Genomic DNA, 576,716 nt, shown 5'->3' with positions numbered 1-576,716 from the left:
ACTAGAATGACCTGCTCTTGAACTGTTTCTATAATTTATTTGGTGCAAACAGGCTTTCCTTCAACATCAGACATGCATGTCTTATGGCTACCCGTTTGTTTATTGTGAAAACATATTTATTATAGCCAATGCAAGCAAACCCCTCCTTTCCACTGGTGTTTGTATTCCCCTGGAGCCTCCTCAGACTGTGTACCACAGCCCTGATGATGAAGTATACGCGAGCTTGTTCCAAACCATGTCCCATGTTTTCTTTGGAATTATCTTCAAAATCTCTTGCTAAAGAGCAACTCCTAGTGTTTTATGACCTTTTACCATCATGGTGCTTATCCTTTGGACGTGAAATGATTTTTCTTCTCTTGATGAAAATGTCAAGTGTGCCTGAGGATCCAGTCAGAAAGTATGCATTGGGCTAAATAGGAAGAGCAGCTGACTGGATACAATTGAACGGACATGTTTTAGAAAGTGACAGTGCTGTAGTAGAGATTGGTTGCTAGAATCTATGTAAAGTTCTACAATGTAATATCTGTTTCATCATCATCATTGTCATTCATATTATTATCCTATGTGATTTTGCCAATACTTAGCTTCTGGACTGATCCTGAAAATAAAGAAGGTGTTGGGTGATACTAGGGATGACTGTTTCTATAGACATTAATTTATTCCTGAAATAAATATCTTCTTGAGCAGCTACTATATGCCAGGCAGTAAACAATCTAGAAAATAATATTTCCTTTGCCAAATCCAATTATTCTTTTTCTATTTGCAGCTAACAAATCCTCAATTTTTATTAATAAAGCAAATTATTTTAGATTTATTCCCAAGTTTTTGGATGCCAACCATCTTTTAGGATGCCAAAAGAGTACAAAGGTCTAATGAGCATTTTAGCCTGCATTTATAAGCATGGTAAGAAAAAAATGAGAAATGGTTCATCTATTCTTCTGGCCAAAGAGAATCTTGGATAGAATTGAAATGATTCTACAGAAGAATGAACACTTATTTAATATACATAGTAGGTGCATTGCCAGTACTTACAACACCTTTGTGCAAATTAGAAAAAAAGTCCCACTTTCTCATGACACTTTACTTCAAAAGGGAAACTATAATAATAAAAGCGTATTATTATTATACTAATTATATGCTAATTAGACCAGATGTCCTTCCGGATGACCTTCTGGACAAAGCCAGGGCTGCGAGGGAAGCCCGGGTCCCGGTGCCTGCTGGCAGCCAGGGGAAGGAAGGCCTACTCTTGTGCAAATTTTGTGCACCGGGCCTCTAGTATCATTATAATTTGAATTTGTAGCTTTTATGTCACCCTCTTAGATGTGCTCTCTTGTGCAGTAAGCAATTATACGCAGTTGCTCTCTATATAGCAGCTACTTCAGGTAGTTTGGAAGGACAGTAACAAAATGGAACAACACATCAATATTAATGTGTATTTCCCTAACAAGAAACATCTGCTAGTAATATTCTGTCACCAAATTCCAATAACTCTCTCCTTCTATATAGTTCTCTCCCAAGGTTATATTTACTTGGGAACCTGTGTTTATCTCCAACATTTAAATTTAAACTATTTTACTATCCTTTCTAAATCATCATGCTTTCCTCTTTACTTTTCCATAGATTTTCTTCTCAGTTGAAAGCTCTGTTCCTCTAATTAATTTAATTTAATTTTGCTACTACTGGGTTATATAATACCCATCCATATATCTGCCCCACTTCTTTTTTAAGATATTGTCCTCAAAATTAAATGGATGAGAAAATCCATGAATAACCTGATCATGTGATACTAAATAATTGAACTGTATATTTGAAAACTGTGTCATAAAAATTCTAAAATTCCATAATTGAAATGAAAATAATTATTTTCCTGCCTTTATCCTAAGTGTACTTTCAATAATTTTTGTTATGTTCTTATATGGCAGAAAAAGAAAAGTGAATGCATAATAAATCAAAATCTTTTTTTTTTTTTAGTTCAATATGTAGTTACCAGAAAACTCCAATGTCTACAACTTTAGGTTGCTTTCATACTCAGGCACCTACCTCATGGATTTTGGTAAGGTAAAACTGAATGGGTCTCTCAGAATTTAGTTGATTTCAAAGTGTCTGCTTCTAAAAATATGAGCTTATCTCATATTTATCACAACCTAAGACCTATCTGGAATGCCCTAATTTATATAGTACTCCCACTAAATACATGAATATTTTAATGTCTGGAAACATTTGTATAATGCCCATGGTATCCATCAGTTGGCATAGTCATTTGATGAAACCTGAGGAAAAAAAATTGACAATAATTCTCATTTTATCCAGAGACGTTTGGATTTGAAAAGTCTGGTTTGTTTATCAACTATCAATTTGTTAGTTCTGTGATATGATGAGAAAGAAACTTTACCAACCACCATCCTTCATTTCTACCTCATCTCTATCCCCTATTTATTTCTACTTTAATACTCTAGTCTGTGGCATGGCCATTCCAACACATATAACAAGAAATTACTACCTATCAATGGCCAATATGCATTAAATATATCTGTCCTAAATTATTTGGACAAAATAAACATATGTATGTATACAGCAAGGATTAGAAGAGTTTCTTCTTTCTTTTTAAATTTTCTCTGTGCTGTGCTCCAACCCCCCTCCCCCCAAAAGGCTTTCATAGAAGAAACTTAAGAGTTGCAAGGAGTTAGAATAAGGGCCCTAACAGCAGAGATTCATGACATACCAGTCACATTTTAACCAGAAGAGTTCTGCTTTTATGTGTCTAATAACTTCAACTTACATATAAGATTTCAGTTGAGGAAGAATCCAAAAACTGCAACAAATGTAAAACCCATTTGCTTTGTTGATTTGTTGATGTCATTTGTTACACAGTTAGAATGGAGAAATCACTGTATATCTTCTCCATTCTAACCTTTGCTTCCATCTAAATCCGCATCTCCTCAAGGGCAGGCATTGTGTCATAATCAACTCTTTGGCTGGCGTAATGCTTCTTAAATAGACAGGTCACAATAAATCCCTTAAAACAATTTTATTAATATGCACTGAAAATAAGCTAGCTACCACATTTTTAGATGTTTTAAATTTAAACAAGTTTTAAGGTTTTAAGTACAGTTGACATACAATATTATATTAATTTCAGGTATACAACATAGTGATTAGACATTTCTATAACCTATGAAATTATCACCCCCATAAGTCTAGTACTCATCTGATACCATACATACTTATTGCAATAATATTGATTAGATTTCCTATGCTATAACTATATATCCTTGTGACTGTTTTTATAACTGGCAATTTGTACCTCTTAATCCCTTCTCCTTTTCCACCCATCATCCCAACCCCCTGACCATCTGGCAACCATCAGTTTGTTTTCCATATCTATGAGGTTGTTTCTGCTTTGTTCATTCATTTATTATATGTTTTCACATGTAAGTGATTTTACTTATGTAAAACGATATGGTATTTGTCTTTTTCTGTCTGACTTTGTGCACTTAACATAACACCCTTTAGGTTCATCCATGTTGTTGAAAATGGCAAGATTTCATTCTTTTTATAGCTGAGTAATTTTTCATTGTGTATATATAGGGTGTCCCAAAAAATGAATACACGCTTTAACAGCTGATAACTCAATTTTGAAAATGAAATGTATTTTAATAAACACTGCCTTTATAATTATTTGTCTATTAATGGGTACTTAGGTTGCTTCCATATCTTGACTATTGTAAATGACACTACAATGAACATTAGGATGTGTATGATGTCTTTTCAAATTAATGTTTGAGATTTATTTGGATAAATACCAGAAGTGGAATTGCTGGATCATATGGTAGTTTTATTTTTAATTTTTGGAGGAAACTCCATACTGTTTTCCACAATGGCTGCACCAGTTTGCATTCTCACCAACAGTGCACTAGGATTCCCTTTTCTCCACATCCTCACCAACCCTTGTTGTTTGTTGATATATTGATGGTAGGTGTGAAGTGATTTAATATACAGGGTTGGGCAAAAATAGGTTTACAGTTGTTTGTATGGAAAATAATACAATAATCTATACTAATAAAAAGGTAATATGCTAATTAGACTGGATAAACCAGATGTCTCCCAGACAAAGCCATGGTGGCGGGGGCCGAGGCTGAGGTGGTTAGGGGCGATCAGGCAGGCAGGCAGAGGTGGTTAGGGGTGATCAGGCATGCAGGGAAGCAGTTAGGGGCATCAGGCAGGCAAGCAGAGTGGTTAGGGGTGATCAGGCAGGCAGACAGAGAGTTAGGGGCAATCAGGCAGGCAGGCAGGCAGAGTGGTTAGGAGCCAGTGGTCCCGGATTGCAAGAGAGATGTCCGACTGCCCGTTTAGGCCTGATCCCAAGGATCAGGCCTAAACCATCAGTCAAACATGCCCTGAGGAGTCCCAGATTGGAGAGGGTACAGGCTGGGCTGAGGGACACCCCTCCCATGCACAAATTTTGTGCACTGGGCCTCTAGTTAAATAATAATACAAGAATAAATTCTGTGCTTCCCGTACACACAACTATAAACCTACTTTTGCCCCACCTTGTAATTTATAGGGGTACTGGTTATATATAGACTGATTATGATTGATCAGGGAAAAACAGGCAATCATAATTATAAGGTGAAATTTTGAAAGAAGATCAATTGTTTTAAAAAGGTTTAATGAATGCCTGATTTGCCTCTATTACATTGTCTTAATGGCATTTCACCTTCTGACTGCTTTTTTTCTTCTTCTTTTTACTTCTTTTTGGATGAGCCTAAAAGCAATAAGGTTTTGAAGGACATTCATTATTACTTAATTACACCTTGATTTCCTTTTACCTTGGTCCAGGTGTTCTTATTTATATATCATCTAAGGGATGAAGGAAATAACTGTGCTTTTCATGTTTTGTAGGACATAGTCAGAAAAAAAATAGTTCTTACACAGCAAATGCCCAGACCTGTTACAAAAAGATAAAGTGGTGGTATTCCATTGTGTAAATGTACCACAGCTTTTTTATTCACTCTTCTGCTGATGAGCACTTGGGCTGTTTCCAAATCTTAGCTATTGTAAATTGTGCTACTGTGAACATAGGGGTGCATATATTCTTTCTGATTGGTGTTTCCAATTTCTTAGGATATATTCTTAGAAGTGGGATCACTGGGTCAGGTGGGAGTTCCATATTTAATTTGAGGAAATTCCATACTGTTTTCCACAGTGGCTGCACCAGTCTGCATTCCCACCAGCAGTGTACAAGAGTTCCCTTTTCTCCACATCCCTGCCAGCACTTTTCCTTTGTTGATTTGTTGATGATAGTCATTTGGACACATACAATAGGGTGGTAAAGGCCTGGGTTGGGGGGGCGGGGCAGGCTAGAATAGGTCAATGGGGGAGGGGGGGAAAGGGGACATATGTAATACTTGCAACAATAAAGATTTTTTTAAATAATAATTAAAAAAAGATAAAGTGGTAGATGGACTACTAGTCTCCAATTTCTATCTGCTTAAAACCATGTAACTTACTTTTACTGATGACAAGTGACAGAGAGTCTCATGGGTCCCTTCCATGTGGAAGCTTTAAGGGACACAGTGTGCATTCCCTCCTCTCCTCTTCGTGGCAGTTGTCACCAGTGCTGTGTGTCCCCCAGTGAGGCTGAGATGAGGAGCAGGCACCCAGCTGACTACCACTGGCGTGTAGTGTGAGCAGGAAACACAGACAGCAACAACAAAAACAACTGGTGTTTTAAGCACAGGAGTGAGAGTGAAGAAGTGGTTTTAGGATATATTTTTTATTTTTGTATGTGCAATCTGAGTCGAAATATGTTATCAGACTCTTTTGTGGTCTTCCTGTGATCTGGGCCAAGTCACTATGTACAAAAACAAACCACACTGGTACCTCCACCCCCCAAAAAAAAAATCAGGGGGGAGATAGAACTGGTGCAGCTGTGGCAACAAGTTTATTGTTAGAGAACAAGGGTATCTAATTTGTTAGTGTCTAGGAAATTTGAGTATGAAAAGAAAGAAGCTGTGAATAGGATAGAGAGACTTTCATTTAGTTGGAAGCCATACATTTGTTGATTATTTTGTCTTCAAAGATTTGGATGTAAACTTAAATCTCTCACTTTTACTAATTTAACTTGAATTATTGAGTTTCAGAGTCTAGATTTTATGCTTCATGGGGCCAACTCGCTTTAATAGTCAATTATCAGGGGACCTGGCCTTCAGGTCTTTCCAGCCCCCAGATTACGGGTGGGCCTGTGATGGAGAATACGTTCTTGGGAAGCATTCATCGCAGCCCCATGGCCTCTCCTGGAAAACTTGCCAGGAGCCCAAGGCAACATTTAGACTGTTGACATTAATTCTGTCCCTCTCCCTCTCTAAGGTGGTATACAGTAACTTCTAAGATCAAATTGTTAGACAAGGAAAAGCATTTTTAGATTTTCGATAAGTTTATCTTTCATTTTATGCCAAAGATATAAATTTACATCCAGCATTTGCTACAATCACTTGGCCTTTCACAGCAACCCAAGCAAGCAGCCAGCAGAAATAGGAAGTTTAATAAAACCTTATACTTCCATGAAATATAACCTAAAGTGTGTTGTGGACTTGGGCCTTCCCCTACCAAACTGATAAACTAACATTTTATTTTTAAAAGTCGCCCATTAATCTAAATATATTGCATTCTTTAAGTAACTAAAGAAAAAGACACTTATAACAGTTGCAGTCTTTGGTATGAAAATGTATATGAATATACTTTTTTAAATTGCCATGACATTTCTAAATAATACCTTTTTATATCAGTTTACCAATTTTAAAGAAAGCATAGTTTTTGTATGATGATCTTGATGTTAATGTGTATATTTTGGAATGAACAATTGCAATTCATCTGTACATTATTTTCATCATGTTTTATTTTTATCAGACAAAAAAAATATTCTCACAATACCACTATGATCTTTTTACTGAATATACAATTATAATTTTTGTTAACTGTAATACTATACTAGAAATGATAATGTAGAAAAATAATATGATCATGAAATATATGCCAGAGGTTGTAGGCAACTGTTATTTTTTAATGTTTTGTTGGTATTATGCCCTAATTTCTAAAATTTAATTGAACAGCATAAAAATAAGTTGACCCAGCTGGCATGGCTCAGTGGTTGAGTGCCAACCTATGAACCAGGATATCACGATTCAATTCCTGGTCAGGGCACATGCTCAGTTGTGGGCTCGATCCCCAGTATGGGGCATGCAGAAGGCAGCTGACAAATGACTCTCTCTCATCATTGATGTTTCTATCTCCCTCTCTGAAATCAATAAAAATATAGTTTAAAAATAAGTTGTAGATAGTCATAAAGAAATGCATGTAACTAAAGAGTTATAAACAAAAGCAGTGAAGAAATTCCAAGGGAGTGTTAAAAGTTATTGGTCATAGAGACTCTTCCAAGTTTAATTATAAGATTTATAGTTCTATAATGAGTGAAGATATTTTTATCCTCTCCTCTTAGCAATTATATAAATACACAAGAAGAACGAGAGACAAACAAACTAAAACTCATGTTCTGTGACACTAAGAGGCACATTTATGTCTGACCCTGACAGAGAGGAAGGCTGCCAAATCTTTGGAAGTAAAATAGGGGCATTAGAAGATGCTGAGGAAGGGCTCCAGAGGCTGCACATCTAATTGAAGGCTAGCAAATCCCACCTGTTCTTTGTCTGGGACAAGATCCTATCTAATAAAAAGGTAATATGCAAATTGACCATCACTCCAACACACAAGATGGCCATCCCCATGTAGTCAAAGATGGCGGCCCCCATGTAGACACAAGATGGCTGCCACAAGATGGCCAGCAGGGGAGGGCAGTTGGGGGGACCAGGCCTGCAGGGGAGGGCAGTTAGGGGCAATCGGGCCAGCAGGGTAGCAGTTAGGCGTCGATCAAGCTGGCAAGGGAGTGGTTAGGGGGTGATCAGGCTGGCAGGTAGAAGAAGTTAGGGGCAATCAGGCAGACAGGCAGGTGAGCGGTTGGGAGCCAGCAGTCCTGGATTGTGAGAGGGATGTCGGACTGCCCGTGTAGGTCCGATCCCACCTAGATCAGACCTACACGGGTAGTCAGGCATCCCTCGAGGGGTCCCAGATTGAAGATGGTGCAGGCTGGGCTGAGGGACACAAACACCCCCATGCACAATTTTTGTGCACTGGGCCTCTAGTAGTTAGATAAATTTTCCAATTGCAACAGCTTCATTAGATAGGGTTCAGTGAAAAGAAGGAGGAGGTGTAACTGAATGAGCAAATAAAAATGCAGAGATAAGCCATATTGTCAGAAGCAATCTGTTGGTGAGGCAGGGTAGAGGAGAAAGAATGCATTGTGAGAAGCCCTGAAATATCAATCTCTATTAGGTGGGAAGAAGTGACTCAGTAACACCCACAAAGGCATATCATAAAGTCAGAATATGGTCCTAGCCCCTCTCTAACATATCACCCTGGAGATAGCTAGTTCAGGAATAAATTACCTCATTCAAATAGGAATGTCTTTGTTTTTCTTAAAGAATTGTCAGAACTATCCTAATATATTATGACAAAAAAGGGGAAAAATAGCAGGTAATAAACCTTCACTAGGTAAATATTTCTATAGAGTTGTTTAAAATATGAACAAGCCCTGGCCAGTGTTGTTAAGTGGTTAGCAGTTGGCCCATGTACTAAAGGGTCCCAGTCAAGAGCACATACCTGAGTTGCAGGTTCAATCCCCAGCCTCAGCCCAGGCACCAATGATGTGTCTCTCTCACATCAATGTTTCTCTTTCTCCCTTTTCTCCCTCTCTTTTTCTCTCCCCTTCTTCCCTCCCTTCCATTCTCTCTAAAAAACAATAGAAAAAATACCCTTGGGTGAGGATTAACAAAAAAGAAAAAAAATCTATGAACAAGTTTTGCCATTAATTTTAAAATGTTAAGAAGTTATTGTTTCTGTTAAGTAGGAATTCTAAGTGTAGACATGAGAATGTAGGAAAAATAGAGTGAGGCAATAGATTCCAATGAAACTTGGATTGGAAATCTCAAAAGAAATGGAAGAGAAAACAAAACCATCACAAAAATAAAGGGCATAATGGAAGCAGCACAAAGAACAGACTGTACTAAGAACACAGGAAAGGATGTGCAAAATTATAAAGGGAGAATACCAGAATGAAAAGTTAAAAGCAGATTAGGAGGATTAGAGAGAAAATGGTAGACCTGAAAAACTAATATGAAAGGTCAAATAGATAGAATACCAAAACTAGATATAATGTTGTCCCGAAAAATATAATATAAACTGTGAAGAAAAATATTTATTTAAATTAAAGAGAAGTTTGTAGCAATAGAAGTAGCCTCAGTTATGTAGATTGAAGGGCACATATAGCATGACCTGGGAAAGACTGATGTAGAACAATGAACATAGAAATGCATTTGAGTAGTTACTGGACATTACAAATAAAGAAAATATTACTTGGGTTCCTAGTAAAAAAAATTTTAAAAAGATAATAAATAAGGTGAGCCACAGAGAAGTTTATAGAAAGTTTAAACTTTCAGGTTAAACCAACCTGAAAAAAGTATAAAGTAAGAATTTTATATCTATCTAAAGTTGTTCAAGAATGGGGAAAATAATTCTCTAGAGGAAAACCTTTAGTCAACCAAGAACTGAATTAAGAAAAAAAAAAGTACTGAGATAGTTTATTGAGTTCATTTAATTGTTAAATACAAACTTAAAAAACTAAAAGTATGTTTTTTAAGATATAAATATTTTAAAAACTGACAATGTATCAAACAGGCAATTAACAGAAAACAAAAGACAGAAAAATATGCTCAGTCTCATGCATAAGAGAAGAAATGGAAAATTTATATAGAACCACAAAAGACCCCAAATAGGAAAAACAATCTTGAGAAAGAAGAACAAAGCTGTAGTGATCATATTCCCTGATTTCAAACTGTGTTACAAAGCTACTAAAACACTATGGTACTAGCATAAAAAACAGACACAAAAACCAACGGGATAGAATTGAGAGCCCAGAAATAAATCCAGGCATATAAGATCAACTAATATTTGACAAAGAAGCCAAGAATACTCAAGGGTGAAAGGATATATCTTCAAGTAATGGTGTTGGAAAAAAGTGGATATTCACATGCAGAAGAATAAATTGAACCCCTATCTTATACCAGTCATAAAAATTCACTTGAATTGGATTAAAGACTTAAATGTAATACCTGAAACCATAAAACCCATATAATAAATTATACAGGCAATGCTTCTTGACACTCTTCTTGGCAACATTTTTTTGGATATGACACAAAAAGCAAAGCAACAAAAGCAAAAATTAGTAAACAGGTTACATCAAACTACAAAGCTTCTGAAGAGCAAAAGAAACAACAAAATGAAAAGACAGTATCCCATGGTATGAGAGAAAATATTTGCAAGTTATATATTTTATAAGGGGTTTGTATCTAAAATATATAAAGAATTCATACAACTTAATGAAAAAACAATCTGAATAAAAAATGGACAGAAGAACTGAATAGACATTTTTCCAAAGAAGACAAAAAAATAGCTAATAGGTACATGAAAAGGTGTTAAACATCACTAATCATCAGTGAAATTCAAATCAAAACCACAATGAGATATCACCTCACACCTGTTAGAATGGCTGTCATCAAAAAGACAAGAGATAACAAGTGTTGGTGAGGACGTAAAGAGAAGAGAACCCTTGTGCACAGTTGTGTGAATATAAATTGGTATAGCCACTATATAAAACAGTATGGAGGCTCCTCAAAATCAAAACTAAAAATATACCTAACATATGATTCAGCAATTCCACTTCTTAGTATATGTCTTAAGGAAATGAAGATATTGAAAAGATATCTCTACTCCCATGTACATTGCAGCATTATTCACAATAGCCAACACATGAAACAGGCTGTCATTGGATGGAAGAATGGATAAAAAAGATGTGAGATTATATATATATATATATATATACATCTCCTATATAATAAAGAGGTAATATTCAAATTGACCCTCATACCCTCACACAAGATGGCTGCCCCCATGTGGTCAAAGATGGCCACCACAATATGGCTGGCAGGGGAGGGTAGTTGTGGGTGATCAGGCCAGCAGGGGAGGGCAGTTAGGGATTACGAGGCCAGCAGGGGAAGGCAGTTGGGGGCAATCGGGCTGGCAGGGGAGCAGTTAGGTATTGATCAGGCTGGCAGAGGAGTGGTTAGGGGATGATCAGGCTGGCATGCAGGTGAGCGGTTGGGAGCCAGCAATCCTGGATTGTGAGAAGGATGTCCGACTGCCAGTTTAGGCCCAATCCCATTAGGCCTAAACTGGCAGTCGGACATCCCCCAAGATTGGAGAGGGTGCAGGATTGGAGAGGGTGCAAGTTTGGAGAGGGTCCCAGAATGGAGAGGTTGCAGGCTGGGCTGAGGGACACCCCCTCCCCCAGTGCACGAATTTTTTGCACTGGGCCTCTAGTATATATATAATAGAATATCATTCAGCCATAAAAAAATAAGAAAATCCTACTATTTTTGACACTCTGGGTGAACCTTGAGGATTTTATGTTAACTAAAATAAGTCAGAGAGAGACAAATGCTGTATGGTATCACTTATATGTGCAATCTAAAATATGCTGAATTCATAGAAACAGAGTTTATTAGTGGTTGCCGGGGCTGGAGTATGGAAGAAATGGGGAGATGTGGATCAAAAGGTACAAGCTTCAGTTACAAGATGAATAAGTTCTGGGGATCTAATGTAGAGCATGGTGACTATAGGTAACAATATTGTATTGTATACTTGGAAGTTGCTAAGAGAGTAAATAGTACATGCTCTCACCACACATACACATAAAAGATAACTATGTGATGTGATGGGTGTAAACTAACCTCATTGTGGTAATCATTTAACAACATGTATATCAAATGATCACAATGTACAGCTTAAACTTCCACATGTCATTTATCAATTATATCTCAATAAAGCTGGAAAAAGTAAATAAATTTGTTAAAAATGCAAAAAAAAAAAAGAGAAAAGAAATGAAAATTAAAACAGGTGTAAAGCTTTTTTTACTTAGCAGATTTACAAAGATCAAAGTGGTTTAAGTATACAATTGGTGATATTGTGGGGGAAATTAAAACTATCATACACTATTTGGGGGAATATAACTTGTCCAGCCTCTGTGGAAAACAATTATGCAATAGTTATTCGTAAATTGGTAAGTACATATAATATTTGGCCTGGCAATTCCCTTATTAGAAATTTATTTTGCCATGTTTCCAAATTACTTACCTACTTTTTCAGTATTATTAGTAACTAGAGGCCCAGTACACGAAATTCATGCATGGGAGTGGGGAGCCCCTCAGCCAGGCCTGCACCCTCTCACAATCTGGGACACCTCGGGGGATGTCCGACTGCTGGTTTAGGCCCGATCCCACAGGGCCTAAACCGGCAGTCGGATATCCCTCTTGCAATCTGGGACCGCTGGTTCCTAACTGCTTGTCTGCCTGCCTGCCTGCCTGATTGCCCCTAATCACTCTGCCTGCCTCCCTTATCACCTCTAACCTCTCTGCCTGCCTGCCTCATCGCCCCTAACCACTCTGCCTGACTGCCTGATCACCCAAACCTCTCGCCTGCCTGCCTGATCACCCCTAACTGCTCGCTTGCCTGCCTTATTGCCACTAACCGCCCTTGCCTCGGCGGCTTCGTCCAGAATGATGTCTGGAAGGTTGTTCAGCTGTTCGGTCTAGTTAGCATATTATGCTTTTATTATTATAGAGAGCAGGATATTGGAATATCCTAAATGTCCACCTTTATGAGACTAACTAAATAAACATTGAAACATATACAATGAAATAGTATGAAGTTATTAAATACTAGAGGCCCAGTGCATGATTGAATCATGCATTTGTAGGGTCCTCTACACGCTTTCGCTTTTGATCGCGGGGGAGCTGGGTGCCTGTCCGCTGGTGCACCAGGCCTTTCAGAAGCCTCCGGCTCGGCGGAGGCTTCTGAAAGGCCTGGTGCCAGAGCAGACAGGCACCCAGCTCCCCCGCTTTTGATGGTCCCCAGCGTGACATGAGCTTGAGCTCGCTGCCCCAGAGGCCCCTTCTGTTCTGCAACACAGCCATGGCGCAGACGCTGAACTCGCGTCGCCAGCTCAGCGTCCCGCTGGCCCAATCGGCTACCCTGGCCACCCCGAGTCCCACCTCCTGCGCTTCCTGCTGGCCCAATTGTGGGCGTAGCAGAGTGATGGTAATTTACATATTACTGTTTTATTAGGTAGGATAACGAGGCAGCTATGTGTGTAATGATATGATCCCATCTCAAAGAATAGTGTTAAACAAGATATAGAACAGATTAAGAAGTGTGTGGCAATGATGCATAAATAACAAAATGAGAAAAATAAAAAAGACCTATAGAGTATCAAACATAGGATAAACATCTCTGTGAAAAAGAAATTCAATAGAATGAGAGGCATGAAGACATGGGCTTACTTGGAAGCACATTCCAGGAGATAGCATACATAGCAATTGAGAATGTGGGTGTTGGTATAAGATTGCCTGGGTTCAAATTTTAGTGTTTCTGCATGTTAGCTGCATGACCTGGAGCAAGTTTCATAATTTCTTAATAATGTAAATTAAAGACAAGGTAAAAAATATGCTATACAAATATTAAGCAAACGCTCCTGTATTAAAACTGATATAAGACAAGCTAAAATTTAAAGAAATAAAATTAATAGGAATGAAGATATATATCACATAAGATCAAAGTAATGATCCATGAAGAATGTATATCATGAACTTCTATGTATATAACAGTATAAATTTAAATTATATTCCAAAGACAAAAACAAAAAGAGATATAGAAGAGTCAAATAACGAAATTTATATAGCTCTGTATCCTTCCAAATAAAAATATACACTTCTTTTTTTTAAAATATATTTTATTGATTTTTTACAGAGAGAAGGGAAGGGAGAGGGAGAGAGAATTAGAAACATCGATGAGAGAGAAACATCAGTCAGCTGCCTCCTGCACACCCCCTAACTGGGGATATGCCTGCAACCAAGGTACATGCCCTTGACCGGAATCGAACCTGGGACCCTTCAGTCGGCAGGCCAACGCTCTATCCACTGAGCCAAACCAGTTAGGGCAAAATATACACTTCTTTCAAGTACATATGGAATATAATTTTTTTAAAATGACCATGTGTTAGACCACTAAGGACATTTTAATAAATTACAAGAAATAAATATTATATAGAACATATTTTTCTGACCACAATGCCATTAAATAAGAAATCAACATTTTAAAAGTAGTATTAAAGGACCCACATATGTTTGGATTTTAAAATACATTTCATGTGTTAGAAAAATATTTTAATATACATAACAATAAAAGTAATTCTATATACAACATTTGAGGCATACAGCAAAATGGGTACATGGTGGCAAAAGTAGAGCCTTTCATATATTTATAATAAAGATTTAAAGCAAAGTATTAACTCAGGAGGCTAAAAAGTAAGAAAGAAAACATAGAAATATATATAATCTAAGGAAATAATAAAGGCACAAATTAATAAGTAGAAAATAAATAAATAATAAAAGGGTCAATAGGCCTAAAAGTTGGAGCTTTGTTAAAATAATTAAAAAAATAAAGAGCACATGCAATTAGTAACAAAAAGAAGTCAAATACAGTCACAGTACAGATATTAAAAATAATAGGAACGTACAAAATAAATTCAAAATTTTAATGAAATGGTAATTTTCTACAAAATTATAAATTACCAAAATTGACTGGAGAAAAATTTAAAAACATGAATAAATCAATAACTATTAAAGAAATAAGTTTCCTTCCCCAAAGACACTAAGCCAGGTGCATTTTAACAAATTTTCTAAAACCAGTATCTGCTCTTTTACATAAACTGTTTATGACAAAAGTAAATGGAGAAAAGTTGGCTGCTCCAATTTGTAGGGCTAATACGCTATTGATACCCAAATGAGGCAAGGCCATTATAAAAACAGAAAACTACAAAACAATTCCTATATGGACATAAAAATAAAAATCCTTAATAAAATGTTATAAATTGAATCCATCAGGTATTAAATGTAATAAAAACACACACACATCATGTTCAAGTAGTACTTATTCCAGGAGTGCAAAGCTGTTTTAGAATCAGAAAAAAATCTATTAACTATATTGGTACATAATCAAATCATCAATATAGGGGAAAGTAATAATAGTGACACATTTATCTATTAACAAATTATTAATTAACTAGTAGCCCTGCGCATGAATTTGTGTGCCATTAGCTTGCTGCCACCCTCCTGTAGCTCTTTGTCCGCTGCCTCACCTTCCTGTAACTCCCCCCACCCCCAACATAGCTTGCTGCCCTGCCCCCTCCTGTAGCTCTCTGCCACCTGGTTGTAGTTCGCTGCCCCACACTCCTGCAGATCCGTGATCTGGTTGTTAGGCCTCACAGTGTAACAGATAATTAGCATATTCCTCTCTTATTATATAGGGCTAGAGGCCTGGTGCACGAAATTCATGTACGGGGGGATCCCTCAGCCCGACCTGCACCCTATCCAAAATGGGAGCCCTCAGGGGATGTCCTACTGACAGCTTAGGCCTGCTCCCCATGGTTCTCGGCTCTCTGCGAGGCCTGCCTGCTCCACACCATGCCGAGGGCCAAGCAGGCCCTCCTGGGTGCTGCCTGCAGTCCGCGCTTGCCTGTTCCCGGGTCACCACGGTGACAGCAAGCAGGCCCTGCTGGGTGCTGCCTGCGGGCTGTGCTTGCCTGTTCCCGGGTCACTGCAGCTACGCCCAAGCAGGCCCTGCTGTTGGCTGCACCACCCACCCTGGAGTCGCTGGTCCAGCCCTGCCTCCCACTCTGGTCCTTGAAGCAGCCTCAGCAGCTGCTGACCAGGCCCTCCCCCAGCGCAGGCACATGGAGGCCCCTGCAGCCCCGCCCCTGACACTGCGTGTGCAACCTCCTCTTATCTGGCCGACCTGTTGTGGCATCCCAGTTAATTAGCATATTTCTCTATTATTTAGATAAATGATAGATAGATAGATAGATAGATAGATAGATAGATAGATAGATAGTAGTATTCATTTATCACCTGCTTTATGTTAGGCATTGCCCCAGGCAAAGGAGATATAATAAGAAAGTAAACAAAAAAATTCCCTGCCTCATATATTTTACATCCAAAAGGATAAGTCAGAAAAAATCAGATAGCTAAACTTTATACTGTGATGTAATAACTGCTACTAAGAAAAACAAAGCATGCCTGGCCAGTGTTGCTCAGTGGTAAGTGTCAATTTATGAAACAGGAGATCAAGGTTTGATTCCTGGTTGGGCACATGCCCAGGTTGCTGGTTCACTCCCCAGTAGGGAGCATGCAGGAAGCAGCTGATCAATGATTCTTTCATCATTGATGTTTCTATCTCTCCCTCTCCCTTCCTTTTTGAAATCAATGAAAATATATTTTTTTAAAAGAAAAGAAAAACAAAGCAGGATAATTTGATAGCATTTAATGAAGAGTGCTACTTTGAGCAGATACCTGGATGAAGTGAAAAAATGAGACAAATACCTTTCAGTGAGCAAGCACATCAGGCTGTGAGAACTGTGAGTGCAAAGGCTCCAAGGTAGGAGTTTTCTTGGACTAAGGATCAAGGATGAACATTTAGGAGTAAGTGGGGCAGGTGTAAGGAGTGATAAGGGGGATGGAGGGACTGAACCAAAGATAGGAGATAATATTGAAGAGATTGCTAGAACACAGATCATGTGCAGTGTTGTATGCCAAAATAAAGACTTCAGATTTAATTCTACATGTGATGGAAAACCTTGGAGGGTGTCCAGAAGAGGAGTGAATAAGATCTGATCTGTGTTTCAAGTTACCTCTCAGGCTGCTGTATAGAGAATAGTCTGTATTAGGGCAAGTATAACTGATATAAAAACTAGTCAAAGGGGAAGACCAGTTAAGAAGAATGGCAGTACCCCAGACATAATGACTTGTGCCTTGTAGCAGGGCAGTGGCAATGGTGAGAGTGATTAAATTGATTACTGGACAAAATCTGGTTGCAAATATATTGCTCAGGCTTTCCCAGAGAAAGAGAGCCAATACAATATACTAGAGGCCCAGTGCACAAAATTTGTGCATGGGGGGGTGCTATCCCTCAGCCTGGCCTGCTCCCTCTCTCAATCTGGGACCTCTCAGGTAGGGTCCCTAGACCTGGCCTGTGATCAGGGCCTATCAGGGCTTTCCTTCCCACAGCTGCCGGCAACTGGCCCCACCCCACCGGTGCCACTGCTTGCTATCTGTGCAGTGCTGCCACCCCTCCCCGCCACCAGTTGTCTCCCTCTGCGGGTGACAGGCATGGGGTGTGATCGCTTGGCTGACCTGGGCCTACCTACCTCTGCGGGGCGATCGCTGGCTGGCCCCACACACCCGCCACAGTGTCACTGGCTGGTGGCCTTGGCCTCCCTCTGTGAGGCGATTGATTGTGGGGCTCCCTGATTGCTTGCTCCCCCGGCAGAGGGAGGCCCTGCCCACCTGCTGCAGTGCCACCAGCCTGGTAGCCTTGGCCTCCGTCTTTGAGGTGATCGATAACGCATCTCCATGATTGATCGCCCAGCAGAGGGAGGCCCCGCCTAACCAGCCAGGGCTCCACAGTCACAGAGCCCCCCCATTGATTGCTCCTCAGAGGGTGACCTGTGCCTCCCTCTGTGGGCGATCATGGGGCAATGGTAGGGCCCACTGATCAATCGCATCACACCCACCTTGGCTGGCCTGGTGCCAGTGCGTGTCATAGTGTGGTCATTTGGAAGGTTGTCCAGATGGTGGTTCTGCTGTTCCGCCGATTTGCATATTATGCTTTTATTATTATAGATACTAGAGGCCCAGTGCATGGATTCGTGCACATTGAAAGGAAATTAATTAGAAGGTGGCCAGCAGGGCAGGACTGGGCAAGATGGGCCAGACACACCCTGGAGCCAACCTCCCGTGGTCCCGCCCCAGCCAGCCGCACCTGGAGCGGCACTGCAGCTCTAAGGGCATCGGCAGAGTGAGCAGGGTCTCTCCGGCAGGTGGTGTCCCTTGGCCGGGCCTGTGGGGATTAGGCCAAAATCAGCAGTCCAGCATCCTCCAAGGAGTCCCGGAGTGCAACAGGGCACTCTGCAAAGTTACTGTCGCTTGGCAGCTCTGGTGTTGAGCGTCTGCCCCCTGTGGTCAGTGTGCATCATACTTACCAGCCAGTCAGATGGTTGTTTAGCCTTTTATATATATGTATATAGACTAGGGGCCCAGTGCACGAAATTTGTGCACTGGGGGTGGGGGGTCCCTCAGCCCAATCTGCCCCCTCTCACATACTGGGAGCCCTCAGGGGATGTCCTACTGACAGCTTAGGCCCGCTCCCCCCGGGGAGCGGGCCTAAGCTGCAGTCTGGCCTCCCTTTGTGGGAGGCAACCGGGCTGATCAGGGGAAGGCACCAGCCTCATCACCGCGCTGCTGCAGCCACTGCCAGTCACCATAGCCACCAAGGTGTTTTCATCAACACGGACTCCAGTCCCTTCACCAAGAAAAAATGACAACTTTCTTTAGGCATTTTCAAGATGTGTCTTTCATAGGATATACATTTTTTTCTTTCTTTTCTTTTTTTTATCCTCACCTGAGGATATGTTTCCATTGACTTTTAGAGAATGTAGAAGAGAAAGGGAAAGACAGAGAGAAACATCAAAGTGAGAGGAACACTTTGATTGGTTGCATCCTGCATGAGCCCTGATCTGGGCCCCGGCCAGGGAGAAGCCTGCAACCTAGGTACATGCCCTTGATCAGAATCGAACCCAGACCCTGCTGTGGGCAGGCCGAGGTTCTAACCACTGAGTCAAACTGGCTAGGGCAGGATATGACATTTCTTAGCCCTCCAGCAGTGGACCTTCATTTTTTTTCTCCAGAAGTGTGGTGGAAAAACCCTAGATCACTTTTTTGGATTCTTATTACCCAAGTTACTAAGAATATTACCAGTGGCATACAGGAAGCTTAGCCAATGTGCAGTCAGAAAAGGAGTTTCCTCTATAGTTCACACCAATTGCGGGCTGGGCCCTGCCCAGGCCTAAATCTTCTGGCCAAAGCTTTAGGCCTGGGCAGGGGCCCTCCAGCTCCCTCTGATCGCTGGCTCCACCCCTGCCCAGGCCTTGGGCAGGGCACCCTCAGCTCCCTGCGATTGATCGCAGGCTCTGCTCCTGCCAAGGCCGAAAGCCTCCCACAGAGCCTTTCAGCCTTGGGCAGGAGCGGACCCCCAGCTCCCTGCGATCACAGGCTCCGCTCCTGGGCAGGAGTGGACCCCCAGCTCCCTGCACTCGATTGCCGGCTCCGCTCCTGCCCCGTCGTTCTGATTGCAGTCTTGGCCTTGCCCAGGAGTCCCCTGGCTCAGGCCCTTCCCATGCTGGTCTGGGCCCACGTGGCCTTACCTCACAGTGACCTGGGTGCCAGGATGTTCCTGGGGCACAGGCGCTGGGTGCCTATGTATGCAAATTAACTGCCATCTTTTTTGGGTTAATTTGCATACTCACTCTGATTGGCTATGGGCATAGAGAAGGTACAGTTAATTTACATGTTTGTCTATTATTAGGTAAGATATGTTTTATTATAAGGAATTGGCTGGCACAGTTATTCAGGCTGACAAGTTCTAGGATCTACAGTCAGCAAGCTAAGGACCAGGATAGCTACTGGTGTAGTTCTAGTCCAAGTCCAAAAGCCAAAGAACCATGAGGGCTTAGTTATAGCTTGAAGGCTGGTGGGCCAGAGACACAGAAAGGACTGATGTTTCAGTTTGGGACTGAGGCAGGAAAAAACAGTAACACATCTTGAAGGCAGTCAAGCAGGAAAATTCCCCTTTGCTCACTGGAGAGTTAGCCTTTTGTTCTATTCTGGCCTTTAATTGATTGGGCAGGACCACCCCCATTAGAGAGGGTATTCTGCTTTACTCCTCTGCCTATTCAAATGTTAATCTCTCCCAGAAACACCATCACAGACAAACCTTGAATAATGTTTGACCAGAATGTCTAAGCACCACCATGGCCCAAGCTGACACATAAAATTAACCATCATAGCAAACAAGGAGTAGTCCTTAGTGTAGAATAGCTATGAAAAGCCTACAGATATCACACTTAAATTTGACATTTTTAAAGTGTTCCCAGCAGCAAGATAATGATGACCTTATAACTGCTGTAATCAGCAGTGTGTTGAAGGTCTCATCCATACAATACAAGAAGAAAAGGGTTAAGTGGTATAAACTTTGAAAAAGAAACAATAAAACTGTCCTTATTTGTAAACAATGTGATTTTAAACAAAGAAAATCCAAGGGCTTTTCAAGATATTGAAACTAATAAGAAACTTCCAGAGGTTTACCAGACTCAAATCAGCATACAAAAATTATTATCATTTCAACAAAACAACAATAACCAGCTAGAAAAACAAAATGTGCAAAATATTTAGTAATAAACCTAGTGCATGATGGTTAAGATCTCCAACAGGAAAATAAAATATGTTTGAAGAGCAAATAATATTTGAATACAGACATATACTACCACATTCGAGAGATATAAAGATGTCAATTTCCCTCTAAAATATGCTATAAACTTAATGAAATTTTAATCAAAATTCAAAAGAGACTTTATGAAACTTGAAAAGGGAATCTTAAAGTTAATATGGAAACACAAAGAATCAAGAATAGCCAAGATAAATTTGAAGAAGAATAAGTTGGGGGAGGGGGAAGTTTGCCTGACCAAGTGTATCAAGAATTTATAGAGCCGTAGAAAATGAGACAGTGTGGTATTGGCATAGGAAGAGTCAAATAAACCAAAGGAACATAATAGAGAGCCCAGAAACAGATACTTGCATATGTGGAAACTTGAAATATGACCAAGGTGGCACTGCAAATCAATGAAAAGAGGCAGAATTATTCAATAAATGGTACTGGGACAATTGGTTAACCATATGGAAAAAATAAAGTAAAACTGGATCCCATTCTCACACCATATACAAAAATAAATTCCAGATGGATTAAAGAGCTAAATGTTAAAAGCAGCTTTTGTTTTTTAAAAAAAGCATGGAATATCTTCATAATATTTAGATGTGAAAAAATTTCTTAGACAAGACACAAAAAAATAGAGCAAAGAATTGGTAGATTTGATGACACCACAATAAATTTTTTAAGAAATCCTATGTTCAGCAAGGACACAAAAGCAATGTGAAAAATAAACCATAGCTTGTGAAAAGATATTCATAATTCATAAAATGAGCAAGAAATTTATTTTTTTCTAAGTAACTAAATAGAAGAATGAATGTCCATTAACAGATAATTTAAAGAAAAAGTAATCTAAGCAATTAGCAAACAAATGCAAAGATGCTATCCACTAATAATTAGGATAATTTTTTAAATGACAGTAAGATATCATCTCATATCAGTAAAATTTAAATTATGACATTTCCAAAAATTGTCATGACTGCAAAGTAACAGTAATTCTCATATACTGCTATTAAGCATATGAGTTGGTACTACTACTTTGGAGAGCAATTTTGAAGTATCTGGTAAAGTTTATTGTTCATACTCTTTCAATTTAGTAATTCCACTGCTAGGTATATAACTGAGAAAATGTTACATGTGTGGAAGGAAATGGTTGCAAAAATATTTATTGCAGCATAGTGTCTGATAAAAATTTTTAAAAAGAGAAATATCATTCAATAGGAAAGTAGATTAATAAATTGTGATATAGTCATATAATGGAATACTATAGAGCATTTTAAAAGAATATACTTGAGATACATGTATTAAGATGAACTGTCAAAAGCATAGATTGATTGGGGAAAAAAGTTGCAGATTGAATGTATAATAGTAGGCACTTTAGGCAAAGCAGTAAACACTATCACTTTACATAGTATTATCTACATTGTTGAATACATAAATATTGAGTGAAGATGTAAATTATGCCTGGGACTTATAAAAGCTAAGTTTGAGACAGTGGTGAGAAGGCAAGGTAATAATGAATTGAGAAGGGATACTCAAATGACCTCAACTGTCTCTGTTAAGTTTCACAAAATTGAAACAAATGCTGGCATTTTTTTATGTATTCATAAAGCTGTGTGGTGAACGGGATGCAAGGGTAGCCATCTTTTATTATTCTCTGTGGAGAGCGATCCTACTTCAGAGAGACCCAATCACCTTAGAATCAATGTGAAAGGCATCCACGCAGCTGTGAGGGCCACAGCCCGTGGGGTAACATGAAGCAGTATGTCATCTATATCTTTGAAAGGTTTCAAAAGATTTTTAAACATGTATTGAGAAAAAAAAGCAAAGTACCTAATAGAAGGCATAGTATCCAGTTATTTGTTTTATATATTTATATATTTACAAGCATAACATAACTCTGGAAGAACATTTCTTACAAGAAACTGCTAACAGTGTGCTCACTGTATTTGGGGCAAAAGTAAATGAGATAATTGTATACTTACTGTATATTCTTTTGTAGCCTTTGACGGTATTATTTATTTAAAAAGTAAAATAATAATTTAAAAATAAGTGTAAAAATCATTTTTACTATTTACTTTTATTTTCTACTCTTCCATAAATCCTTTACCTGAAAGTTATCCCACGTTAGAAAAGAAAGTGAATTCTATTTTTTCTTCAGAATTTATTAAATATTGCCAATTTAATAACTAGAGGAAGTATTTGTGTTGTATATTAGTATTTGAACAGTTACATAGTACCTCTGTAACTTGAAATCAGGTTTAATGGCTCCAAAGCTAGAGTTCTTAGGTATTTTCTATATACATACATACACACACACACACACACATACACATATATATATATACACATACATACATACATACATATGTACATACATACATACATACACATACCCAATACTACCCTGGGAAGACTTTTTAAGAGATTAAGAATTGAATTCTCAATGAAATACCACAAAACAATACCTATCTTCTAGCCTTTCTCATGGCATTTTGAAAGCGAGGATAATTTGTCTTTTTATCCTCAGCATCTGAATAAATGTTTGGTGAATAAATGAATAAAGTAACACTTCTTAAAGTATTCTTTTGTTAATATATATTTTTATTGATTTCAGAGAGGAAGGAAAAGGGAGAGAGAGATAGAAACATCAATGATAAGAGAGAATCATTGATCGGCTGCCTCCTGCACACCCCGCACCGAGGATTAAGCCCACAACCCGGGCATGTGCCCTGACCGGGAATTGAACCATGACCTCCTGGTTCATGGGTCAACGCTCAACCACTGAGCCATGCCGGCCGAGCTCAAAGTATTCTTTATATATAGAATAAAATTGTCCCCAGTGTAGCATATGTTTCATATGACTGCAAGATTTCTTTTGAAAAAACTGAGCAATCTTTATGGAAGATGACTTGTTAGAAAATCAAATTCTGCAGTTCTCAAATTAAATATATTTCAATTAAAATGATTTAAACTAAACGCACCAAAGCCATAAAACAATTTCCTATAATGGCTATTTCCCTCTCAGTTGGGAATAAACTTGGAAGGTGAGGCTGATACTTAAACGAAGGCCTGTGCAGAAATCTTAGAGTCTGAAAATAAATGAGCTGAACAGATTTCCCATTCCCTCAACTTCTTAAGACAAGCTATAGCTTTCATAAAGTACACATGCCATGCTGGAATTCCCTGAGTTGGTTCTTTTTGCTCTTGTTTACTGTGTGGCATCAACTTCAGAAGCTTTATTAAAACAGTTGTGTCAGAGGCCTTGATGAGTTAATGCCCAACTGGGTTTTAAAGTCTTAATTCTTCATTCAAATAGTAATTAAACTCTAAAGCTTAACTCAGTTAAGACTTTTTTTTCTTCCATTGAACAGGTAGCATGCTTGTCAAGGCAGGGGGTTCCTTAGCTCGCTAAACCCTGATTAAAGTATTTTTTACAAACATAATACACCATCACCTGACATTATGTCGTCGTTGTTTTTTAATATTTCATGGCAAAAAATGTAAGCAAGCTGATAACAGCTAAAAAAAATTCCCCACTAATCTTACTCTACCAATGAAGTTTTCTGAAGATTTATTTCTTTGAAAAAATAATTCAGACTTACCATGGAAATGTTGGAAAATACAGAAAAGTAGAAAGTGAAAAATAAATAAGAGATGCATAGGCCCTTACTTAAAGGTAACTCTTATTTAAAGTTGATGCATTTCTTTCATTTCTACTTAGTCTTTTCTGCATGCACAGTTTTTTGGGTGGGGTTTCACATCATTATAGCACACTACAGTGAGGGTCAGTTTTTGGTTTTTGTTTTGTTTTTAAGAAAGTGATGTAAACTAAACAAACAAACAAAAAAAACACTTTCAGGCCAGTAGGACTGACCTATTTGTTGTTGTTTTTTTAAGTAGGATCAAATAAATCAAACTTGTTTTGCATTTTCTTTGGCCTGATTCTTAATTGGTTTCTTTAGTTCATTCTGATGTAGGACTTAAAAACTTTGTGTTGTAGCAGAACAAACAGAGACTTGGGAGTCTTATCACTAATCTGGATTTGAATCCTAGTTTCACCTCCTCATAACTGTATGTCTTAGGCATGTTCAATTTAACAAATATGTACATGGTCCTTTTAAAAAAATATGAAAGACACTATTATTCAATGGAAGCACTGTATTTAACTTCCGGGGACTTCCACTCCTTACTTGGTGAGATGAGAAATACATAAAAAGTGTGCACCATCAAATACAAATTCACTGGATTTTATTTTAGTCACGTAGAAAAAATCCTCATAGATTTTAAACCTATTAGCTTCAAATTGTACAAAAGAGCCTGTTGATTATAGAAATAAAACTAGTTAATCCAAAGAGTTAATCCACTATGAAGAAAGTATTTTAAGTAAAACAAAAGGATTTCTGAAAGCCTTTACACTAATTCCTGTTTGCTTAGATCTGTACAATCAGAACGTTGAGATAAAAAAAAAAAAAAAAAAAGAGGAAGGAGAGGAGGAGGGGGTGGGGAAGAAAAAAGGGATGGGAAGCAGAAAGGAAGAATGGGAAGAAAAATGAATTTGACTCGGACAGGAAGACTGAGAAGTATCTGTAATTGAATTGTGTCTGTAAATAACGGAAGGATATAAGTCCTAAGAGCAGAGGAATTCTGCTATACATATCAGACGAGAAGGAAATATTAGAGGGGATTGCATGGCTGGTGTAGTAAAGGATCAACTGGTTTCACAGCTGGGTGTGGTGGTCAGAGTGACTGTATTCCAATATACATCCCTTTTAGAAACAAAAGCCGACCTCTAATTGCCACTCCTGACGCATAATCTGGATTGTTTGGGTTAATTACCTTCTGGGAATAGTCTGACCGAAGTGACCCTGTATCATTCAGAACAGTCCTAACCCTGGCCACACTGTCACACCGCCACTATATCCTGCCTCTAATGATTTCCCTCAGAGCACCTCGGAAAGCAAAAGGAGTTAAGAGCAGGTGAGGAGGTGAGCCCTGGTACAGCTTCTTCCCACTGAGAACCCACTGGCTGTAACAAAACAAACAACCGCATTATTGGGTTTGCCTTTCTGATCTTTTCAATGAACACCAACAGAAAAGGAATACACCTTTGATAACAAAATAAATTTATAAACGTTATGTTTATGTTTTGTTGTATTTATATTTAAGTTGCATTAACTTGCCATTTTATTTTCTTGGTTGTTTTTAAAAAGCATTTAAGTGTTAAAATGCACATAGTGTATAAAAGCGAATGAAGAGGCGAGAGGATGAACTTGGGTTTGGAGGCAGACAGGGCTGCGGTAGATTTCTGTGAATCAGTGGCCAGACAGCCAGCTACACACACTTCAGCAGCTTCTGCCCTGATCACTCCTCATTAAGGGAATGCCGCTTTACTGTCAAGTGGAGATCCTTTTGATGAGTTTTTCAACATAATTATTGAAACCTGTATGTGGTATTCCTTTCCTAATTCTCTGGTTTATAAATTTTGGTTTACGTTTTCAAGAAAATTCTTAGATTATTGTATTGCCTACTAAATCAAAAGCATGGACACTCTGATGACACATTTGAATATGTTTTCTATCCTCTTTCCTTTCCTTTGCCCTTCTCGGGTGGATCTGACATGGTCTCATGTAAAGAATGGAATGAAATGATTACTTTTCCATTTCTTAACACCTATAGTCAGTACCGTTTTTAACCAATTTTAAATTCAGGTTTTTCCTGAAATATGAAAAGCTCTATCCTTTCTGAGAGAATGTCAATCTGAGATATCTCTCCCATATGTTATAAATTATTTCTTCTTATGAAATTTGGGAAAGAGCTTTAAAAAGGTATTGACAATAAGAAATGTATAGGTACAAAATAAATATACTAAATTTTAAAGCATACTTAAGATAAAATTAGACGAGTAAGAAATTAATATTGAAACAGACAAGCAATTTCTACATAAGGCCAAAACATTTTTTAAAATATTTTAAAAAATTGAAGTATGAATTGAAGCAAAAAATGGAATAAACATATAGGAATTGAATATATTTAGGGAATAATAATTTTTAAAAGAAATATCTTCAAGAAGAAGCACATAGCTTTTGTGATGCCCTATTTCTAAGTATTTTCTTTAATAATGATATTTTCATTATCAAGGCATGTTTAAAATGAATTATTGCACACATGTATTACTTGAAGCAGTCTATTGTGAATACCATATATCAATCATTTTATACCTTTGAAGTTTATACTTTGACATCCTCAAAGCAATGAAGAAAAATCAAATTCAAGCCCCCGGGTATAAATAGTAACAGGGAAAGGTCAGGTTGTTTTGTTCTGTTTTTCCATGTTAATGATAGTGAGAGTGGGTTTAATTCTTTATTGAACAAAGTGGACCTTTATTTGATCATTTCTCTCCTTAGAAAATTGGATGAACACAGCCAACTTACAGCAGATGAGAGAATTTCTTACTGTAAGGAACAAACCTAATGCTTAATCAAATTTCTCTTAGCTTGAGAAGTGCCCCAGAAATTCAGATAGGATAGAATGCCAACTGGCTTGGGCACAAAGCTTCCAGCTTTGTTTGGAACATCGACATGCAATGAAAATATGACATTTCTTTAAATATCCTCCTTGTTCTTTTCCATGTATTGCAAACATTTGATTATGGGTCCACCCCCCACCCCGCTGCCGCCCATGTTCTTCCCAATTTACTAATCACATCACAAATATTATAGTTCTGAATTCCTTGGCTTGTTGGAACTGGCAGAAATTGTTTATTCTTTTTCCAAAAATATTTTATGTCTAACATTTCTTCATATTCTGATGCATACTGATAACAAAAGGGTTTCTAGTACTTTTTGTGTTTCAGATTAGAAAAGAAAAAAAGATATCACACATCATGTACAGTCCAAAATAAACAAGGCTGAGCTGCTTTTAGGCATCTGGTTTGCTGTAGCTTTCAAAATGCTGAGACTTTTAAAGGAGATTCTTTTAAAAGGACTTTAACAACGAAGTACATAAAGGAATAAAAATCTCTATTATGAGAAAAATCTTACTATTTTTTGAGCGTTTACTCTTTTTTAGTCACTTATGCTCAGTATATTTTCTCTGTTCTTATTTAAAAACTTGTGAATAGAAAGTCCTTATTTCAAATAATTACAATAATGTTTCTTCTTAATTAATTAAAGTGGCCCTCTAGATTAGAAAGTGGTGATGATAGAGTTTATTGACCTAACAGTTAAGCTTTCAACTGAAAATTAATATACCTTTGGTCTTAAGTATTATGTGGCTCAGAGAAGTAGCATAGGCATTGTTTTCCTTTTTTCTCTTTAATTTCCAAACTGTTGCTATGTTAATTATGAAACACTTATAAAATCATTTCTTCCCTTCATGTAAGAAAAAAGGTACAACATCCAGCTGCAAGATGTAGAGATTTTTCATTTTTAGCAGAAATAATTTTGCAACAAAAGCTGAAATAATCTAGATTTAATTGTATAGATGAAATATAAGATTTATAACTGTGTCAAACGATCACTCAAATGTTTTGTTTTTTTAAAACTAATCACTAAATAACATAGGACTATCCTGGTAATTATGTGTTTTTCAGATTTTAGTTGCTGATTACTCTGTTGTTGTTTTTTTAGGGTTTACATAGCTATAATATTGTGATAAGGCATTCAATTAAGAAGAAGAAAATTGAAAAGTTTTTATGTTCTATGCATCTTATAAATTAATTATCATCATTAATTAATCCTAATGTAAAGCTATAATAAAGGTGTTCTTTGGTTATATAATTTCTATATGTAGAAAAATTTTACTTTACTAGTTTATAGATACCTTGATAATTTTTATGCAAAAATTATATTTGTATACACTATAACACATAGGTGCATCCATGTACATAGTACATGCTCAATAAATAATTGTTCTTTGACCGAATGTACAGCAATTATCATTTCATATAAAGTAATCTCATGCAAATATTTCTGTTCAGTTACCAGGAAAATAAATTTTATTAATGGCCTTATTTAGTCATAAACACTTCCTTTGGCAGCATTCAGTGTAGATTTTTCTCCAACTTCAACATTTGTTTGCTAGTTAATTCACTCACATTTATTTATGACAACAGACCAATATACAGGTAATCTAAGGACTAATATCTCTTATTTTGTTTCACCAGCTCTAGAAAAAAATTAACACAGGCATTCTCCAAATGTGATGAAGACAAAAATTACACATCTATACATCTTTCTCCTTAATACCTGATTTCTCTCAGAAGTAGGTGATTTCAACTGTAGAAGAGCTCTGAGTGCCTGTAGCACATCTTTTTTTTATATAACACCCTTCACTCTAAAAGCCTCTGGAAGTCTAGATTCTAAAATGCACACACACCTGGAATTGAAATGTTATGGGTATGAAGGAGAATCCCTGGAAAACGCCATCAGTTTCCTTCTGCAGGAGTGAAACACTGAGCAATCACAGTGGCCAATGGTTGGAGTAGCTGCCTGTTCTTGCTTTGACCATGAGGAGAGTGATAATAAGACTCTCATTTTAAATAAGTGTGGAAGTTTTCCCATCAATTTCCACTTTGTTTTTCACCTCTAGGGACCTACCATATTTTTCTGTGTATCAGATGCTATTTTTTTCTAAAATTGTTAGACTGAAAATCAAGGGGCGTCTTACACACGGAAGTCAGCCGAGGAGGGAGCCAAGCGGATGTGTAGCTGCCCATACCTTGTCAAACAGGTTTTATCCAATTACAAGCCTTATTGTTACTGATGTCAGCTGATGCCATAATTGGAGGTGGAGGTGGAGAATGGGCAGATGCAACATGGCCCGGAGTGTTCTGAGACCATAAAGATGTCAAAAAATAAAAAGATAAATACCAGTAAGCGATTGTCTTACTCTGCAAAATTCAAACTGAATGTAATCAGCTATGCAAAAGAGCTGCAGAGAGACAATTTGGACCTCCTCCCACTGAGTGTATGATCAGACAGTGGAGAAAACAGGAAGAACAACTCCTTAAGACGCCAAAAAAGAAGAAGGCCTTAAGAGGAAAACCAGCAAAATGCTTAAAATATTGATTTCTTAATTTGGGGTTGGAAAAGTGGGGGGCATCTAATACAGGGAAAAATATGGTATTTCCATGGAGCTTTCTGGTCACCTCCTCTCTTCTGGTATTAGGCTCATGGGATTGGCTTGTGCAACTTTCCCTTACAAAGGCACACGGGTGCAGAGGCCTGTCATCTCAGATTCAACCATCCTTACCTTCTAAATAGCTACATGATTACAAACAGACCTTAAATAATTACACTCCCAACAGCTTGCTGAGCTGGCAAAGACAGAGTGAGGCATTCAGATGTTCCCATGTCCTTTCCTCCCCACTCCCTGACTCACTGCTACCTTGGGTTATGTCATTAGCTATTTTTGGTATCACATTGTTCAAATGAAACTGCTACCTGAGGTATTTGCTGACCACCTACCCCGCTGAAGTATTGTGAGGCTCAGCTATTAAGCTATTGCAAATCACTCTAAAATCATAAAGTGCTCCGTCAGTGTTTGCTCAGTGAGGAAGGGAAGCATGTACATTGACTCACCAGCTTTGTTTCCTTCTTTCAGCCTCTCAGGGTCATTTCCTGGAAAAATAAAAGTGTTCCCCAGGGTGACCAGGTCTGAGCCTGCTTCTGGAAGGCAACTAAGGGGACTGAATTTAAAGCCAGAAAACCATGGGCCATCTTACTTTCTTAATTTGGGAAAATTGATTTTTAAAAATTAACAGAATTATTTTTTTAAGAGCAGTTTCCAATTCACAGAAAAATTGATCAGAAAATACAGAGACTGCCCCCTCCACACACATACAATTTGTCCTCTTATTTACATTTTGTATTAGTGGGGTCCATTTGTGACAATTGATGAACCGATATTGATATTATTATTATTATTATTAATGACTACAGTCCATTGTTTATTTTAGGTTCACTGTTTATGTTGTACATTCTATGTGTTTGAAAATCTATTTTTCAATGAGCTGAAGTAGGACTCTTTACACCATTCACCTATGCTGTATATAATTGGATATGTTGCAGAAGAGGGGCAAAGACTGGAATAGGAATGCATTTCATCCTGATTATACATAAACAATAACAAAGAAAAACACTGACAGAACTTTATAATAAAAGAGTATTTTTCTGGGGAGCCTGGTATAATGCAAAATTCACTTAACACAAATGAGATAGGAGAAGTGCTTAAAACTGTCGCCTACAAGGGGTGGATAAAAACCTCGAATTAAACTGGGGGGTGGAAATTGGAAAGGTATCAATGTCAGAAAAATAATTTAAAACAAAGAATATAGTAGGGGAATTCTGAGAGTAATTAGTATCATTCAAAATTAAGAGCTTGGAAATGTTTGAACTATGACTTCATGAAGCCAGGGAAATCTTTGAAAAGAGAAATGTTCAACCAGCATGCCAACTTTCTCATGTGGTTACCCTTTCTCTTGTATAGAATCAGCCTAAATCTGTCCAGGGAAATCCCTTCACATATTTCCTTCCATGAAGTATCAGCTTGTGATTTATCATAACTACATGAAATACGGAGCATTATGAATAAAAAGGTGTTTTTGTAAGAGTTCTCATTCCTTACTTAAGCCCAAGTAAGAAGCTTGCTTGCTATTAAATAAAAGCCTACCTTGAAGGCTATAATAATGAGATCACAAAATAGAGAATATATAAAATACCAGGCTTCACTGAATCTTAAGAAGTCATGGACGGTAAGAAGCACATTATCCTATGTCACTAAAGAATTGAAAACTTTCCCAATTATAATTTTAATAAGAATCTTTTTTAAAAATATTTTTATTTTTTTAATTTCTTTATTGATTAAGGTATTACATATGTGTCCTTATAAAAATATTTTTTTTATTTCAGAGAGGAACAGGGAGAGAGAGAGAGATAGAAACATCAATGATGAGAGAGAAACGTTGATTGGCTGCCTCCTGCACTCTCCCTACTGGGGATAAAGCCCGCAACCCGGGCATGGGCCCTTGACCAGAATTGAACCTGGGACCTTTCAGTCCACAGGCCGACACTCTATCCACTAAGCCAAACTGGCTAGGGCTTAATAATAATTTTAATTTCAGACATTAAAATTTGAAAAAAAATGTGACTTAGAATTGATGAAATACATTGTATGGAGTAATCTAACAGAGGAAGTACTCAGTTCTTTCAGCCTTCATTTAGAAATGTATTAAATTGTAGGTGACCTATTATTAAAGATATATTAAAACTAGATGCCCGATGCATGAAGATTCATGCAGGAATGGGCCTTCCTTTCCCTAGCTGCCAGTACCGCCTTTGCTCTGGCCTGAGTCGCCTTTCCGCTCTGGCCTGGAGCCACGTTTTCGCCTTCCCACACTGCCCAGAACAGCTGGGGTGGTGCAGAACACCTGTGTCGTTGCCATGGCCCTGGCAGCTCGGCGCCTGTGTATGCAAATTAACCCACCATCTTTGTTGGGTTAATTTGCATACACACTCCTGATTGGCTGGTGGGCGTCACAAAGGTATGGTCAATTAGCATGTTAATCTTTTATTAGGTAGATAGTCTTACATTTAATCCTCCTTTTGAGAGTTTTTTTAAAACCATTATGTTTTTGTTCTACACTTGATCTTAGCCAAGAGGCTGAGAAGCAGTATGTTTTTGTTCCATTAAGTAGAAGTTATTTGCCAAAAACACTACTGAGTTTGCTCAATTTTAATTTTTTAATTTTGAGATACTACTCTTATCAGAAAAAAAATTTGTATTTTGAATTAGTATTAGTTTGACATAATTTTCAAATTACTTGAACTCACTAAGCCTCAGTTTCCTGAACTGTAAAAAGAGTATCATAATAGTGCTTATTTAAATGATTATTATGAGGCACAAAAGAGCCCTGTTCCTGGCACCACATAAGCATTGAATAAATATCAGCTATTGCTATAATTATTTGGTATACAGAAATCAGACTGATCTGAGTTTACCTTCCTTCTCTACCACTTTCTAGCCATACTAATGTGAGCAAATTGATGATTCTCTATACCTCAATTTCTTCATCACAAATGAGGATAACCACACTGGTCTTTCAGGTTATTTGAGGGTTCAGTGAACTAACTAAAGTGTAATAAATCACCTTCCCTACATTTTGCCAGCCATATTCGGCTGATTAATTCAAAATGCAATACCGGCCAGCATGGCTCAGTAGTTGAGTGTCCACCTATGAACCAAGAGGTCACTGTTCGATTCCCAGTCAGGGCACATACCTGGGTTGTGGACTCAAGGCCCAGTGGTGGGTGTTCAGGAGGCAGCCAATCAACGATTCTCTCTCATCATTGGTGTTTCTATCTTTTCCTCTTCTTTCCTCTCTGAAATCAATAAAAATATATTTCTAAAAAATGTGATATCAGTACATGACATGTATATTAAGCACTATGTGTTCAAACATTCAATGTTCATTGACTCATTCAATCCTCACACTACTCCTAGGAGATCGCTATAATTATTATTCCCATTTTTCAAATAAGGAAACTAAGGCACAGAGTAGCTAAGTAATGGTCACACTGCTTTGACAGCTGAGCACGGAGTCCAGATAGCACGGCCCACAGCTTGTATGCTGCTCAAGCTACTTCTTCACTTGCCTTGAGTTTACCACTAGGAATAATACAAGACATTCTTAGAGAATGAACATGGCCTTCTGCTAGGACAAAAGATTGGGGAAATAACAAGAGTCCAAGCTATGACTGGTTACCACAGTTGTGATTTTCAGTGAAAGGCAAAGGCAGGACATAGGACCTGCTATTAAACAGGAGAATGGCTCACAGCTACAGTATTTGGCATGCAGCTCAAGTTGAGTCATTGAGAACTTTCTGCACGGCCACATAAGCTGGGGAATAACATGGAAGGTATTTAACAATCTGTATGAACACGTAAACCCAGCGTAATAATGAGCTATCTGTCTCTTAAATTAACAAAAAGAGAAATAGTTCTAAGCAAAGTTGAACATTTATGAAGACAACCATGTTTAAGGATGAAAGGAATGTAAATACTTGTACTTGGAAATATTTAATAGACAAGTCAAATAGCGTTCAAGAGAAAGCAAGCACATTGACTAAAATTGTATAGGGAAATGAAAAGATTTAATGACGCAGGGCTCAGAAAAATGACAAGAGAGCTGGTAAGAAGGGAGGCAATATGAAAACTATTTGAAGCATCACTGATGAACTCTGGTCTCCCATTGTACTTGTAAGTAGTAGCGTGGAGTTTTAAGATTTCAGTTTTCTTTGTTTCACATGTGTTTATGTGGGTTCCTAAGCGAGACTGTAAACTCTGGTCACTGCTGTGGTGCACTGGAAAACACCAGGTTCAGGGTCAGGAGAGACCTGGCCTGCCTCTCCAGCCAGATGCCCACAGACAAACCATTTGCTCCAGGTGAAGGTTTCCTCATCTGTGAAATGAACAGAAGAATACCTACTAGAAATAAGAACGTGTGTGGAAGAACTTTATAAATTGTGTACTGCTACACAATGTAAGGTATTTGGAGGCAGGAGACAAAGAATCACCAACAGGGGATCAGAAGGAAAAAACTCGAGGTCCGAAGACCCGAGATCAAGACTTTGCCACTTCATAGCCTCACGACTTTAACACAGAATACTTCAGCAATGCCACTTAATCCCTCTCACTTCCATTCCCTTATCTACAGAACAAGTTAATTGTCCTGAACGGTTTCAATGGATTTCTGTGCAAAACACATCAACCCTGCAAGGTAGGTAGCATCACCCCCTATATCATAAATAAGAAAACTATGATGAAATGTTGGCTTTTTTTCCCCTGTCACTGTTTTAATGATTCACATAAAGTCTAAATATTTGTTGATTGATGAATTTAGTACATAGAGAATCTCTTATCTATCCATGACGTGCATGTTGTAAAAATGCCATCATGGGATGGTTGGACCAGATGATCCCTCGGTGTTCCTTTTAGTTATACGGTTCTGGGAAGTCAAGTAGAAACAGAACAATGAACACAACCGGCAGAAATGAAATTGCTGCTTTTACTGGAGACAGTGCTATTTGTCTGAAAATTGTAAAATGTAGATGGGAAGGAGGAAATAACAGGTCTGTGATTCATGCTACTGAAAGCTAAGAAAAGGTGGGTTTTCTCTGTGGCTATAAAACAAACAAAGAAGTCTATAAACCCAGTGTTTAAATGTTAATTTGCTACAACACATCATATGTTTATAGCAAGAAATTGATGGAAGCATCAGATTTAAAAAACAATCAAATCCTTTCCCATCGCTTTGTGCTTATAAAGAAGATACCCAACAGTCTCCAGCATTGCGTATTTACATTTCTGCAGGGAGTACCCTGACCTTTTCTGCTGCAGCGACCATGAAACAATGCTTCTGTGATGGGTAATATGAAATGTTTCAGAACAAAGGAAAACCTTGTGGTTTTTGAGATAAAGTAAAGGCTACCCTATCTTGAGTTTCTGGGACTTGCTGCCATGTACTTGGTTTGTCTATTACCCTGAGTGCTTTGTAACCGGCCTTCAGACTTGTCAACTCTCCACATTTTTCAGCACAAATTTGAAAATAAAAAATGGTTCACCCCATCTTTTATATGTTACAGATTTTAGAGGTATTTTGACAAACAATTTAATTTATAAGGAATCGATTATTCATCTGAAATAGTATCCAAGCACAGGGCATGCTTCTCCCCAACCTTCTTTCTCCAAATAGACTTATATCCACTTTGAGTTTACTGTGTACTGCAGCATAAATCAGAGAGGGGAAAAAAAGAACTCACAAAAATCCATCACAGTCCATTTTACAAACTGTAATAACTGGGCTGTTCTGTAAAATGTCTGGTCAGGGAAAAGGCTGAAACTCCTGACTAAAATGAGTTTCTTCTGAGAATTAGAATTCCTTGTGTTCTTCCAAGTCCTAGATGACATAGATAATGGAAAATTAATTTTAATGCTAATGATATGCTTAAATTGGCAAAGAGCAGTAGTCATTATGGACTGGTTTTTGTTCATGTCTTAAGTTTGCCATTCTAAACCTTTGAGCAGGTTTTAAAACACTTAATACATCACTCCCCAGACTCCAGTGCTTACCTTCCTCCAAAACCCATCTTTCATTATTTCACTTTCCTTCCACATAGAGAAGTTAAATAATAAGTAAAAGGATTTTGGAGCAAGACTGTGCCTGGATTAAATCCCAAGGTTTTTGCTCAATTGTGTGACTGTGTACAAGTTATTTAACCCCTCTGAAAAATGGGAATAATATTTCATAAGACTATCACTTTACAAATTAGTGAGATTTAAATGAGATAGTTCATAGGAAGTACTCTGAACAGTGTTGGGATGAATTTAAGGCTTCTAATGAATGTTAGTTGTTATTTTTCTATCTCATAAATGAAAGTATGTGAATATTTAAATTTTTTCATCAATGCTATAAGTACTACTTTTGAATTTTCTCATTTCTGAGTTATAATACAATTTGACCTATTATAACTATGAGAAATGGAAAGCTCCACCCAAAGGAAATAGATTATGTGTGCAAACTAAAAATTTTTTAATAAAATACAAATATGAATAACCTTAGTAAACTATTGGATTTTTTTTGTTCCAAACTCTTTTGTAACCCTATAAAGCATGCCTTCAAAACTCTTTAATTTTTTTAAATTTAAATTTAAAAAAAATTTCAGTTACAGTTTACATTCAATATTCTTCTGTATTCTTCTGTGTCAGGCATACAGCATAGTGGTCAGACAATCTTGTACTTTACAGGGAGGTCCCCCAATATTTTAAGTACTTACCTGGCCCCATACATAGTTACTATAATATTATTGGCTATATTCCCTATGTTGTAATTTTCATCTCTGTGGCTATTCTGTAACTAAAAATCTGTACTTAATCCCTTCACCTTTTTCACCCAACCCACAAACCCCTCACTTCTGGGAACCATCAGTCTGTTCTCTGTATCATGAGTCTATTTCTATTTTGTTTGTTTGCTTATTTTGTCCTTTAGATTCCACATATAAGTGAACCTTTTTAGATATGTGAGTTTGAAAATGATTTTGGCAGTGATGGTAGGAAGAACTCTTTAGAGTAAAGTAGAAATTTAGAATTGCAAAGGACCTTAGATATGAAAGTATATCATAGACTCTGGACTCAGACTGCCTGGGTGAGAACCCTGACTCTGTCACTTATGTGCTTTGAGACCCTGAGAAAGACACTCAATCTCTTTGTCCCATAGTTTTCCAAATAAAAAAAAAAATGAAGAGAGTATTAGTACCAAACTCATAGTGCTACTATAAAGATGAATTAATATAGCTGAGAGGAGAACAGCGCCTGATATCTTCAATGAGTTCTCATTAAATGTTAGCTATGATGATTATTTTGCTAGTGAGGAAATCAGGGTCAAGAGAGGAAGTGAGCTTCTCTTGTGAGGTCTTTTAGTTACTGGTGAGGGGAAGGGTTTTTACTTCTGATTCTCAGTCTTCTGCTCTTCCCACTCTGACACCAATTTGCTCTTCATTTTGGCCTTGCCTCTAGATATCCTTCACTTCTCCCACTGCAGACAAGAATTTTGCCTCGTTCATGTACAGCTTAGTCAGTGAAGATGAAAATTCTAGGCATCGATCTTTATGGCTGATGTTGTAGAAAGTTTTAAGTTTACCACTGAAGGGGTTAAGTTCTACACTAGATGGAGCTTGAAATCCCTGCTCAGTTACTATCTGTGGCCTTTTCCTTGCTTAATCATCAAATCCTAAAAAAAAAAGGAACTGCTGCAAAGCAAGAGATGAATATGAAGTAAAACTGTCAAGAAGAAATAAAAACTGTAGCTACAAAGAATTCATGAGGTGCTTGAGTGGACTCTTTAAGACCTCTCCCCCAAACCTGCTTAGTGTGGGTAAACTCTAAGAGCATTTTTGGTGCAGATGAGCTGGAGAGAGAAGGGTCCTGTTTGCATAATTTCCCCTGGGGAATCTTCCCTGCAGGATGTAAGCAGCAAAGAGAAAGAAAGGCAGGCTTGTGTGGGGTATATATTAAACCTCATCTTCTGTTTATCTCTTTGCACATCCCAACTTCACCACCCACTGTGGTCGCTACCTGCTTAATCTGCTGTGTCACAATTCCAGGTGTACTCATCAGCATGCCAAAAACACATAGGAAGGTAGATATGTTTGCATATGCAGATGTATGAAACAAAGCTGAAAATGGATAATGACATCAGTGTATGCTTATAAACAACTTTTCGGTTAGACCTTGGGAACAAGGAACATGATAGTTTTTCTACAAACTAGTGGCTTTCTTATTTGAAGTAAATTTTTGGTTTTGTTTTGAGAAAATTTTCTGAATCTAGTTTGAATGTTAGAAATTAGTGTCTGCTTAATAGGAAGTTGCTTGAGCTTAGATTTCTTTAGGCCTAGCTTCTCTAACCTTTTCACCAAAGTAGACCTAACCCCAGCCAAAAGTGAATACCAAGGATTAGGGACAAAACCTGTAGAGGTCAGCCAGAAGCAGAATTTTTTTCAAGTTCTTCAAATGTACAGCATAGGGTTTAATTAACAGGTTCTTGAAGCCAAATGGTCTGATTTTAAATTTCTGTGCTTCCACTTGCTAGCTGAATGATCTTGAACAGAAAGCCTACCTTCTCCTGCCTCAATTACTTTATTTGTTTAGTGGGGTAATAATAGCATCCTCTTTATGGAGATGCGATTATAAGGATGGAGTGAAGTGAAATATTCACAAGAGGGTCTAGCATACAGTAAGTACTCAATAAATGCTAGCTTTTATTTTGAAGATAATCACTTGCATTCCATGCTGTGATAGACCCTGGTTTCTTTAAAATAAAAGTAATGGATCTCTACCCAAACCACCAACCCCAGCAAAAATCATCAAGTAATTTATCTATTTACATAAGAGAATGTATTGAGGGCATATTGAAGACCTATACTATGCTAGGGATTGTGAGAGATACAAAGGTAAATAAATCACACACAGTTAGCTCTTAAAGAACTTAGGGTCTTCTAGAGAAAATACATCAAGTAGAGAATGGTTACAATAATAAAAATACATTTTTATTGACCAAGTACTATGTACCAAGCCTTATGTAAATTGGCTCTACTCCAAACAACCTTGCAAGGTAGATATCCATTTCACCATGTAACAGCTGTGGAAACAGAGGCTCAGGGAAGTCAGGTAACATTTCCAAGTCACATGGTTTGCAAGTACTGTAATGGAGCAAGGATTTGAACCCACATCTGAGTTCACAGAACATGACTTTTCCACTACACTTCCATAATTCCAGTTTGTTCAATTTGTGGTCTGGGTTTGGAAGTTGGAAGCCCCAGATAATGGCTGGTAACCAAGGAGGAGCTGAAATATGAAAATTTGTGTAGGGATGTTTAGAAAATGAGAGGAAAAAAAGATCTCAAAGAAAACCCAAACCATTGGCTCCATATTGGAGAATCAGCCTAGGCAAGGACAATGGAGAGATGTAGGTTTCATCTCTGGCGCCAGCTGTGCTTGTTGGTTGCTGCTGGGAACACTAGGTAGAGAAGCATCGCTGACCACCTGGACCCAATGGGAGGAGAGCCTTGTCCAATCAGCAACATCTTCTGTGGGCACAGGAGCATGTTATCTGCAAGCCCCAGACTGGGGTAAACAATGAGCCAAAAAAGCAATTAAAGCAGAAACAGATGAGGATAATTAGAAGGGAAAGCTCTGAAGGGTAGAAGGAGGCAGTGAAACTAAAACAGAGGATTGAGCTATTTCCGTTCATCCCTTGATGTCTGGAAAAACAGTCTTTTAGGTCCAGACTATGGGACCGCACCCTGAATAAGACTGAAACTGTTCTCAGCACTGTCCCCCCAGTTTGGATTCAATGGTATCTCCAGGACTCTGCTACCACATTGCTCTGAACAGAACAAAGGCCTATCAGACATCTCCATTTGGTTGTTCTGTGGATTTCCAACTCTAGTTCATCGGAATTGAACTCCTCATCTTCCTCCAAAAAGCCGGTCCTTTTCTCAGTCTTCACCATTATAGTTTAACAGTACCAAATTCATCTAGTCATCTAAATCAGAAGCAAGGCCAATTTTTTTTTTAATGACAAAATACTTCCCTCAAGTGTTCTGTTTTTGAGTATGTACTACAGTAGCCCCTCTCTCCTCTATTCAAATTGTCAATTCTTTAAATGGAGATATATCAGTGCCATTCTGGAGGAAGGAGGTGTTATTGGCCCATAGAGTTCCCAGGAAATCCTTGTTTAAAGCCTTGTTGGCATGTTAAGCCAAAGTCATGGGATCACCAGGGTAAATTTCCTATAATCTTATAACAATGGAGGAGGAAACACTGGAAAAGTACATCTTTTATGAGAGAAAAGAGGGTCTGCACAATGAGGACATCCAAAACCCATGGAAATGCACTAAAATAATTAGAATGGAATGGAAAGGTACTAAAAATATTAACATTTCCCACTTTGTTATTCTGCTTGGAGAAGTTGGTCATAAGGACATGAGCTTAGAGCTGTTCAACACTGGCTGGAAAGGGAAGACTGAAAAGGCAAACTAGATAGTTCCCTTTCTCCTCTCATTCTTCTATCTCTACTACTCCTTTGACCTCTTAGATGTATATTTCATTAGATATGGCAGAGAGGTGATAATTGCATAATTTGACTTTTCACTAAAGCCCTTATAAATTTGAACTTTTACTGATGCAGCCCCAGAGTCTCAGTGTGATATTTACATTAGGAAAGCACTGACATCACATATCATTTAGGGTTCTTGCCAAACTTGATTCAGAGGAGACCAAACCTTGGGTGCCACAGTCAGGCTGAGGCTGTCTGTGGGAGGCTTCTTGGGTGTCCATCAGGAATAGATTAAAAGTGCCAGTGTGGCTCAGTGGTTGAGGGTCAACCCATGGACCAGGAGGTCACAGTTGGATTCCTGGTCAGGGCACATGCCCTGGTTGTGGGCTCCATCCCCAGTAAGGAGCATGCAGGAGGCAGCCAATCAATGATTCTCTCTCATCATTGATGTTTCTGTCCCTCTCTCCCTCTCCCTTGGTCTCTCTGAAATAAATAAAAACACATTTTTTTTTAAAGTGCTGCAAATTTCTAAATTGCATTTGCACTGAGGTTACTGGAGTTTTTAAAGGTCAGACTAAGAGACTCCTGTGACTTAAGTGAATAAATAACTTGCTCTTTTGAATTATGCTGCTTTCTTGATTTTTTTTTTTAACTTGCCATATAACCTTGTGCAAGTTAAATAAGCTGCTCAAGCTTTAGTTTCCTCATCTGTACAGTAGGTGTAATAACACTGCCTAATTCACTGGACTATTTTGAGGATTAAATTGAACAATCCTGACACATAGTGAGTGCTCAAATAAATTTAGTTATTTAATAACAATAATTCTGCCAATGGACTACTCATTTTGAGACAAAGGAATGAAACCTTGGAAACCTTTACTTCAACTATTGCAAGCAGAGGTAGGGAAATAATATCTGCAAAGTGTTTTAACTTCATCTTAACTTACTTAGCTACACCTTCTTCTATTGCTTTTAAATCAAAGTACTGTAATAATATAATCTAAAAAGTCAAAGAGTACTGCAGAAATGATGATGGAAAATAGTAGCTATCTACACTATTCCCTCTTCCCCAAAATCTTCACCCCTAGAAATAATCCTTTAACTCTTTAATCTATTTCTTCTGGCATTTCTAACTAATATGCTTATTATTATATCCTTACTTTTTTTCCTTATATTTCAATATTTAAATGCATCCATTAACTTCCAAATATGGGAGATAAAAATATTGCTCTTTTATTTTACACACACACACACACACACACACACACACACACACACACACACACATTCCACATTTGCCTCTTCTCCTAGGATAGTTACATTATATTCAGTGTCTATATTTTTCCATTTTGTTCACTACTGAGCCATATGCTGGGCTATGATTACATTTTCTTTATTGCATGATGTTTTATTTATTTATTTTTTTATTAGAGGTAACACGTGCCATGTTTGGTTTTGCTTTGTTTTCTAGGTAACTATTATTAATGTACAATCCACTTTTTAATCGAATCTATCTATAAAACTCTGTGAATACAATCTCAAGCACATTATGTATTTTATCATTCCTCCCCCTCCCCCCTTTGAGTAATGTCCCTGTCATTCTCTCCTACTCTGCTCCTATCTAGACAGGTTCTCTTTAGGTGAACTACAGAGCTGCTCTCTTGGGGATTTCCTTTGCCATTACCCTGGGGGCATAATCACAAGGAACAACAGCAGCCTGTAATTATTGGAATCGAGAGTCTGGGGCTTTCTCTCTTCTATTGGAGCTCCTTTCCCTAGATCTCACATCTTCCTCCTTCCTGGTTTATTTCCCTGTTTTAGTGGCACATATATTCTAGTCGCTGCCTAAGAAAGATTTAGCAAGGTATATTGTTTGAGTTCTGAAATGGGAAAAGCTTGCCCAGAATGAATACTCCATTTCCCAGCCTCTGGAGTAACTATAGGGGGTTACTATAACTCAATCCTGTAGAATGGATTAGGAGCAAAAAGACCAAGTGGTATCTTCTGTGGAGCTCCCAGGAGAGAGAGAGCTGTAGTGCACTCTTTTCATCCCTGGAACATGGATGCCACTTTGGATGAGAGCATGAGCCGAATCTGGGGATGACGGTGCAAGGTGTTTTGAGGGGTCTGGGTTCCTGAGGGCATCATGGAGCCGAGGTCTCCATGTCAGTCCTGAACTGCATACACCTGTACTTTTTTTTTTTTTTGAAGGTAAAACGTAGTCCATTTTATTTTCCTTAAACCATAAAATAGAGTCTTTGTTTGTACAAGCATCACTAGTTACAGTCTTGCCAAGAGGTCGTGGCTGGGGAGGGAGCTGTTAGTCGGTGGCCAGAACTCCTGAGGGGTCTCTAAAATGCTAACACCCAGGTTAAAAGACTTGGGGCCAGGGTGGTATTGGTGCTGGCCAGGCCCCCACCCCAAGTCCGGGGAAGGGACATGGTCCTCTAGGATAAGGTGACCAGATTTTAACATTGGTAAAGCGGGACACCATTGACCGGGGGGGGGGGGGGGGGGAATCTTTTTAAATATATTTTATTGATTTTTTTACAGAGAGGAAGAGAGAGGGATAGAGAGTTAGAAACATCAATGAGAGAGAAACATCGATCAGCTGCCTCTTGCACACCCCCTACTGGGGATGTGCCCGCAACCAAGGTACATGCCCTTGACCGGAATCGAACCTGGGACCCTTGAGTCCGAAGGCCGACGCTCTATCCACTGAGCCAAACCGGTTTCGGCCCGAGGGAGTGGGGGGGAGTTCTTGATTAAAAATTTGGTCTATATTGTAATCGCTTTTGGTTTTTTTAATAAAAGGAAATTCACTTCTTAGATCATCATTGAATTTGCATCCTCTTTTCTTACTCATGTTAAAAACCTAAAAAAATAATTTAAAATTATAAGCAGCAAGAGAAAAACAGTTAGTTACCTACAAGGGAGCTCCCATACGATTATCAGCTAATTTCTCAACAGAAACCATGCAGGCCAGACGGGAGTGGCAAGAAATATTCAAAGTGATGAATAGCAGGAACCTACAACCAAGACTACTCTACCCAGCAAAGTTATCATTCAGAATTGAAGGGCAGATAAAGAGCTTCACAGATAAGAAAAAGCTAAAGAGTTCATCACCACCAAACCAGCATTATATGAAATGCTGAAAGGTATTCTTTAAAAAGAGGAAAAAGAAGAAGAAAGATAAAAATTATGAACAACAAATACATATCTATCAACAAGTGAATCTAAAAGTCAAGTGAATTAAAAATCTGAGGAACAGAATAAACTGGTGAACTTAATAGAATCAGGCATAGAATGGGAGTGGATTGATAATCCTTAGGGGGAAAGGGGTGTATATGTGGGGAGTATGGGAAGAGACTGGACAAAAATCATACACCTATGGATAAGGACAGCAGGGGGGGGGGGGGGGTGGTAAGGGAAGAGGGAGAGTAGGAACTGGGTGGTGGGGAGATATGTGGGGAAAAAGGAGAAACAATTGTAATCTGAACAATAAAGATTCATTAAAAAAAATAATAATAAAAAAATAATAAATAAAATATTCAGCCATAAAAAATAAAATAAAATAAAATAAAATTATATTATAAATTATTATATACATATTGCTTAAACACACAGTAAGTAGGTACATAATTACATGAACATATTTTATTGTTAGTTTATAAATTAAATTAATTTGATTGTTATAAAGTAACTATATTTTAAAAATTATTTTAATCCTATATTTCTTTCTAAATAATAACAATACTAACTTGTATTATTTTTCCTCTGAATTTGCCGTAACGTAAGTCGTGTCACTTTCAAGGCCGGCGCTAGACTTTTTGCCGCCACTATAAAATATAAATAATACGAGTACTGTCTGCTAAATTCAAGAAAATTTATGTATTTATGAAATAAATAAATAAATTACTTACCTAAATTATCTGAATAGCTGATTTGTAATGACATCACTTGTTTAACTAGCTTACTAGCACGCTGTACGATGTGTATCATCTGAGAGACAGTTACAAAATGTTTTCGTCGTTGCCAATCCCAAAAAATGCCATTGTTCATTAAGTCCAAACAATGGTGGTCGAATTCTAACAACTGATCAACAATGCGAACTTTGATAAGCAGTTCTCGATAATTAGTTCTCAACAATTGTTTGTTATTATTAAAGTTTAACATTATAAAATTAACAAAAATAATATAAAACTCATATCCTGGCTAAATAGCCACATGGCCGCGGAAAACCGTATATTCCCTTCCCGTTCTCCCGCCGTTCCCTAGCTTGTCGTGCATTCTTTCCAAAAATCAGGACTTTTTTAAAACGCCACAGGACGCGGGACAAATTGTTAAAAATCGGGACTGTCCCACCAAAAGCGGGACATCTGGTCACCTTACTCTAGGAGGGCACTGGGCTCAGGCCTCGGTGCCCCAGCTGCAGAGGGCGGCGGCTGCTGCACAGGGCTTGCCCAGAAGCACCAGGGCCACCTCTCCGTCCTCCTCCTGCAGGCCAGGGCTGGGACACGGCTCCAGGCATCACAGTTCCTCAGCAAAATTTGGAGTCAGACGTCCTGGGGAGCTGCTGGTCAGGGAGCCGAGGCTTTCCAGGGGGGTGGGTGATGGGGTGGGCGCGGGCAAGGGGGTCTCAGCCAGCTGCTCCAGGGGCCCTCGCTTGCTCCAGCCGTCCTGGGACTTGCTGAGAACCACCTGGGTACACCTGTACTTTTAGGGAAGAGAGAAGTAACTTTTATTCTAAGGAATACCCTGATCCTTACTATTATACCTTTTATATATGAAAATTTCTTTACCTTCACACTGGAGTGCTAATTTGATTGAGTTTAAAATTCTAAGTTGGAAACCATTTAGCCCTCAGAATTTTGAAGTCTTTCCTAGCTGCCTTTTAGCATCTAGTATTGTTGTTGAGAAATCTGTTCCAATTTTGATTAATAATGTTTACAACCTTCTTATTTTTATAGATAAATTCATTTATTTTAAAATTTTTAATTTACAGTTTACATCAATACTATTTTGTACTATTTTCCAACCTTCTTATTTTTAATGTCTCTCTCTGGAAGCTTTTATGATCATTCTGATATTCCATGCTGGCCTGCTTTGATGTGGATTATTTTTTTTATTTTGGAGGAAATTTGAGGGGGGCTTCTTCAAAACAGAACTTCACATATCTCTCAGTACTAGGAAACTTTCTTAGTTTATTTCTTGAATAATTTCTTCTTCCTTCTGTATCTATTTCAACTCTCCAAGGACTAAGCTTCTACTCTTTTGCGGAGCTTGAAGAGAGCTAATCACCTGGTTATATGAAGTTAGGGAGGAAACGAGGGATCTGATTTCTCTTGTAGGCATTTCAACTGATCCTCACCAGCTTATTTTTTAATTCTACCATCCACCCCCTTCTTCTGAGGTTTCTGGTGCCTCCCGTTTCTGAGATGTTTTTGGTTCTGCAGTATGCCTCGGTTGGTTTCTGCTGACATCCTACTTGCACATCCTTAGGTTTCAGCTTTCTCTTCTCTATGAAGTCAGTTACTTTTCCTATACATATTTTCCATCTTTTGAAAAAAAATATTACTGACATTTCTTGATTCATTGATTGACAGTTAATTGACAGCATCTTTCCCCTCTCTCTTAAAACTTATGTTCCAGGGGAAGAGACAGATAAACGAAAGTATGAAATATGTCTAATGGCAACAAATGCTATGAAGAAAAATAGATTGGGTGAGAGATAATAGTGGCGGTACTGCTACTTTACACGGCCTGTCCAGAGAAAATCTCTCCCATAAGGTAGCATTTGAACGGAAGTCAGAAGAACGTTAGGGAAGGGGGTATGCAGATTTTCTAGGGGAAGTGTGCTCCAAGCACAGAGGCATTCAAATGCAAAGAACCTGAAATAGGAGCACTAGCTTGGTTTGCAAAAGGCACAGCTAAGAGGCCTGTGTGACAGGAAAGGAGAGCTGGTATCAGAAAATACTGGTGGTGACAATTTTTGTGCAGAATTCCATCGCCTTGGCAAGCACCTTAGACTTTACTCTAAGTGAGGTAGCAAGACTCTGCTAGGTTTTGAATAGGTAGTGATATGATCAGGCTTATCCTTTAGATCCAATGCTGTCTCCTCTCCTGTTTTCTTGGTCCTGGTGAGCTTTTAACCCTTTTATAGGTAGTGATATGATCCTTTAGATCCAATGCTGTCTCCTCTCCTGTTTTCTTGGTCCTGGTGAGCTTTTAACCCTTTTATTGTGATTTTTGTGAGGTTTGGTTATGGTGTGTAAGAGTCCAATCTACATGTTTGACCAGAAGCTTTAGCCTTCTTGTTTTAATAATTTTTTAAACAGTCAAAATTGTTTCAGAAATGGAATGACATGCCTTGAAAGCCAGACGCATGGATAATTACAACCACTCTTAACCAAATGGAATTTTGCTTTATGTGACTCCCTGTGGATCTTCACAGCTAAAATGAACTAACGAGACAGAGTACATTCTTGGAATATCCCACAGTCCAGTGGTTCCCATCATCTGGGCAGGGACCCACCCATGAGTGGGCATTTGGAAATGTATCCATTCAGCCCAAAGGGGGCACTGAAAAAGTGTGGGGACTGTATAGTTTTCATTCTAACTGAGGGTACACCCACGCTCTGCCACAAAGAATTTCATTATCTCAAGATGCAATAGCACACCTGTTACAAACAGCTTTAATCCTTCCCTCAAGAGGGGATCCAGGGTGCCCAAGCTCCTCCATCACTTGAGGAGGTGAGTGAGTCTGGGTGCCTGATTTTGGCTCTCAGCTTCTCTTTCCTTATGTGCATTGATTTACTCGTGGAGGGAGCGACAACCCTTGAGGTCTATTAGATTGTTAAATTACATCTATTTTGAGTTTCAAGTCTTCACCCTCTCTAAGTCAGACTATGATCTTATGGAAAAACAAGTAACTCTTGCATTCACCACAGTTGTAGAGGCAGAGTAGTTTCTACATAAATATTTGTGGATAAACCTGAGTTCTACTACTGATTTTGCCATGGAGGCAGTACTGTGGAGCATGTATATTTAAGTTTGCCAAGTTATATTTCTGTAAATGAATTTTTCTAATGACAAATTAATATGGCACATATTACTTTAAGTCACATGTAGTAATGGCACTTATGTTCTTCCCCGTGACTCTGTAAGGAATAATTGCCGTGTGCGTACAAAGCTCCATGAGTGTGAAATATTATGTAAGAAGGTGAGGTAGGTCATTATTACATAATGCAGTTCTTCCTATCATGGCTTGGCTGTAATGTGGAGCCTCGGAGACGAGCCACAGAGTGCAGGCTGTGTCATCAACACACATCAACCCTGAATAATGAATACTCACCACGTATAATCATAGACACAGCTGAGCCCACAGGAAATGCCTGTCCTGCAATCAATCTCCTCCTCACTGTGGTCTGGCAGGACAGGTGATACCTGTCTTCATGGATTTTTGTGTGGGAAATTCATTTCTACTTCTGAGTCAAAATCACAAACCTTTATTGACCGTTTGGAAACATGTTGATGGTCTAAGCTTTTCTTCGTTTTTAGAACAGCAACAGACCATGCACAGCCAATGCTATTGGTTTATATGGCAGCATTTTTTTGTGTGTGTGGAAAAGGTGATTTTCTTTCACAGTACTTTCAGAATTTGTATCTTGTTAATCACCAAACAATCTTGTGAAGAGGATAGTAAAAATGACTAGGCTCCTATGACAAATGGCGGTTGCAAAGCCCAGAGTGTTAAATAACTTGCTTTTCAATATCATGAGAAAGTGAATAAGTGAATGGTTAACAAACCCATGTTGAAACATCAGTGAAAACATCACATCATTTGTAAGATTATAGTGCCATTTCTTTGCTATACTATAAATATTTTGATTGTCTTGTCAGTCTAGCTATTCCAAAAATTATTCTCAAGGGCCTTCAATGTGTCAGGCACTATGGAAAACCAGGCTATGAGATTTTAAATTACTCTTGAAATAATCAGACAATCCCTACAGTGGTATAGAGTAAATAAAAACAGAATAAAGTTATACTTCCATATTTTAAAAAAGTATATATATGATGTGTATAATTAATATACCTTGCTCACAACTGAAACAAAAAGAAGAGAAAAAAAGTGTGAGAAGAAATTATGTTTTAAAAAACTATATTTTATAGCATTAAACAAATAAAAATAGTAAATGCAAAATGTTTATTTTAGTTAGTATTCATGCAATAACCACTTGGACTTTGTTGAATATTCAGAAATGAAGGCCATAATATTGCACAATAATGTTTGCTTAAAAAGGAAACAAGAATACCTAAATAAGTTCCAGATGGTTTAAAGATTTAAATGCATATAAGAAACTATAATATTAACAGAGGTAAATTATTTAATAAATTTGTGTTATTTTAATTCAATTATAATTTGTTTGATTTTGAATTACAATTACAATTTTGAGGGAAGCCAACAATCAGAAGGAAAGCAAAAATAGATAAATGGATAAGCTTTATAAATCTTTATAATAAAGAAAACCTATAAAAACTAATGGCAAAGTGCATATAAGTTTTATGTTGGCATAATATATGGCAGTAATTCATCTACCTATGATCTGAGAAGCATTTACAAACAGATAATAAAGTTATGTACACCCCCATTAGAAAGGTGAGCAAAAACCCTAAATAGGCAATTCATCAAAGGAAAAAAAATGCTCAATAAATGTATCAATAGATATTCTCCCTCATTAGTAATTGAAGAAATGTAAAATGCAGACTTTTTTTACATATTAGATTTATGAAGATGAAAAGAATTGAGACTATCCCATGTTGCTGACATTGTGAGAAAATGGACATGTGCATCAGTGGAAACAAATTGATACAGTCTTTTTTTCAATTAGCAATCTGACAACAGATTCCAAATATTAGATGCCTTCTCTTTACCCATTCTATTATTAAGAACTAGAGGCCCGGTGCACAAAATTCGTGCATGGGGGCGGGGGTGTGTGTGTGTCCTTCAGCCCAGCCTACACCCTCTCCAATCTGGAACATCCCTCTCACAATCCAGGACTGCTGGCTCCCAACCACTCGCCTGCCTGCCTTCCTGATTTCCCCTAACCCAGTAATGGGCAACCTTTTGAGCTTGGTGTGTCAAAGTTCGCCAAAAAACTGAGCATAACTCGGGTAGTGTCTCACTTTGAGGAAAAAACTAACTCCAAGACTATAGTCGCAAATGTTTCATCCTCAGGAGCACCAAATGTTTCATCCTCGGCATGTGGCCGCGTGTCATCAGAAATGACTACGCGTGTCAGTGCTGACACGCGTGTCATAGGTTCGTCATCACTGCCCTAACCACTTCTGCCTGCCAGCCTGATCACCCCCTAACCACTCCAATGCCAGCCTGATTGATGTCTAACTGCTCCCCTGCCAGCCTGTTTGCCCCCAACTTCCTTCCTCTGCTGGCCTGGTCACCCCTAACTGCCCTCCCCTGCAGGCTTGATTGCCTCCAACTGCCCTCCCTTGCAGGCCTGGTGCCTCCCAACTGCCCTCCCCTGCTGGCCATCTTGTGGTGGCTATATTCTGTCCACATGGGGGCAGGATCTTTGACCACATGGGGGCATCCATATTGTGTGTTGGAGTGATGGTCAATCTGCATATTACTCTCTTATTAGATAGGATAGAGGCCTGGTGCACAGGTGAGGGCCAGCTGGTTTGCCCTGAAGGGTGTCCCGGATCAGGGTGGGGGTTCCCTTGGGGCGTGGGGGCGACCTGAGCGAGGGGCCTGTGGTGGTTTGCAGGCCAGCCACGCCCCCTGGTGACCCCAGCAGAGGCCCTGGTATCTGGGATTTATGTATCTTCTACAATTGAAACTTTGTAGCCTGGAGTGGAGCCAAGCCTCCTGCTCGCTCCGTGGCTGGCAGCCGTTTCTGTTGGGGTTTGTGTATATCTTCTATAATTGAAACTTTGTAGCCTTAAGTGGAGGCCTGGGCCAGCCAGGGCTGCAGAAGCTTTGCTTCCTCCATTGCTGGGGGCAACCCTTGCCTCCTGCTCTTTCCAGCTCAGTGGCTGCTGCCATTTCTGTTTGGATTTGTTTACCTTCTATAATTGAAACTTTGTAGCCTTGAGTGGAGGCTTAGGCCTGCAATGGCATGCGGAAAGCTTGGCTTCCTTTGTTACCGGGGAAAACCAAGCCTCCCTCCTGCTCTCTGTGGCTGTAGTCATCTTGGTTGGGTTTACTTGCATACTTGCTCTGATTGGCTGGTGGATGTGGCTGATGGGCGTGACTTGTGGGTGTAGCGGAGTGATGGTTAATTTGCATATTACTCTTTTATTAGGTAGGATTCTGTTTAAAAATAAAGAAGTGCACTAAGAGATAAATACATTAATATTCAAAGCAGCATTGTTTACAATGTTTTCAAAAGAGAAAAGTCATGCAAAAGGGGACTACTTTAACAAATAAAGTTGATACACTCAGTGTAAAGTAGCCATTAGAATGATTTTCTATATCTATATTCATTTTTTCCAAAATACAATCTTTTCTGTTGCACAAAATTCTCTGTATTCTCAAATAATAAAGTTTAAAAAAGTGAAAATGCCCTCAACATTCCAATATTCAAAAGCTCCAGAGATAACTTCTCTAATAGACAGACGTATGTCCTCTCAAAAGGTGTTATGTACATATAAATATATTCTTAACATAAATGACAACATATTTAACTCTCTGTTCTGTAATTTTTTCACTTAAAATAAGAGGTACTCATGTTTACTTGGCTGAATAGTTGATACATGGTCTTTAGCACAGAGAAGTGTTTACAACATAAAGTAAACGAGAAAAAGAAAAAAGCAGATTACAAAATGGCCTTACAGCAGGGATTCTCAAATGGAGGGCTTGGGAAGTGGATATATACTTCACTTTTCTCTCTGCTCCCTCAGAAATTTGATTTCTCTTTGCAGGAGTCAAGTTTGAGTAAAGTAGGGAACCATGTGTACTTTGAGAAAGTTCCCTGGTGGTTTGAATCACCAACCACACCCCTCTCTTCCTCCCAGACTTTTCCCAGGTTGAGAATCATGGCTGTATCTTATTTTCCTTTTAGGAAGATAATATGTATGAATATAAGCACAGAAAACATTTCCAGAAGCATGTGGACTAGGGTTATCTTCTATGGAAGATATTCAGGTGATTTTTATTTTCTTTTTATGTGTTTTGAGTTTTTTATTTGTTGGATTTTTTAATGAATAAGAAACATTTTTCTTTTAAAACACAAAATAAACAAGGAACTTAAAGTCCTTGGAAAAATGCTGGAGAAATCAAGTGATGCAACTACAATCAAAACAAGTTAAAGAGGTTCAAAACAATGGATATCTTTTGTACTAAACCATAATTACATGTTTTCACCCAAGAAGCTAGATAAAGTCAAGTGCATATCATAAATGATCTAGAGGAGCTAAAAAAGTTTAACAGCTGGAAAATGATGGTTAAGTGTCAAAAATTTTGTTTCTAAAATCTTGATGTATACTGATAATCCTCTTAAAATGGGAACATTCCCATAAAAACTTTTAAATAGGAATTTAGAAGAAAAAATATTTCAAATGATGGAAAGAAACCTTGGAATTTATTACCCCCAGAAAAGAAGGGAGACTATATATAAAAATGGGTTGAAGAAAGAACTCCTGTATAAAATAAAATTAACACTAGATTTTTAAAAGAAAATGGAGAATTTGAGAGTCTAATTCTAAACACTTGAGTTTGACATTAGGAAATTCAACTACACATTACCCCACAAAACATTCCTTATTACTCCTACCAGAAGCTCCTATCTGGGTTGTATGAATCTGGGTCTGAGAAAAAGGCATTTTTCCCATTATAAATTCCAAATTAATGGAAAACAAATTAATGATAGCTTACCACTTATTATTTGTATTCACAATTGGTAATTTATAGATTTAAGTGAAAATAGTAATGAAATCAATTTTTATAGCTTTGCTAAGAATATTTAGAAATAGCACAAGGTAATACTACTCTACTTTTTGTTTTCTATGCACTTGTTTGTTCAAGTTTGACTTGTGGTTTAGCAGAATTTGGCTATATTTGTGCCTGGTGCCAAAGTTGGGAAAGTTACCCCTCCCCCCAAATAAAAAGAGATCAATGATTAGGGAATATGTGAACAATTTCTACAGGTAGAAAGTGGAAAGATATGGAATTAAAAGTGAGGTATGGTAAGGGATGAGGAGGGAATAGTATATAAACTCTTTAAGAGGGAAAGATTTTGGCCAGGCCTGTGACTCAGGGAAGTTCTTTTATTTCTGTTTTCTGTTCTGAGAAATATTCTTCCAGCTTATCACTGTTTTTACAACCTGACATCACATATTGTCCAAAGAAAGACATTTATAAATTTAAATGGAAATCTCTTTTGCAAACTGATCTTAATCTGCACTTTTGTTACTCTTCATCCTATTCTCATCCAAGATTTAGTAGAAATCTTCTTCCTGAAAAGCTATATCGGTCATTACAAGTACCCAGGCATTGGATTAAGTTTATAATTCTTTGTTCCAATAGTTCCCAGAATTATGACAAGTCATTCTTTTGTTAACATGCTTCTTTCCTTGTTCCCTTTTCGCATGAAAACACACATGCCTTTTCTATTTAGAAGTTCACCCGATCTAAGCTGTGTTCCCCCACAATCTCCACCCCTGTTGAAGTCATAAGTTTCTGAATATGACCTCGTAGTCTAGACACACGGTTGATGTGTTTATTGTCACGTACAGGATCTTATAAAATCAGAGGCGTGCATGTAGATGCAAGCCTGTGAGAGAATTTTGCAAGGTAGATGGTGACGCACACGTCCATGCTTAGTTCACTGGGCAGAACTGACCCCACAGGCTGTGAGATGGATTCTGTTTTCCAAATATTTTTAGTGGAAGAATTAACAGTGAGAAAGCCAGACCTAATTGCTCTTATATCATCAGTTAGTAATAGCAGGCAAAAGTTTGTCCTCTAATTTAGTTCAGATACTGGTGTGAAGAAACCACTTCTTTTGTTAATAAAGGAGCTTGGTTTTCACACTTTTGCTTTATTATGCAATTCTCTGTTTCATTGAAATTTAGCTTTTAAGAGATTTAAGAAAATTGATGCATATTGTTATATATAGTCCTATGGTACAGAACACTTTCAACCAGCCCCTTTTTTTCTCTCCCTTTCCCCCCCCCCACATCATTTTCTGTATTTATTGATTTGTCATCCATTCAATCAAGATTCATTGAGCACATATTATGTGCCAAGCATAGTTTAAAATACTGAAATAAAGATGAATAAGACATCTCTCAGGGGCCTTGAGGGTTTATGGAAGGCCCCTCATGCTATAAACTACCAAATGAGAAGAAATATGCTAATGGAGACATAAACCTCTGTGCTTATGGGTGAAAATGGTTATGGGAAGATGTACATGGGGATGATGTTTATGAAATTTTAAAATACTGAGCAGGAATTTTCTAGGTGCACAAGAAGGGAAGAATGTGTGAGGTGCACATTCCAGGCAAGTGCATCAGCCTGTCTCAGACCGTGGAGGTGTGAAATAGATTGGCATATTTGGGAAACTGCATGGAGACCATGAACGCAGAACCATAGAAAGTGAGTAAAGGAAAGTAGAGAGACAAAATTAATAGGGGAGGAAGGAGACAGGTCATGGAGACTTTTTATGTTCATCAAGGAAAGGAGCTGATTTTTTAAAATTAGATGATGAAAATTCATTAAAAGGTGTTAAGCTGAACCCGGCTGGTGTGGCTCAGTGGTTGAGCATTGATCTGTGAACAAGGAGGTCAGGGTTTGATTCCAGGCAGCGCACATGCCCAGGTTGTGGGCTCGATCCCCAGTAAGGGGCATGCAAGAGGCAGCCAATCAATGATTTTCTCTAATAATTGATGTTTCTATCACTCTCTTCCTCTCCTTCCTCTCTGAAATCAACAAAAATATATATTTTTTAAAAAGGTGTTAAGCTGAGAAGTGCCCTTGCTAGTTTTGTGTGTTAGATATCAGAGGCAACAATGTAGAATACAGAAGGAAGAGGAAGGAAAGGTGGGACAGCCTGCATACAGGGAGATGTGGTCAGAGGCTACTGCAACAGAAATATCAAGAAATGATGAGAGCCTGAAGTAAGACAGAAGCAATGGTCATGGAGTGGATTCCAGAGATATCCACAGACTCCACCAAACTTAATGACTGATTGGACAAATGAGGAACAAAGAAGAAGTGATTCTGAAGTTTCTAACTTGGATACTAGATCTAATGAAATTAAGTGGAGCAGAATTGGAAAGAGGATAAAAGAACTTTTAATTTGGGATATGTTAAGTTTAAGGCGTTTGGGATTTATCTAGTGGAGTCTAGAAAAACAAATCTAAAGTTCAAGAAAAGGGTCTGTACTAAAGACAAAAAGTCAAGAGTCATAAATACATGGTATCTGATATTACGGGAGTGGGTACATCTCTCTGTAAGAAACAAACAAAAAAATTGTAGGATAACATAAAGGAGAGGTGCTCTGATTTGGGAGGCTACTACAAACATCTGCTTTGGGGGACAATTCTTTCATGTTGGATTTTTATCTATAGTTATGTTTCCAGGAGCACAACCTGATGTGTAATAGAGCAACCTCTATGTTACTAGCCCTTTGTCCTACAAGATTCTACTTCATTTACACAGAAGAGTATGTGAAGCCACCAGCTAGAAATTCCAAGAATACAGAAATGGAAAAGCAGTAAAATTAAGTCGTTTAAACTCAGTGTCTTAAGGGTGTTATACCTACGATAGTATTTTGAATAATTTTCTCTTTCTCAAGTCCATTTGATAGATAAAACATCAATTTAAAAACCGACCCAGTAAGCATTTATTCTGTACAACATTGAAAGAGTTATGGGTTATTTTATGACAATTAGGTATTAACATACTCGAGTGTCTCTCCTCAGGTTCCTTACATATATACAAAGAAATGACATGCATAATGCACTTTGAATCCATATGCTTCTTATATTTGGGAAACATAAAACCTCTTTCAGATATTACCTTAGTAATCTTCACAGTTTCTTAGTTGTGTGTGTGTGTGTGTGTGTTTTCTGAACTCTATATCATCACCTCAAGTGGAAAGTAAGATATGGATCACTATGGCAAATTCTGCCTTCTATCCTGGGAAATATAACTTCTCAGACAGTTTTGGCTCACTGTGTGGTTTTGGGAGTCCCACTAAAATGAACTACTCTGTTAACTGCTTTTCCACTCGCAGACTCTTTTATACAGAGGACAAAACTTAAATGTATTATCTTCACAGAATTGGAGGGCAGAGAGGAATCTTGAAGATTAGGACCATTTGTTGCTAACAACTAAAAGCAGAATGACTGGAACCGGTAGCAGGAAGTGCATCTTGAACTCAGGCAGAATAGATTCTATCACTTCTCTCTTGTTCCAGCTTCATCCTGGTGTATTTTCCCAACGCTGCTTCCTCTGTGTCCTGAGCAATAAGGTAGAACATGGCCCGGGTTTATATGCTACAACATTAAATATTCCCAACAATGTTAAATACTGAATCTCTTTCTCTCCACCACAGAGAGATATTGATTGATGCCCATTAATAGTCCAATTAGTTGTAGTCCAGAAATGAGGATCACATTGTATAAGCATGGCTTCCCAAAATATATCTTCGTAGTTTGGGGTGCAGGGGAGGGATAGTTATTGAGATCATTGTGGGCTCAGCCGATATTCCTAAATGTGTCTATGTAAAAAGCTACTCATATGTTGTCCACACCCCATGCACCAAGCATAACATTTTATACATAGGGAAACGTTCCCCAAAATATTAAATTATTTGGCCAACTATAAAGTGAGAATTCTCAATCCAATGCACTATTGTTATGTGATTGAACTTTCTTGACAGTAGACAGATTAACATCAAGCTATACCAAAACATCTGTTTGCTTCTTTTAATATCACTCTGAATCCCATAAATCCCCTTCCCTGTTTTAAAATATATTTTTAAAATATATTTTTATTGATTTCAGAGAGAAAGAGAGAGGTAGAAAGAGATAGAAGCATCAGGGATGAGAGAGAATCATTGGTTGGCTGCTTCTTGCATGACCCCACTGGGAATTGAGCCTGCAACCAGGCATATGTCCTGACTGGGAATTGAACCATGATCCCCCTGGTTCATAGGTCAACTCTCAACCAACTGAGCCACACTGGCTGGGCTGTACTTTCCTATTTGTTTGTGTCTAAGAAATTAGAGAAAGTGCTAGATGTAAGTTAAAGAGACAATTTTGCAGACCTTATCGTGGCAATATATTGACTTAATAAATTTTGATGCTAAATAAGCATGTTTTTATATGTACAAAGAGAGAGGGAAAGAAGAATCAAAACACATGACATTTGTTTCCCCCAAATAAGCGTCCTATATAATTGAGAAAAAAAAAATGTTTCCAAAAAAGGGGGATAATAGATAGCAAAAGAAAATATATAACAATGGAAGGCGAACTACATAGAAATTACTGAAGAAATATAAAATGAGGACAAAGAAGGGAAACTTTCAGGGATATTTTTCTGAAGGCAAATTTTTAACAGATCTTACCAAAGTTAATGGTGTATAAATTTTAGAGATTGCAAATTGATGGCTCCCAGGCCAAATCAGTTCTACTTATGTTTTGTTGGGCGAGCATGGTCACTACTTTGAAAAACAATTTACATTTGAGTGCCTTCATATGGGACCTGCTCTTTCCAGTTTACCCATACTCTGTACTACTCCTTTGCATTTAATTCCATCATTTACTCTACTGCGAGTATGTTGCCTGCCTTACTACTGAAGATATTTGAGTTTGTAGTGCCTGGATATAGATTGTCATGATGAAAGAGTGGACAATCATCCATTCTTGGGAGACCAATATGTACAAAGGCGAATAGATGTGAGCTGTGAATGTGTGTATGAAATGGGGATGTAATAGAAACTGGCCTGTATAAAGCTAAAGACTATTGGTGAAATTATAAAAATGAATAGTTTCCATAGGACCCATAAGTACTGGTCAAAGAATTTAGATTTTTTTTTTTATAAAGTAGTTGTCTGTCACTCTAAGTTCCTGTGTTTGGGAGAGATTTGAGAAAAGGTACTTGCCTACTGTACAGTCATATGCCACATGACGATGTTTCAGTCAATGATGGACCACATAGACGATGCTGGTGTAGCATATAGCCTAGTTGTGTCGTAGGCTATACTGTCTGGTTTGTGTAAGTGCACTCTGATCTTCACACAAGAGCAGAACTGCCTAATGATGCATTTCTCAGAACTACCATCGTCGTTAAGTGGCTCATGACTGTCTACTGCAGGCGTCCTCAAACTACGGCCCGCAGGCCACATGCGGGTGTTTTTGCCGTTTTGTTGTTTTACTTCAAAATAAGATATGTGCAGTGTGCGTAGGAATTTGTTCATAGTTTTTTTTTTTTTTAAACTATAGTCCGGCCCTCCAATGGTCTGAGGGACAGTGAACTGGCCCCCTGTTTAAAAAGTTTGAGGACCCCTGGTCTACTGGTTAAACTTTGGATAAAGAGAAAGATATGAGCTCAAAGTGAGATTTTTCAGTAATCTAGGGAAAAGGTAAGAGTTTGGATAAAAGTGATAGTTCTGACTATGGAAAGGCATTGAAAGAGATCTGGCAGGTAAGAGAAAATGGGATAAGGCAAGAACAATAAAGGAAAAAGAAGTTATGAGATTGCTGTTTTGCTCTTCAGAGAGTAAAAAAAAAAAAAAAAGGAGAGAAATGGCAGAATCCAACATTGTTACAAAGGTGATGAAATAAATAAAGGCTGGTTTTCATATTAGCACACAGCAGCTCTCAATCCTGTTCGTGGGTTTATTTCCTGCCAGCACAGTCACTCAGGGCTCTAGCCACTTCACCACGCTGCTTGTCAAGAAAAGAACAGGCAGCCGCATGGGGTCTTCTGTATTTTATTCATTACAGCTTCTTTTATTTGTTGTTTTAATGTATTTAATTTACTAAATTATTACAGATGTTTCATATTACAGTGCTAATAAGAAAAATATGAAAAGATGCCCAACTTCTTTTAAGTATGGTAGAAGTGGAAACATTTTTCCTTCTGCCTGTTCAAGTTTCAGTTGATCTTTTTTGAAAAGGCGGACTTAAAATGGATGGTCCCCACTAATTTTAAGTAGAGGGAAAGGGGAACAAATTTTAAGTGACATCTTGAAGAAATCATTATGTATTCTGCTGTGAGAAGATTGGAGACATTGCGAATGTGGGAGCCTCACGAAGATTATTACAGAGTGCATTCCTCTTCTTTTCTAGTGTCTTTATTACTATTTGAGAACATTTAATGTAAAGGAGATGCTTACAGCATGCCAGTGTTACTTAGTATTAGCATTTGTTGGAGTGTGTGAAAAATCTTAGGCCAGCTTTTGTGGATGGCTTTTGTCGGAAGTACACTTCATGTTGAACAAAGGGAAAATAGCTTCTCAAGAGCTGTATTTATGTGTGATTCATATACGTGGATTAGAACACTTAGGAAAAAACTCAACAAAGAAAAGAAACTTTCCCTCCAGGCTTCATGATTTATATGAATTAAATTTGTCATTGTTAAGATAGATACAGAAAGCTCACTTCAGATTGTCCAAACCCTGCACTGCATTAAAGCTTATGATATAGCCACAGGTAACTATGTTCGATTTTCTTTGAACTCATGCTCTAATTGGAGCCCTGTCACTGCACAAAGCAGTTGAAATTTAATTAAGGGGCAGGAAATTCCCAAGTCTAATTTTGTCCCTGAGCTACTTGCTCTGTGGGTTGTCTCTCAGGAGTTCACCAGCTGTTGAGTGAAGGTTTGGCGCAGATGCTAAAGCCTACCCTGGTGAGGCACTTCACAATCACAACAAAGCATAATGGCTTCTTTCTAAGTAGACTAACCATCCATCTACATAGACACATTGTGTTACACAGTTAGACTTCTTGTTTTGATGCTCTGTTTAAGGGCACCTTCCATTGAGGGCCCAATTTAATCATGATAAAAGTAAGTACTTCAACAAAGAACTCAATTTTTCTTTCTTCTGTTCCAGTTGTAAATTTCCTAGTTGTTTTTGGTACTGAGCACTTCCAAAATAATCAACTCATCTTAACCTAGTGGGGAAAACTGAAATGCAATTAAGTGAGAAAATATATGTTTAAAAAAAATCTGTGCAAAGAATTAGGAAAATATAAGATATTATCAAAATACTGTTTCAACAAAAACAAACTTCCCAAAGACACATTTATAAATTTCTGTGAGATTCATGCCAACAGGGTGTAGAATTCTACTTTTCCCATGAGCTCCTTGGAGTAGACCCAAGATGCTATCTTAGACAAGAGCCTGTCTTCCCACTATGGTGGATTTCTTCAACCACTCTCTCATGCATGAAGAGGATCCTTAACTACCTGATTGGTTTACATTAAATAGAACTTACCTGTGTGTGTGTGTTTTTTTTCCAATCCAATATACTAAACTACAGAGCAAATGCACCGTGTAAATACCATACCTACTGTGCAATGCCTCAGGTAACAATAAAAATGTTTGTTCATCGTTTTATAATGTCAGAAATTAATTGCTGATGAGTAACTCCTACTTTTTCATATGACCTAATATGTATATGACTACTTGCACGTTGAACTGGACTAAATTTTTGGAATGGCTAAAATCTTGAAGCTTCAATTTGAAATGATAGAGTCATACAGTGGGCAAAGCCTGGGTTTCAGACTGAGCAATGTCAGGACCCCCCTCCAGGTAGAAAGCAAAGATCCAGAGGTGCTGTACTTGTTTCTTGCCTTCATGTATAGGTGCGTATGGTCATCAAATGGTGCAGAGGATAAATGTGTCTAACATCTATACTAATAATCTATACTAATAAAAGGGTAATATGCTGATTAGACTGGGTTGACCGGACATCTTCCGGACATCTGACTTCCTTCCAGACAAAGCCATGGTGACGGGAGCTGAGGCAGAGGCTGTTAGGGGTGATCAGGACGGCAGGGGAGCAAGCAGTTAGGGGCAATCAGGCTGGCAGGGGAGGGCAGTTGGGGGGTGATCAGGCTGGCAGGCAGAGGTGGTTAGGGGCAGTCAGGCAGGCAGGCAGAGGTGGTTAGGGGTGATCAGGCAGGCAGGCAGGCGAGCTGTTAGGAGCCAGCGGTCCCAGATTGTGAGAGAGATGTCCAACTGCCGGTTGAGGCCCGATCCCTGTGGGACATCCCCTGAGGGGTCCCAGATTGAAGAAGGTGCAAGTTGAGAGACACCTCCTCCCATGTACAAATTTCGTGCACCAGGCCCCTAGTATAATAATAAGTCAGACCACTGAAAGGCATTTTGGGTGCCAGTGTGGACCTCCTTTAACTGCTCCGTTCTTTGGGAAATATAAAGATGGGGGGAGCTGGAATAGGAATTATTTTGACCAGATTGCCTGTGGAGGATAGGACCTCAAAGCGTGCTGACATGGCTGACTTGCAAGACCCATGGATGTTAGCTTTCTTTCAGTGGAAATTATTTTTGCATGTGGAGTAGATATAATGAGTAAACATCCCCAAATCACCAATTCTGACCTTGCCAACACTAGTACAAAACTGGAAAGTGAATCAACATTGGGATAATTCAAAGGACCTTTCACTCTTCTTCCAAATATGTTGCTTTGAGTAAATGCAGCTTAAGAATCTTCCTGACATATTGTTACCATGTTTCTGTGTGCTGTAAATGCAGTGGATGGGTTAGAGACAAAGTTCTAACCACAACCATCTATTTCCTTTGTTTTATATATTTAGGTCAGACTCTAAACATGGTTTTAACATATTTTCTTTGTGGTTTAATTTCCTTTGTGATTATTTCTTTTATTTAATGGGAGTGTAAAAATGTCCCAAGGCCTAAAAACCAATTGCAGCTCATTTTCAACATCGGCATTAAGAGGTACTCTGTTAGTTTGCCTTTGGGTCACAATTAAACTTTCAGGATCATTTCAGGTTAAAAATGCAATAGTGAGGCATTTACATTTTTCTTAACAAAACATGGGGGACTATATTAAGGTGGCATTCTTTCATAGCCCCTTGGGTCCCAATCTTATAACAAAGAAGGAATGAGAAAATGTGGGCTCCGCAGTGACTCAGTGTGTCTCTGGTCTGGCCTTCCCAGAGATGCCCATGAGGCGCCTGCATGAGGCACTGCCCGGAAGCTCATAATGACTCCCTGGAGATGTGGAGGGATTCCCGGACAAATAAGAAGGAAAGGCAAACCCAGTCAATCAGGGCAGTACCCCAGGACCACCATGAACTTCACAGTAGTGCAAAGAGTGATGTGTATCCACCATCTAAGTGTTAAAGCTGCAAAGAGGTTTTTCATTTTAAATTTACTATGCAGACTATTAATGTGTGTTTGTTTGTGGCACTTCATTCAGTTTATACCCTGATAGCACACACATATTTAGTGGGATAGGTAATCATCTTTTCTCAGGAAAGGTGTTGAAATGCTTACTTCCCAAAGAAGACAGGAGATTTTTTTTGGTTTTGTTTTTAACATTCATGTACCTGTTCATTTAGTGAGTAGCAGAAATACATTTTCTTATGTTCTGTCCTTTATGAACATAATGTATTCATCAAATTCTAAAATGTATCCCTAATAGAATTTCCTTTGACTTTACTCAGGACTTAATATACTTAACACCTGGATAAATTCAGACTTCTTTTGAACTAAATGAAATCACTGAGAATCTAAGAGTTACCAGACAGCTGTTAATAGTTTTAACAACTTCTTGCAGTTGCCCCGAGGGAGGGAAATGTGGTCCATTATATAAAATACAGTGAATTACAATGGAAACAATAGTTTAATAAAGGAGAGCCCTGTTTATTTTAATAGGACTCACATGTCAGTTAGCTAAAATATTAAGACATTACTTTCCTTGAACTGAAAACAAAAATCCCCTAAGAAATGGACCCATTAAAAATAAATTAGTAGTGGTTTTTCTTCCTATTCATATTCTCATTGTGGGTGAAGAATATATTTTGCAATAACATAGAAAAGAGTTTTTCTAAAAATATTATCTAATCACAAAGTACAATTTTTCTAAAATATACTGAAAGTCAATATTATATTAAATTAACAGCAGCAAAAATAAACATGGGCAATTTTAAATAGTCACTATTTTTCTAGGAAGACAGGATATTTAAGAAAAGAAAGACAAAATTATTGTTATTTTAGATATTATTCTAACAATATTAAACAAAATCAGACACTTAGCTGACTTTTAATTTTAATATTAATAAAATTTTTATATAAGTGCTTATTTTCTTCACCCAGGAAAGGTATAATCATTGTACCTCTTACTTATAAAGATGTATTTTATTATATAAACACATATTTGCATACAAACATGATTATGCAAATTCAAGTCACAATGTTTAAGACTAACCATGCTAATTTTTATAAAAAGATTTCCCTAATAAATTCTTATTAGCTTTTTTTCTTTCATGAAACGTGTGTTTCTACTACTTCCAAAGATCTAGCAATCGTTCATGCAAAAGAAAAAAAAAAAGTATGTTTTCCATATACGTGTAAGTTGTTCCACAAACATCTGGTAACGAAACTTTGAAAGCTGCTAGATTTCAAGCCAGCCCAGGTGTTCACTACAACATCTCTAGAACTTAGCAATTGCCTGCAGTAATTTGTTGCAACTCGTATTGGCATTTTTACGGTATGATGAGGCAAAAGGTGATGACATCATGTGCTAATGTTACGAAGGTGCTGTGAATTCAGTGTGAAAATTCCATCAATGAGTGATTGTTCCTGAAACTGACTACATTGGTGGCCATCACATTTTGCCAACTGAAACATCTGGGCACAAGTTAGTAGTGGCACACCTTGTAAATAACTTAATTGAAATTAATTGCCAGAAGTTTGCAGCACCCTAGGTAGTTTATAAGTACCACTTTTTATTCTATGGCAATGTTTTGGTCTTAAGAATCTTGTATTCTCAGATTCTGTTGTAGCAGCTTATGAGGAAAGGGAAACATGTAGAAAATATATGATGAAAGTGAAAAGTGTAGAAAATATATGAAAAGTGTAGAAAATATCAGACACAAGGAAATAAAAAAATCATTATATATAAGGCACAAAAACTTTGCTGTCTCTTATACTAGTACCTACATTCATGGATAAAGTATTTTTCTCACAGAAATAATTTTAAAACTAATATATAAAGTCTTTTAAAAAAAGAAGACAGCTGAATAATTAGATATAGGTCTCTATTTTTCCAGAAAAAAATATCTAGTGTTTTGTTGTAAATATCAAATGTGTATTGTGTTGATAAAAACATTTGAAATTATTGTATTCTAAAAGAACACATATTTGAAGAGACCAACAGAGAACAAGGAGATTGATTAGAAACTATGGGATATATTATTTTTGAACAGATTCTAAAGCATTTAGAATAATTTTGTAAATTATTCTTACCTTCATGCCTCATAAATTTTGGGAAAGCATAACCAAAAAATTGCTATAAGAATACTATAATCAACAAAATGAATGTTTTTCAATGTCACTTCCTTGCTTCCTCCTTTCCTAAATCCCCTTTTCTTTGAATTTTTGCTTTTCAATAAAATTTTTGCAAATGTAAAGATGTCTAAAGCTATAAAATGTTAATATTTTATAAATCACATGAAAACTTAATTAATAAACTAAAGTTTATATCTGCTCTGAAAGTACCACAAGTAACTTTTAATACTGCAATCTAAAATAGCAGAATGCTCTGGATATTTCTGAAACTCATATAATCTCTATTTTGAGAAATAGCTATTATTTTGTTCTTTATCTGATTTTGAAAATCCATATAACTAACATTTTCTAGAGTTTAATGCTGGGAATAATTTTTTATAATCAGTACTAGTAGCCCTGCGCACGAATCCATGTGCCAGTAGCTCTCTGCGGGACCCAGCTGCTGCGCGCCCACTGCCCAGAGGCTCTCTGTGCCCCACAGGCCCATCCGCGGCCGGGCGCGGAACGCTTGCCTCATCACCGCGCTGACGAAGCAAGCATTCCACCAGGCCGCTCACGCTGCCCGCTCTCAGTGGCCACCCCCCCAGAACTGGGGGACTCCAGCGGGGCTGAGAGGACTGGGTGCCGCCATCTTGTGGCTATGGGCGCTGCAATCTTTGTGACAGAGTGACAGTTAATTTGCATATTACCCTTTTATTACATAAGATGATTCTTTTTATTGTATAAAGAAAAAATACATATATATGTATATAGATATATACAGGTTTTTTTTTGCTTGGCTACCAAGATTAAAGCTATATATATATTTATTTATATATTTATTTATATAAATATATTTATATATATTTATATATATATATTAAAGCCATATATATATTTATTTATATATTTATATATATATATTTAAATCAATAGTTATGAGCCCAGGCTTTCTGGTACAACCAAATTAGTTCTTTTTCTGCCCTTTCCCCCCTTTATTTTCAGCAAATACTTATATCTGTTTTCTATGTAAATTAAAGTAGATAGGTTTTAAAAATAAGTACTCTGGGCCTTAACCAGGTAGCTCAGTTGGTTAGAGCATCATCCCAATATGCCAAGGTTGTGGATTCAATCCCTAGTCAGGGCACACACAAGAAGCAACCCATAAATAAGTGAAACAACAAATTAATGTTTCTCTCTCTCTCTCTCTGTCTCTCTCTCCCCACCCCTCTCTAAAAAAAGCAATAAATATTTTTAAAAATATAAAAATAAAAACTCTAGACTACCTAGGACTACCAGTTGGTATATCTCCATATAAAATATTTACAACTCAAAAAGTCTATTCTTCCTCAAGCTGTAGGATATTTTATATTTGAACTCTTTCCTCCTTACAGCTCAACATAGCAAAAATAGCACTTTATAACAATGTTTTGCTTTGTTTTTGATAACAGAGACCCTTATGTTCACAAATGAGCTTTTGATATAACAATACAACCTAGCTGTTACAAAAAAGGATTTGGAGTCTTTTCCTGAATAAGGAAAAAAAATGTATCTCTATACCCATTCATAAAAGTAATCTTAGTGCTTTTTTATAATGGACACATTGTTCCAGAAAAGTGAGTTCAATGAGCTACCCAAGTGTAAAAAGGGATTCTATTTAATCTTTGCTTTTGTTAAAAATAAGCATGGAGAGTATGGACAAAGAAGCAGCTTTAACTTACGGTTTTAGTCTTCAACATTTGAATCCCTGTATGTTTCCTTGAGGTTAATATTTTAATAGTATCAGATCAAATTAAATAGAGAATATGTGGAAGGAATGGCAGGCAATTAACAGAGCCAGATGAAATCAATGACAGTTGCTTTTTAATCAAATTTCCACTCAGCTGTTTTTCACTACAAATAAATGTATGTTATAATAAAATAAATATTTGGAGTTGTAGAGAGAGCTACATGATTTTAGGGTATATCTTTATGATTTAAGGAATAGAACAAGTCCTAATTTTTAAGAATCTTGCTATTAATAGCAACAGCTACATTTATTAAAGCTATAAAAGAGCCTGAGTTGAAAAATGAGTCAGGGATTTTGCTAATGAGTTGCAGAACTGACAGACTACAAGAACTGGAGAAGGTTGTTAAGAGGCAGTGTTGAGCAGTGCTAGAAATGACGAACAGGCAGTGATACAAATACTGAAGGAATGGGCATGCTAAAAGATATCTCTCAACTAGAAATAAGTGACTAGTTCCACTTCTTTGATTAATCATTTTTCTTGCCATATTCCTCTATTGGGTATCCCCATCCCCTCCACCCCCACCCCCGACATATATTGTAGTGAGAGAATTACTTCAATCCAGAGCAGTTGCAATGGCTTTGAGAAGGTTATAAAAGTTAGGGGAGTAAGATGTTCAGTAGCATGCCGACTATTTATGAAGATCTATTCTCTCATTCAATTTAGCAGCACCTGTAATGCTTCAGGCCCTCCACCGGGCTTGAAGGATATGGAGGCCAATAAGGCAGCTGCTGCCTTACCCTGTAATTTATTCTTATAATTAACTATCCTGAAAAAGAAATTAAATTAGATTAGTTACAATTTATTTAAAAGGCAGAAGTTCAGGGACAACAAAGCTGATCTATGGTGCTAGATGTTAAGATAATGGTCAAGCTTGGAGGAGATGGGGATGGGTGGAGAAAAGAGGGGAACACAAAACAGGTGTTTGGCCTTCAGTTAGTTTGTTTCTTGGTCTGTGTGTTGGTTACATGAGTAGACTAACTTTGTGAATATTCACTGACTTGCACACTTATGATTTGTGCATTTTCCTGAATTTATACTTTAGTAAACATTTATATAAAATTGAAGAGAAAAAAAGACAGGGAACTATTTAGTACATATACAAAAGATACGTCTTCCTTTCCTTTTCGACAACCATTCCTCAGCTTTTTATTATATATATATATATATATATATATACTAGAGGCCCGGTGCACGAAATTCGTGCACGGAGGGGGGTTGTCCCTCAGCCCAGCCTGTACCCTCTCCAATCTGGGACCCCTCAAGGGATGTCTGACTGTCCGTTTAGGCCCGATCCCTGGATTGGGCCTAAACGGGCAGTCGGACATCCCTCTCACAATCCAGGACTGATGGCTCCCAACTGCTCACCTGCCTGCCTTCCTGATTGCCCCTAACCGCTTCTGCCTGCCAGCCTGATCACCCCCTAACCACTCTGCTGCCAACCTGTTTGCCCCCAACTTCCCTCCTCTGCCGGCCTGGTCACCCCTAACTGCCCTCCCTTGCAGGCTTGGTCCTTCTCAACTGCCCTCCCTTGCAGGCCGGGTACCTCCCAACTGCCCTCTCCTGCTGGCCATCTTGTGGTGGCCATCTTGTGGTGGCCATCTTGTGTCCACATGGGGGCAGGATCTTTGACCACATGGGGGCAGCTATATTGTGTGTTGCAGTGATGATCAATCTGCATAGTACTCTTTTATTAGATAGAATAGAGGCCTGGTACAGGGGTGGGGGCCAGCTGGTTTGCCCTGAAGGGTGTGCCTGATCAGGGTGGGGTTCCCTTGGGGTGTGGGGTGGCCTGAGCGAGGGGCCTGTGGTGGTTTGCAGGCCGGCCACACCCCCTGGCAACACAAGCAGAGGCCCTGGTATCTGGAATTTATTTTCCTTCTACAATTGAAACTTTGTAGCCTGGAGCAGAGCCAAGCCTGGGGCTCCCTCCGAGGCCCACAGCCATTTGTGTTGGGGTTATAATTGAAACTTTGTTGCCTTAAGCGGGTGGGCCCGGCCAGGGTGTGTGGAAAGCTTTGCTTCCCCTGTTGCCGGCGGCAACCCTGGCCTGCTCTCTCAAGCTCCATTCTGCCGCCATTTGTTTGAATTTGTTTACCTTCTATAATTGAAACTTTGTAGCTTGAGTGGAGGCTTAGGCCTGCAACGGCTGGCAGAAAGCTTGGCTTCCTCTGTTACCTAGGAAACCTTGCTCTCTGTGGCTGTAACCATCTTGGTTTGGGTTAATTTGCATACTCGCTCCGATTGGATGGTGGGCGTGGCTTGTGGGTGTGTCGGAGGTATGGTCAATTTGCATATTTGTCTATTATTAGATAGGATATATATATATATATATATATATATATATATATACACATATATATATATAATTGATTTTTAGAGATACATGAAGGGAGAGGGAGACAGAAAAAGAAACATGGATGTGAGAGCAACCCGGGCATGTGCCCTGATGGGGAATCAAACCTGCAACCCCCAGGTGCACAGGAGGACACCCAGTCAACAGAGCCACACTGGCTAGGGCCCTCAGCTTTTTGTTATTACTCTTTTAACTACAACATTCTAGTAAACTCCATGTGACAATCCAAGGATCCAGCTCTCTGCAAGACTGCTAATGCCAGAATCATCACTTCTCATGGCCATTCTTTAATCTTAACCTCCTCCAATGGCTCTTCTCTTTGACTCTGACCATTATTTTTTCTTTTAAATTTTTCTCTAAATTAGGATAATTCAAAAAAATTTTTTCTCCTAATTTGGCTTTTTTGACACCACACTCTCCTGATTCTAATTTTAATTATTAAATTATTCCTTCTCAGCCTCCTTCACAAGATTTTCTTCTAATCATTCCTTAAATATTGATGTACTTCTGTTTTCTATTCTCAATCTTTCTTCCTTGCTATAACTTCTTCCTGAGGGACCTGATTCAGAGGTTTTTAAAAAAACTATAGTCTATTGATAATGCTCAAATCCTCATATCTCCACCTCCAAAACTTGAGGCATTTCCACCTGTGTTTTATATAAATATCCAAACTCAGTAAGTTCCAAACTGAAATTATTGTCTAAACTCCAGAAGCCTGATATTCTTCTTTTATTTTCTATTTCAGTTAGCAATCCATCCTTAACCCAGTCATCCAAGGTAGGTATTTCTGACTAATTAACTGTTCCAGCCTTTCTTTCAACACCCACATGAATAAACCACCATGTTTGTTATTAAAACCAATTAAATATTTCTCAAATTGACCCTCTCTTCTCAATTCCACTGAAATGAGTATAGTTTAGATTCTTATTCTACCCATTCCTATAATATATTTATATCCTCATAAGTGGGTTCCCTGCTTAAGATGTGAACATTCTTCTTTATTTTTCTTGTTGAGGGTATTACAGGTGTCTCCCATTTTCCCCCTTTGTTCCCTTCAACCTGGCTCCTGCCCCACCCAGGCCTTCACAGCACTGTTGTCTGTGTTCATGGGCTATGTACATGTTCTTTGGTATATCCCTCTTACCTGTTTTCACAGTGCTACTGGAGTCATGACACTGCGATCACTGCTTTGTACATAGCACCATTCAAAAGGCACTTCCTTCTGTCCTGACAACATGAGCACAGCTGTCTCACTCCTCTGTTATATAAGCCAGTCAGAGAAAGATAAATATCACATGATCTCACTCACTTATGGAATATAATGAACAACATAAACTGATGAACAAAAACAGATCCAGAGACAGAGAAGCATCGATCAGACCGTCAAACCTCAGAGGGGAAGGTAGGGGAGGGTGGAGGTAAGGGGGAGAGATCAACCAAAGGACTTGTATGCATGCATATAAGCCTAACCAATGGATACAGACAACAGGGGGATGAGGGCATGAGTGGGGGAGTCGGGGGCAGTAGGGCAATAAGGACACATATGCAATACATTAATCAATAAAAAAGAATTTTAAAAAAGGAAAAAAAATCTTCTTTTTGAGATGCAAAAATGGTTATTCCCAGCATCAACACTGGAACCTATAGAAGGGTACTATTCACCTGTCATAATAGTCAAGGGATTTTTAACAAGTGGAACCATATTGAAGAAAGTAACATCTCATATATGTCCTAGTTAAATCCAAGAGAACAAGATTTGTATAAAGCAGCAGAGGAAAGATCAGAGAACAAGTCTATAAATTAGGACAAAGGAAGGTAATCTAAAAAGAAGAACAACATTTCGAAGTAGTTGAATTAAAAAAGTGAAGATTTAATAATTTAAAAATGTAATGGGATTTTTTAAATTCTTAATAAGAAAAGAAGTAAAATTGCAGAAAATAAAATTAGTATTTAGATAAAGAGGATAGAGAGGCAAAGGCATAGGAGAGGAGATGATAAACCTATAAGCTTGCTATAAATAAACATGAGTATGAAGACCATGTTTGTATATAAATCTTTGCATGTTACCTACATATTTCTTAGAACAAATTTCTAGTTGTGGAAATAATGGCTCCTAAGATATGCGTTTAGAAAGTTTTCAGAATGTGTTACCAATTATCCTATAAAATTATTATATAGATTTATTCTTTTACCAACAGTGACTAAAAATATTGGCTTATATCCAATCTCATAATTACTATAAATATTTTAACCTTTGTGTTGCTATATTGTTTTAAATTCTATTAATAATTACCTTTATTCTTAAAAAATAGTTTATATGCCCTGGCTGGTGTAGCTCAGTTGGTTGGAACATCATCCCATACACAAAAAGGTGACGGGTTCAATTCCTGATCAGGGCACATATCCAGGTTGTGAAACCCAAATGTGGTGGTCGGGTTTGAGTTTATTGTCTCCCAAAATCAATTAATGAATTTGCAGACAAAAACAGTTATCAGAAGCAAAGTTTATTGAGAAATAGATGGACTCCCTGCTGCAGGGGGCAGCAGGAAGGGGGACCAAAGTGGGTTACCAGTGAAGCTTCTTTGTTTCAAGTTCCAAAGTTTCATGCCCCTGTAAGCCAATCCTGGAAAAGGTACAACTGGGGTTCCAGAAAAGCCAAAAACAGGCCAGTGTCCAGAGTTTCTGGGTGAAGTTCAGTATCCAGGATAATTAAAATCCATTAGTCCATGTGTGTAGTCCCACATGGTCATAAACCATGTGGGCGCAGGGGAGCAGGTCCCCTTCTATAGAGTAGCCAGGAACCCAGTAGGCCAGAGAGAGAAGAGGGTGTGCTTCTTTGTTTAGGGGTAGGTATATATGTTGCTAGCTTCTGACTGAATCCAAGAATACTATACCCAGCAAGGCTATCATTCAAAATTGAAGGTGGAATCAGGAGCTTCACAGACAAAAAAGGGCTAAAAGAGTTTATTACCACCAAGCCAGCAATGCAAGAAATGCTAAAGAGACTGCTATAAAAAGATGAAACAGAAAGGCAAGAAGAAACACAAACATTAAGCATAAAAATGATGACAAACAAGTACTTATCAATAATAACATTAAATGTAAATTGTTGTAGTAAAATATAAAAATGTTTAAAAATGCTTAAAAATGTTAGAAAAGTTAACAAATGTTTGAGTTAACTTCCCTTAAAACTTAAAGTGTGATATTAAAGATACATTCCCCACTGCCCTGAAGCATGTGTACCCCAGAAATAAGGATTTGAACTGATGCAGTGACTTGTGTCAAAATAAACACTTGTGTGAGTGATGTACTCTCCTTAGCCCCCTCGTCATGTTTAAGATTAACATATGTGCATTGATGAAAATCATTGGTAGCCACCTGAGCTGCTATGGGTACGAACAAGCTTTAAATATGGACCCCTGCCAGCCAATGATGCTCATCTTGTCGAGACATTACAAAGGCCCATCCTTTTGTCAGTCTGACAAGTGATGTCGCTCCACGCTCCTTTTCCTGCCAGATGACAGAAGAGTCCTCAATTAAGACGTGACTGAGTTCTTGGGAGAAGAACGCCAGCCCCCCCTGCACTGGGAGCAACCCAGCCCTGGTGCAGGATCACAGAGGATAATACCATGGGGATCCCTAACTAAGTTTATACCTGCAGCCGCTCAGGAATTTGTGTAATAAAAAGCTGTGTGATTCGCAACTGCATATGTTTCATGTGGTGTAATTCCTCCAGCAGTTAATTGAATTAATTTGCGTACGCTTAAAATTTAAATTAAAGCCTTTGGTCTTTTTGGTCCTAAGCCTGCCCTCGGTCCTGCTGATGCAGAGCAGTCTCTCCATCAGCAACTACTTGAATGTCCCAATTCCTGCACGGTTAAAGTTTATCTCAAGGGACAGATGAATGCCCCAGATCCTTTCCCGGGATCTACTTGGGACATAAATGGATTAAATGCTCCAATCAAAAGACATAGGGTAGCTGAATAGATAAGAAAACATGACCCATATATTTGCTGTCTGCAAGAGACCCACCTCAGAACAAAGGATTCACACAGACTGATAGTGAAGGGATGGAAAAAAATTTTTCAGGCAAATGGAAATGAGAAAAAAGCTGGGGTTGCAATACTTATATCTGACAAAATAGACCATAGACCTCAAAGTAAAGGCCATAACAAAAGATAAGGAAGGCCACTTCATAATACTAAAGGGAGCAATTCAACAAGGAGATATAATTCTGGTAAACGTACTAGTATTTGCATCCAATATAGGAGCACCCAAATACAGTAAAAAACAACAACAACAACAACAACAACAAAAAACACAACCAACAACTTCTGGAAGATATCTAGGGAGAAATTGATAGCAATACAATCATAGTAGGGGACTTTAATAGCCCACTGACACCACTGGATAAATCCTCTAAACAAAAAATCAGCAAAGAAACAGCAATCCTAAATGACTCACTAGATCAGATGGAATTAGTTGACATCTTCAGAACATTTCACCCCAAAGCTGCAGAATATACATTCTTCTCAAGTGCACACAGGACATTTTCAAAGATAGAGAACATATTAGGACACAGGCAAAGTCTCTTCAAATTCAAGAGGATAGAAATTATAATAATATCTTCTCTGATCACAATGGCATAAAACTAGAAATCAACTATAATAAAAAAAATGAAAAGAATCAAACACTTGGAGGCTAAATAGCATGCTATTAAATAATGATTTGGTTACCAAAGAGATCAAAGAAGAAATAAAAATCATCCTGCAAAAAAATGACAATGAAAACACAACAATTCAAAATCTATGGGACACAATGAAAGCAGTCCTGAGAGGGAAGTTCATAGCTCTACAGGCCTACATTTTAAAAAAAAGAAAAAAATGGTAATAAATTATTGAACTTTGCAACTTAAAGAATTAGAAAGAGAGCAACAAGAAAATCCCACAGTATCCAGAAAGAAGAAGATAATAAAGATCAGAGCAGAGATAAATGACATAGAGACAAAAAAAAAAAACAACACAAAACACACACACACACATAAACAAACCACAATACAAAAGATCAATGACACCAAGAGCTGGTTCTTTGAAAAGATAAACAAAATTGATGAACCTCTAGCCAGGTTCACCAAGAAACAAAGAGAGAGGACCCAAATAAACAAAATCAGAAATGAAAGAAGTGAAGTAACAACTGATCCCACATATATACAAAGGATTGTAAAAAAAATACTACGAACAACTCCAACAAACTGGATAACCTCGATGAAATGGACACATTCCTAGAAAAATACAACCTTCCAAAACTCAATCAGGAAGAATCAAAAAACCTGAATAGGCCAATATCTACTGATGAAATTGAAACAGTAATAAAAAAGCTTCCAGCAAACAAAAGTCCTGGACCAGATGGCTTCACAGGGGAGTTTTACCAAACATTCAAAGAAGAACTAAAAACAATCATTCTCAGACTATTCCAAAAAATTTAAGAGGAAGACACACTTCCAAGCTCTTTCTATGAAGCCAGAATTACCCTAATCCCAAAACCAGATAAAGACAACACAATGAAAGAGAATTACAGGCCAATATCCCTGATGAACATAGATGCTAAAATTCTTAACAAAATTCTAGCAAACTGGATCCAGCATTACATTAGAAAGATCATACACCATGACCAAGTGGGATTTATTCCAGGGATGCAAGGCTGGTACAATATCCACAAATCAATAAATGTGACACATCGCATAAAGAAATTGAGAGACAAAAATCACATAATCATATCAATTGATGCAGAAAGGGCATTTGACAAAGTCCAACACCCTTTTCTGATGAAAACGCTCAGCAAAGTGGGAACAGTGGGATCATACCTCAACATAATAAAAGCCTCATATGACAAACCTACAGCCAACATCATACTCCATGGGCAAAAACTAAAACCATTTCCCTAAGAACAGGAACAAGATAGGGATGCCTGCTTTCACCACTTCTGTTCAACATAGTATTAGAAGTGCTAGCCACAGTGATCAGATAAGAAAAAGAAATAAATGGCATCCAAATTGGAAAAGAAGAAGTAAAATTGTCATTATTTGCAGATGACATGATACTATACATAGAAAACCCTAAAGACTCCATCAAAAAATTATTAGACTTAATAAATGAATTTGGCAATGTAGCAGGATACAAAATTAACACCAAGAAATCTATGGCATTTTTATACACTAATAGTGAATTTACAGAAAGAGAAATTAAAAAAAACAACCCCATTTACCAATACCAAAAAATAAGATACCTAGGAATAAACTTAACTAAGAAAGTAAAAGACCTGTTCTCAGAAAACTACAGGACATTTAAAAAAGAGATAAAGAAAGACATAAACAGATGGAAGAACATACCATGTTCATGGATTGGTAGAATCAACATCATTAAAATGTCCATACTACTCAAAGCAATCTATGGATTCAATGCACTCCCCATTAAAATACCAACGGCATATTTTGCAGACCTAGAACAAACTCTCCAAAAATTCACCTGGAATAAAAAAAGACCTCGAATAGCCACAGCAATCCTGAGAAAGAAGAACAAAGCAGGAGGGATCTCAATACCAGACATCAAACTGTATTATAAAGCCACTGTTATCAAAACTGCCTGGTACTGGCACAAGAACAGACATATAGACCAATGGAATAGAGTAGAGAACCCAGAAATTGACCCAAGCCACTATGTTCAATTAATATATGACAAAGGAGGAAAGAGCATATAATAGAGTCAAGATAGTCTCTTCAATAAATGGTGCTGGGAAAATTGGACAGATACATGTAAAAAAATGAAACTAGACCACCAATTTACACCATGCACAAAAATAAACTCAAAATGGATAAAGGACTTAAGCATAAGACAGGAAACCATAAAAATATTAGAGGAATCCACAGGCAGCAAAATCTCAGACATATGCCAAAGCAATATCTTCATCGATACAGCTCCTAGGACAATGGAAACTAAAGAGAAAATAAATGAATGGGACTACATCAAAATAAAAAACTTCTGCACAGCAAAAGAAACCATCCACAAAACAACAAGAAATCCCCCTGAATGGGAGAACATATTTGCCAATGTTATCTCCGATAAAGGTTTAATCTCCAACATTTACAGGGAACTCATACAATTTAACAAAAGGAAGATATACAACTCAATCAAAAAATGGGCAATGGACCTAAATAGATACTTTTCAAAAGAGGACATAAGGAAGGCCAAGAGACATATGAAAACATGCTCAAAGTCACTAATCATCCGAGAGATGCAAATCAAAATGACCATCTCACACCTGTCAGAATGGCTATCGTCAACAAATCAACAAATGACAAGTGCTGGTGAGGATGCGGAGAAAAAGGAACCCTCGTGCACTGCTGGTCAGAATGCAGACTGGTGCAGCCACTGTGGAGAACAGTATGGAGTTTCCTCAAAAAACTAAAAATGGAACTCCCATTTGACCCTGCGATCCCACTTCTAGGAATATACCCCAAGAAACTAGAAATACCAATCAGAAAGGATATATGCAACCCTATGTTCATAGCAGCACAATTTACAATAGCTAAGATTTGGAAACAGCCTAAGTGCCTATCAACAGATGAGTAGATTAAAAAACTATGGCACATCTACACAATGGAATACTATGCTGCTGTAAAAAGGGAGGAACTCCTACCATTTGCAATAGCATGGATGGAGCTGGAGAGCATTATGCTAAGCGAAATAAGTCAGTCAGAGAAAGATAAATATCACATGATCTTACTCATTTGTGGATTATAATGAACAACATAAACTGATGAACAAAAACAGATCCAGAGACAGAGAAGCATCGATCAGATGCTCCAACTTCAGAGGGAAGGTAGGGGAGGGTGGGAGTAAGGGGGTGAGATCAACCAAAGGACTTGTATGCATTCATATAAGCCTATCCAATGGACACAGACACCAGGGGGGTGAGGGCATGAACGGGAGTGGAATGGGGGGGTGTAAATGGAGGGATAAAGACACATATGTAATACCTTAATTAATAAAGAAAAAAAAATTTTAAAAATCATGAGCAAGATTATTTAAGTTAATTCTGAAAAAAGAATAATGTGTACATAATTCATCTACCAAATGTTAAAGCAAATTATAAATGTACAATATAAAAATATGATAGGGTGTCATATTGCCATAAATGTAAATAAATGAGAATAAAATGTAAAAATGCATAAACAAAACCTAATGCACATAGGAATTTAATAAGAGCAAAACTGTATTTAAAGTTTTTTTTTTTCTATCTTCACCACACTAGTCATTTCCACTGGCTGTGCTTCAATTTTTTTTTAAAATAGACAAACAACTTTATACCTCACTCCCTCATTGATTGCTTAGAATTTAACATCATAATAACCTAGAATAAAATGTCCCCAATACCTTCTATCTAATAAATGGGCTTTATAGAAATGACCCTTATTTTCAGCTTTAAAGATATAAAGTATTGGAGATTAGAAGTTTTAATATTATTAAGATGTCAATACTACTAAAAGTGAAATATAGATCTGATTCAATCAAAATTGTATCAAAATCCAAGCAAATTTTTTGTTGAATTAGAATAATTCCTCCTAAAATTTATATGGAATCTCAAAGGACTCTGAGCAGCCAAAGCAATCCTGAAAAGGGAGAACAAAGTTGTATGTCTCACACTTCCTGATTTAAAAACTTACTTACAGCAATTAAAACATTGTGCTCCTGGCATAAAGACAGATATACTGTATAGACCAGAGGAATACACTAAAGGGCCCAGAAATAAACCCTTGCACATATGGTCAAATGATTTTTGACAAGGATACCAAGACCATTCACTGGAAAAAAACACTCTTCAACAAATGGTGTTGTGATAACTGGAAAGACACACACAAAAAAGAGTTAAGTTGGGCCCTTATCTTATACTAGAGGCCCGGTGCACAAAATTCATGCAAGGGGCTCAGCCCAGCCATGGCGGCTGCCTCGGCCCTCACAGCCCGGCTTCGTCCAGAAGGACATCTGGAAAGTCGTTTGGCTGTCCGGTCTAATTAGCACATTACGCTTTTATTATTATAGATCATATGAAAAAAATGAAGTCAAAATGTATCAAAAACCTAAATGTTAAGACTTAAACTTATAAAATCTTTAGAAGAAAACATAGAAGAAAGACTTTATGACATTGGATGTAGCAGTGATTTTGAAAGCAAAGGCAATAAAAGAAAAAATACATAAATGGAAGTTCATAAAAACTATGCACTGATGGACATGATCAACAGAGTGAAAAGGTAATTAATAGATGGGAGATGTATTTGCAAATCATGCATCTCATATGGAGTTAACTTAAAAACAAAGGAAGGAAATTCTGACATGTGCCAAATCAGAGATAAATCTTGAAGACGTTATGCTAAGTAAATAAGCCAGTCACAAAAACACAGATTCCTTGATTCCACTTAATATGAGTTGCTTGTAATAGTCCAATTCATAAAGATAGCAAGTAGAATGGTGGTTCTAGGTGCTGGGCTGGGTGGAAATAGAGACTTATTGTTCAACAGGTACGGAACTTCAGTTTTGCAAGTTGAAAAAGATTTCTGAACATGAATGATAGTGGTAGTTACACAACAATGTGAATGCATTAATGTCACTGAACTATACACTTAAAAATGATTATGATGGTAAATGTAAATTTTATGTGTATTGTACCACAATTAATTAGTTGTATACATACACAAATAAAGCTATATTGGAATGATACCTATGAAAAGGAAGACCAGAGATTTGATTTTTAATTCTCTATGCTTTCTGATCCTTGGGTAGTAACAATAGTTTCATTTCATGGGAACCTCCCGTTTCTCCCTTTAGCAGAATACCAGCCAATATTGTGACCTTTCCCACTGCCAGAAATCTTGGCACTAGCTGACTCTTTCATTCCTTCCTTGTTTTCTAAGAAGTTGGTGCTCTCAGAGGGCTTCTTAAATAAGACACCATCTTTCCTCTTAGGTGGCTTACTTTCCAGTAAGGGTATATAAACAAGAGAAGGAGCAATCACAATACAATGTGGTGGTGTCGATTTCTGGAAAATGCACTTGAAGGCCTGATGGTGTTAAATTCCAGAGGGCTTCTATTGCACCGTAGCATATCTAAATGACTAAGAAAGTGCTGTTAAAAGCAGTATAAAACCTGGATGTTTTAAGTTGACAAGATACATACTATGAAATATCATATTCTAAATAATTCTATAGATATGTGGTCAGAGTAGAGAGGACATAATTAACATGTAGAAGACTCTTTTGTGGTTTATACAGAAAAAAAATTTACAATTCAAGCTATTGGGTCCACAAGTATGGACAAGAGCTATCTGATTCACAGGTATTTGAAGGGTCGAGAGTGAAAGATAGTGTTATAGAATTCAATTTACTATAGATAATTTACTACTATATATTTTTTAGTGGCCAAGAAACAAATCCATGCCACTTATGAGGTCATTATTTAATTTGAGCTGAAAAATTAACAGATGAACTCAAGGCAACTCCAAAACTTCCCATATGATTGATTGAAAAATTTGCTATAAAAGCAGATGTTTCAACTGGAAAAGTTTCTTTCACAGCTTGGTCTCTGGGTTTTATAACTGTCAACCAATTTGAGGAAAAATATTATAATGTGTTTGAGCAAATGAGACTCCATTACAGACTTTTTTTCAGTTAATTCCTAAAAGGTGTTTAAAAATATTAAAGAAAGTTATATTTATTTTTTCACCAAGATTATTATGGATTCCTTTAAATGTTCTATCATATTTTTCTATTAAAAAGAAAAAAATGCATAGAACATAGTTGCATCAATGAAAAGTTACAAATCTTTCCTTTCTACTAATCAGAAATTCACCATTTGTAAAAATAAGATATTCTTAAATTTTTAACATCAATAAACTTTAACACCTTGCAGTTCCATTTAACATGATGATGTAATTCAAGTCTTAATTTTGAGTACATAATAAACTCCTCTTAGATTTTCACATTTAAAGATTTTGAAACATTTTAATAAACAAAAATTTGTTATTTTAGTAGACTTTTGGGGGCATCAAGACTAATGAGTCCCCTAAATTCATCTGAGTTAATTTGGAAAAAAAGAGGTGTATAAAACTTCATAAAGATTTTCACTAGGATTTTCTATTTGTTTTTTGGTAAACATAGACATTTTTCCCCCCTCAAACCTGCTTCTCCTGGGTCTTATATTTCAATGAATGAAATTGTCATCCTGCCAGTTCAGCTAGAAACCTCAAACTATGTTTTGATTTCTTTCTCTCTTTACTCCACCCACATTTACTTAGTTTTTACTCATACTAATTCTACTTTTACAGAACTTCTTGCTTGCCTTTTTATTTTCTATCTGAAAATCAACAGAATTATTGAAATAACCTTTTAACTCAACTCCCTATCTTTGGATTCTTACTTATACAGTCCATTCCACACAATGCCAGATTAATTGTCTGCCAGTACACAATGCTACTGCTGATCTTTAGCTCCTATAACTTCCTGCTGTCAGTTCAGTTTTTGGAGCTCATAATAATCTGAAGGACCTATTCATAATATTGCTCTCTAGAATTATTTTCCACTACTACCTTTTACATACCATAAGCTCCTAGATCCTTTAACTTTTCATATCCATGATGTTTCCTTTATCTAGGATTTACTTATATCAACCTCAATATGTCTACATGAATTTGCCTCACCTGTAAGACTCAGCTCAGATTCTGAACCCTTCCCAAAAGCCTTCATCCTTTTCTATCTTATCATTCTCACAGTACAATACTTACATGTATCACCCACTTTGTATAATTGTCATCATGTATTTAATTTTTTATTTACACTTTAATCCCTTGATAGATTTCAAGCTCCTTTTGAACAGGATTTATAGGTGCTTCATCTTGTTATATCCCACACTTCAAATGTCCAATATTCACTGAATTGTTTAATCTGGTTGTAATGTTGAAAACCTTGAGAATTCAGGTGTGAGATAATGTGAAGGAAGGCAATTTACCCACCTTTGGATAATGTTATGCATTTGTAAGTCTAAAGAGGAGAATTGAGTTCAATAATCCCAAAATTACTGTCAAAGTTGAAAGTATAACAGAATTTACTGAAAACTCTTTACATTATATCTTATGTGGTAATTGATTAATTTCTCAATATTAAGAATTCCATGTAGGGGGCACCTTGCTGTTGTCTGCCTCTGGTGATTTGACCTTGGCTTTTCCATAGGAAACATCCAATACAGGAAACAGTAGAGACCATTACTGCACACTGCCCTCTGGTGAGCCACAAAGGTAATCTGGAGGGGGAAAATTCAGGGCTGAGAGTATAACTCACTCTTGATGCCCAGGGTGCCAGCGTGCCAGCTGGTGCCAAAGAATGATGTCACATTTTGAGATGTGATCACTTCTCTCAATTGTGCTCTCCTAAGTGTTCCAATTCTTTCCATGCAGGTCATCAAACGGCCATCAGCTGGTAAAACTTTCCTCTTCATTTAGCCAAAAATGGATACAGAATAGTTGTAATGAGTCTTACTAACCCAATCTTAAAAAATATATTACTATTACTTCCACCACGACATTTCCCTGCACCTTCAAATATCCCTCAAGCACTGCATGAAAACAATGGTAAAAAATACTCTCTTCAGTTTGCAAGAAAAATAGACTCTTAGTAATTGACATGCTAAATGCTCCTACATCCACATTAACAAGTCCTATTTCATGTATAAAAATATAGAGCTTTCTCATTCTTAAAGAGAATGCCAAAAACAAAATAACCAACCTAATAGCATTAGATGTACTGTTTGACTTAGAAGAACCACAAGTGTATCTAGATTTTGATAATATTAAAAGTGCCATATTTCTGGGTGATGTTATTCATGTATCCATTGGCACCTGACCAAATACCATCCATTACTAAGTCAATAATTTAAAGCTTCAGAATAGACAGAACTGCTCAGAACTCATATTCTAGGAGGTATACAAATAACCCACTGTCTAATGAGGCATTTATTGGCTTCTGTAATCAATTCTATTTAACATTTGGGAAACTACATTTTGTAGGAGTGATACCCAGCATGAGTGATCTTCAAATAAATAGAAATATTATTTATGAAGAAAAAAATGACTTGTAAAAACATGGAATAAGTGGCTTCTAGTTGTTTAATGGAGTGCTAATGTAATCAAAATTTTGACTGAGCTTCAGAAGGGTCTAATCTTCTAAAATAGAAATGTAATTTTCCTTATTTCTTTATTATGTATTAAAACTTTAAATTATACTAGAAATAAAATCCTTTTCTCTCAATCTTTTATTTTTCTGAGGCTGTTTACATGAAAACTCAGTAAACTCTCTTTCACTTATTATTAATTTACTAGAGGCCCAGTGCACAAAATTCGTGCACGGGGGGGTGGGGGGTGTGTCCCTCAGCCCAGCCTGCACCCTCTCCAATCTGGGACCCCTAGAGGGCAGCCTGACATCCCTCTCACAATCCAGGACTGCTGGCTCCCAACCGCTCGCCTGCCTGCCTGCCTGATTGCCCCTAACCACTTCTGCCTGCCAGCCTTATCATCCCCCTAACCACTCCCCTGCCAGCCTGATCGATGCCTAACTGCTCTCCTGCTGGCCCGATTGCCCCTAACTGCCCTCCCCTGCTGGCCTGGTCACCCCTAACTGCCCTCCCCTGCCAGCCTGGTTGCCCCTAATTGTCCTCCCCTGCCAGCCTGGACCCCCATAATTGCCCTCCCCTGCTGGCCCAGTCATCCCTAACTGCCCTCCCTGCAGGCCTGGTCCCTCCCAACTTCCCTCCCCTGGTGGCCATCTTGTGGTGGCCATCTTGTGTCCACATGGAGGTGGCTATCTTTGACCACATGTGGGCAGCCGTCTTGTGTGTTGGAATGATGGTCAATTTGCATATTACCTCTTTATTATATAGGATTTCACTTTCAAATAAGAAAGGCTTATGTGGGAGGTTTAACCTTTTGCACTCGGATGTCAAGTGTGACTCGACACGGTTAGCATCCGTAGCAGGAATTGAGAAAAAATCAAGTGAGTGCAAAGGGTTAACATTGGTTTCTGTTGGGTTGTTTAAATTTGGGTAAGTGGATCCTGAATTCAGAGAGAAGTTTATATAAAATAACATGTAAAGACCTTTAACCTCCAAAATTCTGTTTCCAATAATATTTTAATTTGCAATTTCCTCATGACATCTGATGTTGAACATCTTTTCATTAGCTTACTTATTAACCATTTGTACATTTTCATTGGTAAGGTGTGGGTTAGGATTTTGGCCCACTTTTCCTGTTGTTTATTTTATTATTGTTGAGTTTTAAGAGTTTTTGTGTATTTTGGCTGAAAGTCATTTATCAGAAGAGTTTTTTTGCAAATATTTTCTCCCAGACTCTGGTGTGCCTTCTCATTTTCTTGACATTGTCTTTCACAGGACAGGAGTTTTTAATTTTCATGAAGTCCAGATTCTCAATCATTTTTCATGAATTGTGTGTTTGCTATTTTATCTGAAAAGTCAAAACCTGAGGTCACTTATATTATCTTCTAGAAGTTTAGAGTTTTGCATTTTATATTTAGGTCTGTGATCTATTTTGAGTTTTTTTGTGTGTGTGTGTGTGTGTGTGTGTGTGTGTGTGTGTGAAATTGATTCAATTTTTGCATGTGGATATCCAATTGTTCCAGCATAATTTGTTGAAAAGACTATCTTTGCTCCATTGTATTGCCTTTCGTCCTGTCAAAGATCAGTTGACTATATTGATGTGAGTCTTTTTCTGGGCTCTCTATTCTGTTACATTGACCTATTTGTCTCTTTTTTCGCCAACACTATACTGTCTTTATTATAGCTTTATAGTAAATCTTGACATTAGGTAGTATATTAGTCCTCTGACTTTGTTCTTCTCTTTTAATACAAAGTTGGTTATTCTGGGTCCTTTGCCTCCCCACAAAATAACTACCTGTGACTTGATTGGAATTGCCTTGAGTCTATAGATCAAATTGGGAAGAACTGACATCTTGACAATATTGAATCTTTCTACCCATAAGCATGTAATATCTCTTCATGTACTTAGTTCTTATTTGATATCTTTTATCAGTTTCATAGTTTTCTTCATATAGATCTTATGCATATTTTATTAGATTTATACCTAAATATTTCATATTTGGGGGTGTTAATGTAAATGGTAATGTACTTTTTAATCTCAGATTCCAGTTTTCATTGCTGGTATATAGGAAAGCAATTAGCTTTTTATATATTGATCTTATATCTTATAACCTTGCTGTAATCACTATTGATTCCAGGAATTTTTTGATTGATTCATCCAGATTTTCATAGACGATCATTTCATTTGCAAAGAAAGACAGTTTTAGTTCTTCTTTCCCAATCTGTATACCTTTATTTCCTTTTCTTGTCTTATTACATTAGTTAAAACTTCCAGTATCATATTATAAAGCAGTGGTGAGAGGGGACATCTTTACCTTATTTCTGATTTTAGCAGGAAAGTTTTGAGTCTCTCACCATTTAGTATAATGTTATTTGGGAAAGTGTTGAAGCATAGATTTTAAGGAAGTAAAACTGAAGATAGGTAAATGACTTAAGAATTCATCCAGAAAATTGAATTACCTGTATTGGCCATAAATATTAGTAGAAAGGAGAAGATATAGCTGAAATTATTTAGAAAGTCAAGTGATCAGAATTTGGTAAACATGGAAATAAAAGAAAAAGAAGTGTAAGGAGGTTCGGAGTATTCTAGTTGGGTGATTAGGTAGCACTATCAAGGAGACAGAATATAGACAAAAGAGCAAGCTTGCGATAGAAATAATGTGTGTCCTTTGAGATATGTTGATATGTTGAGTCAGAAGAAAATGTCTAGCAGGCAATAAATATATGAATGTAAGGATGGGGAAAGAACTGAGTATATAGATTCTAATGTTACTATCTAGTCTGTCATTAATTTAAAATTGTATAAAATGCAATATGAGGAATAAAAGAGTAATTTTAGAAATCTTTTGGGGGTCTAGTTTTTATATAGGGATAGGGCAAAAAGAAACAAGTTTTGCCTAGCCGGCGTGGCTCAGTGGTTGAGCATCGACCTATGAACCAGGAGGTCATGATTCAGTTCCCGGTAAGGATACATGCCCTGGTTGTGGGCTCAATCCCCAGTAAGCAGCCTGAAGGAGGCAGTAAATCAATGATTCTCTCTCCTCATTGATGTTTCTATCTTTCCCTCTCCCTTCCTCTCTGAAATCAATAAAAATATATTTTTTAAAAAAAGAAACACATTTTCTCATTTAGGAAATACTTAATGTTTCTTATATTAATGACATTGTTTTAGATGTGAATACAAAAATGAAACAATCTATGTCTTCAAATAGGTTACAATATATTGAGCAAAAGGAACAAGTAAATTATTACAATACTAGAGGCCCAGTGCATGAAAATTCATGCACTGGAGAGGGGGTTCCCTCAGCCAGGCCTGCCCCCTCTCACAGTCCGGGAGCCCTCAGGGGCAGGAGGCGACCCAGTGATCAAGGGAAGGCGATGCCCCCATCACACCTCTGCTGCTGCCACTGCCGGGAGTGCAAGCCTCGGCTGGCCCTGGTTACCTGAGCCTTGGGCAGCCCTGGGCGGCCAGGCAGCTGCCATCCGAGGCTTGCCTGCGCCTCGGGCTGGCCCTGGGTGGCTGGGAGGGCAGAAGGAACTGGGGGACTCTGGAGGCAGGTGCGGCAAGGCCAAGCCTGCCTGGAGGTGGGTCCAGCCTTGCTGCACGCCTGCTGCCCTGGCTGGGCTGAGGGGACTGGGCGTCACCATCTTGTGGCTGTGGGCACTGCCATCTTTGAGGGTGTGGCAGTCAATTAGCACATTCCCTCCTTATTCACTGTGGGCGCTGCCATCTTTGCAACAGTGTGAGGGTCAATTAGCATATTCCCTCCTTTTTGGCTGTGGGCGCTGCCATCTTTGCAACAGCATGCGGGTCAATTAGCATATTTCCTCTTTATTTGATAGGATAGCTTAAAAATGGGTATAATAATGACATAAATAATTTGTAATCAGGCTTCAGAGAATGGGCAACTATATATCTTGGAAATTTCAGAGTTTTCCCAGGAGAAAGAATATGCCTGGAAGAGGAGAGAGCGTGTTCAAATCCACAAAGATGAGAATGCTTCAGCCACTGAAGAAAATTGCCAGTGGTTTAGTGTGCTAGATGTAGAGATGTATCATCAGATTCTCCTTCAAGGAGGACTTCCTACCCAGCTGCAGGAAGTACAGTCATCATTCTACAGCTGTCTGCTCTTTTAGGATCTGCACTGGCACAAAAAGCTGTCTATCCAAAGGTCATATCCTTCACAGGGTAATCCGCTTCTGGTGACTGAGAGAAGTGGTAATACAAAGGTCTGATCATTTTGACCTGATGTAGGATTCTGGATGACATATTTGTTCCAGAGCTTTCTGCTGGGTCAGATGAAACTTTCTTCTGTCTATATCACTGCTCAACGTGTCCCTCTGCTCAATCCTGCTTCCTGTTCCCTTCCTATCAAAGGTTTGATCCCTATAGGCATCTTGCATGCTAAATTCTGTCTCAGCTTCTGCTTCCTGGCATAGGTGATAAGGTAGGATTCTGGCCTGAGTCATTCATTGCCTTTTGGCAATAAAATCTTTATCACTGGTGATACCTGGGGCACAGACCTCCCCTAGCCACAGGTAGTGGTTTAATTGTTAAAATGTTCACTGTTGGTAAATTGGCCAAATAGATCAGACATTTAAGATGTATGGAGCATATGATAGCGATAAAGTTAATGAGATTAGATGGCTATTGCTAAGCAGTATTGATGCTGTACAGAAGGATAATGAAAAATTCAGAGTGAACAACGAGCAATTAAAAGCCAACTAGTAAGTCAAGGGGGCATCTTTTCTTACAAAAAAATAGCTTTCATTTCCTGCCAGGGGAGACTGAAGTAAGCTGAGGACCATGACCAAGATTTTATAGTTAGAGTGGCTGAATTTCAAAGATGATAAAGTGCCAACCAAGACAGATAGACTATGTTAAGCAAAGCTGAAATGCTAGGACTACCATGGCAGAATGATGGAGAAGGGAGAAACTCAAGACATGCTGGAATGGATATGCAAATATGGCTGGCAGATGGTGAGATGAACATGTTCCATGGGAAGACCCAGAGGACAAACAATTTACTAAAGGCATAAGGAATGTGCTGGTTAGAGAAACACCAGTATCACCAAACAATAGATTCGTGGTGCTCTGTAGGCCAGAGATGACAGTAGAAGACTTGACTCATTGATAGTAAAGGAGAAGATAGAGGCAAAGTAGTGGCACTTAACTGCCAGAAGCCAGGGGTTTTCAATTATTTCAATGACCAATAAGGTGAGAATGGCAATGAAGACTAAAGAAGTCATGGAAGAAGTTAATAGAATGTGGCAAAATAGATGGGCGGTGAAAACGGGATCATTCAGCATGTCCCAGCAGAAGAAATCAAGGATGGATAACTGGGAGGCTGAGTGCCCACAACAATAAATGTGGTACAGTCCTTTGCCCCCCCCCCCCAAAAAATATCAGGTTTGTGGCTCATTGCCAGAAACAGATTTATACCCTATAGGTTTGATACACTGTCTTCTTTATATGCTTATGACTTGCTTTCAAACTTAGAAAACAGTTACAAAAATTGTCTAGTCTTTATTTATAATTTAAATTGTAAGCCAGTTACTCCTGCATTGACAATATAACAAATATCCAGGCAGAGTTAGTCTCCAATAAGGATAACTTTCTTTCCTCCCTTCTTCCCTCCCTCTTTCCTTCTCCAGCCCTGTGATTGGTGCCATTTCTTGTGATCAGGGTAACACCATAAATCAAGGGTTAGGTTATTTTGATTGGATTAATTTTGGGGTGAGGGTGAATTAATGCCACCCAGACTTTTCAGGTGTGTCTTGTACAATGTGGGAAGAGTGAAATAACCATGGGAAAGGCAAGTGTACACTACAATCATTTTTAAAGCATTTAAATATATAGCTGTATTGTTTTGCTTGTTGAGTAAAACACAAAACAAAACTAACTTCAATAAAAGGCTAATATGCAAATTGACCAAACAGCAGAACAACCAGTGCTATGATGTGCACTGACCACCAGGGGGCAGACACTCAAAACAGGAGCTTCCCCCTGGTGGTCAGTGTGCTCCCATGGGGGGAGTACCCCTCAACCAGAAGCCGGGCTCACAGCTGGTGAGCACAGCGGCAGTGGCGGGAGCCTCTCCCATCTCTGCAGCAGCACTAAGGATGTCCGACTGATGGCTTAGGCCTGCTCCCCACGGGGACATCCCCTAAGGGCTCCTGGACTGTGAGCGGGTGCAGGCCAGGCTAAGGGACCCCCCCCCCCGAGTGCACAAATTTCATGCACCTGGCCTCTAGTTTATAATAAAGACTCTGACTCCATTTTCTACTTTAATTAATTTTAATTTTTTTTTCATTCAACATTATATTAGTTGCAGGTGTACAGCATAGTGACCAAACAATTACATAATTTACAGAGTGATCCCCTGATAATTACAGTACTTACCTGGCACCATACATAGTTATTACAATATTATTTACTATACTCCCTATACTGTGCTTTATATCCCATGACTATTTTGTAGCTACCAATTTGTACTTCTTAATCCCTTCACCTTTTCACTCAGCTCCCCAACACCCCTCCCATCTGGCAACCCTGTTTGTTCTCTGTATCTATGAGTCTGTTTCTGTTTTGTTTGTTACTTTGTTCTTTAGATTCTACATAAGTGAAATCATATGGTACTTGTCTTTCTCTCACTGACTTTTTCAACTTAGCATAATATCCTGTAGGTCCACCCATGCAGTCGCAAATGGCAAGATTCCATTTGTTTTTTGTTTGTGTTTTTTTAATGGATGAGTAATATTCCATTGTATACACGTACATCTTTAATCATCTCTTGATGGACACTTGGGTTGCTTCTATATCTTGGTTATTGTAAATAATGCTGCAATGAACGTAGTGATGTTTCAAATTAGTGTTTTGGATTTGTTCGAATATATACCCAGAGGTGGCGTTGCTGGATCGTTAAGACAGTTCTATATTTAATTTTTTGAGGTAACTCCACACGGCTTCATAGTGCCTGCACCAATTTGCAATCCCACCACCAGTGCACAAGGGTCCGTTTTCTCCACATCCTCACCAACACTTATTGTTTCTTGATTTATTGATGACAGGCATTCTGAAAGGTGTGAAGTGATATCTCATTGTGATTTTAATTTGCCTTTACTTGATGATTAGTGATATTGAGCACCTTTTGATTTGTCTATTGGCCATCTGTATGTCTGACTCCATTTTTGATGTTCGGTTATTGACAACTTTCAACCCCTAACCCTCTCTCATTCTCTCTTGTTCCACATCTGGGCCAGATGACAAGAAAGCCTGGGTGATCCTTTCTTTGGTGCTGTGGGAAATTCAACCACACAAGCCCTGCTACTGTGTAGGAATTTTACTACTAACTCCATGGCCCAAAGGCCAGTGTCTCCCACCCCTCTCCCCCACATCTCAAGCCATTTGGACCTGTTAGTGAAGTCTGCCCTGCTCTTCCTAGAAAGCTTCATTATGTGAGTAACAAATCTTATACCCTCTTGGTACATGTGTGGCATCAGGAACCTTGATCTGAATCACCGTTTGGGTGGGTATCCATCTTATTTCTGTGGGTGACAGCAACAACAAATAAACTACACAATAAGTTTAATTAACATCCATCACCAAACATGGTTAACAGTTTCTTTTCTTGTATTAAGAACTCTTTCCCCCCCAGTTTCAGTGAGAAGTATTTGACATACATTACTCTATCAGTTTAAGGCATACAGCATAATGGTTTATTTATATTGTAAAATGATTATCACAATAGATCAGCTATTATCCATCTTCTTATATAGATACAATAAAGAAAAAAATTTATCTTTATGATAAGAACTGTTAGGATTTATTCTCTTACCAACTTTCATATATATCATATAGCAGTGTTAGCTATAGTCATCATATTATACATTACATCCTTGTACTTAGTCATCCTAAAACTGAAAGTTTGTACCTTTTGATTACCTTTCTCTAATTTCCCCTCCCCTCAATCTCTGTCTCTAGTCTCTGGTAACCACAAGTCAGATTTCTTTTTCTCTATTTTTTTTTTTTTAGATTTCACATATAAGTAAGATCATCAATATTTGTCTTTCTCTGTCTGACTTATTTCCCTTAGTATAATGCCTGCAATACTTATTTCACTTAGTATAATGCCATCTATGTACATGTAAATGGTATGATTTCCTCTTTTATAATGGCTGAATAATATCCATTGTATGTATATGCATCACTACTTCCTTATCTATTCATCCATCAATAGATACTTAGCCAACATTTATCTCCTGTCTTTTTGATAATGGTCATTCTAACAGGTTTGAGGTACTATCTCATTTTGGTTTTAATTTGCATTTCCCTAGTGACTATCAATGTTGAGCATCTTTTCATGTACCTGTTGGCCTTTTATATATCTCCTTTGAAGAAATGTCTATTCAGGTCCTTTGTCCATTTTTAAGTTGGGTTATTTGTTTTTTTCTATTGAGTTGTGTGAGTTCTTAATATATTTTGGATATTAACCCCTTATCAAATACATGGTTTGCAAATATTTTTCCCCATTTTGTTGATTGCCTTTTTACTTTATTGATGGTTTCTTTTGCTGTGTAAAAGCTTTTTAGTTTGATGTAGGCTTATTTTTTATTTTGTTGCTTGTGCTGTTAGTGTTGTATCCAAAAAATCATTACTAAAACCCATGTCAAGGAACTTTTATTCTTATGTTTCCTAGGAGTTCCATAGTTTCAGGTCTTACATGGAAGTTTTTAATCCATTTTGAGTTCATTTTTTTGTGAGTGGTGTAAGATATAGGTCCAGTTTATTTTACGTGTGAATATTCAATTATCCCAGCACCATGTATTGAAGAAACTGTCTTTTCCCCATTGGGTATTCTTGGCTCCATTGTTAAATATTAATTGACCATATATACTTGGTTTTATTTCAGGGCTCTCTAATTTGTTCCATTAGTCATTTGTTTTTATGTCAGTACCATACTGTTTTAATGACTAAAACTTTATATAATAGCTTGAAATCAGGAAGAGTGATACTTCCTGCTTTGTTCTTCTTTATCAGTATTTCTTTGGCTCTTCAAGGTATTATGTGGTTCCATGTAAATTTTGAGTCTTTTCTAGTTCTGTAAAAAATGCCATTGGAATCTTGTAGGGATTGCATTGAATCTATAGATGGCTTTTGGTAGTATTGACACTTTAACAATATTATTTCTTCCAAACCATAAACACAGGATACCTTTCCATTTATTTGTGTGTTCTTTGTTTATCTTTTCAAAGAACCAACTCTTAGTTTGGTTAATCTTTTCTATTGTTTTTATGTTCTCTATTTTATTTATTTCTGTTGTAATCTTCATTATTTCCTTTCTTCTGCCAACTTTGGACTCAGTTTGTTCTAACTTTTGAGATCTACTCTCTTAGAAATTTTCAAATATCCAATATAGTATTATTAACTTTAGTCACCATGCTGTACTTGACATCCCCACTTTTTAATCCCCAGTTATTTTATAACTGAAAGTTTATATCTTTTGAGTGTTTCATTATTCTTATCAGCAAGTGAGCCATCTGCCTTCTAAATCCCCTACCTCTCTGAGTAGTACCAAAAACCTGGGATACAATGTCAGTTCTTTCTGATAGCATTGCTGCCTGCATGCCTTTCAAACCCTTTTTGCCAACTTCATAGCTACCACCTCAACTCAGGCTTTCATAAGTTCTCATTTTGTTATTTTATTAGTTTTATAACGGGTTTCTCCATGTGTCCAGTCTTGGCTACCTCTCCCCTAACCAATAATTCATTTTCCACACTGCTGCTGAAGTAATTCTTTTCCAACCTTAAGTAATCCATTAGTTTTCCATTACTTTCAGGATAGAGTTCAAACTTCTAAGCAGTTTATAAAACTCTCTATCATATACACTTCCTATTTCTCCCACCACATTCCCACACACCATCACCTTGCTTCCAACATACTTACTTATACACTATACTTACCTTTACATCTATAGGCAAGGAAGTACATACAAACATACATGCTCCTTTTTCTGGAGCATACTTTTGTCCCTTTTTAGCGTGGCGAATTCCTACTGATTCTTCAAGACTCATCTTGAGCTTTACATTTTATGAGAAGTATTTCCTGTTTAACATGATTGAGTTAAGTATTTTTACTCCATATTTTAAGAATAATCTTTCAAAACTTGATCCTCTTGAGGGTAGGAAATATGTTTTTCATCTTAGAAGGTTACAACCTACTAGCACAATAGGCCTGCAGATACAAACACAAAAAAGGTAAATAATAAGACAAGATGGCTATGGACACACCCTGAAAAGTAATACAGCCATAAATTCTATTTTATTGATTTTTTTTTTTTTTTTACAGAGAGGAAGGGAGAGGGATAGAGATTTAGAAACATCAGTGAGAAAGAAACATCGATCAGCTGCCTCCTGCACACCCCCCACTGAGGACGTGCCCGCAACCAAGGTACATGCCCTTGACCAGAATCGAACCTGGGACCCTTCAGTTTGCAGGCCGACGCTCCATCCACTGAGCCAAACCGGCTAGGGCAATACAGCCATAAATTATAGAGGAAATAAGAAGAGCCACTGTGAAGAAATCAGGACCCATATTCATCTTTGGTGAGAATGTAAAATTGCATAGTCACTTTGGAAATAGTCTGGCAGTTCCTCAAAAGGTTATACATAGAGATACCATATGACTCAGCAATTCCACTCTTAAGTATATATCCGAGAGAAATGAAAACGTATGTTGACACAAAAGTTGTATATTAATGTCTGTGGAAGCATTATTCATAAAAACCCAAAGCACAAACAACTAAAATGCCTATCAATTGATGAATGTATAAATTAACTTTGAAAACATGATGCAAAGTGAAAGAAGCTAGTTATAAAAGAATACATCTATATACATAAAAGGCTAAGTGACCAACTGTCCGTCCGTTCAACTGACTGACTGGCCGGTACATATGACATGCACTGGCAATTTAAAAATAAACGTTGGGGGGGGGGGGGGGGGGTTGGGAAGGGGTTTGATGACAAATATGTGATACCTTAATCAATAAAGTAATTAAAATAAATAAATTTAAAAATAAACATTGACTCGTGCATGCGCAATACATATAAAGCTCTTGCTGGTGCCAATCGCACACATGTGTTTTGATCTGTCACTGTCCATCGTGAAATTGGTTGTTTTTGTCGCATTTGTTGGGAAAGTTCTTCTCGGAGAGGATTTTCGACAATGTCTCAGTGTTGTGCCGCATGCTATGCGTCTGGCCATAGTACAAACGAGTTTAAAGTACCGTACTGTAGTGTTTGGGGATGTTTCAGACAGTTGTCTCTTAAAACAAATATGAGATTAGAGGATTCTGCTTATAGCGAATGGTTAGTAAAACTTGGAGATGGCAAACTTGATAGCAGTTTTCATTTAGGAATGGATATTATTGAAATCCCCTGTGAAATGATTTGTAACAGATATATTATTGAAGCTACCTTTGGAAATAGTATATCTATAGATAATATTAAAATATATCTAAATGTGTGATTCTTTGTCCTAAAAATGAGCACGTTCATAAATTAAATGAAGAAATTTTGGATATACTCAATGGAGATTTTCACACCTATTTGAGTGATGATTCCATCGATTCAATGGATGATGTCGAAAAGGAAAATTTTCCCATTGAATTTCTTAATAGTATTACTCCTTCAGGAATGCCGTGTCATAAATTAAAATTGAAAGTAGGTGCAATCATCATGCTACTGAGAAATCTTAAATCTTTGCTCATAGCAAATGCTTGGTAAATATTATCTTCTATTATTATAATAACTCTGTTTAATAGTAAATGGGGTCTTTGTAATGGTACTAGATTTATTATCAAATGATTGCGATCTAACATAGTCGAAGCTGAAGTATTAACAGGATCTGCGGAAGGAGAGGTTGTTCTGATTCTAAGAATTGATTTGTCCCCACCTGACACTGGCCTCCCATTTAAATTAATTCGACGACAGTTTCCCGTGATGCCAGCATTTGCGATGACTATTAATAAATCACAAGGACAAACTCTAGACAGAGTAGGAATATTCCTACCTGAACCCATTTTTGGATATGGTCAGTTATATGTTGCTTTCTCTCGAGTTCCAAGAGCGTGTGACATTAAAGTTGTAAATACTTCATCACAAGGGAAATTAGTCAGGCACTCTGAAAGTGTTTTCACTCTTAATGTGGTATACAGGAAGATATTAGAATAAGTTTAATCAATTTATCAGTCATTGTTTTTATTAATGTTTTTATATCATGTCTTTGTTGTTATATCATGTTGTTATTGTTTATTTATTAATCAATTTATATATTATTTTCATATACATTTTACTAATTTTCTTTAATCTCTAACACTTCTATTATAGAGAAAGGGCGGATAACAATATTAAAATATTTCTTCTAATTAATTTCCTTTCAATCCGTGCACCGGGTCACTAGTATTGTATAATTCCCTTCACATGAAATATCCAGAATAGGCAACCCTACCTTGATATAAAGTGGATTATTGGTTGCCTAGGAATGAAGTAGATAGAGGATGGGAGGAATGGGGGTGACTGACAAAGTATATAAGGTTTCTTTTTGGGGTGATAAAAATATTCTAAAATTGTGATAGTTGCATGACTGTTTGACTATATTAAAACAATTGAATTGTACATTCAATAAAAAAGGCACAGATTATTGTAGGGAGGGGAGGAAGACTTCATAGAGTTGGCAGGATTTGAATGCACTGATAAACAAGTGATGGGAAAAGCAGAGGCAGTGTGTTATAGTGAATAAACAAATCTGTCGGGCAGACTTGGCTTTGAATCCTGCTTGCCATTTGGTCACATTACTCTTCCTTATGTTTGTATCCTCATCTAAAAAAGTGAATATATTTATATACTTATTTTTGAGGATTATGGTGGTGACAAATTAGATAATGGATTTATGTGCTAATGCCAGGCTCATAGCAAAGGCTCGGTAAATATTATCTTCTATTATTATAATAAATCTGTTTAATAATACTCAATATTGGGTTAGGTGGGACAAAACGAGCATGTAGATATATTAGTGGAAACACCCAGAAACTTATCTGAAGTTTCCAGCAGAAAGATACAGGAGACACATAATAATACAAAGGTAATTGTACTCAGCTTAAAAAGCATTTATTGTATACCTTTCTTCTAACCACTAGACACTGTGCTAGACTGCTGGATATACAGACAAGTGAGAAGTAGGTTGCTGGGTATAGAAATGAGAAGTGGTCTTTGACTTGGTGGTCTAGTAGACAGGTAAACATATATGTGTAAGAAAGCATAATATTTCCTGTAATAGAAATCTGTTTGCTATGTACACAAAATAGGTGGGAAGGAAAAAGAGTATAGAAGAGGTGACATTTGTGTTCAACACTGAAACTGCTCACTAGCCACTTGAGCCTGCATTTACTGGAGGATTATAGGATTTCTTTTTGACACTTGTCAGTATATAGCAGAGATTATTACTGGTTTGAGCCAGATTTGTTCTTTGTAAAGATGAGAAAATACTGTTCCCCAAATTGTTAAAGAATGCCTGGTATACAATTAATGTGAATATTCCAGAGACTTATATTCAAAGTTCCCAGGTTACTTGTCTTTCTTTCTCAATAGACTTTAAACTCCAGAAAGCAGAGATCTTGAGTGGATACTCTTCACTCTGGGATTGCCACAATCTGGCTCAGTGCTGGCATATAGTATGTACTCAATAAAAAATGGTTCAAGGAATGTTCTCCAGATCCCTCCCATGTCAAAATGGAAGAATCTTTCACAAGTGGCCTGCTAGTTGACTGTTTCTAACAGCTACTGACAATCTGAAATAGACCACAAATCTATATAACCGTGCTTTCTTTTAAATAAAAGTCTTATCAGTTATGTCATTCTCTTTCTCCTGGAGAAACTATTTGCCTGGAGGTTTAGAAAAAAGAGTGTAGCTTAGCAGCTGAAAATAAACAGTCTCTTAGCCCTAACCAGTTTGGCTCAGTGGATAGAGCGTCGGCCTGTGGACTCAAGGGTCCTGGGTTCGATTCTGGTCAGGGGCATGTATCTTGGTTGCGGGCACATACCCAGTAGGGAGTGTGCAGGAGGCAGCTGATCGATGTTTCTCTCTCATCGATGTTTCTAACTCTCTATCCCTCTCCCTTCCTCTCTGTAAAAAAAAATCAATAAAATACATTAAAAAAAAAAAGAAAATAAACATTCTCTGAAACAGAGATGGCATGTATAAATTGCTGTGTTCTGGAGTTGAGGACAAGAAGTAATTATAGAGCAGATTGCTTTGAAGTCACATAGTAGTGGCCTGAAGAGGCTCTTGGCTTAGGTGCATCCCCTAGGTTGAGAGTTCAGATATTCAAAGATGAGATGGCGCAGCTGTCTAGTCAATTGTTTCTTGAGCACTTCACTACGTGTCACCCACTTAGCTCAGCTGCAGTTTTTATTGAGCTCTGCTTGCTGGTGGTGAAAAGATTAGGCCTAACTCTTCTCAAGAACAATCCCATATGGGCGTGTCATTTTGGGGATGATTTTATTTGCATGGATTAGGCATAGAAACAGGGCCTTCCCCTTAGGCAGTGGCTACCAGGAAGCAGCTCCTGAATCATCCCCTTTTAGACTGCAACCCCCTGCGGACCACCGAAGCCAAGAGTGCCTGGGCTGAGAGCACGGTACCCTCTGCTCAGCCTCAGCCTCAGCCTGGGGCCACGTGACTCTCATGCCTGCGTTGAGTGACGCGCGCAGCGTTGGGCGGGCCTTGGAGGAAATCAACTTCCGGGGGCAGAGGTGTTCCAAGCCGGGTGGTGTGTGGGCTACCCCAACGTGTGTGGCTGGGGCCGAGGTCGCACCTACGGGTCCGGGGTCGTACCTACCCCGGGTGTGCACGTGGGAGTCTGTGTGCTGGGGGGGTGGCTCACCTAACGGCGTGGCTGAGCGGCGCGGCGGCGGCGGCGAGCGGGCGCGGGAGCAGGTAAATGGACACTCGCCTTCTGGGCCTGGGTCTGGGAGCCCGGGCCGCGCGAGGCGGCGGTGCGCCCCGAGGCGGCCTGGACCGTGGGCAGGGAACGCCCCACCCGGCCGGGAGCTCGCCGGGCTTCCGCCGCCGCCTGCCCCCGGCCTCGCCCCCCGAGGTTGAGGCGACCGGGGGGCGTGGCCCGTTGGGGCTGGAAGCCGGCCTCGCTCCCCTCCCTTCGCTGGGAGCGCCCACCTGCGCTTGCCGTCGCCGGCAGGTCCTGGCCCCTGCACGCTCCCGAGTCCAATGTTTTTCGACAGCCTACGCACAAGTGCACGTGGTTATTGTGTCACGGAAACGCCCATCGAACGGGGCTTTATCCTTGTCTCGTTTCCCCCGACCGCGCCCGGTGGGTGTTTCTCCCCTTCTGCTTTGCCAAGTTCACGGGGCCAAAGGTCTGCTCTGTCCTTCAGCCACGTGTTGCAACAAAAGTGGCCCTTCGGGGTCAAGGCCGGAGGCGGTACGTTTCCCAGTGGCCAGGCATCCTTCCTTCCCATGCGTGCGCCCCCTTTCCCCACAATAAAGATGTTTCTTCCGTCTGCCCCTGTTTTGCACTGCGGAGGGAAACTTGGGGAACGAAATCTATTTTTGGGCTTCGCTTGGAAGGAGTGGCAACTCTATTAAAAGCTCACCGAGTGTTTTTTTTTTTTTTTTTGGTGGGATGATGTTGTTGCCGCTGCTCCTCTCCCTTGCTCCCTGCTGAGCGTTGGGGCAGAGCCTGATTTCCTGGAGGGTAGAGTGCTGGCTACAGCTGTAGGTGACTCAGCGGCCCCTTAAGAATCCCGACTCTTGGACTTCCCTCCCTGTCTGAACTGGGCAGATGTCTGTGCCACCTCCCTCTTTAAATATCAGGGAGGGAGGTGGATGATGGCTTTTGGGAATAGTTTGCATGTTCCGTGATGGAGTGATTGGGGTGGGCTGGCATTTTTATCTTGTCACTGGGATGGGCTAACATTTCACCCAACAATTTAAGGCCAAATAACTCAGAATATGTAGTTCGCTGGGGTGACTGGGACTGACAATCAATGATCTCTGTTCTGTGCCATAGGAGAGCTCTACACTTCTAAACATACCATTTGCCCTCTGCTACAATGCCTGTTGCATCGAGGAGTTAGGGTTAGGGCTTTACTGTACCTGTTAGGTAAATGGGAGATTGCGGGGGTGGGGGAGGGGGGAGGCTGTGAAGGCAGGGAGAGTGTACCTGTGTGGCTAGCCAGTAAATTGTGTGGTAGAAAATTACCTCGATATACAAAGTTGGGTATCCTCCAGGCAGGCTAGGAGGTAGTTCTGTGGGCAGGGATATCTTATTATGAACTGGTTATTTAGCAATGGTATAAGCCAAATGGAATAAACAAACATAAAGAAAACAAAAGTGATGAAAGTTACAACTTTTCTCTTAACATTTATTAAATAGAAAAATGTATCTCATTGGAGTGATCAGCTCAAAACCTGAGAGTTTTTTGTTTTCTTTAATCATTTTAATATACTTAATGACAGGCAAAAAGAAAGTGCTGAGAGTCATCAACAGAGGGGACAGCATCTTTGTTTGGGGGGGAGGCAGTAAAAAAAGAAAGCTGGTTACAAATGTATTTAGTTGGTTGAAGCTTAAATGGACAAATAGGAATTTGCCTAAAAGACATTTTTTCTTGTACCTCTAACTGTAGATGTAAAATTTGTAAAGTATATAGGATTGTTATGAATAAAAAAAAGCTATTTGAAGGTTTATTGTCTTTCTCTTGATAGCAGAGGTTGGGGTGGGAGTGCATTGGGGTGGACAAGAGCTTTTCTATTTGGAAGGAGAGTGTTTAGGTAAGTTGTTTCCAAAATATAGCTCAAAATATAGCTCATAATCACAATGCTCAACCTGTTCCTTGTGACTTTTGGCTTCTTGAAAGCTCATCAAGTTTTGTCATTTTGCTGTCCCAATAATGAGAACTTTGTATCAATATCTGTTTTCCCCATTCAAATTAACATTAAATCTTTATGGGTAACTCTGATAATATTTTTTAATTGATTCTTTGAAATGTGGGTTTTCTGTTAGTGTATGAAATTTTCTTCAGATTTTTAAAGATTGCCTCCTTGTTTCATTTGATGTTCTTGGAATTTATCTCAAGGGCAATTTATTGTGATAGATTTTGGAGAAAAAAGTGATAGTCAATATCATTGACTTTTTTGGCATCATGTTAAGGTAGAATCCTAAAATTTCACAGAGTTCCTTAGATTTTACATAGTTTATTTTACAGGTTTAGAGTCTGGAATAATTAAATGACTTTTTTCCCATTAAGCAACATTTTCTTGTTAAGCAAATTAATGTATCAATATGAGACAATATCAGTTATTACTAAAATGTTTACCCAGGTTTATGTTCTTTTATATTTGTAATTTTAAGTTAGTGTAGACCGTTCTTGACCTGTACCTTATTCCTTTCCTGTCATATCTCTAATAAATGTACAAAGAGCCTTGTTAGCTATATGCCATAGAATCTTACTTAAAGAATTATGGCTACACTTACTGTCAACTAGCAGAGGATACAACAGTTTTTTGTTTTTTTTAACTTTTGAAATGAGAAGAATTTTTTAAATTACAGGTTTAGTTGATGAAGATCAGTGATAGTGTTAGCTATTTTAAAATGTAACATGTTATAATCCTAGTAAGACTGTTTTCCTTAGACAGGTATGCCCACTTTAGTATTTACATAGTACAGTCCAACACATAATAGTTAAGTAGACTGACTATATGAATGAAATAACTACTCTCTTATAAAGGGTGAAATCACTTTTTTTCTGCTATTCAGAGAAGATTGACTTTTTCCCCCCTTTGCCAGCCTTACAAACATAGACCATGTGCATCTCTTACCAAAAGTAGGCCTAGATAATGGAGAGGCCAACCAAATTGCTTCTTATGTTGTGTCCAATCTTGTGGTAAAAGAAGATCTACATGATCATTTCAAGATGCTTTGGTTTTATGAGAATTCAGAACTTTTGCAATTGAACTAAAGATAGGGCTGCAGTATTATGCAAGACCCATTAATCTATGAATGTGCTTTGGTGATAGAAAGGGGCTTACCTGAATATTACTAAAAAATTACATGCTTAGACATCAGTAAAAGATTGTGATTACAGATGAGATTAAATTTCATCATTTAAATTAAATTATGAATTTAATAAAGATAACTTATAAAGAGTTTATACCTTTTAGTTATAGTTTGCCTAAATTGGGTATGAAAAATGGAAAATAAGCCTGCAAAAGCTGAATGGCATTAAATGGGCCACCCTGAATCGGAAGACAAGTTGAAGTGAATACTTGTGTTCTGCTGAATGGGAAAACTGTTTAATGACTGTGTTTCATGAGGCATTAGATATTTTAAGTTTCTTCTTTTGTCTGTTATGAGAAGAGACATTTTATTTCTCTTTAGGACCAGCTTTGCTTAAAGTGAATGATTTTTTAAGTGTCACTTGCTTATTTAGTATATGTAATTTGTTTCAGTTACCATGTTAAGAATAGTTGTATAAAAAACCGGTTTGGCTCAGTGGATAGTCGGCCTACGGACTGAAAGGTCCCAGGTTCGATTCCGGTCAAGGGCGTGTACCTTGGTTGCGAGCATATCCCCAGTAGGGGGTGTGCAGGAGGCAGCTGCTGGATGTTTCTCTCTCATCGATGCTTCTAACTCTCTATCCCTCTCCCTTCCTCTCTGTAAGAATAGTTGTATAGTACCTTTGGTTGCAAGAACCTTTTTTTTTTAGGAGACTTTATTTTCATTGGCATACTGAGTTGATTTTCTGTATATCCAAAGTTGTATTGATCTTGCTTCTTTCACTATCAATAGGAGAAAAAAAATAATGCCACAAGATTATTATTCTCAGTGTCACAGTAATGAACATAAAAGGTGACTCCCATATGATTGATGAGAAGTGTTGTGACCACTCAGAGTCTGCTCAGATTGCAAAATGTTGTTTTATTGTATAATCCCAGTATATATAAGTAGAAAATCTTTTGAACAAAGTGAAATAACATAAGTGAAAATTTTGGATGGTTATTTTTTTTTCTCACATAGAAAGGCCAAGGATATTATCATAGTTACTTTCATCTGAGCAAAATAATTTAAGCACATTGTTCACAGTGGTGAATTGTGAATCATAAGACTGGATCTGATTCTTTAATTAGCATATACTTTGTTTCTCACTTAAAGAAACGTACCAGAGTACATTTGTTGAAGTTGTGTGTATGTACATACTCCGGGAAGTACACATTGGGAAGTAAACTTTGGGAAGGTTTTGGCAAATATTTCTTCAAATATTTTTGAAATAGGCTTTTTATCCTCTTCCCTCTCGCTTCTTCTGGGACTCCCATAATGCATATGGGAGGAACATGATTGGAAAATTTGTGACAAGGAAATCTGAGTAAGAGGTATATACAGGGAGACCTCTCTGAATGGGCAAAAAAGTGAAGATATTGGTGTTCCATGTGAATGCTCACCAAATTAAGAGGTCTTAATTCCAAAGGGAGTAATGCTTCCACAGGCTAACTGCATCATAGTAGTATTTTAATAATCAAGTAGAGAGGATGACTGGGTATCAGACAGACTCTTTCCCCAGCCATCCCTGTCAATGCCCAGTAGGCTCATGAACAAAGTGGCCATGCTGTCAGGGATGGGGGTTATAGAGGCGCTCAGCAACATGGACTTCAGCTCATCAGGACCTGCCTGGCTGTGCCCACTGCTGAGTGCCTAATCTGCCAGCAGCAGTGACTAACACCAAATCCCTGAGTGGCACCATTTCCTCAGGTGATCAGCCAGCTACCTGGAGGCAGGTTGATTACATTGGACTGCTACCATCATGGAAGAGTTGCAGCTATTTGTTCTTACTGAAATAGACACATATTTTGCATATGAATTTGCCTTCTTCACATGCAGTGCTTCTGCCAAAACTACCATCTGTGGGCTCAAAGTATGCCGTATCCACTGCCATGATATTCCACACAGCATTGCTTCTGATCAAGGAACTCACTTCACAGCAAAAGAAATGAGCAGTGGGGTCATACTATGGAATGTACTAATCTTATCATGTTTCCTACTATCCTGAAGCATGGTGGGATGGCCTTTTGAAGATTAAGTAACAGTGCCAGTGAGGTGGCAGTACCTTGCAGGACTGAGGCAAGGTTGTATATGCTCTTAATTAGTATTCAATATATGGTGCTGTTTCCCTTATAGGCAGGATTCACAGGTCCAGGAATTAAGGGGTAGAAATGGAAACAGCACCATTCACTATTACCCCTAGTGACACACTAGCAAAACTTTTGGTTCCTGTTTCCATGACCTTATGCTCTGCTGGGCTAGAGGTCTTAATTCCAAAGGGAGTAATGCTTCCATTGGAGACACAACAATGATTCCATTTGTTGGAAGTTAAGACAGCTGTCCAGCAATTTTGGACTTCTCATGCCTCTGAATCAACATGCAAAGAAGGGAATTACTATGTTGGCTGTGGTAATTGATCCTGACTACCAAGGGGATATTGGACTGCTCTTCCACAATGGCAATAAGGAATAGTTTGTCTGGAATATAGGAGATCCCATAGTGCATCTCTTAGTAATACCATGCCCTTTGATTAAGGTCAGTGGACACCTGCAACACTATTCAAGGAGATTACTGATAACCTAGATCCTTCAGGAATGAAATTTGGGTTACCTTACCAGGTAAAGAATCATGACCATCTGAAGTGCTTGCTGAAGACTAAAGGAATACAAAATGGGTAGTGGGAGAAGGTAGCTATAAATACCAGCTATAACCGTGTTACCAGTTATAGAAATAAGGACTCTATTGTCATGAGTATTTCCTCATTTTGTTATAAATATATTTTTGTGTTTGTGTGTGTACAAACACACAAATATATGTGCATATATAATGTGTATATATGGCTATATACATATGTAAAATAATATTTTTTCTCTCTCTTATGCCCTTACCATGTAAAAAAATACTATAATTTTAAATATTAGTAATTTTACATCATAGTGTTACAGAATTTACCAGGCGACTGAAAAATACCCAGGAGTACCAGAGGCACAGGAAAAACCCATTTATTTCCAGACGTTTCACATGTACTGGTACAGTGACTTGGGAGTCTGTTTCTCTCCAAATCTGAGCAAACCGATATGTAGGAAACTTTCCCTTTATACCCCTTTGGTTTCTTTGTCCCCCAAATATGGATCAGACTTCCAGACCTTTCATGGGCTTTGCAAAATGCCCCATGTGCTGGGATGGGGGCAGTGAGACCACATCTCAAGGCCTTGCCTGGTGCCAGCACTGATAACTCTGTCTGGGGGTTGTGTATTGTTCATGGTTTATGGCCTCTCTAAAATGGGAGTAGTACTCTAGGTAAACAGGTCTTGCAGGACCCAATAATTAAAGGGACAGTGACTAGACTATAGGCTAACAAGAATGTGCATTAGGTTAATAGCACAGATTCAGATTTTGCTAGCCCCCCAAAAATGTCTCATTTTCCCCATCAATAGTATGTAAATTCTGGGATATCAAAGAGAAGAATAAACATTCAAGGACTTTACCTCCTCTTCTGGGGAAGGGGTTAGTAAGTTTGCAGTTGTACACAGGATAGTTGTATCATGTTAAGCAGAATCATGATCTCCTAATTGTCCTCATTTGGAGATTAAGTATGGTTTAAGAAGATGAGTATGGGTGCCCAGTTGATGAGGATTGAACTTGTGATGATTAACTTTATGTGTCAACTTGACTGGGCCATGAGGTGCCCATATATTTGATCCAACTGTATTCTGAGTGTGTCTGTGAGGTTGTTTCCTGATCAGATTAAAGTTTAAATTAGTGAACTGAGTAAAACATTGCTCTCTCTAATGTGGTACTCATCCAATCAATTGAAGACCTGAATAGAACAAAAAAGCTGAGTAAGAGGGAACTTCTGCCTAATGGCCTGAGCCAGGGCGTTGCTCTTCTATAATTGGACTGGGACTTACACCATCAGCTTTCCTGGTTCTCAGGCTCTCAGATGCAGCCTGACACTACAGCATCTATTCTTAGTTGCTAGCTTGCTCACTGCAGGTTTTAGGACTTCTCAGCCTTAAAATAGTATATGGTCATCTTAAATTGGTTTAATTCCTGACAGTATCCTAAAGGCAACTTGATAAATTACTATAGAGAAGGGATATACAAAATAAAATGCTTAAGATGCCGAGTCCTAGGATAAGTGGAATTTATAGTAAAAACTCTTAGAAATCAAGGCTAAGGCCACAGAATTAGATTAGTCATTGACACACTCAAACAGCAATCTATATTACCAAGTATATTGACATATAACAACAGTTTATAATGATTAATGATAAATATAAGCTTTTGGCTTAAATCTATTTGATAAGACTTAGGTACTGTATAGCTGTTGTTCTTTGACCTTTTATTTTTGCCACAATCTCATTTTAGATTATGGAAAATAGTCATTATGTCCCCATTATCCCTGTTGAAAGCTCAGATGCTAATGAATATGAAAAATGAAATCCTATCTGCATAGATACCTCTTAAATAAGGTACTGCTTAAATAAAAAAGAGTGGAGAAACCCGTGATAGTATAACTCAGTACTTAGTTTGTTTTAATTTTTTTAAAAGTGAACTGAAAGAGTAATCATGAAGACTATAGGATTTCCCCTTTTATAAAAAGTTTGTAGGGAAAAAGAATGATTGGATATTTTCAGCATTTAAAGCTGGTTAATTACCGCACATTCTTTCCATTGTGATTGTGTAGCAATGCTGAGGTCTGGAATCACGGGAATCATTTCTGAGCTTTTTTTTCCCTTCTCAACTCTCAGTAGACTTTTTACTCTGTGTCTCTGATGTTGTATTATATAGCAATTCTTTCTTGGTTCTCAGGCCTAGAAAATATAGAGTAATTTTCTAAGCAGAGCAAAACCTCCTTCCTCTTATAATTCAGTTACTTTAACATGGTTTCAGTAATTGAAGGAAAATATATGTTGTGTCTCAAAAATAGCACAGAACTAAGTCATTCTAATCAAGAAAGGTGTGCCATTTTTTTTTTTTTGAAGTTTATGTGTAATGAATTGTAGCTAATTTTCAACTTTTTAGGAGAAGGCAACCATAACAATTGAACAAAACACTACTAATTGGTTATAAATGTGGAGAAGATGGGGCATGTGTTTGTGTGTGTATGAACTATAGCATTCTTTTATGTAGTTAAATATTCTTACCCATTCTTAAAAAATAAGAAAATGGGCATTTGGAGATGCTATTATAATTACTGCTTATGTATGAAACTGAAACAAATTTATTAATGACTTCTGGGGTGTATGCATATGTTAAGAGAGAAAGTCTTTGTGAGGGATGTAAATAGAATGCTACTTGAATTTTAAAAGATTCTTTGTTTTGGCCTTTCAGAATATCATAAAGCTAACATAAGCATCGGAATCTGTTGTAATGATAGTGAAGGAACCAACACTTAGGAGAATTGCACTTTTGTTCATATCACTACCATTGCTTCAGGTTATCCAAGTGCATATACCTTTCTCTCATGATACGAAAATTATGGCCCGGATTAAGTTCTTAATATATTACCAAGGAACATGCAAAAATGATCTAGATGGTAGTATTGTGATAGTGACAACAGAGATTTTAGCACAGAATAGGACACATAATTGAATATCTCTATATATAAAAGCCTAAGCGACTGTTAGGACTGGTCGACTGGTGGCTATGATGCGCACTGACCATCAGGGGGCCGACGCTCAATGCAGGAGCTGCCCCCTGGTGGTCAGTGTGCTCCTACAGCCAACTTCCCACGGCCAGCCAACCTCCTGGGGTCCCTTCCCCCAGCCTGCCTGCAGGCCCCAATCAGGACAGGGTGAGACAGCCTGGATTGGCCCCGATTGCCGGCCAGGCTAAGGGACCCAACCTGTGCACGATTTCGTGCACTGGGCCTCTAGTATGTATATATAAACATACCCATTTGGCCGAAACCAGTTTGGCTCAGTGGATAGAGCATCGGCCTGCGGACTGAAAGGTCCCAGGTTCGATTCCGGTCAAGGGCATGTACCTCAGTTGCGGGCACATCCCCGGTAGGGGGTGTGCAGGAGGCAGCTGGTCGATGTTTCTCTATCATTGATGTTTCTAGCTCTCTATCCCTCTCCCTTCCTCTCTGTAAAAAAATCAATAAAATATATTTAAAAAACATACTCATTTGTCCATATATATATGTTTCAAATTAAATTGCCTAGGAATATTGAAGTCCTCAATTCATTGTATACTTTTAATATCTTAGTGCAGTAGTAGTTTGTGCATCAACCAAGTTTGTGCATTTTTGAATTGTATGTAGCTCTCAAAAACTTTTTAAGAATATTTCTAAATAACAATTTTGAACTGACTTACATAATCATATTTATAGTTATAGGTATGAATCTTGTAACTTTTTTCTTTATATTTGTGAAGTTGAAGACAATAAATCAATACAAAATAAGTATTTATTAATGAACTATTGTTCTGTGCAAAAAAAGAATGGTGCACTAGCCGATTTTGCTCAGTGGATAGAACGCTGGCCTGCAGACTGAAGGATCCTGGGTTGGGTTCCAATCAAGGGCACATGCCTGGGTTGTGGGCTCAATCCCCAGTAGGGGGTGTGCAGGAGGCAGCAGATCAATGATTCTCTCTCATCATTGATGTTTCTGTCTCTTTTGCCCTCTCCCTTCCTCTCTTAAATCAATTTAAAAAAAAAAAAAGAAAGAAAGAAAGAAAGAAAGTGGCAAACTTTTCAGAATGGCTGGAAGAGACAGAATATAAGGTGGAAATGTAAGTTTGAGCCTGATTATTAAGGCACTCTAGGATCTCTAGGGATAGATTACCAATAGCATAGTGAGAAGTTAGGCATGGGCATGCTGAAGTCAATCCTGGACAGGCTGGGTTAATGGCCTTTTTGATCAAAACAATATGTAATTATTCTGTTGTGTAACAATCTGAAAAAATAAGGCTGTTGGGAAGGAGACAAAGGCATGACAGAAACTTTACAAGTAAGACAAATATTTACTATGCAGAAAGATGATTATAATTTGGATGTGCTGCTAACTTCCACCGGTTTAGACAGCCTAAACCTACGGTAGAGAGCTTTAAAGCCTGGTACAGTTATGGCCCCTATTTCACTTGTCATCTAAGGCTATCTTTTTGTTTTCCTATTACTTCTGTCCCCTTCTATTCCATGGTCCTTGGTTTTCTAATTTGGTGAATTTATGCTCTGTTCTCACTTCTTTCTGTTATGTTTGATCTTTTGGACACCCTGTTTTATGATTAGCTGCATTATACATCTTGAGGCACTTTACATACTGCATATCTTTTCCCTCTAATTCTCAACCTCTCTCCCTTTTGATTTTGGTAGCAACTGTCATTCTGTCTAAGAGATAATCTTTCCTCTGGCCTTACTTTCAAACAATGCCCGTCATCTGGACTGTTTGCCTTAATGTGCTTTCTATTCCCATCATTTTATAAATAAAAGTGTATATTTTTGCTAATTATTTAATCAATTAATTGTTTAAGTAAGGAGACTTAGCACTAGTGACAAGTGTTGAGGTTGTGATACAAATCTCAAACAGGCAGTTCCTTTCCATTACTTATTTCTTATAGTTCTTTTACGTGTAGGGTTAGATTGTTTATTTGGGATTTTAATTTTTTTATTTTAAAATATAGATATTTTTAAATTTGTCTTTATTGTTGAAAGAATTACAGATACCCCCTCCCCCTTTTTCCCCATTGACCCCCTTTCAGGACTGCTTTCACTGTGTCCCATAGATTTTGGGTTGTTGTGTGTTCATTTTCATTTGTTTCCAGGTAATTTTTGATTTCTTTCTTGATCTCATTGGTAACCCATTCATTGTTTAATAACATGCTTAGCTTCCATGTGTTTGAATGTTTTTGAATTTTTTATTGTTGTTGATTTCTAGTTTCATGCCATTGTGGCTCAAGAAGATGCTTGATGTGATTTCAGTCTTCTTGAATTTTTAAGACTTATTTTATGTCCCAACATGTGGTCTATCTTTGAGAATATTCCATGTGAATTTGAGAATGTATATTCTGCTATTTTGAGATGAAATATTCTGTAAATAATCAATTAAATCTATCTGATATAGTGTGTCATTTAAAGTTGTTGTTTCCTTCTTGATTTCTTGTCTGGAAGATCTATCCAGTGATGACAGTGGGGTGTTTAAGTGCTCTACTATGACTGTATTGCTGTCAATCTCTTCCTTAAAGTCCACCAAGAGTCTTTTTTTTTTTTAATATGCTTAGGTGCTCCTATATTGGGTACATTCTCTTTTTGATTATTCCTTTCAGTATTATATAGTGACCTTCTTTGTCTCTTACTGTGGCCTTTGTTTTAAAGTCTATTTTGTCAGATATAAGTATTATTACCCTGACTTTTTGTTGTTGTTTCCATTTGCATGGAATATTTTTCTTCCATCCCTTCACTTTCAGCCTGTGTGAATCTTTTGTTCTGAGGTTGGTCTCTTGTAGACAGCATATATGTGGGTCATGTATTCTTATCCATTCAGGTACCCTATGTCTTTTGATTGGATAATTTAATCCATTTACATTTAAAGTTATCATTGATAGGCACTTATTTATTCCCATTTTTCTTTGTACCTATGTTCTTCTCTCTTTTTTCTTATTCTTAAAACAGTCTTTTTAGCATTTCTTTGTTGTTGTTTTTTTGTTGTTAATCCTTACCCAAGGATATTTTCCCATTGATTTTTAGAGAGGGGAGGGAGAGAAAAAGAGAGAGAAAGAGAGAGAGAGAAGCATTGATGTGATAGAGAAACATCAGTAGGTTGCCTCCTGCATGTACTCTGATCATGGCTGGGGATTGAGCCTGCAACGAAGTACGTGCCCTTGACTGTAGTGTAATCGAACACAGGACCTTTCAGTCTGTGGGCTGAAGCTCTATCCACTGAGCCAATCTGGCTAGGGATTAGCATTTCTTATAATGCTGGTTTGGTGGTAATTAACTCTTTAGCCTTTGTGTTTTTTGTTTTGTTTTGTTTTTGCTTTTTTTGTCTCAAAAGCTCTTTCTTTCACCTCCAATTTTAAATAATAGCTTTGTTAGGTAGAGTAGATTTGGTTTCAGGTTCTTGCTTTTTATTACTAGGCTTCCACTCAAGGCTACAAAGTTTCAATTATAGAAGATACATAAATCCCAACAGAAATGCTGCTGCCATGGAGCAAGCAGAAGGCTTGGCTCCACTACAGGCTACAAAGTTTCAATTGTAGAAGATAAATAAACCACAGATACCAGGGCCTCTGCTTGGGTAACCAGGGGGCGTGGCTGGCCTGCAAACCACCACAGGCCCCTCACCCAGGGCACCCCACACTCCAAGGGAACCCCCACCCTGATCCGGGACACCCTTCAGGGCAAACCAGCTTGCCCCCACCTGTGCACCAGGCCTCTATCCTATCTAATAAAAGAGTAATATGCAGATTGACCATCACTCCAACACACAAGATGGCTGCTCCCATGTGGTCAAAGATCCTGCCCCCATGTGGACACAAGATGGCCACCACAAGATGGCCAGCAGGGGAGGGCAGTTGGGAGGGACCAGGCCTGCAAGGGAGGGCAGTTGGGGGTGATCAAACCTGTAGGGGAGGGCAGTTAGGGGTGACCAAGCCAGCAGAGGAGGGAAGTTGGGGGCGACCAGTCCTGCAGGGAAGGGCAGTTGGGAGGGACCCAAGCCTGCAGGGGAGAGCAGTTGGGGGGGACCCAGGCCTGCAGGGGAGGGCAGTTAAGGGTGACCAGGCCTGCAGAGGAGGGAAGTTGGGGCAAACAGGCTGGCAGGGGAGCAGTTAGGCATCAATCAGGCTGGCAGGGGAGTGGCTAGGGGGTGATCAGGCTTGCAGGCAGAAGTGGTTAGGGGCAATCAGGAAGGCAGGCAGGTGAGCAGTTGGAGCCAGCAGTCCTAAACGGGCAGTCGGACATCCCTTGAGGGGTCCCAGATTGGAGAGGGTGCAGCCTGGGCTGAGGGACACCCCTCCCATCCCATGCTCGAATTTCATGCACCGGGCCTCTAGTTATATAATAATTAATTGTTCTAGGGTTTGCTACATATATTTTGAATTTATTAGCCTACTTTTAAATAATATTATCCTATTTCATATGTAGTGTAAGAACTTTACAGCATTGTATTTTCATTTCCTTTCTTATCATTTGTGGTACTGTTATGATTTAGTTTACTTCTACATTTTCTATAAAGTTCACAATGTTTGTTAATACTTTTGCTTTATGTAGTCAGTTATCTTTAAAGTTTTTATATTTATTTATATATTTACCACTTCTGGCACTCCTGATTCCTTTTATGCAGATCCAAATATCTTTATGGTTTTATTTCTCTTCTCCCTGATGAACTTACTTTAATATTTCTTTTAGTGTAGGTCAGCTGGCAAAGAATACTCTCAGTGTTTGTTTGTCTGGAAAAATATCTTTATTTCTTATTCAGGTTTAAAGGTATTTTCTCTGGGCAAAGAATTGTATGCTGCCATATTTTCTTGACCTTTCAGTTCTTTGAAGATACCTCCCCATTGTTTTCTGGCTTACATGGTTTTTGACAAGAAGTCTGTTTTTATTCTTATTTTATTTCTTTTGCAAGATGTGTCCTTTTTTCTGACTTACTTAAACTCTTTTTATCAGTTTCCAACAATAGCATATGATATACATTGGTAACTTCCTTATGTTTATATTACTTGGCTGTTTTTTAGATTTTTGGATCTCTGGGCTTACATTTTTCATGAAATTTAGACAATTTTCAATTATATTTCTTCAAACATTTTTCCACACTCCTCCTTTTTTCCCTGGGCCTCCAATTACATCCATTTATTTTGAATAATTGCTATTTCAATTTTTTAACCTCACGTTTTTTTTTGTTTGTTTGTTTTTTTCTGCAGTGTTTAATCTACTGTTAACCTTATCCTGTGTATTAGTTTTATGTTTTTAAAGATGTTTTCTGGAAGTTCCATTTGAATCTTTTTCATATCTTATATATCTCTCATTATTATGGTTATTTTTTCTACCTTCTTAAACATATGAAACCTTTATGATAGCTGTTTTCATATCCTTGTTTGTGAATTCCATCATCTCTTTCATTTCTATGTTTCTGTTTAATAATAGTCTCCTGATTATAGGTCACATTGTCCTGATTTTTCTGTATGCCTTTTACAATTTGATTGGATTAATATATTTTTTATTTTTGCTTGTTGGTTTCTGAATTTTGTTGTGTTATTTCAAATAGGGTTGCATTTGGTTTTGTTTCTCAGTTATGTTACTTGGAATCAGTTGGGTAATTTTGAGGAATATTTTTAAGATTTGTTAATGTGGGTTCAAAATATTCTTTTGTCATAGGTCTAATTTAGCTCCAATTACTAAGGAGATACCCTCCCAAGGATTCAGCTAAATGCTCTATGTAGTACAAGGGTTATCCATTCTGAATGATAGGTACACAAACTATTACCAAACTGTGTATGAGCGCCAGATATTATTTCTCTACTCACATTGTCTTTCTTTTCCTGGCCTTGTGTAGCTTTCTCTCATGTCTGTACATGTTAGTTCTCAGCCCAGACCTGAGCAAATCTTTCTATCTCTGGAATTCTTACTCAGTATAGTCTCTTTCTCAAATTCTGGTGCTGCAAGCACTAGCTGCCTCTCACACTTTTAACTCTCTCCCCTCAAATCAGGGGGAGGCAAGTTTTGCTTGGGTTCTTCCACCATGTGCTGTGGCCTGTGAACTGACTCCAGGTTGTAAACTGGGCAGTTTTAATGCTTATCTTGTTTGTTTCCTTCCTCTCAGGAATTATAATTCTGTGCTGCTTGTTGTCCAGTATCTGAAAACTGTTGTTTCATATATTTTGTTCAGGTTTTTATTTATTTTAGTTGGGAGGTTAAATCTGGTCTCTGTATCTCCATTTTGATTGGAAGTAGAATGCTATCTGAATACTGTAGTTTAAAGTTTCCTCCATCCTTTACCACACTTTTACTTTGAAGTAACCACAGTGCAGATTATGGATGCTGTAGGAGTGTGGTAGGGAAGATATCTGTGATTAAACTACTGGTGATATTTAGGAAATGAGCACTTTATTTTTTATTTATTCTTTTTATATTTTATTCTACTTTATACTTCATAAAGTATACTTTATAAGTTTCTTCTCTTGTCATTAAATCTTTACATAAAATTTACACACTTGGAATATGCACTGTATTTTATGGTAGTTTCCTATTTCTTATACACATCACTTCCTGCTCTTAGTAAACCTTGAGAAACTAGACATTTCTCATTTCTGTATCTGTAATAGATCATTGCATTCAGCAGCTATTAAAAAAACACAGTTATTTTACCAAAATATGAAGAATTTTGGTGTACAGATTTTATGCTGTTTAGTTAATTAGAGATCCTCATTGTAATTATACTGTTTCCTGTTCATTTTCTGAAATGAATTAATATGATCTTTCTTCAGATCTTATTCTTTCTGACTAGGTGACAATCCCAAGGCATTCCATCCTTGATATTATTATCCTTTTCGTTGTATTGAAACTATATAACAGTGATTTTCAACTGATGTACCACAAGAAATTATAAAACTTGTGATACCTGATTAGTTAGGGGCACTGACCTCTTTTCCCTTAGATTGTCAAAAAATGACAACAGCCAACACAACAATAGCTATCTGATGTTAATGAATCAAAATTGTACCTATATTTTTGTTGTCAGATTGGCAAAAAATATAATGTATTTTTTGGTGTGCCACAGAATTTTAGTAATTAGTTTATGAGATGAAAAAGGTTGAAAATTGCTGGTTTACAAGATAGCTACAGTTGTATTTGGATGGCTCCAATGCTTTGTTCTTTTTAGGATTCATGCATATGGTAACAACACCAGTAACATCATCTCTAAAGGACAAGGAGTGTAGATATACTTACACAATTAAAATTCTTTCTCTTGGAAGCCCATCTATTTTTCCATTTTTTTCTCTATTTCTTCTGGAAATTATATGTGTTCTTCAAGGTAATGCAAGCTTTGACAGGTTGAGCTTTGCCAGCCTATCCAAAGGAAAAGTCAGCACCTTACATAGAGCCATAGTGGTGGGGAGAGGAGGAATTAACAATTTTTATGGTATTGTGTCAGGAAATTGAAAGCATGGTGAAGAGTATGTGTGCAGATATATCAAAACATGTAGCTCTTGCAGGCTGCTGAATTTTTATTATATTCTTTTTATGTGTTTTAGAGATAATATAATATAGGCCATAGCAAAAAATATATATCTTTTTCCACTCATTTAAATTAATGGGTAGGTGTTTTGTGTTTTTACTTTTATTTTTTGTGATGCTGATGGTCAAGATAAATTTTCTGTTAATATATGTAGTACCTATGTAGTTTTTGCATTTCCCCTAGGCAATGCTGTGTGCTAGACTGTATTTGACTCTGGTTTCATTTGGTTTCCTTTTTTGTAGCCTCTTTACCTTTTTAATGTACCTAGCCCAGCTTCTAGTGTTCCAGTGCAACTATATGCCATCCATCTCCTCCCTTTTCCTTTTGTCTGTCTCTTGAGTAGTATTCCTTCCTCTACATTTATTACTTCCTCTTTTGAAATTTACCTTGTGAAATAATACCATTTCAGTAGGGTAACCTACCTAATAATAGACAAATATGCAAATTGACCATATCTTCGCTATGCCCATGATTGGCCAGGAGGCGCGGGGGGGCGGGACTCGGGGTGGCCGGGGTAGCTGATTGGGCCGGCGGGACGCTGAGCTGTGTCGCCAGCAGCGGCACGAGCTCAGCATCTGCGCCATGGCTGTGCTGCGGCACAGAAGGGGCCTCTGGGGCAGCTGACGTCCCGCGGCGCAGACCATCAAAAGCGGGGGAGCTGAGTGCCTGTCTGCTCAGGCAGCAGGCCTTTCAGAAGCCTCCGCAGCGTGGCGGAGGCTTCTGAAAGGCCTGGTGCACCAGCGATAGAAAGGAAAGCGTGGGAGCTGGGTGCCTGTCCACTCAGGCACCAGGCCTTTCAGAAGCCTCTGCGGCGCCGGAGGCTTCTGAAAGGCCTGGTGCACCAGTGGACAGGCACCCAGCTCCCCGCGATCAAAAGCAAAAGCGTGGGAGCTGGGTGCCTGTCCGCTCAGGCACCAGGCCTTTCAGAAGCCTCTGTCGCCTGGTGCACCAGCGGACAGGCACCCAGCTCCCCATGATCGAAAGCGAAAGCATGTAGGGGACCCTACACGTGCATGATTCAATCATGCACTGGGCCTCTAGTTATTATATAATTTGATAGAGTATCTTTATATATTAACTAGAGGCCTGGTCTGGGGGAAAGCGGGTTCCCTCAGCCTGGCCTGCACCCTCTCCAATCCAGGACCTCTCGGGGGATGTCTGATTGCCCGTTTAGGGGCGATCAGGCTGGTAGGGGAGGGCAGTTAGGGGCGATCGGGCCTAAACGGGCAGTCAGACATCCCTCTCGCAATCCGGGATCACTGGCTCCTAACCACTTGCCTGCCTGCCTCCCTGATCACCCCTAAACACCTCTGCCTGCTGGCCTTATCGCCCCCTAACTGCTCTCCTGCTGGCCTGATTGCCCCCAACTGCCCTCCTCTGCTGGCCTGATTGCCCCCTAACTGCCCTCCCCTGCTGGCCTGATCACCCCTAACCGCCTCTGCCTTGGCCCCCGCCACTGTGGCTTTGTCTGGAAGGACATCTGGAAGATGTCCAGTCTAATTAGCATATTACCCTTTTATTAGTATAGATGATGTTGCTACTGATAGTGGGGAGTTTTTTATTTTAAATTGATAATTCCAGGAGGTTTTAACTTATATATCATCCTATCTAATAATAGATAAATATGCAAATTGACCATACCTCTGACACGCCCACAAGCCACGCCCACAAGCCACACCCACAAGCCAATCAGAGCGAGTATGCAAATTAACCCAAACCAAGATGGCTACAGCCACAGAGAGCAAGGTTTCCTAGGTAACAGAGGAAGCCAAGCTTTCCGCCTGCCCTTGCCAGGCCTACGCCTCCACTCAAGCTACAAAGTTTCAATTATAGAAGGTAAACAAATTCAAACAAATGGCGGCAAAATGGAGCTTGAGAGAGCAGGCCAGGGTTGCCGCCGGCAACAGGGGAAGCAAAGCTTTCAGCACACCCTGGCTGGGCCCACTCGCTTAAGGCAACAAAGTTTCAATTATAACCCCAACACAAATGGCTGCCGGCCTCGGAGGGAGCCCCAGGCTTGGCTCTGCTCCAGGCTACAAAGTTTCAACTGTAGAAGGAAAATAAATTCCAGATATCAGGGCCTCCGCTTGGTTTGCCAGGGGGCGTGGCCGGCCTGCAAACCACCACAGGCCCCTCACTCAGGCCGCCCCATGCCCCAAGGGAACCACACCCTGATCAGGGACACCCTTCAGGGCAAACCAGCTGGCCCCCACCTGTGCACCAGTCCTCTATCCTATCTAATAAGAGAGTAATATGCAGATTGATCATCACTGCAACACACAATATAGCTGTCTCCATGTGGTCAAAGATCCTGCCCCCATGTGGACACAAGATGGCCACCACAAGATGGCCAGCAGGAGAGGGCAGTTGGGAGGCACCCGGCCTGCAAGGTAGGGCAGTTGAGAGGGACCAGGCCTGCAAGGGAGGGAAGTTGGAGGTGATCAACCCTGCAGGAGAGGGCAGTTAGGGGTGACCAGGCTGACAGAGGAGGGAAGTTGGGGGCAAACAGGCTGGCAGCAGAGTGGTTAGGGCGTGATGAGGCTGGCAGGCAGAAGCAGTTAGGGGCAATCAGGGAGGCAGGCAGGCAAGCAGTTAGGAGCCAGCAGTCCTGGATTGTGAGAGGGAATGTCCGACTGCCTGTTTAGGGATCCGACTGCCCACCGGGATCGGGCCTAAACGGGCAGTCGGACATCCCTCGAGGGGTCCCATATTGGAGAGGGTACAGGCTGGGCTGAGGGACAACCCCCCTCCGTGCACGAATTTCGTGCACCGGGCCTCTAGTTAATACTATAATGTTAAGTACTTTTAGTGAAATTTCTTTTATTTTGAGAGTTTTTAAGCTTTATTTAGAGTCTTACTGCGAGGAAAAGAAATTTCTTAAAACACATTAGTCTCAAAACTATAAGGCTCTCCTTGGGAAAATTATTTCTCTTGAAACTCAGGCAGTGGATGTATGTTTGCACTGTTTTCTTGGTAATTCCAAATCAGGTATTGTCATGAATGTTCTGCTTGTCCCAGAAATAGAGCCTAAGCTGAGTCTTTCACTTGGGGAGCGCTTAAATGCTCCACAGATCAGTGACCAGAATCGTTTCATTTTGTGCCCATGTGGTTTCTGCGGGTGGTTTGTTGTTTTAAAAACTGTTTCAAAGAAGTGCATTTTTTTTTTCCTGGCAATCATGTGTATCCTGTGTAAGTATTTTTCATTATTAATAATTTTGAGAAGAACCAACTCCAGATCATAATGCTGTTGGCTAAAGTGATGGGGGGTTTTTATCCAGAGTCTTCCCATATGATTTGTGTCTGGTTTGCCAAAACCCATTAATTTGAGATTCCCAAAAGGGCACTATAATGATGTCCTCTTCTGTTTCTTACTGTCACCAACCTGTTTTTGGAAATGATTGCTATCAATATTGTGTAAATCAACAGTCTTTAAGAGAAGTTCATGAGACATTTAGATTTCATTTCTTCTAGGTCTATGTACTGGTTTTACTTTTGGGGGATATTTCCCCTGCTTCTATTTTATACTCTATGTAGAAATTTCCATCTTCTTCCTCATTTAGGCTTAGTGGTTAGAAATCTTGTCTTTAATTGCATTTCAAAGTGGTTAGTTTCTGTCATTTTCCGTTCCCTTGTCCAACAGTAAGGGTTTGCTTCTGTAGGTACACTGCAACCTTTTAATAATGAATTTGGGTTTAAAAAGAAATTGAATTAAATTGTTGAGTTATTTTAGAAGTTATAACATTATGCTATTTACATTTCTGGCTACAGTGAAGTTTTTTGTGAAAGTTAAGTTTTGTAGGAAAAATGTCATGTCATCAGCTTGTAGTCTTAGAAGTTATCTTTAGGATTTGGCTAGCCCAGAATTACAACCCTAAAGTCTGCTTAAATCTTCTAATTAATGAATTAATATTATTTATAATTAGGAATTAATCAGAAAGAAGACTTGAAGATTAGCTTTCTAAACTTTCTAATTTAATAGAAGAGTAAACTGAAACCTAGATAGGTTTAGGTGTCCAGCTGCAATTTAGGGGGAGAGTTAGTACCAGAGCTCAGTGACCTGACTCCAAATCCAGTGGTCCTTTCCACCATGTTGGCATCTCTTACCATCTCATCACCAACAAAATGACAGTTTAGAGCAGCAATTGTCAACCTTTTTCATCTCATGACACACAAAAACTAATTACCCAAATTCTGTGGCACACCAAAAAATTTTATATTTTTTGCCAATCTGACACAAACAATAAGTATAATTTACATCGGATGGCTATTGGGTTGACTGTTGTCAGTCTAAGGGAAAAGAGTTTGGTATTGCATGTTTTAAAAATTCTTATGGCACACCAGTGTACCTCTTTTGGCTCACCATTGAAAGTCCATATAATAGGGTTCTGGTTTTAAAATACCAAATACATTTAATTTATATGATATAAATTTGAGGGATAACCTTACAGATTCATACCACAGTTTCTCTCTTGACCTGTAAATCAGCACTGATCATCTCTGAGGTTGTACTTCGTTTTTTGAGGAAGGAAATTGTTTGACCCTTATTTTGTTCAAGCCTCTTCTTCATTGTATTAAAATGATTTTTAAATCTTCTCCAAAGCTAGGAAAATATTCAAATAAGGAACTCCTGTGTTGGCTACTGTTGATTACCTATTAGCATTACTCTACTATCTACCTTTCTAACAGAACCTGTTTTGTTCAGGTATATAATCCTTCATGTGACTCAGAGAAAAGTGTCCTCATTCCTAGATTCAGGATTGATCCTGGTAAGTCTAAGTGAAACATGGCAGTTTCCTTCTTTTCTAGTGACAGGTTCAAAGATGGGCAGATCATAGTCTCAAACTATTTTGATCATGCTTCCAGCCTGTGGAAGAAGCTACACATAGAAGGTCAGATCCAAGGAATTACAGAGAATTTCTGAAAGTGATTTGTAGTGCTTTTAGAGCCTGCTCTGCCATTGACTTCTTGTTATATCAGATTGTGATTATACATTTCCTTATTGTTTAAACCAGTTTGTTTTGGGGATTATCTGTTACTTCCAGTTGAAAGTATGCTATCTGATGTATCTAATACCTTACACTGTGAAAGAATATTCAGTAGGAATTAGGTTTTAGCAACTAAATTGATTTGAATTCAAGGAAGAGGAAAAAATGTCAATAAAGACGTGAAAGGAAAGTAGAAGAATCTTTATGAGATTTGTGATGGAGAGAATCATAAAATTATGGCTCATAAGGCATCATAAACCCCTGTAATTGACCTTCCATCCTTGCAGCTCCACTGAACTTTTCATTTATTTTTCCACTGACTTCCTAAATCTAGAGGTTTCTATTTATGCCTTATCTTTTTGACATCTATTATATTACACCTATTTTCATCCATGTACACTTTTTTCTTATGATTTCTAGGGCGTCATTCTATCTTTCTACATTTATGATAACTTCTTTTAAATTTTGTTTACTGATGATATTTTCTTCTATCTATCCCTTGAATAGTAATGGCTTTCTTTATTTTACTTCTTGGCCTAATTAAAAAAAAAAACACTTTATTGTTTAGAATAGTTTTAGATTAATAAAAAAATTGTCACAATAGTACCCCAAACTCAGTTTTTCTATTATTATTATCTTACATTAGTATGGGATATTTGTTAAAATTAATAAACTAATGTCTATATATAATTATTAAATAAAGTCCCTACTTTATTCTGATTTCCATAGTTTTTATCTACTTTTTAAAATTTTATTTTATTTTAGACTCTCATACAGGATACCATGTTACATTTAGTGGTCATATGTCCTTAATATATCTTTTGGCTGTGACAGTTTTTTAAACTTCATGCATTTTTGATGACTTTGGTAATTTATTTTGAGGAGTACTGGTTAGGTGTTTTATCTGTTGTCTCTTAATTGGGGTTGGTCTGATGTTTTTCCTCTTTAGAATGGAGTTATGTGTTTGTTTTTTTTTGGGTGGGGGGAAGACCTCAGAGGTGAAGTGCCATTTTCATCACATCATATCAAGGGGACATACTATCAACATGAGTTACTGTTGACATTGACTTTGATCCTTTGGCTGAGGTGGATTTTGTAGGGCTCTTCTGCTTTGAGGTTATTTTTCTCCCCCCACCTCCTTTCCATATTATACTTTTTGGAAGGAAGGCACTGTATGCAACCCACACTTAAGAGGGGGTAGTTTCACTTCCTTGAGGGTAGAGTATCTATATATTCTTTGGAATTTTTCTGCATGGAAAATTTATTCTCTCCCCACTCTATTTTATTTAATTCATTTATTTAATTGTTTATACCCAGTAGGAACTCATGCATATTTATTTTTTATTTTGCTTGGCCTATTTTTTTTAAATTGCTGTAGGTATATGGATGATTTCTAAATACCTTTATCCTAGCCTTTTAGTCTTCCCACCTATCTTTTAGAAAGAGCTCTTTCTGGTCAACTTCCTATTGGACCTTTCCCGTTTGGTCTTTATTTTAGTAAACCCTCAAACTAAACGTGTTTATATTGCCTAAGCTTAAACTAATAATTTTATATTTCATCTCCTTCATTTTATGCCTCATTTCTTCTCCCAAAACTGGCTTTTCCATCTGCTTGCTTAAGCTAGAAATTAGTGAAATCCTTCAGTTATCCTTGCCCTTAGTCACCCTCCCTCAGTAGCTTTCATTTAGATGATATTTGTCTGTAGCATTTTTCTAAAACTAGCCTGTTCTACATCCACACCATTATCCACATTGCCTGATAGCCATTTTTATAAAATGCAGGTCACTTATTTGACATGCTCCTTATCTCACATTTCTTCTCAGAATCCTTCAATGAGTTCAGTTTCTGGACACTAATTTAACTGTGATTTTGGGCAAATTACTTGGTTTCTCTCTAGCCTAAATTTCTTTACTTAAAAAGTATGGATGTAATGATAGAGAACATTTGAGGATTAAAAGTGGTAGTGTGTCTTAAGAGTTTAGGTGTGTGTGGTATAAAGCAGTGTGCTCAAAAGATAGTTATTTATATTATTCTCTGGATTCTTTCAATGTCCTTAGCATGGCCCTTCATAATTTGGCTCCTAGCCACTTATCCAGCAGCTTCATTTATGGTTATTCTGCCACAATAGGCACCTTATCATTCAACAGTTATCCCTTATTTTTTATAGTTTAGGTTTGCCATATACTATTTGCTTTCTGTACCTGTCCCTTCTCACTTGTTCCTTTGTTAAGATTGCACTTATCTTTCTTGTCAAACAGGAAAACTGGCTTTTACTTATCCCTTAATATTCAACTTAAATATTTCCACCCATGCAGAGTTAATTTAGCTCAGTTTGGGTTAATTGCCCACTTTTATGGCTAAAAGAAGGGTATTGGGCTGGAAAAATTGTAGAGATACCACTTAGTATAGGCCTATGGATCAAGAACTTTCCATTTTGTTAGCTAAGAGTTTTGTCTTAGCATATTTGGAGATGCCTATAGTTTCTTATCTTTATTGACTTTTTAATCAAGCCTACACTTTTGTAGTTTTTTAAATTTCTCTTCATTATTCTCTGAAATGAATCTTTAACAACATACTATTATTATTCCTTTAACATTGTATGGTAGTGGTGCGGGCGAAAGGAGGAGACAGAAGTCTCAGTGCATCATATGAATATATCCATTCCATTCCCTGAATAGCCATTGATGTGTAAAGGCTATATGTAATTTGGGGATTCTCTGAACTTTATTTTCTAAAGCAGGGAAGTTGGCCAGTGTATGTTAGAAAGCATTTCTTAAGTTGAAAACAAAAGGGGTTTCCAAATGTCTCTGAATAACTGAGAAAGCTTTTTTGTTAACCCATATTGTTTCATCTTCCAGATATTCCAAGTAAGCACTTTTGAGTGATGTTTTTGCTTGTTGGTTTTTGGTAGTATTAAAAACTTTGTTCTCATATATAATTGGGGTTTCATGTTTGAATTCTGTATAGCAGTGTGTGGATATAATATTGACTCATACTGGTATTCACTGTTATGGGCATAACTGGTACTAGATTTTGATGTTTCTGAAATGATGCAGTTGTAGCTTATCCTATATAATAAAACCCTAATATACAAATCAACTGCATGGCAGAATGACTGGTCGCTATGACGCACACTGGCCACCAGGGGCAGATGCTCAACACAGGAGCTGCCCCTGGTGGTCAGTGTGCTTCCACGGGGGAGCACCACTCAGCCAGAAGCTGGGTTCACGGCTGGCGAGTGCAGCGATGGTGGTGGGAGCCTCTCCTGCCTCAGTAGCAGCGCTAAGGACTTCTCAGGGAATGTCTGCCTGTTGGTTTAGGTGGACATCCCCTGAGGGGTCCCGGACTGTGAGAGGGCGCAGGCTGGGCTGAGGGACTCTCCCCTTCCCCCAGTGCACGAATGTCGTGCACTGGGCCTCTAGTCAGTAATATGTTATGATGTATGACATTCTTAATTCTTGAGGTCAAATGGAATAGGTGCCTATAAAGAAGCATGAGGCTAATTTCCATAAAGAATTGAATATGAGGTATACTGGTAATAAACTGTGCAATAATTATAGTATTTGATATCATGTTTTTTTTAAGAAACCATGTCATTATTTATTCAATGATAGTATTTGAGCTAGGTTAGGTTTTGATTCCTAACCTAGAAAGAACTTCTACATTAGAGTTCCAAGGTGAGTCTTGTATATTTGAGTACATAATTTAGATATTTAAATGTTGTATATTATGAATACTAGAGGCTTTAAAAAATTCCCAAGAAATAGCTCTATGGAGAACTACTTTGCTTTACTATTATTACAGAATTTTAACAACGTTTTTCTGTGTTGTAATTTGGGTTTTGTACATGTGGGTTGTGAGAAATAAACTGGAAATCCTGTCTCTGTGGGTTGGATTTTGGTGTGGCTTCAAACGGCAAATAAAATACTTTAGCTTGTATGTGCCAGGTAAAATTTTAAATGGACTTTCCATAGGGTACAAACTTCTGAAGCCAAATAATGTAAAGTGTTTTTATAGTTGCAGACAGACTCCTGTTGACTTACATTTGGTTTTGTTAACTTAGTGGGAAATCAGTAGCTGATTAAGCAAACAGCTAAAGGAATATCTTTGTACATCCTTAGTACAGCTTGTTCCTGTTCACACTGTGACAAGTTGTTTGGGGAATAGCTCCTCAATGACATGCCAAGACCTGATATCCTACCAGTCTTGTTGATTTTTTTCCTTTATTTTTTTTTTAAATAGCAGGTGTTTCAAGACATATCTTGATTTGTTTCAAGAACTTTCCCCAGAATATTTGAATAATTTAGATTTTTTAAATTGTGCTTAAATAAAGATGTGTTTGTTTTCTTCCTTCTAATTTATTTGAAAAATTTAGGAAAAGAACAATGTAGTGCGATTAGGGTGGTCAAATTTAGAAAGGTCTAGGTGAATTTATTGTCTTTAAGCTTGCATTATTCTTATTTATATGACTGGTTGGAGATGTCACATGTAATTTGAGGTTTACATTTGGTTTTATGTTAAGCGAATCTGATCCAGACTCAGCTATCTTCAATGATTTTCTTCAGTGATTTTCCCAGCTGTAAATTCAGAACTTGGCATTGAAAACCATGTGGTTTTGTGTAAGTAGAATTCAGATTGTGATGTTTTCTGTCACTTCATAATTCTAATTTTAGAGTTTCAGATTTTAAAGCAGAATAATTCACTCCAGAAAAGTCTGAATTTGTTATTTTCTATACATTGCCAGGAACATTGATGGTCAATGGTTTGAATCATAGTGAATACCTTTTATTAGAAATATGGTGGAGCCTTTTATTTACTCATGAATAGAATTATAAACATGAATTTTCTATCTTTTATTTATGAAACTACAGGCAACCCTTTGTATTCTCATTATTAAATTTCTTGGAAACATATAAATATTTATGGAATTTTCCTGTACTGGTAATAAAAAGGGAAGAGTGGGGAATAGCCTTGAGCATGAGCCACTTATCGTTCTTTTGCCTTACTTAAAAAATTTCACCTTTCAAAATATTGGTCTTAATTGCATGGGGTTTCAATTTGAATATGGCAGGTCCTGCTAAGTCTTTTCTTGTAGCTAGCTATATTACCTATTGGTGTAATGCCATCTATCTTCCTATATAATAAAAGGCTAAAATGCAAATTGACCAAATGGCAGAACAACTGGTTGCTATGACACACACTGACCACCAGGGGGCAGATGCTCAATGAAGGAGCTGCCCCCTGGTGGTCAGTGCGCTCCCACAGGGGGAGCACCACTCAGCCAGAAGTCAGGCTCACGACTGGTGAGTACAGCGGAGGTGGTGGGAACCTCTCCTGCTTCTGTGGCAGTGCTAACCATTAGTCGGACATTCCCTGAGGGCTCCCAGACTATGAGAGGGTGCAGGCCCGGCTGAGGGACCCCCCGAGTGCACGAATTTCATGCACTGGGCCTCTAGCCTATAATAATAAAAGTGTAATATGCTAATTAGACCAGACAGCTGAACGACCTTCCCTATGAAGCTGGGGCTGCTAGGGCCAAGCCCCTTGTATGAATTTTATGCATTGGGCCTCAGTTAGATTATAAACGCCTGTAGGTTAGAGATACATTCATCTTTGTATTTTGTTATACTTAGTTCCTCACATAATAACATGTACAGAATAAGTATAATGGGTTTGTTGAATGCAATTGACTTGAATTCGAGGGGGAGGAATTAGGTAAATGGAAAATAGGGCTAACCAGAGGAAAACTATGTCTTGTAGTCTTTCTAGATACCTGTTGTTTTCCTTTAAGTGATCAAGAATAGTGATATTTTATTCACTTTTAAAACCCTTTTGACTGACTAGTGAGAAATTGTAGCATGTCCTTGTTCTGATGCCAGCTAGCAACGTACCTTTCAATAAGCTGTGCTATGTAGTAATTTTGATGGTTAAAAAATGCCATTATTTTGTTTTAGGGAATAATGCTCATGAATTAATTTGTAGACTAATTTATTTACCTCCCCCCATTAAAAGTTAATGTGAATTTTGAAAATTGTGAAATGTACAGGTTGGAGATGTATAATTTGTTGAGTTCTGACAAATATATAACTATGTAACTATACTCCAGTCAAAATATAAAACATTTCCATTTCCCCAGAAAGTTCTTTAGTTTCTCTTGCAGTCTCTCTCTATACCACTCTACCCTGTCCCCTGATCCACTCTTCTGACTTCTATTATAGATTAATTAGTTTTACCTGTTCTTGAGCTTCATATAATTGAAATTATATAATAAATGTGTACTCTTTGTGACTGGCTTACTTTACTCAATGTAATTATTGTTGATTTTTTTTATTATTATTATAAAGTCTATTCAGTCTTTTTTAGAAATTACATAAAATTTACCATCTTTACCATTTTAAAGTGTACAATTCATCCACAGAACTCTTTCAAAACTGAAACTTCATTGTTATTTCTTAATTTATAAAACATTTTTAAAAAGAGCTTATAATACAAGCTCTTTTATCCAACTCAGTTTGGCCTAATAATTGTTAAATTTATTTAAAAAATTTGGCTGGAGGGGTTAGTCATAAAAATGATATGGTCATACCTTAAAACATAATGTTTATAGGCCCGTGTTTAAATACTGGTCCCATATCTTTTCTATGAGCATAGGTCCCCTGATTGGTTTCATCATGGACTTTCTTTTATCATACCTTTAACCATTGTGTTCAATTTCTAGTTTTAATTTCCTTTTAAGTATAGTGAGATAGTTGAACACAGCCCCAGTGCTTTTTGCACTAAATTTTTATAGTCTTGCCTCTTGATAGTATTTTTTCAAAAGCAGTTAAGTGTTATCAAGTTGTTATGAAGTGTTCAACATATACATGGAAACAACGACTTCTAGTTCTTAATAGATTTTAAATAATATTTAATCAAGTTATATAATTATTTACAGATAAAACTGAGATAAAAATGTTTAGAACAAAAATGACTGATTCTTGTTAATGTACAATTCAACTGATGGAAGCACAAGTGCAGTGTCATGTCTGAGTAATCTTTTTTTAAAAAAATATATTTTTATTAATTTTTTTTACAGAGAGGAAAGGAGAGGGATAGAGAGTTAAAAACATCGATGAGAGAGAAACATCGATCAGGAGAGGGATAGAGAGTTAAAAACATCGAGGAGAGAGAAACATCGATGAGAGAGAAACATCGATCTGACATAAACCCGAGGACTGCCTGTACTTGTTCTGGAGGAAGCTACCCTCCATAGAAGAAATTTGACTATCATGGGACCACCATGCTGTAAAGTAACTCAAAATAGCCTGTGAAGAAACCACATGATGAGAAAAACACCTAATGAGCCTCCTGCACACCCCCTATTGGGGATGTACCTGCAACCAAGGTACATGCCCTTGACCAGAATCGAACCTGGGACCCTTCAGTCCGCAGGCCGATGCTCTATCCACTGAGCCAAACCAGTTAGGGCATGTCTGAGTAATCTTGACTCTTCCCTCCACACTGTGAGAATCAAAAGTAATGGGAAACATTGGTTTATCTCATGACTAACTCATGGGAGACAATTAAAAGAACTTCTGCTCTAGATAGTAAATTGATAATTTAAAAGATTATAAAAGTTTTATTACCTTACAGTTACAAATTGGCAGTCTGCTTTTTCCCCCTATTGTCATGGTTTATTCATGCCATAAAATAAAGTTAAGTTTTTTGTTTATCTGTTTTGCAGCAAACAATCCCAAAACCTAATAGTTTAACTCGCTATTTTATTTTGCTCACAATTTTGTAGGTCAGAAATTTAGGAATGTTTTTACTGGTCCTATTGTAATCAGGTGCTGGCTAAGGGCTGGAGTCATCAGAAGGCCTCTTTGCTCATATATCTAGCAGCAAGGCTATGATTTCTTAAAGAGTGGGAGACTCATTAGGTGTTTTTCTCATCATGTGGTTTCTTCACAGGCTATTTTGAGTTACTTTACAGCATGGTGGTCCCATGATAGTCAAATTTCTTCTATGGAGGGTAGCTTCCTCCAGAACAAGTACAGGCAGTCCTCGGGTTTATGTCAGATTCGATATATGTTGTTTCGTGGTTATGTCGCCATCTCCCATTAATTTATATATAAAAAAAATGTTCCATCATTTTGACGTATGACCATATGTGCTTTATGTTTTTTATTACTTATTTACCACAAGTAAAGGTCAGAAATTGTTATCTTTTAACATTTTGTACTGTTTCACTTCGTTACTGCTGTGTATGTGCTCCATGTGAGTGACAAAGGTGCTTAGGTAGGTGGGTTCCGACTTACAGTGAAAATCGTGTTACGTGGCGCCGTAGGATCGGATCTCCGATGTAACCCAAGGACCTACTGTATTCTAAAAGCCAGGAAGTGGAAGCTGTCAGTTTCCTAAGTTCCAGGCTCAGAAAATGTTACAGTATCATTTCTATCCCCTCTCCTGGTCAAAGCAATAACAGAGCCCATTCACATTCAAGGCAAGGAGAGATATACTCTGCTTCTCTATAGGAGGCATGCCTGATAATTTGTGGCCATTTTAAATCTGCCACAGATTTAAATGCTGTATATAATTGATGATACTTTTATTTTAAAAAGTTTGAGAAAATTTCTGGTGGATGTCAACATGGAAGTCTGTGAAAGAGCACATGAGTCTGTATTTAATTGATTTGAATTATAAGTGAATATGAAACATCTGGAGAGAGTAAAACTGATGAAGGATAGAATGTTGGGGCTATTGTAAAGTTATTATTTATCAATCCAGCTCCTGTTTCATCATTAGATTTGAGTTATAGTGCCTCATAGCATGAAAAAAAAAATGAGGAAAACAGAGCTCAGTAATGTATATAGATGAATTTGAGTTTTAATATTTTGGCAACCTGCAAATCCTATTTGATATGGTAACAGACATTTTAGACAACAGTGTGAGCTGGTTTTAGGTGGATTAGATCTGAGTTTCATGTTTTAGAAGGCAGCATTTTAAAATAAGTGTAACATTTATAAGTAACATTTTTCTTCTTTGTTGGTAAATTTTACCTTTATTTTTAAACTAGAGGCCCGGTGCACGAAATTCGTGCACAGGGGGGTGTGTGTGTGTTTGTGTGTGTGTGTGTGTGTGTGTGTGTGTGTGTGTGTGTCCCTCAGCCCAGCCTACACCCTCTCCAATCTGAGACATCCCTCTCACAATCCAGGACTGCTGGCTCCCAACTGCTCGCCTGCCTGCCTTCCTGATTGCCCCTAACCGCTTCTACCTGGCAGCCTGATCACCCCCTAACCACTCCAATGCCAGCCTGATTGATGACTAACTGCTCCCCTGCCAGCCTGTTGCCCCCAACTTCCCTCCTCTGCCGGCCTGGTCACCCCTAACTGCCCTCCCCTGCAGGCCTGGTCCCTCTCAACTGCCTTCCCTTGCAGGCCTGGTGCCTCCCAACTGCCCTCCCCTGCTGGCCATCTTGTGGTGGCCATCTTGTGTCCACATGGGGGCAGGATCTTTGACCACATGGGGGCATCCATATTGTGTGTTGAAGTGATGGTCAATCTGCATATTGCTCTTTTATTAGATAGGATAGAGGCCTGGTGCACGGGTGGGGGCCAGCTAGTTTGCCCTGAAGGGTGTCCCGGATCAGGGTGGGGGCTCCCTTGGGGCGTGGGGCGGCCTGAGCGAGGGGCCTGTGGTGGTTTGCAGGCTAGCCATGCCCCTTGGCGACCCAAGCGGAGGCCCTGGTATCTGGAATTTATTTACCTTCTACTATTGAAACTTTGTAGCCTGGAGTGGAGCCAAGCCTCCTGCTCGCTCTGTGGCCAGCAGCCGTTTCTGTTGGGGTTTGTGTATATCTTCTATAATTGAAACTTTGTAGCCTTAAGCAGAGGCCTGGGTTGGCCAGGGTGTGTGGAAAACAGGGGGCAACCCTAGCCTCCTGCTCTTTCCAGCTCCGTGGCTGCTGCCATTTCTGTTTGGATTTGTTTAACTTCTATAATTGAAACTTTGTAGCCTTGAGTGGAGGCTTAGGCCGGGAAGGGAAGGCGGAAAGCTTGGCTTCATCTGTTGCCTGGGAAACCCAAGTCTCCCTCCTGCTCTCTGTGTCTGTAGCCATCTTGGTTGGGTTTTATTTGCATACTCTCTCTGATTGGCTGGTGGGCATGGCTGGTGGGCATGGCTGGTGGGTGTGGCTTGTGCATGTAGCAGAGTGATGGTTAATTTGCATATTACTCTTTTATTAGGTAGGATGTAGCATCTTTTATCAATTATAATGGTAAAGGACAGTCAGATATTCTAAGTAACATTTTTTTTCAGTGACACACTTACTATGAGCTTTTTTGATGACCATTGAAGAAACAGTGAAGAATTTCTAAAATGGTCATTAGAAAAAATGTATTTCCCTAGGTTTTGCTATACTTTACTGTTGGAAGTAATATCACTATTATTATCATTAGCCATCATTTGAGTGTGCATTCTGTTTTATTAGATGCTGAGGATGTAGAGCTATATGTCCTTACTTAATCTATATCAAATGAATGTAATTGAATCATTTTTTAAATAAAGCAAGAATGAACATGTTCTTTCTCTTTAAAAAATCTTTATTGTAAGTATTACATATAACCCCCCTTTTTTCTCCATTGACCCCTTCTAGCCTATCCCCCCCACTCCTCCCCAGGCCTTCTCCACACTATTGTCTGTGTCTATGGGTTATGCATACAAGTTCTTTGATTGATTTGACAGTCTGTTCCATGCTTCTATGTCTCTGGTTCTATTTTATTTTGTTCATTAGATTCCACATATGAATGAGATCATGTGATACTTGTCTTTCTCTGACTGGCTTATTTTGCTTAGCATAATACTCTGCAGGTCCCTCCTTGCTGCCTCAAAGGGTAGGAGATTCTTCATTTTTGCTGCTGCATAGTATTCTATGTTGTAAATATATCACAGCTTTTTTATCCACTCATATACTGATGAGCAATTGGGCTGTTTCCAGAACTTAGCTATCTTCTTATATAATAAAGAGGTAATATGCAAATTGACCCTCACACCCTCACACAAGATGGCTGCCTCCATGTGGTCAAAGATAGCCGCCACAAGATGGCTGGCATGGGAGGGTAGTTGTGGGTGATCAGGCCAGCAGGGGAGGGCAGTTGGGGGTGACCAGACCTGCAGGGGAGGGCAGTTAGGGGCGACCAGGCCGACAGGGGAGGGCAGTTGGGGGTGACCGGGCCTGCAGGGGAGGGCAGTTGGGGAGGGCCAGGACTGCAGGGGAGGGCAGTTAGGGGCTACCAGGCCAGCAGGGGAGGGCAGTTAGGGGTGACCAGGCCAGCAGGGGAGGGCAGTTGGGGGATACTGGGCTGGCAGGGGAGCAGTTAGGTCTCGATCAGGCTGGCAGGGGAGTGGTTAGGGGTTGATCAGGCTGGCAGGCAGGCGAGCGGTTGGGAGCCAGCAGTTCCGGTTTGTGAGAGGGATGTCTGACTGTGGGATTGGGCCTAAACTGGCAGTCTGACATCCCCCGCGGGGTCCTAGATTGGAGAGGATGCAGGCTGGGCTGAGGGACAACCCCCCAGAGCACAAATTTCATGCACCCGGCCTCCTGTTGTAAATAATTCTGCTATGAACATAGGAGTATAAATATTCTTTCTGATTGGTGTTTTGGGATTCTTAGGATATATTCCCAGAAGTGGGATCACTGGATCAAAAGGCAGTTCTATTTTTACTCCATACTGTTTTCCATAGTGGCTGTACCAGTCTGCATTCCCATCAACAGTATAGGAGGGTTCCCTTTTCTCCACATCCTTGCCAGCACTTGTTGTTTGTTGATTTATTCTGGCAGGTGTGAGGTGATAACTCATTGTTGTTTTAATTTGTATTTCTCTGATGATTAGTAATGTTGAACATATTTTCATATGTCTCTTGGCCATCTCTATGTCCTCTTTAGAGATGTGTCTATTCAAGTCCTTAGCCTATATTTTAATTGGATTGTTTGTATTTTTTTTTCCTTGTCATCTTTATTTTTATTTATTTTTTATAAATATTGTTCAGATTATTACAGTTGTTTCTCCTTTCCCCCCCCATAGCTCCCCTCCACCCGGTTCCCACCCCTCCCTCTGCCCTTACCTCCTCCCCCCATGTCCTCATCCATAGGTTTATGCTTTTTGTCCAGTCTCTTCCAGTACCCCCCACACAGACACCCCTTTCCCCCTGAAAATTATCAATCCACTCCCATTCTATGCCCCTGATCCTATCTAATAATAGAGTAATACGCAAATTAACCATCACTCCGCGACAAAAATGGCAGCGCCCATAGACACAAGATGGCGGTGCCATCTTCTCAGTCCCACCGGAGACCCCCAGTCCCAGGGAGGGCTGCCGATGAGAGCCGGCAGCGGGGCCCAGGCTGTAGGCCTGGGAGGTGGCCGCGCCCCCCGGCACGATCTGCTACTAGCCTCGGCCCTCGGCCTGTGCAGTCTTGGCCATCCACCTGGGAGGCTCCCGCGTCCCCCCAACCCCCCTCCCACGATCAGCTTCCAGCCCCGGCCAGTGGGTCTGTGAGGCGGCCACGCCCACTGGCGCTATCCGCTCCCAGCAGTGACCCAGGTCGTTGGCCTGTCGGCTGGGAGGCGCCTGCACCCCTCTCAGCACGTTCTGCTCCCAGCCATGGCCAGGGCTGTAGGCCTGTCAGCTGGGAGGCGCCTGCGCCCCTCTCTGCACGTTCTGCTTTTAGCTGCGTCCATGGCTGTGTCCATGGCTGCGTCCATGGCTGTCCCGCGCCCCTCTCAGCGCGATCCGCTCACGTGATCCGCTCCCAGCTGTGGCCCTGGCCTTAGGCTGGGAGATGCCTGTGCCCCTCTGAGCGTGATCCTCCCAGGCGCGATCCACTCCCAGCTGTGGCCAGGGCTATAGGCCTGTCAGCTGGGAGGCGCCTGTGCCCCTCATGGCGTGTTTTGCTTCCAGCCTTGGTCAGGACTGTGGGCCTGGGAGGCAGCCGCGCCCCTCTCTGCATGCTCCCAATTTCAGCTGCCTCCAGGGCCTAGGCCTTAGGCTGGGAGATGCCTGCGCCCCTCTCAGCGCGATCCGTTCCGCGATTTGCTCCCAGCTGTGGCCCTGGCCTTAGGCTGGGAGATGCCTGCACCCCTCTCAGCATGTTCTGCTTCCAGCTGTGGCCAGGGCTGTGGGCGCGCCTCCCCCGTGGGATCCACTCCCAGCCATGACCCGGGCCGTAGGCCTGTTGGCTGGGAGGCGTCTGTGCCCCTCTAGGCACATTCCGCTTTCAGCCGGCGCCAGCTTCTTCCCAACCTGCAAAACTCCAGCTTGATTCCCCTATAAAGGGAAGAGAATTTTACAGGACGTTCCCAGGAAATGGTAACAACAGGTTGCATGTGTGGACTGTGCTGGAGCTGTGTCCACGGCACACTGTGGGAACACTGAGGAAGGAGCAAGCAGATCTGGCTGCAAGGATGGGGAGAGGGTCACAGAGACTTGGCCAACCCTCAAAGGGCCCAGTAGAACTTTCATAGGTAGAGAGGATTGAGATTATTAAGAGGAGAAAGGCACCTTGGAAGGAGTATTTATAGCAGAAGGGAAAAAATGGGCCAAAAGTTTTTGGGAAAATGGATAAGTACAGTGTTAGTAGACCTCTATGTGAAAAAGCCTTCCATCTTGACACCTACATTACTTAACAGACTTGGCTCCAATTGACTTTGCCCTTTCAAAATAATTTTTGGAGGGAAAAATGGACAGTTGATTACATGTCTATTGTTTATAAAAGAAAAGGAAACTTTTAGAAAATATGAAAAAATGTGAAATCACCTATAAACCTTCTACTTATTCAAATATATGCCCAACAACCACATGATATTACCTTTCCAAGGTCTCATGAAATTCCTGTTTAAGGAGTTTATTTTATGACACCTTTAGTTTAGGTTTACATTTTTACTGGTTTATCAAGACCACAGCAGGTACACTGTACAAAATGTTAAATAAAAAACCCTATCTAATAAAGAGGGAATATGCAGGGGAGGGCATTTGGGGGTGACCGGGCTGTCAGAGGAGGGCAGTTGGGGATGATCGGGCCGGCAGGGGAACAGTTAGGCGTCAATCAGGCTGGCAGGGGAGTGGTTAGGGGCAATCAGGCAGTCAGGCAAGCAGTTGGGAGCCAGCAGTCCCGAATTATGAAAGGGATGTCCGACTGCCTGTTTAGGCCCGATCCCACAGGGATCGGGCCTAAACAGGCAGTCGGACATCTCCCAAGGGGCCCCAGATTGGAAAGGGTGCAGGTTGGGCTGAGGGACACACTTCCCCCCAGTGCACGAATTTCGTGCACTGGGCCTCTAGTTCTATTATATTCACCAATTTATTCTGTTCCTCATATTTTTAATTCACTTGAGTTTTAGATTCACTTGTTGATAGATATGTATTTGTTGTTCATAATTTTTATCTTTACTTTTTATTCTTTTTCCTCTTTTTAGAGAATACCTTTCAGCATTTCATATAATACTGGTTTTGGTGTTGATGAACTCCTTTAGCTTTTTCTTATCTTTGAAGCTATTTATCTGCCCTTCAATTCTGAATGATAACTTTGCTGTGTAGAGTAATCTTGGTTGTAGGTTCTTGCTATTCATCACTTTGAATATTTCTTGCCACTCCCGTCTGGCCTGCATAGTTTCTGTTGAGAAATCAGCTGATAATCGTATGGGTGCTCCCTTGTAGGTAACTAACTGTTTTTCTCTTGCTGCTTGTAAGATTCTCTCTTTGTCTTTTGCCCTTGGCATTTTAATTATGATGTGTCTTGGTGTGGTCCTCTTTGGATTCCTTTTTTTTGGGGTTCTGTGCACTTTCTGGACTTGTAAGTCTATTTCTTTCACCAGGTGGGGGAAGTTTTCAGTCATTATTCCTTCAAATAGGTTTTCAGTATCTTGCTCTCTCTCTTCTTCTGGCACCCCCATAATTCGGATGTTGGTATGCTTGAAGTTGTCCCAGAGGCTTCTTACACCATCTTCAACTTTCTGGATTCTCTTCTCTTCTTGCTTCTCCAGAGGAGTGTCCTTTGCCTCTTTGTATTCCAAATCTTTGACTTGATTCTTGCATTCCTCTAGTCTGCTGTTGGGTCTCTGTATAATATTTTTTATTTCAGTCAGTGTATGTTTAATTTCTAGTTGGTCCTTTTTCATATCCTCGAGGGTCTTGCTCATATCCTTGAGGGTCTCGTTAAATTTATCGGCCTTTTCTAGGAAATTCTTGAAAAACCTTATAACTGTGGTTTTGAACTCTATGTCCAGGTGTTTGTTCTCCTCCATTTCTTTTGTTTGTGATCTGTTTCCTTGTCTCCTCATTTTCGCTGCTTCCCTGAGTTGGTAGGGTAGCTTTGTGTGTTAGTTGTCCTATATGGTTCAATGGGTCAGTCTCCCAGTTACCTGAAGTGGACACTCTTGGTGCACCCCTTTGTGGACTGTGTGTACAGCCTTGTTGTAGTTAAGTCTTGATTGTTGTTGGTGTCACTGGGAGGAATTGACCTCCAGGCCAATTGGCTGTGAGGACCCGCTGTGTCTATAAGGGAAGAATTGCTGTGCTGGAGACATGTTTATGGGGCAGGACTTGTTCCAGTAGGGCTTTGGTGCTCACTGAGTCTGCCTCTGGAATGTGTCCCTTATGAGAGTAGTTGAAATCTGATGTCGTCTCACACAGACCACTAGATACACTAGTTCCTGGATCTCCAATGGGGTGCAGGTCAGCTACTGTCTGAAGCCACCCAGCAGGAGCTACAGCAAGAACTACAGTTTTTTCCTCTTTGCTTGGGATTTGGCGGTTTTGGAGCAGTCTGACTGGAGCTGCAGTTTATTTGGTTTAGCTGCCACAGGGAAGGCCATTTATATGCAAAAGCCACTGTGTGGAGCCTGGGCGGGTTTGTAGAATGTGCGGGGCAGGGTTTCAGGGTGGGGCGGGGTCTCAGGGCCTCACTAGGCTAGGGCGTGGCAAACAGCGATGGCTGCCAGCCAGCCTTCTCTGCCCTTCCGCATTTCCAAGTCCCCACGTCCCGTGCTCCAGCACAGTAAACACTGTTTGCTGTGCGCACCTCTGCAAAAAAGTCATCCTCACTTTCTGACCCGATGGCCGACAGTCCAGCTTCTCCCCGTAGATGTCTGGGTCCCCGGCGTGTCCCCAGAAACTGGAGTTCAGAGTGATCGGGAGCTTGTCTCCCTTTGGGTTGAAAAAAAGCCGCGCCCCCAGTCCTGTGCCTCCGTACCTCAGCTTTTCAGCGTTTGTGCTCCTTTCTCTTTCCTTCTAATTGTAAAACTTCCACTTAGCCAGCTTTCCCGTGGTTCTGAGTGATAGACATTTTGTCTTTTAGTTGTAGTTTTGAAATTGTTGTGCAAGGCGGCAGTTTAGTTGTTTACCTTTGCCGCCATCTTGGTTTCTCCAGATTGTTTGTATTTCTTTTGTTGAGTTGTATGAGTTCTTTATATATTTTGGGAATTAACCCCTTATCAGATGTATCATTGGTGAATATGTTCTTCCATACAGTGGATATCTTTTTTATTTTGATGATGGTTTCTTTTGCTGTGCAGAAACTTTTTAGTTTGATGTAGTTCCATTTGTCTATTTTTTCCTTTCTTTCTCTTGCCCTAGGAGTTGTATCGGTGAAAATATTGCTATGTGATATGTCTGTGATTTACTGCCCATGTTTTCTTCTATGAATTTTTTTGGTTTTGCTACTTACGTTTAAGTCTTTTATCCATTTTGAGTTTTTCTTGTGTATGGTGTAATTTGGTAGTCTTGTTTCATCTTTTTGCATATACCAGTCCCAATTTTCCCAACACCATTTATTGAAGGGACTATCTTTATTCCATTGTATGCTCTTGTCTCCTTGTCCAATATTAATTGACCACAAATATGTGGGTAGATTCTTGAGGTATCTGTTCTGTTCCATTGATCTATATTCCTGTTCTTATGCCCGTACCAGGTTGTTTTGTTTACAGTGGCTTTGCAGTATAGTTTGATATTTGGTATTGTGATCCCTCCAACTTTGGTCTTCTTTCTCAAGATTACTGTGCTATTTGGGGTCTTTTTTGGTTCTACATCCATTTTTGGAATGTTTGTTCTAGGTCTGTGAAATAATGCCAGTGGTATTTTAAAATGGATTGCATTGAATGAGTAGTATGGATATTTTAATGATGTTACTTCTTTAAATCCATGAACATAATATATGCTTCCATTTATTTGTATCTTTCTTTATTTCTTTTTTAGTGTCTATAGTTTCCTGAGTATCAGTCTTTTACTTCCTTGTTATGTCTATTCCAAGGTATCTTATTTTTTTTTGTGTGTGTGTGCAATGGTAAATGGGATTGTTTTTTTAGTTTCTCTGAGAGTTCATTATTGGTGTATTAAGATGCCATCAATTTCTAGATGTTATTTTTATATCCCACTACTTTGCCAAATTCATTTATTAAATCTAACTATTTTTTGTGTGGAATCATTAGGCTTTTCTATGTACAATATCATGTCATCTGTGAGTAATGACAATTTTACTTCCTCCTTTCCAAATTGGATGCCTTTTATTTTTTCTTCTTGTCTGACCGCTATGGCTAGGACTTCTAGTACTATGTTGAATTAGAGTAGTGAAAGTGGATATTCCTGTCTTGTTCCTGATCTTAAGGGAAATGCTTTTAGTTTTTGCGCATTGAGTATGATGTTGGCTATAGGTTGTCATATATGGCCTTTATTATGTTGAGCTATATTACCTCTTTTCACTTTCCTGAAAGTTTTTATCAAAAATGTGTGCTGGATTTTGTCTAATGCTTTCTCTGCATCTATTTTACTTGGTGTTCTTTTTCTATTCTAGAATAGTATCCATGATACTACATTACATTTAGTGATCATGTCTCCTTAGTCTCTTCTTGGCTGTGATGATTTCTAAAACTTTGCTTGTTTTTTATGACCTTGATACTTTTGAGCAATATAGGTCAGGTATTTTGTAGATCATCCTTCAGTTGGGATTTGTCTGATATTTTCTCATGATTAGACTGGAATTATGTTTTTTTGGGCGGAAGACTACAGAAGTAAATTGCCATTTTCATCACATCACATTAAGTGTACTTAGCGCCTTTCTCCCATAACACATCTCCGTGAGGTTTTTTCATATGTTTGTAATCATGAGATTGTTTTGTTACATTCTGCATTCTATTATGGGGTCCCTCAACTTTCTAAATAATTTTAAAAATATTTGTATGCAGTAAAGTTCATTGTGTGTTATAAAGTTTTGTGGGTTTTGACAAATGCATAGTGTCATATATTGATCACTTCTGTAAAAAAAAAAAAAAAATCCCCTATGCTTCACCTACTCAACCCTCCCCATTTTAAACCCCCATAACCACTGATCTGTTTACCATCTCTCTGGTTTTGCCTTTTTTATTGTTGTGTAATTGTAAGCACACAGTATGTTGCCTTTTTAGATTGGCTTCATTCACTTAGTACTGTGCATTTAAGATTCATACTTGTCTTTTTTGTGGCTTGCAAGCTCATTCCTTTTTATCGTTGAAAAGTATTCCATTACATGGGTTTACCAGAGTTTGTTTATTCTTTTCCATATTGAAGACATTCTTGGTTACTTCCAGTTTTATTTTTAGGATTATGAATAAGGCTTCCTCAAATATTCTTCTGCAGGTTTTTGTTTGGATATCTAATTGTTATTTTTTAATGTCTTAAAGTTCATTTAGTTTTTTTTATTTGTAAATAATATATTAAATTTGTATTTAGTAGGCTTCATCCTATACTAAGAAGCCATTTTCTTAAATATATTGGTTTTAGTTCAAATAGTTTAGAATAGAACTAGTCACATACTCTAAATAGACTGGATTTAATAATATTTAGTTATTTCCTTTAAATATTAACTAATAAACAACTTTGGTATTATATATATTAGTAAATAAAATTTGTGGGCAAAACTGATATATAATAACATGATGGTGCAACTCCACTAACCTTAACGAAAATACTCAGTTGTACTCTAGGAATTCAACAGGGTTAATGAATTATTAGGTATACCAGTTAATACGGATTTTTTTCAATAGATGGAGTTACACATATGTTGATATATATGCGATTTGATATGTATGCTATTTTGTTGTATTGACAGCATGCTTCAAAACTTCATATGTCAAATTTGCTTAAGGTATTAACATCATAGATACTTCTATGCTTAAAAATGTCGAATTTTGTGCCAAAAAAAGAGCATTTGCAGGAAGTTTTAATTCATTACTTTATTTTGAAGAAAAAGTTATTATATACTTCAGGAAGCTTATGGTGAACATGCTCCATTGCAAGATATTGTGAATTCTTGTTAAATGCTTTAAAAGTGATTATTTTAATGTAAAAGACAGAACGTCCAGTTCAACTGAAAAAGTTTGAAGACCAACAATTACAAGCGTTATTGAATGAAGATGCATGTCAAACTCAAAAACAACTTGCAGAAAGATTAAACGGTGCTCAGCAAACAATTTCTGATCGTTTACAAGCAATGGGAAAGATTTTAAAGGAAGGAAAATGGGTGCCACATCAACTGAATGAAAGACAAATGGAAAACCGAAAAGTCATCAGTAAAATGTTGCTTCAATGGCACGGAAGAGAGTCTTTTTTGCATTAAATTGTGACTGGCGATGAACAGTGGATTTATTTTGAGAATCCCAAATGTACAAAATCATGGGTTGATCCAGGTGAACCATCAGTATCGACTGCAAGACCAAATTGCTTCGGAAAGAAGACAATGCTCTGCGTTTGGTAGGATCAGGAAGGTGTGGTGTATTATGAGCTTCTAAAACCAGGTGAAACGGTTAATACGGATAGCTACCAACAATAAATAATCAATTTGAACCACGCTTTGATCGTGAAATGACCAGAATGTTCCAGAAGACAGGGCAAAGTAATTTTGCTTCATGATAACGCACCATCACACACTTCAAAACCAGTTAAAGACACGTTAAAAGATCTTGCCTGGGAATTATTAACCCACCCGCTGTATTAACCAGACCTTGCTCTTTCAGATTACCACTTATTCCAATGGATGGCACATGCACTTTCTGAGCAGCACTTCAAAACGTACAAAGAAGTGGAAAATTGGGTCTCTGAATGGTTTGTCTCAAAACAATAAAAGTTCTATTGGGACGGTATCCACAAATTACCTGAAAGATGGGGAAATGTGTAGCTAGCTATGGACATTACTTTGAATAAAGCACTTTTGATGTTTCTCTTGAAATTATTGTGTTTTCTTTGATTACAAAATCCACCGTTATTAACCGGTACACCTAGTATAGGAAACAAAAGCAATTTCTTACTAGAGCCCAAGCAGAATCAACTTTATTATTACTTGTTTAATTATAAAATATTTATATTCTGCATGTTGAGAATAAAAGTGGAAGCAAGACATAACACTTAGGAAGAAAATAGACTGAATACTATTATCAATTGACTACAAATAAAAAGATACTTAATTTGTTTAATAAGATTCATTCAGTAAGTAATGAGTCTCCGGGCTTGGTGCTGGGAATATGATCATGGCCAAGAGATGGATATTTGATAAATAGTATTGCAAAACTTTGAATTGAAATAAATCAGGGGAACAAAGTAGAGGATCTTAAAATAGATCTCTATACATATAAGAATGTTACATAGGAAAATTCAATTCAGGAGAATGAGGGTGGATTATTTAATAAATAGTTCTGGCATATCTGGCTATTCATTTTGATGGAAATAAAATTGGATCTCTATCTTATACAACATTACACAAATAAATTCCACATGGAAAGACTTATAATAAAAATTCTGTACTAAATATAGGAGGATACATGTGCATTCTTGGGGGTGAGGGAGACCTTCACCACCATTGCAAATTGCAAAGTATGAAGAAAGAAAAATATATTTGACTATATGAAACTTAACTTTTGAATGAAAAAAATATGCCATACAAACAGTGGGATTGGTAAAAAATATTTCCAATGCAGACGAAGGACAAAGTTGATATCTGTTATATGAAATAACTATTTAGGTATTGATAAAAAAGGAAGCAAACAGCAATATAGGAAAATGAGCTAAGGATGTACAAAAACAAGTCCAAATGGCCTGTAACAAGATGTTCAAACTCAGTAATAGAGGAATGTAAATTAAAATAACAAAGTAATATACAGCGTAATGTAACTATATCTATCAAACTGCCTCCTTCAGCTCTTGCCCTTCATGAAAATGAAAACAAAACAAAACAAAACAAAAAACAGAAAAAGAGAAAAGGACTAACAATAATTTTTTGCTGGCAGGGACCTAAGGGAAAAGGTTATTTTAATAATTTTCTGGTAGAAATGTGGATTAATGGAACCTTTTTGGAAGATGACCTAACTATATCTATATCTATATATCTACATATCTATATATCTATATATCTATATCTATATCTGTACATATATATATACATATATATGTACATATATATGTGTGTATGTATGTATATATGTATATGTGTGTATGTGTGTGTGTGTGTATATATATATATATATATATATATTAGTGGCCCAGTGTACGAAATTTGTGCACTCGGTGGGGGGGGTCCCCCAGCCTGGCCTGTTCTCTGTCACGGTGAGGGAGCCCTGTGACCCATTGCCTCAAAGAGGTAGGCCCCGCCCACCCATCCAGGGCTCCTCAATGGATTGCCCCATATAGGTAGGCTGGAGCTTGAGGTCCCATCTCTGCGCCGAGTCGTGGGACCCCCAGGCCTCACCACGCAGAGCTGAGGGACCCCCAGGCCTTGCTGTGTGGAGGTCTCTGGACCCCAGGCAGAGGTGCGCAGAGGCCTCCACTGAGCCCTAGGCCTCCTGGTGATGGATTATGATGGTGTGACACAAATCCCTGACGCTGCAAGTCCCTGCGCACCCATGCCTGCTGAGCATGCAGCCTGCTGATCAGTCATTATGTGTGAGGGCATCCCAACTATTTGCATATTACCCTTTTATTAGTATATATATCCTATCTAATAAAAGAGTAATATGCAAATTGACCATCACTCCAACGTACAAGATGGCCACCCCTATGTGGTCAAAGATGGCTGCCCCCATGTGGACACAGGATGGCCACCACAAGATGGCCAGAAGGGGATGGCAGTTGCGAGGGACCAGGCCTGCAAGGGAGGGCAGTTGGGGGCAACCAGGCCTGCCGGGAAGGGCAGTTGGGGGGGACCAGGCCTGCAGGGGAGGGCAGTTGGGATGGACCAGGCGTGCAGGGGAGGGCAGTTTGGGGTGAACAGGCCTGCAGTGGAGGGCAGTTAGGGGTGACGGGGCTGGCAGGGGAGGGCAGTTGGGGGTGACCAGGCCTGCAGGGAGGGCAGTTAGGGGTGACGGGGCTGGCAGGGGAGGGCAGTTGGGGGTGACCAGGCCTGCAGGGGAGGGCAGTTAGGGACGAGCAGGCCTGCAGTGGAGGGCAGTTGGGGGGACCAGGCCTGCTGGGAAGGGCAGTTGGGGGGGACCAGGTGTGTAGGGGAGGGCAGTTGGGGGCAACCAGGCCTGCAGGGGAGGGCAGTTAGGGGTGACCAGGCCAGCAGAGGAGGGCAGTTGGGGCATTCGGGCGGGCAGGGGAATAGTTAGGCATCGATCAGGCTGGCAGGGGATTAGTTAGGGGGTGATCAGGCTGGCAGGCAGAAGTGGTTAGGGGCAAGCAGGCAGGCAGGCAGGTGAGTGGTTGGGAGCCAGCAGTCCTGGATTGTGAGAGCCAGTGGGATTGGGCCTAAATGGGCAGTTGGACATCCCTTGAGGGGTCCCAGATTGGAGAGGGTGCAGGCTGGGCTCAGGGATACCCCCTCCCCCCATGAATGAATTTCGTGCACTGGGCCTCTAGTGTGTGTGTATATATTTTGGTTATCCTAACAATCCAAAATATTTGTAATCTAGCCTATAGAAACATACCTCCATGGCTGGCAAAAAACTGGAAGCAAAATACGTGTTTATCAATAGACAAATGAATGTTTTTATTATGTATCTACAGGATAGAATCTTAGTAGTAATTAAAAAGAATGATTCAGATACATATAAGTACTCCAGGAGGAATTTCCACTTAGTATAATTATGTGAGAAAAAATAAAATAATGACAAATGTGTGAGACATACTATACTTAAAAATAAAAACATGCTGTGACAATACCATTTATTGGTATATAGCCTAAGCGACCGGACAACCGGCTGGAAGCTATTATGTGCACTGACCATCAGGGGGTAGACGCTCAATGCAGGAGCTGCCCCTTGGTGGTTGGTGCGCTCCCACAGCAGGAGCACCACTCAGCTGACATAGGGGTGCCAGATGCCGGGCTGATGGCTGGCTAGTGCAGCTGCAGTGGTGCATGCCCAAGCACGGTGATGGCAGGCACAGTGGGGCTGGGATGAGTGGGAGTGGCATGGTGCCCAGCCCGGGCTGGGCTCCTCCCTGGCTGCCTGCCGCTTCGTGCACAACTTTGTGCTGTGCAGGATTGACGCGGACAGTGGGCTAGAGCCCGACAAGCTGGTGGATAAGGTCAGGCTGTGGTGTCGCGAAGGTCCACTGATCCCTGCAGGCCAGGCCGAGGGATTCGTGCACCAGGCCTCTAATTATATATAAAGACATGAATATGAGAATACATATTTGCATATGTGTAATTACATGAGGAAAGAATTGCAAGGTAGCTACATAATAGTTCATTAAGTTGGACCATCTGGGTGGACAGATGGGTGAATCTGTCATGTGGTAGGAGGAAGGATGGGGTATGTGAGGTCGGAAACCATGTCCCCAAAGGAAAAGGGAAGACTGCATTATAAACAACAGTTTTATGATGGTATGATCATATTTATGCTTTAAAGTTAAAATTATACATTGATTGTATGTATATATATATATATATATATATATATATATATATATAATGTTTTTTTAAAATTTCATGTAGTGGTGTTAATTGGTGTAGCTCCTTTAGAAAGTGATTCAACACACTTCATCAAGCAGTTCAAACTGAACTAATCATTCTGTATAAAGAAGTCATTGTGCTATTAGCTATGTTATAGGGAATATATTGGCTAAGCTTTAATGTTTAAAAATAGGAAAATGGTAAAATTTGTTGTGTTGATGGAATATTAGACAATATTATGGTGATTGCACAGCAATATGAGTATTGTTAATATCACTGAATTGTACACTTAAAAAAGATGATAATTTTTATGTTATTTTTATTTTGCTACAAAAATAATGACAATACTGTTGGCAACTCTATGCCAAATATCTTTTTTAAAACTTAGAAGAAATAGGCACATTCTTAAAAAAATATTACTTACAAAAACTGGGGAAGAAATTAGAAGTCTGAATCATCCTATAATTATAAGTAATTGAATCTTCCCACAAAGAAACCAATAAGCTGAGATGATTTGCTAAGCAAGTTTCTACCAAAATTTTAAGAAACAAATTATTTCAATCTGATGCATTCTCTTTTAATTAGTAGAAAGAAAAGGATATTTTCCCAGCTAGTTGTGAAAGCCTGTATAACTCTGATATCTAAGCCAGATAATGACATTTAAAAAAATGAAAATTACAGTTGTATTTCACTCATGAATGTAGATGTAGAATTCTCAAACAAAATACTAGCAAATTGAAACCAACATTGTAAAATAAGACAAACACTATTACCAAGTTGGGTTTATTTCAGATATGCAAGGATGGTTTATTGACCTATTATATGACCTATAAATATAAATGATGACATTAATAGATTAAAAAAGAAATAATATAATTTCTGTAGTCACAGAAAAGCATTTGATAATGTAAATTCATGATAAGAATGCTTAGTAAATTAGGAAAAGAGAGAAATTTTTTAGTCTGTTGGGATTATTAACTCCTCTCCCCCTGATCAATAGTCAATCATCAGCAGACATCTTTGTAAATGGGGAAATATTAAAAGCATCCCCCTTAAAAAAAACAGGAATAATTTAGGCGTGGTTGTTATCATTCATTGTAATTATTATTTCTACATAATAAATCATCTCAAATTTAATGGCATAAAGCAATTATTTTATTATGCTTGTGGATTCTGAGGATCAGGAACTTGAACAGTGCAGAATAGGATGGTTTTTACTGCTCCACCCTTTCTAATGCCACTGTGGGATGACTTGAACACTGGAGGTAACTTGATAGTTCTGGACTGAAATCATCTGAAAGTATCTTTATTCATGTATCTGGTGATTTGATTGCAGCTGTTGCCTGTGAACTCAGGCAATCAGAAAACTTACATGTGGCTTCTCTATTTGTTCTTTTCAAGTCCACTGGTTTGGCAAATCTCACATCATGGCACCTAGGTTTCAAGCGCAAGTTATACAAGAGCACAGGCAGAAGTGCATTGCATTTTATGACTTAGCATTGAATTGGAGAACATATCCAGTGCTTTAAGACAAGAAAAAGGAATTAGAGGTATAAGAACTGGAAAGAGAGAAATACAACTGTTGTCTAGAGGCAATGTGATTATATATAAAATAAAAAGATTGTAGATGAATTATTAAATGTAAGAGTTTAGCAAAGATGAATGCATGTAAGATTAGTATACAGAAGTGGATTACATTGCTGTACAACAGCAACAGACAACTAGACTTATTTAGGGAAAATTGTAAAACTTTATTAATAAGCAATGAAAAAGACTGAAATATAGTATATTTTAATCATATGATATACCATGTTTATGTACAGGATTTCTCAGCATAAAAATTTCTACTGAAATATCTATATCTATATCCAGAAACAGGTCCACACATTTATAGAATTTTCATATATGGTAAAGCTGGCATATCAGATTCATGAGGAAAGGAGTTAGCATTTAGTAAATGAAATTAGTAAAATTGTCGCTATTGGCAAAAAGATTGGATATCTGCTTCCACCATATACAAAAATTAAACTGTAGATGGGTTAAGTACTTAAATGTTAAAACAAAAATATTAATTTTTTTTTTGTAAAAAAATACAGGTGTTTATCTTTTAAATGCAGGGTTAGGGAAATATTTTAAAATAAGATTAAAATCTGATAAATTATTGTCAAAGAAGTAGATTGATAAAATTAACGTATTAAGGATTTGTGTTCAGCCTAGCCGGAGTGGCTCAGTTGATGTAGTGCCATCACATGTACCAAAAGGATGCTGATTCCCAGTCAGGGCACATTCCTGTGTTGTGGGTTTATTCCTCAGTCAGAGAGTGTATGGAGGCCATCCAATCAATGTTTCTCATGTTGATGTTTCTCTGTCTCTCTCTACTCGCCCACTCCCTTCTCCTCTCTAAGCAGGTCCTTGGGTGAGGATTAAAAAAAAAAAGATTTTTTGATCATAAAATGCTACCTAAACCAATAAAAAATGGTATAAATCAGAGAATGTTTATAATATACATGGCTGACAATAACTAATATCAAGAATATTTTTAAAAAGCTATAGGAATCAAAAAGTACAGATGAAAGAATAGGCAAATAATGAAAGATATAAATAGGTGTTTCATAAAAAATGAACTATATATGATTAATAATCTATAGAAGAGATTTCAATTTCATTAATGATGGGAAAAATCAAGTTAAGTACACAGTGAGATACCACTTAAAACCAGTGTTGGCAGGGTGTGGATTCACAGCACTTTTATGTGTTACTTCTGCATGTACAGTTTGTGTGAAACCATTTTGAAAAATAGTTTTTTATTATCCTGTGAAGCTAAACATAGACAAACCTTACAACCCAGTGATTTACTTGTAGGCATATATCCAAGAGAAATTTTGTGTATATGCAAAAGTAGATGTGTTGGAGAATGTTCATAGCAGCTTTGTTCTCAATAACAAAGTATTATAAATTACCCAAATGTCTATTGACACAAAAATGACTGAATAAACTGTTATATTATAGAAGTCAAAAGAATGAATGGTAGCTAAAATAATATTAACAATGTAATTTTATTTGAAACTTTAAGTCCCTCAAATTTATGTGTCATGGATATCCTTTAAAAGTAGTAAAATAAAAATAATATGCTTTTTGATAGTAGATGTAAATGATAATGACACTTCATTAATTTGAAAGCAAGGGAATGATGAAAAATAAGTTCAGGATTGTGAATCTAAGGAAATTCAGGGACAGGTTATGTGTAATTTACTGTTAGAATCTTTAGTTTTAGGTTGGGTGATGGGTTTCTGTATGCTAATTTTATTTAAAAAATAAACAATAAAAAACACACCGAGATGCCTTGAAGCTGGGGTGTGATTGGTAGGGCTGCTATGTAGGTAAAGGGCGTCAGGAGTATTATAGATGAAGTCAGAGAGGTACTAGGGACCACCAATTGTATCTAACAGAAGAGTAAACACATTTTCAAGAAGGGTTTAAAGTTGTCTACAATTAAAGCATTTGAACACTGAGACATTGAGTTTATAATTTCATTTTTGTCTACCCCGAAGAGTTTTGTGGTTATTTTGTCAGAATAGCCATGTTCTAGGTAAATGAGATTATTGAATACATCTGTCTAGATAAATGAGACTTCACTATAAATAGAAAAGAATATGCTCAGCTGGTGTGGTTTAGTGATTGAGTGTTGACCTATGAACCAGGAGGTCATGGTTCAATTCCCGGTCAGGGCACATGCCCGGTTTGTGGGTTCTAACCCCAGTGAGGGGTGTGCAGGAGGCAGCCAATCAATGATTTCCTCTTATCATTGGTGTTTCTCTCTCTCCCTCTCCCTTCCTCTATGAAATCAATCCTATATAATAAAAGGCTAATGTGCAAATTGTCCCCTTGACTGGGAGTTCAACCAGGAGTTCAGCCAGGGGGTGGGGCCGGCTAGCCAACTGCCCCTGATTGCTTCCCCTACCCTGATTGAGGGTGGGGCCAGCTGGCCAACTGCCCATGGCCCCTCCCCCTGGCCAGCCCCACCCCTGATTGGCCCCCTTCCATCCCGATAGGGGGCGGGCCAGCCGGCCAACCACCTGTGGCCCCTCCCCCCTGGCCGGCCAGCCGCACCCCACCCATGCACGAATTCGTGCACTGGGCCTCTAGTAATATATATTTAAAAAGAAAGAATACAGACAAGAACATATAAAACTATGAAATATAAGAAACTCTTATTTAGAGAGAACATCAAATTTGTGATCATCCACACTTAATAATGTTGTCAACACTAATTTTACTGTGTTGTTATATAACAGTTTTCTTTATTGTTGTATAGAATGACTTAATATTGTGATAATAATTATAGGCTTTTTACAGAACAAATTTTTACTTTTAACCCTTTGCACTCGGATGTCAAGTGTGACTCGACACGGTTAGCAGTAGAATAAAGGAATTGAAAAAAGCAAGCGAGTGCAAAGGGTTAATCATTAGTGCCAATACAATTCACAACTTTGTCGTCATGCTTATTTTGCTTACATGTGAAGCTCCAAAGCTCATGTCCCATAGAGGCACGGATTTGTCATTCTTGTTTTAAAAGATTTGGAGTTTACATTGACATAGTGATAGTTTTAGAGTTTAAAATTTCATTGCTTTATACATAGTACTTAGTATGATGAATGGATTGGAGAGCAGAATGACTAGAAATGTTTCCAGTAATTTTCTAGAAATAGTGATAGAAATGTGAATCACAATACAGGATTAAATGACATACCTGGCTATGGTTTAAAATGAAGATTAAAAGGTGACATTTAGTTTCTGTATTCTGGATGGATTAAAGAATGCTAATACTATTGTCTCAAAATAACATTTTTAGAATGGAAGGTATTTAGAAACTTTGTTGTGAAGAAGAAAGGCATTTGATTTTAGTTGTAGAATAATATATTGAAAGGATTTTATCATGTAACTAGGGGCCCAGTGCACAAATTTGTGCACCTTCAAAGTAGATGTGGGCCGCGAGGCTGCAGGTGGGCACAGGGGCAGGTCTCGGCCCATCCTCTGCGCCCCTGCCCGGCCCCTTCCGCCATGGCCCCCTCAGTCCCCTGTCTGCTGGACTCCTGCTGGCGCCCTCCCATGTGCTGATGGTGCCAACTCCACTCGTACCTGCTGACAGCGTGGCTCAATTGGGGCTGGTGTCAGCAGCGGGTGTGAGCAGTCGCTGCTGCACCAATTGGCCCTCAGGAGCAGGCGGAGGTGGAGAAGCCCTGAGTGGTGATCAGGGCAGGCAGCCGCCGCTTGCACCCGCTGCCATTGCCGAGTGATTGGGACCGGTGCCGGACGCTGGTAGCGGGTGCCAGTGGCGGATCCAACACCAGCTGTGGGTGCGAGCGGGGCTGGTGCTGGCAGTGGGTGCAAGAGGTGGCTCCAGTGCCAGTAGCGGATGTGAGTGGGGCCGTCACCAGCAGCAGGTGCGAGAGGCAGCTGCTGGCCCCGATCGCCCCTCAGGAGCAGGGGGCGGTGGAGAAGCCCTGAGGGGCGATCGAGGCCAGCAGCCACCTGCTGAGAGCACCGAGCTATCGGGGCTGGCACCAGGTGCCGGCAGCGGTGTGAGTGGCAGCTCCAGTGCCAGCAGCGGATGTGAGTGGGGCTGGCGCCAATAGCAGGTGCAAGCACCCAGCGAAACTGTGGCACGCAGAAGCAAAGAATTTTTAGTAACCACCAGAGGCTCACCCCGATGACAGTGACCGGCACCCTGCCTTGGGTCTGGTGCCCCAGCTCCACCATCCCACTGCAGCTGATGCCATCATGTTCCGCACTCTGCCACCTGCTGTTAATGCCCGCCATGTTCCACACGCGCCCCCTGGTGGTCAGCACACGTTAAGTTATTCGGTTGTTTCACTTTTTCGGTCTATTTGCATATTAGGGTTATATATGTGTGTGTGTATATATATATATATATATATATATATATATATATATATATATATCTTAGAAGTCATCTAATCAATCGGTTCATCTTATATATGAGGACACTGTGGTCAAGGGAGATGTGGTGCTTTTGCCATAGTCACATGTTTTAGATGCAAATTCTTATATGACTGCAAGATATGGGTGTGCTAAAAATGAGGATGGTAGCAACAGTTATGTAGCAGAGGTCCATAAATTCATGTTTAGAATTTTGACTTAATCCTTAAGATGATGAAGAACCAATGAAAGGTTTTAACTAGATGAGTATTTAGAAGGATTACTTGGGTAGCATAGTGGAGAGTGGAGTAGAAAGGAACAAACTGGAAACAAAACTATTTTGGAGGCTGATGCTATAAATAAACCAGGTGAAACATAATGGAGCTTAAATAGGGTGAAGGTATTGGGCATTGAGTGGAATAGATGGTATCTAGAGGAATTTAAGACATAGGATTTAGTGAAGGAATATATGGAGTGAGAGGGAATAGGAGGAGAATATGATGTCTTTGCCAAACTGTGTTGTAGATGGTAGCACCAATGGCTGAGCGAAGGAATCCTGGAGGAAGAGTAAATTTGAGGTTCATGGGAGATACCTTGAGTTCATTTTTGGTTGTATTGAATTTGAGGTGCCTATTAGTTTTAAATAGAAAGTACGTATTCAGTTCCCTCTTGGGTATATGGATCTGGAGCTCAGGAGATGGATCTGAGATTCCTTAGTGTATATTTGTACTAGTAAATCAATCCAAAGGAGTGAATGAGGTAGTCCAGTGAATGTATTTGAAGTGAGATAAAAAGAAGGGCTAGGTAGACGTGCTTAGGGATGTCAAGATTTAAAGAGTAGGTAGAAGAACCTGCAAGGGCGATTGGGAAGAAGCAGTCAAAAAAGTAAGCAGAAAGAGGAATGGTTGTCTTGCAAACCACAGGGTGGATGTTTGGGGAAGGAAAGACTGGTCAAATGCTGTTAGTGTTCAAATAAGACAAGGAATTGAAATTGTCTTTTTGCATTTAGTGAAAAAGAGGTAATTGGTTGCAGGCATGGGCTGTAAGAATAGAACATTCATGATGTTGAGTTGTGAAAAGGAGAGGGTTGTGGTTGGAGAAGAATGTGTAGTGGAGGACAGTTTTGCTTTTGTTTTTGTTTTTCATTTTTAAAGATGTAGGACCTGGAGTGTGTTTCATTGTTAATAGGTAGGAACCAAATAAGTGGGGGAAGTTGAATATTTATGAAGAGGTACAAATCAGAGAGCCAAGTCTCTGAGTACAGGTGGAGGAATTAGCCTTAACTAGGTGAAGGGATCCCTGTTTCTTTGTAAGTGGAATAGCTGGGTACAGATGCTGGTAACTATAGTTTTGGTAGAAAGACGTAAGGGAATTCTTTTAAAATGCCTTCTATTTTCTCAGTTTAGCAAGACTCTTGGTAATACACATTGATTACTGAAAACAATAGAAAGATTGGAAGTCTGGGGATAGTTGAGAATCTCTGAAATAGTTTTTGTAGGATGAGAGAAAGAGATTTTAGAGAAAAAGTAGATGTGTGGTATGCGGCACTGTGAATCCGGTTGAAAATGGGAAACATGAATTTTATAGTGAATTCTCTGATAGTTCTCAGCAGAAGACAGGTAATTGGGTAGTGTTGGTGGATCTTGTGGGGAGCTATTATCAGTTGTCAATTGAGATACAGAATCAAGAGTCATAGAAAGCAGGAAAGTGGCTCTATTGTTAAAAGTTTATTGTAAATGTGGTTTGGATTGAGGCTGAAAAGAAGTCTCCCACAAGTTCTCTTCTGAATTAAATTTACTCATTCGGTCACAGGCTAAAACACATGTCTCCATTCTAAGAAGATGAAGTTTTTCTAGTGAGCTTCTCTTATGGGAGCTGGACTAGCAGTATAATATATTGTTTGTGGGCACAAAGTTCCCAGTGAGGAACCCAAAGAGATTGTATTGTGCATGCATGCTGACTTCTATATATTAATCTCACCCAAAAGACAACCTATGGATGTCTTGCTATTATTATTATTATTATTATTATTATTATTATTATTTTGCTTTTGGAGGGAAGTAAAAAGAGAAACAGACTCCAGTATTTCTTCAATCTTATGTTCTTCTATGTAGAGAAGGCCTGCATTCTCTTTTGAAATGTGAGAAAAGGTGATGTATCAACCCCTTATTATTCATCGAGGGTTGAGATTTTTGCCATATAGGTGGAGTACAATTCTTAGGTGAGACTGATAAACATAAAAAACATTATTTTGTTGGGAATATATGACTGGCCCCAGTGAGGTGGTTAATTCTGGAAAATTTGGGTGTACCATTAAGATTATGAGAGTGAATGTATTCTTTGAAGGAGAGGAGGGTAATGAGATAAGATCAGAGGTACATCAGCTGAGGCAAATATTTCTGTTAAGGTTGTGAAGGTAGTAGAAGAATTAACCAGAGGTTGGAAAGTAGATAAGGGTTTTGGAGACTTTAAGTGCTTTGCTTTTTTTTTTTTTTTTTTTTTTGACTCATTACCTGCTGGGACATGTAAGTTTTCTGAATGAAGACTGGTAAAGACAAAAACTTAATTGATAGCACAGATTAAAATGATATAAAGGAAAATATTTAGTTATTAGAATTATTGATTGGGATGTTTTCCTATCAATTTTTTTTGTTTTATTAAATTTATTGGGATGATATTGGTTAATAAGATTATGTAGGTTTCAAGTGTAAATTTCTATGATACATGATCTGTATATTGCATTGTGCGCCCACCACCCAAAGTCAGATCACCTTCCTTCATCATATATTTTGACCCCCTTTATCTTCCCACCCTCTTTCTCTCTGGTAACTACCACACTGTTGTTGATGTCTATGAGTTATTGTTTGTTTTTCTTGTTTGTTCATTTGTTCTTCCAGTTTTGGATCCCACATGTGAGTGAAATCATATGATTCTTAACTTTTTCTGTCTGAGTTATTTTGCTTACTATGATATTCTCAAATTCTAGTCATGTTTTTGCAAATGGCAGTTTTTCATCTTTTCTTTGCCATTGGAAGTAGTATTTACAGTATAGCAATAGCTCTTTAATTCAGCTTCTTATAGGAAGTTTCAAATTTATTATTAACCGCATTAATAATTGGATACTTAACAGAGTAGAGTGTAGTGCTGTAAATTTTTTTAAAGTTGTAGACCTTCAAGCTCATATCGTAGTATGATCTACAATCTTCTACTGCTCAAGCTCCATTGTATTAGTAACTCATTTGCTTTCATTCAGTCATTTATTCCAAAAGTATTGATTCAAAAATATTCTTTGTGCCCCTACCACATGCTAGGAACTGCTCAGTTTAAGGTGCTAGAGAGTAGGAAAAAAGATTAAGAAATGGTCCCTACTCTACCTCAAAAGAGCTTATAGAAATTTAGGTAAACAATTGCCTTGAACAGATAAGCCTGAAATTCTGATCTTAAATGATTACTCTTCCAAACAGTTAACCCATTGGGGACTGATCACGAGAATTCTCGCTTCATATTACACAGTGTTTTACAAAGTATCATACTTTAAAAAGATATTAGCTTGTAAGAACATAACTTCAAAATGCAATGGGTATTTAATTTTAAAGCATGCCTTTAAAATTTATGTAAAATGTTTTTGTACTCGTTCAGTAGAAACTTATCTGGCCACTGGGTAAAGCTAGCAATAAAAGTACTGGTCCGCAATGTGTTAAGTCTTAATGGCTGTTCATTTTTAACTTTGACTAAGGTTGTGTGTGTTTTAGTGTATATGTGTGTCTGTCTGTCTTTCTGCATTCCTTTGTTCTGTATCTTCTTAACAATTTTTTTTCTCAGGACCATCAGAAAAAAAAAAATCACTTGTCTATTGATCCTAGGAAACATGGCATGAAACATGATCAAATGGAAAAATATCATGATTATGAGGATGCTGGTTGGCTGGTAGTTTTCTAGATGGGGTAGACAATGAGTTCAGTGCTAAGTGGACAATGCTAACGAGTAGGGCACTTTGGATGACTGAAAAATCTGGATGTCTCTGGAAATTCTGTTTTTTGAAGTCAGTTACCTAAGTGTCTTTTTCTGTTAGGCATTTTCTTTGTTTTGTTTTGAGGAACTTACATTTTGTATAAATACTTGTCATATGGGAAAAAGTTAGAAAGAATACTAACATGAAAAGTTTTAACTGGTTAAATGCTGATTTAAAGCATTTAACCCTTCTTTTCTAGTTAGTTTTATATTAACAAACAGAATTTTCCTTGAGGTTTTTTTCAATGTATTTTGTTGGAAATAATAGATAGTTGGCTCATTATGCTGTAATTTTTTTTATACTATCATCTAAAAGATCAGTTATGTATGCCCATAGTCTGAAGCTGTAAAGGGCTAGATGTGATACAGAGCCATCTCCTATGCCCTCCCCTCTTTTCAGCCTCTCTATTTCTTGCTTTCTAGAGGCAAGATGTTTAGAACATATGACTGATTCTGTTAGTGTTTACCATTGAATCTCTAAATAACATGATTATTATGCTACTTATTTTTTTATTTAAATTCTTTATTGTTTAAAGTATTACATAAGCCTCCTTTTTCCCCCATTGACCTCTCCCCGGCCACCCCCACCCCCCCAGCATGTCCTCCCCCCCCCCCCCCCCCCCGCCATCTGTGTCCATTGGTTTTGCTCATAGGCATGCATACAAATCCTTTGGTTGATCTTTTACCCCCTCAACCCCCGCCTTCCCTCATAGGTTGGACAGTCTGTTTGATGCTTCTATGACTCTGGTTCTAGTTTGGTTCCTCAGTTTATGTTGTTTATTATATTCCACAAATGAATGAGATCATGTGATATTTATCTTTCTCTGACTGGCTTAGTTCACTTAGCATAATGCTCTCCAGTTCCATCCATGCTGTTGCAAATGGTAAGAATTTCTTCTTTTTTATAGCAGTGTAGTATTCCATTGTGTAGATGTACCAAAGTTTTATTTATTTTTTTAAATTAAAAAAATTTTTTTCTTTATTGATTAAGGTATTACATATGTGTCCTTATCCCCCCATTGCCCCCACCCCCCCACTCATGCCTTCACCCCCCTGGTGTCTGTGTCCATTTGTTAGGCTTATATGCATGCATACAAGTATTTGGTTGATCTCTCCCCTTTACCCCCACCCCCCCTACCTTCCCTCTGAGGTTTGATGCTTCTCTGTTTCTGATCGATGCTTCTCTGTCTCTGGATCTGTTTTTGTTCATCAGTTTATGTTGTTCATTATATTCCACAGATGAGTGAGATTACGCTACTTATTGATGTTTGTGTTTCATACCCTTCGGCTTGCTAATGTGGAAGATCAGACCATAGCTGTCTTTCACCATCCCCTGTACCCCATACTACATACTTTATTGTTTTCTTACCTTCCCCAAATGGTTATAATTTTGGTACAATTAGTTATTTATTGTTTACATTATTATGGCTATTTAAATACTACTCACAGCTGAGAAATATAGTATATAAATGTTTACTTTTTCTGTCTATCATAGTATTTTCTCTCTGTTTTTATTTGGTTAATTTTGTAATCACTAATTCAAGCCTAAATTGTTTAAAATTACTCTCATGATGGTAAAACACATGCGAAAGTCTATTAATTTCATTTGCTTGAATATATCTCCCAGGAGCTTCCTGATATGTTCCAATGCAGCCTGGTTGCTCACTATTCTTGTTACATATAGGTATTATCTTGGGAGCTCACTTCACCATTATTTTAGAAGAATCCCCCCCACTCCCCGCTTTTTCTCCCACTTCAATTGGATCTCTTGTTTCCTAATCCCATGTCTTCTTGGCTTATTCCTTTGGGTTACTCCATAGCTTTTTAAGAAAGTGTGTTTAGGAAATAATTTTTTGAGACTTTGCAGATATGATTATGCTTTTATTTTTCTGTCAGTTATTTGTGGGTTTGGCTGATTATCTAATTCTGTGCTGTAAATAATTTCCCCTCACAATTTTAAAAGCATTTCTCCATTGCTTTTCACCTTCCAGTGATGTTGTTGTGAAATCTAATGCCATATATATTTTATCCTTTAAATGAAACTTGTTTTATCTCCCTGGTAGTTTGTAGGATGTTTCTTTTGTTCCTAGTGTGCCTTAATGTGTTTTTTTTTCTTCTTCTGTTTTCTTGGACATTTGTGGAACTATTACATCTGAAAATCATATCCTTTGGTGTTAGAAAATTTTCTTTGAATTATTTTGTTGATGATTTCTTCCCATTTGTTTTCTCTGTTCTGTCTTTCTAGAATTCCTAATAATTAGATATTGCATATTCTGGACTGGATCTTGTACACTCTGATTTTCTATTTTTTTCTTTTATACTTCTTCTTAAATGAAGTTTCCTCAGCTTTATTTTTTACCCTGCAGTTTTTCATTTCTGCAGTTATCATTTTTCTTTGTTGGTACTTTTAATGATCTGACTCCTTTATCAAAGTCGCAAATATATCCACTCAAGCATTTATTAAGCACTCCCCAAAGCCCGAAACTTAGATAGGCATCACAACATCCTTTTTATGTAGATATTTTGATTTCCTTTTTTAAAAATTATTATTATGATGATGAAAAACATATAACATACAATTTTCCATCTTTTTTCCCCATTATAGTTCACATTCAGTATTATTCTGTATTAGTTTCAGGTGCACAACATAGTGGTTAGTTTATAGAATAGTCCCCCTAATATTTCCAAAGTACCCCCCTGGCCTGTACATAGCTATTACAACATTATTTTTTTCCTCCATTGACCTCTCTCCGGCCACTCCCATCCCCCAGCACATGCCCTCACCCCCCTATGTCTGTGACTGTGTCCATTGGTAATGCTTATTTATATGCATGCATACAAGTCCTTTGGTTGATCTCTTACTGCCTTTCCCCCCTCCTCCCCCCCGCCCTGCTGCCTTCCCTCTGAGGTTTGACAGTCAGTTCGATGCTTCTCTGTCTCTGGATCTATTTTTGTTCATCGGTTTATGTTGTTCACTATATTCCACAAATGAGTGAGATCATGTGGTATTTATCTTTCTCCGATTGGCTTATTTCGCTTAGCCTAATGCTTTCCAGGTCTATCCATGCTATTGTAAATGGTAAGAGTTCCTTCTTTTTTACAGCAGCATAGTATTCCATTGTGTAGATGTACCACAGTTTTTTAATCCATTTGTGTGCTGATGGGTAATTAGGCTGTTTCCAAATCTTAGCTATTGTAAATTGTGCTGCTATGAAATAGGGGTGCGTTTTTATTTTTAAGGCCTTAGTCTTGTTGTACACTCCTCCTCTACTCACTCTCCCCCTCGCACACACAAAATATTTGGGCTTCCTATTGTTATTTCATGGGTGTACTATCTTCTGTTAACTCTCTGCAGATATTAGTTATAGTTTTTATTTATTTACTAGAGGCCCAGTGCACGAAATTCGTGCATGGGGGGGGGGGAGGGTAGGTGTGTGTGTGTTTGTCCCTCAGCCCAGCCTGCACCCTCTCCAATATGGGACCCCTCAAGGGATGGCCGACTGCCCGTTTAGACCCGATCCCAGTAGGATCGGGTCTAAACGGGCAGTCGAACATCCCTCTCACAATCCAGGACTGCTGACTCCCAACTGCTTGCCTGCCTGCCTTCCTCATTGCCCCTAACCACTTCAGCCTGCAAGCCTGATCACCCCCTAACCACTCCCCTGACAGCCTGATTGATGCCTAACTGCTCCCCTGGCAGCCTGATGGCCCCTAACTGCCCTCCCCTGCAGGCTTGGTCACCTCCAACTGCCCTCCCCTGCAGGCCTGGTCACCTCCAACTGCCCTCCCCTGCAGGCCTGGTCACCTCCAACTGCCCTCCCCTGCAGGCCTGGTCCCCCCCAACTGCCCTCCCCTACAGGCCTGATCCCCCTCCCTGCCAACTGCTCTTCCCTGCAAGCCTGGGTCCCCCCCAACTGCCCTTCCCTGCAGGCCCGGTTGCCCCCAACTTCCCTCCTCTGCCAGCCTGGTCACCCCAACTGCCCTCCCTTGCAGGCTTGATTGCCCCCAACTGCCCTCCCCTGCTGGCCATCCTGTGGTGGCCATCTTGTGTCCACATGGGGGCAGGATCTTTGACCACATATGGGCAGCCATCTTGTGTGTTGGAGTGATGGTCAATTTGCATATCACTCTTAGATAGGATAGAGGCCTGGTGCACGGGTGGGGGCCAGCTGGTTTGCCCTGAAGGGTGTCCCAGATCAGGGTCGTGGTTCCCTTGGGGCGTGGGGCCTATGGTGGTTTACAGGCCGGCCACGCCCCCCGGCGATCCAAGTGGAGGGATCTGGGATCTGGGATTTATTTATTTTCTGTAATTGAAACTTTGAAGCCTTGAGTGGAGCCAAGCCTCCTGCCTGCTCCATGGCCGCACCCATTTTTGTTGCGATTTATTTATCTTCTATAATTGAAACTTGTAGCCTTGAGTGGAGGCCTGGGCCCGCCAGGGTGTGTGGAAAGCTTGGCTTCCTCCATTGCCGGGGAAACCCAAGTCTGCTCGCTCTGTGGCCGCAGCCAACTTGGTTGGGTTAATTTGCATACTCACTCCTGATTGGCTGGTGGGCGTGGCTTGTGGGTGTAGCAGAGTGATTGTTAATTTACATATTACTCTTTTATTAGATAGATTTTTATTTTTTTAAATATATTTTTTATTGATTTTTTACAGAGAGGAAGGGAGAGAGATAGAGAGTTAGAAACATCAATGAGAGAGAAACATCCATCAGCTGCCTCCTGCACACCTCCTAATGGGATGTGCCCACAACCAAGGTACATGCCCTTGACTGGAATCGAACCTGGGACCTTTCAGTCTGCAGGCCGATGCTCTGTCCACTGAGCCAAACCAGTTAGGGCTATAGTTTTTATTTTTAAAATATTTTCTCTCCTATATAATCTTTGTTTCTTCCTTCATTTTCTTTTTCTTTTGGCTAGGTCTTTATTTTTCATATTAGAGATCTTATTTATAGCTTTAACTGTCCTTGGCAGTTTGCTCATATATAGAGTGGAACACTAATCTTAAAGTAGCAAACACACAACACACACACACACACACACACACACACGCACGCACACACATGCACACATATACACACACACATGTATAATGCTTAGAATTTGTCAGATACTGTTCTAAGTCCTTTATTTTTTTTCCCAATTTAGAATACTCTTATTATTAAAAACAAAACAAAACTCCATTTCGAATGTCATACACTAGTAAAACTACTATAAAGAGTACTTTCAATAGGTTGGAGGTAGGGGTATGGCTCCATTCTGTGGGGTCTCAGTCACTCATATCTGGGAGTTTTGCTTACCTAATTGTTTCTGGAATAAGCAACATCAAAACAGACATGAGTCAGGAATGTGATGTTTCCAGGCGCTTTTGGCATTACTAAGCTGCCTCTCCCTGACTTCCACCACCTACCATCAGGCCAGTTCTTTTCCTAGGACTGACTCAGGGGCAGTCAATCATATGTACAGAGAAAGTCTTTAGTCTTCAAGGTGACTCTAGAAGAGGCTACAGAGCCTATCTGCCCAGGTGTACTGCCTCCATTTGGGGGATGAGAAAACATGATGCTCTGTACAGTTCTGACCCAGACCAGGTTCCAAAAATAATCCTTTTAGCCTCAGAGAAGCAGTCTAAAGCTAAGGTAATCAGTTTAAGTCAGGTTTAAATCCCTTATGAGTATTCTGATGGCTTTTTGTTGATGCTGATAACCACAGTTCTTCCTCCTGAACTACCATACTACAGTGCCCTGTAACTTAAAAAAAGGGTTAGGGGGAGGTCTGAAAATGAATTAATTTGTTTCTGTTTTTAAAGTTAGTTCCACATAATGCTACCAATAGGCCCATGGTAGAATTCCTCTTGCCATCCCACAGGCCACTCCAAAGCAAGTTGCTTTATAGAACTTTTACAACTGTGCAAGAAGTTTGGAGTTAACTGGCAACAAGCCTGAAAATTTGGTTATTTATATACCAGTAGGTACAAAGCTGGTTCATCAATTCCCTGTTCTGATCCTCAGCCCAGTGCATTTCAACCAAGGCATCATCTGCCTCCTTCTTAATGTTTATCAAACACTTGAAAAGGTAATGTCCAGCCACTCCTTGGAGGGTTCCCTTTTTCAGACACTGGGGTTGATGAGCTGCTCAGATGCCTCTTGGTCCTGGGCTCCATTGCTAGAGACTTTACAACTTTCCAAAACCTCCACGTCTCCCTTTTCCTCACTCTTTTTACCTTCTACTAGAGGCCCAGTGCACGAAATTTGTGCACTGTGGGTGGGGGCGGGGTTCCCCTCAGCCTAGCCTGCACCTTCTAGTGTTCCGGGATCCCTAAGGGGATGTCCGTGAGGGATTGGGCCTAAGCCAGCAGTCGGACATCCCTCTCACGGTCTGGGACCGCTCGCTCCTTACTGCTCGCTGCTCCTTACTGCTCTGCTCGCTGCTCCTTAGCGCTGCCACGGAGGCAGGAGAGGCTCCTGCCACTGCCGCTGCGCTTGCCAGCGGTGAGCCCGGCTTCTGGCTGAGTGGTGCTCCTGCTGTGGGAGCGCACTGACTACCAGGGGGCAGTTCCTGCATTGAGTGTCTGCCCCCTGGTGGACAGTGCGCATCATAGTGACTGGTCATTCTGGTCGTTCCACCATAACAGTCACTTAGGCTTTTATTATATAGACTAGTGGCCCGGTGCACAAAATTCGTGCATGAGGGTGTGTGTCCCTCAGCCCGGCCTGCACCCTCTCTAGTACTGCCGGTTCACAGGGATTGGGCCTAAACCAGCAGTCGGGCATTCCTTTCGCAATCTGGGACTGCTGGCTCCTAACTGCTCACCTGCCCGCCAGCCTGATCACCCCCATTGGCCCCCCCTGCTGGCCTGCTCGCCCTCACCTTCCCTCCCCACTGGCCTACTTGCCCCCAACTGCCCCCCTGCTGGCCTGCTCACCCCAAACTGCCCCCCCCAGCTGTCCTGATCACCCCCAACTGACCCCCACTGACGGCCTGCTCGCCCCCAACTGGCCCCCCTGCTGGTCTGCTCACCCTAACTGTCCCCCCCTCGCTGGCCTGATCACCCCTAATGCCGCCCCCCCACCAGTCTGATCACCCACAACTGCCCTCCCCTCTTGGCCTCTAACCGCCTCTACCTCAGCCCCTTCACCATGGCTTTGTACAGAAGAACATCCGGAAGGTCTCCTGGAAGGTCTCCCAGTCTAATTAGCATATTACCCTTTTATCTGTATAGATAGAGGCCTGGTGCACAGGTGGGGGCTGGCTGGTTTGCCCTGAAGGGTGTCCCGGATCAGGGTGGGGGTTCTCTTGGGGCATGGGGCAGCCTGGGCGAGGGGCCTGTGGTGGTTTGCAGGCCGGCCATGCCCCCATGGGGTGAGGGTCCCCACTGGGGGGGGGGCGTGGCCAGCCTGGGTGAGGGGGTGAGGGCCGTTTTCAGGCTGGACACACCCCCTTCAGTGTGGGGGTCCCTGCTGGGGTGCCTGGCCAGCCTGGGTGAGGGGCTGATGGCTATTTGTAGGCTGGCCACGCTCCCCAGCGGGGACCCTCACTCCATGGGGGTGTGGCCAGCCTGGGTAAGGGACTGAGGGCTATTTTCAGGCTGGCCACGCCCCTCCCCCCCCCCAGTGACCCAGTCCCCCAGCCCCTCCTTGAGTGGAGGCCAGGGCAGGTGGGAAGCTTGGCTTCCTCTGTTGCCAGGGGCAACCCAAACCACCTGCTTGCTCCAGCTCCATGGATGCCGCCATCTTTGTTGGGTTAATTTGCATATCACTCCTGATTGGCTGGTGGGCGTAGCAGAGGGATGGTCAATTTGCATGTTTCTCTTTTATTAGTGTAGATAGGTTCTGGGTTTCCTTCCTGGGAAAGTGAATCCTGGATTGGGCCATGGCTCTCAACAGTGGCTGACTCACCTTCCCATAGAGCAGGCCCACACAGGACACTCTGCCGGGGGCCCTGGGCCAAATCTTGGCTATTGACAGACACTTCGTGGGTGAATTTTTTTTTTCTCTTCCAAGGCTTGGATGATGTCCTCAGGAACTCCAGGAACTTCTCTCAATTGTCTCACTTGTTCTCTTTTCTTTCTCCTTAAATGAAACCAGGAGTTTTCTATGGCTGTTAGGAAAAGGCTAACTTTCACTTTTCCATACAGAACTTGTTTATGCTGGACCTTTAGATCAGTGAGAGTTTTTTTAATTCATCTCATCACAACTACTTCTTCCATTGTCTCAGAGCCCAAAGGTGATGGTTTGAGCGATAATTCTTTCATCACAGACTCCAACACTACAAATATGATGGGTTTCTTTGGCTTCTCTAATTTTCTTCGCTTACTTGGTGGTGATGTTACTGTTACATCATCATAAAAACTCCAAGCTAAGGCCCATCTCATTGTCCGACCTTGACAGAATTCAGTGTGGGTGACTTTAGGAACCCCTTGAATTCGAAGTTCTTCCTTCAGAGGAGCAAGGCTGCATTTCTTTCCCAGCATATAGCTATACTGCCACAATCTTTTTGTTAAGTTGTAAACTGTCATGGGTGATCCTTTTAACAAACTCTAATTCACTTCCTTCTGCCATGATCTCTGTGATACCTTCTGTATTTACCAAACTAGGTGGAGGTCTTCAAGGATTTTGAGAGTTTACTCCCTGGGCTTTCATCTGATTGGCAAAAGGAGGATCGCACATGCAAAAGTCATAGATTATCTCAGATTCTTCTTTAAGAGCATCCATCAGAAGTGTCTTCTGTGGTATTTTTACAGCTTTTATAAGATCAGATAAGTAATTCTGTCCCACATTTTTCTTTGCATAGTTGAAGCACATATCATCTACTTCTGTTGCAAGAAAATACCTGTCTCAGTGTCTTCCAATCCAGAGACCCTCAGCTTTACTCAATCCAGGGAATACACCTTTAATCTTTTGCAGAGATGAGGAGCTGTAAGTTGCTAGTTGCGCAGATTCTGAGAGGGAATCTTGGATTTGTCTGCGACTGTTATTTTGAGTCTCACCATTACTCAGCTTTCAGTGCTCCCATTCTGGAGCTTTTTGTGAATTCTGTAGATGTGATTCTCATTTTCTCACTGGTAGTTTAAGATACAACTTCCTCGTGGTTACTTTCAAATTTTGCAGTTTTCTCATTTCACACTCTCTTTGACCCTGCGTTATGAGGAAGCAAACAATCAAAAACAATTCTTTGCTATCTTTAAGAAAAGATTTTTGGCAAGAGACTTAAAATAAATTGCATGTTCTTAATGTGCCATTTAAAATTTGCCATTAGGTCTATTGAAATAGATCTCAAATGTTCCCACCTGAAGCATTTAATAATTATCCAATTAGATGTATCACCTTAGGAAAATTTATCCTTCCACCTTGGACATATTTTCTTCTTTCTTATGGCTCTTTTATATCTCACATTATTTGTGTTTGCATGCTCTTCTTACACTCTGCCCTTCCCCCCACACTTGACCATAACTCCTTGAAGACCTTGAGTGTTCTTCAGATTTGCCCAATAAAAATTTGTTACATTAAGTGTTGTATATATCTTGTTCTTGCAAAATATTAGCAATATATTAAATACTGAGAATAGTAAAAGAAGGAATTAATATAACAGTGCAGCAAAAGAGATTAAGTTCAGATATAAGGAAGTATGAGAATTATTAAACTTGGATATTATGAAATCTTTCAATATAGATACCTAATCATAACAAAGTATAATTTCTCTTATTTCCTGGACAGAGAAGAAAGAACTACATGATCTATCAATTTTTAATCAGGCTCATGATTCTATAATTTAGAAGACAGATATATTTGGTATTGCTACATTATATTTGTAGTGTAATGAGATATAATGTTAAGTGCTTAGAAATATTCCAAAAATTTATAAATGCACTTTAGATAAAATAATGTTTTAATATATTAGAGAGGCTAAATTCATAAAGAAGTCCATATTTGTAATTTTCCTTTTAAAAACTAAGTTTGTGTGTGTGTACTTTGTAAAATGGATTTTTACAAATCAATGCTATAATTTTCTTTCCTCCTGATCTTTCAAATGTTCTGCAGGAAACTATTTCAGGGTTTGAAACTAAATTATTCAGAGAAAGGTTATTGCTTTCAAATAATGTTTATTTTTCTAGTACTGTATTTTTAAGAAACTCATGACCCATTTGTCTTTTAAAGTGTATTAATATTTCTCTGAGAACAAAGTAGAGGAAGAGTAGCATCTGCATTTTAATATATAGAAGTTGCTGAGGTATGGAAACATCAGTGGTCACTAATATGTTCTTTTGTAGAGCTAAAATAGTACTGAGGAAACTGATGGTATTTGGTTCATTACCACAGGCAAACAAAGCTGAAATGATTGTTAGGCACGGGTATTTGTTTTTGTTTTTAAATTTTCTGGCATCTTACAAATAATTTATTGGGATATGACTTATGAAAACACATAGAAGCATTACTCTAAAAATTCCATTCTTTTGAAACCATATTATTTGGGTCCAGTGTTCATTGATGCTAAAAATATTTTTTAATTGTCTCCGGAGACTTGTGGGATACATGTGGAAAAGACAACTTGGTGTTTATAGTTTGACTTGGTTAATTCTCTGTATCCATATCACTCCACTTTCATAATTTCTTCATGAAAAAATGTAATCACATACAGATTTCTATTCGCTTGCAACACAAAATTAATGTGAATTCCATTTCAAACTAACCACCATCAAAAGTTTTGAAAGTCTGGTTTATATTTTTAAGTGCAGTATGTGGATGACTTGCTTAGTTTTGATTTTTGGAAAAGTACATCTTTAAAAATATTTTCATCAGGTTGTTAAAATGTGGGTAATGGTGACAATATTGGTATCATATTTTGGTTAATTTAATGTTCTTACTTTATATATAATGTATTTTTGTCTACATATATTTCTTTTAGTGCCATTGCCTTGTGATTTTCTCTGAAAATAATTTTCTTTTGCTTATTAAAACAAAACAGTTCTTGAGATTTTTTTACTGTTTATTTTTTGACTATTTTATTTTTGAAGGCATTAATATTAATTTCAGTGAGAAGGCAAAGCATAGATACAGATAACCATGTTTATATAGACAACTGCCTTATTACTCAGAGCAAAATATCTTAGGAAATGCCTTTAGAATTATTACTTAGTTTTAGCTATATTTTTAAATAATTGGAGAATATTTTTTTGTTTTGTTTTTTGTAGTAAGTCCATCTTGTATTATTGACTCAAGGAAACTGGAATGTTCCAAAAATGTATACACACTCTGAATAATTATTAATTCCAACGTGTTAAATCTGTAAAGAAAGAAACATCAATTGAGCTATCAGCTGTTAAATGTGTATTCATATATGTGGACATGTTTACTTTTGAAATCTAGAAAAGGAAACAAGTTATTGTTGGCCAGAGTATCACTTGCAGCTACTGATTTACAATTTTATTGTGAATTTTTTTTCATTTTAATGTATACCACCTGTTACTTGTTTTATCTTTCTAGAACTTTTAGTTCTTTCATGGTTTGTTAGATAAAAGCTTCTTTTTTTTTCTTCTTTTTTTAAAGTCCAAGTACTCACGGTTTTCTCCTTTTGTTTTTATTTATATACACTTAAGATAAAATAAAATGTGTTATCCTACTGATTGTCTCTCTTACATACCTAAAGGATAAAGAAGAGTGGAATTCTGAATATTCCCTTGTTTTTTTCTCTTCCCTGGTCTCCCATGAATACATGACTTGATTTATCTTGATCAGCCTAGTAACTTGCTCCACATTTTTCCAAAAGTGCGAAGCAGTTTCAGCTAAAAATACACATATCAAAATGCTCCAGAAGTTGTGGCCACAGCTCAAAAATGCTGATCAATTTTGAAAATCTAAATCAACCTCGGCCATGAAACCAAGGGAAGAACCTTTGTGGTGGGGGACAGATTTCCAAAAATTCACCACAGTCCTGTTCTTAGCTGGAGTTTGTGCTGATGTTGCCAGACAACTGAGGAATAGATGCAAAAAGCAGGAAGCATTATTGAATTGAGCCCTAGTGCCAATTTGGGAAAAGCAAATTAAAATGTAAAAGAATATTTTTCCACTCCTGGCATCTCAATGTAAAATGGCAAAAATACATGGTTGCTGAAAAAAGTCACAGAAATTACTAATTTTGCCAGAAAGACTAATTTTGCAAAAAAAGTCTAGTCTTTTTAAGTTAAAAATGCATGCACACATAGTTAAAGAAGTTTTTTTTTAAACCCAAATAAAATAGTCTTAATTTACAAATCAAACTATATACCTTTAAGTCAGAGAGTGTTTTGACATAATTGACTATGTGTGTGGGCTTGTTTCAGTGTTTTCTGTTATTTTCAGGTGCGCTTGAAGAATGGATGATGATGATTTTGGTGGTTTTGAGGTATGTGCTATTATTTACCTTAATTTTGCTTATGTAATTGTTTTACTTTTGTGAGATTATAATGGAATATTTATTGTTTTGAAAATGTATTATTTATCATTGGCATTCATGATCCTTTTCTTGATCATTTTGAATGTAATTTTAGAATAAAAAATGAAATCAAGGCAAATAAAAACATAGCCCCTCTGAAAGTTAAACTGATTTATTATTGAACATTTTGTTATGCCATAGGAATGGTTTAAATCAAGGTAATTAAGTGCTACTAGTAGAAACACCAGAGAAGAGGTTTTAAAAATTGTCAGCAGATGATTTTGTTGGGGTACATGTCAATTAGGAAATACTTGTGAGATGAGAGATGAATCTTGAAGATCTGTCACATATTTGCATGTTTACACCTCTAATGAGTTAATTTGGACTATTATCTACATAGCCTTTTGGTGGCTTATACAACTAATTAGTATGTTTATGTTAGAGTATTCTCTCAGGTTTGACTTAGTATTTTGTTAAGTAGAAATTATTAGCTGAAGAAGCACTGTCTTTTCCTTAATCCTTTTCAGTGAGTGTTCATTTATTGAAATATTTTGTAACCCAGTTATTTTTATGGAGCCAGTATAGTCTTGCAGGAAAATCTCTGGATTAAGAGTCAGGATGCCTGAGCTCAAGTCCTGGAACTACCTTCAAGTGAGCTTTGTGATTTTTTTTAAAGTAAGATTTTTACCTAGTTTGGAATTTGGTAAAATTAGATTGTTAAAAATAGAAAATGTAATTAATGACATTAATAGGAAATATAAGATATTAAGTCTATATTCAATGTTCTGAATATCATGTAAGAATGGTATGAATTTTTTTTTATGATGAGGGTCATTTTCTCTTCTGTCAATATGAAAATATTTAGAATATGAACATACCTATTTTCTTCATTTCTTCTAAAAGTATTTTTTGTTTAGCACATTTGTATGTTATCTATAATATTTTGGGTGTTGTTGGGTGATTGAGTCTTACTTATGTTACTGAAATGAAACATTTAAAAATTTGTTAAAATTTATTCTATTTTGAGGAAAATATATGTTTCAGATATAATATTAGTTTATTGTTTAGAAGTTGTCAGTTATTTGAAAGTTAAAATTTAGTATAGTCTCCTTTAGACCATGCTTGATTTATTATATTAGAAAAAAATAGATTCGGTGGTGTTCCTTGTAGTAAAATTTACACTTCAATGTTATAGTCAGTGGATCTATTACTTTCAATATTACATAGGTACAATTTTAGCCAACCATTCCAATTTAATTGTGGTTATTAGGGTACTTTCTTACCACATCCTATTGTAGAAATATGGAAGGTCTCTGTCCTTGGTCATATAAAACATGGTCATTTTTCATAGTTTGTAGAGAATAGTAATTCCACATCATGTGTCTCCTGTGGTAGGTTTTCCTAGTTGACTTCTCTTTGGCTGAGAACTCAATGAAGAATCTGAACTGACATTATGGTTCTTTTTTCAATAATAATTTTACTGTGACCTGGACACTTAAGACAGAAAACGCTATACTCTTACACACATCTCAACATTTTAGTAATTGTCCCATAATTTTAAAACTGTTTAATAGGAGGGCTTGTTAATTTAAAATGCCAGCTTTAGGACTCTCTAAATGTTGAATAAGCAAGTCCAGCTGGTAGATTATTAAAAAATATAGATGAATTCTAATTCTTTAGATTGATTTCTAATTAGGTCTTGTGCTAATTAATGAAAAAGATTTGGTCTCTAGACTTTTAAAGAAAAATTATCTGTTTTTGTATGTACATGGATAAATGTGGTAAATTAGTTTAAAGTACATAGATATGACGTTCACACGTGGAAATGTAAATAAGGATATATAAAATAAAAAATTTATTGCCAGGAGATATATTTGAGTAAGTAAGGAAAATTTTTACTTAAAGATAATGTAACATGAATACTGGGGGTAGCGAGTATTGGGGGCTGGTAGTAATGAAGACTGAAAAGCAATTGAGTGTTCAGAGGGAATTTGAAAATGAGTGGTACATTACAGAGACTATGCTTGTAGAACCGGGAAGCTTGATTGCTTAAATAGCACTTCTATTTTCCAGGTATTCTAAAGTAATTTTGCCTTTGTTTTCTAGGCTGCTGAGGTTTTTGATGGTGGAAGCGGTGAAACCCAAACTACATCTCCTGCTATTCCTTGGGCTGCTTTTCCTACAGGTATTAGTATACAGTAACTCAGAGTTTTTTCTTCTTATTTAATACTAGAGGCCCGGTGCACGGCATTCGTGCACTGGGGAAAGTCCCTCAGCCTGGCCTGCGCTCTCTCGCAGTCTGGGACCCCTCGTGGGATGTCTGACTGCCTACTTAGGCCCGCTCCCTGCAGTTGGACATCCCTCGAGGGGTCCTTAGCGCTGCTGCAGAGGCAGGAAAGGCTCCCGCTGTTGCTGCTGAGCTCACCAGCCCTGAGCCTGGCTTCTGGCTGAATGGCGCTCCCCCTGTGGGAGCACACTGACCACCAGGGGCCAGCTTCTGCGTTGAGCATCTGCCCCCTGGTGGTCAATGTGCGTCATTGTGACTGGTCTTTCCACCATTCAGTTGATTTGCATATTAGGGTTTTATTGTATAGGATTTTTGCCTTTTCTTTGGAAACTTCTTTCTACCTTTGCACTTGGCCTTCAGTGATCTGAAATTGGAATGACCCAGATTTAATCTAGGATTTTTCATAGCAAATTATGAATTGCTGCAATGGTGGCCTGAGACATGATTTAAAAAATAATAACATGAGCATTAAATGAAATTAAATTACTATTTACATTTCCTAATTTGTCCTAGTTTTAGGAAGGTAAGGTGCAAATAATTTTCTTAAGTTTTCTAGTTCATTAATTAAAGACTCCTTTTTATTGTGGTGAAATACATGTAATGTAAAATTTATCATATTAACTATTTTAAGTGTACAGTTCACTATTGTTAACATACTCACATTGTTGTTCAACCAATCTGTAGAAATGTTTTATCTTGGAAAACTGAAAGTATAGTCATGAAACAATAACTACTTATATTCTCTTTCTCTCAGTCCCTAGCAGCTACCATTCTACTTTCTATCTCTGTGAATATGACTGTCCTACATATACATATCTTATATAAATAGAATCATACAGTATTTGTCTTTTTGTGGCTGATTTATGTCACTTAGCGTAATGTCCTCAAGGTTCATTTGTATTGTAGCATGTGTCAGAATTACCCCTCTTTTTAAGCTTGAATAATATTACAGTATATGTATAGTAAACATTTTTTTATCCATTCATTTTGTTGATGGACTTTTGCTTCCTTTGACTATTTAAATATTGCTGTTATGAACATGGGTGGACTACTTTGTGTTTTTAAAATATCGTTTTAGCCTGGCCAGTATGGCTTAGTGATTGAGCATTGACTATGAACCAGAAGGTCACTGTTTGATTCCCGGTCAGGGCACAACAGGCCAGGTTGTAGGCTTGATCCCCAGTCGGGGGCATGCAGGAAACAGTCAGTTGATGATTCTTTCTCATCATTGATGTTTCTATCTATCCTTCCCTCTCCCTTCCTCTCTCTTAAATCAATAATAAAAGTTTAAAAAAACATAAAATATCATTTTATTGGATCCATGATGGTGGTAGAGTAAGTGGAAATTATACTCACCTCCTTCCAGCATCAAATTCAGATTACTACTAAATTATAGAACAATTAACCTGAATAACCAACTGAAGACTAGCTGAACAAAAGTCTTATAACTAAGGGCATACAGAAGAAGCCACATCGAGACTGATAGGAAGGGCGGAGACACGAAAAGGGCTTGCCCTGCATCCATGTGCAGTGGTTGAGAATCTGGAGGGATGTCTCAGCTGCAGAGCACCCCCTCAGTAGTGAGGAGTCTCCACTTCATGCCAGGCTCCCCAACCCAGATCACCAGAGCCAGGAAGATGATCCCACATAGCATCTGGCTGTGAAAATCAATGGGGATTCTGTTCACCAAGGAGAGACAGGAGTGTGCTAGGAACCTAGGCAGCTTCTTAAAGGGCCAGCACACAAATCGCCTTTGTGGGTACTTATCTGGGACTCTGGTGAAGGTACAGTCTCAGAGGAGACTAGAGTCTTACAAGGAGAGATTGGTTGTGTGGCTTTGGGGAGAGAGCTGAAGAAATAGCCACCATTGTCCTTGTGCTGAGTCTCTCTCCCACACCACCTACAGATGCCATTATTCCTGGGTCAGCACTCCCCTGCATATGGTATTGGCCTGGGTAGATCCACTAGCCCCAACCTCCCAACTCCCTGTGTCCCTGCCTTGGCAAGCTTGTGTCCTGTGTAGAAATCAACTAGCTGCGAGCAGGATGGGCTTGCTGTAGTCATTTTTGGAAGGATCTCAAGGAGGTCCAGGCAGATTCAGGGGGTTATAGAAATGCACAGGAAGAAATCAAGTTGTGTGGCTCTGGGACAAGCACCATTTTTTTTCTATCCTGCATGCCCCAACTAGTGCCACTGTTTCTGTGCAGAGCCCTGCCTGCATACAGCCAAATCTCAATCTGTTTTATCTTGATGAACTTTATTGGCCTCACCCTGATGACTCCCCAAAACCGCGCTCCACCATGAAGGTCTGCAGGCCCAAGTTGGGTGGTGGCTGGCCTTGGTGTACTCTGAGGCTTTTGCTGAGTGCGCACAGACTCAGTACTTTCACTGAGTTTGAATCTGTATCAACCTGGTGAACAATACTTGCCCCTAGCTTGTGACCTGGAACGTGCCTCATGCCAATTGTGTACTGATATGGGATTGTTAATGGCTGAGTCAAACAGGCAGCTGTCAGATGGAGCCAGATCTTGGGGTACCTTGGGCCTTTTGCTAACCTGCCCCAGGCTCATTAATGGTGTACACTGGACTTGGTATACATCTTGTCCCCTCCCACACTCACCCAGGCCCAAAACAGGCAGCCAACAACCATGGATTGCTTTGTGGCTCCTAACAGGTATACCCCAGGGCCAGTCATAGGCAGTATCTGACATTGACCTGCACTGGAGTCTCTCCCAAGAGATCTGAGAATCAACATACCAAGTGGCTGGCTTGAGACCTCATCAGAGCATGACTTGATTAGCTGCACAAGTGGCACACCCAAAGGGAGATCTCAGCAGACATCAGAACCTGCTAGGGAGAATTTCATGTTTGGGGGTAACCTCCCTGCACAGCAGCTTGTACACTGTAGTTGTTTAAGGTCAGTCCTCATAGTCAGCCAACATAAGGGTCAACCCCATCACAAATGGGCCAACAATAATCAAGACTAAACTACAACAGGTGGGCTCATGTAACCTCCACAAGGGACATTTTCTTGTAATTGATTTCTAGTTTGATACCATTACGCTTACATGATCAGGGAGACTGCTCCACTGAGCCCTACAGGATATACTACATAAGGCCACCTGACCAAGACTAGGAGTCATGCCGAAACCGGTTTGGCTCAGTGGATAGAGCGTCGGTCTGCGGACTGGAAGGTCCCAGGTTCGATTCCGGTCAAGGGCATGTACATTGGTTGCAGGCACATCTCCTGGTGGGGGATGTGCAGCAGGCAGCTGGTCGATGTCTCTCTCTCATCGATGTTTCTGGCTCTCTATCCCTCTCCCTTCCTCTCTGTGAAAAATCAATAAAATATATTAAAAAAAAAAAAGACTAGGAGTCATAACAGGTCTACTTAATATACAGAAGAAACACATAGAGGTGGCCAAAATGGGGAGACAAAGAAATATGTCCCAAATGAAAAAAATAGGAGAAATCCACAGAAAAAGAACTAAACTAAATGGAGGCAATCAATCTACCAGAGACAGAGTTCAAAATAATAGTTTTAAGAATGCTCAAGGAACTTAGAACTTCAACAACATAAAAAGGACATAGAAACCATAAAAAAGAACTATTCAGAAATGAAGAATATAATATTTGAAGTGAAGCATACACTAGAAGGAATTAACAGATTAGATGAAGCACAGGCTTGAATCAGCAAATTGAAATACAAGGTAGCAAAAAGCACCTAATCAGAGCAGCAAAAATAAAAAAAGAATTTAAAATAATGAGGATTGTTTAAGAGACCTCTGGGACAATATCAAGCATAATAGGAGTACCAGAGGAAGAGAGAGAGCAAGGTATCGAGACCCTATTTGAAGAAATAATGACTGAAAACTTCCCTAACCTGGTGAAGGAAAAAAACACACATGTCCAGGAAGTGCAGAGTCCCAAACAAGACGAACCCAAAGAGGCCCACACCAAGACACATCATAACTAAAATGGCAGTGGTTAAAGACAAAGTGAGGATCTTAAAAGGAACAAGAGAAAAATAGTTAACTCTAAGGGAGTTCCAGTAAGACTTTCAGCTAATTTTTTAAAAGACACATTTCAGGCCAAAAGAGATTAGCATGAAATATTCAAAGTGATGAAAACAAGGACCTACAAACAAGATTACTCTACCCAGCAAGGCTATCATTTAAAATTGAAGGAGAAATAAAGAGCTTTCCAGACCAAAATAAGTAAGTAAATAAATAAGTAAATGCTAATGGCATTTATCACCACCAAATCAGTATTACAGGAAATGTTAAAGGGACTTTTTTAAGAAGAAAAAAAATGGGGAACATAAATATGTAAAACAAAATGACCATACATACATACCACTAATCATACACAAAAATTCTGATGTAGCAATACTGTCAGACAAAATAGACTATAATACAAAGGCTATATAATAAGAGACAATGAAGGACATTACATAATGATAATGTGATCATTCCAAACAAAAGGATATAACACTTGTAAGCATTTCTGCACCCATAGTAGGAGCACCTAAATATATAAAGCAAATATTAATGGACATAATGGGAGAGATCGACAGTAATATAATCATAGTAAGGTACTTTATCACCACATTGGCATCAGTGGATAGATCTTCCAGACAAAATCAACAAGGAAACAGTGGCCTCAAATCACACCGTAGACCAGATGGATTTAATTGATATTTTCAGAGCATTTCACCCCAAAGTAGCAGAATATACATTCTTTTCAAGTGCAAATGGAGCATTTTCCAGGATACACTACAGGTTATGCCACAAAATAAGTCTCAATAAATTTGAGGATTGAAATCATATCCAGCAACTTTTTTGACCATAAAGGTATGAAACTAGAAATTAATTATAAGAAAAAAAGTGAGAAACACACAAACACATGGACATTTAATAACATGCTACTCAATAGTGATGGGTTAACATGAGATCAATGAAGAAATTAAAAGATACCTTGAAACAGTTGAAAATGAAAACACAACCCTAAATTAGTGGTATACAGCGAAAGCAGTCTTAAGAGGAAAATTTGTAACAATGTAGGCCTACCTCAAGAAATAAGGAAAATATCAAGTAAATAATCTTACCTTACACCTAAAAGAACTAGAAGAAGAACAAGCAAAGCCTAGAGAGAATAGAAGGAAGAAAATAATAAGAATCAGAGCAGAAATAAATGAAATAGAGTCTAAAAAACAATACAAATGGTCAATGAAACCAAGAGCTGGTTCTTTGAAAAGATAAACATAATTGATTAACCTTTAGCCAGATTCATCAAGAAAAAAGAGAGGGCCCAAATAAATAAAATTAGAAATGAAAGAGAAGTAACAACTGACACCACAGAAATACAAAAACTTAAAATACTGCTAACAACTATATGCAACAAATAGGATAATCTGGAAGAAATAGATACAATTTTTTAGACATGCAATCTTCCAAGACTGAATTAAGAATAAACAAAAATCTGAACAAACCAATTATAAATAATGAAATTGAAGTAGTAATCAAAAATTCCCAACAAAGAAAAGTCATGGATTGGATGATTTTATAGGTAACTTTTGCCAAACATTCAAAGAAGATATAACACCTATCCTTCTCAAACTATTCTAGAAAATTCAAGAGAAGGGAAGATTCCCAGGTTCATTTTAGGAGGCCAGCATTATCCTAATTTCAAAACTAGAAAAGGACACTACAAAGAAATAAAATTATAAGCCAACTTCCTGATCACCATAGATAAAAAAATTCTCAAAATATTAGGAAACCAAATTCAACAACACATGAAAAAGATTATACATTGTGATCAAATGAGATTTATTTCTGGGATAAAAGGTTGGTACTATGTCCTCAAGTCAATTAATGTGATGCACCACATAAAAAATGAAGGATAAAAACCATATGATCAACCCTGGCCAGTTTTGCTTAGTGGTTAATAAAGCATTGGCCCACTGACTGAAGGGTCATGGATTCCATTGTGGTCAAGGGTACTCAGGCTCGGTTCCTCACCCTGGTCAGGGCACATGTGGGAGGCAACTAGTCAATGTGTCTCTCTCAACTGATGTTTCTCTCTCTGTCTCTCCCCCTCCCTTCCACTCTTTCTAAATATCAATGGAAAAAATATCCTAGGCTGAGGATTAACAACAACAAAATTATATGATCACATCAATAGAAGCAGAAAAAGCATTTGATAATCCAGCACTCGTTTATGACGAAAACTCTCAGTAAAGTGAGAATAAAGTAATGACACTTCAAAATAATAAAGGCCATCTATGACAAATGCACAGCTGACATGTTATCAGTATGTCTCCCATTTCTACATGCCTTAGAGGGCAAAGACTATGTTTTGAATCTTTTTGAATCCTAAGTACCTAGCTTTGTGCCTTGTTCATAAACAATGCACAGGTTTTTTTTTTTTTTTATTGTTAATAAAACAAATTTTACTTTAAAGTAATTTTTTAATTTAATTCTTTGGGGGCAAGTAGTCTTTCAATTACAAGTTAGAGAAAGGCAAACCTAAATGTTACGTAAGAAATATAATTTTGGAAAGCTTAGAGAATTACTCAAAGATGGCTAAGAAGCTATTTTTTTCTAGGTCTCAGTTATCTTTCATGGTCATTCCCAATTTAGACAACTGAACTGGAAATAATTATATTTTCCTGGTTGTTGTTTTTTCTTTTTCTTTTGTGTATGTGTGTGTTTAGTATCTTCCCTGGTCCTACTGTGTGCCACCTAGGAATAGTATAGGACAGTAGAGGTTAGACTAAAGTTTCATTCAAAGTATTGGGGTCTAAAAGCAATAATATTAGTATCTATATCTTTTGCCTCTTCTTTTTTTCTGTTTATTTTTCTAAACATTTTTTTAAAGGAAAATTATTCCAGATTTTGCATAGTGTTTATATCAGTAAGTTTTTAAGTTGATTCCTCATGGGACTATCTATCTATCTATCTATCTATCTATCTATATCTATCTATCTATCTATCATCTATCTATCTATCTATCTATCATCTATCTATCTATCTATCTATCTATCTATCATCTATCTATCTATCTATCTATCTATCTAAAATAGAGGAATATGCAAATTATCCAGGACACCGTCACATCACGGCCGTTCACAGGGCGGTTCACAGGGCCGCGGGGCCGCAGGGTGGGATTCTGGGTCTGGCGCGATTTCGTCTTGCCCAGGCAGATGCCCCCGTGGCCCCTCAGCTGAATCCCGACGCCGACCTGGGGTTTACTAAACTTTACTGGAGCTGTTCCCCGCCCCCAGCCCCTGCCCCAGGACCACGCTGCCTGCAGCAGGGTTCCCTTGGCAGCCTCCTGACAGGTGGTCGGCTGGGGAGAGCAGAGTGGGGTGGGGGCTGCAGGGAGCCACAGAGGGGTGGGGCGGCTGGAGCCATGTTCCTGGGGGTCTGAGGAGAGTGCCTGACAGGAGCCTGGACTGCAAAGAAGGAAGAGGAAGCGGCCACGGGGAGCTCTTCAAATCTCTGCACACCCAGGGGGAAGGGGAGGCTGACCAGACACGATGACCCGTCAGCGCCCCTGAGACACCCACCTCTCGCGGGAGCGGCGTGGCTCGCTCCCGCCTTCCATGGAAGCGGTGCGGCTCCCTTCCACCTCCTACAGAAGCGGTGTGGCTCCCTCCCACCAGCTCCTGCGGAAGCAGCGTGGCTCCTGCTGGCTCTCTCAGGCATGCTGCGGCTCTCGCCGAAGCGGTGGGTGGCCTACTGTGCGCAATATTGCGCACTGGGCCTCTAGTACTTTTTATAAAAAAGAATTTTTTTTGCTAAGAAATTTCTTGTTTTTTTACATCATCCTATCTAATAAGAGAGTAATATGCAAATTGACCATCACTCCAACACACAAGATGGCTGCCCCCATGTGGTCAAAGATGGCTGCCCCCATGTGGACACAAGATGGCTGCCACAAGATGGCCAGCAGGGGAGGGCAGTTGGGGGGACCAGGCCTGCAGGGGAGGGCAGTTAGGGGGTCAACCAGACTGTCAGGGGAGCAGTTAGGCATAAATCAGGCTGTCAGGGGAGTGGTTAGGGGGTGACCAGGCTGGCAGGCAGAAGCAGTTAGGGGCAATCAGGAAGGCAGGCAGGCGAGCAGTTGGGAGCCAGCAGTCCTGGATTGTTAGAGGGATGTCCGACTGCCTGTTTAGGCCCAATTCCTATAGGATCGGGCCTAAACGGGCAGTCGGACATCTGGCTGAGGGACAACCCCTCCCCCCCCTGCACGAATGTCTAGTTTTAAAATAATTTGCTATCTTTTCTTATAAATTTTCAAAAGACTGTTAAAGCTATCCTTTTTAGGAAACTAACGTCAAAATGAATGTCTATCTTCTAATATAACACATGTGTATGTATATATAAATGCAAAGATATACACGATGTAGACATACATAGGTAGATAGCTGTTAGGATTTCTTGCCTTTTTTCCACTTTGGCCTTCCAATGCAAGTTCTCTTTCCTACCATACCCTCTGGAAGGAAGGAGTTTATCTTTACTAGACCTTTCAGATTCTAGGAGCATTACACAATTAGTCTTAGTTTAGTTTCACTATGCTTTTGATTCTTTTCTGGTTGCAGCAGACCCAATGTTTCTGAATCCATGAGATTTATTTAAATTAATTTTAGAGTGTTTATTCATTTATTCACAAATTCATTCATTATCCTGTTTTTAAAGTATACTGTGTATCAGACACTAAGTGCCATGTGATGTGGACCTCATTCCATTTTCAGTGATGCCATATGAAAATTGTCATTATAAATTACAGGATGTTTCACAAAATTTATTGTTAATGTTGGCAAGCACTTTTATCAATAACTTTAGCTTCAAATCTTTCATGAAAAAATGAGGCCAGAAAGTTTTGTCCTGTTACCATCGTGTACAATGTGGGTGGTGCTGTTTTAGAGGCAAATGACTGTTCACTTTTTACTTTTAACTGGATAAATATAAATTGTCTAGAAAGCGAGGTGGGAGGCAAAACCTTGAATACTGTCCTTTCCAATATGTTTCTAAGTTACTTGTAGCACTACACAGACCACATTAGAATGCATTGACCATCAAAGGGAAAAAGAAGTGGTCCAGATAGATACTTTAATCCAAATTAGCTTATTCAAAACGGCTTATACACAAGGCAAACTAAACTGTCTGTCACAAGCCGACCCTTTAGAAGGAATAATGGGAATTGGACCAGCAGATGTTGAATCAAATAACTTAGATGTGGTTCACTTTGCATCTGGAGCTATTTGCATACAAAGCCAACAGGAAAGTTCAAACATTTTTCTCAAGACATTGGCAGAGAGAAACCTGGAAAACAGATGCCTTTTTGATTTCATGGTTCAGTTTTTCCATCCTCCATTCTCCTGGCCAGGAAAACCTAGGACAACAAATCGGTCATTTTATTAATATCCCATTACTCTCCTTGCTAACCCTGTTTTTCCAGTCGAATCTATGTTACACATCTACAAGAGTTCAGAACCTGAGTCCACATTTTTTTGTTTGAGAAAAACTTGTGATTTTTCTCAGATTAATCTGAAAAATAACTGAATAAAAATAAAATAACTGAATTTTACTTTAATCTATATTTGAGGTAAAAATTTAAGGTGACATTACATATTTACATAAATGTATTATAATAGGCAGCATATACTATGCCATTTAAAATTTTTCCATCACATCTATTTTGTGTCTATATGAGACATTTTGCCAGGACATAAAGTGGATTTCCACTGTAGTGAAATAATTTTGTAATATTTTTACACCGATTATTTGAATGGCAGATTGTGGCAGATAGCTTCTTTTTGTTATCTTTTCTTTTCTTTTTTTTTTTTTTTTTTTTTTTTGTTTTGTTTTAACTCCCAGGTTACAACTCACCTTTGTTTTATCTGGAGCCAGTTTTTTAATGTTAAGGTGATGGCTTCTATAAAGCTGTGAGTTATTAGTGTATATGTAAGTATTGGTTTTTATGTTGATTCTTAGTAATATATGTTAGTTCCTATCTTCATTAATGAGTGTCTGTAATATGAGTAGCTATCACTGGGTGAATCATAGTACCTGATTTTAACTGCATGGTCCAACTGTCACAATAGTAACCTAATATATTACATTTGCTCTAAAAGCATAATTATAAACATAGAACACAAATATTAATGTGAAGAACTATAATACTGAAGAAAAACTTGGTTCTTTTAAATATTTTAATTATCAGTTACGGTTTAAACTGATTTTTTTGCAGTATTTCATGATACAGTCTTTTTTAAAATTCTTTATTGTTTAAAGTATTACATATAGTATTACATATGTCTCCTTTTATCCCCATTGACTCCTCCCCAGCCATCCTAACCCCCCCAACACATGCCCTCACGCCCATAGTGTCGAGTCAATTGGTTATGTTTATATGCATGCATATAAGTCCTTTGGTTGATCTCTTACCCGCCCCTTCCCCAACTTTCCCCTGCCTTCCCTCTGAAGTTTGACAGTCTCTTTGATGCTTCTATGTCTCTGGCTCTATTTTTGTTCATCAGTTTATGTTGTTCATTAAATTCCACAAATGAGTGAGATCACGTGATATTTATCTTTCTCCGGCTGGCTTATTTCACTTACCACAATGCTCTCCATGTCCATCCATGCTGTTGCAAATAGTAAGAGTTCTTTCTTTTTTACAGCAGCGTAGTATTCCACTGCGTAGATGTACCACAGTTTTTTAATCCACTCATCTGTTGATGGGCACTTAGGCTGTTGAAACTAGACCACCAACTTACACTAAACACAAAAATAAACTCAAAATGGATAAAGGACTTAAACTTAAGATGGAAAAACATAAAAATCTTAGAAGAATCCATAGGCAGCAAAATATCAGACATATGCTGTAGCAATATCTTTACCTATACAGCTCCTAGGACAATGGAAACTAAGGAGAAAATAAACAAATGGGACTACATCAAAACAAAAGGCTCTGCACAGCAAAAGAAACCATCAACAGAACAACAAGAAAGTCCACTGCATGGGAGAACATATTTGCCAATGTTATATCCAATAAGGTCCTAATCTCCTAAATTTACAGGGAACTCATACATCTTAACAAAAGGAAGATAAACAATCCAATCAAAAAATGGGCAAAGGACTTTAAATAGACACTTTTCGAAATAGGACATACAGAAGGTTGAAAGACATATGAAAACATGCTCAAAGTCACTAATCATCCAAGCGATGCAAATCGAAAGACAATAAGATACCATCTTACACCTGTCAGAATGGCTGTCATCAACAAATTGACAAAAGACAAGTGCTGGCGAGGATGTGGAGAGTAAAGAGTCCTCGTGAAATGCTGGTGGGAATGCAGACTGGTGCAGCAACTATGGAAAACAGTATGGAGTTTCCTCAAAAAATTAAAAATGGAACTCCCATTTGACCCAGTAATCCCATTTCTATGAATATATCCCAAGAAATCAGAAACACCAATCTTAAGGGACATATGCACCCCTATGTTCATAGCAGCACAATTTATAATAGCTAAGATGTGGTACAGTCTTCTCTCTGTTCTGGTTCTGAACTTTTAAAAAAGACAGTGGTTTGACTTTTAGGATATTTTAGAAAACATTTAAAAGATAATTTGAAAATAGAGCTTTAGGGCTTTTTTCATATTGCTAAAAAATTGGACTCTTGGCAGCAAATTATTTTTCTATAAGGTAACGATAGTGCTCTTTATCATAATCCTGAGTTAACCACACACACACAGATCTTAGGTTCTGTTTGGCTCAGTAATAGTAGGAATCATTGCCCATTGTTCTTATACCAGTATGTAAATTTCTATCCTTCTGAATTGTGTTTCTTTGGCCTCAGAAAATGAACTTTTTCTTGTTTTTGATAGACAGGCAGACACATAAACACATGTAGTACAAATGACATGAAAGAAAAGGGAAATATAAGTGGTATAGAGTGGAAATTTTTTCCTCTAGTCCTTTTCTCTGATGTAACTTGTTTTACATTTTCCTTTTTAAGCCTCCTGATATCTTCCAGGCACATAAATATGTGAATGCTTCCTCCTCTTCTTTTTACACAGATGTCAACATACTGTATGTATACATTAATACTTCTTCCTCCCCTCTCCCCACACAATAACGTTTCTACTGAACACTTAGAGATCTTCCAAATTCATTTTAGTGGTTACATAGTACTCTTTTGCATGAATATACCATTATTCATGAAACCAGTTATTTTTCTCCCATTTTTTGCTATTACAGCCCTGAGTGAATATTCGTGTACATATTTTCAGCAAAGCTATTTTAATTTTGATGAGAATTTGTTCTGTGACTTAATGGAAAGATTATTTAAAATTAACAAATAGTTCACTTACTTATTTTATTATTGCAAGTATAGGGCAAACATCTTCTCTAACTCTAAATAATGTCAAACTTCATATTTATATGATTACACATAAGGCAATGTTGGCTACATTGAAGATGATGGTAATTTTATAAGTACATTGAAAATAAAGCATTCTTTAGCTGACCATGGGCAAATTAGTGGTAGCATGAAAGGTTGAAATGCTCTTTAGTTGTCATATTGTAATTTTAATCTATAAAATAATGTTTATTGCAATGTTGTATGTAATAATTCCAAACTAGAAGTAACCCAAATGTTCATCAAAAGTAGAAAGTTTAATATTCTGGGGTATCCTATCTAATAAAGAGGGAATATGCTAATTGACCCTCATGCTGTTGCAAAGATGGTGGCACCCACAGCCAATAAGGAGGGGATATGTTAATTGACTACCCCGCCCTCAAAGATGGTGGCCCCCACAGCCAATAAGGTGGGAAAATGCTAATTGATTGCCCTGCCCTCAAAGATGGTGATGCCCACAGCCAATAAGGAGAGAATATGCTAATTGACTGCCATGCCATCAAAGATGGCGGTGCACATAGCCACAAGATGGCAGCACCCAGTCCCTTGAGCCCCGCTGGAGCGGCAGGCACACGGCAAGGCCGTGTATTTTGTATAGTATTTTGTTTTCTTCATGCCGCTCCATGCATCTGCCTCCAGAGTCCCCCAGTCCCCTCAGCCCCCCAGCTGCCAGGGCTGGCCCGAGGTGCAGGCAAGCCTCAGATGGCGGCTTCCCAGCTACCCAGGGCTGCTCGAGGCTCAGGTAACCAGGGCTGGCCGAGGCTTGCGCTACTGGTAGTGGCAGCAGCAGAGGTGTGATGGGGCATCGCCTTCCCCTGATTGCAGGGTCACCTCCCGCCCCTGAGGGCTCCTGAACTATGAGGGGCAGGCCGGGCTGAGGAACCTCCCCTCCAGTGCATGAATTTTGATGCACTGGGCCACTGGTATTTATATAATAGAACACTGTACACTTGGAAAATGAACAAACTAACTACACATAACCTGAAAGAATCTCATGAACAAATACACTATCCTCACATTATCTTTAAGAGGTTAGTATGAAGTATCAATTGACAAGCTTGTTCTATAATTCAGTCCTAGTGTTGGAATCTGTGAAGTCTAGTGGGTTAGCCTCTGTTTGGAGTCGTAGAATTCTTTTTTTATTTTAAATTCCCATGGCCCAAACCCCCACCCTTTTGGCAACAAAAAGCTATATTTGTGGGTCTATTTCTGTTTTGTTTATTCATTTACTAGAGGCCCAGTGCACGAGATTCATGCACTCAGGGGGGTCCCTCAGCCTGGTCTGCGCCCTCTCACAGTCATGGAGCCCTCGGGGCATGTCTGACTGACAGCTTAGGCCCGCTCCCAGCTAAGCCATCAGTTGGACATCCTTAGTGCTGCCTCAGAGGTGGGAGAGGCTCCTGCCACCGCCTCTGCGCTCTCCAGCTGTGAGCCCAGCTCTGGCTGAGTGGTGCTCTCCCTGTGGGAGCGCACTGACCACCAGGGGGCAGCTCCTGTGTCACAAATGGCAAGGTTTTAGCCTGGCCAGTATAGCTCAGTGGTTGAGTGTCAATCTGTGAACCAGGAGGTCACTATTTGATTCTTGGTCAGGGCACATGCCCAGGTGGCGGGCTCGATACCTCATAGAGGTGTGCAGGAGGCAGCCAATCAGTGGTTCTCTCTCATCATTGATGTTTCTATCTCTCCCTCTTCCTCTCTGAAATAAATAAAAATGTATTAAAAAAACAAATGACAGGATTTTATTCTTTTTTATTGCTAAGTAATATTCTATATCTGTCTATATACACATATATGTGTATATCTATATATACACACACACTACATCATCTTTATCCATTTATTTATTGATGGACATCTAGGTTGCTTTCATATCTTGGCTATTACTGGCAATGCTGCAGTGAACATAGGGTGCATAAAAGTTTTCTAAATAGTATTTTGTTTTCTTCAGTAAGTACCCAGAAGTGGAATTATTTGATTTATAGTAGCTCTATTTTTAATTTTCTGAGAAATCTCCATACTTTTTTCCATAGTGGCACTAACTTAAAATTTCACCAACAGTGCAGGAGGGTTCCTTTTCTTCACATCCTTGCCAACACTTGTTGTTTGATGGTTTATTGATGATAACCATTCTGACAGGTGTGAGGTGATAACTCATTGTGGTGGACCTTCTCAGATGGATTGTTTTAGATACTGTACCTTTAAAATGGCCAAGTAATTTCAGGATAAACAACACAGAGACTACCCAAAGCACATAGAAATTAGAACAGGAAGATGTTTGGTGATAAATTTTAGAACTGTGAATAAATAGTGAAGTTTTTACTAAATCTTAATCGTATTGAAAGTTTGTCTGACATAAAGGTTTTGATCTTTTTGTATCTGTCAAGTCTGAGGTCAGGATAAAGGAGTGGGTTAAAGGTAATTCAGTTATTTTGGATAGAAATTTTATTCAATTTGGCAGACGTCACAGAGTTGACAAAACACTGTAAGCAAAGATTACATATAGTTTTGTTATTAAGAAACCCTTTAGCCAACTAAACCAACTGTCCTTTTTCTTCTTCAATCATTCCCTTACCATTTATGAGCACAAAGCAAGTAAAACATGAAAATTTTGCAAATAGAATTGTTCATTTATCTAGTGAATAAACATTTATTGAACTTAACAGTAGGAACAATCTTATTTGATATCCTTGGTCATATGATCTAAACACAGTACTTTCATTTGTTTGTTTGTTAGACCTCACCTGAGGATATTTTTCCATTGGTTTTTAGAGAGAATGTAACAGAGGAAGAGAGAAACATTGATGTGAGAGAGACACATCAATTGGTTGCCTCCTGCACACACCCCGACCAGGTCCGGGGATAGAGCCTGCAACCACAGTACATACCCTTGAACGGAATCGAACCTGAGACTCTTCAGTCTGCAGGCTGATGCTCCATCCACTGAGCCAAAACGGCTAAGGCGCAAGTACTTTGTTTTGATGGAATGTTTGATGAAATTTATGAATTTATTTCTACTGAATTTTTTAAGATAAATTAGGTTCTCATTGGTTATGATCCTGTCTGAAGTTAAGGGGTAAGACTGTGTTTTCTACCTTCTCTTGTTTTGTTTTGTTTTCTCCTAGAAAATAAGCACTTATTGTATATTAAGTACAAGTAGAACAATAGAAAGCAAACAAAATAGACAGTACTATGAATTTGGTAATTTAATGTTTGTTAAGGGGATCATAAGGGGCCAGATGGTAACTTGAAGTTCAACAGAAAATTGAACTTCAATAGAAATTGAAAAACTCAAGTTTATTATTCACAAGTCCTGGAGGAAGTACATGTTATGCCTCTAGGACAGTGATTTTCCAACCTTTTTCATCTCATGGCATATTTAAACTATCCCCTTACTAAAATTCTGTGCACACCAAAATATGTTATACTTTTTGTCAATCTGACACACACAAAAAAGATAGAATTTTGATTCATTCACAATGGATGTCTATGTTGTGTTGGTTGTTTTTTTATATGACAATCTAAGGGAAAAGAGATCAGTGCCCCTGATTAAATAGTCAGATATTACGTTTCAAAATTCTGTGGCACACCGGTTGAAAATAGCTGCTCTCAGAGCCACTCAGGGAGGTCAAGGCAGAGTGCAGACAGGACCTGGGTACATGCATTTATTAGGATCCCTAGGGTTCCTGGGCTAAGGCTGGATTGATCACTTCAAACCAAAAGAGCAGGGTTTGGTAAGCTCCACAGGGTTCTCATGTAAGGGGCACAGGGAGGAAGGCCCTGGGAGGCAGACTGTTGATCACCAGGGCCTTTGGAGAGGTCATATCTGCACAATAGCCAGAGAACAAATTATTCAAGTTCAAATGTCCCACAGTCCCTGTGTGTATTTTTCAAGAGGAGCATTATAATGATTTTCCTCAAGCTAATAAGTTAAGAATGATAGTTAAAATTTCTAGGAAACACCAAACGAAGAGAAACAGAGTATATGATTTTAAAACTGATAGAGCATATGAAAAGAAAACAAGAAATTCAATTTAAAAAAGGTAAAAAACAAAAAAGGAAAACATAAAATGGCAGTATAAATAGAAAGGCAAAATTACGATGGTGGAAAAAAGAACCATATATGTATGTCAATAATTACATTAAAATATAAATGGACTAAGTATTCCAATTTAAAGACAGACTAGTCACAAAATCTAGCTTTATGCTACTTACATATGTATAGAAAGGAGTTGCAAACATTTTAATTGAAAAATACATTTTCAGAGATAGTAGGAACCTTTTAAATATGATACTTTAAGATAAACATGTATTATAACAAGTAACAGATAACTAAAACAATGAAAAATAACTTTATTCAGAATATTTACAGTGAATAAAACAAAGCCTTATATACTAGTATTAGGTTGGAAATTTTTTTCTACCTTTGATTTCTATTATCCTTTCAGTACAAAACAATTTTTAAAATTGCAAATTAAATCTAATTATTGTGATTTAAGGATCACTGTAGTATAATCATGCTATTTACCATAGAAGCTGCAACATGTAAAAGAATGGAAGTTGTAGATAATTTTACTAATCTTACCATAAGATTATTTTGAGTTGCTTCTAACTCTACAACTTGATTACAGAATATCATCTTTATTTTATTGCCACTTTTGCTTTATATTTTAAATTTAAAATGTATATATGGCACATTTTTGTTTCATGAAAATTAGTGTTTGTTTACTGGTAAAGTTATGTCTCTCTAGGGTACAATAAACTCTTTTTGTTGTAGATAGGGTGGGGACACTTTAGAGCCATATTTTGAGTAGAAGTCAAGTAATTGATTCAATTGTTTCTTTCTAGGATTACTATTGTAAGTAGATTTAAGTCTCTCGCAGCTTTAGATTTTTATAATCTACAGATCTCCCAATATTGCCACATTGATGTCTATTAGACATTGGAAACATGATGAAGTAGAATGTCATTCTTGTTACCGGGCAACATTGATTATGTATAAAATATGACCCTGATAAATAAATTTTGTCCTGTCTAGGTGCTCTGAAAATGAGGTGTGTATACCTGTTTGGAAGTCAGAGTTTTGGACTTTCCTAGATCTGTTAATTCTTATAACTGAACGTGTTTGTTTTGAGACCTGGTAGCTTTGCCTATAAGATTGTTTCAGAAGATATTGACTCTTGTGGAGCATATGGCTAGCTTCTAAGCCAAGATGGGCCTCATCCTTACCTGTGAAGACTATCTACTTGCACATGATTTGTGACTTGGATTGAGATCAGAAACTAGCCCCTTTATTGTTGCGAGGACTTTCTTTTGAAAGAAAATTTTGACATTGCTTGTATGCTGTGTTTCTATCCTATGTCTTCTAAGTGAATCTGATGCTCCTTATGGTCTTGGGTAGTTTGCAAGAGTTCAAATGTCTAGTTGGAAATGAAAGACCTTCTTGTAGGCTTTGTGAACTCCAGATCTGATCTCCTCCTTTTCTGCTCCTGCCCTTTTCCACCGGCAGCCTTCCCCATCTTAGTTGTTGGTGTCTTCATTCTTCCATTCACTTAATACCATTGGAGTCATCCTTGATTCTCCTTTTTCCTCTTACATGCTGCCAGGAAATCTTATTACCTGTCCTTTCAAAATATATGCAGTATTTTGTCACTTTTTAAACTGGCCACTTTTATCATCCTGGTTTGAGTTACATCATTTCTTGACTAGATTACTAAAAAAGGATACTAAAGGAATTAAATGTAAGATGGGAAAACATAAAAATCTTAGAAGAATCCATAGGCAGCAAAATATCAGACATATGCTGTAGCAATATCTTTACCTATACAGCTCCTAGGACAATGGAAACTAAGGAGAAAATAAACAAATGGGACTACATCAAAATAAAAAGCTCTGCACAGCAAAAGAAACCATCAACAGAACAACAAGAAAGTCCACTGCATGGGAGAACATATTTGCCAATGTTATCTCCAATAAGGGTCTAATCTCCTAAGTTTACAAGGAACTCATACATCTTAACAAAAGGAAGATAAATAATCCAATAAAAAAATGGGCAAAGGACTTAAATTGACACTTTTCGAAAGAGGACATACAGAAAGAAGGTCACGAGACATATTAAAACATGTTCAAAGTCACTAATCATTCAAGAGATGCAAATCAAAACAACAATAAGATACTATCTCACACCTGTCAGAATGGCTATCTTCAACAAATTGACAAACGATAAGTGCTGGCGAGGATGTGGAGAAAAAGGACCCTTGTGCACTGCTGGTGGGAATGCAGACTGGTGCAGCCACCATGGAAAACAGTATGGAGTTTCCTCAAAAAATTAAAAATGGAACTCCCATTTGACCCAGTAATCCTACTTCTAGGTATATATCCCAAGAAATCAGAAACACCAATCTTAAGGGACATATGCACCCCTATGTTCATAGCAGCACAATTTACAACAGCTAAGATTTGGAAACAGTCTAAGTGCCCATCAGCAGATAAGTGGATTAAAAATGGTGGTACACAATGGAATACTACACTGCTGCTGCTGCTGCTGCAAAAAAGAAATCTTACCATTCTCAGCAGCATGGATGGACAAAGATAAAGTCAGAGAAAGATAAATATCTCACTCATTTGTAGAATATAATGAACAACAAACTGATGAACAAAAATAGTTCCAGAGACAGAGAAGCATCGAACAGAACGTCACACTTTAGAGGGAAGGCAGAGGGGGAGTGGGGGGGGGGTGGAGTAAGAGATCAACCAAAGGACTTGAAAGCATGCATATAAGCATAACCAATGGACACAGACACTAGGGGAGTGAGGGCATGTGCTGGGGGTGGGGGTTGCCGGGGAGTGGTCAATGGGGGGAAAAGGAGACATATGTAATACTATATGTAACACTTTAAACAATAAATAATTTAAAAAAAAACATACTAAACATATTTCACATATTCTACTCTTCCCCACAGCAATCTATTCTTAACACAGCTACTACAGTGATGCCTTTAATACACAGGTCATCACTGTTCATAATTCTAAATCGGCTAACAGAAGTTTCTCAAACCTTTTGTGTGGCAAAAAACTCATTTTTGAGACAAACATTTTACTCAAATTTTAGGGTAGTATTTTCGCGGCACATATTTGTTGTAGTATTAATAAACTTTGTATTCTTGATAAAAATATTAGTGTACTCAGATAGCTTTTGAGGATGTATGTCTGATATAAATTAGATTTTCTGGACTTTCTAACACTTCCTGCTATTACCTTTTGTGATTATTATACCTTTTTGTACTTAATGTCTATCTATAGTCATAGTAATTGTCAGGCTGTCCTCTTTCATCTCTATAAACATGGCCAGGCTTTACTTAGTTTTTATGAATTTGTGCTGGGATTAAAGTAGCACAGTTTTATTCATGGTCAGCAACGAGGATTAAAGAAGTAGGTTATTTACTCCAAAACAGTGTGTTCTTTTTTTCTTTAGCCTGGTCTTTGCACTACTCCTTGTGAAATAGCATATATTAACTATCCCCTCCTACAAATAGCCTCTAAAGAAGAAAAATTTTTAATCTTTGTTTTCATGAATTTGAAAAGTTTTATGGAATATTCTCCCAAATGGCATTATATTATGGAGAGTGGGTGGAAAGAACTGCTATTAGGAAATCAGGAAAGGTCCATTTAGTCTTAATCTGTAACTGTTTAGCAGGAAAATAAAGGCAACAAACTGGATTTTTTTAGACATCATTAACTGTAAAATGTAAACTTTTTCTATCTGCTACTTTGGTTACAGACACTAGGATGTTGTAACCAGGTGAGAAGTTTGGTACATTTTCTCCAAAGAGGCCTTAGGGATGGATGGGCAGTTATTTTCTTGTTAAATTTGCCTCTGTTCAAGGTAGGGAACTGCCCTTGCAGACTCAATAATCTAATTTTGTCAATATATTGAGAACAGGTTCATCTCAGAGACAAACTCAAGTTTATGAATTTTAAACATAAATATAAAAACAATACTAACTTACAATGAGAAATTTCTCTGCCAGAGAATGGAATACTCAGAGACCTTTCTCTCCCCATAGGCAGAACAAATGGTAAACCTCCTTATGATCAAAAGGTGTGTGGTGAACATGGAATTAGAATAAGGAGAGTTAAGTAAATTGACTTTAATGACATTATTTTGAGAACTCATGTTCCTTTCACATTATAGAGATCGTTTTGCCAAGAGGATTGTAATATTTAAAATGTTGGCTTAAGTGTCATTTTCCTTGGATAATACATAGACAGACTCTGTCAATATTTGTCTAAACTTTTTTTTTAAGTTTCTGGTGGCCAATTAACCAATCATTTTTCTGATTATTTGTATTATTTCATTAAATATGTTAACAAGAAAAATTAATATTTTATATTTCAGGCTTTCTATCTTTGGAATAATTTTCTCTTATTTAGGAGACTTCATATCTGTATATTTTGATCACTTATGTGATGATTTTTTTCTGATAACTTTTGTTTTTAAAGCAGTTTCAAGTCATATTCCTAAAAAATTTTTTAGGAAAATAGTGTTATTTTGTTTGTTTTCTAAATGAGCAAATCAAGGCCCAGTGACTGTACTGGAAGACTGAATTCTAAGAGTAGATCTGGGATGTGTTTCTAGTTATTAACGTTCAGTTTTCTCTTACTCTTCTATGCCTTCTTGTGAGGAATGGCTTGAGTTACCTTAAAGGGTACAGTGAGAAGAGTTAATACAGAGTGTATATATACTTAGTATATATGCTTTGAATTATTATAAAATCTGTGTTTATTAACATACAGTTCATTTTTAAAATTTAAAAGAATCTATAGAAATTAATAATTTTTTTGGTCAATGCCTATTTTCTAACTGATGACCATTTTGGTCCAAGCACCACTAATAACTCAAAGCAATGGAATGGCAAACATCAAGAATACTTTCATTCAGTATTTATGTGCCCTTAATTCATCAACTGTTGCTGGTTTTGTACCATACACTATCTTTTATGTATCCCCATAAAAAAAGTCTAGTGGATAGATTTTCTTTGTTCAAAGCTTAGTATGGTTTCACCCATTATCTCAAATCAGTTAAACCTGAAGGGAGTGAAAATTGAGTTATCAGCTATTAAAGTGTGTATACATTTCTTTGGGGTACCCTGTGTCCCTTGAAAAAATGTAGACACACTTTGAATAATTATAAAGGCAATGTTTGTACTTCAACTGCATTTTCAAACTTACAGTAGCATTTTAGGATGAATTTCCTTTGTTCAAAGCTTAGTCTGGCTGAAAAGAAAGAAACATCAGTTGAGCTATCAGCTGTTAAAGTGTGTATACATGATTTTGGGACACCCTGTATCCGTTTAAGTTATTGATGCACCTCTGATCACAGAGTTGTTTTTCATTTCTAAATTATACCTTTATAGACAATAAAATAAGTATTAATCAAGGCAATATAAGCCAATTGTATGTGGGTTTTTGTTGTTGTTGTCAATTATAGATGCTGGATCAGCAGTTAACTGTCACTCTTTTTTGATGAGTTAAATACTGAATATTTTAAAACTCACATTGTTTTCCTTAAATGAACAGTTTATAAAGCTTCACACCCATTCACGAGTTCATTTTTAAAAAGTTTAGGGTTTTACAGCATCGGTATTATTTATTAAATTTTGTATTATTTTTGCTTGTTTTAGTCTTTTATGCTTTAAAAATATATAACTTTAGCATTTCACTGTACTCTTTTGTGACAGACATTCCTTAGACAAAGGATATCCCCATTTTATTTTTACTCTGAGAACTGCAAGTTGTGTACACAATTTTCAATTTATTTTACCCACATGGTTCATTAATTTTAATAAATATAATGGTAATAGAACTTTATTTAAACTACACACTTCTTCTGGATTTGGCTATATAAAATTTCTTGGAGGTAATTCTAAGAGTTTAGTTGTCTAACAGCTGCTGCTGGGTAGTAGGTGACTAATAGCTCTTTTAAATTGGCAAAGAGGATCTAATGATGTCCAGCAGAGTTTAGAGTTTTATAACATGTAGTTTGCTCAAATTTTGCTTTTGACTCCCCATTTTTGTTTGTTGGTAGATGGACTTAGATATCTAATTTTAAGAATATGATGGTATGCTAAGTTTTTTTAAGAGTAGTATTTTTATCATATTGATAAAAAGATGACCTCCTAGTGTTAAAAACTCTTATGATTATAGTTTATAAAAGCCACATAGATTACCCTGGCTGTTGTAGCTAAGTGGTTAGAGCATTGGTCTGTGCCCCGGAGGGTCTTGGCTTCGATTCCCAGTAAAGGGCATGTACCTGGGTTGCAGGTTCCATCCCTGGAAAAAATATCCTCAGGTGAGGATTAACAACACAAAACAGCCACATAGATGAATATATATATATATATATATATGTGTACATATATATATATATATAGTTATGTAGATGCTGGTTAACTTTGATAGGAATACTTAAATATAGCATTGTATTTTGATAGTATCCTATATAATAAAAGCGTAATATGTAAATCGACCGAACAGTGGAACGACTGGTCGGCGGGGGGGGGGGAGGAGGGCGGGGGGGAGGTGGCGAGCAGGCGGTGCCAGGCCAGCCAAGGCACATGCCAGCGGGCACATAGGGAGGGGACGGTGATAGGGGGCGGGGGCGACCAGCGGCGGTGGAGGGGCGATTGGCCGCTGGCTACCGTCACCATCCCCTGATTGGCCCACTGACTGCCTCCCACAGAGGGAGGCCAGACTGAGGCTTAGGCCCGCTTCCCGGAGGAGGGAGCAGGACTAAGCCCTCAGTCAGACATCCCCTGAGGTGCCCAGATTGCAAGAGGACACTGGCCAGGCTGAGGGACCGACCCCCCCCCCCACCAAGTGCACAAATTTTCGTGCACCGGGGCTCTAGTATTAAGTAAACGAGGCATGCGGCCTGCTGGGTGTAAGTTTGACATGCTTGGTAGATGCTTCAGACATAAATGTGGGCAAAATACCCTGATGACTCTTAACTTGAACAGTACCATTTGTATACAATGATACTTGTGTAAACTCTGAAAATTATTATGGGGCTATTTATTTCATTTTGATAGGGTGAGTCAGCTTCTGGCAAATGGGATTTATGTTGTAATCTAATACCTGTTAGTATGTTGCTGTAAAACATTTTTTTTGATGTTTCTATTTTATGATTTAGATAACAGAAAAAGAAGATATTTTAAGTTCAAGAAACATAGTAATTAAGTCAAAAGTTTTAATATACTTTATAAAAACCTTATAGCAAGAGTGGTATGGAAAGATAGAAAGAAAATAGTAAGAATAGTAGAATAAGAGAAGAAAACTGCAATTGAAGAAAGAATAGTACACATAGAAGAGAAAATAGGAAATAATCTCTATAGCTTAAAGAGAATGAAAACTGTGGCAAGTTTTATATTGAAGGTTTAAAGAATGAGAGGAAAGAAGTAATTATGACTTGCATTTTGCTAATATTCACACATTATAATTAGATTTCCTTTGCCATTTGATTCACTGGAAGGGCAGAAGTAGACTTTCAACTAATTTTGTTTTACTTAATTAGTTTTGCTTTCAATTGGCAGTAGAATATAGTTATTTATTTGAGGACCGCTGGTTTTACTTTATTCTTTTAATTGGTATTATTAAATTATTGTATGTATGCTAGTTAGCCATGCTTTTATTTCTTTTTAAGCTTTAACCCTTTGCACTTGCTTGCTTTTTTCTCGATTCCTTTATTCTAATGCTAACCGTGTCGAGTCACACTCGACATCCGAGTGCAAAAGGTTAATAACCAGTAACTTTAGTGGTTGGTATCATTTATATATGGATTTCATTGAGAAATTTAGTTTTATTAAATTATTTTAAATTTTCATCTTCCTTTTCTTTATGCTTTTACTAGTAGCCTGTTTGCACGAAGATTCGTGCAATAGACCTTCATTCACCTGGCTGCCTGCACCAGTTTTCTGCCGGCACCGGGGACCCAGGCCTTGGCTGTGGCCACCGCCTTCTGCCTTCTTTCAGGGTTGGGGCTTGGCCCCGGGCGGTGGCCTTGGGCTCGGCCGCACCCAATATCCCTGCTAAGGATCGCAGGAGCCGACCCCCAGTGGTTTCCTGCGATCCGTGCAGGCTCCCCGCTGGTGCCCAAGGCCGGGAAAGCCTCCGCCCGAGGCTTTCCCGGCGTTGGGCTCGGCTGCACCCCAACGTCCCTGCTACGGATCGTAGGAGCCGACCCCCTGGTCATTGCCTGTGATCGGTGCAGGCTCCCTGCTGGTGCCCAAGGCCGGGAAAGCCTTGGACTCCGCCACATCCCAATGTCCCTGCAATGGTTTCCTGGTGGGTGTGGTTGGTGGGCGTGGCTTGGCATAGCGAAGGTGCGGTCAATTTGCATATTTGTCTATTATAAAGTAAGATAATTAAGTGGTCTATATTTTGTTTCCTTTATTTACATTTTATTTATTTATTTATTTATTTAAAAATATATTTTATTGATTTTTTACAGAGAGGAAGGGAGAAGGATAGAGAGTTAGAAACATTGATGAGAGAGAAACATCAATCAGCTGCCTCCTGCACACCCCCTACTGGGGATGTGCCCGAAACCAAGGTACATTGCTCTTGACTGGAATTGAACCTGGGACCCTTCAGTCGGCAGGCCGATGCTCTATCCACTGAGCCAAACCAGTTAGGGCTGATTTACATTTTTCATTGTTTATTTATATACTAGGAAACACACACATATAGCCAAACAAACACAAAACTCTTATCTGATTTTTTGTATTTTTAAATTTTTATTTTTTTTAAATTTATCATTATTGTTGAAAGTATTACAGATTCCCACCTCCCTTTGTCTTCCCCCTATGACCCTCTTCTCCTCACTCCCACCTCTCCCCTGCCTTCAGAAGAGTTCAACCAAAGAACTTATATGCATATATGCATGACCCATGAACACAGATAATAATGCGGTTAACTTGTGTTTCTTTTTTTTATAATGACATTTTTTGCATATATTTTTAGTGATTTCAGAGAGAAAGTGAGAGGGAGAGAGAGATAGAAACATCAATGATGAGAATCATTGATTGGCTGCCTCTTGCATACCCCCTACTGGGCATTGAGCCTGCAACCCAGGATGTGCCCTGACTGAGAATGGAACCATGACCTCCTGCTTCATGGATTGATACTCAACCACTGAGCCACACCAGCCAGGCTGTTAACTTGTATTTTTAATCATTGTGGAGTAGAGACTGTGAACTTTGGAGTCAAATGGATATGGATTTTGATCATGACTTGGCAATCTTCTAGCTGTGAGATTATGAACTGGTATAACTTTTGCCTGGTTCCCTTATTGTATGAATAGAAAAAAAAATACATCTTTCCCATATATTCACTTTATATCTCTATGAGAATTAAATTTTACCTTTTATTTGAGGAGCAGGAATTGTATTTTTATGTTATATTTTAAATACTTATTTTTTAAAATAATTTCTATTAAGTGTTTAAATACATCCTCAAGAGAAGATTGGCTTATTAAATGCTTATTGCCTGCAACCCACTGGTATTTTATTTTAATCATTTGATATTTGGGGTGTTCATAATATCAACCCTACTAAAAATAGCACATCTTTTCATAATATCTAACTACTAAATACTTTGTTTGCAATACCAGTATGATATTATTAGGGTGAATTTTCTAATGTAAGGAATTGTGTTGTATCATTCATTGCATTCTTGAATATGTTGTTAACTCTGCAATTGTATTTATTTATTTTTTTAATAGAAATGAGTGTTTTTAAAAATATATTTTATTGATTTTTTTTTATAGAGAGGAAGGGAGAAGTATAGAGAGTTAGAAACATTGTTTAGAGAGAAACATCAATCAGCTGCCTCCTGCACACCCCCTACTGGGGATGTGCCCCAACCAAGGTATATGCCCTTGACCAGAATCAAACCTGGGGCTCTTCAGTCCGAAGGCCGAAGCTCTATCCACTGAGCCAAACGGTTTAGGGCTGCAATTGTATTTTTAATGAATGAACAGATAAAGGAGTCCTGAAAGAGTACAAGCATCTTTTCCCTTAAGTGTCTCATCATGTTGTATTGAGTTAAAAAAATCCTTCTTCTTTTAAATTTTAGATATGCTATTTGGATCTTCCAAAATTCTTTCATATTCTTTGTTTTCCATAAATGTGTAATTTCAGTCAATAAGTTATTTTTAAAAACGAATGAGCATTGAATAGTAAAGGTGGGTTCATATATTGACCTGAAAATACCAGTAAATCAAGGTATCAGAGGATTTGAATAGATGGCATATTCTGAAAGATAATCACCAGCCTCTATTGAACCTACAAGAGGGAAGAATTCTGAAAAGTAGGGGCATGGATTGGGTAAGAAAGTTTTTGAATGAAAATTAAAGACCAAAAATATTTTCTAAGTAAAAGGTTGTAAAAACTATTATCATTTTATTGGTGTTATCCTTTTGAATTATTTAACCATTAACAGAGATAAACAGATTTCTTTGTGTATAGTTAAATGCATGCGTGTTTACACCTGTTTCTAGTTTAGACTTTATAAGTGTTATTCTTATGGAAACAAAACAGAGTTGACCACAAGCAGAATTACTGGAAAAAAAATGCATACTATTTGGAAACTTAGTGTCCTTTGCTTGTCTGGTGTTCTGACGTAGTGGGCTGTTTGTGTTTTAGAAGAGGTCCATCAATGAAAAATGATATAACCAATGAACTTGAATTACCATTACAATGTTAAAGAGGAAAAACTGCCATTAATTGCACTTTGGATTAGCATTATAGTTGTAAAGCAGTGTATATTGACCTTGTATCCTCTAAGTGTTAGGAAATCAAGAAATTTTCATTTGAAATGAAGCACACTATCTCTGTACTCTTGCTTAAGACTTAAAATCCAGCAAACAAGATTTCCAAAGATATAAATTTTGTAAATTTCTACTTCTTAAAAAATTTTGACTGAGTTTGTTACTGTTGGGTACATTTGATCTTCTTAGTTTAAAGATTTTGAGCATGAAAACTGACAGCAGTCAACTTTTAATAGATCAAAGAATACTATAGAAGTCTGAAACTTTAAAAATTGTATCTTCTTGGCTAGATGAGAAGATAATTATATTTTACATATTGGAATTTGTACTTTTCTGTTATTAAGCTTAAATTTTCCCATATATTACCAAAACATATATAAAACATGTATACATTTGCCTGACCGGAGTAGCTCAGTTGGTTGAGCTTTGTCCTGTTCACTGAAGGTATGCTGGCTCCTTTCCCGGTCAGAGCACATACCTGCATTGTAGGTTCAATTCCTGGGTCAGACTGTCAATGTTTGTCTCTCACATAGATGTTTCTCTGTCTCTCTCTCCAAGCATGTCCTCAAATGAGGATTACAAAAACACACAAACATGTATGCAATAAAAATTATTAATATTTTGGGTCTACATTTGTGGACAGTATTTACTGATGTTGATTTTTTGAGGGTGAGTTTTTGTTATTGGATAGTCACCTAAAATTCAGTGAAGAGGTGTATATTCCAGCATAATGAAAAACTTAGATAATAACTGGAAAAAAAAATCTTGTTTCCATGTAGACAGTGATACGCTTTTATTTTCTCTTTTATTTCATAGCACTACTCATTTGTTTTTTCATTTTATTTTTAAAATAGGATGTGGATTATGATATATTTAGTAAACATTTATATTATCAAGTCAAACAAATTTCTGAAAATCCCACTAATTTTTCATAAGTTGAAAGCACATGTAAATTATAGTCATTTTAGGTTCAGCATTCCTTATGTCTGAAATAAGAATTGATGTGATTACCAGGATGTCAGAAAGGCTTGCAAGTCCAAATCTTGTTTGCCGGTCTTGTGTTGATTACTCACATCTTTTCACAAAAACATAATTTCTTTGAGTAAACTTATTGGTCCCTATTAGTTTTTAGTTTTGTTTTTTTTCTAATTTATTAATCCAGAGCAAGTTTTGATCTGTGAGAAAACATGGCCCAACATGGCACTAAAACCAGTAAGGGCATTAAAACAAGAAGTCTTCAGCATTATCTTTTTAAGCATGTGTAATTATTGTTTCTTTGTTATATTTCAAAATTACACTCGTGAATCTACCATTTAACTTAAGAAATATAACATTATCAATTCTAGTACTCATCTTCTGTCATGTCCCTCTGCTTTACCCCAGAAGAACCACTGTCCTAAATATTTATTATTTCCTTGCTTTTGTACAAATCATTTTTTGTATATGTACATATATCTCTAAAGAATTTTGGTTTGTTTATGTGCCTTATAAAATGGGTTAGTATTGTGTGAACTCTCCTGCAATTTACTTTTTACACAAATGTATGTTTATTTTTTAAAAAATATACTTTTATTGATTTCAGAGAGGAAGGGAGAGGAGAGAGAGAGAGAAACATCAATGGTGAGAGCGAATCCTTCATGCCGCCTACTGGGGATCAAGACTGCAACTTGGGCATGTGCTCTGACTGGGAATTGAACCACAACCTCCTGGTTCATATGTTGATGCTCAACCACTGAGCCATGCTGGCTGGGCTCAAATGTATGTTTCTAAGACTCATCCATGTTTTTGCATATTTATTGCAGGAACCTGTAGTTCCTGGCTAAAAAATATTCTAATGTAAGACTGTGCCACTGCTCATTTAACTATTGGATTGTGGGCATTTTGGCTATTGTCACTTACTTGCTATTTGAAGAGTACTTCTAGGAGTATTCTTATACATGTTTTTAGTAATATCGAGTGTTACCTTAGCACTTTGCATGGGAAAGACTTTTGTTGATATCAGGTTTTTCCCCTTATGAGTAAATTTCTGCAACTCTTGTATCTTGTGTGTTATATATTTTCCCTTTTAACTTTTTCCTCTGATTTTTTTATTTTGATTTACAGAAAAGCTGCAAGAAATGAACAGCTAATTTCATATACTCTTTATTCATTTTCTTCACGTGTTAACATTTTAGATTTGCTTTGTCTTTATTCTTCTTTTCCCTCTTATTTTTTTCTTCCTCTTTCTGTTTCAATATTTATTTAACATTCTTTTTTTTTTTTTTCTTATACTGAGTCCAGGTAGTCAAAATATTGTGTCCGAAAGTAACTTAGGTTAGTTCCACACATCCTATCCTCCTGCTCCCACACTTGTAATTGTGAGTAAGTTATTCATTTGAAATATGGTTTAATTCATTTGTTGCTCTTTGTATTTAATTTTAGGATTTAACTCCCCTATTTCCCTGCTGGTTTATTTTATTTTTATTTTATTTAGTATGTGAAACATTGACATGGTTCTAAAACTCAGAACCATGTTTAAAACAACTACTCAGGGAAGAGGTATTTCTCAATATTCATTTCTTCTGTCTGTCCACTTTACTCCACCTATCTGTCTCATTAGTTTTAACCTTTCTGTGTTGCCTTTATGAAAAATGAGTAGATGTATGCATCTGCATCTTTTTACAGATGTAAGGCCTATTTGTATATTTCCTTTTTAGTGAATTATCTGTTTACATTTTTGTGCCCATTATTCTATAGGCTGTTCTTTTGCAATCTCCCCCCGCCCCCAGGCCCCAAGTTTTAACTGTTCTTTATATTATTTAGGAATATTAGCCATTACTTGTGATACGAATTGCACATATCTTTTTTTTTTTAAATTTGTCAGTTTTTTCTTGATTCTATTTAAGAATTTTTGGCAGAAAACATTGTTATTTATCCTATGGTCCAATGTATAAATCTTTTCTTATATTTGGAATCAAGTCATAGTTAAAAAGCTCCTCTTTTTGTTCTTTGTTTTCACACCCTAGGTAAAGAGTAACTTACTCAAATGTCCCCTGTTCTCTTAAAAATTTTTTTGATCTTTGATCAATTTGGAGTTTATTTTTTTATCTCTTTTTTTTCAAATGACTATTCAGTTGCCCTGGCACTTTTCATAAACAAGCCCATCTTTATCTAAGTTATTTGAAATGCCACTCTATCATATACTAAAGTTTCACACTGACATGGGTCTATTTCTGGACTTTCTGGTCTGTTTCTTTCTGCACCAAACTGTTTAAATTATGAAGGGTGCATCTTATGTTTTTATGTGATTTAATGCAGTATTATATTAATAAGGTTGGTAGTATGTTTTAGTATAGTTTTTAAATTAGTATATATTAATAGAGGGTCTAGTCTCCTCATATATATTTTTTTTGTTTTTCCTGTCTTTTTTGTATTTTTACTTCTTCCATGTTATGTGTAATGTCCATTTGTCTAGTTCCATTTTAAAAAAAGCTTATTGATACTTTTATTGGATTTATATTAGGTCTATACATTAACTAAGGGAAGTTTTTTGTCATCATTTCTTCAAATAGGTTTTCAATATCTTGCTCTTTCTCTTTTCCTTTTGGTACCCCCCACAATGCAAATGTTTGTATGCTTGAAGTTGTCCCAGAGGCTCTTTACACTATCTTCATATTTTTGGATTCATTTTTCCTTTTGCTCTTCTGATTGGTTGTTTTTTTATTCCTCGTATTCCAAATCATTGATTTGATTCTTGAAATCCTCGAATCTACTGTTGAATCCCTATAAATTATTTTTATTTCAGTTAGTATATTAATAATTTCTGACTGGTCCTTTTTCATGTTTTTGAAATTCTCACTAAGATCCTTAAAAGTCTCATTAATACCCTTGAAGCTCTCATTAAGATCCTTGAGAGAGAGGAATAGACTTACAAGTCCAGGAAGCACAGATTCCCAAACAAGAAGAACCCAAAGAGGCCCACACCAAGACACATTATAATTAAAATTCCAAAAGTTAAAGACAAAGAGAGAATCTTAAAAGCAGCAAGAGAAAAGCAGTTAGTAACAAAAAGAAGCAGCAGCAGCAGCATCAGAAGAATCATAAAAAGAAGGAGGAGGAGGAGAAAAAATATGAACAATAAAATGGCAATAAATACATATCTATCAAGAATTGAAACTAAAAATCAAACTAAATGAACAAGGAATCTAATGAACAAAGAAAATTGATGAATGAAATAGAACCAGAGGCATGGACATATGGAACAGACTGATGATTCTCAGAGGGAAGAGGGGAGGGTGGGGCAGGAAGAGATTAACCAAAGAATTTATATGCATACTAGAGGCCCGGTGCATGAAATTCATGCACAGGGGTTGTCCCTCAGCCCATCCTGCACCCTCTCCAATCTGGGACCACTCGAGGAATGTCCGACTGCCCGTTTAGGTCCGATCCAGGTAGGATCGGGCCTAAACGGGCAGTCGGAAATCCCTCTCACAATCCAGGACTGCTGGCTCCCAACTGCTAGCCTGCCTGCCTTCCTGATGGCCCCTAACTGCTTCTGCCTGCCAGCCTGATCACCCCCTAACCACTTCCCTGACAGCCTGATTGAGGCCTAACTGCTCCCCTGCCAGCCTGTTTGCCCCTAACTGCTCTCCCCTGCAGGCCTGGTCGCCCCCAACTTCCCTCCTCTGCCAGCCTGGTCACCCCTAACTGCCCTCCCCTGCAGGCTTGATTGCCCCCAACTGCCCTCCCCTGCTGGCCATCTTGTGGCGGCCATCGTGTCTCCACATGGGGGCAGGATCTTTGACCACATAGGGACAGCCATCTTGTGTGTTGGAGTGATGGTCAGTTTGCATATTATTCTTTTATTAGATAGGATTAGATAAGATAGAGGCCTGGTGCATGGGTGGGGGGCAGCTGGTTTGCCCTGAAGGGTGTCCTGGATCAGGGTGGGGGTTCCCTTGGGGCGTGGGGAGGCCTGGGCGAGGGGCCTGTGGTGGTTTGCAGGCTGGCCACACCCCCCTGGTGACCCAAGCGGAGGCCCTGGGATCTGGGATTTATTTATCTTCTATAATTGAAACTTTGTAGCCTTGAGTGGAGGCCTGGGGCGGCCAGGATGTGCGGAAAGCTTGGCTTCCTCCATTTCTGGGGAAGCCAAAGCCTCTTGCTCTCTCTGTGGCCACAGCCATCTTGGTTGGGTTAATTTGCATATTTGCTCTTGATTGGCTGGTGGGCATGGCTTGTGGGTGTAGTGGAGATACGGTCAATTTGAATATCACTCTTTTATTAGATAGGATATGCATTACCTATGAACACAGACAATAGGGTGGTGAAGGCTTGGGGTGGGTTGGGAACTGGGTGGAGGAGGTTAATTAATGGGGGTGTGTACATATATAATACTCTCAACAATAACGATTTTAAAAATAAAAAATAAAGTAAAATAACTAAGGGAGGATTGGCATCTTTATGATACTTAGTTCCCTAACTAATTACAAGGGATATCTTTACCTTTGTTCAGGTATGCCTTTGAGTCTTTTAGAAGTGTTTTAAAGTTTTCCTCATGCTTCTTGCTAAATTTATTCCTCAGTATTGTATCATTTTTTGTGGCTAGGGAAAGTAGTATTTTCTTTAACATTAAATCCCCTAAATAATTATTATTTTTACATATGAATGCTGTTCATTTCTGTTCATTGTTTATATCTTTCTACCTTACTGATTGTGTTTACTCTTTGACTTTAGTAGGAACCTGAGATAGTTTTTCTCCTTTTCCTATTTTTATACATTTAATTTCTCTTGCCTAATTGCATTGGCTTATGCCTTTAGTGCAATATTAAATGGTATGGAGATAGTAGACATCCATCCTTGTCTTGTTTTTGACCATAGAGGAATTAGTCTAATTTGATCTTTTTTTTTTTTTTTCCTCATTAATTAACATGCTGACTTTAGGACTGTGGTCTAAATTTGTTATGTCAAGAAAGTATCCATCAATTCCTATTTTCTTGAGCATTCATTTTTACTAAAAGTATTTTCAGTATTGGAGATAAAACATCATTTTCTCTTTAAGTCTATCAGTATGAGGTATTGTATTAATGAATTCCCTAATAATGAACTATCCTTGTAGTACTGGAACAAATCTGACTTGTTCATTGCATAACATGTTCTCAGTATGTTGTAGGACTCTCTTTACTAACATTTTATTTAGAACTTTTGCCTCGTTATTTTTTTGTGATGCTCTAAGAATCTCTAATTATTCTGTTTTTGTACTGTCTTTACCAGGCTTAGCTATTAATGTTACATTACTTTTATGTAAGCTAAGGAAGTTTTTCTTTATTTTTAATGCTTTAGACCAGTTTTAGAGTATTAATTTTTTTTAGCTCTAATCGGATCAACTTTTATAAACTATACTTCTGTGGCCATGTATTGCACATTTTTAAAAATAGAATTTAAAATTTATTTACTGAGAATTCTGTAGAGGAGTTTTATGATTTAAAGACTTCTGTTGTAATTATGTTCCATTTGTCATTTAATTTGTATATTTGTACTTTTGTTCTTTTATTGTTAATCAGTTATCTACTATTTTGTTTATCTTTTTAGACATTGAGAATTTTTTATTAATTAGATCTACTTTTTAAGTTTACTTAGATCTGTATTATCTTATTATTTATATTGTGCTTTCTTTTCCTTTTTGTTTTTATTTAGTTTATGAGTTGGGAATTTAATTCATTTTTTAAAATTGATGTGTTCAAGGCTATAAATTTTTTCTAAACATAACTGTAAATGCGTCCCATAGATTGATATGTAATGTTTTAATGTCATTATTTCCTTTGTCAAAATTGTAATATTTGGATGGGGGAATTAAACTTTTATTGTGGTTGGGTGGGTAATGGAGTAGGTGAAAAGAGTCCTAAAAAGGCTTTTTTTGAATGTTGACAAATGGTAAAAAAATAATTTAATGACAGTTTCCTTCTATTGAATGTTTACCATGTACCAATCTGGTATAGCCAAACAGCTTATTTTTATTATCTAATTTAAGCTGTATAATGTCATTTTGAGGTACATATTTCCCCATTTTCAGAATACTGAATCAGTGGTTTATATCGGTTTGTATTTGCCCAAGGCTGCGTAACAAGTAAGTTGTTATTGTTGAAATTAAATTCCATTTCTGACTCTATAGCTGTGGCTTTTACTTAAGCAGTAATATTGTGAGGTCACAGAGGTATTTAACAGTATGGCATAATGAGTAACTGTTAGTAGCACAGTGAGACTAGAATAAAGTCAGCCCTTAGTAGTATCATTTCTGGCTTGGACAAATAGTTCGTTGAGATACTATTAGTAAAATGGGAAGCATGAAACAAAGCAGTTTTATGTAAGATGATGGGTAAGTTGATGTACCTACTAGGTAGCTAAATGGAACAGTCTGGTAGATAGGTGAATATATGGATCTGGACCTCTGCAGAGTGGAGCTTATAGGGGAAAATTTAAATAATGGGTTTTGAAAGTGGTAAGAATAATGTGAATATTGAGATCAGAACATGAAGAAAACAGTGAATCTTAAGGTTGAGAGTAAACAAGAAAAATTAGTCAAAATGTTAGGAGGAAGTTTAGGATAATGTGGTTCATAGGTGCCAAGGGAAATTTCCAGGTAAAGGAGGGTCATTAGTATTAGTGCTCTGGAGAACTAAAGAAAGATAAGAGTGTTCTTTTGATTTAATAGTAACTGAAAGGAAAATTAATATCTTACTTGTTGAGTTCTGTGGAGTGATGAGGGTTAGGTGAGAAGACAGTTGAGACAGGAATCATTTAGAGGTAAAACATTTGGGTATGAAGGTAAAGTGTGATAGGTGGCAGTAGCTAGTGGAAGGTGTGAGGTTGAGTTGAGGATGCCTTTCTTGCCCTCTTCCTACTTTCCCCTCTCACTCTCTCCCTTTCCCTTCCCTGTATTTATCTCTCTTCTTTACGTCTTTCCTCTCTCCCTCCTTTTCTTTATTCTACCACTTTCCCTACTTGTTTTCCTCATATGATGTTATGGATTGAGAATTTATCTTTTATCAGCATGAAATCTTGTCTTAGGTATAAATATAAATATAAAAACATAGAGATCTTAAAATATTCAGGTATTAGATCAGAATGATATTTTTAAGAGTTTCTTGAATCCAGGATCATAGTCACTTTTATGCCCAGAATTAAACATACTTGTCTAACAAATTTTAATCTTTGAAATAATAATGGAAATAATATAAGCACAATAATAAAACCTATACATATTTAGTCAATTTATACCTCACTAGAGGCCTGATGCATGAAATTCATGCAAGAGGCTTGGTCCTCGCTGCCTTGGCTGCCTTGCGGCCCCGCGGCCCCACCCACTGGTCGTTCAGGAAGGTCGTTCAGTAGTCCAGTCTAATTAGCATATTAGCTTTTTATTATATAGGATTGGCAAATCTATGCCAATTGTACAGATAAGGAAACTGAGAGAAGTTAAGTATACTTGCTTATTGCTCTATACCTGGCATGGCAATTAGGTTCCAGAGTCTATGGTCTTAATACCAGGGTTGTATTCACTCTTACTATGCTATAATACTTATTTCATACTTTTAAAATTAGTTATATTTTTGTTATAAATTATAATTTAAAATTAGAAGTTAGAGTATTTTGACATTGTAGAGAAATCTTAGCATATGGAATAGATAAGATTAGGAAAAAAGTCATTTCTGCAACAGATATATCAAGTAAAAATATGAGTTGAAATTCTAGTTTTCTGTATTTCAGTTAAGATAGTGAAATGCCTATGGGAGAAGCTAGAATGCCTCTTATGTATGGCACATACTATTTTATAAACACAACTAGAGGCCCAGTGCACGAAATTCATGCACGGGGGAGTGGGGTGTCCCTCAGCCCAGCATGCACCCTCTCCAATCTGGGACCCCTCGAGGGATGTCCGACTGCCCATTTAGGCCCGATCCCTACTAAATGGGCAGTCGGACATCCCTCTCACAATCCAGGACTGCTGGCTCCTAACTGCTCTCCTGCCTGCCTTCCTGATTGCCCCTAACCACTTCTGCCTGCCAGCCTGATCACCCCCTAACCACTCTCCTGCCAGCCTGATTGTCCCTAACTGCCCTCCTCTGCCAGCCTGGTCACCCCTAACTGCCCTCTTCTGCTGGACATCTTGTGGCAGCCATTTTGTGTCCATATGGGGGCAGCCATCTTGTGTATTGGAGTGATGGTCAATTTGCATATTACTCTTTTATTAGATAGGATATTGCTATAAAGTAAAAGTATATACGAGATAACTAAATGAACCCTGTAGGATACCAATCAGAAATTGATAAATTCTTAAGTTTTTTAATACCTATTGACCTTATAAATATTTTTCTTCAGGCAAAAATGCAATTTCCATTGTGAGCTGCTTTCCAGAATTTATGGTAGAACTTCGCTGACGTTGCCACTGATGCCAATGTGGAATAAAGGTCTTTATAATTAGGAAGTCAGAACATATTAATAGATTACTGCTAAAAATAACTTACTCTTCTTAAACTTTGAAATACATAGTATAAATGTGTTTGAATTTTTAGAAAGAATTCTAAACACTACTATAAATGTGTCCCATAGATTGACATGTAATGTTTTAATATCATTATTTCCTTTGTCAAAATTGTAATATTACTTTGAAAATAAACTAATATATATATATATATATATATATATATATATATATATATCCTGTTTATTTTGCCTTCATCAATATTTATGTTTTATTTCATGCTTGGCAATTGGCTTTCCTTTTGTGACCTTTGTATTTGAAATCTAATCACAATCTAATAATGTTTTGTTGGGAAACTAATTACAGAATTGTATTTCAACATTTTTTTTCTTTAAAAACAAGTTGGCAAACTGACTGACTTTAATATGAAAAATCTATTGTTGTTGAAAAAGAAGTTAACACTGAGACAGTTGTATTAATTATTTTAAAGTAATTATTCTTACCCTTTGCTGACTTCATTGTAATAATTGATTTGACTTGGATACTGGGTCATCAGGCCATTGAGTTCATGGATGCCTGACTTGTCTTGCTCACTGCTGTCATTTAGTGTCTGTGCCTGGCACTAGTAAGTATGCTAGTGCTTTTTCTGAACTAACTTGATAGTTAGGTAATATGTTTAAATACTTTCTCTGAGTGAGAAATGCACTTCTAATGGTAATATGTTATATGTAAACACTAAGACATTATTAAATTGTCTTGCTTACCTGAGTCTCATATGGAAATATCATGTTAAATTTAGAAACACTAGTTTTAGATTCCAGGTAATGGCCCTTTAGGAATAGTTATAGAATTCTCATTTTCAGTCATTTTGCTTTTACTTCTCTTTCCTTTTTCCCTTTCCCTCTCTCTACTCTCTTTTCTTCCCTTCAGCCTGTTCATTATTTTCTCTTTAATCATCTTTTTGTTTGTTTTCCTTCAGTATCTGGAGTCCATCTTTCTCCAGCTTCTCCTGCGATTGTACTGGACCATGACCACTCTTCTCCCACCATTGGCTGCCTCTCTTCTGAGCCCATCATTTCATCACCAGAGATTACACATGCAGACACCACCATAGTCAGTCAAACTGTTCCTAAAGCGCAGGTAAAGACAAGCCTATCTTTATAGGAAATCTGCATGCTTTAAAAAAAAAAAAAATTGTATACTGATTGAATTAGCTTTTGAAGATTTTCTGATTCCTTTTCTTAACTTTCTGAAAAATATTTCTGTAGACACTCTAACTTGGAGGCTAATATCTAGAATTCTGAATAATATGTTTGTTTTGGGGAACAATTGCAAGGTATTTAAGTAACCTTAGTTACCACAATATGGTGTGAGTGTTCATTTATTAAAATTGACTTAATTTACATTTCAAATCTTGAACTTCAAAAGGGAAAATAATTAAAAAAAAATCATTTCTGTTTTCAGGGATGCTTATTGTATGTTTTCAGGTATTAGAGTATTCTTTTCAATTTTATAGTAAAATTTTAAGAGATTGCAGTCTTAGAGTTTATTCATTCAAATATATATTGATCCAGGCATTGTGCTAGATGCTGGATTTAATCCAAATTTTCTAGGTGCTATACACAATCTCAAGTTACCTGGTATCTATTTACTAGAAAGTGATGATTAATTAGAGGTTATTAATTAACTAGAGGCCCGGTGCACAGATTTGTGCGCCAGTGGGGTCCCTCAGTGTGGCCTATGGGGATCGAGCCAAAACTGGCAGTCCAATGCCGCCTGCCACTCCTGCCTACGGCTCCTGTTCATGCCAGCCCCGCTGCGTCTGCCATGGGCTCACACCCAGGCAGTCCCGATGAGAGGCTCGTGCCACCGCAGTGGCGCTCGCCTGGCGCTCGCCAGCCATGAGCCCAGCGTTTGGTGCCCCTCTGTGAGCTGAACCATGCTCCCGTGGTGGGAGTGCACTGATCACCAGGGGGAAGGTCCTGCATTGAGTGTCTGCCCCCTGGTGGTCAGTACATGTCATAGCAACCTGTCATTTGGTTATTCAGTCTTTCGGTCTGTCGGTTGCTTAGGCTTTTATATAAATAGATTTAAAATTCTGATTTACAATTTAAAATATAAGCAAATTCTGGTGTGTGTAAATTTAAGAACTGATATTAGATATGCCTCTTCTTAATTATACACTTTCAGACATATGAAAAAGTTTTAAGGTTTTAGTGCTTTGCTTGCAAAATAATAAATGCTTTAAACTCTAAAGTTTAGAGGAAATTTTGTGTCTTACTGCAAAGATCAGGTTGTTGTAATAGTTTGAGGTCTTCTGTTGATTTACTTAAAGGGTGAAATAATTTCGGAACCCTTGCTACAACTTAATTTCCAAATGTGGTTTCTGGTGCCCTTTGGATGTTTTCATTATTGGTACAGTGTAAACTTTTCCCTCTTGTATATTTTTTTTTAATGTGGTTTAGATTCAGCAATCAACACACACTGATCTGGATATCTCACTTTTTCCATTGGGTTTAACTGATGAGAAAAGTAATGGAACAATTGCTCTTGTGGATGATTCTGAGGATCCTGTAGCCAATGTATCAAACATACAGCTTCAGCAAAAAATTTCAAGTTTGGAGATTAAACTCAAAGTTTCTGAGGAAGAAAAACAGAGAATTAAAAAGGTATATTTACATTTCCCTAAAAATGTTTAAATTGTACATTCTGAAAATTTTATAAAATCCCTATGTTTGACTAAAAACTCATCAGGGGAAGAAGACACTGTCCTTTCTTGGTTGTAGGTTTAAACCAGTAATTTGAGTTTATCACTTAGAAGTCTTTGATAAGAAATCTCTGGTCTTAAATGTGTATTTTTAAAGATATGAACATCTTTTACTAGATTTTTGTTTTCTCTAAATAGTGCTTTTTCTGGTTTATTTTTATTTATCTTGAAAGCAGGTAGTATTGTATTTCTTACATAGTTTAGCAGGTTTGTAACATTGTCTTATTCCTATAACGTCAGACATCATGGGATATTTGACAAGAGTACTTACATATACAGCTATTTTAGTAAATTATTTATTTATGTTCTCATTTCTATTTCCTTAAAATATCTATAAAAGGGCCTTAGCAAATTTATGAAAGTATATGTAGATATAGATTGTGTTGATTATAATTGGCTTAGGTGCTTTTATTCATTTATTAGCATGAATAATTTTAGTGTTATAGCAATGTTTGATATTGGTCTGGAAATGAGAGTGAAGCATACAATCTATAATATTGTTAAACTTTAAATCATACTTCCTGTGGGTTTTTTCCCTTACCAAACATTTTCTGCTATGTTCATTGAAATAATGAAATATATTTCATGCCATTACATAATTTGTGCTTGGATTTTTCTCCTTTAGGATGTGGAATCATTGATAGAAAAGCATAGTGTCTTGGAAAAAGATTTTCTTAAAGAAAAAGAGCAAGAGGCCATTTCTTTTCAAGATAGATACAAAGAACTTCAGGTAAACCGCCTGTGCTTACGATTTATTGTGTAAGCCTTTTGATGAAGCATGTAATGTAATTTCAAATAGTGCTCAATAAACACTTTATGAATGAGCAATCAATATGTAAAATATTGACCAACATGGATGAAATTAATGATAAATGTAATTTTGAAAAGTATGAACCTGTGAGGGTTAGTTGTTTGAGACTCAATTTGGTGAAAAATACTCTGTTTCTGATGGATAAAATTTGGAATTTGGATATTCTGATTTTTCTTATTTTTGATTATATTTTAAAAGAGCTTAGAATCCTATAACCCCCGAACTGAGATATTTAATCCTTTTTTTGTATTGCAATCAATGTCTCCTGATTGCCTCCTCAAGTTTCCTTAATAAACTTTTTTTTTTTCCCTGTTCTTCCCCATCTCAGTAAATGGCAGTGCTATCTTTCCATTCCTTAAGGCTGAAAACCGCATTTATCCTTTTTTTTTTTTTACTTATTCATATTTGTTCCTTCAGGGAAACCTGTTGGCTCTACCTTCAAAATATCCAGGTTTCCATGATTTATCATTATGGTCACTGCTACCAACCTATTCTAGGCCTTCCTTATTTCTAGCCAGTCTTTATTTATGCTCTGTCATTGCCTAACTATGGGCCATTCTCTACTTTGCAGCCACTGTGATCTGTTCAATACTTACAGTTGATTTTGTTATTTTTCTCCTCTGAAATCTTTAGTGGCTTCTCATCTCACTCAAAGTAAGTCAAGTGAGTCCTTAAAATGGTTTGCAAGGCCCTATACTCTCTTTTATCCTTTCTCCCTGCCTTCCCTGCCTCTCCTCATTTTGCTTTAACCTTATATCCCTATATCTCTTAATTTTCTGCATGTTTTCTTTTTTATACCATTCAAGTCTCCATGAGACCTTCCAGACAATGCTGACATCCCCTACCGACAATCCCATATGATGCTTTTTTCCTCCATAGCACTTTTCCATCTGACCAGCTTGTTTATTTGCCTAGATAATTCTAATAGTCACCTCAGTGGTCTTCTTGCTTCTGCTCTTGCTCTTCTCCTTAATGAGTCTTTATTTCAGCAGATAGAGTAGTGTTTTTTAAAATTTAAGTCAAATCATTTCCCAGTCTTAATTCTCATTCTCTTTCCAGTGTAAATCTTTTGGCTTCTCCAACTTTTCCAGTTTACCCCCAGCTATTTACTTAAAGCAGGCTTGGTAATAAGGTCCAGGTGAATGTGTGAGCCTGTCTGGGAGGGCATTCCTTGGCTGTTGGAGTGGTGAGTGGAGGGAAATGGTTTATGATTTAGTCACAGTCTCCCTGCCTGGAATGCCTTCCCTCCAGATATCTGCATGGCTCTGTTAAAAATTATGTACAACATGAAAATAAGGAAAAGGCTGCAGTATGTTCTTTCAATGTCTAGGGGGACATTGTTTAATAGACCTACCCAAGGATTATTTAGGAGAATGTACTTTATTTGACTCTGGTTTATTGATATTACATGCTAATTATGTTTTTTTCCCCAGAGGCAATGCCTGTTTGTTAAAAAAGATAACTCTATAGGACAATCACCAGTTTTGTCTCTAACCTAGCACTCTTTCCTGTTTAACAACCCATTATTTAAATTATATAAATATATAAATAAATATTTATATCTATATATATCTTCAAATGCACTTTGAACCAGTCTTAACTTTTGATTTATTGAGTCTTAATAAGTGAGTAGAATAAATCTGGGATGTATGTTCAGTTTATATTTATATGAGTCACATTTTGAGTCTTTGAAAATTGTATTTTAATAAGTCTCAGTGAAACTTCAGTTACCTGCTCTTGTGGAGACTTCCTTTGACCATGCTATATAAAATGAGAACTGTGTACATGTTCAGCATGCCCTAGCCCCTTTTCTTTGCTTTTTTGCCTCTCCTCATAGCACTTATCTCCACCTGTTATTGTATTTTGAAGTGTTTATTTTTTTGTTTTCCCCCCACCAGAGTGTAAACTGCATGAGAATAGGAGCATTCCTTTCTAGTACCTAGAGCAATACCTACCTAGCATGTAATGTGGGTGTAATGCGGGCTCAGTGTTCTTGAATGAGTGTGCACTAATATTGTGCACCCTGTTCTCCAAGTGCTCATCTCATTGTATGTGGTCACATTTACCAGCCCCATACTTGGAATTAAGGTGCTTATTAGAAGCCACAGTACTGAATACTGACAGAACTTAGTGTTTCTTCTGGCTATGTTGAATAACTTATTCTGGGTCCTGTAGTGTGACCTATACCTTTGAAAATTTAGTTTTTCAGTCTGTTAATGGGAACAGTAACATACCTGAGAAATCATCTGGGGCCATACAGCACTTGAGTTTTTCACAGTAAAGACTTATATAAATGCCAAGGGGCATTATCGTTGTCTTACTACTTTTACTATTGATAGTGATAGTTTAAGAGTTACAACTTGAGTCTTCAAAACTAACATTCAATTTAAAAAGCTCTTTCTTATCCAAAGAAACCTTTTTCAGATACTTTTACTTTAGCACCAAGAAAGGCCTCTCTCCCTTTTTATACCATGTGATTAGAAGAGTAAATTAACTTATGGAATATTTTATCACCTTGGCTAACTAAGTGATAGAAAATGTACTAGAAGGTCTCATAGCTCAATTAAACTTAAAGGCAGGCATGCTGTTTAGCTGGCACAGGTAACTTCTGGTTTTTGAAAAGTACGCATTATGCCACTTTGCTTTTATGAAAGATCTACATTAGTACCTGTTTTCCAAAGAAGATTTTATTTTTTATTTTTAAGAAGGCAAAAAGTGAAACCAGTGTTCAGTGTTTGTTTTGGTATGATGAGTGGTTTTTAACTAAATCCTACACATTTTGGGTATTTTGTGTGACACCTTCTGTCTTGTTTAAATGACACCATGCAGCTTGGGGAAAGGTGGAGGCCACTTTGTTCATGTCAGGTGTGGGGGTGAAATTGCAATTTTTACACCCTGGGCAGAAGGGATGCCCTTACTCCAGAGAGAAAGTGTAATGTCAGGCCCCTGTAGACTTTGGCTGATACCACCCTGGCCTGGAGGAGGAGACGTTCCTGGTAGCAGTTCCCAGGTGCTTGTGCTAGCACCATGGAGCCAGGAGGCCTTGCTACTTCTGAGTGGTTGTAAGAGTGCTGGTTCCCCACTCAGCTTCTTCTGACACTGGAAAAGAGGGGGAGATGGAGCCTCCTTACCCTTGGGTGGGGTGCAAGTCCTCAGAACTCCAACCGTCATGTTTTCTTTGTTACCCCTCAGGGGCAGCCAGGGCAGCACTTCATAGCTGGGTGAGAGGGAGGTCTGGGCTCAGCACTCTGGCCTTTGCTCTCAGAGCTGGAAGTGAGCTGATATTTTTTACCTTTGGGCCTGGCTGTCACAGAGTGCTTCTTATCTAAAAGTTTTCTGTTCTCCCCCTTTCATGGTCCTTTGGGTGGAGAGGGATGGCATTTCTTGGGTTTGTGCTCACTGGCATTTCATGGTTACTGGCCCTCCCATTTTCCGAGGCTAAAAGAAAACTCATAGAACTTACCACTATGTCATTCCTTGGGTCCTCAGGTCCCTAGGTGGTCTGCCTTTCTACCACCTTCTAGAATCTTCTTACATTTGTTTTACTTATACTGTCCAGGCCTTTTAGCTGTACTTCTTTTTTTTTTTTTTAAATATATATTTTATTGATTTTTTACAGAGAGGAAGAGAGAGGGATAGAGAGTTAGAAACATCGATCAGCTGCTTCTTGCACACCCCCTACTGGGGATGTTCCCGCAACCAAGGTACATGCCCTTGACCGAAATCGAACTTGGGACCCTTGAGTCCGCAGGCCGACGCTCTATCCACTGAGCCAAACCGGTTTCGGCTTAGCTGTACTTCTTAATAAACATCGGGAGGAGTACATCTACTTCACCTTAGTCTGGAAATGGAATAGCAAGGAATATTTAAAAATTTAAATAAACTTTTTGGTGTGTGTCCACAGCAGAAAATTAATTTCAGTCTCTAGATAGAATTTTAAAGCAAGTATTTTGAGTAATTTTTTTAAAGGAGCACAGTTTGAGAAATTAATTCATGGAGTCATTGTAGCTATAGAAGAGAGTAAATAAAATATAGATAAATTAAATTGGGAGATAATCTATAAATCTCAATCTCTTTTGTGTTTACCTAGTTTGTGCACACATGATATGTGTGTTAGTCTTTCTGGAAATATATTTTCAATACAAATATTTAAATTGATTCAACAAGAATTTAGAAAATCTTGGGCTTTACTATTTGACCTCCTTTCTATAATCCCATTTTTTTTTTGTGGATATAGCCTTCCCCCTCACCCTCCCAAATTGGTACAAGTTCTATCTAATAATTTCTTAGGAAAAGATGTGATTAAATATGTGAGTGTCAAAGGAGGCCACTGTATGTTAAGTTTATATATAGGATCAAATATTAGCAAAAGTGAGCTTTTAAATAGTGAATATATATTAAATTTCTTGCTTGAATTAGTGATTTGCCCATCATTCCTCAGGTACTTGAAAGTAAATATATTTATCATTTATTTTTCTGTAGAGTATGGCAGTCAATATTTTGTTATTGTTGTTGATTAAGGTACTACATATGTGTCCTTATCCCCCCGTTGCCCACCCCCCACTCCCTCACTCATGCCCTCACCCCCCTGGTGTCTGTGTTAATTGGTTAGGCCTATATGCATGCATACAAGTCCTTTGGTTGATCTCTCCCCCTTATCCCCGCCCTCCCCTACCTTCCCTCTGAGGTATAACAGTCTGATCGATGCTTCTCTGTCTCTGGATCTGTTTTTGTTCATCAGCTTATGTTGTTCATTATAGTCCACAAATGAATGAGATCATGTGATATTTATCTTTCTCTGACTGGCTTATTTCGCTTAGCATAATGCTCTCCAGTTCTATCCATGCCGTTGCAAATGGTAAGAATTCCTTATTTTGAAGCGCAGCATAGTATTCCATTGTGTAGATGTACATATTTTTATATTAAGGCATATGTAACATACAAGTCTTCTAAATATTTGTGGAACTTAATAAAATAGAAAAAGGTTTTTGCTATTTATGATGACAACGATAATACATTGGTGCCTGCCTCTCTGTGGTATCCTAAATAAAGCAAAACATTTAGGAATATAAAAAGATAGTACTGACAAGACTAAATTAACTGAGAAGCCTTTCTCCTTAAACTGTTTGTATACTTATATATTTATAAGAATATACTTAATATGTGAGTGTGGACAATAAAGGAAAACAAAAAATTTATACCTATTCACCATCACCACAAGAATTTTTATGTGATATCAAAATATAGGGCTTGAATTTTTAATTTTATAAATTCATCTACTTTTACTTAGGCTTGTTTTGGGTATGCCTTTGTCAAGATTTTAGTCTGATCAGAGAAAGAGTAATTAATAAATGGAATGTTTGTAAAGCCTTTAAACAAACTTTTTCTTAAAACAACATGAACTATTACAGGGGTTTCTGACAGTGTTGTTTTATGATATGGTCTAATTAGCAGGATAGGAGGAGGTTTGTGAATGTGCCCATAGCAGAAGGAAATAACGAATACTGTGAACTCTGCAGTACAATGGGGTGTGCACAGGTCTCCTTTCCTGTTCTGTCCAGGGTGTGTGGGCTAACTGGAGGAAGAAAAGTGAGTCATGTGTATTTGTTAGAGGTAGCTATTTAAAGGGCTTTTCATAAAACCTGAATAGAGAACTCATCTTATTATAACTTGGATACCAAACTCTTTTGTCTTCTTTCTCACCTGTGATGAGCTCTGGAGAAACTTGGCAGCTTATTAAAATGCACATCTCATAATGTTACCACATTTTTAAAAATTCAGTTAACATCACAGCTCATTATTAAATGATCATCTCTGATAGTTGTCAGTAAGGGTACCTATAGCTAGCTTTTGGAATTTTCTGTATGAATATTTTTAAAGACTGGGCAATTCTTCCCAATGCCATCTCCTATTGAAATGTCTCCTGGTTATAGTAGTTTGATTTTCTGTTTGAGAATTTTATTTTTTAAAAGTTATGTGAAAATATGGTGTTTCAGAGGACCTTAAATTGACTTCATAAATGGAGTTGCACTGCTTCAGATGACTGCCCATGTTCTGTTGTTGGTTTCACTGGTCACATTACTTAAATATGAGGAGATACTGTTTTCAATATGTTTGTGTACTATTTCAAAGTGAATACTGGTCAAGTGTTGCACATTGGGCCTTTAGCCAGAGGCTACTGCTTAGTAGGAATTAACCAGTTCTACATGCATAACTCAAAATTCATTTGCAGTCTTATTTAGAAGTAGATAATGCTGAAGGAAATATAAATTAAGCATAGCTTGAAGGCATCATTATTTGTTTATTCAGCTACCTTTAAGAATGATTAACATTCTGAAGAAGAGAAAACAATTAAAGGAAAAGAAGGATCTTATGTTTTGGTTGGTCTCATATGCCTTTCATTTAATAATATATTTTAGGTTTGATTAGATATTGTGACATGGATAAATTTCAGTTGTTAGGATACCCATCTTCTTCACAACCTCTGTTAAAGGAGAGTTATTATGGGGGGAGCTTGGTGAGAAACAAGTCTTTTTTTTTTTTCTTATTCCAAAATGAATTTTCATTATCAAATTCAGTTTAAATACTAATATTTGGGAGACCTCTTTGTCAAACTGTATTAGAACAATAAACATTGAAGTAACAGTTTTATATACTCTAACATTTATTAAAAATAAACTAGTAGAATTCTTTATGTTTTTTTAAAAAACATTTTGAGGATATTTTACTTAATATGTCAGTTGTACATTTGTTAAATAAGACTAGGTCAAGGTAATACATTTTTAAATTTTGTAGTAGTTTTATATAGTAATTTTCACTGATTTCTTCATTTTATCTGTTTTGCTTCAATGATCTGATGCCCTTTAAATTTTAAAGCAGTAGTCCTCAATCTGGCTCACATTAGAATCTCCAGGGGAAGCTTTAGAAGAGTGTTTTAAAATGCTCAAGTACTTCTCACACCAGTTAAGTAATGTGTTCAAGTACTTTAAACTACAAAGCATGAAAAAGGTGTGTAATGAAAGCCCACTCCTTATCTTATGCAGCAATCCACCTACTCCCTGTTAGTTTATTTTTATCCTTCTACAGTCTTTTATAATGCATACAAAAACCAACTATAACTTCCTCCCCTCCCTCCCTCCTTCTCTTCCTCCCTCCTCTCTCCTCTTTTCTATACAGATGGTAGTGTATTACATAAATACACTTCTATTATTTATTTTCTTTAAATTTCCCCACCTCTCCCCTTCTTTATTTAAGACTATTTCTTGGAGGCCTTTTCATGGTGTTTCATTAAGAGATTCCTTATTCTTTTTATTTTTCTTAATATTGGAGTATGTTATTCCATTTTCTTCTATTAAGAACTATTGCTGTCAATGAGTAGTTTTAATCTAATTCTTCTTCCAGTTACTTGTTCTTTAAAATAAAATTTTTTTATTAGAATATGTTCTGGTATTGGTCATTCAGTGTTGATTTTCCTAGACTTACAATGTGTTCTTTAATATATAGTATGAATTCCATTTTTTAATTACAAGAAGTATTTGTTAAATCCTAATTTTAATACTTGTTTTATTTCCTTACTATGATTTTTTTTTTCTTTTTGGTGTCTCTTATTCAATGTGTGTTAATCTTTGTATTCTATATTTGCCTTTAATTATGATTTATATTTTTCTTTAATCTACTTTATCACTACTATCCTAATATCTTTTAGCAGACTTTGCAACATAAATGTAGAGTTTGAAATTTCTTTTTTTTTTTAATGTATATTGACTGTGAGTTGTTGGTTCTATTTTTTTACATGCTCTCTATGTTTTTGATGAGGGAATTTTGAGAGATCAGAAGACTATCATGCCACCTCTGCCATAGTCCCAGTATCCTCTCACTGTTATTTATTACTAGAGGCCCGGTGCACGAATTGGTGCATGGGGAGAGGGGAACCACGGGAAATTGGCCGGTTGAGGGGGAGGAACCTTGGGAGGTTGGCCAGTTGAGGGGGGGAAGGGACTGCGGGGATTGGTCAGTTGGTGGGGGAAGGAACTGTGGGAGGTTGGCCATGGGAGTGCACTGACCATCCGGCCACCCGGGGAGAGGGACCGTGGGAGGTTGGTTGGCTGCAGGAGGTTGGCTGTGGGAGCACATTGACCACCAGGGGGCAGCTCCTGCATTGAGCGTCTGCCCACTGGTGGTCAGTGCGCATCATAGTGACCAGTCGTATGGTTGTTCGGTTGTTTGGTTGTAACTGTCGCTAGGCATATATATATAGATTAAAGGGAATAATCTGAGATAGTAAGGGGTAAGTATGTGCTTTCCCTCAGGATATTACCTCTTTCTGAATTAGTAGTACATTATAAGGAGTTGGAGGTCTTAATCTTGTTTAATAAAACTTGAGGGCAAAGAACATGTTTTATTCATTTTGTATTCTATTATTTAGTATTTATAAGTGCCTATGATAATTGTTGAAATGAAGAAGAAAATGTCTGGAAAATAAAAGGACTACTTGGGAAAAATACTGCTTTATTTTTTGTTTTCATCTTCAATTTTGTAGAGTCAGTTATATTACATTTAGCTGAGAGTCATTGAATTTCACATGCTTTATCCCATTTTCTTAAGTGAAGGTGAAGAAGAATTTTTAAACTAATTTGAGGGGGGAAAGTATTTATAAGCATATCTATAGGGCTGCTTCTCATTTAATTCTTTATCTTATAACATATAACTTTTATTTGTACCTTTTTACCTATATCTGCAGATATGTATCACACCAAGATTGATATTCCTAATAAGGACCTAAGTCGTTTCCCTTACCATTCCAAAAATTTATGTTGAGAATAAACACTTTAGTTTTATACTATTTCTCCTTATTCACCATCATTATTCCCTTATTTAATGGAAAGTAACATTTTCTTAACTTAGCGGTTAGAAACTTAAAAAAAAAGGATTATTTTTAGAAAATAAAAATTATATATTTTACAAAATGAAAACAGCTTAACCTATTGTTTATAAAAATATCAGTTTGTTGGATACAGTTTAAACAATGACAAAATTAGAAACATTTTAAGAAAGCACTCTTCCAATTTTAACATTCAAATAGGCAGTTTTTAAAAGAAGCAAGACATTTCTTTAGTATTTTTCTAACCAACAGGGAAAATGCATACTTCATTTTTATTGTTTAAACAGAGAAATTAAAAAAAAATACTTATTTTTATTGATTTCAGAGAGGCTGGGAGAGGGAGAGAGAGATAGAAACAAGGATGAGAGAGACTCATTGATCAGCTGCATCCTGCATCTCCCATACTGGGGATCAAGCCTGAAACCTGTTCATGTGTCAGGACAGGTAATTGAATCATGACCTCCTGGTTCATAGGTCTTTGCTCAACCATACCTGCCGGGCGAAATTGCATACTTTAAAAATTGGATGTTTTGTTATTAAATGACATTAGTAATGAGAAATTTGATCTTTTACTCACAAAAAATGCAAGTATTGGGGACATTTTTGAGAACTGTAAAAAATATAGGTATAGCCCTAGCCGGTTTGGCTCAGTGGATAGAGCATTGGCCTGCGGACTGAAGGATCCTGGGTTCGATTCCAGTCAAGGGCAGGTCCCTCGGTTGCAGGTTCTTCCCCGGCTCAGGCCCTGGTGGGGGCTCATTCAGAAGGCAACCAGTTGATGTGTTTATCTCACATGGATATTTCTGTCTTTCCCTCTCTCTTCCACTCTCCCCAAAAATCAATGGGAAAATATCCTCGGGTGCAGATTTAAAATATGTGTTTGTGTTTGTGTGTGTGTGTGTGTGTGTGTGTGTGTGTGTGTGTAATTGGATTTTGTACTGGTTTATTTTGAAGACATTATGTGATTTTTAAAATTATTGTTCTAGTATGTCAGAAAATCAAGTTGTTCTTTCACTTGTCAAAACTGCCATTGAACTATTTTGAAGTCATTAGAATCTTCAATTCTATAGGCTAATGGGCCATTATGAGGATGTTTTTCCTCTCTCATGCAATAATTACAATTTAAAGTATTTGCTAGTACCTCCTCAAATCTAAGATAATGGATTTTTTTTTAAGACACATCATCAATTTAATAATAATAGATTTTGAGGGGACAGAAAAGGCAACATTAAATGTATATTTCGAGACATCATCATTTCAGAAACCATAGTGTGATAAAATATGCTTCTTACATTTGACTTAACGTTTTTAGAAGTTGTAAGTAGTTTAGTTAGATATGTAAAATGTTTAAAAACAAACCAAGTGGGCCCTGGCCAGATAACTCATTTGGAAAGAGCATTGTCCCCATACACCAAGGTTGCTGATTTGATCCCAGTCAGGGCACATGCTAGAATCAACCAGTGAATGCATAAATAAGTGGAACAGCAACAAATCTCTTTCTCTCTCTCTCTCTCTCTCTCTCCTCCCCTTAATTCTCTCTTCATCTCTCCCTCTCTGAAAAAACCAATAAAAAAATAAAATAAAAAGCAAGTGAACAATTTTGATAAGTTTAAACAGAGCTTAAAATATTTAAGTAAATAGAAAATAAAGTGTTTTTAATTTAAAAAGTAGTCCTTCAATTTAAATGAATTTATCAATTTAAATTAAATTAGTCCTTCAATTTAAATTAAAGAAAGGTTAATTATAGAAGAAATATATATTAATACCAAAAAATGGACTAAGAGTCTACCTTAAATTTATTTTAGTACATAATATGATTCTGCATAAAATCTCTCCAACAAGTGTATATTATTTTTTTTTACCTTTTAAGTAAATCTTTATTGTTTAGATTATTACAGTTGTTCCTCTGTTTTCCCCCCATAGCTCCCCTCCACCCGATTCCCACCCCACCCCCTGCCCTTACCTCCCCCCCACTGTCCTTGTCCATAGGTGTACGATTTTTGTCCAGTCTCTTCCCGCACCCCCCACATCCCCTTCCCCCTGATAATTGTCTGTCCACTCCCTTTCTATGCCCCTGATTCTATTATATTCACCAGTTTATTCTGTTCATCAGATTTTTTATTCAATTGATTTTTAGATTCACTTATTGATATGTATTTGTTGTCACTTTGTTGTTCATAATTTTTATCTTTACCTTTTTCTTCTTCTTTCTCTTCTTAAAGAATACCTTTCAGCATTTCATATAATACTGGTTTGGCGGTGATGAACTCCTTTAGCTTTTTCTTATCTGTGAAGCTCTTTATCTGCCTTTCAATTCTGAATGATAGCTTTGCTGGGGAGAGTAATCTTGGTTGTAGGTTCTTGCTATTCATCACTTTGAATATTTCTTGCCACTCCGTTCTGGCCTGCATAGTTTCTGTTGAGAAATCAGCTGACAGTCGTATGGGTACTCCCTTGTAGGTAACTGTTTTTCTCTTGATGCTTTTAGTATTCTCTCTTTGTCTTTTGCCCTTGGCATTTTAATTATGATGTGTCTTGGTGTGGTCCTCTTTGGATTCCTTTTGTTTGGGGTTCTCAGTGCTTCCTGGACTTGTATTTCTTTCACCAGGTAGGGGAAGTTTTCTGTCATTATTTCTTCAAATAGGTTTTCAATATCTTGCTTTCTCTCTTCTTCTGGCACCCCTGTAATTCGGATGTTGGTACGCTTGAAGTTGTCCCAGAGGCTCCTTGCACTATCTTCGTATTTTTGGATTCTTTTTCTTTTTGCTTTTCTGGTTGGATGTTTTTTGCTTCTTCATATTTCAAATATTTGACTTGATTCTTAGGATCCTCTAGTCTGCTGTTGGATCTCTGTATATTATTCTTTATTTCAGTCAGTGTATGCTTAATTTCTAAGTGGTCCTTTTTCATATCCGTGAGGGTCTCATATATTTCTTGGAGGTTTCTAGAAGATCCTTGAGTAACCTTATAACTGTGGTTTTGAACTCTATATCCAGTCGTTTGCTTTCCTCCATTTCTTTCATTGGTGACCTGTTTCTTTGTCTCTGCATTTTGGCTGCTTCCCTGTGTTGATAGAGTGGCTTTGTGTGCTAGGTGTCCTATAGGGCCTAGTGGCTCAGCCTCCCTAGTTACCTGAGGTGGACCCTCTTGGTGCACCCCTTCATGGGCTGGGTGCACAGTCTTGTTGTAGTTAAGCCTTGATTGCTGTTGGTATCACTGGGAGGAATTGACCTCCAGGCCAGCTGGCTTTGAGGACCAGTTGTGTCTACAATGGGAGAACTTCTGTGCTGGAGACACCCTTATGGGGCAGGACTTGCTTTAGTGGGGCTTTGGTGCTCACTGAGTCTGCCCCCTGAGTGTGTCTCTTATGGATGTTAAGAGTTGTAATCTGGATGGTCTCACTCTGACCACTGGGTACACTGGCTCTTGGATCTCCAATGAGGTGCAAACTCAGCCACTGCCTGAGGCCACCCAGAAGGAGCTACAGAGAGATCTCCAGATTCTTCCTCTTTGTTTGGGGTTTGGAGGTGCCTAGATGAGGCCCAGCTGTGAAGCAATGCAAGCTGCTGTGGAGCCTTGGGCCTTCTTTTAGAAGCTCTGGGACTCTGTGACCCAGCTGCAGTTTGTTAGGTTTTTAGACTGCAAAAGGCCAGGCCATTCATATGCAAAAGCCTCTGCACACAGCTTGAGTGGGGTTGTAAATTGGGTGGGGTGGGGTCTCAGGGAATCACCAGGGCGGAGCAAACAGCAATGGCTGCCTGTTAGCCTTGCCCCAAAGAGGCCCCCAGGTCTCTGTGTCCCATGGCACCATGCAGGAACAATGATTGCTGCAAGTACCTCTGAGAGAAAGCTGCCCTCACGTTCCAGCCTAATGCCAGACAGTCCAGTTTCTCTCCGTATGAGTCTGGATCCACTTAGTCTCTCCCGTAACTAGAGTTGAGAGCAGTCGGGAGCTTGTATCTCCCTCCCGATTGAAAAAGACAACAGCGTACCCAGTTGCCAGCCCCTTTCGTGCACACCTCCGTACCACCACACTTCCACACCTCCACACCTCCTACTGGACTCAATGCACTTTTCTCTTTCCTTCTAGTTGTAGAATTTCCACTTAGCCAGCCTTCCCGTGGTTCTGGATGATATTCATTTTGTCTGATAGTTGTAGTTTTGATGTGGTTGTGCGTGGCATCAAATTCAGATGTTTACCTATCCCGCCATCTTGGTTGTTACTCCTTCAAGCGTGTATTATTTCTTTATATTCACTTCGTCTTAACATTTTTACTTATTTTTAATTGCAAGTGATCCGAGGCTAATTTCATAGCCATAATTTCTTTAAAAATGAGATAGTGCATGATCACTATTTATGCTAATGCAAAGGTTTATGTGAACACATTTCAGAAATGCTAAGATTATGATACTTATTCTATGGCATTGAGTTTGATCTTGCACTTTTCTTATAAATTTAAGTAACCTTAAAATTGTCTTTTCAGAAGCATATAATTTGGCCAAATATAATTTTAATGTTTATTTACAGCTATTCTGGGTGCTATTAGAATGTTTGTAAGTACATTTATCACTTTAGGGGTTGATATTTTATCTTTTTTTCTAAATTGTTAATTACCCAAGGAGAATTCTTAGAATGCACACATATTATTTTGCACCCAGTAAACGTTTTGAGAAGTGCTTATTGATAGATTTTTGTGCGTGCATAATGGTAGTGCCAAAAAAATAGGAAAACATGAACTTATAATGTGGCTAAGCCTTACTCTCTTCCAGTGGTGAGGAAACCTATTATTTTTTAATACTCTAGTTTACAATCTCAAGGGATGTATTTACTGTATTTCCCTACTTATCTGAGGTCAAACTCTGACCTCAACCATTCTAGAACAAAGCCACAGACCTCAGCAGTAAAAGAATGACTGATTTGAAGCAAATTCTTCTAAAATTCATGTACTTTATTTGGTAGGTAAGTAATGGAACCTTTGTCTTAAGCAGACAGTTGAGTATAAAGTAAAGGAGAAAGTCTGTATTTGCACTCACAGTAGCCAGAAATGAATGTTGAAGGAGAAGACACACCCAAGGCCTCAAAATATGAGAAAGTTCAGGGAAGGGTTAGGTGGCTCCCAGGGTCATAGGTTTTCTGTATACTTGATGGATTTTTCTATTGGACTTTCCTGAGGTAGAAACATTTAATGTGGAAAGACGTGACTTAAGGAATACTTGCTATGTATAAATATATACTAGTTGCTTAAAAGAGCTCAGTTCTCCCTTCCTCTTTTTTTTTTTTGTTTAGTTAATCCTCACCTGAGGATGTTTTTTCCAATGTTTTCAGAAAGAGTGGAAGGGAGGGAGGTAGGGAAGAGAAAGAATATTTAGATATTTAATAGGCTAATCTTCCAATTAAATTTTAAAAACATTAAACACTTTAAATTTAGATAGAAAACCCTATTGGGATCTCGATAGAAATCTTGCTAAATTATTAGATTTATATATAGAAAATTGACATTATTCCCCATATTTAATCTTTCTATTTTGTAGGTGTTTTTCTTCATTTATTCCACACTCTTCAAATATTCTTCAATTGAGTTTTATAGTTTTCCTCTTATAGCTCGTGAAGATTTATTGCTACCTTGTTCCTAAAAATTGTAAGAGTTTTTGTTTGTTTCAGATCTGTATGCATTCCTTATTCAGAATCAAATTTCCTGTAATCATTCCCCATCTTTCAGTCTGGAGGGTGGAAAGCTCTTTAGCACCTAAACTTGCTATCAATTTTGTGCCTAAATTTAGGGCAACAAACTAAAATACATGTACTCTCCCAGAAACTATATCATACAATGGAGATAGAAACATATAATTTCATGGGGGAATGAATGAGACTAAATGTAAACAATTGCCATACAGTCTGATGAAGTTTAGAATGGAGATAGTGTACAAAGTATGGAAGATCACAGAGAAGGAAAAGTCATTAGAATTTATACTCAGAATGTGAACAGGTTTTTCTCAAGGTAGTTAACTGTGGCAAAGAGTCTTATAGAGGGATCAATATGTGCAAAGTCCTGCTGTTATGAAATAGCATGACCTGTTTGGAAAGTTGCTAGTACTAGAGTTTCAGTAGTGAGGGTATCTGGTTTGGTACATTAGCATAGGATGTGAGATGGAGCCATTTTAGTAGCTGAATCTGACTGAAAGCATTGAGGGAAGCTGTCAAAAAGTGTTTTGTAATGAAGTAACACTGAGCATACTTGCATCATGCAGTTGATAAGTAGGAGTCTGATGGAGATGAGGGAGTTGGATCCAGATGCATTAATTAGTACCAGAAAAACATGATGGGGGTTTTAATGAAGTGGAAAAATATAAATAAAGATGGGAAGGAAGGAGAGATATTGAAAGATATGTAGGCAGAAATGTAGAAATATAAATGTTGAGAGTGAGGAAGAGTAAGGAATCTAAGATGGCTTGCCTTTCAACTTTGAGAAATTCTTTAGGCTTTAATTCATAAACTTTGTATCATATATCTTTTTTTAAAGGAATGCTTCCTAAAATATTTTTTATTTATCCTATAGCAAAATAACAATGGCAACAGGATATGAAATTGTTGGGATAAAGGACTGTCAGAGGTGGATACATAATCTCTACTTGTATTTAATCATTAATTAAATCAGAACTGCTATCTTACAACTGAAGCAACTAAGTGCAATTGGTCCTTTTTTCTAAGCAACTCAGGATACTGTGAACATTCATTCTTCTGGTACATTATAACAAATAGTACAGCTCTCTGTGTGCTTTAAAGTTTTTGAATGCTTCATTATCATGCTTCCAGATGACATTCATTCACTCGTATATAACATGACTATGTATTATGGACTTAATATATTACTATATCCTGTGCTAAACACAACAGAATACCAAAGAAAGACAAACATTATCTCAAACCTCATGGTCTTTACAGTTTGATAAAAAGTTAAGACACTAAACTAAACAAGTAATAAAAATAACAGTGTTGGCTGCCAGTCATTGTTCTTAAATACTTTCAGAACATGAACTCATTTAATCTTCACAATAATCCAAAGAGGAAGTATCATAATTACTACTCCTATTTTACAAGTAAGGAAAATGAGACTTTGTAAGACATTTTGAAAGGTTGGCCTTAAACCTAAGGAAAATAGATAGCTGCTGGAGAATTTTAACACTGAGGATAAAATTATCAGATCTGAATAATTATTCTGAGTCAGCATGGATATTGAATTGGAGCAAAGCATAATGGCATGGGATAATCCAAGTGAAAGATGACTGCTCTCTAGGCTAGGATAAGGGCATCGTTGAGGGAAAAAGCACTAAGGATTTAAAAGATTTAGAAGGTGACTTTTGAGCAGAGACTTGAAGATGGGGAGGAGGAGAAGATTTTAGGCCTAGAGAATAGCCAATGAAAATGCTTCGAAGTAGAAACCTACAAGAAGACTAGTGTGGTTCTAGCAGAATGAATGAGGGGGAAATTAAGAGGAGATGAAGTCACCTAAAATAGAGGTGGGGCAGGGAATTGAGAGGGCTTAATAACTTTGACTTTTAGGTAGGAAAATTGCTTTATTTGAAAGTATGCTCAATTTTAGTTTAAAAAATGTATAGATATAATGAAATTGTGATTAAAGAGTATGTCACAGTAAAAAGTACTGAAAGAAATAATGAACTTCATGTTCTACAAGAGAGAAGATCTATTGTCATTTCATAGTATGTATATTTTTCTTTGCAAATGAAACCTGGTCAGCAGCAGTAACATTCTTGTACTTTATGGGTGACTCAAACATGTCTCACCATACTCTTCCTTTAAGCTCTTTTTATATAAACTATTTTTGTGGGAGTCTATATTTTCTCTCCAGTAGCTCTCTCATTTTTCTCTGTGCCATTACAAACATGATGCTTGCATCTGCTTAGAAGTAAAACTCAAAAGTCCATTTTTATTCCTCTACAATTGTGAGGCATGGCTGTGACTCAAACAAGGATGCGTTCTTTAAGCAAGATTAGATTTGATGTACTATTTCAGATAATTCTTATTTAATACATCTTTTGTAGACCTTTAGCAGATTTAATGTTTTAATGATTTTTAATGCCATTTTCTGCGACAATTTTAAATTTCCATGTATTTATAGAAAATTTCACAGCTGGTTCCTTTTAAAGAAATGAGAACTGATAAATGAAATAGATGTTATTGTATGTAGCATTCAAAGGATGCCCTTGGTATCATATATCTTTGATAATATAGAGAAAGTCTGCTAATTTGAACCCTGTAATTGTACTTTTACATTTTTATGCCTTTCAAAGGCGTCACTAATTTAATTGATGTTTCTATTGCTATGAACCTTTCCAAGAATCTTAAAGATGCTTCCATCTACCTTGCATTATTATCTAGAGAAAGACTGCGTTACAATTCAAATTCTCTATTTCAGCTATTTGTAGCTTTGGTTTCTGTGAGCAAAATCTTTTTACTGTAGTTTTTACATTTAATTATTTGCAGCTCATTTATTTTTATAAAAGTTTTATGTGTCTCTCTTGATTTTAAACATAGAAAACTATAAGTTGAAAACTATTAATTTGAAAAAAATCAGGATTAGAGGATATATAGATTATAATTGAATAAATTGACTATTAAGCCAAGAGAAAAACCAGGAATATCTATACATAGTTATTTCTAAACATTTATTAAAATTGAGCTATAGGTTTTAGTCTTAGATTACTAATTGTACTAAACAGAAAGAGCAATATCATAATTTGTAAAGAGAAGCTTACTACTTCCTTAGTGGAAGTTGTGTAGAAGTTGAGTAGAAGTTGTAGTAATGAGGCCTTAGAATTTGGATGAAGAGCTTGTGCTTAGGAGCAGTAGAGTTATAGTAAGCAAGAGATGTAATGAGAGGATAATACAGTTTCCTCTACCCATATGATGTTCTATTCATTTAATGGGACAGGCATCACATATTCCAATAACTGATAAGAATTCTTATTGTTTTTTGTGTGAAGGTGTTAAATATGAAGTACACAAATGTTAAATTGGTGGGTGTGTGTGTGTTTTTTTTTACTCACTTTTTTGTTTATATATGAAATTCCATAAGAAGTATGTTCTTTATCTCCCTCTTAGGCCATTCAGCTATAGGATATTTTATTGAAAATAGATGCTTAAAATAGGCAATTCTCTTTTACTTCATGTCTTGATGGTAGAGGCAAATGATAAGCTTCAGACAATGGAAAAGAAATGATAAATAATGGTGTTTGGGGAAAATTGTATCCATTTACTTTCCACTAACCTCATAAAATTGGTCTTTTTAAAAACAAAAATGCATTTTTCATACCTGGACTCTACATATGTTTTTGAATGGAAAATAAAGAGTTCTTCCTGAAATAATATTGAAGAAGGCAAGTTAAATTGTGAATCAGTTCCCTGTTATGCAAATAATGATTCAGTTTAGTGTTCGACTTCAAGGGCCAATAATTTTTATGAAAGTATTACTAAAGCAAGGTGTTTGGGTTGGATTTTATGGTCTCTGTCCTTTGGTTGACTTTCTTTTTATTCATTTTAGAGTACTTGTTTATAGTATCATGGCATTTATTTCATTCCAACTAAATTCTTCCCTTTGCATCCCTGGCACAAATATGGACATGCATAATTTAAAACCCAAAGATACAGTCCATAAGCTAAACTGTTTTTTCATGTTCTGTAAACCTCATTGCACATACCTAAATTTATTACATTTATTTTATATCAATTAATTCACATATATTTGGTGCACTTTTTTGTTGTTGACATTATTACAGATGGTCCCCATTTTCTCCCCTTTGCCCCCTTCCACGCCCCCACTTCCCTCCCACGCCTTTACTCCATTATTGTCTGTGTCCATGAGCTATGTATATATGCATATATTTTCTTTGGTTAATCTCTTCCAACCCGACCCTCCTCCCTTCTGAGATTTGTCTGTCTGCTCCATGCTTCCATGTCTGTGGTCCTACTTTGTTCATCAGTTTATTTTGTTCATTAGATTCCACATATAAGTGAGATGGCTCACTTTTTAATTGCATAGTAGCTGAATCAGTAGTTAGTGGTCAAATAACAGTTATAGAAAGTATATATAGATAATATAAACTACCAGGCATTATTAAGAACATTAGCCTAATATTGAGTTACTTACTGAGAAAGTTTAATTGATTGCCTTGATGGGCACACAGTATCTGTTGCAGCTGGATTGGTGAATAAGACAGCCACGATTATTGCTTTTGTGAAGCTTATTACATTCTGATGGGTTATAAGTCTTTAGCTACTACCACTTCCTATGCTTTAAAATTTTATCTTTTAAAACAAAAACAAAATCTTAGTCATGGGAGTCTTGAAAAGAGAATATTAGTCATCACTACTAAGGATACTAAAATTGATTTTAATCCATTCTTTTTTATTTTTTTTATTTCAGCCCAAAAAGCTCATGTTTCCAGATTACAATTTTTTTTGTGTGTGTTTTGAACTAAGTATCCAGCTCAAAGGCATCTGTCAAAGCTGTGATCTGATGGTTTTTAAATTTATTTAAAAAGATCAGGAAGTACTCTGAATCAAAGACAGTCATTCGTAGATTTCTCCTTCTATTTATTTCACCTTGGTCCTATAAAAACGGATGAACTACGGGCAAATACTACTTTCTAAATCCAAAGGCATGCTTAAATACTATCTGAACTCTATGCTTGTGGTTTTTGAGTTGTCAGTAATCTCCAGGATGAATATTGTGGACTGGTTATTTGCAGCCAACACAGTGTCCTCCTAACAGAGGTTCATGTGAGGAAAAAAAAGTCAGACTGGGTTATGATTACATTACAAAAGAGAAGCAGAAGCATGGTATTCTATGAAAATAGTGATGGTCTTGTAGTTTTTGTCGTAAGACTTTTTGGAAAATCGTTTTTAAAACACTGTGGAAATGCAACAGATCTTGAAATATATTTTCCCCTTGTTTTGAAGCCTGGCACTTTATGAGGGTGATAGTCATAACAAATTAGTCTATTTTTGGAAAGATTACTTTGTGTGCCACAGTTCTTTACCCTTAGCTAGGAGACATTTCGCTGTTTTTGTGCAATTATATTTGTCCTGATACACTTATTTAGTAAGTATAAGAGAGGTAAAAATAGAATAGAATCAAATGTTGATTCGATCAAATCAGAAGTTAAAATTTTTCATTGGTGTAGTACCTTTAAAGATCATTATTATAAACTCTGCTCTTTGAAATGTGTCTCTTTGGGAACAGATTTCTTGAGAAGAAATTAATTCTTACCAACTGAGTTCTTGTTTTGTTTTAGGGATGAGTTATGAAGGATATAAAAATGTGTAAGAGATGGTTCCTATTATTAAAATTTAAAATTGGAGATAAAATATGTGATATTTTTTATAAGATAGAGGTAGAGTTTAATAATTCTTTTAGGTGGGGGCCACACTTTAAGCTCCAATCCTTCCTTAAAGTAATTGTTTATTTCTTTCATAATGAGAAAACACTTAATGTAATTGAATGTTTCATTACATTTTGTAAAATTGTATATAAATTTATATCCTTTATTTAGAAAAGATTCATTGTGGTTAGTTTATGCTTATTAGGAAATCACACATACAATATGTATAATTAAAGTGTTCAGATATTGTAAACAAAATATTGAAGAAGTATAGTCAAATCAGGTGAAACTTATTCCTCCAGGAATGACAAAAATAGTCAGTAAATAAAAATTAAAAATTGTAAGATGATGATACATTACCTTGAGTTAAGATATATTTAACATCTCTTGAGCATTTGAAAAATGATGTTTCTAGTTTTTACAGTTTATATTTTAAGAAAGACATTAAAAACATGGGGGGGGATCAGAAGAGAACCTCCTTAACCATTAAAGGGAAATAACACCTAAAAGTATGGTGTATTTTATCTTGAATTTTTCAGAATATTTCTTTTTAATAATGATTTAAAAATGCTACTTTTGTATTTCTGTATATTACCTTTCTTAGGACTAAATAATGAGGAAAATATCCTTGTTCAGTTTATGTGTTTCAATTTTTTATTCAAAAAATGTGTTCTATAAAATGTGTTCTGTTATCTTGTGGAAGTTAATAAAGATTTGGCTGTATTAATGTTTGAGAATATTAGTGAGAATTCTCAGGAACTCCCCACCCCACCTCCCCTGCCCTGTGGGGTTTAGTTGTGAATAGTGGTGAGAGCAGTGCCATTATATGCTTCTTTGTGTTGCTCCAGAGTTGCTGTTTTGCTAAATTTTTAAACCAAACTATACTATTTGAAAACAAATTTCATTAGTTATTAGTAGAGGAAGATAATATGGTATAATTTATTTGCCATGTTAACTTGTTACTAATTTTATTTATTTATATATATGTGTGTGTCAGTTTGGTATTATGAATAACATTACCTCAAAACCAGTAGATTGAAACAGTAAACATTTATTACTGTTCATGAGCATGTGGGTCAGCTGGTCTGCTAATCTAGGCCAGATTCAGCTAATTTCAGTTCGGCTTTCTCACATATCTGCAGTCAGTTGATTGGGTAGGCTGGGGGCAGGCATATCTAGATTGGCCTCATTTACATGTATGTTCGTTGGCTGGCTGTTGGCTAGGGTGACAGGGTAAATAGGCCACATGTCTCTCATTATCTAGTAGGATAGTTCAGATGTGTTCTGTGGTGGCTGGGAAGGGTTCCAAGAACATCAAAAGGGCAAGCTCTAGTGTGCAAGCAGTTTTTGAGCTTCTGCCTGCATCATGTTTGCTCACAACCCATTGACCCAAGTAAAACTCATGACCATGTCCAGAGCCAGCATTAAAAGTCACTACCAAAAGAGCATGGATTCTGGGAGATATGAACAATTGAGACTGTGACTGCAACAGCACTTAACTTAAATTTTTATATTTTCAGACTTATTTTTCCTTTGTTGTTTCTTTAATGTTGGAAAAAGGACTTCCCTTTGGTGGCCCCTTTTAAGCTGAGTTTTTCAGTGCTCAAATTTCTTTATATATTCTCTCTCTCTCTCTCTCTCTCTCTCTCTCTCTCTCTCTCCGTCCTATAAAATAAAGCCTAATATGCTAAGTGTCCGGTTGTCCATTCAACCAATCAAAATAGTATGCTAATGATATGCTAAGGCCGATCCATCACTTGCTATGATGTGCACTGACCATCAGGGGACAGACAGTTGACTGGTTGACGAGTCGCTATGACGTGCACGACCACCAGGGCACAGATGCTCCAACCGATAGTTTAGCTTGCTGCTGCTTGCACACTAGAGCTTGCCCTTTTGATGTCCGGCCAATCTGGACTGAGCGAGACAAGCTGGACCCATCCTGGAACCCTCCCGTGGCCCCTCCCCAGCTGGCCAACCTCCCACGTCCCTCCCTGGCCCTGATCATGCACTGTTGTGGTCCTTTGGCCTGGCCTGCGCCCTCTCGCAATCCGGGCTGAGGGCTCCCCCGCCTCCCCGAGTGCACGAATTTCGTGTGCTGGGCCTCTAGTGTATATGTATTTGTTCTAGAATTTTTATTCAAATACAGTTGATTCCCATTGTTTAAGGTAATTGTCTATATACATAAAAGGCTAATATGGAAAGTGTCCCCTCGGGAGTTATAACCGGGAGAACTGGAGTTTGATTGCTCACTACGACGTCCGCTGACCACCAGGGGGCAGCGTGAAACGAAGGAAGGCCCCGGCTGGAAGCTGGAAGGTCCCAATTGGCCCTGATCGCTGGCCAGGTCTAGGGGCCCTAGCCATGCACGAATTTCATGCACTGGGCCTCTAGTGTTCTCTAAAATTAACGCAAATGCTGAATTAGGGAGTACTGAACCATGGCTCTTAAGAGAAATACGGGTTAGGTTCTTGAGAGCCTCTGGTCACATTTTCATCAACTAATCAATATATAACCTTGTTTTATGTGTGTTTCTGTAACAATTACCTTATTTAATACTAGAGGCCTGGTACACAAAATGCATGCAGTGGGGGTTGAGAGTCCCTCAGCCTGGACTGTGCCCTCTTGCAGTCCGGGACCCCTTGGGGGAAGCTGGCAGTCAGACATCCCTTTTGCAGTCCGGAGTTCTTGCTCCTTCTTGTGGGAGAGGGTCCCGCAACCACCACTGTACTCTCCAGCTGTGAGCCCAACTTCTGGCTGAGTGATGCTCCCCCTGTGAGAGCACACTGACAACCAGGGGACAGCTCCTGTGTTGAGCTTCTGCCCACTGGTGGTCAGTGTACATCATAGTGATTGGTAATTCTGGTCATTCCACTGTAATGGTCACTCAGGCTTTTATTATATAGACTAGAGGACTGGTGCAAGAAATTCGTGCATGGGTTGGGTCACCTCAGTCCAGCCTGCACCCTCTCCAATCCGGGACCCCTCAGGGGATGTCCGACTGCCAGGATCAGGCCTAAACTGGCAGTCCGACATCCCTCTCACAATCCTGAACTGCTGGCTCCTAATCACTCACCTGCCTGCCTGCCTGGTCGCCCCTAACTGCCCCCCCCTGCTGGCTTGGTCGTCCCACACAGCCTGTTGTTCAGTTGTTTGGTCATCCCTCACTAACCTCCCTGCTGGCCTGGTCATAGGAAGCCATCTTGTGAGGGTGTGAGGGTTAATTTTCATATTACCTCTTTATTATATAGGAGGATATGTTATTGATTTATTATGATTGACTTCATGGCTATCAGTATTGTAACTCATGCTTGAATGAATCTTATCTAGCATAAGTATTTTCTCCATAATCATCGCACAACCTTCTAGCACTTGTGAACACTAGACAGCACTTCAGCACTATGCTTAGGACCATTTTAAACATTGAAATCTCCAACAATGAGCACAAAAATACAAATATTATGATAGTAAATAGACTGTAAAAAACTCACTTATTTATAGAAGAGCTGAAACAAGGTAGAGAGCATTATTTTGTTTTCTGCTACCGGGGAATGTGTGTTAGGGAATTCAAAATTTTCACCACTTTGCATATGTCCACAAATGACTGTGAAAGTGCCTGAAGTTTTGATTTTAGGTTTAAAAAGAAATCTTAGTTAGTAGGCAAATTTGCATATATAGAATCTGCAAATGGTGTGAAGTATTTGGGAACAAATGGCTCTATTGATATCGCCTCATTTGCTTTTCACTTTCAACTCTCTTTGTATTTCTGGAGATATTCTTCAAGGAATTTTATATTTTATTTTTTGCATTTTAAAATCTATTCCTTATTGCCTCTTTTAAATTTAGGAATCAATGGGATCATTTTTTGTATAGCCTTTTCTTAGCTCAGAGCATATAGACATTGTTTTCATATGTATAATTTTTTTTTAAGTTGTAATGTGACTTATAAATTTTCCAAAATGTTTTCCTGTTTATTGTAGTAACATTTCTGTAGAACACCTTTTCTGTAATTACTTAGTTATAGTATCTTTTAAAAAATATACCTGGTGATTATTTTGAATTGCTTCTATACTTTATTGGAATTGAAATAACTTCTGGCAGTGTGTGTGTGTGTGTGTGTGTGTGTGTGTGTGTGTGTGTGTGTGTAAAGTCTCAAATGTGCCGAATTGTTTACTAGTTTTATTTTGTCAAAACTCAGCATAAGGAATGTGAGGTGCTGAAGGTATCTGGCAAGTTTTCTTCCGTATGGGATAGTTGCTTTTCCACATTTAATGTGGGTGTTAGTATGTTGGCATATTTCTATTGTTCTTTACCTAGCTTGATTGCCTCAAGTAAATTAAAATAATGATATTTCAAAAGGAAAACAGGTTTAATTTAAAGCAATTATTAAATCATGTGAGTATGAGCTCATTATTTTCTTGATGGTGTAGTTTCTGTAAAGAGATCTGTTTGCATAAAATCATAAATTTTTATTTCTTCTCTGTTCCTCCATATAATATTATCTTTCCCTTGTCCCTTTTAATCTGCTGAAGACTTAGAAACAAGATAACTAGCTTTGGTAGAAGAGCTTGAAGAAGGTAAGTGCCTTCTGTGTTAGGCTTTGGGACATACTTCTTTACGTAAATAACAAATTCTGGAGCACAAATTTGTGTCATGCATTTGTTTTATATTTTCTTTTACTTGAAAAAAATGTTTTTCTGGTTTGCCTAATAATGTAAGGAAAGCAATGGTGTGGCATCATATATATTTAGCTTATAGGAAATTTAACTTTATGTACTGGCAAAAGCAAAAACACATAGTCCCTAAAGTGAACAACCAAACATAGCAATAACAATGCTCTCTCTAAATAGACAAAGTTAACATATGTCCTACAGTGTGAAATGGAAGGTATAGCTGTGCTGTATCCTCATTCTAGGCTATTCTAGTGTCTCTCTTGTTAGCATTACACTGTAATATGTGCGCTTCTAATGTTTAAATTTTTTCTCCCATAAAACATGACCCCTAATGCAAGTCAATTAGTTCATCCGATAATTAGCCAGAGATAGAGTGATTTATTTCTGGTGTTAAGGAAGCTAGCAGTATTGGGTAAAGAGAGGAGATGCAGTATGTTGGTCTGCTATGTGTAATTTTCCAAGGAATTGGCAGGAGTGGCATACAGTATTCTCCATGTATTCCAACTATAACCCAATTTTCATATAAGGTACCTCTTCACTTCAGTATTTGATTGTCTACCAAACACCAAATACTACACCTATCACTCAATATACTTTCTTTCACCTAATTTCCACCGCAAGATAGTGTGATTGGCATTATTAATCCCATTTTACAGGTGAAGAAAGTGATAGAAATAGTAAATTGCTTTTCCTAGGTTACATAGCTAGTAAGTTACAGTCATCGGATATAAAACTGGGTTGACTTGACCATGTGCTCCTTTTTAAAAAAATATATTTTTATTGATTTCAGAGAGGAAGGGAGAGGGGAGAGAGAGAGAAATATCAATGATGATAGAGAATCATTGATTGGTTGCCTTCTGCAGAGCCCCTGGGGATCAAACTAGCAACCCAGGCATGTGCCCTTGGCCAGAATCGAACCCGGGACCTTTCAGTCTGCAGGCTGACGCTCTATCCACTGAGCAAACCGGCCACGGCCCATGTGCTCTTTTTACTACATTGGGATTGGAGGTGAATTTGTACTGTACTTATTTACTTAGAGAGATGTCAAATATTAGTTACTATTTTGTTCAGCATTTAATTTTAGAAGTATTTTATTTAAATAGTTTGAGCATTTAAAATAAAATTCTAACATATGGGAAACATCTCCCCATCTTTGTTTTTTTCTTTATATGTTTCTTTGTTTTTAGAGATTATATTAACTCTCTGTTACCAGGTATTCGGTGTAAGCACCGCTTTATGAGCACCAGTGTTTTTTTTTTTTTTTTCTGACATGTGGACAGTATTGCTGTCATGGTCTGTAGAGGAGTTAGGACCATTTGTCCCTACAAGAAAACGAAGAGAAAAATACAATAGTGTTTTTCTTCATCTCATCTACAGCATAATATATATATATATTTGCATAGATTTTAATTTCCTTCAGAAATGATTATTGATTTATTATTAGAATGTTTGAGCTACCTTGAGTGGTAGATTATAAAAAAGCAGCTCTTCTGTTTTATTTCTTACCCAACTCTTCTCCTCAAAGAAATACAAATAGATTGTTTTATCTAATTTCTTAGTAATAAATGGAAAAAACTAAACAGGCAACTCCCAGTCAGTAGGGCCCTAATTCAAAAGAACAGGATACTCCCAGAGTGGAATTGGTTGGAATATTTTATTCTTGTCTAGTCTGGTTAGCCTGTGAGCAGAAAATGATTAGTAATTTATGTCAGGGCAGGAAGAGAATCTGATTCATAGATATACTAATCAGAAAAATAATTATTGGAAAATTGGGACATATCCATATTATACTGCTAAATGTGATTTTTTTGAAAGTGTTTCTTAAGTCCTATTGGACCAGACAAGGTTTATACTGTGTATTATTACACACATTGAACATTTTAGCAGTGGTCAGAATGTGGTGATTTTTGTAGTTGTGGTTACATTATCTCTTTAAAAAAAAACTTGTAAAGGGCTTAATAACTCAACTTTAAAATTTTGTTTTCAGGCTAATATTTGGCAAGGTAGGCTAAGTCCATTGGTGACTAATATATTTTCAAAAGTTTGGAGAGTTTTGTTCAAATCCTAAAAAATAGTTTTTCTGGTATGCATGATATTTTTTATTCTTAGAAAATTGAACAGGCATTTTGGGAATGATTACAAACATAAAGTAGACAGGAGAACAGGAAGGTCTGTCATTGCTTATGCTTTTATGACCATAGTTAATTCATTGTTTTATCACCTTAAAGAAGAAGAAAAAAAAAATAGCCCTTGCCAGAATACCTTGTGGGAAATATTTTTAAGAACAAAAATTTGATAACTATTCTAACTTTTATATTTTTATGGATCATTGCATATAATTTTTCATTTTTAAAAAGAGTTGAACTAAATGAAGAAAATATTTTCCATTTTCAATGTATTTATTTAATTCCTTCTGTAGGAAAATCTTTGTTTTAATGTGTGGTGTTTTATCTGGATAGTATGCAAAATACTTATCCAGCATCATAGTTGGTTCAAGTAACTGAGTTTTTATTAAAGCTTCAGTATCAAGTAGATTTACTAGGTCAATTGTTCCCAATTTGAAATTATTAATTTTACTAGAGTTCTTTCGATTTCTGGCATAATTTTGAATTTAATCACTGTTTCTTGGAGATAAGTATTTTTATGCCAACAATTACAAAATTACCTATAATATTTTTACCAAACAATAACATGCATTTTGTATGTTTTTTAATGAATATTTTGAATGTGGTCAGATTATTAATATTTGTATGCTATTATCCATCTAATGTAACTTAGACATTTCCTATATTCTAATAAGTTACTTACAAGTATAACTCCATAATATTTATTAGGAAGAAAGCATAATTTATTATTATTTTTTACTATTTTAAAATCATGTTATCTCTAAATATAGACATCTTTATGTAGAAAAGGCTGCCTTGATTTATGTTTTTCTTTTTAGTGTTAATTATTAGAAGAGGTTATTACTGGATTAGAGGATGAAAATATAAACATAGTTAAATTGGTGTCATGAATGTTTGAGCCAAGTTAGTGCTTGTCTCATACTTACCTTATTGTTCAACATTACATTTAAAGAGTCTTGTTGTTTGCAATTTATAAAATAATACCTACTTTAAATTTGAATTTTTAAAAAATATTCATTGTGTTGGACTTGAACATATTTTCATCAGGTACTTTTTGTTTGTTTTTACTAATTACCTATTCCCATACTTTATATAATAATTTCCTTTTAGGATTGCAGTATTTCTTTTTAAAAAAATTTATTGTCTAAAGATTTATATATGTCTCCTTTTTCCCTGATTCCCACCCCGGGCAAGCCCCCACTGCCCCAGTGTCTGTGTCCATTGGTTATGCTAATATGCATGCATACAAGTCCTATGGTTGCTCTCTAACCCCCCACCTCCCTTGCCATTTGTCTCTGGATCTAATTTTGTTCATCAGATTATGTTGATCATTATGCCCCATATATGAGTGAGATCATGTGATATTTATGTGGAATTTGAAAAGACCCCAAATAGCCACAGCAATCCTGAGAAAGAAGAACAAAGTTGGAGGGATCACAATACCAGCTATCAAGCTATATTACCAAGCCACGGTTCTTAAAACTGGCACAAGAACAGACATATACTAGACCAGTGGAACAGAAACAGAGAACCTAGAAATAGACTCAAGCCTTTATGCTCAATTAATATTTGACAAAGGAGGCAAGAGCATACAATGGAGTCAAGACAGTCTTTTCAATAAATGGTGCTGGGAAATTTGGTCAGATACATGCAAAAAAATGAAACTAGATCACCAACTTAACACCATACACAAAAACTCAAAATGGCTAGAGGACTTAAATGTAAGACGGGAAACCATAAAAATTCTACAAGACTCCATAGGCAGCAAAATTGCAGACATACTAGTATGTCGTAGCAATATCTTTACCAAAACAGCTCCAAGGGCAATGGAGACGAAGGAGAAAATAAACAAATGGGACTACATCAAAATAAAAAGCTTCTGCCCAGCAAAAGAAACCACCAACAAAACAACAAGAAAGCCCACTGCATGGGAGAACATATTTGCCAATGCTATTTCAGATAAGGGTTTAATCTCCAAAATTTACAGAGAACTTATACAACTTAACAAACGGAAGATAAACAATTCAATCAAAAAATAGGCAAAGGACCTAAATAGACACTTTTCGAAAGAGAACATACAGAAGGCCAAGAGACATATGAAAACATGCTCAAAGTCACTAATCATCCGAGAGATGCAAATCAAAACAACAATGAGATACCATCTCACACCAGTTAGAATGGCCATCATCAACAAATCAACAAATGACAAATGCTGGTGAGGATGCGGAGCAAAAGGAACCCTCCTGCACTGCTGGTGGGAATGCAGACTGGTGCAGCCACTGTGGAAGACAGTATGGGGTTTTCTCAAAAAGTTAAAAATGGAACTCCCATTTGACCCAGTAATCCCACTTCTAGGACTATATCCCAAGAAACCAGAAACACCAATCAGAAACGATATATGCACCCCTATGTTCATAGCAGCACAATTTACAATAGCTAAGATTTGGAAACAACTTAAGAGCCCATCAGCAGATGAGTGGGTTAAAAAACTGTGGTACATCTACACAAAGGATTGCAATATTTCTTCTAAACTTATATAGAGAACATTTTATGGGCATTACTATTATTTTTATTGTAAATATTTTTCCTAGGTTAATCGCTAAATGAATGATTAATAAGTAGTGAGTGCCAATTCACTATTCATTGTTAGGGGAGAAAGCTCTGGACCCAAGAGACGAAGTCCTGTAATTATAGAGTTTACCTTTTAGTGGGGGTATCACTATGGAACAAAAAGATATATTTGTACTTTTTAGGCCATGATAAGTGCAAAAGAAAAATGACAACATAAAGGAGCTGGAAAATGATAGGATACGATAGGGTGATAGTGGAAAGCCTCTTGGACAAGAAACCTTTGGAAAGAAAGGTATAGGCCTTAAGGATCTTGGGTGTGTACTGTGGAGGGTGGATAGGCAGAGGAAACGGTGTAAAGAGGTAAAGTTGTATTTGATATGTTTTTAGAAAAAGCGAGAAAGAGATAATCAGGTAAATTAGAGAGATACCATGGAGCTGGATTATATAAGGCCTTCTAGGTTAAGGTAAGGATTTTAGATTTTACTCTGCTTGATATGGGAAGCTATATTGAGCAAAAGAGTGACTGGTCCTTATTTTTTTAAAAATCAATTTTTTCTGATTTGGGGAAAATATACTATGTAGGTAGAGGAAGACCAGTAGGAGGTTATCACTGTGTCCCAAAGAGGCTTGCATTAGGATAGTAGGAAAAGGAAGTGGTAAGTGGTTGGATTCTGGTATATTTCTAAGGCATAGCTCACTGGGATTTCTGATACACTAATGTGAAGCATGAAAGAGATCCCTTCAGATCTTTGATCTGAGAAGTTGGAACAATTTCCATTTACTGACATAGGAAATCTGAGGTGAGAAACTCTTTGAGGAGGAGAAGGTATCAGTTCAGTTTAGGCAAGATTAAATTTGAGATGACTTTCAGTCATCCAGTTAGATTCATTGAAGAGGCAATAGATAGAAGTCTGGAGTTAGAGGCTTGGGGCTGGAGTATTTAAACATGCAACTAGATGAAATCACCTTCAGAGTATTAATAGAGAAGTATGGACAATGGGAAGGCTGTGTTCAACCACAGACTGCTGAGGTTTGAATCCTACCTCGGCTGTTTAGTATGACTTTGGACATGTTGCTTGCTTGTAATAAACTTGACTTTTCTTATCTGTAAAACCAGGATAAACATAGTACTTATCTGTCAGGATTATTGTGAAGATTCACTTACTGTATATATACACACACACACATACACATACTACTTAGAGCTACATTTGGCACATAAGAAGTTCTATATCAGTAGTTCTTAAACATTTTTGTATTTAGGACTATTTTATATTTGTAATAATTATTGTGAATCTCAAAGAGCTTTTGATTGTGTAGGTTATATCTGTTAATATTTACCATATTAAAATATAAAAAACTTTTTAAAAGTATTTAACTCATTTAAGAAATAATAAGCCTTTTACATGTTAAATAACATTTTAAATGAAAACATAAGTATATTTTCCAAAATAAAAACAAATTTAGTGAGAATAGCATTTTTTTATATATTTTTTCAATTCTCTACTCTGGCTTCATGGAAGACAGCTAGATTCTCATTCTCATATCTCTGTTTATTTAGTCTTTGGTGATATCATAGGTCCTACCTCCTCTGGAAAAACCCACTGTATATTCAGATGAATGAGAGTGAGAAAAACAAATAACATCTTAGTATTTTTATGAAAATGGTTTTGAGTATGAATTTTTGAAAGGGTCGCAGGAACACTCCATGAAGTAGATTTCTATTACTGTTGTAACAGCCAGTATTCTTTGTGGCTCTTGGCCCTCTTCCATCTTCAAAGCAGAAATGGCTGGTTGTGGCTTTCTCCTGTTGCATCATTCTAACAGAGACTTTTCTGCCTCCATCTTCCAAATTTAAGGATTCTTGCTTAGACTCACCAGGATAATCTCCCTATTTTAATCTTTTGCACTTGGATGTTGAGTGTGACTCGACATGGTTAGCATTAGAATAAAGGAATCGAGAAAAGCAAGTGAGTGCAAAGGGTTAACAGTGTTACTTCCATTTGCTATCTTAAATCCTCTTTACCATGGAACTTGATACATTCTAGTAGATAGGTAGAGGTGTTATCTTCAGATAAAACTGTTATCTTCAGTTCTTTTATAATAACACTAGTGGCCCGGTGCACAAATTCGTGCACATTGAAAGGAAATTAATTAGAAGAAATATTTTAATATCGCTATTCGTCCTTTCTCTATAATAGAAGTATCAGCCAAATTCACAATCGACAATGACAGATCAAAACATACATGTGCCATTGGTGACAGCAAGAGCTTTATATGTATCATGCATGCATGAATTAACTTAGCCTTTTTATATATATTGATAAATATAGATAAACTTGCTTAGTTAGACCTGCTTTCTGATTTAGCTAAACTTTTTCCAGCCCAATGAAGTACCCCAACTTCTCTTTCAGGTAATTGTCTGCAACACAGCAGTAAATATCAACATGAAGCAGATTATTATTGTAGATCACACAGGGAGAACAAAGGGTAAAATATTTAACTGCAGTGGTGTTCGGCTATATTCTACGCAGTGAGAACACCTGAAGTCATTTTCAAGATCCACCATTTCTTACTTCTTTTCAGTCGGGTCAAGTTTCTCAGCCTTCTAAATCTCCATTTTCCGGCTAATGAAAAGAAAATAGAGTTCCACCAAGTCTTCTATCTGCCTACTCCAGGACTTCTGTGAGGATCAAATGAGATGTGGCACAGGAAAATGCTTCACAGACATTTGGTTAAAGTGTAAAGTATTTCCACCTGGCTATAAAGCAAGTTGTGTTCCTGGACTGAAGAAACTCCAAGGAGGCTAGTCACTAGGAAGAGGAAGCTGGGCGTTGCTATATGACATCATTACCTGGCACCCACAGCCACCATTTCCAGGCTGGGCTGGGCTGTGGGCCGCATCTTGTGCCATGGTGTCTCGTCAGCGTTGGCTGCGATTTGATGGGGTGTTGTTCCAGGGTGGTGGCGGCCTGTGTCCCACTTGGGGGAAGCCAAGTGTTGCTTTGTGGGCACCAGGTCCATGGTGCCGTTCATTGTTAAATGGCTTGTTGCTAGGGAGAGGAGGCTGGGCTTTGCTATATGACATCATTACCTGGCACCCACAGCCATCGTTTCCAGGCTGGGCTGGGCTGTGGGCTGCATTTTGCACCATGGGGTCTTGGCAGTGTCAGCTACGATTTGGTGGCATGTCGCTCCAGGGTGGTGGCAGGGCCTGTGTCCCACTTGGGGGAAGCCAAGTGTTGCTTTGTGAGGGCCGGGTCCGTGATGCCATTTCTCTGTAAATGACCAGTGCACGTCATGGCAGCTCCTGCGGTGAGTGCTCTCTGGTGGTCAGTGCACATCATAGTGACCAGTCGAACGGTCAGACACTTACCATATTAGCCTTTTATATATATAGATTAGAAAAGAATATATGCATAGATACAGATACAGATAGACTAGTACATGTAATAGTAGGAACATGTTAGCTTTCATTTTATGAGAACTGAGTAAGGAGGGTTGAGGAGATACTGGGGGTTTGACAATAAAGAGAAGGTGTGAAATAATAGGCTTAAGTTTGTGGAAAGACAGGATTATTAATATTGTATGCCTGAATTTGATCGACTTATTTGCTTTTGTGTGTGTGTGTTGCTGGACTACCTTAGATATTCTATTTAGGAACCTGGCTCTGCAAATTTAAGGCATTGAAGAGTAGAAAATGCATTTTTCCTGTAGTCAGTTTAGAGAGAGAAATTAAGAGTTATACTAATAGAAGGGGGTACACAGACACACATATTTATATATAATTTATAATAATAAAAGGGTAATATGCTAATTAGACTAGACATCTTCTAGATGTCATTCCGGACGTCCTTCCTAATGTGCCTGCAGGCGGCCCGAGCGAAGCCAGCCTGGGTCCCAGGTACCTGCTGGCAGCCGGAGGGGGGAAGCAGCCTGGGTCCCAGGTGCCTGCGGGTGGCCGGAGGAGGGAAACAGCCTGGGTCCGATGCCTTCCAGTGGCTGGAAAAGGGAATCCCAGGTCTCAGATGCCGGAGGGAGCCAGTGACAGCAGCCTGGATCCCGGGTACTGGAGGGAAGCCAGTGCCGGCAGCTGGGGGAAGGAAGGCCTATTCTTGCACAAATTTTCATGCATCGGACCTCCAGTAAATAATATATGTATGTATGTGTGTGTATATATATTTATAATAAACATTTATATATCATCATTAATACCCTTATCAATTTCTCATATATAATATATAACATATATGACATATGCATTTGTTTGTGGATGCCTATACCTATATACATGCATACATACATACATACATACATACATATATGAATAATAGAGGCCCCATGCACAAATTTGTACACAGGTGGGCTTCCTCAGCTTGGCCAGGGACCAGGGCCAATTGGGGCCATCTTGCCCAGTCCCCATCGGGGCCATGGGGAGGGGCCGCAGGAGTTTGGCCAGCAGGGGGGAGGGGCTGCAGGAGGTTGGCCAGCTGGCCAGGGGAGAGGGACCACGGGAGGTTGGCCGGCCACAGGAGATTGGCTGTGGGAGAGCACAGACCAGCAGCTCCTGCATTGAACGTCTGTCCCCTGGTGGTCAGTGAACATCATAGCAACTGGTCGACTGCTCATTCCCGTTGTTCAGTCACTTAGGCATATATATATATATATATATATATATATATATATATATATACACACACACACACACACACACACATATACATATACATACACACACACACATACATACATACACACACACTAGAGGTCCAGTGCATGAAATTCATGCACTGTGGGGGTAGGGTGTCTGTCAGCCCAGCCTGCACCTTCTCCAATCTGGGACCCTCAGGGGCTGCCTGACTGCCAGTTTAGGCCTGATCCCTGTGGAATCGGGCCTAAACCGGCAATTGAACATCCCTCTCACAATCTGGGACTGCTGGCTCCCAACCACTCGCCAGCCTACCTGCCTGATTGCTCCTAACCGCTTCTGCCTGCCAGCCTGATCACCCCCTAACTGCTTCTGCCTGCCATCCTGATTGCCCCTAACTGCCCCCCTTTCCAGCCTGGTTGCCTCTCACTGCCCTCCCCTGCTAGCCTGGTCCCCCCCATGTCACCTCCCCTGCTGGCCTAGTTGCCCCTAACTGCCCTCCCCTGCTGGCCTGGTCTCCCCTAACTGCCCTCCCTTGCCAGCCTGGTCACCCCCAACTGCCCTCCCCTGCTGGCCCGATCTCCCACAATTGCCCTCCTTTGCTGGCCATCTTGTGGCGGCCATCTTGTGACCACATGGGGGCAGCCATCTTGTGTGAGGGTGTGATGGTCAATTTGCATATTGCCTCTTTATTATATAGGACTAGAGGCTCGTTGCATGAAATTTATGCACGTGGGGGGGGTCCCCTCAGGCCAACCGGCAATCCCCTCTCCAATCTGGGACCCTTCAGGGGATGTCTGACTGCCGGTTTAGGCCTGAACCTGGTATAGTTTCATCCCTAATAAAACAGAGAGCAGGGAGAAGGAATATATCTTTTTCATCTTTATGATATTTTTATGTCTGTATTTATGAAACAAAATAATTCACTACTAGGGCAATTTCAATAATATAGCAAGTATTTGTCATATTATTTTTTTTTCATTTTATCAAACAACAACTCTGGAAATATGTGTTAGTTCACATTTTTATGTGTTGAGGATTTTATAACCCTGTCAAAGCTGATGCCTCTGTTTCTTGACAAATAGTATACATTATTCTAACATTAATATCAGAAAAATTGACATGACTTTTCTAGAGTGAGGTAACGTTTTGGTCGTCGCTGGCTGCTTTTGCCAGCCATGAATAATTTAGCATCTGAACAATGTAAATTATATTTTGTAAGTCACAATTTCTTCTAGTATTTTAAATTCCATTATCTAAAATAATAATTGTTCTTATACTTTGGAAACAGTAGGTATTTTGACAAAAGGAATAAAGGGCATTGTGAAATTTTGGGAGTATAATGGCAGCAAGAAATCAAACTTATAGTAAGAAATGGAGAAATTAAGTCAAAGAACTTTTGCAAATCTTAAAAGAATAAATCTAATTTAGAGTTAATAAAATCACATACTAATCGTTATGTGACTATTTTTATTTAAAAAAAATGAATTTTGATGGTGGTTGTGCCAGCAGATATATTTGCCTGTTTCTCTTTGTCCTTGTGGCACTTTTGAACTCCAGTAAATGAATATGTATTAGGAAAGATATCATCATTGAGGTGACGAATAGAGAGAAGAAGAAATGTCCTTAGAATATGTATGGGCTTTCTCTTTATTTCTATGAATATTTTCTTCCTTCATTTGAAAATAAAGATATATTTCTTTCATATGTATAATACACTTATTTGTATTTAATATCATACCTTATCAGTGTATATAGTCTTCACTTTGAGAGAGGAATTTTAACATAAAATCTCTTTGATTTATCTTCCTTCCAGTTTTTATCAAAAGTGAAGGGATGAGTACAGGAAGAGAAGGAAAACTGATATTTACTTACTGACTACTATGTCCAAGTCACTATGCTATGTACTTTATGAGCACATTTACTTAATCCTCACAATAATCCTTTAAGGTTACCATTTATTTTTTACAGATGAAAAAATTCAAATTTAGTTATTTGGTATTTGAATGAGGCCTTTCTTCTAGGCTCACTGTTTTCTCTCTCAATAAATATTTAGTAAACATTTGTTTGTATATTTGCTTTGCCTAATGCCTACTGGATGCCAATAAGCAGAGAAGGCATTTGTCTATATAGAGTTGCAGGGAAGGTAGAATTATTGTTTCCTCCCTCAAAATGTCAACTCTTAGTCCTCAGCTTTGGCATCAGAAATTATATCATTAGTCATTTACTTGTTGTTAGATATCTACAATACTTTTCATTTTATTATTTTAAAAGTTAATTTATTTTTTGTAATAGCAATCCTATCTAATAAAAGAGTAATATGCAAATTTACCATCACTCAAACACACAAGATGACCGCCCCCATGTGGTCAAAGATGGCTGCCCCCATGTGGACACAAGATGGCCGCCACAAGATGGCTGGCAGGGGAGAGCAGTTGTGGGTGATCAGGCCAGCAGGGGTGGACAGTTGGGAGGGACCAGGCCTGCAAGGTAGGGTAGTTGGGAGGGATCAGGCCAGCAGGGGAGGGCAGTTGGGGGTGACTGGGCCAGCAGAGGAGGGTAGTTGGGTGGGACCAGGCCTGCAGGGGAGGGCAGTTGGAAGGGACCAGGCCAGCAGGGGAGGGCAGTTGGGGGTGACTGGGCCAGTAGAGGAGGGTAGTTGGGTGGGACCAGGCCTGCAGGGGAGGGCAGTTGAGGGGGACCCAGGCCTGCAGGGGAGGGCAATTGGGGGGATCAGGCCTGCAGGGAAGTGCAGTTGGGGGCAACCAGGCCTGCAGGGGAGGGAAGTTGGGGGGGACCTGGCCTGCAGGGAGGGCAGTTGGGGGGGAGATCTGTCCTGCAGGGGAGGGCAGTTTGGGGCAACCAGGCTATCAAGGTTGGGCAGCTAAGGGTTACCAGGCCAGCAGGGTAGGGCAGTTGGGGGCGACCATGCCTGCAGGGGAGGACAGTTAGGGGTGACCAGGCTGTCAGGGGAGGGCAGTTAGGGGCAATCAGGCTGGCAGGGGAGCAGTTAGGCGTCAATCAGGCTGGCAGGGGAGTGGTTAGGGGGTGATCAGGCTGTCAGGCAAAAGCAGTTAGGGGCAATCAGGCAGGCAGGCAGGCAGGAGAGTGGTTGGGAGCCAGCAGTCCTGTATTGTGAGAGGGATGTCTGACTGCCCGTTTAGGCCTGATCCCAGACAGTCGGACATTCCTCAAGGGGTCCCAGATTGGAGAGGGTGCAGGCTGGATTGGGGGACACCCTCCTGTGCATGAATTTCGTGCACCTGGCCTCTAGTATATTTATATAGTTCAATATTTTAAAAAGTGCAATAGGGTATATAAAGTTAAAAGTATACTTTGACAATATCTGCTACCCACTGTTCTTCCCTGGTGTCAGCCAATATGAGCAGTTTCTTACATATTCTTCTGAAGATATTTCAGGTAATTACACATATAATATCAAAGCTACAGGCAATGTTTCCATTTAAAGATTCTCATTAAAATTATATGTTAACATAGTTTAAAGAGTCATATAGCTCTAAATGCTAAATGGCTTGTTATAGAAAACAGTATTCACTGATCCTTTCCCTGTTTCTGCCATTTTTAGACCCATCAAAAGCAACAACTTTCAACTACTTAAATAGTATGCCCATATTTTTTAATAATATACATAAAATATTACTACTTCTTGATTTTTCAGATTTAAAATTTTTTTACCTCCAGTCCACACCTAGAATCCCTTCTTCAGTCTCTTAGTATCTATATATATAAAAGGCTGGTTGCTATGACGCACACTGACCACCAGGGGGCAGATGCTCAATGCAGGAGCTGCCAAGTGACAGCAACTTTGCAGAGTACCCTCTTGCACTTTGGGACCCCTGGAGGGATGTCGGAATGCCGGTTTTGGCCTGATCCTGGCAGACCAAGCTGAGGGACCCCACCTGCCAGAGGGACCCCGCTCATTTCACAGATGCTCTTTGAGCCCTAGCGCTGCCCCAGGTGTGGCCAGCTGGGGAAGGACTGTGGGAGGTTGGCTCCAGGGTGTGTCCGGCCCGTCTTGCCCAGTCCTGCCCCGCCCAGCCGGCCACCTTCTAATTAATTTCCTTTCAATGTGCATGAATCCATGCACCAGGCCTCTAGGAGTTACATAGTAGATTTCATTAGATCAGCATTCAGTTGTTTACATTATAAAGATTATGTTAAATACTATTGACACCTGAATCATAATATATTATGATTAGTTTTCCCTTCTTGAAAACTTTTTGTTTTTCTTAAGTGACTGTTGTCTTTATCTATATTCTTATTCATTGTGATTTTTTTCCATGCAGTTTTTTTTTTTTAATTTTTGTTGTTATGTTTGATCTTAATTAATTGAATTCTTAGGCCTTAATTGAGAATTCTGTCTCCCACTGGTGTTTTGTGCTTTTTTTTGGGTGGGGGGGACTTAGGAGTATTAACTGTCCTGGCACTATACTGGTATACTTTTAGGATTTCTATTGTGTAGTTGTCTAACCACTTGTCATTTTTATTTGGTGCCACCCCAGGACCAAGTAATATTTGCTTTTCTGATAGAAAAGTCTATCTAATGACCTTTGTTCTGATACTTGTAGGAATGCTTCCCATTTAAAAATTAGGTTTCAGTTCAGTTTCTCTTTCTTTTTTGGTGGGTGGGATGGTCCTCAGTAATTATTCTTAATTCCTGCAAGCCAAACAATACTGTAAACATTAAGCTGTGAGTATGATGTAGTTGTATTTTCACTGGAAGCCCTTTTAAATATGCAGTAGTACTGAAGACACAGTCCTCGGGCCTACATTTGACCAATTGTTGGAACTCCAAGCATCCCTTCAGTGTATAATGTTTAGATGTGGAGACTTGCTTGAGCGATTTTTAAGGAAGTACTTCCCTATTGTTTGGATAATAATACCCCCTATTATCTACCCTCTGTAACACCTATTATTTGGATCCTGGATCCACTGGGTTGTTTGTCATCTTGTATCTATTTTTTATTTCTTTATTCTCCCTCCCCTTCCTGTTTGATGTTTTTTGCTTTATTTTCCAAAGCTTCTATGGATTGTTTTTATATGTATTGTTGTGTTTTGAATTCCCAAGAGCTTTTATTTGAGTATGTTTATGTTATTATTTTTATCTATAATAATAAAAGCATAATATGCTAATTAGACCACACAGCCAAATTACCTTCCAGATGTCCTTCTGGATGAAGCTGCAGTGGTGAGGGCCAAGGCAGAGGCGGTTAGGTGTGATCAGGCAGACAGGCAGGCAGTTAGGGGCAATCAGGCAGGCAGGCGAGTGGTTAGGGGTGATCAGGCAGGCAGAGGCAGTTAGGAGTGTTCAGTTAGGCAGAGGCAGTTAGGGGCGATCAGGCAGGCAGGCGAGTGATTTAAGGGTGGTCAGGCATGCAAGCTAGTGGTTAGGGGCGATCAGGCAGGCAGGTGAGCAGTTAGGGGTGATCAGGCAGGCATGCAGAGTGGTAAGGGGCGATCAGGCAGGCAGGCGAGCTGTTAGGGGCAACATGCAGGCAGGCAGAGTGGTTAGGGGCAATGAGGCAGGCAGGCAGGCCAGCGGTTAGGAGCCAGCGGTTCCAGATTGCGAGAGGGATGTCCGACTGCCAGTTTAGGCCTGAACCCACAGGTATCCCCCGTGCACAAATTTTGTGCACCAGGCCTCTAGTCTTTATATAATGGACTTATTCCAAGAAGCTTTTTTCTTTTCTAGTATTGTATTCTGTCCTTTCTTTTTCATTTAGAGGCTTTGTTTAAATGGCTGGTTATCCATAGCTATCTCTTTTTTAGGAGTAGGGCAAAAAGGTTGATTGGAAGCTTTGCTGGTAAGTGGGGCAAGGTGTAGGGTAGGCTTTACTGTAGGGTTTTCTGATAAGATTGTTGATTGTCAACACTTTCTCATTACCTGTATCTTTAAGGCAGGCCTGGCTTCATGGGCACACAATTTGCGCATTTTCACAGGACTCTGTGATTATTAGGGACTAATGCTTGGTTTAATGGTCTACAAGATGTTGCCATCTTGAAATTGTTAATTTTTGAGCAAGGGTTTCACATTTTTATTTAATACTGAATTTTTAAAAATGTTTTTTATTGATTTTAGAGAGAGAGGAAGGGGAGGGAGAGATAGAAACATTAATAAAAGAGAAATCTATTGGCTGCCTCCTGCACCCCCCTACTGGGGATTGAGCCCACAACCCAGGCATTTGCCCTGACTGGGTCATCCCTCAACCACTGAGTGACTCTGGCCGGGCTCATTCTTTTTTTTTTTTGTATTAGGAAACTAATCTTAGAACAGAGGGCCACTCTAAATCCAAGATGATCTTATTTTGTAATAATTATATATGAAAAGACCATATTTCTAAATAAGATTACTTTTATAGATACCATGGAATAGGATTAGGGATTAGATACCTGGGATTAGGATTTCAACCAATCTTTTTTTGGGGGGTTGCAATTCAACCGACAAGACAAGTGACCAAAACTAAAAGGTGATTTTTATTATTAAGCCATTTTTCTCTTTTTGATCAAAGTATTAAATATTTTGAGAAGCTATGTTATTAGAAAATCCCTTTCTGTTATCAGATATAAAATACAATCAAACTTAGGAGAGAGGCTTAAAATGGAAAGTCATAAGAAATTATTAGAATTTTTGTGATGTATACATCTTTATTGATTGAGATAGGTACATTTATTGTACTTATAAGGCATAAGTCTATTGGTTATCATTAGCAGGCTGGAAATGTTCCTTTATACTCTCAAAGTAGTGAACCTCAAGGAAGGAATGATTTGTTGTAATTATCCTGATACAGATAACTGCAGCCCTTTTTATAATTGCAAACTGTCTGCTCTTCTCTCCTTTTCTCCTTGATCCCCAGTTCTCCTTTTTTCCTCCCTCCCTTTTTTCTTTCCTTTTCCAAAACTCCTTTTCTCCTTTCCATTACTCCTCCCCTTGACCCCCCCCCCCATCCCCTTCCGCTCGGCTTGAGTTAGTTTTGAGCATCTACCTCTCAAGGCAGTTTGCCTTTGAAGACTTCAACAAAGTTGAAGATATGTAGTAATTTCTTTTAAATCTGGCCCAGAGTGAAGTGTCTGCCTTTCCTATTGGAGCAAATAATAAGGTGACATTGAAGTAGCATCCGGAACAGGTCCAATCTAATCAACACATTAGCCAAGATTTTGGTCAGGGTTACACAAGAGGCCATTTTCTCAGGCTGTGCCGGATTGCCCTTTATTCTGTAACAGGTTGTAGTTGGGAGAGGAGATAATTTGCTAATGGAGAAATGATAATTACAAAAAAATGGCACTGTTGTAAAGCAGGTCATCTTGTGAATTTTACTTAAATAGCATGTGACCTGCTTACTTGTTTCTCATTTGTTAACTACTAATTCATATCCATAAGGTTTTAGTTTAGACAGATGTGATATTGTCATGTCTGAGCTTTTTTATAGAAACAAAAATCAATTACTTCTTTGCTGGTGTGAACAAGTCACCGAGTTCTTTCCATACCTTCATCCTTGTATCTGTTAGGAAACATCCCAAAGGAGTTTATTTGGTTATCTTGTTTTTGATTGAGAAGATTCAGTAAAGCTGATGCTTTTGGAGTCTGTGTACTGATGAAATCCATGCAATGTATTAAGGCAGCCATTAATGGAATAGGGCCAGAGATCAAAATTAATTCTTTGAAAGATCATGGAAATATTAAACTGAAGGGGCAGACTAATTATGGGTATCTGTTTCAGTACTTACTATGGCAAAAATGCTTTATTTCCATATGCAATATTACTTTACTAATGTTTACATGCTTGTGTCATTTTTTTTCTCTCATTTTATATTTGCTTAAATATTTGACTTAGTCTGTGAAATTGACTTGAAGATTTTGAAGGATTCTGTCATGTGTTGTTATTTGTTACCAATTGTACAGAGAGACTAAAATGACATAGAACTAGGAGGTAGAGATTAAACTTTTATTCAGTGAGAAAGACTTCTTGTTTCATAATTGTCATGACAGTGAAAGGTACTCTCTTTTATAAACCAGCTAGGCTTGTTGCAGCTGTCAAATGTGATGGAGAGGTGGTGTTTTGTTGTTTTGACAAAGTAGGTACATATAGGATCATCTAATTTTTGTGCTTTTCTGACATGTACAATTAGGCCACTTTGGTTCATTCGATTTCTTAGGTCTTGGTGGGGGGATTTTATACCATTTTTCAGTTAGAACCATTCAGTGCATTGGTTAGATGTTATCCTGCTATTTTTATTTTTATTTCTTGCCCGGCAAGTTTCCTTTTGGAGGTGTTTGTGGCTGTCTTATCCAATATAGTTGATTAGTTGTTGTGAAAGGGACATAATCTTGTGACTTCAGAGACAGTGGTGGTGAAGCCTATATTGGAAAAACTTTCTCAAGCTGACAATAGTGACTAATTATGTTCTATTTATGTTCAGTTTAATTATAGATGTGCCTTGGCCAAAGAATTTAGAATGTGAGAAGTAACTGCTTTCTAATAGGTGGAATATAATGGTTGATTAGTGTTTGGAGTTCCCTCCCTCCCTCTCTTCTTCTCTCTTTCCCTTCCTCCCTCCCTCCTTCATTTTTTCTCTTTTCTATTTTAAGTACTGTAGTAATTAATTCCAAATACCTAAATTAAATGTTGGTTTTTAACCATTTATGTGGCAGAGGATCCTATTACTATGTATGGATTAATTTATTAGGAGTAATTAGTGTGGGTTCTATTGTTAACAATGGCCAACAATATAATGTGAACTGAGAAATATTTATCAGTTTGTGTCATAAACGGGCTTTAAAATACTTCTGTGTATCATTCTTGATTTAAATATCTGAATTGTGTTTTGTCATCAATATGGGCCTACTTTAAAAATTTTGCTAATTTCTTATTTTGTTTCTATACAGGATCTGTATTTGTTAATTATATGGTTCTTATTTACATATGTATTTAACAAATATTTTTTACATCAATTATGTTAGGCATATTAGGGTATTAGACCTGGGTGTGTTTAGCAAGTTTGGCAAGGAAGTGGTATTGGAGTGGTTATGGGTGGTGGATAATTGGTTGGAATGTGCTTCTGATAATCTTTAAGAAGCACTGTATTTTACATTATTTTTATCAGACCAAACTTTCTGGTTGACAGTAATGAATTGATAAATGATTATTTCAAGTTTAATCAAGAGTGACCAATTTGTATCTTATTTTCATCAGAAGATATGACATGACATGTGATTCTATCTATTAATGAATTTTACATAGAAAATGGATCTGTTGATGAGGAGTTGGGAGTATACTCAAATAGTTCAGGCTTTGACTGGATAGTTCTTAATAAACATTGGGCTATCAGGATATGTGACTCAGGCTTCAGCTGATCCTATTGAACTTGGTGACATTGAACAATCTTCTTGACCTCTCTAGGTGTCAATTTCTTCATTTATAAAATAAACTAGAGGCCCGGTGCATGAAATTCGTGCACAGAAGGGGGTTGTCCCTCAGCCCAGCCTGTACCCTCGCCAATATGGGACCCCTCAAGGGGGATCGGGCCTAAACGGGCAGTCGGACATCCCTCTCACAATCCAGGACTGCTGGCTCCCAACTGCTTACCTGCCTGCCTTCCTGATTGCCCCTATCCGCTTCTGCCTGCCAGCCTGATCACCCCCTAACCACTCTGCTGCCAGCCTGTTTGCCCCCAACTTCCCTCTTCTGCCGGCCTGGTCACCCCTAACTGCCCTCTCCTGCAGGGTTGATCACCTCCAACTGCCCTCCCTTGCAGGCTTGGTCCCTCTCAACTGCTCTCCCTTGCAGGCCGGGTGCCTCCCAACTGCCCTCTCCTGCTGGCCATCTTGTGGTGGCCATCTTGTGTCCACATGGGGGCAGGATCTTTGACCACATGGGGACAGCTATATTGTGTGTTGCAGTGATGATCAATCTGCAGATTACTCTTTTATTAGATAGGATAGAGGCCTGGTACAGGGGTGGGGGCCAGCTGGTTTGCCCTGAAGGGCGTCCCGGATCAGGTGGGGGTTCCCTTGGAGTGTGGGGCGGCCTGAGCGAGGGGCCTGTGGTGGTTTGCAGGCCGGCCACGCCCCCTGGCAACCCAAGCAGAGGCCCTGGTATCTGGAATTTATTTTCCTTCTACAATTGAAACTTTGTATCCTGGAACGGAGCCAAGCCTGGAGCTCCCTCCGAGGCTGGCAGCCATTTGTGTTGGGGTTATAATTGAAACTTTGTTGCCTTAAGCGGGTGGGCCCGGCCAGGGTGTGCGGAAAGCTTTGCTTCCCCTGATGCTGGTGGCAACCCTGGCCTGCTCTCTCAAGCTCCATTCTGCTGCCATTTGTTTGAATTTGTTTACCTTCTATAATTGAAACTTTGTAGCTTGAGTGGAGGCTTAGGCCTGGCCAGGGCAGGCGGAAAGCTTAGCTTCCTCTGTTACCTAGGAAACCTTGCTCTCTGTGGCTGTAGCCATCTTGGTTTGGGTTAATTTGCATACTCACTCTGATTGGATGGTGGGCGTGGCTTGTGGGCGTGGCTTGTGGGTGTATCGGAGGTATGGTCAATTTGCATATTTGTCTATTATTAGATAGGATATGTTGGAACAGCTTACCTTTAAAGTCTCTTCTTGTTTAAAAAGTATGTTGTTTTATTTAAGGTGAGGACATTTTCTGAATCTTCCCTTTCTAATGATAGTTTTGGGTTTGACGTTTTGAAAGAAACTTATCATTGTGGTCAAATTTTGTTTTGACTACTTTGAAGATAGGTTGAAATGTTTGGTTCTATATTCTTGAAATAGAAATTTCAGGCTGCGTATAATTATTTGGTTATTCCTGTGGGTGTTTGTTTGTTTTTTTGGTGGGGGTCGATAACTGGGCAGTCTGGTGTGTTACAATGTGGTTATATGAGTGCTGCCAGTAATTTTGAAGTAAGCAAAGGGGAATTAATTGTTCTAGTTTTAGCATACTATATCATAGAATAGCATTAGAAACATTGGGAGGGTTTTATAAAAAATGATTTAATCTCACTCCCTCTTTTAACAGATTAAAAATATATAAAATATTTGTTAATTTATATGGATTAATATAAATTACATTGAGTACATTGACATAATCTCACTTATTGACTCAACAAATATGTATGTGAACTAGCCTCCTTTTTGAAGACTAGGTCTTAAATACACTTCTAACATTTTTATTATGATGTTAAATAACATAATGTCTCTTTGATAATGAATGAAACACCTTTCTCACTTCCCAAATATTTTTGGCCTCACATTTTTTTATGCAGTCCTTTTTTATTGAGCTGACATTATATACAAGGCACCATTTGAGGTAAATATATTTAATGGAAGTAAAATTTCATCTTCCCAAATTGAACTTAATGTCAGAATTTGAAATCTATCTAGTGTCTGTCTTTTCCTCACTTTTTTAAGTCCCATAGTGTTAGAGATTACCATCATTGTCTTTCCCAATATAGCAGGGTAAGATAGGTAATGGACAATTAGTAAGTAGTGATAGGTGCTATGAATAAAAATAAACCATGGCCCTGGCTGGTGTTGCTAAGTGTTTAGAGCATTGGCCTGTATACTGAAGGGTCATGGATTTGATTTCAGGTCAAGGGCACGTACCTGGGTTGCAGGTTCAATCCTTGGCCCAGTCAGGGTACATGCAGGAGGAAACCACTCAATGTGTCTCATATCGATGTATCTCTCTCTCTGTCTCTCTCTCTCTTTCTCTGTCTCCCTCCCTCTCTCCGTCTTTAAAAATCAATGGAAAAATATCCTCAGGTGTGTGCTGTTTTATGTAGGGTGGGTCAGGAACTTCTCTCTGTTATGATTTTTGAGCAGTATTTAAAGGAAATGAGTGTGATATCTGGAGCAAATTGTATATCAAACATAGCAGATAATGATTTCAATAACATTAGAGCAGGAATGTACTTAAAATGTACTTATAATGATTTGAGGAAAAGCAATGACAACAGATGGAGGGACTTAGAAGGAGAGTGGTATAGCTTTGGCCTATAGGAAAGATTATAGAGTGTATTTAAAGTAATATATGGAAGGTAGTTGGGAATTTTGATCAGATGTATATATTTCATTACAAGTTCTCAGAATTTCATATAAAATTAGACCAAGATAGTTAAAGAAATAATCCATAAACATCTTCAACAAAAAGATAGTTGACATTTATATGAATTCTAGAACACAAGCTGATAGAACTGAATTATTGATAGCAACAAGATGTGCATGTCCAGCACATCTGTGCTGGATAATGGAGGTGAACATAAAGGCCATTTAGGTTGGTCCCAAACGCTTAGGAATTCAGGCATTGCCAACCCAAAAGAACAGTTCCCAGTCAGAGTAGAACACTTGGAAGACAGACTTGAGGACAACAGCCGAAACTTACAGTCCTCTGAGCCCTCATTTCTCTTGCAACTACCCTGAGAAAGTGCCCCTCTTAAAGTACAGAGGTGCATGGTGAAGGGAGATGGTAGGAAGTAGAATAAGACACTGAAGGGAGGTATTGTTAGGGGAGGGTTTCAGAGAAAGCAGATATTAGAAAGTATTAGAAAAGGGGCTACACTAAAAAATATTCTATCTAATAAAAGAGTAGTATGCAAATTAACTAGCACTCCATTACATCCACAAGCCACGCCCACCAGCCAATCAGGAGCGAGTATGCAAATTAACCCAACCAAGATGGCTGCGGCCATGGAGAGAGCAGGAGGGAGGCTTGGATTTCCCCGGCGACGGAGGAAGCCAAGCTTTCCGCACACCCTGGCCAGCCCAGGCTTCCACTCCAGGCTACAAAGTTTCAATTATAGAAGATAAATAAATCCCAACAAAAATGGCGGCAGCCATAGAGCTGGAGAGAGCAGGAGGCCTGGGTTGCCCGTGGTGATGGAGGAAGCCAAGCTTTTTGCACACCCTGGCCGGCCCAGGCCTCCACTCCAGGCTACAAAATTTCAATTATAGAAGTTAAATAAATCCCAGCAAAAATGGCAGCAGCCACGGAGCTGGAGAGAGCAGGAGGCTAGGGTTGCCCCCGATGATGGAGGAAGCCAAGCTTCTGCAGCCCTGGCCTGCCTTAGCCTCCGCTTAAGGCCACAAAGTTTCAATTATAGAAGATAAATAAATCCCAACAGAAATGGCTGCCGCCTCGGAGTGAGCACAAGGCTTGGCTCTGCTCCAGGCTACAAAGTTTCAATTGTAGAAGATAAATAAATCCCAGATCCCAGGGCCTCCACTTGGGTCGCCGGGGGGCGTGTCCGGCCTGCAAACCACCACAGGCCCCTCACCCAGGCCACCCCACGCCCCAAGGGAACCCCCACCCTGATCTGGGACACCCTTCAGGGCAAACCAGCTGGCCCCCACCCATGCACCAGGCCTCTCTCCTATCTAATAAAAGGGTAATATGCAGATTGACCATCACTCCAACACACAAGATTGCTGCCCCCATGTGGTCAAAGATGGCTGCTCCCATGTGGACACAAGATGGTCACCACAAGATGGCCAGCAGGGGAGGGCAGTTGGGAGGGACCAGGCCTGCAAGTGAGGGCAGTTGTGGGTGATCAGGCCAGCAGGGGAGAGCAGTTGGGAGGGACCAGGCCTGCAACGGAGGGCAGTTGGGGGCTATCAAGCCTGCAGGGGAGGGCAGTTAGGGGTGACCAGGCTGGCAGAGGAGGGAATTTGGTGGTGACCAGGCCTGCAGGGAAGGGCAGTTGGGGGGTACCCAGGCCTGCAGGGGAGAGGGCAGTTAGGGGTGACCAGGCCTACAGGGGAGGGCAGTTAGGGGCAAACAGGCTGACAGGGGAGAGCAGTTAGGGGTGACTAGGCCTACAGGGGAGGGCAGTTAGGGGCAAACAGGCTGACAGCGGAGCAGTTAGGCATCAATCAGGCTGGCAGGGGAGTGATTATGGGGTGATCAGGCTGGCAGGCAGAAGGGATAGGGGCAATCAGGTAGACAGGCAGGCGAGCAGTTGGGAGCCAGCAGTCCTGGATTGTGAGAAGGGTCCCAGATTGGAGAGGGTGCAGGCTGGGCTGAGGGACCCCCCCCTCCCCCGTTCACGAATTTTGTGCACCAGGCCTCTAGTGTGTGTGTGTGTGTGTGTGTGTGTGTGTGTGTGTGTGTGTGTGTGTGTTAACCTTATTATAACAACAGAAAAGGGAGCCCTAGAATTCTGATGCTAGGAAAGTTGTTCAGCCCCATTTCACTTCTTATCCAGGAAGTTTGTCCTAAGAGTAGACTGGGGCATGGGTAAGAGAAAAGGATAGTGGTGTAACTGTGTAGAAGCATTTGAAGAATAGAATAAATTAGAAGTACAAGGGTTCAGAAATGAGAAAATATAACAGTTATATAAAAAGAGATGGTTTTAGGAGGGGGCAGAGGGAGTCAGTGGGGGGTAAAGGGGAACATCTATAATACTTTCAACAATAAAGATAAATTAAAAAAAAGATGGCTGACAGTCACAAAAATAAATAAAATAAAAAATTCTAAAATGAGGACTAGGTTTGAAATAACAAAAGAGTGAATATAATACTATGGAAAGAAAGAAAAAGGATGGCAAAAGGAAACTGAAAAATATCAAATAATGGAGGAAGGATTTGAGAGGAATAATTACAAAAACAAAACAAGGAAAACTGATCCAGTATGTAGATAAACGTAGTTCCTGAAAAAGAAAATCAAAGATGTGAAGCAGAACTATATCAAAAAATTCAATAAACTTTCATTAAATGGCTAGGACCCTTATAATTTAGAAGTGCACATGTGTACCCAGGAAAATAGACCCAGACAGTCAATTATGAGACATATTCTATTGGCTTTAAAGAACATCACAGAAATCTAGAAATTCAATGACTTTGCTTTTTGATTTGCCCAGGACAATCGGTAATATTTATGTCAATTATTCCAGTGTAATTAATCCCTTTTACTCTCAAAAGTGACACAATTAGGAACATAAATTATATAATCAAGTATCAGGTAGAGAATATTAGATCCATTTCAGACTTTTAAAAACATACCAAAAAAATAATATAATTAAGATACTCAAGAAAAAAAAATCTGAATGCTTTTAAAGAAAAATTAAAAAAAAAAAGCTTTTTTCCTGTAACATTTTATTTTCACAAGCCACTCAATTATTCATGGATGCAAAAGTCAATGGTTTTATTGTTTGTAAACAAAAGAACGTATCATGGTTTACTTTTTTTTTCTTCAGGAAAAACATAAACAAGAATTGGAAGACATGAGGAAAGCTGGTCATGAAGCCCTCAGCATTATTGTGGATGAATATAAGGTAGAGGATTGAGAATCTATTTTATTTATTCTTTTCTTTTCCAAATTATTACTATTTTTTTGTTAATCCTCACCCGAGGATATTTTTCCATTGATTTTTAGAGAGAGTGGAAGAGAGATGGGGGGTAGGGAAGTGAAGAAAGGGGGAAAAAGGAGGAGAGAGAGAGACAGAGACACAGACAGAGAGAGACAGAGATTATTTGCCTCCCACGGGGCCTGGACCAGGGCCTGGGGATTAAATCTGCAACCCAGGTATGTGCCCTTGATTGGGAATCAGACCCACAACACTTCGGTCCACGGGCCTGCACTCTAGTGAACCATAGAGAAACACTGGCCAGTACTCTATACTTTTAAACTTTGGCAAATTTTAGTAAAAAAAATTTTATAGTAGACATATTCTACACAAATTATAGAATTCTAGTGTAGTCTTGTTTTGTATAGAATTACTTTCAAGTGATCAATGAATTGTCCATTGAAAGCATACTTGGTAACACCAGATGTTGTTTGAGAAGTTACAGAATATTTGAGAATATAGGATTGGCAGAGGGAGGTTCAAAAATAATACTATAGAATTAAATACTGGAATACATTATGGTTCCACTTCTTATAGAAAAAGAAAGTATAATATAAACCTGAAAAATATTGTTATACATTTTTCTTTTCCTAAATAGATTTCAATACATTTAAGTAATGACAGGAATTATGATAAATATCAACATCAGTATAATTCTTTTGCTTTTGTCTGTATAAGCTTAATCATTTGAAGGAAATTCAGTGTTTAATGACAAAAATATTTTTCCCTAACATTTCATGTCAGATCTTTTTTCGCATAAGTAAAAGAGAAATACATTCTTGTTGAAATCACATTTAAATAATTCTCCAAGAGATAATCACTATTAGTTGTTTGATTTGCATACTTCTAGAGGGGTGATTTCTTTATCTCTAATATATATATCTCCTATATAATAAAAGGCTAATATGCAAATTGTCCCCTCAACTGGGAGTTTGACCAGGAGTTTGACCGGAAATTCGACCAGGGTGCAGGGCCAGCCAGCCAACCACCCGCAGCCCCTCCCCCCAGCCAGCCTGGCTTGATCGGCCCTGATCGGGCAGGCTGGCTTGACCCCACTTCTGCACAAATTTATTTACCAGGTCTCTAATATGTGTGTGTGTGTGTGTGTGTGTGTGTGTGTGTGTGTGTATGTATATATTAGAGGCCCGGTGCATGAAATTCGTGTATGGTGGGGGGGGGGGTGTCCCTCAGCCCAGCTCAGCCTGCACCCTCTCCAATCTGGGACCCCTCGGCCCAGCGTGCACCCTCTTCAATCCAGGACCCCTCTGGGGATGTTGGACATCCCTCTCACAATCCAGGACTGCTGGCTCCTAACCACTCACCTGCCTGCCTGCCTGATCATCCCCAACTGCCCTCCCCTGCTGGCCTGATCGCCCCCAACTGCCCTCCCCTGCTGGTCTGATGGCCCCCAACTACCCTCCCCTGTCGGCCGGATGGCCCCCTAACTGCCCTCCCCTGCTGGCCTGATCGCCCCTAACTGCTTGCTCCCCTGCTGGCCTGATCGCCCCCAACCACCTCTGCCTCAGCCCCCGCCACTGTGGCTTTGCGTGGAAGGAAGTCGGACGTTCAGAAGCTGTCCGGTCGACTCGGTTTAATTAGCATATTACCCTTTTATTAGTATAGATACACATACATACACACATCCATATTATGCTATGTAATTTTGACTTGATTTTATGAAAATATTTTTCTACTCAATCTTTTTTTGGAGATTTTTTATCTGTATTTACTCAGTATAACTTAGAGATATTTTTCATGTTAGTTTATATATACTTACTCTATTTTTGTCACTGTTCTATAGTATTCCACAGTACATAGATATTATAATTGGTTTAACTATACTTGTATAGATAGGAATTTAGGTTTGTTTTACACCAAATGTTTTTTTAAAAATCCTTTTACTATATGTGGAATATAGAAATATTTTGTTGATTAAACTTTATCCATAGACTTGATAGAAGTTAATGTCATTTTAGTGAGTTGGTAATTTAATGTGTAAAAGATTCCAAAATGATTTATTCCAAAAGTCATTTGGGTAAAAGTAGAAAAAGAAAAAGATCTAAAATTACTTTTAGTGAAAAGCTTTCCTCTCCATAAAGGAGTCTGAAAGATAGGTCTTGGGACATGAACGAGCATTTTTTTCAACTATGCCCAATATAGAAACTGGTACCATTGTTGAGAAGGTCATTAAAAAATGTCTGGTTTTTACAGCAGTGATTATTGGCTTTTTTTGTAATATTTTGACTTTTTGGTTCTGCTAATATAAACCAGCTTTAGTTATTGAGTTGGGGAAAAGTATAGGATCTATTTTTTAAACCTTTTTTCCTCCTAAGGCTAATGGGAATTATTAAAATACTGGAATTTACATAATTCTCCTGGAATATCAAGTGATATATTCTTGGTTAATTTATATTTTACTTTTTATTTATGAATTTTAAATTAAATGTTTTGAAAGTATTTACATTGTATTTATATGTATGTTTCTGAACAGCTCAGTATTTAATACATATATTAAATCCTTTTTTGGTTCTAGCTTCATATATTTCCTTTGTTGAAAACATTTTTATTGTGTATTACTTTCAACACTGCCAGTTTATGTGCTTAAAGTCATACGTTAAAACTTTGTAAATATATTTTGAAAATTGTACTTTGAAGAAATTTTGTTGTGAGCTACTCATTTTATCTCTTCTTTGTCTAGTATCATTATTTGTAACTCATTTAAAAATAGAGGATTTAAAAGTATCAGGCATTATGTATTACTAGAGGCCCGGTGCACGAAATTCGTGCACGGAGGAGGGTTGTCCCTCAGCCCAGCCTGTACCCTCTCCAATATGGGACCCCTTGAAGGCAGTCGGACATCCCTCTCACAATCCAGGACTGCTGGCTCCCAACTGCTTGCCTGCCTGCCAGCCTGATCACCCCCTAACCACTCTGCTGCCAGCCTGTTTGCCCCCAACTTCCCTCCTCTGCCAGCCTGGTCACCCCTAACTGCCCTCTCCTGCAGGGTTGATCACCTCCAACTGCCCTCCCTTGCAGGCTTGGTCCCTCTCAACTGCCCTCCCTTGCAGGCCGGGTGTCTCCCAACTGCCCTCTCCTGCTGGCCATCTTGTGGTGGCCATCTTGTGTCCACATGGGGGCAGGATCTTTGACCACATGGGGACAGCTATATTGTGTGTTGCAATGATGATCAATCTGCATATTACTCCTTTATTAGATAGGATAGAGGCCTGGTACAGGGGTGGGGGCCAGCTGGTTTGCACTGAAGGGCGTCCCGGATCAGGTGGGGGTTCCCTTGGAGTGTGGGGCGGCCTGAGCGAGGGCCCTGTGGTGGTTTGCAGGCCGGCCACGCCCCCTGGCACCCCAAGCAGAGGCCCTGGTATCTGGAATTTATTTTCCTTCTACAATTGAAACTTTGTATCCTGGAACGGAGCCAAGCCTGGGGCTCCCTCCGAGTGGCCGGCAGCCATTTGTGTTGAGGTTATAATTGAAACTTTGTTGCCTTAAGCGGGTGGGCCCGGCCAGGGTGTGCGGAAAGCTTTGCTTCCCCTGTTGCTGGCGGCAACCCTGGCCTGCTCTCTCAAGCTCCATTCTGCCGCCATTTGTTTGAATTTGTTTACCTTCTATAATTGAAACTTTGTAGCTTGAGTGGAGGCTTAGGCCTGGCCAGGGCAGGCGGAAAGCTTGGCTTCCTCTGTTACCTAGGAAACCTTGCTCTCTGTGGCTGTAGCCATCTTGGTTTGTGTTAATTTGCATACTCGCTCTGATTGGATGGTGGGCGTGGCTTGTGGGTGTATCGGAGGTATGGTCAATTTGCATATTTGTCTATTATTAGATAGGATGGTTTGCTGAAAAAGATTAGGAATTAAACCAGATAGCCTCCAAAGTTATATTTTATTTGTCATATTATGCTTGCAGTCAGTTAACATGCAAAATAGATTAATTCTTTTATAGCAAGGAACTTTGGTGTAAATACATTTTATATAGCTACACATATTGATTTAGTGATAAGCTTTACATTTGGTACAACCTATATGTATATATATATATATATATATATATATATATATATATATACATATATATGTATATATGTAGGTTGTACCAAATGTAAAGCTTACCATATATATATATATGTATATATATGTATATATATATACATATATATATATATATATATATATATATATATATGTATAAATATATATATAAAGCTAAGTGACTATCTGACCGGCCTGTGGAATGCTGTGCACTCACCACCAGGGGGCAGACGCTCAATGCAGGAGCTGCCCAGCTGAGGTGACTTGGCAGCGGTGGTTCTCAGGTGAAGCACCCCGGAACCAGAGAGGAGGGAGCACAATTCTACCTTCAGCCGCGGGTTATGTTGTTGCTGGGGCACTGTCAGCCTCAAATCTGGTTTATTACACACTTGCGTTTGCGTTCCACAGCCTGTACCACAGCAACTTTGCAGAGTGCCCTCTCGCACTTAGGACCCCTCGGGGGTTGTCGGAGAGCCGGTTTTGGCCTGATCCCTGCAGGCCAGGCCAAGGGACCCCACCTGCCGGAGGGACCCTGTTCACTCTGCAGATGTCTTTTGGGCCACGGCACCACCCCAGGTGAGGCCGGCCAGGGAGGGACCGCGGGAGGTTGGGTCCAGGGCATGTCCGGCCTGTCTTGTATAGTCCCACACTGCTGGCCACCTTTTAATTAATTTCCTTTCAATGTGCACGAATCCGTGATCCAGGGCACTAATTATATTATAATACTCTAAGGAGGAATAACATCTAATATGTTAATTGTCACATAAAATTTTATAATCCCGGTGATCTAAAAACACACTGATCATCAATTTAATAGTAGTATGGAGAAAAAGATAATGTAATTCAAATAAGAAAAGTAAGTAATGTTTTTCTGGTAGATTAGATTTCTGTAATTTAAGTGTGGATTTGTGTCCCATTATAAAATAAGAAAAATGGTTGTTGTTTTTTCAATTCTAAATTGAAGCACGAGAAGTTCATGTAGTACTTATTTTAGTATACTTCTCTCTTTTTAGCACAGCAACTTACTTTTAATATATTTTAAAGTTTTATTTTGTTAAAATATATAAGCATTTTTTACAAATGATTCGTTAATCACTAGGTAACTCAAAAACAAACCAAAATATATCTTCTATGAGAATAGCAGGAGTGTACATACTCTCTTTGCATGTCATTTCTTAGTTCAAGAAATATTATTGGCATTGTTTTTATGTAAATAATATTTACAATAACTTATAAATCCTTATTCTATGAAGGACTTTTATTAGTAGAGATGATTGATTATTTTCAAGTCAGACAGACCTGAATCAAGTACTTGTTAACAGTGTGACCTTGGGCAGTTTCTTATATATGAATTTCAGTTTCCTTATATGTAAATTAGAGAATAAACATATAACCTATTTATAGAAGTGTTGTAAGGATCCATGTAATAATGAATATTGCATGGTTAATAATAATGCGGTTAATAAGTATTAGCTATAGTAGTTATCGTTTTTTATACTTAACATGCCAATTTTCTAGCATTGCAATTTCAATGCCTTGTCATATAGCTGATTTATAGTTAGTTTACTACATTCATACAATGTGGATTCTTGTTTCGATCTTTGGAAATATTCACTTAAGTGAAAGAAATTGTGGCCCTTCCCTTCCTAGCCTTGAGCTCCCCTTAAAAAGTCATTATTCTTTTGTTCTTTTAGAAAATAAATAGCTTGCTCCACAATGATGAAAAGGACATGTGAAATTCTGTTAAAGTACAGAAGAAAACAGAGCTAAAACTAACCTAATGTGCTACGTATGCCAACTTGTCCCATAATGTTTACTTAATTTTGTTTATTTATTTTTTCTCTTTTATGTCATGATTTTTTAAAATCCTTTTTCCTGATAATTAACAACAGTAAAATAAATGTAGATCTTGGAAGGCTTTCCATAGGAGCATGCCACATCTAAGATTGTTTATTACAAGTAACATAAGAATTTTCCTTTACTTGTTTAATTGGGTGGTTTTTTTTGCAAATATCATTGTCCAGTATATACACTGGATCAGACTTCACTGTTCTTTATGTCTGTAGTTTTCATTATTAAAGATTACTATCATGATGTGAGTATTTTTTTAAGGATTGTAACTAGTTGTATTAGTGTGATGCTTGTTTGTTTAATATTCCCTCAACAGTTGTCATGGATAAGCATATTTTAACCCCTTGCTTCTCACTCACCTTTTGCAGTATATAATAAATTACTTGTTCTTTTTAAAGATGCATATGATATAGCAGGTTTCTTCTTTGAAAATTCTAAATCAGTTGATGTAGGAGTGATCTAGCTGGTTGTATTTTCTTTAAAATTTTAGAAGTCATTCTGTTACTTCCAAGGGTTTGTTAACCATTATTGTAATTCCCCTTCATATTTATTTTTCTATGAATATATTCTGCCTATATTGCCTTGTGGTCATATTTTCCCAGTTGTATCATCTAATATCAAACATGTCAAGGTTGTGTGTGTGTGCATGTAAATGGATGCATGCACACATACACATGTAAGTTTCTCATTGAAATCACTGGGAAATTTTTCAGAAAAATAAGAAAATAAGAGAAATATTCTAACAGAAGTTAATTTACTAAGAAAGTAGAATTTGTCCTGCATTAAGATTTTTAAAAAATATATTTGTATTGATTTCAGAGAGAGGAAGGGAGAGGGAAAGAGAGATAAAAACATCAATAATAAGAGAGCTGCCTCCTGCATTCCCCACACTGGGGATTGAGCCCACAATCCAGATATATGCCCTGACCAGGAATTGAACCATGACTCCCCAGTTCATAAGTCGACGCTCAGCTACTGAGCAACACTGGCCGGGCTGCATTATAATTTTTAAAAAAATCTTTATTGTTGAAAATATTACAGATGTCCCCTTTTTTCCACATTGACCCCTTCTAGCCCACACCCGCCCCCCAGCCCCAGAACTTCAGCACACTACTCTCTGTGTCCATAGGTTATGCATATATGCATAAAAGTTCTTTGGTTAATCTCTTCCGACCTACCCACTCACTCCCCACGTAAGATTTTTAAATATAACTTACGCCTTTCTTTAATATGGAATAAGTGATCCCAGTAAGAAAAAAAATTATAATGGTGGATTGGTATAATGGCTCAGAGGAATGATCAAAAAAGTCATACATGGAAAGAAATACAAGCATATTGGCTAAAATAGATGTAATATATTGCTTCTTGTTTTTCTTTTTAGAATTATGTCCATACATAATTGGGTTAATTCATAGTTTGGCAAAAGTAGGCTTACAGTTGTGAGTACATGAAAATGAAATACTCAGTTTATTCTTTTATTATTACTTACTTATTATCATATTACAACTTTAAAACTACCTTTTCCCACCCCTGCATATTGTTTGTAAGTGTTTGAGGTAAAGCGATTTTAAATGCTGACACTTTCTTAAAATGACTTTTTTTTTTATCCTCATAATTTTGGGGTAGAATTTTCCAAAGGAAGTATTAGTTGACACTTGGTTAAAGTTCAAAGCTGGAACTTTTGCTAATGTGCTATAACAGTGAGTTGAAAGTACTCAAGAAATTAAGTCCAACATGTTGTTTTTATTTTCTTACTTTGAGCCTACTTAATTAAAAAATCTAATTTGAAACAAATAAGATTTGAACATATTTTTTGGTTAACATTTTTGTTCTTCTACTATATTCAGACTCTTTTTTCAAGGCATTGACAACAAACTCCTCCATCTTCCTTCCTTCCTTCTTTTTTTTTAATGTGGTGTTTGCTTTAAGGTAGATCAGTTCCATAAAGAAAGAGCTTTCCCTTTTGAAACTCTTTCTACACAAAGTTTTTAATGTCATCCTGAAGTTACACTTGCAAGATATTTTCTTTGTTCTGGCTCAACTTGTTTAGTTTTAAAATTGAATTAGACTCTTTTTAAATTAAATTTATTGGGGTGCATTGGTTAATAAGTAGGTTGGCTTCAGGCATATATTTTTATGATAATGTTCTGTATATTGCATTGTATGCCCACCACCCAAAGTCAGATCACCTTCCATTAACATATATTAGGCTCCCTTTACTATCCCCCACCCCTCTCCTCTAATAATCAACATACTGTTGTCTGTGAACTTCAGTTTTATATCCCACATATGAGTGAGAATATATGGTTCTTAGCTTTTTCGGATTGATTTATTTCACTTAGCATGATATTCTTAAGGTCCATCCATGTTGTTGCTAATGTCAGTATTTCATTTCTTATTGCTGTGTATTATTCCATTGTATATACAGGGTTGTCCCAAAAACATGTATAAACACTTAAGCAGTTGATAACTCAATTGATGTTTCTTTTCAGCCAGACTAAGCTTTGAATAAAAGGTGTTCATTCTAAAATGCTATTGAAAGTTTGAAAACGCAGTTGAAGTACAAAATCTGCCTTTGTAATTATTCAAAGAATGTCCCAAAAATGTATACATATTTTTAAAATATACTTTTTTTATTGATTTCAGAAAGGAAGGGAGAGAGAGAGGCATCAATGATGAGAGAAAATCATTGATTGGCTGCCTCCTGCTTGCCCCATATTGGGGATCGAGCCCTCAACCCGGCATTTGTGTATACACAAATAAACAGCTGATAACTCACTTAATTTTCACTTTTTTCAGGTTTAACTGATTAGAAATAATGGATGAAGCCAGACTAAGCTTTAAACAAAGAAAATTTATCCACTAGACTTTTTTATGGGGATACATAAAAGATAAAGTTTACAAAACTGACAACAGTTAACGTATTGAGGGCACACAAATACAAAATGAAATGATTCTTGATGTTTGCCATTTCATTGTTTTCTGTTATCAGCAGTGCCTGGACCAGAACAGTCATCGGTTTGAAAATAGGCATTGACAAAAAAAAAAAATTATTGGCAAAATTATTGATTTCTGTAGATTCTTTCAAATTTTGAAAATAAACTGTTAAACAGTTTAACAGTTTAATCATTTAAAGTGTGTATGTATTTTTTAGGGGACACCCTATATGTTCCTCATTTTCTTAATCTAGTCCTCTATCTCAGAATACTTTGTTTCCATGTCTTGGCCACTGTGAATAATGCTGCAATGAACATTAGGGTGCATATATCTTTGAGAATAAATGTTTTCAAATTTTTCGGGTGGATACCAGAGGAGAGGTTGCTGAGTCATAGGGTAGCTCTAGTCTTAATTTTTTGAGGAACTGCCATACTGTTTTTCATAGCGGTTTTACCAGTTTACATTCCCACCAGCAGTGAATGAGGGTTCCTTTTTCTCCACCTCCTCTCCAACAGTTGTTATTACTTGTCTTGATAATTATAACCATCTAACCGGTATGAGGTGGTATCTCATAGTAGTTTTGATTTATATTTCCCTAATAGATAGTGAAATTGAGCATCCTGTATAAAATAAAAGCCTAATATGCAAACAGATTGAATGGTGGAATAACAGGTCGCTGTGATGGGCACTGACCACCAAGGGGCAGACGCTCAATGCAGGAGCTGCCCCCTGGTGGTCAGTGTGCTCCCACAGGGGGAGCACCACTCAACCAGAATCTGGGCTTAAGGCTGGCGAGCACAGTGGCAGTGGTGGTAGCCTCTCCTGCCTCTGGGGCAGCGCTAAGGAGCAGCGAACTGAGTGGTAAGGAGCAGCCAGAAGGCGGGAGGTAAAGGAGTGAGGGGTCCTGGACTGTTAGAGGAATGTCCAACTGCCGGCTTAGGCCCACTCCCCATGGGAAATGGGTCTAAGTCAGCAGTTGGACATTCCCCGAGGGGTCTCAGACTGCAAGAGGGCGCAGGCAGGGCTGAGGGACCCCTTCCCCAGTGCACAAATCTTGTGCACGGGCCTCTAGTCTTTTCATATAACTGGTGGCCATTTATATCTCCTTGGGTGAAGTGTCTGTTCAGGTCCTTTGCTTATTTTTTAATTGGATTGTTTGTTTGGTGTTGAGTTGTATGAGTTCTTTATGTATTTTGGATGGTAACCCCTACTCAGAGCTGTTGTTTGCAAATATCCTCTCTCATTTGGTTGGTTGCCTTTTTGTTTTGTTGGCAGTTTATTTTGCTGTGCAGAAGCTTTTTAGTTTGATGTAGTCTCATTCATTTATTTTTGCTTTTACTTCCTTTGCCTTTGGGGATCAAATGCATAAAATGTTCTTTAAGATCAAGCTCCATAAGTTTTTGTTGTTTAATCTTAAGAGATTTATACATTGTTTAAATCATAGCAGATAGGAGAGGTATTGAAGCATAATTGAATTTTGGCAGTTGACAGATTAGCAAAAATGGTGATTAGTTAGAAAAATAGCTGAAAAGCAAAAGAAGAAAATGCAATTTGGTTTATTTATATGCAAACAACCAAATAATTTATAACTATAATGATTCAAGGTGTATACCCTCTTCTCAAACTCTTAAAGCTTTCTTTTCTTACCCTTTGTGTACATGGTTTTGGCCAAATGGAGTGTATTTACAAACATCATCCTTTCATACAGATATTTACACTTCTCAAGATTTCTATGCTAAACTAAACATAAACATACATATTGATTTCTCTCTTATATTCTTGGCTTCTGAAGCTGGAATGAATAGATGATCGTTAACTCTGTGTATGGAAACCTAGATGCCAGACACCAAGGAGTGCTAGTTACATGAACAGTGCTTGCTTATAAATACTTGACTGTTTTAATGATACGGGATGGCAGATTTTTTTCTAAAGTCTTAGAACATTTTATAATGAGAATTTTTAATATAAATTTTTTTATATTTTTCTGTTAAGTATCAGGATATTGAATCTTAGAGTTTTTAGGCATATAAATTTTCTGCTCCTTTTCATGAAAAATGATGTGAAATTGCTACATAAACTTAAGTTGTTCTGAAATTATCTTGATTAAGTTATTGATATGTTCATTTCCCATGTTACCCAACCTTGATTTTATTGAGTGTGATGGTCCTCTGTGCATTTTCTGTAAAGGTTAAGTATGCCTTAAATAGCTATGGGAAGGATTACTTTGAATTTTAGCAGTGCACCATATGTTAAATGCCAGCTTGGAGTATCACAATGCCTGTTCTATTCCATTTTTCAAAAGCAGCCACTTGCTAGTGTTTTATTTGAACTCTTGAGTTGTTTGTACTATTATATAAGGGAGAACATATTGCATTTAGGAGACCAATTTTTCCCAGGGTGTAGAGTTACTTGTATTGTATAAAGTTCTACTCCAAAAAGGGGGAAACAACTTTGTTTTCTCTTCTCTTGATATTTCCCCTTGATTAGAGATTGCTAACTTCTTTTGTGCAAAGCGGGGAAGAAGTAAAGATTAAGATATTTGAAACTTGTGATATATCTTTTAGTTTGAATTTTAGTATTTTGTTCATCCAAAAGTATGAAATAAATTTATAGTTTTAGTTATTTGATTGAAAAAGGATTCTCATAAATTCCAGCTTTTATCGTATGATCAGATTTTTCCTGGACAAATAAAGGTACTTACTGTTGCCAATAGAGTTTGGCCTAACTGCATGCTAGATACTAGTGATTGGTTTGGAAATAACGAGTTGGCTTGTCCATTCTTGTCCCTCCCACCAAACTTAACCTCAGCAGAGGACTGAGAAAGGTTTGGTAGTTGAGAATAGTTTTTGTTTGCTCTGAGTTTCCTGGGCTTAGCCAGAATTTTGCATGCAAGGCTATTCTTGTGGTTTTTCTAGCTGGGCCAAAACCAAAAGGCTTTGGAAACCTTGCAAGAAAACTTGTTCTAATATAGATTTAAGACTTGCCTTTATATTGTGACTGTATCATCAGCCTGATAGTTAAAGGAGTGAAGGGACAGTCTTTATTCTGTATTGAGGATATAAATTTCAAATTTCTGTTTCAAAACAGACCTTGAAAAATACCTTCAATGATAAAAAAATATTAAGTGATTAGGGTTTATTTAGTTAGTAGTTCCTTAAGACATGTTATTTTTTGCTTATCTTGTGAAATGCTCTTTAAATGTTATGGGTACTTTTTTGTGATTAATTTTGGTCAAACTTGGAAATTTTATCAATAGCAGCTCTGTCCCACTTAGAAATTATTATTAATTATAGATTTCTTATTATCATACAAATTCAGGCCATTCTAACATAAATATCTTTATTCTTAATAATATTGTCTCTCCATGTTGACCAGAATGAGGCTTGACCTGTTCTGTTGGGGTTAAACGTTTTATCAGATCTTCTTTTTATCTAAACTTATTCAACAGATTTTTATCTCTATAATAAAGCTGGAAGAGGGATTAGTAGCAGCTGTAAAGAATGTCATTTCTGTAACTATTGTAGTTAATGTAATAGATCAATTATGTGCACCTTAATTTTAATGAATTGAATTGTCATCAAGGTCTATCCAGATTCAGGTATTTTTAGTTTTAGATATTGCCTGAAATAATCTTATATGTTTCATAATTACTAGACTTTAGGAAAAAAACTAGTGTGTGTTAGAGGGAGAGAGATAGAAACATCAATGATGAGAATCATTGAATAGCTGCCTCCTGCACGCCTCCTACTGGGGTTTGAGCCTGCAACCCAGGCATGTCTCCTAGACTGGAATCGAACCCGGGACCCTACAGTCCGCAGGCCGATGCTCTATCCATCGAGCCAAACCAGCTAGGGCATTTTTATTCATTTTTTATTGGCCACCAATTTTCCATTTAGTGAAAGTATACATAACATAGTTCTTAAGGCAGAAAAGATGTGAATGCAAAAACTACTTTTAAGTTTTTAAATGTTTTTGCCTGTTTGAAATGATATAAGAGTGGAATGGTTAACTTTATTATTTTCTCTCAACTATAAAACAGACTCTGAAAAAGGAAAGCAGAGATGTAAGAACCAGCAATATTTTCGAGGATAGCGTTTTCTAATTAGTTTATAACCCAGTATGAAAATACAAGGCTGGTTTTGATTTTATCCTTAAGCTCTAGTTATTCAGCTTTGGGGAATCTTGATATATGAGAATATAAATTTTATACCAAGGATAAATTATGAGAGAATAGAATGATTTTCCATAATATTTTCAGAATACCTTATTTTTGACAGGGTAATGTATATTCAGTACATAATTCAAAAGACATGCAAGCATGAATTGTAAAAAATAGATTTTGCTCCTATTGCTGTCTGGTTATGAGTCCCCAGGTTGTATCTTTTCCAGAAGTGAGTTAAGTTACTTAAAATTATCATGTGTCCAATTTTCAGTGAATTGATTGTCGTATTACTTTATAGCAATGAGAAAAGAATTCTATCTATAATCCAGATACAGTGTGATTTAGTCCATGTAGTCAGAAGCAGAAGTTCAAAGGTTATCTTGTTTTGATGTTTAGCAGGATATTCACATGGCTAAATGTTCTTGGTAATTAATCCACTGTAACAACCTAATGTGGGCTAATATTTAGCCAGAAGCACCACTTTGTGCCATCTTATACTAGTCAAATACTTCCATACCAGTTATTATATCAGCAATTCCTCTGAGCCACTCTGATGGCGTTGCCCCTCCCCGGGTGCTTCTCCCTAACCCCACACAACCAAGCTGGAGCTAGCACGCAGGGACCTCTGGCACCTGCTCCAATCCAAGGGATGGCACTTCTAATAAACTAACATTTATCTGGAAAAGAAACCAGTTGATGTATCTTACATTATTATCTAAGTTCACAATGTTATTCTCTTTATGATTTTTTAAAAAAAGGAAAGTTTAATCTTTCTCAATGTGTCTTCTAAAAAATTGATTTAAATGAAACCTAAATTTTCTCAATGTTAATTGCTTTTCAGTATGAAAAAAATTTCCCTTCTAATCTTTTTGATCCCTATTTGACTAATGGATCTTGATTAATTTAGAGGAAAATTCTCCACTTTAATGGTCTTAAATCTAGTAATTTAAAAGATGTTAATCCTAACCTAGATGACTTTCATTTGTCATGAAAAAGTGAGGAATTTAGCTAAAAAATCAGCATGAGTTTCATTTTAAAATAATTTATAATTTCACAGAAGTCCTTTATTCCTTCATCATTGGCAGTGAAGAAACGCTTTTATTCTCATTGACTAGATAAGGAATGTGAGACATTGAGAAGCAATGCCTTGATCAAACACGTATAAACAGAGGAGGAGTTTTAAGTAGGAGCCAGGTCCCTCAAAGCTTGATTCAGGGCTCTTTTCAACAAATTATACTGCCTCCTTGGAATGTTAATGCATGTGTATGCAGGCCAAATATTTCTGACATCCTGATGGGCTTCTCTTTTTCCATGGTCTCTGATATTTCTAAAAATGAGATGCAAGGGTCTTTAGTGTTTAAAAACCATGTGTTTCATTTAACCCTATGAAAGTGTAAAGATTGTTTTAGAGCTCTCTCTCTCTCTCTCTCTCAATGAAACTGCCACTCTTACTCAAGTCACAAGGAACAATATTGTGGCATCTGAGGGAAAGGCATATCCATATGGCAGCTTTTCAGAAGTTTAAAGTATCTGGAAGGCAGACATGCAGAGGCTCTGTGCTGTACTTAATTTTAGAAACTTCTTAATTTTAATGTGTTGTCCATGGCACAAAAGAAATTTTCACTGGGAGACTTTTGTGGTGTTTGAGGTAACAACTCTTATGTTACTAGAATCCCTTAACAACAAGGCCAACAGGAATGATTCCCTCAGTTCTGAGGATTTTCTTTGGCTTTCAGAGTCTCCAAAACACTTTATAGCATGGCTAGACTATATTGGATTTCCATGTTTAGATCTACACCCATAATTGAACATTTTTCTTTTTTGACTTGTATAGTACCTCTGCACTGTAACTCCAATACATAGAAAAGCCTGAGGGTCACTGCAAATCCAGATGCTTGAGATCTGTAACAGGGTCGTTTTTCAGCAGCCTCAACATGACCTTGTTACTTTTTCTTTTTTAAATTGGGGAAAAAGGAAGGGAGAAATCTTTTTTGAATTCATTTTTCCATAATTTTTGGTCATAATTTCCTTTTTGTTTTCTAAAAAGAAATATGGCCAAATCCATTACTATCCCTCCTCAGATATTTGAAATTTGGTCTAGAGAAACATGTACCTTCATTCTCCCCAAGGGTTGAATTTACAGGGTCTGAATGTTGCCTAACTTTTGCCAGCCTGGGTAACAGGTGGCCAGGAACTTGAACTTGACTTTGGCAACAGTTTTGAGTAAATGAAAGCCTTAAGTCCGGATTGAAATCTTTCCCTAGAGCAGCGATTTTTAACCTTTTTCATCTCATGGCACATATAAACTAATTACTGTAATTCTGTGTCACACCAAAGAATATAATTTTTGCCCATCATTAGTTGTAATTTGATTTATTTACACCAGACAGCTGCTGTTGTATTGGCTGTTGTCATTTTTTTGTTTGCCAATATAAGGGAAAAGAGGCCAGTACCCCCTGAATAAGTACTCAGGTATTGGTGGTGTTTTTTTAAAATTTTTTTATTGTTGACACTATCACAGATGTCCACCATTTCCCCCTTTCCCCCCCTCCACTCAGCCCCGCCACCTTCACTACATTCTTATCCGTGTCCATGGGCTCTGCATATATGCATATGAGTTCTTGGCTAATCTCTTCCAGTCCTCCCTCTCTCCTCCCCTCTGAGATCTGTTTGTTCCATGTATCCATGCCTCTGGTTCTGTTTTGTTCATTAGTTTATTTTGTTCATTAGACTCCACATATAAGGGAGATCATATGGTATTTGTCTTTTTCTGACTATCTTTTTTTGCTTACATAATAATTTCTAGGTCCAGCCTGGCCAGTGTGGTTCAGTGGTTGAGCCTCGGCCCATGCACCAAGGGGTCGCTGGTTCCATTCCCAGTCAGGGCACATGCCTGGGTTATGGGCTCAATTCCCAGTAGGGGGTGTGTAAGAGGCAGCTAATTGATGATGTTTCTCTCTCATCGATATTTCTATCTCTCCCTTCTCTTCCTCTTTCTCTAAAATCAATAAAAACATATCAAAAAATAATAACACTAATCTCCAGTTCCATCCATGCTGTCACAAAGGGCAAGCGTTCCTTCTTTTTTACAGCCACATAGTATTCCATTGTGTGAGGTATCACCACACACCTCCCAGAATGACTACCATCAGTAAATCAAAAAACAAGTATGGGTGAGACTGTGGAGAAAAGGGAACTTTAGCACACTGCTGGTGGGAATGCAGACTGGTAGAGCCACTGGAAACCAGTATGGACTTTCTGCAAAAAAATTAAAATTGGAACTGCCCTTTGACCTAGTATCCCACTTCTGGAAATATATCCTAAGAATCGTGAAACACCAATTAGAAAGAATATATGCATCCCCTATGTTTATAATAGTGTTATTTACAATGGCCAAGATCTGGAAACAGCCCAGGTCCCCATCAGTAGACAAGCAGGTAAAAGAGATGTAGTATGATTCTTGTGGAACATCATTTGAAAATAACTGCCTTAGAGAATTATACTTTCTAGTCCTTTTACACTATACTTTTATTTATTTTTTAATTGAGTTAATTGGGGTGACATTGGGTAATAAAATTATATAGGTGTACAATTCTATAATACATCATCTACATATTGCATTATGTGCTCACCACCCAAAGTCTAATCTCCTTCCATTACCATATGTTTGACCCCCTTTACCCTCTTCATCATAACCACCATACTGTTATCTGTGTGTATGAGTTTAATTTGTTCATTTGTTACTTTCTCTTTTATATCCCACATATGAATAAAATAATATGGTTCTTATTCTTTTCCACCTGACGGACTTCCCTTAGCATGATACTCTCAAGGTCAAGAAAAAAACTATTTGTTGGGACAACGGGGTATAGTTTGGGTTGCAGTGACTCCACTTCTCTTCTCATTTAAATTCCAGCATGTATTAGTTTTGGGTGGAGTTTGACCTAATATCTGTTTTCTATGAATCTAATAATTGTAGAATTTATGACATATTTTCCCTTCCAAAGAGTTTGTAGTCCTTCACACACTCTATTTACTCAAAATTTATCCTGTAGAGTAGAAAGAGTGGACATTTCTAGTCTAAAATAACAACATAAAATGTTGAAATCCTTGGTAGGGATCAAATATACTCAGCAACAAATTTGGTAACTGAACTTGGCAGTTATAATTTGAAGCTTAGTGAACTTTTCAATGGATATTGGTACCATTCATACTATGATTTTTAAACAATACTAATCTTAATACAGGAATCATTAATTACTAAATAGCGATTGTGTATGTCGTCTAATACTACTACGTGCAAGGAACTCTATAATAAATTGTGTGTGATAAATAAAGATGAGTAATATATAGTTCCTATACTAAAGGAACCTACAATCTTGTTCACACCTTTAAAATTATTGTTAAAGAAGTAATCTAAATAGCTTTCCTCAGTTTCCTTAGTAAATTAAATTCTCTGGGATGATACAGAAAAGTCTCTGAAAGAACTCTGGCTAAAATCTAAATATGTTAAAAATTGATAAAACATTTCCTGCCTTTGGTGACATTTTCTTTCATTATACAGTGTTTGAATACATCTTTGTTTTACTGGTTCTGTACCTCGTGAGTTTCAATGCTTTATGTATGTTTAAAATAGTTTTAAAGTTGGACTCTCGGCCATCGGGTCGGAAAGTGAGAGTGACTATTTTGCAGAGGTGCGCCCAGCAATCATTGTTTTACTGCGCTGGAGCGCGGGGCGCAGGGACTTGGAAAAGTGGAAAGGTAGAGACGGCTGACGGCAGCCATCGCCGTTGGCCACGCCCCAGCCTAGTGACGCCCTGAGACCCCGCCCCGCCCTGAGGCCCCGCCCCACACATTCTACAAACCTGCCCAGGCTCCACACAGCGGCTTTTACATATAGATGGCCTATTCTGTGGCAGCTCAACCAAATTAACTGCAGCTCAGACTGCTCCAAAACCGCCCAAGCGAAGGAGGAGAAAACTAGTCCTTGCTGTAGCTCCTGCTGGGGGACACACAGTACACAAGGGTACACCAAGAGTGTCCACCTCAGGTAACTGGGAGGCTGACCCATTGAACCAATAGGACACCTAGTACACAAAGCTACCCTACCAACTCAGGGAAGCAGCGAAAATGAGGCAGCAAGGAAACAGATCACAAACCAAAGAAATGGAGGAGAACAAGCGACTGGACATAGAGTTCAAAACCATGGTTATAAGGTTTTTCAAGAATTTCATGGAAAAGGCCGATAAATTCAATGAGACCCTTGAGGATATGAGAAAGGACCAACTAGAAATTAAACATACACTGACTGAGATAAAAAATATTATACAGAGACCCAAAAGCAGACTAGAGGATTGCAAGAATCAACTCAAGATTTGGAATACAAAGAGGCCAAGGACACTCCTCCAGAGAAGCATGAAGAGAAGAGAATTCAGAAAGTTGAAGATAGTGTAAGAAGCCTCTGGGACAACGTCAAGCGAACCAACATCAGAATTATAGGGGTACCAGAAGAAGAGAGAGAGCAAGATACTGAAAACCTATTTGAAGAAATAATGAAGAAAACTTCCCCCACCTGATGAAAGAAATAGACTTACAAGTCCAGGAAGCATACCATATAAAGGAAATAATTATTTGATATATCTTTCTATATTCTTGTATAAGCCCAAGGGAAAGCTTCCTTATGTGTTTGATATCTGTAGAGAAATTACAGACAAAAAATAAGTTGCAGGAAAATGTTAAGATTAACATTTATTTTATATTTACAATATATGAGAAATTTAAAGGTGATTATTATGGTATATTACATTGGAAAATAAATATCCAATTATATAATGACTAGGGGCCCAGTGCACGAATTTGTGCACCTTGAAAGGAACTGTGGGCCGCAAGCCTGCAGTGGGCACAGGGGTGGGTCTCGGCCCATCCTCCGCGCCCCTGCCTGGCCCCTCCTGCCGTGGCCCCTGGTTCCCTCTCTGCTAGCAGCTCTGCTCTGGCTGCTGCCGCTCCCATGCGCTGGCGGCACCAGCCCCACTCACACCCGCTGATGGCGTGAAGCGATTGGGGCTGGTGCCAGCAGCAGGTGCGAGTGGGGCTGGCACCGTCAGTGAGTGCGAGCGGCGGCTGCTGCCCCAATAGCCTCTCAGGAGCAGGGGGAGGTGGAGAAGCTCTCAGGGGCAGTCGGGGTCGGCAGCTACCGCTCATACCTGCTGATGGCGCCGAGTGATCGGGGCTGGCGCCTGGTGCCGGCAGCATGTGTGAGCAGTGGCTTCAGTGCCGGCTGCGGGTGCGAGCAGGGCCGGGCCGGCAGTGGGTGTGAGTGCTGGGCGGGACCGCGGCATGCAGGAGCAAAGAATTTTCAGTAACCACCAGAGGCTTGCCCCCATGACAGTGACTGGTGCCCCGCCTTGGTCTGGCACCCCCGCTCATCTGCTCCACCATCCCACTGTGGTCAATGCCCGCCATGTTCCGCACATGCTCCTGGTCGTCAGCGCACATCATAGTGACCAGTTGTTCGGTGGTTCCAGTTGTTCTGCCATTCGGTCTATTTGCATATTAGCCTTTTATTATATAGGATATCTCAAGCCATAAAAGCAGGTAGCTGGTACCAGATGTGTACTTGTATGTCCAAAATGGTTAATATTCTAGTTGTGAGGACAGTTTTTAGAGTATGGCACTAATAATCCCACTGCTGAGTAATATAGGACACATTTTTAAATGACCTTGTTGTGGCACACATGCTCTTTTAATATCTGGTACCTGCCCCTTTGTACCTTCTTGCATTACTACTAGTATATGACTCCACTCTTAATCAAGCTACTCTTATCTGTTTAATGTTCTCAATGTGTAGCAGTGAGCTTTATAAAGCAGGCTTTGGGCATATTTTCTTTCTTTGATACACACCTTGCATATACCTATGGTGTGTGTTATCTAGAGATTGTTTCTCTTTAACTATAGAAATAATTCAGTAAGAACAGACTTTTTTAAAAAAATATTCATGTTCCCAGGACTTACCTTTATGTCTCTTTTGTAGATGAGTGGATTTAAATAACTGGGGCTAAGACAGGAGGTTTGAACTATAGGAAAGGCTGGTTACTTGTGCATAGCTTTTCTCCATGGTCCATAAAGCACAGTTTTGGCTCTTACTTGACTTGTTATCCTATAGTGCTTGCCTCTTTTAAGTTTGAAAGAAAATGAATATATGGTGTAGACATCAATCACTAGAGGGGAAAAAGTATACTATTCAATTTTGTTTCTTAAATACAGTGAGAAAATATTTTATTTCACGAACTTACTTGTATCTCCAAAGGATATAATCTACTAAAAATTACAATTGGGTATTTAAACTGTGGTAGTATTTGGAACCATATCAAATAGGGAAGTGCAAACAGTTCTTACCATTAAGCTAAAACAATTGTCATATCCCAAGTCCACAAAAAGATTGGCATTTTTCTCTCTATAAAAGATGCAGTGACCATACTGAAGGAAATTGTCTCTATACTGTTCTTTAAATATTCTGAAGTCCAACAGATAGTCTATTATATTTTACCATAGGTAAATTAGAGCTTTGCATTACTTAGTCACAGTTTAAGAGGTTACATTTTGGTGCCTTATATAAATTAATTATTATGGAATCTTTAGAGGACATATACTGAAAGGGTAAAGCAGTTCATATATATATATATATATATGCTAATTGGACCAGATGTTCTTCTGGACAAAGCCAGGGCTGCGAGGGAAGCCCAGGTCCTGGGTGCCAGAGGGAAGCGAGTGTCGGCAGCTGGGGAAAGGAAGGCCTACTCTTGCCTAAATTTCATGCATCGGGCTTCTAGTATATATATAGTTGTTAATCCTCATTCAGGATATATTTTTTTTCCCCCAGTTGATTTTTAGAGAGAGTGGGAAAGTGGCAGGGAGAGGTAGAGACCGAGAGAGAAACATTGATGTGAGAGAGACACATCAATTGGTTGTCTCCCACAGGCACCCCGACCAGGACCAGGGATCTAGCTTGCAATCAAGGTATGTGTCCTTGACCGGAATGGATCCCCCAGGACCCTTCATTCCTCAGGCTGATGCTCTATCCAACTGTGCCAAACTGGCTAGGGCAGCAGTTTTTTGTATTTTGATTAAACCTCAGTCAGAGCTCTATTTCCTTTACTAAATTTACTACTAATTCTGCAGCTTCAGAGTGGTGACTATTGAATTATAGGAGTGGTAGCATCATCGACAGTCTAACATTTGCAAGAGAAAGTTAATTATCTGAAAATTTGAGGCTTATCCAGAGGTTCAAAAAGTATTTTATCTTAATGTTATTTAAATGTATGCATATTTATTTAGCTTCTTAATGCATGTTGTTTCCAACCACGTAAATCTATTTTCATAACAGAGATTATTTAAGAGATTTGGCTTATTTTTTGGCAAATGTGCCAAACGTCTGTTTTCTATAAGACATGTGTCTGTTTCAACTTACTATTTTGATTATGAGTAGTTTATTATCCAGATAGACCTTCAAAAATAGAATATTTGCTTAAGAGTTCTTACGTATATGGTTGAATGCATATTTTAAAATGATTTGGGATTTATAAATAGCATGTAAGATAATATTGGAAACATGTTAAGTATAAAATATAATGCTTTAAAAAAAAAAGGAAGGGAAAAACGATGATAATATTCTAAGCATCTCCAATAAGGAAGTGAGTGGGTGGAACATCTTCAAATGCTGATTTTGCTTCCCTTAGAACAGTGTTAAGGTCTTTGATTGAGGTTCCAGCATTTACACTACCCACTTAAGTTTATCCAGTCTCCCAGGTTTTATTACTTTTTATGAAAACTGTCCTGACATTCCGACTGACTTCCACACGTTGACTTATATCTTTTCACATTAGGGATGTGAACTTCCTGGGGGGCAGTTCTTTCATGTTTGAAATTGCTCAGACTTTCCATCTGCTTTTACTTGACTTGTGGTCTTAAAGATCATGCTTGGCCCATGGGATGTTACAGTGTGCCGAGAGGATGTAGAGTTTTGTCAGCCAGTGAAATATGTCTGGGGTTTCTTTTTTTTTTCTTCTTCTTCGTCTTTTTTCAGCAGCTTTCATACGCTCCTCATCCTGTGTGGTCTTCACTAAACTGAATTTATATTTAACAGAACTACTCACTCTCTTTATCATCTTCTATGACTTGGCCTTTTTAAGGAGAGGTGTGTGGAAGGAACATCTGGCCAAAAAACTGTAGTCTTGGTAATAGGAAAACTTAAACCCAAAAGCTTAAAGTAGTGCTATATATGATTGTGCTTCAATATTCACAAATGTGTATTTTCTAATGCAGAAGTAGATCATATTTCAGATATATGCAACTGTCAAAAAAATTCTCATGCCAACAGTAGACTCCCAACTTTTGTCTATGATCCAAATTACTTTTTTTGTTTATTTTTAGGCACTGCTACAGTCTTCAGTTAAGCAACAAGTAGAAGCTATTGAAAAACAGTACATTTCTGCAATTGAGAAACAGGCACACAAGTGTGAGGAGTTGTTGAATACTCAGGTAATAAAGTTGCACATCCATTACATATTTATACGTTTCTTCTGCCTCTCCTCCCCCGAGAGCTTTACAACTATTCAGTTTTGAACCATATACTTTCCATGGTGTATTTTGGAGCAAAAGAATATGCTTATGTAAACTCAATATTAAAGTTAGGGAATTTTATGATGGACTAAAAATAGGGCTAAAGGACTAAAATATATGGGACTTCCTCAAATTAATGATAATTCTTATGTTACTTTCTGGGTCATAATATTATTTATAAAATAAGAGAAGCAAATAGCTGATTATAAATGTGTTATGGCATGTGTAATGATTTTTAGTGGTATAAGATTTATAAATAATATGTGCATTTTTAAAAGTATTTATGCTTGAGTTACCTTTCGTTGCATAAAGGAATTGGTTCCTATTTGAATTTTTCCATTGATTTTCTTTCCTTGATTTAATATCTTAGAAGGCATTAAAGACTCTATTAGCTGATTTATATTAATCAATTAAGCATTAATGGATGTGTCATAATATAAATAATAATGCAAGAAATTCTCAACAACACTTTTGAATAACAAAACTTGGTAGGTGAAAAATAAAATAAACTTTATTTAAAGGACCTATTTTGTATCATGGGAAGAAAATATACTAAGAATTAGGAAAACAGAATTAGGTATAAAATTTAAATGGAGATTTATAAATATGGTATTGCATCCCCAAAGTAGAGGTCAATTCTGTTAAATATTATTCAATGTTATTTTAATAAATGATTTGGAAAAGGAAATACACAGGGAATTTTATAAATTTGATCTAATAGTTCTATTCTTTTGGTTGGTGAAATGCTAGGTTGTCTCAGGAATGAAGTATATATGCCTTCATAATATAACAGAAAAATCAAGAAAAATTAAGGTAATAGAACTGGAAAACAGTGTAAGGTATGTATTAGCCAGGACAGGCTAGGTTTGCCCTAAACTCTCTGGCTTCAGATAACAAGATTTATACCCTACTCATGCTACACATACACTGAGGATTATCTTGGGGCTTGGTCTTATGTTGTCCTAACCCTAGAAAATAGCCTTGATAGTATCCTTCCTATGTAAAACATTACCTGTTATTATTGCAGAGTGAAAATAAGCCCAGTCAGATTTACTACCAGTAATTCAATGTTCTGCACTGGAAGTGACACTTTTATTCCCAATTTATTTCATAATCATAATGGGGCCAGATAGTGAAATCCTATCATGAACTGGAAGGGAGGGAGCAGGAAGTATATGATGAACAGCACTAATATACCACAGTCTGCTCTTTTGGTCACCAAATATTCAGTCTCCATCTCACAGGCAAATTTGCTTATCTTATTCCTGTGCGTGAAAACATGAAAGTTCTATCCAGCTAATGCCTCAAGCTGAAAAGTCCAGGATTTCTGAGTAATAGATGGGGAATGATGTGCTGCAGTTTCCATATTATCTTGTCCAGATATGTAGTTTTTTTTGACCTGAAGAACTAGAAACCAAAATATATGTTGTTTGCCTACAACAAATCTAATATAGCGTGGTGAGACAAAGGTAAGGTATTTAATCACTCTCAGTAGCAAATACTAAGAATCAGAGATGCATATCGATTAACATTTCAGTGAACAGATTAAATAAGAATCTTTGCAATGGGGACCATTATTTTCTTTTTAGGGTTTAAGGCAGGGTCTCTAGTCCATTGTATTTTATGCTCTTGTAGGTTTTAAATTTTTTAGTATCTTTGTTGGCTATATCTAATGTAGTATTAGCGATTATACTGTTTTTCAGCATGCTTTCTGCCTATGGAAAATTGGGAGCCATGGTCATTTTAAGAGTAAATAGTCACAATTCAGGGCAGTGGTTCTTTTAGCTTCTTATCTGTTTGATTACAATCAGTTTCATTTAGCGAAGGCAAATCAAACCCACATTTTTTTCAGAGACCTCCTTCTTATATTTAATGTGTTTATATGCTTTCCTCCTCATTCTTGTCTGTGTGTCTCTCTTTTTCTGGTTAAAAATAACTTAATTTACCAAACCTGCTTTGAAGAAATCCAAATGATCTTTTTTCCTCAAACCATTTGGTCCAAATGAAAATATGTATAATATAGTCCCAGCTTTATTGATTCTTTGATCAGAGACACCTTAATCGATTGAATCTTTAGCAATGAGTATGACTAACATAAACTTTGCTTTCATACTTGCTGCAAGGCTGAACTTTGTTGGTCTTTGTTCCTCAAAGGCCTTCTCAGTTGTTTGTTTTATAAATTGAGGTTGGGAAGATGGCTGTACCTCCAGGTCCCCAATTTTCTGAAATTTTTCTAGTACCTGTAATTCATTGCTTGTGAATCATCTTTTGTTGTTGTTGTTTTGTTAATCCTCACTTGAGAGTATTTTTTCCATTGATTTTTAAAGAGAAAAGAAAGGGAGACGGGGAGAGAGAGAGAGAGAGGGACAGAAAGAGACAGAGAGAGAAACATCCATGTGAGAGAACACACATTGATTGGTTGCCTCCCCTGGGCACCCTGACCGGGGTGGGGATTGAACCTGAAACCAAGTACATACCATTGACTGGGAATCAAACCTGTGACCCTTTGGTGCTTGGGTTGACACTCTAACCATTGAGCACACCGGTCAGGGCATGAGTTATCTTTTTTCTTGTGTATTCAGTGTTAACTTGTCCTTTTTTTATAATGCCTTGTTAAATATAGCCAACAGCAGGACTAATAAATAATTTCATCAAAGTTATAGGTTAAAAAATTAACACAAAAATCAGTTTCCATACGCCTGGAAACGAAGGAAATAAAGAAAACAATTCAAATTATAATAGCATCTTAAAGAATAACTCACCTAGAGATAAATTTAACTAAGGAGATAACATTATACACTGAAAACAAGAAAACATTGCTGAAAAAATTAAAATTAGCCTAAATGAATAGAAAGACATCCCATAACCATCAACTGGAATTATTTGGTAAAGAGCATTCAAGACTACCATTGGGTATTTAGAGGATCGTAGACAATTTAGTATGATGAAGTGCTATTTAAAAAACTACCTGCTAAAAGGGGATTTCATTAGTAGGTAAAACCATGTAAAGTGTAGAAATGGTAACTCACACTTTTTTTTTTCTCCAAATCATATTTCTTGAGATGCCATTTGAAATTTGAAATAGCTGAATGGTTACATAGGAATAATTTAGTTCCCTGTGTGTGTGTTTCTCTCATTTTTAGTTCTCAAATTTGTACTGGCGGTTTTATATTAGGGTTCCTATTGTAGGAAATTTAGGTTATGCCCAATTTTTTTTTCCAATATACACCATGCTGCAGTGACTACTTTAGCCCAGGTATTACCACCCTTTCCTCCATTCCCCACCCTACCCCCCAAAAAAAGGTTTGATGCTCAGGTCTAAAGCATTTAATACATTAAACAAGGGAAAATGAGTTTCTCATTATTTCTTCAGCAAAGATTTCTAGAAGTGAAATTAATTATATGGAAATAACCGTTGTTATTATTATTCACAGTTTAAGGCTTTGTAATATGTGATTAAAAAATTCTGTGTGTACTAATTTATAGCTAATAGGCAATGCAATGCAAGAACATACTCATTCACTGAGCTTTTACCAGGAAATTTTTAAACTTGTAATTTGATAAGTAAAACCTATTAGATTTATATGATGGTTCATGGTATGTCTCAACTTTGCTAGGCTTTGGTTTTTTGTTTGGTCAAACACTGGTCTAGATATTAGAGATATTGTGAAGGTATTTTATAGATTTTATTAACATTTACTAGAGGCCCATTGCAGGAAGATTCCCGTAAGAATAGGGCTTCCTCGGGCCTATTCCTGCAAGAATAGGGCTTCCTGCGGCCTCGCTCCCTCCCATCTCTGCTGCCTCGTTCCCTCCCATCTCTGCTGCCTCACTCCCTTCTCCACCGCTTCACTCCCTTCTGCAGCACTTGGCTTCCTTCTATGCTGTTTTCAGTCTTCGCTCCGTGCCGGCATTTGTAAATTATCTGCCATCTTTGTTGGCTTAATTTGCATACTCACTCCTGATTGGCTGTTGGGCATAGCGGAGGGACGGTCATTTTTGCATGTTTCTCTTTTATTAGTGTAGATAATAAGTTGACTTTAAGTAAAGGATATTACCCTAGGTGGGTGGGCCTCATCTAACCAATTAAAGGCCTTAAGAGCAAATACTATGGTTTCCCAAAAAAGAAGAAATTCTTCTGCCAATATTGTAATATAGAAATCCCAAGTTTCCAGTGTGTCCTACAGAATTTCTATTTGCTAGCATCTACAATACCATGAGCTAATTCCCTCAAATAAATAAATCTGAATTTTTCTCCTTTCCACCTCTTTCTCTCTTTCTCTCCCTCTCTATGTATCCCATTGGTTCTGTTTCTGTGGAAAAGTATGTCTAATTCAGTTTGTAACTTTGTATTTATTTGCTTATCTTTGAGACTACCATGACTTTTTAAGGATGTGTTAGAACTTGGTCATGCTTTTCTAGACACACTTTGTGCTATTTATCTGCAGAGTTTGATTAGTTTAAATATAGTCACTGAAAGTGCTAGAAAGCTGTATTTGCATCCCACTCTTATCACTTGTATTGCTAAGGGCATACCAAATGTTTACTTTAAATTATTTATTAATTTATAAATGTAGATATTGAAGAATTCTGGCTATCTTTACTGTGTATGTCCAAAATTACATATTATAATTGCATCAGATAGTCAAAGTTTTCTCATAAATTCAAACAGAATTCATCCAATTATATTAATCAGTGTTTTGGTAATTAATATTTTCATACTATTATAGGGATAACTAGAGGTCTGGTACACGAAATTTGTGCACGGGGGGAGGGTATGTCCCTCAGCCCAGCCTGCACCCCCTCCAATCTGGGACCCCTCGAGAGATGTCCGACGGCCCATTTAGGCCCAATCTAAATGGGCACTTGGACATCCCTCTCACAATCCAGGACTGCTGACTCCCAACCGCTCACCTGCCTGCCTGTTTGATTGCCCCTAACCGCTTCTGCCTGCCAGCCTGATCACCCCCTAACTACTCCCGTGCCAGCCTGATCGACGCCTAACTGCTCCCCTCCCAGCCTGATTGCCCCTAACTGTCCTCCCCTGCTGGCCCGGTAACCCCAAACTGCCCTCCCTTGCCAGCCTGGTTGCCCCTAACTGCCCTCTCCTGCCAGCCTGGTTGCCCCCAACTGCCCTCCCCTGCAGGCCTGGTCGCCCCCAACTGCCCTCCCCTGCAGGCCTGGTCAGCCCCAACTGCTCTCCTCTGCAGGCCTGGTCACCCCCAACTGCCCTCCCCTGCTGGCCTGGTTGCCCACAATTGCCCTCCCCTGCTGGCCTGGTTGCCCACAACTGCCCTCCCCTGCAGGCCTAGTTGCCACCAACTGCCCTCCCCTGTAGGCCTGGTCCCCCTAAACTGCCCTGCCATCCCAGTCACCCCTAACTGCCCTCCCCTGCTGGCCTGGTTGTTCCTAATTGCCCTCCCTTGCTGGCCTGGTCTCCCCAACTTCCCTCCCTTGCAGGCCTGGTCTCCCCAACTTCCCTCCCTTGCAGGCCTGGTATCCTCCAACTGCCCTCCCTTGCAGGCCTGATAGCCCACAACTGCCCTCCCCTGCTCGCCATCTTGTGTCCACATGGGGGCTGCCATCTTTGACCACATGGGGGTGGCCATCTTGTGTGCTGGAGTGACAGTCAATTTGCATATTACTCTTTTATTAGATAGGATAGATAAAAGGTTAGGTATCAAAATCCAAATTTTACAAGAATTAATGACAAATATTACTCTTTCGTTTTACTTAATTTTATATGTAACTAGAGGCCCGGTGCACGAAATTTGTGCACTGGTGGGAGGGGGGGTAGGGGGGGTGTGCCCCTAAGCCCAATCTGCACCCTCTTCAATCTGGGACCCCTCAGGGGATGTCCAACTTCCAGCAGTCGGACATCCCTCTCACAATCCGGAACCGCTGGCTCCTAACTACTCACCTGCCTGCCTGCCTGATTGTCCCTAACCCCACTGCCTGCCTACCTGCTCACCCCTACCTTGATCTCCTGCCAGCCTGATTGCCCCTACCTTGCCCTCCCCTATCAGCCTGATCACCCCAAACTCTCTTTGCCTTGGCCCCCCGTCTGGCCTCCCTCTGGAGGCACCACCCCCATAACCCCAATGCTGCTGCCACTGCAGCTGGTTATGGCTGCCTGAGCCTTGGCCTTTGTAGCCACTGCGGCTTTGTCTGGAAAGATGTCCGGAAGACAACCACTCTAATTAGCATATTACCCTTTTATTAGTATAGATTTGGGGACCATTACAACCACACAGAACTTGAAGAAAACACATGGCCCTGGTCAGTTTGGCTTAATGGAGAGAGCATCGGCCTGTGGACTGAAGAGTCCAGGTTTGATTCTGATCAGGGGCACACATGCCTGGGTTTCGGGCTCAATCCCCAGTAGGGGGCCTGTGGGTAGCAGCTGATCAGTGATTCTTTTTTTTTTTAAATATATTTTATTGATTTTTCACAGAGAGGAAGGGAGAGGGATAGAGAGCTAGAAACATCGATGAGAGAGAAACATCGACCAGCTGCTTCCTGCACACCCCCACCGGGGTATGTGCCCGCAACCAATGTACATGCCCTTAACCAGAATCGAACCTGGGACCTTCCAGTCCACAGACCGACGCTTTATCCACTGAGCCAAACCGGTTTCGGCTGATCAGTGATTCTTATCATTGATGTTTCTATCTCTCTCTCCCTCTCCCTTTCTGAAATTTTAAAAATATATATATATTAAAGAAAACACATGATCTTCACGTTGGGCTTTGTCATCTTACAATATCCTTTGTGCAGTGTTTTAACTTCCCTCAACTTTCCTTTACCCACCTTTAAAGTGCAATCTATGTTGGGGAAGATGATCAGGAAAGTGATTCCAGTGGGTAGAAGTTTTTTTTGGAGGGGATGGGTCATGAAGATATTTAAAAATTGAGCATGGTGATGGTTGTACCACTCTGAATTTACTTTAAAAAACCAGTTCATTGTACACTTTAGGTGACATGTACAGTATATGGGTTATATCTCAACAAAGCTGTTCTTTTATTTCTTTTTAAATAAAGACCAGTCTTATAATCAGTTGCAGATGTTTTCAGAGGCCCCTCAAGATTTGCTTACCATGTCCCAAATCACGGCTGTGATTCCCAGTTGCCTCCAGTCCTGGTGGATCTGGATGGTGTGGTTTGCAAAGGAGAAGGTGGCAAGAGGCTTATGGAATTTCGGCAACCCCATTCCCCCGGTCTCCTCATAGGGCACCAGGGCCATTCCCACTGTGCCAGCTCTGCTCCCTTTAACCTGTTGGGCAAAAGAATCCTGCGTGCTCTGGCCAAAAAGTGCATTCTTTCTTAGGTGGCCCGGATGCTTTTTTTAAGGTCGTTTTATGGATTCAAAAGAATAAACAGAGATGTGGAAAGCTTTTGTCAAAATCCTTTTACATGGTTCTTCCAGTCTCATGGGAAATGAGATGTGGCTCTGAATTCATCCCAAAGTGTGTCTTTGGGCAAAAGCACCCAGAACAGCACAACTCCTGCAGAAAGCCCCACACACTTTGCTGTCAGGACTCAGGGGGGCTTGAGGGTGAGCTAGGCAGCGGTGCCAGCACAGGATCTGGGAGAAGGTAGCGCTTTCTACACTGCCCAGGCCACGTGGACTACAGCAGTACCCGCCCAGGTGGGCAGGGTGTTTCTGCTGTTTTGTTTTGGTCTGGCCTCCACCCCGTCAGCCACGGACCTGTGCCTGCACTGAGACTGAATGGTTTGATGGCCCTACTTTTTGGTGGACAGTGGATGCACTCCCAGAGACTGGCAGTTAGACTCTGGCGGCTTCTGAGTCCCTTGCGGGGAGAGCCCGGCCCTAGGTCAAGAACAGACTCAGGCATCCTCGGCCAGGAGGCCTCCTTGGGCTAGGGGCCGCCACAGTTTGAAGGCTGGCCATGACCCCAATACTGGCAGGGGTCTCCTCTGGGGTGCTGGCAGGCCTGTGCTAGGGATGCAGGCTGTTTGGAGGCCGGTCACACCCCCGATCCTGGTGGGGGTCTCCTCTGGGGTGCTGGTAGGCCTGGGCTAATGGCCGCCCTGGATTAGAGACTGGTCAAGCCCCCGATCCTGGCGGGGGTCTCCTCTGGGGCGCTGGCAGGCCTGGGCTCTGGCGCCGCAAAGGGAGAGGTTCCTGAATCTGCTTCCCACACACCTAGGCTAGGATACATCTTGTAGGAGGCGGCTTTAATGCCCGGGGTCGGTGACCAGATCCTCCGGAGCCTCGCTTTCTGGACTGCAGTCCCACGTCTCCCAGTGCCCCAGCCTCGGATGCGCCCCCGCAGTTGCCCCCACCACCAGCCACCTCAGCGCAGGCCACAGCAGCTGAAGCTAGCCTCTTGGAAGCCAGGCCACCACACCCACCACCTCTAGTAGCTCTCTGCTGCTCGCTCTCTGTGTCCTGTCCACTGGGGTGGGGGAGTGCTCCCAGCCCAGAGGCCCTCCCTCCCTCAGCAGCCTGGCTTGGGAAGCTGGCCTCATGCAGCATCCCCACTCGGCCACTATGGGTGCAACGCGGACCCCACGGAGGCCAACCTGGAGAACGCGGACCGGAGCTCTGCATCCAGCTGCTGCAGATGCCCTCATTGGTCAACTACCTCCCGATCCTTCCACGGGCCCCATTGATCCCTCTCAGCACCAGCCATTTAGGCCAGGGTGGCCATCGCCCAGGGACCCCCGCCACTGGAGCGGCTGGCTGGGCCCGGCCACGCCCCCCCGGGTGGCGATCGCCCCCGGGACCCACGCTGAGCGCCGGGCTCGGCCCGGACACGCCCCCCCGGGTGGCGATCGCCCCCGGGACCCCCGGAACTAACAGGATTGTGCGCCGCCATCTTGGTCTTCCCAATGGCCGGATAGGCCACCTGGAGTCCCGCCCCCAGCCTCAGGCAGGCCCAATCATGGGCATAGCAGAGGTGCGGTCACTTTGCATGTTTCTCTATTATAAGGTAGGATTGTTATAAACCAATAACACTAATTTTATTACTTGTATAAGAATTGTAGTATTCTTATGCTAATCCATTCTTAATAAACCATAAGGATCACTTATGTCTCATTTTCATAAAATAGGCAGAAAAAGTGTGCCTTGAGACTATTTATCTAGAGGAAAAATACCTTTTACTACCTGCTAATTATTGCCCCAAAGGTATATAGTGATATGTTGGCAGGTTGTGGCTAGCCATAAAATTATTGTTCTCTCTTACCACATACTTCACTTTTCTTTATTCTCTACATTTCATACCATAGTTAGTAAATTTAAGAGAGTGAATAAAGCAGTGAAATTTTACATTGAAATCTACTAAACAGAAAATGAGGTTACTTACTATTTCTCTTGAATATATCCTCTGAGAGAATAAGCAGATTATTATCCCCATTTAAAATAACATGTGATGTTTACATTAAGAAGAAAGCCACAGAAATAACAGTACTACTCAATTCTTCGGGGAAAATTTGTAATGATAAGAAGAAATTAGAACTCCTTAATTCCTGTGTAATTTTTTTTTTTTTCTAATTCCTTTGTTTTGCTTTTTCCCTGTCACTGCTCTCCCTCAGTACAAAGATCACTCTTTTTGACAGAGGACATGTTCAAAGAGAACAGAAGACCTGGAGTAGTGAAAAGATTGTTACTGGGCACCAACTGGCCAATAACATGTGCATGATTGCCTGTCCAGGCAAATTTTGATCAAGGAGCTTACAAATGAAAATGGTGAAACATGGCCTGTGATCTTTTGAGGCATTTTTAAAAAATGAGCTAAGTACCTGAGACTGGAAATGGAAAAGTACTCTTAACTTTCAAAAAGAATGTTTCACTAACTGGTGATTGTAATGATGGTCCCTGGCATGATTCCAGATGGATTTCTAAAGAAGACTGGTAACATCTGGAACCAAAGTTGATTGGCTAAGAAAATATTGTCCAGCTAAAATTACCCTTATATGGGAGAGATTTGCTAGCCTAGTCAGTCAGGTAAAGAATACATTAAGTCTTTCACAAGATCACTGGGAACAAAAGTGTGAAACATACATATGAGGGAAAGGGCATTAGATAAAGAATTGATTAAGTGGCCACACCACATATATAAATGTATGGAGTGATATCAAGTTGTGGATTGTCTGTAGTGAAATGCCACAGGGTACTACCTTCATCCCTATTCTGCTCAGTATGTTATTAATGATTTGGAGGAATGTATTGAAAGTATTTTTTCACATTTGTGTACAGCATGAAGTTGTATTGAAAACATTTTTTTGGAGTATGGCATAGTTGGGCCGTATTCAAAGTGAAATTAAAAGCAATAAATATTAGCATTGATACTTAAAACTTAGGCATCAGTAGAGGATTAGGATCCCAATTTAGTCATATAACATGTATTTCACACTTAGGTGTTTTATTTAGTAAGTTTTAAAAGCAGCTTTTAAAAACTAATATAATTTTACTTTGATATAATTGAAATCAACTTTCCAAAGCAGGGGGTGTGGGGGGAGAGGGAGGAGGAAGAGTGGAGTCCCACTCTTTTTGAACTTATATCACATAGTTCCTTTTAGTACTAGGTGTCGTTCTTTTAAAAGGTTATTTTCAAATTGGAATATATTTAAAGGACAGTGAATATAGAGTTGAAGGGACATAAAAACATATAGTATGAAGAACAATTAAAGGCACTACTTGAAATAAGTTACCTATTTTGAAGTTTTTTATATGAAAATAAAAAGATTGACTTACTTTGGATCATTCTAGGGTCAGTGTATTGAAAGCAGAGATAAACTTTTTAAATGAACACAAAAATACAAAGATGTATTAGGGTTCACCTAACTATATTACATTGATATGAAATCACCAATATTTGACCATTTTTACCTAAAATAATAGCTATTTCATATGGTTTAACCTACAATAAAGGGTTGTGAGTAGTGTTTTCTCAAGGTAGCACATTACCTTTCTTTGGAGTAACCTTGTCACAACAATGATAGTCATTAAATGGAAAATTTGTGCAGGAGCTCTAAGCATTGGATGAGTAGTCAGATTAAGTATTCTTTAAGTTCTGGCCCCAAGATTTTGTGATTTTAAATAATGAGTTTAAATTGCATTACCTGGGCATTTGCTGAATGGAGATCCAAATAGATACGGGCATGAGTATAGTTTACATTATCATTCTTGCCTTGGAATTTCCTCATTTGTCTACATACATAAAGACTTTTTGCTATACTTAGGGACATGATAAGAAAATATGTTTTTTAGTGTTAAGCTGTTTACTTCAATCCTTAAAGGGAATAGTTAAAAACAAATTTCTACCTTTACATTGACAATTTTTTTAAAAGCATGATTTTATTTCTATAAACCAATATCTTAGGTAATTTTCTTCAGAAAATTAATATTTTATTTAAAATATCACTCTGGATAAAATTAATTCCTTGGGTAGAAAGAATTTCTTATGAAATACTTTTTATTAACTTACTAGAGGCCTGGTGCACGAAATTCGTGCACGGGTGTGTGTGTGTGTGTGTGTGTGTGTGTGTGTGTGTGTCCCTCAGCCCAGCCTGCACCCTCTCCAATCTGGGACCCCTCAAGGGATGTTCGACTGCCTGTGGGATCTGGCCTAAATGGGCAATTGGACATCCCTCTCACAATACAGGACTGCTGGCTCCCAAATGCTCGCCTGCTTGCCTGCCTGATTGCCCCTAACTGCTTCTGCCTGCCAGCCTTATCACACCCTAACCACTTCCCTGCCAGGCTGATTGACACCTAACTGCTCCCCTGCCGGCCTGATCACCCCTAACTGTCCTCCCCTGCCAGCCTGGTCGCCCCCAACTGCCCTCTCCTGCCAGCCCAATTGCCCCTAACTACCCTTCCCTGCCAGCCTGGTCACCCCTAACTGCCCTCCCCTGCCAGCCTGCTTGCCCCTAACTGCCCTCCCCTGCTGACTTGGTCACTTCCAACTGCCCTCCCGTGTAGGCCTTGTCCCTCCCAACTGCCCTCCCCTGCAGGCCTGCTCGCCCCTAACTGCCCTCCCCTGCCAGCCCGGTTGCCCCTAACTGCCCTCCCCTGCCGGCTTGGTCACCCCTACCTGCCCTCGCCTACAGGCCTGGTCGCCCCCAACATTCCTTCCCTGCAGGCCTGGTTCCCCCCCAACTGCCCTCCCATGCAGGACTGGTTGCTCCCAACTGCCCTCCCCTGCATGCCTGGTCCCCCCCAGCTGCACTCCCCTGCAGGCCTGGGTCCCCCCCAACTGCTCTCCCCTGTGGGCCTGATCACCCCCAATTGCCCTCCCCTACAGGCCTGGGTCCCCCCCAACTGCCCTCCCCTGCAGGCCTGGTCCCTCCCAACTGCCCTCCCCTGCAGGCCTGGTCACTCCCAACTGCCCTCCCCTGCAGGCCTGTTCACCCCTAACTGCCCTCCCCTACTGGCCTGATCACCCACAACTGCCCTCCCCTGCTGGCCATCTTGTGTCAGCCATCTTTTGTCCACATGGGAGTGGCCATCTTTGACCACATGGGGGCAGCCATCTTGTGTTGGAGTGATGGTTAAGTTGCATATCACCTCTTATTATATAGGATAGAAGATAAAGTATTGAAAGTAGATTGCAGAAATAATAGTAAAATAACTGCTTATTATAGAAAACTTATCTACCCACTAAATTTATTTACTCCAAGATTTTTTTAAATATGTTTTTTTATTGATTTTAGAGAGAGGAATAGGGAGAGAGATGGAGAGAAACATCAATGATTGGCTGCTTCCTGCATGTCCCCTACTGGGGATCAAGCCTGCCACCGAGGCATATGCCCTGACCTGGAATCAAACCCATAACCTCTTGGTTCATGGTCGACACTCAACCACTGAGCCACTGGGGCTGCTTTGAGATTTTTAAAATAAGTTATGTTCTGTTTTAAATGATAACAATTTCGATGAAAAGGAGGCATGAGGAAGATCTTTATACTTAATGGATTATCTATCACATAAGCAATTTAATAATTTAGATTGGACAGCTATTTATTTTTGGTATCTTATAATTAAAGCTCATGAATCAGAAGTTGGTGTTAGATGAAAATAGTTTTATTACTTGTATACTCAAAACACAGCATTATTTCATTGGTCACAAGGATTAGCTAAATCAAACTGAAATATTCCGCATTTAAATTCTTATCATTTGAAAAAAATAAATTCTCATCATTTGCAATATTTTCAAGGTCTGTTTCAAGAAATGATGATGCACCCTGGCCAGTGTGTTCAATGGTTAGAATGCCCACACACTGAGGGGTCACAAGTTTGATTCCCAGCAAAGGGCACATACCTGGGCTGCAGGTTTGCTCCCAGGCCCTGGTCGGGACATGTGCAGGAGGCAACCAATCCATGTGTCTCTCTCACATAGATGTTTCTCTTTCTCTTCCTTTCCCACCCTTCCTTACACACTCTAAAAAGCAATGGAAAAAATGTCCTTGGGTGAGGATTAAAAACAACAACAAAAATGTTAACCCATTAGGTATCTCAAAAATGTTTGTATGGCCCTAACTGGTTTGGCCCAGTGGATAGAGCGTCGGCCTTCGGACTGAAAGGTCCCAGGTTCGATTCCGGTCAAGGGCATGTACTTTGGTTGCGGGCATATCCCCAGTAGGAGGTGTGCAGGAGGCAGCTGATCGATGTTTCTCTCCCATCGATGTTTCTAACTCTCTATCCCTTTCCCTTCCTCTCTGTAAAAAATCAATAAAATATTTAAAAAAATGTTTGTATGGGTACTTACGAGTTCTCCATTTATTCCTGTTGTGACTTAACCATTATTGTAGAGTCTATAACACTTGATTGTATGAGTGGCAGTAAAAGAGGAAATAAGTAGATAAGTGAAGTGAGGACTGAAGTTCAGATTATGAAATTACCAGATTTACTATAAGTAGCATGTCTAAAAAAGCATTCACATTATATTATAGGTGCATGCTCTAGGCATTTTACTGTATTAACTCATTTAATATTTACATTTCACTTTAGATGTTGCTGGAATGAAACAAATAGATTAGACTACCTAGAAGAGCTATATGAAGAGTGTATAGTTGTTCCCAAAATAGTAATCCTGTCAGCTCTCCTCAGAGTGAAAGAAAAAAGGACCTGGAATAAATGGAAGGCTTTATAGTGGCAGCAGCCTCCAGCTGTTCCAGAGCAGCTTCTTCTGTGTACCCCATAATGCTGTGCTATTAATTGCCCATAAATCAAAGGCTTCCAGGAACCCACCTGTAGTCTAACAAAGTTTGGTTTATAAGGTTGCTGCACAAGGGATAATATATACCAAGGGAACTATGAATATCTTAAAAGGGCAAATAGGGAAGACAATTACAGGATTGGGGGCGGGGGGGGGGGCTAGAATTAGTCATGGAATGGTCTTGCAGAGATTTGTAAGAATTTATTTAAAAAGTGACTGGAACAGTCTGTGATCTTTAGAACACATGAGTTTGTCTAGAATTACTGTTAGATTAGTTTCTTTCTGTGCTCTTAGCTTAAAATATATGGGTCTGAGTGAAGTATTGATAAAAGATTTGACCTCAGATAGTCTTTTATGCACATCATGGGTAGGTCCAACACAATGTATTTATTTTGTGACTCAACTGTGTTTTGCAAAATGTGGTTTTTGTTCCCGCTCACACTTCTCCCTCTTGGGTTAGTTGTCAGTAATATTATCTTTTACCTTATCAGGATAATTGTAATCTTTTTCTGACTTAACCTCAAGTGAAGGGAGTTAATCATACTCCTCCCCAGTTTAATCATACTCAGTTCATGGCATATTATCCTATTTTGTCTTGGAAGGCCCGTGTGTGTGTGTGTGTGTGTGTGTGTGTGTGTGTACATACATTAAATTTTTGTCCTTATTCCCCAGTTTTCATACTGTCTTCCCTCTCATTGGGGGAACCATTTTAATATGTGCCCTTATTTTGCAATCTATGTGTTATTATTTTGTATGTATATATTTTTATTTTGCAAAAATGGTATTATGTTAGAACTCATTCTGTTTCCTACTTTTTTCCACTAAGGTCTATGCTTCTAAAATCCACTATACATTGTGCTTTTAAAATTCAAGACTGTTGATATATGTACATGATTTCCCATGTTTTAGCATCTTTCTGTTACTATGTATAAATCTAATTCACTTTTCAAAGTTGTAGCCTCCATATTTTCTCTATCCACTCTCATAATGGAGCTAGCTCTAGGTTGTCTCTTAACTCTTTACCAACCCAATAACTTTTATGTGTTCTTATAGTTAAGTGCAAGAAAAAAATGTTTGTCCATCCATTTGTCCATCAACTGTTGATCATCATCTCCATACAAGAGTGTAAATGCTGTATGATAGGCCATGCGTATATGTAAATATTGCCGATTTGTTCTCCAGAATGGTGGTGACAGATTTCAGTCCTACCAGCAATACACAGATTCCTACATTCCCCAAACCTGGCATTATCCAGCTTCTAATTTTTACTCTTTTAATAATCGATACATCATTCTTAATTTGCATAAACTTGTTAATATAGAGAATTACCTTCTCAATTAATTCCCTATTCATTAGTCTTTTTTAAAATTGAGGTTGATCTATATTTTTTTGCCAACTTTCAGGAGTTCTTTGTAAATTTAAATATTAATCCCTAAAGGGTTTTATATCTTTTATCTGTAAATGGAATACGAACTTTGTCATTAGTGTTTATTGCTAAAAAAAATTAATAAATCCCTAATTCTAATATAATCCAATTCATTAATTATTGCCTTGTGGTTTGTACTAAGTTTCTTTAAGAATTCCTTTATTATCCTTACATGCAAAGGCTTATCTGGATACTTTTTTCCTACTAACTTTATATTTCACATTTTTTCCCTATAGAGTCTAACTTTGCATATAATCCTATATAATAAAAGGCTAATATGCAAATCGTCCCCTCAGGAGTTCGACCTACTGGGAGTTTGACCACTTGCTACGATGTGTGCTGCCCACCAGGGGGCAGTGCGGAACAAAGGAAGGCCCCGGCCAGCAGCCGGAAGGCCCCGATAGGCCCTGATCACCGGCCAGGCCTAGGGACTACCTGTGCACGAATTTTGTGCACCGGGCCTCTAGTATTAGATAAAGATCCAGTGTCCACTTGTATGCTCTCCCCTAAAATGAGCCACTTTTCCTAGTAGCATATGTTTCAGTCTCCACTTTCTGGTTAAAAACCTGTGTGTGATTTTTCAGGCCTGACCTTAGGCAATTACCAAGGCTTTACCTGTCAAACCTCAGGGAAAAAATACTCTTCCCTCACTAGAGGTAGTACACAATCAATGGATTGCATTTAAGTACGCTGTCATGCTCTTTGCATAGCTGCATTCCTAGCTCAGGGGTCTTCATTACTATTTCTCTTTATCTGAAACTTTGGATAGAGGTCTTCTTGAGGTGCTTCTGCTTAGGCCTCCTTATTGGAAGTAGGAGGGAGAAACCTTAAAGATACTTTTCCCCACTCTGACTCAGTATTCAGTACTTTTGCACTCCTCCTCCTGACTGCCTTTTCAACCCCCACCCTAGGGTCCATAAAACTGTCAAAGACTATTGTTCAGGATTCCAACAGTAGTAAGATGACTCTCACTTCTGTGCTACTTCATGTAACCTGCACCTGTGCACAGTTCTGTGGGGAAAATGGAATAGGGAGGAATCAGTGCTTCTCAGTTTTTAACTGCTTGCTCATAAGTAAGTGATTAAAGGCTTCTCTCTTACTTTCATTTTCCCTCATTGTTGCTTAATCAGCAACTCCCACACCTGCGAGCTTGCTCTCTCCAGTTCAGCTGAGTTCCTGACAGCACTAAGGTGGTGTTTTCAGAGTATAGTTTCTGGACCAGAAGCTTCAATAACAGCATTACCCTGGAGCTTGTTAGAAATACAAGTCTCTAGCACCATCCCAGACTACTTAATCAGAAACTCTGCTCTTGAGCCCATCAATCTCAGTATTCCAGCTGATTCTGATATATGCAGAAGTTTGAGAACCACGAAATAAATAAACAATGTACCCTTTACACATTGTTTTGTAGTGCCTCTTTATCCTATAATAAGTTCCCATATATTACATGGGGCTATCTCTGAGCTCTCTATTTTGTTGCATTAATTTATCTGTTTATTCTTATACTAGAGGCTTGGTGAACAAAATTCGTGCATGGGGGGGGTGGTGTCCGTAAGTTCAGCCTGCACCCTCTCCAATCTGGGACCTTTGGAGGGATGTCCGACTAAACGGGCAGTCGGACATCCCTCTCACAATACAGGACTGCTGGCTCCCAACTGCTCGCCTGCCTGCCTTCCTGATTGCCCCTAAAGCTTCTGCCTGCCAGCCTGATCACCCCCTAACCACTCCCTTGCCAGCCTGATTGATGCCTAACTCCTCCCCTGACAGCCTGTTTGCCCCTATCTGCCCTCCGCTGCAGGCCTGGTCACCCCTAACTGCCCTCCCCTGCAGGCCTGGTCCCCCCCAACTGCTCTCCCCTGCAGGCCTGGGTCCCTCCCAACTGCCCTTTTCTGCAGGCCCGGTCACCCCCAACTTCCCTTCTCTGCTGGCCTGGTCACCTCCAACTGCCCTCCCTTGCAGGCCTGGTCCCTCCCAACTGTCCTCCCCTGCTGGCCTGATCTCCCACAACTGCCCTCCCTTGCAGGCCTGGTCCCTCCCAACTGCCCTCCCCTGCTTGTGGTGGCCATCTTGTGTCCACATGGGGGCAGGATCTTTAACCACATGGGGGCAGCCATCTTGTGTGTTGGAGTGATGGTCAATTTGCATATTACTCTTTTATTAGAGAGGAGAGAGGCCTGGTGCATGGGTGGGGGACAGCTGGTTTGCCCTGAAGGGTGTCCCGGATCAGGTTGGGGGTTCCCTTGGGACGTAGGGTGGCCTGGGTGAGGGGCTTGTGGTGGTTTGCAGGCCGGCCATGCCCCCTGGTGACCCAAGTGGAGGCCCTGGTATCTGGGATTATTTATCTTCTACAATTGAAACTTTGTAGCCTGGAGTGGAGGCTTAGGCCTGCCAGGGCTGCAGAAGCTTGGTTTCCTCCATCGCCGGGGGAAACCCTAGCCTCCCTCCCACTCTTCGTGGCTGCAGCCATCTTGGTTGGGTTTATTTGCATATTAGCTCCTGATTGGCTGGTGGGCGTGGCTTGTTGTATAGTGGAGGTATGGCCAATTTGCATATTACTTTTTTGTTAGATAGGATACGTACCATATTATTTGTAGTACTGTTTATTAGTGTGGTATATCTTATTATGTGGTGGCAAAGATGGGAAAACAGACCACCAAGCACTTGGGAGATGCACAAATTCACCTTTATTCCAAAAGCAGTGCTGCTGGCTCAGAGGATAAGTACCCAAAGCTGAGCAGCCTCCATTCTCCTAAACTCAGTTTTATATGTCCCCAGATTCTGTTTCTTGCTTCCGGGTCTTTGTGTGGGTTTTTCTAAATGCTATTTTGCTGCAAAGTAGGTTATGGACTTTCCATGGCTGACACTAGTTGCTGACACTAGTTGCTAATACCTGGGGACTTGGTTTTGGTTCAAAGCCTCTGCAAACTCGAGGGCTAGACTGATTATAGATAAGCAAGCAACCTGTTGCTACTGGGGCTGGGTTAAGCTGTCCTTACACTGTCCCTACAATCACCCACACTGCACTTATACTGCCCACTGCCCTTACAGTATGACATATCTCTGCTCTTCTTGATTTTTTTTCTTTCAACATTTTGAATATTTCACTCCAGTTTTTAGCTTGCATAATTTCTAAAAAGAAGTCTACTGTAGCCCTAACCGGTTTGGCTCAGTGGATAGAGCCTCGGCCTTCGGACTGAAAGGTCCCAGGTTTGATTCCGGTCAAGGGCATGTACCTTGGTTGCAGGCACATCTCCAGTAGGAGGTGTGCAGGAGGCAGCTGATAGCTGTTTCTCTCTCATTGATGATTCTAATTCTCTATCCCTCTCCCTTCTTCTCTGTGAAAAATGAATAAAATAAAAAAATAAAAATCTACTGTAATCTTGATGGTTTTCCTCATATACATTTTATTTACAAGTTTTTTATTTTTTGTTCTGGCTTTTTTCCGATTTCCTCTTTTTCATTTATACTCTATTTGAATACAATACATAAGTGTAGGTTTTTAATATTTATCTTGCTTGTTTTTTTTTTTTTTCTATGCTTCCTGGATCTGTGGTTTGATGTTTGTTATTAATTTTAGAAATTTTTCCGTTATTACTTCAAATATATCATCTTAATTCTTATTATTCAAATATATCTATTATCACTTCAAATATTACACATATGTTATTCCTTTTAAAATTACCTCACAGTTCTTATTGTTCTGCTCTGTGGTTTTGCTTTGTTTTCCTCTTTGTTTTTGTTTCTTTTTGCACTTCAGTCTAGGGCAAGCAGCTCAAACTCAAACTCTAACACGGGCCAAATAAACAAGGTTTAAATTTATGTGGGCCGCAAAAAACAAAAGCTTCAATTTTCATAGAAACATAGGTTTATTTCGATAGAGACATGTGGAATACAAAGGGTTGAAATAAATGAGTAATTGTTAACATAAAATAATAGAACATTTTAATAAAAATTAATATTCTTGAACATTAACTTACCAGACACTGAATAACCATAAATTAATAAGCATAACGCAAATAAGCCTATTTTTCTTGTTCTCCAAACGTGAAATATTTCCTGTTGCGCACACAAAACAAATCAATACAAGACTAATGACTTGGCAATTGTCTGCTAAAATATTCACTGCTAGTATTAGTGGAGAGAAATGGTGCACCTGCACATAAGGTACATAAGGGAAATGAATGCAACATGATTATAGTAATCAGTCATTAGCGAACTTGTAGTTCGTTATTAATTATGTATAACAGGATATTGTAAAAATTATTAAATTTTTATTAAAATGTTTCTTACAAACCGTTATATTGACTGGGCTGCAAAAATATTCTTTGTGGGCCACATGCGGCCTGCAGGCCATGAGTTTGACATGGTTGGTCTAGGAAGTTTTTATCGGCCTATTTTCATGCTCATGATTTTTTCCTTGCTTAGATTGACTCTACTGATGAACCCATCAAAGGCATTCTTCCTTACTGTTTTGATTTCTAGTATTTCCTTTTGATTCTTTCTTAGAGTTACCATCTATATATTAATCATTTATTATTGAATATTATCTTCTTTTTCCATTAGATTCCTCAACATATTAATCATTTTTATTTTAAATTTCCAGTCTTATATTCCATAATCTTTGTCCTTTCTGAAATGGGTTCTGATGCTTTTTTTGTTCCTTGAGACATTTATAGCTATTTAGTATGCCTAATAATTTTTTTGTTAAAAGATGATTTTGTAACTATGTGTGATGACATGTTAACTATATTTATTGTGATCATTTTACAGTATATACAAATATTGATTCATTACATTACCTGAAACTAATGTCATATGTCAATTATACCTCAAAAATATGAACATATTTTTGTAATAGAAATTGTGGTAAATAGACTTTTAGTGGTAAGTTCTGTGATTTTGTCAGAAGTGAGCAGCTGTGTTTAACATTTTCTGTTGTAAGTTGCCACAGGATTCAGATTCCTAAAGGTCCAAAGGTCCTTGTTCTTATCTCCCTTGTCTTTGGCTTCACTAAGAATTCCTCCTTAGATTGAGTCTGCATCTTACAGCTCTTTCAGCTATTATGCACTGTTATGCTAATAAGGCATTGGGGCAGGGAAGCATCCTATTCTTTATGATAAAAATATTTCTCTTTTAGTGGGTTCAGTCCTTTACAAGTATTTGTTAGCACACACACACCCTCCCCCATTTTATAAGACACAAGATGGCTAGAGGGAGCTAGAATCTTTGTAATGCCTTTCCTGGAGGTGGAAGGTTTTATAAGGCTTTATTAAAGTCTTTTTACTTAAAGAATAGGCCTTTGTTATGGAGAATGCTCTGAGCATAATTCACAGTGGTTATATTTTCTAATCCCTTTGCCAGAGGTAAGAGGGGAAATTTCTTGGCTCATCACACTGAGATCCTGATCAGATTTCTGGGGAGAAAACTCATAAGAGTATGGGGACCCTCTGACATCAACCCCCAAGAGTTCTTACTCTCATACTTAGTCTCATTCAGTCTCCAGCGATTTCTCAAATTTATCATGTAAGTGTTCCTACCAGTTTATGTGTCCAGCAGCTTCTGTTCTAGGTAGGAAGATCTTGGTTGTGTCTCACTGGATTTTCCTATCAGTATATTTTGGTGTGGCAGTTAGCCCTGTGAGAGTTCCTTGATGGATCTAAGGCACATCATTGATCTTAGTTTGTTCAGCTTTTTACTTGTTTTAAGAATTCGAGTGATATTCCAAGCTTTTTACATGTCAAAGCTGAAAGTAAAAGTGTGAATATATGGTTTGATTATCTACTTTACAAATTTATCCATCAAAACTTTCCTTAGATTAAAAGTTTTCATTTGTAATGAAAACTTTCCTTACAAATAAGACCAATAAAGACATATACTGAGTGGCCAGATTATTATGATCTCTGAACGCATAATAATCTGGCCATTCAGTGTGTGTATGTGTGTGTGTGTGTACACACACACACACACACACACATACATAAACACATATATATATTAGAGGCCTGGTACATGAATTCGTGTGTGGGTGGGGTCCGGCCAGCCTGGCCAAGGGGAGGGGACATGGGTGGTTGGCCGGCCTGCCTGCTGGTTGAACTCCCGGTCGAGGGGACAATTTGCATATTAGCCTTTTATTATATAGGACTAGTAGCCCGTTTGCACGAAGATTCGTGCAATAGACCTTCATTCACCTGGCTGCCTGCACCAGTTTTCTGCCGGCACCGGAGACCCAGGCCTTGGCTGTGGCCACCTCCTTCTGCCTTCTTTCAGGGTCGGGGCTTGGCCCCGGGCGGTGGCCTTGGGCTCGGCCGCACCCAACATCCCTGCTAAGGATCGCAGGAGCCGACCCCCAGTGGTTTCCTGCGATCCGTGCAGGCTCCCCGCTGGTGCCCAAGGCCGGGAAAGCCTCCGCCCGAGGCTTTCCCGGCCTTGGGCTCCGCCACACCCCAACGCCCCTGCAACGGTTTCCTGGTGGGCGTGGTTGGTGGGCATGGTTTGGGCGTAGCGAAGGTGCGGTCAATTTGCATATGTGTCTATTATAAGGTAAGATATACACTGTACACTGAGTGGCCAGGTTATTATGTGTTCAGAGATCATAATAATCTGGCCACTCAGTGTATAGTGACTCTAGTTGAAGTGGGGATGGGGATGTCTAGTTCTCTGCAGAACAGAATTTGAAAACTATTGGTCCCTTTTATAAACAAATTGATCAGGACCAGGACTAAACCCTTATGAATATTCTATTCTCTTTTTGTTAATCATCCTGTCTTTTATTGATGTTAGTACTTAATATTATATTTTGAATTACATAATATGCTCACTCATCATTTACCTATGTTTACTATGTTACCCTCATATACTTCGTAGAAATATATTTATTTGGGGGGAAAATGGAATGTGTTGTATTTTAAAATATGTATTTTATGTGACTGTAGAAAATAATATATTCTGCTTAAAGAAATTATCTTTATTAGCTAAGGAATATGTTAATCTTGCATAGGAAAAAGAGGCTTTTTTTTTCTTTTTACATTTTTCTCTTCTAGATTAATGTATAATCGTTGAAGAAAATATGTTAAAGGTGTTTGATGGGATTACTCTATTTCCTATCTAAAAGATATTAAAAATGTGATCATCTTTTCCAAGATGTTATTCACCAAATCTGTATTTCATGATAATTATAAGGTTTATATGAGGAAATTGTTAGATTTAAGTCTTCCTACAACTTCAGTCTTAAAACTCTCAGCTAAATTTTGAGGAGTGGGGCTGGGAGTCTGATATATAATTCTTTTTATTGACTTTTCAATTTCTGTCATGTTATATATGCTTATGACCTGTTTTTCAACTGAACCAGTAATTTAGTCCATTACTGGTCTGTGTAAATCTTAGCCACAGCTATTTCCCAAGGTGGTTTTGGGTCTAACGAGTGGTTAGTGTTGATGTCCAGCAGGAAATCTTGCAAACCAGATGATTAGTGTGGTTCAAACTGTAACCTTGTTAAAGCATTGGTCAGGTTGCACTTAGGAGAGTTATTTAATTAGTTTCCCAATAATATTTGTGTACAGTTTTTAGGTGACCACTGCTTTTTTTTTCTTTCACCATAGTTCAGAGAAAGACAGTTGCTTGCTGTTATCAGAGTCAGATATTAATCCAATACTCTTTTTTTAAAAGGATATCTTTGTGCAATTGTAACTGGTAGGACTTCTCTTGAACACTAATATCTATAAGATCATAAACTTAAATTGAGTCTAAGTTCAAAAATAACTTACTAACAGTGTATGTGTATTTTTTTTAAGTTTATTGAAGCATACATCATATACAGTAAAAACCACCCATTTTAAGTGTACCACTTTTTGAATTTTGACACTTAGTTTTGCAGCTACCACCAAAATCAGGATTTAAAAATCATTTCATCATTTCCCCCAAATTCCTAATGTCTTTTTGTAGTCAATCTGTACATGTATTTTTAAGATATATCATATAGAAATGTTGAGTGAAAATTTTGTTTTGTTTTACTTTTGTGATATTGGATAACTAGAGGCCCGGTGCATGAAAATTCATGCTTTGGAGGTGGGTGTCCCTCAGCCCAGTCTGCCCTCTTGCACAGTCTGGGAGCCCTCAGGGGTGGGAGGTGACCCGACAATCAGGGACAGGCGGCGCCTCCATCACACCTCTGCTGCTGCCACTGCTGGCAGTGGCACCATCTTTGAGGGCGAGAAAGTCAATTAGCATATGCCCTCCTTATTGGCTGTGGGTGCCGCCATCTTTGAGTGTGGGGCAGTCAATTAGCATATTCCCTACTTATTGGCTGTGGGCGCCATCATCTTTGTGATGCATGAAGGTCAATTAGCATATTCCCTACTTATTGGTGCCATCATCTTTGTGATGGCATGAAGGTCAATTAGCATATTCCCTCTTTATTAGATAGGATTTCATCGTATATGGTATATTTTGGTTACCTGAGCCTCGGGTGGCCCTGGGAGGCTGGGGGGCTGAGGGAACTGGGGGCTCTGGAGGCAGGCATGTGGAGCAGCCAGGCCCCCCTGAGGGAGGGCCCGGCCTTGCTGTGCGCCTGCCGCACTGGCGGGGCTGAGGGGACTGGGCGCTGCCATCTTGTGGCTGTGGGCACTACCATCCTTGAGGGCGTGGCAGTAAATTAGAATATTCCCACCTTATTGGCTGTGGGCGCCGCCATCTTTGATGGCAGGGCAGTGAATTAGCATATTCCCTCCTTATTGGCTGTGGGTGCCGTCATCTTTGTGACAGTGTGAGGGTCAACTAGCATATTCCCTCTTTATTAGATAGGATTTCATCATATATGGTATATTTTGCCAGAAACTTAAGAGTACTGGATTTAAATAGGTGTCTTAGTAAGTTAATTTAGGAAAGACTATTACAAAAGTTAATTGTTTAATAATTTATAGGCATGTATTTTTTTTAAATCTTAAATTACGGTACTTATTTTTATTAGGGAAAATAATGTGATTAAAGAAAACATAATGTTAAATACTCAGCTTTGTTTTGCGATTTTTATTAAGGCCAGAGCATAACAAAAGGACAAACTGATGTTTTAAAACAGAAAAAAGGAGATGGTGGAAATAAAACAAAGGGAGGAAATAGTAAAAGTTAGTGTTTTGACATGCTTAATGCAATTAATAAAAGCAGTACTCTAAATATCTAGGATACATTCTACTTTGTCCATATCATTCTCTGCACATTCTTGTATAATTTGTAAAAGTAGGTATTTTTACTTCTCTAAAGAAGCTCTGAGCTTAGAAGTCTGATTTTTAACATTATATACATTTATATAAAACATTATTTAGAAAAAATAGACATTTCACTATTTCCTATAAAGAAATTGTGTATATATTGGAAAGAAACTTTAAAAAGTTGTACATAGATTTAATTAAATTTTTCTACATGAAATATCATTAAAGATTACTAGTTAAGGGATAATAAACTCCATTCTAGGATAGTTATTCCATTCCTCTGTAATGAAGTACATACTTTTGTGTTGTGGTCTAACTTATGTCATACTCTACTTTTTTCTCTGTGAAGAGAGAAATGCTCTGCCCATGCCAGGGATGTCCTGTAGTCGTGAAACACGGAAATTAAACTGAAATGTGTGGTTTTCTTCTGGGCAGGATGCAAAGGTGATTTCCCAGGTCCTTGTTCAGGTGGATTTGAAGAATGAAGCCACGGACAAAAGGTGGTATAGGAAAAAGTGGAACTTTATTGGGAAACAAGCACAGACTCCCATGTAGGAGAGGGGGTTCCAAGGGGTAACCCACTAAGTCCCTCTTTCCTAACGTTTATAAAGGCTGCAGTTCTTTGTGTCCTGATAATCCCCTCTGATTGGTCACTATAGTAGCTTTAGAGCTCAGACCCCACGTGGGGTCCCCCACCTTTTCTCTCCCTTTTGTGGTAGAATTCTCTATTCCCTGTGAAAATCTGTTTTTCTCTTTCTCCCTTTGTTTTTCTATATTCCCTGTGAAAATCTGTTTTTCTCTTTCTCCCTTTGTTTTTCTACTCTCTGTGGCTTTCCCCTTATCTTCTGTCTTCTTCTTCCTTTATTCTGTGAATGAGTGTCTTTCTCTCCCTTTATTCTGTGAATGTATGCCTTTGGTCAGCTCCCAGCCCCCTTATTCTCTGAATGTATGACTCTTGGCAGCTCCCAGCCCCCCAGCTTTGCAGCCTTTCCCCATGGACCCCTTTATTTCCAGAACTCCCTAAACCTGCCTATTTTACTCCTAAAAACTCCTTTCAGTTGCTCAGTCCTGTAGTTGACTGTGACAAATGTGTGTCTAACTCAGTGTAAAATTATCTTTAGGATGTTTAAGATTCTAAATATGACATTTTTCAGTCTCTGTTAAATATTGATTCCTAATTATTACATTGTGGTCAGAGAATAATATTTAAACTTCACTGAATCTTTCATTATAAAAATGACCCACTAATTTGCAAAATTTCATAAATGTTCCATATGTTGATGAAAGAAATGTCCAAACCTATAGAGAATTTTTATAAGTTTACTAGAGGCCCAGTGAACAAAATTCGTGCACTTGGAGGGGTGTCCCTCAGCTGTACCTTCTTGCAGTCCAAGAGATTTCAGGGGATGTCTGACTGATGGCTTAGGCCCGCTCCCTATCAGTCAGACATCCTTAGCGCTGCTGCAGAGGTGGGAGAGGCTCCCATCACCACTGCTGCGCTAGCCAGCCATGAGCCCAGCTTCTTGTTGAGTGGCGCTCCCCCTGTGGGAGCACACTGACCACCAGAGGACAGCTCCTGCATTGAGCATCTGCCCCCTGGTGGTCAGTGCGTGCCATAACAACTGGTCATTCTGCTGTTTGGTTGGTTTGCATATTAGTCTTTTATTATATAGAATTTGAGCCAAACTAATGACAGTATTTGGGTAGTAAATTCTCAACAGATTTAGAAAATGCTCTGGAGAATGGCAATTTTGCAGCTTATTTTATACATTAGAATGAAGGAGGAGATGTTAGGAAGATTATATGAAATCTATTGGTGATAGATTAATGGGACAGGAGAGAGCAAAGCATGGAAATCTCTGGGGCTGGATAAAAAGTAAAATGGAGAGACACATAGGTACTTACTTTACATTGGTGGGTGCAGGATGTTAATAATTAACCTGTCAGGCACATAGAGATGGTATGTGGAAAACAGTGTGACCAGGAGGGTGTTCTGTGGTCTCCTGCTCTGGGCCTGTTCTGCCCTGAGGGATCTGGAAAAGCAGATTGACATTCCAAAGGTTTGTTATCTTAGATGCAAAAAGACAATAGACAAACTCACTTAAGGTAAAGATTAACCTTTATCAAGGAAGCCACAGGCCTAGGATGTGACTACCCACCATGACCTGCTTTTAGTCAGAAATTTTTATGTTTAGACCATCCTATATGGTTACTTTTGGTCTCTGAGTTTGTAAACCCACCATGCAGCCTGCCCTTAGTTTGTCAGATTTAGTATGTGGCCCCTTTTTAATCCATATACATGCTTGTAAGCATTGTGTATTCCACTATTGGTGTAGTATTACATATATATCCATTAATAAAACCTGTGAGTTATGTTCAAATTTTAATTTACTGTACTGATTTTTCGGTACTCTGATAAAGGAACTTGTCAGTTTTCCTTTGTAGTTCTGTCCATTTTTGCTTCATGTATTATGAGGCTATGTTATTAAGTGCATACAAATTTATGTTTGTTTTATCTTCCTGGTATCATTTTTCTGTGATGTCTTAATTCTAAGAATGCCTTTGCCTAAAGTCTGTTGTTGATATTAATATCACTAAATTTTATCTTGGTTAGAATTTGCCTAAAGCTTTTAACCCTTGATTAATTATCAGTATTTCTGGGTTCAGATATAACTACTATAAACAACGTATAACTGAATTTTTATCATTAATTTGGCCTGATGACCTTCTTTTTTAATCTTAAACTTTATTATTTGGAGCAACTTTAGATTCACAGCAAAATTAAGCAGAAAGTACAGTCTCCATATAGCCCCCACCACACACATGCAAACTTCTCTCACCATCAACATCCCCACACCACAGAAGTACCTATATTGTAACATCATTATCATCAAAAGTCTATAATTTACATTAGGTTTTACTCTTGATGTTGTTCATTCTGTGGGTTTAGACAAATGTATAATGGTGTATATTCACCACTGTAGTGTCATTCAGCATGTTTTCACCGTCCTAAAAATCCTGTGTTCCACCTATTCATAGCTTCTTCCACCCTAGCCCTAGCAAACACTAATCATTTTATTGTCTCCACAGTTTTACCTTTTCCAGAATATCATATGGTTGGAATCATATAGTATGTAGCCTTTTCAGATTGACTTTTTCTACTTAGCTAAATGCATTTAGATTTCCTCCATGTCTTTTCATGGTTTGATAATGCATTTCCTTTTAGCATATAGTTTATTGTCTGAATATACTACAGTTTATTTATACATTCACTTACTGTAAACACCTTGTTTGTTTCCATGTTTTGGCAATTATGAATAAAGCTGCTATAAATATCTGTGTGCCAGTTTTTGTGTGGACATAGATTTTTGTGTAAATACCAAGAACTATTTTGTTAGATGAAATGGTTAAGAGTATATGTAATTTTATTTAAAAAAAAAAGAAAAGAGAAAAACCCTGCCAAACTGTTTTGCAAAGTGACTGTATTAATTTGCATTTCATTTCCACCATCAATGAATGAGAGACCCTATTTCTCCACATCCTCACTAGCATTTGGTATCTGTTTTTTATTTTTATCATTCTAATAGGTGTTATTGGTATCTTGTTTTAATTTGAGATTTTCTAATGACATATGATGTTGAACATATTTATATATGCTTATTAGTTGAATGGATTTATTTTGGGGCTCTTAACTTCCTTCCATGGGCCTGTGTACCCATTTATATACCAGTACCCTACTCTTGTTGAAATTATAAAGTGTGATACCTCCACTTTTGTTCTTTTTTTCTTAGTATTGTTTTGACTGTTCAGGGTCTTCTGTGGTTTCATATGAGTTTTTTTTATTATTTCTTCTATTTTTATGAAAAATGTTATTGAAACTTTTATAGGGATTACATTGAATCTTTTGGTGGTTTTAGGTACTATGAACATTTTAATAATATTAATTCAACCCACGATCACAGGATATCTTTTCATTTATTTCTGTCTTTCATTTCTTTCATCATGCCTTATAGTTTTCAGTATACATTTCTTTCATCTTCTTGTTTAAATTTATTCTTAAATATTTTATGTTTTTGATGCCGCTGTAATTGGGATAATTTTCTTTATTTCTCTTTAGTTCCTTGTGAGTGTTTAGAAGCACAACTAATTCTTGTACGTTTGTTTTATATTCTGAAAGTTTATTGAATTCATTGATTAGTTCTAACAGTTTTTGAATGGAGTCTGGAATTTTCTATGTTTAAGTTTATTAGTTCTAACAGTTTTTGAATGGAGTCTGGAATTTTCTATGTTTAAGTTTATTGCAAACACTAATAATTATTCTTCTTCATTTCCAGTTTGAGTGACGTTTGTTTCTTGCTCTTGCCTAATTGCTCTGGCTAGATCTTCTAGTACTATTTTAAATACAAATGGAGAGCTTTGGTACCTTTGTCTTGTTCATGATCTTAGAGGAAAAGTTTTCAACATTTCACCTTTGGATATGATGTTAGCAGTCGGCTTGTCATATATGGCCATTATTATGTTGAGATACATACCTTTTCTAGCCAGGTTGTTGAGTTTTTAATCATGAAACGGTGTTGAATTTTGTCAAGTGCTTTTTCTATATCTAATGAGGTAAAATTGAAAGTGCTATTGGATGGCACCAAATAGTTTTTTAGTGAAGGTGTGTTGTAGGTAAACTCTTGATTTTTGTTTATACTATAATAGATTTATTCCTCATGTAGTCATACACACACACACACACACACACACACACACACACACACACATATATATATATATAATTCTGGGTTAATACTAATTACCATTTTTATAGGTATCAATCTTTTCTCTATGATTGATGACAATCTCTTTTGGCTTTGAGTTATGCTATGTCACCATAATATTATTTGGTGTGGTTTTTAATTCTTTATTATGTGTTGAGTTTTAAATCTGAGTATATATGTGTTTCTTCATTTTGGAAAATTACCTCTTCCTCATTCTCTCTGTTATTTTCCTCCAGAACTCTTAATTTAATATGTCAAATCTTCTTGATGAACTCTCATTCTTCTGTAGCATATTCTTAAATTCTTTGTCTCTGTTCGGCATTTTGTATAATCACTTCAGATCTGTCTTTCTGTTAATAGTTTTTATTTTGTCTAAATTGAAGTTTAAGTCAAACATGGAGCCTCAATTTTCAATTAATATACATTTTATTACCACATTTTATTTTACAAATATACATGTTTATTTTTATAATGTCTTTTCTCTTACTCATACTTTTGACACTTTACAAATTTGTTAAATGTACTTTTTGCAAATACACTGTATGAGTTGTTCTAGTGTATTCCCTCCAAACTCAAAACAAAAACCGAGTTTAACAAATTCCCTTTTAGATTCTCTTTGCTGTATTTTTCTAGTTCACCCACTTAGGGTGTTGCCTTTCAGTCATTTTAGTTTTATGCAAGAGTCTCCTAACTTCATTTTTCAGCCCCTAGGGTTTGATTTCTTTTTGCAAGCAAGGTCCATTAAAATCAAAAGTCCAATATTTCAGCATTCTTCAGATCTCTTAAGAACAGTTACTGGATGCAAAGCTTGCTTACCTCTAGGAATGTGTGCTTTTCATCATTTTTGTCTATTTACTTAACTTTTTTGCCAGCTCAACAATATTTAGGGAGCTGTTTTGTTTTTTCATCCAACATTTTTATGCTGGGTTTTCCATGATATACTTTATATCATGTAACCAGAAAAGTATAAAATTCATTTTTATTTATCCCCCTTTGTTTTATGAAAATATAAACATAGAAATGTTTTAGTGAGCTTATAATTAACTAGAGGCCCGGTGCACAAAATTCGTGCATGGGCAGGGGGTGTCCTTCAGTCCAGCCTGCACCCTCTCCAATCTGGGATCCCTCTCACAATCCAGGACTGCTGGCTCCCAACTGCTCGCCTGCCTGCCTTCCTGATTGCCCCTAACCGCTTCTGCCTGCCAGCCTGATCACCCCCTAACCACTCCTCTGCCAGCCTGATTGATGCCTAACTGCTCCCCTGCCAGCCTGATTGCCCCTAACTGCCCTCCCCTGCAGGCCTGGTCACCCCCAACTGCCCTCCCCTGGAGGCCTGGTAACCCCTAACTGCCCTCCTCTGAAGGCCTGGTACCCCCCAACTGCTCTCCCCTGCAGGCCTGGGTCCCCCCCAACTGCCCTCCCCTGCAGGCTTGATCGCCCCCAACTGCCCTCCCTTGCAGGTCTGGTCTCTTCCAACTGCCCTTCCCTGCTGGCCATCTTGTGGTGGCCATATTGTGTCCACATGGGGGCAACCATCTTGTGTGTTGGAGTGATGGTCAATTTGCATATTAGTCTTTTATTAGATCGGATAGAGGCCTGGTGCACGGGTGGGGGCCATCTGGTTTGCCCTGAAGGGTGTCTCGGATCAGGGTGGGGTTCCCTTGGGGCATAGGGTGGCCTGGGCAAGGGGCCTGTGGTGGTTTGCAGGCCAGCGATGCCCCTGGCGACCCATGCGGAGGCCCTGGTATCTGGGATTTATTTATCTTCTATAATTGAAACTTTGTATCCTTGAGTGGAGGCCAGGGCTGTGGGAGCTTGGCTTCCTCCATCGCCTGGGGCAACTCAAGCCTCCTGCTCTCTCCAGCTCCGTGGCTGCTGCCATTTTTGTTGGGATTTATTTATCTTCTATAATTGAAACTTTGTAGCCTTGAGTGGAGGCCAGGGCTGCGGGAGCTTGGCTTCCTCCATTGCCAGGGAAATCCAAGCCTCTTGGTTGCTTCGTGGCCACAGCCATCTTGGTTGGGTTAATTTGCATACTCACTCCTGATTGGCTAGTGGGTGTAGTGGAGGTACGATCAATTTGCATATTACTCTTTTATTAGATAGGATGTATGTATACTTGCAGTAGTATATATAGTTACAATAATGATGATGGCTTTAAATAATTTCATGTCTTCAAGTAATTTTATTTTATAAACATAATTTGATATTGATGCATATTTTTATATTTATTTTAATGACAACATGATACTTGTTTTAGTTGACACAGCATAGTTTATTGTACTGTACTCCCTTGTTGGACATTTAAAATGTTTTGGGTTTTGCATTTTTATAAGGAATGTTGCTGTATACATCTTCATAATGCTGTTTTATTCTTTTATATTATATGCAGCCCCCTACCTTTGTACTTGATTAAACATACATAATTTGTGTTTTCATTTCCTAAGCAGCTAAAATTATGACATCAGTAATTATACCTTACCTTTGTTGTTAGACCCTTCAGTTAAGTTACTTCAGTGTTATAGGCCTTAGATAGACTGTCCTTGGTTCAGTGAGTATCCAATTATTGTGATAATCCATTCCTTTCCACAAGTTTAATCATTTATATCTTATAATTGCATTCATTTTATCACACCCATATCTCCTATCACTTGCATCAGCACTTTTTCTTTTTCATACATATGTATGGACAAAACTGTATTTCTAATATAAGAAACAATACAAACAGTAAAAGTTTTGCTCCTAAAACTTATTTCTTATCCACCAGATCCTCACCCTGCAATAAGTTAGAATATTTTTTTGTCAACTGATTTTAGAAAAAAGTTTTATTCTAAATGGTATAGGGATATTATTGTGTAAAGTTTGAAAGTGAAGGTTATGAGATCTACAGCATGAAAAATAGAGGGCTATCTACATAGTGTTTTCTGATTACAAATTCTTAGGAATAGAAAGCAGGGACCAGGAACATTTTTATAACAGTTAAGCATAGCATCAAAATATTGCCTGGCCGGCGTGGCTCAGTGGTTGAACATCAACCTATGAACAAGAAGGTCACATTTCGATGCCTGGTAGGGTGCATGCCCACGTTGCGGGCTCAATTCCTAGTGTGTGTTCAATGGTTCTCTCTCATCATTGATGTTTCTATCTCTCTGTCTCCCTTTCTCTCTGAAATCAATAAAAAAATATTATTTAAAAAATTGTTTCCTGAAAAGTTACATTTTTCGTGAAGTGCATAAATCTGTCTCTTTTTTCCTTCTTGTTAAAGGGATTATCTTATATACATGGGTCATTTATTTCAAATACCCTTTCAAATACCATTTGAAGGCTACTGTTATGTTGAAATACATTTACTGCATTGTGCTTAGGCAAACGGAATAGCAGAATTGAGTTGCATTTTTAAAAGCTATTTCCCTTGAAAATGATTGAAGCAAAAATACTCTTCTGCATAAGTTCAGGATTGTGACATATCTTTGGCATTTACTAAAATATACACTATACAAATACGGAAATCTCATTATAGAAGTATAAACTAGCCCTGCCTTTTCAATAAAGCTGATGTTTCTCCCAATTTTTGTTTCATTCCTTTATATAATTCCCTTAAGTCAAATGCCTATTTGAAAAGGGTGACTAACTTATTTGCTTACATTTTCTCTTGCCTATTATAAATATATCTATTTGGGTGAGGTAAATCTAGTGTAGCTTATATTATAGTTTTATTTTATTCACTTTAAAAAGTTTATTGATATTATTGGGCTTGTGGTAAATGCTTCAAGTACAGTTAATCTCATAGTTTATCTTTTTTAGGTTTTCTTTCCAAATAATATTCAGTACGTTGGCCCATGAATGGGTGAAATGTCTGTGACTTACTTTATATTAGGATGTTTATTAAGTTTATGTAGCCCCTTTCAAATCATATTAAATGGAGGCATGCATGAGCATGTGCTTTAAGACTATCCTGCCAGATCGCTTGATCTTGTTCAATGTTTGTGATTTATAGAAGGTATGAGAAGATGCTTCTTGAGTTTGCATTACAGACTATGTACTACACACACACACACACACACACACACACACACCACATACAAAGTAAAGTGAAGTTTGTGGGCCTGTGATACATGGATAACTCTATAACTAAGCATGAGCTTCCATGACTGCTTAGTCTAAAATCTAATAGACAAAAAGCTGTGCATATGTGATTGTGATTAAGTCTGTTTACAATATCTCTTGTGACTCACATTCCAGGAAAAAAAGAGCTTTCATATATATAATTTTTTTTTTACAGGAATCAGTAAAAACCACAGAACCTCTATATTTATATTTGAGTTTGCATCAAACATTTTTCACTTGGAAGAATTTCTTGAAAAGGGGGAAAAAGGAATAACCTATTTCTGAGTGCCTTTTGTTTTAGGCTAAATTTCAAAGGACTGTCCTTGACACTCTTGCATTAAGTATTCTTTAAGATTAATAGAACTTTATAGTTTGCATTTGTTCATTAGCTAAAAAAATTACTAAAATTACAATATAATTTTAAGAAGCAATCAATAGAATATTTTGGATAAGTAAAATGTAGCAAACTTCTCACTGTTTTTGGATGAGATGTACTTGTATAGATTTCAGTTAATTTTTATAATAATTTTTAAAATGCTATAAGTCTGTGTCCTGCAAATTTTGTTGAAAGTCTCTTTTTGTTTAAAAATTATAAATATTTGAAAGAGAGTCTTATGATTGGATGTTGCCACTGCTTCAATTTTAGCTTCTATGTAACAAAAGCATCCCTACCTTGGAATGATCAGTTAATAAGGTACAAAAAATGTATTCACCATCCATCCCTCATACCTTCACAAATCACGTGAACCATTTCCAGTTGCTGAACCTTTTGGACCATTAAAGAATTCTATATTGACACAGAAGGGAGAACTAATATAGCCAATCTCTAGATGTGCTCTATAATTAATTTTAAATAGAATGAAGGGAGGCTGAAATTTTGGGGGCTAAGCTCTCTCTTAATACTTAATAATTTCTAGTTTATTGTGGTAAAATAACTAAAATAATCTCTAGCCCAGAGAAGAAAGGCATCCCTACTTCTGGCCGAATCTCAGTCAGTGAACAAACCTCAAATCCAGTGCACCTTCTACTATAGTCCCTTATTAAGGCGGCAAAAAGAGCTCTAATCATTTCTCTTTTTGTGAAGATAATAATAATAGTCTAATGGAGTGAGTAGTAGAGTTAGTGTCGGAAATAGAAGTTAGCATTTATAAAGATGTTCAACTTGCTTAATCATTAGGGAAATAAAACCATAATGAAATACAGTTTCACAACTACTAAAATGACAATTTTTTAAAAAGCAAAAAAGTAACAAATATTGTAGAGGATATGGAGAGATTTGGAACTCTTTCACATTGTTCATGTTAATGTAAAATGGTACAGCAGCTATAGAAAACAGTTTGATGGTTTCTCAAAAGGTTAAACAGAGTTATTACTAGTATATGACCCAGCAGTCCTATTCCTAGATTTATACCTACAGAATTGAAAACAGGGATTCAAATAGATATTTGTATGTGAATGTTCATAGTGGTATTATTCACAATAGCCAAAAGGTGGAAACAAACCAAGTGTCCATCAGCAGATGAACAGATAAATGTGGTATATACATATAATGGAATGTTATTCAATCATGAAAAGGAATGATCTTTAGATACATACTACAATTGGGATGAATCTTGAAAACTGTACACTAAGTGAAATAAGCCAGTTACAAAGGACAACTACTGTTTGATTTTATGTATATGAAATATCTAGAATAGTCAAATTCATAGAGACAAAATAGATTAGAGGTTACCAGTGTTAAATCAGAACTATTTTGAAAGACATAAATCTGGTTTTAAATATTGTGTATCAGAATTAATTTCTATTTAAAGGAAGCTTCTATATAAATAGCATTATAAATCTGATAAAATATATTATTTGCCCTTTGTAAATGAAAGAGAAATCCATGAGAATACGAATATGTTTTATTTTGTTGTATTTCCCCATAAGAAAACTCCATTCAAAATCTAAGTGCTTAGTTTGTTATAACTGGCTGATGGTTCTGTGTGTTTTTTCACTAGTACATTGGAATAAAAGTAAATACATGAACTCTGTGTGCTTTAACATTAGCTATCACATAATATTGACTGTTTTCCTAGATTCAGCTTTTGAATCCGTAGTTAAATACAATATTTTGGGCAAATGAATTCCACCAGCTTTCCTCCTTGTTCAGCGATTATAGATCTCAGAATGTAATCATAATCCATTTATCTTTCCTTGTAGCATCAGAGGCTCCTTGAAATGCTAGATACAGAGAAGGATCTGTTAAAAGAAAAAATAAAGGAAGCTTTGGTACAGCAATCTCAAGAACAGAAGGTAATGCTTTAACTTTGCTCAGAGTGGGAAAAGAATGTGCTCTGTTACTTCAAATAATACATTTAGTGTCTTGTCTTATCATTTATAGGAAATACTGGAAAAATGTTTGGAGGAAGAAAGACAAAGAAATAAAGACTCATTAGTATCTGCTGCAAAGGTATTTCCACCTGAGAAGTTTATTATGTAGTCTAATTCCAATAAATTGTATTTGTTCTATTTGTTGTTATGTTTACCCCCACCTCAAAGGCTAGATTTAAAATTTTTATTCTCATATGAAAATTGTACTTATCACTTATTTGCCTGGTATAAACTTATCTGTAATAATGGGGGTATTTTTGTAAGTGGAATTCAAAAAACAGTTCATTAAATGGTACAACTAATCTACTTTTGTAAAATATTTTATTCCAGAAAAACAAAAACAATTGTTTTCTTTCTTATTTTTCCTTTTATGCTAGGATACTACATTCATATTCTTGTTAAATTCACATTATACAATATTATGATGATGCTGAAATGCTTTACATTTAGATTAGTAATTGTTAAAAGAATTTTTAAAATTTTTAAAAATCAGTGGACACTGATTTCCACTTGGTATTTAGTGGGTATCATACAAGTAATACGTGTGAGTGTGCACATGTGAGTATGTATATATGTGTGTATATATGTATTTAATTATTTATCAAGATATGTGATTTTTAAAGCAGGTTTTGAAATAGCTAATCTCAGTAATGATTCATAGATATTATATATATATCTTCAAATACATATATAATACTGACTTTTGAGATTTGCATTTAAATTTTGTAAACAAATGTCTCTTATATAAACTAGAGGCCCGGTGCATGAAATTCATGCACTCAGGGGTGGGGGGGTCCCTCAGTCCAGCCTGCGCCCTCTTGCAGTCCGGGAGCCCTTGGGGGATGTCTGACTGCCACAGAGGCAGGTGAGGCTCCCACCACTGCCGCTGTGCTTGCCACCATGAGCCCAGCTTTGGCTGAGTGGCACACCCCCTGTGGGAGCACAGTGACTACCAGGGGGAGCTCCTGTGTTGAGCAGGATCAGGCCAAAACCGGCTCTCTGACATCCCCTGAGGGGTCCCAGATTGCGAGAGGGTTCAGGCCAGGCCGAGGGACCCCACTGGTGCACGATTGGGGCCAGGGAAGGATGCAGGAGTTTGGCCAGCCACGGAGGGACTGTGGGAGGGCTCCAGGGTGTGTCCGGCCCATCTTGCTCAGTCCCGATTGGCCAGACCTCAGCAGCAAGCTAACCTTCCAGTCGGAGCATCTGCCCCCTGGAGGTCAATGCACGTCATAGCGACTGGTCCACCAGTCGACTGTCTGCCCCCTGATGGTCAGTGCACATCATAGCGAGCAGTTGAGCAGCCTTAACATATCATTAGCATATTATGCTTTGGTTGGTTGAATGGACGACTGGACACTTAGCATATTAGGCTTTTATTATAGAGGATAACTATGCCACGATGGAAGTTCAAGGGTGACTATGATTTTTTCATTTTCTTTAAGAACTTACATCAGGACAGAAAAAATATTATTTATTTACCAATAAGGCAAGGTATAATGCATTACATTATTATGAGTGTATAGACAGTATTTCCATGTCATAGGAGTTTTTAACAAATAAATAACTTTGAAATGGGTCGAAGGAAGGCTTGCATTTGGAAGTTTAAGTTTGAATTTTATTCCATAGGTAAGAGTAGACACATGGACATTTTTTAATATTGGTGTGACATAATGGTAATTGACATTAACTTTTGGGAAATTGGAGATAACAAAGGCTAGAAGCAGAGAAATAATTAATTGAGTGCATCAGAAGTCTGGGTAAGATGTAATGAGTGGCAGAAATAGAGTAGTAGTAGTAACTTAGAAAGGCAAATTCTAGAAGTATAAGGTGGGATCACCTTACATATTTTATCTGGATGGCATAAGAGGTGAGCAAACTGTGAACTCTCTAAGTATTGATTCAACAGCCACATGGAAAACAATGCTATTTCTTTGGTATGGAGTTTGAAGTGCCTGTGATATATTCAGATGACAAAGTCAAGTAGACAACTAAATCTACCTGACATTAATAACTCAGGAGAAAGCAGTGACCTAAAGTTACTAACAATGGTTTCGTTTTTCAGTAGATAGATGGTAATGGTAGCCATGGAAATAACTGTCATATATAATCACTTATCAGGAGAGTGTAACATAAAGGTGGTCTAAGGTCTGAGCCCTGAAAGAACAACAAAATTTAAAATCCAAAGAAAGGAAGAAGTTACAAAAAACTGAAAAGACTCAGCCAGATTAGTAGGAGAAATACAAACTTCATGCTGTCATGCAAATCAAGAAAAGAGAGGGTTTCAAGAAAACAGAAATAAGCAACTATGTAAAATGTTGCTTTGAAGTCAACAAAAATAAGGATTAATACAACAAAAAATATCATTTGGATTAAACAACATGGAAGATACTGGTGAGCATAGTAAGAGTAGCTTAAGAGAAGAATGGTGGAGTAAAATAGAAGTTCGGAAAATGGTAACTGTCAACTTCCATAACTTTTGTCAAAATGGTCACGAACTGGAAGCAACAGGGATTAGGGTAGGAAGTCTGTCAACTTTACTGCATAAAAGTAGGATGGTTTTCTTGAGGAAAATTCTTATGCAGTTGTTTGTGTTGCAGCTGAAGTATAGGCATTGTTGGAGGGGGGACTGCATTTTACTGAATAACTAGGGTTACAGGGACTTTACTTTTTGGCAGACATTTACTCTGAAAAGGTGGGGTGAGCACAGCACATTAAGAAAAAAAACTTAAGAGTTTGTATTGCTGATGATAAAATTCAAGCTCTGGAGCAAATATTAGAATTTTGGAAAATTTCTATCTGCTTTCTAATACCTAAAACTTTTCTGATGAAATTGACAGTGGGATTAACAAATGTGACTTTTTTAGGTATGATTTAATGAAATTTGTCAACATCTGGAAGAGATATAGAACTCATTGATTCAATGTTTCCCAAGTAAAAATAGTATCTTTAAAATGATGCATAGATAAAGGATTCATTCAAAGTGCTAGAAAGGATTGTAATGTAAGAGTACAAAAATTTGACATGATTTGATTTTCTTTGCTGCAACTAACTTTTAACCCTTTGCACTCGCTTGCTTTTTTCTCGATTCCTTTATTCTACTTGGGATTTAATTTTTTAAATACCCCAGATTTTACAAAGCGCGGCAGTAGAATAAAAAACTGGAGTTCTTTTCATACAAACTTATTTATTTGGATTTTTTTATATTTCAAATTATTGATACATTCAATACAATTCGATATACGAGCTGCTACCGATGCTAACCGTGTCGAGTCACACTCGACATCCGAGTGCAAAAGGTTAAGAACTACTTCTTAATTGTGGAATCATCAAGAATATCTACAGTGATCTAACCTAGCTATTACCAGGTGTACCGGTTAATAATGCGAATTTTTTTTCAATAGATGGAGTTTTACACATATATTGATATATATGCAGTTTGATATGTATGCTATTTTGTTGTATTGACAGCAAGCTTCAAAACTTCATATGTCAAATTTTGTGAAAGTGTTAACATCATAGATATTTTTACGCTTAAAAATGTTGAATTTTGTGACAAAAAAAAGAGCATTTGCAGGAAGTTTTAATTCATTACTTTATTTTGAAGAAAAAGTGCTGCTGAAAGTTATCGTAATACTTCGGGAAGCTAATGTGAACATACTCCATCTCAAGATAGTTGTGAATGCTGGTTTAAACACTTTAAAAGTGATGATTTTGATGTGAAAGACAAAAAACATCCAGGTCAACCGAAAAAATTTGAAGACCAACAATTACAAGCATTATTCGATGAAGATGCGTGTCAAACTCAAAACAACTTGCAGAAATATTAAAAGTTGCTCAGCAAACAATTTCCGATCATTTACAAGCAATGGGAAAGATTTTAAAGGAAGGAAAATGGGTGCCACATCAACTGAATGAAAGACAAATGGAAAACCGAAAAGTCATCAGTAAAATGTTGCTTCAACAGCACAAAGGAAAGTCTTTTTTGCATCGAATTGTGACTGGCGATGAAAAGTGGATTTATTTTGAGAATCCCAAATGCACAAAATCATGGGTTGATTCAGGTCAACCATTAACATCGACTGCAAGGCCAAATCACTTTGGAAAGAAGATAATGTTCTGCGTTTGGTGGGATCAGGAAGGTGTGGTGTAGTATGAGCTTCTAAAACCAGGTGAAACTGTTAATACTGATCGCTACCGACAACAAATAATTTTTTGAACCACGCTTTGATCGTGAAATGACCAGAATATTCCAGAAGACACGGCAAAGTAATTTTGCTTCATGGTAACACATCACCACACACTTCAAAACCAGTTAAAGACATGTTAAAAGATCTTGCCTGGGAAGTGTTAACCCACCCGCCGTATTCACCAGACCTTGCTCCTTCAGATTACCACTTGTTTCGATCGATGGCTCACACACTTTCTGAGCAGCAGTTCAGAACATACGAAGAAGTGGAAAATTGGGTCTCTGAATGGTTTGCCTCAAAACAAGAAAAGTTCTATTGGGACAGTATCCACAAATTACCTGAAAGATGGGGGAATGTGTAGCTAGCTATGGACATTACTTTGAATAAAGCACTTTTGATGTTTCTCTTGAAATTATTGTGTTTTCTTTGATTACAAAATCCAACATTATTAACCGGTACACCTACTATAGGAAACAAACCAAATAGTTTAACCACTGCTCTTTAAGCTAAGGCTTGGTTTCTTTGGCATTTAGAAATGCCAGCGAGATAAGTTGTTTATTTATACAAAAACAAATAATTGACTTTATTTTTCAGAAATTATTAAATATGCATAAAAACAACAGTTCCAGAACAAAATCATGCGGAATCAAAATGAAGTTGAGTGTTTTTTTAGGTTAACCCAAGTCTGTCTTTTTCAAAGAATTATTGTGCAGTCATCCTTTAAATTATTTTTGTTTTGGTCATTCTTTGTTTTGAAGCTTGAGAAAGAAGCAATGAAGGATGCAGTTTTAAAAGCCATAGAAGAAGAAAGAAAAACTTTGGAAAAAGTCCATGCTGAGGAAAGGGAATTATGGAAGACTGAGCATGCAAAAGATCAAGAAGAAGTATCTCAGGCAATTCAAAAAGCTATACAAGAACAAAGAAAAATTAGTCAGGTTAGTAAAATAAATTATTTGTGAATATTTTTTCTTATTTTTCTCAAAATATAGTATCCTTACTATTATTTTATCTTACTTGAAATCAACTTAGTGGACATACCAGTATTTAATAATTTAGCCTTTGGTAAACAATTCTTAATATTACTATTTTTATCTTCTTATACTTTTAACCTTGCCTTTTTACTCTACTTTAAAAAAAAAACCACAATACAAATTTATGTTTAGTCATTGCATCTACATTAAAAATTTAATGTTAGCCCTAGATTGTTTGGCTCAGTGTATAGAGCATTGGCCTGTGGACTAAAGGGTCCCAGGATTGGTTCCAGTCAAGGGAACATGCTCAGGTTTCGGGCTCAATCCCCAGTGTGGGGCATGCAGGAGGCAGCTGATCAATGACTCTCTCTCATCATTGATGTTTCTATCTCTCTCTCCCTCTCCCTTCCTCTCTGAAATCAATAAAAATTTATTTAAAAAAAGTTTTGATGTTATAATAAATTGGTAGGTTAGAAGTTAGGTAGGTTGATTATCATAAAGAGTATGCTTATTATAGAACAAATCACAATGTATATTCTTAGAGTTTGTCTATATATGATTTTTTTCTAGAGGGACACCTTTGATAGGAAGAAAATACAAATCAACTTCCAAGTATGGGAACCACTGCATTAACATTTTAATATTGACTTTTTAGTGAATCACCAATTTATAGACATTTATAGACATCACTTTATTCATTGATTACATTAATTCCCTAGAAAAGCAAATTTAAAAAAGGAATAAAGTATTACAAATTGCTTTGTAAAAATCCCATTAATTGCCGAAACCGGTTTGGCTCAGTGGATAGAGCGTCAGCCTGCGGACTGAAAGGTCCCAGGTTCGATTCCAGTCAAGGGCACATACCTTGGTTTCGGGCACATCCCCAGTAGGAGGTGTGCAGGAGGCAGCTGATTGATGTTTCTCTCTCATCGATGTTTCTAACTCTCTATCCCTCTCCCTTCCTCTCTGTAAAAAATCAATAAAATATATATTTTTTAAAATCCCATTAATTAAATAATGCCAATTAACTAAATTGCAGGACCAGAGATATAATCTGTAAATATATTTTACCCAGGGACTACTAGTGATGGGATTCTGAAATCCTGCCTCTCGAAGTTGTTCATACCCTTGAGGATTTTTACTGTCAGTCTCATAATTCACATTCTTGTTACTCCTTTCAGGAAAATACCTGGAATATTAGACATTACAAAAATTGACAGAATGTTATCATCACTTATATCAATAAGGAAAGTAATAATAGTTCTTCATGTTCAAGTTTCATTTCCTTGGCTTTATTCTAGACAAATACTTCAAGCTGTTTGCTACAAAGCTATTTTTATGGAATTAGTTCTTCAGTTTTGGCTGTAGAAAAATACTAAGAAAATAGTAGTTGTAGTGCTGGTGCTGGTGGTGGTAGGGTTGACAATAATTGTAACAATATTGGCTCTCATTAATTTATATCTAAGTACCAGGCACTTTGCAATTGTTTTATATGTTTGATCTCATTTAATCCTCACAACCACCTTATGAGGCAGAAACTATTTTTATAGACTCGGAAATTAAAGCTTAGGAAGATTATGTAACTTGCTCGAGACCATAATAACTTTGGAAAAGGCAACAGTTTGGATCCTAAGTCAGGAAGCCTTACTCCAGAGGCCTTGCAGCTCACCACTACACTATTCTCCTCCCAATGTTCTCATCTTAAAATAAAGTATGAATTCAGCTTATTGATCATTTAATGTATAATTTCAATAGGAAAAACTTGAAGGTTTTTTTTAATTTCTTTATCCATTGAGTAATATTTATTAAGCATCTACCATGTGTTGGCACTGTAGACCACTGTTGGAATATTTTGCTATAGCATCTGACAAGGTCCCTAGGCACTCGTGGAGCTTATATTCAAGTAAAAAACCCATTAATAAATAATGTAATACCATATAATGATACAGGTTGTGAAGAAAAAAATCAGGATTATGTGTTTAGCTGATAATGGGTGGCAGGGGACTTGTTGAGATAAGGAAGTTAGGAAAGAAGCCAGACTCAAAAAAATTTGCATGGTACATGATTCTGTTTATACGAAATTTTGGAGAAGGCAAAACTAATTTGAGGGGAAAGAAATCAGTTGTTGCCTGGAAAGGGTGGGGGAAACTTTGAAGGTGATGGAAACTTTTTAATTATAATTGTTTTGGTGATTTTTGACAAAGCTTATCAAAATATCTATTTCATGGTGATGAATTTTATTACCTGCAAATAATTTTTTAAATATATTTTATTAATTTTTTTACAGAAAGGAAGGGAGAGGGATAGAGAGTTAGAAACATCGATGAGAGAGAAACATCTATCAGCTGCCTCCTGCACACTTCCTACTGGGGATGTGCCCGCAACCAAGGTACATGCCCTTGACCGGAATCAAACCTGGGACCTTTCAGTCCGCAGGCCGACGCTGTATCCACTGAGCCAAACTGGTTAGGGCTACAGCAAATAATATCTATATCATAAAAGGCCTGTGGTCGTGACGCTGTAATGGCGGAACGACCAAACAACCAGTAACCAGGAGGTCCTGGAGCACCTCTTGGGCCCTCCCCCTCCCCCCCCCCCCCCACCCCCCGCCACCCAGGGGCACCGGCAGCATCAGCGAAGCGTCTTGGGGTGCCTGCATTATCCGCGGAGCGTGCGAGGTGTCGCGAGACAGCGGACATGGCCCTCATGGTAGGCTAGGCCTAGGGGACCCTACATGCACACGATTTAATTGTGCGCTGGGCTTCTAGTATTTTCATAAAGCTATTTTTTAAAAACAAATGCCTACCAGAATAAATTATTGGATAGGTGGTGATTTCAAAAGGTGACTTCATTTACTATGGTGAAGAAGGGTAGAGTTTCTTGGGCATAAAAAAATCCAATTTGTTCATATTAAATTAGAGGTCTCTATTAATCCTAGAAAGAGGAAATGTTCGGTAGACAGTTAAAAATATGGTTCTGGAGTTCAGGTGATTTGTTATGGCTGGAGATTACAATTTGGGATTGAGAAGATGGTATTTAAAGACAAATAAAAAGAAAAAAATTTCTGGACAGACCTCTACGTGAAATTTTTTTATGGAATGTGGCCATCTTCTATTTAGAAAAAATGTGGCCATTTGAGATTAACTGTGTAATAGTGGAAATAGTCTCACACTAACAAGTGTATTTCAGATGAAATTGTGAAGGTATTAACGTTATTGGTGCTTTCTGTATCACACTATTGTCCAAGATTGAGAGGCCATGGCTTTATGCACCTTTTTTAGGAGGCTCGGGGTCACCAACGTAAACAGTAGCTTCTTCCAACTTCTGCCTACCTCCTGTCTAGTTACAGAGGCCAACATTCATCGTGACCTCTAGTTCTTGGGCAGCTAGTTGGGATCCATACAGCCTGAAGAGCTACTACTGTCCAGGAAACTACAAACTGCTGCATACAGACTGAAGAGGCTGATTTAGAAAAGCCTGGAAGCTCTTGTTTTTGAATTCTAAGATTTAAGTCACTTCACAGCACTCAAATGTTTCTTTAATAAAAATAATTCTGGAAGTAAACCTTATAATTAGCAGCAACTAGCATCTTTAGCCACTAAGTCACACTAGAAATTAGGAAAGGATAGAATATGGCAAAGCAAAAAGCAATCAATCTAAATTTAAGCAACTAAAATTACTCCTGATAAAGTAAGGAAAATAGAACAGCTTCTCTATGTTGATAGTGTCATTAACTTCGAATTTATTTGAAAGATGATTTTGTCTGGCTTTGGTCATAAATAAGACTAAGTCATAGTGTTGATTATAGATTTTTAATTTTTTTCCTGAGATATCAAGTAGAACGTTTGATTCTGACTTATATGAGTGTCATGTTAGATTAATTCTGTGTGACTTGAAAATCTCTGTTAAAGAAAGGAAAGTACATTTGTTATTGATACCAACATGGACAAAAAGTAGAGAGTAATTAATTTTGCTGTTCTAGCAAAGTCCTGTGAAAGGATGCCAGTGCATACAAGACAAACTATTTCTGACGTTGAATGCTCTTCATAATAGTTTATAACCACAGCCACTGTAATTTGGGGTTATGTTTTCCCCCAAAGCCACAGACATTACAATCAGTGGTTATATTTTCTTTAAGAAATTTAGTATTGCTACCTGACCCTTCTTTTTATAAAGGAAATAGCATTTCTATTTTGGCTTAGCAGGCCAGATAATTTCACAACACTGAAATAATTTTTCTGTGTTGACTTAGTTTTGATTCATTGGTTTGTTTTAAATTTGTATTTATGAAATTTTGATAGCAACCTAATTAATTATAGGCAAAATCTTAATTACCTTTTAATTGCCAAAAGTATTCTATCTAGGGACAAGAGAACAAATAGTTCATCAACTTACCTTTTCATCTCTTCAGACTTTTTCCTTCTGTTACATTTCTCATTTCATTAGATGAGACATTATCTGCCAAGTTATCCAATCCAGAGAACTGAAATTTCTCCTAGACTCTCTCTCTCATCCCTATTCTCATACCTTTTTAATCATTAAAACCTTGCCATTTTACTTGATAAATAATTCTTAAACATATATACTTCCTTCCTACCAGCTATCATGGTCTTAATTATGGTTCTTATTGCTTACCTTGGCCTCCTCATTGACTTCTTGGCTTCCAATTTTGTCCTTTTTCAATTTAGAATAAAAAAAATGGAAGTCGTTCTCCCACTTTAAACTCTCCAGCGCTGCTCTGTAGCTGATAGGATGACATTCAAGCTACTTCGCATGACCTGTACATCTTTCAGAGGATAAGATATAAATCTTTCAGTGGCCTGGTCCCACCACTCCAGCTCATCTTCTGCCACCCTGTTACACATTTCATGCTTTTAGTTCCACACTGCAGGCACAATACCATGTTGTTTCAGGTTGTTGGACTTTTAGTCATACTGTTCCTTCAGCCTAGGATGACATGTCTTTCCTAACTTGAAAAACCCACTCTTATTTAATAACTAGAGACCCGGTGCATGAAATTTGTGCATTGGGGAGGGGATCCCCTCAGCCTGGCCTGCACCCTTTCCAATCTGGGATCCCTTGGAGGATGTCCGACTGCCTCTTCTAAGCCTGCAGGATCGAGCCTAAACCAGGAGTCGGACATCCCTTTCGCAATCTGGGACCGCTGGCTCCTAACTGCTCACCTGCCTGCCTGCCTGATTGACCCTAACCACTCTGCCTGCCTGCCTGATCGCCTTTAACTGCCTTGCCTGCCTGTCTGATCGCTCCTAACCCCTCTGCCTGCCTACCTGATCACCCCTAACTGCTCCCCTGCTGGCCTGATGCCCCTAACTGCTCTCCCCTGCTGGCCAGCTGCTCTCCCCTGCTGGCCTGATTATCCCTAACCGCTCTGCCTGCCTGCCTGATCGCCCCTAACTACCTCTGCTTCAGCCCCCGACACCTTGGCTTTGTCCTGAAGGACATCCTGGAAGATGTCCAATCTATCTGGTCTAATTAGCATATTACCCTTTTATTAGTATAGATTTAGCAAATTTTAATCCAGAAAATTTATATTCCACTTCTCAGATTAAATAACCAATTCTTTCTTCTTTGGTATTCAGTATATAACTGTACCACTGCCCAGCCGTATTATATTTAAAGGATCTGCTTGTGTCTCTTCCACTAGATTATCAGCACCTTAAAAGTAGGAACTGAGTCTTGAACAAACCACAATAGATTATAAAATGGTGCAAGATCAGCACTGTTTTAATGACACATATTAATCTTTTAAAAATTGACTTGATCTTTGGCTCTTTTAGAGTTTTGGTTGCTTTGAAATGGAACATTTCAACAAAAGTTGGGTGAGCAAAAATAGTGCTCTGTGTTATGATCCCTTTATAAAAAAGTATTTTTTATTGGGTGCCAAACTGACATGATTATTATTGTTTTTTAATGAAATACGTAGAAAGTAATCTGCCAGCTTCAGAAGCATCTTTACTTTGAACAGCTAGTATGGGTTACTCTGAGGTTACTCTGAGTGGCTGCACGAGTCCCGGCGGTCCTTTCAGGTCGCAGTGAAGTGGTGCCCTGCCTCGCACTGGTCCTGTGGGAGAGCACGTCCGCTTCCGTGCACCATGTTTCCAGAGAGGCTTTTCCAAATCAGGGCGGGACTATTTTAGACATTTAATGGTGCCTTCCTAGCACCTATTCCTTTCTTCCCAAAGTGATACTTTTTATTTCTTAGCCATGTGGTTTGGATAGCTGAATAGGGACAGATTAGAAAAAGTAGGTGAAAAATGTTAACTCAGAACCATATGAAGCTATCAAATCACAAGTCCTCTAGCAAAAATTCTATACAGGATTGTGAAAAATGGATCAGGTGGGAGACTGAAGATGTATGTGTAGAGAATATAATTTCTGCTGTCATTTTTTTCACTTTCTAAGTATCCCTGTTCCTCTGTCATTATCAGTACATGGCAATGTCAACCTCCACAGATATACCCTCAGTTACTAACATCCTAAAAATCTTACAAAAATTGTTATAATTTAATTGCCGAACATCCTCTTTCAGGAATAATTACTATAGAATCACTTTCAAATACATTTAAAATATTGCCACTTTTAAAACGTATAACATTAGTTAAATAGCTTGACTGCTTTAAACCTCAGAGTATGCCTGCCTCTCAAAATGATTCTGAGAATTAACTAAAAATACACATAACTATTTTGTTAGCTTTAAATACCAAACATCATTGCTTATGTATATATTTTTAATACTCTTTATATTTTGCTTAAATGTACTATGTCTTTCACACAGATCTCTTTTAATTGACAGAATCTTTAATTGTCAGTATCATTAACAAGCTTATAATCCAGCATAAGTTTATTTAACTTACTTAGTATAGTTCCTGGATCAGCATAGTGCCATGCACACTAAACCATGAGTGAATGGATGGTCACTTACCCAGTGAGTGAATGGATTTAACTTACCCAGCATAGTGCCATGCACACTAAACCATGAGTGAATGGATGGTCACTGTGATTACCTAAGACTGTGGTTTCTGACTTGCATCAAGGTGCCCTGTGACGCTGCAGTGAACTCTCAGGGGTGGTGTAGGTATTTTAAGTATTAGAGGGCAACACAGGAATACTTGAGATCTCATGGAAACCAGGTAAACTGCTGTCTTGTCCATACTAATTTGTCTTATTTTGCTTTTTCTTATATCATAGTGAATCAGGGTTTGGTTTAGGGATTGCTGTGATAAAGAGCAAATACCATGCAAATATCAGGAAATTAGATTGTTATTGTCTAGTTTTATGCCAAGATTTAAGAAGTTGTGTAGTGCTGGGTGTGGATAAATTCATGAATAAGTAACTGTGATTGAGGATTAAGTAAAAGTCTTTTTCTTTCAATTTTTGTGTATCTTAAATAGCTGCTACATTATGATCCAATTAATTAATAAATGGGAAAATTAGGTATTTGTTTTGGCCTGTAGGGCATCATAAAATATTACTCAGGCAGCAATGGAGCCATGAACTGAGAAAGTTTGGGAAATTTTAACCTAGTGTGTTCTGGGGGACACAAGAAACAAGATATAGTCCTTACCCTTAAGTAGATTTCCTTTGAATTGGGGAAACAAATCACTCATTCACTGAAGATAAATTATTTATTTACACTCTATAGCAGTTATTATGCTAGAGTCCTAGTCATAAATAATATGAGCTGTGAAAAATATAATCCCTGACTTCAAAGGGATCTCAACCTGGTAAAATGGACAACTAAAGAGGTTATTAAATCTGAGTTATGGAGTGCTTTTAGAGATAGAATGTAGGTTGCTCTTTGAGCAGATACAAACAATAGTAGATCCACCCACACAAACTGTGAGGAGTTGTGGAAGGTCTGGAACATTTCAGGGAAGGCTTCTAGAGTTGGTGATGCTCAAACTCCATTGTGCAGGAGAAGGAGAAGGCTTAGTTATCAGAAGTGAAGGATGAGGGAAATCATTCCAAGTGGAGAGAGCATGGCATGTTCAGGGAACTGCATATTGAATACTAACTATTTGCATGACAAAATGGTAGCTTCCCCAGAGATTACAAACATTAATGAGACTTTGCTGCTGTTTTCAGGATCTTACAATAGACTAGGAAATATGTCAGATCCATAAATTGTCCTAGTGTGAGGCAGAATGAGGTATGATAAAGCACATCTGGTTGAGGCATTGAAAACACAAAGGAGAAATGCACAGTGGGTGGTGGATATCAATTTTATAGAAATTGAAAATGTCTCTTGGGAAAGGAATATAGAACAAAGATGGAATTTATGTGCCTGAACAGACTATGAGAACCTTAAAGTTATATAGTCAAACTCAGGTTTATTACTAGCAGAAATAGAATGCCACTGCAGACTTCACTGGCATAAGTGACAAGGGCTCAATATCTTTTATGGAAGATTACCTTGGCAGCCTTAAGTGCGACGAGTCTGAAGTTAAAAATACTCCTTGGAACTTGCTAGAATACTTGGCATGCAAAAAGTGGGCAGCTTAGCCTAAGTGATGGAAGTCTGAACATGGTGACTGGAAACAGGATATGAAATTAAACGTGTCTGAGGCATGAAATTTTAGTGACTGACAGAATTTATATAACCTTGTATCTGGGACAAACAACAAATAATTGATCATTTTCAGTGTGATCCTGTTCTAAGTAATAGTGACTAAGCAAAAATAACACATTTTACCAAACTGTCAATAACAAATATTTATTCTATTTATACTATATTTATGGAAAGCAGAATATTTAAGTATCTTCAGACTTCCTTTGGTTTGTCAGCTTTATAATTGTATACATTACTTCAAGCAGATGTGGTTGAAGGTCATTATATTCCATAGATACATTAATATCTGCGTTTTACAAGTTTCAATGCAAGTTGTTTTTACCATACTACTACAGATTTTTACTGAATCCTTTGTGTAATGATATCATTGTTCCTATCCACAATAAAGTATCATGTGAGAGGAGAATAAAATATGTTGAATGAAAGAGGAACAAATGTATCATTATGTAGAAAATAAAAATTATATTTGTAGAACTTGTTTGAAGGGGAAAATATTTTTCATTTATAAATCTTTTTTGTAAGTAAGGAAGAAGACAGAGGCTATAAAAATATAACCAGCTAAATTTTTAAGAAAACCAAAGATAATTTCTAGAAATGAAAGATATAATATTGGAATTTAAAACTTAATGAACAGAACTTCTTATTCTAGCCATCACAACATAACTTATGTAAGACTAATCCTTTCACACACACACACAAACACACACACAAAACTATAAAAGATGTACCATGTATATAAAACAGCTTTATGAAAGCATTATAGAGCAACAAATGCAGATAGGATTGCAGGAACTTCGATACTAGAAAAATGAAAATGTTCAAGATGAACTTTACAATCAGGCTTTTAAAAGCATCTTCTATTTGGCCGCGTGTAGAATTAAAGTTTAAGCAGAAAATATCAGTTTTATAAAATTGATGAGGCAGAAGTTTAGGCCTACCAAGAGGCAGACTTTCAGAACAAATTCTAGAGCAACACAAATCACTGTTCAGATACATGCCCACCCCACAAGTTAGTGGCCAAATCTAAAGTAGCAGATGCAGAGGGAAGTCTCTTAAAAGCCATCAACAAGAAAAAAAGAACATTTGGGAAGCTAAAGAGCTGACCAGACGCTTTGGGGGAAGTAAAGTTGGAAGCTAAATTGGAAGAGCTTTAGTAAATCAAGGGCTTTCATTTGAGAACCCCAAAGGGCTTTACTCTTCATAAAAAAAGTAAAGTATGAGCACTGTACAAAAGAATATGTAAAAATGGCCAATAAGCATGTAAAAAGGTGCTCATATCAGTATTCTTCCAGGAAGTGTGAATTAAAACCCAGTTAGATACCAGTATATCTCTGCCCTGGGTATGAGTTTGATGCAAGGGACTGACTATACTTAATGTGGATGATGATGCTAAGGAGCAATTGGACCTCTCCTACATTCTTGGAGGAAGTGTAAATTTGCCTACCCATTTTTAAAAAAGTGTATGGCAGTATCTGCTAATTGGCTCAACACATGTATATTCTGATACCCCTCATTTCAACAATTATGTATATAGGCATATGTTTCAAATGTCGCAAATTCAGTTTCAGACGACCACAACAAAGCAAATATTGCAATAAAGTAAGTCACACATTTTTTGTTTTGCTAGTGCTCATGAAAGTTATGTTTATGCTATATTATAGTCTATTAAGTATATAATAGCATTATGTCTAAAAACAATGTACATACCTTAATTAAAAAATACGTTACTGCTAAAAAATATTAACCATCAGCTGAGCCTTCAGTGAACCTAATTGTTTTGCTGGGGGAGGGTCTTGCCTCAGTGTTGATGAAAATGCAGTATCTTTGAAGTGCAATAAAGTGAAGCACAATAAAATGAGGTATGCCTGTACACTCAACAGAAGTGAATGTTTACATCTACTAAATGATGTATAAAGGAATGATAAAAAGTGCTTTATTCATCATAATACCAAATGGAAACATTCCAAATACTATTAATAGTAGAATGGATGAATAAGTTGTGATATATTCATACAAAGAACACTACACCAAAATAAAATAGACAAACTAATGATACACTGTACAACATTGATGATTCTCAAAAATACTGTGATTCAATGTTTATGACCTTTAAAAACAGACAGAAATAATCTATGGTGATATAGATCACAATAGTAGTTATTTATGATGGGGAGAAGCATTAGGAAAATTCCTGAGGCCTAGAAATGTGCTCTTCCTCATTTGTATTGTGTATATAATCCATTGAGTCATACACTTAAGGTTTGTGCATTTCACTATGTACAAAAAATTTTAAAGCTAAACATAAAAAAAAATAATTTCATGATTATTAAAATAGTTATTTAAACCTTGTAGCTCAGAAAATGGAGGCCAAATAGGCAGTAGTGTCATGTACCTTCTCCTAAGGCCAGGCCAGAAAAACAACTAAATTGGAGAACATCCACCCTGAATTAACAAATTAGACACAACTGAGGAGACAATTTTCAATAAGGAAGGGCAGAGAACCCCTAGAGCAGTGATGGGCAATCTTTTGAGCTTGGTGTGTCAAACTTCGCCAAAAAACTGAGCATAACTTGGGTAGTGTGTCACTTTGAGGAGAAAACATTATTTCGCGATATTTATAGTTTAAATAACATGAATGTTTCATCCTTGGCATGCAGCCGCCTCAGCGGCCGCGTGTCATCAGAAATGGCACTGACACGCGTGTCAAAGGTTCGCCATCACTGCCCTAGAGAATGCCGCTTGTCAGCCATAACCCACGTGGAACCACCATCGTGCCCCAGCAGTGAGTGGCACAGTACCTCCCGGCAAGCTCCTAGATGTCTGCAGGGAACATGTACCACCAGAGTGAGCTTCTTCACCAGGCCTCCACACCAGCCCACTGGGACCAGTGTCCAATACCCTGCAGAGTGTGCAAGCCAGGGGGAACGTCCACCCTGGACCCCAGAATTGTGCTGCTATCCTGACTTAGCGCCACCTGGCACCTGCTCCACATCGAGCCCTGGGACCTGCTGCCAGAGCGACCTGCAGCAACCCAGAGCATGCCTTACTCTGGGCCACAGGAGAGCGGGTACTGTGCTACCCAGAGCAACTGGTGCCCACTGCACCCCGGCCCCCTGGACAGCCCTGCTGGGGTGACTCAGAGCAACCCACACCCGCTTCACCCAGGTCCGGGAGGAGTGGCCCAGAGCAACCCAGCACACACCTCACTCAAGGCCACAGGGGAGCTCTGACTTTTCGACACAGAGCAACCCACGCCTGCTCCACCCTGGCCCCAAGGACGGTCCTTCTAAGGCCAGCCAGAGCAACCCAATATGCACCTCACTCCAGGAGACAGGAGAGCACTGACTGATTGACCCAGGGCAACCTGGCCCCACTCCACACTAAGAAGGGGCAAACTGGAGTAACCCATTGTACATCTCACTGTGGGCTGCAAGAAAGTGAGGACTGTGTGACCCAGAGCAACCCGTGTCCACTCTATCCCAAGCCCAGGGTCTTGCTGCTGAAGCAACCTGGAGTAACCCCACTTGGGCTACAGGAGAGCTCTGACTGTGCGACCCAGAGCAACCTGTACCCGCACCTGATCTCTGGTCCCTGGGACAGCCCTGCAAGGGCTACCTGGAGCAACCCAGCACACACCTCACTCCAGGCCAAAGGACAGTGCTGCCAGGGGCCACAGGACCATGTGTGCTGCCAGAGGGACCTAGAGTGCCACCCTGGCACAGGTGCCAGGGCCACACAGTGAATTGCATGTCAGAGGTCTCTGGGTCCTCACAAGTAGTCACACATTTGAGGGACTGTGCATACACTCCCACCACCCTGAGCATCTGAAGCAGACAACTGAGGGACCAGATTCATGGGAGAAGGAGATACAATTCAGAGCAAAGACAATAAAGGCATGAGACTCAAGGCAGAACCAGCCTCTGGGTTTACAATTTCCAGACCATTGACCTGATAGGGTCTTTAAACTATGAAACCCCATGCAGGGTGCTCAGGTCCAGAAAGAGACAGCAAAAAATGGGGAGACAAAGAAACAACTCCCCAAGGAAAGAAAAGGCGCAATCTCTAGAAAAGGAACTAAATGAAACAGAAGCCTGCAATATATCAGAAAAAGAATTCAGAGTAAGGGTCATACAGTTCATAAGCCAGATGGATGAGAAAATCAACTTATATATAAGAATCAAGAAGAAATAAAAAATGATACAGCTACAATAAAAAACACAATGGAAGGTTTCAACAGTAGACTGAAATAAGCAGAGGACTGAATTAGTGAGTTGAAAGATAGGGCAGAAAAGCATACCCAATCTAAACAGCAATTGGAGAAAAAAATTAGAAAGCCAGGAGGAGAGCCTAAAGGAGCTTTGGGACAACATGAAATAAAGTAACATACATATAACAGGTGTGCCAGAAGGACAAGAAAAGGAGCAAGGATTAGAAAATCTATTTGAAGAAATAATGACAGAAAACTTCCTTGATGTGGGGAAGAAAAAAATCACACAAGCACAGAGTCCCAAACAAGATGAATCCAAAAAGACCCACACCAAATCATCTCGTGATTACAATAGAAAATGTTAACAACAGAGAATCATAAAGGCTGCAAGAGAGAGAAAAAAGAGTTACCTACAAAGGATCTCCCATTAGAATATCAAATGATTTCTCAACAGAAACACATCAGGGCAGAAGGGAATGGAATGAAGTATACACATTGATGTAAAGCAAGGGACTGAATCTAAGGATTATGCATCAAGGCTGTCATTCAAAATTGAAGGGGAAATCAGGAGTTTCGCAGGCAATAAAGGCTAAGGGAGTTTATCACTACCAAGCCAGCAATGCAAGAAATGCTGAAGGGACTGTTGTAAAAAGAAGTATAGAAAGGAAAGAAGGAACACAGGCATAAAGGATAAAAATGGCTACAAACAAGTACCTATCAATAATAACCTGAAAAGCAACTGGACTAAATGAACCAATCAAAAGACATAGAGTGGCTGAATGGATAAGAAAACTTGACCCATATATATGCTGTCTACAAGAGACCCACCTCAGAACAAGGGACTCACACAGACTGAAAATGGAGGGATGGAAAAATATTTTCCAGGCATATGAAAATGAAAAAAATTGAGGTACCAATACTTATATCTGATAGAATAGACCTCAAACTGAAGGCCGTAACAAGAGATAAGGAAGGCCACTTCATAATACTAAAGAGATCGATACAACAAGAGGATATAACTATGGTAAACATATCTGCACCCAATGCAGGAGCACCCAAATACATAAAAAAACTAATGGAAGATATCAAGGGAAAGATCAATAGCAATGCAATTATAGTAGGAGATTTTAATACTCCATTGACATCACTGGATAAATACTCTAGACAAAAAATCAGCAAAGAAACAGCAATCCTAAATGACTCATTAGATCAGATGGACTTAATCAACATCCTCAGAACATTTCACCCCAAAGCTACAGAATGTACATTCTTCTCAACTGCATATGAGACATTTTCAAAGATATACCACATATTGGAAAACAGGTAAAGTCTCTTCAAAATCATTAAGATTAAAATTCCATTAAGCCTCTTATCAGGTCACAGTGGCATAATATTATAAATAAACTACAATAAAAACAATAAAAAAATTCAAATACTTGAAGGCTAAATAGCATGTTATTATTAAACAATGATTAGGTTACCAAAGAGATCAAATAATAAATAAAACATCCTGGAATCAAATGATAATGAAAACAAAACAATACAAAACCTATGGGATACAGTAAGGGAAGTTCATAGCATTACAGGCATACCTCAAAAAACAAGAAAAATTGGTAATAAATTATCTAACTGTACAACATAAAGAATTAGAGAGAGAACAAGAAAAGCTCAGAGTGAGCAAACGGAAGGAGATAATAAAGACCAGAGGGGAAATAAATGACATAGAGACCTAAATAAATAAATAAATAAATAAATACAAAAGATAAAAAACAAAAAACAAAACAAGACCTGGTTCTTTGAAAGGCTAAACAAGATTGATGAACCTCTAGCCAGGCTCACCAAAAAGCCAAGAGAGAGGACCCAAATAAAACCAGAAATGAAAGAGGCGAAATAACTACATACCTCACAGAAATAAAAAGGATCATAAAAAAATACTATGAACAACTCTATTCCAACAAACTGGTCAACCTAGAAGAAATGGACATATTTCTAGAAATATAGGACCTTCCAAAACTCAATCAGGAAGAATAAAAAAATCTGAATAATCCAATAACTACAGAGGAAAATGAATCAGTAATCAAAAAACTTCCAGGAAACAAAAGCACTGGGCCAGACAGCTTTACAGGGGAGTTCTACCAAACATTCAAAGAGGAACTAAAACCTATCCTTCTCAGACTATTCCAAAAAAGTCAAGAGGAAGGCACACTTCCAAGCTCTTTCTATGAAGTCAGCATTACCCTAGTACCAAAACCAGATAAAGACATTACAAAGAAAGAGAATTACAGGCCAATATCTCTGATGAACATAGATGCTAAAATCCTCAACAAAATCCTAGAAAATCAGATCCATCATTACATTAAAAAGATCATACACCATGACCAAGTGGGATTTATTCCAGTGATGCAAGGATGGTACAATATTCCTAAATCAATAAATGTGATACATCACATAAACAAATTGAGACAAAAATCACATAATCATATCAATGAATGCAGAAAAACCATTTGACAAAATCTAACACCCTTTCTTGATAAAAAACTCTCAGCAAAGTGGGAATAGACAGATCATAAAAGCTTTATATGACAAACCTACAGCCAACCTCATATTCAATGGGCAAAACTAAAACCATTTCACCTACAAACGGGAACAAGACAGGGATGCCCACTCTCACCACTCCTGTTCAACATATTACTGGAAGTGCTAGCCATAGCGATCAGATAAGAAGAAATAAAAGGCATCCAAATTGGAAAAGAAGTAAAACTGTCATTATTTGCAGATGACATGATATTGTACATAGAAAATCCTAAAGACTCCATCAAAAAATCACTAGTAAATAAATTCTTCAGTGTATCAGGATACAAAATTAACACCCAAAAATCTATGGCTTTTTTGTACACCAATAATGAACTCACAGAAAGAGAAACAAACAAACAAAAAAAATCACATTTACCATTGCACCAAAAAAATTAAGATACCTAGGAATAAACTTCACTAAGGAGGTAAAAGACCTGTAGTCCAAAAACTACAGGACATTGAAAAAGAGGTAGAGGAAGACATAAACAAATGGAAGATTATACCATGTTCATGGATTGGTAAAATCAACATCATTAAAATGTCCATATTGCCCAAAGCAATCTATAGATTTAATGCAATTCCCATTAAAATACCAACAGCATATTACACAGACTGCCGGGGTCTTTCTCAGCATCTACTAGGGTTCAGGAATCTGGAAAAGGGGCTGTGCATAAATGAATGAAGAGGTTAGAGAAGAAATATGAATTTGGAAGGCATGGGGAAACTCAGTTCTAGTGACTAAGCTCTCTGAATGTCTGGACCCCTAGCTTTTTATTAACACATTTTGCCCTAAAGCAAAGCAGATATACATATCAAAGGTAAGGTTTGGTAAACAGTACAAGATTATCAGGTTGTGGGAACTGCCCTCAGCTGTCTGGCAGCAGGCAATAATATGTAGATCTTCAGCCCTGCTGAAGCCCCAAGTTCCATCAACCTTTTGATGAACTTCTTACATTTATGACCTGCTGGAATTAGCCTCCAGCATAACAACAGACCTAGAACAAAGTCTCCAAAAAATCATACGGAATTTAAAGACCACAGATAGCTGCAGCAATCTTGAGAAAAAAGAACAAAGTTGGAGGGATCATAATACCAGATATCAAGCTATATTACAAAACCACTGTTCTCAGAACTGCCAGGTACTGGCACAAGAACAGATGTATAGACCCATGGAACAGAACAGAGAACCCAGAAATTGACCCAAGCCATTATGCTCAATTAATATTTGACAAAGGAGGCATGAGCACACAATGAAGTCAAGACAGTCTCTTCAATAAATGGTGTTGGGAAAATTGGACAGATACATGTAAATAAATGAAACTAGACCACCAACTTACACCATACACCAAAATAAGCTGAAAATGGATAAAAGACTTAAACATAAGTCAGGAAACCATAAACTTAGAATTCATAGGCAGCAAAATATCAGACATATGTCATAGCAATATCCTTACCAATACAGCTCTAAGGGCAATGGGAACTAAGGAGAAAATAAACAAGTGGGACTACATCAAAATAAAAAAGCTTCTGCACAGCAAAAGAATCCATCAACAAAACAAAAAGAAAGCCCACTGCATGGGAGAACGTATTTGCCAATGTTATCTCCAATAAGGGCCTAATCTCCAAAATTTATAGGGAACTAAAACATCTTAACAAAAGGAAGATAATCTAATAAAAAGTGGGCAAATGATGTAAATAGACACTTTTCAAAAGCAGACGTACAGAAGGCCAAGAGACTTATCAAAACATGCTCAGAGTCACTAATCATCCAAGAGATGCAAATCAAAATGACAATGAGGTACCATCTCACACCTGTCAGAATGGCTATCATTACAAATCAACAAACAGCAAGTGTTGGCAACGATGTGGAGAAAAAGGAACCCTTGTATACTGCTGGTGGGAAGGCAGACTGGTGCAGCCACTATGGAAAACAGTATCGAGTTTCCTCAAAAAATTAAAAATGGAACTCCCATTTGACCCAGTAATCTCACTTCTAGGAATATATTCCAAGAAAACAGAAACACCGATCAGAAAGGACATATGCACCCCTGTGTTCATAGCAGCACGATTTACAATAAGTTAGATTTGGAAACAGCCTAAGTGCCCATCAAGAGATGAGTGGATTAAAAAGCGGTAATACATCTACACAATGGAATACTATGCTGCTGTAAAAAAAAGAAAGAACTCTTATCATTTGCAACACATGGATGGACAAGGACAGCATTATGCTAAGCGAAATATGCCAGTTGGAGAAAGATAAATATCACATGATCTCACTCATTTGTGGAATATAATGAACAACATAAACTGATGAACAAAAATAGATCCAGAGACATAGAAGCATCAAACAGACTGTCAAACCTCTGAGGGAAGGCAGGGAAGGACTTGTATGCATGCATGCATAAGTGTAACCAATGGAAACAGACCCTAGGGAGGTAAGGGATGTGCTGGGGGATGGAAGTGGCCCGGGAGAGGTCAATGGGGGGAAAAGGAGACATGTAATACTATATGTAATACTTGAAACAATAAAAAATTTTTAAAAACCTTGTGAGAAGCATCTAAAGTGGTACTTCAGAGAAAATCATAGCCTTATTAGAAAGAAGAAAATAGAAAATATTTTATATTAGAAAATAGAAAAGCCTGGAAAATAATGGGCTAACATTTCCAATTTATTAAGGAAATTAGAAAAAAAGGATAGAATAATCCACAGAAATACAAAGGAATAATTACAGTTATGAAAGATATCTATGAAATAGATTGGAAAGTTTCAAAATACTGTACTTCATTTTTTAAAACATAAAATTCACAAATCTTTGACAAGATTGATGAAGAAAGAGGGATGTTATTAATACTATTAGAGGAATGACTAAAGGGGCCTAATGTAGATGCTATACAAATTTATAGTTACATAAGCAGTATTGATAATAATACCAATCAATTGTAAAGCTTAGATGAAATGAAAAACTTGCAAGAAAAACATAAATCTCAAATTTGATGCAAGAAGAATTAGAAATGCTGAATACTTCTGTAGCTATAGATTAAACTATCTCTAGTTTAAAAACATTCATGCCTCTATAAAAAGTAAATGTAGATACCCCCTCTCCAGTAGATGGAAATTGATTTACCTCTCCTTGAGTATTTGCTGGACTTAGTTTGTTTCAAATTAATGTATTGTAGAAAGGGAAACTGTTAATTTTACACTAGAAAAATCTGGCAGGCACCACTTAAAATGACCAATGTTAGCATCTCCTGTGATAAATTATGTTGAATGCCATGTACCACCTCATATGATATTGTGAGAAGCGTGTTTCATTTTTAGGATTCTTTGCCAAAATCCATACCCCAGTCTAATTATGAGGGGGAAAAGAGAGACAAATCCAAATTCCATCAAAAACCTGAAAAGCACTCTTCATAAGTATCAGTGTCATAATAAGGAAAGACTGAAAACTGTCACAGATTAGAAGAGACTAATGAGATATGACGTCTGAGTACAATGTTTTCCCTAGATTAATCCTGGAACAGTAAAAGAAAAATATTAGGGAAAACTTTGTGAAATACAAATAAAATCTGTAGTATCTTCAATATTATTTGATAATATTAAGGGAAGCTAGATTAAAGGTATCTGAGAACTCCTATACTATCTTTGCAAGTGTTCTATAAATATAAAATTGTTTCATAATAAAGTTTGATTTACTTTTTCTTAAACATATCTAGTTAAAAAGAGCAGATAGAATACTCATTTTTATCTACTCCCTTCTAAAACCCCACTAAAATAAAAATCTGAAATGGAACCCTAAGCTAGAACTGGAGACACCTGAGTATTTCAATATACATTGTACAAACTCCAAAGGCTTCCTAGTTTGTGGCATCGGATATCTCTGGAAGTGAGAATGAAGATGAAGCTTCAAATGGAAGGAAAGTTTAAACATCTGTTTAATAAGTGGTTAGATCCCCACTCACTTTTTCCAATCCTGGCAGAAGACTGCGATTCTCTGGGAACAAAAATAAAATGCGGAATCTCTGGACCGGGGATCACTAGGCACAGTTGAAGGCAAAGGTGCTATAATGAAATGGTGTTGGGAGGAGAGCAAGGTGAAAAGTTTTATGCTGCTTGTTGAGAACCTTAGCTATTTTCCCCATCCCAGCTCTCAGAGTGCTGACAACCAGACAGGAAATTGGAAGATTCTTTTCTGAGGAATCTAGACAGCTCAAGAAAAAAGACCTAAACATATTATCAAAATTGCCCCAAGGAAACAACCCAGCCAGATTACTCTGCTGTTGAGATCACAGTCCATAAAGCACAGCTGCAAGCACAGAGATGTTACTCAGCACTTTTGGGCTCTATTCTTTAACCATGAGCAAGTAGTCAAGTAGAACAGTCACGTTCTTATGAAAAGCAGAGAATAAAACAGATGCTGTGGAGATATGAAACGTTAAAAAAATTATCATTAATTTCCTCAGAGGTAAGAGAAGATTTTACATCTATGAATCAGGAAATGGATGCTATTTTTAAGTCAAATTAAAACATTAGAAATTTAAAATATGGTAGAAAGTTAAAAACTAAAACAATAATCAGAAGATAAAGTTAAAGAAGTCTTCCAGAGAAAAGGATGTAAAAATACAAAGAAATGGAAAATAGGAGTGTAAAGATCAGAAAAGTAGGCACTTGACTCAGGTGGTTGATTAGCTGAATAACAGGATTTGGGGAACTAAAACATTAAATAGAATGCAGAAATAATTTATAATCATTATTACTATTACTATTAAAGTAAAATCTCCCAGAATTGAAGGACATGAGCTTTAGGGTTGTAAGATAAGGATTTCTAGATAGGTCTACAACTAGGTTTGTCATGAATATTTTGAGAAAGAGGGCTAAGTACATAAATGTTCTCATAGAAGAAAAAGTTATGCAAGTGATAAGGAAATCAGAATGTAATCAGACTCAACAACCTTTAAAACTGCAGAAATTTCCAAGCTGGAAATCCACACTTAACTGAACTATAAATCAAATGCGAGAGTAGAATAAAGGCATTTTTCAGACAAAGGATATATTAAAACTTTACTTCCCATGTGCCTTTTCTTAGAAATATGGAGGGACGTTCTTTATCAAAACAAAGGAGTAAGCCAAAAAAGAAGAATCCCATGGTATTTAGAAAACTGGAGGGAGTATTTAAGAGAGGTATAGTGAATGAATACCCAGAAGTATGCATGAGGGAGATCCCAAAATAGACAGCTATATAACAGCTAGAGAACAACAAATCCAGTTTGGAGATACGTCTCCAAGAAGATAAACATAATAGAATTTCTGATATCTTTGAAAATATTGAGTAGATATTTAGACAATTAGAATTTGGAAATCAATTGATAGCACACATTTGCTCAGGCCAATATAAATGTGGCTTTAGTAACACTGTATCATTTCTGAACCCAAATCTTAAGAGACCTTACATTCTTTTGCTCTTTTGCAATTCTGTCCAGCAACTATGTGAAAAATCCTGAGCGAGTCTGCTGGAGAACGGGAGACCACAGGAAGGAGAAACAGGCTATTCTGTCTGATTCCATTCTAGTAATAGTAGCCAAATCAACCCCAGCTCTCATTAAGATCCTTGAGTGAAAGAAATAGACTTACAGGTCTAGGAAGTGCAGAGTCTCAAACAAGAGGAACCCAAAGAGGCCCACACCAAGACACATCATAATTAACATGCCAAGGTTTAAAGACAAAGAGAGAATCTTAAAAGCAGCAAAAGCAGTTACCTACAAGGGAACGCCCATACGACTGTCAGCTGATTTCTCAGTAGAAACTTTGCAGGCCAGAAAGGAGGGGCAAGAAATGCTCAAAGTGATGAATAGCAAGAACCTACAACCAGTAACCTTGTATCTGGGACAAACAACCAATATTAGTCTACCCAGCAAAGCTATCATTTAGAATTGAAGGTCAGATAAATAGCTTCACAGGCAAGAAAAAGCTAATGGAGTTCATCACCACCAAACCAGTATTACATGCAATGTTGAAGAATATTCTTTAAGAGGAAAAAGAAGAAAAAGAAAAAAATATGAATAATAAAATGGTAATAAATATATATCTATTAAAACAATGAACAAGAAATCTAATGAACAAAATAAACTGGCGAATAAAATAGAATCAGCGGCATGGAAACATGGAATAGACTGACAAATCTCAGAGGGAAAGGGGGGTGGGGTGGGAAGAGATTAACCAGAGATCTTATATGTATACTAGAGGCCCTATAAAGCAGTTGGACTACTTGTAATTCCAATACTCATTTTCTAAGGTGCTCTTACACAACTATGTGAAATTTTTTATATAATACACAATTAGATAATATGAATACTGTGTATAGAAACAAAAAATTACTAAAGCACACAGTTGCCCCAGAAAATGGATTACAGTCTACAATGGATTATAGTCTACAGACCAGAATTGAGTTGATTGCTGAGATTAGGTCTATAAATAATTTGTGTTTACAATCCTTAACTAAATAAAAACAAGTAACCACCAACCATTTATTTGGTCAGGATCATGTGATTATTGAAATGCATGGTAGATTTAATGGTTACTAAAGCCAAACTATACTTTAAGCAATAAAGAGAAATTAAGAAATCTTGTAAGCTTTTAGCCCTAAGTGACATTTATCATAACTTGTTTAATTGTAACAGTATAGAAACTGATTCCAGTCATTTACTTTTTAAAAAGTTAGTATGTAAAACTTTTCCATACTTAAAACTAGCTATATAATAATTTTTAATATTTTCTTTTATTAATAAATCTTTATAGTTCAAAGTATTACATATGTCCCTTTTTTCCCCCCATTGACCTCCCTCTAACCCACCCCCACCCCCAGCCCCAGGCCTTCACCACTCTATTATCTGTATCCATGGATATGCATATATACATCTTAGAGGCCAGATCCATGAAATTCGTGCAAGGAGCTCGGCCCTCGCAGCTGCAGCGGCTTGCCTCAGCCCTCACAGCCCCAGCTTTGTCCAGAAGGTGGTCCGGAAGGACGTCCAGCTGTCTGGTCTAATTAGCATATTATGCTTTTATTATTATAGATAAGGTCTTTGGTTGATTACCTCCCACTATATGATTTCTTACATATATTTTTAGAAAAAAAATTAGTGTATGTTTAGAAATGTAACTAAACATTTTAATAAATAAACCATAAAATATATGCAAATGGATGTTTTTGCCTCCAAACTACTTTAGAACAGTGTTTCTTAACTGGTGGTGATCTCGTGAGTAAATGCCAAATATGCTATTTAGCACAAGGCACCCCACCTCCAGCCCCAACAAAGAATTGTCAGTAGTGCTGAGATTGAGAAACCTTTCCTTAGATAATATACCATGTTCCAATATACCAATGGTGTGGCATTACTAAAATACTCTGAAATATAGTCTTTCAGAATTGCCTATTTGAATATGCTCATTGTGTCAAATCTTCATTCCTTGTGAGGTATATTTTATTTTGGACTAATTAAGACTCATTGGGACAATATAGCTCATTCATGAAATTCAGTAAAGCATGCAGACAGATATTCACAGGCACTTGTATAAATGTGCACAAAATTATTTATCTCCAATCCAGAATTTGTTTTAATTTAGAAAATGGAAGGCTTTTCCAGCCTTGGCCAGTGTGATTCAGTTGGTTGGGTGTTGTCCTGTGCACTGAAAGGTTGCTGGCTCAATTCCACATGCCTACATTGTGGTTTAGATCCCCAGTAAGGGACATGCAGGAGGCAGTAGATCTCGCATTAATGTTTCTCTCATCTTTCTCTCTCCCTTTCCCTTCCTCTCTCTAAAAATCAAAGAAAAAAATATTTTAAAAAAGAAAAGAAAATGGAAGACTTAAACTTTCCTTTTGTATCCTATATAATAAAACCGGTTGCTATGATGTGCACTGACCACCAGGGGGCAGACACTCAATCCAGGAGCTGCCCCCTGGTTGTCAGTGCACTCCCAAAGGAGGTGCTCTGCTCAGCCAGAAGCCGGGCTCACAGCTGGCGAGCGCAGCGGCAGTGGCGGGAGCCTCTCCTGCCACTGCTGCAGGCAGGCGATAGGAGTGAGGGGTCCCGGACTGCAAGAGCCCCGGACTGCGAGATGGATGTCTGACTGCCGGCTTAGGCGGACATCACCAGAGGGGTCCTGGACTGTGAGAGGGTGCAGACCGAGCTGAGGACCCCCCATCCCCCAGTGCACAAATGTCGTGCACCGGGCCTCTAATATTTAAAGGAATTTATTTATTGACAAGTACTCTTTAAGGACAGACTTCAAAAACTTGACTCTCACCTAACACCCATTTGAGAGAAGCAAATCAAGAACAACTTTCTTTGTAAATGGTTATTTGTCAACTCAGAAATTAGGAAAGGAAGATCTAAAAAATACGACAGATGAGCATGTAGTAGAAACTCTCACCCACCCAAAAAATGTCAGTTTGAAGAATATATTAGTAAATATTTCATATTTTTTCTGGATGTATTCTTTTTATTTAAATTGAGCATTTGCTGTCCTAGCTAGTTTGGTTCAGTGGATAGAGCATCAGCCTGCGGACAGAAGGGTCCTGGGTTCGATTCTGGTCAAGGGCATATGCCTGGGTTGTGGGCTCGATCCCCAGTAGGGGATGTGCAGAAGGCAACCAATCAATCATTCTCTCTCATCATTGATGTTTCTATCTCTCCCTCTCCCTTTCTTCTCTGAAATCAACAAAAATATATATTTAAAAATAAATAAAAATAAATTGAGCATTGCTTTGACATTTAATAGAGGACAGATCTTTTCTTTTCAAACTAGGGGCCCAGTGCAGGAATTCACGCACCTTGAAAGGAACTGTGGGCCGTGAGGCTGCAGTGGGCACAGGGGCAGTCTCGGCCCATCCTTTGCGCCCCCGCCTGGCATCTTCCGCTGCGGCCCCTGGTCCCCTGTCTGCCGGCAGCCCCACTCCCGCTGCCGCCACTCCCACACGCTAAAGGTGCTGGCCCCGCTTGCATCCGCTGACAGTGTGGAGCGATTGGGGTCAGCGCCAGCAGCAGGTGCAAGTGGGGCCAGTGCTGGCAGCGGGTGCGAGCGGTGGCTTCGGTGCCAGCAGCAGGTGCGAGCAGGACTGGCACCTGCAGCAGTTGCAAGCACCAGGCGGGACTGCAGCGTATGGGAGCAAAGAATTTTCAGTAACCACTAGAGGCTCGCCCCGATGACAGCAACTGGTGCCCCGCCTTGATCTGGCACCCCCACTCACCTACTCCACCATCCCACCACGGCCAACGACCGCCATGTTCTGTGCACGCCCGCTGGTGGTCAGCACACGTCATAGCGACCAGTTGGTTGTCCCACCATTTGATCTATTTGCAATTAGAGTTTTATATATATAGATAATCCAAGTCTACAATCCTTACCTGCAGTTCTAAAATTCTAAACATTCTCAGCTATTGGCAGAAACCTGACCTGAACTGATGTGAAGCTATTTATATTTTTAATTTACCCACATAGTGTGAATATTCATTTCAGAACTATTAATGTGATGTTATTTGAGGGCCTTATTAATATATGCAATATTATTTGCCTTATAAAAATCTGAAAATTTTTAAGTTCCAAATTATCAACTATGAAACCAACAGGAATTTTAATTGTAGATGCTTTTAAGTAATCTTACTTGTTCTCATTTATTTCTTTTAAAAATTACTGTAGTTTTTCATCCTTTTAAAAATAATTATGGAAGCAGCTGAGCGTTTTATCATTTATCAGTGGAACTAAAGCATGTTGAAAATAAAATACTAATTTTTAAAGTCACCATTAGAGGGATTTTCAGATTAGGAAAGAAATCAGCAAAATTAAGGTGATAGCAATATTAAAAGTGGGAAGAAGACATGATCAAGCAAATGATGAGATAATGTATATATTTCCAGTAGTGCTAGGAAAATGTTGAATATCAAATGATAATATTTTTATAATGCAGAATGAAATTAGATATCATTCTTCCTCAAAATCTGGTAAGCCAAAATGTAACCAAGGATACAAAAAAAACACAGCCATTTTCATGGCCTTCTTATGGAAAAAAATTTAAACAAAATGTCAAAAGCTGTGACAGCTATTATATCCTATAGCCAAAATGATTCTACTTCTTGAAGTGATCCTAAGAAAATATATGGTATGCATTGCAAAGATAAATATATGAATGCTCATCACTGCTTTATTCTATTAAAAAACAACCAAAATATCCATGAGTAACAATTGGTGAAATAAGTTATATGTCCCTGAAATGGAATATACACTGAGTGGCCAGATTATTATGATCTCTGAATGCATAATCATCTGGCCACTCAGTATACATATATATACACATATATATATTAGAGGTCTGGTGCATGAATTCGTGCATGGGTGGGGTCTGGCCAGTCTGGCCAGGGGGAGGGGACATGGGCAGTTGGCCGACCTGCCTGCTGGTCGAACTCCTGGTCGAGGGGACAATTTGCATATTAGCCTTTTATTATATATGATATACACTGAGTGGCCAGATTATTATGCATTCAGAGATCATAATAATCTGGCCATTCAGTGTACATCATATTATCAAAGAATATATACTGGCTTAAAAATATTCAAAATCTATTTTAACTGAAAAATGCCAGTTTTAACTGTAGAAAATAGTATTTACAGTTTGCTCCCCATCCTTTTTTACCCAACTATGAGGTGTATATGTGTGTTCTTTTGTGTCCACGTTTTTCTGTACTTTCAAATTTTCTACAGTAAATATATTCAGAATAGGAAATTGTTAATATTTTATATTTTCTAAGTTATATATACATGTCTAAAATTAATTGGAAAAACTACAAAATGAAGGAAATGTTACTGAGAAATTTTAAGACATTTTGTCATTGATTGCCTTTCCAAAAAAAAAAAAAAGGATGCTACCTATATAGGTAAATAGAAGTTAAGGAAGTTTGTTTTGTGACATTTATCCAATCATGAAACAATATTTTAGCAGAAAATATTACCACTGTTTGAGAAGTATTATATTTCTTTTTCAAAATTTTAGCCTTTTTTCTCCTTGTCTGAAATTCTGAAATCTGGTGGGTACCTGATTATTATTTCAGTAAAATGGGGTGTACAATTTTCTCCCTAGATTTCTCATTTCAAATATTAGCACAGAGGGTGGAATTTTTACCTCTTATTCATGGTGTCCAGCTCTCAACATCTTAACCTGGCAGGAGGACCAAACGAGCTGTAAATCTTACCACCCAGACCACACTTGATTATTGTATGATGGGAAAATTAAACGTGAATAAAACAGCTAGAGCATTAGGGTGTTCTTGGAAGAATAAACACAAGTTGGAAGTCTTATGTGGATAGTGCAAAGTACAGGAAGGCAATCAATCATGTAAACATCAAATGAAAGGTTGGTAAGGAAGCCATTGGAGTCTGTCAGGCGCTCCCTGCAATAAATGGCTCATTCCATTTCTTTCCCTTTCACTCAGTTTAGAAAAGTGCATTCTGTGGAATCTCTAACAGATCTCAAAATATTTTGTCAGTTCCTAGTCCTATTTAAAGACACATTTTGCGCAGAATGAGCTCAAACCATTGAAGAGGATTTTTAGTTGGTATAAAATGGACACAAATTTTGTCATAGTGCATACTTCCATGACTTGTTTTCCTCCTCCCACAAACAGGAAACAGTTAAGGCTGCAATAATGGAGGAGCAAAAGCGCAGTGAAAAGGCTGTGGAAGAGGCAGTAAAAAGATCACGAGATGAATTAATCGAGTACATAAAAGAACAGAAAAGGGTAAGTTTCTCCTGAAAGGTTCTGATTTGTGCTTCCATAAACAGAAGCAGGCGCTTCTATACATATTTAAAATGTCCTTTGTCGTGTAATTTAGGAATATCTATCTATGATTATTTTCTGATACAATGATATATTCTAATAGTTATATCTATAGACATAAATCCCATCTGTCAACAAAAAAGCAACACAATAATTTCTTGCCACCATTTTAACTTTACACTCATGAGGAAAGATGGAAGTTTTAGATTATTTTTTAAGGTAACATCCCATATAACAAAAAGGTAATATGCAAATTGAACATCACTCCAACAAACAAGATGGCCGTCCCCATGTGGACACAAGATGGCCACCACAAGATGGCCAGCAGGGGAGGGCAGTTGTGGGAAATCAGGACAGCAGAGGAGGGCAGTTGGGGGGGGGACCAGCCCTGCAGGGGAGGGCAGTTAGGGGCAACCAGGCCTGCAAGGGAAGGCAGTTGGGGGCAACCAGGGGAGGGCAATTGCAGGGGACCAGGCCTGCAGGGGAGGGCAGTTAGGGGGTACCAGGCCTGCAGAGGAGGGTAGTTGGGGGCAATCAGGCCGGCAGGGGAGTGGTTAGAGGGTGATTAGGCTAGCAGGCAGAAGCAGTTAGGGGCAATCAGGCAAGCAGGCAGGCAAGTGGTTGGGAGCCAGCAGTCCTGGATTGTGAGAGGGATGTCCGACTCCCTATTTAGGCCCGTTCTCAGTGGGATCGGGCCTAAACGGGCAGTCGGACATCCCTTGATTGGAAAGGGTGCAGGCTGGGCTGAGTAACACCCTCCCCACCCCCATGCACGAATTTCATATACCGGGCCTCTAGTTGGTATATAACATTACATAAATTTTAGGTGTAAAATATTGCAATTCAATATATCTATATACTACGAGTTCACCACCAAAAGTCTAATTTCCATCCATGACCATAAAATTGACCCCCTTTATCCATTTTACCCTCCTTCCATCCCTCTTTCCCACTAGGAACCACCAATCTGTTGTCTGCCTCTCCATTTGTCTTATTTTATTTTGCTTTTCTCTTTCCACATAAGTGAAATCATATGGTATTTGAATTTATCTGAATTATTTTACTTAGCATAGTACCTTCAAGGTTCATCTATGTTGATGCAAATGGCAAGACTTTATTATTGCTCAGTAGTATTCCATTGTTTATACAGTTGACCTTTGAACAGTCACTTAACATTCTGCACAAAAATTTGTGTATAATTTCTGACTCCCTAAAACCTATCTGCTAATATCCTATTATTGACTGAAAGCCTTACTGATTACATAAATAGATATTCAAACACATTGCATATGTTATATTTATTATATACTATATTCTTACAATAAAGTAAGTTAGAGAAAATAAAATGTTATTAGGAAAATCATAAGGAAGAGAAAATTCATTTATAGTATTGACTGAAAAAGATTAGTGTACAGGTGGACACAAGCAATTCAAACCTGTGTTATTCTCAACAGTCAGCTATGAATATTACTTCTTTATCTACTAACTCATCATTGGACACTTAGATTGTTTCTGTATCTTGGTTATTATAAACTAGAGGCCCAATGCATGAAGATTCATGCAAGAATGGGCCTTCCTTCCCCTGGCTGCTGGCACCGCCTTCGCTCCAGCCCACACTGCCCAGAGGCCCCGAGCGGCTGGGGCAGTAGGTGTCTGCATATGCAAATTAACCCACATCTTTGTTGCATTAATTTGCATACTCACTCCTGATTGGCTGGTGGGCGTCACAAAAGTATGGTCAGTTTGCATCTTTCTCTTTTATTAGTGTAGATAGGAACATAGGGGTTCATACATCTTTTTGAATTAGTGGATTTTTTTCCCCAGAAGCAGAATACTTGGATCATATGGTAGTTCTTTTCTTATTCTTTTGTGGAATCTTCATAGTGTTTTCCATAGTGGCTGTAGTAATTTACATTCCTACCAACAGTGTATGAGGGTTTCCTTTTTTTCACGTCTTCTCCAACACTTTTTATTTCCTGTCTTTAATGAGAGCAATTCTTACAGGTGTGAGAGGATATCTAATTGAGGTTTTGATTTGCATTTCCCCAGTATTAGTGATGTTGAACATCTTTTCATGTGTCTATTAGCGATCAGTACATCAGTACATTCAGATTTTGTACCCATTTTTTAATTGGATTGTTTGTTTTGTTGTTGAGTTGTATGAATTTTTTGTATAGTTTGTATATTAACCCCTTTTCAGATGTACAATTTTCAAATATATTTTCCCATTCACTAGGTTGCCTATCATTTTGTTGATGCTTTCCTTTGCTTGTTATTTTGATGTAGTCCCATTTGTTTATTTTTGCTTATGATTCCCTTGCTGTTGGAGTCAAATCTACAAATAACACGCTAAGACTGATATCAAGGAGCTTATCACCCCTGTTTTCTTCTATGAAATACATAGAAGAAAAGTTTTAATATATTTTTATTATTTATGATGTAAGATAGTGGTTTAATTTGATTTTTTAGCATGTGTCTATTCAGTTTTCCCAACACCATTCTTTGAAAATACTTTCCTTTCTTCATTGTATGTTATTGGATCTTTTGCTGTAAATCAGTTGTCTGTATTCGTGTGGGTCTCTTATTGTATTATTTATTTGTGTTACAACTGTAAGCCTCCTTTTGCCCATCTCATATGTTCATCAGAAATATTGTCTTGTAATTTTTCTTGTGTTTTGTCTTTTTCTGGTTTTGGTATCAGGGTAATGTTGACCACATAAAAAGAATAAGGAAGCATTCCCTTCTCTTCAGTTTTTTGGAAGAGTTGAGAAGGATTGGTATTAAATCTTCTTTGATTGCTTAGTGGAATTCACCAATGAAGCAGTCTGGTTCTTGACTTTTGTTTTGCGGGAGGTTTTTTATTACTGTTTTAAACTACTTACTAGTGTTTTTTCTATTCATATTTTCTATTTCTTCATGATTCAGTCTAGGAAGGTTGTATGATTCTAAGAATTTATCTGTGTTCTCTAAGTTTTCTCATTTGAAGGCTTATAGCTGTTTATAGAAGTCAGCTGTGATTCTTTTTATTTCTGTAGTATCTGTTGTAACTACTCTTGTTTCTGATTTTTATTTATTTGAGATTTCTCTCTTTTTTTCTTAGTGAGTCTAGCTAAAGGTTGTCAATTTTGTTTAACTTTTCAAAACACAAGTTCTTAATTTTACTGATTTTTTTCTATCATATTTAGTCTCCATTATATTTATTTCCTTTGATTTCTTCCTTGAGCCAATTGTTTTTCAGTAGCATATTGTTAATCTCCATCTACTTGTGCTTTTTCCAGTTCTCCTTTTGTAGCTGATTTTCAGACCATTGTCATTAGAAAAGATACTTAATATGATTTCAGTCTTCTTAGATTTATTGAAACTTGTTTTATTTTAACATATGGCCTTTCCTTGAGAATGTTCTGTGTGCATTTGAGAAAATTGTTTATTCTGATGCTTTTTGAATAGAATGTTCTGTATATATCTATTAAGTTCATTTGGTTTAATTTGTCATTTAAGGTTGAGGTTTCCTTTTATACTTTGTCTGGATGATGTAAATGCTATTAAAGTCCCATCTTATTATTGTGTTGCTGTCAATTCCTCCTTGGCGGTCTTTTAATAATTGCTTTATATATTTTGATGCTTCTATGTTGGGTGCATTGTATTAATAAATAGGTCTTCCTGATGGATTGTCACCTTTATCATTATATAATATCCATATTGGTCTTTTGTTACCTTTGGCTTGAAGTCTATTTTGTCTTTAATAAGGATGTTTGTACCCACTTTCTTTTGGCTTACATATGCTTGGAGGATCATCTTTTATCCATTCACTTTAAGCCTGTTTGTCTTTAAAGCTGAAATGTGTCTCTTGAAGGCAGCATATAGTTGAGTATTGTTTTATAAACTATCCAAGCACTTATTGTGAGTTCTAACCATTTACAGATAGGGTAATTATTGACACAGGAAGATTTACTACTGCCATTTTATCTTTTGTTTTCTGATTATTCTGTATCTCCATTGTTTCATTTTCCTTTATTTTTGTCTGCCATTTTAGTTTGGTGGTTTTCTATGATTTTTTTTCCTCAGTTTTTTCTTTTTTTTAATCTTTTATGTCTCTGTTCTAGATGGCTTGTTTTTTTTTAAGTATGGTTACCATGAGGTTTGTATAAAACATCTCAGGAAGTGATATATTCTCAGAAAACTCTTCTTTCCATATATATCCTCAACAGTTTATTTGGGATCAAGATGTACCCTTTTTATCATTTTTCTTTTAATAATTTATGGCCAGTCCTTATTTGAGCTTTGCTTTTAGGCAAAAGATTATATAACAGAGCAAATTCTGGTGGAAGGGTCCTGGTCAGGGCTTGTGTGGGAGGCAACCAATCGATGTGTCTCTTTCTCCATGCCTCTCCTTCCTTCCACTCTCTCTAAAATATCAATGGAGGAAATAAATATCCTTGAGTGAGGATTAGCAATAACAACTAAAAAAGCAAACGGGATAAAATATCTGATGAAAGCACCAAATAATTACTAGACTTTACATATATATATTTAAGATTTTTATACTCTTTTCTCCAAAAAATTGATTTCTGTGTTTCAAATTAATTTGGGGGTTTGGAAATTTTTCACAAAAAATAAGACATCTCAAAGCTTATAAAGTAATATTTAGAAGAAACAAATTTTTTTTTTATCAAACTCATAATCCCCTTATCTCTTTCCAAACTACTAAACTAAGGCAGCTCATCTCTACTTCTTCCTTTGTGTAAGATGGATTTCTCTTTGCATCAGAGAACAACACTTTTCCTGAACAAAAATTTTCCTCTCTTCTCTCCAGTTTTTTTAACTAGAGAGTCAACTTGAGATTTTCAACATTAGACACCTTAACAGCCCTATAGACCATGATTCCAACTGGCCTTACATTCCAGTCTGTGAAATAATCTCCTCTTGAAGTTTTCAGAGATCTTTGAAGGAAGAAACCTAATGTTGTGTTAGTTCCCGTCTTTATATGTCTTTTGTCCTTAACATTCTTTCCTTTGACATCATCTTACCCTTAACATGTTCTCTAAAAGACTGAAATGAAGACTCTTTTCCCCTGCATTTTTCCTTCAGTCTTTCACTTTTAATAGACAAAAAATAAAGAATGAAGAACAAAAATGCCTAACTTTTCAAATAGATCACAGATAATCGTAACATACCTTTTTTTTTTTCTGTTTATTAGCAATCAAAAAGTTTTTCTTTGTTTTGTTTTAATCCTCACCCAAGGGAATTTTTTCCATTTTTTTTTTTTTTTTTTTTTTTTTTAGAGAGAGTGGAAGGAAGGGAGGAAAGAAGGGAAAAAGAAAGAGAAACATCAGTGTGACAGAGATACATCGATTGGTTGCCTTCCCCTGCATGCTCCCTGACCAGGGTCAGGGATTGAACCTGCAACCCAGGTACATGCCCTTGACCGGTATTCGAACCAGAGACCCTTCTGTCTGCGGGCTGACATCCTAACCACTGAGAAACACCGGCCAGAGCACAATTAACAAGTTTTTAATCAGTTACCCTCCTTGTGAATATTCGAATTACACTTAGAATTAGAATTAAGATTGTACTAGAATTAGAATTATATTGAAAAAATGTTTTACTTTTAAATGCCACTTACCAGTTTTTTTTCTATCAAATAAATAGGGATGTCACCATTCTTTACAAATACACACTATTCATTGGGTCTCCATATCTTAGAGAGGTCAAAGTAGCTACCTGTATATGAATTAATTAATTGAATTATAATTTACACTCAAATTGCATCATAAGTTTTTTTAGTAAGTTGAATACATGGTACTTGTACTGTTAGCTATATCATAATAATAATAACCAAAAATTAGTATCTAATCAAAACATAAATCAAGAACTTTTTAAATGATCAACCAAAAAATAATTCAAATTAATAATGGATCAATTTCAGTGATAAAAGTTCCTTTCTTATAAGTACTGTATTCTAAATGATAGGTTTTTAAAAATCCCTCTGTAAAACCTTATCTTATATCCCAGGGGGGAAAATTACATTGAATACACAAATTTGTATGATATTTAAAAGATAGTATTTTGCAGCTTCGACTCTCATAAGTTTTCCATATCACTTAATGGAAAATGAATAATTCCTTAATGAATTTAGAATTCACTAATATAATTTGTACAATACAGAAGAAAAGTTTAACACAAAAATCTATAAAAATTTTAAAATATATTTAATTTGTTTGAGAATCACATAGGTACCTGCAAGTGTACCTATGTTTGGTTTCAAACTCCCTTGAATATTGTAACATCTAGATAAGAAAGGAATTGCAAATTATAACACATGGGTCAAATATGGCTTGCTGCTTATTTTTTATAAATAAAGTTTGATTGAAATAGCCACATCCATTCATTTATGCATTGTTCTTTGGCTGGTTTCATGCTGTGATAGCAGAGTGAGTAGTTGAGAGAGACCACTGGGCCCACAGCCCTTTAAAATATTTTTTTTAGTATGCCTCATTACAAGTAGAACATAGAAATCCCTTAGATGCTATTCTATAATAGATTCCTCTCTTGATACTAATTGTCAGATAAGGCATTATAATATGTTAAATCTAGTCATAAGTGCCATAAACTTTATTTTAGACTGAAGGAGATTGTAGGGAAAAAACACACACGATACGGGTTAAGACCACATCTCTTGACACTTCCCTAGGGAGGAAGAATTTGTGGTTCATAATGCCCTATGGCCCTTGGATTAGAATGAAGTATTCCAACCCATCCCACAAGTTTAGACTGTTATACATGAGCTTCCTATGAGGGAGGAAGTGTGAATAACATTCAGCAAGCAACAGCTACTCACAGCCAAGCAGTGATTCCTAAAAAATAAAATCTCGTCCAAATGTAATAAAAGATTATTTTTTTTCCTCTTAAGAACCTGAATGATGGCCTGTATTTTCTAAATCACCTCAAGGAAAATAATCTTCATTTTAGAGGATCCTTTTAATTTAGATCTTTAGAGAGGAATAATATGTAATTACTACCTTTACTTGAAAGGTCTTATGGTCAAAGCATTATCAGAATTTCTTAATTGTAAAAAGACTCATTTAATCCAATTTTGCCACAATATTCTTGAGTGTTTACATCTCAAACTATTTATTAAAAGGCAATATTTGGCCAAAATGAACTCTAGTTTCTGATCAGTTCTACAGTTACTTGAATTAAAAAAATAATAATAATAAAATGTCAGAATTATTTTGTCCTTTAAAATATATCTAAATACACAAGTCATTATTACAAACAAGTTTTTTTACATAGAAAATTAAGAAGATTGAATCGTAATCCCAAAATTTTCTGTTGAAAACCTTTCTTTTTGCTAAGTGTGAAGTTATGTTGATGTGCAAAAGTATTTTAAAATTAATTTTGTTCTATTTTAGCATAGAGTTATTAAACAGTAGACCCCAGTCTGACACTTAACTTTAGTGGGTCTTCGTTCTTAATACTGTCTGCTAGGTAGAAAGAAGAAATAATTGTCATTTGTAAGAAATATGCAATAATTAAACAATAACAATTCTGGCTTTGCCCTAATATCTATAAAAGTTTCTTATAAAATATTTATAAATATAACTTTCCCTATGTACTTTAAATAATTGGACTATAGAAATTATGTCTATAGGATGGTAGGCTTACTGCATAATTGGTTAATATTCTTTTAAACTATCCTGAATACTTATGAATGTTGCTTCCTGTTTTTTTACTTACTTTTCAAATATATAAACAGTTAAGAAATTAGTTGTCATTTGTGCTTTTTAAATGAAACTCTTGAAATGACTATTTTATTTTGTTCTATTATCAAAATATCTTTCAATAGAAAGGAGATGGTATTATTACTAAAAGACACTTGGTAGTTTTTAAATTTGATCTCTTTGATTTATTGTATAGTTGTTCTTCATCATGTATATCTCCTCATCAATCAGATCTTCCCTTTGAAAAAAATAAAAATTTGGTTTGTAACTAATAATGTCTTGGAAACAGCATGAAAAAAATCATTTTCTAAGAGATGCAGTATTTTTCTCCTCCTGTGAAAACAGAGAAAACCTTATTGACATTCTGTTCAGTGCTGATTCATATGCACCAACATGACCTCTCTGTGCCCCTGTCTTGATCACTCTTTAAAGGAAGGCCAATTATTCAATATATGTGAACTCTAGCCTGTAACAGAGGAAGAAGATACATCATTTATGATCGCCACACTGTTTTTAAATGAAATCCACTAGATTATGGGTGAGTCACATGTCTGACTTAGTCTTTTACTAAATTGTCAGACTTTGACTAAATTGTTAGACTGTATTTATTTTTTTAAACAAGGAATATTGTTTAAAAATGGGTGATCAAGACCAATTTTGCCAGCACTTCTTTTCCTTCTCTGGAATTGATGTACCAGTGTACATCTCTTCTTGTTCTTTCTCTTTTTAAAGATATTTAACCTCCTATATTAATTTCCTAGCAATTTTTCATTCATTGCTGTCATCATTGACTGGTTCAATTGAGATTCCATGTTTGAGATCCCATGATCCTCAGTTTTACTAGTATACATAAGGTTTCAATATTCACATCGGTTTTTCCCCAAGAACTAATTTTTATCATTGCATTCCTTTATCAGGGAATTTCAGATTAACTTCATATTAAAATCCTGTAAGTATTTGACAGATTGTTGGTCTTTGAAAACTATAGATTTTTTTTATTTAAATATATTTTATTGATTTTTTACAGAGAGGAAGAGAGAGGGATAGAGAGTTAGAAACATCGATGAGAGAGAAACATCGATCAGCTGCCTCTTGCATACCCCCTACTGGGGATGTGCCCGCAACCAAGGTACATGCTCTTGACCAGAATCGAACCCGGGACCTTTGAGTCCGCAGGCCGACACTCTATCCACTGAGCCAAACTGGTTTCGGCATATAGATTTTGTTTTTAAATTCAGATTGAATTTCTAATTTTAAGTAACAAGCTGACTGACTGGTTAAGCAGAAAGGGGAGTTATTTATTAAGAGTTATTTATACGGGAGAAACAGGCTTTGAAGCTCAGCTTCCAGAAGCAAAACCCAGATCATGACATAGAATAAACCTTATGAGGAAACCTCATTGCTGTTGCTTCCCCACCAACCACTAAAGAAAACTGTGGTTGCGTCCACTTCCCCACTCCTGTCACCTATCTGTCACTAACTCCATCTCACAACTTCTGCTTCTCCCAAAGGCCAAAGTCACTGCCACCTCCCTCACCAGCAAAGACGGTCCCACATGAGTTTCTCTCTTCAAATTTGGGGAAGCCCTGATTGGGAGAACTTTGATCACATGCCTACCTACTAAGCACAAAAGAATTTAAGAAAATCCTCGCGTTCTATTTTGCAATGAGTAATCCCCCTCATGTGTTAAGAGTTTTCAAAAACTGCCAAAAGAAGAAAGTATGACAAATGTATACTACCATACATGGCTATTCAACATCAGCATACACTTTTTGCTAATACTTAAAGGCTTAAGTACACCTTTCTTTCATTCTTAAACATAATAACAGTGACATCAATGAAAATAGTAATAAAACACTTTAACTATCTTTTATAAAACAAAATATGCTTACAGAGTGAATGGCCTGAAGTCTCTTGTGGCAACCAACTACAGGCAAGTATTGCTGAGTGTGTACGTGATCTGATCATGCAACATCTGCTGTCAGAATCTTCAAATGTCTCACTTCACATATTTCACAATCACAATAGCTTGCTACCGAGCATGCCTGATTTAAAAGTCAGGTGAGCCTAGTCAGCATGGCTCAGTGGTTGAGAGTTGACCTATGAACCAGGAGGTCACAGTTTGATTCTTGGCACATGCATAGGTTGTGGGCTCAGTCCCCAGTGTGGGGTGTGCAGGAGGATGCCTATCAATGATTTTCTTTCATCATTGATTGTTTCTCTCTCTCTCTCCCTCTCCCTGCCTCTCTGAGATCAATAATAATATATTTACAAGTCAGGTGAATCAGCCCTAACCGGTTTGGCTCAGTGGATAGAGCATCAGCCTATGGACTGAAGGGTCTCAGGTTCGATTCCGGTCAAGGGCATATACCTTGGTTGTGGGCACATTCCCAGTAGGGGGTGTGCAGGAGGCAGCTGATCGATGTTTCTCATCGGTGTTTCTAACTCTCTATCCCTCTCCCTTCCTCTCGGTAAAAAATCAATAAAATACATTTAAAAAAAAAGTCAGGTGAATCAGCTAAACCAAGTTCTAAATTTAGATAGATCAGGTCACATTTGTTTTACAGTCAAATATACAAACTCTAATAGCACTTAGTGGGATAAATATGCTTTTCAAAGGGACCAAAATTTCTTGTCTGATGACTTTGTTACCAAACCTTAGAGATCTATGCTGCAATTCCTCTATCACAACTACCACAGACACCACCACAAGCATGTCAAACTCCTTTAAATAAAGGAGGTATGCATTCTGCCGGCTGCGAGTTTGACATGCTTTGTCATCCTGATACGCTATCCATAGTTCTAACACCCATTGAATCTGTTGGTCATGAAGACCAGGTAGATGACCTGTAGCCTGGACGAACTAGGAAGCCTCTTTTTGTTTGCTCTGGGTTTCACTCACAGCTAGAGGCTTAAGGGCCACTTTATAAGTAGGTCAAAACAGGATTGCTAAGGTGTTACATATTACCTTCAAAGAGGTCCACAGAGCACTATTGCTTCTTTCCTAGCTGCAGGAGGTGCAAGTGCAGAAAGTTACCTTTAACTTTGTAGCCATGCTCAGGATTACTGGACCCTCAAAACTTCACTGAGGAGTAGTTCTAAAATATTCATGTGATGTATCTCACACCTTATTGCACTCAGATGGGACTCATAAATATGTTTTATGTAACTTTTCTTTACAAAAAAATCTTGAGTACTTATTACTTCCTGCTTTCCGGGTCCTGACGACATATGTCTTCAATGTAGTTGTCCTGTGTGATGGTGAGACAGTAATGGTCTTTGTGATATATACTGTGGTTCAGAGCCAAATAATTTATATAACCCTGGGATAAAACAGTTTCTTGTTCTGCCTGCTATGAAAACAGCTGTTATAGGTGTTCTCCATCTTTGGGTTAGAGGGGGGAAAAGCTTTTGCCAGATTAATAGTCATACACCTGGTGCTAAGAGTGCTAGTAAAGAATGTACCTCTGCAACAGCTGTGTTTGAAATCACTGTCTGATTAATTCTCCAGCCATCTATTCTCCTTCTCCAGTGCCAGCTGTGTTTAGGGCCCTACCAGGCTGCATATGAGACAGATTTGGTTAAACTCCATTCATCATTTGATTCCCACAGGCATCTTTTCTGATCACTAGTCCACAGTGGTATCCTAGATCCCAGTTTTAGTGTTAGTTAACACAACAGTGCCCAAAAGACCTGGTATTTCCCTTTCTCCGGTACAGTTACCTTGCTGAGGAAGGCCAAGCTGATAGTTTACAGTTGATACCTATGATGTCATCACAAGCACTTGCATTCTTTCCTTCATTCATAAAACTCTGGGTCTCTGAATTGACTTAGGACTAGAAATTTGAAAAGACATTTCAAATTTTTGTTGCAGTGGCTCAAGTCAGGCCTCCGGTTTTCAAACCTAAACCTTACAGCTTTACTACATTGGAGCATTTGCCTGCCAATATGTTTGGTCCATACAGATCATCTGATCAAGTAACCAAAGCCAATGGTCACTGCAAGTCAAAGAATTCTGATTACAGCTGAGTTCTGCTAGCAATAACAGTAACCGTTTCCTCCTGCCTCGTGCATATAAGTGCTGCTACCTGACTCTGCCACCTCAGGATCCCATTATCTACATTGAAACAACATTACCCATGAGCACTCCTGGCCTATAGAAGATGGACAGTGTTGTTCACTGATGCAGGCTTTTCCCTCCCAGGGAACATGTTAGGGAGCAGCTCTTGACTGTGTGGTTCTTGCCTCAAAGTGAGAATTTAGGATTGTGAGCATTTCATTGTCTGCTCTAAAGTTGCCCTGTGCAATTAGAAGCAACTAATTTTGTCTTTGAATTCTTCATATTTTTGTCCATGTTGCTTGCCTTCTTTGGTCACTTCATTTCAGGAGACTAGAGTTAATAATCTTTACTTTGTTACTACATATAATGGGCTGCCAGATTATACCTTTTATTTTTTTAGAAAAGCCGTCAGCCTTTACAGAATCTGATAACTAATAAGAGATCTCTCTGATTTTCCTGAGGTTATATTGCTTTCAACAACTTCTAGCAGCCATTTAGTATCAACCAAGGTTCTTCACTTAAGCTGCCAAGATGCCTCTGGCTAGTTGTGCAGCAGAAAAGTTCATTAAAAAGAAATTGAGTAGTTGACCAAATTGTTGAGACCTGGAGAACCAGGATCAATGTTAAGCTTTCAGAAATAACCAAAAACTACACCTCAAAAATTGCTTAAAGCTACATCTCCCTTTGTTGCAACATTCCCATCAAGCTTTATGAGAACCCGCTGCTTAACACTGTGATGCCTAACAGTTGAATGCTTCACATCCTTATGAACAAAACGTATGCTGTAGAGAGCCTCCTTCCTCTAATTGCTTACCTCTGATTCACTGACTGATTAGTGGATCCTTGGGAGCAGAGCAGGCTAGGTAACTCAGTGTTCTGGGTTTTACTTAGGCAGGTCATACCTCATAAGGCTAGACATTCATCAAACCTAGAAAGGGTATCAAAAATTAGAGAATGTTACAAATGGCCACTACATACTTTGAGAATTTTTTCCTAGTTGCTATAGTTACTGTAGAAATATTTTTCCAGCTTTTTGGTCTCTTGGCTAATTCTAAAAAAAAATCCTTTGAAGTTAAACTAGGTGAGTTTCATTCTTACTATCGCAGGGTTTTAGCAACCACCAGATTCATGTATCAACTTGTAAAAAGTTTGCCACTTGGCCACCACTATTTCATTATTTTACAAATAATCTGAGGTTTTTGCAGTTATGCCTAAATTATGTGACACTATTCAAAGTATATGCAATATTTTGGGTAGGTAAGGTTTTATTTCCATGTACGCATGCTAAAAATAGATAATTTTATAAGGTACAAATTAATATATTTTTAAAGTGGTTGTGTTTTAGTTATTAAATTGTCTATGAGTCAATATTAGTTTGCCCCTAATAATTCAGTGATATCTTATGTACATTGGATATAGCACGAGTTTTTATAGAAGGATGGCCACAAAGGTTAGCAAAGTAAAAAGGGCTTCAGTAACCTGTTTTTCTACTGAATTTGCCTAAATTAAGTTTTAGTTGTCTTTTGTGTCCTTGGCACCCTCTTTGTTCTCTATATTTCACACTCTTATCAGTGGGTCTGTTTCTCCTCTCCTCCTCTCCTTTTTCTTGCTATCTAACCTGTTATCCATAGCATCTGCTGTTTTTGCAACTCTCATTCCAAGTGTAAGACTAAAGAAAACATTGAAAAACTACATAGCAAAGTACTTTTTATCAAATTAAGTTATATATGTTCTGAGCCTGTAAAAGAAGAGGCTTCAGTCCTTATGACTGTTTTCACTGGTCCTTTTCACTTCTGTCTTCCTTTGAGATTTTGGGTTGTTACAGAAGATTACCACTGCTTAAAACCTGTTTGTTAGTCTAGAACATTATTATACTAGTAAGTTTCAACGTTAGATCTTTCCAACCCATTTGAGTCTTTTCTAAATGAAGTTTCTAATGTAGATGACTTTCTAACCATGTGATTTGAAGTACAGTATTTGAGGATAAATTCTGTATCTAGCATTGAGAGTACATTGGGATTGAATCATTAAATAATGACTTCCTTGTCACCATGATTTTTCATATTTTTGCATTTATGTTGTGATTATTACTTTATATATCAGAAACATATTAATCATAGTTTCTTTGCCATTTTACAAGAATTTTAATGTCTGATTTTTATTCATCTGTGAGGATATTTGGCATATAAAATACCTTTGTTGTTTAGTTTTTCCTTTATAGTTTAGTATACTTATTCACTTAAAATTTAGTGTGACTATAATGTATTCAGCACTTTGCTTTTGTCCTCAATATTTATTCCATTCCTGTGGTTCACATTTTCCTTTTCTTATGTATCATGTGTTGAAAATGAAAATATCTTGTCTGGGATGGAGTTTAGCCACTGGACTAAACAAACAAGCTCTCCTTCTGCTCTTAGTTTATTTTAGTAGTTAAATTACTGAAAAATCATGTTAATAAAAAAAGTTTTCATCTACCTTTTTTATTGTATACTTTCATAGTAAAAATATTTTCCTTTCACCTCTCCCACCAAATGCAACTTGTTCACTCATATTTTTTTTATTTTTTAAATTCCCACATCAGTAGTCCCTGAGATAATGAAAGTAGCATGACATTCAAGAATTTTAAGTCCTTGAATTTAGTGAAAGAAATTAAGCCACTTGAACAGAGTTTCTAAACCTCAGAAGGAATCTATGATAGGCTACTTAGGGTATGTTCTTCTCACTTTAATGGGAGAAGCAGGAGAGAGAATACCCAAACATATAAACACTTGCAAGTTTCTGATTGTGTCATGTATCTGACATCTGTTAGCCAAAGCAAGTCGCATGGCCAAGCCCAAGGTCAAAAGGCAGAGAGGTACATTCCACCCACCATGAAGCCAGCATGTTGCACGGTCAAATGTAATGTCAATAGAGTGGAAAAGTCTATGCCTCCCTTGGAGATGGGGAGAAAGAATGGAAGAATAGTTGCTGAACAGTAATTTACTCCACCATACCACCCAATCTCAGTTAGCTACTCCCTCTCCTACTACCCTTACTTTATCATATTACTACTCTGTTTTATTTTTTCTTAACACTTATCATTATCAGAAACTCTGTTAATAGTTTGTTACATTTTCAATCAATCAACAAACATTATCAAATACCTAATGTGTGTTAGGTGACACTCTACTAATAAGGATAAATCAGTAAGTAAGGCAAAAATCCATGTTGTCTGTCTCAACTAATATATAAGCTCTGACACAGAAAGGACCTTTCCTATTTTATTCACCACTCTACTAGTATTTTCAGTATCTAGAATAATCCTGGCACATAGCACAGGCTCAATAAAATTTGGTTCAGGAATGAAGGAATGCCATTAAACAGTTATGTAATCTAATCCATTTGCTTAGATCCCATGCTCATTAAGCAACTTTATGATTATGACTTGTTTACAACCTAGTGAGTTTTTATAGTCAGTTTTGTGAACTTGAGTTACTCCAAGTCTTCTCTTGAGAGAAAGATCTATGCTTAGTATTTTGGCAAACCTGGGATTGATACCTGCACAGCTGAAAACCAATCCTTAAATGTAGTGAACTTACCAAGGTAAAACCATCCTGAGAAACTTCTTAAGAATTAGACACCATTGGCTAAGTATACATTTAATTCCCTTCTATATAGCACAGCATATTAAAGATAATGCATTTTTACATGGAATATATGACACCCAATGTCTCATGAGGTTCTGCTCACTTTAGATACATTATATTATTTGCTTCAAGATTTCTACCCACAGTAGTTTTGATGATTAAATATTAGTTCTTTTTTGTTAGGTTCATGCATGGCAAGTACAAAGGGTCTGGTCAAAAGCTAAATTCATTCATAGATACCATTGCCACGTTTTGAGTCTTGAAAATCCATGCTACTCATTTGCTTTGGGCTTTTAAAGCTCTGTTTCAAGAACTCTGTCTTACTTGGCCAGTGTGGCTCAGTGGTTGAGCATCGACCCATGAACCAAGAGGTCAGTGGTTCAATTCCTGGTCAGGGTACATGCCCAGGTTGTGAGCTCCATCTTCAGTGGGGGGGGGGGGGGGGGCATGCAGGAGGCAGCCAATTGATGTTTCTCTCTCATCTATCTTTCTATCCCTCTCCCTTCCTCTCTAAAATCAATAAAACATATATTTTAAAAAGAACTCTGTCTCAGAGCATGTATATACTATATAAAACCAAGCAAAAACTTAACAAAAGATTTTCCCATAGATCTGTTCCATAGGGATTTGAACTGCATTATCAAGAGTCAACACAGGAATATTCCCCACCAACATCTCTGAAGCTATAGTTGTTTTATTTTTACACTCAACCTATTAGTGTCTGGTAGTATATGGTCTGACCAATCTCACATTTCAGACAAAACTAGACATATCAATTCTCATATATATTTTAGGTTCTTAGAATTTTTTTCATTCTTTAGGCCATTAAAAAAATTAGATGTCATTAACATAGTCATCTAAGTTCTATATCTTCACTGGCTGAAGAATATACTATAAGTAAATATAGTGATTCATAATCCTATCTAATAAAGAGGGAATATGCTAATTGACCATCACACCCTCACAAAGATGGCAGCGCCCGCAGCCAATAAGGAGGGAATATGCTAATTGACTGCCATGCCCTCAAATATGGCAGTGCTCACAGCCACAAAGATGGCAGCGCTCAGTCCCCTCAGCCCCGCCGGGGTGGCAGGCACGCGGCACGGCCAGGCCTGCCCCCAGTCGGGTCTGGCCACGCCACACGCTTGCCTCAGTAGTCTCCTAGTCCTCTCAGCCCCCCAGCCGCCCAGGACCGCCCAAGGTTCAGGTAACCGGGGTGGGCCGAGGCTTGCGCTGCCTGCAGTGGCAGTAGCAGAGGTGTGATGGGGACGTCGCCTTCCCCTGATCACCAGGTCGCCTCCCGCCTCTGAGGGCTCCCAGACTGTGAGAGGGGGCAGGCCGAGCTGAGGAACCACCCTCCAGTGCATGAATTTTCATGCACCGGGCCTCTAGTAAAATATAAGTGATTATGAAATATTTTATAGAATTGGTAATGCAGCACTGTTGAAAAATAACAAAGAAGATTTTGTACAATCTTACCAAGAAAATATTTCCCAATATTTTTATTGCCAAAAGAGCATTGAGTTCTGCGGGATAAATTTTTCTTATCCTATTTATTCATTAACAAATGCTCATTGACAATTTATATACTACTAATTATATACTATAAGCAAGGCAGACATCATTCTTACTTTCAAGGCTTATAGCCTATTAAGGATATGGGAAAACAACAGGAATTGCCACACCTATGATAGTGCTAGGAGACATGGGACAGGGTGATGTAGGAGCACATGAAATGAGGACCTAAGGAAGTCCCCAGAGGGTCACAGAACCCATCTCAGTATAATGATGTCTAAGCTAAAACTTCAAGAATTACATCTCTCTCTGTGTATCCAACACATAGGGAAAGTATCTTTTAAATATATCCACATTCTGACCACCTTGATTTCTGTAACCACTCTCCAAGCCACTATCATCTTTTGTCTAGACTTCTGCACAAGTATCCTCCTAGCTGGTATTTTTTCTTCTACTTTGCACTTTAAGAATAAACTTTGCACTCCAAAGTTTATTCTTAATAGAATAGACAAAGTCATTTTTTGAGATCTAAGCCATATTATGCCAGTCCTCTGCTAGAAGCCTTGAATGGTTCCACCTTTTCAGAGTGAAAGCCAGAGTCATTGCAGTGGGCTCTGGTGCCCCACATTATCGGCCCCCATTTCTTCTCTCACCTCCTGAAAACACCAATCATAACAAAAATACTACACTTTTCACAGGTTTTAAGTGTCATATAATACTCAATTCAGTATTTTTACAAATCTACTAAACTTAATATGTGGATGAAATTGAAAAATGAGAATCACAATTTAATAAATACAGTTAAATATACGCTGTTTCCGATTGACCTACATATTATTTTCAGGTAAATTTCTTCATCTATAAGAGCCATTAAAATGAAATGTTAAAATAAACTACATAGAGAGCCAAATTGCTCTATTACAGGGGTCCTCAAACTTTTTAAACAGGGGGCCAGTTCACTGTCCCTCAGACCGTTGGAGGGCCGGACTATAGTTTAAAAAAAACTATGAACAAATTCCTATGCACACTGCACATATTTTATTTTGAAGTAAAAAAACAAAACGGCAAAAACACCCACATGTGGCCCCTGGGCTGTAGTTTGAGGACGCCTGCTCTATTATGAAGTACTAAATCAAGATTTTGAAATATAATGTAGCATTATTCAATTGCATTAGTCTCCCTTCTTAAAAAGTATGTATTTCATAATATGTATATCATTTAGTATAAAATACAATATTTATAAATTAATAAATAAACGATTCTTTGGACTACAGAGTTTCTATTTAAGCCAATTGTTTTCTTCATACTTATGTCTAAAAAAAGCACAGGTAAACATTTTTTTAAAGAGACAGTAGAGTGAGGGGAGTACTTTTACCTGTGTTGAGAAAGGTTTACTGTCTTTTTAAAGACTATAATTATTCAGTCTGCTCTCCCATTTCCTTTAGTTGGAGACATGTTTGAAAGGAAAAATCGAGTTGTCATAATTGATTTGTACCTTAGTTGTTTCAATACTAGATATAAAGTTACCTTAATATATACCTCATTCCCTAAGACCTTTGATATAATACAAGACAATATTTATTTCATTTGTGTTGTTTTATTGATGTAAAGTTGATAGGAAACTATAAGCTTAGAGAATACAGTAGAGAGCCAATAAGACTTAAAACAATTCAGAGGATAAATAGATTGCTTAGGGGATAATCAAGAATAAAATAATGTTGAAAGCAACAATGATAGGCTCTTATTTACTCCTCTAGAGAACAGGTTAGAGATGTAATCCATGAGTAAATTCTCCAATTAGTCATCTATATATTTATATGATACAGAAGTAATATAAAATGCAACACTTATTTTTAAGGAGTTTGGGTGATGAGTCTAAATATATATTTTAAAATTATTGTGTAAGATGGTACATAATTATTGTAATACATGACTCAGCTTATCACCTCTCTGAGCATTTAGAGAATGGAACACCAAGGGAGACTGGGCGGTAACAGGAAAGAGTGTGTGTAGACCAGAGTTCTTCCTCTAGCATTGAAGAATGGTGGCACACAGTGCTAGATACCTACATAATATAAAGTCTCCTCTCCTGCCCTTCCATAGAACCCAGGATTATTAAAGGCAGCACTGTGCACAGTTACCAACACAACTCCTCCCTGCAGCCTTAGTTCTAGCCACTGAGGTGCCAAAGGGAGTATATTGAGTGAGGCTTCTTAAAAAGCTGTTGTTTTCCTGGCTAAAAGGGAGACAGTCCTTTGGCAAGTGTATTTTCCTGTCCTTTCTCTTCTTTCCTATCTTGAACATAGACTGATGCCTGAAGGTGCAACATTCATCTTATGGCCAAAGTTAAAAGTGTGTGTGTGTGTGTGTGTGTGTGTGTGTGTGTGTGTGTGTGTGTGTGTGAAAGATACCATGTAGGAAAATGCTCTGGCTCCTGGAGTGCTTACCAGCTCTGGACTGCTTCCCCCAGAGCCCAGTGGATTAAATAATAAACCCTTGTTTAAGCCACTGCTTGTCAGATTTTTGTTACCCACAACTGAATACACTTCTGGCTGATAGGAATGGTTCAGATTTGAATAAGTAAAAAAGTGAAGGAAGAAATAAAGCATCAAGTCACCAGTGAGATCAACACTGTTCAGAATCAGTGGATGCTACTTGTTTGCAGAGAAGGTAGAGACTAAGACCCCTAGAATGATGTTTGTATTGATTCAACTACTTTTAAATATATAAATTGCCTTACTTACTTTAGGGAAGTGTTTTAATTGTTTTCTTTGTCTTCTATGAATTATATGAAAGAACATGGCATTCTTTTCTCCAGTTTTCTTAAATGAAGGCAGAATTACATAGATCCCTGCATTTAAAAATACTCAGTAGTCCATCTATCAATTGCAGACTTCTTCGCACTTCTCCCATTATTTATAGATCTTAATCTGTTATCAAGGATAAGGCACTGTGGCATGTTTGCCTTTATGTCCAACAAGTCTACATGACAGCAACAATATATCCAGGGAAGAGTTAGTCTCCTGACCTGGATGGAGTTTGTCAGCATTGTGATGGAGGGACAATCTGTATAAAGGATTGACACCCAGCATTATTTCAAAGAATCATATTTTTTAAAGTATAATGCCATCTGATAGTTTTCTTAGGTATAATACACCAGTCTCTGATTTAAACTAAGGGAAAAGAAAATTCTCAAAAATAATAAAATATTTAAGGCAGTGAATATGTTAGCTTAATTGTGTTTGAATTGAAAAATGTCAATCTTATAAAATGAGAAAAGCTTAAAATCCTATCTATCTATCTATCTATCTATCTATCTATCTATCTATCTATCTATCTATCTATAAAAGCCTAAGCGACCAAACGACCAAAAGACCAAACAACCGAGGGGTGCCAGATGCAGGGCTCAGGCACAGTGGAGCCAGGATGAGTGGGAGTGGCATGCAGGAGTGGCAGGCTACATTTGACTGCTGGTTTAGGCCCAAGCCCCACAGGCCATGCCTAGGGACCCCACCGGTGCATGAATCCATGCACTGGGCCTCTAGTACTTTAATAAAAGTAGTTAGCACTCAGCTTGTCTCTGATGAGATAGGGCTAGTGGATTTCATGTGGGAAATAGTGGAAATCACTGAAATATCACATTCTTCCTTCCCCATGGGGAATGAATGAATGAACAGGTGCAGCTACACACAGAGGAACATTTACTCTGCTTTCAGGGTTCAAATTAGTGCGTTCTAAACATCAGAGTATGCTTTGAACTAGGCTGTAAATTACAAAATTAGGTTGTAATTTAAAGAGCAACTACTGAAATAATTTATGATACTTGAAATGTTTATTATAAATAAAGTTTATCATAAGACATGATGTTGAAATGTCATTTTGATAATTAAAAAGATCTTTGGTGAGTTCTGTTATGTGTTCAGTACAGCGTAATCCATAATATGATGAAATCTTTCGCCAGAGTTCTGTACTTCTCACAAAACGTAGAATTGCTAACTAGTAGGCTTAGAAAGAGAGCACACAACTAAGAAGAAAGAATAGTCAAAAGACCACCATGAATCAATTGCTTCCTTACCACCAGAGGGTAAAATATTTCCTAGGAAAAAGGATAAATTATATAATAACTAAATATTTCCATTCCCTGTATTTTTTTTTCAGGAAAGATTTGAACCAATTATTAAATTATACACATTGAAATACTTATGTCACTTAAAAGATTCCTGTGCATATATTTCACTCACTTATAGATCAGGAAAAAATGCATGTCTGGCAGATGACTGACTTAAGTGAAGTTTCACAGAAGAACAACTTCTCTATAGCTATAAATTAATCTGTACGATTATTTTGGAGTTGCCATTTCAGTTTTAGAAACTTACTATAAAATGACAGGGGTAATGGTGACATAGAACAACCTAAACTAAACACATTGTAACTGGTAAAAGCTGCTTAGTCATACTGAATATGAGAACTGTTACCCATAGTAGTGTCTGCTAATGGACTTCTTTTCTCCTGATATTTTTTAACAACAATCTAGTATTCGGCATATTATTCAACAGGAGTCTTTGATCTTCTTAAATATGTATTTAGTTTTTCCAAATTTCTGCTCAAAGAATTGTTCCTCTTTGCCTTTAGAATCCTTTAATTGGGACTGTGGGAAAACTAATGGAACACTGAATTTTGTATTTCAAGTGATGGGAAAGAACTTATTTTTGTACCCTGCACTGGAATGCCATTGACAGAGTGTAATAGTCCATGGCCTTCAAAGAGTTATTCTAGGAAGTGAATACTAAAGTAACTCAGAAAATTGCCATTCTATCTCCCCACAGTAAAAAATGAAGTGGATCAAAACATCTGTAAAGCAAAAGCCAGTGATTATTCATTTTTCTCCTTGTTTAAGAAACAAGCAGTTATACTACCGCTCCACTCCTTGCCTTCAACCCTGATGCCAGGAATGGCAGATTCAGATTTACCACACAGAGTCTGACCCATAGCTATACCCCAAAAGCAACCACATCCAAAACCCAGAAGCAAAGCCAAAAACAATGAAAGCCTCTGTATCTGCAGAGATTCTTATTTAAGATCTCAGGTGAGCCTATAGAATTGTGGGGCCAGGCAATCAGACATCAATCAGACATTCCATTTCTTCTTGTTTGCCTTGTATTTCTTGAAGTCCTCCCAAGAACTACTCCAACAGAGAGCAAACAGAGATGGCTGCTTAAGCAGCACCTTTGCTCCACAGGAGAATTTTCTATTAGGTAAACAATCTTCAGTTCCTATGTAGATTTCACTGTGTGTGGATATGCATTAGGGCTAAAACCAAAAGACAAATCAATAATTGAAGATATTTCTGAAAGCAGAGAGGTCACTATATCTTGTTTGCACATAATCTAATCAAATAATTAGATTAGTTGATTGCTGCTGATGTGAGATATAGCTAACGGGTTCTTTGGTTACAAGTAATGGAAACTGGGTCAGTTTAAGTTTAGGAAAGGGGATTTTGTTGAAAGGATGTTAGAGGCATGCTTCTTTTTCTGGATTCCTCTTACTCTTGGCTGGACTCTGCTGTTGTAGGGGCTTGCCTGATGAGATAACCCAGACCTGCATACATAAGACCTCTAAGGTTCTGTTGCCATGGTTTTTTCAGACTGTGCTGCTGAACTTACCTATTCACAGTCAAAATTAGACAAGAGAGTTCCAAGAGATGCCCGTATTGGATCACCTGGATGTCAAACATAGTTTTGCCTTTACCTGTAATTTAACAATGCCATCTCCTCTTCTTGGTCAGGATCAGTTACCCCTCCCTTCTTCCCTTGCCTACTGTTCTTGGCATAAGGAGCCTGAAGTGACCAGGTGACAGTAATAACTTAAAGTTTAATGGGACTTATGCTGTGTCCTTTGGTAGAATATCATTCTTCCAGGAATCAGGATGTCTAAAGCCCAGAGTTTGCAGGATTGGGAAGTATAGGTTCTTCAAATCAATTATTAAGAACTAGAGGCTTGGCGCACGAAATTTGTGCATGGGTACAGTCCCTAGGCCTTGCCTTCGCCAACTGCCCGCAGCCGCCACCCACCCCTGGTTCCCCGTCGCCATCAGGTGATCGGTGCCTGATGGCCAGGGGAAGGGACCCAGAGGTCAGCTGTTCCTGCCCACTCATTGGCCCCGCCCCCATCACGGGTGGCCATCAGGCAATTGGAGCCTGCTGGCTGGGGAAAGGGATCAAGAGGTGGTCAGTGCACCTCATAGTGACTGGTCCAGCAGTCGTTCTGGTCGTTCTGCCGTTAGTGTCAATTTGCATATTACCCTTGTATTATATAGGATGATAATAAGTAGGGCTACTCTTACTGCCACCTTTCCTGGAACTATGAATTCTACTCTTAGGAACATAGCTCCTTATAATGGTTGTTGATTTAGGGCATATTCTGTGTCCTAGTGAATGGATTACAGGGTATAATTCCCAAGGTGGAATCTCAGCTGTACCTTCAATAAACCATTCTCTTTATTAGGCCAGCAGCTTCTGGGTGGTATGCCCTGTAATAGGACTTCTACTGTCTGCCATAGCAGGAATGGCATCTCTACCTCACATTATGAAGGCCATTGCTTCCTGTATGCTTCCAAGAGCCATCATAACATATCATCTAATGTTCTCTTGCCAGCTTTTCTCTTTCAGTTAGAAGTCTTTCTACCACAATAAATAGCACCAGTGCCTCAAACCAAAATTCTAGAAGTCATCCTTTTTATATAATACACATAGTCTTTCAGTAAGAAAGACTATTGTACTCCATAATAATACTGAATTGATCAATTTATCATCATCTCTCCATTACATACTATCTAGCCCATGTCAACATTGTCTGTCAGCAGTCCAAATGTGCCTTCCACTGTCTCATTACTGTGTCACAAGATCAAGCCACTGTCATCCTTATCAGGACTACTTGCTTCCACTCTTGTGCTCCCTCCCCCTACTGCAGTGCATTTTCCATCAGCAGTCAGTGATCCATCTTAAAGCATAAATTGGATTATTGCATTACCATAATGGAAATCTTCCTAAAGTTTCCCAAAAATTACGTCTTCGGAAAGGCCATCCCTATTCATGTTAGCTAAAATCACTCTAAGCTTTCCTACCTTTTTTGCCTTGCTTTGTTACCAATGCCTGATTGTTTTTCCTAGCACTTACCTTTAACTAAAATTGCTTTATTTAGTGTTTTAAATGATTGTTGTCTGTTTCTTCCCAAGAAAAATGACATGCCTTAAAAGAAAAAGCTGTGTATTCCCAATACATACACCTGTGCCTGCTACTTTGTAGGCATTCAATAAATAGTTGCTGAATAAATGAGTTTGGAGGTCACAGCAAGGATTGAGCCTGTGGCTATTCTCTTACTGAAACAGTTGTTTTATTCAGTAGAGTCTGAGAAAAAGCTGTGCTTACTTTGTTGTGTTGTTTTATGAAGGACCCCCTGCACTGTGTCTGCATCTCACATGTCAATTTTATGTTGAAAAATAAAATGTGTTGGTATGGTCTCTTGCTGTCATCTTATGCTAGCAGGCTTCTGTCTCCACCATAACCATGAGCATGACTTGTCACTGGCAGATGAGTATGATTTTCAGCCATGAGAAAATAATAAAAGGTTCTTAGTTCTAGGGTACTCTAGGATTTTCCATAATGTTTGCAATGAAATAACCTCTGTTCTTTCATTTTATGGAAATGGCTCTGAATGTCATTAAAAACACACATGTTTGTGACTAGATGGATTTCAGTACTTAACATCTTGTGTTAATCTTATTTTTTTAAATCCCACTGCCAACCACTTTTGCCTGGTTGGACCACCCATATTTGGGTTTCTATACATTCTTTTACGAATAGGTTCTTTTTTCCAGTGTATTTTTCTACCTTGTCTACAAATGTCTGTTTTCTACCTTCAAGAAAGAAGATACCACACTGAGCACCAGTTTTATGCTTCCCTGTCAAGTTGAATTTCTTGTCAGGGTTTTTTCTTTTCCTAATATGAGAAAACTTTTTAAATCAGTAGAAAGAATATTCTCTGTAGCTCTAGATTATGACTTGAGATGAAAAGGTACATTTCAGGTTAGAAGCAGAGGAAATATGGGTATATTCTCTTGGAGAACTCAGAATTAATGCCACTTCTCTCCCATTTCCTGCATTTCCTTTTGCCATTGACTCTGTCCAGCAAAAAGTCTTTCCAGCAGCCAGCTATTTGTCTCACACTATAAAAGCTATTGTGGGATAAAGCAGGATTCATTAAACATGAATAAGGGGCCAAATCCAGCCTGCTGCTTCAGTTTTTAAAAGAAAGTTTTATTGGAACACAACTACAGCCGTTTGTTTAAATGTTATCTATAACTGGTCACATGCTGTAAGAGCAGAATTGAGTATGGCCTGAAAAGCCTTAAATGTTTTCTGTATAAAAATAGTTTGCTGATCCCTGGGATCTAAAGCATGACCCCTATTCTCGTAAATTTATAAATTAATGGGACTGGTTGTTAAAACATGAAGTAATTGATGAATCAGTAAATGCCAAATTGTATAAGGAAGAGAATAGATACTGCAGAAGGGTTATTGGTTGGGAAATACATATAATTTAGAGAAGGGTTGATTATGTTGAAGTGCAGAAAGGTTTCTTGTACTGCCTTTCCCCCTTCTTCTGTGCTTATTTTTGTCAAGTCCCAGATATGTTATAAAATTAAAAGAGCCCTAGCTGGTTTTGCTCAGTGGATAGAGTGTTGGCCTGCGAACTGAAAGGTCCCAGGTTCCATTCCAGTCAAGGGCACATGCCCAGGTTGTGGGCTCGATCCCAGTGGGGGACTTGCAGGAGGCAGCGATCCATAATTCTCTCACATCATGGATGTTTCTCTCTCTCCCTCTTCCTTCCTCTCTGAAATCAATAAAAATATATTTTTTAAAAATATATATTCAAAACGTTGTTAGCAGAGCTTCTCCCAGCTCCGTGTCCTCCATAATTCTCTCACAGAGATGCACTGCAGAAGTAGGCAGGATTCTAAGATAGCAGTATTGTTCAGAACCATTCCCCCTCAACTGTGTTTGAGTAACTGAAAGGTCATGCAAACTATAAAGGAAGGGAAATTTTGTGCAAATAATAGCTAATGTTACTGCACATTCATAGTGTGCCACCTTAGAATGGTGCTTCTCAGCAGGAAAGATACTGGTTCGTTATTTAATGGTAGTGGGTATACAAACCACATTAGAAGTGCTTAATAAATCTTCACTTCCATTATTTAGAGGAAATTGCATATTTTCTTTCATAGTGCTAGCTATGCTGATGTGCATGAAAATAAGAAAAGCATGTAAGTTGACCGTTGATTGCATCACTCTCAAGTATTAAGAAAATATTTGTATTTAGAAAATGCGTAATAGTGTGATTCACAGTAATGTCAAACTAGCTATCACTTCATCGGTGTAGAAACTTTTTTATTTCCATGTGCTGATTATCAGTAATATCCCATTAATATCTTTTAAATATCAAAGAGAAATTAACTGTAATGTATGAAGCTATTTCTACTAAGCTGCTTTCATTTATTAACATTTTTATTTTAGTTTAACATAAATGCTAAGAATACCACTCAATAAATTTTCACAAAGGAAGCACACCTGTGTTGCCAGCACTGAGGTCAAGCAGAATATTCCCAACATGCGAGACCACCCTCTCCCCAGGCCTCCTTCCAATCACTGCTCTCCCCCGAAAGGAACCCCTCTCCTGCAACAGGAACATATATTGTAAAGACTAATTGAGATGTTAGCATGTTCTTTTAATAAGTCCACAGACTTCTTTATGCCTTGGAGAACAATCTGGCATTTTAAGAATAGTCTTCTAACACTGAAGTATTTCATGCTAAACATGTCAAAGTGCTTTTTACATCATCATTAATGTGCTTTGACATAATATGAAAGCCTTCAGGGACAGACCATTATTTTATTCTTAAAATAGAGTGAAACTGTGTTTAACTACATGAAAAAGTTCATGATTAAAAACAACAGCAGCAATCAATCTTTTGAGGTTTCACTAGAATGCCCATTAGTCAGTCATGCAATGTTAGCAAGACACGAAGATGTGGAAAGTGAATCTGAATGAATCTTTGTTGTGCCTTTGCCCATGCATTTGGGTAATTTTATTTGAAGGGGTTTTCACTAATATCTATGAGAGATTTCATATCTCCCCTTTCTTCTTCTCTGCTTCAAAGGCCATGCTAATCTACACTGGCAGTTTCTTATCTACTCTGAATATATGTATGAAATAAAAATAAAAAAAGCTTTGAAGGATGGATTTTTCCTATTAAGAGGTGTTCCCACATCCTAATTTTTTCTTTGTTTTACGTCATGTCATATGTTTTTACATTACTTAAAACAAACAAAAAAGGAGGTCATTGTAATTTTTGCTCCCAAATTTTTAGTTTGGCCTCTAAATGGGAGGCCTCCATTGCAGGCTGAAGTGAAAACAGGAATGTGTTGGGTAGGCTTGAGATCTGAATAAGGAGGAGTGCTTATATTTTCCTAAGGGTCTCATTACTGAGAGGCCAAGCCCTAAATGTTACTACCAACACATTTTAACTGACTCTTCTGTCTTATGAAAGAGTACCATCTTATATGTGTACATCTTTTAACAATCTTTAAGTCCCTTTCAATGGCCCTTTAAGCAACCACAGAAAGTTGAACAGTAAATCCTTATCAGATTTGAAGTTCTGTTTTTGTTTGGTATTCTGTGACACATGTTCACACAACAGAGTTTTATTTTTTATATCTTCAAAATTAGAAACAACCTTAATGGCCACCAATAGGGAACTAGTGAAATGAATTATGTTACAGTGGAATACTTTTCATCCATTAAGAAGAAGAACATTTATCTGCATTTGTTGATATGATTGCAAAACATTCTGAATCATATTATCCTGTGAATCTAAATACATTTTATTATGTATCTCTTTGTGTATGTTGCATTACAAAATATATTTAAATGGCACAAGACAAAGGCGATTGTCTTTGGGAGGTGGGATGGGAGAAATTTTGCTTCCTGTTTTATACTTCTTTTTTTTAATATATGATATGTTATGTCTTAGCTTTAAAAAAAGAAAAGCAATTTAAATAGACTGCTCTGTTGATTTGTGTCTATCTTTTATATGTCCAGTATTTCAACCCTTATTCTTTAAATGTTATATTCCAAATCCTCTCCAGAGCTTTGAGTACAACAGTAGGTTTGACTTGAGTGTACTAGGCAGTAGCAGGCAGGAGTGATGGGTTCCCAGTTGAGCCATGCCATGCTCAGAGGGAAATGCTGACCCATGAAGCCAATGCCAAGACTGACAATGGTATCAGGGTCAGGGAGAGTTCTTCAGCTCACTTTCCTATGCATCCAGCTGGGTCTGTTTTGTGGCTTTAATAGGATTAGGGAAACATTTACATTGAGGCTTTAGGAAAGTTTTTATACTGCTCAACTCTCAGAGCAATATAAACACACAGGATTAAGAATGGGATTTATGTAAAGTCAGTAGGTAAAACGAGTGCATGCTCCCGGTTCTCTCCTTCTCTCCTTGTTCTCGACTGGCTGAGGAAGGCACCCTGAGACAGTGGGGACAGAAATGTTATATGTAGGCAAGGGCATATTTTTCATGGAGACACAGTAATGTATTTATAAGGAAGTTTTACCTTTTTAAAAAGTAAAGCAAGTCCAATTGCAAGCGGTTTGCTGAAAATAAGACTAATATGGAAAATAATTTGTCCCTGAAATATATTGTCTTCATCATCATTTGCTAATTCTTCCATATATGTATGTTATGTCTCAACCTTGTGTTTTCCTATGTCTGAGTCCCATAAAGATTGAAGTCATTCTTCCTGACTACAATTAAGAGACCCATATTACCTCTTGTTTGACTTATTCCCACAGTTATCTGAACCAGAGATAGGATTAACACCCTCAGGAGACTGCAATTGCTAAGTAATAATATCTAATTAGGACCTATGGAAGGTTGTATTTTCCAAAAATGGCCACAGTAGTGTGTCCAGTCCAACATTTTCTAGCCATTCCCTGTCAATAAGCAGAGTCTGTTTCCCCTCCCCTTGAATCTTGGGCTAAACTTTGTGACTGCCTCAACAGATAGAATGTGATGGATATGACACTGTGTGACTTTGAAGCCAGATCATAAAAGGCAATAAGGCTGCCTCCTATCTCTTTTTCTTTATTGAAACTCTCACTTGTGGAATCGGTCCGCCATCCTGTGATGAAATTCAAGCTAGCCTATGTGGAGGGCCCACATGGGGAGGCCCACATGCAGCCAAGTGTTCAGAGAACATGATTCTAGTTTTAGTTTGGTCTACTTACATTCCACAGATTTTTAATGTATATAGTTATATTCAGGATCACTTTCTTGATATTCCTGAAGACTTTAAAGTCCATCATGTTTTTTATTAGGAGAAATCTAGATATGCATCAACAAACTGTCTTCGTTTTTCTTTTTATTATGTGTGTGTGTGTTGTTTTTTTAACTAGAATCTTGAGCCATCTGGCAGAATTTACTACAGGTGAAGAGAGGCTGCCTCCTTTTTTTTTTTTTTTTTAATGTTTTTATTGATTTTAGAGAGAGAGAAAGAGAGAAGGATAGAGAGTTAGAAATTTTGATGAGAGACATGCCTCCTGCATGCCCCCTACTGGGAATTGAGCCTGCAACCAGAGCATGTGCCCTGACCAGGAATTGAACTGGGACCTCTTGGTTCATGGGTCAACACTCAAGCACTGAGCCACACCAGCAAGGCAAATTATCTTAGTTTTTCATTTAAGTGTAGTAATTCCTATAAAGTAAATGAGGTGGTAACTCATTTGAATAGGTCATATCTATGGAATTTCTCTAGGATAATAGTTTTCATTGGCTGAATTAAGCAAATTATCAGAGGAAAGTGGGATGGCTACTGTTTAAGGCTGAGACAAAACTCTGCTTATGTACTTCAACAGCTTTACACACTTCTGCTCCAGCTGGAAAACCTAAAGAATTGTTAGAACAGAGAGTTTTTATTTTTGTTATGATTATTTTATTGGTAATCACAGGCAAAAAATGGCCAGGTACTGTGCCATTTTCCATAGGAGGCGCTGGGGCTCAGTCCAGTCTGGCTCCTGGCTACAGAGACCCGGCCTGAGCAGCCTCCTCTGCAAGGCCCTGCACCAGGTGGAGGAACTGCTCCCACAACCAGTTGCCAAAGGTGCAACAAAATATATCAACCAGAAAATATAGATAGTTTACATTTGATTTACCACACATCATTTAGATTACTTGATCCTTCCACTCCCTTGTACAATGTCATTTGTTTACATTAAAACACAAGAAAAAAAGTGTTTATGCATTGGCTGCATTTGTTGCCTTGATGAATTGGGTCCTCAGGTGCTGTGCAGAAGAGAAAGAGCAGATGTCATGGGCCTGTGTTGATACTACATATGGTATTTCAGGGGCATCTCAACTAGACACTTATGGATAACTACTGTTTTCTTTTTTGAAAAAAATTACCCCCCCCCAACCTTCATTCTTCTTACTTCCTAGTTCCAATGCATCTTATTTTATTTGTCTTTATTGTTGAAAGTATTACAGATGTCCCCATACCTCCCACCCCCCCATTAACCCCATCTACTCCATCTCTACCCCTTCCCAAGCCCTCACCACACTATTGTCTGTGTCCATGAGTTATGCATATATGCATATAAGTTCTTCGATTACCCAAAGAACCAGCCAATGCATTTTATAATCTTTAGATTGATTACATAAAACACTTTAAGTAACTTTGCTAGATTTTCTTCTCAATCTTTCTTACCTATAAATATAGATGAGAAATGGGAATTTTAAATGGGGATTTTTATCAATTGATAAAAACGATCAATTCCCTAGGAATTGTGGTTTATAACCATTCGCTTGTTTTTGGATCCCTAAAAAGCAAATACAGTAGGTCAATGTTCCTTACTTGACAAAGAAAGTGAGCAACTGAAGTAGAAACAAAAGTTATATAATAGCTTTTATATCAGCATCAGAAATGTCTCTGGCCTATGCACTATCAATATATGAAATTTCTACCCAAAATGCAACCAATTCTGCTTGGGAAATTTCCCACAAATTTTAAAAGAAAGGAAGAGAAACCTGGTTTGCCCTTTCTTGATTAATATTACTGGATTGTTCCATTTTATGGAAAAGCTTTTCAACATTAACATTTTAGCGTGCCACAGGTAAAATTTTTACATTAGTGAAGGAAGTATAGTATATGATTAGGAGTGTGGGGTTTTTTTTATCAGATTTCCCGGATGAAAACTAAACGTTGTTATTTACTAGATATGTACACAGGAAAGTACTTTAACCTCTTTGGGCCACATTTTGTTCTTTTGTTCCTGGAGATAAAAATAGTGCCTACATTGCCTTGGCCTGGTAGCTCAGTTGATTAGAGCAGCTTCTATCTCCAGTCAGGGCACATACAAAAAGTAATCAGTGAATGCATAAATAAGTGGAGCAGCAGTACTTTTTTTCTCTCTCTCCCTTCTTCTCTCTCTCTAAAATCAAAAAATTAAAACAATAATAAGGCCTACTTCACATAGGATTGTTATAAGAATTAAATGGTTTAGCACATGTAAAGTGGTTACAATATTTCTTGATGTATAAAGAGTTCACTTTCAGTGTTAGCTATCAGTGCTATTATTTTATTGTTGAGGTGAGTTTTCCTATCTTGCGCAGAATATTTTGGTTCTACCCACTCTGCATTAAAGTTATTAGTTAAAATACCTCTTTTTTGACAAGTGATTTATGGCAGCTTAAAGTATATGTACTAGTATCGTTAAAAATCATGATGAATTGGAAATGAGCATCATTTGAGTGTGAAACTGGTGGAGATTCTATATAAATATACACATGCCATAAAGTCATGTGTGCTTATCAAAGTTAATCTGAAATTCGTATTGGAGTTTCCCAGGTATCCTATTTTATAAATAATATTTATAATTTTTGTTTAAGAACTTTCTATTTATTTCCAGACTTGCAAACTAATATGTCTGGTTAGGTAAAATTAATTGCTATAATTTGAAATCCATCCCAATTATATGGAGTTTTTTTAAAGCATTTTTTTCTTTTTAACTCTGCTAGTTTGTGAATGCAAATACTCCATGTAGCAAAGAGAAAAAAAGTAAGCACTTGCCAATATAGCCTGCATACTCACACATTCATGTGATCAGCATAACCTAATCATTCTGATTATTTTATTTTTTATCGTTTACCATTCTTATACTCATAAGCTATTACAGGAGATTGTATTCCACTTGTTTTTCAGCCAAATTAAAATTAAAATTTTCAACTTGCCTGGAATTTTTATCTCATTCATTTAACATTCTGAGCTTATTCTCAAGTTCTTGAGCTTATACTCTAAAAAGTAAATTTTGGTTTCTATGTATTAGTAGACATGCACAGAATAAAGTTTGTACCTTTATCACTGGGATTTACATTGGCCTCCTAGTAAGAGAAACTAGAAATAGCAATGGCATAAGCAAGCCCAAAGGTAAACAGTGTAGAGCTCATTTGGAAGCTTAACAAGGTCATAACGGATTGAGGATCCTTCTGTCTTTGCACTTTTTCTGTCTTTAGCACTAGCTCACATCATTAAGGCTACAGAATGGCAGTTGGAGCTCCACTGAAGGAGGGGGAAGGAAGAATGAAATATGCAAAAGAAGGAAAAAGAATTTAGGAGTACTGTCCATCTCACTTTTAAGGAGCTCTCTTGGAGATTCTACCCAATAATTTTCATTCACATCTCTTGAGTTGCCCCTAGCTGCAAGGGAGTCTTAGGAATGATGGCTTGAGCATGTTCACACTGCTCCTAAAACTAAGCTGGAGTTTTATTGATAAGAAATGAAGAATGGCTATTGGGGAGAGAACTCTAAGGCTTTGCCATAATCCCTGACTTCTTATGTCCTGTGTTTGACAGGTGTTTAATGTTAGTTATTTTTTAGTCTCTTCTATTTGAGTAGTTGCTATTTCCATTTTTAGGCAATAATAGCCACATTTAGCTTTCTTAATTGAAAGCACACCTCCTTTATTCCTACAAGAAGGAGGAAGGTTAGGATTTTCTTACTTTCCTGATCCAGCTGGTAGGCAGCAATGGATTTTTAAGAAGACTGACAGGGTGTTTTACCACTTGGTTCCCTTGGTAGGATAAATCTGTTTTAAAATGTGCCAGACAGATGGTATTTTTTATAAGGCTTCCATGATCAAGTACACACCATAAAATCCTGAATGACGAGGAGGAGCAACCGTGTTTATTTAAAATGAGAGGAAAAACGGTAGTCACACTAACTTTCATTTGAGTAAATGGTGCTTTGTTCCATTGGTTCAATTTTGGCTCCTGAGGATTTCCTAATGGGAATCATGTATGCATCCCCGCTGCGGTGCAGCTCACACTGGTGAACTTAGCCAGTTCTGTCAGCAGTGGAAATGTGAAGGTAAGCAAGCAACGATTGTCTAAGCTTCAGAGGTACCGCAAGGTAAGATCTGCACCACACATTGACTTTATGAATGTTTCCCCATTTTTCATATGGACCTTAAAGGAAGTAGTCTATTGTTTTTATATACAGCCACCGATGTTTATAGATTCTTTAAGGCATGATGTATTTAACATGCCAGTTTTTCTTTATTTCTTTCTTCTGTTGCATTTCAGGGAACCATTTGTATGTTAATATAACAGAAACTTTCCTGAGCCTACTTTTTAGGAAGAGAAGATAATTACATGCTTCTGTATCTACAGGGCTTTTGGCATCTGGACAGGTTTTTGTACTAGTGTATAAATGTAAGAAACCCCTACATATTTATAGCAAAACAGATATTGTGCCAATGCCCCCAGCCATAACTGAAGTTCTTATCTGAGAAGGCTCTGTAGTAGTGTGGTTTAGTGAATTGGTTTGGAGTCATACACACCTGGACTTGAATCCTGGCCCTGCCACTTGGGCAAGTTATGACATCTCTTAAGTCTCAGTGGCCTCATTCATAGAGTTTCGAGAGAATAAAAATGAGGTAATACATAGTAGATGTTTCCCAGTGATTCCCTGCATGTATATAATTTCCTCCCTTGAGCTAGGGCTGGACTGAGTGACATGGGTTACTAAAAGGTTGTGGCTTTGTGTTGGGTGTTCACTCACTCTCTTGATGTGCTCCTGCTCTTTCTCACAGGTTGCTTGCTTTGGGGGAATTGAAGTTAGCTGCCATATTATTAGGTACCTTGCAGAGCAGCTCCAATGAGCTCTGTCGGAAGTGAATGTCTTGAGGCCCATCAACAACCCAAGTGAGCTTGGAAGCAGATTCTTCCCCAGTTGAACTTTGAGTTGACTAAATCCCAGCTAACCATTTGATTGCAACCCCTCAGTAAACACAATGAGCCAGATGCACTCAATTAAGCAGCACCCAGTTTCCTGACCCACAAACACTGAGATGATAAATATTTGTTCTTGTTTTTAAACCACTAGGTTTGGGGTGATTTGTTACACAGTAATAGATAACTAATACAACACATAAGGAGGTTCACCTATGCTTCAGAGGTAGCAAACACAACCAACCAAGAATTAGTAACACTATTCAAAACAAGAAAAGACCAGATTTAACCCAGCATTATAGGGTTATTCATTGTGCACTATAAATCAGCTTCACTATATGTGTGCAGAGAGCGCAAGAATAAGCCTTGTGGACAGTCTCCCTTGCCTGTTTTTGTAAATTGAGACTTAAAAGGAAAAAATATGTCTGTTATTTGAGAATTTTAAAATATATATATATATATATATATATATATATATATGTATATATATATATATATATATATACATACATACATATATATATATATATATATATATATATATATATATATTATTGATTTCTTACAAAGAGGAAGGGAGAGAGATAGAGAGTTAGAAACATTGATGAGAGAGAAACATCGATCAGCTGCCTCCTACACACCCCCCACTGGGGATGTGCCCACAACCAAGGTACATGCCCTTGACCGGAATCTAACCTGGGACCTTCCAGTCCACAGGCCGACGCTCTATCCACTGAGCCAAACCGGTTTCGGCTGTCATTTGAGAATTTTAAGATAGCACAGGAAGACAAAAATCCAAGAGGTCATATAATATTTTCTTCTACTCCAGAATAAGATAATATTTATATCACTGAAGGTCAAAACCAAAGGGGAAGGTAGATAGTAATTTTCAGATATCATTCCTTAGATGGATACAAAAGAATTGCTAAAATCTTCAAAAGTTAAATTGATAAAAATACAACAGTTTGTTATGTGAACAGATTGTTAATACTATTTGTTTGGGACCTTTATATTAATTTAATTTGCAAAAGACCATTCTACATATTGCAATATTTGCACTAAACAAGATCTCAAAAAAATAACATACAAAAAGATTGTTCATGGTTAGGGAGGATGTAACAAATTGTCTTTAAAAATTTCATGTATAATGTCATATTAAAATCAGTCCCCTTGCCACAGTCAATTCATCTTATATTTGAGGTAACTTATTTACTTGTGATTGAACTCTAGAAAGTAAGATATGGAATGTATTAGGTAAATATAACCCTTGGATCCTAGCACGAAGGCAGGATTTCTGTGCAACTATAATACAGTTTCATCTGAATTTACTTTTTTTCTAAAAGTTCCCTCCATCTAAAGCTTTCTTTTTAAAGTGTTTCAGAATTTTTAGATTTTCTTTGGAAATTGTCTGAATTAGGAGTAAAGCTGTTGTTAACAGAATTCTTTTCTTTTCACGTTCATTAAACTTCACATATGGAAGCTTATACTAGAAAGAGTAGTGCCTGCTATCAAGCAAGTAAAATCTTGACTCAGTACTACAGTGAATCCTTTCCTGGCCAACTGCTATTGCTTAACTTGTAATATCGAATAAGATTGTATCCAAGGTGGTGTGTCTGCACATTGGAGTCTGGAATACATATTGCTTTATTCTGCCCAGATAATTTAGTTAAGAGCAAAAATGCGTATTCCCATTTCCCAGTGGATTCTGTGGTAGTTTGGAATAAAATGGAAGAACTGCCCAAATATGTAGAATTTATTTTAGATGATTCAAAAGCAGAGAATTTACTTACCCTAAGACATGTTAAAACAAAAAAACAAGACAAAAAAAAAATAACATCGTTTTAAGTTGTGGCCAATAGGATTTAAGACTCTTTATGCCCGTTTTTCATTTACTCAAAAAGAGCATCTGCAATTCATCTTATGCATGCTAGAAAGTTACACAGCTTCTTTATATGTTACATTTTTTAACTATATAGTCAGATAGACTTGAAATATACTTTTGAGTTGAAAAGTATTCTCAAAGAGAACAGGATATGTGAACTCTGGATTGAAAGTCTTTATGGGACATGAATGGTGGCCTATAAATATTCTGGTAAAGCAGTTAGGCCTGTATTTTTTGAAGTTCAGGCTTGAGGCAACTGGCACCACATTAGTTCAAACTGCTGCCCTACCTGAATCTTTTAGTCGGAGTCATTCTAAGCATCTATTTCATGTAACACTATTATCCTGAGTTGGTTCAAAGTCTCCTTCAGCATGATTTACAGTTATGGCATAGCTATATTCCCAATGAGGGGATTTCATGGCTAAACTTCAGTTTTTATATACAATATATCCCTCTTGCAGTCAAATTTATTTATCTGAAAAACATAAAGACAAGACTATTTTAAAAGAGAAACTCTTTATGGTTAGTATACCAGTAATAAAATAGATACTGTAGAATATCCATTAATGCAACCAGTAATGTTACAGATAAGTCTAAATTTTCTGAGGCTGAAATAATGAGAAGCAGAATTTGAGGATACGGGAGAAAAGTGAAGATGGTGGTATTTAGAGGGAAAATATTTAAATGTTACAATAAAAATAATCAGCCCTCAAAAATGACTTGCTCTTCTTCATGTCCATCAGCCCTTCATATGGTGATTTCATACAATGAAACAGGCTATTATAATTATATTTGTATATTAAGTTTTAAAATCAATTCATAATCTACTTGCTTCATGTCTACAGCAAGAGTAAGGGTAGTCATATCTGACCTTTTTGGTCATACTGCTGGTCCTCCTGGGATGTCTTATCTTTCCATTGTCAGGAACAGTGAGGCCATAATATATAGTAGGGTTTCTTAAGCAAAGATAAACTTAGGTTAATACATGTTAAGGAGTGTGTATGTATATATTAATGTAGGAGGACATATTGGATTTGTGAAGTTGGCTGCTTAATCACTGGGAGCATCCACTTGCCACAACTGTAGAATGTAGATGTTTGCCTAAGCAGTCTCAGAGTCCCTTCTATTACAGCTTCATGATTACTTGTTATAAAGGGCAGTGTGGTCTTCTCCCAGCATTAACAATTTGCTTCCCATCTGGAGGAGTTGTCAAGAGAAATTGATTTGTGGGGCATTTTCCAAAGTATGATTTACATACATGTGCACACATGACTCCAAGGTTTAAAGTCTGACAGACATTACCTGTACTGCATAGCCATTTTGGTAATTCACAGTGTTTCTTAGCACAAAAGCTCTGGGAAGTTCGGTGGAAAATAAATATATATATATATTTTTTATATTATTTTTTTTTTTTTTTTTTCCAGAGAGGATGGAGAGGGATAGAGAGGTAGAAACGTCAATAATGAAAATCATTGATTGGCTGTCTCCTGCATGCCCCCTATTAGGGATCAAGCCCACAACCTGGGCATGTGCCCTGACTGGGAATCAAACCGAGACCTTCTGGTTCATAGGTCAATGCTCAACCACTGAGCAGCACCAGCCAGGTAGAAAAGAAACCTTTTAATCCTGCATTTCCCAAACTTATTTGACTAAAAAATATTTTATGTATTTATTTTAAACAAAACACCTTCTGCATAGAAGTGGTGTTGTCCACATTGTGGAAAACACTACTCTGGTGTATAAATACGGACCTCAACAATCTGGAAAATTTATTGTTTGTCATTTCCCAGGGCTGCTGTAACAAAGTACCACAAACTGGATGGCTTAAAACAACAGAAATTTATTCTCTCACAGTTCTCGAGGCTAGAAGTCCAAAATCAAGGTGTTGGCAGGGCTATGCTCTCGGAAGGCTCTGGGCACATCTGTTCCATGCCTCTCTCCAGTTTCTGATGTTGCTGGAAATTCTCTCTGCATTCCTTGGTTTACAGACACATCGCTCCAATTTCTGCCTCCTTCCTTATATGGTGTTCTTCCCTGTGTCTGTGTTTCTGGGTCTCTTTTTATGAAGATACCAATGATTGGATTTACAGGCCACCCTAATCCATATGATGAACTCATCTGAAATTACATCTTAATTACATCTTCAGAGACCCTATTTCCAAATAAGTTCGTATTTAGAACATTCATAAGTTTGAAGGTTAGAACTTGAAGATATCCTTATGTGAGACATAAGTCAACCATTACCATAATTGCCTGTCAAACCTCATATCCCATACTCCTTTGCTAGATCGTGTTTTAGAGTGCCTCCAGGGTTAGTCTTCTGACCTTTTCTCTTTTATCCACATTCATTCCCTAGGTAATCTCACCTATGCCTTCTTTATGCAGATGATTTCCAAATTTGTATCTAGCCCTGATGGCTCCTCTGAATTGCAGGTTCTTATAATCCAATCTCTCTGAAATATCCTATATAATAAAGAGCTAATATGCTAATTAGACTGAACAGCTGAACGACCTTCTGGATGAAGCAGGGGCTGCGAGGGCCAGCCAGGGCTGGGAGGCTAAGCCCCTTGCATGAATTTCGTGCATTGGGCCTCTAGTTTATTAGAATTGGGCAAACTAACCATGTTCAGAACAAAACTCTAATTTTCCTCTGGCCAACTCACTCTAGCTCTAGTTCATCATATCTCATTCTAAGAATCACCTTCATTTCTATTTTCATCCACACTTTTAATCCATCAGCAATTTAAGTTGGTCCTATCTCAAAATATATCCCAAATCTGACCTGCTGTTAGCCTCCACTGCCAGTAGTTTGATTAACGTTACATCTTTCCTCAACCAAAAGTTTTCTCACTGGGTTTTCTTCTTCCACTCTTGTGCTCCTACAGTCTGCTTTTCCCAGTAATAAGTGTGACAGTTTTCAAACATGAGTTGCTCAAACTCTTCCCATGACCTGTAGTGCCCTACATGCTCTGGCCTCCATCCACGTCTCCGATCCTCTCTCCCATCAGTTCCCTCCTTGCTCATTTTGCTGCATTCTCTTATTTATTGCCAATAATCAGTCAACCCAAGTCTGACCCACATTTTGGACTTTTCTCTTGCAGTTTTATCTGCCTTGAATTTGTCTTTCCTGATGTTTTTGCATGGTGCCTTTCCTCCCTCACTTCATTCAGGTCTCATCATTATGACCATCTCCAGTGGTCTTCTCTAATCATCCTACCCAACAGATAGACCCACAGTCTCTGTCAAATCTCTTACCCTACTTTTTTATTTTTTATAGTGCTGATCTCTATTAACTTGTGTCCTCAAACTAAATTACCTATAATAATAAAAGTGTAATATGCTAATTAGACCGGACAGCCAAACGACCTTCTGGACATCATTCTGGATGTCCTTCCAGATGAAGCCGCTGTGGCGGGGGCTGAGGCAGAGGTGGTTAGGGGAGATCAGGCAGGCAGGCAAAGGGGTTAGGGGCTATCAGGCAGGCGAGTGGTTAGGGACGATTAGGCAGGCAAGCAGAGGCAGTTAGGGGCAATCAGGCAGGCAGGCGAGTGCTTAGGAGCCAGAGGTCCTGGATTATGAGAGGGATATCCGACTGCTGGTTTAGGCCCGACCCTGCAGAGATCCCTGTGGGATCAGGCCTAAACCAGCAGTCGGACATCTTCCGAGGGGTCCTAGATTATAGAAGGATGCAGGCCGGGACTCTAGTAAATTATATAAAAGCAGAGATTGCCTTATTCACCACTATATTTCTAGTGCCTAAAACAGTGCCTGGCACATAATAGGTACTAAATAAATATTGAATAAATGGGAGCATGAAAGAATGTCTGAATATTCTTTAACCTTTTGCACTTGGATGTCCAGTGTGACTTGACACGGTTAGCATCGGTAGCAGCTCTTTTTATACTCTTTTAATGTATCATTAATTTGAAATATAAAAAAATCATAATAAATAAGTTTGTATGAAAAGAAACTCCAGTTTTTCATTCTACTGCCACGCTTTGTAAAATCTGGGGTATTTAAAAAATTAAATCCCGAGTAGAATAAAGGAATCGAGAAAAAAAAGCAAGCGAGTGCAAAGGGTTAATGTTTTTAATGATTTCAGAGCAGAAGGGAGAGGGAGAGAGAGATAGAAACATCAATGATGAGAGAGATAGGCTGCCTCCTACATAACCCCTACTGGGAATCAAGCCTGCAACCTGGGCATGTGCCCTGACTGGGAATTGAACCATGACCTCCTGATTCATAGTTCAATGCTCAACCACTGAGCCACATCAGCTGGGCTCTATGAATATTCTTGGCAGACTTTCTCCATTAGACTCAAGCCTCCATCCTCAATGTCTCTAAATAATGTCTCCTTCCTCCACATCTCTGTCTCTGTTCTTGCTAATCTGCTTTCCTAGGATTTCTTCCACATTTTGCTCCTCTTTGTCCAAGGAAATGCTCTCGATACTCTAAGAGCCTGTTCAGGTTCCACTTTTGTGAAGTTTTCTCATCTATCCTCTCCCACCATGAACTCCCCCACTCTCTGATCTTTCATGGACTCAGTCATTACTATACATGTCAGCACCTAATTGTTCCTTTAATTGTTGCATATGCATCTCTCCAAAACTAGTATAAACCTCTAAGGACAAAGACATTATTATATACTTCTTTTGCCCATGCCTCAGAACAATAATGCAGAAATAGTGGCAGTCTTGACTTTGTTATTATCAACTGGTTGACTAATTGATTAATTGATTGTCTCAGTATCAAGCATGTAAATGAAACAACAGCTTGAGTGTATTCCTTTGTGGGAGGATGTTAAAGTCAGAATAAAGAGGCATTCATATCCAAATAACAATGTTCAAAGGACAACAGTTATAATAAATAAGAGACTGAAGAATTACTTTATTTCTTATCAAAAGGTAAACAATCCTTTTTACTCAATAGGATGATGTTAACTGGAAAAATTGTCTAAATAGTCATAGTTCTGGATCATGATACTTGACCTTTCTACAATGCCCATGAAAGAACTTGTTAATGAATCCATAAAATGTATTATTACTAAGGTGATAACAACATTTGTTTATGAGTCACTTTCTACCGTGGATTTGCCAAATAGCCATTCTAGCTTCTTTGAAAAATTATATCACTTTTTAATCATGTTTAAAATTTCAGAAGGATAGGTTGTAAAACTTTGATAAAGGTAAACCTAATAGTTTTCACATCTCTTGGTGTACTTTGTTTGTAGAAGTCCAAAATATATTGAAATCACAATTAGTACTACAAATCTATACTAATAAAAGGGTAATATGCTAATTAGACTGGATAGACAGGACGTCTTGGGGACAAAGCCAATGTGGCGGGGCCAAGGCAGAGGTGGTTAGGAGCAATCAGACAAGCAGGGAGAGAGGTTAGGGGCGATCAGGCCAGCAGGGGAGAGTGGTTAGGGGCGATCAGGTTGGCAGGGGAGAGTGGTTAGGGACAATCAGGTAGGCAGGGGAGAGTGGTTAGAGGCGATCAGGCAGGCAGGCAGAGGTGGTTAGGGGCGATCAGGCAGGCAGGCAGAGGCGGTTAGGGGCGATCAGGCAGGCAGGCAGAGGCGGTTAGGGGTGATCAGGCAGGCAGGCAGAGGCGGTTAGGGGCGATCAGGCAGGCAGTCAGAGTGGTTAGGGGCAATCAGGTGGGCAGATAGGCGAGCAGTTAGGAACCAGTGGTCCCGGATTGCAAGAGGGATCTCCAACTGCCAGTTTAGGCCCACAGGTATTGGGCCTAAACCAGCAGTCAGACATCCCCCAAGGGGTCCCAGATTGGAGAGAGTGCAGTCCAGGCTGAGGGATTCCCCCCTCCCATGCATGAATTTTGTGCACCGGGCTTCTAGTGTATAAATAACATATAAGATATATATAGTCAAAACCAATGATTCAGATTTTGGGGGATGTAAACAGTGTTATAAACAGTCCCATTAAAATAAGTCATATATGTTTATAATTTATTTTGTATTTAGCTCTTCAGATCAGTATAAATTCACCACCCATCATATTGTGTTTTGGTGATGAGGGAATAAAAGAAAAGGTCTAGAGATGTTTTGTTTTTCTTTTTCTTTTGCTGTGACATGAAATACTGATGAAAAGATAAGTCTAAGGGAATTATTGGGAATTCTTGTGCTCTTTTTTTCCTCTAAGCTTATAAATATTAACTTTTAGCAAGTTGCATGCGTCCAAATTGTTTTCAGCAGGATACCAGAAAACTGAAGAGATGATAAAGAGGGGAGAAAAAGATTTATAAAGCTCCAGTGTCCATTTGAGGGACTTCAGAATTTCCAAGTTTTTTTTCAGGTATCTGAAAGAGCTGAATAGCAGCTGAAGCAACAGAAAATGGAAGGGAAAACAAAGCAGTTAGAGCTACACTATTAAGAAGAGATTGTAAACCCATACCCAAAAATGTTTGCCACCACTATTCTCCATATAATACTGCCAACATGAAGTCACAGAATACAAATCTTTGATTCACTTTGAAATGAAAGCCACAAATGCAGAACTAAGCCCCACTTTTGGAGGGGCAAAGGAATTGAATATTTTGCTGAAATTCTTCTTGCTTCAATAAAGGATAATAAGGTCATGCCTAATAAAACAGAAACTGTTGAAATTCAATAATTTGCCAAGAACATCAGTTTGATGTACTTGTTTCAGGGAGAGGAATTTGCCATTTAAGAGGAAGGTCTCAAGTGTTCCCCTCACAGACGATCTTCCCTTCTATGCCCAGGAAGGACCCAACTTATCTGAAACTCAGCACTGTGATAGCCCAATTTATCTTACTCGTCAGAGTCTCAGTGTCACCTTATTGCTTCTCAAAGTGTTGAGTTCCTGTTTATTAAGTGGATTCTTACCATCAGACATTTCGGGGAGGCATGTTGAGAGAAGTGAAGTGGTCCTTGCAGCTCCCTAACCCAAAACCAGATGTCCATCATCTAATCATTACTAAGTTAGATTGACTCCTATCACGTAAGAGAAAAGCACTTGGTATTCTATATAATAAAGAGGTAATATGCAAATTGACCATCACTCCAACACACAAGATGACCACCCCCATGTGGGCACAATATGGCCACCACAAGATGGCCAGCAGGAGAGGGCAGTTGAAGGAGATCAGGCCAACAGAGGAGGGCAGTTGGGAGGGACCAGGCCTGCAAGGGAGAGCAGTTGGAGGCGATCAGGCATGCAGGGGAGGGCAGTTGGGGGCAACCAGGCCTGCATGGGAGGGTGACCAGGCCAGCAGGGGAGGGCACTTAGGGGTGACCAGGCCTGAAGGGGAGAGCAGTTGGGGGTGACCAGGCCTGCAGGGGAGGGCAGTTAGGGGCGACCAGGCCAGCAGGGGAGGGCACTTAGGGGCAATCGGGCTGGCAGGGGAGGGCAGTTAGGGGCAATCGGGTTGGCAGGGGAGCAGTTAGGCATCAATCAGGCTGGCAGGGGAGTGGTTAGGGGGTGATCAGGCTGGCAGGCAGAAACGGTTAGGGGCAATCAGGCCGGCAGGCAGGCAAATGGTTGGGAGCCAGCAGTCCTGGATTGTGAGAGGGATGTCTGCCTGCCCGTTTAGGCCCAATCTCAGTGGGATCGGGCCTAAACAGGCAGTCGGACATCCCTCGCTCGATTGGTCCCAGATTGGAGAGGGTGCAGGCTGGCCTGAGGGATAACCCCCCCCCCCACCTCCCGGGCATGAATTTCGTGCACCAGGCCTCTAGTGTTTAAATAAAAATCTTTTAAACGTTTTGTCTTTATACATGTTTTTGCTTTTTTAAATATCACAGATTCATTCTGAATGCATAAATCCAGATGATTATTGTTACTTAGTAATAATTACAGGTTGAATGCTAGGTCCAGACACATTGTGAGTTTGTGCCATATACTCCCAAAGAAGAAAAGTTTCTCCAAAGAATCTGCTTCTGAACTTTGCTTGGATTTTATGCTTTATTATAAGTGTTCACTAATTTACATTCAACTGAAATATTTGATGATATGGTTGTTAAAATGTGATATATTAAAATTTATTATAAAGTGCAGTAATATATTTCTGTAGGGATAGGTGAATTGTCTATGGGAACAGAATAGGGAGCCCAAAGACATATTCATGCTGATTTGGAAACCTGATTTATAATAGAGGTAACATTGTAGGTGACATATTCTTTGGCTCAAACAATATCTATAAGATATGCTAGCATAAATATACAGAGGTCGGTGTTGAAGGGTGTTTAGTATAGCATTAACTATAATAGCAAAATATTAGGAACAATCCAAAGTCTATTAATATAATAATTTAAAGTAAATAATAACATTAATTATATATAAAATTATAAATATATAATGAAAAACTATGCAAGCATTTAAAAGAAGAAAATAGAGCAAAGTGGTCCTCTTATACATTGTAGATGGAGCTGATTAATTGGTACCCTCATTCTGGAAAACAATTTAGAAACATCTGTCACAATTTAAAATATGCAAATCTTATGACCTAGAAATTCCACATATTTAGAATCTGTCCAAGAGAAACGCTTGACCATCTTCTGAAGGGAGTATACTCAGGTTGTAAATTTCTTTGGTGCTCTAAAAACAAGACAAAATTGCAATAAATACATGTCTGTCAGTGGTAATATAGTTAAATCATGGAAGATAGTCAAGCAATTTCTTAAGAATGAGATAGGAAAATTTTCCAGTAATGACAGTAAAACTGATTATATGATTCCTCCCATAGTTATGATTATAAGATCTGGACCATGTGTTTTAAAAAAACAGACTTAAATGCGTGAAAACATCCCAAAGTAGACAGGAACCACTGGATGTGGACTGGAAGTGGGTGTTGTTGGTACAGTATTCTCTATTATTTGAATTTGGACCAAGTACAAAATAATTTTTGAAACTGCAAATATTTAGATTTCAATCTGTTTTACATATATTAAAATAAAACTTAAAACAACTTTGTCCTAACTGGTTTGGCTCAGTGGAGAGAGCGTCGGCCTGCGGACTGAAGGGTCCCAGGTTCGATTCCAGTCAAGGACATGTACCTTAGTTGCGGGCATATCCCCAGTAGGGGGTATGCAGGAGGCAGCTGATCGATGTTTCTAACTCTATCCGTCTCCCTTCCTCTCTGTAAAAATCAATACAATATATTTTTTAAAAAAACTTAAACTTTAATTCCTACCTAGCTTTTATTTATTTATTTTTTAAAATATATTTTATTGATTTTTTTACAGAGAGGAAAGAAGAGGGATAGAGAGTTAGAAACATCGATCAGCTGCCTCCTGCACACCCTCTACTGGGGATGTGCCTGCAACCAAGGTACATGCCCTTGACCGGAATCGAACCTGGGACCTTTCAGTCCACAGGCCGACGCTTTATCCACTGAGCCAAACCGGTTTCGGCCCTACCTAGCTTTTAGATTAGGTTAAGTATGCTTCACTTTAAGGATTAAAAATGCATCTATCATTTTATAGTAGATTGTCTTGCTCTATTAAGCTTAAATATGTATTGATTGATTCAATCACAGCAAATATTTTATGTGTCTAACTTGTGCCAGACTGTTTTCTAGATGCTGGAGTACACTAGTCAGCAAGACAGGCAAGATCTCCATTTACCTGGGGATTATAATGCAATGAACTGTCTTGTTTAATAGACACTTGTAAGCAGAAAGTGTATATTCCCCAAATGCTATCATTTCAGAGGAAAAGGAAATAAAATCAGGAAAAGGGATAAGCAGGAATCCTATTTCTGTAAATATATTAAATTCACAAAATATTAACATTTAAGGGAATGTTAGGAGTGTTCAATCATTTTACATGGGCATTTTACTACATATAATATTCTTTTTATTAATTCTTAGGATACTTCAAAAAATTTATCTTCCAGTTTTTTCAGTCATTTTTTAATATCAGTGGGTTATAGAAATGTAATTTCAGAATTTTTGTTTGGATTTGTCTTTTCTTTTATGTTGGCAGGAATTTGTATGAAGGATATTTCAACTTTTGCATAAAAATCACAAGTATATATTGTGAAATGGAATTTATTTGGCTTTCTTTTATTGTGTTGTTAATGGTAATTTTTACACCATGAACAAATTTTTTAGGGAAGAAGAGTTAGAAAGTTTTCTTGATGTATTCAATAATCCTTACCATTCTGAAAGTTCTTGATTATATATGACTCATTATTAAACCTCTTACTTACTATATTAATTTTTATTGAAACATTTTTAAAAATCCTAGTAAAAAACCTCTAACTCAGCAGGAAGACCAAGTCCAATAAGTTTCAACCATCTTAAAGTACACCTTTTCCAAGAACTTTCTCTAATTTCAGGAAATTGATTATTGCTCCCTTATTCTTTGCCCTACTAAACCCTATTATACATGATGCAATTATGCTGCTTTTCTCTACTGTATATTTCTTTTGTGTTTTGCATCTGTTTATTTACATGATCTTTATGGATGTTTGACCTGTATATTCATTAAGAACTGGAATTTTATACTATTTTATATATTTTTAAAGCACTCTAACCAAAATTATGGTATTTGTGTTTCTTCAATAACTGGATAACATCAACTATGAAATTGTAATGATTTATCTTCTTATCTTAGATAATAGCCCAGAAATAGTGACTACATTGTCTCTAAGTTTAAAGCACTACTTGATTTTCTAAGTCATCATCTGAAAAGGTTTTTCGAGTGGCCTTCACTGACATAATATTCTTTTATCCCTCAACTAAGTGTATTTTTTTCTGTCTCTCTCTCTCTCTCTCTTAAAAAAAAAAAATTGACAGCTTGATCAAGTCATCCGCCAAAGAAGCCTGTCCAGTTTGGAACTGTTCCTCTCCTGTGCTCAGAAACAGCTAAGTGCTTTGATAGCTACGGAACCAGTTAACATTGAGTAAAGAGGACATGACAAGCTAACCCACACTGGCAATGGATAAATCATTAGACCTCTCAAATAATACATGCAGTGAATTACAAAGATGCTTTTGTTTTCTTTCCAAGCCTTGGATAATTGATTTCCACTTCAAGGATAAACCAAAACAATATTTAGAATGATCAAGAGATCTAATTTATTTTCTTTTGTTTACTCCTTTACCTTTACTATTATTTTGGTAGCAGCAGCAACAGCAGCAGCAGCAGCAACAGAATGTGTAATGTGACTCAAAAGCCATTGAAAATTTCCACATTACCAAAAGTTAATTAGGTAAACTTTATAGCCTCTGGCCTGTTATATTGTATTTGGCAGAAGCAGTAAATATCTTTACTTATTGCTTGACAGTGACTCTTGCTATGATTCTAGAATGTAATCATGCATTTATTTGATTTTAAGGATAAAAACAGCATAGATTTCAACATCTCCTTCTGACATTACCACACTTCTTTTCTGTAGTAGGATCTATTTTTGTTGGTAACAGTTGAAAACACTAAAGATTATTATATTAATTTCACTTTGATCTAATGTACCACTTAAAGGGGTATGAGTATGATATATGCTTTGTTCCTGTTTCTATTCTTCAAAGTCACTATGAATCAATAAATTCATTTTTAAATGAATCATATCATGAACTTAATCTCTAGAAAGGGAATGTAACATAACCATTTACATGAAGTCAGGTTCATATAAGAGATAGGAAATTCTTGCCCAGGATTTCAGGATGTGCTTAATTCATGAGCAGTGTGCTTCAATGCAGAATCATGAGTGTGTTTTTTTAACATCAAAACTAAATGTTGTCATTAAAATTATGCAAACAATTTCTTTTGTTTTTGAAATGCTTCTACTTTTGTGGGCTTTGTAATTTTATGGGATTCATTAGTGTAATAAAAAGAGCTTTAGAAACTTATTTGGTCATTTTTTAGCCTTTCTTTTTTTTAAGTTAATTCTTTCTTCCTTTAAAAAAAATTCTTACTCTAACTTATATATCCATGGATGATAATTTTTTAACATACACCCTAAATCAAGCATGTCAAACACAACAAATATTTTTGCGGCCCAGCCAATATAACAGTATGTAAGAAACGTTTTAATAAAATTTTCATAACTTAATGTTTATAATATCCTGTTACACATAATTATTAATAAAATAATAGACAAATATGCAAATTGACCGTATCTTTGCTATGCCCGCGATTGGCCAGGAGGCGCGTGGGGGTGGGACTCAGGGTGGCCGGGTGGCCGATTGGGCCGGCGGGACGCTGAGCTCGCGTCGCCAGCAGTGGCTCGAACTCAGTGTCTGCACCATAGCTGTGCTGCGGCACAGAAGGGGCCTCTGGGGCAGTGAGCTCACGTCCCACCACGGACCATCAAAAGCGGGGGAGCTGGGTGCCTGTCCACTAGTGCACCAGGCCTTTCAGAAGCCTCTGGCAAGGCCGAGGCTTCTGAAAGGCCTGGTGCACCAGCGGACAGGCACCCAGCTCCCCCGCGATCGAAAGCAAAAGTGTGGGAGCTGGGTGCCTGTCCACTCAGGCACCAGCGATCAAAAGCAAAAGCGTGGGAGCTGGGTGCCTGTCCGCTCAGGCACCAGGCCTTTCAGAAGCCTTCGCCCCACCGGAGGCTTCTGAAAGGCCTGGTGCACCAGCGGACAGATACCCAGCTCCCCTGCGATCGAAAGCAAAAGTGTGGGAGCTGGGTGCCTGTCTGCTGGTGCACCAGGCCTTTCAGAAGCATCCGGCGCGGCGGAGGCTTCTGAAAGGCCTGGTGCACCAGCGGACAGGCACCCAGCTCCCCGGTGATCAAAAGCGAAAGCGTGTAGGGGACCCTACACGTGCATGATTCAATCATGCACTGGGCCTCTAGTTATTAATAATGAACTACAACATTCACTAATGACTGATTACTATAATCGTGTTGCATTCATTTCCCTTATGCGCCTTACATACAGGCGCACCATTTCTCTCCACTATTACTAGCAACGCATATTTTAGCAGCCGATTGACAGGTCATTAGTCTTGTACTGACTTGTTTGGTGTGTGCAACAGGAAATATTTCACTTTCGGAGAACAAGAAAAGTAGGTTTATTTGTGTTACGTTTATTAATTTGTGAAGTTACTCGGTGTCTGATAAGTTAATGTTCAAGAAAAAATATTAATTTTTATTAAAATGTTCTATTATTTTATATTAACGATTACTCATTTATTTCAGCCCTTTGTATTCAGCATGTCTTTATCAAAATAAACCTACATTTCTATGAAAATTGAAGCTTTTTTTTTTTTTTTGCGGCCTACATAAACTTAAACCTTGTTTATTTGGCCCTTGTTAGCCTTTGAGTTTGACATGCTTGCCCTAAATATTTACAATAATATTTACAAAAATCTTTAAATGTGAATAACTAGTTTTCTCTTACAAATATAAATGAGGAATTAAGGCAAGCAGGCCACTGACTTGAATTGCAGTATAGAAAAAATAGGAGAGGCACCTAGCTGGCATGGCTCAGTGGTTGAGCATCAACCTATGAACCAGAGGTCACAGTTCGATTCCCGGTCAGGGCACATGCCTGGGTTGCTCGCTCAATTAGGGCATGCAGGAAGCAGCCAATCAATGATTCTTTCTCATCATTAATGTTTCTATCTCTCCCTCTTCTTCTGTCTCTGAAATCAGTAAAAATATATTTTTAAAAATATGGGAGAGGCTTTTAATTTTGGAACAAGCCAATGACACAATGTTATGGTCATATTTAAAACCACTTGACTATTTGTGATCAAATTTAAAATGATAGGGTATTTTACAACTTAACTCAGATATGATTTATATGAAAATGAAGCATCGAAGGTCACAAACTAAGATCCAGAGATAATGGAAACATCAAGAGAATATAATAGTTCACACCTCTCTTTCATCCCTACCAACACAGAGAGATTTTTTTCTTCCATTTAAGCTTCCAACTTCACTGCTGACATAGACTAATTGTTGTCTGAAGTAATTTGGAACAAATTAATACCAGTCAGTCTCTGAGTATTTGCAGGACACCCACCATGCACGATAATAAACTCTTGAGTTGCTGTAGTGCTTGCTTTCCCACAGAGCTGCCCTTAAAGATAACTGAGAATTATCACCTGAGCTTAGAATGTTTGAATACATTAATCATTCCAAACCAAATTAGCTAATGTTTCAGTGATGTTCAGAGATTACCACATTCAGAACTGAAGTCACTTTTTACTCTGGTTATCTGACCACCTCAGGTAGTATTCACTAAGAAAATTGGGTGACTAAGTATATGCTGTGACCAGAGGTCAGAGTTTTTTCCTGCAATGTGAGCTCAAAGTCTTAAAGCAAAGTAGTCAAATGTTTTGAATGTAAAACTTTCTTTGCCTATTGTATGATTTCCTTAACTCTTTGTATGTAACATTTCCTACTGTTATGTTTAGGTGAAGAAGCCATTCAGTTTTTTGAGTTAGAAAGCCAGTCTCAAATTGTGACTTGTTTTTGGTAGCATGCTTAAGGATTCATTAATAGAAAAGTTATTTCCCCCACCAAAAAATGAGTATCTGCTTTGAGCCAAGTATTTTCACATGTTGTCTCAACAACCCTGTGAAGTTAAAATAGCCTTGTGAAGTAGATGATATTTCAGCATTTATGAATGGAGAGGATTGGATGTTTACTTGCCCATGATGATAGGGTGGAGCTGGGATTCAACCCCAGAGCTTTCAACACTCAGTTTTACTCTTTCTAGTATTCTGGAGATACCTAATATTTTCTCCAGGAGAAAATATCTCTAAGTTTCTATCTCATGTAGTCTTTTATCACATGAATCCCTTAAGAGAAGAATATGCCCCTCCCCCTTATAAGCTTAGTTGGAATTCTAGGTCTGCCACATGCTAATTGTGGAACATTGGACATGTTGCCTAACCAATTTGCGTCTCAATTTTCTCATTTGTGATGTGGAAATAGTGACTTTTATAGGCTTTTTGTGCAAATTAAATTAAGCCTGTAAAATACCTCACATGGTAGACCTCGCTGGTGTGGCTACCAGTTCACAGTAATTCCCCTTTCTCTGGGAATTGCCCACAAAGTACAGGTGTGGTAGCCCACAAACAACTGGCTAAACAGTATAATTCTGCCCCTCTGACCTTGATTTACCAATCCACAGATGAAGGTCTGATCCCAGCTGGGCCTCCCGTCATATGCTAAGACTCTCCAACTACTTTCCCCTAGGGAGACAGAAAGGAACTCTGAGGTCAGAAGTCTCTTGATCTCTGTCTTTCCTGAGTCTTGGATTCTATTAGATAACCAAATATTCTTCTAATATGCCAGCACCACTTACTTTTTCTCCTTAAGCTCTCCAGAGCTAGTTTCTATTACATGCAACCGAAAAAATATTAACCAAGACAATCCAGCACAGAGCACACGTAATCCCTGGATACTCAGCACTTGTAAGTTCTTCATTTTCTCCGCCATACTAATCCACATCCAAAATGGGAACACTCTGATTTATTTTAAGGAATGTTAAAAATATAAATGAACCGAAGCCCCTATTGTCTAACAATGCCAAGTAAATCACAGATACCTAAAACAATGAACAAACAGTGCCCTAGTTTGAAGTTCTCTGTCACTTAGAATCTGGAGTAGAGGTTTAAACTCAGCTTTGCTAAATGCTGACTCATGTTCCAATTCAAGAGAGTCTTGCTCAAGATTGCTTTGAAATCAAAACCAGAACAATGTCCTAATGATTGGTGTTATTCTGCACTAGTCAAGTATCTATAATTATAGCTTTATTTTTAATCTGACAGTTAAACTGAATGGAATCAGGAAATGCTATGTATGTTTTAAATAATAATAAACAAAGTAATTATTCATTCACTAAATTACAAAGGTATTTGCAAAAAATAAAATCTGAATTTAGGAAAAAAACATATGTAAGGACCTGGAAAACATAAAACTGCAAGAGAAACAGAGGAGTTGGATCAAAGCACTTAGCCCAAGTCTTCTGTTTACAGACCAGTTAAACACTCCACTGTGTTTCCAAAGACTCTACTAAAGGAGCGGAAAGCCAATGTGCTCTGAATCTGCACTCACTTGTAGGCATCACCACCAGCATCATAGTGAGTGGGTAGAAGCAATATATGAGAATTTACAGCTGTGACTGACTTCCAGAACTTTGTAAAATCCAGGCAGAACAAAAACTGCTCCCTTTATTTAACTGAAAAACAAACACATTGCATACACCCAAACTGCCATAATGCAAGGACTACGTGGGCATAAATCATCGGTACATGTAAATAGAAGAAAAATAGTTGGTAAAATTTTCTTTGCTCTTGTCTAGTTTTGTTTTCTTTTTCTCTGAAGCATCCATTCTCAAGTTACTTGCCGTTATATTCCCTCTCCTCCTTCCACAGGGATTACATACTAGGATTTTTCTATGGAGTACTTATGGAATTTAATATCTTGTGTTAATTATCATTTATAATTAATAATTTGTGTTCTTGGTTAGATCTATCTCCTCCTGAAGGAAGAGCCCGCATTTGGTTTGATTATTGTATCCTAAAGGCAGTTTACTGTGTCTAACCTGTGATGTGGACTTAGTATATAACTGTGAGTTCACAAATAATTGAATTAATCAATCATTGCACCTCTTTATAACTCAACTAATCTCCAGCTAATAGTTCTGACTACTAATTTAAAGAAATAGCTAAGTCTGTTGTGTTTCTAACTGAGGTCCTATAAGAACTCAAATAGTATTCTCATAAAAGAACTCTCATAAAACAGTAACCAGCCTTCTATGAATCAACAAAACATCTGAACACTGAAATGAATTTCACATTTCAGAAAGCTACTAGAATAACTAAATCAGTAAAATCGTAGCTACTAGAATGCTACTAAAATGATAGAAATGTACTACCCAAATTATACGATCCTCTAAGAGTGAAAGTATGAAAACATATGGAAAAGTTATATATGAAATAATGTCTTAGGGTGCCAAGAGGTGCCTATCCATAGAATAAGAAATAACATCCCATAGAGTGGTCTTTAGGGTGTATGTTAAATTCACTGGTCCTGTTTAATCAGGTTTAGTTATTACAAAGAGGAAAGAAGAAAATTTGGAGAGATTGTATGCATATGGTTTTGTGATCAAGAGTGGGCGATCCAGTGGGAGTTGTGGGTGAGGAGAGGAGAGGTGTTTGGGAGTGGGTCGGATCAGGGAATGTCCAGAGCAATGTCATGTGAGAGTCCTGGTGATAAAGGATGCCAAAGAGTATCTGATAGTCTCCCAATTGCGGTGTAAACTGGTCTTGTATTTTTGTAATACACACAGAAATCATGAAACAGACTAATTCAAAAGGTAGGAAAATTTGACTCAGTCCTGGCAAACATTCAGTTCTCAGAAGTCTGGGAGCTGATTTCAAAAGGAAAAACTGAAGCCACAGAATGTACAAATCACTGACCAACACAGCTCTGATACTGAAACAGCTTATAGAAAATTCCTTGTGGCAAAAATATACATAATGAATGTTGACTCTTGCTCTTTTGTGTAGGCATTCTTTTCTGAAAATGTTAGTAACCTCTCCACATCGTCAAAAGCACTACCTTTAGAAACATATTTTTTCCTGTAGTGTTCTTTATCTTTATTTTTCTGCTTTCCATAACTTCCAAAATTTAAATGTTTAATTTAAACTATAAAAATTTTTAAACAGCCCTGGCCAGGTGGCTCAGTTTGATGGAGTATCCCATACACCTAAAGGTTGCAGGTTTGATCCCAGGTCAGGGCACATGCATACAGGAGGCAAGCAATTGTTGTTTCTTTTTCACATCGATATCTCTCTCTCTCTCTTCTCTCTCTCTCTCTCTCTCTCTCTCTCTCTCTCTCTCTCTCTCTCCCCTCCCTCCCGATCCCTCCCTTCCCCTCCCTCCCTTCCTCTCTAAAAAAATCAATTAAAAAATCATATCCTTATGTAAGGATTTAAAAAAAATTAAACAGTGATTCAATTAGTAAAATTTTAGTTAGTGATTCAGTGAGCTATTCTTAAAATTCTGTTATAATTTTATAGGCAAATATGATTTTATGTTCATGGCCTTTTAGATAAAGATAAGCAACAGTTATAATTTCCTCCTTTTTTTCTCATAAAGCATGGAAAAGACTTCTTCGTTATATCAAATCAAAACTGGCATTTTGGTAGCAGTTATATAAAATGAGGTAAACCAGGTAGAAATATCAAATCAGATTGTTTAGAAAACTCTGCTCTGTAGGTTCCAAGCAATCCAGCTATAGTCATTGAAGAGTAAGATGCCTTCACTTTTATATGAATGCAGTTCTTTCAGTGTCACAGTGATTCTACTTAACATAAAGCTTTGGTTATGTTCCCCACATGAAAAACTATATGTTCAGAAATGTGTTTTATCTCTATTTCTTTGAATTTGAGATGCATATTCTCTGTTGTACATATTAAGTAGTCTACCAGGAAAGCCTAAAAATTCTATATTACTAAAAACGCAGTGTTATATAGGCCTTAACCTTCAATGCAACAGGGCTGGTGTCCTCATTTTTTTATTCTTTCTCTATATTCTCATCTAATTCCATGACTGTATTCGCCCCATGTGCTAAAGACCACCACATTTGTATCTCCAGCCCAGTTTCCTTCCATTAAACCATGTCTTAATTTGTTTGAAAAGCATTTGTGATCTGTCATCTTTCAGCCAGCTGTCCCATTAGTTTCTAAGTAAGAGGCTCGAATTCTATAAAACATCTTCAGAGAGGGTGCATTGCTGAATGACTCCCTCCTCCCCCATGGCAGTAACTATTTTGAGAATTCTAAAATGCTTTTCCCTTCATCTTTTGTCTAAAATGTTAAATTGTGAGCAGCCTCCATATTTCACTGTTGTGATTGTCTCAGGTATGGTTGCTTTGAACAGACTTGGTCCCTTAATCTCCTCCTTCTCATCTCCCCACTCCCTCTATCTCCCCTGCCCCCCCCCCCCCCCCCTCCCCCCAGTCTGCTGCATTCCTGACTGCTGTGAAGAGTGGTGACAAATACTAATCTGAGCTAGACCACAGTCATATGAAGTCAGATGAAGGACTTGGCCTTGTGTCAAACTAAAGCAGAGGGGAAGGGTGGAAACTGCTGTCTTGTAAACAGCGAGCCACCCAGGGCGTAAGCTCTGAAAACATGTAAATAACACTATGTCCCATATGCTTTATTTTTCTGTTTTGTCATACTACCTTTGCCAGCTAGTTTAGCTGAGTATGATTTGCAATGTTATTTTATTGAACATTTTTTGACAATTTGAGTACAGTTCTGAATATAATATTAAATCCTCTTCTGGCTCAGCTGATTGCAAAATTGCACGCTCTGTCTACACATCAAATCCTAGGTTTGGAGGGGAATTCAGGCTTCACCTAGTCCAGCACATCCAATAGGCACTATGTTTGAGCTCTCCCATAGCAGATGGTATTTCATACCATCCTAAAGGACATCCAAACAAGAAGGTTAATTATATGATTAAAGACTCTTTCACACAAAAATTAAAGTGAAGCTTGGCTTCCATTTCTTATAAATTCATACAGATTTTTCTTCTTGTTCATGGCTCCCCAGCCAACTCCAATGGCTGGACCAGTAAGTTTCCTCACACTTCTGTGACTGAGGAGGAAGCTGAATATCATCAATTACATTAGCAAGTTAGTTCTAAATTCTTGGTGTCATTTTTATATGTCAGGCTTGAAATTGGTCAATTTTTAAATCCAGCTGACATCCAGTGTTGAAAAAGTGCCAGAGAAAATTGATTTTAAAGAACTCTCAGAGAATCAACTCAATTCTAGCAACACTTTTAAAGAGATTTTGGGATGGCCAGAAACTATAACTATACTGCACAATACTTTAAGCTTTGGCCTAGCATGAATTTAAATAATTACATTATATTGTATTTTTCTTAAGAAGTCACTAAGAAAAAAATGCATATGATCAAAGGAAGGAAAAATCTCTTTAATCAAACTCTCAATGATTGATACCACATATTTAGTGACAGAATAAAATTTGCTTCAGAACAATGTGTTTTATTTTATTTTTTTATCTTTGCTGTTGAAAGTGTTAACAGATGTCTCCTTTTTTCCCCTATTGTCCCCTTCTAGCTTACACCCGCCACCCGCCCCAGGCCTTCACCACCCTATTGTCTGTGTCCATGGGTTATGCATATATGCATATAAATTCTTTGGTTAATCTCTTCCCACCCACTCTCCCCACCCCTTCCCTCTGAGATTTCACAGTCTGTTCATGTTTCCATGTCTCTGGATCTGTTTTAGAACATAGCATTTTAATCAGCTTCTGATTGGGCTTTCCGTCATCAGTTTCTATTATTATTATTTAGAACTGTTTATGCAGCTATACATTGACAAAGGAAAGATAGATTGCTTTAAAATATTAGATGCACAGCATGTAAAATAAATTCACATTAATTTTAAAGTTAGTTTTAGTTAGATTTTTTAAATATATATTTATCTTGATTTCAGAGAGGATGGGAGAGGGAGAAACAGATAGAAACATCAATGATGAGAGAGAGTCATTGATTGGCTGCCTCCTACACACACACCCCTATTGGGGATGGAGCCTGCAACCCAGGCATGCACCTGACCGGAAATCAAATCTGTGGTTCATAGGTAGACGCTCAACCACTGAGCCACGCCTGCTGGGCTAATTAGATTTTTTAATGTATTAAAACTTCAGAATTCTTTATAGCCAGCATCTAAAATCTTAATTTTATACATGACTACATAGTTTCTTCATAAATCAATCAATAAATCAAGTTTTTTAATGACTTTCCCCTGTTAAAAGAAGCTTACCACTCTGTTGTATATTTCCTTGAAAATCATTGAACTGGATGGTAGAGACTTCTGGACTTATCCTATCCAGCTCTCCTCTGTTTCTGGGACGTAGGAGGGATTATAATTAGGTGGAGCAGAGCTACCAGTACTAATGGCCTTTGATCAGAGTGATGTATGGCTCCAAGACAAACATTTAATTATGCTGCCAGACCCATCGGCCCAAACTCTCTTCCCCTGCTGGTGAGAGTGAAGACCAGAAACAAGATGGAAACAGTGTGTTGAGACCGGAGACAAGATGGAAATAGTCTACATCACCAAGTGGCCGGCCACGTGAAGGATGGTCAGCTGGGAGGATCTCCACAGATGGATTGTAGTTGAATGAGAAAGAAACCTTTTTGGAGTGTAAGTCACTAAGATCTGGGAGTTTTCTACTACTGCAGCGTAATCTGATCTATCTTAATATAACCAGACAAGATAAAACAAAACTCGGGAGAAAACCTGGCCTGTTTGCACTATCACTTCTTTGAGAAACTCACTGAGACCTACCTAACCTTACTGGTCCAACGAGGATCACATCCATAGCAATGGCTATTGTTTAGTGTCCAATGTTTGTGGGCACCACACAGGATCCCTGGGATACAAAGATGAGGATAAATCGTGTGCCTTCAGATTGCTATAAAAGTACTTCTCAGGTTATGTTGAGCCATTCAGTGTTGGGGAAATTTACTGAAAACATTTTCTTAACTGAAAATGGTGCATGCTCACACACGACACACACACGCACACTCACACACACGTTATGTGTATATGTTATGCATTATTATGCATTCAGTCTGTACGAATGTTATAAACATATATATACACATTTGAAGGGGTAGGAGGACAGAGAGAAAGATTTTAGAAGGCACCACGTTCTTCAGCTGGTCTTTCACTAAATTCCAAAATATAGACAGAATACATTTATAATCAGTGTAGTTGTAGTCAACTTGACACAATAAAAAATGACTTCCAGGTAACAGGAAAATCACAAAATTCACTTCCAGCCCATCTGTAACTAGTAATTTTCTTTTTAAAAAAATATATTTTCATTGATTTCAGAGAGGAAGGGTGAGAGGGAGAGAGAGAGACAGAAACATCAATGATGAAAGAGAATCATTGATCGGCTGCCTCCTGCACACCCCCACTGGGGATCAAACCTGCATGTGCCCCAACTGGGAATCAAGCCTTATCTCCTGGCTCATAGGTCGATGCTTAACCACTGAGCCACACTGGTCGGGCAGTAATTTTCTTTTTATTTTATTTCTTTTGCAAAATGGGTCAGGGTTGTATGAAATGAATTAGGACAATAAGAAAGAAAAATTGTTTTTGCTGTCACATTGTATTTATACTTAGTAGCAATTCTTTGTACTAAATCAAATGCAGATTTTATTGAATTACTGATAATGCCAGATAGCTGCTATTCAATCATCGCTGTTTCATGGTTGCACCTTAGCTTGCCTCTGGTCTAGGTGTGCCATTGAGTGCTGACAAACACATCCCTCATACTGCATGTGGGTGGAAACACTATAATGGAAAAGGAATCTGTGGGCAATCTGGCCTCAACTTAGTTTCATTTAGTTGAACAATCTAGTTTTTGAAATTATCAATGCTAAAGAGGTAATTATTAATGTTTCCTACTTTTCATGACTAAGTTGTATTGTCTTTTTTACATGCATTTCATTTTTATAGTACCTCCTTGGAGTGGCTTCTGGTATTATGATGCTACATATTCAGAAAGTAAGATTAACTCTCTAAGACACGCATGTGAAAAAATTAACATCCAAACTCAAGTCTGGGCTTTGATAACATATGTCATCACGGTTTTTAATATAAAAATTCTTTGGCTAATATGTCTCTTTATAAAATATTCCTTTTCAAACCACAAGGATTCAGAACTCCAGATCACTCTTGGAATTGGCGAAATAATGTCCAGTAGAATTTCAGGAGGGATACCTGTGGGCCGCCTGCCTCGGAATCCCTGGGGTGCTGGTTAAAGCCGCAGGTATCCCGTGCCCTGCCTAAACTTTCCAGGTCAGAATCTTCTGCAGAAGACCAGAACTTTTCATTTCAAACTGATTTCCCAGGTGACTAATACGCAGCCAAGTCTGAGAACTCCTCCTGAATCATAATTACAATCATTGTTCCTGGGAAGTTGGGGGAATGTCTCTAAGCCATCACAGAGGTGACTGGCTCTGTCAGAGGAATACTTCCATAAGCCCCTTTATGCTTGACTACTTCACTCACACCAAGAATCTGAACAGTGAGTAAGGATTGGCTGATAGGAGTCAAGGAGTGCAATGCAACCGAAGAGCAGAGGGGTGATGAAGGATCACCCCTTTCCTGAATTTGAAGTGTAATTTAAAGAAACATTGGATCTGAATATACTAATGGATTAATTTAAAAATATGGTGTTGAATGCTGACGTTAGGAAATATTTGAAAACTCAAACATTTGTAAATTATGCTTATGCTGAGGAAGAATTTCAATGTAAAATTTAAAATGAAGCCAGTGGCTGGTGGAGAAGTTAGGCAGGAGGTTGTCTCTCACTGTGTGGAGAGAGGAGAAACAGAGGCAAGTAGAGGGGTGTGGAGGACAGCATTTGTAAACAGAAATAACCTTCACACACATTCTTTCAGCCCAAGGTTAAGTGGTAGTATCCTGTTTTGCAGTTTCAAAATTTGAGTCACAGAGAAGTTCCATGAATTGCCAAAGGTCAATCGGTTAGTTAATGGCAGGCCGACCATACACCAGTGACTCCAAACCCACTACTTTTTCCACCTAATTATACTGCATTTTCTTTGTTTTAAGCCTTCCAACTAGAGTTCAGTCCATCTGAGGATATCATATCTGTCCAAGTCAATTTGAAGTAATGTGGCAGGGCCTTGGGTAACCACATTAGTGTTTTTGAGCCTTACGTATAATTTTTTTCCCTTTAGGATAATTACAAACTGCTGTGTTTTAATTACAATGACTTTTAGAATGCTCCAGATTTCTTCCTAACAGTTGCCTTTTGTACTGTCTTTATCTTTTTATCAAGAATTCTAAGTTCTCCTGCAATACGGTGGGATTTTTTTCCTTCAGAAAAGACACCAGCTGACATAGTCCCATCTGAAAGGTGTGATGGAGGAGCACAGAAATAGGCTCCACTGAATAGTAGCTGTAAGGGCACTCAGGTAGCTCCTCTTGGTTGAAAGCGTATAAAGCAAAATTCTTTTCCAAGCCATTTGGAGGCAATTTACAGGCAAAATACGTGGTCTCCATAAAAGCCGTGATTCTGATTTCCATGTGTCATCTGCATGTTGCACAACTCTGTAAATTATTTATAGAAACAATTTAGAAAAAGGAAGCAGCTCTGTAATACACTGTGATTAAAGAATCACCAAAAAAGGAAAAAAACAAAAAAGGATCACCCAGCATCCCTTACGTGGCCAATGGTTAGTATGGATGTTAGTTTATTTTTAAAATGCAGATGAAATAGAGGGGCTCTTTCTCTAACATGCAAAGAAAACATAATTGTGTTTTGAAGGCAGTTGTGACTTTCCCATACATAACCCAGGAGTCAGGTTTTTCTCCCATTTAGAGTCACCTCCCTGTGGTACATTTGGGAAAGGAGAGAGGGAATTTAAGTTTATCTCTGTTTCTAAATCACCACTTATTGCACTCCCTCTCTTCCCTGGTGTGTCGGTGCCACTTCTTCAAAGGGCTCATAGAACAGGACATGGTCAAAGGTCTGGTGGTTGAACATACGATGGGTCCCACTCCTATTGATAGCTTTGCCATTTCTGTCTTTTTTTAAAACTGCCAGAGGTATGATTGGCATGTAAAAAGCTGTACATATTTAATATATACAACTGGATGAATTCAGGGATAGGTATATACGCATGAAACCATCACCACTTTCAAGGCCATAAACATATCCACCACCTCCCAAAGTTTCCTCCCACTCCCTTTGTGATAATAACAGTAATATAATAATCAATATATTGATCTTAATACTAGATTAATAATCAATATATTAATATAAGTATAACAATTAATATACATAGTATACTTATTTTTTATATTATGAATAGAGGAAAACCAGAGGGTAAAGATATTGTCTGGAAAGCCTATAGGGAGGTAAGGGTCAGCTGAGCTTTAAAGAAAGGGAAGTACACACGTTCCATAAAGCACAGTGTCTTGCTAATAGAAGAGTAAGCATACCAAGCTGGTTCTAAGGAAAATATGCATTTATAATTGCACCCTGTAACTGAAAACTCCATCATTGCACTAAAGAGTGTGCAACTTGGGTTGAGCCCACGGCAACAGCTGCAGCAGCAGCAGGTTCCATCTCACCTGCTGTACAGACAGCACAACAGGCAGCAATGTTCACAGTGGACTTTGGAGACATTTTAGCACTAAGCAAGCATGCCATTTAAGGAAAGAAAAAACTCTGAATGCTCATGCAAAAATCTGGGCATCTCCCTTGTAACCTGAAAGAACATGCTAAGGAAAGATGACTGACTCTAAGAACATGAAGCCGGAGAGCAAGCTAGCAGTTGGTGTGTCCTCATCAGAGCCTACTGTGGGCTCAGACCCTGCCTGGCTGCACCCAGGAGAGCCGGCATTAACAAGGGCACACTCTGCATTAGGGCGGCACGGAGGTGGGCAGAGTTTTTGAAGCCTCTAAACCAGGGTTAGCCTTGGAGATTTATGAATGCATAATGGCAACTTCCCTCACTTTCTGTCCTTAGGCATTATAGCAGCAGGGCCTTTCAGCAGCCACATTGGTGAAACCTATGCACCATTTTTATAGAAGTGGTTGTGTCTGCTGAGCCATCACACGCTCTGGCTCTGGGCTCCCTGTGGCCAACATCAGGCATTTGCATAGCCGTTAGCCAGAAAGCTGCCTACGGTCATACATCAGAAAAAAAATACCAACACCAACCTTACATTTGGGGCACAGGTTAAGAGTTTACAGGCGCCAGCATGCTTTCACATCCCTTCTCATTTAGTCCTTGTATTGCATCTGGTGCTGCTCAGGCACATCTGGAAGACCAAGCATTGGTGGCCAACATCTGGAAGAGTGTGTGTCAGGGAGACACATCTGGTGCTCTCCCCATACCACCTTCTTTCCTCTCACTCTCTTTAGAGGACTCAAGACAGGGAGTACAACACATGGCTTTTAAGCCCTGTTCCTCTTATTGACTGAGTTCAAGGGCCAAGCCATAGCACTTTTAAGGGTATAATCATGTATTAGGTGATTTCTAAACTTATTTTTAGTGCCAAGATACTACTATTTTGTAACAATTTTGAGCAGTAGACAGCAAGGAAATTGATATGCTCCTGCAAAATGGGGACCCTGCTATTTGGAAATTTTACTAATTTCTACCCCAAAGTTATACAAGTCAATGTCTCTGGAAACCTCATCTAGCATTCTTCCACTATATCACACACATGTCTGAGCGCACACGTGGATAAACCTTGCCCTGCTTAGCTCTGGCTCAGATAACCAGATACAGATGAAAGACTCTGCACTTTCAGCTAAACTATACTAATTACTTGACAGTATATGGTTAAATAAAATTTCACAAATTGACAGCCTGTAGACAGGATTTGTCCCAAAGCCCTGTTTTATTTGGCCACCTGTTTTATTTGGTAACAAAAATGGACATGTTGTTATATTTTAAATTTTGGATATCTATATATATAAAAAGCCAACGACTGTAATGACCATAATGACCATAACAGCCAGTTGCTATAATGCCCACTGTGGCCAATGAACTGGCCAATCAGGGGGTGCGGCTGGCTGGCCAACCTCATGGCCCCTCCTCCCTGCCAGCCTGCCCCTGATCGGACTCTCCCACCCCAATCAAGAGCTGGCTTCCAGCCAAATGCCCCCTCCTTTCCCCCTGGCCAGCCTGCACCACCATGATAGGCCTGCAGCCCCTTCCCCCAGCCACCCCTGATCACACCCCCCACCCCAATAGGGGGTGGGGCTGCCCGACCATCCTCCTGCAGGCCCTCCCACCACCCAGCTCCACCCCAGATTGCCCCCCCCACCCCATCAGGGGCAGGGCCAGCCAACCAACCACCCATGGCCCCTCCCTCAGGCCACTGGCCCCCAATCGGCACCCTCCACTTCATTTGGGGGTGGGGCCAGCTGGCCCACTGCCCACAGCCCCTCCCCATGCCAGCCCCACCCCAATTGGCCCCCCAACCCCAATCGGGGGCAGGGCCCACTGGCCAATTGCCGTGGCCCCTTCCCCCAGCCAATCAGGGCAGGCCAGCTGGCCAACCTCCTGCCATCTCCTCCTCCCGATAGGCCCAGCCCCGATCCGCCACAATTAGGGCTGGGCTGGGCTGGCCGGACCCCACCAGTGCACAAATTCGTGCACTGGGCCTGTAGTTTTACATAAAAATCAAGATGTTCGGATTCAAGACAATAATTGGCTGAAATGAGTGCATCATTGTATTGTTCTTTCACTGTTTTTCAACCTTGGAACCTTTGACATTTGGGTCCAGATAATCCTTTGTTGTTGGGGCTGTCCGTTGTATTTTTAGATGTTAAGTAGTATCCCTGTCCTTTACGTACTCAATGCCAGTAGCAGTAGTACTTTTCCTCTTTGTGACAGCCAGTGTGGCATTGCCAAGTGTCCCCTGGGAGGCCACACTGCCTTGACTGGAAACGACTGCTGTAGGCATTTGAGTAGTGGTCCCTGGGAAAGAGGATTTTGGAGCTGGCAAAGGTATAGTGCAACCCTCTCTCCCTTACAGAGGAGGAAACCGAAGCCCATCCAGAGAGGGGATGGGCCAAGCCCAGGTGGCAGAGCTGGGACTGGAACCTGGGTCCTCAGAATCTTTGTGCAGTGCACTTTTCACCGTAAGTTTCTGCCTGCAAAGCCCCCACCCACCTGCCAGTTCCCACCTGTTTTAATTGCTGATGGGAAGGTCTGCCTGCTGCTCTCCCGCCCTCCTGCACCCTGAACCCTGCCAGTATGTCCTGAATCAAACAGAGAAGCCCTTCTCTTAAAGAGAGCATCTCTTCCATCTAGTGGGTCCAGATTGTTTCACTCAGATACGAAGGGCTGTTTTCTAAACATGTATCTCATTCTCTGTTCCATTCATTAAGCATAGGATGTTCCTCATTCCCAGAGGTCACCAGTCTCCTGAATTCTTGAATCAACAGTTCCCCTAAAGCCACTTACAAAATGTGCAGCCCCAACCAAACATTTGCTTGAAGTCATTTTGTCACTCGGCAAACTCCTCAGGAATGTGGCCATGATACAACAGTTAGATATTTATATACTGAGAATTTATTTCACCATCTTAAGTCTTGTAAAGACTTAAGATGGTGAAATAAATTTTTTATAAAAACATTTTTAAGAACATATTAATCATTTCCCACAAGAGATATTTTCTTTTCAGAATAACAGATTCCTCTGGTGCCAGAGAGCCCCTGACAAAGTTCGCTGGACAGGAGCCCCAATCTGACCACCCAGGCTAGGCAGGTCCATAGCCTTCTCAACTGTAACGCGTCATGTTTGGGTGGCCACTACGAGCCCTTGAAGCTCTCATGTTGAATTAGCTGGGTTCTTGCTTCATCTGCTAGCATGTGAGATTTCTCCCCTTGAGTCCTGTTCTATTGCACATTGACAGAGAAAGCCAAAGACACCTATTGTAAAATGTTATTCTTTTACACATCCACCGGGGACCCCTCCACAGATTAATTAGAAATGTTCTCAGTTGTCCGTGAAATATATTAGAAAGTTACTTTGCCAGGTGGCCCAGCAATTTTTCACTCAGCTTTGTGGGTATGTACTTCTTGGCTATCCTGCTAAATGTGAGAATCATTTGAGCAAGTGACGATGCATGAATCAGCCTCCTCCCCCTTCCGACCACCCACAATCCTTCCCCCAAATATAGTAAGACTGGTCCTATGTTTTCCTATATTTGTGATTTGCAGTTTATGGAGCACTGCCACATGACCACTTATTATTGTAGAATCTCATGGCCATATATGTGTTCTTGTTATCTGGTTTCTATCTGAATACATATAGTTTCCTACAGACTCAGTTTCTGATTGTCTCCCCTCCCCTTACTTTTCCCCTCCCTCCCCTCCCCTTTCTTTCTCTGCCCTTTTCTTTTCATGGGGTGGGGGAGGGGAATCTCTATATTAAAGGAAATGTTAATGGTATGGCGGGTGCACACAGGGTTGTAGATAACAATCCCTGTGTAATGTGTTGAGTAGGCTTGATTATGAGGTATAGTTGGACCAATGAAGAATGGGAAGAAAGGCAACAGGAGCTCAGGTATATGAACAGAAAGAATGAATTGGGTATTAAAGGAGGGCAGCAATTTGGATTTACCCAAGGCACCCCAGATTCTGAACATAGGGCTGTTAAATGACTGATAACCTGATCAGGATTGGTTGTAGGAAGTGGGTGAGCTTGGGCCCACAATGAAGGCTTCACTACCTAAAATGGAGAAGGGCGAGGAGGCCAAGGTAGTGAATTACCCTGTCACCAAAACTCACTCCTGCTTAATCTGACCCATGTTGTGAGTCTCTTTGTGGAGCTACACACACCCTTTATTTTTGTCTCTTTATCAAAAACAAAATCAAATGCACTGATTTAAATGTTTGCTTATTACAATAAAAACATGTTAGCTATACCAATTAAACATTGACTTTGTGTCAAGTGTTCTACGTATTATTTTAGCAGATTACAAATAATGCTATGGGTCATTGCTAGCTGACCTGAAGTATGTATTCTCCCTCTCTTTGTTAGCAAGTTAAGTCTTGAATTTTGACAGGGTGCATGGCATCCCAGCTAAAGACCCCTTCTTCTAGCTTGTCTTACAGATTTATGTGGCCACATGACTCCATGCTTGCCAATGGAGTGTGAGCAGAAGATATATAAACAACTTGCAGTTCATGCCCTTAAAAAGGTAGGATTATGTCCTCCCCTTCTTCATCTCCTTTCCCTCTGGCTGGAATGTGGATGTGAAGGCAACAGTTGGAAAGAGACAGTTTAGCCCTGAGATGAAAGCTGAGTGTTGAAGATGCAAAACAGAATAGGAGCAGAATGGCCTCAAAACTGTCAAGCTGCCCTCTGGGCTCTGCACTGGCGATGTTCAGATTGTGTCATGAGAGAGAAATAAATTCCTGCCTCTTTTAAGCCACAGTTATTTTGACTTTTGTTACAATAGCCAGACCTGTTTACTAATGAATACCAGTATCCACTGTTATACCCATTGTGCAATGAGAATCTGAGACTCAAAAGACAAATAATTTGCCTGAAACTGCTTATAGAGCAGGCCCTTCAAGCAGCTCAAATATGATGCTTTCTCTTAGCATTCCTCTCCGAGATGAAATCATATGGCTTTCTCCCCGCCAAAGGAATGCCCAAGTCTGAACCAAGTGTGCATCCTGGACCATCTGCCTGGCGGAGCAGACATTAACCTCCTTCTTGGGACTCCAACCTCATCAGAGGCTAAGTTAGTTTGGGATTCATATAACCTATGTGGTAGGTCAATAAATCATAAAAATACTCATCCTCACTTAGTACCAACTTGGTTACTAGCATTTTGCATTTAAAGGCTTATGATTGAAACTTGATATATTTAATACAACATTGTTTAGCACCAAAACAGAGGATATGTTCCACACTATTTTATCTGTTCATCTAAAATTTTTAAATATTGTATGTTAGTGAGATTTGGGTTGTGAGAGCTATCATGATATCTCTGATTATTGTCTTTTCAGGGGAATTGAGGGTCTACTCGTGAGATGCCAGAAATGTGGTATGACCGTCAGTATTTCCCTCAGTTATCTCTGCTCTTCTGCATCTTCACAGTGATCTCAGCAGCTCTAATGCCATTTGGAAATTTCTGGTCTTGATCTAAAAACTACGGGGGTAAGACAGCTCAGTCATATCTATAATCTATAACTTAATACCAATCATTACTGACGCTCTTTCCAAGTTAGTTGGGGGCAAACAAAGGGAGGAGCAAGAAGAGAAATTTATTTTCTTTCTGCAAATTCAAGCACTTTTTAACTGAGAGTACAACAAAGATAACATATTACATTGTGTGCATGAATGTAAAAGCCCTCATCACTTTTGTGTTCAGAAATTTGTCTTTTCCACAAGAAGTTTCTTTAAATATAGTCCCCTCTTTCCACAGTTGTCTATCAATTGCCAAGTGCCACTTAACTATAGCATCTGATTCTCATTCGCCAGGGTTTTTTTGCAGTTTATTGTTCTTTACCTGCACTTACTAAACTCTAGAGATCTCACCCAAGTTATGCAATTCCTTTATCAAAGGTAAGTAAAATAGAGCTCTTATATTTTTTCATTCTTCAGTAATTCTTATTGCTCAGAGAAATACATTCTTTGGTAACGTATATGTGCTTGGGAAGGGGTGATGGCAAGGGGGAAGGAAAATGGTTTTTAAGCAACTAAAACGTGGTGCTTATTGTCTGTACTGTCAGGACTGGGAGTGCCCAACATGAAGGGGAGGCAATGTGCATTTACTCAACTGCAAACATACTCGAAGGGCTGCTACATGCTGTTGCCTACGGATAAAACTTTAATGAGTAACCCTCTGCCTCAGAAAGCTTACAGTCTGTGGCGTAGCCCAGCCACCAGGGATAGCGAAACAGTGTGCTGGGGGATGTCTTGTGGATAATCATAGGGCACTAAAGGAGCAGGCAGTGGTGACATTCAACTCGGTCTGGAGAGATCAGGGGTGGCTTTCTGGAAGAGAGGGTGGTGTTTGAGTGATAGCTGAATAGAAGCTGTTCATGCAGAAAGGTAGTGAATAGCATTGCAAGACTCCAGACTTGAGCAAGAATAAGTTTGGGTACACTGAGTGGTTCCAGACTTCAGGAGCATAGAGTAATGAAAGCTGGAGACAAAAGCAGGGACCAGCTTCAATACCCAGGAGAACTAGGTATCAAGTAGGAGGGGTCAGAGGTCAATGCAAACAGGCCCAATCAGGCTGGGGAAGCTTCAGTCACAACAGTGCTGAAGACTGAGGCTGGTGGGGTGGAGGGAAGAGGAATGTGTTAAGGAAAATTTAGAGTGCTGCACTTGATGTCAATGTTTTGTAAAGTGAGAGACAAAATGTTCTCGAACAGGGATACTTCAAACAAAAAGTGGAATGAAGCTCAGAGGCATGATTTTACAAGATGGCTTATAAAGTGAGGAAGTTGTTTAACCTTTACAATGATTGGTTATTTCAACATGGGTTTCCAGAAGGCAGGGGATTGGTTAAAAGTGATTATCTTATACCATTTAAAGAAGATGACTTAAGCCTCTTTTATCATTATCAGAGGCATTTACAAGAAGCAACCTGAGTGAAGTTGTGCTTTTGCTTATTGCAAGTAATAAGCTAGATTTCATTTTGCTTTCATGGCTTAAATGGCTTTGTTTTGAAGATTTCAAGCCTGCTCTCAATTTTATTTTATTTTAACTGAAGAAAATAACATATGCTGAGTGTCCACTATGTGCTAGATACTGTGTATTATTTGTGTAAGTTCTTACACAAATCCTTCAGGTAGTATCATTATCACCATTTCAGAGCTGAGGAACATGGTCTCAGAAGGTAGACTGACCTGTGTCACAGTCCTCATGAGGAGTAGATCTGTGTTCTTTCTGTCAGTGACCCCAGAGCAAGAGAGAGAAAGTTGCAATGAACTGGATAGAAGCAACAGGAGTCAGAGCTGGGCTTTATGTGGTTCCATGGGAACGGTAACATCCGGTACAAGACTCTCAGGCAGTGGACTATCTTCAGGAAAACATTGATAAACTGCTGTGAGTGTGGGACACGAGGTCCTAAGGTCAAGGTCTAGTAGAAGGCAAAGACAACACCAAATTTGTCTACAGAAAAAGTTAACTTGGATTTGGGATATAAGCAAAAAAAAGTAGACAGAAGAGGTACGGAGTTGAAAGAGAAGGGCCAAGCACCATGGTGAGAGGTGGCAGCTACAGAAAAGTGATGAGGGAGTGAGGTCCCTGCGGGTGAGGTGGCTGAGAGGCTTTGAAGAATAGGAATGTCTAATGTTTAATTATAATTTGTTTGGTTGCTGCACTGTAAACTCCAGCAATTATCCCAATTTTCCTATAACATTACACCCCACACACTTACACAACCTTGTGTTTGAGACAGGCTCAGTGGATATCCTGACAGGAAGAAGAGGACTGTGTGCTATGGAGGGACAGGAGACAACAGAAGGGAGAATAAGCATAAAAAAGTGATGATCCATAAATGGAGTGATTTGGTCTTACTCTGAGGTGTCCAGGACAATTATAAACAACCTCCTGCCCACGTGTCAAAAATTAACAAAGGTCTTGGAAGAGTTGTTTAATGGCTAACCTCATAAAGCATGAGAATTCAAAACAATTTCTTTTAAATCTGAAAGGGCATGTTGACTTTAGCGGACATTTGGTTTGTAAAAAGGAGCTATTTCTAATGGAGCTACTCAAGAATTAAGTCAGTGGCCTTGGGCAGCAATTAATTTCCCATCCCTGGTAGTGTTTAGGAAAAAATATACACCCCAGGCATGGCATTGGTGAAGTGGGCTCAGGTGTAAGATGGGGACAGCCTATGTGCATAACCTGTCAAACTCCCTCCCAATCCTGAGAGTCCAGAAGTAAATGGTAAGACTCCTAAATAAATCAAGTATCTACACAAATAGGACTTGGATTTGGGAATGCACAGGTGATAAAAACTCAGAGTGAAGGAATGAATAAGGAATCCACCTTAATAGGTTAAAAGTAAAACTGAACTATTAACCAAGAGATGGATACAGTTGCCTTGCCATTAAGACAAGTTTCTGGTTCATTCCAGACTTTCTCATGTGTTTCCTGCTACTCCACAACTAGTGGCTTGGTTTAGGCAGCCCAGGACTGGCTTTGAGAGCAGGTGGGCAAATGTACCTGCCTGAAGATGGATCTAACATGTTGAGGATTTTTTTGCCTGTGAAGATTCAGACCTGGACCTGGCCACCCTTTGTCCCAGATCATTAGTGATGTCCGCAGGGCTCAAGGCACCTTGAGGGAGTGAGAGCCCCCAGCTTCAAGAGAGAAGGAAACAAAGGTGAAGAGAGAAAGACAGAGAAGCAGCAATTTAGTGAAAACATCGGGAACAACTAGCTCTCCTTTCTCCATGGCCTGGCCAGAAAAAAAAAACAAAACAGACATTTCTTCCCTCCTAGACAGTTTGCAAGGATAAGGTACATGCAAAGATTGTACTGGAGGGAGAAAAGCTTCTGGAATTCTCTCTCAAAATGTGACCAGAACAGTATATGCAGTTGGAGAAAAATACCTAATATGATATCCTGCCAATGCTCAAATTTTATGTGCCAGCCAGGATGAAGATAGCTTCGGTACATGAAATTAATAGATAAACCATAAGTTTACAAAAAGCAGAATTTATTGGTTTGAATTTCAACTTGTAAGGTATTTCCCCACCTACCCACGGTAAAGCAGCAGTGAGAAGAGTCAGAAGTCACGAAGGAGGGAGAGACGCAAAGGACTAAATCACCACAGTCTCGATCAGTGGTCGGCAAACTCATTAGTCAACAGAGCCAAATATCAACAGTACAACAATTGAAATTTCTTTTGAGAGCCGAAAACCGACTTCCGCGCATGGGCCACGAAGTTTCAATCGCACTGTACGTGCGTGCCCGCACGTGGTATTTTGTGGAAGAGCCACACTCAAGGGGCCAAAGAGCTGCATGTGGCTCGCGAGCCACAGTTTGCTGACCACTGCTCTAGATCATTGGCCCTGGAAAACCGACTGTAGACTTCAGTTTCTGATATTTGAATTAAAATAAAAGTTCCCATATGAAACCAGTCTAGGAAAGGCCTTCTGGGTGCATCTCTCAAACTCCCCCACATGTTCCACGTGTTCCACGTGTTAGATTCCTCCACTGAGCAGGACTGAACACATCTCTGGAGGGTGAGGTCAAGCCCACTTTGATTAGATTTTTGAGACCAGAAAGTGCAGTTCTGGCCCCAGAGTGTCCTACCTTTGTGCACACTAGAGGTTCATTTACAATCTCACCTAGTAATTTCAGAAGACTGAATCACATTTAAGCTACCTCTTGGCTTTAGAAATGTTTTTCTTATAAGAAACGATTTTTGATTTAGTGGAAAACGTTAGAACGTATGACTACCCATTCATTTAGTTAACAAGCATTTTTTAGTCCTTCCTTTAAACTAGGCACTGTGCTAGATTCTGCCAATAAAAAGATGAAAGCATATGGATGCTCTGGAATAGCTTAGAGCCTAGTGAATAAGATGTTCATGCAAACAAGATTAAGACATGGTAAGCTAGTCACTAAAGTGCTGGAGGCGGCCCTGTGCCTAGGTGAACCCTGGGATGTGGGGAAAGGCCTCCCAGCAGAGAAGGAGCCTGGACTGAGCAGCCAGTGGTTGACTGGGAGTTCATCAGATGAGAAACAGGTAAAGGGCATTTCAGCGAGAGGGAACAGTACCTTGCAGAGGTGCCCTGGAAGGAGAGACTGTAGCAGTGGTGCCCGGGTCAAGGTGAAATGTAGCTCTCTCTGGCTATGCAAAAGTTTCCCTGGAAAATGAACAAACGCATGGTGAAACTCAAGTGCTTCCTTGCATTTGAAGTTCAACAAATCTAAGGATACTAATTCAGAGCAAAAGGAAATTTAAAATGTTGACTCGTTTCTTCGTGTTGCCTCAAGGCAAGTGCCAAGGGACTTAGGGGTTACTGTCTTAGAACAGTCAGGGCCACATTATGGGCTGTGGCTGCAGTCATGCAGGGCCCATGCTAAGGAGCCTGTCATTTGGATGAATGCCCTGCTGTTGTTATCTTGAAATTCTTTAATAAATTTTCATCAAAGGGCCCTGCATTTTTTTAAAATATTTTATTGGGTCCCTAAAACTATGTAGCTGATGTTGAGAATAGAACATTTTCTGAGAGTTTGAAATAGTTCAGAATTGTAGTGTTTTAAGTGGAGGGAGGGAGAGGTGGTCGATGAGGTTTAACAGATAAGTGGGGACCTATATTGAAAGGCCTGGAAGTCTTGCTAAGTACTTAGAACTTGCCTGTAGGAAAAGGATAGTCACTGAAGACGCTGAGCAAAAAAGTAGCATGAACAGATGTGGCTTTTAGATCATTCTGGGGTAATGTAGGCGATAGAGTAGAAATATAACAATGTTTTCCCCATTTCAAATTAATGCCTTTTTATGTTTGAATTTCATTTATTGGGCATAAAGTTTTGGTCCATGTTAACACTGGAAGGTCCCTGAGAAGACTAACTGCAAGGATTAATTTATTTTAGGGTAAATTAAGACAATGAGATCTGCGAGCACTTTTGAGAACTGGAGGTAGGAAAGATGGAAAAATAGGAGGCAGAGGGTTCTGTGTGCAGAGGCTGAACCTTTACCCCTAAAGCTTAGACTTCCTTTCGTTTTGCATAAGACCAGCCTGACCCACATATAAAGATTTCTTCCTAAAGTTGCGTTTAGTACCTCCTACCCAGAATCCTTTATTTCAGTGGTTCTCAGAGTGGGATCCCCAGGAATGCAGCACCAGCATCATGTGGAACTTGTTAGAATGCATTCTCTGCCCCACCCCAGCTGCACCGAGTCAGAAACTTCGGAGTCAGGACTTAGCAATAGGTGGTTACAAGCTCCCCAGGTGATCCTCATGCAGCTAAGAACAGTGTATCACTGCAGGTGATCTGTGCCCCTGGAACTCAAACATTAAGGGGAGGAAGGTGGAAATGCCCATTGAGAACTAGGGTGACTAACCTTTTGCGACAACATGGATGGGCCTGTAGATTATTATGCTAAGTGAAATAAGTCAGTCAGAGAAAGACAAATACCATATGATCTTACTTATATGTGTAATCTAATGAGCAAAATAAACTGATGGACAAAATAGAAACAGAGGAATGGATACATGGAAGGGACTGACAGCTGTCAGAGGGGAAAGGGGAGAAAGGGACTGGATGAAAGAAGCTGAAGGGATTAGCCAAAGTGATTGTAATAACAAGAAAAGTTAGTCCTTGTTCTAAACAGGTTTTTACATGGATGTGCATTCAGTGAGTGATCTAGGGTAGATCTTCATAGGTAACAATTCCATAGTTCCAGAATGACTTTAAAAGGTTGTATATTGTGGCATGGGTTATGAATCACAGCCACTGGAGTTAACAATGGCATGTAGCACAACCAGATGAACATGATGTTCTTTTTCCAATGCAAGCATGGTCATTAGATGGGGAGAATGTTTAACTGGTACCATCATCTTCCAAAGGGTCACTTCTGTTGATAGTGCTGGAATTTTTCATTTCTTGTGTCTTACATCGCACCAGTAGTATTGCAGCTATGTTAATACATGTCCAAAAGTCACCTTCGTTTACATAGTCTATAATATTTCTGAAATGCAGCCTGAGTTGTTGCTAAAACTAGCATTTCTCAGATTCTTTCCATTGTCTTCCATGAGTAATTCAATATACAGGCGAGGATAAAAGAGTAAACACTTTAGTATTAATCCAAATTTTTCCAATGGAATTTTAAACAGTTTGACAGTTCTGTCTTGTTAAAAAGTGATATAAAATAAATGCTTCATAGCAAACAATTGTCCAGTAAATATAATTCTGTCTCATATTCTCACAGTGAACTGTTTTCTGAATCTTTCAGTGAATTACTTTCAAATTAGAACTCAATGATCTTCTTTATATTTTATCCAAAGTTTGAAATACACGAACCTGTCTCTACTTACTTGAACAATGGCCTCTATTATGGTGTCTTTTTCTTTAAATCCAAATATTATACTCAGCATTTTAAGAATTCCCTATCCCAAATACAGGCAATTACATTGTCTATAAGTTATTCAGAGCTTTAGAAAATGAAATGAAATAGGAGTTTGTACTTTGAAATGAGTCCAAAAATGTGTACCATTTGTCAATGCTAGCCTCTGTCAAATAGTCCTTGTTATCTTCTGGTTGTGCTGTTAACAGACAAAATAATCTGACACAGACTTCTCTAAGAAAGATATTCCCTTCCTAGGAGAAGTCTGGCCTTTTTCAGCAATTGGAACTCAAATTCTTGACCTTGAAGATGGGAGAGAGACCAGAATGCCTCTTGGTGCCATTTGAAAATGCCCCCAGAATAAATAAGGGGACATACTTGGGCATTGTATTGCTTTTGCTAACATCTAGGACTAACTCAGAGCTGATAGCCAGAGACGCTAGACTAAGAGAACACTGGTCTGCAGTGTTAGAAATCCTAGAGCTAATGCCTGAGGACAGGGCTCAGATGCAAGGTTTTCATCATTGGCCTGGCCTTCCTTTGGCATCATCACTCTGGGTTGAGACAAGAACAAAAATGGTCAGCACCCTTTTCTTTTCAATTACTGTTTATCCCAACCAACTGTGTGCTTGTCCTCATAATCTAGGGTCCCAAAGGTGAGGTTCTCTCCCCACTCTTAAAAAACTAGATAAAGCAAGGAAGGAAACAAATTTAACCAATTTACAGGATGGGACGAAAGAATGAGGATCTCTTCTTAATCATTTTGGGATATTTGAATATTAACTCAAATGTATCTCTAATTGGTAGATTTTCAGGTAGTGTGAAGAAAATGTTTAGAGAGCAAGAGCCTCTTTAGTAAAGCAGAGAGGTTGGGGTCACAAATCTTCTTACTCCCCAAACCACCCCACCTCCCTCCACATATTATCCTTCTTGGCTGGGGTAAGGGATGTCCATTGGTGCCACGGTCTTCCTCTTCCATCTGATTCTTGTCTGGTGTCTGTTTTGTCTTAACTTCATCCCTCAGTATATGTGATAGAAGAAAAGGGAAGTTGCCTACTCAACAGTTCTACTTGGACATCCTAGAGGGCCTATGAATTACACTCTGGAAACATCCTCTCTTACACCCATACCTGTTCCTCATCCTTTGGGACCTCTATTGGTTATGGCATCATCACCTAGTTGGCCAAGTGAAAAGTCTGGGGATCTTTGGTTTCCTGTGAGGGAGTTAAGACATCATGAGGGCATGGGAGGTTTATGGAACACAGAGTGGGAGGAGGAGGGAATTTGGAAGAGAGGTTTATTTGGCTGGAGAGGGAAGAAGGGATGGAAGAGGGGAAAAGGAGGGCTGGTTCTCATGTGGGAGGAGGGTGAGGCACACTTTTTCCCCCCAAGTGGGACTTTTATTTGATCCTCCAGACTTGAGAAACTTTCCCATTTCCTCTTCTCCTCAGCATCCACTGAGAGTGTTTTCTTGCTGAAATACCCTAATGTATGAGATTATTTCAGAGACAGAACGAGGTCATGCCACATGATCTCATATCATATAGAGCACAGTCCAACAAGCAACCAAAACTTAATTATAACTAATTCACATATGTATCAACCCCTCTGGAGATAGTCAGAGGTGGGGCTGGGGTAGGGAAAGTACATTTTTATGCCATAGAAAAACAGGGAAATGTTGTATAAATCCATTCTTCCCCTATCTTACTATTTTTCATATTCACCATTCTCTAATATCTTTTTAAACCTCTCCATCACTCTCAAATTCCAACCTCAATTCCCATTTTCCTCCCATAGAAACCTTCCAAATTCTCTAGATAACTCGAGCTATTTATTTGCACCCAACTGCATCATAAGGCCAGGTGTGTGTGTGTGAGTGTGTGGGGAGGGCATTCCTTAGCTGTTGGAGTGACGAATGGAGGGAAATGGGACAATTTACCCACAGTCTCTCTGCCTGCAATGTTCTTCTTGGAGATATATTCATGGCTCAGTCAAAAAAAAAAAAAAAAAAGCAAAACTTGAACATAAAGAAAAAATGTATGAGCAATGTGTCCTGTCAATGTCCTGTGGGTTCATTGTTTAATAGACTCACACAGAATTATTTAGGGCAAAGTACTTTTTTGACTCTCTGTTTACTATTGATCAAAAGTCCAAGATTAGTGAAGTTATTTGTTAATTCATTCAACCCCCCAGGAGAGATCCAAGCAATTTTGTGTCCATAGAAAGGATAACCCCAAAGAATTTAGTTTATTGCTGTGCCAGAGATTAGCCAGTTTTGTCTCTAATCCAACACTCTTTCTTAGCCTAACCCTCTGTTATGAAACTTCTCATAAATACTGGCTCCTCAAATGCTCTTCGAAACAGTCTTCACATCTTATTGATTCCCTTATTAATTATTGAGTAGAATGAATCTTTGATGTATGTTCAGTTCTTATTTATGTGACAGTGACCTTTTGAATTTTTGAAAATTGCACTTTAACAACCCTCAGGGAACCCTTGTTTCCTTCAGATACCTGCTCAACTGCCACCTACTTGTGGAGGCTTTCTTTGACCATGCCCTAGAAAATAAGAACCGGGTACATGCTCGGCATTTCCTAGCCCCCATTCTTTATTTTTCCAGTAGCACCTAACTAAAAGGTGGAAAAATGTACTAGGAAGTCTCATGGCCAAATTGAACTTGAGTTAGGCATATGCCTTGGCTATACCCCTGAGTAAAGCACCTTTTAAAAATACCTTTTTAAAAATCTCAACATCAGAAAAACTCAGTATTTTCCAGTACATGTTTCCCCCTGCTCAATAGTTAGAAAAATGTCTAAGGAGTGATTGTCTTCCCTAAAACAACAAACTATCTTTGCTCAGCTTTCTTCCCTCAGGGAAAATTAGAGACCTCAGACTTGAGTTTCCACAGCCTCAGCAGTTGTAGACAGTAAGCTGACTAGCAGGAGACTTTACACCGACGGTAAAAATCCGGTGATAAGTGCCCCACTGGAAATCTGTTTTTGGAAGTGAAAATCAATGGGAAATCTTTGAGGTTTTGCAACTTAGATAGCAGAGCTGGTAATATGCTAGCAAGATAGCTGAAGAAAAGCATAGAACAAGCACATTTATTAGGACAGCCTTAGGAACATGCTGATGACCGTCTCTATCCAGGTTCAGTAGGAATTATGAAAATTCTCAGGGTGCTACTCAGAGGAGTAGGAAGCATCCTCTATGTTAGACATTCCTGATCTATCAGTCAGAAAGTGGAGTGGCTGGGGGCCTTTCCTAAAGAAAGGTCCGTTTATCAGACATTTGACTCAGTTTACCTCGACAGCAAGACTCCCAAAGAACATTTTTCTCTCCTCAGGACACCCCTTATTCACATTTCTATCAACTGTCTCCCCTCTCCTCTACCTACTCAGATTTTAGCTCCTTACTCTAAAACAGCTGAGGATTTTTGCCCTGTTCCACCAGAAGACCAGATAATGGGTGGTTAAATTTTCAGTGTCTGTCTCAGTATAAGAAGGCTCATGCTACAGTGTGTACTTTGCAGGCTGATGAATTAGAAACTTCTCTTTAGTAAGGTGAAGATAGCAAGCCTACCTGAAACTTATCTTTCTTGTCAAAATAATACTAACAGTAACAGCAACTCCCTCTATATAGAGAGTGTAATGGTAGAGAGTGTAATGGTAGAGAGTGTGGGCCATGGAGTGAGATGGATTCCTCATACTGCTGCCTACTAATTGTCTATTTCCTAAGCAAATGACTTAACCTCTGTATGTTTTAGTTTGCTCAACTATGCAATGAAGATAGCAACAAGAAAAACAACAGCAGCAAACCATTTCAAGTGTTTACTAGGGGCTAAGCATTATTCCAGTGTTTTGCCTTTATTAACTAACTTAAGGCCTTCAACCACTCTGTGAGGTGGGTGTTTCTCTTATCTGCCTCTAGTCTGCCTCACCTACCTTGAATCTCTGGATACATGAGAACGATGACTTCTTTTATGGGCATTATTTTACTTAATCATCAAGGCAATCTTACGAGGAAGGTATTCTTTTTGACCCATTTCATACTTGAAGAAACTGAGGCCTAGACACAGTAACTTACCCAAAGACAGTAAGTAGTGGTCTGGGAATTATAGTCAGTCAGACTTTAAAAAACCATGCTCTTAAATATGCATCATACTAGAGTTGCCCTATTTGTTATAGGGAGCTAAAACCAGCGCCAATCACATGTTTGAGAATGGGAAACATTTAAAAACGATAGCTGAACAGTTGCCTTTGGTGCTTGCATCAAAATAAACAGAACTGATAGACACAATCAAAACCTCTGGCTTTAATTTTGTTGTTGTTGGTTTTCCCCCACTTGGGTACAGGATTTTATGATGAAGTTTCCATGAGAAAAGGGATCCTGTGGTCATGTAAAATAATCAACAAAAAGAATGTAGGAAAGGGTACTGGTAAGCCATCTAAGGAAATCACTAACAAGATGTTTGTCTCTATACTGACATGAAATTCCCCAAATGTACTATTTCACAATCTACAAGATGGCAATGTGCTGCCCCTAGAGGGCGCCAAAGTGATCATCACTCCTTTTTCTTCCTTCTTTTTTTTTTTTTTCAAACTATGTTTCTGTAGATCTGGCATTGACCCCTTGCATCTCTGAGGGTTTCTGAATGGTCCTTAAAGAGCCCCTGAGGGCCTTCCTCTGGTTTGGGGTGTGAGCCATGGTCACCCAGAAAGCTAAATGCAGCTGCTGGGTGATAAAAGCTCTGCGGAAAACTGACTTCCAGTTAACCGCAGGGCGACAGAGAGTGTCTAATGCAACCACAAAGTGGTTTGCTGGCACAGAACTTTTCCAACCTTTGGAATGAGATACCGGGGGATGTTGTTTAGTCTCCATCTTGGAAATCGTTCTTCGAGCAAGAGGAAAATGCTGATATCCACCAGTCTGAGATCAGTTGGGGGCACAGTCTTAGGTGGAGGCAGGGGACAAACATGTCTGTGTGATCTCACAAACCCCAAACCTGTAATTTTAAAGGAGAATCTTACCCAGTTAATTACAAAATAGGCATGCCTACAAATGCTGGCGGGGATGGACAGACTCTGTAGAGTATCAGAACTCTTTGCAATACAACAGATTCATTTTACTAAAAATATGAAGAGAAACTAAAATTTAACACAGAATTATAAGCCCTTGGTGAGCTTCCAGAGTCTCAGGTACTCACACAAAACCTACACCACTGCTGTCAACTGGACAGGACTCCCTCTGACAGATGCCCTCTCAAGGTCACTGGAATTTGAACAGAACCACCAGCTTCTTGCAATCAGGCTGCCCCTTGGGGAACTGCTGTTCTGAAAATAATTGAGATGGACAGTGTTAAGACCTTGAGTTTTTTTCAAATATTGTCACTGCTTATTCTTCAGCACTTCCTTTGAGTTGGAAATTGATGTACCTGATGGCTGGTATTGGCTGATGGGACTAAATTACATGAAAGCATGGCTTTCATCAGATTGCCCAATTTAGGGATTTCTTTCATTTCAAAGGCAAGGTTAATCACCTCTAGAAAATGTTAAGCAATTATCTGCTAATAATAGCATGGAAGATGCTCCTAAGCAGCCAATTCAAGGAGGTGGAAGGGAAGATTTGGGGGGAAGGGGAAAGACTTTTAGATTTGACTTAATGCTGAAAATGAAAACTATGTTAAGCTTTTAAAGACTTTAATGGAGGGAGAGACAAGGCTGTTGCTTTGGCCTTTTAGCAGCCTTGGCCATCAGTTCATTCCATTTTTTCAAGGATTTGGAAGATAGGCCTATTGATTCACATGCCATAAGATTTCTACTGTGTCTTCCTCCTCTAGCACTTATAACCTAGAGTGAAAGTGGCCCAAGTTTCTGACAATCAGTGGGGTATAATAAAGGTGAAGAAGATTCTAGCCTGGGTTATTTATTTATTTATTTATTTAAATCCTCACCAGACAATATGTTTTTACTGATTTTAGAGAGAGAGGAAGGGGGAGAGAGAAAGAGGAAAATATAGATGTGGGAGAGAGACATCAATTGATTGTCTCCCACATGTGCTCCACCTAGGTATAGAACCTGCAACCTAGGTATGTGCCCTGACCAGGAATTGAGCTCACAACCTTTTGATGTAGGGGACAATACTCCAGCCAACTGAGCCATCTGGCCAGGACTAGCATGGGTCTTTTAAATAGCACCCAGGAAGTTTCTATGTTGTTCCATATTCAAGTATTCACAGTTTAGTATCATGCTTTCAGAGTTTTGGGATGAGTGGTGGCTATCCATAAGTGTGGGCCCTGCCTGGACACACACACACACACACACACACACACACACACACACACACACGTGCTATTGTTTCTCTCCCTCTTATGCCAAATTTCAAGTCACTGAAGACTGATAAAGCTTCCAAATAGAATTGTCCACCATTTGCTTAGCTCTAGATCCTATGGCAGGTGGATACAGAGTGCTAAACAATCACCACTCTTTTTTTTTCAATCCTCACCCGAGGATATGCTTTTCATTGATTCTAGAGAGAGAGGAAAGGAGAGGAAGTGAGAGAGATAGAAACATCGATATGAGAGAGAAACATCTATCGGTTGTCTCATACATGCACCCTGGATGGGGATCGAACCTGCAATCTGTGTATGTGCCCTGACCAGAATCAAACCTGTGACACTTCGGTACATGGAACGACACTCTAATCACTGAACAACACAGGCCAACTCTTTTCTTTATTGTTTTAGTACAAGAAGTAAGACTGAATCTTACGTGGTTGATGCTAGATTAATGCATGCTAGACTTCCCTCCCTGCCATGCACACACAGTTCTCACACTGCTTCAGTATCCCTTAGCACTTGGGAGAAAAGCTGATCAGTAGACCCCTGGAGATGCTACATGGAGTGGGGCAGCATTGAGATGCTTCTGTATCGCACTAGCTCTCGATAGAATGACAATTGTAAACCAGCAGTCACTGTGCCTCAATGCAGGTGATAACCCTTCTGAAACCAACCCTGGCAGGCGGCTGACTACTGTTCAAATAAGATCCTGTAGCCACATAAATGCATTTCAATTCCTTTCTCTCCAGAAAAAGTAATTTCCCGATTTCATGGGCTAACCATAAGATGATCTTAGAACCTCAAATTATAGCTCTTTAAAATCTCAGTATTAATCTTATATGTGCTTAGGCCTGAATAAGAGTTTACAGATTTGATCTTTAAATTGAAACCCAGCATTTTAAAGATTCTGCAAGGGAGAGAATTATTTATTTTCTATTATAAGCATTGAGATACCTGTATTCTTATTTCTGATAAGTAGCAGCCACTGTTATAATGTGAAGCCTGTCTTGGACAGTTTAGTACCTGCTATTAAGGCCTACTTTGAACATTGAAAGTAAAGGCAAATAAGAATACATCATGCAACAGACCTGCCAACTAATTAATGCAAAAGGAAATGTAAAACTCTTTCTGATGGAGAGTGAAATTAGGTAAATTCATTTTATGGAAACCATGCAATCTCTACACACATGTGTTTCTTCTTTGTCGTATGTTAAGTTCCAAAGATATTCCGTGACTTAACTGGGCAAAGCTCGGCTGCCAACCATTGCCTTTTTATTGTTTGTTTAAACCATGTACTAGCAACTTTGGGCCTACCTGTCTTTGTTGATTCCAGTTATGAGATATCACGGAAATGTTAGATATTAGAGCTGGAAAGAACTATCGGAAACTTTGAGTGCCATCCTTTCATTTTATAAACAAGGACACAGAGACTTAGAGAAGTGAAGTAACTTTCCTTAGGTCACACAGCTAGTTAATGACAAAACTGGGATGAGAACCTAGACTTCCTGACTGCCAGTCCAACTAAGTGAGGATCCAAATGTTAACCATGACATGAGATCGTCCCTGAGATGCCACTGCTGGACTCCAGACAGAGATAGCTGAACGCAGTCTCAAAGCAAGGAACAAGGCAGGCAAAGAGGGAGATTAACTCTCCGAGGCCATCCTTCTTTGCTTCCTCTAAATATTTGTTCTCTGGAGCAAAGCCCCATTGTCCTGATAGAACAAATGCTCCTGACATTTCAGATTCTGAGCTCGGAGTGTTGTTAGGTCCATAAGAGATGCCATGGGATTTATCACATTTAAACCTAATGTAAGTAAATATCCTCAAGTACAGCTGACTCTTGAATAACATGGGAGTTAGGGGCGCTGAACCCCACACAGATATTTTTTTGCTGTGTATAACTTTTGAGTCCTTAAAACTTAACTACAGTCAGCCCTTTGCATCCGTAAATTCAACCAACCGTGGATCAAAAGCAGTATTTTTTATCCATATTTGTGAATCTGTTATTGGGAAACCATGGTTGGGAATGCAAAAGAAACACTATTTTTGATCCATGGTTGATTGTATTCACAGATAGGAAACCTGTGGATACGAAAGGCCAACTGTATTTACTGTGTGTGTGGCGGGGGGCGGGGGGAAGATCTATGTGCAAGTGGACCTGCACAGCTCAAACCTGTGTTGTTCAAGGACAACTGTAAAATCTTTCTAAGCGAGTTTCTTAAGTGTTGCCATATAGACTTAGACTGTGCTTATAAATTGATGCAGGTCTGATGACTCTAGAGTACTCATCCATTCATTCATGTTCACATAGATTCATTCAACAACTGTTTATTGCGTACTTACTGCTTGTCAGGAGATGCAGTGGTGATCAAGAAAGGCATAGCCCTGGCTCCCTCAGAACTTATAATTTAGTGGGTGTGACAGACATTGGAATAGAATTTACAGTAAATTATGGGGGAACATACCACAGCCTCACCAGGAACCAAATCCCAAGATTGACATTTTAGCTTGCTCCGTGGTTCTTGGCAAGGGTAGTTTGGAAAGTGGTGGGGACATTTTGGGTTGTTACAATGCTGGAAAGAAGCTACTGGCTTTTGGGTATCAGCAAGCAAGGTGGCTGGTTGCTTTGCCTTGTGCCCCCATTCTCCTCAATACAGGGAATTGTCTGGCATCATACTTTATTTGTAACAATCACAAAGGTGAAATACTTTATTTTCCCCCTTTATTTCCTTTAAAATTAAACAGTTATAACTACCTGAGCCTAGACTCTCACTCTGTTTTATAGAAAGTATCTTTTGCCCAGCTTGAACATAAACAAAATGTTCAAGGAATGCACTTAATGTGAAGACTATGATTTGTTTTATTCAGAACTTAACAAACTCTGTCCACAATTTCATAAAAGCATGCCACTGGTGGAAATACTGCCAATAAAACACAACTCTATCAGGTTACATTCAGAGCTGTCTCCGTCATGAAGATGGAGCGTAGAGGTGCATTGCAATACTACATTCTGAAATGTAAATTACATTCTTTATATTACTCCGTTATGTTAGCATAGTATAGACTTTTGGATCAATGAGTAACTATAGTTTATTTTATTTTTGAATTTCATTTCTGGTTGGTTTGTGAAGGAAAGTGAACAAGATCTCAAAGACCAGATGGAGAACTGGACTGTTCCTCCTCTGTGGTGTGTAAGAATGCCTTTCCTGGTGTCCCTCAATTAACAAGCTTTGTGGCTTTGCCCACAAAATGGTTACTTGTCTAGGTAGGGTAAAGGTGCTTCCAAATCTTCTCTTTCCCAGTTTTAAGGAGTCTGTGTTGAGAAGATTGACAAGTAACCTAGACTCTTGAAGGAGTGTAGAATGGTGACCGCTCATCTGTGTGCAATGTTCAGGCTGCACAATCCTGAAAAGCATGTATCAATCTAGATTTGTAACTAGTACATAGAAGATATTCTGTGGGGCTAGAGTTACAAGAAAGAATCCGGATGGTAGCAGTGAGTGCAGGAAAACCCAGGAAGAGGTGGGGAGCCCATAAGCTTTAGGAACATCAGCCTTTTCTCCAGCTCTACCTGCAACTCCATTCTTCTGACTGAGGCCATGTAGGAGAGAGTCTGAATCAATGATGGGAACAGGTACTGGATTGTGGACCTAACAATGGTGCTCAGAGGACCTCAGTGTCCCTCAAACCACCATCACCTCTGGGAGTTCAGCATCCGCAGGCACCATGATGCTCACAGGCACTTTTCTGATAACCTCTTATTTCCTAACCTTCTTTGAAACTAAGATGTGGCATGTAGCTGGAAGGAAACTAGTTTCTTCATAGATGGAGATAGAAAGCAAGCCTTTGCTGGCTTAATTTTATTCTTGTTGCTTCACAAACTCAGCTAGTTGGTAGGTTAGAGTTGGATAAACAGGATCCAGGGTGAGTAGGTATTATGAAAGCACGTAGCTCTGGGTGATGCCTTCTCAGGAATTCCTCGCTGCACTTGAAAACAGTGCAGACTTGGTTCCTGAGAAATAATGTCCTGACATCTACAGTAGCTTACACTTATCAAACCATCATGTTGCTTTCTTAAAAGAAGTCTGGTTGAAGAATTAAATGTACCTTAGAAGAATTCTTTTTTTAACCTTTGCAATCTTGACTCTCCAGAGATGAATGAGGGCCCTCCTGGTCACAGGTTGGAGCATCCTTAGAATACGTTAGGGGGACTCCTATCTCTGCTCTGAAAGTAAAGCTATAGCATGGCAACGTGCATCCGTTGGGATGTTTTTTACTTTTGAGGAGCAGCCCCTGTGTGTGAGGTCGTCAGGTCTCCTGGTAGCTAAGATGACCAACTTGTTTTGCCAAGGCCTTTGAATTATCTCAAAGGGCAGCTAATTTTAGTTGAAATGGACTGAATCCAAATTTGAACCAGGGACTGAGAAGAGCAAGGCTCCATATCCCATTACAAGAGCCATTTAGATTCTCCATAATACTGTATATTAAATTCTTATAATAAGCCGCTCTGTGAGTCTTGGTGCTGGTTCAGTATTTTCATTGCAGTGATTACCCTATGGTGTGCTGGCCAGCTGAAGCTGGAGTCCTCTTTCCCTTGATATGTTTCCATAACATCTCTCATCGGCCCAGTGAAACTTGTTGTTAAGGGCAGAGCTAATCTATTGCAGCCTGCCCTGCTGCATCACGCCAAGAAACTTTGGTGTGTTTCTCTCAGCTATTTCCGTGAGGACAGTTCACTTCTTTGGAAGGGTTTTAGCTTCATCGAGTTAGTGAACAATCCAGCTGCAAAGAATAGCTCTTGCAAACAGCCTCTCCCACCCCTCCTAAACGTGGGGCCCCTGGCCTTGACTGACACCTAAATGGAGGTGTTATTTCACACACTGGATTTTCATACGTGTACCCATGTGAATATGGAAATATGTGTTTGTGGTTCCAAAAAGGAATTTGCGGCAACTTTTAAAAAAGTGCTGGGATTGACATCTCGGGGAGTGGCATTGTTTTCTCATTTCATTCCACCTCTATGGCTCACCACTCCTGCTACCTGCTCATAGCTAGTAACTGTGCTGGGCATGGGCAATAGAGAAAAGGGTAAGGTGATTGGAGGCTAGTAGCGCACAGAACAAACAATTAAGGTAGATTTTGTGTGATATATGTAGAGGAGCCAAAACAAAACAAATCCCTGAATAATACCAATCAATTAGAAGAGAATCCAACTGATCTTGCTTGAAATGGTAGGGCCAAGGAAGTAAAACATTTGTCAGCAGCCGGGCCATTGGAGTGACCCAGATGCGGCCTGTGCAATGAAGCAATCCCTCCACCTGCAAGAATGATGAGGACTGTGGGAGGGCACCTCTGACTCCGCCCCTGCCTCCATCTTCCGTGCCCTTCATTGGGCTTGCCCCCCACCCTTGTTTTCTCTAGCAGCTCAACTATGAGACCTTCACCATCCTCCTCGGTTCCTGCCTCTATTGTGATCCCCTGGCACCAGATGCTTTTGGCCTCATCGTCTCTCTTGGACCCCGTCTCCAGAACAACATTTGCTCCTCTGGCTTAGCCTTCTCTTCTCTCCGATTATCTAGGCCTCCGCCCCGGGCTGTCCTCCACCTGATCCCATGTCCCTGGGCTCCAGGAGTAGGTGCCAGTTCAGTTCCAGCCACACCCTCGCTCAGTTCTCAGCAGGGCCAAGGGTTTTTGTTTTGTTTTGTTTTGTTTCCTTCTCAGGTCCCACCCTCAGCCTCTTCCTGCCATTTTGAAAGGAAATCCAGTGCTCCGGACCTCAATTAAACAAACAAACTGACAAGTATATTAAAGAGTCAAAGTCTGGGTTAAAAATCAAAACATTAAAAAACTAAGCTGTAGAAAACTTTTCTTTTGTTATAGGACTTGTGCCTTCCCCCCAACCCTGTCCCCAATGTGATAAGGGATATCAATAGTAGGAGTAGATACACGAGAGGCTTGAGGCCAACCGGAGCCCGCTGAGGGGTGCCCCAGTCACAACCCTATACCCAGAAAAGGCCTTCATTAACCAGAGAACTTGAGGCTTATGCTTTCAGTGCACTTTCCACCTGCATTGTCAATAGACATAGAATGTTGATTAGCCATATATATAATTTTATTTTCTAATACCTGCATTAAAAATTAACAAAAAATAAATCTAATATTTTATTGAATCCAACATATCCAAAGCATTCTCATTGCAAAATACTGCATAAAAATTAGCAAACTAAATTAGTTCTAGAGACGTGCTGTACAGCGTAGGGCCTATAGTCAACAGTACTGTAGTGTGAACTTAAAAAATTGTTATGAGGTTGAGCTCATGTATTCTTATCACATCCTAGAAGGGGAGACAGAAGGCAGCTTTTGAAGGTGATACATGTCTATTACCCTGATTGTGGTCATGGTTCCCTGGGTATACACATGTCCAAACTCATCAAATTGTGCACTTTAAATATGTGCAGTACTTTTGTATGTCAATTATACCTTAACAAAGCTGTTAAAAATGATTAATGAGACGTTACATTCTTTTATTATCATATTAAGTCTTAGAAACATCCATTCAGATGCTGAATTTTCAATTAAGTATAATATAGCCCTACTAAAACATAGTGTTTCATGGAAAATTATTTTATGATGCTTCAGCTTCTTTATTTTAGTTAATTAAAATAAAACATTTCTCAGTTGCCCTAGCTGTATTTCAAGTCCTCATGTAGCTAATGTATTTTACAGCTCAGCTTTATAAATAAAGGTGCTTACTCATAAACTATACCTCCCATCAGCTCAACAACATACAGAAACTATTCTCCCCAGTGAGCCAGTGACAGTCACTGAATGGGAAGAAGGGGAGTGGGTCCCACCTCCACTCCCTTGGTCTCTCAAAGTCTCCACAAATGCCATCAATCTACAAATTATTTCCTGTAATTTTTAACTTTTTAAAGCTTAACTTTCTTCAAAGAAAAAAAAAAAGCAACTTAAATACAACACAGATGACATTTTCTAGTAAAATATGATTTCTTTTTACCCATAAACTTGCAATCTTGGCAACCCTATAAATTTGCCAATTAGTGTACAGAGAGTGGACAGAGCACAGGCTCCATAAACCTCTCCTGGATTGTTCGTTCATGCCTTTGGTCTCTTTTCAGGATGAATTAGCTTCTGACATAAGATTTCATCCCCTCCCAGACTTCAAATCCTATCTGTTCATCACATACTGAGAGCCTGCCACATGCCATTCTCTGCTCCTTAATGCTTGGAATCACTACAGGAACTCACCACATTTAACTTTTCCCAAACTAACTTCCCTATTTCCCCCTCTAAGATCTCCACTCCCAGCTTTCTCTTAAAGTCCCCCTCCCTTTAAAATAAAGACATTTTCATCTCAGTCTTTATTTAGATGACCCCAAAGCACAGTGTGAAACAAAGACTTAGGTGCAGGTGGCTTATTTGAGGGGTCATCCCAGGGGTAGGAGTGTGGAGTTGAGAAAATCCAGGAAAGGAGGCGAGGCCAACGAAGGGTGTGCTATTGATCTGATTATGACCATTGGCAGCTGAAGTTCTGTCCTATGGGAGATCCTCAGGAATCTCAGATTTGTCCCTCCAAAAGGACAGCAGGCTGGGATATTTATCCACCAACTAGAATTCCTCCTTGGTGAATGTTACCCCCACTCCTGAGGTCATAAGTTCTCGCACATTTCTGGGCTATTTCTGTGCTAAGAATGTCCAAAGCCATGAAACAGAAAAACAGAGGCACTTGGCAGGTACTTGAAGTGGGATGCTGGCAGCTTGCAGAGGAATCACTCACCACAGCTGCAGCTGAAGTCACAGGTGGGCCAGGGGGATGTGGAACCAGGAGGCACTCGCCCACCCACCCAGTTGTCCAAGTCAAAAAGCTTAGAGCTATCCTCATATTTTCCCTTGAGTTTCACCCTCTTCTTTCCTCCTCCTCTTCATTGTTCCCCCCTCTTCTTTTCTCCTCCTTTTTGTTGCCAAATCTGGATTGAGCCCACCTGTTAAATTTGTTCTCAAATGTATTTCTTCTAGTCTATATCAGTTACCGTATATCAGGGGTGGGGAACCTTTTCTGTCAAGGGCCATTTGGATATTTATAACATCATTCAAGGGCCTTAGAAAATCATCAACTTAAAATTTAGCCTGCTATATTTGGTCAAACATTTAATCAACTCACCCCTAATGCCTTGGCAGGGCCAGACTAAATGATTTTGGGGGCCATATAAGGACATTCCCCACCCCTGCATATGAATGCAAACCTTCATCATCTCTGGTTTCCAATCATTTCCCGCCCCACTTTTGTGTCCATCCTTTCACTGAAGCTGTTTTTTCTAAAATTGAATCAATTATTTTAGAGGCTCCTCATTGTTAACATCAGAGATGGCAGAGGTGCTTTTTCTTTTTAACTGGCAACCATTGCCTAGACCGTCTTGCTGGAAAGGTTTCTAAGGCTATGCCTAAGCGCAGTGGGAAAAAACTGGGATGACTAGTTCAGTGTTTCGAGGAATGCAGGAGGGGAGGTGAGCCCATGTGTCAGTGGTCCCCAGGCACAGTCACATGGTACGTCTGGATGTGACTTTGTTAGATAAAATGCCAGGACATCAGCACCTAACTGGTTTCTTTTGTTTCTCCCATCTCTTTCTGCAACTCTTCTCATGTCCTTCTCTCTAGTCTCTCTGTGGAATGTTGTGCCATTTTATGAATTGGCCCTGCTCTTTCATATCTCCATGACTTTGCATTTGCTGTTCCCTCTGCCTTCAATGCCCCGCCTGGCTCATGCTCCATCACTCCTCAAGGACCAAATCAAAACATATCTCACCATGAAGCCATCTGTGACCTCTCCAACAAAAAGAGAAATATTGATCACTCCAGTGCCTGTGATCATCTGATTTCTTTTTAACTTTATTATATAGTTTTTATAATCATATCTTAATGGAGTATCTGTGCCCTCACTCATCTATCATCAATGAAACAAACAAATATTAATTTTATTAATCCAGGTTAGCACTACATAATCCCCAACACGGAATTTTCTGGTGAAATATAGATTGTAGAATGGAGCTTAAATATGAGGGCAAATGTGTCCTTCTATTCCAACCCTCTGAAATGGACACATCTGGCTGCACAGTACAGACTCAGTAGGTGTACCTGGTCACTGGCTGGGCCAGCAAGAAGGTGCCGATGCCTTCAGCCCACGAAGAACTTACAGTGACAAAATATGAGCTGCTCCTCAGCCCAGGCCCTGAAGCAGCAGGGAGAAACCAATACTGACCATGAAAAGTAATGACAGTAACAATCCCAATATTTCTTTTATGTTTTTGATAACAAAAGTAAACTCACATTTCTGAAAACAACAAAGCAGATGGAGAGAGGGAATGTAGAAGGAAGTACAAGCAGGGTTTATATAAGAAGATGGCAATATTGATGAAGAGTTTTCTAAGGAAACACAAGTTACAATACATGTTAAATATCTAAGTAATCACTAAAAAGTAGAAAGTAGAATTACAAATTCAAAATCAGCAAATGGAAAAATGGATACAAGTAACCACAATCATTCCATTGGAAATGGGGAAAGATTTAAAGAAGAAACAAAGAGAAACCATGGTAAATGAAAAACAAAACAAAAATACAGTGAAAAGAAGTTAAAATTTATTATGAATCACAATAAATGCAATTGGTAAATTTATCTATTTAGAGAAGGAAAATTTTTATATTGAACTATCTAGCTCTAAGGTATTGATAAGAAATCCAATTAAGAAGAAATTACACTAAAAGGAAAATAAAAGGATATATATGACATATATACTAACCAAAAAAATCAGTTATTAACAATAATAACTATCAATATGGAAGTTAATGTTGGCTTTACTGTTGCTATTTAAGCAAGTGACTTATAGCTATGTATACCAATAAGGATAGACCTCAACAACATAATATTTAATGAATAAAAGTTGCATAACAAATGATAAACATGATATGATTTTTGTATGATTTAAAAACGTACAAAGTTTTTTAATCATACAAAGGGCTATGTACATGAATATGTAAAAGTATTCCATTGTGTAAATGTACTACAGTTTTTTTGGGAGGGAGTTAATGGGGGGGGAACATATGTAATACTTTTAACAATAAAGATACATTAAAAAATTATATATTATATATATATATATATAAAAATAAAAGTAACTTCCAAAGATTTTAAGGTTATACACCAATTTATAATAGTGATTATTTCAGAAATGGGGAATATCTTAAATAAGGGATACAGGTTACAGAGGACTTCTGTTTTCATTTGTAGTGTACTTCCTTTTAACATGTTTCATAGGGGGAAAAACTGGGAGCAAATAAAGCAAAATATTAATAATTTTCATTATAAATGGAGAAAGTTACAATACTTTCCATTTAATTCTTTGTTTTTGTCTCTGTTTTTTAAATTTCCAAAAAGAAAAGTGAGAGAGAAAAGGATGTGGGGTGGATAGCAGGAATAGATAATCTTTCCAACTATTATATTTTACTAGCACTAGAGGCCCGGTGCACAAAATTTGTGCACAGGTAGGGTACCTAGGCCTGGCCAGTGATCAGGGCTGATCAGGTTCCCTGCCTCCCCACCTCCTCCTTCCCTCACTCCCTCAGCGCCCCACTGCCCCCACTGATCTCCTGCCATGTTCCTCACCACCCCCTGGTGGTCAGCACACATCATAGCGAGTGATCGAACTCCCAGTCTCATGGCCAAACTCCTGAGGGGACACTTTGCATATTAGCCTTATATATATATAGATGATTACACAAAACACAAAGATAAGGAACCTAAACCCAGAATGCCAAGAAGACCTTGGAAGATTCACCAGTGGTCACATAAGTGACATTTTCCAATCTTCTCTATCATAGCACAATACTTAAGAAAATAACAAAAGCATTTTTTGTTGTTTAAATGTTTCCTTTAAGGATTTCTTTATTCAAAGTCAGGTGCTTAATTAAAAGAATCTTCAATATTGTAAGTGGCCAATGCATCGCTGTTTTCAGATTTCAAAGATCCAGGGGAATAATATTTTACAAGCCCATAAAAATTGTTAAAAGTCCATTACCATTTAATTACATTACACAAAGTTATGGCTCCCCACTTAGTGGCCGCTGTATGAGAGAAAGAGGGTTTTGGTACAGTGCAGAGTGGCCTAGTAAAGCAAGGACTACTACATTTTATTGCTCATGTAACTTCACTTACAAGACATATTTGCAATAAACCTTGCAAAATGTTTCATGACCGTGTGTATAGGTGAAACTGAGAAAGTGGTTATAGCTGTTCCATTTTAAGTATCAGGAGCACATTGCTATGTTCTAACTCATCAACTGGAATATTCTGCTGCCTTTGAAATCATTCATCAGCTCTGTGTAATGACAAGCATTACCCAGAGTTTTCACCAAATAACTTAGAAAATTGGTGGCCAGTAGAGTAACAATTTTCCACATTGGTCTTTTCATATAATATTATAAAACTATTGTCTTTTATTAAGCAAGGTATTTGAATCAAGCAGCTAAGTATTTTTGAGCATCTACTGATTTTCCCTTTCTTCCTACTTCAGAGTAATTTAATTCCAGTTTTTTTATATGTGTGCAGTGTGTGTGTGTGTGTGTGTGTGTGTGTGTGTGTGTGTGTGTGTGTTTAGGTCAAAGTTTTAGTAGACAAAATGAGCCTTTGAAGACAGATTTTCTTTATGATTTTTCTAAACATCACTGAAATGACACCTAAAAAGTACAAAATAGTACAAATTGACACCAAAAAAGCACAAAATAAAGTAAACCCATAACCGCTTGGGAGGGAATGGATAAGAATCATCAGCAGACAGGATATGTTGATAAATTTCTGGAATACCGAAAACAGGTGGATTGTGGGGAAGCCTCAACCCAGAAAGAGGAAGAAATTGGTGAAGGTGAAATCTGGTTCCCCAGCTGGACCCCAGATACATCCCAAGCTTGGTAATGGAGAGTAAAAAGGCAGGAGTATAAAGTGGGGCATACATCTGAGTAGTACTTGCAGGTCTGCTGTGGAACACCTGATCCGCCTGCCTATTCATCCTCTATTTCTTTCACCCACCTCTGCACGAACATAGCAATTAACAGTGGCTGTTACCCACAAGTCACAGCCACAGAAATTCTCTGAGGAAGTTAAACAAGCTTCCTGGACAATAAACAGGCTTTGGGTGTGAAATGTACCTGTTCCACAACAAATCCTTCCTCACTTTGATGATGGCCACTCTACCAGTTCCCTCCTGGTGACAGGAGACTTCCCTGACCAGTGAACACAGCCCAAGAACAATCCTCCACTCAGTAGAGAGTTATGTCAAGAAAACATACTATGTCTCATTAAAGGGAGTCTGCTCAAGCTACTAATATCATTCAATCTAAGTCCTTTATTCCAGACACGAACAGGGAACCAGATAGCCAAGGAGAGTCAACAACACACAGAGAAGGACCGAGAAGCCACACACACAGCAACTAACCTTGGGAAAAATAGAGATAATTCAGGAAACTGAAGTTTTGAACAAATTGGGAAATCCAAGGACAAGAAAGATGTACTTAATTTAAAACTATAATTGCCAAATTTCTCAGTAGAAGGCTGGAAGAAGTCTCATGAAAATTAATCAGAATTCAGAACAAAAAGACAAGAAAAGAAAATGTAGTATAAACACTCAGAGACATAGATGATTAATTCAGGAGATTAAGTAACTAAGAGGAATTCTAGAATCAAAGAGTAGAGAAAACAGAAGGGAGGAAATAATTTTTTAAATTTTGAAGGAAATTCTCCTGAGCTGCAAAAAGACATGAATCATTTTCTTGAAAGGTACCATAGAACACCCAAGAAAAAAAAAATTAGCCGTATTTGTGTATAGACTTTTGAAATCTTTAAACACCAATGATAAAAAGAAGTTATTTAGAGAATCTACAGAGTGAGGAAAAATGAAGCAGGCAATATGGAAAGGAATAAAAATCTGATGTGCATCAAACATTTTATTCAGAAATGCTGGATGCCAGAACTAGTGATGCAATGCCTTCAAATTTCTGAGAGAAGATTATGTTAAACTTAGAATTTTATACTCAGTTAAATTATCAACCAAATTTAACGACAACGTCATGACATATTTAAACATGAATGGCCTAAGAAAATGTTTCTTTCTTTTTTCTGTAGAAGATGTTCTTTGAGGATGTGCTACTGGAGAACCAAAAGGAGATCCAAGAGAGAGAAAGGCATGAGAGTCAAGACCCAGTTGCTCTCACAGAGAAATATTATAAAAAGAATTCTTCCAATGATTACTAGGCCGCAGACCTAGAAAGAAATCATTCAGAATTAGAGGAGGAAGCCAGAGAATTCTAGGCATAATGTCTTCAAGAAGAAAGCAAATTTACTGTAACAGCATGTTGAAAAAGCTAGTGTACTGAGTGGTCATTAGAAGATTATTATCCTGGGAACTGTAAAAAAGAGAAACATAATTGGAAACACTAAGAAAAAAAATCTGTATGAGAAAGTCATGGTTTCAATATAAATAAAACTAAAAATGACAAAATTTTGAGCAAATAATGGAATGTAATAAAAGAGAATTTATTTGCATGTAATGTTTGAGATAGGTTCCTTTACAAGCCCAGGTTTTGTGTCATAGGATTACCTTTTCTCCTCAAGTTCTGATCACACTATATATTTCTGCAGTCATTGATACTTGCACCATCATAATATTATCAATGTTGTTTATAAAGAGCCTTTAAAATCATTTCGTTGACATACACAGAGGACTTACCTATAGATCCTAATCAAAATATACATTTTGTCAAGGTTGATATTTTAGAGTATTGGTGCAGCTGACAGAAATTCAGAGATAGCAGAGATGGGACAGAGAGAAAAGAGAGAAGTTGCAGACATTCATTTCTTAATCTTATAGCTAACTTTATTGAAGAAATAGCAATAGAGGCTTCAGTATATTACCTAAAGATAAAAATGATCCCAAAGAACTAAAAATATAACTAGCATATTTCAATAGTTAGAGGAGAAAAGGAGGCAGAGATTATCTTGGGCAAACTCAACCCAAACCTTTCCAAGCAGTAGAAGTTATTTGGAGTTACAGACATTGCCTAGAGGAGATTAAGCATGAAACTCATAAAACTTACACTTCAGGGATGCTTACTCATCCAGGCCCCTTCCAAGGCCTGGAAATGTATACAGACTCTTGGATGAATTTTTTTTTTTTAAAGAGTCCAATAGAGTGAACACCTTTCAGGCTCCACAAAATCCAAACCTGGCCCTGGAGGTGGTAAAGAGATTGAAGAGGTTGAAAAATTCACCTCTGGGGAAAGATTGGGGGAAAGGGAATTGTGAGAAACTTTTGTCCTTAAAAATGATCAATGGGGGAAAAAAAGGAGACATATGTACTACTATTTGTAATACTTTAAACAATAAAAAAAGACTCATCAGCCTGGCTAGTGTGACTCAGGTTGAGCATCGACCTATGAAGTAGGAAGTCACACTTTGATTCCAGGTCAGGACACATGACCAGGTTGTGGGCTCTATCCCCAGTAGGGGGTGTGCAGGAGGCTGCCAAATGATTCTCTCACCATTGATGTTTCTACCTCTCTCTCTCCCTTCCTTTCTCTGAAATCGATAAAAACATATTTAAAAAAATGATTCATCAATATCGTTTAAACTCTTGAATATGTATATATACATATAAGTTGTTTGGTAGTATGGTTTATTTTGAAGTATTCATTAGACTGTTTCCCTCTTTTCTGTGCTCATCATATTTCTACCCCAGAACCCATCACTTTCCCTCCCTTCCCCTTCCACAGACTCCTTCCCTGAAATCTTCCATCCACCATCCTACACTAAACTTAAACAAGTCACCAACTTGGGAAACAAAACAAAAGCTGCAAATGCTCTTTTATTAATGTTAATAAACACAGTTCTAAGTGTAAGAAAATTAGGGTCTGATCAGCAGAACAAGTTATGTCTGTTTATTTTTTTAAACCTCTGGAGAGCAGGTTAAAAAAAAATGCCTAGGTGCTAATGAAGAAAATTAGGGACAAGGACCTTCCTACATGAGAATGAGATGAAATACTGAAATGCGTGTTCCATTGTCAGTTCCATTGGAGGTTGAATTAATGGCTATTTATCCTTCTTACATTTCTTGTACAATAGCCAAGAAACAACTGTAGTTCCCTGGAAGAGAGAGACTTGCTTGAACACTCAGCAAGGTGGTGAAAGCATGAAGAGGTAGCCCCTAACCCTGAACAAAGTAAGTGTAGAGGAAGGAGAGTGGAGACACCTACTGTCCCAGTTGTAAACATTAAATGTATTGCTGTGAGCCTCTGAGGGGAAGAAGGCTGTATCTTAACTCCAATCTTCCCACCCTCCTTAAAAAACATATGATTTATATGATATCTATATATTCTAGAGACCCGATGCATGAAGATTAGTGCAAGAATGGGCTTTCCTTACCCTGGCTGCCGGCACCACCTTCACTCCGACCAGAGCCGCCTTTCTGCCTTCCCATGCTGCCCAGAGGCCCGGAATGGCTGGAGTGGTGCAGAATGGAATGCCTGTGTCCTGCCCTGCCCCTGGCCGCTCAGCATCTGCATATGCAAATTAACCCGCCATCTTTGTTTGGTTAATTTGCATACTCACTCCTGATTGGCTGGTGGGCATCGCAAAGGTACAGTCAATTTGCACCTTACTCTTTTATTAGTGTAGATATATAAACTTTATATATTTTTGCACAAAGATGTGTGTGTGTGTGTGTGTGTATGTATGTAAGCCTTGTAGCAATTTATACTGCCACTGGCAATATATTAATTCCCTCCCTCCAGATAATGCTATTTTTATTGTCAGTTATTTTCAGAGGCTGAATAATGAGAGGGTAAGAATCTAGATTATATTCTGCTTCTTAGTCATTAAGTATCTTTGGAAGACCTCCTTCATCTCCTAAGGCCTCAGTTTCCTCACCTGAAAATTAAGTGAGGTGGGGTTAGGTCACTGGCCCTCAACGTGTGTTTCCCAGATTGATGACATCGTCTGGAACTTGAAAGACATGCAAAATTTAGGCTCCGCCCCTGAGCGATGAATCAGAGACTCTGAAACTGAGGTCCATTAGTCTTGTTTGAACAAGCCCTCAAGGTGATTTTAATGCAACTAAAATTTAAGAAGTGCCAAATTGAATGACCTGTAAGCTCTGTTCTATTGCCAACAGCCCTGATGCATCATTTTTGAAGCAGATAGAATTAGAGGAATTTTCCATGTGGATCATTTTGGCATGATTTTGGCATACATCAGAATTGAACATGACATAGATGTTGCATCTGGCTTTTCAAACATTTTCAGTAGCATCACATAAGATATGCCTGAATTTACTGCAGAAAGACAAGATTGCCAACAATGAGCAGAGATGATCAGAAGCAACAAGGTGTGAAGAAGGGACTGTTGTGATATCAGGTAAACCTGGGTTTGAATTATGGTACTCAAGCTTCCTAGCTGTGTGACCTTAAGGCTCAGTTTTTTTATCTGCAAAATGAAGATAATTAGTTAACTTAGACTAGGTGGTCCTAATGCCCTAGCAGCCTACATAATAAATAAACCAAAAGCTAAACCTGTAATGCTTCATGGTTAAGAAATCAAAACCTAGGACAACCACTCACAAACAGCCAGCTAGTCTTTCTCAAATAAGGCAGCTGCTTCAGCTTCAGCCAATCAATTTCCATGCTTCGCCTCAGTGTTTTCTCTATAAAAAGCCTTGCTCCTCTCTCCTGTGTGTGGAGAGCTTCTAACTACTTCTGGTTTTGTGCTGCCTGATTTGAACAGATTTGTCATTGCTGAAGTGAAGATGGAGAGATTTTTTTTTTAACCAAAAAGGGTGGTGATGGAGCCTCATGGGCTCCAAGTGTCATGTTCAGTTTACACAATCTGAGTAGTGGAACCTTATTGGAAGTTATTGAAGTTATTAAATCAGCTATGCATGCCTCATTATACTTCCTCATCCAGCCATTTGATAAAAGAAACTTCTGAAGTTGTTCTCTGTAATTCTTGGTTCTATTAGTTAGATAATTGTCAAATCAAGAACACTTTTAAAAAATATTTTTTTCATTGATTTTTAGAGAGAGAGAAGGGGGAGGGAGAGAGAGAAACATTGATGTGAAAAACATTGATCAGCTGCCTCCTGTAGGCCCCCTACCAGGGATCAAGCCTGCAACCCAGGCATGTGCCCTGACTGGGAATCTAACTGGCAACCTTTCGGGGCACGGGACAATGCCCAACCAACCGAGCCACATGGGCCAGGGCCAAGAACTTTATTTCTAATCCGTTTCTCCTGAAGAAACCAACTTAACTGCTCTGAATTCGGTTTTGCTAAACAAATATTTAGTTAAGCGTGTCCAGGTGATGAGCATTATGTTGTGTGTGCAAAGATGGGTGAGGGAAAGTCTCCACCCTGATCATTATAAATGCAATGAAACAACAGACATCTAAGCAGATAACATCAGAAAGTATGTACAAAACACTATGGGCTTATCCAAGTTGGGCTTTCATTCGTTACTATAAAAGATTTCTTAGGCTCTGTCAGACTTGACTATTTACTGTGGGATCATTAATAAATCAGAGTTAGAATTCCAAAGGTTAGTAAGGTTTGCTAAGAGGAGAAGAGGACACAGATGCTGAAGTAATTTCTCTGTTTCTTATCCTGTTTCATGAAAAAAAAATTAAAAAAAAAATAGGTGATCCTCATTTGGAAACTGCAGAAGGGGAGACAGTTTCAATATCAAAAGTAATTATGAATTTTCTGGTGTTATTTTTAGAAATATGGCTTTTAGGATAATTGAATTTTTAAAGTTGGAATTGATTTAAAAAACCAGCTAGTTGAACTGCTTTATTTACCGAGTGGGGGAACAGTGCCCAACTACTTTAAAATGTGTGTTTCAGGTTAGACATAGCACTTCTTTGTTCATATTTGAATGATTCATTCTAGTTACTAATTCACTACTGAACACAATACCTCTTCTGTACCATAAGTATAATTCCCATTTTTTAAAATACTAGGAAATACAGAGAGGGTAAGTAATTTACCCAAGGCCACACAGCCAGACAGTGTTTGAGAAAGAGCAGAAATTGAAGTTCCTGACTTCAAATCCAAGAAACAGTTCATTAGGACATGAAACTTCCTTTTGAAAATAGTTATAAACACTGACAATTTTTTTTTTTAACAAAACATGTAGTCACTGCTTTTTATACTCAGTCTTGGAAACTCTGGGAATGAATTAGATTCCTTGCAAAAAATTTATTTTTTAATCTTCCCACATTCATTTGTTATTGCAGGGCTATTCATGAATGCTAGGCTGCTGGCATTATGTGTGTGTTTTAAGAATGACATGTTTGCTTTTTAAAAATATATCTAGAATAAAATTGGTTTATGCTCCTAGTGTGTGTAATAAAACTTGGGCTATATGGGATAAAGCACAGTGCCAAGAAAGGCTCTATTGCTAGTTTTGCTGTGTATACCTTTGACCTTGTTCAAAATGATCTGACTCCAAGGTATTGAAATCTTGTAGGATAACATATTTTTACCGTCTTTTCTATTTCTTTCAATTATGTGTATAGAGAGGGGGAAAAAGCTAAAAAGATAAAGAAAAAAGTGGTTTGTGACATCCAAATAAAATGAAAGGGCCCTGGAACCATGGCCAAATAGCATCCAAGCATCGAGCACTTCCTTTTCTGGTCATTTTGTTACTGATACTGGATCAGTCAACAAATATTTGTCAGTAATGCATGGAGATTATTGGTATTATTTCCTCCTCCTCTTGCATTTTCTTTCTTTCTTCCCATTTTCTGTCCTCGTCCACCCTTTTCTTTCTCATTTTCCCCCTTCCTCCCTCTTCCTTCCCTGAGCTTCTATGATGTGCCAGAACCCTACCACACAAGTGGGAGGTAGAGATTTAAGACATACACACTGTTTGCAAACATCTCATCATTAAGTGTTGTCGTTTTCAAAAAGTTTTTTCAACTTGACTCACATGGAAAAGGCAGAAAGTTCACCAATCTTATTGTTATCACTTTTTATTTTTTTAAAAAAGAAAATGATAACAAAAAATTAGAGGAAATAATATAATGCAAATTTTGCTTAACAATAAGTTTGCATACCCTGAGCCCAACTCCCTGAGTTTAAATCCTGATCTGTCCCTTATGAGTTATTTCACATCCTAGTGCTTCTGTAAATGGGGATGTTAGTAATACTTACGTTACTTGGCTGCTGGGAAGATTAAAGCTTACAGAAAAGCTCCTGAGGCATAGTAAGCATCATTAAGTGCTAGCTATTATTGGGGTTACTGTTATTAATAACATTAGTCATTTGAAAAAATAAAGTCTCTGCACTTAAACTAGATCAAAGATTTAACTTTTCAGTACACTGGGAGGATCATTATGATTCTGAGGGATAAGAATCATGTATTAATAATAATAAGAAAAGAACTAGTGTTAGAGATACTCGACTAGCAGAATGTTCAGGGCAAGCTTCAATGTGTGCATAGGAGACAGGAAGATAAAGATCTACCCAAAGTTATACTAGAGCTCCTCCAAGAGAGTGTAAGCTCCAAGAAAAGAGAGAAAACATAGAAGGGATTCACTGGCAAAAAGCCAACAGGGGTTTCCATCTCAGAGGACTCTGGGTTCAGTCTCATAATCTAGTGTTGTAGTTGTGTTTGCAGTGAGTGCAGTCTCCAGTTGTATCTGCAGTGGCAACCTTGGGGTCTCCTTGCAGTCAAAGAGTAAGCTGACTTATCTATAAAAGCATAAACCATTCATTGTTCTCATCCTATCGGGCAACAAGTGCCTGTGCAGAAGCCTATCTAATGCCACTGTGTCATCCATGGGATGAGCACAAGGAATCAAAGCAAACTAACCTGAAACCAATGTTACTTGCTGTGGAGTGAGTAATAAATCCTTTGTTTCTGGCTCATGATTTCATGTCTTATGCCAGTATCCACGAAACAGCAAAGAGCTAACGTGTTAGCTTCCCAGTAGAATGAAACGTCAGGCCCTTCACAGACCATGGCAGAAAATAGCTCCGGAACACTGGGAGGTCTTCAATGCAAGGATTATGGAGGAGTTGTGTAAGTTATCAGCAGACACTCAACACATGTAACCTCTTCTTTTAAGAAACATGCACTATGGCTAGAGAAATGAAACACATGTTAATTCAAAACAAAAGGGAATATGACAGCTGCATTAGCCATCATTCTGGAGGCATCATAGTTCGATTTTTCACTCATCCAAATCCAAAGTGAACATATGTACTTCACTTCTTAATATTTTTACCCTCCATTCTTGGTCATTGTAGCTCTACAATCCTTGAATTCTATGGTATCAACTGAAAATAACCTAATGCAATTACCTCAGACTTGAGAAAGTCTTGCTAATGGAACCAAATAGTTGAAATCTACCATCCATGGCACCAATTACCATCACTAAAATGATGATGATGATGGCTTTGCTAATGGGTGTGGGCTATTTAAAGCCACTCTCTGGGCTTCATTTCCTTTTGATTGTGCCTGGACCTTCATTGTAATCAGTTGTCTCTGATACTTTTGGGGGGAACTTCTTTGGCTGACTTTTCTCCTTCCCTTTCTAAGGGACAGATAGTCCTTTAGAAATGTTAATCAATTTAATTAGATTATACGCCATTACAAAATATGCACTCTTTGCTCAAATCTCTTATTTATATAGAGCAAGAGCAGAGCTGACTTTTTAAATACTTTTGACAATCCAGTATGGAGTCACCGTCAGCCTGAAACACCCAAAATCACTCAGGTAAGAACTCCATCTGGACACCCATTACATGAGTGGGACGGACCCCTGTTGGCTATGAGAACTCAGAGCTTCGACCATTCGATGATAGAGCTTGACTGTGGACAGGTCACTCTTGGAGCCCTTCTGGGAGCCCTGCTGGACTTTCACTCCACAGCACACGTACTGCCACACAGCCGCCCGGCTTCAGACCAACCTCTCCATCTGTGGATGCCTCCAGTGACGGGGACTTCCCTTGCTCTGGACCCTCGCTCTGGACCCTCACTCTGCTCGCTTCTATAGCTTAAGCTGTAACCTGCATTATTAGGAGGTCTCCCCTAATAAACCTGGCACGTGGAAAGCCACAAACATGTGTGAGTGACTTCTTTGGGGGATGCTCTCTGGCTAATGACACTGGATTCTTACACTTTAATAGTAAGAAAGAATTTTTTAGTGGAATAAATTTAAACTATAAAATTAATACATGCTCATGGCAAAAATAATTTTCAAGGCACTCTTTCTTTGGCTTATTTCACTTAGCATAATACTCTCCAGATCCATCTGTTGTAGGTGGCCGGAAAGGCACCAAGGGTTAGACTGGACCTGGGGTCAGCAACCTCGGTACCTGAGTTCTGGCTAGGAAAGACTTCAGAGCCAGACTCAAACTGTAAGAGAACATTTATTTATAAAATCACAGAGGTAGAAGAAGTAATTCATAGAAGAAATGGGCTTAGGAAACAAGTTATAGAGGTAAAGGAAGGGACCTTGGAGTTTGAGAGTGAGGAAGCTAATAGTAACCTGCCTGGGGGGACAGGGAGGGGGAAAGGGAGAGGGGAGATGTGCCTCCTCCCAGTGCACAGCATCCTCCCTCCTAAGGGTTTTAAGGGAGGAGAGTTTAGGGGAGGCACCAGGGGAAGATCTCAATAGAATATTCAGCAGCTTTTCAGGTGTGTCCTTTCAGGGTCTAGGTCTCCACTGATTGATTGGTCGGCGCCAGGGCAGGGGGTCATTATCTAATGCAGCTGGTCCTGAGGTCAGTCATGGAGTCACTGGTCTGGTTTTGCTGCTTTTCTAGGCCCGGAGCTGAAATAAAACTGAGGCCTAAACATTAGCTCTAGGGAGGAAAGGTCAGGGGGCCCAAACCGCATGACCAGTGATATGCTAGTGGAGGGAAGGTCACCCTGGGGGCAAGGTCCTGCCTCGATTGCCCTTTGCTAGGCAGCTGAGGCTTTCCACCCTGGTGACCTCCCGTACCTGGCCCATCGTCCATGCTCTGCTCCTTACTGCCTACCACACACCCATGCTGTCACAAAAGGTAAGATTTCTTTCTTTTTTACGGCTATGTTCCATTGTGTAAATGTACCACAGCTTTCTTATCCATGGGCGTTTGGCTACTTCCACACCTTGGCTGTTGTAAATAATGCTGCAAAAACATAGTGGCGCATATATTCTTTTGAATCTATGTTTTGGGTTTCTTCGGATATATTCCCAAAAGTGGAATCACTGGGTCAGAAGGCAGTTTCACTTTTAATTTTTTGAGGAAACTTCATACTGTTTTCCATAGTGGCTGCACCAGTCATTCCCACTAACAGTGCATGAGGGTTTCTTTTGCTCTACATCCTTGCCAACACTTGCTGTTTGTTGATTTATTGATGACAACCATTCTGACAGGTGTGAGGTGATATCTCATTGTGGTTTGAATTTGCATTTGTTGGATGAATAGTGACTGAGCATCTTTTCAGATAGTCTATTGACTATCAGTATGTGCTCTTTGGAGAAGTGTTTATTTAGGTGTTGTGCAAAAACTTTTAGTTTGATGTTGTCCCACTTGTTTACTTTTTCTTTTATTTCCCTTGCCCAATGAGACACATCAGAAAACAATATGGCTACGAGAAATGTCCTAAATTTTACTGCCTGTTTTTTTCTAGAACTTTTATGGTTTTGAGTCTTACATTTAAACCTTTAATACATTTTGAGTTTATTCTTATGTAAGGTGTAAGAAGGTGGTCTAATTTCATTTTTTTGCAAGAATCTGTCCAATTTCACCAACTTATGTTTTGCCTCTTTTGTTGAATATTTATTGATCAAAAGGCGTGAGTTTATTTCTGAGCTCTCTGTTCTGTTCTGTTGATTTATATGTCTGCTTTTATGCTAGTACCGGGCTGTTTTGATTACTATGGCTTTGTAGTATAATTTGGTATCAGGTTTTGTGATTTCTCCAACTTTGTTCTTCTTTCTCAAGATTAGCTGTGGCTATTTGGGGTGTTTTGTGGTTTCATATAAATTTTTGGAAAATTTGCTCTAGTTATGTGAAATATGCCATTTGTATCTTGATAGGAATTGCTTTGAACCTATACATTGCTTTAGGTAGTATGTACCATATGATTTCACTTATATGTGGAATCTAGTTAACAAAATAAACTAATAAAATAGAAACAAACTCATAGATACAAAGAACAGACTGACAGCTGTCAAAGGGGAGTGGTGTTGGGGGTGGGGGCGGGGGCAGGGTGAAAAAGGTGAAGGGGTTAAGTAAAAAAACAAAACAAAAAAAAACAACAACAGTAACAACTCATAGACACAGACAACAGTATGATAATTACCAGAATAAAAGAAGGGTGGGGGGAGGTAAAAAAGGGTAAGGATTGGGGGTAAATGTTGACAAAAAGAGACTTGGGGGTGGACACATAATGCAATATACACATAATGTATTATAGAATTGTACACCTGAAACCTGTATTATTTTATTAACCAATGTCATGCCAGTGAATTTAATAAAAATTTTAAAACTTTTCAAACATTCTAAAAAGGTGTTAAATGAAAAGGAAAAGTTTATTTACCCCTTCTAACTTATTCTTTCTCCCAAATGTAACAACTCTTTAACTGTTTTTTTTTTGTAGTTTTCTAGACATTTTCTATTCAAATAAAAGTAAATGTTTTTGTCTACATTAAAATGTTAACATAGATAGGAGTAGGCAAAATATTTTTCTTCAAATTGCTTTCTTCCCTTTAAAATATTTCCTGACCATCTTTCCAAATATTCTCAAATATATCAACTTCATTATTTGTATCAGATACGTATTATTCCGGTGTTTGTATATATACTGGAATAAGTACTAAACAAAAATGTGAATGTGTGTGTGTGTGTGTGTGTGTGTGTGTGTGTGTGTATTTCAGTGTCCCCTGTGTAGGTAGAATTGCTAGATCAAAGGATTTGTGCACTTTAGATTTGGTTAATATTGCCAGGTTGTATTAAGCATTAATTTTATTTCTCCATTTTCCTGGGTTAGGCTCTTTACCACAACCCCTGTTTATATAAGAATGTCCAAGCCTATAAAGAATTTTTATAAGATTTTATTTGAGCCAAACTGACAACAACAATTGCTAGGATTAAGATCTCAAATGCTGTAGAGAATGACAGTTTTGCAGTTTCTTTTATGCATTTGGGATTAAGAAGGGAAAGGAAGATTAGATGAGAATGGGAGAGAGCAAGGCTAGGATTGGATTACAGGGTAGTTAAGATTGTGTGCTGTGTTGCAGGTGGTTACCCTTATTTCAAAGGTGTGTTAACCTAGATGCACAAAGACAATGGACAGGGCTTACTAAAAAAGTTATATGCCTGGGGTGTGACTACCCACCTTGACCTCCTGCCCAGTTAGGAATTTATGATCTGATCACCTATAAGGTTACTTTCCATAGAACCCCTTTTTCATTCACACCCCTAAGAAATGACAACACATTGAAAAAAGCTAATATTCTTTATATTTGTATTGTCAGAGGGAGGCCACGAGGATGACAGAGACTATCATAAGAGAAACCTTGTAACATAAGGAAGAAATGGGGATTTGGCCGTAGAACAGAGGGGGGCAGGGAAAAGGGAGAGAAATAGAAGGGTGGCTTTGGGGAAATTGGCATGTATTAAGTAAGTGGGTTGTGCTGCTAAAAGGGCTGTGAGGAAATTTTTAAAGGAGAAAACATGTTTTTATGTTACTTACGCAGATGAAGTCACTTAAAAAGAAAATGAATCTGACTTCACATAGAGAATAGTAGATTGGTGTGTGCAGACTCACCTCAGTTGGAAGAACTTTCTTACAAGGACTTTCTTACAACAAGGACTGTTCATGGAGAGAACCAGCTGCCTTAAGCCCATTAGGTGGTCTGAGAGGCTGGTGCCCGACCCTCAGCCAAGGCCCTTCCTGGCTTGGGCTGGAGGAGGCTGTGTTAAATGACCACTGAGACGCTATTATACTATCATTCCCTAAACTAACATTTGTTGTTCACTGTGTACCAGGTATGCTAATAGAGGACTTTCTATGGGTTATCTCATTTAGCTTCACCATGCCTTTGTGAGGAAAAGAAATATTATTATGTATAATATTCCCATTTAACAGGCAATCAAATTACAGTTGAAACTCTTTGTTGTTGTTGTTGTTGTGTTTTTGTTTTTTTATCTGACGTTCTCCCCACCCCTGTTGCTTCTACTAGTATATCAAGTCTTTTGGTTTAAACACAGTGACTCAGACATCTGCCAGTCACAACATTCTTCAATAGGGATGATATACTGAGAACATTTGCCTGATAATGTAGTTTGCAGGAATGCTCTGAGGGGAAGAGAAAGGGCTTTTCCATTTGAAACATAATAATTGATATGTACTGTCGCTGGGGATACCATGGTGACTGGGACCCAGCCCCTGCCTTCCAGGAGGTTTCAGATTAATGGGAGAAGTAGGCAAATTAACAGAAAATTACAATGTGGCAAGTGCTGGGCTTGGAGTTAACACAGATAGTGAACCTCCCTCCAAGTTTTGGGTGGCTCAAGGAGGACATTGGAGAATGTAAAGCTGAAAACCTTGCCTTCAAAGAGGAATAAGAATTCCCTAAGGTGGGAAGGAGGTGGGGTGGGCCTCGAGATGGGCATTAGAGGGAAGAGGAAAGGCCGAAGCTGCCAGGGGTTAGTTTGGCTGAAGAGTAGTGTGGGAGGGGCCATAGCAGTCAGGTCAGAGCTGGAAAGCAGGGAGGGCCTAGCTAATGAGTTTGAACCTTGTCCTGAGGGCAATGCATCCTTAAATGTATATAATAACTTTATCATGTATTTATAAAGTAAAATTACGGTTATACTTCCCTACCCTCAAGTACAACACCTTCATATTTTAGGTGGGTTTGAATTGGCTGCATTTTATCTGAAAGGTGAGAGTACAGCCCTTTTTACATTTAGTTTAGGGAAGATGAGGAACTGGAGCTCATGTTGACATTGACTTGGTCTCACCCAGCAGGCTTAAAAAATCAAGCTGAGAGCAAAGCCCGAACTGTCTCTCACAGATGAGGCTGGAGTTCAGGGGTGTGTGGCCGTGGGTGTGTGTCAGGAAGGAATGCTTTCACCCATTTGAGATCTACGGTTCAAATCACCCAGCAAATCAGGGTTTAGTGTTCAGAAGGTTTGGAGAAGATGACAGATAGATCAAGAAAGCATAGTCAGCTCTAGCCAGTTTGGCTCGGTGGATAGAGCGTCAGCCTGCAGACTGAAGGGTCCTGGGTTTGATTCCCGGTCAAGGGCACATGCTCAGGTTGTGGGCTTAATCCCCAGTAGGGGGCATGCAGGAGGCAACTGATCAATGATTCCTCTCATCACTGATGTTTCTATCTCCCCCTATTTCTTCCTCTCTGAAGTCAATAAAATATATATTTTTAAAAGATATATTTAGCTTTAAAAAAAAAAAAAAGCATAGACATTTAGATCCACCGCCTTGGGGAAACCTTTGGTCAGCTTCCCATTCCTTTTTGAAGGCTAGGACAGTAGGCACAGACACTACATTCCAGGGCTGGGAGCCATTCATGTCAGTTACCCTACCTGAACAATGATATACTTCTTACATTATGCCTGGAGGCAAATTCTGGAAATCCATCCCAGGATAGTTGTTGCTTGTTGGTGAGTTTCTTGCTCCGTCCATGAAGTATTCTGCAGTATTTGAAATAAAGAAAACACAAAAAGGCTGGTAATCTGAGTTGTCATAGATAGGAAACACTTCTATAACACAACCTGTAAATAATTCAAAAAAATGCTCTGTCTTCCTTTCTCTCAAAGATTCTACCAACAGGAAAGATCGTTGCTTATCCTCGAACGGCTCCTAGTGAAGGATGTCAGATAATGCAACTATTTTCCCTTTTGCTAATCTTATTATTTTACAATTTTCAATTTTACATGAAAAATACATGGCATCTGGTGAAATTATCTCACCCTATCTGAGTTTAATTCCTTCCATCAGGGGACCCATGTAGACTTCCACTGACTTCACTAAAAATGCTACATGTGTGTCTTAGATCAAACAGTGCCTCATGGGTTGATATATATCATAAAATAATTTGTCCACAGAGAAGCTTGCACATGAAATATTTATATGTTCCAGGGATGAAGATCCTTCTCAATCCTATGTGTGCTGGAGGGAATAGCAGCCCTCCTCCCTTCCCCCAGTCAAATCTTAAGCTTGTTGAATATTGTAAGGGATTTGAAGGTATCAATTTCTTAGTGAGCCAGAAGAGTTATGCCCTGTGAACATACACACAGGACGGTGAGGCCGTTAAAAAGACTCCAAAGAAGAATGTGGGGTGTGGGGACAAGGTTAAATTTACATAAGTTAGAAAGTGTATATATACAGGGTATCTCCCAAAAATGTTTACACACTTTAACAGCTGATAGTTCAATTTTGAAATGAAATGTATTTTAAGAAATACTGCCAGTATAATTATTCAAAGTGTGTGTATACATTTTTGGGACACGCTCTATGTACATGCACACACATATACATTTATACATAAAAGAGACCACAAAAATAGACGTAAAGGCAGGCAGTTAGAAGGCCGGCAGGTATGAAAGATGACAGAGAACAGGGCTAGGTGCAGCAAAAGTGAGGTTTTGTATAAAGTGATTCAAGGTATGAGCCCTGACTAATGGCTTTCTGTTCATCCTATGGTACCTAAGGGGAGAGAGACTTGTCACAGGATTGTAGGCACAGATCTAGATAATCCAGGTGTTGGGTCACATAGGTATGGACAGGGTAGGTCAACCTGGAGCTGAGATGTGCTTGGAGGAAATCTAAAGGCCTAAGCTCTTTCCAGGAGGTAGGTGTTGGCTTGGGAGATAATGGAGATTCTAACTATAAGAGCTAATATTACGTGTCAGGTTAGAAATATAGCAAAATGAGTACCTGTAGCTCATCTGTTGGTTTATATTTTCATTCCTAAATGCTCCTTACTGCTCTAAAGTCCAATATACACTCAGAATGTCTGGTTCTAGAATATAGTGGTGTGTATCTATGAGGGCAGGATACAGAAGAGAAGAACCAAACTTGGGCTCCAAATTTGCACACTAAAGAGAAGAACCAATATTTACATTCTTAAGAAGGGTTTATTAGTATTAAAGTGCCACAAGCTGATGGCTTAAAACAATAGAAATTTGTTCTTTTATAGTTCTGAACACTAGATGTCTGAAATCAAGATGGCAGTGTAATTTGCTTCGAAGAGCACTGAGGGAGAATGGGCTCCATGCCTCTCTCCCAGCTTTTGGTGACGGGTGGAAATAGTTGGCATTCCTTGCCTTGTAGATGCATCACTCCACTCTCTATCTCCATCTTCACAGGGTATCTCCTCATGTCTCTGTGGCTTCCCATGGTGGCCTTCTAATAAGGACACCAGTCATGCAGGGTTAGGGCCCACCCTACTCTAGAATGACCTCATCTTAGCTACTTACATTTATAAAGTAACTAGAGGCCCAGTGCATGAAATTCTTCACTGGAGTGGGGGGGTCCCTCAGCCCAGCCTGTACCCTCTCCCAGTCTGGGAGCCCTTGGGGGATGTCTGACTGCCAGCTTAGGCCCACTCTCAGCGAAGCCAGTAGTCAGACAGCCTTAGTGCTGCCACAGAGGTGGGAGAGGCTCCCGCCACCACCTCTGCACTCACTAGCCATGAGCCCAGCTTCTGGCTGAGTGGTGCTCCCCCTGTGGGAGCACACTGACCACCAGGGGGCAGCTCCTGTGTTGAGCTGAAATTGGCTCTCTGACATCCCCCAAGAGGTCCCTGATTGAGAGAGGACACAGGCCAGGCCAAGGGACCCCACTGGTGCATGATTAGGTCTGGGCAGGGGTGCGGAAAATTGGCCTGCCAGGGAGGGACTGCGGAAAGGCTCCAGGGCATGTCCGTCCCATCTTTCTCACTCCCGATTGGCTGGACCCCAGCAACAAGCTAACCTACTGGTGGGAGCATCTGTCCCCTAGTGGTCAGTGCACATCATAGCGAGTGGTTAAGTGGCCTTAGCATATAATTAGCATATTACACTTTGATTGGTTGAATGGACAACTGGACAACTGGATACTTAGTATATTAAGCTTTTATTATATAGGACTAGCGTTCCCGTTGCAGGAAAAATCCTGCAATAGGATTTCCTGCTGCACTCTACCCCGCCTCCGTTCCTCCCTTGTCGCCCGCCCCGCCTTCTCCTCCAGCCCACCTGCGTTTCCCTTCAGCTCCGCCTCCGCCCCGCCCTTGACACCCGCCCCGCCTTCTCCTCCAGCCCACCTGTGTTTCTCTTCGGCCCCGCCTCCGCCCCGCCCTTGACATCCACCCCGCCTTCTCCTCCAGCCCGCCTGTGTTTCCCTTCACCCCCGCCCCGCCTCCGCCCCGCCCTTGTCACCCGCCCCGCCTTCTCCTCTAGCCCGCCTGCGTTTCCCTTCGCCCCTGGCCCCACCTCCGCTCCGCCCTTGTCGCCCGCCCCGCCTTCTCCACCAGCGCGCCTGCGTTTCCCTTCGCCCCCGGCCCTGACTTCGCTCCTCCCTTCTCCTCCCCCCCGGCTTGCTTGCTTTTTCGAAGCTTTACTCCCTTCTGCAGCTCTTGGCTTCTTTCGATGCTGTCTTGATATGCAAATTAGCCGCCATCTTTGTTGGGGTAATTTGCATACTTGTCCTGATTGGTTGGTGGGCGTGGCTTGGCTGGTGGGCATGGCTTAGGTGTAGCGAAGGTGCGGTCAATTTGCATATTTGTCTATTATTAGATTAGATTATAAATAAGGTCACATTCTGAGGTCCTGGGGTTTGGGACTTCAATGTATTTTTTAGGGGAATTCAATCTATGAAACAAGGTCAATGATGAATACAGGAACCTTTGGTAAGTTGTGTCATAGCTGACAATTAGGAAAGCTCACATTTCTGTCTGTGCTGCCCTAATTTATTTTTAAAATATATATGTTATTTATAGTATTACAGATGGTTCCCATTTTCCCCTTTACATCCCTCCTCCCAGCCCTTCCCCAACCCTCCCCAAGTCTTCACCACCCAATTTTATTGATTTTTTTTCACCACCCAATTTGAATCTGGAGCTATTCTGGTCTCCAATGAGCTACAGATGAATCAATATGTCTCCTATTATTTAGACTCAAAAAATGAAAGGAATGAGAAGAAACAATAAATTAATTATTGAGATAAAAGAAAAAAAAAGAATGGGAATTATAAAAAATTAAGAACTTCTCACTTTTTTTTTTGCTATCACAGATGTTGTATCAGTTCAACCAAGCCTTAACATTCTACTTCAATTTATAGAACTTCCAAAGCACAAAAACAAATACTCATCTGAAGGGTAGAAGAGCAATTTTTATTTCTCAATAAAAATCATTGTAAACATTTCAAAAGCATGTTGTGCCATAATATGGAATTCAAAGCAAGTTTTAGAATTTCTGTTTTCCGTGAAAACCTAGCAGTTAAAGTGTCACAGTGATGAATGAGAATGGGCTCCATAATGGCTGTCTCACCATTACTAATTCACCCGTTGGATCTTAACAAAATATGCCAATGTCTCTTCTTCTAAGAGGAGCCTAATCTTTCATTTCCTATACATGATTAGGCCTTAAATTGTGCCTGCAGGCCCATGGATACAATATGTGTTATACTGTTGCCCTCAAGGGTTTAATATAAGTGTAACATCATGCTGTGCACAAAGAATTTCACTGTGATTTAATAACCAACATATTTAGAGGGAGCCATTATTTAAAATAGCATAAGAATGCAAGAACCATTTCGTTGATTTGAATAGAGCCAATTGGGATCAACTACCTTGTCATCAGTCGTGCAGCAAAACATATATATATATATATATAATCAGAGATGAAAGGAAATGTGCAGGTCAAATGCAATGGGTTGTTCCAAACTGTCACAACTGAAAGATAATGCTTTGCTTGAGTAGAGAGAAAGAAATAAGTAGACATTTTCTAAGCCTTAAATATTAGAGTAAAATTAGGGCATTTGAACTGAAGTAATTGCTTTGGTCTAATGACTTCATTTCTGTCTTGTACCTGGGGAAACAAGATGTCAAGAGTAATCCATTAAAAAATGGAGTGAGAAATGTACAAGACTACATGAAGGAAACCATAAATCTTTCCAAAGGACCTCAAAGAAGACAAAGAAGTGGAGGAACATCATGTCCTCTTGGATGCAAATACTGTAAAGATGTCAAATTATGCCAAAGTAATCTATAAACTGTATATAATTTCAAAATTTGATTTGATATTTTATTGAACTTGACTAATTGTTTCTCAAATTTATCTGGAAGAGAACACTTGCAGGAATCCTGTATAATAAAAGGCTAATATGCAAATTGACCAAATGGCAGAATGACCGGTCACTATGACGTGCACTGACCACCAGGGGGCAGATGCTCAATGCAGAAGCTGCCCCCGGTGGTCAGTGCACTCCCACAGGGGGAGTGCCGCTCAGCCAGAAGCTGGGCTCATGGCTGGCAAGTGCAGCAGCGGTGGTGGGAGCCTCGCCCACCTCTGCAGCAGCACTAAAGATTTCCAACTGACTACTTAGGCCAGGGGAGCGGGCCTAAGCTGTCAGTCAGACATCCCTCGAGGGCTCCCAGACTGCGAGAGGGCATAGGCTGGGCTGAGGGACCCCCCATCCCCCAAGTGCACAAATTTCATACACCAGGCCTCTAGTAGTTAATAAAAAAAAGTAGTTGTAGAACAATTTTAGGGGTCTTGATTAATTAGAATAGAGAGTACTGGTATAAGAATGGAAACAGAGCAAGATTCAGTAATTCATCTTTTTTTTTTAATATATTTTTTATTGATTTTTTTACAGAGAGGAAGGGAGAAGGATAGAGAGTTAGAAACATCGATGAGAGAGAAACATCAATCAGCTGCCTCCTACACATCCCCTACTGGGGATGTGCCCACAACCAAGGTACATGCCCTTGACCAGAATCGAACCTGGAACCCTTCAGTCCACAGGCCGGCGCTCTATCCACTGAGCCAACTGGTCAGGACAGTAATTAATCTTTTTATACATATTAAGTGATTATGACAAAGGTGATATTTTGAATCAGTTGGAGAAATAATGCTATGGGGAAAACTGGTATTTTATTTGGAAAATACTATATTAAGATTCATCATCTAGCACTGCTGGCATGGCTGAGAGGTTAAGCATCGACTTATGGACAAAGAAGTCATGGTTCAATTCCCAGTCAGGGCACATGCCTGGGTTGCAGGCTCGATCCCCATTGTTGGGCATGCAGAAGGCAGCCAATCAATGATTCTCTCTCATCATAGATGTTTCTATATCTCTCTCTCCCTTCCTCTCTAAAATCAATAAAAATATATTGGGGGGGAAAACGATTATTGTCTAGCTCACATCATTCACTTTAAAAATCCAGATGGATTACAAGTGTAAAATGTCAAAAATAAGTTATAGAAGTATTAACAGAAAATGCAGCAACATTTTAAAAATAAGCCGAAACTGGTTTGGCTCAGTGGATAGAGCGTCGGCCTGGGGACTGAAGGGTCCCAGTTCGATTCCGGTCAAGGGATGTACCTTGGTTGCGGGCATATCCCCAGTAGGGGATGTGCAGAGGCAGCTGATCGATGTTTCTCTCTCATCATGTTTCTAACTCTCTACCCCTCTCTCTTCTTCTCTGTAAAAAACAATAAAATATTTTAAAAAAAAAATAATTTGGGGAAAAGGCTTTCCTCCCAAACACAAAACCCAGAAGCTATATAATAAAATGATAGGCTTAATTACATAACACTTTTAGAGTTCTGTATTCAACACATATGAAAATGCAAGACAGAGTTGGAGAAAACATCTGTATCCTATAACAGAGATTAATACTCAGACTATATTAAGAGCTCATATAAGTCAAGAAGAAAAGATAAACAATCTAAGAGGAAAAGGTAAGGTAAAAGTAAGCACTTTACAGTAAAACAAGTAATTCACAAAGAAGACTTTCAAACAACCAACAAACATGAAAATAGACTCCCTAGTTTACTACCAATCAGAGAAGTTTAAATTAAGCACTTCACCAGGTGTAACTTGGAGTGCTTTGTACTGGATCTTTGCTGCATACTTCCTGCTTCCTGACCTATGTCTTCTCCGATGCATGGATGCATGCGCTGCTCATGGACCTCTGGCACTTGTACATGCAGACTCCAGAAAAGCAGAGAAGTTCATACCTGTGGAATTATCCTTTACCATAGTGGGATGTGAACTGATGGATAAATGCTTTCCAATGGTTTCCCCTGGGCAAGCCATTAAGATATTTATTTCATTAAGATCCTTCAGAGAATTCCTCAGAATGGAGCTCCATTTTCCTATACTGGTGGCCAATTCACTAATGCATCATCCCATTGACTTTTTTTTCTCCTTCCCTACCCTAGTTTACTCCTGCCTTTTTATTGCTACTTCCTAAAATCACATCCAAAATGTAGTACCTGGTTTTAAGGGAACCAAGTCTATGCCAAACAGTAAAGCAAGGAAAACTATGTCAGGAAGGGCTTTTCAGAATACTACCACCGAGGTTGGTCATCCATGGTTCAGAAACATATTTTTATTTATCCAAGTAATGTAAATTTGATCCATGGGAATTTATCCCCTATATACCACTAGTGAATCTCTAGTACATAACACAGCATCTAGCACAAAGTAGGTGCTCAGTAAAGCACCATGAACGAATAAAATAATGAATGAAAGGTAGCCGATTTTAAAGCCCAAGTGCCAAGTTTACATCAATACATGTGTCAATCAGGGACTGCTATCCACTTATGAAATCCAATTAATCGGAATTAGAATAGAGTTAGGAGATATAAGAAATGACATAAAGCAAACACTGATTAATAAGTAGACCAACCTGTCATGAACAAGTGTTTCTCTGAAAAAAAAAACCACAAAAAACAACTATATAAATCTAGAATTTTCTTACTTTCAAATATGTTTTTTTTTCCATTTTTTTGACTTTATCAACCCATAGATCCTACATGGGTTCTGTGTACCTGACCCCAAATTGTGACATAAAGTCTACTGTTGAGTCCTCTATAACTGATGATTTTAGTTTAACAGCCCCATGGTTCACCCTCTGCTAAAGAGGATAGACTCTATTCTTTCAATTTTTCAAACTGTAAAACATAAAGACTGGGCAAAAGCCTACTGGACCACCTACCCTACCACCACACACACAAAGCTTGAGAAATCTTTTCTTAAATTAATAATCATTGCTGAGGTTACAATGTAAAAATCTTGATTCTTATATTTTGATTTAAATTCAACAAATAAACTAAAATAAATTTAAAACACACATTGAGGCTGATACTTAGAACATATTTGTAATTGGCCACAGGACCACCTAGGACACACAGGACCACCAGTGGCCCTGAGATCACAATTTGAGAACCATCTATCTACACCACAGCAAATGTACATTCTGGCAGAGAATGAGATGAAATAAACATGTTTCATATTTGTTAATTTAGTTTTCATCTTTTTTAAAACAAACTCTTTTTTATCCTTTTTGATTGGGTTGCAAAGAGTCAGACTTAACAGTGTCACCTCCTCCATTTCTGGGAAAACAGAATCTAGAAAAAGAAGAAGGCTAACAGTAGCCTTAAAAATCCAGCTTATAGGTGATTGCTGAATCTGATAGTAGTGAATGAATTGTTCCAGGGAGCTGGCTGAGACAACTTGATACACGGTTTTGAAAGTGATGAATTACTCTCCAGTAGGCGTGTTACTGCATTTCACAGACATTTGGTCATTAAAGTGCACTGAAAATTAACTATTCTAACATCCATTCAGCCATTCTTTTCGACTTTTCACCGGGCTAAAAGTCTAGATTTCCCAGTACCCTTCCCCTATTCAGTTAGGTGTGCACCTGTGACTAAGGTCTGACCAATAAGATACATAAGTTCCTGTCGTGTGGGGTGTCAGGAAGCCTTCTTAAAAGGAGAAGGAGAGCATGAGAACTTCTTGGCTGCCTCCTTCCTGCCCCCTTGAAATGTGGATGTAAAGATTGGAAGGCAAGGGCCATGAGGAGAGGTGCTCCTGGACCTTCAATGTGCTAAGGATGGTGGCCCAGCAATTAAAAAGGAGCCGACACTAGTAAAACTGCCCCTAAAATGGGAGAGGCCCTTCTATCTGGTCACTGCTGTTTGAGTTTTCCTGATTTGTGCAGTCATACATAATCCTCGCTGACATAGAAGGGAAGCCAAGGACAGCTAGTTTGTCACTTGGGGAATATGGCTGCAGAGCAACTGTGCCACCTGCTTTCCTGCCTGTACTTTACCAGGGATCTGGGGGCTGGAGGGAGAGAGGGCTCCCTGGGTTATAATTTTGGGAGCACGATGCAATCTTTTCTTCTTTCTTTAGCTCATGTGTCACTTTTTTGTAGGAGCCATTTTCACAAAGCATACTCAGGCTTTCTTTCCCCCTCCCTCTCTCCTCACTTTCTTTCATCCTTCACTCCATTTCTCTCTCTCCTTCTGAACTTCTTTACTATGCTTGGGAAAGTCATCTCCCTAGAAGTCTTAATGGGATGCAAAGAAACCCCAATATACCTGCTCCTATAGGCATCGGCCAATCAGATGTGTCCACCTGGGGTTTTGAACCTGGAACTAATGACACAGGAAGGAGGGATGGGAGAGTCTCTCTGGAGACAGTTTCAGGCTGGTAGCACTTCATTTGAGTTAGCTTATGTGATCCTATTCCCCAAAAGCAAAACAGCGTAACTAAAATACCCTACTGTGGGTCTGCAAATGTGCTAGAACTGGGAATATACAGATGTGAGTGAGAGGTGGGAGGGCGGAAGACTATCGCCTGGCCCATGCCTCACCTCACCGCCTCACCTCACCCCTACATGCCTACAGGTCAGTGGTGAGGAGACAGAGAACAAATGCCAAGCCAATAATTATAATGACAGAAGTGTCCTCAGCACTGTCCCTGCTAGTGGGTCTTTAGCCCCTTCAGTTCAGCCATGTTCCTAAGTGTGAGAGTCCCGCACCTCTCGGGCTGCTTTCCCCTTTAAGTGTATGGGCATCTTGGGGTTCTGGGACTGAGGTGCAGGTGGGGAAGGGGCGTAAGGGTGGCATCATCAGGTGCTGTCTGAGTGAACTTTGGAGGCATGTGTGGCAGTCACTCCTGCTGACCTGGAAAGAAGAGAGGACATGGAGCCAGCCCTTCTCTCTGCTGCCAGGGCAGGCTTGCCCTGAGTAAAGACAATGCTCAGGTTGGGTGTTCTTCCCCCAGTCACTGCTGGGAGGTAAGTGGGCCATGACTCGGGACCTGTGAACTCCTGGGGCCTCTAAGAATGCATCCCAGAAAGTGACCCTTCAGAAAGACCTTCTTTCTGGGCCGTAGCTCCCTGCCTCTGCGGACACCCTCCTGGGATCTGGAGGAATCCTCTGGTTGTCTCCTTAATTCTTGTCCTTTCCTCTGGTATTTGGGGAAAATCTCCCCCTGCCCCTCCTGTTTCCTTCTTGTGTACCCTCTATTTATCTTTTATAAAAGGTTTTGAAGATCTCTTAAAACCTGATTCAAATCTTAAACCATTGAAAAACATGCTTCCTTGACTCTAGGGTGGGGGAGGGGGGTTACTTTTCAAATCTTTTAAGGAGGTAGGGTTAATATTTGTATTTCACTCTAATGTAGCAAGAAATTCAAGAAAAGCAAAAGAGCTCTCTCCTTTCTCTCTCTCTCTCTCTCTCCTCTCTCTATATATATATATAAACACACACACACACGCACACACATATATATATAATATAACATATATATTAGGGTGTGTGTGTGTGAGTGTATATATATATATATAAAAACCCAGGGTCCATAATGACTGAAGGCTCGACTGACCAGAAGTCAGTCATGCAGTCAGTGCTGGGTTGCCGTGGTGACCCAGCACTGACTGCCTCTGCTGCTGGTGCAGCGACCCAGTACTGACTGCCAAGGAGGCTACGGATTAGTCCTGGAGAGAGGCCTAGAGAGAGAAGCAGGGTCTGATCTGTAGCCTCTGTGGCAGCTGTTGATCAGCACTTGCCTCTTTCTTTCTCTCTGGGCCTGGCCAGCAGTTGCACCTCTCTTTCTCTCTGGGCCTCCGCAAGGGCTGCTGATCAGCCCCACCTCTCTGATTAGGCCTGGAGATGCTGACTAGCATAGAAACCGACCAATCAGAACCAAATCTGGGTGAACTGTGAGGAGCCAATGGCTGCCTAGGAGGCAGAGCTTTTGACACTGACTGGCATAGAAACTGACCAATCAGAACCTAATCTGGGTGAACTGCGAAGGCAGAACCTAAGGTGGGGGCTGAGGAGGGGTTTTAAGGGCAACAGCTGTTTGGTGGAAGGTGTAAGAAAGTGGTTCATTTTTTTAATGACCAATTTGGCAGTATAATGCATATGGCTGGCTATCAGTCAAGATATAGGGATTATGTATTTTTGTCTGCCAAGTGCACCTCCTCCTGCTGAAAAAGGCTCCCCCCGCCATTTAAGCAATCCTATCCTACATAATCTATTTATACTAATAAAAGGGTAATATGCTAATTAGACTGGGTCGACCAGCCATCTTCCTGATGTCCAACTTCCTTCTGGACAAAGCCCTGGTGGTGGGCACCAAGGCAGAGAGGGCAGTTCGGGGCAAGATCAGGCCAGCAGGGGAGGGCAGTTGGGGGCAAGATCAGGCCGGCAGGGGAAGGCAGTTGGGGGCAAGATCAGGCCAGGAGGGGAGGGCCATTGGGGGTGAGATCACTTTGGCAGGGGAGGGCAGTTAGGGGTGATCAGGCAGGCAGGGGAGAGCAGTTAAGGGTGAGATCAGGCTGGCAGGGGAGGGCAGTTGGGGGTGAGATCCAGCTGGCAGGGGAGGGCCGTTGGAGGTAAGATCAGGCTGGCAGGGTAGGGCCGTTGGGGGTGAGATCAGGCCAGCAGGGGAGGGCAGTTGGGGGCGAGATCAGGATGGCAGGGGAGGGCAGTTAGGGGTGATCAGGCAGGCAGAGGCAGTTGGGGTGAGATCAATTTAGCAGGGGAGAGCAGTTGGGGGCGATCAGGCAGGCAGGCAGAGAGGTTAGGAGTGATCAGGCAGGCAGGCAGAGGGGTTAGGGACAATCAGGCAGGCAGGCAGAGGTAGTTAGGGGCGATCAGACAGGGAGGCAGGTGAGCAGTTAGGAGCCAGCGGTCCCAGATTGCGAGAGGGAAGTCCGACTGCCATTTTAGGCTCAAGCCCTGTGGGATTGGGCCTAAACCGGCAGTCGGACATCCCCCAAGGGGTCCCCGATTGGAGAGGGTGCAGGCTGGACTGAGGGAACCCCCCAGCCTGCCTCGTGCATGAATTTTGTGCACCAGACCACTACTATATATATCTATATATCCATTCAAACCCTGTCGCAAGAACTACAGTAAGAAAAACTGCACTAAGAGAATCTGAAGGGCACCATATTGACCCCTGTAGAATGTGACAACTAAATCAAAGAATGAGCAGGGATTACAGACAAAACCAAAATATCTAAAAAAGTTAATTCCAGGTACACAAAATAGGAAACTATGGAAATTATTTCCTCACAAGATCATAGTATAAACTTCTTTGGTTGAAAACAAAGAAGCTGGAAGATATGGGTCATGCCTTAATCAACTTTGTAATCTGATTTGAGAATGCAAAATATACACTCATTCAAACAAACAAACTCCATCACATGCACACAATAGCTAACATTTATTAGGCATTTACTAAGCATTTAAAATATTATTCTGAATATAAAAGATGCTCTATTTTCTTTAATCCCCACAACAACTGAGGTGGATGCCTTTATCTGTGTGTTTGTGTTTTTTTTTTCTTACAAATGGGAGGACTAAGGCTAGAAAGATTAAGTCACTTGTCCACTATTATGTGGGTGACAAATGTAGACACAATCTTAAAGTGACATGCTCAAGTGTGGCAGTGAATAAGGTAGCTTTAGAGAGCATTTGGTTTTATTTGACTTTCAGACCATGCTTCAGAGACTGCAGCCAGATGGAGAGCTTCGAGGGCCCAGGAGGAGCTGACTGGACACATAGGAGAAATTTTTGCTGTGAAAATGTGTCCACTTGGTTTGTGCCAAGTTCATTTACACCCTTGCTCTCCAGGCCACAAGGAGAGGTCACTGGGTGTGAAGGGCATAGGACCAAACTTTTAGAAACAGAAATGTGGTTCAGTTTTTAAGTTCAGTCCAGAAGGCACAGAACAAATTGTGCCACCAGGTTTTCTCCTTAATCCTATCCAAGATGGAGCAACTGTGGTAGAGTAAGATATATTCTAACTGGGAAAAACTTGCTTTACACTGGCCTTGTAATCAGCACTTGTTGATCAGCACTTGCCTCTCTCTTTCTCTCTGGGCCTGGCCAGCAGCTGTACCTCTCTTTCTCTCTGGGCCTCTGCAGGGGCTGCTAATCAGCCCCACCTTGTAGAAGGACAGCTTTAAAGGGAGCAAGAATGTGACCAAAGATTTTCTCCAGCACACCAGAAAAAGCATGCCCGGGAAGTGAGGGACTTAGGAAAAGTTAAAGGTGACTTCCATTTGGGGCACACTCTTTGCCCAAGGAAGCACCCTGGCAGGCTGGCCGGCCAGTCACATACAGAAATGTGTTGGAGCTGAGAAGGCTAAATGCCAGCCTCATGTGTGGTTTCTCTATTTATATACTAGAGGCCTGATGCATGAAATTTGTGCAAGGGGCGCGGCCCTCGCAGCCCTGGCATTGTCCAGAAGGTAGTCTAGATGGTTGTTTTGTTCTGCAGTCTAATTAGTATATTAGCTCTTTATTATATAGGATTATGAGATCTCTATAATAACAACAACAACAATAAGCACAGCTGCTACTGTACAACACCTACTATGGTTACAAAGAGTCAGGGGGATGTAAAGCACAGCATAGGAATTTAGTCAATAATCTATAATAATAAAAGCATAATATGCTAATTAGACTGGACAGCTGAACGACCTTCCGGACGTCCTTCTAGACGACCTTCCGGATGAAGCTGGGGCTGCTGCAAGGGCCAAAGCAAGCGGCTGCAGCTGCGAGGGCTGAGCCCCTTGCATGAATTTTGTGCATTGGGCCTCTAGTATTGTAATAATTGTGTATGATGCCAGGTGGATAATGGAAATATTGGGGGATGACTTCCTAAAGTATATGATTGTCTAACCACTATGCTTTTCACCTATGCTTAACCCAAAATAATATGGAATGGAAAATGTAATTGAAATATAAAAATTAACCAGTTTTCATAAATTGACTCAATCTTTAAAACAAACTCTTGATAGTGGTTTCCATTATTATCCCCACTTTACAGATGGGAAAATTGAGGTATAAAGAATTAAATACTTTCACATGTTCACTCATCTAGCAAGAAGGCAGGACCAGAGATCTATCATAAGCAGTCTGGCTCCAAAGCATAGCTCTCAACCCTGCCTTTTCTGAAATACTTTATTTGTGGGACTCCAGGAGCAAATTCAATAATAATGAAAGTTCTTTTTCTTATAATTCAAATGGACTCAACTTCCCCTTCATGAAATTGGTGTAATATTATCCTATATAATAAAAGGGTAATATGCAAATTGACCCCAATAGCGTAATGGACCAGGAATGACCAGTCGCTATGATGTGCACTGACCACCAGGGGGCAGACGCTCAATGTAGGAGCTGCCCCCTGGTGATCAGGGTACTTCCACAGGGGGAGCGCCACTCAGCCAGAAGCCGGCTCATGGCTGGCAAGTGCAGTGGTGGTGGCTGGAGCCTCTCCCGCCTCCATGGCAGCACTAAGGATGTCTGACTAATGACTTAGGCCCGCTAAGCCGTTAGTCAGACATCTCTTGAAGGCTCCTGGGCTGCCAGAGGGATGTCTGACTGCCAGCTTAGGCCCTATCCACCAGGGAGTGGGCCTAAGCCAGCATGTGGACATCCCCTGAGGGGTTCCAGACTGCAAGAGGGCACAGGCCGGGCCTAGGGATCCCCTCCCCCACCCCTGAGTGCATGAATTTTTGTGCACCGAACCGTTAGTGGTGATTATAATATAATTCATCATGGGATTTTGGAAACATTTAATATTTGTATAGCACTTGGAGGCCCATTAGATGTGCAATAAAATATAGACAAAGAAACATTTTCAGCATTACTTATTGATGATGGCAACAAAATGTGATGTTTGCTTTAAAGGTCTATCTACTCCAGTGATTCCTTCTTAGTGATATTTCCTATGGTCCCATTTTTCTAGCTCTCCCATGGAGAAGAAAATAAAATGGCTGAGTAAAACCTCCCACCCACATCAAGTCAGCCACTCATAATTAACTTCCCTAATCAAAGATAACCCCTTTTTTTATTAATCAACTTTTTATAGAACACTTAAGAGGAATAAGAACCAAATGAAAATATTAAGCTGGAAGCAGTACAAACTAATTTGATAATATTGCCCTTACAACTAAGTAAAAAAAAATACAGAGAGCTCCCCTGGAAATATTTTTCCTGTCAAAATTTATGTCTTTCTAAAGGGTGTGTGCAATGGGGGTATTTTTCTTCATACACTCTTATGTGGATGTAATAAGCAAATGTTAGCTTTGTGACTTTTTTGGCCCATTAAGAGTTATGCACCATGGCAATTTACAAACAAGAGGTTGACCAGGTAGACAAGGCCAAAAGAAGTTTTATGAATCTGGAGAAAATAGCAAATTATTCACAAAATATAATCTGGGAGCTGAAAGTACCATATCATTAGGGGAATACAATCACCTTCTAGTAGCCACTGGTTCCATCAGATTGGCTATTGCCTTTTAGACCTGGGGTCATGGATTCACCCACCATTTGCAACAAAGCACTCCCAATATTTTTCAGGAGCAAAAGCACTTTTCAGTGGCTGCTCCAGAGTAGCTCATTGAAGTAAGAGCCAAGCGTGTAAACGACCTCCTGAAAGAACTGGCAGGCTTGAGGAACATTGAGCCCCAAAGCACCAGTTGTTTGCAAGGCACTCCTCCAGCCCGAGCCTGGGGAGGGGAGCCCAGCAAGCAGGGAGGCAGGCAGAGGTGGGGGGCTGTCTGCGGGCAGAGGGGGAAATGTTTAAACAGAGCCAGGTAAAAAGTGGAGAACAGACAAATCGCCATGTGGGGCTGCTCTAAGAGTGAATTCAGGAGGTACCTACTGGGCTCCCAAGAGAAAAAGATAGATGCTCAAGCCAGGCGAATTTCAACCTAAAAGCACCTTTTCTATTGGGGGTTAAAATCTTCGTTTCTTTGCAGAGTAGGCACATGCTCTCCTGCCCCCAATCCCCCTGGGCACAAGGGGTACAGAAAGTTTTACTTGGTAGGTAAGTTGTTTTTATGTGAAACCATTTTGGCAAAGGTGGGGATTTTTCACTTGGGTGTCAGTGGTGCCCTTCTGGTGTTTATAAAACGTAGCAAATGTACAGTTTGAAGTTATTTTAGGTAAAAACGTCATTTTTTTTTTTTTTCGTAGAGTCAGGCACTCTAAGTTCTGTGTTTGAGACAAATTCTTAGATTTTCCAGTGTTGAGAAAACCATCACCTTGCTTCACATGATTGTCAAGTTGAGTGATGGCCCTGACATCCCCGGGCTCTCTAAGTGCACAAATGGAGGTCAATTAAAAACAGCTAAAAGGAAGAAAATGTAATTTTCTGTCCTGGGGGTGGGGGTAGGGAGATAGCACGAATCCTTTCAAGGTGGAATTTCGGTTGGCAGCGGACTTACTGGTAACATTCACTGCTCTTAGAGACTTGGTCACCCTGCTAGGAATACCCTTTGGGGACATCGCTGCCTTCACACTCTGTGCCTTAAACTCTGTGTCAAAGCTCTCTCCACCAGCCTCCACCTAAAATGTCCAGAAGAATTTAACAGAGACATTTGTCTGAATCATTTTCATTGTCCCTCTGGTTTTTGTGACATCTTTCCTTCCACTTGGATTCCTTAAGTGGTCTCCTCTTCTACATTCTTGGTCTCTCTCTTCATTTCCTCCCAAAGCTGTTCAAAGTCACCCTCATTCCATTGCATTACTTCTATATTTGGACTGGAGATGTTTTAGCACAGAGCTCAGCAAAATGAGCTGTCGATCTACTTCAAAAGTTCTCTAGAGAATGACTTCATGACATTACTCAATAATATGGCTCAGAGCTTCTCACGCTCAGAAACACTTTTCTTCTCCCTCTGCTGAAACTGACTTCTTCATATGGATGAAAAGAGTGGCTTCTCATCCCTCTTGCCCACCTGATTTATTTATTTTGAGAGTAATTAGGGTTCCTGATTAGCCTTTTTTTTCTTCACATTAGATAATCCCATTTTTGTCCCTTTTCCCACTGTGAGAACCCTAATCAGAGTCCACCAGGTGTTCAAGGCCAATCTGAGTGTGGGGGCCCTGTCCGAAGTCTGCCGGATGATCAAGGCCAAGTTGCCATACAGGTGAAAAACAAGGACACAGTGATTGTACTGTATGCACTGGGCAGGCGTACCTTTCTATAACCCAAATATTGATGTCACTATTTGGCAAAAGCCTCTTTGGTCTAAGTTGATAGAAAGATTGTGTTACTGGCCAGCCGGGGAGTGGCTGCTTTATGCTGGCTCACATTTGCTACCGTATAGCAAGGGCTCCTATGTTTACTGCAGCTGCTTAGTAAGGCCACTTTGAAGAACTGTTTTGTCTGATGGCTCCTTGTTAGCAATGGCTACTTAGCCTACAATAAAGTCTCTCTTAAATCCCTATGACAACTTCTCATGTCTTCTCTGTCTAATACCTGGCGTCCATAGGGTACAGCCCCTGGCAGAGGACCTGTGTCCCCACAGTTGGTATAGTTGAGGAGGATTCAGGAGTAGGTACTCCGATAGCCACACAATTCATTTCTTGCTTTAAGCTGTACAATGTGTTTCTAGAGAATCCAAGCAGATGTTAAATATAGGGTTTTACAGGCATATGCTTTCTTATATCATTGCATAACTTGTTAATCTGTATTCTTCTTTTCCAAAGAGGCCTTGGCATGGATTGCTACCATGGATCGATTTCCTTCTCCTTGTTTTCTATTTATCAGCACATTTGCTCCTCACAAAGGTCCTACAAGATATATATTAGTATCTCTATTTTTTTAGGAGAAGAAATGTTCAGCATGTTCAAATCACTTACTCGGGACTCATGGCTAGAATGTAGAGAAGTGGGATTTACATCAGTTCTGCCCACCTCCAGTATTTGCTTCCATACACTTGTAACTAATAAGACTGATGCGTGGTCAGAAATGTTTCTAAACAAGGACTCACGGACTGTAGTTCAGCTGTGACCCTCTGTGCTTCACCCGTATACTCAGGTGAACCCACCTGGTATCTATCTCACATTGTATAGGTTTTTGTATATGATGAGTTACTTGGCTGCCTTTTCCCCTGATTATATTTCTTCACTCCCTAATTGCCCATCTCACCAGTAAATCTAATTAGACGCTACTATCTTTGGGGACTTAAGTTGTTTTAGCACAGAGCTCTGGAAAATCCATGCCCTTTGTACAAATTTCAAACACTACTGAAACATATAGAAGGAAAATATAAAAGTCCTTCACTAACTTGGGTACCAGTGCAGTGGGTGGGTATCACTTTCCTATGCACTTAAATTATTTGTGGAAATGAGTAGGGAATAAACAAACAGCATACACTTCAACTTTCCAATCAAAACTAACCACAAAAGATTTGAGGGGGCCCAAAGTTGTTTCATTCACCTGTTAAACAAGAAGCCAGGAATGTATCTTTGACCACTTGTTGAGCTTCTTTACTTTTGGTTAAAAAAAAAATCTGCTTCTGCTGTTGCCTCTGGAATCTCTTGGATGCACTCTTTTCCAGGGTCACCCTTGCTTATCTCTCTGATCCTCTCTCACCACAACTCATCACCAGTGTCTGTGGGTTGGATGCTGGAGTTGGAGACCAAAGCCTTCCAGACAACATTAGGCAAACTCATGGGGGCATGTAACCCAGATTTCAAACAGAATGAAAATGGTCTCTATGAGAAAGGTTTTAGCTGCTTTCATCTCCTCCTTTGCTTCTGCACCTTCTGTTTATTCTCTCTTTTTGTTTTGAGCCCTCCTCTGTGGATTGTACCCATCATGCACACACTTGCTTGAATTCTTGAATTATCTTTGGACTGCTCTCATTTTCTTTCTTACATGACCTTTACCCCTGCCTCCTTTTTTTTTTTTTGCAGTTGCAGAATCTAAGTTTTAATAGGAGGCCCACAATCATTAGTTCATTAAATTTATGAAATATTCAACATTGTCACAATGTTTGCTTCTCAATCTTTTTATCTATAAATACTTTTTCATTACCTATGCCCTTTTGAGGAGATGTATTTTGTTTTAGTTTTTCCACATTCTTACTCTAATTTGAACAAATTTTTCTTGTTGTCCTATGTATTGTGCCATTAAAGAGTATTTGGCTACTCTAAAATCTTTTTGCTACTTAGACTTCCTTCTCATGAATGTCTTCCATTTCTTGGCTTTATTATTTGATCTTACTTTTTTCTTCATGATCATTAATTCTATCTATTTTAAAAAATAATTTCTTCCATCTTTGTAGCCTATGTTGTTTCTCCCTGCCTGTTGAATGTCATGTACAGACAGTCCTCGGGTTACATCGGACTTGACATATGTCATTTCCTGGTTACGTCGCAATCTCCCATTTATTTATATAAAAAAAAGTTCCGCCATTTCGACATATGTACATACGTGCTTTATGTTTTTTATTATTTACTTACCACAAGTAAAGGTCAGGAATTATTATCTTTCTTTTAAATTTTTTTTTTACTGTTTCACTTCATTACTACTGTGTATGTGCTCCATGTGAGTGACGTAGGTGCTTATGTAGGTGGGTTCCGACTTAACGGCAAAAATTGTATTACGTTGCGCTGTAGGAATGGATCTCCGACATAACCCGAGGACCTACTGTAATCAGAATGTCATAAAAATAATGATACATAACCAGTGTCTTATGTATGAATGCACGTATATGTATATGTATATGTATATGTATATGTGTATATGTATATGTATATGTATATGTATATGTATATGTATATGTATATGTGTATGTGTATGTGTATGTGTATGTGTATGTGTATGTGTATGTGTATGTGTATGTATATGTATGTATATAGATATAGATATAGTTATAGATATAGATATAGATATAGATGACATTCTCAAAGATATATACATATATTTGCCATACTCAAAGAATCTTTCATCAAATATTTCTCTGGTAGGGGCCTCTAAATAGGATCCTTGTTTTTTTAGCTCAGTTAGAGGTAGGACCTATAGTTTGGTTAAATATAGTTTGTATAAAGACGGCATCTGTGTATCAATTATATAATAGTGAACCCAGAACAGAACACTCCTGCCTGAGAGTGTAGAAACTCTGTGTCTGTTATTGCCCTGATATCAATAACCAGGAGATAAATCACTATTGTAATTTGCTGATTATAAAGTTATATCATGGCATTAGATCAATATAGTTTACTGGCTGTTTTGAGCTACACATGTAAATTATTGAAATATTTAATTTAATAGACAGTTCATAATCTGAATGAAATACTGAGGTTGAACAATTGAATATTATTAATTCATTCCTAGTCCATTTGCAGGAGTTTAGGCCTCTGTCTAAGAACATATATTGGGTAATTAAGTTAAATACAATGTATGCCCTTTATGTGCTTTACTATCTAATTCTACACATGTATAATATATACCAAGCAGAGGGAGATATGGGTATGATGGCAAGAATCCTAAGTATGCTTTAATATTTTCATCAAAACATAATGTCCTCCTACATACTATACATAGATTGTAGTGTGTGTGTGTGTGTGTGTGTGTGTGTGTGTGTGTGTGTAACTTGAAAGTACCTGAGAATGACGTGGAGACCAGTTACAGAGCAGTAATTTTCATCCTAATGGCTTATATGATCCTTAAAGATGGTGTCCTGTTTGAGGTTAGTGGGTGGGGGGTCAAGAGAGATGGGACTCTCCAGGGTACTTCTCATCTTTTATCATCCTCATCCATCAAAGCCGCTGTGCCACTTTTTCCATTCTTTTTTGCCCCTGGGTTCTGGTACTGCTCAACATCAGCAACCTGTTGATTCTGGACTGCTAAGTCCTCCTGGCTGGCATCTGAGGCTGCAGGGTGACCTAACTGTGGGAGACAGACAGAATTGTTTCCAATGTACACCTAAGGAGGCCCTCAGCAAAGCAAACATTGATTTTGGAGGAGTATTTTTTTTCTCTATTTGCTTGCTGCCAGGAGCCTCTAAATAGGATCCCTATTTTTTCCCCCTGTTAATATTAACCCATTTAGAGGCTGAATGATAAATTTCAAGCCAGTAAGTCTTGCAGGATGTTGTAAGACGCCATCACCTCCCCCAAACAGAGCAACACCTAGCGAGGATTCAGTAGGTGATTGAACAGGAACTAAAACCTTGGAGGCTGCCCTGAGAGCCTGGGTGGCCTCTGGTTTACTGCTGGTTCACTGGGTTCCTCCTGCCTCAATGGGCCAACTCCCAGCATTATAAATCATATAGATGTGAACTTCTTCCTGAAGTAACTTGTTTGCTTTATTTATTTGGAAAATTTCGGTAACTGCTCTCTCAACAGCCTGGCTGTTGAACTTGCCATAACTGAGGCTTACTCAAGAATGTTTGGTCTTAACACTGTGTGGTTTCCTTTAGTGACTCCCGAGCCACATTTTGAAGAGAGACGTGCTGGTACTAAAGTATGGTGAATTCCCTTCCAGGTAACCCAGGGGCACCTCAGAATACCTTGGGTTTTGAGACAGAGTGGGTGGCAATGGTGAAGTGGAACCTCTCCCTAAACAAACCAGGCCCACATGACTGTAAACATACCCACACCCACATACACCTTGATGTTTTAGGGGTGGAATATGCACAAATGAATACCGTTTTAAATGGGAGATTTAGACAGAGTAATTTTTAATATTTTTCATGTCGAGGTTGTCGTGCAAGTCTCTCCCTTCTGAAAGAGACCTATTCCACTTCCTTTTGGAGTATTGCATGTCTTAAAAAGTATATTTGAATAAAATAAAATAAGTACCTACAAAATGAATAAAATCATTCATCGGGAGCAGAGATGTGAGTTTATATTCGGGGCTCCCAAGCCAAACTGTCAGAAAAGACCACATTCTTCTTTGTAATTTGCCTACCAGCTTTCTGGTGGAGAGCAGAGGAGGATGAGGGCTGGAGGTGGGGGCGCTGGGGGCTTCACTTACGGATGTGTCTGAAATGCAGTGGCCACTTATATGACTTCTATACCTGGGATAAGTAGGGAAATGAGCACATTTTGGCAAACCTTTTAAGTCTGTGAAAAATTTCCTTTTGCTTTGTAAACTAAAGCATTAGCGTAACCTAACCAGGAAAATGCAATCCGTTTTTAACTTCATGTGGATGCACAGTGGCTTTATTTGGCTATGGATTTGGGGGCTTTTCCATGTTCTAAATTGCATTGGACAAAAGGGGGTGAGGGAGAAGAATGCATTGTTCAAGAAATGTGTGCTTCCCCATGCACAGAGAAGGCGGCTATTCCCAAGAATGTTGTAGGAACATCCCTTCCATGAGCATTTACATTTCAAGCTAAGGGAGCTCCAGTGCCCTTCTCCTCATCCTCACCCCTCTGCATTCCTAACAGCCTGCAGTTTTTTAGATGGCCTGTTTATATTATATTCTCAAAGACTGAGCATCTTTATATCCCTTCCCCAACTCTTTTAAAATGCATGTTGCTGTCCAAAATGCTATGTTCTAATAGCCAAGAGCAGAATATGGAGAGAAGTAGGAATGCCAGCTTTGGGTTTATGGGGCACTCCTGAATTCCTTGGGGGAAAGATTGTATTATTCAATCCTATCTAATAAAGAGGTAATATGCAAATTGACCATCACTCCAACACACAGATTGCCGCCCCCATGTGGTCAAAGATGGCCACCACAAGATGGCCAGCAGGGGAGGGCAGTTAGAGGTGACCGGGCCTGCAGGAGAGGACAGTTGGGGGGAACCAGGCCTGCAGGAGAGGGCAGTTAGGGCAACCAGGCTGGCAAGGGAGGGAAGTTAGGGGTGACCGGGCCAGCAGGGGAGGGCAGTTAGGGGTGACCAGGCCGGCAGGGGAGGGCAGTTAGGGGCAATCGGGCTGGCAGGGGAGCAGTTAGGATCGATCAGGCTGGCAGGGGAGTGGTTAGGGGGTGATCAGGCTGGCAGGCAGAAGCGGTTAGGAGCAATCAGGCAGGCAGGCAGGTGATCAGTTGGGAGCCAGCAGTCCTGGATTGTGAGAGGGATGCCCGACTGCCCATTTAGGCCTGATCCAGCGGGCCTAAATGGGCAGTTGGACATCCCTTGAGGGGTCCCAGATTGGAGAGTATGCAGGCTGGTCTTAGGGACACCCCCCCCTCCATGCATGAATTTTGTGCACCAGGCCTCTAGTATATTTATAGTTTTGAATGCACATGGAATGACAATAGGAGGCAGGGTATGGCAGAAAGAACAAGGATTTTAAAAAATACAGGGGATTATAGCATAGAGACAGTGTGGCAGTCCAATCAATAGCCTTGGCTTCCGTCACTTATACCCACATGACTCAGTGCAGATGGATAGGTGACTTGTGTGAAAAGTGACTTTTCTCTTGTACTATCCCTTGGATATCCATGTATGTACGTGTTGTCTAAGGCTAGGACTTTCTTTCAGAAAATGACTGCACTTTCCAAATCTTTCAACTACTAATAACATAATTAAGGAGTTATACAAAGTAGAAATAGGTGCTTAAAGAAATAGAATGTTAATTTAAATAAGAGAGAGAAAGAGAAAGGCTCCTTAGACAAGTGAGAACTGTAATCTGTTTAAAAACACTGACACATCTGTTCTCAGTAGAGGCAGAGATATAAAAACACCTTAAAACTGTGTGAGTAACACTGTACTGTGCATAAGAATCATCCTGAATTCTTGTTAAACACAGATTCTTAAGTTCTTACCTTTTGTTTCTCATTCAGAAGGTCAGCAGGCAGGGGTGATACTTTGCCTATTCTGCCAGCTCCCAGATGAAACTAATGCTGTGGGTTCCTGATTCACACTCTCCATGGCATTTCCTTAAGACATTGCTTTTGTTCAAGGAAATGGAAGGAGGGGTGAAGGAAGGAGGTAGTAGGTCTTAGGTAGATATTTATTTAGGTGGGTAACTCAGACTCACCTTACAGGTACACAGATTTGACAGAGGGGCTTGATTTTAGCACAATCTATGTCTGAGGCTGGAAGATTCTCCAAATGAATTGTCCTACATAGTGATTGTGCTTGGGGAATTGTAGTTGAGCACTGGACTATAAATGTAAATAGACAGCACCCTTCATGGGCTCTTCTGCAGCTGAGAGTGCGGTGGGGGTGGTGGTGGTGGTGAAGAATCTTCCCATGGCTCCCCAGCAATAATGGGCATGTTGACTGCAGGGCGACTTGTGAATGAAGGCAACACATGGCAGCCACAGGCAATAGTGATGTGATCTCTAGTTTCCTCCCTGCTTTGCAGTGCTTTTGGAAGTAGAATTATTTGCATAATGTGAGCCCCAAAGTTCTTAGACAATTTGGGAATGGATGGGAAGAGGAAGAGTCTTGGAGGAAGGACTCTTTTCCTGTTAATAAGTTTGGGGATAGGGGAGGAAGTTGAGCTATTAGTTGGAATTCAAAATGACCTTATTTGCACCCTGAGTTTATGGAGAGTTACATACTGATGTTAAAAGGTATTGCTATGTCAGTCACCTGGGAGATTGGGCACCATAAAAGAAGAGAAAAAAATCAAGAGGCAAGATGAGAAAACATCTTCAGCAGTGTTTATAGATAAAGCTATAGATCTCCAAGCAACAGTATTGTTCCCTTCTGGAAACCCTTTGCCATCATAGGATGAATTCATCAGGTGATTTCAGCTTCATGGTACCTTCCATTATGACCAGCTTGCAGGCTTAGTCTGCATACTCGTCAGCAGTTTTGCCAATCTCTACGATAGGCCAGCTGGATTTTTTATTAGGATTTCATTAAATCTTTAGATTGGTTCAGGGAGAATCCATATCTTAATGACCAGGACTCTTTCAGTCAATTAACATAGCATATTTCTCTATGTATTAAGTTCTTTAATTTTCCTCAGTTATCTAGTACTTTTCATAGTATAAAGTTCTTTCAACTTTTTTCACTAGATTTATTTTAAGTGTTTGATGCATTTTTATGCTTTTATAAATAGCATTCCTTTTAAATTTCATTTTCAGGTTTTTTGTTTGTTTGTTTTATACTGGCATACAGAAATCCAGTTGATTTGAGTTACATCATAGAACCTGACTCCATGTTTTGATGGTTGGCTCCTGACTTCTTATGGTTGGCTCCTGACTTCTTAGAAGTCCTCCCTTCCTATTTCCCTCTGCTCCACATCTGGGCAGAATTTCTCAGAAAGCCCAAGCAAGCCCCTCCCTTTGCTCCTGTGGGATATTCAAACCTGGCAAATCTCCAGGCCTCCCTCTGGACCTTAGGAACTGGAGACACTGTCAAGTCCCGACCCACTCTCTCTGCTTCCCTCAAGCCTGCCAGAACTTGCTTATACCCTCCACATTCTCCCTAGGAATCTACTTTGTGAATAATACAATTTCTTTCAAATTCTCTAGGCATCTGGAAAGTCATCAGCCTCACTATTGTACCTATTAATTGGGAGGGCTTATGCCCCACCTTTCTGCAGCAAACAAAGCAACCTTCCTTTATTCATTAATTATTTCTAATAGTTGGTAAATTATTTTGAAATTTCTATATGTACCACGATATCACCTCTGAATAATGTTTTACTAGTTCTTTTTCATTCTTTTTCTTTAAAATATTTATGTTGCCCTAACCGGTTTGGCTCAGTGGATAGAGCATTGGCCTGTGAACTGAAAGGTCCCAGGTTCGATTCCTGTCAAGGGCATGTACCTTGGTTGCGGACACATCCCCAGTAGGGGATGTGCAGGAGGCAGCTGGTCGATGTTTCTCTCTCATCGATGTTTCTGACTCTCTATCCCTCTCCCTTCCTCTCTGTAAAAAAATCAATAAAATATATTTTAAAATATATTTATGTGTTTTTTTTTGTTTAAAGTATTACATGTCTCCTTTTTTCCCTGATTAACCCCCCACCACCACTCTCACCCCCGAAGGCAAACCCCCACCACCCCAGTGTCTGTGTCCATTGGTTATACTAATATACATGCACACAAGTCCTTTGGTTGATCTCTAATCCCCCTCCCGCCCCTACTCCCCTGCCTTCTCTCTGAGTGAGGTCGGAGGATCTGTTCAGTGCTTCTTGTCTTTGGATCTATTTATGTGTGTGTGTTTTAAATTGGAAACTTCAATGTTGAATTTTGAATAGAACTGGTAGTTGTGGATATCTTGTTCTTTTGCCACTCTTAGAGGGAAAAAATGGTCCATATTTTTTTATGTTATGCTGGCTTTTTAGATTTTATTTCACAGGTACCTTTTATCAGGTTAAGGAAGTTCCTGACTATTTATAGCATATTGAGTATTTTTCTTTTACACAATAAATGGATTTTGAATTTTATCAAATATATTCTCTGTATTCATTGAAGTGATCATGTGTTTTATTTTCCTTGTTCACTTATGAGGTGAAATACACTGGTTAGTTTTCAAATCAATCTCACTTAGTTTTATGTATTACCCTTTTTATATAAATAATATTAAATATTGTATTAATAAGAAATATTAGCTCATATTTTTATTTCTTGTAAGTTCTTTTCAGGTTTTTGTATAAGGGTTTTGCTGGCTCATAAAGTGAATTGGGAGTTGTTAAGTTGTTAAGAATTTTTCTATTCTTTGGAAGGATTTATGTAAGATTAGTATTATTACCTCTTTAGTAAGAAGAAGGCACCAGTAAAATTATCTGCACTTGGAGTTTTTATGAGCTTTTTAAAAATAATTGATTTGTTTTATTTAATATATTTAGAACTGTACAGATTTTCTGTTTTTTTCTGGGTGACTTTTTGGTAAATTGTATTTTTCAAGAAATTGTGCACTGTATTTATGTTGTCAAGTTTACTGGTATAAAGTTGTTTATAATATCCTCTTATCCTTTTGATGTGGATGAGATCTGTTGGGATGCCTTTTATCCCTCATATTAGTCATTTGTCTTTCTCTCTCTCTTGCTGTGTTAACCAGTGCTACGTATGTGTTCCAAGAACCAAAGCCAGGGTTTTGTTAATTTTTCTATTTTATTGATTTCAACACTTATTTTTATTACTTTTATCCTTTACTTTCTTTGACTTATTTGCTTCCCCTTTCCTAGGTTCTAGAATTAGAAGTATAGGTCATTGATTTTAAATCTTCTTTTCTAATATTTGTACGGAAAGCATTATTTTTGCTATATTACACAAAAATGAATATGTTGTGGTTTTGTTATCATTCAGTTCTATATAGTTTTTAATTTACCTTGTGATTTCTTTTTAAACATGTGGATTATTTAGCAGCATGCTCCTAATTTCCAACCATTTCAAATTAATTGCATATTGATCAGAGAACACACCCTTTATAATTTCAATCCTTTGAAATGTATTGATATTGAAATTTGTTGAAATTTGCTTAATGGCCCCAAATAAACTCTATTTTTTTATTTTTAAACAACTTTATTTATTTATTTATTTATTTATTTATTTATTTATTTATTTATTTATTTTTAGAGAGAGTGTAATGGAGGGAGGAGAGACAGAAACATTGATGAGAGAGAAACATCAATTGGTTGCCTTTTGCATGTGCCCCAACCAGGGCCGGGAATTGAGCCTGCAACTGAGGTATGTGCCCTTGACCAGAATTGGACCCAGGACCCTTCAGTCCTCAGGCTGATGCTCTATCCACTGAGCCAAACTGGCTAGTGCACCAAATAAGCTTTAAAATAACACCTACTTTCTGTATTTATTTGTTCAGTTGTTCAGTGTAATATTCTGTATTTAAATCAAGTAGGTTAATTGTTTTCTTCAAATCTTTTATACCTTTACTGATATTTTTGTGTGCTTATTATATTAGCTATTGAGATGTTGTCAAGACCTGTGAAGGGTCTGAGATTTTTTTTCTCTTTATAATCCAAGTTAGTTGGACACAGTTTCATACACAGGTTTATTGGTCATTTAGATTTTCTCTTCTGTAACCTGCTTATACATATTCTTTGCTCATTCTCTATTGCATGGTTTGTCTTAAAAAAAAGTTTATAAGATATTGTTTGGTTTTATATTGACTAATGTTCCTTTAACACATATATATGCTACAGGGTAGCTTTTTCTGACCCATGATTTATTTTAACTATTCTGATGATATCTTTTATTGAAAAAAAGTTTTAAACTTTAATTTAGTCCTTTATTTAGATTTTCCTTCATGATTAGTGTTTTCTGTTTTCCCTTTAGAAAATTTTTCTTATTCCTCAATATTTTTCTAAAACTTTAAAGTTTTAATATTGTCTGAAACCTGCCTAGAATTTATTTTTGTATATGGTATGAGTTATCTGAGAGTTTTTTTCTATGTTTCACCACTTTTACTATTTTTGAGTAATCAATCTCTCTCTCTCTCTCTCTTATCATTGATAATGACTGTGCCTTTGTGAAAATTGAGTTTTCATTTTTGCACAAGTCAGTTTGGAACTCCATTTTCTGTTGTATTGGCCTATTTGTCTATCCTTTTTCCTTTAGCCACTGTCTTAATTACTAGATATCTATGATAGTTTTTAATATCTAATAGATATTTTCACATTTGTTCTTAAATATCTGTTTTCAATTATTCTTGTCTATGACTTTCCATATGAATTTTTGGATCATCTTGTCAGATTTTACACAAAACATCAACTTCCTAGTACTAGATTTGCATTAATATTATAGATTAATTTGAAAGAAAACTGATATCCTTAAGTTTTATCATATAGGGCCATAGCATAGATCTCCATTTATTCAACTTGATATGTTCTTTACTAATTTTATTTGAACATTTCTTCAAAAGATTTTGCATATTTTTAAAATTTATTTCTAAGAATATTGTACTTTTGTTGCTATTACAAATTTTTTCTACCTTATTTTCTATTGTAATTTCTGATATATAGTTATTTATTTTTACATGTTGCTAATTTATCTAGATATTATGCTAAATCACCATATAAGTTTAATACTTTTTATGGACATTCCATTGGGTTTTCTATATAGATATTATCAGCAAAGAATAATAATCTTGTCTTTTAAATTATGTCTTTTTAAAATATAGCATAATGGTGAAGAGAAGCCAGAATAGTGTATCTTGTTCCTTATATAGTGGAAATAATTCTAAAGTTCTAACACTTTAAATTAAGAAAGAAGGAAGATGAAGTTACTTTCAGTGTGTGTTTAAAATATTTCTATTATGAATGTCTACCTAAATGAGTACTTTCTTTCTTCTATTGATGAATGCATATATTGAGAGATCGTATGTCTTATATCCTTCAATCTATTAGTGAATAATAATATTAGACATTGTGATGTTGAATTATCTAAGAACTAGAGGTCCAGTGCACGAAATTTGTGCACGGTACGGTCCCTAGGCCTGGCCTGCAATCAAGGTCATCTTCCCCAGCTGCTGGCAGCCAGCCCCGCGCCCCCCACTCCCACCCCCAGTGCCCACTTGCTGGCCCTGTCCTCCGCTGCCAGTCACCCTCTGTGCATGTGGCAACCGGCAGGGTGGGGGCCTTGGCCTGGCCTCACCCCCCACCTCTGGTTTTGCCATTGGGCAATCGGAGCCTGCTGGCTGGGGGAAAGAACCAAGAGGTTGGCTGTTCCCACCTACTTGCTGGCACTGGCCCCCACCACCAGTCGCCCTCTGTGTGTGGGGCAACCTGTGGGGTGGGGGCCTTGGCCTGGCACCGCTCACATCCGCTGCCACCCATCCTTGGTTCCCCATTCCCCATTGGGCAATCAGAGCCTACTGGCCAGGGGAAGGGACTGAGAGGTTGGCCGGCAGGCCCTGATCCGGCAATTGGGGCCTGCGGGCTGGGGGCAGCTCTTGCATTGAGCATCTGCCCCCTGGTGGTCAGTGCTCATCATAGTGACCGGTCATTCCACCGTTCAGTTGATTTGCATATTACCCTTTTATTATATAAGATTCCTGGGATAAACCTCACTTGGTTTAATTGTATTTTTTTATGCACTGCCACAATCAGTTCTTTAGTATTCTATTCAATATCTTCACATCTATATTCATAAATGAATTGGCCTATAACTTCCTTTTCTTGGACTGAAATTATCTGACTTTGGCATAAAGTTTATTTTAATCTTATAAAATAAAAATAGCTTTTCCAATGTTTCTATTTTTTGAAATAAATCTACATAAGGTAATTACTCATTTCTTGAAAATTTGGTCAAAATCATCTCTGAAGTTATTTGGTCTGATGCCTTTGGGATAAGGTAACTTTTATTTTCTTTAAATGTTTTTGTCTTACTGGGTTTAATTTTCTTCTTGAGTCAGTTTTCAAAAACTATCCTTTTCATATAAAATTTAACATAACTTTAATAGTATCTATTATAATTTTTGAAATCTATTTTTCTTCAGAAAATTTTCCAAATGCATTTTTATTCCATATTTTTAGAAAAGAAGGACACATAGATCCAAAATATACATTACTCAGTGCAACCAGTCATCTTTCTCATTATTCTACATTTGAGGTCAAAACTATTCTTTAATCATCTTGTCTTTTGATTGACATCTTTATGAGAAAGACTGAGTCCAATGTGATGATTTACATTAATCATGGTTTTACAATAATCATGACTTTGTATCTAAATACAGGATTTCTTCAGCTAAATAATATATTCTTGACAAATTTAGATAATTTTTTATGACACCATATAATCATATTTTCATGAAACAGTTTTCAGACAATGTGTTAGTTATAATTAATTGAACCATAAACTATGCGGAAATGAGACATGATCTGGAGAGTGAAAGATGAGAGTGATTGGGTAATGCTAAATGCCAGCCAGTATTTAAACAAAATGATCAGTCTTAAGGAAAAAAGTGACATCTTCTCGATTAATCTTCCATTACCAGACATAATAAACATGTCAAAATTATTCTGGAATCTGTTTTGCTGAGAAACCAGTAAAAACCAATATGGCTAAGTTAGCAGACACTGATTTGAACAATTGGCCAATTTATTTCTTGGCCAAAAGAAATGGTTCTTCCTTTCTCTGAAATGCCTATAGTTCAAATGTCTTCATAACCATGACGTGTCTGTTTTTTCTTAGACATTTTATACCATTCTCCACATTCTCTAGAAAGTGTATTTCTAGGTTTCTGTCCTCCCAACTCAAGACAAGATCATCTCTTTATCTTAAAATTATGACATCTATCTCATCAAGATTCCTAATCTGAAAAATATCATCAATTACTTTGACTCTGACACAAAGACCAGGATTATATGGTACTGATTTGCTTACAGTCTCTGAGAATTCCCTGAGTGGCACACACATTATTTGATAGTACATGAAAGCAGATTAGTAAAAAACAAGCTAGAAAGCTCTTCATATAACATTTTGGGGTATAAATTATCAAATCAAATGTAGGTTTGGTTAGACGACCTTTGAGATCCTTAGATCCTTTCCTATTCTAATAAGTCTATGATTTTTTAATTCTAACAGATAGCAAACCCCAATTTACTTTCAAAAAGAAAGGGTGAGGGGCATTGCACTATCATTGTCCTGCCTAATGACTAAGTTTCTTCTTTATACAGTGGCATTATCATTATTATTATTAGTTCAATTACATTATTATTTTAAAGGAAAGTGCATTTAAGAATGTTTTTTATTCATGTGTTTTACCTTTATTATCTTACTAGAGGCCCAGTGCACGAAATTCGTGCATAGGGGGAATGTGTGTCCCTCAGCCCAGCCTGTACCCTCTCCAATCTGGGATCCCTCTCACAATCCAGGACTGCTGGCTCCCAACTGCCTGCCTGCCTGCCTGATTGCTCCTAACTGCTTCTGCCTGCCAGCCTGATCAATGCCTAACTGCTCCCCTGCAGGCCTGGTCACCCCCAACTGCCCTCCCTTGCAGGCCTGGTCACCCCTAACTGCCCTCCCCTGCCAGCCTGATCACCCCTAACTGCCCTCCCCTGAAGGCCTGGTTGCCCCCAACTGCCCTCCCTTGCCACCCTGGTCGCCCCTAACTGCCCTCCCCTGCCAGCCTGGTCACCCCCAACTGCCCTCCCCTGCCAGCCTGGTTACCCCTAACTGCCCTCCTCTGCAGGCCTGGGTCCCCCCTCCAACTGTCCTCCCCTGCAGGCCTGATCCCTCCAAACTGCCCTCCCCTGCTGGCCTGATCGCCCACAACTGCCCTTCTCTGCTGGCCATCTTGTGGTGGCCATCTTTGACCACATGGGGGTGGCCATCTTGTGTGTTGGATTGATGGTCAATGTGCATATTACATCTTTATTATATAGGATTTATATCTTCCTATGATTTTTGCCCCTATTCTTTTTTTTTAACATATTTTTTTATTGATTTCAGAGAGGAAGGGAGAGATTGAAACATCAATGATGAGAGAGAACCATTGATTGGCTCCCTCCTGCATGCCCTACACTGGGGATCCAGCCCGCAACCTGGGCATGTGCCCTTACCAGGAATCCTAATTGTGACCTCCTGGTTCATAGGTCAGTGCTCAACCATTGAGCCATGCCGGCCAGGCTTGGCCCCTATTCTTCATATTTGTTCCCCTTTAAATTATTTTTGCTTCCATTAGAAGCCTTTCTCATTATTGTTTTCCTTTTTATTGTTTGTTTACTTTCATTTTGGTGACTTTACTTAGGAGGTGAAACAGCATTATTTGCTTTTACTAATGCCTGTAATATAGTTTCTATAGGAAGGTGTGCTGTGGGTAAAAAACCTCAGGAGAATTGGTGTGTTCTTTCTGGATAATAGTAAAGTCCTGTCTCCTCTAGTTGATATTAGTACCTTATACGATCATTGAGAATAAATGGGGTAACATGTAAAGCATACATTTGCCATTGAGGCTAGGTTTTAATAAACCACCTGTACAAACAGAGACACTCCTGGCTTCTTCAGTTATCCCACAGATGTGAGAATCTCGTGTGTATGTGCTGATACATTCAGCCAGAAACAAAATTGTATCTTCCCACTCTTTCTCTAAATCCTTAGACATTTCTGCACATATTCTTCAGTTTTTCTTCTGATATACATGAGCAAATCCTTACATTTCCTTTAGGGCCTGACTCCTTCCACCACCTTCCCCCACCCCTCCCCTACCCCGCCTTTGACTTTCGAATTGGTCCTCTGAGGAATGCTAGCATCTGGCTCTCAGTTTAGGTGTGGAGGCTGTGATAGGCAGGGAGATTAGGCTCTGAGAGAAGCTACATTCCCTTAGGAGTAACTATCTCCAGGGAGATCAGTAGGTGTCTTCTAGCTGGGAAGGATCCATTTCATTAGGCAGAGCTAGGACTTAGGGATTGGAGATATTCTCTGTCTTCCATATATGATAAAATTTTATAATTCTACTTCTCGGGGTCTCATTTGTTCTCAATGTCCTAACTTTCACAGCCTTCAAATGAGAGCTTAACTGAGGTAGAGAATTAAAATTTCATTGTAGCTTAGGTATTTCAAGGTTTGTCTCTGCCTCTGAGGTTTGACTACATCAGCCCTGTGGCCATTAGGGATGGATTTGTCAGGATAGTCATATTAAACTTCCTAATTCTCTGCTCATTCTCAGGACTCAGGACTAAAAACCCTAATTCTGTAATTAAAAAAAAACAAACATTCCCTGGGATTTGTGGCAGCTTCCACCCCTCCCACAATCCTTGTCTTTCATGTGCCATATGTATTATGTAAAGTCAGTCACCTCTTAATCTGCCAACACCACCCCTTCATCTGAAAGTATTAGGTATTTTATTCCAGGTGAACACAGGTAATACTATGTTTCCTTAGTATCAATATCCTGTCATTTAATGCTATCCAGATTGTCACTGCTCAAAACTAACCAGCAGAGACATAAAAATCTCAGATTCTCCACCTTAAAAATCTCCTGCCCACAGCCAGTTCTGGTACCAAATACTGCATATGCCAAGGTTTATTTTCAAATAACAGAAATCTCTCTAGCTAGTTTCAGGGGGGGAAAAAAGGATATAATACAGGAAATTGGATGCTTCCAAAATAATTAGATAATCTAGAAAAGCAGTTTTTAGGCTCGGCTTCTAGGAAGGACTCCCAGAATAGTGCACTATTTGCCTGCCAAGGGGCTGTTACCTCTGCCGTGATTAATGAACTGGGGTATCAGGAAACTGCTGCCACAACTGTTGCTCTAGGACTTCACTGCTGCAACCATGGTTCATGCCAGCAAATTGGACAGCCCATGTCCTTCTTCTAAGGTCCATGAAGGCTGATGACTGGGCACTGGGCAGAGAAGCAAATACTGTGTCACCGTGCTTGCAGGCAGAAGGAGTAGAAGTGTGGCCTCCACCTCACTTCTGCCTTCTAACTCTCACTAATGTACTTAGACTTATATACATGCTAATACATTTAGGCCCAAGGCATTTTTAAATGATCGATGCAGAGCAAAAGATCAAAGTTTATTTAAATGCTCCCATAAAATGGATACTTACATTGTTTTGATTGTACACTGGTGTCAACAATGCTGAAATTAACATCTTTATACAGATCACCTTAGGTACACATTGAGAGTTTTTATCCAGCAAAGGAACAAACCAAGTGTAATTTCTGAATCATAGGGCATGCTCATCTGGCTTTCAGGAGCAGTAGATACTACTGAATTGTTCATTTGCCTTCCTGAGTGGCTATACTGATTTACACTCTCACCCATGATGCCTAGCAAATCCTGAACAAATTTCATAATTCTATTTCTTGGAGCTTTAGTTTCCTTCAACAGATGATACAAATTCTTGCCAACATTTGATATTATCAAACTTGTTAAAGTTTGCTAATTTACTAGTAATGGTAAAACATGCCACCTTATTGTTTGAATTTCTATAATCCTGATCAGATGTGAGATTAAGGTTAGAAGATCCATGAGAATTAACTGAAAAACTAAAAGATTTTAGCAAGGTAATTAGCTTACAAAAATAAATCAACTTATATACTAGCAATAACCAATAAGAATTATAATGGCGTGACAGGTGTGGGCTCAGTGTTGAGCACCTCTGCACTAGGAGGCCACCGATTCCATTCTCAGTCAGGGCACATGCCTGGGTTGCCTGCTTGACCCCAAGTAGGGGGCATGCAAGAGGCGGCCAATCAACGTTTCTCTCTCATCGATGTTTCTATCTCTCTCTACCTCTCCCTTCTTCTCTCTGATATAAATAAATAAATAAGCATATTAAAAAATAAATTATAATGGTTAATATGACAGAAAATTTACTGCCTATTTTACTTAAATTATTTCCAAATAGTGAATATTTTGGCTCTATCTTTCTAATTCTTTTAAACTTCTTATTTTTATTTTAGATATAAATACATACAGGAACAATCATGATATTGAATTGAAGGGAACTCTTTAGTTTGTTATAATAAAATTTCAACAGCTAAAAAAATGCTTAAATGCTGCCGGCTGGATTTCTGAAATATTTGTCTTCATGGAACTTCCCTCTTCATGATGAAAGACATGGTTTAGAGATCATTTTCTTGATAATCAGCCCCAACTTGTGTGTCTCTGAGCTTTCTCTTTCCAAAGAGACAATTTTCTTTTTGTTGAAATGGATTCAACAAGTGATTCTACCTAAAGGTTTCTAGAAATTGGGTTTACTTTTTCTTTTCTTTTTGTTCTTTCTTTTTCTTTTTTTTTTTTTTTTGTGTGTGTGGTTTTAGAAAATAACAGTTGAATAAAATTCGTAGCAATACTGACTGACCAATTGAGCATTTCTATTACAGTTGTTTCTGCATTTTAGTTGCTCACATGGCCTATAGTTTAACAAACTATATTGTAAGAATTATTATTTATTGCTGTTGGTGGAAATAGCAAAATTTATAGGCAGGAACATAGGGTTCAACCTCATCTTTCACCATTTATTATTTATTGAGCCAGTTACCTACATTTTTCTTGTCTTGACTCAACCTTTAAAAGAGACTAAAAACATATTTTCTGCTGAATGATTTGGACTGAACAGACGATGTCTTTCTGTTCAGGTTCTATGGTAAATTCATCTTTTTCTAACTTTCTTTACAATCATTTTTAACACTGATGATTTCCCAATCTAAGTTTCTGGCATTGATTTCCCTACAACTGGGTGGAGAACTTTTTTTCTGTCAAGGGCCATTTGGATATTTATAACATTAATTGCGGGTCATACAAAATTATCAACTTAAAAATTAGCCTGCTATGTTTGATTAAACATTTATAACTCACCCTAATGCCTTGGCAGGGCCAGACCAAGTGATTTTGCGGGCCTTATACAGCCCAGGGGCCAGACATTCCCGACTGCTGCCCTATAGAAATCCAACTCAGATTTCCCAATCTCTGCTGAAATCTCCATTTGAGTGAAGGACAAACACCTCAAATATACTTTGTTCAACAATTGACACATTGTGTTATTCCTTAAACTTTATTTCTTTGCTGTGCTCTCAATCTTTGCTGTGCTCGCAATATAATCGTTCATTTGGCACCTGATGAACAAATTATTTTATTAATATGAAATATTTTCTTTATCTCTCAGTTAAGAAATGCTACTCCAAGCTGTGGCAAAGCTGTTTTTAAGAGTTTTCTCATATGTTTTGGGAAGGGGTTTTGTTTGTTTGTTTGGTTTGTTTGTTTGTTTTCCCCCCTGAATTTGCCTTGAGAGAGATTCTCTCAGCTTTGTTGACTTGCAGTTGTTAACACCAGCTCTTTATGTGAATGAATCAATGGGTCAGAAATGCAGGATATATAAATTCTGAACTGGATAGTTTGCTAATTTCTCTTAGGCCAAAGTTTGTCTCTGATGGTGTTCTCTTCTGTGGAGTGAACTTTGTCACACGTGTAACAACAATCTATTTCACACAATTGTTCTCTTCTCAACTCTATTTGTTCACTATAGGTGATACTATATCTACTTACTAGAGGTTCCCAAATGATTTCTGTAATATGGATCACTCTCTGATTTCTAGACCAGCATGATCAAATGCTGACTTGGACACTTACACTCAGATATCTAAGTTTGCTCATTATTTTTCTTCCCCACTTACCCATATGCAAAAGCCAGAGCTTTCTTGTCAACCTTTACTTCTTTGAATAATCCACTCTCTGTATCAAATCAATCACCAAGTTCTAGTCATCTTTCTTACTCTAGGTGAAGGCCACTTTTCACCATTCTCACTGATATTAAATTAATTTAGGTCATCATCTCGTCTCTCCTAGATTTTTGCAATTATCATCTAACTGTTCTCCCTTTCTCTAGTCTGACTCACCTTCAATCCTTCCTCCAGAACAATAAAAAAGCCAAATATGATCTTATTTCCCTGCTCAAAACACCTAAATCCTTCAGATGATATATTAGAGGCTTTGTGTTGTGTCTTTAGCTTATCTTCAAAACCACATCATCACCACCACCTTCTCCGTTTTACTAGAACCAGTTAGCTCTCCAGACATTAGTGCTCCCTCTCAGCATTGGGGCTCTGCAAGGCTGTTTCATCTACCTAGGGAAACTCTGCTGATCCCCGCCCCGCTTTCATCCTTTAGATTTTTCTACTTCCTTTGATCTCAATTTTCTCCGATCAGCATTTTTGACCCCAAGTCTTGTGTTTCCCCATTCATGCACTATAAGCACCGTTTAATCAGCCTGTATTTTAGCATGTATCATACTGTAGTGTAACAAATTGTGATGACTTTGAATATCTCTTTTATCAAATTGTAGGGGCCTTAAGTATAAGGAGGAGATTGTATTTTGCTCATTTTGTGAACCCAGTGCCTAGGACTTTGTCTGGCACACAGTGTTCATTAACTATTCACTACATAAAAAATTAATAAGGATTACCTAAAACATCTGGAAAATATAAACTAGTATATGTAAAGTTTCAAGCAGTGGTAATAACGAGTACTTTTTAGAAAGAAATAAAATTATTATTTATTAGATATTGCCACTCTTGCTAATTTTAAACTAAACCCACAAAAGAACATGTCATTTTGGAGTTTTCTACAAACACTAAATTTCATAAACTTTTTCTCTTAAAGGAGATTTCTAGATTTTAATTTCAACCAGAAATAAAAAGTTAGCTGTTTAGTGTTCAAAATAAAAATTAAATATGCAAAGAAACTCTGTCATAATATCTGGGCACAGATTCTGTTGATTTTCAGAAAGATGGATTCTGAGGCCTTTTTTACAATATTACATTTTAATGAAATTATTAAATGAGAGAAGAGTCATCATTTTTTCCTTTAAGAAGTACTATTTTGTTTATGTTCTCAGTCAAGATTCAGTATTTTTATTTACATATCTTTCTTTAGAGATATTTTTATTTCCTGTGTTGCTTACATTCCAATTAATTTTCCCCCAACAACATATCAAATTATCTGTTTTATCTTGAGTATAACATACAAGTGAAATATGGCTTTTTTAGTATCTGAAGTTTTTGAAAGGGATTTGGAAGCACTCATCAATAAGAAAATGAGTACATATTCCCTGAAATAAGTGAAATCACTCAGAATATAAATCTGATATCTCAATCTATATATGAGTCTCTGAAAACAAGGTAAATTTTAAAAAATAACAACAGAACAATCAATAAACAAAAGGAAAGTCACAAAATGCTATCCCTGCCCAAGGGAACCTTACTTACAGATATGCTCTGTTCATATGCCCAGAGCATCCACTCAACTTCTCAGTGCTTTATTCTAACATGACAGAAACAAAAAGAAACTAGCAGAAGAAAAGGCACAGTTCATGAAGCAGAATAGTTTTTAAATTTATTGTCCTCATAGTGAAAAGAGTAGTTATTACACCAAAAACATAAGAGTAGGGCAACATACAAGACCAACATTTAGGGAACAATAAATCTTAGAAATTTAAAGCACAAAAGAGAAAAAAAATTGAAGTTTGAAACATAAATTTGAGAAAATTTCATCAAAAAGGCATGGAGATGAAAAACAAAGTCTGATTTAAACTATGTAGAATTGATGCAGGTTATTTGTATTTCCATGCATCTTTCTCAGGAAGCTACTCCAGGTATTGCTTCAACAACACAAAGGTCCAAATCAAGACAGAGAAATATGGAATCTGGGGAACAGAAAACCTCATTATCTGTGAGACATGAAGGGGATTCCCAGGATAAAGGTGAAGGGGAATTCCAGATATAAGTACATCAGAACTTCTGTGTGACTGGTCCACATAGATTAAGACAAAGGGACCCAAAAGGGAATCTCTAAGGAAAAAATATGATGTAAGCATCATTTAATGCTTTTAAATGACTAGCAGAGCAGATTTGTTTATACCAGCATCCCCACAAACATATGAGTTGCACTATGACCTTACAACAGCTATGATGTCATTAGGGAATGGGACTTTTTCAGCTCCATTATAATTTTACTAGAGGCCCGGTGCACGAAATTCATGCACGGGGGAGGGGTGCGTGTCCCTCATCCCAGCCTGCACCCTCTCCAATCTGGGACCCCTTGAGGGATGATCGACTGCCCATTTAGGCCCGATCCACTGGGATTGGGCCTAAATGGGCAGTCCGACATCCCTCTCACAATCCAGGACTGCTGGCTCCAAACTGCTCACCTGCCTGCTTTCCTGATTGCCCCTAACCGCTTCTGCCTGCCAGCCTGTTCACCCCCTAACTACTCCCCTGACAGCCTGATTGATGCCTAACTGCTCCCCTGCCAGCCTGTTTGCCCCTAACTGCTGTCCCCTGCAGGCCTGGGTCCCCCCCAACTGCCCTTCCCTGCATGCCTGGTCACCCCAACTTCCCTCCTCTGCTGGCCTGTTCCCTCCCAACTGCCCTCCCCTGCTGGCCATCTTGTGGTGGCCATCTTGTGTCCACATGGGTGCAGGATCTTTGACCACATGGGGGCAGAAATCTTGTGTGTTGGAGTGATGGTAAATCTGCATATTACTCTTTTATTAGATAGGATAGAGGCCGGGTGCACGGGTGGGGGCCGGCTGGTTTGCCCTGAAGGATGTCCCAGATCAGGGTGGGGGTTCCCTTGGGGCATGGAGTGGCCTGGGCGAGGGGGCCTGTGGTGGTTTGCAGGCCAGCCACACCCCCTGGTGACCGAAGTGAAGGCCCTGGTATCTGGGATTTATTTATCTTCTACAATTGAAACTTTGTAGCCTGGAGTGGAGCCAAGCCTTCTGCTTGCTCCGTGGCGGCAGCCATTTCTTTGGGATTTATGTATCTTCTATAATTGAAACTTTGTAGCCTTAAGCGGAGGCCTGGGCAGGCCAGGGTGTGTGGAAAGCTTGGCTTCCTCCATTGCTGGGGGCAACCCTAGCCTCCCGCTCTTTCCAGCTCTGTGGCTTCCACCATTTCTGTTTGGATTTGTTTACCTTCTATAATTGAAACTTTGTAGCCTTGAGTGGAGGCCTAGGCTGGCAAGGGCAGGTGGAAAGCTTGGCTTCCTCCATTGCCTGGGAAACCCAAGCCTCCCTCCTGCTCTCTGTGGCTGTAGCCATCTTGGTTGGGTTTATTTGCATATTTGCTCCTGATTGGCTGGTGGGCATGGCTTGTGGGTGTAGTGGAGTGATGGTTAATTTGCATATTACTCTTTTATTAGATAGGATGAGACCACTTTGGTATATGTGGTCTGTTGACCAAAACACTATTATGTGGTGCATTATTGTATTGAAATTAAGCCATACACATTGTAGGACAATCTGGGAATGTTAGGTCTAGAAGGGTCAATAGAAGAATCAGAGAATTAAGTGACTAGCCAGCCCTCCTAAAGTCATGGTACAGGTAGTCAAGTTGGAGCTTGTAGGAAAATCTGAGAAACCAAGTACATCCAGCCACTGAAGTGGGTCCTTAAGAAGGGAGGTTGTGGAAAGGTCTAAGGGAAGTTATTCTGTGTAGATACCTCATCTGATGGGCCTGACATCACTATTGGTCAGAAGATCCAGCAATCTAAAAGAAGAACTGGATGAGGAACAGAAGAAAGCAAACCCAACCTGAACCTACCAGGCACCTCTGTTTGTCTGTCATAATTCTGTCCATAAAAGGACCTTTGAAAACTAGTTCTCAACACTTCATCTCCACATTTAAGGTCCTGCACAAGTTTCTCTTTCAGCTGACTCTAACCTGGAACAATGTGGAAAAATGAATTCTGGAAAACATGTCCCAGATTTTCAAAATTAACAGAGCAATCCAACACACAAGATGGCCACCCCCATGTGGATACAAGATGGCCACCACAAGATGGCCAGCAGGGGAGGGCAGTTGTGTGTGATCAGGCCAGCAGGGGAAGGCAGTTGGGAGCGACCAGGCCTGCAGGGGAGGGCAGTTGGGGGGGACCAGGCCTGCAGGGGTGGGAAGTTGGGGGTGATCAGGCCTGCAGGGGTGGGATGTTGGGAGTGATCAGGCCTGCAAATGCTCTTTTTTTTGCCATGAAATTCAACATTTTTAAGCATAGAAGTACCTATGATTTTAACACCTTCAGAAAATTTGACATATGAAGTTCTGAAGCTTGCTGTCAATACAACAAAATAGCATACATATCAAATCGCATATATATCAACATATGTGTAACTCCATCTATTAACAAAAATCCGCATTATTAACTGGCACACCTGGTATAGGAGCTCTCTTTCTCTTCCTATGCAGCTCCTCCTCTCCAGTTCTCTTCCCCACAGATTAATTGACTTAGTCTCTACTGATTCTATCATTTGTCTCTTCAATTGAAAAGGATCATCAAGCTCTGTGTACGTTCCCCATCTGTAGGTTTCCCAACTTGAAGGATGTTTTGAAATGAGATTAACATTTAAATCGGTGAGTTTTTCCCTAGCCAGATAATTCAGCTGGTTGGATTGTTGTCCTGATGAGCCAGGTTGCAGGTTCAATCTTCTGTTGGGGGACACACAGGAGGCAACCAATGAATGTGTGGATGAGTGGCACAACAAACTGATCTCTCTGTGTCTAGCTCTCTCTTTAAAAATAATCAACCTAAAAAAGTTTGAATTAATGAACTGGTGGACTTTGTGTAAAGTAGATTGCTCTCCATAATGTAGGTGGGCCTCATCTGGTCAGTTGAATGCCTAGATACAACAGCCTAGCCTCCGAAAGCAAGAGGGAATTCTCTAGGAGAGTGAGTGCCTTCAGATATCATCTTCACCATCATCTCTCCTGGGTCACCTGCCAGCCTTTCTACTGGAACTGGAACATCAGCTCTCTTGGATCTTAAGCCTGCAGGTACACACTATAGATTTTGGACTTTCCAGCATCCCATAGTTCCATGAGCCAACTCCTTATAAATCTCTTTCTGTTTATATACGCATCCCGTTGGTTTTGTTTCTCTAAGGAATTTTTTACGAATATATTGCCTTTACTCTGGAACCTGTAAGATGTTTCTTTTTTCTTACAGATCACAGTTACCACCAGTTGTCTAATATATGAAAATCCTTCTTTCATATATATTCACCAGTTTTTTATTTGTGTAAAGTAGGCCAGTTAATTCAGTCGCTGTTACTCTATCTTCACTGGTGTGTAATTTTCTTTCATTTTTTAAACCCTACCCATCACTCATAGATTCTCAGGATGATCCTAGTTGGAATTTGAGAAATTAATCCTATCACCTGATATTACCAAAAAAAGCCCATTCATTTATTTTAAGTCAACAATGATGTATTGATCATATTTTAAAAACTTTATATAGACATATAATGTCCTGGAAATGAATTGGTTGGTCTTTCTAATGAGGGAGCCAGCAAATCAATAGATAATTCTGATATGATATTGATATATACTGAGAAGTACAGGTCCATTGATTGTTCTTTGCCAATTGTTGGGATTTATGAGGTCAATACAAAGCATCTTCTACCACCCGAAGTTCAGACAAAGTTAATAGAAAGAAATAGAAATGTCCGTGAAGGTAAATGAGATAATCTACTGAAAGTGCTAAACTCACAGTGCCAATACACATTAATCAATAGTAATAAAACAGTGGTATTAATCGAGCAAGACAACAGAGATTTCTTGATTTCTGATCAACAAAGTAGAATAATTATAACTCCATTGCCTTTCTCACAACTTGTTGAGAAGATCAAATAAAATGTTTATAAAAGACCTATATGGATACAAGATATCCACATTAGATCATAATTTTTAGGCTCCCACTGCTCTTTATTTTCTGATGACCCTAATAAAGATGTAGAAAGCTAAACATATTAGGCGTGAGGTAAGTGTTTCATAGGCTAAGAGGCTTCCCTGAGCTCATCTGCAAAGCTGCTGACAGTATTTTAATTGGTGAGGGCTGTGCCTCTTAAGGAGGCTGTCATCATTTCTTTCCCTAAACTGGGTCTGGGTGGGGGGAGCCAGAGTTGAGAGGCAGCCTCTCTGGGTGGTCTGTCTACTGCTGCTCAGGCTAGTGCTGCTGTTATTTCTTAAATAATCATCTTTTCAGCTGTTTTATGACCTTGACCTCTCTTGCATTCATTGATCTCTCTTGCAGATTATACAGTTATTATACTATATTAGTTGCAAATATTGATAGTCAAATAATTGTGAGAGCAGAAAAAAAAATTTAAAAACAACTTCCCCAATTAAATATGTATGTATATGTGTATGTATGTATGTATGTATGTAAATATATATATGTATATGTATATATATGTGTGTTTGTGTATATATATATATATTACTGAAATAATGCTCTTTTTCTTTCCACACACCTATAATAAATGTGCTTTTCTCTCTCTCTCTCTCTCTCTATATATATATATATATATATATATATAGAGAGAGAGAGAGAGAGAGGGTATAGAGTTAATCATAATACAAATCTTAAATGTATATGCCACTACTAAATGACAAAGGAGCCAAAAACACACAATGGAGAAAAGAAAGCCTCTTTACTTAACAGTGCTGAGGAAATTAGAAAGTCACATGAAAAAAAATGAAAGTAGATTACAGGTTGCCCTCATTTACAAAAATTAATTCAAAATGGATCAAGGACCTAAATGTAAGATCTGAAACAATAAATTACATAGAATAAAACATAGGTATAAACTTATGGACTTTGGTTTTAAAGAACATTTCATGAATTTGACCCCAAAAGCAAGGGAAGTGATGGTAAAAATAAAAATAAATGGGACTATATTAAACTTAAATGCTTCTGCACAGCAGAAGAAACCACCAACAAAACAAAAGTAAATGAACCAAATGGGAGAAGAGAGTTAATATCCAAAATATATAAAGAAGTCCTACACCCCAACACTAAAGAAACAATCCAATAAAAAAATAGGCAGAAGACCTGAACAGACACCTCTCCCAAGAAGACATACAAATGACCAACTGATATATGAAAAGACTAGAGGCCCAGTGCATGAAATTCATGCACTAGGGGGGACCTTCGGTAGGGGGGCATCCCTCAGTCCAGCCTGTGCCTTCTCGCAGTCCAGGACCCCTCGCTCCTTACCACTCGCCTGCAGTGGAGGCGGGAGAGGCTCCCACTACCGCTGCTGTGTTTGCTAGTCATGAGCCCGACTTCTGGCTGAGCAGCACTCCCCATGGGGGAGCGCACTGACCATCAGGGGGCAGCACCTGCATTGAGTGTCCGCCCCCTGGTGGTCAGTGCACGTCATAGCGACCAGTCGTTCCACCGTTCGGTCAATTTGCATATTAGGGTTTTATTATATAGGATGTTTAATTTCACTAGCTAATAGGGAAATGCAAATCCTAGCTACTATGAGATACTATCTCAACCTGCTAGAATGGCTATTATCAATAAGATAGGTAATAAGTGTTGGAAAGGTTGTAGAAAAAAGGAACCCATTCACTGCTGATGGGAATGTACTGGTACAACCACTATAGAAAACAGTATTGCAGTTCCTCAAAATAATAAAGAATATAGTTACCATATGACTCAGCAATTCCTCTTCTAGGAATCTACCCAAAAAAATAAAAAACATTTACTTGCAAAGATATATGTATCCCTGTGTTCATTGCAACATTACACATGGTGGCCAAGATGTAGAGACAATCAAAGTGTCCTTTGATGGAGAATTGTATAAAGGAGATGTGGTACATATATACTATGGAATACTACTCAACCTTAAGAAAAGATGAAATACAGCCATTTGCAATATGGATGGACCTTGAGAATATTATGCTAAGCGAAATAAGTCAGTCAGAAAAACCTAAGAACCATATGATTTCTCTCATATGTGGGCTATAAAACTGAAATTCAGCCACAGACAACAGTATGGTGTTTACCAGAGGGAAGGGGGTAGTTAAAAAGAAAGGGGTGATGGAAGGTGCTTTGACTGTGGATGGTGGGCACACAATGCAATATATGGATCATATGTCATAGAAATGTATACTTGATCATTTTAACCAATATGATCATCTTAACCAATGTCACCCCAATGAAAAGATGTATGTTAATCTTTCCCTCAAAAAAAGGAAAACAATCAAATTACTATTTTAGGTATCAATTTCTGTGATTGAATATTGTATTAATGAGTGAAAAGTTTGATCAGTATGATCCTCTCTCTATAAAACCATAAGTGATTATGGCAGCCCTCACTGATCTTTTTTCCCTGTAATTTAGTAACTAATTTTATGGTTGTATAGTTATAGTAATCATTATTGCATTACATATTATCTTTACCTCTTTAACTAGATTTCACACCTTTGAAGTACAGAGATTATATAATTATGATATTTCTTTCTCATGGGGCTTAAATAAATCCTCTGCAGAGAAAGAAAGAAAGAAAGAGAGAGAGAGAGAGAGAGAGAGAGAGAGAGAGAGAGAGAGAGAGAGAGAGAGAGAGAGAGAAAGAAAGGAAAGAAAGAAAGAAGAAAGAAAGAAAGAAAGAAAGAGAGAAAGAAAGAAAGAAAGAAAGAAAGAAAGAAAGAAAGAAAGAAAGAAAGAAAGAAAAGAAAGAAAAGAAAGAAAGAAAGGAAGGAAGGAAGGAAGGAAGGAAGGAAGGAAGGAAGGAAGAGAGAGAGAGAGAGAGGGAGAGAGAGAGAGAGAGGAAGAGAGAGAGGAAGAGAGAGAGAGAGAGAGAGAGAGAGAAAGAAAGGAAGGAAGAAAGAAAGAAAGAAAGAAAGAAAGAAAGAAAGAAAAACATGTGAGGCAATAACTGATAGAACTTCCAGTCCTTGGCAACTCGTGTTGCTTAGGTTTTGCCATTTCTGTAATGTCATATGAGTGGAATTATAGACTCTGCAGCCTTTTGTGTCTGGCTTCTTTGACTTTGCACAACGCATCTGGGATTTGTCCACATTGTTACGTGTGTTGGTAGTTGATCCCCTTTTAATGCTAAGTGGTATTCTTGAAGTGCTTCTTCTTGAGAGAGCATATAGGCTAACATTATTGATAAGTGCCTTCATGGGTGATATATGAGAAGAGTAAGATTTTGATGAGAGGATTTGCTTAGATAAAATATTTCTAATTAGTGTACTGAGGTTCAGATGTGTTCTACAAAACTGTTAGAGGTATATCTAGAATATCAGTCCTCCCACTCAGAATGCCTAATGGGACCACAAACCATCCACTTATCCATCAGTGTCAAATAATTATCATCCTTTATGAAGTGAAAATATTGTGAAGTCACGGGATAGAATAAAGGGAACATGAGGTAGAGGAAAAGCAAATGAGAATAATATCCAGAATAGAGGGGAGAAAGACAATTTGTAATGTGCAATCATGAGAAAGCTCAGATAAGTCAAGAGTTGTGAGATTGTAGAACGACATCTAGACCAGTCACTGTACAAATATAATGCCTATTTATAATATCAACTGTTCAAAAAAGAAAAAGGAAGTAAAGAAGAAAATAAAGGAAAGAAAAGAAAAAAATAGGAAACTATAGAGCATGTCTTTTAAATAAAAATAATAGTTTCTAAATCCTTAAATCTATCATTTTCAGTCCAGTGTTCTTGTCTCCTTACTTTTCTGCAGAGTTTTATCATATTAGTTCTTTCAGAAAAGTGAGAATAGTATTTGTTTTTTTATTTAATGACCTTAGACCTATTTTAACTGTGGTAAGGCAATGTTATGAACTATTATTTAAAATATCTGAGAATGTATATTCTCAGCTCCTCAGCTTAGATCAAAATCCTTAAGTTTTGCTCAGCCAGCTTGGCTTAGTAGTTGAGTGTTGACCTAGGAACCAGGAGGTCATGGTTTGATTTCCAATCAGGACATATGCCAGGTTGCAGGCTTAATCCCCAGTGTGGGGCATGCAGGAGGCAGCCAATCAATGATTCTCTCTCATCACTGATGTTTTTATCTCTCTCTCTCCCCCTCCTTTCCTCTCTGAAATTAATAAAAATATTACCCCCCAAATCCTGAAGTTTTGATGAGGGGAAGAAGATCTGTTTTGTACATCTAAAAACATTTCTTAAAATTCTCTGCACCTTGTACCTCTACTCTGAGAAGTCAATTAAGTTACCAATGTGAAGACATTAAGAAGAGAGATCTATGGGTTATAATTCTAAAATTTCTACCAGCTCCTATGGTGTTTTGCTTCAATTTCTCTATTTGTAAAAGCCAATTTGGCATGTTTCCTTCTCATAATACATAATGGTACCTGGGTAAGGACACCATGTGGTTTCAATTTTTCAGAGTGCTGGTTCAGTGTGTAAGTTTCATTGTCTGTCTTAAAGATGAACAGGAATTTTAAGTATGAGCTTCCCTGGACTTGGCATTCATTTTGATAGTTTATGCTTCCTTGGTGCCTTATAATAAGGTAATGTATTCCTGTAACCTTGGGAGATAATGTATATTCAAGGTAGAGGCTTATGAGGAAAAAAAAAAAGTCTTTGATTTTAGTTTTTAGAAAATAGCATGATGCACTGCCTCACCTTTGTAATGTGAACACCCTAAATGTGCTGAGTCCTCAGGGTTGAAAAACACTAAATTGGTCCACTCAGGCACCTGCAATTAAAAGCTGCTAATGCCTAACATACAGCAGATGCTTCACTTGACTTGGTTAGAATTGGCCCCTAGTTTGATGGGGAAAAGTTTCCTTGTACAGAATGTTCCCTGCCTCCATTCAAAGAGGGAGGCCAGCCAGAGGAACTGGCTGTTTATTTTGAGCCCATGTAAAAGGAGCTCATGAGTAGATACCTCCTGCTGTAGGCCAAGCCTGGCAAAGAGGTCATCTTTGTTGCAAGTGGCTGAGGAATTGCCTCCCCTGCTGATGATTGGGGATATTTTTAGCTACAAGCTGAAACTTTTCATTCTTGAAAATGTTTTCATTTCCACCCAAAGAGGCAAACTGCATGAGTCGGGGGGAATAAAAACAAAATAGGAGGCATAAGCACTAATAGGAGCCGTGTGTCCATGTAAAAAGAAACCCGATGAAATTGCTTCCCCTGGTGCTGACAACCTGGTGCTGGCACGGGAGTGGTTCTAATAGCTGTAGGCTATAAGAATCATTTCCATAGTGCAGCTCGTAATGATAATGTAAATTTCACTTAAGTACACATGATTACAGAAAATTGCACAGAATTACAACAGACTTTGTGCTGTACTGTTTATGGAGCAATATAGATTTACCAACTTTTTCCCCCTAAATTCAAGGGAAGACAAACTGTTTTGACTCCAGGAAAGGATAAAGTTCTACACTCTACAGCATTGTGTTAAAGTGTATTAACATTCTAACTCAGGCTTGCCACACATGTGCTGCGTACTAACAATGAGGTGGGATTCTATCACATTTATCAACGGCAAAGCCTCCCTTTGAATGAAGTGTTTTGTAAAATCTTTATAAAGTCACCAAGACTCCTCACCCATATGTGTGTTCATGGCAGATGGAAACTCTTCAAAGGTACTTATGGTTGAAGAGTTGCATGAAGATGAAGTTAGAGGAGCCGTGAGCTCCTCTAACACCACATGATTCTGGAGGCACTTCCTCATCCCACCACAAAAACTGTGGTGTGTACATGCTGAGCACTGCTCCCCTCTTGCACGTTTCTAAAGAACAAGCACTTGTTTTCTCATTGATTGTTTTTCTCATTGAGCTTAAGCTCTGTACCTCACACCTAGTAGGTCTTCAGTAACTATTTGTCCGATTAAATTAAAACCAAGTGGGATGACTTCTTATATTAAAACTACAGAAACAACCATGGCATCAACTATTATTGAAATCCTACCTAATAATAGACAAATATGCAAATTGTCCATACCTCAGACACACCCACAAGCCACGCCCACCATCCAATCAGAGTGAGTATGCAAATTAACCCAAACCAAGATGGCTACAGCCACAGAGAGCAAGGTTTCCCAGGCAATGGAGGAAGCCAAGCTTTCCACCTGCCCTTGCCAGGCCTAAGCTTCCACTCAAGCTACAAAGTTTCAATTATAGAAGGTAAACAAATTCAAACAGAAATGGCGGCAGAATGGAGCTTGAGAGAGCAGGCCAGTGTTGCCCCTGGCAACAGGGGAAGCAAAGCTTTCCGCACACCCTGGCCAGGCCCACCCGCTTAAGGCTACAAAGTTTCAATTATAACCCAAACACAAATGGCTGCCGGCCGCAGAGGGAGCCCCAGGCTTGGCTCCACTCCAGGATACAAAGTTTCAATTGTAGAAGGAAAATAAATTCCAGATACCAGGGCCTCCGCTTGGGTTGCCAGGAGGCGTGGCCAGCCTGCAAACCACCACAGGCCCCTTGCTCAGGCCGCCCCATACCCCAAGGGAACCCCACCCTGATCAGGGACACCCTTCAGGTCAAACCAGCTGGCCCCCACCCCTGTACCAGGCCTCTATCCTATCTAATAAAAGAGTACTATGCAGATTGATCATCACTGCAACACACAATATAGCTGCCCCCATTTGGTCAAAGATCCTGCCCCCATGTGGACACAAGATGGCCACCACAAGATGGCCAGCAGGAGAGGGCAGTTGGGAGGCACCCGGCCTGCAAGGGAGGGCAGTTGAGAAGGACCAGGCCTGCAAGGGAGGGCAGTTGGAGGTGATCAACCCTGCAGGAGAGGGCAGTTAGGGGTGACCAGGATGGCAGAGGAGGGAAGTTGGGGGCAAACAGGCTGGCAGCGGAGTGGTTAGGGGGTAATCAGGCTGGCGGGCAGAAGCGGTTAGGGGCAATCAGGAAGGCAGGCAGGCAAGCAGTTGGGAGCCAGCAGTCCTGGATTGTGAGAGGGATGTCCGACTGCCCGTTTAGGCCCGATCCCAGTGGGACATCCTTGGAGGGGTCCCAGATTGGAGAGGGTACAGGCTGGGCTGAGGGACAACCCCCCTCCATGCACGAATTTTGTGCACTAGGCCTCTACTCTTACTATATGATCCCCAGGACAGGACAGTCTGCCAGGTGTGGTGGAAGGAGCTGTCAGGTAATGTAATGCGCCTGTGGCGTATGTTCACGGAGCTGGCAGGGAACACCTGAAAAGAGAAGGACAGGAGCTCATCTTATCAAGAGGGACGACTTCCCATTCGCTCATTTAATCCTCACAGCAACTCTCTGGAGAAAATACTTTAATTCACAATTTACAGAGGAGGACATTGAAACTCAGAGAGGTTAAATGTATTTCTCTAGCTTATGCAGCTAGAATTTGGTCCCACATTTATCTAAATTCCTATCCTAAGTGTCTTCCCCCACCGTACAATGTGCCCTGAAGAAGAGGAATGCCTTACCTGTGCCCAAGGCAGGACCAGGTTTCCATTTCCATTCTAATTTACTTTTCCCAAGATGCCATTAACCCAGCTGTCTTCAGACAGAGGAGCATAAGACTGATAACCATATTTCAGCCAATAATCACAAAACAATCCCACTGACTTCTGTCTATTGAAGACTGATTCATATTATAGGTGATTTCTGGGAGTCATAGTGGCCTGTTGCTCATAGCTGGTTGACTCTTGCCTTTCCCTCTGTACTGCTTCGGGATTATGGTGAATAACAATGCTCAATGGTCACAGTAGCAACCAGTGGTGCTGAAGTTAGGCAGCAAGCTTCTCTGGGTTTGATGGCATTGAGCACTCAGGAAGAAGTGGAAAATGGGGAAGGAATATTAGATTATGCATAGGATCCTGTGTAGTAAAGAAAGATGACTTCTTGGCCAAGAGTTGTGTTTTTAAAAAAATAAAAAAGAAGAATAAATGCAAAGGGAATGCTTTTCTACTACTCCACACAGCACATCCCATTGCTCACCGATATATGCTTATACGAAAAAATATATAATAATAAATAATCATATAAGAATATAAACTCTGTTTTACCTACTCACAACTGTAAGCCTACTTTTGCCCCACCCTTTATGTAGTAGCTAGCACGTTCATTTTCCAGGTGCAGAAACAAAAGATCTCGTGTAATTCTACTATAACTAGCTGAAATTACGATGTCATGAATGAATATTTATAAATATCTCTAGGCCTTCCCGCTAGCATGGTAATTAGACTTGGAGCCCTTAAGAGAATCTGGGATCTTTGAAAATGCTTTCCCACTGTATTGGTTGCTGGTGCCATATGAGACAGAGTGTGCCTGAGATGCGCTGGGACTTTTGCAGCGTTTGGCTTTCAGACAGCATTCCCCAGGTATGTACAACCATTACCAACAACTAAGACTGTGAGTTGTTTTAACTAAAATCTCTGACACTACATATTGATTTAGAGTAAGTACAAATTTAAGGTTTGAAAACAGGATCCATATATTTCCTCTTCACACCATAGTGGACACTTTATTCCCTCCTCTATGCATAAAGAACCAGTGGAGGGGGCCAAGGGTAGGTGGAAGCGACCAGGTGGAGGTGCAGCAGAGGGGAGTGGTTCCAGCCTGCCAGTGACCTATAACCCTGTGCTCCTTGGTGCATTCAGGCCCTTCAAGGCTTTCCCTTCACAGCATATTGAAGTTTTCAAGTGTGAGGCGATCATTTTGGGAAACTTGAAAACAATAGTCTGAGGAGTTGAGATTTCAAAAATTAAAAACGTTTACTGTTTTATCAGCGACATTCTTCAGTGAAACTGGCTTTTACTTGTTTGTTTATTTAGTTGCCATTGTGTAAAGGTGAGCACCACAACCACTAGCACGTTTTGGTGTCGTTGCTTTAATTCATGCTAAGGCACGAGCAGTTTTACCCACCATGGCCTTTGCAACATGTCATTTTGTTTGTAAATGTCAACCCAATGAAAAGGCAAATCGTGCCTTAGGATTACCATGGAAGTTGTTTTTTTTACCATGTAGACTTCTGAAAAGGTGTTGGGAGCCTCAGAGGAGCCAGACTACACTTTGAGAACAATGTTCTATAACAATTAAATATGAAAATAGGGTTAAATTTTTTCACCAAATATGTTTTCAGTATATATCCTGCAAAGACAGACACTGGTCCATCAAATAGAAATATATGACACAGTCTTTATCTTCAAGGAACTTGCCACTTGAGGAGAGGCTCACTTGAGCCATACTTTAACTTAAAGCCACATTACCTTAAAAACTTCATAACCCTCTTAAAAAGAATTTCTTAGTTTAATGAATTTACGCAGCAAAAACCAATGAGGTGAACACAAATATGCAGTTGATGCGGTTTTTGAGACACTCACAGATGTGATGTTTAGGCAGACAGCCCCCGTAATGGTGATACAGTGCGGTAACGTTTGAAAGATAGGCCCGTGCAGGGTACATGGGGCCTCCCGAGGAGGAATCAGTGGCATCCGGATTGACTGAACTCTCTGGAAATGATTCTTCCCAAAGGAGAGAAGGGCTAGCTCTGCAAATCAACCATTTGTTGTAGACTTATCCCCAGAGTGTCTTCTCTCTCTTGATGCCACCAATTGTACTCAGTCTCTCCCTTTATTCCCACCTGATGTTTTAGCTGTAACTCATTCTTTGTCCCAGCAATGAAAAGAACAGTGTATTTTTGTCTTTCTCAGTAACCTGATCTTATGCACATATAAGCACCAGACAAAATAAGTGGAATTGAACTTCCAAAACTATATTAAGCTCCATTACAACCTTTCAACAGAAAATACCTTCTTCTCTGTATTCTTTTAAACATCACTGAATAGCTGTGGGGCCGTGGTACATAGTTATTAACATCAACAAAATAAAGGTCATCATTTGATTCTTTCCACCTCAATGTTTTTAAAATCAGGACATTTAGATTTCACCTGGCAGAAGATAAACTAAATATTAAAAGGCTCTTTATTTCAAATTTGATGTCTTATTTGGTTTTATATAATTCTAGCATTTCTGTCTTTATTAACGTTTTACATTTTGCCATCTTCCTGGTAAAGGCAGGTAATTGTTTCAAGACTACTGTCAATTGATTCTGATAACAAATATCTGTACAAAAATATGTGTATATACATGAATGACAAGATGACTCAGGACAGTTACAATGTGAAGCGTAACAAGTTGCTCCTGTGTGGCTGATTTTTATGGGTAGGGACTTTTGATTTGCCTTATCCTAAGAAGGAAGATATCAATATCACAAAGTCACCAATATAACTGGACAATGTTATTTCCAAAGAAGTTGATTCTTTAGGAGACTCCAACTGCTAAGGGGTTATCTCCGGTTAGTTTTGAGATATACATGGGTGGGGAAATTCCCTTAATTGTTTCCTATCTATCTTCCATTCTGAATAAAGAGCCATCTAAGATTCTGTTACTCTTGCCAGCACTTTGTATCTCGAGTCAACTTTTTAAAAAACAGTACAGGCAGATAGTGGACAGAGGAAATGCTTACTTCAGTACTATGAGCCAATCTTTTTGCTTCTTATTTATACATTTATATTCCCCACCCAACTCCCTTTCTCAAGGGACTGGCCAAGATCATTCATAGAAAAACAAGACTTTGAATTGTTGAATTTGGCTTATTCTGCTCTTTAGAAGGTACGATAATTTTATTCCTAAAATGAAAGAGACAAGCTTTATATGCCAGAACACACAGGGGAAATCCACTTTCCTTGAAAAGTCTGGCATCTTTTAACCTGGCACTTAAGGAAGTTCTACAAAAGGTCTAATTTCCATTTCTACACAGTGTCAGAGAAATGTAAAGTGAGTTCAAAGCCGTAGCTGTATAGAACACCTGGGCCATTAAGAAATGAAGAGTATGTACCCAACTTGTCCACTGCTCAGATGTCTTTGGGAACTTCTTCTGCTTACCTGGTATTCTCTCTGTATTAGATCTGGTAAAATATAACATATTTTTGAGACAACCCCAACTCAAACTTATAGACCTTTATCTTTGTGTGATAACTTGAGAAAACTGGCTGATTTCTCTTGTCTGCCAATACCAACATTTTTTCCCCAAGAAAATTATTTCACTTTTTATTTTGCAATATGGCACTGTTGTGGGGTTTTCTCCAACTGGATTGGGTATATTATTATAGTACTAGAGGCTTGGTGCACGAAATTTGTGCACTCAGCAGGGCGGGGGGAGGGTCCCTCAGCCCGGCGTGCGCCCTCTCACAGTCCAGGAGCCCCTGCTGCCCTCGCCAGCCATGAGCCCAGCTTCTGGCTGAGCAGCACTCCCCCTGTGGGAGCACATTGACCACCAGGGGCAGCTCCTGCATTGAGCATCTGCCTCCTGGTGGTCAGTGCATGTCATAGCAACCAGTCGTACGCTGTCTGGCCGAAACCAGCTCTCTGACATTCCCTGAGGGATCCCAGATTGCGAGAGGGTACAGGCCAGGCCGAGGGACCCTACCGGTGCATGCTCTGGACTGGAGAGGGACTGTGGGAGGGCTCCAGAGTGTGTCTGGCCTGTCTCACTCAGTCCTGATCGGCTGGACCCCAGCAGCAAGCTAACCTACTGGTTGAAGCATCTGCCCCCTAGTGGTCAGTGTACGTCTAGCGACTGGTTAACCAGTCGACTGTCTGCCCCCTGGTGGTCAGTGCACATCATAGCGAGCAGTTGAGCAGCCTTAGCATATCATTAGCATATTACACTTTGATTGGTTGAACAGCCAACTGGATGACCAGACACTTAGCATATTAGGCTTTTATTATATAGAATATTCAAATAGGAGAAGATAAATGCTACTAATTCATTTTACAATGTTCTAGCACTTCAAATATTGTTAAAATATTCTGAACATATTGAATCATAAAAAAATTTCTCAAAACATCACTAACTTTTTCTACAAATACTCTGAAAATATTGGTGATATTTGATAAAGCAACCTCTATATCTATCCAATCAAACATCTTTGTACATTGGCCTGAAAAATTTAATATTTCAAAGTTTATTTGCATGTTGTACTAAATAACATGTGTAGAGATCCCTTACTCAAAGCCACCTAATACAAGGTACTCATACCAAAACATACATTAAATATCTGTCACTTAATGTTTTGGAACTATGACGAAGGTCAAAATATCAGAAATATAAAAACAAAATCAGCTTGGTAGGCAATTGTACTGAGAGGCTATAAATGTTCGTTGAATAACTGAGGCAATTGTTCTTAGTAGCATCCTTTTGCAGGGGTGCTAAAGCTCAATGAAGATTCACATCTCAAATTCATTAAAACTTTATTCTGTGTAGACACTTGATTGTGGTAGTCTCTAAATAACACCAATGCAACAAGTAAAAACATGAACATTTTACTACCAAGCACCTGGTTTGATGTTCTTTAAGTGAATTGACTGCTTTGGCTTGTTTGGCCAACTTCTTTCTTAATGTAGACACTGTTCTAGGAGAAAAGAAGTTCCACTTATTTCCTTTGACACTTATCAGGCAAATAAGTTTCTGTAGTCAAGTTCTCAAGTAATAGAACAACTAATAAATCTAACCTGGAGACTCTTCTTAGGATACCAATGATCTCTGAGTGTTTAAATCTCATTTTTATCCACTCAGTTTACAGAAAACTTAGTTTTTTTGTGTGTTTTTTTTAAAAAATTCATAAATTCTTACTGTTCTTGGCTGTATATGGATAGGATTTGTTCCTCATTAAAATGTCAGAGTCTCAAAAAATAAAATAGGATTTCAAGGAATTGAACATTCAATATCCTATCAGTTTGATTAGTTGCTTTTTAAACCTCATTGACCCTTCCTTGACTGTCTAGGCAAGAATTCTCAGTCTTCCTGATTGATTCACTAACCAATCAGATCAATTCAGAAGCCAACTTTTTATTCTAAACAGGCATTATAACAGAGTAACCTCTCTTTTATTTTGCTGTTCCCAAACAAAGAAGTGGCAAACTCAGGATGTACAAAACTCATCTTGTTGGAGTCATAATCATATATATATCACAAAACAAAACTGAGTTCTGAGAAATAAAATGCACTTGTTAGGTTCTCTGCCTTCACCACAGTCACTGCCCTATGGAGTTCTGTCATTACAATGACATAGAATATTTTGTTGACATAGTCATTCTACAACACAGCAATTCCCTTTATCCATACATTAGGGAGAAAAAATCCCATATATGAGCTTACCAGTTCTTTCAATGGAAGGGCCAAGTGGTTTGGATAAAACAAGATCTTAGCTGAACCTTTGCCTTAAACTGAAATTGAACCTGAATCTTGTTTAAGGTTCAAAAAGTTGAGTTAACTTTTTCCCCTTTATTTTAATTTTTGTGCATCTCTGCACTTCCTGATTTTGGTTGGGAATAGAAACCAAAATACCGCAAGAAAAGCTATTCTTGTTATATTTCCAGCCTTTCAAAGCCAAAAAGCACTAGAAATCTCATGAAGAAAACAGTTCCCACCTAATTTCTAGCCCCAAAAGGTTCAGATAAGTTTGAATAAACTTTGGATGATGTTGCATCTATTCCTTGAAGAACATCTAAGGCAGTGATAAAAGGATCTAAGATGGAAGATGGGAAGGAAATAAAATGACAACAAATTGTACATTTTCTAACTTGTGTTGCCATTTACAAAATACTCTTCACATTTAGATTATTATCTTTAAACTATTTTAAATGTAATCACCAAAAGCTGTCTTAAATAAACTTCACTTGTTACCACACCAAGGATCTGTGGGAATAAATCATAATGTATAATTATAATGTTTCTCAAGCTTAATTGCATAACTGTCCACTGGATCATTCAATGTTGTGTGATATCTACTTTATTCAACAAGTACTGATTGAGTGCTTACTATGTGTGGAGTACCATATTAAGTGCTGGGGAACTGACGATGAGTCAGGCATATAGAGTAATTTTTCTCAAGCATTCAGAACCTGGTGAGGGAGACAGGCACATTAACTAGCGGGATCTAACAGGGTTTGCTAAGGGCTGTGATAGAGATAGGCAGGTAGGATGTGAGGAACTTGTAGATTGGTCCCTAACTTGGCCTGGGTACTCATGGAAGAGCTGCTGAAAAAACTGAGGTCTCTAGGAGGATGTAGTGAGCAGGATGAAGTATGATTTCTCTGGATCAAAGTCTTTTCTTCACTCTCTTACTTTTCCATGGATAACTAGTCTGAAGCAGGACTCGGTTGGCCACTTGAAAGGCCAAATAGAAATGATGGGGTCGTGAAGGCAAAACAGAGATTTGAAACTCCAGATAGGAGATTGGAGAGGGCAAGGGTCCATCTGGGAAGATGGAGAAGCACAGTGTTAGCAGCATCTGGCAGCAGGCAATAACAAGACCTGCATTCAGGCAGATGCTGGGGAGGGTGGCAGTTCCTGTGCTAAGGAAGACTGACCTAGGGACATACATCCAGCTTCCCTTTGGACTCTGTAGGACTCTGCAGGAACAAGATTGTTATTATGATTATTGCTATTATTATTTAATGCAGTCTAGAGTTACAGAAAACCACAGGTTTTGGAGTCAGACAGACACAATTTTAATTCCTGGCTCCACATCTTATAAGTTCTGTGGCTTTGGATAATTTACTTAACTTCACTTAGCCTCTGTGCAAAGGGGATGGTGATATCTTGTCCTGGGGTTAATGTAAGAATCTAATGGGCTCTGTTATGTGAGCGGGCCTGTGATGCTCTCCAGGAAATAGCAATGCCGGTAAATGGTCATTTCCTTCTCTCTTGTTCCAAGGCCCACCCTTTGGCTTTTGCACAGAATTTCCCTCTGAGAGCCAAGTACCCAACTTACCTACTCTCTAGCTGTCTCTCCTTAGGAAGAGAATTTTCTCTCCTTTTCCGCTGTAGCATTTGCTCTTAGGGATTCACAGTCGTTTCCATTCCCCAAACACCACTTTAGAAATGAAGGAAAAGGCTCAGACAGGTTAAATAATTTGCCCAGGGGTGCAGCTGATAATTTTTGATGTTAGCTTCAGACCTGAGCCCATCTGTCAAAGTCTGCATTCTTTCCAGCCATTCTCTCCCTGTATCTGTATAACATGTAAGAGGTACCCTTATCGGAAAACTGATTTTGTAGTTTGGTGTCTGTGCAGCAAGCCAGATTTCAGGAGCACTCACACTGAGAGGTCCAAGTTTGGGAGAGGTTTCCATACATTTCTTTATTCTGCCAAAGAAATGAAAACAGGATAAAGAAAATCTTCATAATCTTTACTAACAACCGGGAGAGTTGAGAGCTAAACAATCTCCTACTTTTTTAGTCAAGTGAGTACTTCTTTCTTTGAAGATAAATGCTTATCTGTTTAAAGATATTCTATATAAGCTCGTTCAGGTATTAAAAATATGCAAGGAAAACAATCCAACAGTCAGTATTCTTGCCAAAATAAAGATGAAAAAAAGGCTCGCCCTCAATACAGACAGCTCATATGTTGACCACCGGGGCAGATCTGAAATTTAAGTCTGTCTGAATTCATTGCATTAATTTGCAGTTTTTGCCCTAGATTTCTCAGATCATTTATGGAGAAGGAGAGAGTTTATCATCACTATCACCAGGGTTTGCCATTTTCTTCTCATAGTAGATGAGTACATTGTCACAGGAAAAATACTTAATTATCTATGATTTTGTGGTTAAAAGGCTGCCACAATAGAGAGATATATTCTTAAACAAGTAGCATGGCATATATCTTTAATCTTCTTTACATATTAATATTGCCTAGATTTTTTAGAATGATCTTTCTCTTCTGAAAGAACTTATTCTCTCTTGCTAAGGAACCTGTTTAAGTAAAGACGCACTCATAGCTGTATGTTTTCCAGAAACGGAAGTTTCAGGTTTTCCCAGGGGAGGATGACCACAAATGGCACTCACCAGTCTGAATTAAAGTACTCATCTATAGCTGGTGTTTGAGGTTGAGCCATATACAAATAGAATTAGGGCCAGCCTTTACCGAGATGATTCAAGAGAAGTGCCCTGAGATCTGCACTGGGCAGGGACTCCCATCTACAGTGGCCTTCCTTGGTTTTGTGGTGTCCCAAGCAGAATGTTTTGTGGACAGAGGGGAGATGATGAAAGAGTTAGGGGAGGGAATTGCTCTATGAAGTCTCAGATCTCCATATTCTTTTTTCCTACCGCATTGGCCTGTGTTGACCTAACTTAAAATGATGATTTCCTCTATTTCATGGGAATATTTAGAGAGAATAATAATGAAAGGTGCCTGTTATGGGTTTAACTGTGTCCCTTCAAAATTCATCTATTGAAGTCTTAAGCCCAATACCTCAGAATGTGACCTTATTTGGAGGAAGTCTCTTTACAGTGGTAAAGTTGAAGTGAGGTCCTTAGGATAGGCCCTTATCCAGTATGGCTGGTATCCTTATAAAAAGGGGAATTTGGGCTCAGAAATAGGCACAGAAGGAGGATAGTGTGAAGACAGAGAGAAAATAGCCATGGAGAAGGGTAAGGAACATTCTTCCTTATATCCTTCAGAAGGAATCAATTCTGCCAACGGCTTGCTATTGGACTTCTGGCCTTCAGAACTGCAAGACAATACATTTCTGTTGTTTAATCCACCTAGTCTGTCATACTTGGTTATGACAGTCCTAACCAAACAAATGAAATATCATTTGCTGCACACTTTTTATAATGAGTCAAGTGCTGCCTTACCTGCTTCATATGCATTACCTTATCTAATTATCATAAAAAACCTTTAAGGTATACTGTTACTAACCTCATTTATAGGTGGAGAAACAAGCTCAGAAAGTCTAAGTATCTAGCCAAGAATGCATATTGGAAGTGATAAACCTTTTCACCTCTCTGCTGTACCTGCTTGATATAGAGTTTCTGAAACATAGAAGTAGGAATAAGAAGACATACTGGGAGTTTGCTTCTCCTGAAGAGAAACCATAGTTCTAGACCGAAAGGTGTGGTGGAGAGAACCCCATGCTCTTTATTGTATCCAACTGGAGTAGAACTTCTATGATGCTGAGGGTGAAGGGAGAGGGCAGGTTGTGGCTGAAATGCCAGACTCTCCCTGCTTTATCAAGAGTGAATTAAATGTCTTGAATAAATGTTTCTCCATCTACAGAACACCCTTAGGACAGTTTTCAGAGACTTTAAATCATTATTTTTATAATTTCCACCAGTTATGGTTGTTTTGCTGGGGAGCAGATCCACAGAGCTCCTTATGCCTTATAATGTCATTCTGAACTATTGTTCTTTTTAAGAATCATCTTACGTTGGCTTGATTAACTACATATTCCATGGAATTTGTTCTATAGCATTTTCATATATATACTACATTAAGTATTTTCATACACATAATCTTATTTACACATGAGGAAATTAAAGATCTTAGAAGTTAAGTAGGTTGCCTCTGGTTCCACTGCTTATTGGTGGCACAGTAGAGAGCTGGAGTTGAGATCACCTAAATGGAGTTTAGTGTTCTTCACAGGGCACCATATTGCCTTATACATATTCTCAAATATTACACTTTCCACAAAAGTTTGAGTAAACTTGTTGATTCCTTTTTTTCTCCTTCAATTCTCTGAGCAGCCGGATGCAGGGTGATTGTTGCTCTAATGTGCTTCATGTAAATAGGCTAGTTTGATACCTGTTTCTTGAGTGAACAGTCAAATTCAATAAAGATGATGGAGAGTCAGTGAACATTTGAAAGCCAAATGCCTTTAATTTCTTTGGATTGTGAGAATAGGCAGCAGCAAAATTCTGTCATTGGGAGAAAGTATTCTTTGGAGTATAATGATACACCCATCTGCTTGAATGTACAGTGACTGTTGCCCTCATCTATTTGGTTGGTTAAAAAAAATGAACACGCAGGTAAATACAAATATGAAAAGGTAGGTGTTTATTAGGCAATTATAGATTTCAATTGACAAGAGATGGAGACTACCCTATGTAATTAGAAGGTATATTTTCAGCTTTTTCTCCCCGTCTCTTTTTGTTGTTGTTTTTGTTGTTTTTGTTTTGTTTTGTTTTGTTTTTCATAAGGGCAAGGAGGGAATGAAAGTCTAGGCAAACTGGAAGAGGAGAATCAGAAGTCTTGCATACTACAGACAGAACAATTGTTACTTTTGAAATCCAAACTCTCCTTAGAGTTTAGAGCTTAAAGGGCAATTGACTGAAATGAAAACAACTTTGCTTAAAAACAAGTGGTTATTCATTTTTAAATGCTGAGCAAATTTGACTTCAACTCTGTTGAGACTAAGCTTAGACATGTGGGCCAATTTGGATGTATTAGAAACCTGATCAAGGTCTTTGTTCTTTATCAAAAGAGATCAATTTAAAGAGTTTCACTCCCTCTATCCCACTCTATCTTTGAACAAGGGAGGGTGGTAGTAGTGGTGAGAAATGGAGGTTGGACCAGACCCTGATGGCTAATAAAATGTTCAAATAGGTTTTGAATCTTTTTATAAAGGATCAGATTGAGTTTTGTTTGTCAAGGTCAGGAGAAGTATTTGTATTTTTATTAAAACCTCATGGGATTGAAACTCAGAATCTGTGAGTGGAAACTTGGGACAAATAGGAGGTTCCTTTAATATCCCACATCACACAATCATAAGATAACTATTTAGGCATTGTATCTTCTACGCTATATCAATTCAACACAAAAATACCTCTGTACAAAGCTTTTGTTTTTCCAGACACAGAGATAAATGGGAATATGTAGTTGAGAAAATTATGAAATGAATGAGATTGGTCTTTCATATGTTCAGCTAAATTTTCTATACTTAGCCACTCAGTGTGCTTGGTTTTCTCCACTTGCTCCATAAGAATTGCATTCTACTCTTTTCCACTTTTCTCTGGGACCAGGAGATGGACATAGCTGGAATTCATCAGCTGGATTCTTACTGTTTGACTTTTACTTGCATCTGGCCAATGAGAGCCATTGGCAAGAGGTCAGAGGTTAGGAGGAGTATGGAATAGTTTCCCTTCAATGAACTCTCTTCCAGGCCAAGGGTTGATGGCACTGTTTCTGTCAATAGCCTTCTTCTATAGCCTTGACTATTGACCACAGCTCTATCTTGCAATTCCCTTGCCCTTTCAGGCTATAGGCCTCCTGAGGTTGCTGGCCTCCTAGTGTCTCTCCTCATATCCTTTTCCTTGTACCTGACATCACCCCTGTAGAAAGTCTGTCCATTAAACTCTGCTCAACCACCCTGTGTGAGTATCCCATTTATTTCCCGTCAGGCTTGGATAATATACCACCCAAATGGTATCTTGTCCTACAGATATAAAAAGTGATCCAGTATTGGTTGCACTGATCTTGAAACCTGTCTCCTATCATTCACCCTCTATTTTATAACTGTTGAGTTTTCATGTATGTGTAGAGTGGTTTCAGAATGCCTAGCTCTTACTCTCATTAGAAACAACTTTACCAACTATAAAGTACAGTGCTTGTGCACACTTTCTTTTACCTTTAGTCTTACAGCCTTCCTTTATTTAAGTTACTTAGGTCTTGCAAATTGTAGCTAATATTTTAAAATTTCATTTAAAAAATCTTTTTGGGTGCCAACTCTGAGTCAGGCATGAGGTCTAGTGGGAGAGATAAAACAGTACATCTAGCCCTTACTTCATGACTAATTCATTCCCGAAAACCCTGCCATTAAGTACAAAGTTGCTAAATGAAGAAACGATTTCCATCTATTTTAATAGACAATTATCTCTTTCTTCTTAACCCAAAGTGCACAATTTTCACAGATAGAAAAACCCAGTATTTCAAAATTTTAAACAGGTTTATAGAAGCGAACATTATATATAAACAAGTTTATATAACTTTGAAAGTGAGCAAGTGAAGTTTGCAGAGAAAGTGTACTATTGTAAAGACAGCTTGTCCTTGCCAAAGTAAAAACAAAAAACACTTGGTGGCACGTAGTGACTGGTACGGAGGACCACAAGGAGGAGGTCTTGGGAAGATGCCATGAGTCGGATGATCCTCTGTCACACACAAATTTTATTGAACAGTTAAACTCTAAACATTTAATCTCTCTACATAATATTTTTTTCACCAGATCCTTCAACTTTTGGATGATTATGATTTTCTTGCATTCAAATCACACTTAAAATTATTGCACAGAAAATTACCTTTAGGGGAAAATAAAGGCAAAATGTGAGAGCATGTCAAGGCAGCTGGCAATAGTTCTCAAACACAACAGGCTTAAGAGCCTTAGAAGATGATACCTCTTTTTTTTTTTTTTCCTGGTATAATTCACATAATATAAAATTAATCATTTTAAATTGAACAATTGAGTGGCGTTTAGTACATTTACAATGTTGTATAACTGCTACCTTTTTCTTGTTCCAACATACTTTCATCACTCCAAACGGAAACCTTGCATTCATTAGGCAGTTATTTCCGTTTCCCTTTCTCTCCTCCCGCCCTAGCTTCTGGCAACCACCTTTCAGCTTTTGTCCCTGTGGATTTACCTATTCTGGATATTTCATATACATAAGTGGAATCATATAACAGGAGACTTTTTGTGTCAGGCTTCTTTCACTTAGGGTAATGCTTTTGAGATTCATTGTGTATCAGGTCTTGATTCCTTTTTATGGCCAAATAATATCCCATTGTATGTATTTACCACAATTTGTTTATCCACTCATCCACTGATGGACATTTGGGCTGTTTCCTCCTTTGGCTATTGTGAATTGTTAAGCTGTGAACATGCACATACATATATTTGTTTCAATATCTGTTTTCAACTCTTTGGGATATACACCCAGGAGTAGAATTTCTGGCTCATACACTCATTCTATCTTTAACTTTTGGAGGAATTGCCAAACTGTTTTCCACGGTGGCTGAGCCATTTTACATTTCTGCCAGCAATGCACAAGCATTCCAATTTCTCTGTAATTTTGACAACATGTTATTTTTCATTATAGCCATCCTAGTGGATGTGAAGTGGTATTTTATTATGGTTTTCATTAGCATTTCCCCAATGACTAATGATGTTGAGCAATTTTTCATGCTATTGTTGGCCATTTGTCTGTCTTCTTTGGAGAAATGTTTGAGAATTGTCTCAACCCATTCAAGCTGCTATAACAAAAACACCATGAATTGGGTGGCTTATAAACGGCAAATATTTATTTCTCACCATTCTGGAGGCAGATTTGGTGTCTGGTGAGAGCCACTTCCTAGAAGGCCATCTTTATTTGTAACCTAGAGACTTGATGAGATTTAGTTTTCTTTTTGTTTGTTTGCTCATTTGTTTTACAAGAATACTTCTTAGCATGGAATTAGATATTACAATTTCTTGCAAAACTAAATATGCATTTACTTGATAACCCAACTTTTAGGAATTTCCCCTAAAGGACCACCTCCTACAATAACAAATAGCATATGTAGGATGTACATTCCCAAAAGCCAAATATTGGTAACAACCTAAATGACTATGTGTAGGAAATCAGTTGACTACACTATTGAACATTCACATGATAGTACCATGTAGCCATTAAAAAATAGGATGAAAATCACTATGAACTGATATGGAATTATATTCAAGATCTATGAAGTAAAAAAAAAAAAATAAAGGATCAAAATAGTAGATACACTATACTACATTTTATGTAAGAAAGAGGAATATTTACACATATATTCATATACTTGTGTGCTTATTTTTACCAAAAAAAGAAATAAAAGGCTAATAAACCATAAATTAAATAAAATAAATATTACCTCTAGGGTAGAAACAGGATGAGAGAGTAGGGAAAGGGAAAGCTTCTCAGAATATACTTTTTAAAATTTAATTGATTTCAGTAGAGGAAGGGAGAGAGAGGTAGAAACATCAATGATAAGAGAGAATCATCAATCAGCTGCCTCTTGCATACCCCCTACTGGAAATGGAGTCCAAAACCAGGGCATGTGCCTGATTGGGAATTGAACCATGACCTTCTGGTTCATAGGTCATAAGTCAACTCAACCACTGAGCAACCCCAGCCGGGCAGACTATACTTTTTTATGATATAAAATTTAAACTTTTGAATTGTGTAAATGCTTTACATATGTGAACATGCCATAATGTATACTTAACAATAAAATAAAATAAATAATATATCATGAGAAATGATTTTTCATTACTATATACAACTTTATTCCATATCCATCCTTTCAGAATATGGTCAGAACACATCATTTTACAACCAATGTGTCTTTCAGTGTGGATTCACCTAACCACACACCAAAAAAAAAAACTAAAACAAAAAACCCCTATCACTTTAACTTTAGCTTAAAGCTATGTAATAAAAGAATAGCCTTAGGTTGCATTTTGTGTATGTGTGATTGTAACCATTATGCAATCAATTTGATTAGTGCTCAGACTACCCTAAATTGATATTTTGACAGATGGTGGTGTCTTACATTTTGATTTCTTCAAGACTGATTTGACATTCCTGAGGCTCTGCTTTGAAAGAGAACCTTAAAATCACATAATTGAAAGTATGTGTACAAAAATCAACTTGATCAAAGACTCTAAAACCTCATATCCAAAATAATATTTGGGGGGTCTCAAAACAACAATATGTGTAAATGGAGGCATTTCTTATCATCCAAATGAGCAAGATGTTCCTTTACCAACCTACAGGAGAAAATGTCCTACAACAAAATGAATATTTCAAGCAAAATGAGTGTTGCTTTACTCTGGATTGTCAGGTCTGTTTGTGTTAGGAAGACATTATTCTACAGTTTTTGGAAGCTTTAAAAAAAGTATTCTCAGATCATTTGAGCAGGCAGCTAACGGGAGTAGTTTTTTCTGTATAGGTGAATGTGTGTGTGTGTGGGTGTGGGGGGTGAGGATGAAAAGCTTAACAGTGATACCACAGAGTGCATCTGGGAGACCACACCAGAGAGGAGAAAAAACTGCTCTGATGAGGGGAAAATATAGTGTGGATATTGCTGACTGAGATGTTTTGAAATGTGATTGAAGGGCTTAGATGGTGGAGCAAGCAGTTGTCGAATATGCTTCAGAGGTGTCAAATTATTTCTCCTCAGCTGCAAGAATCAGCACTTCAGTGCCAGAAGGCTGTAGACTTTGGCAGATGTCTTATCCACTGTTGGCATATGTGACCCGCAATAGGAGAGAAATTTTCAGTGGTGTTATGTAAAATTATAATATTTGGTTTCTGATTTTAAAAGAAGAGTGTGTCTGTTTGTCATTATTCAACATATAAGTAATCAGTGGAATGCGGGCCTGCGGTCTCAGAGGATTAAGAAGATACCAGGGCTTTCATATCCAGGAGCTTTAGGTGAACTGGGGCCTGGTAGGTGGCATCACTGATAGTTTCTGTTCTCGTGATAGTTGCAGCTTCTGACACTCCTTATAACTGCTTTTCGAAGCTTCCTAAATCTTGGCTTTCTTGGGATGGCACTGTGTTAGTTCTCTCAGTCCATTTCTCTTCTATCTTCCTTGTGTTTTTGTTTTGTTTGTTTGTTTGATATATTTTATTGATTTTTTACAGAGAGGAAGGGAGAGGGATAGAGAGCTAGAAACATCGATGAGAGAGAAACATCGACCAGCTGCCTCCTGCACACCTCCTACTGGGGATGTGCCCGCAACCAAGGTACATGCCCTTGGCCAGAATCGAACCTGGGACCCTTCAGTCCACAGGCCGACGCTCTATCTGAGCCAAACTGGTTTCAGCTTCCTTGTGTTTTAAATCTTCATTTTCCTGCTCCCAGATTTTGTATCTGGTCATATAAATTTTATCATAAAAATGCATCTCCAGTTAATAGTCCTGGGATTTTAGAGTATGCTCTCATATCAAATGTAAATAATGATAATTTTTGTCTCCTTTTCAAATCTATATTTCTCTTTGCTGCCTTATTTCTTTAAGGACTTAGTGAACAGGCTTAATAGTTAAAAAATTTGAAAGTGCATCATATTTCTGATGCAGTGCAACTCTCTATTCTCTGCTGTGCCCAATAATTACCTAGAGGTACAGAGAACCGTAGAATGGTTCATTGGACCCTAGTAATACCACATCAGCTCCTGCAGTTAGCCTAGAGCAGTGGTTGACAAACCGCGGCTCGTGAGCCACATGCGACTCTCTGGCCCCTTGAGTGTGGCTCTTCCACAAAATACCACGTGCAGGCACACATGTACAGTGTGATTGAAACTTCGTGGCTCATGCGCAGAAGTCGGTTTTTGGCCTGGACGAGTCTATTTTGAAGAAGTGGCGTTAGAACACTCAAGAGGCCAAAGAGCCGCATGTGGCTCGCAAGCCGCGGTTTGCTGACCACTGGCCTAGAGGGAAGGGAAAAGTTTGGAAAAATCATCACAGAGATTCACTTCCTATTGTTTGAAACTCCTGAGTTGCTAAAGACATTCCCAAGTGATCCAGAGGGAATCTTCCCTGGGAGGAAGGAGCTTCTGGAAGAAACGCTAAGATGGCTCAGCATGAAGTGCTGCTGAACCATAGACATATGGTAAAGGGCACCCTCCACCCCTGTGCCAGGCCTCCATGAAATTCATTGGCTAAACCTCCTCTTTGCTCACTCAAACCTCCTTACTTCATCTGGCCTGAACTCATCATTACAGATTTACTTATGACTATTTATTGGTCACTTTGAAACTGATGATTTTCTTCCTGAGACTTGTCTCACCAGAAATGCTGGCTCTCTTTCTCTCTTTCGGAACAGATTAAAAAAAAAAAAAAAAAGATGAAACTGCTATTCAGAGAGAACCATTCATTTTTATTTTTTAGTTATAGTTTACATTCAATATTGCATTATTTTCAGGTGTACAGCATAGTGGTTAGACAGTAATATACTTGACAAAGTTCCCCCCCTGATATTTCTGATACTCACCTGGCACCATGCATAGTTATTACAGTATTATTGACTATATTCCCTATGCGGTACTTTACTTTCCCATGACTATTTTGTAAGCTACCAATCTGTACTTCTCAATCCCTTCACCTTTTTCACCCAGTACCCCAACTGCTCTGCCTGCTGGCAACCATCATTCTGTTCTCTGTGCCTATGAATCCGTTTCTGTCTTGTTTGCTTGTTTATATTGTTCTTTAGATTCCACATATAAGTGCAATCATATTGCTCTGTGTCCTACAGCCGGACCTGAGGATCAGGACTTTAACTTCCCCAGGAAGGGAATGTAGATAGATGGTGTTTAGGGACAGAACCTCAGAGTACTTTTGATTTGTTAATATTATATTTAGATTTGAATCCATTTTAATTAGGGGTATTGGTCTATAGTAACTTTTTAAGAGTTCTACCATTGTCAATTTTTCTGGCTTTCTAAAGTGAATTTTTTTTTCATCTTTTTTATGGCTTAGAATAATTTAAACAGTATTTAAATGATGTGGTAGGTAGTTTTGGTGTTTGCAAACACCAACTTTGGGGTCTAGGGAAGGCGATGCCCTAGTTTGTAGCAAACACCAATTTCTGTGATGTAAATACTCCCACTATGGCTACCAATGTGATGTTACTGCAGTCCATGTTGGAAAGAGTATTCACAATTAGTTCTCATCCACTTGTGCTAAGAAGCTCCAGCACACTATAGGAATTCTCCATTCTTCAATGATCAGAGTTGTGAAATAAGCCACCTTCTTTGTCTGGATGTATTAGGATATTAGAATATTGTGGCAAAGACTTGCTAGTTGTTCACTTCAGCCTTTCCCCTTCTCTCCCTGGAACACAGAGAATGTAGCCTCCTGTGCCCAATCCCTTAACTGGGGCTTAGACTAGGTTCTGGCCCAGAAAATGTGAGCAGAATTTATGTAAGTCACTTGTAACATGGACCCATAATAAAACCTTCTATCTGATCCTTCTTATTTTCTTTCTTCCATTGTCTTCCTGCCAAGTGTAGATGTCAGGAGAGGGTCACTGGGGTCCACATGGTCAAAGGGCCTGTGTCCCTGAAATACTGCTGGGGTGAGTCAGTCTCACCTGTTCAGATTTAATGTAAATGAGAACTAAACTTCCATTTATTAACCCACAGGGGTTTGGCTTTTGTCTCTTGGAGTAGTTAGCTTAATACTATCAATAGAACAACCATTCATTTATTTCAACTAGCTTCCCAGGAAATCAATCCTTTCATGTTTGTAGTTATCCATGTCTTGATTTTAGTAATTAATGGTTTTCTAGAAAATCATCTAATTCCTCTATAAGGTTTATAAACTTGTGGCCATAAAATTGGACATAATATTTGCTTAAATTTTGATTTGTGTTTATGCCTTGTTTTTATCCAATTTCAGTTATATTATTGTGTCTTACTGGTCTTTTGAAGACTTTATTTTCACATTTACTCTCCATCTGTTTCATTCTTTTCAAAGAAGCTGCCTTAGGTATTTCTGTGCTTTCACAAAATATGGTGGTTTGTACCCACTATATTACTTTATTATTTTAATTTTAGTTCTTTTATCACTTAGATTTTCCTCTTTTTCTTATTTTGTAGTTGTTAAAAATATTTCTTTCTATTTTCCCATTATTAATTTAGAAGTTCTATTGTGCTTTTCAATTTCACTGATAATTACCGTCTCATTTCTCTGATGGTCTCTGTAGCCCCTGCAGGATTTCACGCCTATCTGCATTTGTAATTTTATCTCTTGTTAATCTCTCTGTTTCACTCACATCATGCTCCAGTTACATGACCTTACAATTGGTCCTAGAACAAAATTTATGAGGGAGAAGATGTGTGCCTAAAAGCCCATGCAGTTGCTATTATCTAGCTTGAACTGCTGCTTTTTAGGCTTTACCTGGATCTTTTGTCTTATCCTTCTCATAAATGCTGTTCTCAGAGAGGCCTTTCTTGGCCATCCTATGCATTGCAGCTTCTCTGCCCAAATATTTTCGGTGACAAAATCAAATTTATTTCCCTCATGGCATTTTAAAAAATCTGCAATTTTTGTTTGTTTGTTTATAATTGTCCACAGAACCAAATCTGTCTTATTTGTTTTGTATGTCCAGTGTTTATTACAGTGTCTGGCATAAAGTAGATGCTCAATAATATAACTGGTTGTTATATAAATGAATTAATCTCTTTAATCATTAACTCAAGAATTCTGGGAGGTTCTCAAATTTATGTTTAAATTTACTGATTTAATGCAGATTTTAATTTTGTTAATGAAATTGAGGTTTTAAAAACTCTCAGGTAGGTGCTCCTCCATGTGTTGTTATTTCAATCTATTTGCCTTCTATGAACCAGGTTCTTAATGTATATTTTCTGGGGTTTCCGTTTCCCTTGCTTGCTCTGTGGAAGCAAGCATTCATGTTGGAGAACCTGACATGGCACGAACATCCAGTAGCTATGAAAAGCTGAGAGTGACCTCTGGCCAAGAGACAGCAAGTAGCTGAAGCCCTTAATCTTACAATCACAAGAAACCAAATCTTGCCAATAACCTGAGTGAGCTTAGACATGGATCCTTCCCCAGCTAAGCCTTAGATGAGAGCGCAGCTCTTACTTGATTGCAGTCTTGTGAGACAATGAGCAGAGTGCATACCCAAGCCATGCCTGGACTCTTGACCCACAGAAGCTGTGATATAGTAAAAGTGTGCTGGTTTAAGCCACCAAGTTTGTGGTAATATTGTTACTCAGCAATGAATAACTAATACGCAATGCTCTTTATTTTTATGTATTTTGAAATATTTGTAATACATTATTTTTAAACATATTTTTCACCTTAAGGACTCTATTTACCTTATATTTTTTATAGGCTCCACTTATTAATTTTGTTTGCTAATTTTTGGGGGGAGAAGAAGGCAAGGATTTGCTCTCAGTGTGGATGAATGCTCTAAACTAGTTAGTTCTCAGTTTCTCTCAATGTTAGAAGCTCTGTCTATTCTCACTCCAGCCCATCTCCTGACATTAAGGTTGGTTTTTACCACCTGCTAAGTATGATATCCAGTAGGCAGCCATGTATTATGACTCTACAGGTCTTATGTAGGGATCTTCTCTTGCTCAGATTGCTTGGTCCTGTGACTAAGCTAGAGATTCAGATGCAATTTACAATGTTCCTTTGAACAATAGAGCACATCAAAGACTTCACCCACAGCACCTGCTATGACCAGTTTGATTTCTCTTTCCATCCCTTCTTACAATATTTTTTCTTAGGTGACTAAATTATCTCAGGATATAAAATTTCTGCACCTGTGCACTCTACCCAACTTCTTGCAATAATGTCCAGGAATGTTAGTCTCTAAATGGAGGTAACAAAAGAACATTGATGATTTTGAAGAAGAGCTGAATGAAATGAGAGAGCAAAGAATGGCACTGAGTTTGCCTGAGCCACAAGTCTAAGCATTTGTTGAATGGGCTCCTGTCTTCCTTAGTAGTGCACCCTTTGAGTTGGGGCAAAGCTTTTGTTACCTTTTTGGGGACTCTGGTTTAGTTCTGATTCAGAGGGTGAAGTATCTATAATAATAAAAGCATAATATGCTAATTAGACCGGAAAGCCAAACGACCTTCCAGACATTCTTCTGGATGAAGCTGCAGTGGTGGGGGCAAGGCAGAGGCAGTTAGGGGTGATCATGCAGACAGGTGAGCAGTTAGGGGCAATCAGGCAGGCAGGCAAGTGGTTAGGGGTGATCAGGCAGGCAGAGTGGTAGGGGCAATCAAATAGGCAGGCAGTGGCAGTTAGGGGTGATCAGGCAAGCAGAAAGAGGGATTAGGGGCAATCAGGCAGGCAGGCAAGTGGTTATGGGTGATCAGGCAGGCAGGCAGTGGCAGTTAGGGGCGATCAGGCAGGCAGGCGAGTAGTTAGGAGCCAGCAGTCCCGGATTGTGAGAGGGGTGTCCATAGGAATCGGGCCTAAACTGGTAGTTGGACATCCCCTGAGGGGTCCCGGATTGCAAGAGGGTGCAGGCCAGGCTGAGGGGACCACTCTCCACCCCCCTGCACGAATTTCATGCACCAGGCCTCTAGTATGTTATAAAATTCAAGAACATTCATTTCATTTCATCCTCATGGGTGATTCATCAGTGGAAATTCTTTCTGCACTGTGAGCTATGGTGTTTCCTTATTTTTACTTACAGTACTATCATCACTTTGTCTTTTTGTTTAAATTCATAGATATCTTAATTTAATGGGTAATTTAGAAAAGCTGTATTATACATAGTGTCTGCTACAATTTTAACTTGTAAATCATTGTCCCCTTTTTGGTTTTAATGAAAGGCTGTAGGTTTTGGTGAGGACAGTGACCTTTTAGACACATCTTGTACTGAATCCAGGTTTCTGTCTATAAGTTTTTAAATTGAAGAAAGATGGGAAGGAAATGGTATTCCCTGAATATTGACTATCTCATATATGCCAGATATAGCACAAGGGATTTTCACATACAATTTTGCATTTAATTCTGACAAAAACCCATTGAGTAGGTTTTTTTTTTTCCATTTGAATGAGGAAATTATCTTAGAAAGTATAAAAACTGTTTCATAAATGCATATGTTGCTAATATTTAACCCAAAGTCTTTTGACTTCAAGTGTCATAGTCAGGAAAGTCAATGTTCCAATTATGTGAACAACCTTGAGTCATTTCATCTGCTCTCACATTGACCAGGTATGGCAACCACTTTGCCCTCTGTGTAGTGGGGTTTATGAGTACTCTGGGTCTTTGAATTGGGATTATACAAATAGAATGGGTTGAACAGTGCTGCTGACCACATCACTGGCTCAGATGAGTGTCACTTACATGAGCTCCTTGTAACCTGGATATCTCCCAATAGCATCTCCTCCATTGGACACAGAAAGGCTGTTGGCCAAGTTATCTTTCTTGGTGCCAAGGTATTTTGGCTGATCTGAATTTCTGAGAATAGCTGGCTTGGTTGGATGGAGATGTCTTTCTGATCTTCCCATGTCTGTATGGGCTCTGCCACCTCACTGTACAGCATGTCCAGTTTCTGATTCCACATGGCTTGTCACTCCCACTCCAGCACAATTGCTTTACCTTCTGAGGCTCAAATGAGGAGTCCTCCTGGATTCTCTTGTTCTCCTCTTTCGGTAATTTTATAATTAAGGCTCAATCCCACCTTTGTTCTGTTAGGGTTCTTTGAGTCTCAGTCACTTTTCTGTCCTGCTAACCACTAAAACCTGTCCTCCTTTTCCAGACATTTAAAAAATATACTTAAATTTAACCACATCTTTGCTATATGTTTTCTGCCATTTGTAGGGAAAATATTGTTTCTTAAAATACCAAAGTCTGTCAATCTAAAGATGTCTGCAATGTCTCTATCTGATGCCTTAGCTATATGTACTATCCCTCTGTCAGCACATTTTTAAAGGTGAAGGCACCATTTGTATTGGCTTTCTTTAACAGTTTTTTGGCCTTTATTTTAATGAGAATTTCAGCAGCTTTTTCCTCTGCCCTTGTCCTAGTGCAGGTTATATCTACAGTATGGTAGAGACCCTCATTTCTGTTATTTTTTCCATAACAAAGTCCTCTTCTTTTCTGTGGGTAAAGCTGCAATATAGATCTCTAAAATTCATGTGAGTAATTGACACATGGTAGACCAAAGGCAGCCAAGCCACCCGATTTTTGGATCAGTCCTGCCTTGGCCCAGGATGAAGGTCAATACTTTGTATTACAAGACCAAAATCTTCTAATGATTTACAGAACTGGCTGAGAAACAGGAGGGGCTATCGCACTATTCAACCCATTAATGCAATGGGTTGGTGAACTTTTCTGTAAAGGGCTGGATAGTAAATATCTTAGGCCTGTGGGCCATATGGTCTCTATTGCAACCACTCAACTCTGCCATTGCTGTATGAAAGCAGTCATAGACAATATGTAAATGAATACACTTAGCTGTGTTCCAATAAAACTTTTTTTTTTTTTTTTTTTACAAAACCAAAAGCCAGCCCACCCTGTACTGGTGCCTGGACAACTGTGACACAGACACTGTCCTGAAGTGAACTTTCAAAAGAATTAAAGAACACAGTCAAGGTCAAAGATGTGTATGCTCCTCCCTGAAGCCAAAGCCTCAAAGCATGCACCCTGGCTCCATCCAATGCCTCTAAGCATTTTTGATGTTATTGTTTTCTTTAAATTTTGTTTTGTGCTTTTTTCCCCCCTGCAAATTCCTTTCCCTGTCTTCTTTTCCTCAAAATTCACGGTCCACTGAACCAGATTTTTGGGGTCATGGCTGGAGAGAGCAGTAAAAACATCTTTTTTTTTTTTTCTTTTTGATCCAAAGTCTGAATCAACTGAGAAATAAAATAACGAAGTTGACATGTGGAGGTCAACATATTAGTTTTTTACTATGAAAGGCCTGATCAGAGGCTGTGGTTTATAACTGCAGGTAAGTGTTTCCAAATATTGAGTCCCAAACATAGGCATTCTTGTCAACCTAGAACTCCTGCTTCCTGCAGGCAGTGTGCAGTCAAGAGAAAGGAAGAGAGGAAACTCTGCTTATTTTTTCTGTCCACATTGACCATCCAGGTAAGTCATTCCACTAGCAGGGGCAGGAGGAAGGGGCAAACCAAGAGAGTCTAGGAGTGCTGTGCCAACTGGGGTTTCCTCCAAAGGACGAAGAACCATTCCCCACAAACAATGTATTCTCAAGCCATGAGTTTGAAAGGACCGTTTTGTGTTGAGATAAATGAGGCAACTGAGGAAGCCAGCAAGATTTCTAGGCCGAATGACATCCATAGAACTATTTAAAATCTCCAGGTTTTAAACAGTGGTCTTGTTCTGTTGCTCCGCAGTGGATGTGGAAAAGTCAAGAACATCCTCAAAATAGTTTGTTTGATGAAGTTTCAGGTTTCTTATCTTCAGAATAATTTCTTCTGCAATTACCCAGAGCCCTGAGGGCACCTCTTATGGGTCTGTGGCATCATGCCTAGCAACCCTTTGTCTTTCCCTCTACCAGCACCTAACACAGTGCTGGTCAAATAGAAGTCCTCAAAAAGTATTGTTTAAACTAATGAGTAAGTACAACCTTCCAAGGTCTTGATTTCTCACCCTCACCATGTTGCTTAAACAATTAATAATAAGTCCCTCCTTCACAGTATCTGTCAGTCCCTTAAAGGATCCTGCTTTTTACTTCCTAGACATTTAGATTAGGCTTACTATCCTGCTGTTCTAACTAATTGCTCTTGAGAGAAAAAAAAAAAAGTGCCATAGTAATGCCAGTATCTAATGCATAGTGCATAGTCGGAGGTGAAGGTATCCCTGAAAACTGACAGCAATTTCTGTAATAAAGAGGCATCTGCTAATTTGTTGCTCATTTATATTTAGAATTTGATGTTGTCTCTGAGCCCTTAATGAGGTCAGGAAAGTATACAGGCTCCTTTAAAAGGGGAAAATAAAATAAAATAAATAAGTTTCATATTTTCCTTGGTCTGTTGCTTAAGAAGGTTACTGTAGGAAATGTAAATAGACCACAGGAAGCTTTTAGAAACTCAGTTCCTTGATTGGAAAAATGGAAATTCTGTTTTTTGGCGGAAATAAAGTAATTCTGTGAAAATACAAAATTCAGTTGGTTATCATTTGAAAAGGGTTAGTCTTTTGGATTAGGGTTTTTTACTTTTTTTATTTTTATTTTTTTATATAGTACAAATCTGGCACAGGTCATTCCAAGTATATTTTTGAAAGCAAAATAAATGGGAAACTGTTTTCTCTCTTCATTAATGTCTTGCTCTGTTCTATTTGTGGAATGCCAAGGGAAGGAGCACACAGTTTCCCTGGATCATTTTCAGAGAGAGAGAAGGATGAATGGGGTGAGGGAGTTTACCCGAAAGAAAAGGATTGCTCAACCAGAAGAAATAATGCTTCCCCCGCGTAGGGCACAGCTAGGTCCTCTAACTGTGAGAAATGACACCTTTTCTAGCCCCCCAGGACCATTCCTCTTCAATGAAAATAACTTTTTTAAAAATCTGGGAAGTGGAGGAGATTTTTTTTTTTATTTGTTTGTTTACAACCTATAAAGCCTTCATGACCCTTCCAGACTTGGGAAGTTATCCTTTTGGATTACTCTTTTAGTATCCCTCCCACACATTACCTTTCCTCTTTTCCTCTATTCACCTTGAGCTTTGTACCATCTCTTAGTGAAATTCAACGTAGCTCCTTTTTTCTCCTTTGAATAAACTTTCGTGTGAAAACTGTAATATCCTGAAGAAGTTATTTATAAATAGGTACTCACTTTTTATCAGTATTTTCGGATCAATGACTACATGCCAGGGCCTGGAGACACTGTGTAGAATGAGTCAAAAGTCGTTTCTGTCCTCATGGGTCTTACTGATTTTCTAGAGCATCTAGAACAGGCGTCAGCAAATTAGAGCTCCCAGACAAATCTGTTCTAAATTCTTGTTAACACCTGGGATTTTCCTTCTTCTTCATTTCAGAAAATTTTTTTATGTATGAAGTAGTAATGCATTTATTTGTGATTTGCACCTTTTTCATGAATAATTGTATCAGTTATCTACTGCCACAATAATGCTGCATAACAAGGAACCACAAAATGCCAGTGATATTCCCTGGTAAGCATGTGTTGATCCCAAGTTTGGAGTCCGCTAGGAACTGGTTTGGCAGCGCCACTGTTCTTGGCTGGGATTGTTCACATGCCTGGAGGTGTCAGGTGGCTGTCAGATGATCTAGGCTGGCTGCAGCTGGAGCATTTGGGGTTACTCATCTCTACTCAGTGGCCAGCAGACTAGCCTTAGCATTCTCATGGAAATAGCACAGGTGCAAAAGCAAACAAGCCCAGTTGTTGCAAGTGCTTTTTCAACCTTTGTTTTCATGACATTTGCTAATATCCCATTGCTCAAAGTGAGTCACAGCCTAGCTCAGATTCAAAGTCAGTGAGTACCACAAGTTACACGGCCAAGGGCATGAAGACAGGGGTGGGAACAGTGAGCTATTTTCTGTGATCTATTGTACTTAAGAAGCTGAGTAACTTTAGTAACTTTCAAATGTTATTGACCACTCAGTTATCGTCTTTTGTGACATGGCTGCTCAAGTGTTTCCACATTTTCCTTTTGGGTTGTCAGTCCTCTTCTTACTGATTTACAGATCTTTAAACTTCTAGATATGGGACTTTTTTGGATACATACATTGTGAATAATTTCTTCATTCTATGAATTGCCTGTTTATCCCTCAATGATGTCTTTTGAAAAACAGAACTTCTTAATTTTAATATAGTCAATTTATAATTTTTTCTTTCTGTTGAATACTTTCTGTATCTATTAAAAAGGTTTCCCGGCTGGCTTGGCTCAGTGGTTGAATGCCGACCTGTGAACCATAAGCTTATAGTTTGACTCCCAGTCAGGGCACATGCCTGAGTTGCGGGCTCGAGCCCCAGTAGGGGGTGTGAGGAGGCAGCCAATCAATGATTCTCTCTCATCATTGATGTTTCTATCTCTCTCTCCCTCAATGTTTCTCTCTGAAATAAATAAAAATGTATTTTTTTAAAAAAAGTTTGAGATGTTTACTTCTGTCTTTTTCTAATATTTTTTGTTATCTCTTATACATAGATCATAATTCACCAGAATTTATATTTGTAAACTAGAGGCCTGGTGCACGAAATTCGTGCACAGAGGGGGATTGTCCCTCAGCCCAGCCTGTACCCTCTCCAATATGGGACCCCTTGAGGGATGTCCGACTGCCCGTTTAGGCCTGATCCGGCCTAAACGGGCAGTCGGACATCTCTCTCACAATCCAGGACTGCTGGCTCCCAACTGCTTGCCTGCCTGCCTTCCTGATTGCCCCTAACCACTTCTGCCTGCCAGCCTGATCACCCCCTAACCACTCTGCTGCCAGCCTGTTTGCCCCCAACTTCCCTCCTCTGCCGGCCTGGTCACCCCTAACTGCCCTCTCCTGCAGGGTTGATCACCTCCCACTGCCCTCCCTTGCAGGCTTGGTCCCTCTCAACTGCCCTCCCTTGCAGGCCGGGTGCCTCCCAATTGCCCTCTCCTGCTGGCCATCTTGTGGTGGCCATCTTGTGTCCACATGGGGGCAGGATCTTTGACCACATGGGGGCAGCTATATTGTGTGTTGCAGTGATGATCAATCTGCATAGTACTCTTTTATTAGATAGGATAGAGGCCTGGTACAGGGGTGAGGGCCAGCTGGTTTGCCCTGAAGGGTGTCCCGGATCAGGTGGGGGTTCCCTTGGGGTGTGGGGCGGCCTGAGCAAGGGGCCTGTGGTGGTTTGCAGGCCGGCCACGCCCCCTGGCAACCCAAGCGGAGGCCCTGGTATCTGGAATTTATTTTCCTTCTACAATTGAAACTTTGTAGGCTGGAGCAGAGCCAAGCCTGGGGCTCCCTCCGAGGCCGGCAGCCATTTGTGTTTGGGTTATAATTGAAACTTTGTAGCCTTAAGCAGGTGGGCTGGGCCAGGGTGTGTGGAAAGCTTTGCTTCCCCTGTTGCCGGCGGCAACCCTGGCCTGCTCTCTCAAGCTCCATTCTGCTGCCATTTGTTTGAATGTGTTTACCTTCTATAATTGAAACTTTGTAGCTTGAGTGGAGGCTTAGGCCTGGCAAGGGCAGGCGGAAAGCTTGGCTTCCTCTGTTACCTAGGAAACCTTGCTCTCTGTGGCTGTAGCCATCTTGGTTTGGGTTAATTTGCATACTTGCTCTGATTGGATGGTGGGCGTGGCTTGTGGCGTGGCTTGTGGGTGTGTCGGAGGTATGGTCAATTTGCGTATTTGTCTATTATTAGATCGGATAGATTGAGATAGAAGTCAAAATGTATTGTTCCCTTATGGTTATCTAATTAACCATTCATTACAAAATAAAAAATATCCTTTTCTTACTGCGTTATATTCTCACCTTTGTCATAAATCAGATGGCCATAGATGGGCCAGTCTGTTTTTGTATTCTCTTTATACCATCTTGAAAATGTTATAGCCTAGTTTTGGCTACTCTTTGGGAATGATCAAATCCTGTGTCTGTGCCTGGAGAAATGTGGCAAAGAGATGCATGGGCCTGCAGATTTCACCTGAAATGAAGTTTTAGCAGAGAAATTGGATTTGAAACAGTGCAAAAGTTTGTTTCATACTACTTATTGACTGGCTAGGGATTTGAATAAACATGTCATGAGGGAACCTATTTTTTTCTGATTCAGTGCATTTGGCAAACAATTTTTGAAATGTTTGTAGTTCAAAAGCATTTTTCTTCTTAATCCACAAAGCTTTAGCTATGACGTTTATTCCTAGAGTGATATCTTATGTCTATTACGGTTTTTGATAGTTTTTATAGCAGAAATTAGGTAGGCACCAGTGTATAAAAAATTTGCTTCCTGCCCTGGCAGGGTGCACTCAGTGGTTAGAGTTGCAGGTTCGATTACTGGTCAAGGACACGTAATTTGTTTGCAGGTTTGAACCCTAGCCCTGGTGGGGGGTGCGTGTGGGAGGCAACCTTTCAATCTCTCTCTCTCTGTCTCTCTCTCTCTCCTCCCTCATTTCCACTCTCTCTCTCTCTGAAAAAAGAAAAAAAAAAAAGAATGGAAAAAAATATCCTTGGGTGAGGATTAACAACAACAACAACAAAATATTTGCTTTCTTTCCCTTTCCCTTTGCCCAAGGAGAATTATATAATAGAATAATTACTGTTTGTATAAGAATAGAAATTCTCTTATTCGTAGAATAGTGAGAAATGTGAGCTCTAACTTTCCAGATGTAGAATCAAGGATGGAGATTGACACTCTAAATTTTCTAGACCATTTGAAACTCCAGTCTAATGGGCCAGAAAAAGAAATTTTCATCATGATATGTCTGAGATAATGATTCTCATTCAGGCCAAAAACCAAAAGGTTTTGCTGCTGTATGTTGTCTGCCAGGAATGACTATAAACCAGAGAGAGTACAGTGTAAATCTAGAGTAAATTACAATTTTTAAAATTTGTTATCTTACCAGTTACTTGAGGCTATTTTATAGAGAAAGAAACGGTTGGAAATGCAGGTGCCTGGTTTTAGTGGTAAATGAATAAATACATAGGTGTTTCAGTAAGAAGAGCTGGGGCAGTCTTGAAGGTCCCAGTCTGACTTATCTGGGAAACATTTTTCTTGAAATCATTTCTCATAAGTTTTCTCTCTCTTTTATTTTTTTTAAATATATTTTTATTGATTTCAGAGAGGAAGAGAGAGGGAGAGATAGAAACATCAATGATAAGGGAGAATCATGGATCAGCTGCCTCCTGCACACTCTACACTGGGGATCGAGCAGTAAACTCAGGCATGTGGCCTGACCAGGAATCAAACCATGACCTCCTTGTTCATAGGTCCATGCTCGATCACTGAGCCACACCAGCCAAGCTCTCTCTTTTTTTAAATATATGGAAGGTATGTTTTAAAATATTTTAACAAACCCAGAAAAATAAATGTAAGTTCTATTGCAGATGAGGAACTATGAAAACTGTGTAAAAGGGAAACAGTGTACAAGGCTGACTACAATTTAGAAAATGACTTTTTTAAAAATAATTTCCTCTTTGTGCCTCAATTCAAGAAAAAGGAGGAGGAGGCTATTTATCTGGTAGCTTAGTGTTTATCCTCTTTACCCCTAAAAAAAGAGACATTCCTTTGTCATACTAGAGGCCCAGTGCACGAATTCATGCACTGGTGGGGTCCAGCCGGCCCGGCCCCAATCAGGGTGGATCGAGGCTGGGCCTGTCAGGAGGAGGAGATGGCAGGAGGTTGGCCAGCCAGCCTGCCTGGATCAGGGCCTGATCAGGGCCCCTGATCAGGGCCAGGCCGACTGGGGGAAGGGGCTGTAGGTAATTGGCTGGCAGGCCCTGCCCCCAATTAGGGTTGGAGGGTAGATTGGGGGTGGGGCCAGCCATGGGGAGGGGCTGTGGGTGGTGGGCCAGCCAGCCCCTCCCCCAAAAGGGGTGGGTGGGGGGTGCTGATTGGGGGCCAGTGGCCTAGGGGAGGGGCCATGGGTCGTTGGCCTGCCCCTGATCGGGGTGGGGGGCTGATCTGGGGTGGAGCCAGCCAGGGGGAGGGGCTGCAGGCTGATCAGGATGGTGAGGGGCCCATCACTGAGTGGCTGGCTGGGGGGAGGGACTGCAGGAGGTTGGCTGGCCAGCCCCACCCCTTATTGGGGTGGGGGTGTGCGATCAGGGGCAGGCCAGCAGCGGGGAGGGGCTGCAAATTTGGCCGCCAGCCCCACCCCCTGATCAGGCCGGTTTGCCACCACAGTGGGCGTCATAGCGACTGGTTGTTACCTCGTTATGGCCGAGAGGTGCTCCATGCACCTCCTGGTGACCAGTTGTTTGGTCATTTTGGTTGTGATGCCTCTTGGCCTATTATTATGATTTGTTTAGTAACTGTGCTCAACTGATGTTTAGTGGTCATTGTTGATTGGTAATTGAATAAATTCTGCTTTGAATCATTTCTCAAAAATTGTATGTGTGTATGTTGCATCTGTCTAAATTGGTTACCAGCTTTCAGAACATAGGAAATATGTCTTTATCACTTTTAAATTCTCTTCTATGTTTAGCATGCTACTGAGCAGAAAGCATTTATTAAAAACTCTGTAGAAAGTTAGAATTCCAGTAATCAGACAGTTAAGAAAGCTTAGTGTTCTTTTCTTCTTTTTCAAGCTCTGTTTATATTCAATACCGAGAGAAGAGACATATAGATATGGTATAAAGTTATGAGGACTTAGATTAGAGTTTTAGCTGGACAGAAGAGGCTGGGTAGTCATTAGAGGAGACTTAAAATAATTAATAAAACAATAAAATGGGAGACTGGAATAGGATCTTTTGGAATCCAAGGAAATAAAAAACAGCCAATGATGTCAATGTTACAGAGAGGTCAAGTTGAGGGAGGCTCAAAACCGATCCTAAAATTTGGTAAATAGAAGGTCAATTATAACTTCAGGGAAAGCCATTTCAATAGAATGGCCATCAGTAGTGAAGTCAGCAGCAGTGAGCTAAGGAGTGAGTAAGACAGGGCATGGGGAAACATGAGTAAAAACATTCAGGAAGTTTTAAGTGTTTTGGAGAACAATTAGTGTTTCAAGAGTCCAGAGAAAGAAAAGGCTAAAGAAACGTCATGGAGAAGGTGTGACGAAGGGAAGGGAAATTCATGATTCACTGGGAAAAGTGCATACATAATTGCTTGATGTTAAAATGGCAGATTTAGGAGTGACATCAAGAAAGTCAAGGAGGGGAAAGATAATAGAAAATCATGGTGATAGAAACTCTATGACATGACAGTTGGTTGAGTGTAGGGAAGTTGAGAGATGGGTGATTTGGAATTTCAAGCTTGAGTTATTAGCAATAGTTGTGCCATGAACAGAAGTAGATTTCGCAGGAGGCAGAATCTATTGAAAATGAAGTGCAAATGAAATCTATTGAAAATGAAGTGCAAATGAAACCTCTTGGTGTGAATGTCAAGATGGAAGTTGGAATTGTAGGCTAGAGGGGTGACTTTACACCAACCAGTCAATTGTCCCAGTGCTTGATTAGAAAGGCATCTAGAGTTTGACAATATAACCTCTAATTCATATTGTAACATCATTATTATTGCTATTGTTTATCAACTGATCCCAAAGCATCTTTATGGATCTATATCACTAATAGCCTTATTGATAGTTCCTCTAATAGTAATCTACTACACAAAAAGCACCTCTTCTATTGTGGCATGAAAAGCACTTGACATAGTGCCTAGTCACAAGTACTCAATTAAACATTATGTCCTCTGACCCTCATGAGCTACTTTCTCAGGTGAAATCCTACTTACTCTTCCTATCAGGTCTTGTTGCTGCAGTAACAGATTACCATAAACTTAGCTGCTTAGCACAATACAACTTTATTTTCTTATAGTTCTGGAGATCAGAAGTTCAAAATGGGTCTCACTGGGCTAAAGTCAAGGTTAAAATATCAATCTGCTAAAATCAGGGCTGCATTGCTTTCTGGAGGGAGAATCTGTTTCCTGGCCTTTTCTAGCTTCAAGAGGCTTCCCACATCCCTTTGTTTTTTGGTCCCCTTCCATCTTTAAAATCAGCAATAGCATTCTTTCTTATATAGCATCACACTGAATCTTTTCTGCTTCCACTTTTGAGGATGCTTGTGGTTACATTGGGCCCACTCATAATCCAGGATAATTTCCCCATCTCCAGGTCAGCTAATTAGCAATCTTAATTTCATCTACACCCTTAAATCTATATGTTCATGTAGCATCACCTATAAACAGGTTTGGGGATTAGGATGTAGGTATATTTGGAAGGTATTATTCTACCTACCACACCCTTAAAGGTCATACATAGGTGTTACCTCTCCTATGAAGCACAGGTGGCTCCACCAAATAATTGAATTATGTCCTTCTCAGAATTTCTTCCACACACAATGGCTACTTCTAATTACAGCTCTTAACACATTGTGCAGTGATTATATGTGTAACAGTCTGACTCCGTCACTCCAGGGGAGCCAGACACAAATGAGCAAGCACTAAATGAAAAACTGCTGAACTGACCACTGTGGAGTGGAGGAGGTAGATAGAATATTGGTAGGATTCTATTAGCAGGGTGAACGGTTTAAGATAGGAAAGTGAATTTCATTCAGGGCCATGTGGTGAAAGGATAGGAATATATGAATGAGACAAGGTTGAGAAGTCCATCTCAATGAAACAGGCATCATTCACTGACAGTATGCAATGGCTGGAATATGTACAATTTTGTATCACACTATACTGCAATTTAGGAGTAGCTTATTTATGAAATCTTATCTCTTTAGGAAGAGAGCCTAAAAGGAAAGGAAGGCTGTGTGTAATAACGTCATAAGGTGATGCCATTAATGACACAAAATCTGGAAACCAGTGTTTCTTCGTGTATGGGAAACTAACAAAAACAAATGAGTAATAATAATAAAAGAGAACCATCCTCACTTATTCATCACTTTCCAGGGAGATTGCTGCTTTGATTTAGATGATAAGATTAGTTTTATTTCTTTCTTCGTCTGTGTCCCTTGGGTGGAGAAGGTCAAAGTTGGGTTGTATGAGTGTGACGCATGTTTCCTTCAGGCAACAATCAATTTCCTTTTTCCAATTCTGTACTCCCCACACACCCACTGATAAATAGTGTAGTCTCCCAAGGGGAACCACTCACCAGGAAGGGAGTGCCTGGTTCACATCTGACCAGTCCTGTTCCCAGGTCTGGTGGTGGTTGACCCACTGAAAAATTAATAAACTGCGCCCCAGTTTATAACTGTCTTTGTTATTAGAATGAATCAATTTTCCAGGGCTTAGTAGAAGTATAATAAATATAATGCATCTAAAAACATGGCAAGGACCAGCCCTTGATCTCAGCCAGCCCAGGAGGATATAACCCTCTCTGCGGTCTGTCTGGACATGTGACTCTCTGTCTGTGAGTGCTAATGCGATGGTTGCTTTCTGACTCACACAGTTCCGCAGCTTAGGTGATGGTATGCTTCCATGGGCAGGCAGTAGGTAGTCACTGGAATTTCCTAAATCATCAGGGAAGATGGTGAAAATGGAAGTTTAGAGAGATTAACCTGACATTGCTTTGCAAAAAAAAGATGATTGGGTTTGGAGTCTGTAAAAATGCTACCTGAGTGGGTCAGCTTCTGGACTGGGAAACAAAGAGATGGAGGTGTTAAGACATTATGAAGGAAGCAACAACCTCGGATGAGACTTTGATTTTGCTTATGGACACCAAAGTGAGGCTAATCTGACAGAATCTGTACTTAAGAGATATTTAATAAAAGTTTTGGTGGTCTCTGAATTAAAGGTGTAAAATAATATAGATATCATTTTCTTTCTTGAAAAAGGAAGTCGGGAAATTTAAAAAAAAAGATTTATTACTATAAATTTATAGAAAAGATTAGCACTCAGACATACTTTTAAACTATGACAACAGTACTATTGTTTTAAGCCTTAGCAGTCATTGCATTTTTGGGAATTAGTAATCATTTATAAATAATTTTAAGAGGCAAGTACAGAGCTAAATATTCTCTGAAATATAATGATCAAATTAGTAGAAAATGATAACGGTATGTTGAAAAATTCAATTGGCTACCAGGAAAGACCAACTTGAAGTGGTAGGTAGGCACAAAGTCTCTTCCTAAGTTATTCTAACTGCCTAGAATCATGCAAGAAATATTTTGCAAAGCCACATGGAATTCTAAACAAGACCTAGGAAGCATGGTTTGTAGGTGAAATCTGAGCAGGTTTTTAGAGCCTTTGATGGTACCATACCATGTACTATCTTCAAGAGACTTGCACTTCATTTACAATCAAGGTCACATTAAATTTTGTGTAAATACTCTTTGGCTGGCCCCCACATCCAATACTCTTTCCTAAAGTCATATGAACACAAAAGTAAAGCTAAGATAAATAAATAAAATTCATAAAGAACAAGAACCTCGTTGTCTGGCCTGGCAAATTTACCTGAAGCTGTTCTCTCTCTCTTACATACACACACATACTTAAAAAAAAAATCCTTAATTGAAAAATTGAGCCTTCAGAAGCCAAAACATACACTGCAAAGCTAAAGACGTTTGGGCATTGGCATCTCCAAGAACCTGGCACTTGTGACTGCTGCAGCTAGTTTTCGCACCGAGGCTGCTTTTGATTTATTGCTGTCATAAAACAGAAATAGGTGTAGCACTATGATGATTTGCGATTTGTTCCTAACTCAAAGGGCTCTGGTGGCCTCTTAAACTTATTATAACAATTCAGGAAAATGGAACCAACTTGGCAGGACTCATTCCTTCGGGTCACACAGAAATTATGAGGGGTTTCCCTCCACTGTGTGGGGTTTGAGGGATGGGAGAGACTGTGGTGATAGGAAGAAGGGGAGAATGTTCCCACCGATGCCCTTGCTCTAGAACAGTGGCCGGCAAACTCATTAGTCAACAGAGCCAAATATCAACAGTACAACGATTGAAATTTCTTTTGAGAGCCACATTTTTTTAAACTTAAACTTCTTCTAACGCCACTTCTTCAAAATAGACTCGCCCAGGCCGTGGTGTTTTGTGGAAGAGCCACACTCAAGGGGCCAAAGAGCCGCATGTGGCTCGCGAGCCACAGTTTGCCGACCACAGCTCTAGAACAATCAACATAGAGTCAGAGGGGTGGAGTATTAGGTATTCTGGATTCTCCAAGTGCAACTAAAAACATTCTTACAAAAATCAGTTCAGTTCCCATATCTCTGGCTCCTCTTTACATTTTTCACTCTGCTGTGGGGGTGCCAGTGAGGCAGGTTTCCTGCCAACACTGACAACAATCTCCATGCTGGCTTGATGGGGCAACAGGGAGAGAACGACTCAGAGGGGCCGCCCAGGACCTCAGCCTGAGTGAGTAATTGGGAAGGCTCCCCACCAGTGTGTTAATACTTAGAAACATAGAACTGAATGTCAACACTTTGCCTCTCCGGAGAGCACTCAGATCTAAGCATGGAGGCTGTGGGCAACACCATGCCAGCCTGGAGTTCAGAAAGGAAAGTGTATGTTATCTGTTTTAAATCACTTGTCAAAAGTGAGTTTTTCTTGAACTCCTTTCTTTGGGAAGAAAAAATGTAGAAGGAAAAAGTGTAGAAGGACCTTTGGCATCAACTGCATTGCCTTGACACTGAGTCGGGCTATGAACACTGAAATGGCGCATCCCATACCAGAATGACTAACATGTCCATTACTCAAAACCAAGGATTTGGAGATAGAAAACTGGGTGGGAGTCCTCATTCTGCAGTTCTAATCCTTAGCCTCCCTTAAAGCTTCTCCAAAGTCCAGTTTTCTCATTGACAACAGGGAGCATAATCTTTGTCTACCTAACAGGTTTGTCATAAGGAAGATGCTAGTCCATGTTAGGAAATGTTGTGTGTGTGTGTGTGTGTGTGTGTGTGTGTGTGTGTGTGTGTTGGAAATGGAGAGGAGCTTTTGCACTGTGCAAAGTAACATGGATTTAGTGGAGTTGGAAAGGGGCCCTATGCCTACTGCAGAGTTAAATCAATAGTCATGTTTGATTTTAGTCCCAGTTAGAATGTTAACTGTCATCTGAAGAGTCAGAGACATTAAATCCCTTGGCATCATCACTGTGAATACATAATTTTTTAGGGTCTCACTCCACAGATTTCTCTGCAAAAGAGAAGTTAAGTTGTAAGAAAGAGACATAGCTCTGATGGCAAGCCATAACAATGGTCCTGGGTGGCCTCCCTCTACGGTGATTCTCTATGATGGATTGCACAAAGACCTCTCTCCAACTTTGATCATGTCCCTCACCTCCCCAAGATAAAGTGGCTTAACCGTGCTTAGTTTAGTAGAGAGTGCAATCTGTCAGAAGCCAGGATTACACAGGTCTAGTCATGACTTTGCCAATTACTTTGTGAAAATTATTTTACCTCTCTGAGCCTGTTTCCTAGTCTATCAGATGCGATGGGCCAGAGGCATGGTTAGCTGGATGAGAGGGTGAAATAGTGTTTAAGTTTCTTCTCAGTTCAGACAATTCTGATGATGATGTCCTAATGCATGGATGGTCAAATGAAACAGCTAGATCGTGCTTAGTCTAGTAGATGGAGAATAATAAAAAAACAGCTACCAATTACTTAGTTATTTCTATGTGCATGAGCCTTTTCTAAGCAACTTACATACTTTTCTCATTTCCTCCTCACAACCTTGTGAAATGAGTGGCTTTGCTACATATAATTTATGGATGTGGACAGCAAGGTATGGAGTGAGTTTGGTTTTCCAAAATAACACCTCTGGGAATTAGTAGATGCAACATTTGAGCCTGAGTTGTTTGGCTCCAAAGTTCATAGGCTTTAGCTTCAAACTACAGTGGCTTTTTGCAACATTGTTTTTAGAAGAATTTGAAAGCCTCTATAGGAAATAATTCCATGATTAATTATCGATGTTTGCCAAGAACTTCGAAGTATAGAGTACAGGGCACTCACTCTGAATGCCTGCAGATCCTGGTTACAGCATGAATCCTCCAGCATCCCTGAATGATAAAAAACAGAGGAATATTTGCATTTTTTAATACAATGCTTAGATACATTTGCTCAGACCTCCTAGCAGGCTAAGACAGACTGGTGGCAGATGTAACCACGCCTTTCATTGAAGATACAGAGACATATAACATAAGCCTCTCCCCAACTGAGATCAATAACTTCAACATATATTTCCCCACCCCTCATTTCCTTGTTTGCTGACCTCAGAATTTCCTGTCTTTGGAGGTGATCCAAAGTAGTAATCCCTCTGCAGAAAAAGGGTGGGATCTTTTCTTTAATGGAAATGAACAGTGGTATTCAGGTTGGATGTCCCAAATGGTAGGGAGGAATTTGCAGATGTGAAAATGTCTTCTAGGCTTGCATTTCCACAGGACCTGAATTTATGTATGGAGAAACAAACATATCTTGTTGTCCATCCCCAGATGGTATGAATATTTTCTTCAGTGGGTAGAGACACTTCACATATTGCTGTTGAATAGAAGAAAACTTAGTTCATGTTAGAGAATTAGTCTAACTTCAATCTTGGATCAGCTGTCATTTTGGAGTAAGTTAATGTTTCTATAGAGGACAAAATGAGTGTATTTTATTTTTTAAAATATATTTTTATTAATTTCAGAGAGGAAGGGAGAGGGAGAGAGAAATAGAAACATCAAAAATGAGAGAGAATCATTAATTGGCTGCCTCCTGCATGTCCCACACTAGGGATCAAGCCCACAACCAGGCATGTGCCCTGACCAGGAATTGAAACATGACCTCCTGGTTCATAGGTGGACTCTGAACCACTCAGCCATGCCAGTCAGGCCAAAATGAGTATATTTTAAACACACACTTTAAAAACAAACAAAATTATTAACCAGCAGATCTAGGATTTGATTAGTTATATAAGGGTCCATTTTCTCAGGAAATGTCTTTAAGACCAAAAAAAAAAAAAAAAAAGCACTAAGGCAAATTCAATGTAGAGAAACTCTATTTTGGTAGACATCCATTGTTTCTTCAATTTGTTTCTTTTTTCCTCTCAAGTGCTAACAATATGCACACATCTCCTCTATCAGACCCAAAGTTTCTCAAGGGCAAGAGCTATCTCTGATACCTCTTGAGGTCCCCAGGAGCCAGCTCAATGCCTCACACATAAACCCTATCTGTGACAACAATTACTGCAAAATGCTCTGTAACCAACCACACTCAAACTCAGCATCAAACAAAACGTAGCATTTATACTTCTGAGCATGGTTCTGAGGTTAACTGTGGACCAAAAGATCTCTACTTGGAGATTCCTTTCAAGCTGTGAGTCCCCTTGGCTTGGCTCCTTGCTCTAGGTTGTGCTCTCAGCTGTTTCTGGAACCCAAGCTGAAGGAGCAGCAGGTAATCAGAAAAAAAAAAATTCCCAGGAGCAGAGACAGGAGCACAGACTATACTGCACACACACATTTCCATCTTTTTTTTTTTTTTTAAATCCTCATTCGAGGATATGTTTTTATTGATTTTTACAGAGAGAGGAAGGAAGGGAGAGAAACATTGATATGAGAGAAATATTGATCAGTTGCCTTCTGTACCCACTCTGACAGGGAATTGAACCCACAACCTTTTGGTGTAGGGGATAACACCCTAACCACCTAAGCCCACCGACCAGGGCACACATTTCAAACTTTTGATACTGTTATGTCCACTAATATTTTATTGGCCAAACCAAGTCACATGATCAAGCTCAACATAAATTAAGTGGGGAAATATACTCCCTGTTTAGTGGAAGAAACTTCAGAGTCACATGGCAAAAGGCGTGGATACAGAATAGAACAAAAAACTGGAAATATTAAGCAATCTACCACAATAGGTACTCAATAAAAACTTAGAGAATGAATGAGTCCATGTTCCTGCCCTGTCACTTTATAGTTCTAACTAATAACTATATCAAATGCTCTGGGTTTTTTTTTTTTCCTTAGAATAGTATTAGTAGTTAGTTTATATTAAATAATTGCAAGTTCGGAAATTATTCCAGTGTGATCTGACCCAGAGGGACTTACTGAGGTAGGACTGTGAGCTCTGCAAATATTCTTTCTGGCAGTATATAGCATTTCTTTTCATGATCCAGGCCCGGGCCAAGAAAAAAAAAAAAAAGAGTCAAAAATAGAAAAGATTTATAGAAATCCCTTTTAGTATTTGAGCTCATAAACATGTGGGGTTTGCTGTTTTCAGTCCCTTTATTTGAAGGTGATGGTTTGAACCAGGCAGTTTCACTCACCTATCCCCATCCTAAGCATAATAGATGTCCTTTGCAAGACAGTGGGTGCCTATGGCATGCCCAGCTAGGACTCTAAGAGCAAAAGCCCTCCAGGAAGTTGCTGCCCTGCTGGGACCCTAACCTTCCTTCCAGAACCACTGCAAGACTTCTGCCAGGTTGCTAGGAGGCTGACACACCTGCTTTGAATATCAGTTTGCCTGTGCCTCTGGATTTCCAGGTGGTGATTTTTATTGCTTTCCAAAGCATGAAATTTGAACTTGGATTTTCCCTGATGTCAGATTAGCAAAAGCGCCTTAACAGTGAGCTTTTTAAATAAAGCAGCTATTTCTGGTGGTTACCTCATATTTTAAGAGCCCATTAGAACTATATAGAGAGTTTGCTAAAAGGCAGGGAGAAGAGTGTTAGACATTTAAAGTTTCAACTGGTCATCTTTCTATTAAAATATTAGGTGTAGACTGGCTTACATACTCTTTCATGTTGCAAACCACTCATGTGAAGGTAGAATAATAAACCACAAAGGCCAGAGATGAAGTTTCCTTGTCTTCTTTTTCAAAGAAACTTGGGACTTTTGTGTTGGGGGATGGGTATGGAGAAAAACAGTTCTGGGTCACACAGGACCTTGCTGGTGGCTTCAGTGTGAGGTCATTTCACACGGCAAGTCATTGAGCACAACTCGATCCTTGTAAACCCATAAGCTATTTTAGCAAACACGAGTAATTACAAACACAACACCACACAGGTTGAGATTTTACATGGTACCTCATTTCACCGAGGCTGAAATGTAAAGCAAATAAAATAAAACTCTGCCCACTTGCCATGCAAATTGGTTGCCTGGGGTATAATTATCTGATTAGTCCTTGCAAACCCTTCCCTATTTGTGCAAATTTGATTTAGAGGCCTCTCACAAGACCCTCGCTAACCACTTTGTGTAAACATTGCCTCTACTGCACAGAGTCCAACACTGAGATGATTTTGCAGATTTATTAAGGCTGTTACGCATATGAAGCAAAGGGAACTTGTGGGAATAAGCGATGCAGTTATACACACACAAATGCTTATTGCCCACTTCTCTTCTAGGAAGACAGGCATTTGAATCACTAGCATATCCTAATCTGTCACGAAAGTCTTTCCTGCAGAAAATCCAAAGGATTTCTGGCACTTCCTTAAAAAAAGATAGATACAGAGACAGTAAAGCATCAAACAGACTGTCAAATTACAGCGGGAAGGTTAGGGAGAGGTGGGGGAGATAAGAGATCAACCGAAGGACTTGTATGCATGCATATAAGCATAACTAATGGACGCAAAACTCTGGGGGGTGAGGGCATGTATGGAAGTGGAGTGGGAGGGGGGGCAATGGTAAGATATGTACACATATAATACCTTAATAAAAAATGGAAAAAATAACTTTATTTTAAATCAGTAGATTTCTAAGATTTTTATTTATATCTCTGTGAAGCAATAATACTGATTTGAAAAACCGTTTTAGTAATGCCTTGTCAATTGGATGGGAACGTGATTATGGCCAGGTGATGCGTTAGCGTTTGTTGAATCCAAAAGTTCTGTTTTGTAGCTAAGAAAATAAAAGTTCAGAGAGATGAGGGCCTGTTCAGGCAACAGAACACCCAGACTAAATTCCAGATCAGCGACCCTTCCCCCAAGCTTCCCCGCCATCAAATGCTCTGCTCACCATCCAGGCTGTCGCTCACAGTAAAACCATAGTGCAATTTGTGTTGGATTTTATTGGTCTGCAAACTGAAACTGAGAAGCATACAATGGATACAAAGAATTTGTTTTTGCCCCTTCCTTAAGCATAGGAAGTTAAGACTATAAGGACATTCTGCAGCTCTACTATTGAATGTGGTAGCCACTGGCCACATGATGCTATTTATGTTTAAATAAAATAAAAATTTAAAAATCAGATGCTCAGCTGCACTAGCCACATTTCAAATGCTCAGTTACCGCATGGATGTACCCAGTGCCAACTGTACTGAAGAGCACAGAATATAGAATTTGTCCACCATCACAGAGAGTTCTATTGGATAGTTCTGGTCTATCATCAGGAAATGAAGTTTTGTGCTTTCCAATCTCTGACTTAGGCTATGGCTGGGAACATTTTCAGAGTTATTAGGGAGCTGAAAAACTCCTCCCTGAGGAAGTCCTGTGTCTTAGTTTGTGGCTGCTACAACAAGTACTGTAGACCAGCTGGCTTATAAATAACAGAAATTTATTTTTATAGTTCTGGAGACTAGGAAGTCCAAGATCAAGATGCAAGCAAATTCCTTGCCTGGTGAGACCTCTTTCTAGTTCATAGATGGTCTTCATCTCACTGTCTCTTCACAAAGCAGAAGGGACAAGGGAGCTCTCTAGTCATCTTTTATAAGGGCACTAATCCCTCTCATGGGGGCTCCCCGCATGAACTAATTACCTCCCAAAGACTCCATCTCCTAATACTATCACATTGTGTGTTAGGATTTTTTTTTTCTGCAAATGTAGTCCCTTATTCAATCTGGGCCGCCACAAAGACAGACCAAAAGCGCAGGAATATTTTTCTTTCGCATCCCAGTGCAAACCAAAAGAACAACAGGTTGTTCAAGGTCTATCAGTGGATGCAGTGTGTTAGGATTTTAACATATGAATTTTAGGGGATACAAACATTCAGTCCATAGCATCCTAGTTTCTGTCTTTGTGTCACAACCTTAATACATCTGCTTGAGTTTTCAGGCTTTTCATGTTCTTGTCAATATTTCTTTCTCCAACAAACAAGCACACATTTTCACTCAGATTTCTAAAGAGGAGAAATTAGATAATACACTTTCTTGGAAACATACCTTCAGATTATTAAATAAAATTCATCACTTCCATGTTTACCTTTTGGAAAAATAACCAGTGCATTTAAACATGAATCATTTTTAGAGTTGTGGATTAAAGCTTATTACAAAGTGTGGGATCACAAGAAACTATTTTAATGTCGTTTTACTGATGAAATAAATACTTTGGACCCACAAAGTCCAATGAGAATGTGTTTCTATCAATGTTGCATATTGCAAATACCAAATGTCACTGGATACATTAGTATTTCTAGGGAAAGAAGTTTTTTTTTTTTTTTTTTAATGATTTGGGCTTCTAGAACCAAATCATTGTTGCAATGATTTATCCCCCTAACAACTTCAAATGTGTTGATCTTTCAATTTTTAGAAGAGAAAATAATTCCCCTGTGCTCTGATCTACTAGAGTAAAAGTCTTTGTAAGGTAAGAGAAATTAAAATAGTGACAAAAGTTACATGAGAACTGCCAGGACACTGGAGTATTAGAAAAAAAATAAAAATAATTAAATACTGTATAGTTATTTGGTGGAGGAAATGAAGACATTTTCCTATTTGGAGGCAGTATGCATAGGGCAGGCTCCAAAGTCCAACCTCCTGCATCCAAAACCCAATCCTACAATTTTCTAAGTATGTGACTTGGAGGAGTTTAATTAACATCCCTGAGACTAGTCTAGGGAAGTCCATAAGGGGGATGCCACCAACAATGGGCCGAATTAGTGAAACAATCCCCAAACTAGTTTGCAGGTTATCATTGCCTCCTTGTGTTTCTGGGCCCTAGATTTTATTTATTTATTTATTTATTTATTTATTATTTATTTTTAAAAGTATCTATTGTCGAAAGTATTACATAGGTCCTCCTCTCCCCCCATTAACTCTTCCAGCCCTCCCACCGGCCCTCACCACCCCATTGTCTGTGTTCAAGGGTTGTGCATATGTGCCTACAAGTTCATTGGTTGTTCTCTTCCCACACACCCTCCCCTGCCTTCTCTCTGAGGTTCCACAGTCTGTTCATGCTTGTGTGTCTCTGGATCTGCTTTTGATAGCAGTTCATTTGGTTCATTAGATACCACATATGAGTGAGATCTTGTGATACTTATCTTTCTCTGACTGGCTTATTTCGCTCAGCATAACTCTTGGTTCATTTTCCCTTTTCTGTCTGCTTTGTTCTTCCAGCTCACCATCTGCAAAGCAGAACCTCCTACTGTGTGGATCTGCAAAGCAGAACCTCCTACTTGTGGATCTGGAGGTCAGTGCTATACATATGCAGCTTAAAACTGCCCTACTGCCCTAGGAGACCTCTAGCATTTCCTTCATGGACAGCAATGAATGTCTACCCTTCTGATGAAGGTGGTCCTTCAGTATCTGCCCTGATGGATATCTGGAATGGATATCCTAATGCACTAGCCCAGTTTCACACAGCTGCAGGGTAGTTCTGGCTCTGCTGGATCAGCCCTGACAGCCTGTCTTTTCCTCTTTGTTCCAAAGACCTGAGGATTAATGGAGACTTCACCTAGTTAACCTGTTGCCCATGGCTTGGCCTAAAGAGGATGCCATAAATGTTAACTGAAGGGATGATGCTCAAAATTGTCTGATCTGTTACTCTTTACAGAGTTAATTATAGTGATTTGTATTGGGCACTCTGGGGAGTGGAAGTCATTTAAAACAGGGTCCTTCCGAGAAGAAACTTACAATTTATTTTGGGAGGTACATCATGTAGTTGAAAAATTTATTTCAATAATAAGGATAGGCTTCTGGATTCCATAGCTGTTGTGGAAAGGTTCCAAAAACTGGCCTACATGAAATTTCCACCAGCTTGCTAGGTGCCAATATTTCCTTCCTGCAGCATTAAAACCTCTTTATGTGTTTGTGGCTATGGGAGATTCAGGCCAACCCAGGAGAAGGCCTGGTTCCCAGGAGATAAGCCGACTTTTATGATTGTAAGGAAGGGAGGGAATGTAGCTAGTCTTCCTGGCACCAGAGGGGAGAAGAGTGAGAAACAAAGATATTCTCTTATTAATGTCAGCAAGGCTGTCCAAATCACCAAGGCGGATACTCTTAAATTGATGATGGCAATGATCATTTATTAATGTTTTCATTTATTAACATTTGTAGTTTATAAAAAATAATGTATTTTCCTTGTTGGTCATTTGTGGGTGGCCAGTATGGTTATGTTTTCTGGTGGAAAAGGTCACTGAATTCGTTTCAAATTCCTGACTCTTGAGACAGACCCCAGGAACTGATCCTGCCAGGCTGGGAGAGGCAGCTCAGGTGCTCCCCCAGGTGGCTGAAATATGAAGCCCTGATGTGCCAAAGACACCCTATTGGTAGGACAGACAGTGTGCATAAACGATTACCCCCATTGCAGTCCTTAGGCAACCTTTACCAGAGGATCAGGGCCCTGGAGATAGCATTATGCTATAAAATGAAGGGAACTTAGTGTAAATTTAAGAAAGAAAAAAAAATTGAGCAAGAAAGAACAAGTTACACAAAACCCCACATTACAAAGTCTAGGTTTCTATATTATCTTTCTATAGTCAACTTCCGAGTGGTGTTCCCAGGTCCTGTTCCATGCCAGTTCCAACCTGGGAATGCTCCTTTCTGCTCCCTCCCCAGGTCTCTCTCTTCTCTTCCACACAGAAAAAAATGGAAGAGAGGTTAGGGGAAAGGATGATGTCACCCTATGTGTGAAAGTTTGCATGATTGCTGTAGTATTTTCTGGACTGTATTTTCCACAGCAGTTTTCTTAATGGCCGAATGATGTCAACAAGTACAAATCTCCCATGTGGGCTGCCCTTGGGTTAGAGGGCCATAGAGGAGTTAACCTTGTGCAAGTTACTGTGTGTTGTGCAATGAGTTGTTTTCAGTCATACTGTGGGTCCCAGATCCTATAGTTTTTCCTTCCTCACTAAGTAGGTTTAGGAAGATTAACAATGACATGTGAACTGGTTGTCCAATGCAGAGCTTCCTATGTAGTTGTGTTTGATTGCAGAGCTTTTATTAACTCTCTTGCTTGGTTCAAAATATGGAAGAATGCTTTGATTAATGCAGGTGAGGGCTCACATTTTTCTTTTGGCCTTAGACTATGATGACTGGGTATGGTGCTGGTATTGAATAATCCATTCAGCTTTTAAAGAGGGCAGTGATTAGGGCAACTTCTTACAGAAGTGGCTAAGGGCAGGGCAGGTAATGGTAGACATCTGCTTATATATGTTAATGGTGGGAAGCAGTAACCCATGAAGATCACCACGACATTGACAGAAGTAATCCTTGTGATTCGGTTGTGAATTGAAGGTGACATTTGGGATGACAGAATCAGGGCTCCTTGGTAAGCCCACCCCTCTACACTTGAAAATTCCTTCTCTAATGATAACTGACCAAAGGGTACATTGTTTTACTGAGGATGCTAGAGGACTAGGGAAGTCTGTGATGTAATGTTCGGAGATAGAAAAGCATCAAACAATTTCAGAGAGATCAAGTGAATAGTAGAAAATAAAGTCTGAAAGAGGACCAGGACCAGATTTTGAATGATTTTAAATGCTGATATAAGGAGTTTTAATTGTAACTGTAACTTAGGACTTCTGAGCTAACAGAGCATCTGGGTGGCTGGTTCAGTGTAGTAGAAATAGCATAGGAATTGGGAAAACATGTATCAGATTTGAATCCCAAATCTTAAATTGATTGACTGAAACCTTTTGCAAATTATGTTTCTCCTCCAAATTTCAATTTCAACATCTATAAAAGGATTACTTGTCATTATTATATAAATACATTAAGTATAACATGTGACTTACAAAATCACTCCATAGATATTAACTATAATTATTAAGTTTAATCATATACTAGTAGTGATTGAATGATAGGGAGTAGATAGGAATCAATGATAACTTTAATTTCAAGAAGACTGAGAAAATGTTATTACAATGGATATCAAGTGACACGAAGTGTATTAGTTTTCTATGCTGCATAACAAATTTTTCAGCTTAAAACAACAGGTAAGCATTTATTATCTCACAGTTTCTATGGGACAGGAGTCTGGGCATGTCTTCTCTGGGTTCTCTGCTTAGGGCTGCACAGGCTGTTACCAGCATATCAGCTGGGCAGTGTTTTCTCTGCGGGCTCCGCTGGGGGAAAAATCCACTTCTAAGTTCATTCAGGTTGTTGGCAGTATTCATTCCTTTGGAGCTATATAACTAAGGACTCTTGTGTTTGCTGGCTGTCACTTGGAAGGGGCCCTCAGATCCTGGAGCCCACCCACATTTGTTTGCCGTGTGGATATTTTTTAACATGGTTGCCTACTTTTTCATCAAGCCAGCATGGAAACCCTCTAGCTCCAGTCTGCTGAGCTGGGGGTCACCTAACATATTACCATCACAGGAGCAACATCCTATCACCTTTCTCAGATTCTGTTGGTTAAAAGCAAATCACAGGTGCTGCCCACATCAAAGAGAGGGGCTTCACTCCCAGACATGGACACTAGGAGGTGAGAGATCATTCAGGGCCATCTTGGGGTCTGTTTGAACATTGAGTGAGCAGGAAAATCAGGAGGAAAAAACAATTTTGAGCTTAGGATAAGAGTTTGGCCTTTGATACCTTCTGTTGAAGACTGGAGCAAGAACAGCAAGCAATACAACCCAGCAAGCACTTGGAAGTAGGAAATCAGAATTCCAAAGAAAGTTGGGGGCAGACTATGAATTAGGTGGTTACCCAATGTAAATAATCACTGAGACTGCAGGAGCCAGGACAATTTCTGGGGATGAGAGGATACCAAAGGATAGAAGAGTGAGCACTGAGCCTTAGCCTAGATCTCTGCAATGTGGGAGGAAGAGATATGAGACAGACAGTAGAGTGAACCATTACTGGAGAATAATAATAATAAATGACAGCAATAAATAATAATATAATATTAACAAAACTATTATTTAATGGGCAAATCTTCCTAATGTGCCAGGACTCCTCAAAGAGCACTACATGTTCATATAATTCTCACAAAACAAAGCACTGATAAGTAGGTACTAATATTATCCCCATTTTATAGAAGTGGAAGCTGAGGCACAGGGAATTTAAGTAGCTTGTGTGAGGTCACACAGCCAGGCTGACATTAGAACCTGGCATTGGACTATCAGAGAAGACAGGTGGCACGATAACTTCAGAGAGGCCCAGGCCTCACACGTGAGTAGGGATTCACCTTGTTAGGATGGTTGAGGCTAGAAATCAAAATCACTGGCTCCAGGAGCTAAGTGGACTCTGTTAAAAACTGTGTCAATAGAGCAATGGCAGGGCAAAGAGAGAATGGGGAAAAGAGACTAGAGGTTTTAACCACTGCAGGCTTACCCACTACCCTCAGAAAAAAGAGAGGTGACCTCTAAGATTTCACTAATTTAATTGCTCTTTACATGTTAATAAAAGTAACCAAGTCCAATGAAAGAATATCACTGCTTTGGATAATACATCAATGAAGATATGATTTAGTTCTCTTGAATACTGAGATTAAATGCAGCTTGACTAATAAAGTATAAATTATTAATTATTAATATAACAATTCATGCTAAAAGATATGGTCCCCACTGTCATTAAATTTGCAGACGCAGTCAACCCATGTGATGGTTAATTTTATATGTCAACTTGATTGGGTTATGAGGTACCCAGATATTCAGTCAAACATTATTCTGAGTGTTTCTGTGAGGGTGTTTTTGATGAGGTTAACATTTCAATTGATAGAATGGGTAGAGCAGGCTGTACTCCCTAATGTGAGTGGGCCTCATCTAATCAGTTGAAGACCTAAATGGAACAAAAGGCTGCCTCTCCCCTGAATAAAAGGGAATCCCTTAGGCCTGCTGGTCGTCAGACCTGAACTGAGACAACTGCAGATTTTGAACCTGCCAGACTCCATAATTGAATGAGCCAATTCCTTATAATAAGTCTCTTTCTTTATACATCCTTTCGTTCTGTATCTTTGGAGAACCCTGGCTAATACAGCACACCATGATGACATTTTGCTATTTCCTGGGTATGGGTAAGTGGTGGTGCTCAGAATTTTAGAGATCATATTATGTATACATATTTGTCTTCATGGGCTTTTTTTTTCTTTACATCACATCACATGTCTTTTTCTATATTATACAGTGATTGGAAAATAATATTGAATACTGTGCATTTCATAACGTGGATATGCCATTTCTCTATTATTGAACTTCAGGTTATTTTCAGTGTTTTTTGCTAACATACATAAAGCTTCAATGAACATCTGTGATTGCAACATTTGCCACTCACTTCTGATTATTTTCTTGTGGTAGATTCCTAGAAAGGGAATTATTAGGTCTGGTTTAGGCTCTGGCCAGCAGTGCCTGGGAGTATCTAGGTGACCTGAGCAATATACCAGACTGTAGAAACTAAGGAGCCCCTCAAATATGAAGGATGATTAGTTCAGGTTCAAGAAAGTGACTTAAAGATATTTACCTGTCCCTCCTACCCATCGGAATCTGTTAGAAATGGAGCGCTATGGGACCAGACTTGTAGATCTATCTCTACCACCTTGCTCAGAGGTTAACTCTGTCTGCCTTGAAGAAAGGCTCTGAGTCAGAACTCCCTTTTTTCAAAACTGGTTCCCTTTCTACTCCTTTCTGAAGTCATTGAGCCATACAAGACCACTCCAGTCCTCCCCTTGAGCAAGATTGTACTTAAGAACCCTCTGGATCTTTTTCTTTATCAAAGCAACTAATGGTCAGTATCTTTCTAGAGTTTGAATGACATGATGATTGTGTCTTTGTTAATCAGCAACCAAGTTATCAATGATGAATTAGATATTCTTCTCTTAGGAGTATTTGCATTTCAAAGAAGTATTACTCAAGAAACTGATCTTAAATCTAAAGAAACAAATCTTTACAGATGGTATTTCACAAGCTATATGGTGATCTGGTTGGGATCTAGGGATGGTTTTTGTTGAGAAACCCATAAAATGTCATCAAAGAAATAAAAGCCTTATGTAGTAGCAAATGAGAGGGTCTTGAGTTACAGTCATAATAGTTCACATTCATTTGCAAACACCTTCTAATACTTAAAATACGGTGCTTTATATATGGTATGTAATTTAAAATTCAACAGCCCACCACATAGCTACAAGATAATAACAGGGGAAACTGAGGGCAAGGGGAGAGGAAATATATAGAAACTCTCTGCACTTTCTGCTGAACTTTTCTATAAACCTAAAATAAAGTCTACTGATGAAAATATAAAGTTCAGCAACACTGTGAAGTAGGAATTTCCATCTGTATTTCACAGTGGACAAAGCAGAGACACAGAACAGAGCTAAAGGCAAACTCAGATCTGTGTCTAAAGACTGAGCTCATGATCCTACCTGCGGAAGGAGAGCCCCAAATATACCTATTTATACTTTTGCTTCCCATTCATCTTTAAGGACCTTAGACAAATTTGTACCTGAGTTAGGAAGGGGGAAAACGTGAACCAACCAACCAACAAAACAACATTCTGAAAATGTCAGCATGTGGACCCACAAGGGAAATGTACAGACTGAGAGAACCCAAATCTCCTTGTCTAGTCTTCCCTTTCAATGGCGAAAACGTAACTGTTTTAGAGACAATGTTTCATCACTTGGAGTCGGTTCTAAACTAATCAAGTGACTCCACCTTTGGTATAGAGATTTCCCTCTGCCAAGAATAAAGAAAACCATTCTTCTCTGAGCCCGAGAGTATAATCAGTGGAGAAGATGCCGGCAATTCTGATGAAAGATCCACCATCAGTGTTTGTGATGGCAGGGAGGTGCAGGAATCTTCCGAAAGCCTGAGATACTTTCAGCAGGCATGGGGCCTTTGAGGCAAGACCATTTACCCAGAAAACTGCCTGCTCTTTCGGCTTGGTAACCATGGAGTCTAGCCAGAAGAGATTTTGGCTCATACTCATCCTTTCTGAACTCCTCTGAAGAGTAAAAGAGAGAGAGAAGGGGGGATCCCCCCTTTTTTTGTAAACTAAAGTAAATAAAAATATATGCTTATGGATATATATATAGAGCATATATTGGATAAGTATAGAGCTCTGATTGTATGAATAGAAAGCTAGTTATTTGATAAATGTAAAAACACACATACACACAAAACCTTTTTTTACTTATTAAAATGGATTGAGACCTCATAGTTCTAAAGCCAGGGCATATGATTTTAGGTTACCTTCTCTGGTCTGGCACCTTCCTACTGCTGGCAATCAGTTTGGCGTGCAGGGTGAGATTTTTGAAGAGAGGTCTGAGTTTGATTAACTGTGCCTTTATGAATAACATCCTCAGAGAATTCCAGTCCGTGTTCAGATTCCTGAGTTCGGCAGCCACGGCACACTAGTGTATGGCTAAGCTGTTCCTTGTAACAGAAGATTCTGACAGGTCATAACTCTTCCAACCTAAAGCAGTCATCACCATTTTTGCAGGATGAAATTCCTAATATTTTTATTTTCCTCACTCTCCAGCTGATTTGTCAGTTTATTGAGAAGTACCAAATCCATTTTGATCTGTAGTTTGCTCCCTTCTGGGAAGTGGCCAATCAGACCTAGACTAAGGATGTTCTCAGAGGATCAAGAGGTACCTAATTAGAGGGTTAAGACAAATAGAAGAGAAGGGGGAAATCCCTAATAATTATGTACAGCTGATGTATTTCCTACTAGTTCAGTCTCAGAGTCTTCATTTGGTGACAGTTGCTGTCTGTGGATTCCTTAGATCATGGAGAATCAGCCCTGGTAGCATGCCAGTGCCACGCACATGGCGAATCCAGCCACTGGATGAACGAACTTTCCTGGTTGGTCTCTTTGCCAGTTGGTAAAATGCATTTGAGTGGAAAAATCAAATGGCAACTGATGTTTTTTCCTCTCAACAGAGACCGCCAAACGGGAAAAAAGAGCCATTAATCTTTCCTGTGTTAATTAAGAACACTGGATGCCATTATGTAACCATTTCCTTTGGAGTCACACTACTCATTTGAATCCCAGGTCAAGTCTGTTGAAATTGTAATGGTAGAAGGCGTTATCATGTCACAGGGTACCATATTACAGCATGATTGCTTTTCATTCTACATGGTGCATAAATCAAAATAAATTTTGACTAACCAATGGTGTGAGTTATAATTGGTATATGAGTATATATTTTTATGAAAAGAAAATGTTCCAATTACAATATACTACATTGGTAATTGAGTAAATTTTCTCTTCATTGTGCTATTAAAGATGCAAGATATTCTTATTATGTTCTGATTTGCTACCTCTTTTCTGTAGAAGAGGCAAAAATCTCAGTGCTATCCTGTCATACGCATGTGTGTTTTGGAGGGTAAAAAGAAGTTTATTCTTTTTTTTTTTTTTAACTCAGGAATTTCTCTAAGAAAATGATTTCTAGAAGAGCAGTCATCTTTACGGAGTTCACTAAAGTGGAGTAATCCACAGTTGCTAAGCAATTGTCAAGTAGATGAGTTTATTTACAATTCCACTCAGCCTTCTTTCCTTTTAGGAGCTTCCCTCTTACCCTAACTTCCACACCAGCACAATATCTCCATTCAGCTTTTATGGACACTACCTCTTGCTCTGCACCTTTCCTATTGTATACTTTTCCCTCCACACCCTCATCAAACTATAGCATTTATTCCTTCAGAAACAGTGGGCAAAAAGAAATAAATAAGATTTTATTCAGCACCAAACATCTCACCAGCAACAGTGAATAAAGACCTTTAGATTTCTATATGAAACTTATTTTCAACTCAGAATTTCACTTGTAGTCAAACTCAATCAAATGAAAGGCTATAATAAAAGTCTTTTTCAGAAAGCAAGGCAAGGTCTCCAACTGTTTATCTTCCACAGATCCTTTCTTAGAAAGTCAATTAGATATGTATGCCTGTTAAAATGGCTATGCACCCAATTCCCACTGTATGTGGGGGGTGGGGTGTTTCCCATTAAACATCAGCTGGGTATCCTACAATTCAACTCAATTTTGACACTATCTACTTGAATATGGCATCAGATCCCACAGGTTAAAGTTCAGGTCTACAAGACTTCCCCTCTCTATCCCCAGTTACAAGTCCAGGTTGTTACTTGCACTTCTGACTAACCAGCTATAAATTGGAGGACCCCACAGCCCCTTCCTTGGGTTTGATTAATTTGCTAGAGCAGCTCACTAGATTACTGATTTATTGCAGATTTCCAACATACCATAAAGCATATTAAAGGATAAGAATCAATAGCTGAATGAAGAGATACATAGGGCGAGGTCTTGTACAAAGGAGCTTCTGTCCTCATAGAGTTCTGGCCCCAGCATGGTGTCATGTGGAAGTTCTCTGGTACCTCCACCTAAAAGTCCTCCAAGCACCCTCCCTTTGGGTTTTTGTGAAAGCTTCATTACCTTGGCCATTGGTGATTGATTGAGCCTCCAGCCTCTCTCCCTTCCCTGGAAATCAGGGGGTGGGACTGAAATTTCAACCCTCTGTTCATGGTTGGTTCCCCTGGCAACCAGCTTCCATCCTTAGGTGCTTTCTAAAACTCACCTCATTAATATAAACCCAGTTGAGGTGGAAAGGGACTTGTGCTGAATAATAGGATGCCCATTTCACCTTTATGGCTCTGAAGCAATTTCAGGAACTGAAGATAAGAGATCAAATATTATGACAAAAGTTGTCCCTATTATTCTTAAGATATTCCAAGGGTTTTGGGAGCTCTGTGCCAGAAGTAAGATGAACAATGAATAAAGACCAAATTTATATATTTGTTACATATTATTTATTATATTATGTATGTATAGATAATATATATTTCTCATTATGAATCACATTATCATCCCTATAAAACAAGGAAGTAAATCAATAAAAGCAAAATGGTTTCCAGGAACCACTGAGTTAAAAGAATAGAGTGGCATCTTAGTCCAGATTCACTGATTTGAAGCAGCCCTAGCAAATCCAGATTGGAACAGAGGACTAGAGATATCTAACTCTGGTGGAAACAATTTGAGTTTCTGATAGAGGTAAAATACAGATTATAAAAACAAAGACAATTCATTCCAATTTGATTTCAGGATCATTTTTATTTAAGTGGCTTGAGGATTATGATATTGGACTATGATATATATGCCATATAATAAAAATGTAAACATAGCACACTATGCTCTCAGAGTTGAATAATTTTTATATGGGCATGATGTAAAGGCTATTAATTGTTTTTCAACTTTTAGAATCAACTTATAAACAAAGTACAGAAGACAACTGTATTATAGAATGAAATATAAATATTTTTATTTTAGAGAGAGGAGATGTGGAACAAGTAGTGGGGTACTATTGTCTTCATTTCACAAAATGGGAAGTTGAGGTTCTCTTCATGCTTAAAAAAAAGGCACTAAAAACTTAAGCAATGCTGCTTGAAGTTGCAAAGTAACCAATGGTGGATCTGAGGGCTGTGGTATTACTCTTATCTGGAGTAAGTAGTGTCAGTCAGGATTCTTAATGGTAAGCAACAGAAACCAGCTCTGGCTGACTCAAGAAGAAACTGAAAACCTCCCTTGGAGGACTGGAGAAACTGGGGCTTGGTGGTCAGGAGCAATTTTAAAAAGCCACATAGCAGAAGTCGTTTAGAAGCAGAATTCCTGTTGACTGAGCACAAGGCAAGGATAGTTTGTAGTTTAAACACAGCTAGCATGGGAGGCTGGGTGCTCTGATTAGCCACTGCTACCCAGGAACTTAATCTCACCATCAATGTGCCTCTGAGTGTTCATACCACTACCTGAGGAGAACAGAAGGTCTGGGCTTTCCGAATGCTACCGTTTCCTGGTACAGTACAGACCCTGGTGCCTGGTGGGAAAGTGAAGTCATCCCTGTGTTGACCAGGTGAGGGTCCTGGGAATAAAAGGACTGCCTGTGCTATGCTTCTGCTTTTCCAGTTTGAACCCCAGAGCTATGGGATGAGCTCACTAGCCTGTCACCAGGGAACACCTCTCTTCTGTCACCCACCTTGGGGTCAGCCACAGCCTGGGAGGGGCAGGTGTAAACTCTCTTTCTCCAGGGCCAGGATTATGTCACCTCTTTTATCACCACCAGGGTGTGTCTCCTGAAGCTGGCAAGGAAGGCAATAAACGTAGTTCAAGTGTGTCATTTTAACATCTCAAACAAGTACTTAATTTCTTTCACTTTGTGATGCTTTTGAGATTTATTCTTTTTTTTTTTTTTTAATTTGAGAGCATAACATCAGCACTGGATGTCTAGAGAGACACTTGACCTTGAGCAGGCCATTAAACCTTTCTGGAACTCAAGTTTCCTTATAAAATAGATGAGCTTTCCTGTAAAAGTCTTTTCATTTAACATCCTATGCTTCTATGACTGAGTTCAGTAGGTCCATTTAATATTCCTGTGTTTTATTTGCAATTTTTTTCCTCTTTATGAGAGGTATTTTTGATAGTTTCAAGTTTTAGGAAAAATATCTCACACACCAGAGCTGCCCTCGGATTGCTCAGGGTCTGCTGGGAAGTTAGGTGTGACCCTCCACAATTGTAACAGAAGGTAGAATCTGGTGCGTTTTGATTTGGGGGATGAGATGCCTACTTAGATTAGGTAATTCTTAAATTTATTATTTGAATGACGAAATTAATCTGTACAGAGACAAAGAGCTTTATTAAAATATCAATGACAGGATATGAGGCCCCAAACAGCAGCATTTTATTTAAACATTTTCACAGAAAGTTTTTATGTGCAGCCAGAGTTGAGAACTACTGCTCTTTACAATTTATTAAAAAGTTGAGAAATAATTTAGCTATAGTCACTACACATTCTACAAGCAAATTTGGGCTACATAGTATAACAAAATAGTTTTCTGACTTGTGAATTTAGTTACATGGAAAAAACTTTTCTGGCAAACAATTGCTTAAAATGAATACTTCTCAAGCTTTTTTATCTCATGACCCATGATGTTCTTAAATATTATTGAGGATGCAAAGAGCTTTTGTGTATGTAGGTTATATCTAAGGATGTTTACTATTTACTGGTTTAGACATTAAAACTGAAGAAATTGAAACACATCTTATATTAATTCATTTAAAAATAACATGAACAAGACTCATTACATGCTAACACCAAGAACATAGTTTTATGAACAATAACAAAGTATATTCTCACAAACAATTTTGTGAGAGGAGAGGCACTTTCACATTTTTATACATCTCTTCAAGACAGCTGGGTTCTTGCCCTGCTCTGCATTCAATCGGCTGTGATATCTCACAGGAAATAGCCTCTGAAAACCTCCACGGGACCCTCCAGAGAGAATGAGAGACCAAGGCAAATGAAGTCTTAGCATTATCATGAAAATAGGTTCAGTGACTTCAATGAAGAGTCTCAGTGATCACCACTATTGAAATCTTTATGTTCATTCTCATAATGGTTCTGTCATTTGATAAAAACAAAGCAGTTGAGACCTGGGAAGATAAGGAACTTGCCCAGGATCACATGATGGTGACAACAGGGCTGGGATTTGTTTCCAGGTGGTTGGCTGCCGAGTGGGAGCTCTGCCACTGCACATGTCCCCTCTCAACAGTTCAGAGTACTTAATGGCCATTTTATTTCTTCACTCATCTACTGTTGATGTTGATAGGACATTGTTCCCCTTAAACTTGTTTGAAGAACTTAATAAACTCAAGAATAGTTGTTCTTAATTTTTTTCAAATGTATCAAGGCAACTTTATAATTCCTTTTGTTAAAAATCTATATTGTTGAAAGTATTACGTATGTCCCCTTCCCTCTCCCCCCCCCCGCCATTGACCTCTTCTAGCCTGCCCTGCCCTCTGTCCCCCCTCCCCCTGCCCCAGGCCTTCACCACACAGTTGTCTGTGTCCATGGGTTATGCATATGTGCATATAAATTCTTTGGCTGATCTCTTCCCATCCACCTCCACCTTTCCTTTGAGATTCAATAGTCTGTTCCATGCTTTTATGTACCTGGATCTATTTTGTTGCTCACTTTATTTTGATTATTAGATTCCATATATAAGTGAGATCATGTGATACTTGTCATTTGGATTTAGGAAGAGAATAGTCATAGTATACATAGTACACATAATGACAAGATACTTCTTAACTCTTTTTAAAAAATAATTGATTTGTTTTAGAGAGAGGAGGAAGGGAGAGGGAGAGAGAAACATTGATTGGCTGCATCCTGCATGCCCCCTACTGGGGATCAAGCCCACAACCTAGGCATGTGCCCTCACTGGGAATCGAACCCAAAACCCTTCAGTGTACAGGAAGACACCCAACCAACTGAGTCACATGGGCCAGGCCTATTCCTTAACTCTTTATTGGTTTGGTTTGCACAGTGAACTGGTACCTGACATGGTCTTGAGGGACTCTTCATATAGTTGAATGTAACATCTTCTGTTTAACCTTTTGAATGAGAGGAGAACACAGCTATTATGAAGCCCTTCAGATTTTAGAATTATCAAGGAGATCGATTTCTTGGGACAAAATGGGAAGGAAAAGATAGAGATTAATTCTGATCAATTAGAGCTGTCTTAATAAAATCTTAAGATAATTTCATAACATAAAGGCATCCAGATTTTTAAAAGACATTCACAAAGTCAGTGTTACATAGCAAAAAAGGAAAACATCACAAAGGAAATGGCCTTGGGCCTCAGTCCTGAGAGCAGAGGCACCAACAAAATCTGGCCATTTTTAAAGGGTTAAAAGATGTTCACTAATTCCAAAGAGAATATTTAAATAAAGCAAGAGAATCAGTGTCATCAACTACATTCAAACAATCTCTAGCCTTGCCAGTCAGTTTAATAAGCAACTCACCTTCACTCTTTTCTTGGATCCCTAAGGTTCAATCTACTTCATTCACTAGGGACCCACTTCAAGTTTTCTCCTGTCAAGTTCTCATTGGAGATTTAATTCTTATAGTATAGGATGCTACCTACCCTCTGTATAGCCCCTGTTTTTCCTTGTACCCTCTACCCCTATCCTCTTGCTAACTCCAAATTGTATGCATTTGTGAATATTCTATCCAGGGAATGTATATATAAATAGACAATTATAAAAAAAAACAGAAATAGAAAGAGGGAAAAAGAATATTGGATACTATACCTATGTTTATACTCAGTTAATAGCAGAGAAATGCCAAAGAAATAATTTTACCTATCATACTGGCAAAAAAAAAAAAAGCACTAAGTAAATTGGTACAGCTATCTAGAAGGCAGGTTGGAAACCGATGACAAAAGTCCTGAAAAATTAAAACCTTTTATCCCAGAAGTTCCACTTCTAGTAATTTGTGCTCAGAAAGAATTGAAGAAGGTGACAAAGTTGTGTGCGCTAAAATATTCATTATGAAATTTTAAAGAGGTTGAAAATTCAAGAACCTGCTGGGCCAGACAGGTCATAGAAATTGCTGAAGAGGCTGAATGTTTGACCACAGCAAGTAGCAAATTATTAAGTCGAAAGGCTTTGAGATTTTTAGAAGCATTAAGGACCAAATTAAACATCAGTTTTACACAAATTTTTATAATGGTCAAAGCCTAGAAACAATCTAAATGCCTGAAACTCTGTGAATGTTAACCAAGTTATAGTACAACCACTCAATAGAACACTCCTTGTGTATAAAGTGGGAATACAATGCCCTACAATTGTATGCTCACATGACAACATGTCCTTAAATTACCTACCAGATGGTAGGTGTCAATAAGTGTTAGTTTTTCTTCTTTTAAATATGCATTCTCCTAGAGAGAGATGTGTTAGGTTTCTTCCGGTTACAAGCCACAGAAACACCACCCTCATTTAAGTTTTTAAAAAAAAAAAAGACACATTTATAGACTCACATAATTGGGAACATCAAGTGTGGATGGATCTAGACCTTCAAAAAATACAGGTCTCTCTGTCTCTCTAGCTCTGTTTCTCATCCTATTGGTTTTATTCTCAGGCAGATGTTTCCCAAGCTGTGGTGAGTTCAGGTGCAAATCCTATCCAGTTTGCAACCTCTGAAATTAAGTATCTTCTTCAGTGGCTCTACAAATTCCTAAGTATAGGTCTTTGTTGGCCCAGCATTTGGTCGTGTGCCCTCCCTGAATCAATCACTGTGACTCAAGTTGTGTTAAGAAGCCAAACCTAAAGCTGTGGGATCTTATACCTAAGTCCATGTGCTGACAGTGGGGGAATTTAAAAAACGTAAAATCAGAATGTTGTATTCAGGAGAAAGGAGACAGGATGCTGGGCAGAACAGCAGTTGTTCACTGTAGCAGATGTCAAATCCTATCTTTACCCCCCTAATGCATTCATTGTCTTGAACATACGCATGCACATGGTAGGGTTTCAATGAGCAGCTGTTCTACTCATGTTTAAAAATTGCCAGGGGCCTACAGGAGTGTCCCTTACAATTTTTTTTCTCCTTAGGTGGGTGTCATTAATACAGGTGTGCAAACTCAACTGTTAACAACAAACCCCATCTGGGTTCCCTTGTTTATCCCTACAGCGCTATTGCAAATTATCGCCATGAGAATATAGGTGTTCTTTCAAGTGTATTATTATCTTCACCACCTGCTTGTTGTGCAATATGTAATAGTAAACACCATCATAATGGAAGTCACAAACGGTAGTGAATGCTCATAGCAAATAGAGATAAACAGTCAAAGATGGAAACATATTTTTATATGAACACATTTAAAACAAATCACAGAGTCATCTTTTAACAAGGACAGGCCAACTAATTATTAGGCAAACGTAACTACATACATGTTCAATATCATAAAGGAAAATCATATTCCTGTATAGAGAATGCCCAAGGCAATATTTTTTTTTCTTCCTTTCTGGAACATAACTTCATTCTGTGGTGTATTTTTCTAGCGGTGTAATGAGCCAATTTTAGGGGAGATGAAAGCAGGGAGGATGACAGGATTGGCTCTGAGGACTTCATTCCTGCAGATTTCCATCACTTCTACCATGGCATTCCTCTTGTTAACCTCAAAAGACCATGCATGATCCAGTGGGGGTGGATATTTTTGCCCCATTGCATATCCCTCATAATGAGCCATTTGTGTCATGAATTTCTCACCCCATCCTCCCACCCAGTATGATTTAATGTCTTCTTTAAGTGCTAACCTTAGCCAACCTTATTGTGTGCAGGAGCAAGGAATGCCCCTTTCTGGCATTTACTGAAATTAAAGTCTGTTAGACTTTAGACACTGGGCTCTGCCTTTTGGAAACAAAAAGCAAATAAACATATGCACAAAGCTCAACCAAAAACCCTAGGAGTATTCTATGTGCTGAAAGAAAGCCCCTCTGAGCCTCCTACCCTATGCCCAGGCTTTCTTCCCACCCCCTCAACCCCTCCCTCACACCCCTCTCCCACCCCAGGCAAATAGTATAGCACATTTATATTTTTGTGAAGCAGTTTTCCTGAGCAAACATGTTTGGATCAGTCAGTTTAGTTCCCTGGAAAAAAAAAAGGCTGTGTTCCAATTGCTCTCCTTCAGGGCCTGCATTTGGGAAAAATCCTTGCTCCAGCTTTCTTCTCACCGGGTGCTTGCAAAGTGCAGCATGAGAGAAACAAGGGCACAGGGACCTGCAGGCTTGGAAAAGTCAGGGGCCGGGCAGTAACTCACACTCTGTTTCCAGGCAGGCGGGAGCTCTAGAGTTCTTCGTCCACTCCCACCTAAGGGCACTTGTTAGAGGAAAGTGTGTCCACTTAGATCTGGGACCTGGCACCACGTCTGAACACCAATCTCAACCCATCCATTCACTCAGTAACTCATTCATTCATTTTTTTAAAAAAGAAAAGCAGCCCCAGCTAAATGACCACTGTGAGCCTCTATGCTTTGGGTTGCCGTGAGGTATGAATGCCTGATTAGAGCACTCAGCACAGAGCCTGGCACCTAAGGCAGCTTTCAGAACAAAGTAATTCCTGAGAATCCTGTTTATTAAGAGTAGAAAAAACATGACTCCGAATTCAAAGGCGGTTGAGATCATTCCTTCATGTTCTATTTGCCCTGTCCAATAAGGTAGTCACTAGCCTTAATTAAAGCTAACTAAAATTAGACATTCAGTTCTTTATTCATTTGCCACAAGTCAAGTGCTCAACAGCCACCTATAACCTTAGTGACTAGCAAATGAGGGCAGATACTGAGCATTACCATAGTCACAGAAAGTTCTACTGGACAGCAGTGTTTCGGTTTCATTTTCCATATTGGACTATGCATACTTCTCTTGCTTAACGGTATCCCAGAAAATACTCATTGGTCTCCTTCTATGCACAAAGCCGTGTTGTGTTCTGTGGGGTTACAAAAATGAATATCCTTGCCTTTAGAGACTGTATGCTTACCATCTAAAAGGAAAGGGAAGAGCGCTCATAATTAATGACAATAGATGCAGTTTATTGGTGGCTCAATATTTATTAGTATGTGCAGTACACAGGACTAATAGTGATGGATCGCTACATGAATGATAGGTCTCTACAAGAAAGAAGCTTCCATTAAGAAGAAAAACTGTAGGGGTTTCTGAATTCTAGGATGGAAGTAGAAATCAGTCCATGTGAGGAGTTCCTAAGTTCTGAAAGCTTTGTCTTTAGAAAGCTTTATTTATAATCAGCAGATATAAAGCAAGTACCTATCCATTCTTCCCAGGGAAGTTCTGAATGGGAAAACTAGCAAAATACCTATGCTTAAGAATAGTAAGTCTTTTGTTGAATAATGGAAAAAACAACTTTCAGTGTGAGCTAAGGGCATTGCTGCTAAGATTATTAAAACACCGACACATATTTTTGTTTCTCTGCATTGGTAGCTGGATACTAGTTAAATGTTTACAGATCTGGACTCGGGGAGAAGGATCATACAAAGAGGATTCTTGGGTGAGAAGACGAATGGACTTTCTATATTACAGCAGCCAGAGGGGCTGGACACAGGGGCAGCCACAGAAGTTCGTAGGGGCAGTAAGGCTGGTGGGAGAAGTAATGAGTGCTCAACACTTTTTCCTTTCCTCTTTCCTATTGTAGTTTCTTCATGTTATCCTCTGGCATTAGTACATTTGTCAACATGATTCCCCCCTGTGTGCTGTGCTTTGAAGAAAAAAGTGAGGGGTGCCTGTCATAGACTATTTGCTTTGGGGCTGCAAGGAGCTGAGCCTCAGTCACAAGTGAGCATGCAGTGTTGAGAAAGATGCTGGAGCAGCACCCAGAGTTCACCTTGAAGTTCATCCTATATAATAAAAGGCTAATATGCAAATTGTCCCCTCTACTGGGAGTTCTACCAGGGGGTGGAGCCGGCCAGCCAACCACCCATGAACCCTCCCCCTGGCCAGCCCCACTCCCATTACCCCCCCAATTGGGGGCGGGGATGGCCAGCCAACTTCCCCCGGCCCCTCCCCCCAGCCAGCCCAGCCCTATCAGCCTCAATCAGGGGTGGGCCAGCGGACCCCACCCATGCACGAATTCGTACACCATGCCTCTAGTATTTTTATAACACAATTGATTGGCATTTTAATATGAGAATGTGGTTATTGTCAACCACAATTTGATCACTTGCAAAGCAGGAAATGAGGCCATGCCATCCTAGGGAGATCCTTTTAGACATTTTTGAGATGAGTTGGCTTTTCATAGGATATATATATGAAACAAAAGGGGTGTATATATATATATATATATATATATATATATATATACTCAACTTTCCAATGACATAAACAAATAGTATTGGGAGAAGATGATTTTGATTGGATTGAGTAGAAAGATTTTTATGGTGACTTTTGTGTTTGTTAGTAAAGGCCTTCCACAAGTGGCCTTAATTTCACCAGTTTCCAAACAATTGCACTCTTATTGAGATGTGGAAGGTATAGATATGCTCTCTGTCCCATTGTGGAATCCACAGTCTACTGAGGGAGTCAGAGAGTGCCCTCCATATTGCTTCTCATCCACAGTCACAGAAACCCCTCTTGTAGCTAAACACACTGTCACCTTAAAAACACCTCATTTATCAGTTCTTCTTTAGCATCCGGTGCCCCTAACTTCTGGCTAGCAAAATATCAAAGAAATAGGCATGTGCAACATCTGGGTGTGTCTTAGAATGATGCCCCCCTTTTGTTTCATTTCCTCTTCCTATTGGCATAATGAAGATTTGGTGAGGAGCCATTTGAACTGTGAACAAAGCAGAATACCCCAGGAATGATGGAGCAGTAGCTAGGAGAAGTTTGGGTCCTGCTAATATTGCAGGGCAGAGCTGCTTTATCAGTCAGAATTTATAGGTGAAAAGAGAAAATAAGCATCAATCTTCTTCAAGCTGTATTTCTTGTGGTCCTTGCTCTATCAAGCCCAACTAATCACATAGCAAAGTCTATCACTGGAAAAGGAACTAGTACATATTAAGCCTTTGGTATTATTACTATTTTAAAATACTAGTGGAGTTAATTTTAATCATTATATGGAATAGTCTAATTGTACATTAAAACAATAATAAAATTAAATTTTGGTTGAAAATATATAATAGTCTTTCAAATACTCATCCTATAAAAAAAGATATTTTTATTGATTTCAGAGAGGAAGGGAGAGGGAGAGAGATAGAAACATCAATGATGAGAAAGAATCATCAATTGGCTGCCTCCTGCATGCCCCCTACTGGGGACTGAGCCCACAACCCAGCATGTGCCCTTGACTGGAATCAAACCTGGGACCCTTCAGTCCGTAGGTCAAAGCTGTATCCCCTGAGCCAAACCAGCCAGGGCACCATAAAACTCTTGAAGTGCCCACAAACAGCTAAATGGTTTAAAGTTTCTCAAATGGAATATATCTAAGCTTCTTCCACAAGGAAATCACTGCCTTGCCATTTTAAGACACAAATTAGGAAATGCCTAAAAGAATCCTTTCTCATTCATGTGATTCAGAAGTCAGCTTGGGTCAGCTTGCCCTTAAGAAGTGTTGTCTTCCCAAGATTTCTTTAATTGGTAAGGTGTTTGGTTTCTTTTAGTTACATCTGGCTCTGGTTTCTGGCATCTGCCAATGTTGTCCAATCCGCATCCTGCAGGTGGGTAGTTATCTCTTCCTTTCACAACCCCTTCTGCTTGATTTCCTCCCTCCCAAGTGCACTCGCATGTGACAGCATGTGTGATAACTAGGGGTCCAGTGGCAATGGTGGAAGGATCTGGAACAATCCAGCAGTTCTTCCAAACTGTATATTTGGAGACTTCCCAGTTCTCCAAATTCCCTCTTGGTCATTTTTTTTTTTTTTTTTTCGTAACAGATTCCAGCCACCCAACCCTTGTGTGTTCTTTATTTCATTTTCTTTTTTGTTTTCCTCAACTTGACTTACAGTTGCCTTCTTGGACAGAGTAGTCTAGTTTTCTCATTGTCATGTTATCTAATTCATGTCCTCAGGGCTGCACTTTCCTTCCCTAAATATTTTGTCACACTATTTCCCTAAAAGTGACAGTAAACTCTGGTGACTACTGACTACATTTGGACCCATCAGCTATTCTCATGGGGGGAACAAAATTTACCTTATTTTGTTGTTAGAGAGTTACTTTTTTTGGTCTATGATACTATAGCTTAAATTTCAGACAAATTTTATGATGCTCTAACTTAAAAAAATTTAGATTAGAATTCAATTTGGTATACTGAAATCTTAAACTGCTATTATGCTGTCTTAATATTATTGCTTTTCTTCCAAGTGCTTGTCTTATCTCATTCCTCGGGATCATATCCATGAGGATGATAGGAGGTCTTCAAGATCTTCACCTCTGGTGTGCTACTGTAATTCCAGACTGGTTTCCTACACCACTCATGTCCCCTGGAATAGTTCTTTATTCCTCATCTGTTAGCTTTTCTTTCCATTCCATTGTGTCTAATTTACCTACTCCTTATTAAGCCTTGACTCCATACACTAAGTCAAATGCATTCATTACCACCACAAAATTCTTTTAAGCATTTTTGAGACATATTCTGTCCATTGCCTCCATGTCTCCTACAGCTACCAGTACAAAATTCCCTCAAAAAATATTTGTTGCATTAAAAAGAATATAAGAAGTATTTCTTCTGGTTGCTAAAAAATATATTTAAAATATCAGTTCTCAACTTGTGGAGGAATCCAATTTGTTCTCCATAGCAGATTCCCAGAGAATTCAAGGTCAGATCCAGGGAGTTTCTGGTTACAGAATTCTGTTCAAGATAATATCCATTTTTCTCTGCTAGTCAAATTTAGGTGTTTATCTAAGTATTTTATGTTCTCATTAGAACTTGCAAGATTGATTATATTTTTCTCCTCTTTTTCAATTGACCTTCCAGAGCAATAATTTTCAACTTTTTCCATCTCATGACACACATAAACTAATTACTAAAATTCTACGACACACCAAAAAATATTTTTTGCTGATCTGACAAAAAATAGGTATAATTTTCATTCATTTACACCAGATGGCTATTGTTGTGTTAGCTGTTATCATTTTTTTTTAATTTGACAATCTAAGGGTAAAGAGCTCAGTGCCCCTGATTACATGGTCAGGTATTGCATGTTTTAAAAATTCTTGTGGCACACCGGTTGAAAATCACTGCTCAAGAGGAAAAGGTCAGATGTAGAATAGTATGTTAAGACTGAATTTTGAACATGTTCAAAGGACAGTTGATATTGCTCATTTTTTTCCTTTACCCATCCCCTTACCCCAGTGACCTGTAGGACCCTGTTGGCTCCTTGTGTTTTCTCTTGGGTTCTATCATTTTAGATTTAGAATTTCAGAGAAGAGAGAATATTAAAGGGAAGATTTTATTTTCCATGTTCTGATATATGCAGATAATTTTCAATGCTTTTAAAGATTTTATAAATGGGTTATTAAAAGTAAGTACTTAATTAGTAATGGGTGTTTCCATATATTTACTTTTCAGGGTAAGAATTAAAAAATATATATCCTGTCAAGTCCTTTACTAAGAAACACCCCCACACCCAATGTTACCTTTGGAGACCAAAGCACATGTCATTGTGCCCATAAGTACTTAAAACTACTCTGTCAGTCTGCAGGCCAATCATGGACAGCACAGGGGTTGAGCAAGAGCGCTGTAGGTGAAGGTGAAGGGATGATCACGTATGGATATGTTCTCATTTTTGAGGCAAGGAATAGCACAGCTCCATTCTGCACTGCAGGGTTTGTAGGAACCTTTACAGGAAAGCCTTTTAGTGTCAGACTGTGGGCACTAATGTCGGTTGCTTAGTCCTCCTTCCTCCAGTCAGTCTTTTCTGAGGAATTTAGCTGGCATCAGACTCCTTTTCTTCTGAATTTCTATAGTTGTTTTAGTCTACCACATAATCTAAACCTCAATTATATGCTTTTTTAGTTTAATGTTGTTATAATTGTGTAGTGCTAGAAGTTTTCATGGCATTGGAAGAACAGAAAGGCTTAACATTAAATGCTGGCTTACTATTGACTATGCAATTGGCTTTGCCCAAATCATATTCTCTCTGAACCTGTTTGTTGTATGAACAATGGGAATGAAAACTTACTTTGCTGGGTTTTGGAACTTATTTTCTAAAAAGCATCTTTTGTTAAGTATTCCCTGAATAAATATTAGCTACTATTATAAGTTGTCATATATTTTTATCTCCTCCAATATAAATGTAAGTGGTATATTCAGAAAATATGTATCAAAAATTGTGAAGAGTCTGAAATTTTACTCTCGAGCTAACAATTTAGTCTACCACAGTTTTATGGATGCTAATAGAAGGCATGACACTCCTGGGTCAGAGACAAGACAATTTAGTGCTGAGAGCAATAGCAGTAGACAGAATATCAGCATTTTCATACTAATTTTTCAAGCCCAAATTCCCACTGTGAAGAGGGCCAGACGGTGCCTGTAAACACAGTGAGTTGCTTTATAAGACAAGAGTTAAGGAACCGAGTTTAAAAAGAAGCCTATCTGCCATATACTCCAGAGGGAGCCAGTTTCCAAAACTGTAAAGAAACCCATCCTTTGTTCTGAAAGACATGAACTCGATCTTTCAAGACTGTTTGCTATACAAAAACGCTTAAAAATATAGTTGGGAGTAAAGAGAAAATTTGTGTTTTATTCATAAGACATACAAAAATGTCAGAGACTCACCCTCGCTGGTGTTGCTCAGTGGTTGAGCATCAACTTATGAGCTAGGAGGTCATGTCATGGTTCAATTCCCTGTCAGAGCATATGCCCACACTGTGGGCTCGATCTCCAGTGTGGGGCATACAGGAGGCAGCTGATCAATGATTCTCTCTCATCATTGATGTTTCTCTCTCTCTCCCTCTCCCTTCTTCTCTGAAATAAAACAAACAAACATATTTTTAAAAAATGCCAGAGACTCATGGAAAAATTACCTTCCAACAATATGATTTATAGGCTATAAGCAAAAGACAACTTTGTTTTACTCAGTGCATTTCGGTTATAATATAATACTTGGGATTGGACTTACTATCCTATAGTAAACAACTAGAAAGCCGAAAAAATACACGTGGCAATGGTTTCACATATTGAACAGCAGACAACAGATCACTCTGATCCTGAGAGAAGAGAAGTGAGTGAGGGGAGCCCTACCACTGCTTGGATCTCTGCTGAGAGGCTTGTCTGGGCCTCAGTAATGATGAGAGCATTCCAAACCAAGCATGGCAGACTTGCTGAGTGAAGAAAGTAGGAAAAAAGTTCAGGGAAGCTGAAGTGCCTGGCATTTTTAGGGAAGACTATCCAAGAAATGGGAGATACATAGAAAGAAAGCCCCCAAAATCTGTATAAGTCTTTTTAGATGGGAGATAACTATTATGCATATGCACAGGGTAGAACCCATGAGACTAGACCATGAAAGGATTGGGGAGCTTTAAATTAAGTAGTTTCTAGAGTTCACCCAGATGAGAGAGACATTCCAGTTCTAACTGCCCAGAATAGAAAGTCCTTGTTAAACACCTGAGCTGTTAGTAAAGACCCCAGAAAAGCCGTGCTGTAATGGTGGGCCTATCCTGTCATTAGATCCAAGCTATTCTAGACATCCTTTTCAAAAACTTGAAAACAAGCCTCAAAAGAATACATTGGTGCACTAGCTGGTTTGGCTCAGTGGGTAGAGCATCAGCCTATGAACTGAAGGGTCCCAGGTTTGATTCTGGTTAAGGGCATGTACCTTGGTTGCAGGCTCCTCCCCGGCCCCAGCCTTGGTCGGGACACTTGCAGGAGGCAACCAATCAATGTGTTTCTCTCACATCAATATTTCTCTCTGTCTTCCCACCCCCCCTCTCTCTTCCACTCTCTCTAAAAATCAATGGAAAAATATCCCTGGGTGAGGATTAAAAAAAATAAAAAGAATACATTGATTACATTATCTTACTGTCTGCTGAAACAAAAGCCAATAGCTTTTAGAGAATACAATAAAATCCAGCACTTGAAAACATAAAAATCACAATCTAATAAAAACTCACTATACATACATAGAAGCAGAAAAATATGACACAATAGCAAAAAAAAAAAAAAATAGAAATAACGTAACACATCACCAGTCAATAGAAACATAGCCAGAAATGACAAAGATGATGGAATTAACAGAAGAGAACTTTAAAGTATCTAATATATTACCAAAAAAGGCTCAAGAATTTAAAAGAAGGCATAGCATAATAAATGGAAAAGTGGAAAACATAAAAAAGTTCCAAATGGAACATTGAGAAATGAAAAATAAATACCTCTAATTAAAAATTTTACTGTAAGGGATTAAAAGCAATTTAGAAATTATGAAAGAAATGATTGGTGAAATTGAATCTGTATTAGTAGAACTATCCAAAATAAAGTAAAAAGGGGGAAAAAGGACTAAAACTTTTAACAGAGCCTCTGTGATCTGTGGGAGACAGCACATGTAATTGGAAACTAAAAAGAGAGGGTGGAGAAGAAATATTTTAACAAGCAACAGTTAAAATTTTTCTAAATTTAATGAAAATTAGAAACCCATAGATTTAAGATTCTCAACACACCCATGCAAGATAACATACAGAATTTGGAAAACTACTATTAAAAAAAAAACCTCTAGAAACTACCAAAGTACAAGACACAATATGTACAGAAGAATAAGGATAAGAATTGGAGCACATTTCTAGTCTGAAACGATGCAAAACAGAAGACAATAGATTTACATATTTTAAATGATGGTGGGGAAATAAAGTTAATCTGGAATTCTATATCCAGCAATATTATATTTTAATAATTAAAGATAAAATAAATAATTTCGCAGATTCAAAAATGTTGGGGTCATCATCCCCAGTAGACCTGTACTATAAAACATATTAAACAAAATGCTTCAGGTAGAAGAATAATTGTACTAGCTGGAAATTTATATCTATACCAAAAAGAGCAGAAATCGTAAATAAGTAGGTAAATGTAAAAACATTTTTTTCTCATTTAAAAAATTTCTTTAAAATGTAATTGACTAAAGCAAAAATATTAACACTGGAATTGTAGCACTTACAGATAACAGTAAGTTGGAAACTTTTTTACAGAACACACCACCATACATGGTCATGCAGCTCTATGCAGAAGGAGAAAGCTGGATTTGGCTGGCATCCTAAAGTCACTGATTTCATAGTCTATAACATTGTCAATTGAAAAGAATAAATTCCCTTTGGCAACTTTCAGACAACAGGTGACTTATGACTAAAGCTGTGAAATAGTAATAATAATAATAATAAATAATAATAATAATTAATAGCTATGTAAAAATGCCAATAGATTGCAACCAATCTTACTAGTAATTTTTTATTTTATAACTTTAATTAAACACTTTTTACATACAGGATAAGTATCAGCATCAAATGGGTAAAATGCATAATCTAAACTACATTTCTCTTTTGTTTCTTAGCCTTTGTGTATTTTAAAGACTGAAATAATGAAACAGTCACAGGTAGATTATAAAAATACATGAGAGAAATTAAAATAACTTAAATAATTGTAAAGAGAATATTACTACTTACAAAAATACCTTCATTTATATTAGAATATGTTTTTAATCCACATAAGTGGAGCAAATACTATCATATTTTGGGTGGGAAATGGACATACTCTGACAATGATGGTTTTCCCAAATCCACATGTAATAAACCACTCAGTGGATATGTTTGGTTCCATATTCCACAGATTTTTACATCCTAAATAATTCATTGGTTCTCCAAGACAGAGACTCACAGCCATTTAAAATTGACATTTGAAAACTAATTCTATATTTTTGAACTATTATATAGGGTTTAATTAAATCCAACAAGATTTTTTTAAAGGCACCTACTACATGAGAGATACTAGAATTACGAAGATGAATAAGATACGATCCTTGCCTTCAAGAAACTGACTGTAAGAGGGGAAACAGGTGCATATACACTCTTATTGCATCTAATGGTAAAAAAAAGAAAATCGGGGATGAGGGAATGTGGGGAAAATAGACAATTTTGGCAAATAAGGTTTTTGTAGAAGGCTTTGCAGAGGAGATGCCATTTAAAATGGACACTTGAGACTAAGAAGAATGTCACGGCAGTAAAATATACAATTTTCCTTCGTTGAGGTTTGAAAATCTTGTATGAAAACGAACTCTAATGAAAGAAAACTATTTTATCACCTCTATAAGGGAAAACATAGCTATAAGTAAACAATCCCTTTTACCTCAAAATGAATTTGTTAAACACCTACCATTGACTTGATTTGGAGAATATCCCTTTCTTCTTATGCTCCATTTGTGAACTCAAGGAGCTAGGAGCTGCAATGAATGTTTTAATTGGCTTAGAGAAGTCCCTTTATTAATAGAGACAGTATCAAATGTATAAAGAAGAAAGCCTTTCGGGATTGGAATCTTGTTGCAGGATGAAATATAGTCAAACTATAAGAAAGGAAGAAATGTCTTGAGGAGGCACAGAGTCACCATACTTCAGAAAGAGCTCAGACAGATCATTCTTATTAGAAGAAATAAGAACCTGCTGAATTGAAATGTCATGACCTTAAGTAAAATGTTTACACTGGCACAACCTGCTTTGTCTGGAGGACACACAGTATCCCTAGGCAATACTGTCCTAAGAAGACCAGTCTTCTCTCACGCCCATTTTCTCCTGACACATACAAGACTCTCCTTGGGTGCTTAATCAAGTCCAAAGACCCAGCATTGATTGCTGACTTCTAGTCACATGAGATTAAAGTGGGGTTCCTTTGGGGCTGGAGGAATCCATATTCACTGCCCAGACTAGGTGATCCATATTTCCTGTCCTACTGTAATTGTGACCAGGGGACACCACTAAAACCCACAGTCTAGCCTGGCTGGCATTGCTCAATGGACTTTCGAAGCAGGAGGTCATGGTTCGATTCCCAGTCAGGGCACATGCCCAGGTTGTGGGCTCGATTCCCAGTCGGGGGTGTGCAGGAGGCAGCCGATCAATGATTCTCTCTAATCCTTGATGTTTCTACATCTCTTTCCCTCTCCCTTCCTCTCTGGAATCAATAAAAAAATATATATTAAAAAAAAAAAAACAATCACAGTCTAAACAGAGTCCCCTCCCACCTGTTGCTGGTACCATTGATACAGCCAGAGCTTGTTGTTGCCTCCTCCTAAAATCCTAGTAGTCCTGGGTCTTCAACTACAAGCTCAGAAAGTCCTTGGCACCCACTTGCTGTAGCTGTGAATGGTGAAACCACAGCTTGGTGTGGTGCCTGCTGTGACCGTGGCTGCCCTCAGAAATGTGGCTTGATAGCAGTCTTGTGCTCCGGTCCCTGCTGCTGAAATACATCTCTGCTCAGAATGTAGGAGTTTCTTACAGTGTTTAGAAGGTGGCTCCTTTTCTCTGTGGAACACTGGGTTCCAGACATTCTGTGTCAAAATTGTCCTGGGTTCTATGGATTCATTAGCACAGTCACTTCCCCAGAAGTTGATTCTAGAATGGCTGGGTCTCAGGTGTTGGCTTAGGCAGCTGTTTTCTTCCCAGTCCTTGGATACCAGGTATCTACTGGTACACCATCACAATAGATTCTGTCTCAGGTGAATTTTGTCTCGGTAACTTCATTTCCTTTTCTGCTTGACCCTTAAACTGGGCCATGTCAGATTAAGCTATGTTTCAATTTTTTTGGATTTCAAAGACAAGGGTCGAAGTCTATTTTCTCCTCAGAATGCCCTATTATCTTATGTAAATTAAATTAGCTACCTCTAACTTCCAAACTATATAAAAGTGGGTATGTCAGGATTTAGAGGCCATCTACACCTTTTATATAATATACTACAGCGCTAGTTTCTGTAAATCTCTAATGAATTACAAGCTATTTTAAAAATAACTGTGTCGAGTGTGTGTGTGTGTGTGTGTGTGTGTGTGTGTGTGTGTGTGTTAGCACTGAAAAGGAGAGAGGGGTCAGCTCAAGGCTCTGCATTTTGGCTGCATCACTAACCGCTATTGACTTTGGATGATTCACCTAAACATTTCTGTGCCTCACTTCCCTCATGTGAAAAACATGAGGGGTGGAGCTACATGATTGCTCAGGTTACTTCCAGCTCTAGATAATTCTATAATTCTTTGCGATGATCTAAACTTCATCTGCAGGCAAACACACCCTTGTATGTTATTTCGGAAGCTTCATTCCTGACCAGTAGGTTCATTTTTGGTCATCAGCTTGATTTAGCCAACTCCTGATTACCCACTCACAGATGCTTGTGGATTACCCCTGGGTGGTCTGGCTCTTCATAAGCAATAGGCTAGATTGGGGGCTGCCCCAGGGCCCACTATAGGCAGATTTATCCAACTACAGAGCCAGGACCCACCAAGCCTCCACATGCGGGCGGGGCCCGAGGCAAGGTACCCCTCAGCTATGCTTTAGAATGTTCATGTCAAACTGCCTAAAAGTATTTTCACAAACACATATTCCTATGACAACCTAACAAAAATGAGTTGAAAGAAGAGCGAAAGCTCCACTAAATTCCTCTAGGCCCTGGACAGGGGCTGCTTTGCAAGACTGTCACAAGACCAAAGACAAGGGTGTAGCCCTTTCGTAAGGTTACCCCACACTATTTGTGTTTTCCCGAGGTATGGTGCTCATGTCAAATCAGAAACGAATCCGAGCCTTCCCTCTCGGACACAATGTGAGTGTTTTGGGAGGTTCCAAACAACTTTGGTTTGTTTTTCAATTTTAATAAGCTCAGTACTTCCTGGGTTTGGCCAGGCCAGACGCACCGCGGGACGTTTCCAGCCTGAAACCAGAAAGCGTGCAGGCACTCACAGAGGAGCCTGATGCAGCGAGCTTTCCATCCCCCGTGCCAGACCTAAAAGCATCCCGTGCGGTTAGCTGACTCGTGGTTATACCTACCCAGAGCGCATAATGTATGAAGGGAGATTGTACGTATTGGCCGTGTCGTGGGGCTTATGTGTAAGCTAGCCCTCAGATGTGAGCTGCTCCTCATAATATTTCTAGGAAGGAAGGGAGACTGGCCTTTTCATTAAGTAGATGAATGTGAACATTTCTTGACAGCAAGGACAATGTTTCCATGTTCAATTTACTATTAAAAGAACTCCAA

General features: G+C 38.7%; 1 protein-coding gene, 1 long non-coding RNA gene, 1 other non-coding gene and 1 pseudogene across 5 annotated transcripts; 1 reads left to right on the top strand and 3 right to left on the bottom strand.

Annotated features, from left to right (window-relative positions):
- Positions 1-157,063: 157,063 nt before the first annotated feature.
- Positions 157,064-160,192, bottom strand: LOC103285476 (RNA N6-adenosine-methyltransferase METTL16-like; annotated as a pseudogene).
- Positions 160,193-163,476: 3,284 nt separating this feature from the next.
- Positions 163,477-394,788, top strand: CCDC91 (coiled-coil domain containing 91). 3 transcript variants are annotated; one of them, XM_028144109.2, is made up of 12 exons: positions 163,477-163,519; positions 165,656-165,734; positions 203,525-203,685; positions 205,011-205,214; positions 205,938-206,042; positions 255,632-255,709; positions 278,198-278,305; positions 314,273-314,365; positions 314,454-314,522; positions 319,392-319,568; positions 346,652-346,765; positions 393,736-394,788. In XM_028144109.2, exons 1-12 carry the CDS (start codon positions 163,490-163,492, stop codon positions 393,844-393,846), a joined length of 1,329 nt encoding a protein of 442 aa, XP_027999910.1. In that variant the 5' UTR covers positions 163,477-163,489; the 3' UTR covers positions 393,847-394,788. The 3 variants fall into 3 exon arrangements, with proteins under 3 accessions (XP_027999910.1, XP_027999913.1, XP_054575160.1); XM_028144112.2 differs by lacking the exons at positions 163,477-163,519; positions 165,656-165,734 and adding exons at positions 200,338-200,439; positions 202,443-202,531; XM_054719185.1 differs by lacking the exons at positions 163,477-163,519; positions 165,656-165,734 and adding exons at positions 202,443-202,531; positions 392,180-392,264 and having other exon boundaries at positions 393,736-393,804.
- Positions 394,789-545,887: 151,099 nt separating this feature from the next.
- Positions 545,888-546,014, bottom strand: LOC114231309 (small nucleolar RNA SNORA31). The gene has a single exon (XR_003617263.2). It is a non-coding gene; the product is annotated as a small nucleolar RNA SNORA31 (small nucleolar RNA).
- A 13,330-nt stretch (positions 546,015-559,344) lies between these two features.
- Positions 559,345-575,029, bottom strand: LOC129149665 (uncharacterized). Its single transcript, XR_008556521.1, has 3 exons — positions 574,976-575,029; positions 560,561-560,616; positions 559,345-559,495 (listed from the first exon to the last, which is right to left on the bottom strand). It is a non-coding gene; the product is annotated as an uncharacterized LOC129149665 (long non-coding RNA).
- Between the last annotated feature and the right edge of the window lie 1,687 nt (positions 575,030-576,716).

This window comes from Eptesicus fuscus, chromosome 7 (genome assembly GCF_027574615.1).
Source record: "Eptesicus fuscus isolate TK198812 chromosome 7, DD_ASM_mEF_20220401, whole genome shotgun sequence".
Taxonomy (NCBI): domain Eukaryota; kingdom Metazoa; phylum Chordata; class Mammalia; order Chiroptera; family Vespertilionidae; genus Eptesicus; species Eptesicus fuscus.
Note: the sequence above shows the minus strand (reverse complement) of the source record. Positions and strands in the feature narration are given on the sequence as shown.

Bases quoted from the DNA above. Each gene is read 5' to 3' on its own strand.
- CCDC91 (XM_028144109.2), top strand. From the start codon at position 163,490: ATGGATGATGATGATTTTGGTGGTTTTGAG. The intron at 163,520-165,655 runs GTATGTGCTATT...TTTGTTTTCTAG, and splicing joins ATGATTTTGGTGGTTTTGAG to GCTGCTGAGGTTTTTGATGG. The intron at 278,306-314,272 runs GTAATAAAGTTG...CTTTCCTTGTAG, and splicing joins AGGAGTTGTTGAATACTCAG to CATCAGAGGCTCCTTGAAAT.